Below are 576,716 nucleotides of genomic sequence, written 5' to 3' on the forward strand. Positions count from 1 at the left end.
CTGGAGCGTCTTTAGGGATCAGAGTATTATCTGCTTTAAGGTCCCAAGTGGTAGAAGGATGAGAGAAATGCATGTTTGGGTGGGTCTTCGAGGAAGAGGCTGTTCAAAAGCAAAGTCATAAGGGCACTTTCTGAATGACAAAGAGATCTTCACATTAAGTATCTGCTTCTCGGCTGGATTGCAGGAGCCCGAAGGCATGAGAATACTGCCTTTTTCATATTTCTATTGGATGCTTTTTTTCTTGCCATGATGAGGTTCAATTTCAGTATAGCATATACGGAAAGTTCCAACTGTAGTGTGCCATTGTGGAAGCCAACGCAAAGTAAAGAAGAAAACTACAAATCGATATTAAAATGTTTTATTTGAAATTTAAAAATCTGTAACACATAGGGCAATACTTAAACGGACAAAAGCGTATTCAGCAACATTATGACTGACCTATCAAGGCAATATATTTTTCTTACATGAAAATAGATATCTAGAAAAATATATAATGTAGACAAATAAAGTACATTAAAATATTTAAAACAATACTATATTCTGATAAAACTTACAAAAGTATAATCTTTAAAATAACTAATTTTCATTAACGCATTTCTTGGATGTAAACTTTAGAGACATCTCATATTGGGTTTTTCATATTCATTGAAAACGTTACTGCGAATTATGTGCGTCTCAGAGTTTTAAAAATGTACTGCTTCTTCAGAAGTAAACTTGAAGGTCATTTCTCATGAATTATGATAAATCGGCATTGTCAGCAGGTTGTACAACAGTCTGCAATTTGCCATCAAATTTACAGACCGGAATTACAGTCAAAAGTGTTTTTGCCTTGGTTCCTCTTAATTACAATAAAAGTTACTCAGAGGCACGTTATGGTTTTCTGGAAGCAGATTCAAATCCTGCGGTGTATGGTGGTACAATACGCTCGCCCAAAGGATGTTCACAGTTATCACAGTACCTCGTGACTTAAAATAATATTATGAACTTTGTTGTTTTATTGTACGGATCATACATGGCTGTAATGTGACTAAATGTAACTTTAACACAAGCCAGAATTGATGCAAAAAGCTTGTGTATACCCTAAACTGCTTCAGAGATATATTGCAAACAATAGTAACCAGGCTAACGTCCTGTAAGATTTGAACTTTGCACACAACTTTTTTTTTTTGGGCAGCATGTACTGTAATGGTGTTACATTTTCATGCTAAGAGGCAATACAAAATATAAACCTACGTTTACGTGATTAACTGAATTAATTTCAACAGTTGATTGGGTTATATGTGATTTTATGATTAAGGCAGCAAAGTGAGTGCACGTAGTGAGGTCTACCACCGAACTCTGGACCTTTTTATAGGTATGTGAAAAGCACTTCGCCAAGTTTTTCACTGCTGATCACCCATCTGTTAGCTTATGCACCGTTAATTTGTTTGGCAGTAAGATACATGCACTGAGGGGGCACTATTCTATTCAACCCGTGGAAATTACACTTCCTTTTATTTTTGCGGTGTGCAAAATATGTTAGAAATATGTTAGCCATTGCCCTAGTTTTGTGTCCTATCTCTGTAATGTATTCGAGCAGATGGAAAAAAAAGTAATTTTGGACTTTATCGCACATATGCCCTGGGCGAGTGCCCAAACCAATGCAACCCCTGGCTATAGCTGTATTACATGTGAACACATGATAGTCCTTGTTTGTGCAATCACTAGTAACATTCTGTCCCATGAGTCCATAATTTTGAATTTCCCTTTTTTCTCCCTCAGTGGCTATGCTTGCCAGAAACGACTGCTGAACTTTTTTCACATTTTTGTAATTGTTTCCCCCAACTAATAGATTAACTCTGCATGATATGGGCTACTTCCAAAGTGTGTACCCACACATTCACAGGGTGGGTGTGCCCTCTTTGCCAGAACTGGGTTGAGTTTCCCTTGGTCTGTTGTGTGGGAATTTGGCATAGATGGCCTGACAGCCAAGGTATATTTGGACTGGGGCGAGTGTGGGAGCCAACACGTATTCACCTTTGAAAGCATCGGTAGCTTTTTGACCACTGAGGTGAGTCACAGTGCTTTGCGCTAGCTTAGCAATTTACCCTCAAAATAATCTTCAGCCCTCTGATATTAACAGCTATCTTAGTGATTGCTTACCTCTAAGCATTAAAAACATTTGGCATCACATTTCTGCTCTGACCGAGCTAGAACCTTTGGATTTGTTTTGTCAAAGTTTTAAACTGACCTACCTTTTGTGATCTGATTGTGTATAGAGCCTTATTCCTTTTAAAGACATTGGGCCCGATTCACAAAAGTAATTTGAGACAAAATCCTAACTTTACGGCTTTCGGTACTCACAAAGGGCATTTAGGAGTAGTAAAGTTAGGAATCCTAACTTCACCACTCCTAAATGCCCTTTGTGAATACCGAAAGCCGTAAAGTTAGGATTTTGTCTCAGTTAAACTTACGTTTTGGTCTTAAGTTTACCAAAACTCAAGTTTAACTGAGACAAAATCCTAACTTATGACTTTCGGTATTCACAAAGGACATTTAGGAGTAGTAAAGTTATGATTCAAATTTTACTACTCCTAAATGCCCTTTGTGAATACCAAAAGTCGTAAAGTTAGGATTTTTTTCTCAGATTACTTTTGTGAATTGGGCCCATTGATTCTTACAGTGCATGACTGAGTCAAACTGTACAGGGACTCAAGCCTGTAAAATCTCCAGGAGAAATCCTTGAATTTTCGACCTTGCAATTTTTCAACAGTCCGTATATAAAGGAATGGTTGAAGAACCTTTTGCAGGGCACCAGTACCATCAACCCTGGGACACTACTGATAAATTAAAGCAATTACCAAGGATACCATTCAGTATTCACTAGCTGAGCCAAGAATGGAGCACAACGTGTTCCACAAAGTGATATACTTTCAACAACTCGAATGCTAAAAGAGCGTCTGTGAATCTCAGCATGAATGGCACCATTGACTTGTCACTTGATAATGGGGCAGGGTAGAGAAAGGTAACTCAGGAGTATTCCTGTAGTAACCACAGCTATCAAATAAATGCTGAAATATCCTCTTTGATACTGGATACGGCCAAAATAGTAAATCATGACAAGGCATCAACAGGGAAAGTGGGCAGACTGATTTTCTGGGGCATTTATTTGTGTGATGTGAACATGTAGATTTTTTCTCAGTTGCCTTTACCATCAATAAACGTGTGCCTCGCCATGGGCAGGAAGAGTAAGGGATGAATCTGTGTGTCCAAGCTGGGGCTCTCCTAAGGCTTGCATATTCCCAGCTGCAACTGAATTTCCGGGTGATGTTACAGATACTTATGAAGGAAGTGAAACATACGTACCCGGAAATTCCAAGCAATTTATGTGAGTCAGAATTCCTAACTATCTGCAAACAGCAAATACTAATAATTGCCTCATAGTAAGAAGTCAATTTGATGAAGATACAATATGTTGAACTTCACCTGGAATTCTTGTGGGGGCAAAGTTTAGTCAGTTCTGTCCATATACATCCGTATTTTGAAATCCTGCACGATGTACAGTAATGCAGGAGGTGTACTAGTGAAGGTCACATTCCAAAAACAATTTCTTTTGCTACTGGTCAAGAGGATGGCTCAGTAGGAAAAGGCATGGATGTTCTCTGTGTGTCCCAGAACATCTGCAGTAGAAGAGAAACCTTCAAATCCAGCATATCGAGATGCATCTTTAGCTAGTCATCTAATCTGAAGCTGTATGTCTAAATGGAAATCACGGAAACATCTATTCCGTCCATGCAGATTTTTAAAAGTTAAGAGTTAAGAACCTGTAGAGCTAACGCCCGTCTAGGGTCTACCATCATAATCTGCAGGAAGGGCTATTTGGAATTACAGCCCTTTGTAGCCGACACTCTTTCTGAACTAATAAGAGTAGGAAACTGTACTCCTTTGCCACTCCATGGATGGATGAAGTCATCAGTCAGAGGGCTATCTGAAACCACAATGCTGAATCTGTTCAACATACATGGTTGGAACCAATCTTATATGATGACCTGTAGTACCTCTGAGAGAGACAAAATAGTACCCTTGTTGGTGCATACACATACCCCAATATAAAGAATCTTCCACAATGGTTTAGGGGGACCTCAGGACATTAATGGCATTTGTATAGAGGCTGCAAGGATGTGAAGTTCAGTATTGGGGCTTCAATCAAAAAGTCCATAAGAAATAAGAGTGGTGATACTGATAGTTCACCACCAGTAGTTCCTTAAAACTAGCTTTGGCACTTAAGAAACTGGCAGTGGAATACGTCAGGGCAAACAGTTCCATTAGAAGGCCAAGGCGGTAGCTTGCATATCCAGCAGTTAATGGCCCATCTTCGGAAGAGGACCCTTTGGACACTGGTCTACGAATAGCGCAGAACTCTAGGGTAAGCAGGCTAGAAATATACATGTATAATAAAGCAGAGGGGTTAAACCAAAACTATTCAAAGCCCTGGAGACTTCTACATTAATGAAACTGCGGAACAGAGGTTGAAGACGGGGCTGCTGCAGGGGATTAATGCAGTATGTAAACCAGAGGTAATAGCAGACTCATACAGATCCCACATTCCTTGAAGGTGTCTTGGGTTGTTATAGATCAGTCAGTGAGAGAACAGGGAAAAAACACATGCAGAAGTGAAGGGAGGGCAACGAACGCACGGGAGAACAGGAGCGGCCCGTGCAGGTAAGAGTGGTGCGGCTGGATTGGGGGAGGGGGGTGGATTCGATAGACGACCAGGAGGGAAAATTAAATACATTATTAATTTTCCATCGACGTCTGTCGAACCCACCCTCGCCCCCCTCCCCCATCCGGCCCCCACCGCTCTTACCTGAATGGGCCATGGCTGCAGGAGAATGGATTGAATGCATCTGGATTCAAATATTAAAAGTGCAATACACCATTTATAGAGCAGCCACACTCTACAGTAAGAATCTCATAAGTACAAAATTGTGAGGAGTTTGGTGTAAGAGTACCCGTTATATTTGCAGTTAACTCATGAGGCCCTACAAGTGTCGTTTTGCTGCTATCTGCCTAACCCGACTTTTATCCTCTCCAATTCACAGAAACGTGTCCCATACGCAAAGCAGAATTTAGGAAAAATCGACTTCTTTCCGAATCAGGCTTTCATGCAAGATGTGTTACTTCCAAGATTGATACTACCAAGCTCACTGGTTATTTAGGAGCCTGACATAAAAGGAGCCACATCCCAACCATTATAAATCCTAGTTTGAAACAAGGTGTACATATCTTGCACCCCCTCAATAATGAGGACCAGACTGTATTCATGAATACTTTGTGAGTCGCTCTTGTGAAGGTTGACCTTTACCTGAGTAGAAAACGCAGTGCATGACATACTGAGCGGGAAAGAAAGACTATGTGAAGTTCCTATACCTTGCTGAAATAAGCATACAGAAAACAATCACAGCCTCACTTTTTGGCAGTAAGGGCTTTGTGCTCCCATACAGAGAATCTGTTTGACAGCGTTGACTTGGCTGGTGATGCTGATCACTCAATATCTGTAGGCCGGGGTAGGCGTGGGTCAAGTTGCCATGCCAGCTAGTGACGAGTCATTAACAGGCATTTCCAAATGAGGTTTTGAACAGGGCCTGTATTGTAGTCGACCCATTCTGCTGCATAATGGTTGCAATCAACCACCAAGATAGGGAATAAACTGGGTACTTTCAATGTATGCGGCGGACACCTCTGAGCCTCTCCGTTTACACCATGGCTGCTCTTCCTCCTATGTGTTCTAGAGGCTGACAGATTTGCAGGGTCTAAGAAAGGGATACATAAGGTGCTGGTGGGCACAGAGCATTTTAAAAGAGGGGTCAGAATGAAGTCTACATACTTGTTATCATTCAGCTTCTATACAAAGTACACTGTGTTAGCTCTTGTCCGATCTCCCTTAAAGTGCCACAGCTCTACTCTATTTCAACAGCACATTGAAATGTTCCTCAGAGCTTTGGTTGACAAAGCGTATTGTGTTCTCGCTGTCCATCAGTGTTCACGCCCGGCTCTCAGTGTCTGAACTATGAATTGGTTCCTCCACCACAGCAGTCTCTTTAAGTTGGCAGGTAAGTATGGCATCATGAACACTGTGCAATATGATGTCCTTCTTGATAGAGCTTTCGAAAAAACCGAGTCTGTTAAGGTCCTCAACGACTAGACCTGGGGGAAAAAATAGTTTGGTTTTCAGTACTGTGACACTGGTAAGTTTGTCTTTATTTTACTATCACATAGGTTGCCTACCAACAAACCTTCTGATCTGAGCAAAAAAGATAACAAAATGATATTACAAAGCTAAACTCATTATACAGGACCATTAACAATAAGATGAGCATTCAATTTTTTAAGAGAAAATACAATAATCATTTATGCATTCTTGTTTGAAAGCAGGAAGGCAGAGTTACAAGAGGAGCTCTTCAATACAGTCGGTCCATATTAAAAGCCAAATTGCACTCTTAGCTTCACTAGCTCCAGTAAAATATAAAGAAAACTTCCACTATTTCACTGCAAGGATGCTCCATGTTCGCCGCGCCTTGTTCCTTTCATGTCAGCTCCATGACACTAAAGAATCCCAAATAGGACAACGAGGGACTATAGTTGTTAAACAGCATTCCCTCACCTGTAGTCAGTGCCAATTCATCAGTAGAATCTTTTACCTCTGTTCTTTTGAGTATCCTTCTTGGCAAACAATTGGGATTTAAAAAAGGAGTCGGCTACAGTTCCCTTCTTTTACTGTGAACTGTTGTAGGCCACTGTATTGGTCCCATCCAGAAATACACACAGAGTGTACATCTCTGCTAGCTCTCCTTGCAGGTATTCACTTGTTCAGGTATCAGCGATGGTTCATTGGCAGCACCAGGCTAATTTTTGTCTACCCCACCTTCATTCTGGGAGGACTACAGTTCTCATCGAGAATCCTGCTGCTACCACCACTCACTGCCTCCATCCTGCATGCGTTTGGCAGGCCACCCGCACTTCACCCACAGGAGCCAAGTCTTAATCCATGCAGTTCTGGATATGCTGTGATCTCTAGCATTCAGCTGTGACTCCTTCCCCATCTCTGAATGAGATCCACGCTGCCACATGAAGAAAGGCTTGCTGGGCAGTAGCTCGGCAACACATCTTCAGTATCTGAAGCTGCTGCATGACTGGAGAAGGAGTGTCTGTGTCTAACAAAGTCACAATAAAGATTAAGGGGCCTATTTAAGAGCTGGTTTGCGTCGCACTTGCACCACGCAACGTAGTGCAAGAGCGACGCAAACATTATATGTGATTTATCAAGCCATTCAAGACCACTTTGCGTGGCCCTGAGTGGCTCCATAAATCTGGAGTGAGGCAACTCAGGGCAAATCGCTGCATTGCCTTACTCTGCCCTGAGAAGGTGTTCCAATGCAACTCCCATGGTTTTTGACACATTCTCAAATTTACCAGAACTGGTTGACCTGGGAATGCGCCCAAAGGTACACCTTCTCAGGTGAGGCATAACGGGGAAAATATATTTATTTCTACTTGTTACTTCCTCTAGCTATGTGTGCTGCATCTGCACACATAAAACGAGGAATATGCCTCTCAGGATTGTTATTACACAGGAAAGTGTCCCTTCTTGCACACAAATAATTCTGCATGAAACGCAGGCACCCTTGCAGCATGGTGCAAGGGTGTCTGCATTGGCGCTAGGCTGCCTAAAGGGCATCAGCACAGGGTAAAAGGCAGGAATGCACCATTTCGCCTTAAATCATGACACACGCCTGCCCTTTCCCTGTCACGCAAGGCAGCAAAGTGACATTCATTGAGCCAGAAAATTGGGTGTTAGGAACACAACACTATAAAGAAACATTAATGTAGTCTGTTTACGCATTTTAGCACAAATATATTTGCAATGAAAGAGTTCAGAAACATTTAGAGGCATATTTATCAAGGTTTTGTGCCGCCCTTGTGTCATGCAAGGGTGACGCAAAACCTAAATGTGATTTATCAAGCCGCACCTTGCTTAGAACTGAGTGCTTCATAAATCTAGAGTAATGCAAGGCAGCGCAAATCGCTGCCTTGTGTTACTCTGTGGCAGGGGGACATTCCATGGGTGGAGCGTGGGTGTTCCCACATATCCACCCAAGGATGTTGGTGCTTCCCCAGACTTACCATTAGGGGTAGACCTGTGAATGCGTCAAAATGCTATGTCTCCCTAGGGGAGAAGTTCTTCATTTCTCCTAGTTTTTTCCTCTTTCTACATGTGCTGCATTCTGCAGCACATATAGAAAGAGGACAGTGCCTCACAAGATTTCTTCCTGTACAAATACAATCCTGCCTACAATGCAGACACCCTTGCATGACGCTAGACAGCCAAAAGTGTGCCACCGGTAGGAAAGAACAGGAATGTGCCATATAATGGTAATTACGGCGCATTCCTGCCCTTCCCCTTTCATGCAGCACAGATAGGTGGCTTACTAAGTTGCATGATTTCTTTAATATATATTCGTTTTGTCCACTCAACAATGAACCTCAGTATCAAAGTGTGCAAGAAGTTAATAGTGAATACACACTTCATTACAGTCAGCAGGAGGGTGTGTGATTGTGTGTTTTGAGTAAATGTATGGCTTTTGGAGCTTATGACAACCCTGAAAAATGATCAGCCAGCATTAAGAGATTGACCCAACACCTATTGCTAGAACAAAAGAAACCACAATTCAGAAGATGCTACAGATTCATTGGGGAGCAAATATCGACTACCTTACTAAATTCAACTCCAAGACGAATCTCAAGGCAGCTTTATTTAGAAACGACTTTGGCTGTTCGTTTCTGAAAATGCTATGCATTGCTCTAGCTCAACTCTGTACCATCACTTTGTGACTAATCGCAATACAAACTGCTCTTCGATGCCAGTTTTAATATACTTAGTTATCTCTCCTCTCCGCCATCTCTGTTAGGAATAGATATTGTACAAAGAGAGGGGGAAATGTGTCTATGTTTATGAGCCAGGCATCTATGTAGATATGTAGAGGATCACAAATACACAAGATGGCCCTAAATATGGCACAGGAGTGATAGAATGGCTACTAGAAATAGCAACAATTTCTACTTGGACGAAAGCACGCCTTGACTAAACTGCGACACAAATGCATCCTTTATTTTATTTTTACCTCATAACTTAGTGCTCATTTTATATACAGTGTGACTAGGCAATGAGCACGGGTGCTGACATGTGAGCCTAAAGTAATCCTACAGTTTATAAAGATAATCCTTTGCCTGTAGAAAAAAATCTATCAAACCAGTTTAGTGTGCATGTACACAATATACAAAAACTTACCACTGCACCCAGCTATGTAAATGGTGACGTCAATCTCTCTGTATTCTTTAATAACCTATAAGGGGTACATTTGAAGATGAAAGAGTGTTATAATGGTTAATAAAGATACAAACATCAAACTAGACTTAAAATAGCATTTTCATTTGGCTACATCAAAGCTGCCCTACTCAATAAATACTTGATGTAGTAAGATATGTTTTTTCGCTCTTTTCTCTCATATGCTTAATTCCATCTATTTCCTAAGTCACCTTTCTGATGACTTCCTGTTCTACAAAACTGGATCTTTCACAGATTCCATGCTTGAATCATCCCTATTGGTGAGTCCCATGATAATCTCTAAAAGTGAATGCATTGTAAAGCCTAAAACAGAATGTTTAGTAGCCTATTCATATAATTAGAAAATAACCAACCTTCAACCAATCAGAGACAATCAGATCCCACCCTGACAGGCTACTTTCCTCAGATTCGTGTGCGAATGGAGTCCTTTGAGCTCTGCTTATCTCTTCAGTCAGATAAGTGACTATTCCAGTATAACTATTTTGGAAGGGCTTTCTCTGTCTTAGAATCCAATTTTTTAAGAATACACTTCTGATTCTTCTAATAAAAGCTTTTTTAGACCTTGTGGGACTTGGGCAAGAAAATATTGCACTGTGAACATCCTCATAAGGATTGTATTTAATACCTATATTCTAATCGTTTGGCAAAAGAGTGCAAAATATGTCGAATCTTATAAACAAAAACCCTAAAAGATAAAATGGCCCCTAAAGGTTAAAGCTAAGAGGGATGTCTTCTGATAAAGATACTAACAACTCTACAAACAACACCTTAACCATGTTCATTCTGAGGAAATACAGGATAAAACAGAATATCAACCATCCATCTCAAAAGAAGCTCCTAAAAAGGTTCAGAGGGAAAAGGTTCTATGTACATGGATCTTAACGTTCTAGGCAAGTCAAGAACACAGCCAGGATCTGTTCCTCCAATGCCAAAGATAAAGTTTGACTCAGTCAATAAGCATTCAGTGACATGAACATTGTCTTCCGATTCGTCAGCAGTTCCAGTCGTCGATAAAGCAGGAAGGTACTAGAGTAATATCGGTTTCTACCACAAAGAATGTCGCCAGCGGCATCTGTCACCATTATGATGATAACTACTACATTGCCATGTCTCATACCGTCGGTTACACCACCATCTACAAAGCCGTTGACAACATCACCGTCGACGAAAAAAGCACCATCATCAGCAACGCAACCTTTGTCGTCGACGAGGATTCCATCATCTACGGTTCAACCATCGGTGACACCGTCAACGATGAAAAACCTATAGACGACTAAGTTACATTCACCAAAAAGACAAAGGAAACAGTTTATTTTGCTGATACTAGAGAAAGGGACAACATCTTCGGAGTTAATTCCAGAACAGACCTCTCAGAAAAATGTTTCCCCAAAGCCTTCTCAGCATAAACTCAAATCTTAGGAATCTGAAAATGAGGGTATGATTGGTTCAACCTATTATCCTGCAGAATTAAATGCTAAATATCAGGATGAGGAAAGCTACTATGAGGCGGAAAATATTTTCGAAGAAGATTCTTCAACAAAAGTTTCTTTCTTGACGTTCCAAGAACATGTGGAGCAGAACTGGAACTATGTGGAACTACTTCAAAGTCATGTTCAAGCCTCAGAACAAGCTAAAATGCAAACTGTGTAAAGTCTAGTGAAAGATTTGCAGTTAATGATAGTTGAATATTATTCTTGATTTCTGGATCCTGCAACTTTACCACTTCATTATGATTTGACTTGCCAACCAAGGAGATGGATTGTTTCCTTTGGGACTTTAAGGAACGATCAACAATATCTGTGAGATTAATCCTTATTACAGACCATATCTGGTAAGAGGCCTGAGAACTATGAGAAACCTGGCTACAGTTGTAGCTGTTTTACTTAGACTGGACAAAAAAATTAGGCTTCAGACAATACTCCAGTATGCTTTATTGGACTTCCTGAAGCCGATTCAGTCATCATGCAAGCAGCGCAGAAACGATTTCACGCACCAGTGACACCCTGCTCTGCTCCTCCTGACATGATTAGATAATATTGGAAAACTTTTGTCTGCAATGGCAACCACCATGATAAAAGGTTCTAATGCACAAACAATTCTAGCTTGTTATAGCATACACATGTGGTTTGCCATCACCCCTTTTCTGGATCTTCAGTAAGATAAAAAAAATCAGAAGCCAAACCAATATTACATTGACACTTCAATGGATATTGCTATTACAGGCTGTTGACTGTTTGCTAGTGCAGCTGTGCTAAGAAGAGGTTAGCTAAAAACAACATCTTTCAGACCAGAGGTGCGAAGTCGTATTTTTAGATATGCCATATGATGCGGAATCACTATTTGGCAAGCAAATCAACAATGCTCTACATGCAATTAAAACCGACACAGATATGGCTAGGATCCATACAACAATGACGGCCTCAACATTTTTGTGGTGTTAGCAGTAGTTCATTTTCTGCCACCAACAAACATCAGGCAGCCACATCATCACCTCACATTTCTCTAGGTAGAAGAATTTCCTATTATATTGACCACTGAAGGTCTATAACTACAGACCAATAGGTTCTAAATCTTGTAAGCAAGGACATACCCAGAAATTCTGGGCCATCCAAAAAAAAAGCATCAACCCCTATAATTACTATAAACATAGATATTAGTGATGATAAACAAAGGAGCAATAGAACCAGTGCCCAAAAATTGGTTTATTTTCTTGTTTCTTTCGCATAAGAAATAATTCAGGAGAATGGAGAACAATATTGGATGACTGCAAACTGAACAAATTCTTTAAAGAAGCAAACATTCTGCATGATTACATTGCAAGAAGTCCTACAACTACTTCAAGGAGATTATTTATTAACCCTAGGCCTACAGGACTCATACTTCTGTATCCCAATACATCCCAACCACAGAAAATATCTAAGGGTTTAAAGTGTCTGACTACCAATATCAATTCAAGGTAATACTATTTGGCCTCAAATCTGCACATCACAATCTTCAGAAAAAGCATGCCTCCAGTGGCAGCACACTTGAGAAAGCTGGAACCTCAGGTGTTTCCTTATCCCGGTGATTGGTTAGAAAAACATCTCTGAGGGTGATAAAAAGATCTGTAAAAACTAATCATGGAGAACCTGGATCCTACACTCAACAAAACAAATCTACTCATACACCTCAAAAAAAGATACCCTTTTTTAGCGATCCTGAATACAAAGTTACACTAAGCATTTCCATCCAAGGAAAGAACAGCTAGAGTAATCAAGCTCTCATGCCTACTGTTGTAAAAAGAAAAAAATTACAGTCAGAATTTACAAGACATCATATATTCATTTAATCCCACACTGCGGATTGCATATGCATTCATACTAAGAAGAGTTGGCAAACAGTGATTACAAACTTGGAGTACTTTTAAAGATCTTGTAAGTCTAACTCCAACAGAAAATCAGAAGTTACTGTGGTGGTTCCATCCATCAGGACAACATCTCAAAGGGCCTAACACTTGTCCAAGAAAAAACAAACTTCATGATAACAGATGTATCCCGACAAGGGTGGGGAGTGCACATACAAGGCCTAGCAGCAGGAACAAACTCAACTTGCACATAAATGAACTCCACTTCCACATAAATATTATGGTGTTAAGAACCATAAGACTCTGATAACAATCCTTTTTCTACAGAATACAAGGGAGTTCAGTGTTAGTGGAAGTGGACAACACAACTTCCATGTATTATCTCAACAAACCAGGAGGAACCTGATCTCTCTCCCCATCACGAGAAGTCCAAAACATTTGGAATTGGGCTATATAGAACAGAATTCAGATAACAGCTGAACATGTGCTGGGAAAATACAATTCAAGGGAGGATGCCCTAAGCATGTCATTCAAAGAATGTCATGAATTGGAATTGAATTGGACCCAACTATGCAGGATTGTCAGTTGGTGGGGAACACCAAATCTGAATCCATTTGCCACATACCAGAACAAAAAAAGGCAATTTTTATGCCTGTGGATATCCCCTACCACGGTTGTGCGCAATGCATTTTCAATAGCATGGTGAGGAACCTTTGCATACACTTTTCCTCTGCTTCCTATAATCGCAAGAGTACTACACAAGATGAGGAAAAAACCATGCAGAATCATTCTAATAGCTCCATGATGGGCAAGCAGTATTGCTTCCCAGAACTAATTCTCCTATCAAGTCAAGTCAAGGAAAGCTTTATTCGATTGTTATTGTTCCAATCATAAAAGCACAAATATATCAGAAACATTCATATACAATTTTATTAGAAATTACACAGGATAGGTTCTAAAAATATACAATAATATATTTAAGATGCCATAAAACCATACAAATACAAATGTTTCATTTAAAAAAAACTGCTGTTTACTGCAAGGGAGGTGCCCAGGGTTTACAGACCATCATATATATTGTGTTTTTGCTGCAGGATAGCCTTCTTTAGATACTTTGTAACTCTCCACGCAATGTGTTCCTCTTCCAAAAACTGAAGCCAAATAAAAGCTGGATGGCATTGCATTACACCTTGACTTTTTAAAAGTGGAAGTATCCACACTTTCCTCAACTCTTCATAAAATTTACAAAAGAACATTAAGTGAATCATGGACTGCTCTGAGTGTCTGTCACAGGGGCACAGTGACAGGTTATGTGACCAATCGTTCATAGATGGTATTGTCATTGACATTACCCAATCTCAATCTTGTCAGAAGCATCCTATCATCATCAAGCATCCTATCATAGGCTCCTGGTAAGAATATTAGGTAGGGCTCCATTTGTGCACAAAAAAGCATTAACTGACGATACATAACGCTAGGTTTTACAATTTCCCCTGTCATTCTCAAGGAGCCCAATAATTGTAAACCCTCCATTCTCAAAGCTTTTCTCGACATGGCTAGCATAGTGGTGGGATTTGTAAAATATTCCCTGTGACCTAGATTCTTAATGAAATTACATATAAAGTTAATCCACTGGATCTTTAAGGCCCCATCCAGACCCAAACTATCCTTTATAATGTCTCTATTTAACTTTGTCTGCTCTTTGGTCCAGATCTTATGCCACAGAAGTACTGGTTCCAATCTAATAAGGTCGGAAATAAAAGGAAGACCCAGCCCATCGAGGCAAACAAAGGAGGACGTGCTCGGAGGAGCAGATAAAATGTACTGCAAGAAGGAATTTTCCACCTGCTGCAGTGGGAGGGTGTTAGGGAAGCCCCACACCCCTGCCCCATACGTAGCGGCTGTGATGCACTTTACTTTTGTGGATGCCCTTGTAAACGCGAGCATTTAAGTAGTTATCGCTTGGGACCAGGTGTCATTCTGATTAAATAAAATGCCTAGATACGAAAAGTTCCTTGTTGTGGCTAACTTATTGCCATCCAGAACCAGTTCCCTTACTCTCTGAGTCCTCTTACCGCATCTCATGGGAAAAGTTTTAGAAACATTAATACTAAGTCCCAGATCTTTCATGAAATCATTAAAGCTGTCTAGGACCCTCTACAAACCATTTTGTGGCCCCGCCATTAAGACCTCCTATCAGAACGACCACACATACAATTATCGGCAGATCCGAATTGACTGTCTCGCAACAACGGCTGAGCAAACCCAGACACAGCGTCCTAGCATTAGCCGTATGGCTCCGCAGCACAACGAATGCCAATGCTTAAAATTCCTGAAGACTGTAAAGAGATTTCAGCAAAAGCAAGAGCGGTTTCCAGAAACAGATCTTATACAGCAAAATGACAATTATTTTGCGTACAGAGCACCCAAAAGCACTTGCATTCAATATCTTTGGAACCACACCAAATACTACAATACATTCTACATTTGTCCCTGTCAGGTCTTGCTCACTCTTCAATTAAAGTACACATAGCAGTTATAAAGAGCTAAAATAAAAAATCCCTATGGTCTGCTATAATTCATGAAATTGCTTTTTTTTTAGAGCTTTCCGCAAGTTAGACCTCCACCAATACCATGTCAACCTAATATAGTTCTCTCCCAAGTTATGAAGAGCCTATCTGATCCAATCCATAAAGTTTTTATCAGGAAGACATTACTCCTTCTATAATAATATTTGATTGATTTTTCCAAACAACTAATCCACCAAGCTCCAATTGAGGTCACTGGCTAACGTACCCTATATATCATTCATCCCCCCTATCCAGATCTTATTAAATTTCTTTGGGTATCCCCTTAGCTTACAGATCATCTTTTTCTGCATGGGGCTAATATTAATGTCCATTTCCCAGTCTCAAAATAGGAGAGGTGCCCAACTTCCTTGCTACTTCTCTCTTGACAAGGAGGAACCCCAAGTTAAATAATAAGCACTGGTAGACATATGCATCAGATTCGCTCCATAGCCCTAACAAATTCAATGGGGCCTCCAGGGTTAACTGAATATCAGTAGAGTCCTCCAGTCTGTTGATGTAAAAGCAGACAGTCCCAGAGTGTATGAAGGAATGTCCCATGCTGTCCACATCCTTGCAAACAGTTCTCATTTGACACTTTCCCCTATTTATGAAGTAGAACTCTAGTATAATAGATCCTGTGCAGGATTTTAAATTGTGACATTCCTCCTAGTTTTAACCTCTGCAAGAAGAGTTAGTAAGATCCAAGCTTTTAGGACCCTATCAACGATTCCAAAATGACAGGGTCATTCTGAGAACAAATCCTTGTTTTATCCCTAATGTACCTTCAGATTTCCAACTGAATTATCATATAAATCTTTAAAAAAATAAAAACCCGACCATGGCAGCAAAAAGAGCACTACTCACTCTAGATGTGAAATAATGCCTCACATTCCATGTAGACAGAACAAGCAACTTCAGAATATCAGATCAACTCCTGTTAGCATTTAGTGCACCTAGAAAAGGACACACACTATCTAAACAATCTGCTGCTTGCTGGGTATCTTCGACCATCAGGTACTGGCACAATAAAGCGGGCAATACATTACAAGCAAAGATCTTCACAACTCCACCAAAAGTGTCAACCTCTGCAGCAATGTTTGCAGGAGTATCATTGAGAGACATTTGTCGTGCAGCAACATTAAAAAAATGCACTATTGCCCTGAGTCTACAGAACAGAGAGATGCTGCAGTTGGACAGGCTTTTCTACATCATATTTTCCAATATGGTGAGTCATCTCTTGCAGTACCACCTTCTACTTTAATATGCTGCTTTTGTGGTACCGCTATGTATTCTGATTTAAGCATGTGAATCAATGAAAGATCCTGTTTTGGAGAAATAAAAAAAATGCTTAATTGTAGTTCTCCAGAATTGGCATCCTTCATACATTTTAATTCACACTAGTGCTGTGACAAATCTAAGGAAAGATAACCTCTCAGGGTGTGGTCATCAAGCTGATTGTCTCTGATTGGCTGAAGTCAGGGTTGATTCAAGCATGTGAATCTATGAAAGGTGCCAATTAAGGAGATTTACACTTACAGGTTAGTATTTTTTTTTGTATGTTGTATGTGCACTTCGTATTTCTGTAAGGTGTATTACATACTTGTCCTGCTAAGTTAAAATCATTTGATGTTGAACATAATATGCTAAATTAATATGCGTAATAAATATGTTCTCTTACAGATTTTAGTGTTTTCACTCCAACCGAGTCGATAAAATTGACCGGAGTAAAGTCTAAAATGATCGAATGAATGTTTGTTCCAGGCTTCATGAAGTGTTCAAGTTCTTCTGACGGTGTGTTGGAACACTGTGTGTCAGATGCACTTTGTCCATTCTCAGGCAGCTTTGTGAAGGTTTCGTCCTTAATGAGCTCATGCTTTGCCCCCATCTCCACATCATTACTCTGTGAAAAACAAAATACTTTTTTGTAAAAAATACTTGCAACCAAAGTAGAGAGAAGAAAATATTTGTTCGTATATATTTTTAAAATTCATTTATTGAATTACCACATAGAAAAGAAAAATATAATCCAAAATTAGATTTTAAACTTCATTTTACACTTAAGCCTCTTTTGCCAAAGCTTGCACATCTAGGTTCTCAAAAATACATTTCTTTCTCAAGGAATTTCCGTTGATAGTCATAAGCACTGAAAAGCCCTGCCCACGTGTGGGAATCTGGGAGCACTTTTTCATAATATGTCTTAAGTGTAGATGTTCGCCTTTCTTCGGGAAGGCCTGTAGAAACATTTAAGAAAAGAATAGGGAGAGGAGTTGGCCTAACGGCTAAGGCGCTCGACCTCGGACCTGGGGATCTGGGTTCGAGTCTCGGTAAAGACGCCAAAAACTCCTGTGATTCTGGGCAAATCACTTAATCTCCCCGTGCCTAAAATGAAATTGTGTCCTCATGTAACGTAACTGGTGCTATGTAAAGTGCGCTGATACCTGATTCGGTTCGGGTCTAGTTCGCGCTATATAAAATTCGGCAAAAAAAAAAGAAAAATATTGTGCAGCCTATAAGGAAGGCTATAATGTCCATAGAGATTCCCCTGAGAGATAACTGGGATTACAGGTACGAAACCATTCCATATCTATGAACAACTTATTTCGTTCATTTGTGGTGGGGAGCCCAAGAAAAGATGGGTATATGAAACTTTTGGCCAAGAATGCGGGGCTGAGGTGAATATTGCTTTTTCCTGTTTAATTTGTTATAAGATTGCTGCAGAGTGTCCTATTCGTATTGCTTTTTTGAATGTTTCTAACAAAGACATTATATATATATATATATATTAATAAAGATATATATATAGCTATATATATCTTTTGAGTGATCCTATTTTTATTTACTCTGACAATCCTAGAAACGACTTCCCTGGGGCCGGCCCGACTATTTCAACAGAAGGGGGCTGGCCAGCCCTCCTCCTGGAGTCCATATTGGTCCTGGGGACCGCCGCCCTCTAGGGCCGGCTCCTGCTATGTCCTGGGGTGTCCACTCCTGGGACATATCTGTTTACTATAGCTTGGCAGGAGCAAAACAGCTCCCACCAAGCCACAGCAAACACTCTGCTTCAAGCAAGCAAGCGCAAACAAATTCTCTCGCTTGCTGGAAGTGGAGCATCGTCTGTTTCCCCGACCGCTGTCAAGTGGGCAGGGAAACACACAAATTGCTTTCAGACACAGGGAGCTGCATGATTAGCAGCTCCTTGTGTCAACGCAATGCTGGCTCCTGCAGGAGGCAGGAAGCCGCTGGGGGGCATGCAGTCACCCTCCCCCATTTTTAAATTGCCGTGCCCCGGGTGATGGGGTCCCCAGGACCAAAAGAGGCCTCAAGATGTGGGCCGCGTGGTTCCCCTACGCTAATGAAAATGTTTTTATAAAGCTGACCCTGGGGGGCAGTCTTTTGAGGCCCCACCCCCTTTTATCAACCACTCTGAAAAGGGGCCTACTGGTGCACAACTGCATCCCCTTGGCTGCTGAGAGTCCTTGGGGGCAAACAACCCCTCCTGTTACCTCCAGTAAGTCCCACACAGTGGGACTGCTGAGAGGTCATCCGAGGCCCGCCCCCTTTCTCTACCAGTCTGCAAATTCGCCTCCTGGCAAACTACTGGTTGGGGGATGAAGTGCCCTTAATTGCTGAGGGTCCTTGGGGGCCAAGAACCCCTCCTGAAAATCTCCAATAAGTCCCACACAGTGGGACTGCCGAGAACTTGTGGGAGGCCCCACCCCCTTTCTCCACAAGCTAGGAAATATAATTAAAGCAACCTTAGAAATTCAATAAAAAAACAAGGGTTACAAGGATATTATAGTTGGGAATTAACATTAAAAAACCTTAAAAATTCACTGAAATAACCAAAGGTTACAAGGACGTTACAGTTGGGAATTAACATTAAAAAAAACCTTAGAAATTCACTGAAAAAAACAAAGGTTACACAGACGTTATAGCTGGGAAATAGGATTTTAAAAAAAACCTTAGGAATTCCCTGTAAAAACCAAAGGTTAAAGGGATGTTATTGTTAGGCTCAGATTTCCCTGAACCAGTGCAGGCGTGTCGTCACAAAGGGTCCGCGTCCTTGAGCTGATCCACGCGGCATTACGAGTGAGGTAAGAGGCACGGGCACTGACTAACAACCGAATAATGGTTTAAAAGGCAGCTACACCCGCCGGACTTTGTTTTTTATGAGCAGAACAAAAGATGTTGAGACACTCACCACAGATAGTGCGTAACACACATAAAGCAGTCTCCTCGGTCTACCTCAACATAGTCATCGTGATGCATGTGGAGAGGGAGTTGAAACACCAAACAGTGTTGATTGAAACGACAACAGCAACCTGACTCCACTAAGCCCCGCATTTAAAAATGTCAGTTCCCTAGAGAGGAGAGGTGAATGTGCTCAAGATCAGGTAATGCAGACAGCATATAAACGAACATACCATACAGGGGTAGTTTGCACAGCGTCAGCTGCAATGTACCAAAACAGGCGCTGCCAGATACTTTAAATACTATGCTGATGGCACAAAGGGGTGAGATTTCCATACAAGAGCACATGCCAAGGTTGACTGTGGAGATTGCGACGTGTCACGAAGGGGACGTGATACCATTCATCTCCTTATCCCCTTTAATATCCATGCGTTCAGTGCGACAAAAAATACCAATACTTGGTCAATGTACAATTCAGCCATATCCTCACAGAAACATCTTCCTACCACCAGCAGACAAACATGGAGAATAGACAGCTGCCAGTAACTTGTAGTGAGGGTTCTCCAGACTGATGTTGAAACATTTCATTAAGGAATTGTTTTGCCCGGTTTTCCTCTATGGGATTGTTTGGTAGGATTCGTTGGCACATCACATTGCATTCCTGGACATTGGGTACACAGCTTAATTGTTTTCATGTTCTTTTCGCATGTTTACACTTTACTTTTCCCTACAAGAGGGATGGCAATTGCTACTAGCCCTATTTGCTTACAGTACATTTGTCTCAATGGGGTTTTGCCCCATTTGCTTACATTAGATTTTTCTCAATGGGTTGCAGCCCCATTTGCGTACATTACATTCACCTCTATGGGGTTTTCTCCCATTTATACTGGTTCAAGTCATGTATACCCTTACTTAGGGTACCTGGTTATGGGCCCAAGTCCCATCTACTCTAGTTACTCACCCCTCTGCCAGGGGATAGGTTATGGGTGTCAGTCCCATTAACATGATCTTCTCTCCCTTATTTTTAGAGGCAGGTCATGGGAGTCTGTCCCATTTACATTTTCCAACCACCCTTATGTCAGTGGTAGGTCATGGGTTTTAGTTCCATGTTCCCTTATTAGTGGTGCATTATTACCCTTACACAGGGTGTGTCTTATTGGGGTTTTGTCCCATTTCTGCTAGTGGTTATCCTCTCTCTAGGGTTGTTCTTATGGGTGTCATTCCCATTTACATTATTCACGTCACTACCCTTTAGAGGAGTAATCCTTCATTGGGGTACAGTTTATTTTTAGTCTACACCTAGACTTTGCTGTTCATTTTCTTTTAACGTTGTGCTACCATTGTATTACTTTCCATTTTGAAAATGAGGGAGGATGAGTGATACTTCTTGTATTTTCTTCTCATCTTTTCTGTTTTCTCGCTTGTTCAGTTCTCCTCATCTTTGGAATCTAGACTATATTTGGTTGTTAGTCTTCCACTGTTTTTCCCTCATTGTAGTGTGTTTCTCTTTCTTCCTTGTTTCGGTGGAGATCCTGCCTTCACCACTTTGTGTGCTTGGGTGTAAAGCATGTGTTTAGTTTGTCTTGTGTCATGTCTTTCCTCCTTGCATGTCGGTCTGGCCAGTCGGTGTGTTTGGGGGTAGTCATTAGTGCTTTCCGTCAATCTCTTATCACGTTGCTTCTTATATCTTACTTTTGCATTCTGTTCTGTTGTCATTTATTGAAGGGGAGGATGGGTTATATCTACCAGTTTATTTTAATCTATTGCTTCCTCTTCATTTACTTCCACCTATATTTCCGCTCTCTCCTTTTTGTTCACTTCAGTGCATCTGTTCAGATGCATTTGTGTTCCTTTCATTTATTTCTTTTCTTGTTTCTCATTGTTATATCTTCGTTCTGGTTTTCAGCTGCATTTGTGTTCCTCTCATTTATACTTCTGTTATATAAGAAAGGGGGATAGGCAGCAAGACTGATTACAGGCTCCAAACGAAATGAGCACATATTCCCAGTCCTTAAATCTCTCAACTGGCTACCCTTTGAAGCACAAATCCAGCTAAAGATTGCAATCCTGACGCCCAAAGCCCTTCACTACAATACTCCCACGTGCATGGCGCAAAATCTTGAATTATCCTGTGGGGGGAGGGCATCTAGAAGCGCCCCTACTCTCCTCCTGAAATCTATCATCCTCAGCAAAATGAGAAAGTGTCACCGAGCCTTCTCTGGTGCTGCCCCTCAAATATGGAACTCTCTTTCTCTGGATGTACGCATACTCTCCTCGACGACAGCCTTCAAATTGGAAGCCAAAAGATTCTTGATGAGCAAATTCTTGCCATAAGGGGATGAGGCACCTATATTATTATTATTATTATTATTATTATTATTATTATTATTATTATTAAGGCGACTATCTCTTTGTTCCTAGCTCCATGGCACAACTAACAGTCATGGATTGCATCCTCTGCATAATATTATACCTTATAATTGTACAATTGTTTACTGTTTAGCATTGTTTTTTTCCTTTTCTCAATTACTATGTTTATTTCATTTTGTCCTCTCTACCAATTTATTGTAAAGGATTCTGATATCCTTCGGGATCTTGTTTGCGCTATATAAAACTTTATAAATAAATGTAGTATCCTGTTCTTGTGAATGTCCTGCCATTATCTATCTACCTGCTCTGCCAGTGTGATCGTGCTGTGTGCTGCATGGAATGTTGGAGTGATGATGTGTATTGGAATGTTGGGTGCCTGTGAGGTGAAGTGTGACAGTTGGAGAATGGTATGAGCAGCAGACAGGCTGCTCCTTGTGGGGCTGCTACACTAGAACTCTTCTACCTGTAACTTACTTCAATAAATCATCCTAAACTACATCTTGCCTAATGGACTTCATTACCACAAAGTACTTCCTAAAAGGCAGAGTGTTACATCAAAATGCGTTTCTATTGGTGGAGCCAAAGACCACTCTATGTACATTTGAAAGAATTGGTAACACTAGCACTTGCAGACCGGCACTGTCAAGCCAGGCCTAAAAAGGCTTACTTACATAGTAAAAATATAAGCATAAATACATTTATAACTGGTTTATGTTTTTTTGGTCAAAATCTGTCTACTGAATGTTTTTTCACAGATCACAAACATTACATAAAGAACAAGAACCACAGTGTGTTTAGCTTTGCTCTACAGGTGCACATACCAGTACTTAGATAGGTAAAAGAAAATAATTCACACAGTTTCACATTACAGTGGTGAACAGCTCCTGCATCGTATCCCCTCGAAGTGGTTTGAACTAGTCCGATAAGTAGTCTGATTATCTCCCATATAGTACAAGTGCAAACCTCCAAAAAACCTTCTGGAGAGATGGACGCCTTCTTTGGGTGAACACCCAAGTGGGTAATTAAGGTTGCCTACTCTCGCCAACAAAGAAAAGAAAGGAAAAAGAAGTCAAAATAACAACTGAAAACCACTACAACTATATCCAGGGAGGTTCGTGGGCCAATGTTATGAGCCAGAGAGGGGCGAAGGAAGCCAGACATACGCTGGGGCCTCCCGCGACCAGCACGGTGTATAACTACAATCGGGGCCACATAGTCATGGTCTCCCCCTCGTGGGGAGGTGAAGCATGGCTAGAGCAGGAAAAGATGTAAAGCCCTTAATTGTGGACTACAAGCAAACAGAGGGAGACCCTCTGAGAGATAGCTAACCAGGGGGTTCCAAATGTAGTCAAAACCCGTTCGGGAATCATCAGCTATATCCAATAGGTGTTCCAGCGCCAACGCTCTCCAAAGGCGGGCATGCCACTGGGTGAGTAATGGGGCCTCTTCCAGGCTGTGGCTATGGCCATCATCGCTGCACCCAAGCACGGCCTCATAATTTTATTTTGTATTTTATTTATTTTGACGGTTTTGTATAACGCAAACAAGACCCTTGCGGGTATCAGAACGCTTTACAGATCAAATATAGGTAATGGCATATACACACATATACATATAAATACAGTGAATTATGTGAATACAGTACTGGGAAAAATTAGAGATTAGACATAACTACAGGAGTGTATAGGACAAGTTCAAGTGAATTTTGACATGGGAAACGATTTCACTTCTTTTTTGAAAAAGGCCGCAGATGGATTAAGTCTTGTTTCTGGGGGTAAAGCGTTCCATATCCTGGGGGCCATTCCTGAGAAGGTAAGATTGTATGTTTTTTTTGTGGAGAAACGTTGTGGTTTCAGTAGAAGGTTGTTAGAGCCCCTGGTAGACCTGTTGCCGCCTGATAGTACTAGTTTCCCTGCTAGGTATCTCAGGGTTTTGTGATGTTCGGGCACATGCATCAACCTATTTAGGAAGTGCAAACGGTGCGAATCGGTAAATTCGGCCGTTTGCGCTTCCTAAATACGTTTTTGGGATGCATGAAACAATGTTTCAAAATTCGCTTTTTTTTGCATTTCCTAAAAATGCGAATGCATTTAAGGAATCGCATTTGTGCGATTCCTTAAATGCAATGCATCCATTTTTTAAAAAATTCAAATTTTGAAATAGGAAGTGCAAATTAACACGAGGTTGACCCTCGTGTTAATTTGCGAAAATCTTTAAAAAAGCAAAAAAATGAATTTTTTAAACTTTCATGTTACAGACACACATGTCCTTAGGACATGTGTGTGTGAAACATGCACTTTAAAATACATTTCAGGGGTGCAGGGGGGGGTCCTTTGGACCCCCCTCTGCACCCTTGCAATGCATCAACAAATTGCGAGTTCAAAAAAAAAGAAATGCAAAACGGCATTGATTCCTATGGGCCTCTAGGCCCATAGGAATCAATGTAATGCCATTCCTTAATTGCGATTCGCAATTAAGGAATCGCAATTTCCGAAAATTAAGAAATCCTAAAAACTTTTAGGATTTCTTGATGCATAGGATTTTGCAATTCCTAAATTGCGATTCCTTAATTTTAGCAATTTAGGAAGTGCAAAATCCTACAATGATGCATGTGGCTGTTTGTGCCTTATGTGTCATACAGGCAATTTTTAACTGGATTCTGGCCTCAAAGGGTAGCCAGTTGAGGGCCTGAAGGTCAGGGGAAATGTGGCAGTTGCGTTTGGTGCCTGTGACGAGTCTGGCGGCTGTATTGATAGAGGCTCTGAGAGGAGCGGTCGTTGATTTGGGTAGACCACAGAGTCCGACACTCCCATAGTCAACTCTGGGAATTACTAGAGATTGAAGTGCCTGTTTGAAGTCATTTGCGGGTATGAAGGGCTTCAGTTTATCTGAAAATTTGCACCCCTTGTTGCAGCGCTGATGTGTTTCAGCATGTTTAGTTTATTATCTAGGGTTATTCCCAGAGACTTAGCGGAATCAATGATGAGAGGTTGACCGTCGAGTGCCGTTAGGTGCTACATCCACTCGCGGATGATGGTTGTTTGTTTGGGAGGGGCATTTAAGAGGAATTGTGTTTTTAGTGTGTTTAGTTTTAAATGGTTCTTAGCTAGCCAGATCAGTGTATCTTGGAGCGTTGAGTTAACCTCTTCCATGCTGGTGACGGAACCGCTCCGTCACCAGCCTCGGTCCCGCTGTGCTGGTGACGGAGCGGTTCTGTCACGGCCCGCTCGGCGAGCCTGCGTGGCGCGTTCTATTGAGCGGGCGGGGCCGTGATGGAACCGCTCCGTCACAAGCACAGCGCGCCCGAGGCTCGTGACGGAGCGGCTCCGTCACGAGCATGGGAGCGCCGGGCGGCCCCCCCGTTCCCCCCCTAGTGCTGCGGCAGAATTGCGGCCGCAGCGAAGGTAATAAGGGACTTGATGTCTTCATGAGATTGGACCTTAATGTAGAGTTGTGTATTGTCTGCGTATATGTGATATTGGATATTTGTGGAGTTGAGAAGCTCTGTGAGTGGTTTCATAAACAGATTAAAGAGTGTTGGGGAGAAGGAAGATCCCTGAGGTACTCCCAAAGTGACAGGGGTGGAATTAGATAATGATTGGTTGATCTTGAATGTTTGTGTTCTATTTTGGAGGAAAGAGGTGAACCAGTTTAATACTGTTCCAGATAGCCCCATTCTATGCTTCAGGAGGTCCAGTAGGTTGTCGTGTTTGACTGTATCAAAGGCTGAGGAAAGGTCAAGGAGGATTAGCAAGCAGGCTTTGTTTTGATCCAGTATTTGTAGTGCATCATCAATTATGTGGGTCATGTATATATAAAATAAACTATGTTTATTTTTAAAACGAACAATGCAATTTTCCTTTCACTGTAACTCCATGTATGATGTGAAGTCCAGAACAGAGACAAAAGATCCAGTAATTATTACAAGCACAGCCTTAATGTCCCTTTGAACTCAGTTAGATGGCTAAGGCTGTTTCACAACAATGTCATCATGTATCCCTCTAGTGAATTAGGTAAGTCATCCTTCCGTATTACTTTTAAGACCATCATTTTTATAAATTATTTGATCTGTTTGTGGCTATAATGACGTAATACATTAGGAAATGGTGCTTAGTATGACCGCATCGGGTCATGAATGTGCAACATGTTGTAGCCCAAGACCTACTATATCTGAATAAAAGATATGACACTAATGGTCCCTGTCACTTCAACACTTACAAGTTTTAAGACCGTTCTTTTCTTGTTCTCATCTGCATTCCTCCTTTGCCTGGCATGCCTCTTCAACGCTTTTTTCCTGGCTGTTAATATGGCACATGGATCAACTCCACTCTGAAGGAACAAAACCAATAAGTGTCAATCGAGAAGGTCTTTCAGCAAACAGGCACAATCTAGCTACTGAAATATCACCATCGTTAATGCATCATTCATTTACACCGGAATGCATGTATACAGATAATAAATTAAATAAATGTACGTTTCATGCCAATGTTAATTGCATATTAGTTAATTCTATCCATCTGCTTTTTTTCATTAACCCAAGTAAAATGTCTATAGATTCAGGGAAACACAGGGTGTCTTGATCAACAACCATTTCCAACAACTTCATTAGTTTTTAGATAACTTGCTGTTATGAAGTATTATATTTGCAATATAAAAAGACTTTGGTATTGTATGAGTGGGATAATTCCATTACTGGCCACTGACTCAGAGCACATACACTCCTTCCTTAAATGCATTGTCCTGTAATTTAAACGAGCTAAAAAAACTTCAGTTATGGCCCCAAACTAAATTAGTCGAGATGCATCCTGTCATTTCCCTGTGGATTACCATGTCAAGAACGCAAGCCTGATCCATGGACCCTATTTTTAGTTACACATTTTTTTCATGAAATGTCGCTGCAAAAATAACGCAACAGGCCTATCACACTTGGATATCATTAAAGACCCGAACAAGGAAAGGAGGCCTATTATAGTCTTTTCTCATCGTAACATTTAAACAGCCAAAATCCACTACCACCCAAAGGACACCTCTCCATTACTCTCCCTCTCGCCTTGTTAAAAGTCGTCCCTTTGAGGCACACTCTTAGCACCTTTTATCAATCTAGATATGCATCCTTACAACATAACAGCTCAAAGATACTTCTTTATATAGTGGGCTGGCGAGAACCCCCAGGCCCTTTAGGCAAGTGAAAAATCGATTCTTACTTGGCTATCAAGTCTATATTGCTCTTTTCACTTTATAAATATTTCAAATCTTATGTCACACGAGGTTCAGGGGCACCGCTCTCTAAGCCTTCAGTTGCCACCAGATTAATTTTCTTTCTGATGGCCTTAATTTGGTGAATATACCAGTGTCTGATCTCTTCCGTGATAAAACGTCGGCTCTGTTTGGCTACAGTTTCATATGAAAAAATGATTCATGAACACCACCCCCTTACCTAACTAACCATGCCAAAACTGCCACCCATTCTTAAATAAATGTCCCCTTCTGAATCATGAAAAGTTTCTAAAAGCACAAGGCTCCAGTCATCCTATCAGCTCCCCACATGACCACAATCCAGCTACCATCAAGACGGCTATTGTTTTGGTAGTAGTGCACCATCTACAAATAACATTAAATGTCTGACTGGACTAAAGCATAATTCCAACTAATCTCAGATAAACAGGAATTACTCCTTTAATTAACATGCCTTCCTTGGACCCAGGTGTCGAGGCAAACTGTCTCCGAATTCCACATTCGACATTCCATAATGTGACCTCCTGTGATTCTGGGCAAATCACTTAATCTCCCCGAGCCTAAAATGAATGTGTGTCCTCATGTAACGTAACTGGTGCTACGTGAAGCGCTCTGATACCCGATTCGGTTCGGGTCTAGTTCACGCTATATAAAACCGCAAAAACATCAACAACAACAAAAATGACTCAGTAAGTTCCATGTTTTTTAGTACCAAGTATGGGTACTGGATAAATAACAATGGCTGCACTTGTCAATCTGAAAGAAAGACTGTGAATGGCATCCAGCCTTTTGCACCTCTTGGTGTCAGAGTATTAATACAGAACAACACTCTAGTGTTTTGCAAGCAGCTGTTGTTCGTGTGTCGTCAGTTATCAGAGACAAGACAGAGATTTTACTCATATGTACAGTTATTTAGAAATTAGCTGAGTTGTATTTCTTTCTATTGTCCCCCGCCCCCTTTGAACTAAATCACTAGAAATACTCTAAATCATTCAAACTTCTCAACATATCTTCCATCATTCCGTTTCTCTCAGCAGCTCCAGACCACAATCTCCCTTGTCACGCCTCGCTTAGACTCCGCTAACTCACGGTATCTAGGGGCCTTGTTCTGACTATTCTGAATGACAACAAATTACACACAATGCTTCTGTGCCTTTGAATAAGAGACCACACCTATTGAACTTTCCAAGCACTCCAAAGGCTACACCTAGCCAGACACTCGACTTTCATGACTCTCCACAATGCTCGCTGGACCATCCCGTCCATCGTTGTTTTCCGCACTATGATACCTCAGACATTAACCAGACAAATGCAAATCAGCCCTGGTCCTTCTCCAGTACAAACAGTCAAGTCTGAATTGTCAGGTCTGGTTACCCCTGAACAGGAACACAAGCAACCTCAGAATGGTTTTGGATCACTCCATCCTTGTTAATAGAGTGGCATTCAAGTCCTATGACAAAATGAGCGTGGGGCCCACCTCTGGTCATAACCTTCCTAGTTCGGGCATCACAATCAAGAAAACAAAAAAGTAATGGGGGTATTGCTTGAATCAATCTCAGCACTGGTAAAAAAGTCTGACCCAGTCCATCTTTTTTTTACCCACCATGCTCTCTCAGACAGGAACCAGCCAGGTGCAAACAGGGCCCCGTCAGTAGAGTGCAGATTAAGTTCTATGGCACAGTGACCACAGAACCAAAGTCTCGAGCTATACCTCGCTGAAGTAGGTCGAATCCAGTGTGGGGGTGCAATTTGGGCTTAACTCTTCTTTTTGGAGCAGGAACCAGACTGAGCTACATAAGGCAGGTCTCCATCTAGATCCTTGTGAATCATGGCAGACACGTGTGCTTGCTTGACTGACCCAGTCCTCTCTCCTGGGTGAAACTCAGTCTTAGGTAATGTGCTCAAGCCACTAGCGTTTTGTAAGCCAATGAAGAGGTTGGAATTAGACTGTAGAGGGGGCAGGAAGTTTTCAGCCTCACTGTGCTCATCCTCGCCACTCGGCGGTAAGTACACCACAAGAACCACCAACTAGCACACAAAGAACCACCAACTAGCACACAAAGGGCCACATGCATCAACCTATTTAGGAAGTGCAAACGGTGCGAATCGGTAAATTCGGCCGTTTGCGATTCCTAAATAAGTTTTTGGGATGCATCATACATTTTTGTGAAAATCGCTATTTTTAGTGATTTCCAAAAATGCGATTGCTTTTAAGGAATCGCAAATTTGCGATTCCTATAAAGCAATGCATGATTGTTTTTCAAATTGCGAATTAGCTATTAGGGGGTGCAAATTACCACGAGGTTGAACCTCGTGGCAATTTGCGAAAAGTTATGAAAATGCTCAAAAATGCATTTTTTAAACTTTCATGTTACAGACACACATGTCCTTAGGACATGTGTGTGTGAAACATGCACTTTAAAATACATTTCAGGGGTGCAGGGGGGTCCTTTGGACCCCCTTCTGCACCCTTGGAATACATTAACAAATTGCGAATCGCATTTTCAAATTCGCAATTTGTAAATGCCTTCCCATTGACTCCTATGGGCCTTTTGGGCCATAGGAATCAATGGGATTTGCGAAATCGCAATTAGGAATTCGCATAATATTTGCGATTCGGTAAAAATTGCGATTTATACCGATTCGCAAATATTATGCGAATAAAATCATGCATCCCATTTTGCAATTCCTTATTTGCGATTCCCTAAAAATCGCAAATAAGGAATCGCAAAACCTTACAATGATGCATGTGGCCCTTAGTCTCATTCAACCTTTTTTTATTTAAGAAAACTACATGGGAGATATAGGCCCAAGCGGGGCACAGAAAGCGATGGTTCAATAAATACTAAATCATCTAAGTCTGGGTTGATAATAATGATATGTGAATGGTATTTAAGCTGGATTAAAGAAAGGACTTGTCATCATGGAAAAGGTTGAGGTTGTACCTCATCTGGGTAGAATATGTCCAGCTGAAAGTAGCATTTTTCATAACTTTCACTGACTTGAAGATGGCCTTTGATTCTAGTAATCAAAACATTCAGCCGTTCGCTTTGCTGAAGCAAGGGATGGCAAATTGGTCGCTTGTGGTTTAACGGCTGCATACTCATATGTCAGCAAAGATTAGGCCGGAAGGTCTGGTGAGTGTACAAAAAAGTTACTAATTATTATCTGTCAGGAATAGGTAATAGCCCCCATATTGTTTAGCTTCTTCATTAATGATGCTGGAGCTTACCTCACTGACCTCAATCCAGATAGACAACAGCTGGGAAATGACAATATGAGCAGTTACTTATCTTTGATAATGCTCTTGCCTGTTGATACTGTTGTGACGGTGAGCAATCTTAGTGAACGACTGTGCATAGGCTTGATGGGTATGCACATCAAAAATGTGAGAACCAAATTACGACCCCATTGAAGTATAATACAGATGCAGAAGGGAACATATATGAGAGATCCTTGAACAAAATAAATCACAACTGGTGACTTAATAATGAAGGTTGGTCAGGGATACGTAGGAAGGCTGAAAGGCCAACAAGTAACCTTTAGCATTGTCTGCCCCCAAATCCGTGCTGGCCCAGAGATAAAACAAATAACACATCAGCCAGAGTTGCCTGGAGAGGGTGAACGTGGTTGTCCCCACACCAGGCCACAGACTTTGCCTATTGACTAAAAGAAATATATTATGTGATGGGTGCCTAGCTGCAAAAAGAACATCAACTAGCTCTTTGGGAATACTGAACCTGACACTCAAGGGAAGGATTTGATTAGAGAACCCTGTCCTGTTGCTGAGACAGAAGGTCTTTTTGAAGATGTAAGAGGATGGTGGAGATCAGAGTAACACACTCTCCTGGCCCAATCCAGGGCTTCCAGCATGAGCTGAGACAATTCTGTTCTGACCACATTAAGAGCTTGGGGCAGGAAGATGTATACAAGACTGGAGTCCATTTTCAGTAGAAAGAAATCCCCCCCAGGTAGCAGTGTGGATGAAAATCTAACGTGCAGTAGTCCTAACAGTGTGCATTCTCAGTAGTGCAGAAAACATCTAGCTTGGGCATACCCCAGCAGGAAAAGATTAATTGTACTACCTCTGAATGAAGAGCCATTCGTTGTCCATCAGATTATGTCTGCTGAACACATGCACCCTGGCATCCAGCAAATTCACCAAATGGTTGAGTTTCAGAGGGATCTCCTAGGAGTCCAACCACCTCCAGAGTCACAGAACCTCCTGGAACAGGATCTCCCTCCCCACTATGTCCTGCTTGTTGCAATAAAATTAAACAGACGTGTTGTCTGTGAAAACTTGAATCAGCTTCCCTCTAATGGAAGGAAGGCCAACTGAAAGGCATGAAGCACCAGAACGTTGATGTGGTGCTTCCTTTTTAGCAATCAAAACAAAAGGTCCCTGGTTTCCACTTAGCACAAATTACTGTCCCAAACCAGAGGCGATGCATCTGTCACTAGAGTGAACTGGGTCAGGAAGAATGGTCTGCTTCGGTTCAGGCTGGTATCCAAATGCCACACTGGAGATCCTGGGATGCCTCCTCTGAAATACGGATGTAGTCCAACAAGCACCCCAGCCTTTTCTTCTTTCCAAATAATTTTTATCGCAATTTTTTAAAATACAAATGAGGCATTACAGATCCAACAGTGCCCAACCCTCAATCGCAAAGTACCCCAAGCATGTAATACAGTATAGATTGCTAAACAATAACATGCTAATGAGTCAAAGGATGAGGTAAAGTAAGATTTAGAGGAGGATGGTTCGGGCAGAGTGATGGGCGGGTCAAATAAGTGGTAAGGGTTGTAAAGGACCCAACTTGAAGAAGCTGCTGAACTGGTAGTAACATGGCGACAACCATAGGGGGAAACTGGGGGGGGGGGGCAGGGTACGATGGGCCTTCTCGGTTAGGGGAGTGAAGGGTCTCCACTGGGAACATCAGTTGCTTGGGAGGGGCTGAGGAAGGAGGAAAGGCCGCCAAGTGTGAGGGGCCCGAGTAGGTTTATATTAATCTTCTACCCTGTCTTATTGGGATAGAACTGCAACAACCGGGGAGGAGGGTGTATCAGGGTTAGTACCAGAAAGACAGACAGCTGGTGGGGACTAGAGGGTCAGTCAGTCAGGACAGCAAGTACTCCCAGTTGAGAGCAGTAGGGTGACCGCGTAACCCCTCACTTCGTCACTGTGAAGGGCCATTGACTTGGCCGGTGTCCACCTGATGAGGGTATACTGACAGGCGTCTAAAGACGGAGGCAAGGGAAGTTTCCATTTCATTGTGATTGATCTTTTGGCCAGTATGAGGGCCAAGTCCAGAAAAAGAGTGGCAGTCTTGCATCTTTTAGGATGTTAAATAATGTCTAGAAATTGGTTTCCGTTAGGCCTATGACCTCCACGAGGAGTCACAATGCCTTGTACCAAAACTGGCAGATCGAGGAATAGTTCCACAGCATGTGCGGCAGTCCTGCAGCTGCAGTGGTGCATCTAGCACAAGCATCTGTGGCTTCCAGAAAGACTATAGCAATCTATTGGGGAGAGAGATAAGCTCTATGCAGCACATAGAACGAATTAACTGGTGTTGGGCATTCCTCGCGATATTGTTCGGGTAAGCACAGTCTCTGGCCCATTTCTTCTTGTGAAGCACCCTGCCAAGGTGGTCCCTCCCATGTATCCGTCAGTGACTGCAGGAAGACCTGGGATTGTTCAGTCAATACTCGGGTGAGCCAGCTAATTGGTCTACAACCGTCCCACAAGATGGCTTGGAGAAGCTCAAGGAATTCACTAGTCAACGCGGCGTACAGTAGAAATTGGGCCTCATGAAGGCCGAACTGATCTTTTAGGGCTGCGAAGGACAAGCACCGTCTGTTTTGAAACAAGTCTCCTAGGGTACTAAGTCTGGCATGGGTCCAAAAAGGCAGTCTGTAGCTGCTACGGTTCTATGTCTTGGGACACCACAGTAAGGGGGGGACCCAGCCCGCACCCAGATCGAGTGGGCATAGAGAAATTAGTGGTGAAAACCTGGCCTATCCAGCACTTCTGAAGTCTAGCCCCTTCAACTCTGGTAGTATGAGTCTCCTGGAGTAGGGCTATCTGGACTCCCTTACACTTAAGTATGTAGTTTGTAGTGCTTGGTGGGAGTGTGCATACCCGGGATGTTCCAGGAAATAGTTACAATGGATTGTCTAGTTGTCATCCCATTGAGAGTGCTCTCTTCAGGTTTTTCCCATGGGGAGGTGGCCAGGAAAAGTCAAAAGCGTGGAGTGGAGCGTGAGTGGAGTGGCTCAGTGGAAGGAAGATATTTGGATGGGGCGACCCATGAATAATCAACCAGGTGGGGTGCCTAATCATCATGTAGGTGGGGGAGAGGTCTCAGAAGACAATTCATGGGTCTCCTCCCGGGACACCCTGGGCCATATTAGGTTGGGGCCCCCCGTTGGTCTTACTAGGTTATTGTCTGAGCGGGTTAAATGTGAGCTCCTTGATGCAATGCTCATTACAGTCGATCATTTTCTGACTGGGGGGGTTGTTACTCGTGGAGGGTAGTCATGGTCTTGTAGAAAGGTCGAGGAGGAGGTTCTAGCATCTAATTCCTCCAAGAGTGAGCTAAATGAAATTTCAGGGGGGCTGTGGGGGAGGGATGGCAGCAGCCACAACGAGGGCCGCTTTGTGTCAGCTCCAAACCTGTCCAGGAGAAGTGGGCGGGCGCAGCCAGAGCAGGCCCACCGTTGTCCTCTGGCAGCACCAGAAGAGGTGTCCACAGGATTTCCTCCATCCCTCTGCCAGGACAATCTTTTGTGTAGGAAAGCTCCAACCCAATCAGAGGGATCAGTAAAGAAATGGGTTTTGTTATCGGAGATGATACTAAACTTAGAAAGGGCAGAGGAGGACATACATTATCCCCATCTCATGTAGGCGTCATTTAACTCCTGTGAAAGATGCTCTCTGCCTCTAGACCAACCGACTGTAGACCGGAAAGATAAACATTCATTGATTTTCTCTCAAGAGGAGAGTCTGATTATCTTGCCTTTTGGATGATATCGTCTCAATCCTTAAAAGTTGAGGATTTTTTGCCACTATTGGGAAGGGAGGAGTCATCACCGGAAGGTGCCTAGCTGGCACATGATGGGCCCTCTCAATAGAAAAAATTAGATGAGATCATGAGGGGCGAGCAGGTCCTTGAACCAAGTCTCCAGGTAGCCCACCATGTCAGGGCCATCACTATCCTCCGGGAGGGCCATGACCCTGATGTTGCAGCACCAGGCTCACTCCTCAGCATCATCTGCGTGGTCCTTGAGAAAAGGAACATGCGCCATAAGGTCTCGGCATTGCTTCTGTAGGTCAAATGTGTGGCGTTGAAGTTCAGTGAGCTAATTTGCAGACTGTGTTACCTGTCCCACAAGTCATCAGTTTTCTTTCCATAGGAGAAAGTAGACACAGTGTCTACTTTCGCTTTCAGGCCAAACTTGAAGGCCTCAATAGCCTGCACGGTGGCATTCAACCTATCCGGGCATTCCCTGGAGGGTGCAATGTTGTAAGGTTCAACAGGGCCCACACACAAGTCTCCATTTTAGCTACACATTTAAATTGACTCTTTTTTCTAATGGTGACTTTTTACATGCCTTGCACTTACACAATAATATACTAAGAAATGATTCTGTATGCAGCACATTTCTTAGTTATCATTTTATCATGTTGCCCATACAGGCTTTCCAAGGCTAGGAACATTGAACGCAATGCCCTTGCATTTGGTTGTCTGGTTGGAGATAGCCCTGAGTCTCAATACAAACAATCACATCAGCGCTGCACCTTTGACACAGTGCGATTGGAAAAGTGCATTTATTACATAACCCCCTTGTAGCCAAATTCTGCAGACGAGCACTTCTGCAGTTTATCCTGGAACACCGGGCACTACGAATGGGATACAGGCCTGCTGACTCTAGCCTTCATCCTGCAAAGGACGAAAGTCTGCCCTCCACCAGATCGGCTTCCTGAAACATCAAACACAGGTATGGGGGAAGTTGGGTTGTCCCAAGAGATCTGGTAAAGGGTATGCCCACTATGCTCTTGATTGTATAGGTAGTATTAGGTAGGAGTATAACTATAATCACACTGTAACATTATAATGGTTGAACTATTTATCTTTTTCACCGTTCTTGTAATGCTGGTTACTACTAATAATTGCAGCTCACACTATTTACACAAGAATACAACTGTTTCAATAAATGTTTGAAAAACCAATTTGTATCTTTCTTTTGTCTTCCTTGGGTATGCATGACTTACAACTAAAGGGTAGGCCTGTTTCCACGATTTCCTTGGGGAATTAGGGTGGTCATGTTCTGAGGTTGCAGATACCATCTGGTAACCTGTTCAGGTTAGGGGTCCTCATTGGGCACCGTGAGCTACCTAGGAACTGGGCCAGCATACTCTGATGATATGTTGTCTGGATACACAGTCCTACTAAATTTGTACAAACCATATGACAGCATGGCCGGTGTTGTCCAGGGCCATTGAGGGTGGTAGGGTCCTCGGCTGGAGGTGTTTTGTGCCCCCCATCATACCAGTGCCCCTTGTTAGGTGTTCGGAGTTTTAAATGGGGAGGCTGGGCCTGTTTGCCCCACCTGACCCTGCAGCGGGCCAAGGACAGCACTAGCAGCCCAGTCGTCTCCAACGGCGGGGGGGGGGGGCTGATCTCAGGGCATGAGAACCAGGGGGCCAATCCAGGCACCCCAGTAGTTCATCTGGCAGTGGGATGGCCTCTTTCGTCTTGCCAATTTCTGTTTTGTCTGGGTGACCCCATGGGAGGAGCCCAAACCAGACAGCTGTAATGTGCCTGCGGTGTAGTTGCCATTGGGCCTTCCGCTCTCCTGGGAGAAGTCTGTTGAACTATATCCTTGAAAGCCGCCCAGAAGCCTGGCAGGCAGGTGCTGTTTAGGACGCTGTCAGGATGGATGTGCCGGGATCAGTCACCAGCTCCGCTTCTGTGCAGGGGCAAGTGTGAAGGAGCGGTCGGAGCTAGATCGATGGAGCGCAACCACCACCACAGTGAGAGAGACCATCCTTCAGATTTCATCAAACTCCAAGGGCTACAGCAGGGTCCAGATGAGTTCTGAGTCCCTCCCCAGTGTCCTGCAGTGGGGGGTCGCCTGATGGTGTGTTATTCCATCGGAATAGGGAGCCGTGAGCTCTTGGCTTAAGTGGCCGCCATGTTGGCTTCCCAAGCCACGCCTCACCAAACAACCCCAGTGTTGAGCATGCTGGAAGCGCAGGTTCCACTACAGGGCCAACATGTGCCACTGGGCTTGAATGACTAGCAGGATATAGGAGGACAAGAAGCTTCAGAACCCTACACACTAACTTAGGAGTGAGCCGAAACATTGGTATTATAACCTGAATGTCCTGTGCCCGTCACTGGGGTGCAAAAGCTTTCTATGACCACAATGCCCCTTAGAAATGGATCCTCTTTGTAGGCTACAGCCCCCAGGGCTGACAGAAGGGAAACAGTTAACTGTAGGGAGTCTGCAGCCAGTATAAAAAGTTCCTTCCCTCCAGTAACATTCTTTCTGGTGGATTCTGTACCTAACTGTAGATCCCTCACCTTGTGAATATTCCCCAAGTATCAGGCTGGATCTAAAAACTTTCAAGTGGTACTCCTGCGTGCCGGGAGGTGGCATCGTGTAGCTTTGTTCCAGAAGTGACAAATGAAGTAAAAAATAAGTACCACCCATGAACGCTGATGTCAACTGCTTCCTTAGGTTGTCCGCGACCTCACACACAACCTATTGACAAATTGGCATGACCAGTGTGCACATTTCTAAATTGGGATCCTTTTAGATGGAAAAAGGAACTCCGTTCATAGAATGGGGAATTGAGTAGGTTGGTTGGGAATCTGTGGTTAGAGTATCCACCAGAAAGAGTGTTACTGAGTTGCCTCTGATAGCTATTTCTAACAGCAGATTCCTCACCATGAGGATAGATAGCATAGCAGTACCTCCCCAAGTGGTGGGTGTGTGAACTGGCTCAGACCAAAAAGTACTGCCTTTTTCGATGGACCTGTAGTGCCAACACCAACATGGCCGCCTGAAAAATGTCCAGACAGGAACTACACGTGCTAGTGCGGTGGTAATAGATATTTATGCAGGGAAAAATTGATCAGGGAATGTGTCTGTTTTTGCACGGCCTTGCCTTTCTTTGCCCCAGAGAAACCCACAAAGAGTTGATCTTCCACCTGGTGCAATCAATGTAAAAACTTAGTACCCTCTTAGGGTCTTTCCTCCTTGGAGAGATGATGTGAGGCAAAGAATGCCGGAAGGGTGATAGTGTGCCCAACGTGAAATGGTGTGACCACTTTCTGTAGAAAGGTAGCTTAGGTCCTCAACATCAACTTGTCTGGAAAGCATGTCATGTAAGATGGGCTGAAAGAAAGAAACTGCAGCTTGTTCAGATGCCTAGCTGATAAAATGACAATGAGAGACTGTTTTCAGTGTCAGAAGTCTTAATGGGCAACTATGCTGTGGCTCAAAAGGAGTACCCAGCAACAATTAGACAACTAAGTTCACATTCCACTGTGGCATCACAAAAGGTGTTAATGGAAATAAATGTTGCAAACCTTAAAAAAAAACTCTTATCACAACAGAGGATTTAAATAAAGAAGACTGATCAAGCAACCTCAAATACAGCCGAAAAAGCTGGAAATAGTTCTTAACAGTGCCCAAAGCAAGTCCTTGCTGGGCGAAGGACAAAACAAACAACAAAACTTCAGACAACTTTGCTTGTAAGGGGTCAATTTGTCAGGTGCTGCACCAAGCATCACATTTGTCCCAATGACTGATGTACACCAATTTGGTGGAGGGATGCCTGACAGGCAAAATTACAACAACAATCTCAGGAGGAAAGTTGAAAGAGGGCAACTATCACTGCTCAATCTCATGTCATGTAGATGGAAACTGTGAAGGCTGGTGTGCAGGACCTTACCCTGTTGCTGTGACAGATGACCCTCCAGAAGCCGCAGCTTGATCGGAGGACAGATGCTCATTCCCAGGAGTTTTGGGTACCATACTCTCCTGGCTGAGTCCGATGCCACTAGGATGACTTTGGCCCGAGCATTCCTGATTTTCTTCAGAACCCTGGGCAGGAGAGGTCACGGTGAGAAAGCACACAGGAGCCCTGAACTCTACTTTAGATGGAAGGAATCTATCAGAAAGAGCAGTCTTTGTATATCCAATGAACAAAAGTGTTGACGTGTGCTCTGTTCGGTGACAAAAATATTGAACCAGGGTCCCCACCATTGATGGAAGACACCCTGCACCATCTTTTGGTGAAGCTGCTATTCGTCATCTGCTAAGCATCAGTTGCTGTTTGTCAGCCCTGCTGTTTAAAGATCCAGTCAGCTGATTTAACATCAAGGAAATTTCCTGTTGGTCCAGAGGCGCAGGGACTTCTGGCACAGAGCTCAAGACCCCAACCTACCCTGCTTGTTGCAGTACCACATGTTGGTTGTGTGGGTAGGAATGCCTTCAGTGCAAAGCAAACCATCCTCAATTTCAACAAATTGATGTGGATTTGAGTCTCCACTAGAAACCAAAGGTTTCTGAACTTCACCTCTCTAAAATGGCATCCCACAACCCAATAGTGATGCAGCCGTGATCGCGGTCAGCTCTGAGTGGGGTAAGAGGGTGGTGATGGCAAAGTCTAAAACTCAGCTAACTGTGTTACTGTAGCAACCACTGCAGGTTCCTTTGCAGTCTCCACTGGAATCTGGGTACAATCCGACAGAGTCCCCTGATGTTCTGCCAACTTGGATTTGAGGTCCCATTGCAGAGCCCGCATATACCATCTGGTATGATTGGCCAGCAGAATGCAGGAGGCCAACAATCCCAGCAGCCTCAGAGTCATCCGTACTGAGATCCAGCACAGACTGTGAAAAATCGGGATCATAGTGCAAATGTCCTGGATGCTCCCCTCTGGAGGAAAGGCACGGAACTATATGGTAATCAGAGTAGCTCAGATGAATGGGAGCCTCTGCAAAGGAGTCAGGTGTGACTTCTGCAATTTAATAGTGGACCTAAATGATGTTAAGAGGTTCGCAATCACCTGGAGGTGGTTGACGACTGCCTGGGGTGAACCCACCGTCAGCAGCCAGTCGTCTAGGTAGGGGGAGAGGGGTACCTCCAACCTCCCAAATGTGTGCTTTGACCACTGCTGTCACTTTCAGAAATACGAGGGTCACTGGTGAGGCCAAAAGGGAACAATGCAAGCTGAAAATTCTCCTGAACCTCTGTGAACAACAGTTAGCGCTTGTGGGCCTGCAGGAGCAGAATATGGATATAAGCACCCTGCAAGTCCAATGCCATCATCCAGTACCTGGGGACTAGAGCAGACAGGTACTGGACACGGTAGCATCTTGAATGTGTCCTTCCGCAGGAAGGTAGAGACCTAAGATAGGGTGAAGACCTTTGTCCTTTTTGGCATCAGGAAGTAGCAGGGTAACACTGAGTCCCTACTTCCGAGGCCGAAACCCATGCTATGGTCCTTTTGGCCAAAAAGGCCTGCACTTCCTGCTGTAAGACAGACGGATGGTCCTCTGTCAGTTGCCCTGAAAGTGGTGGAAGGTGCAGTGGGATGTAAAGAAATTGAAGGGTGTAGACCTGATGTACAATTTGCAGGACGCATTTGTCTGAAGTGATGGCCTGTCACTCATTTTGGAAATATCAGACCCTGCTACTGACAGGTTGACTGTGTTCCGGGAAGGACACACTAAAGCAGTTTTGCAGTTGTGAATGCTCAAGAGGTGGGGGGACTGAGCTGAATGTTGTCTCCGCTTTCCTGAAGGGGCTGAAAGGCTTAATTGGCTGGTGAACGGATCAAACTGCAATGCTTTTGGGGGAATCACAGTGCCATGCTGGTGGGGGTGGGGGGGAGTCATAGTGCCACACTGGTGCCTACTGTTCAACCTAACAAGTTGGTTGTGTCCAATCCAGAACGTATGACAAATGTTGCTGCTTTGCAATTACACTGAATGGCTTGAGTAAGGGATACCCGAAGGTCATCCCGAACAGCCAGTAAAACTGGTGCCACCATGTCCCTTACGGCACAGGCGTAGCAGCCTAGAAGACAGCTGGAATTCACTGACCTCAGAGCAAAGCCAGTAGAGAAGAAAATCAATTTACCAAATGTCTCTATTCTTTTGAACTAATGATCAGTGGGGGGTGGTAGGAAAAGCTTTGGGATTCATTTTGCTGGTGGATGTCTACACCACAAAACACTCTGGGCGGCTATATGGAAAGGCTGGGTTTGCACGTATAGATCAATGCAAATGAGTGATCTGCCTGTTAACAGGTTAGATTGAACATGGTTTTGCCCAATTGCCCAAAGGGGTATCCTTGAAGACCTCACTAAATGTCAGTAAAGGTTCTGATGGGAGTCTCACCTGGCTGAAGTACCTCAGCTAAGTCATTATTTTTCACCTCCATAGTGCTGAGCTGTAGGTCTATAACGTCTGCCACCCTTAGAATAACAACTGAAAAGTAGGACTAGGAAGCGGGTTGGGGGAGGCACAAGGTCGGTATCTGGAGAAGGATTCAGATCACTGGCATACTGAAGTTCCTTATACTAGTTTTCTTCTTCATATTGTGAGATATAAGAATCCCCTGTCCTTGCTCTAGTCAGTGCAGAAAAGATTGTGTAAAGTTTCGGCCCTACTACATGGTAATTTGCGAGATTGACTGCATGCTGTTCGGAGCTAGGCATGCCACTATTGGGGTGGATTCTGCGTGGAGTCATATAGCACAATGGGCTGTAGATCTTCCTCCGGTATTGGTATTGCATTGATGCAAAGGAAACTGGTGTGGGGAGTAGCGTTGAAACTGAAGTTGGAACCAGAGTTGGGGCTGAACCCGATATAGGTACATGGGGGATAGACTGTGACTACAGCGGACCTACTGGTGGGAATCTGACTAGAGACCAGTACAGGTCCACGGGCCTAAAGGCACTCCAGAAGGAACCAGTAAAGTGCAAAAGGAAGGCCCTCTTTGTAAGGATTGCAAGGACCTACACTCAGTTTGGGGTCTAAACATCGACACTTCATATGCTGCCAGTATAATCAACAGTAATTGTTTTATTGTGCTGCGTTGCTTCCTATACATGGCTACAGAATACAACATATTACTAATGTAATTGTGAAGCTTTTGGCTAAATGATGTGCCATGCAATTAGAAGAATGTGATGTGCACAATACTCTAACTTCACGTACCCCGTTACCCTCACCTAAGTCACCGATTTTTCGCTACTTCTTCTCCCCCCCCCCCACCCCCAATTTTCCTCTGCCTCTTGGCACTTTCAGCTTTTTAAAGTGTTTTTGCAATCAATATGTGTTCAGGTGCCGCTCGCAGCCTTGGACTGCGGAAGCTGTTGCTGGGTTCCTGTCTCTTTTCTTTTCCCCGGATTGCCGTGCCTGACGACGGAGGACCACCTACACACTGGGATTTGACCGCTGCTGACGGGGCCGGGACTGCGAGACCCCGGGTGCACAGCGCTCTACCATCATAGCGCACCTGGTGTCTCTTCCCGCCCCCAGCTCCCAATCAGCTTGATAAGGCTCGCGGCCCCCGCTCCGCGGGCGCCGCTCGCAGCCTTGGACTGCGGAAGCTGTTGCTGGGTTCCTGTCTCTTTTCTTTTCCCCGGATTGCCGTGCCTGACGACGGAGGACCACGTACACACTGGGATTTGACCGCTGCTGACGGGGCCGGGACTGCGAGACCCAGGGTGCACAGCGCTCTACCATCATAGCGCACCTGGTGTCTCTTCCCGCCCCAGCTCCCAATCAGCTTGATAAGGCTCGCGGCCCCCACTCCGCGGGAGCCGCTCGCAGCCTTGGACTGCGGAAGCTGTTGCTGGGTTCTTGTCTCTTTTCTTTTCCCCGGATTGCCGTGCCTGACGACGGAGGACCACCTACACACTGGGATTTGACCGCTGCTGACGGGGCCGGGACTGCGAGACCCAGGGTGCACAGCGCTCTACCATCATAGCGCACCTGGTGTCTCTTCCCGCCCCCAACTCCCTCTTATAGGCACTTCTATCCCCGCGCACGCGGGACCGCGCGGGACTCAGCCCGGGCAAAGGGCGGGCCGTTTGAGGCCGTTCGAGGACGGGAGAGACCGGGACCGGGCCATTCCCCCTGGTCGGACATCTCCATCTCCCCAGGGTACGGACCACTCAGACCTCGAAATGTGCACCGGGAAACAAGGAGCAAATCTACATTGGCAGCTGCGGGTGTTGCCAAAGGTACCATTGATAATTATTTGGTCAAAGCAGGATCGCTTTTGATAGAGGATATTGCTGTACTTGAGAGACGCATCTCGCAGGAAATTGACTGGGTAAGGAGATCATCAATGGGCCCAATGGCTCTAGCAAAGACTCCTCCGTACGGAAGGCTAGAAGCCAATATTTCTGGATATGGGGCTTCGGGGGTTCGCCAATCACCCACCAATCCAGACTTCACAATGGAGGCCTCAAGTGATCTCGAGGACATGAGCCTAATGACCCTACCGGCAGGCCAAATACCACAAAACCACTTTTATCCCCCGGTCCGCACTCAGATATAACTACCATTAGTGAGAATGCTTCTGACCTCACAAAGGGAGCCAGGGAAGGAGCAATTCAAAAAAGGAAGAAAGGGGGGCAAACCAAGGGAGGGAGAAAGCCAAAAAACCCTAAAGTTAATCCCGCAAGGGACGAAGCCAGGGTCGTCGACACCAGCTCTGCCCACTCACTTAAGGATAGCGTAGTGGCCCCACTGATAGCTTCCGCACCTACAGATACATCATCTCGCTCTAATAACATTACAATGGAATCCCCTAGTGACAATATAACATTGGCAAATATAAGTACACTCTTCAGGTCTCTTCTAAGCCCCCTTGAGGCCCGCCTGATAAAGATCGAAGCTAGGTTGGTCAATATTGAAAAATCCACAATCCAGCTAGCTGACTACCTGAAATTAGATACCAAGGGAGCCGAAGGGGGGCAGGATGCTAAGATTAAAAAGGGCACTGAGCAAATAAAAACGACGAAGAAAAATGGCCCAGCCACTTCTCAAAACACACAATTCAAACCCAACCAAAATAAGATTCCTCAACCCCTGGCTAACGCTAATACAAATATCCCTCCCACAAAAACCCAGGCTCCACCGCTTACACCTCCAAATACAATCACACATCCCAAAGACACTGCCACATTCCCGGTGAATCAACAGAGCGAATTGAAACCCCCAGATAACGTGCAAAATATCGCCCGGAAATCCAAACCTGTGAATTTACCACCAGAGGCGTCCGCCTACACAGTAATCTTAGCAGGCGTCCCCGAGCTAAAACCCATGGCTATAGAATCGACTCTCTCCCTTAAAAATAAAGTCATCAGCTGGTTGTCAATACACAGACCTCTTCCACAAGGTACTGTCAGCGACGTTCTTATGGTAAGACGGGCTACCTGGGTGGGATATATGAGATAAACAATTAGAGGCGACTGTGTCTTGGTTACCTTCAGAGAACCGAGTACAGCCTCCTATATTTGTAGTTGGGCTCCTGACAACCAAGGGAGTAACATCCAGACCCTCCCTCTCTCATTCTTCTACCCATCGAGTATGCACACATCAGAAGATCAGAGATGGGGGTACTACCAGGGAAGTTTGGGAGAATGGGAGAGTAACCGCAGAGAGTGGAGGGAACCCCACCAATACAGGAGTATGGCCCCAGAGTATTTACCTCCATACGGCAACGAAGAAGGATGGGAAACTAGTGCTAGGAGGAGGGGCGGATGGGGGGGAACAATGAGAGGAGTCCCTGGGCCCTATAGAATCCAGCAGCCAGCCTACCTTCCTACTCGCAATAGGTACAGCACCCTTGAAATGATTGATTGACAGCCCGAGTCTGAAGGGAGGGATTGGCACCATTCCCATTTAATAGCTGATAGTGAGGATAGAACCACCTTCCCCCAACAAGCCCCGGTCTTCAGGGAACAAATAGTTCCTCCTACTGAACCTGCATACCGGCGAGATACCGGTCACTCCAGAGCGGATTTACCTGGTATTGACAGTAATTTATGGGTAGGTCAGGGGGAACTGTCACAACATCCAATGGTAAACTCTGGCACAAAGGAGAACAACTACCCTGACACAGGGCCCCCGCCCACAAGACCCCAAACACTGACTCTGATCCCATGGAACGTAGCAGGGCTGGGTAATAAAATGGATTCCCAAGAGTGGGTTTCCTTTATTAATCCAAAAAGTATCTGCCTCTTCCAGGAAACCTGGGCGCGAGAGGAGCATACATGCCAGGGGTTTGCAGTATTCTCTAAACCAGCTAAATGGGGGGGCCGGGGACGGCCGTCTGGAGGGCTGGCAATCTGGGTAGCATCCCACCTGGGCTGTCATGCCAGTACTCTAACTGTAGAATCAGATGATATATTAGCTATCCTTTTAGAATGGCCAGATTCCATCAAATTGGCGATAATAAACGTCTACTCAAGACCCGTAGCTATACAACGGGAATCAAAAACCATTGAGGAACTCGCCGCTTTCCTGAGCGAAATCTCAGGGGAGTTCCACTACGTGGTTGGAGGCGACCTAAACTCGCATTACGAACCCCTGCCAGGCCTTCTTGATGGACCCTCCCTAGAGGAGGATTCAAGATGGCTGATACCGGCTACGGTGGCACAACCACCAAGAGCTTGGACTCCCCTCGCTCTTCAGATAACAGCCCTCACTCTAAACCTAGGCCTAAGGGCCTGTAACGGGCACACCAAATCAGATATGCCAAGTAAATGCACCTTTAACAAAGCTGGAAGCGAATCTAGATTAGATTACATCCTTGTCCAATTGTCATCCTGGTCACGAATCTTCGACTTCAAGGTAATTGATAGACGGGATAGTGACCACAACGTCTTGGAACTCGAATATGCCCTACCGGGTATCGAGGACATGGGACGGGGCAAACAAAGTCCAAAGACAGGGCTACTCCTGGAGAACAACCGAAGGAGAGTAAGGTGGGGAAAACTGGCCACAAGTGATGATAAGTTAGCTAAGCTATATGCCAGAATTACCCCAGTGCTGGAAAAGGCATTCGCTATTGGCGAGAAACTTGGCGATGGGAAAAATAGAGACCTGCTAGGGCGGATCCATGGAGATCTAATAAACACCATGGAGTTAGATCTTTTTGTAAAGGGGCACGGTAGTAATAGCGGAACACATAGGAAGACCTGGTATAACGTCACATGCCGGGACTCCAAGCGTGAACTACTGCTTGCAATAAAGGCCTGCAGAAGCAGGGAGGAGATTCAAACTAGGAGACAGGCATACAAGAAATTACTGGCAAATGCCAAGGCCGAATGGGACCAGCACCACTGGGAGAAACTTTCCAATGCACTAGCCATCAGAGACTCTAGCAAATTCTGGCGGGTAGTTAACAATGGATCAGAAGACCTCCCCTCGGCAAGCGAACCTAACATTGCCCCGAGCATATGGCAAAATCACTTCCAGTCATTATATGCTATAGAGGATGAGGCCCCGAGTACCCCCCACTCCACGCTAGTGAACGACCCGGAAGGTGAACCCTTCACAGAAAAAGAAGTTCGGGCAGCTATTGCGGGGTTGTCAACAGAGAAAGCCCCGGGGTTGGATGGGGTCCCGGGCGACTTTTTTAAGCAGGAACCAGGGGTTTGGGCCCCCTATCTCCTGCTGATATTCAATGCGGTCCTTAGGGGGATGGAGGTTCCGGATACTTGGCTGGGTGCAGAGGTGGTTCCAATATTCAAAAAGGGATCCCCTCTGCTCCCAGCCAACTATCGCCCAATAAGCCTTATCGATGTATCACAAAGGCTTTTCGGTAGGCTAATTCTAGACCGGTTGCAGAATTGGTTGGAGGAGACAGATACCCTGACCCCATACCAGGCAGGATTTAGGAGGGGAGTTTCCACAATTGATCAAATCTTTAGGTTAAATCTCATATATTGGAGGACGGCATTGATCGAGGGCGGCACTCTGTACACGTTTTTTGTGGATTTACGTGCCGCCTTCGATCTAGTGCCTAGACCAAAACTGTGGAAGGTAATGGAGGAACTAGGCGTCCCGAAAGACATCCTGGCAATCCTGATAAGATTACATCATAACAACTTCGCACGTGTCAGGTGCGGGAGAAGTGGTAATCTAACTGAAAGATTCCCCGTTCGCAGAGGGGTGAGACAGGGTTGTGTGCTTGCACCGACCCTGTTCTGCCTCTTTGTGAACGGGGTTATAGCGCACCTGACAAGGACTGCTAACATCGACGCCCCAAAACTGACCGGCAGCAGGGTGCCCGCAATTATGTTTGCGGACGACACCCTGCTGCTGTCCAAATCCCCGATGGGCATACAGCGGGTGTTAGATGGTTTTCTGGAGGTCTGTACAGAAAGTGGACTTGAAATCAATCCACAGAAAACCAAATTTATGATTCTGAACCCCATGCCCCTTAACCGCCCCAACACCCTGCTTGGCACAGTGCGTCTGGAAAGGGTAGACACAATAGAGTACTTGGGGATAACTCTAAATCAAAACCTAACGTGGTCGGCACATCAAACAAAAGCAAACATGAAACTGGCACAGATGGCGGGTGGTATTACGAGAATTGCAAGTAAGTCACCATATCGCTCACTCAGCCCGGCAATCCAAATTTACAAAGCCCGGGCGCGGAGAGGAGTTACATATGGAGGAGAGTTGTGGGGTCATATTCCATCACCCAAATTGCTTACCACAGAAAATAAATTTCTTAGGCAGCTGACAGCTCTTCCCCTAAGTACTCCACTCCTGCCCCTAAGATTGGATCTGGGTCTGAGGCCCATCACGGAGGAATTAGGGCTCAAACCACTAGCTTTTTGGCGTCGCCTCTGGAGCAGCCAGGACCTCGTCGCCTATAGAAATGAGTTACAGGAATTTTTATCTCTGCCCAATGCCACTAAGACGCCCTGGTTAAATTATATCAAGAAAACCTGCGAGACTCTTGGATTACCAGAACTATGGTCAGATCCGGAAAGCACAATCAACAAGATACCAAGGAATGCGCTGTCCAGAGCATATTATGACAACACGCTCCTCCGAGCCCTGGACAGCACTCGTGAAGGATCTCTGACTCATCACTTTATAAAAACCAAAGATTCGTACAATCTTGAAAGTGTCTTAGATGGCATGACTACGGCGCTAACCAGAAAACTATTCCTGCAATGGAGGTACGGGACGCTTCCGTTGGGGTCTTTTACCGCAGGCTGGTCCTGTCGGGTTCCTACAGAGACGTGCCCTGCATGTGCACACACAAAGGAGAACGACGTGCCCGTGGTTTTCTTTTGCCAAGCCTATCAGAAAAGCAGGAAATATTGGCTTGTCCCTCTCCTTAAAAACATGGGATTCAGAACATTCCTACCCGCATATAGAGTTTTAAAGACTGATTTATCCCCCCCAATTGTGTTTGCTTTGGCAAAATTCCTATCTGCAATGTGGTATGCCCGAACCCGACTGATAAAGAGGGCTGCAGACTCTAGATAGATTTTCCTCCTTGTTGCATCAGTACATATCTGTGATTACTATTCTTTTTTAAACTTCAATGTATTTTACATTAATGATATAGTGATACTTCAGACTTTTTAATTGATGTGATAATTTTGTACATCTTTTATGATCACGCGATCAAAATAATGATTTGATAAGTAAGATTAAATAACACTGTGGCAATATATATACGTTTTCTTTGAGTTTGTGAAACCTTTGTTTATATTTTTTATACTGTCGAATGTACCTTTAATGGGACACCCATCATTGTACTGTTCTATACCCAGGACACGGTAATTTTTGGGTTTACCCTTTTATGTAACGTAGACATCGCAGGCAGACATCGTGTGGATCCATAACTGAGAGTCGCTTTCTGCAGTCATGGCACAGTTCGAAGCCTGTAGTCTCTGGGGAAGATATCTTTCCTAGCACACTATCTTGAAAACAAGATTTTCAGGTTGGTAGACACAGATGAAAAGTTGGGAGTGGAGCTCTGGGTCTGCGTTGAAGGGTGAAGAAAGAAAGGGCCCAACATCAGTGTGCAGGGGTGGTGCCAATTGTGCCACCTATTGGCCTGCTGGAGTAGATGCTTTGAAACGTTCTGGAACTAGTTTGGCGAGAGGTAAATTCAATAGGTGAGGAATTTGGTCAGAAGTATCCATCACAAAGCAATACTTACATTTGCTGATGATGTGATGTTATTATTTTTAACAGAAATAACATTACATTGTTTACAGAAGGAATTCGAATCTTATTGCTAAAATTAGAAATAACTATGAAATCCTCTGAAACACTAAACATGTTTATGAATCCTAAAAGCCAGTTTATAAGTACCTTTCTAACAAAGGCACCCTGGCTAGAACGGATGCTTCGGTTCAGTTACGTTAGCACAAAAGTCCCATTGCCGATTTGTATTAGAAATATTCATGTCATGGATATGGAGAACTCGAGAAAGTGCTGTTGTCCATGTGGTAAATACATTAAAGTGGATCAGTGTGGAGATATATGGAAAAATCACACATTAATAAATGTCAATACTGAGGATAGTTAAGGTATGATTCTGGCAATTAAAACGAGCCACAGTTGTGTGGTGTTAAGGATGGTTCCTTTCTATATGGATACCTTGTAAATATTTGACAAGATATTCACCGCCCAAGGTAGATACAATTTCGGCTTGGAGCGTTATGCTTTTACTATGGTATACCAAAATGAGTAATGAAGGCCTTTGTGATTGCAAGATGGGAAGACTTGAGACTGTCACTCATTTTACGCTCTATGCACAAAAATAACTGGCCTACATAGGAACAGCATGCTCCCTTTTTGTAGGGCAAAACTATAAAGGAATCCTGGCTTATTAGAGGAATGCCTTACCACCATCTACTAATCTTTCGGTAGTAGCCTATATTTGGTTTGCAGGGCTGGCAACACAGGGAACATTGTAAAACTTACTTTTTATGAAAGGCTTCCTTTTTATGTATATTTTTTCATCTAGATTTTTTAACCTTGTTAATGGGTTAGCTACTATCTTTATAGTTCTTTGGGTAATAGTTTTATTATTTGTATGTAATGGTATTGCCTTGAGTCAAATCAATACAGATATATATTGACTAAAGCAGGGTCATTTTACCTTCGTAGTTTGAAATATGTTTGAAGCAAAAATACGTCAAACAGGACCAAGCTGGAGGCTGTAACAGGTCAGTGCTCCAGAGGTTCAGAAATAAACTGAAAAGTCATTTTACAGTGAAATCAGAGAAAGCACCAAATGTGCGACAGTGTGCGTCTCTACAAAGAGGTTGTGCCTTTGTTAGATGGATGCTCGTGGGTCCTCTTAGTCTGTGTTTATACCACAAGTGACTAGAACCCCCAACAAGGAAAGACAGTAATCCAAGCCGATTCCTATTTAGGCTTCTTTTGGGCTGGGTCCAATGGCGTTTGTCACATGTTAAAGTGTTTTGCTCCATTGAAAACACAACCTAGTTCTCAGAGTGTTTTAAGGAACCAACTAGACCTCTGACACTCATTGTTATAGGAATACCATAGATGCTAGGCACTTCTCATCAGATTTCAGCTGTCCACAGCAGACTAACACTCTTTAGACATGTCTCCAAAGTCTTTACTACTAACACTTGATTCAAGCTCCCCTGCAGGTAAACAAGTGCCACGCAAGACCAGAATCCAGTGTGCCTTGATGTATCGGGGCCTTGTCACCCATAGTTCTTGGAGCAAACTTCTTATGTTGAAGATTTAAATCAGCGAATGAATTCCCCAGTTTTCCTGTAACAGGCATAGTTTTCAGTTCCAAGCTTGTAAAAAGGTAAACTGAGCTTTAAAAATGTTCTCATAGTGTAAAAAAAAGTATCCCGTGTTAGGTCACGTTGTATCACAAGAGTAAGAAGTATGCAAGGTTCTGAGAAACTCTCCTTGCTCCATCTATAATCTCAAATAGAGCTCTTAGGCGAATCCAGAAGGTTCAAAATTTGTTGTTATGCCAGAGCTCCTGTAAGGGACGCATGTCTAGGTACTAGGTAAGTACCACAGGAAGAGCAAAGACATCCATCACTCTTGTGTGAGAACGCGGCTCAGGAACCTCCACCTGCTGCAGGGTTATTGAATACATTTAATCAAATTGGAGAGCTTAATTCAGAGAACGTCGTGTGTGATCGGAACAGGTTGTTCCCCAAGAAACAGTACCTTAGATTTTTCTTAGAAAAACTTTACTTGAGGCTTACTTTAACAAAGTGTGGTAAAAGTGACTGAAAGAAGGAATTCCAGTACCTGTTGTGTGAAGCAAGTTCCTGCTCTAGTGGGTGTGGCACATATATTATCACATGACAATCTTGTTACTCCACTGGTAGAATTTGTTTAGATTATGCCACATACATTGAGCAAACAGTGTGAACAGAATTATTACAGGATAAGCAACCAGTGCACACGGTTTAGAATTCAGTTGTTACCAAATTCAATTGCAGATTAGTTAAACAGTAAAAAAAAGCAAGTCAATGTTTATATTAACTTAAACGCTTAAATCCAGCTCACCTTTTTCCTCAGTGCACTTGCATACATTTCACTGTTAGCAAAATAGAGCGAGGTGTTTGCTTGGAAGATTTTTATTCCAGGATATTCCTTGACCTACAAAAAAACATTAGAATTGCTAACAGTCAATTATATTTATTCTCAATTAAAGGAAACTTTAAATTGACTTGGGGCTAGATGTAGGTAATTCTCATTTACCGACTCTAGAATACCGAATTTTACCGATTCGGTATTCTAGATTCGGTAAATGAGATGTAGTTAAAAATTCGGTATTTTTTACCGAATCTGTAGGATTCGGTAATTACTGAATCGGTATTTACCGATTCGGTAATTGTCATTGATTCCTTTGGGCCTTGAGGCCCATATGAATCAATGTCAATTACCGAATCGGTAAATACCGATTCGGTAAAAATACCGAATTTGCAAGGGGGACAGGATGTCACTTTGACACCCTGTTACACCCCTGATTCTGGCTTGTGTGCCATGTGGCACAGGTGTACATGCACAGATGTACATGTACACAGGAATTCGTTATTTACCATGCAATAGTATTACATGGTAAATAACGAATTCTTAGGAGCCTGTGGCACTGTTTCCAGTGCCACCTACATATAGATTTACCGATTCGGTAAATTTACCGAATCTACAGAATCGGTAAATTTACCGAATCAGAAAATTTACCGATTCTGTAAAATATAGGCCCCCTACATCTCAATCACCAAATACCAGTCGGTAACGGCCGAAATCGGCCGTTATCGGCCGGTATATTTGGTGACCTACATCTGGCCACTGGTTTGTAAAACGACTGTAAATATGATCTCACCACAAATATCTTACAAGTAAGGGTGTGCATAACACATGTCGTCTTACATTAAAGCTGAATCAACATATCTTAAATATACAACCATCATAGAGTTGTACATTTTGATAGGGAATAAAAAGTTAAAATTCAGACATTATATTCTACAGAACTGAAAAAGAGGAGTGCTTTTCAGTGATAAGAACAATGTTCGAGGTACCCAGAAATGGTGAAGAACTTGACCAGTAATATGGAGCAGAACAGGCTGAATTGAAAATCATTCAGATGGGTCTACTTCTAACAACCTCGGGGTCAAATAATTTATAAATGTTTGAAAGATTCTTTGATCAGCTTCTGGCGCCCTTGATGGTGGTTCAAATTCACCCATAGGGCTCAGATGACATTGGAAGAACAGCCTGACCCTATGCTTCCTTTCATGGTAATGGGATTTCTAGGTATCCCATTCATGTGCCATGCTATGAAGAAGGTAAGCTGCTCAAGAGCAAAAGCTTTAAAGTGGTTTAAAAAGAGCATGCGCATCTATTTGCCAATCAACATTATATTCATGAAGTTGAACCATGTCACACAAAAATAATAAAATTATATTTAATGCATGACAGTCCAAACCACCAGTTAGGCTTTATATACTACTATCTCACATGACATTTGACATAGTTAATAATTCTAGTGCGCATGCACCGATAGACACTGACAATCAACAATATGAAATCATACACACTCCATGCTTACCTCTTCATAATTGTTTAAATCACAATAGATGTCTGTATTTGGAATCTGGCCAAGGATTCTGTACTGCGGGCTACATAAAATAAAACAGTGTTAGGTAGTAAGTCTGGATATGGTGACACTTGTTAAAAGTGTGCCTGGGCAGGACCTTTGCTGTGTGAAGGAGAAAGCAGATATTATAACAAGAAAACACCCCCGGTTGTTTAGAAGACAACATGATTTATGATTAAATAATTCTAATCAAGCGACTGGGGAAAAGTAAATTATACTTCACCGTGAATAACACTATGTAAACAAGCAAGGGCGTGGAAATAGCATTAGATCCATGGTATTGAAAAGCTCAACATGTTCCTGCTTGACCCTTGAGAAGCTTGGGCTGTTTTACAGAGAACCAGAACATAATATATAAAGCTAAAATATGGAAACTCCAAAGTTAGAGCAATATTTAACGCCTTGTTATAGTGTGTGTGTGTGTGTGTGTGTATGTGTGTGTGTATATATATATATATATATATATATATATATATATATATATATATATATATATATATATATATTCAGATTATAGTAAGTTTTTTTCTTCAGTTACTGATTTCTGATGACAAAACATTTTCTACTTTTAATTTTGCAGTTCTAATACCAAGAATGGAATACCAGTTTGCAGGTAGGTCGCTCCCAACGCAGATGCACGGCTCTGCCTGCATTGTTTTTGCCTAATCTTGTATTTTCCCCTGTGCCTAACTTGCTTTCTTGGCCAGACTTGTTTTTTTCCCCTGTACCTGTATTTGCTTTCTTGCCCAGACTTGTTTTTTAGGTCTCGCCTGTCAATGCGCATGCGTATTGAGCTTGCGAGACTATGGGGGCTTAAACAGACTTTAACCAACTTGCAAGGAATCGATGGCGATTCCTTGCAGTGCCCGTGAAATTCAAACTCAATGCGCATGCGCATTGACATTAAAAGCGCGTGCACATGCCCCCAGCCGCCTGCCTTGCATGTCTTTTCCCTCAGCCGCACTCCTCCCACACCCCCGCTCCGCCCCCTCCCCTGCCTGCCGTGTCGCATTTCTTCAGGGCACCTCCCCTCATCAGTTCCCCAGCAGCATCTGTTCCCCAGCCTGCCGAGAGCAGCTCTTCCTGCTCCGCCCTCTCCCCACTCTCTCTCCCCCCTCACGACGCTCCTCCCGCTCCGCCCCCTCCCCACTCTCTCTCCCAGCACACCTCCCCCTCCAGCATACAGCACGGAATTCAGGCATCAGCTGGACATGCGGAAAATTTACAGTGCGGCTTCTTTGGTTGCAAGTCGCCTCCAGCACAGCCCCTGCCCGATAGCTTTCAGTCTCTCCTACCCATCTGTTGGCGGAAGCCTCTGCTCTCCACACCGATTCCTCTCACAGAACGGGGCATGTTTCCGAGGGCGCCCATAACAAGGATGCTCCGCCAGCAGCTCTTCCCCTCCCCACTCTCTCTCCCAGCACACCTCCCCCTCGCTCCGCCCCCTGCCTCCCCAGCCGCCAGCATTCCACACTGACACAGCCTGCCGAGAGCAGCTCTTCCTGCTCCGCCCTCTCCCCACTCTCTCTCCCCTCACGACGCTCTTCCCGCTCCGCCACCTCCCCCCCAGCACTCTAGCATACAGCACGGAATTCAGGCATCAGCTGGACTTGCGGAAAATTTCCCAGATTCTTATAGCGCAACTTGTAGAGATTGCATAAACTGCTCGGTAAAGAAAGAAAGTTACACACTATTTTGTTCTGCAGCTCTTCCCGCTCCGCCCCTTGCTCTCCGCCCCCTGCCTCCCCAGCCGCCAGCACCTCCCCTCATCCGTTCCCCAGCAGCATCTGTTCCCCAGCCTGCCGACTCTTAGTCGATCAGCCTATAATCCACTTTACAGCAACACATCGCCCATAACAAGGATGCTCCGCCAGCAGCTCTTCCCCTCCCCACTCTCTCCCAGCACACCTCCCCCTCGCTCCGCCCCTTGTTTAAAGCTTGAAAATACATCCCGCCTCTCCTCCCCCTTCCTTCCTTCCCCCCGGCTTCTTCCCACCCTCCTCCCTTTGCCCGAGGACATCACGAGAGCCGCTAACCCTCCTCCAGGAGCCAGATGATGAGGGAGGAGACGCACAACTGCGGACCTCTCCTGCTGGCACACGAACAACGTCACCTTCTTCACTCTTCAGCACACCAGCCATATTTTTGGGGGACTAGCCAGAGTTGTTAAAGTTGAGCTATATGTACTGTGAAGCCAATGCAGACAGCGGCAAAGTGGCTTTGAACGAAACTCAAAACAAGTCACTCTCACTAGGGTCCGCAAGGCTTTAATGTCGAGAAAGAGTGCACGCTCTAAGAGCTGAAAAAATAGACAACGTTCGCGTTCACTCAAATTCTGTGATGCTTCTATCCACAGCTCGAAAAGTTATTTATAAAGAAAGAGACATCTCTCACTTTCCTCTCGTTCCTGCCAGCTGTCACCTCCACATTCCATATCCTCCGTACTTTTAATTTTGAATCATTATGTTGCCCTCCTTCTCCGTAACTCATTCTTTCTCCCGACTTTTCTTCCCTTTACTCCTTTGTTATCTACTCCCAACGTACTTCTCTCTTCTAATTTCATTTAATAGGTCGAGCCTGGTCAGCCCATGCACTGCTATGCAAGGTGTACTGTATTGGAGTGTGGACTTGAAGCCCTGCCCACTCTCTCCCCACCACCACATCCACCACATCCACCACCACCACCGCATCCACCACCACCGCATCCACCACCACATCCACCACCGCCACATCCACCACATCCACCACCACCACATCCACCACAGCCACATCCACCACCACCACATCCACCACCACCACCACCACCACATCCAACACCACCACCACATCCACCATCACCACCACATCCAACACCACTTCACCACCGCATCCACCACCACCACATCCACCATCACATCCACATCCACCATGATATCCACCGCCACATCCACCACCGCATCCACCACCACATCCACCACCACCACATCCACCACCGCCACATCCACCACATCCACCACCACCACATCCACCACCACATCCACCACCACCACCACCACCACATCCACCACCACCACCACATCCACCGCATCCACATCCACCACCACATCCACCACCGCATCCACCACCACCACCACATCCACCACCGCATCCACCACCACCACATCCACCAGCACATCCGCCACCTCATCCACCACCGCATCCACCACCACCGCATCCACCACCACCACATCCACCGCATCCACATCCACCAACACATCCACCACCGCATCCACCACCGCATCCACATCCACCACCACATCCACCACCGCATCCACCACCGCATCCACCACCACCACTACATCCACCACCGCATCCACCACCAGCACATCCGCCACCTCATCCACCACCGCATCCACCACCACCACATCCACCACACCCACCACCAGCACTTCCACCACCACATCCACCACCACTTTCACCACATCCACAACCACCACATCCACCACATCACCACCACATCCACCACCACATCCACCACCACATCCACCATCACCACCACCACCACATCCACCACCACCATATCCCCCAGATCCACCACCACATCTATATGTGTGTGGCTCTGTGTGTGTGTAGGTGCAAATGCAATGTTCTTGGATTTTTGTCACAATAAAATACACTGAACATAATCTTCACAAAAGTTATTTACAAACGTTTAAGCTATTGCCATTATAAATTAAATAAATTATTTAAGTATTAATTATTTACAAAAATTAAAAGCCATTGTTATTTGTAATATCAATACATCTAAGTCACGTAAATACAAAACATGTTGCATTACAAATGCTATAGGTGTCACATTTGCAAAAGTTATAACTATTGGCATTGTAAATGACAAAGCTATTAATTTAGCTATTTTCAAAAACAACACATAAATAAAAAAAAATCATTTACAAGACCAATAGCTCCAACTTTTCTAATGCGAGACCTATTGCATTTCCAATGCTTGTTTCCCCTGTGCCTAACTTGCTTTCTTGCCCAGACTTGTTTTCATTCCCCCGTGCCTGTACTTGCTTTTTTGCCCAGACTTGTTTTTATTCCCCTATGCCTGTACTTGCTTTCTTGCCCAGACTTGTTTTTATTCCCCTGTGCCTGTACTTGCTTTCTTGCCTACACTTGTTTTTCCTTCCTGTGCCCAGTTCTCCCGCGGCATGGCCTTTTTTCCCGCTGTTGCGTCCATGCGACCCACCCCCATGCAATCCCATTCGCCGCCCCGCTCCCACCTCCCAGTTGCTCCTCCCTCCCATATTCCCTCATATGGAGGCCGCGCAGCTAAAGCAAGCCCGTCTGTGCCCATCCACGCCAGGACAGCGCCCAGCGCTAGGACCCCGCAAACACCACGACGCCCGACACCTCTACGATGCCAGAACCCTCCACGCACTCAACAACGGACGATCACACACCTGCTTCCTGGCTGCCCCGAAGCGCACCCACGGAGCTTTCACCTGCCGAAACTGCAGCTTCACAAGCATCCGCCCCACCATGCTGCCGACCAGGAAAGAACCCAACCACCTCAGCTGCATCCTTCTTAACACCCGCTCCGCCCACAAACACGCCGTTGAACTCTGGGACCTACTCGACTCAACCTCCTCAGACGTCGCCTTCCTGTTGGAGACCTGGCTGAACCCCGCCTCGGCACCCGACATAGCCATAGCGGTCCCGGAAAGCTACAAGATCACCCGCAGGGACCACACCAACGGAGCAGGAGGAGGAATCGCCATCGTCCACAGGAAAACTCTCAGAGTCTCGACCAACACCGACGACACCCTCAGCACCGCCGAACACCTGCACTTCCAGATCCACACTGACCCCAACAACACCCTCAGAGGAACCCTCATCTACAGACCCCCGGACCCCGACCACAGTTCAGCGACTCCATCGTCGACTTTGTCAGCACACACGCACTTGCATTCACGGACTACATCCTCCTCGGGGACCTGAACTTCCACCTCGAGAACAACAACGACACCAACTCCACCACCCTGATCGACAACCTAGCCAACCTCGGACTCAGACAACTCGTCACAACACCCACCCACTCTGCCGGTCACACGCTTGACCCCATCTTCTCCTCAAGCCCCCACGTCTCCTTCAACCACACCACCGAACTCTGGACCGACCATCGCTGCATCCACTTCACCTTCAAGAATCCCACCACACACCACCGCACCCAACAGATGCCTCGCCGCTGTTGGAGCAAAGTCACTGAAGACCAGCTAACCATCACCCTCGCCTAGAGCCCACCCGCCGACCCCGACCCCGACACCGCCGCCCGCAACCTCAGACAGTGGATCAACGACTGTGCCAACATCCTCACCCCGATCAAGAAACCCTCCAACAGTCACATCAACAAGAAAGCCAGCAGGTTCACTGAGGACCTCCGGGCCTCCAAACAAACCTGCTGAAAGCTGGAGAAGATCCGGCTCTGTGAACGAACACCGGACAGCCACACAGCCCACAAGAACGCCACCCGCAGACACCATCACCTCATCAGATCCGCCAAAAGGGCCTACTTCAAAAACGCCTACACAACAACGCGCACAAAAGCAAAGAGCTCTTCAACATCGGGAAGGAACTCTCCAACCCCAGCTCCAACACCAAAGACGTCCCACTCTCGCAAGACCTGTGCGACTCGCTGGCCACCTTCTTCCACCACAAGATCTCAGACATCCACGACAGCTTCAACGCCACAACCACCCCGACAACCACTGAGTCCTCTGCCCCCACGACCACCATCCCCACCAACCGCCTGCTCTCCTGGACCAACATCACCGACACCATCAAGATCATGAACACCATCCACTCCGGATCTCCGTCAGACCCATGCCCACACCACATCTTCAACAAAGCCAGCACATCCATCTCCAAAAAGTCATCAACACCTCATTCGAGACAGCAACCTTCCCGGAGAGCTGGAAGCACGCCATGATCAACACCTTACTCAAGAAACCCAAGGCGGACCCCAAGGACCTCAAGAACTTCCGTCCCATCTCCCTGCTCCCATTCCGGGCAAAGGTCATCCAGAAGACAGTCAATAAACTGACCCGCTACCTCGAGGAGAACAACATCCTGGACCCTTCCCAGTCCGGGTTCCGTAGCAACCACAGCACCAAGACTGCCCTCATTGCCGCCACCGATTACATCAAGTCCCTGCTGGACAACGGAGAAATGGCGGCCCTCACCCTCCTGGACCTGTCAGCCGCCTTCGACATCGTCTGCCACCACACACTACGAACACGCCTCCACAACGCAGGGATCCAAGAGAAGGCCCTGGACTGGACCACCTCCTTCCTCTCCGGCAGAACACAGAGCGTCCACCTTCCCCCTTTCCGCTCCGAAGCCACCGAGATCATCTGCGGCATACCCCAGGGCTCATCCCTCAGCCCAACTCTGTTTAACATCTACACGGCACCGCTCGCCCACGTCGCACGTCGGCACGACCTCAACATCATCTTCTACACTGCCGACATCCAGCTCATCCTCTCCCTCACCAAGGACCCCCACACCGCCAAAACCAACCTTCACGAAGGAATGAAGGTCGTCGCTGAATGGATGAGGAACAGCTGACTGAAGCTGAACCCAGACAAAACCTCCTCGGATCCACCCCTTTGGCCTGGGACGGCTCCTGGTTGCCGACCGCACTGGGAACCGCTCCAACACCCACCGACCACGCACACAACCTAGGGGTCATCTTCGACTCCACCCTCTCCATGACTAAACAAGTCAATGCCGTCTCCTCCTCCTGCTTCAACACCCCCCCCGCTTGCTCCGCAGGATCTACAAGTGGATCCTCACTGAAACGAGAAGAACGGTCACCCAGGCCCTCGTCAGCAGCAGGTTGGACTACAGAAACGCCCTCTACGCAGGAGCCTCGGACAAACTCCTGAGATGGCTCCAACGCATCCAGAACGCCTCTGCATGCCTGATCCTCGACATCCCTCGCTGCAGCCACATCACACCCCACCTGAGAGACCTGCACTGGCTCCCGGTCAACAAGAGGATAACCTTCAAGCTCCTCACCCACGCACATAAGGCACTCCACAACACCGGACCAACGTACATCAACAGGCGACTCAGCTTCTACACCCCCACCCGCCAGCTCCGCTCCACCGACCTTGCCCTCGCCACAGTCCCCTGCTTCCAAAGAGCAACCTCGGGCAGCAGATCATTCTCCCACCTAGCCGCCAAGACCTGGAACACACTCCCCATCCACCTACGGCAGACCCAAGACCTGCTGACCTTCAGAAAACTCCTCAAGACCTGGCTTTTCGAGCAGTAGCAGCATTCCCACCCCAGTGCCTTGAGACCCTCACGGGTAAGTAGTGCGCTTTACAAATGATATGATTGATTGATTGATTGAGTTGTCTCCTTTTCTCCTTCTGGTTGCTCCTGGTACGATTCCATGATGACATCGCTTTCCGGAAATTTGAAAGACACAGCTTTACCGAAATTAATGTTTGTATGCGTAATTAAGCCAGTGACATTCCCTGCGAGGTTCAGAAGGATCACCTTTGATTTGAAGCCCTGGCTGCACTATGCGATGGCAAAACTAATAACTTTGGGGCATAATTACAAAGGAATTGTGCCACCGGAATGTCACTTTTTTTTACACTCTAGTGGCGCAATTCCCTGCACTTTTTGTGGCTTAACGCCGCTTTGTAAATATGTACCCTTTCACGCAGGTATCTGCAGCACCTATTGCTTTTTTACGCTGACCCAGATTTCCAAGGAGGTGTAAATCTGAGGCAGTGCCAAAAACGAAATCCATGCAATAGAAGGTGTTAGAATGGTGCAATGAGGAGAAATACTTTGATTTCTCCTTGTTATTGCTTTTTCCATGTGTGCCGCATTCTGCAACACACATAGAGAGAGCAAAATGCCATTTATGATTGTGTACAGGAAGGTGTCCCTTCCTGCACATAAATAATTAAATACAAGCGTTTTGCTACTCCTATGTGTGCTGCATAGAAGTAGCAAATTTCCATTATTTATTGTTTATGTGCAGGAAGGGACACCTTCCTGCAATTAAACAATTATCCCCTGCAACACAGGTACCCTTGCACTATGGCGCAAGGGTGTCTCTATTGGCACTATTTTTAGTGCCAGCAGATACACAGGGGTGTGATGTATTGTTGTAAATACGGTGCATCCCGGTGATTTGGAAATGACGGAGCCTGGCGCTGCAAAATTTGCCGCAGCTCTGCACTCTGCCATTTCCTTGTAAATATGCCCATTTGTCTCTTAATCTGCCTTAACAATTCAACCACGTTTAGATATGCATTTTAGATCCAATTATTGAAAGAAGTTTTATTTTCGCTGCCTAACCCCCTATACTATGAATAACAAATGTAACATTACAATTGTGCACTTTTTGTGGAGTTCTTCACTCATGAAATTGAGAGTAGTTATTTTTGTTACTAATTTTCTCAGAAACCCGCCCAAAAAGTCAACAATTTTAGAAAGACAACCCTGGCTAGAACTGGTAAGAAGATTTTTGATAGTCTATTAATAGTAGTACATATTGATGATGGTCACTTTGGAACTATGAACAAAGACCTCTCATTAGGGTCCCATTACAGAAATGTATTTTTGTCCCTTGATTTGTAACCCTAGTATCATCAGCGTAAAAGATGTGCATTGCCAGTGTTGTCTTATATTTAAGTATTTAGTGATCATGCTTCCTTGCCTTACGAAATGTGCCAATGGTCAAGGGGCAAAGTGACCAAATATGTCCCTTTGCTGGATGTGAAATCACAGGCAATTGGTGCATGTGGAAAGGACTATGGCAGGGAGCAGGACTCAGTGGAGAGAGAAGGGTGGAATTGTGCGGATGTAAGTGCTGCAGTGAGGAACAGAGTCTCGTGCTGGATGTGCTGTGTAGGAGCAGGGAATAGTGTCTGGAGCAAGGTGTAGTGTGTCCGCAGAATGTGGGATTTGGAGCAGGCTACTGCGTAGCGAAGCAATTCTGTAACAAACCTCCTGGGTTCTTTTAGGTCTCGGCCTGATCCAGCGCATGCGCTGGTCTCGGCCGAGACATTTTGGGGCTCTCAGAAATGCTACTTTGCCGGCGATCAGCTTGCTAGAACGTGCACAAGAGCGCAAACGGGCATGCACGTTATAGCAAGCTGATCGCCGGCAAGGTAGCACTTGCGGTGACGTGCATACGCACCACTCGCGTCACACTCGCCTTTTAATTTTTTAATTTTCATTTCCGACAATGGTTGTTACTTTTGCCAATCAATCTCTTTTAGTCCGTTTGCTGTGCATCTTTACCATCGAGCCTTTTTAAAAAGTCACCAGGGGGGACAAGCACGCTTAAGGAACTTGACAGAAAGTTACCTTCTTACTATCCACCAAGCTTTAGCTGTTGTTTAGTTTTTTGTTTTCATTTAGTTTTAGTTTGAGGAACGTACTCGCGCATCCCGTGCTTTCACTTTCCCTCCCCCTCCACCCCCCTCCCATCCCCGTCTGCTCCAGGGAGCCAGCTTGTTGTTTTTCTTTCTCAGCTGGACGTCCTTTAAAGAGGTTGATTTATCTTTTTACTGGCCTATCGTTTCTTGAGAGTGCTGCTCTTCTCACTAAAACAGAAGGTATCTGTGTGATCACTACCGAATTCCCCACATGTATGAGTCCAGCTACCAGTCTTAATGATTTATCAAAGCAGAATTTAATAGCAAAACCATTTGGGAAACCTGGAGGCGGCAATGTTAACACAATAAAACTACAGACATTTTAAAAGACGTACTGGAACAAATGGTGCACGAGTCCACGTGCACCATGATGTACATGGAGGTGCAGGTCAACCAGGCTGACTTCAGGTAATATCTTTATAAAGGTGATTTGTTTTTGCAGTATCTGCTCCTGAGAACAATTACTTTTGCCAAAATGGCATGTAATAACTGCTATGTTGTGTTGGTTCACAAAACACTTATTTTGCTATCTCTTAACAGTTTTCACGCAAATGCAAGTGGAATTGAGTGCTTCTCATTTAAGCCGCCAATCAGTGCCTGTAATGTACATCTCACAATTAAAAGTTTAAACAGGTGAACAGTTATTCCAAGTGCTATCAATTAAATGGCGATTCTCCCGGTTTCATACTATTGATATACTTTTGCATTGTACCAGACTACTTTCTCCCTTTGACATATCCTGAGATCTCAATTTTTGCTGATCCCACCTGTCAGTTGCTCCCCAGCCCAGCATTTTTCATTGTATTCTGAGATTTGTAGTCCTCATTTTATGAGGGTGATATGACTATAAATCCCACAGTGCAAAGAGAAAAAATTGGGACTGAATGACCCATTCACACATGGAACTGGGAAAACCGATACCTAAGTTCACACTAAATATAAACCCACCATACGTCTTCACTCAAATGTATCCTTCCCAGAATCACAATATCAACATTACACAATAACTCTCCCCATATCTGAGTTATTGGAAGTTCCAGCTACATGACAATCCTGATTTCAAAGTCCACTCTTCCTACTGTTTATTTCATCACTGTAGTCATTTCACTGTTCCTTAGGGTTTCTCATAGAATTACTGTTTTGTATATAGTTCTATTCTCCAGATGAGTTTCTTAATGTCATTAGTATGCATGTAGGTGCTTGTTTTTGCATACAGGTGTAAATAGTGCCTTGTGCTTAATCATTGTACATGCGCAGATCGTCCCCAATATTAACCTGTTAACAAATATGTACAGATTTTCTCACAAACTGATTATCTGCTTAGAGAAATAATGAACACAATGACCTACATTTGACCTTGGGAGACAAATCGTTCAGAATGACCCACTGTATCTACTGTTCTGTGGGTATCTCGGAGTGAATGCATGTCTTAAAACATATGTTATTTCGCTATTCTTGAACTCCAACATTACCTGAAGACACACTCCAATCTCACCAACCCTTCATGACAATCTGGAATTCACTCTTGTCCTCGCTTTTATTTTCAACATACCGAAGTCCACCTTTTGGTTTGGCCTAGCACATTTCTGGCCGTAATCAGTGGCATCATCTTACCATTGATCTTAAGCAAACGATTTATCACAATCAACTCCTCTTTAGTTTTGTGAGATTGCTGCAACCCTCTCAACAGATAACTGACACCTAACTAGCCTTCAACTTTAAATCTCAATTCCTAGTTCGTACAGTCACTCTCCATTTTACTGCACTAATCCATCTTCTACAAATGGCCTTCTACTTTAGGTACCTCATAATTCCATGACATTACAGTGTGACACAGCGCCTGGAAATCTAAGTAAATGTCTCCCAAATCACTCTCTCCATTAATTGATAATCTGAGATGAAAATCTACTAGAAAAGTTCTATTTCCTGGAACATAACTTCGAACAATTTCAGGTTCATTGACAAATGTACTGCCTCTGGGGTTGGTTGCCTACCTTTTGGCATATTCAGTGCTTGGATTGTTTGATAATTTGGTTTGCAGAACTGTATTGTTGGGGAAGCAACTAGGCCCTATTGTGTTAAAAAAAAAACATTGAATAAATGCAAAAATATAGTTTGGTCACAAAATGCAGACATTGCCATAGTAATCCCAAGACTCAACTCGGACAACGGTTGCATGAAGAATGTGGCTCTTTGCCTATTCCAAGGAAAGCGGCTAAAAACCTCAGGGTCATTTCTGATACTTATTTTACATTTGAGGCAATGGTTAATCTTACGGCAAGTACTTGCTTTCTTTTGGTCAGGACACTCAGGAAAATGTTTCCTTTTATCCTGTTTAAAATGTGTCACTCGGTGGCCATTGCGTTCATTTCATTCAGTTTGGATTATTGCAATGCCCTTAACTTGAAGATTAATGATTCCCAATTGAACAGACTGCAAGTGGTGCAGAATGCGCTGCTTGCTTTATTTTTAACATACTTAAGCGTTCCTCTGTTAGAGAGGGTATATGCTCTGTACATTGGCTCCCTGTCAAACAAGCATTGGCATAGCCAATAGGTCTCGCCTTTGGAACCTTATAAGTATTTAGTTATGCAGAACAATATCCTTGGTGCAACAACATCAACTGTTGCATGGCTAAACACTTATAAGGTCCCAAAGGCGAGACCTATTGGCTACGCCAATGCTTGTTAACAAGAGGGATCAGATTTAGTACGCACCAGATGAAGCTTCTTGAGATTTTAAAGATAAGATTGAAAACTGCGGGCCACTGAATTTAAACCGACTTTGCACTAATTCATAATTATTAGACAACATTGAGCAAACAAAAGAAGCTTCCACCATGAAGATGTGTAGGGTTCAGCTGCAAGAGATCACATTTTGGACAAAACAATCTTTAGCTGGTTGTTAGCCGTCTGCACCTTGCAACAAAGCATTGGACAGAGGTTAAGTGCTCTCTACCCACTAATTACAGAAGAATGGCATTAGGTAATGACACTGTGCATGATTTAAATAATTACAGTTTTGCATCAGAAACTTGGAAAGTAAAAATAATAAATCTAACCTTTGTGTTCTGTAAACCACGGATATGATTGCGAATGCCACTGCCACAAGCAAACCATAGTCTAATCCTAAGAAAACAGAGGCCACAAAGGAGACAATCCAGATGGCCTAAAATAAAAGAGATGTGTGTTAAAATGCATTCTTGTACTGCTTCATGTGCATGCACTGGGGAAACAATTATTGAAATTGGAGTTAATAATACGAGAAATCAACCCAATGTAACTTTACATCTCATTCATCCGAAAAAAAGATCAGATAATCGTATAGCACTACAAACAACAATTTTATGGTATTCATTTTCGCCATAAAATACAATTTTCACTTTGTATGTTGTTCACAATTAATATTACTCAACAAAAAAGTGGCTTATTTTATCTTCCTCAAAAAGATGAAAGGCGTGACAGTTTGAAGGGGTTGGCATACTCTAACAGCCAGGTCTTAACAGACCCTACAGCCTCCAAGCCATCTTCTTAGCCTCAAGCACTTCAAATGAAAGACCAGCGTGAGTCTGAGCAGATTAAATGAAAGACCAAACAAGTCAAACACAAGACAAATGTGAGTTCAGGCAAGTCCAATGGAACCCCAAACGGAGCCTGAAAGACCAACCTCAGCTCAAGACAGGGCGAATGAAAGAGAGCCCAAGTAGGCCCAGTGGAAGACCAGATAGAGCTGTGACAAGGTGGGAGGAAGATCAGCCTCAAGCAAGGAACAGGAGATAAGCACACGGGGCTGAGCCCAGACAAGGCAGTACAAGGACGAGTCTGATCCCATGCACTGAAAATAGCAGGGACTATTTTTTTTAATTGTTTAGATTTTATCGATTAAAAAAGGGGTACTCGAGGAAGGCTGAATCTGGCACATGTTCAGCAAATTGTGCCCAAAACGCCGAGAAAGGATTACTGCACATTATATGAGGAGGAAATGTGTTTCGCCTACAGTGGCTCACTTTGGTGTACAGGTCTAAATCTGGCACGGTGCTAGCTGGACAGTGGTTCACAAGAGATCCCTCGCAACATTTCAAGCTAGACAGCTTGTTTAAAGAAAACTGCATGCCTTTGGCCATGTCAATTCTTAGCAGTCACGACCAAGCATTTCACATTAACGTCATTTTTCAAAGTTTTATAGAATTACATGTTACACATTAGGTGAAAAATGAAAGCCACGAATGGGTTTCTGTAATAACACCAGGAGGCAATTAGGAGGCATTTTTGTGGGAAAGATCAACCAAGAATGTGAATGCCACACATCATGGAAAGCTGCTGACATTCTGGAATGCAGCTCAGCTGCCCCAAAATGTCGAGAACCTTGCCCAAGAGATTCTATTCTTTTGTCTATGGGTACTAGGCGGCAGCTAATCAAGCCACTCCTATTCCCATGAGCCTACACACTCTGCAACTATCACAACTCTCTTTGTTGACAGCAGTTACCTATTGGAGCTACTTTCAATGACAGCGTGCTTCAGAACAAAAACACCATGTCAAAGACATGCACCCAAGCCAACAAATCTGTTCCCTTTGAATGAGAGGGCATTCTGCATGTGAATAATTATATTTGGTGGCCACGTGCACACTCTTGCCACTTTCTCATAGGGAATCTCTATTTGTGCCAAGCAGTGGGGTCTTTCGTTAACTTTGCTACAACACTTGGGAAAAACAATACAGCCATTACTTGAACTATACAAACTGAAATGTTTCCCCATTTTGACTTATCACGCAGGTTTTTTGGGCTATAGAGACGCAAGTCCCCTGCAACTTCAGAACAGGGTCTGTAGAAGGTTATTGGGGGTCTCAATGTCTAGTCCCCACACCAGGTACTGGGCCTGGAGTATGATGAGGATCAGATCAAACTTGAGCCCCTGCCACTCTGGGTCTCAACATAGCGTAATGAGCCTGCCCAGCTCAACAAAGAGGTTATTGAAGACTTCTTAGTACTGTACTGTTCTGCATAAGGATGGCCTCTGTCTGGAGTGGCACAGTGGGTAAAAAATAATGGGGTTGTATGCAAATCAGAGCAACTACAATTGGCCAAGACTATTTGCAAGCACTCTTTCCATCACCTTTATGTGTTTGATGTAAAAGTCTAGGTGGCCAAGGGCATGCCCATACATGGGTTATTTTCTTGCTGAGCCTAAAATTAAACCCTGGTAAAAGGGAAGCCCCCACTTATAACCAAATCAATAAATGTGATCAATCTCTGTGGCCCACAACGTTAGGCCACCCTCACAACCTAGTAAAAGTGACCAGCAAATTAGGATGTATCCTATACTCAAAATTTTCTTTAAACCCACAGACCTCAACGGTGGCACAAAAATGGTCTCTTCCAACCAAGAACCATAAATAAAATCTTTCCTTTCCTTTCTATACCCTATAAAGTTGCACTGGCTAATAATTTGTTCTTGTCACGGTTCGACGTTTGCAATTCCTCATACCTTAGCCTCCCTCGGTGCCACCATATGGATTACTTTCAATCCAAAAACAAATGAATATGTTTCTGGTTGCCAAGAGTTTCTGCACTAGCTACCAGTCAAAAAATTGACCCATTTCAAACGGAATGCATAATGCATAACACCTACTACTCCTCCTTCCCCACATACCCTGGATAAAAAACTCACCAAGTACCACTTGGCACGAGAATTAAGGTCTGCCAACTCCCTCTCTTTACAGCCCCATACTTCAGTCTACAGCATTGGGGAGGCAGAGCTTATTGCTTTCAGGGCCCTCGCATGTGGAACTCCTTACCAGTACCCCAAAGAAAGAACAAAATCTATTTAAATTTCGAAAAGCCCTTGAAACCTGGCTCTTCACCCAGTACATTGTCCAGATAATTACATCTAGTTCCTCTTGTCCCCTTTGTTTTCATAATCAAGCATCGAGAGACTCTAGCCATGATTGGTTATGTGCTCTGCAAAAGATACATATTAAAAACAATAATAATAATGACCACGTGTGCTTTAAATCACTACGATTTATCCTCTCAGGCTTGCTTCAAACTCTGTATGCTGCAGCTCTTGAATGTTTCTTCGAAGCGCCACCAACGCATCCTAACTTTGCACGATGAGCTAGTACCTTTTCTTCTGCAATGCACAGGTGTACCGAGTTAGCCCCAGCATTGTGTGCGAGTCCGGATGACCTACTGATGTGGACTTATCGCTCTGGTGCAAGTCTGTGAGGAGGTGAAGGCATTGGGTAGACCCTGGGCGATCCCGGCTAAAGCTGCAATGCAGATACTCCTTTTCACAGCTGTTCTCAGCGGTGCTATTACTAGGTGTCCGCTGCATGAGAGGAGACATTCGATGTTCAGGGTCACTCACATGCCTATCCACAGCTGAAGGTGCTGGGCTTGAAAATCCATCTGCTCCTTTTGAGTTCTGGATCCTCGCATCAGCTACAATCCACAAGACTAACCGCTCCCAAACAGCTTCACCAGTGTGGCAGTCTGTGGGAACATGAGGAGAGCAGAACACAAATATCAGCAAAGGCAGAGATTACTTTGCTGCATGTGTGCTGTGTGTGAGGGAAAGCTCATGGTTTCCTAACCTGCATCTACATATTCCAGTAGACAAGCTAGAAGATGCAGATGCAGTGGGGTATGTACCACTGTCAGCTTGCCCAAGGGACAATTACCCTGTCAAAGTCTCAAGGGCCTCAGATAGTGAATGTCACATCAAAGCTGCCTTGAATGGAATGAGGCCAACAGCAATGGTGATGTATATGTGTAGATATCTCTGCATGGAAGCATACCTAGAACCCACGTCTAGTTATTGTAACTGTTATTTAGTAGTTGTATAGAGCACCATATGCCATCAGTTTGGCATTAAAGCATCTTTCCGTAGTCCTGGTAGTCTTTCCAAATGTTTCCATTGCAACCAGAGGATGACTTTGTTTTGTGGAGGTTTGTGGTCAGGAGGTGGTCTGTCAAATGTATGTATGTGCTAAGTAGTTGATGGTAGCAACTGCTGTTGGATGCCTTAAAAGCCAGTAAGTTGCATATGTTACTAACATTCTTCCAAAACAAGTGAACTGTCCTCTGTGTCCTGATGACAGCCTTCACTCTTGGTCTCATGAGCTGATGCTCCTGACATGATGTAAGCGTACATTCACCATGAATGGTCATCAGTGCTAAACCGGAATACCTACCGCTTTAAACAAGTTCATGTGTTTGCACTGGTCATCTGTGCTCATCAATAACGTGTCCCTCACACTAAAGCCGATGCCAATAAAAGTGATGCAGTGACTTCCAGTAGGGATAATGCATGAACATAGTAATTAGGGGGGAAGTTTGGCAGGCTAGTGATTCACCTGCCATGACATCAATTTCATCTGTCAGACATGCAGGATCCTCATATTTAATAAGATTGTGTTGCTGCAAGTGAGCAACCTCATCAAAGACATGAAAGCATATGCATGGCTTTAGCCCTTGGTAATGCTTGTGTGTCTGTAGGGTCATATATATACGTGTTTGGTAGCAAGAATACATAGGGTGAAGGTGATTAGCACAGCCCTTTAGATGTGATACTAGTCTGTACACTCTCTACTACCAATTTGACACTTTTTCCTTGTGGGTAGCTTTAATTCTGTTTATTTTTTTTACAGACATTTATAAATGCATGCATTAGTGTTATGGTTAGTCTGCAAGACGGTGTTTCACTTTCTGTAGCTCATTGTGCATTTTAGGTCTGGGTTTTGACAGCTCTGCTGTCACACAGATCTATTGATAACAATATACATAGGGCCTTATTTATGAGACGTGATGCATTGCTGCGTGAAAATAGCGATGCTTCACTTCTCAGTGCGCCCTCCTTGCGACATGATGGATGCGTCCTATTTACTGTACGACGCATCATGTCACAAGAATGACAGATACGTCTGTATTACTGATGTATCTGTTGGCCCAAAACTGATGCATTGCTGGAGTTGTGTCGGAAGCGTGACGCAACTCCAGCAATGTTACTTTCACATGGGGCAAGCCCCATGTCAAAGAGTCTGCATCAGTCTTATGCCTGCCATGAGGCAGGCGTAAGATATTGACGCAGTAGTGTCCTAGAAGTGCGGGGGAACGCACAACCTGCATACATTATACTTGATGCAAGTATAATGTGGCGTAGTGGTTCACAAAGTGATGCATCTGCCTAGATGCGTCACTTTGTAAATAGGGGGCAACATGGCGCATTTTGCTCACGGCGGCACAAAAGTGTTGCAAGGTCTCATAAATGAGCCCCACAGAATTTGCTTTGGTTCCGCCCCTTTGAACCATTGGCTTTCTTCGACTAGCCTCTTTCAGCCACTCACTTGAGATTTTGTCAGTCACATATTGTCTCAGCCCAGTGGCATATTCCTCTATTAGCTAATGCTATTAGCTACTTGAGTGTATTCCCTTCCAGCTCCACTCAAGTACTTGCATTGAGCCACATGAGGACTACTGTACACCGGTTACACTATCTGCCCACTCCTGATGGATGACTTCTGGGTTTCTTGGGCTAATGTGCTAATGCTGCATACATTAGTACAGTAAAACTAAACCGGTAAGACTTGCCAATACTTGTTTAATCATGGACTTGTAAGCAGAACATCGGTTTCAGTGGCACATTCCACTGAGCTTTCCATTCTGGTTGCTAGGTTGTGTTTTTTCCATTGGTACGGCCTTTCAACTCCATCTTTGTACAAGCCTCTGTGTGGATAACACTGCACAAGGGAAAGTGTCACAGTTAGGCACAGATGTAGAGAAATGTTCATTATTGTCCTTATTGAGGGAATTCAAGGAGAAGTGCTGGTGGCCAAGCCCGCTGTCACAAATCTCCTCTTAATTTTCTTTAAAGTGTTGTTCTTTGTGGCCATTGTCTGCAAATAGTTTACTCACTTCGCACTAGTAAGATTTTCACAGCTTTTTGCCTAAGTCTTATTCTTAAACCAGTTTTGTAATTTGATATGACCATTTCCAGATAGCAATGCAAAGGTACAGGGACGGTGGGGGAGGGGAGGCGGGGGGGGGGGATGGGGCAATTAGAGTTATTGCTAGATTCTCTCGAAAACCCGTAATCTTTGCAACATTCATGCCACTTGGAATATGGTAACACTTTGAATCTGAAGAACCCAAAGATTGAGAGCCAGTGTCGATTATTGTGACAGAGTGACTGAGTCAAGTTTATAGGAGGCCATCGAAAAGGTGAGTCAGAGAAGGCCAAAGGCACACCCACTTTTTCAAACCCTAATTTGTGATAATGTTTGAACGCCAACGTCTTCTCCGAAAAAAGTCCCTTCAAGAAACTTGCCATTTAATTCATTCTTTGCCCGCTTTTGCTGCTGGAAGGACTATTGGCAACTAGGAAAAAAAAAAGCGTGCCCCCTGACAGTGAAATATTTAATTTGGGTAACAACTCCGTGGAGGCCAAAGGCAGGGGGTGCTTTGGCAAACACGAGGACACTTTTTTATCACTAACACTTTAAATGATTCTGGTCAACCCCACCAGGATTGTTTATTAGACCCGGCATACCCAATAGGGCTTAACCCTGTTAATCTACCTAATTGTAGTATATATCTGACTCTTTGCCAGTTTGTCCTGTTGTTATACCAACTGGTGCTCTGAACCTTAATGCACCAATAAACATGATAACAGTAGACAATGGGGTAATAGATACTGGTTGTGTAGAGAGTAAAGACACCCCCTACACCAGCATAATTACTCATGGCAGTCTTTTCTGGAATGTAGTGGGTTTGCCAAACAAACTAGGCATGAAAGACTGAGCAGAGTTTGTTAGTAAATTTAGCATAGTTTGCTTACAGGAAACCTGGATGTGTGAAATAGCTCACATAAATTACTTTTATTCTGACTTTTATTCTGTTCACACACCGGCTAGACCATCTGTGGGCGGTCATGACAAGGGAGGTTTATTAACTCTGATCGCTACAACATTAAATGCCAGAGTTAGGAAAATGCGGTTGGAATCTCCGCATTTCCAGATTATTAATATTTTGTTTAAGATAAATGTGACCCTTGTGGTTATTAACTTTTATCATAACAATTTTAATAGCGCAAATATCACTATTTTATTTGTAAATTGTGCACACTGTCTAAACATGAGGCATGTCACTATTTAGCAAGGGACACAGCAGGTGGTTACCACTGTGAGCACAATACGGGCAGGGACATTTTGAATTTTCTACTGTCAAAATTGTCACTCTTTTTAACCTTAGATGGTATTGAGCTTCTAAATTCTGACGTGGTAACATATGTGGGAAGAGGGCAAGGAACCAAAAATCAGGGGTTAACTCGGAAGTGGTCTACTGTCAACCCAGACTTTGTGTTGGAGGCGATTATAAAGAGCAACCTTGTGCAAGTACTGGATGGTTTGGAAGAAAGTTTAAGCGTCCTATCCATGATTAAATCATACAAGGCAATAACTGAGACAACAAAGGTACTTCTAACTAAGAACCACCCAAATAGGATACAAAAAAACAAAAGTTGGTTTAACAAGGAATGCTCACAACTACATAACAAATTAGTCAAGATTTGAATATTAAACCACGAGATAAAGTAGGAGTGCAACAGACGCTCATAGATTATAAGCGTGCGCTGGAGAAATGCAAAATGGAGATCAGGCAAGAAGCATAGGGCCAATTACACCTGGCATCCTAGAGTAAAGATCCCAAACACTTTTGGAAAACTGTCAGCGACGAGTAGTTTGGTGACACAAAAAATGGTAACATCGATGGAACAATTATGCCTGAAATGTGGGTAAAACACTTTGCTGGTCTCTACAGTAATAGCACTGAGACACAATGTGGTGCACGTTTTTAACACATGGCTTCTCCCCAGGAACCCCCAACTCTAGACAAGGTAAATAGGGCACTTTCACAGAATGTAAAGAACAAGGTCCCTGGACCGGATGGTATACCTGCAGATTTATTTTGAGCAAATATCCATCTGTGGCAACCATTACTAACAAACATATTAAGATGCTACGTGGCCTCTGGAGTCATGGAGATCAGTCATAATAGTTCCAATCTTTAAAAAGGGAGACAGATTGGATCCTAAATGTTAGATTGCTTGAAATTGGACCATGCTAAAAAAATTCCTTGGCTCTCTTATGTGCAAGATCAATTGGAAAAACTGGGATTGCAGGATTGTTTTGGTAGTCCTGGAAAGATATCCTCAATTTCTAAGGCTAAGCTTAAAAGCGACCTTCTTTCATTCTTGAAGCAAGTAAGAGATAGTCAAGAGATGGCCAAAAAATGGGTTGTTGAGCATTCATCATTAATTAACTCCCCACAAATTGAATCATGTCTCTCTTTCTATTTTAATTGAGTACAAATGTTTTATCTGATTAGGTTTGGGATGGGTATTAGGATGGGCATTGCTCATCTGTTGGTTTTGTACCCATGTGATGTTTACTGTGATGCCAAATTAGACTTGTGTCCATGTAACTCAACTTCTGCACAGAGCACTTTGCACTTTATGTTCTTTTGTAAATTGTATCTTAATCCGAGATGCACCTTTTTAAAACCATTACTAAGATTTTTAAACATTATAAGGTGTCACCCTGCATTATGCCATCTACTCCTTTTAAACAATGAATTCACTTGTCTTATGGTCTATAAGTATATCTCCTCTGCAGTCCGACTCCGTACTATTGTTGGAAAATGAATCCCTGGGTTTTAATAAGGTCGGTTGACATTTTATCATGTATACCATTGTTAAATAATGTTTTATTTGTTCTTTTATGGCTGTCATTAAGCCGAATAAAGATATTTTGACTGACTGAAACACGAGGCCACACCAGGAGGTCTCTCTCAGCAACCATGGATAAGTAAGCAATTCAGGAAATAAGGTGTAGCCAAGAAATCCATGGTGCATGAGGTGTCGCCTGAGCAAAAGTCCACAGCCTACCTTCAGCCTTAACACCGTTCAGGGAAAACAAAGAAAAAGGGGAAGGAGGACTAACAAACTCCTGGCCCTATCGGTGATTAACGGGATTAAAGTGGGTCACAGAATGCAGAGGTGGAGAAAGAAATGTTCATTGGGGAAGGCTGATAACTCAGTGTCCTCATTGATCTCCCCAATATCTCTGCTCTCTTTAGGGACTAGAACGAATGACAATGGCTATAAAAGTCGGGCGTTCAAGAGACCAATGGTAGGGAGCGTCGAAATGACACATAGGTTTTTGAACAGCCCCGATTTAAAAGGCCTGATCAGACTTCTGGTATAGAACAAGGGCAATTTAAACAAAGTCCCAACACTAAGGTGATAAAATGAGTGCCAGACCTAGACATTAACAGTTTCAGTCTATGTCAGCCTTTCCCGTGCTTTATCAACAAACAGGGAGAGAGGGAAAGAGCCTCAGGAGAGGCACTCAATTATGTCTGAAAGAATTAACTATCCAATTGAACAGTTTCAAGAAAATCAGCAAACCTCTAACCTATATTACGCCACCTAAATCCTAAACCAAAGCTCTCAATTTCAGCTGCATCTTTAAAACATGCAAAATGGGCATCAACATTAATAATGCCAAAGGCTGATTCTAAATAGGGGTGGGTGGAATTTTTCATTCAGCTAGCTGAATTGCTGGAATTTGGCGATTGCGCATTGCTATTGTAACGCAGAGTTCGGGCACAATTCCGCCAATCGCCCTGTGGCGTAATTTGTTTCCCATGGGGCTCCAGAAATGAGAGGTGGCGATCACAAATGAGATTTTGGCGTCTCCAAATGTGATTTTCTAACACCAGCGGTCACTGGCAGTCACAGTAGCTGCTTCTCAAGTAGATTTGCCGCCGTTTGAGTAGATTTCGTACTTAAGCAGCAGTGAAATCAGCTCGAACGGCCACGCACTCATACGTAGCGCATGGTGCCAGTCGTGCTGATTTTTCTGAGCTGCTCGCACTACTGTCACTAAATTACAGCGTGACGTCGCTAAATTACAGCATGATCTGCATATTTTCCACCTGTTGGCGGAACTCCGCAGGATCTCGTGGACCTTTTTTTCTATCTCTGCAAAAGTACGCAGTCAAATTTTGCCAGTTTCGCCCACCCCTAACCCTGGAACAGCTGAGGACTTACTAAAAGCTATTCTTCAAAAAGTAATTTCTATAACGAGACATACATATTCAGGAAGATAGCAAACCATGTAAAATGTCAGACTTGGAAAATGTGGGCACCTACCAAAGTTTGTAGTGGTAAGGAACAGAGTTATGGCCCTGGAGGATTCCCTATTCAGGACAGTGGTTTGAAGCAGCAGAAGTAAAGCCCTGGACAAATGCAAAGATCTGGAGAACAGATACCAACCGGTTTATCTTTGTTTATTTCGGATTCCAAAGGTGGCAGCGCGAACTGACAACAAGACCCAAGGTGGAGGAACTACGACTAAATTACTTAGAAGAGCAGATGTCCCCTAGCACAGTAAGTCAATCCCAGATCTCCTTACAATCACGGCTTCCCAAAGGTTCTGCTGCCCCCTTCCATAACAGGGAGGCAAGTTACATACCACAATATTTTTTACAAGACCTTCTACTTCTGAAGGAAATAATCCTGACTACTGTGAATGAGTGCAGAAGATTCGAACCATTAACTGGATTTACTTACTTTATTTTCCAGGCTTAGGCATAGACATTGCAATGAGACAAAATGGGATGCGATCCTTGCTTAATACATTTAAACAGATTGGGGTGTCTGCCACTAAAGTGTCTTTAAACAATCTGAAAGTAAACTGGTGTGGCTGCTTTCATTTATTTCCTGCGGTTGATGAGACCAGACGGCTTTTAATGAAAACGAATTAGGTTGAGAGTGCTTCCAGTTTAAAGGAAATGTATAGGACGCTGTGAGGGATTACCAGAGTAAAATGGGGAAGCAGGAATTGCCATAACCATTTTGTGGGGATGGCTCAATTCCAAGTTCGGGATGGAGTGGTTTTGCAGGGACACAGGCCTCTGAAATCAGGCAACGTCTTAGTTGTATATCTATAACATATACAAAGACAGGCAAATAGGAGAAGGTCATTGGCCAAGGGGATTCAAGGGTTGCTACACAGGCCCGTCCCTATTGATAAGGCTCCAGCTGTAGTCCTTACAGGGATACCACGGTGCAATTATGTACATGACTACAATATACCTGAGATCAAGAACTCGAGCCCCAAGATGGTTTAGCATATTCTCTTTTTTGTGGGAGGTGAGACATTGGAGCCACTTATAGCCTCCAATGCCTTGTTCTACTTTCGAGTTTGCAGGAGAAGGGAGTGAGGAGCTTGGGCTGCTGATAGCACAATTCCCCACCTGGCATGAGGGGTGCTGGGGGGAAGGGAAAGAGAGAGAAGCAATCATGGGCGTGCAGAGGTGTATGCAGTGGGGCAGAAGAGAAGCCACTTGGGTGAAGAACGGCCTGGGGAGAACAGGGGCATGCACGAGGGCCATCAAGGATAAAAGAGCATAGTTTTTAATACATTATAAAAAAAACAAGCATTGGCATAGCCAATAGGTCTCGCTTTTGGGACCTTATAAGTTTTTAGCCCCACAACAGTTTATGTTGTTGCACCAAGGACATTGTGGTCCATAACTAAATACTTAGAAGGGCCCAAAAGCGAGACCTATTGGCTATGCCAATGCTTGTTGAGTTTGAGTATCTATCTATGTCACTGCTCGCGCCTCACAGGCGTGCGCACTCTGCACTCACAGGAGCGACAGTACCTCCCTTGGAAAATACCTGTCCCCAAGAGACAGATCAGGACCGCTGGCGTTATGACAGGCATTTATACCCAGTCCCCAGAGTTAAGAGTTCGGGCATAGTTATGTGCTCTCATTCGTTAATGAGCAAACTGCATGTCAGAGAGTGAATGTCACCCCTCATCCCCGCCCCCAAGCCTCGATTGTCCTAAGTGCTGCACTTGGTGTTTTAAACCGGTTCACTGGTTTCCACATGCAGTTGTTAATCCATCTGCAGGGCTCCACTAACAGGGCGTGTTTTTATTTGTTGTTTACATTGCACATTTGCTCAGTCTTAGCCTGGCCTTGTTAAATGGCACCTTTCCACTGTAAAGAATAGTTCTGTTCCTGCACGAGGCAGAAGGGACGCTTGGCTCCTGCGGGCCTTTTAGGAGCAAAGCTGCGGTGTTTCTTTTATAGTTTGCGGTCACTTTGTAGATTCGTTTTTCCGGGTTTGAGTTGGAGTGGGACGCATCTGCATTGTATTTCTGGCTGGATGGAGGAGAGGGTGGGCGTGCTGACTGGTCGTGCTGAGAGGAGCCGCGCAGGACAGGCTGCCGTGCACTTTTCAGAGCTGAGCACTTGGAGTGAGCGCTTTGGTAAACATAGCAGCGAGGCTGTTTTTCTTGGAACAATGACCTGATACGTATCCACCATGTAAAGAGCTGCAGCAGGACACATCGCCAACGCCCTGCCTTCCTGCAGACAAGCAAAGCTCCTTAATGCGGCTTACAGCGAACCCTCCCCTCACACGACAGCGCACAAAGCAAAAAAAAAGTGACCTTTGTGAACCTTACTTGGCATCCGTGCTTTCAAAACATGGTTCCCGAACTAGGTTTACGGCTTGTTTCTCTCACTACTCACAGGGTAGGACTTCTGCTTAACTTTTGTCAGGAAATAAGTGCAGAGATGGGTGTAAAACGCTGAACAAGAATGTTGGCACATTATTTACAGACGTTGCAGATGGCGCGCGAGGTAAATCCCATGGTCGAGAAGCGTGTGCGGGATGACGTGCCATGTTTGCAGTCCTCTGTTTCTAGGCGCGTGTCCGGCTCTGGGTTCTGGTAGTATTTTTGCTCCAGTCTCTTTTCAGCCCCCCACACCCCCATTACCTCTTGGTATGTCAGGCTTAAGTATGGGGCGAGAGAGGACAGTGCCAGAGGAGAGAGAGGCGACAGGAGGAAGAGAGCGAGCGTCAGAAGGGGTGGGAGGTGGGCTGAGAGCGAAAGCTAGAGAAGGAGGCAAGAAGCTGGCAAATGTGGGCCGGGAAACAAAGTACGGCCGGCCACAGAACGCGTGCTATATAATTTCTACCACTTAACTTCTGATGCAAAATTACTTGAGGTCGTTCGACTGAGTTATCTGGAGAGAGGCCGGAGGGAAGCCGGATGGGGGCGGGAGAGCCTGGTGGGGGGGCGGGAATGCGCTTGGAGAGAGGCCAAAGGGAAGCCGGATGGGGGCGGGAGAAACTGAAAGTACGGCCGGCCACCGGCCAGCCATGAATAATTTGGGGAGGAGAAGCCGCACAGCACACGCTGGGAGAAGCCCTTTGATGTGCTGTGCGGCCGTTAAAAAAAAATGCAATTAGGAGGGAGGGAGGCTGATGCGCGTGCTTGTTTTGTCACGTGATTCACGTGAACTTAAAGAAAACCGCAGCGCAAGAAGCCCTTGGTTTCACGAGGATTTTCAGGACATGAATTCTCGCTCCGCTCAATGCGCTTGCGCGCATTGATAGGTCGCGAGACCTAAAAACTTGCTTCTCTTTCCTTATTTTTTTCTCCTTTTGTCCTCACTCTTTTCTATGGATAATCTGGCAAGAATAATAACACAATGTAAAGTTGTTAAATGCTCGCTCAAAATAAGCTTGTGTGAAAGCTTTGCTTGCACACTAAAGTATTACCTGGCTCAAGCAAGCGAGAACACCCTATAATATAGATAATCATATATTCTCCCAAATGGGAGCAAACCCATTTTCTGGAACAATGTAGCCACCCCCCTCCTCCTAAAGGTATAGCAATTCTTATATTTGATACAAAACTGAGGATTATTTCCTGCATTTCAGATTGCGGAGGTTGACAGGTGTTGGCCCATAATAAAATAGGGATTTTCCAGTTCTAGCTAAGCTCCCTATGTATGCCTAAAACCAATACTCCAGATATTTTTCAACATTTGATGCTTAAATTATACATATTTATTGATCTGCTTGTTTTAACATGCAAGTTGAACTATATTTTTGGCACTGTAAAAGGATACCATATAAGAACGAAGAGAGTTTGATGGATTATGACTGCCTTGACAGACAGATGGACTGGATTCAAAAGCTACATGGAGATGAAGGCCCCCAGTTGATCAGGCGTATCTTCATTTTTTCACATGTAAGTTCCCAATACTAGTGCACCAACTACTTAGTGAGAAGACAACTGGCGGGAATCTCGCGGAATTTTGGAATTTATAGACATTAATATTTTTCATGGTCCTCTAAATGCTATGTGCTTTCGGAGGCTCCATATATCCCCAAGTCTAAAAAAAAACCATCAATGTATTTTTTTAAATCATTTATATACCTTCTCAGGCCCACTGTACGTGACAGAAGGGCATAATGCCTGGACATACCAAACAATAGCTTTCATGGCAGAAAACGTGCTCTAACAATGAATAGATGCTGCATATGCAAATAGCTGACACAGAGAAACGACATGCTGCTCTAGTGCAAGCAAGACACTTTTCTCAAAATAATGTACACAAAATCCTGAGGAGTATTCGGGCTCAACGCATATTGCTCAACAATTTCAGTCATCAAAATACTATACATTTATATTTGGTGACAAAACAGTCCTAGCTTTAGCTGCTCTAGCATGCGACAGTAATACCTGACAAGATATTCAGAAAGAAAAGGAAATTTTTGGAAAAAGCAGCACAACTAAGATTACAGAGTCCTTTGCCCTGTATGATCCGCAGCTATTTGCCGCAAAACAGCAAGAAAGATGTAATGTCCTCATGTCCAAGCAATATCTAGATCTGATTTGTTTGCCATCAGTGTCTACTGACTATATTGTCAGCCTATCAGCTCAAGTGACTTCTGAGAACCTTTCAGATGCCATTAGGTGTGTTCCTAGTGTCAAGGCAGTGGTGCATACTGGTGCTCTACCAACAGAGATAATCATAGTTTTCAAGGTGTCTCTACTGCTTGTCCTTCAATCTCCTTTTTAAGGCATAATGTTCGGAGCCTCTATCCCTTCATCTTGGGAATGGGCACAGATTATGGACTTCTTGAAAAAAGTTACATTCATTATTGCATTAGGTACATATCATCCCTGCTCGCTGCTTTTTGCAGATAATAAGTTCTGTGCCAGGCGAGGTGCTAATAGATTTGGAACTGTTATCGCAGGATTAGTATCATCATGGCAATACAGGTTCATTACAGGGAGGGACAGTCTAAGCCATAAACATTTTGGAGCTGCCCCAGTTGATTGAACTAAGACTTCGAAATTTTCAAAAGCACCGATTGCCTCAGAAACCGAAAAGCCACTTCATCGGGTGAAGTAGCCATTTCTCTGGGCAATGGTACAGCATCTGTGATTCCCAACACAGTTTATAGGCTGGTTCCAGCACTTTTTTGATCCACTGGAGCTTCATTGACAATCAGTAGCTACCCCTGTGACCCATTTGACATCTTCAGTGGCACCTGTCAAGGTTGCTCTCTATTTTCTATATGCTCGTTATATGGAGTTTTCTTTTACTATCTTTTGAAAGGGCAACACACATACCACTAGTATTATTGTCTAGAAGAGCTTCAAAGGTTCTGAAGTATGTAGATGGTGTCCGGATTACCACAATTGCCTCAGCATTTGGCTTCTTCTCTGGATATCAATTAAATTAAGCCTAGCCACAGTTCAGGATCTTAGTTAAGCTCTTAGTTTAAATATCTGGGGAAATAGTGGCAACATATCACAAAATGTGAAGTTGTGATGAGCCTGCCTTAAAATAAATCATAAATATTCTTTAAAAAAAACTGTAGTAGGATGGTGACAGGTTAAGAAAACTGTAGATGGATGGGACAAGCAAAGGAGGTTGTGGTCGGTCCCTGCTTTAGGGAAGTGGGGAACGAGAGACAGACAAAGTTAGCTGTAGTGGAAGTGGAGCAGTCTAAGGGGAGGTACTCGGAAGGGACAAGCCCTGGAGACTGCAGAAAGAAAGAGGAAGGCCAAGCAGTCCATAGTGAAAGTGGGGCAGATTAAGAAGGGTGCTGCAGTAGAGGGCAGGTCAAGGAGGCTGTGGAAGGAGGGTGAATGTCAGAGAGGATGTTCAGGGAGAATGGAGACCAGAGAACCTGCAATGGAAGTGTGTGGTCAAGGAGACATACAGGCAAAACAAGGATGAAATAAATATTTCTTCATAGGAAGGACAGTTGATCCATGGTATTCTCATAGAGGAGTTTATAAGGGGCAAACATGATAACATATTTTAAATGTCTATGTAAAACAATGTAACAGTGCAGAAGGTGAGACAAAAGCTGAAGACCGAGCTGGCTATTTGAAATTCACAAACAAATGGTGATTATGTTGTAGAAATGTGCATTGCATCTGCCAGGCACTTACCAGTTCAATCCTGCTTGTTTTCCATAAATGTGACACATCTGCAAGCTGCTTAAACATGCCCTTTAAATTCACCATCACAATGGCAGCTAACACTGTCTGGAAAAAAGAGGGAAGGTCTGAAAGAGCCTTAGAATATGGTAAGCTTCAAAATCATTGCACCATGTTATCTCTATTCTCTTAGGATGCTTTTTTTAAAACTCTTTGAACAATTCTAATGAATATGGATTCTACTCATAAACAATAATGGAGATGAACTAATCTTGACCTGTTACATTATTCAGCTTCTTTGCAGAGTCAATTTTTTGAAAACGATATGACACCAAGGAACCCCTGTATCACAACATCACCTGCAGTCTAGAACAGCTACTAGAACTCTTAATGTATCTGTTTGCATTTTGAAAGAACTATATTTTTGTTAAATTGGGCACAAATTAAATAATACGTTTTTCTTGAAGGGAGATGCTACTTAAAGAGTATCCAATTTGCTTTCACAATTTAAGACCAGTTATTTGTGTAACTGAATGTTATCTTTAATCAAACACATGTAATAACATGACAATAGTTTTTTTTCCGGTGAAAAAGTTATTTGTGTTGTGCCATTGGGACTGGGAAATGGAGGAGACAGGTAACCAGTCACACTATAGGGAGGAGGAAGGTACATGGGCTCTGTGGGAATTGGGATAATAAACATGTGTTTGCAGAGGGTATAATGAGCAGATGGTAACTTTCTGGAATTACTTTTCTATTAGGGGCACCTGTATTAAGTACTGAGGGAACAAACGAAGGGTGCAGGCCTGCAGGATGCAGCTAACACTCAGGCCCGAGTTTTAGCTGCATCTGCCTGGAACAAGGTAAATGTCTTTGAAGTTAATCAAGTTCCTGGGCACAGTCGACAGGCATCCTGTCAGGGCACAACAATACCGTCCCACACGAAATGCCCTTTGTCCCTGTTGTGGGCGCAAGTTCACATGTCATTCACACCTATGCAAATGCTAATTACTGGCCAGCAGAAGTGGAAGACTAAAATGCAGATTAGCTTCCTGAGATTTCAGGCAGAGAAAAGGTAACTTTCTAAAAGTACCTTCTCCTTAATAGGGTTACAAAATATGATTTTGCCATTATATTGGACTTTGAATAACTATTAATAAGAGTCCCTAAATTATTTTTCTAGCTACTTCCGAATCGAAATTAGCATTACTAGTTGTAATAATGTAACCCAGTGTTTTCCTATAGAGCAACCAGGCATGCTACAGTGAAAACGATTTTGGGAGCTTTTTCATAGTAATGACATGTAGAACAGTAAACATTTACATGTCCTTCTTGTAAATACCATGCACCATACCTTATAGGCGATCATCCCTACTTAGGGGTGAGGTATTAATAATTAAAAGGAAGGTTTTGACCTGTCAAAAGCAGTTTATTTTAACAGGTCAAATTAGCAGTGTAAAACTGCACAGCCAGACTACAATGGTAGGCCTGGAGACTGGTTTGCTGGATCACTGCAGTGGGTGGAATAATGGGTACTGCAGCCCACTAGTGACATTTAACTTACAGGACCAAGTACACATACAAGGGACTTATTGGCAATTTAAATATGCCAATCAGGTGTACAATAATTTCAACATGCTAAAAGGGAGAGCAAAAGCACTTAATTGCTGGGTAGCAGGAATACATTATGCAGAGTTTTATGGCCAACAAAATAGGGTTCAGCATAAAATCCAGGGTGACGTGGCCGATAGGGCAAATTTCCAGCATATTGATATGGCATTTTAGCAGTATTTGTTGGCAGGCTAAGATGCTGTCCATCCTATGCTTTTTCCCTGCAGACTTGATATGCTTAAAGTGCTTTTGTCCATGATAGGACTGCATGTTTGATTACTCAGAGTTAGAATCATCAAAAAATGGATGAGTTCAGGATCATGTATGGTCCCATTAGAAAATAATCGCAATTTCAAAGCATTGGGCAGTGGCATATTATTATTATTATTATTATTATTGCGGGTTTATATAGCGCTAGGAATCGACTCTCGGAGGAGTATCTCCACGCTTCGACCGCTGGGGAACCCATCCTGGCTCACCCTGAGAGATGGTCCCAGATGGGTATCTCTAAGGTGCGACCAAGCATCCCCGGCAATCTGGGGGGGCCGTTGTGAAGATGAGGCAAGCTGATGCCCAGAGTTGCCGCGTGTGGTCTCTGACTAGAGTAGGCACCGAGGCGAGAATTATCGAGTCCGCTGACCCTGGTCCACGACCCTGCCGCGTCGGGAATCGAACCCTGGTCCCGGGCCGTTCTCTGCTTACGGGTCTGCCGCCTCTAACCAGTGAGCCACACTTCTCCATATGATAGTTGAAGAGGAAAAGTGACTGCTATGGCCTAACCTATTCCCTCTACAACTTTTAAGTTATTAATTTGTCTACTGTCCGTTGATGAGAAATAGTCGGAGGTTGGTAATGATATACATCAGATGCAAAATAACTGTCATTCATGATGGTCAGAGATAAAACATGATTGAGCTTTGTTGGATGTTAGTAAAAAGTTCCAGCTAATGTGCATGTGTTGTTGGGAAAGTATTATTAGGAGCAAAGTAATAGTCAATTTGTATGAAGTCCTGTTGTTTTTTAAAATCTTTTTTTGATATTAGGATATTTTGGGGCTATCAAAAGACCCTAACTGCAAGTGCTTAACTGTAAAACATAAAAAAGAAATTGGATGTTAATTGGTGCATTTGATACTTATGTAAGACTGCTAAAAAAGATGGCATATGCAGTGTAAGCTGCCTGAAAGTCAAATTCCAGATGATCACTATAGCTTCTGGTTTTCAGTAGGAGGACTCCTTACAGCTTTTCTGGCAACAGCGCATTTTGATGTGACTGCCTTAGTCAGGGAAAGCTTATGCCTATCATGTTAAAGTGCAGCAGTGTGCAGCAGTATGATCACCAGTGTGGCAGCATGTGAGGTTGCCATTATCATCACACCGGTGCCCGATTAACAGTCAATAGCTGCTTAGTTCACTCAGGCTCAGCACGCACAGGTAGTCAAGGCGCTAAAAACGTGTGATGATGCATTTCAATGCAGTTATGCAGACCACCACATTAAAATGCATTAGTCTAATGCCTAATGAGGGGTACTTGGCAGGGCTGTACATCAGGGAAAAACTTTGATGGTTTGAAACTTACACCAGGTTCCCGGCAACACCAGATAACTTACCTTACGTTCCTTACGCTGGATCTTCAGAGCCTGACCATAAGGTTCAAGTCATGAATTTCTGGAGAAGCAGACAAGGAAAAACTGGAATTGCCTTTTGTCACTTACTGCCCATTTAAAGGGAGGGTCAATACTGCCGAAGGAGGGTAGGTTTAAAGTTTAAATTGTTCAAATTGGGCCACATACTGCCTAGATGGGAGGGAGGACACCTCATATTGTAAGTAGTGGTAGGAGAAATGGGTTGAGATAAATCTATGCTCAGCTCTTACTTTTATATCCGTGCAACAAATCCCCTTCAGTGATGTTTAAACACCACTGCATGAAAATTAAAAAGAAATGTCAAAACACTGAAAATGTATATTTGTGGTACATTAATTTTTAATACTGAGGGTACATCTAAATAATGCCTAATACAAATGGTATAGTTTTCACATTTTAGCACATTTTACATACCTGCGGTAATGGTTCAAACAGATAGCCAATCACTAAAATAACCAGCAATACCAAAATTGATGACAAGAGGCCTGCAATCTGAAAGACAAATCACATTAAAATATCAATTTAAGAGACCTGCAATCTGAAAGACAAATCACATTAAAATATCCATTTAAGTGTCCATACAAAGATGGTCTCTTGTGTTCTGCGATGCAAAACATACTTCTTCTGCACTTCTGGCAGAAGAAATGTGTGTCATACTTTTTGAAATTAAGTGTCTCTAGATTGCTTAAAACGTACCCACAATTTGGATTCCTAGGCTACTTTTTTTCCATGACCCCACCAGATACCTTACCAGTCACCAGCTCTTCCTACTAAAACCATACCCCTTGTAGATCCACCAACCTGCGCATGGTTTAAAGCCCCCAATTCATCATGAATTGTCAGTTAGTCTCTGGTCAACAACATAGCAGTAACCACAATATTAGGCATGACCTCACCATCCTGAGTGGTGAGCACACAACAGTATTCCTCCTCTGCCACAGCACCTTGTTTTATGTGTAAAGCACCTGAGAATTTATGGTTGCGTATGGGACATAAAAGGAAGCATTTTGTGCTCTTGAAAGAGATTTACAAGGTATGCAGAACTGCGTTGGGACTCAAAAGGCAGGGCATGGAAAGTTCAACATAAAGTCACATTCTTTTTTGCCTCTTCCTTTTTTTCAATTGCTTCCTTTTTGGTCAGACCCCAAATGTTGCATTGCCACCAGCATGTACTGCCCAATTTTCCATAATCAACATCCATCGTGTTACACTAAAACTAATTTAAAATGCAACCATTGTGTCCTGATATATGTTCTCCTTGGTTAGATATCTTCTTGGTTGGATATGCTGCCATCAACTACGCTGCCTGACCCTGACCACACCAGTCCCTCCTCCTATCATCCATCCCCACACCATCACTAAGCTGTTATCAAGTCACAAAACGAAAGGCCCCTAGTTGGCCGCACCATCCTGAATGAATGGAACATAGCATCCTTTTATCACGTTCACGTACCTCAGCCCTTTTTGAACTTTGTGAAATGACTGAGGGTACATGAAGTCTAATTACTGGGCATTTATGTTTTTGGATTGTATAGAAGGAGATACATGACTTTAGGAATCACTTTGACAGGTGTAGATGACACAATGATTTGGAGCTCCATGAGAAAAGAGGGAAAAACCTGCCACATGATTCTGATAATTATTTTTTTTCCGCATATCTTAGACTCCTTCTTTGTTGTCACATTTCTCTGTGGAGAAGCTACATTTAATAACCACAATTTTGAGCCAGCACCATATTTATTTACTGCCATTTTGAATTGCCAGTATTTGGTACTGATTATTTAAATGTGTATGATGCCCTGCACACCCTCAGTTTATCAAAGTTAATTATGTGTACCAAATTAATCATTCATATGATGAATGATTAATTTGATACACATATTTAACTTTGATAAACTGAGGGTGTGCAGGGCATCATACACATTTAAATAATCTATACCCTGTTGGCTCGATTGATACCCAGCACCCATTGATAATGGATTTTGAAGAAATTGCACATATAACGCCTAACCAAGCAGAAGTAAAAGCATACACCACAGAAGAAGCAGAAAACATATACACATTGAGTAAGGATGTTAGGGATTTTCACAGTAGACCAGGATCAACAGCACAGGTCATAAAGCAATTGCAATATACACTTAGAAAAGAAATCAATCAAAGGCTTCACGCCACCACCTTGATCTAGTACCACAAGGTAAAACGTATTCCGGGAGGTTTACGAATAGCTTTAAGACCGATGCTTTTTAAATTCAATAAACCATTCATGTTGAGATGGTTCGCCATTCTCAATAAGTGTTCTTTAGATGTTATGTTGCTCATTATAGAAGAATTGTCGAACATTTTAAAAGAGTTGGAAATAGAAATTCAGGAAATGCAAACAGAATTATCTAAACGTTTGACAGAAGATGAATTGGCAACTACACTTAAAGAGATTAATGATAAACTAGAGGAGCACACCAAAGAGGTACATGAGCGCAAGTTGCGCAAGTTTAAGCGTGATACTATTGACTACAGTTAGACGAGGTCTACACTTGGGCTGATCAGTATGCGCTAAGGCGAGTATTCAAGAAACCAGATGCATCCACTTCAGAAGAAAGTATAGCCACTGAATCAGACACCTTACCCACTAGGGCACCCCTAGGACCGACACCCAGCACAAGTGTAAGCACTGAGGAGCAAGGAAGTAGTAGCACTACACCTAAGCAGGCTTTTTTAGAGGTAGGCCGCACATCGAACCATCCTCCAGACGACAATGCCGCAGCCAAACAAAACGAACAAGGAGGGGACAAGCAAAAAAAGTCCCGAAGCAGGAGGAACTAGTAATGAATATTTCTGATTACACATTGAGTAAGCAAGAACTGCATGTCTTAAACAAAGGTATGACATTTGTGCCGACTTACCGAACCAACCCACTAGAAACAGAGGTGTCTTTATTTAAATTTATGAGAAAATTGCGTTTGAGATGGTTTTTTCATGTCACCTCAGGAGACAGTGATACACAGCAGGGGTTACAATGAGAACAACATATTTTTAGACCCAAGAGCACATTCGTAGCACCATTTTCCCACAAAGCATTGGACTTATTTGAGACTTTGGTAAAAAAAGATTTAGAGAGCCTTTCTCATAACTTGAAGGGCAGGAGTAACTTAACCAAAACTGAAAGAAATATTTTAAATCAGTTGGCCAATAATGACACAATCAAAATAGTGCCAGCAGACAAGGGGGGAGCCTTAGTGGTTCTTAATCAACAACATTACAAATCCAAAGTTGACCAGCATGTCAATGATGAGAACACGTACATTAAACTAGGCACAGACCCTACGGTCCGATTCCAAGCAGTTTTGGCACAAATCCAGGAAAGAGCTAGAAACATGGGCTGGATAAATGAACAGACTCAGAAGTTTTTAACAATACAGCATCCGAGGAGACCATATATTTATATGTTCCCGAAGATGCACAAAAATGCAGTAGATCCCCCGTTCAGGCCCATCGTGGCCGGATGCGGGTCAATGCACGAGCCTTTTGGGAAATACCTAGACCACTTTTTGCAGCCACTGGTTCAGCAATGGACCACGTACATACAAGACACAACAGATTGTTTAAAACACATCAATAAAGTCATCATTTCACCAGATGAACAAATACTACTGTGTACCATTGATATTTCAGCACAGTACACATCTATTCCACATCAGGAGGGAATAGAAGTAGTAGAATGGATGTTGTTGAAACATGATTATGAGGAGGGTACTAATGTTTTTTTGTTGGAAATGTTACACTTTTGTTTGTACCATGGATATTTTTGTTGGCAAAAATCATTTTATTTGCAGAGAACGGGGACCTCCATGGGTTTTACTGGGGCACCCACGTTTGCCAATATTTTCATGGCTCGATTTGAAGATATGCACATACTGCAAAAAGCACAATGGTCGGATCATTTGAAATTGTATGTCAGATACATTGACGATATACTCATTGTATGGAAAGGCACACATGACCAGTTGACCAGAGAATTGAGTATTCTAAATACATGTCATGATCACATCAAGATTACATATTCTATTGACGCAAACACAATGAATTACTTAGATATTCTAATTGAGAAACAAGCACACAGACTGAGCACAAGAGTGTACAAGAAAGTAACTGACAGGAACAGTGCGTTGCACTATCAAAGTTTTCACACCACATCATTGAAAAACCATTTACCGTTCTCTCAGTTTCTGAGGGTGCGGAGGATCTGTTCAGATGAGGTTCAGGGACTGCAAGAGATGGAAAGTTTATCTAAGGCATATGAAGATAGGGGTTACCCCTTGGAGATTTTACAAGATGCAAAGCGTAAGGCCATGTCAGTGCAGAGAGAGGTTCTGATGGAGCAGATTTCATCTGCAGTCATGCATTGTTTTATTTTTTGTGCTTCACACAGGCTGCATTTAAATTGCCACGCACATTTTGGTGCAGGTTAAAAACATGGCACATGAAAAACATGAAAGTAAGGCCTATTCACTTCAGTCTGAAAATGCTTTTGCTGAATTAACATGTGTTTTTTGCAATGTAGAGAAAAAATGGCCTTTTTACCTTTGAAGATTCATTGAATGTGTTTCTCTCTTCCCAGCTCATCCATGTAATTTAGATTTATTATTCCTGTCTTAATAGACTTTGACTTGTTGCATATTTTGATAAACATTTTCAGTTAATAACACCTCTTTTTATAATGTGTGTGTGAATTAATAATGCACTTGGGAAACATAATGGACTGATTTACATGAAATTAATATTATCTTTGTGTTTGTTTTATTTTTGGGGCCTACACAAAACATGGCTGCCTGTGAATCCATCATGACTTGCAATTTAATGAGAAGGGAGCATGCGCAGACTGTGGCAGCTTTCCTCATGACAAAAAGTCAAGGACAACCTGAACTGTGCATTTTTGTAACTGTGCCAATGTACCAGTTAGTTAAAAGTATTCGTTCTGACTACGCTGTGGAAGGAAGGATGAATTAGAATGAAACATTTTTCCTAGTAAATGTTGCAAATGTTTATAAATGTAGTTATGCATGTATGTTTCTTTTATTAAAAACTGGTGAAGTCAGGATTTTAGAATGAGTCAGGGTATTGTGAACTCATGCCTTTATGACTGACCAATCACGTAAGGTTCTCCTGAAAAATGCTACATCTTTGTGTACTCTGCCAATAATTAGGGTATAAATACTGTCCTCTCTGGATGGGGGCTGTCTACTTTTTTCTCAGCTCAGCTGGCTTCTATGGGTTAGGTACGAGAAACGTCTCGGGAGATTGCTGAAGGGCAGGTTTGCGTCCGAGGAGATTCAGGGGGAGGTTTCTTGCTTCCACGTCATATCTTGGCACATCAGGCCGCATTCCTTTGAGGTCTTGTGAAGGGCGGGCTGTCTCCCTCCTTTTTGCTCTTTAGACACAGAGATGCACATGAACAGCAACAGATAGAAAGGCTCTTTAGATTAGATGCTAAACTTTAAGTTTATGCTTTGACTAATTAATTAGGTCTAAAAAGATTTATTTGTTTTATGCATTTATTTCTCTTAATGGGAGATTTTTTGCCAACTATTTAATTATTGATTAGCTATGCAAGACTATTTTTCTTAGAAACTTTTTAAGACTTTTGCGCCACATTTTCTTTCCTACATGTTATGCTTATATGCAGACTGTAATGTGTTCTGTATTATTGATATTTTTCCTGTTTTCCAAATTCTGTAACCTGATTGATATTTTACTAATGAATAAAGGGTCAGAGAAAAACTTAACTTTTGACTAGAAAATAAAACCCTTTAAAATACTCAACAACTCTCATTATTGGCTTACAATAATAATTGTATTTTGACTGTTCATCTTTATTTAAAGTCTCCTGAAGGTAATACATGGTGTGAAGGGCCCAACACCTTTTGCGCGGTAAATTAGAGGTAGCATGAGGGTTTTGCATTGAGAAACTACCAGAAGAAATTACCGTCTCCATCAGTTTTTGGTAAGCAGAGGATGGTCATTATTGATTAGTTTGGTGATTAGTGATTATTGATTTCACCATCAACTACTCAACTAATGGATCATTGACCTTAAGAGGGAAGTAAAATAATTGCCCAAGTTAGATAAAGGCCCAAGTCCTGATTCCTGACTCCAATGCTCAGAACCTGAAGACTGGCAAAGCAGTACTGGCAGGTGATGCAAGAAGTGGTGTGAGTATCAATAGGGTTGTGAAATGTTGTTAATATGCTAGCATGTATTTTTGAAGTGTTGAAAATAGTAAGGATTTTTTACTGTTGGTGATATTTTGCTCATTTTGAATTGATGGTGTTATTGATTATATTGGTAATTTCATAGGACATATTTTTTTGGTTATTGATTACATGTTTTAACTCTTCATGTTAAGTTAGTGTCTTGTTCTATGTTGTCTGGAACACGCAGGTATGCACACCTGTGGAATCCCGGGAAGGAATAGTGGGTGGTAAATGGAAGCCACACTGCACTGAGGTTACTCGTCTGTTGGAATAACACTGAGAAGCTAAGGAGGGCTGGCAGTGTTAAATTAGGGACTATTTTCTGTGTGAGTGATTGATAGCAAAGAGTTCGCTGGTGAAACTTTGGTCTGATATCACCTAGAAAGGGTCACACCAAAGGAGTAGCAGGTTCTTCTGAGCTTGATTGACAGCAAAAGGGTTCGCTGGTGAAACTTTGGACTAAGATATATCCTGAAGGATAAGCCAAAGGAGTAACAGGTTCTTCTGAGCTTGATTGACAGCAAAAGTGTTCGCTGGTGAAACTTTGGACTAAGATATATCCTGAAGGATAAGTCCAAAGGAGTAGCAGGTTCTTCTGAGCTTGAGTGAAAGGTAAGCGGAAGGGATTTACCTGTAGTGTTTGAAGAGTAAACGGAAGGTCTTACTTTGTGAAGAGTAAGCAGAATGTGTTACTCGCAGTGAATATAAATCTATCCTTTATTTAGCACAACAGACAGAGTAGCGAATGTATTTATGTTGTTACTAACAGAGTTATTGATTAAGAGAAATATTGCAGTAAGATTTTGTGGAGGGTCAGTGGTAGGAGTAAAACTGACTAAAATTGAGACTGACAGCTTTGGAGAAAAGAAATTGCATTGAACTATTGCAAAAACGAAAATGTTTGAAGGTTTAAAGAAGCTGTTAGGAGGTAAAGTGAAAAATTCGTTTTTTATTGGTGATGCTCCTGAAGGAACACCTGTGCATTTTATGTCTACCAATTTGGGACAAAATACATGTATGTGGGTTCACCAATGGTGCAAGATTACTGAAAAAGAGGGTGCTTTGAGGTTTCCAAAAGATGGTACTTTTGAATTGCAAATTATTGACAAATTAAGGGAAGTGTTATGTGAAATAAAGACACCATCTAAAGCTGCACAATTTGAGGCCTTACGCATGTGGGAAAAGACAGCAAGAGAGAAAGCAAGTGAGGATAAAAAGGTAAAGCACCAGATGCAGGAGAAGGGAATTAGTGATGATAAAGAGCTTCAAATAAATAATGATTTAGGGGATGAAATAATGGATGCATTGTTAACTGAGTGGCCACCACTTTATGTGGTTCCCATGAAAAATACTGAAAATAGTGCACCAGTAAGTAGTACAGTGGCTACTGCTTCTGTTGAACAGAGAGAAATACAGACTGAGAGAACTGTGCAGACATTTCAGATTGAACCACTACCTGTTGATTCAGTACTGACAGTGATACCTCCAGGTGTTACTGCTTCAAATGTGCCTGATTTAGTTCAAGAATTGCAAACTGCAGATGCACAGATAATGCCTAGAAAAATTATGACTGTCCCAATTAATATGGTCCCTACTGAAAAGGTTGAAAGAGCTGCAGAAAAAGTGATTATGGCAGGGTTTATTTCAGAAACTCAGAATACAGAGATTATTGAACAGAAATTACCCCAAGCACTGAAAGGTGAGAGAAAAATGGTATTTACAACATCTGCAGCCCAGGATAAAATGAATGTAATTGAAAATGGGATTTTTCAAACCTGCTTTGAGGAAGCAGCAGCGATTAAAAAGATAGAAAACATGGGAGAACATATTACCACGGGCCCTGAAAAAGAGAGACAGCTTAGTGTTTTAAATTCAACATGTGAACATGAAGAAATTAACAGTCCTTGCTGTTTAAATAATGAAAATGTGAACCTGTGTCAGGAAAAAGAATTAATTTCCCTGAGTATGGAAACAGCTGCATGTGCATTAACTACACATAATGGACTGACAGATTTGGCTCAAAAATATGAAACTGATGTTTCAGGAAGTTTTCCATTTCAGAAAAGTTTCAGGGTACACATGGATGATGAAGCAAATGAGAAAATGTGTTCTTCAGGAATGCAATTGCACATTGCAGAAATAAAATATATGTTTAAATGCAATGGGTTTGAAAAATTAGGAGACAAGTGGGCAAGAAAACATGAGAAGAAAAAGAAACCACCAGACCTAGCAAGGAAACTGGATAATGAAAAGAAGCCACCAGATCTAGTTGAGATAGTTGAGAAAAATAATAAGCAGAATGAGGGAGAAGCTTTTGCTTACTCATTGAGAGAAATGGTGGGAGAAGTGCATGTTCATATGCCACAGAATAAAAGTGAACTTGCAGCATTTCTGAACACAATACCACAATTGAGAGACACATTTATGCTGTGGTACCCACAAGTTGATGGATTTGATGAAATATTGAAGGAGTTGTGCATTAATTTGGAAATGTTCTTTTATATTGCCATGCTGACTAAATTGTGGTTTGAATCTAAAGTTGTTGTTCAAGGGCCAGGTGAGGAGACAGTGAAAAGGGTTGCATGAATGCACCATCATTTTCTGTTGTTATGGAGGAAAATATAGCAGTGATTTATTTCCTGAAGGGCAGAGTGCCAGCAAAGGATGTTGATTGGGTACAGATTAAAAGAACACAGGATGGAAGTAAAGGTGTTTTGGTTAGTGCAAATTCAGGTATGGATGTTGTACTGCTGGAAAATGTGTCCTTTTGCCAACTTTATAACAGATTTGAGCAGTGGATGAAATAAAATACCTTTAAACATGATGCACAAAAACATGGAGAAATGCAGGTGCAAAATATGCTAGTTAAGCAAATGCAAATGTCAGTACAGGTACCAATGGCAGGAATTTGTCAAGCACAAATGGTCCCACAAAATAAGGAAAATGCTAAAATTAATTTCAATAAGTTGCCCAGAGTATATGTGAATTGTTTCCAGAGACAAAAACAGAACCCAGTCCAACAGGTTGCTCTTTTTGCAAATGAGAGTTTTAACACTCACAATTCTGAATTTACCAAGTCCATTGTGAAGGCAGTGGAAAGTCCAGATTTAGTTGCAGGGGTTTTAAAGAAAGAAATTACAAACCCAGTATTAGAAAAGTGTGCACCAAAATTAGGCCCATTTGAGGAAAATTACAAAACTGTTGTCTGTGACTCAGGCCTAGCAGGAAAACAATTATTTTGCAAATTAAGCAGCACAGATTACTGTACACCAGATAATGTTATTTTTCAGATTCCTGATGAGGATGTATATTTTAAAATGGCCCAACAAGAGACAGTTGTAGCATTGTTTTCAGAAAAAACTGTTGAAAAATTACCTTCTGCTTTGGAAAAAATAATAAACACAGAAATAAGAGAGTTCACAGAGAAGGATGCCAGGTTAATAAAATGTGCAGAACACGTCTTATTAAAATTAGAACCAGATGACATGTATTCAGGAACACAATCAGTTGCAGGAACTTTACCAGTAAAAGGATTTTTGATGGAACTGATTGGAAGTTTGTGTAACTTTCTGATCACAGGTTCACAGAAAATAAATGAAAATAACAGAATAGTGCAGGAGATTAAAGGCATATTTTTTCCATGTTGTCCTGTGGTACCGAATCCAGCCAATATATTTTTTCACATTCCATGTGCTGAAGAATGGCTTACTTTTATTGATTTTTGCCAAGTTCATGTCACAGTGCCATTGCATGAGAATAGTCAGGAGTACTGTCAAAAAGAAGATGAATGTCTGGGACACAAAATTGGAAAGGGAGGTAGGAAGGTGTCACCAGAGAAGGTGGAAATAATTTCCAAGATGAATACACCTCAAATTCAGAAAGAAGTCAGGACATTTTTGGGAATGGTTAGCTACTGTAGAGAGTGGTTACTAAACCTTTCCCTAGTGGCTAAGCCTTTACTGAGGCTGACACACTCAGGTGTGTCTGATCCGCTTCCATTGGACAACAACTGCACAAAAGCATTCCTAGAGTTGAAAGAGAAAAATTGTCGCGCCCCAGCACTAGGAATTAAAGTTTATTTAAAAGAAAATACACTAATTTGCAGTGAGAGGGAGGGCTGCGCTCTCTCATTGCCTATTGAAAAAGATGAATGTGTTCAAAGGTCTGTGATGTATTGCCCAATGACCTTTGACCCTATCTTCACAGAAATGTCAGCAAATCAATTGGATTATGATGAAACTGAAAATGAGTGTCTACATATCATGAAAATATGCATACAGCCAAATTCAGACTTTAAAGATGAACATCTGAGTCAGCCCAACAATGTCCATTTTGTAGATGGCCCAATTATGAAAGGTGACACATTAAAAGCAGCACATGCTGTGCTCCTTATACATGATGTTGTCAAAGCTTCATGGCTTTTAGTTATTACCTCAGCCCAAAATTCGAAATTGATTGCCCTTACCATAACATGCAGTATATCTGCTCAATTGGGAGTCACTGTTGTCATGGGAGAGAGAAGTGCTAATTCAGTTGCAAAATTTTTGTGTTCTGTTAGCATGTACATTCAATGGAATCTTCACAGTTGAATTAAAAGAGGCTCAAGGAAATGTTTTTGAAGCAGCACAACAGGGTTGTATCAGAACTGTTTTTGAGAGAAATGACAACTGCATAGTGGCAAATGTGTTATTGCAAAGACTGATACCCAGGTATAGATTGCCAGTTTCTCTGAAATCAGATCATAATGTGGTCTCAAAGATAATAAGTGCAGAACAACAGATTGGACAAGGAATGGATTGTAGCTATCTGCCTGAAGTGTCAAGCATAATAAAGCAACACAATGGCAGCACTGAGTTACCTTTTGTAAAAGACTGTTTTTCAGCATCACCAAAGTGGCTTGAAAATGCATATGCAAATGCACTTGTGGAAAACACTGATGAGAACACTAGCCATTGCTGTGTAGGTCTGGTTGATGTACAGTGTGCAGTTTCTCACCAGATTGCAGCTGCTACACAAGATCTGCATAATGGATGGTGCAACGGTTTTGATCTGAGAGATGCTGTGGTGACACATCTGAATCTGATCAAAGTGAAAATAAGATTGAAAGGCCTTGGTTGAAAAAGTGCAAAGGATTGATGGTGCTCTGTCACAGTTTCACAGCACCTAAGTAGTCCAATTTGCATGGAAAGTATGAGCCATACTGATGACAAGCTGATGACAATGAGCAAAGAAATGCTGAAACTGTCCTGGTGAATTCTCCTTTTTTATTATTTTAGTTACTTATTTTAAAGAAGACTGTTCCAAGAAGTTACTTACAGAACTCTGCACTAAAACAATTGAGCGTGGCTATATATGATCTGATTACAGACCAGACTTGTGTTTGCCTTAGAAATAGAAGTAACATTCTTATATGCTCAGCTTTTGCAATTTAAAAAAAAAATAAAAAATACTCAAAAAAAATAAAATATTGTCACTTGTGAAATTAAATATGTGTGATGAATTATAAATCATTTTATTATGATTTGAATTATCAGAAGGGTGGATTGATGGAGCAGATTTCATCTGCAGTCATGCATTGTTTTATTTTTTGTGCTTCAGACAGGCTGCATTTAAATTGCCACGCACATTTTGGTGCAGGTTAAAAACATGGCACATGAAAAACATGAAAGTGAGGCCTATTCACTTCAGTCTGAAAATGCTTTTGCTGAATTAACATGTGTTTTTTGCAATGTAGAGAAAAAATGGCCTTTTTACCTTTGAAGATTCATTGAATGTGTTTCTCTCTTCCCAGCTCATCCATGTAATTTAGATTTATTATTCCTGTCTTAATAGACTTTGACTTGTTGCATATTTTGATAAACATTTTCAGTTAATAACACCTCTTTTTATAATGTGTGTGTGAATTAATAATGCACTTGGGAAACATAATGGACTGATTTACATGAAATTAATATTATCTTTGTGTTTGTTTTATTTTTGGGGCCTACACAAAACATGGCTGCCTGTGAATCCATCATGACTTGCAATTTAATGAGAAGGGAGCATGCGCAGACTGTGGCAGCTTTCCTCATGACAAAAAGTCAAGGACAACCTGAACTGTACATTTTTGTAACTGTGCCAATGTACCAGTTAGTTAAAAGTATCCGTTCTGACTACGCTGTGGAAGGAAGGATGAATTAGAATGAAACATTTTTCCTAGTAAATGTTGCAAATGTTTATAAATGTAGTTATGCATGTATGTTTCTTTTGTTAAAAACTGGTGAAGTCAGGATTTTAGAATGAGTCAGGGTATTGTGAACTCATGCCTTTATGACTGACCAATCACGTAAGGTTCTCCTGAAAAGTGCTACATCTTTGTGTACTCTGCCAATAATTAGGGTATAAATACTGTCCTCTCTGGATGGGGGCTGTCTACTTTTTTCTCAGCTCAGCTGGCTTCTATGGGTTAGGTACGAGAAACGTCTCGGGAGATTGCTGAAGGGCAGGTTTGCGTCCGAGGAGATTCAGGGGGAGGTTTCTTGCTTCCACGTCATATCTTGGCACATCAGGCCGCATTCCTTTGAGGTCTTGTGAAGGGCGGGCTGTCTCCCTCCTTTTTGCTCTTTAGACACAGAGATGCACATGAACAGCAACAGATAGAAAGGCTCTTTAGATTAGATGCTAAACTTTAAGTTTATGCTTTGACTAATTAATTAGGTCTAAAAAGATTCATTAGTTTTATGCATTTATTTCTCTTAATGGGAGATTTTTTGCCAACTATTTAATTATTGATTAGCTATGCAAGACTATTTTTCTTAGAAACTTTTAGAGACTTTTGCGCCACATTTTCTTTCCTACATGTTATGCTTATATGCAGACTGTAATGTGTTCTGTATTATTGATATTTTTCCTGTTTTCCAAATTCTGTAACCTGATTGATATTTTACTAATGAATAAAGGGTCAGAGAAAAACTTACATTTTGACTAGAAAATAAAACCCTTTAAAATACTCAACAACTCTCATTATTGGCTTACAATAATTATTGTATTTTGACTGTTCATCTTTATTTAAAGTCTCCTAAAGGTAATACATGGTGTGAAGGGCCCAACACCTTTTGAGCGGTAAATTAGAGGTAGCATGAGGGTTTTGCATTGAGAAACTACCAGAAGAAATTACCGTCTCCATCAGTTTTTGGTAAGCAGAGGTTGGTCATTATTGATTAGTTTGGTGATTAGTGATTATTGATTTCACCATCAACTACTCAACTAATGGATCATTGACCTTAAGAGGGAAGTAAAATAATTGCCCAAGTTAGATAAAGGCCCAAGTCCTGATTCCTGACTCCAATGCTCAGAACCTGAAGACTGGCAAAGCAGTACTGGCAGGTGATGCAAGAAGTGGTGTGAGTATCAATAGGGTTGTGAAATGTTGTTAATATGCTAGCATGTATTTTTGAAGTGTTGAAAATAGTAAGGATTTTTTACTGTTGGTGATATTTTGCTCATTTTGAATTGATGGTGTTATTGATTATATTGGTAATTTCATAGGACATATTTTTTGGTTATTGATTACATGTTTTAACTCTTCATGTTAAGTTAGTGTCTTGTTCTATGTTGTCTGGAACACGCAGGTATGCACACCTGTGGAATCCCGGGAAGGAATAGTGGGTGGTAAATGGAAGCCACACTGCACTGAGGTTACTCGTCTGTTGGAATAACACTGAGAAGCTAAGGAGGGCTGGCAGTGTTAAATTAGGGACTATTTTCTGTGTGAGTGATTGATAGCAAAGAGTTCGCTGGTGAAACTTTGGTCTGATATCACCTAGAAAGGGTCACACCAAAGGAGTAGCAGGTTCTTCTGAGCTTGATTGACAGCAAAAGGGTTCGCTGGTGAAACTTTGGACTAAGATATATCCTGAAGGATAAGCCAAAGGAGTAACAGGTTCTTCTGAGCTTGATTGACAGCAAAAGTGTTCGCTGGTGAAACTTTGGACTAAGATATATCCTGAAGGATAAGTCCAAAGGAGTAGCAGGTTCTTCTGAGCTTGAGTGAAAGGTAAGCGGAAGGGATTTACCTGTAGTGTTTGAAGAGTAAACGGAAGGTCTTACTTTGTGAAGAGTAAGCAGAATGTGTTACTCGCAGTGAATATAAATCTATCCTTTATTTAGCACAACAGACAGAGTAGCGAATGTATTTATGTTGTTACTAACAGAGTTATTGATTAAGAGAAATATTGCAGTAAGATTTTGTGGAGGGTCAGTGGTAGGAGTAAAACTGACTAAAATTGAGACTGACAGCTTTGGAGAAAAGAAATTGCATTGAACTATTGCAAAAATGAAAATGTTTGAAGGTTTAAAGAAGCTGTTAGGAGGTAAAGTGAAAAATTTGTTTTTTATTGGTGATGCTCCTGAAGGAACACCTGTGCATTTTATGTCTACCAATTTGGGACAAAATACATGTATGTGGGTTCACCAATGGTGCAAGATTACTGAAAAAGAGGGTGCTTTGAGGTTTCCAAAAGATGGTACTTTTGAATTGTAAATTATTGACAAATTAAGGGAAGTGTTATGTGAAATAAAGACACCATCTAAAGCTGCACAATTTGAGGCCTTAAGCATGTGGGAAAAGACAGCAAGAGAGAAAGCAAGTGAGGATAAAAAGGTAAAGCACCAGATGCAGGAGAAGGGAATTAGTGATGATAAAGAGCTTCAAATAAATAATGATTCAGGGGATGAAATAATGGATGCATTGTTAACTGAGTGTCCACCACTTTATGTGGTTCCCATGAAAAATACTAAAAATAGTGCACCAGTAAGTAGTACAGTGGCTACTGCTTCTGTTGAACAGAGAGAAATACAGACTGAGAGAACTGTGCAGACATTTCAGATTGAACCACTACCTGTTGATTCAGTACTGACAGTGATACCTCCAGGTGTTACTGCTTCAAATGTGCCTGATTTAGTTCAAGAATTGCAAACTGCAGATGCACAGATAATGCCTAGAAAAATTATGACTGTCCCAATTAATATGGTCCCTACTGAAAAGGTTGAAAGAGCTGCAGAAAAAGTGATTATGGAAGGGTTTATTTCAGAAACTCAGAATACAGAGATTATTGAACAGAAATTACCCCAAGCACTGAAAGGTGAGAGAAAATGGTATTTACAACATCTGCAGCCCAGGATAAAATGAATGTAATTGAAAATGAGATTTTTCAAACCTGCTTTGAGGAAGCAGCAGCGATTAAAAAGATAGAAAACATGGGAGAACATATTACCACAAGCCCTGAAAAAGAGAGACAGCTTAGTGTTTTAAATTTAACATGTGAACATGAAGAAATTAACAGTCCTTGCTGTTTAAATAATGAAAATGTGAACCTGTGTCAGGAAAAAGAATTAATTTCCCTGAGTATGGAAACAGCTGCATGTGCATTAACTACACATAATGGACTGACGGATTTGGCTCAAAAATATGAAACTGATGTTTCAGGAAGTTTTCCATTTCAGAAAAGTTTCAGGGTACACATGGATGATGAAGCAAATGAGAAAATGTGTTCTTCAGGAATGCAATTGCACATTGCAGAAATAAAATATATGTTTAAATGCAATGGGTTTGAAAAATTAGGAGACAAGTGGGCAAGAAAACATGAGAAGAAAAAGAAAACACCAGACCTAGCAAGGAAACTGGATAATGAAAAGAAGCCACCAGATCTAGTTGAGATAGTTGAGAAAAATAATAAGCAGAATGAGGGAGAAGCTTTTGCTTACTCATTGAGAGAAATGGTGGGAGAAGTGCATGTTCATATGCCACAGAATAAAAGTGAACTTGCAGCATTTCTGAACACAATACCACAATTGAGAGACACATTTATGCTGTGGTACCCACAAGTTGATGGATTTGATGAAGTATTGAAGGAGTTGTGCATTAATTTGGAAATTTTCTTTTATATTGCCATGCTGACTAAATTGTGGTTTGAATCTAAAGTTGTTGTTCAAGGGCCAGGTGAGGAGACAGTGAAAAGGGTTTGCATGAATGCACCATCATTTTCTGTTGTTATGGAGGAAAATATAGCAGTGATTTATTTCCTGAAGGGCAGAGTGCCAGCAAAGGATGTTGATTGGGTACAGATTAAAAGAACACAGGATGGAAGTAAAGGTGTTTTGGTTAGTGCAAATTCAGGTATGGATGTTGTACTGCTGGAAAATGTGTCCTTTTGCCAACTTTATAACAGATTTGAGCAGTGGATGAAGGAAAATACCTTTAAACATGATGCACAAAAACATGGAGAAATGCAGGTGCAAAATATGCTAGTTAAGCAAATGCAAATGTCAGTACAGGTACCAATGGCAGGAATTTGTCAAGCACAAATGGTCCCACAAAATAAGGAAAATGCTAAAATTAATTTAAATAAGTTGCCCAGAGTATATGTGAATTGTTTCCAGAGACAAAAACAGAACCCAGTCCAACAGGTTGCTCTTTTTGCAAATGAGAGTTTTAACACTCACAATTCTGAATTTACCAAGTCCATTGTGAAGGTAGTGGAAAGTCCAGATTTAGTTGCAGGGGTTTTAAAGAAAGAAATTACAAACCCAGTATTAGAAAAGTGTGCACCAAAATTAGGCCCATTTGAGGAAAATTACAAAACTGTTGTCTGTGACTCAGGCCTAGCAGGAAAACAATTATTTTGCAAATTAAGCAGCACAGATTACTGTACACCAGATAATGTTATTTTTCAGATTCCTGATGAGGATGTATATTTTAAAATGGCCCAACAAGAGACAGTTGTAGCATTGTTTTCATAAAAAACTGTTGAAAAATTACCTTCTGCTTTGGAAAAAATAATAAACACAGAAATAAGAGAGTTCACAGAGAAGGATGCCAGGTTAATAAAATGTGCAGAACACGTCTTATTAAAATTAGAACCAGATGACATGTATTCAGGAACACAATCAGTTGCAGGAACTTTACCAGTAAAAGGATTTTTGATGGAACTGATTGGAAGTTTGTGTAACTTTCTGATCACAGGTTCACAGAAAATAAATGAAAATAACAGAATAGTGCAGGAGATTAAAGGCATATTTTTTCCATGTTGTCCTGTGGTACCGAATCCAGCCAATATATTTTTTCACATTCCATGTGCTGAAGAATGGCTTACTTTTATTGATTTTTGCCAAGTTCATGTCACAGTGCCATTGCATGAGAATAGTCAGGAGTACTGTCAAAAAGAAGATGAATGTCTGGGACACAAAATTGGAAAGGGAGGTAGAAAGGTGTCACCAGAGAAGGTGGAAATAATTTCCAAGATGAATACACCTCAAATTCAGAAAGAAGCCAGGACATTTTTGGGAATGGTTAGCTACTGTAGAGAGTGGTTACTAAACCTTTCCCTAGTGGCTAAGCCTTTACTGAGGCTGACACACTCAGGTGTGTCTGATCCGCTTCCATTGGACAACAACTGCACAAAAGCATTCCTAGAGTTGAAAGAGAAAAATTGTCGCGCCCCAGCACTAGGAATTAAAGTTTATTTAAAAGAAAATACACTAATTTGCAGTGAGAGGGAGGTCTGCGCTCTCTCATTGCCTATTGAAAAAGATGAATGTGTTCAAAGGTCTGTGATGTATTGCCCAATGACCTTTGACCCTATCTTCACAGAAATGTCAGCAAATCAATTGGATTATGATGAAACTGAAAATGAGTGTCTAAATATCATGAAAATATGCATACAGCCAAATTCAGACTTTAAAGATGAACATCTGAGTCAGCCCAACAATGTCCATTTTGTAGATGGCCCAAGTTTGAAAGGTGACACATTAAAAGCAGCACATGCTGTGCTCCTTATACATGATGTTGTCAAAGCTTCATGGCTTTTAGTTATTACCTCAGCCCAAAATTCGAAATTGATTGCCCTTACCATAACATGCAGTATATCTGCTCAATTGGGAGTCACTGTTGTCATGGGAGAGAGAAATGCTAATTCAGTTGCACAATTTTTGTGTTCTGTTAGCATGTACATTCAATGGAATCTTCACAGTTGAATTAAAAGAGGCTCAAGAAAATGTTTTTGAAGCAGCACAACAGGGTTGTATCAGAACTGTTTTTGAGAGAAATGACAACTGCATAGTGGCAAATGTGTTATTGCAAAGACTGATGCCCAGGTATAGATTGCCAGTTTCTCTGAAATCAGATCATAATGTGGTCTCAAAGATAATAAGTGCAGAACAACAGATTGGACAAGGAATGGATTGTAGCTATCTGCCTGAAGTGTCAAGCATAATAAAGCAACACAATGGCAGCACTGAGTTACTTTGACTAATTAATTATGTCTAAAAAGATTTATTTGTTTTATGCATTTATTTCTCTTAATGGGAGATTTTTTCCCAACTATTTAATTATTGATTAGCTATGCAAGACTATTTTTCTTAGAAACTTTTTAAGACTTTTGCGCCACATTTTCTTTCCTACATGTTATGCTTACATGCAGACTGTAATGTGTTCTGTATTATTGATATTTTTCCTGTTTTCCAAATTCTGTAACCTGATTGATATTTTACTAATGAATAAAGGGTCAGAGAAAAACTTAACTTTTGACTAGAAAATAAAACCCTTTAAAATACTCAACAACTCTCATTATTGGCTTACAATAATAATTGTATTTTGACTGTTCATCTTTATTTAAAGTCTCCTGAAGGTAATACATGGTGTGAAGGGCCCATCACCTTTTGAGCGGTAAATTAGAGGTAGCATGAGGGTTTTGCATTGAGAAACTACCAGAAGAAATTACCGTCTCCATCAGTTCTACTAAAAAGACTGTAAAGGCACCTCTCAAGAGGGAGGTATTTGTTATAAAACATTCTACAGCAGACAGAGAAATCAAGAAAAGCATTTTAAAAAGATGGGAAGTTATTGAACAGGAGAAAAATGTTCAGGATGTGTTCACAGGTACACCTTTGTTTGCCCACACGAGGTCACAAAACTTGAAAGAGATTTTTAAACGAGGTAGTGGTAAGCTTGATTAATTACACCACAAAGGGATGATTAAATGTCATAACTGCAGTCACTGTGGTAATGTGATCATAGGGGATGTGTTCACACACCCACACACAGGTAAACATATCAAATTGAGGCACACAGCAGACTGCAACACGCACATGGTAGTATAAGCCATTAAATGCCCTTGCGGGCTGGTGTATGTAGGTAAAACCACCAGGAAAGTAAAAATTCGCATTACGGAACATAAGAGTTTGATAAGAAACAACAATCCCAAATCTAATCTGGCAGTTCACTGGAAGGACAGGCAACACTCTATTCCACAATTACGTTTTACTGTGTTAGAGAAATTGGATGAATTGTCACATGCTGATGTCAACCGTCATTTGTCTCAAAGAGAAACATTTTGGATTCGTTACTTGAATACGTTAGAACCTTGTTGGCTTAATGACAAACTAGAAATGTTATGTTTTTTATAAAATATTTCTGCATTCTGTTATAATGTATTTATGCATATTATGTGAAAGGGAACAGTTGGTTGGTCGATGGTTGAAACATGAATCAAATAGGTTAAATTAGTATTTTTATGGATGTATACCTGACACAACACAAGTTCATGGACTTTAATACTAGAGTAGCAGATCATAGGTACATCTATTTACACACCAGCACCATTTGTAATGAGTAATTTTCATTTAGGCATTGGTATTAATGAGCAAGGCACATTTACGTTGTTTACGATTACAGCAATGCAAGTAAAAACTAGGTAAAGATGGCGGAGCGTTGTTTGAAGGAGGGATCGTGGTGCTTCTTCAATGTTTGGTGTAATGACGCCAGACGCACTTGTATATCCAGCGTGTGACTAGAGTGAAGCATGGTGGTATCCGTACGCCGGAAGAGTACCCAGCCGACATCAGATAGCGGATCTCGTTGATAAGAATAGCGGTAGTAAGGTAAGAGCTTAGGACTCTAGTTTTAATATATGGGATCACGAGCACGTCAAGTGAGACAGGTCATTAGAGTTTCTTTTTTTTTGATGTAGCACCGAAACACGAAGTTTCCGAGCCGGTAAATTGTCACATGGTCATTCACGATGAGAAGTTAAAGTGAAATACAGGTACAATCTACACCACTTTACTGCAAGTTAACAACGGGTAGTAAGTTATGCACAGGTAGTTACATTACATTTGATGTTTTTTTACAGGCAGACAGCCATATACAGGTCAGTGAAAGCCAGAAAGTGTGTGTTTTTTTCAGCACAGTTTTTTTCAGCACAGTGTTTTTTCAGCACAGGGTTAAGGTAGCACGATGTCAAGCACGTAGTGGTTTGGTTCGTGGATGTGGAAACGTGATTTTATGCACATAGTCACCATTTGATTCATTTTTTAATGAGCATGACAACCAATCATTTAGCATATAAGTGTTGGTCTATCCGATCCCTATTGAAGTTTTGATGGACATATGTACTAGTTTCTGTTGTTTCATTGTAGAATTCCCCTGATGAAGGTATTATATACCGAAATGCATTGGGAAACCACATAAACTTGCTGTCAAGGCGTGGATACATGATGTAATGCATTCACGAGAAAACTCAAGGAATTCAAGTGTAAAGAAGAAGAATAAAAGAAGAATTACGACACGTTTTCAGAGTGGACTAGCGTGTTTTTGATTGTTTATTTAAAAACAATAGTTTTTCGTATTTAGAGCACGATTTAATGAAATTGGTTTCAGATAAAGGATTTACATTATAGGTTTAAATTAATAGCACCCACGGGGCAAGTGAACAGTGCGCCATTCCTAAACAGTATCTGTTTATTTAGGCAGTATTTGGTACTGTCATAATTTTATACTGTTGTATTTAATTTGTCGAGTGTATACTGTCACCATTCGTAGAATTTAACAAATATAGAACCTTTTGCATAATATCACTGGCTGGTGACCAGGCGTTGCTTCATTTTTATTTGATTTCTGCTCATGGGATTGAAGCCTTCCTTGTCCACATGACTTCCTATTTTTTGGCTTCATTATCTACATGACTTTCTCTTGCTGGGGTTGGTGCTGTTGGTAACATCTTGTTCTGATGTTTTTTTGCAAAAGAACACGAAATTGTAGACAATCATGATAAAGCGGGAGGAGGAAATGTCATGATGAAGCACGAAGCTTATGGTTTTTAAGTTGAGTCCAACTACTAGGTCTCTTCTATGCCAAGCTTTGGTCATAGTCTGAATCCTCTGCCCCATTTTATTTCCATACTTTTCAATTAATACTTTTGGTTCTCTCTCAGAGTATGCTACCTCTTTCTGAGAAATTATTACAGATTTTAAGACTTTACATTTCTTTGACATGAATAATGTACACAGTTTCTGCATGTTTTCATATAAAGATAGACACTCTCTTAACTTGCTCTTTTCTAATGACCAAGATCTTCCAGCCAAAGTCTTTCGCCCTCTAATCTGTGTAGATCATTCTGTGGTATCTTTTCATATCATACCCAGCCAAATCTGACATGAAAGTGCCTAAATAAAACAATTGTATATTCCCACTGATTTACTAAGAATTGTCAATGCAAGTATTGTGTTATAGGGCAGTTTCTAACCTTGGCGTTAGCAGAATTCAACTGGCCCAAATTTGCATTGAATGGTCTGCTCAATAACACATCAGCCACTGTTACGTTGTTCACCTCCCAGCTAAGTATATCTTTAGCAATTGGAACTTGCCTTTTCTGCCCTTTGCATAAAGACTTTTATCATTCGATTCACAAGTTCTACCATTCCATACGCTGTTGGACAGTATAGGGCTGTTTTGAGATGTCTTAGGGACATTTCCTTGAGAAGATTTTGCATCTGGTTAGAAGTAAGCTGTACCCCATTGTCCTTAATAAATACCTCAGGTGGCGTCGGTGAGTCCACTGTGGGCAAACTCAAGGTGGGCTTTGTCTCTGGGAGGTGGGGGGGGGCATGCAGGCACTGTTGGCCCACTTCAACTCAGGCTAAGGGGGCACGGGTGCAGTGGTGGTTTCGGTGTCGGGTTTACGATGGTCCGAAGTCCTCTCAGTTCTTTTGGAGTGCCTACATGATGCAGGGAAGCAGTTCTGCTACTCCACAGGAGTTCCAGGGTCTTTGTTGAAGGCAGGCAGTCCTCCCAGGCTTTTGGAGGCACAGCAGCTGCAGGACGAGACAACTTTGGAGCACGTTTCCAAGAGCAGACAGGCCGACAGGGTTGGCGCCAAGTCAGTTGGTTCTCTACAGTCCTGGCTTCTCGCTGCTCTTCAATGTCCTTCTTTGTCTGGCAGGAATCTGATTTCCTGGTGCCAGGGGCTCCCCTAAAAACTAGATTTAGGGGAGTAAGTAAATTCTTTATTGCATGATTAATAAAAATCTTTGCAATTGGGCTAAAAATACATACTTGAGAACTTTTGCAAAGCACATAGAGAAAACAGATCATTTCATTACAATAACATTGTTGTGAAGGCCTTTAGGGGAGTGTTTGGTAGTAGCCAATGGCTACTTACGCCTGGGGTCACTATACCCCCTGTAGGACCACTTCTTGTGGGAAGTCGACATAACCCTGTCCCAGAGTTCCTAAGTCTGCCATCACCAAGATGGCAGATGTTTAAATTTCATATCCACATCAGGTAGCCCACCTTAGGGTTGGAACTAGCCTGATGGTGGACACGCCTCTCTGACTACTAATTTTCCTACCTGTCCAGGCGACAAATGGGCCCTGCTCAGGGGGCGTGGCATCCCCTCCCCCCTGATGGAAGCCAGATTCGCGTACCAGAGTCTCTCTGCCTTGGAATGCTAATTTACCAGCCTTCCTGAGGATGGAGGTGATAATACCGCTCCCAAGAACATGCATTGTTTCTGTGTTCTGATAACAAGGCTCTCACCTCCTAGGGAGTCAGAAACTAGCATGTGGTGGCAGGCTGGACTAGACCAGTCAGCCAGCATACAAGAGGGTTGGTATGTTTCAGGAGGTACCTCTAAGGTACCCTCTGGGTACATGTATTAATAAATCTATCACTGGAATCAGTGTGGGTTTATTAATATGAGGTGTATTATAACCAAACCCCATATGTTTCAGTGAAACCATTATACAGCTGGGGAACTCGTTTTGACTAGTGCCCAGTACTTACCTTAAGATGGCTTCACTGCTCACTTGCAATATTCACTAATAGAACTAGACTTCACAAGGGGCCTATCTGCTCATGCAGATATGTTCTCACATAAAATATAATGTGCCTTGCCTTAGGGCTCAAAGGCCTGCTTTAGAGGTGACTTGCATATATCAGATGCAGTGACTTTGGCATGACACACGGGAGCGTGCCATATCATGTTTTCCCTTAAGGACTGGTGGCTTATTGGACTAATGCGTCCACTGTAGGGGCCCGTGTTCAACCTCATTGTCACAGGTCAAAATCCCGGCGGGTCCACTCAGCCTTTCATCATTCTGAGGTCTATTAAATGAGTACTGTTGGGTAGCAATAAACATGTGTTATTCAGCGCCAAAATGCCCTTGGGTGAATGTGTGATTTACAAATGCACGTTATGTTATGTTTTGCATCATGTCATGCAGCCTGCAATAATGGCAATCTGTGTGGAATTCATGTGTGGATTTTTCTTAAGGTGGCATAAGATATGCTGCAGGCCTTTGGTATCCTCTTTGGCACTCATGCCCTAAGTACCTGGGATACCATTTACTAGGGACTTACAGGGGTGCTAAAGCCCTTAGCCAAATGTAGCACAAATAGACAATACCTTGTTTTGGTGAAGGAGCACTGGCACTGAGGTCTGCTTAGCAGGCCTCAGTGCACTGTCAGAGTCGAAATTCAGCAACTAGTAGCTAAAATGGGGCAAAAGGTGGTGGTGGGGGGGGGGGTAACTGCAACAAATGCCCAGTTTCCTACACCACAGGTATACATTCATTAAAAAAAGTTCCTTAAAAATTGATTAATACCTCAGTGATGATGCTGTGAACACACTTGGTCACTACCCAATGAACGTGACAATTAACCAGAACTAATATGAAATGTTCTCTTAAGATCTCGTAAACGCAAAAATCAAGGGTTTTTGGTCCATCCTGAAGGTGAATAGAATTCCCTGTAGAAAACAATTACAAAGCTTAAGTGCCCAATAGCATGCTAAGGTCTCTTTTTCTACCACAGAGGTTCTGACTTCAGCTCCCCTTAAGGATCAGGATGCAAAGGCCACAATAGTTTCTGTCCCATCTATTCTTTGGGTCAAGTTGCTCCCAGTCTCTTATTAATGGTATCAGTGGTTAGTCGCGTGGGTTTGTTTGGATCACATTTTCTTAGAGGCAGAGCATTAACAAACTTAATATATATATTTTTTTTATTGAAATAATAACAAGAAACACAACAAACATCACAAGGCAGTAATGACAATGGAGCAGTTGGTCGTGGGTCCGTGCAGAAGGCGCTCCGGCGCAACGGCATACATCATACAGTCAGTAACCATAAGAAAGGGGGGAGGGGGGCAGCAAGGAGACAAGCAATAATACCTGAAAAATCAATAAGTGGAATGTCAATCATGGGGACAAAGCAACGTCGGGAGGCAAAGCATGTGGGGGGGGGGGGTGCAAACATCCCCACGATAGGAGTTCCACGGCGACCAAATTCTACTCCATTTCTTGGGTTGACCCCGTGACAGATAAACAGTTTTCTCCCTAAATATGCACCAGTCCATGTTCTCCTTCCAGGACGATACAGTAGGCGGCCTGTTGGATCCCCACAATTGTGCAATGTCTCTTTTCGCAATCATGTTGCCCAGGGTCGCCCAGGTGATCTGAGCCGTATTGTAGTCAGTGGGCTCCCAGACATTAAGGAGACAACGCCTGGCCTCGGGAAGTAATGCAACACCCGTCACCCTTTCCATTACAGCATGTACACGGGACCAAAATTCACACACCACCGGGCATTCCCACAGAATATGGAGGAAGGTGCCAATCATGCCGCATCCACGCTTACACTGATCATCCATAGAATAACCCAAGCGAACCAGACTCGGACCAGTGACGTACACATGATGGAGGATCTTGAGTTGAACGAATCGAAGGCGAGCTGGTATGGCGATCTCCTTAGGCGAGGTCAAGGCGGATTGCCAGTCCTCATCGTCCAATTCTAGACCATCAGCGGTCCACGAGGCCCTGAGGCACACAAGCAGATCAGCCCTATTGTTTATGAGCTTCTTATAAATCAGAGAAATTGTGCTATCGGGTACATGTCCATCAAGGATACGATCCTCGAGGGGAGAGGACTCAGGAAGATCCGTACCCACGGTGAAAACCGACAATAGGGCATGCCGGACCTGGGCATATCGGAAATATTCTCTATCCCCCAGGTCGTACTCAGCCTGTAGCACCGCAAAGGACTTAACGTCCCCTTTGGACCAGCGATCCCCCACCTTGCTGATACCAATCATGTCCCATTTATCAAATCCTTTCGTTCGCCACAGATTACCCAAACATTCAGAATCATACAGGGGGGTCGCACGGGTGAATCTGTCGTTCCATCCAAGAGCCGCAGTCGCATCACGCCACACTCGTACCGCAATTTTAGTGGGTCCTGTCAGCGATTTACAGAGCCTCCGGGAATAAAGTGCCCTGTTGAAATTTCCCCCCGGCAGAAGGTGTTTATCCATTGCAAAGGCCGGGGCCGGACCGGGGGCATACGTCACGTGGTTAACCGCACTCAGCTGGGAAGCCCAATAATAGCGCCTAATGTCAGGGAGGGCGATACCTCCGTCGTACCACGGTAATGTGAGTTTAGACAGAGCAATACGCACACGCCCATCCCAGACAAGTCGCCTTTGTAGACCCTCCACCTCACGAAAGTACAGAGAGGGAACAAGATCAAATGAGTTCTGGAGAGCGTAGAGAAATCTGGGCAGCGACATCATTTTAAAAAGGGCCGCACGACCCAGCGGAGACAACGGCAACTGACGCCAGCGAGCGACATCTAACTTCAGCCTTTGAAGAGGAGGTAGCAAGTTACGTTCATAACGAACGGCGGCGTCCAAGGAGATGTAGATCCCCAGGTATTTAAAGCCGGTCTCAGTCACTTGAATTGGACATCTACGAGGCAGTGGGGGGAGTCCCCCAGCCAAAACGTAGACACAAGATTTAGTCCACTTAATAACGAGACCAGAGTTCTTACCGAAGGAGGTCAGAACATCGAAAAGCACATTAAGAGATTTCCGAGGGGAGGTAAGGTACAGGAGGATGTCATCCGCGTAAAGCGAGATACGATCCTCAAAGTCGGGAGTCCACCGAATGCCCCTCATGGAAGGCTCCCAACGGAGCCACTCAGCCAGCGGTTCCAAAGCGAGGGCGAAGAGTAACGGAGACAGCGGGCAGCCCTGCCGGGTACCCCGCCCGAGCGCAAAGGCCCCAGACACCTTACCATTAACCACCACCTGAGCCAGGGGCTTCTCATAAAGAAGTTTAACCCAGGCGATGAACCCCGGGCCGAATCCAAACGTCGAGAGGGCAGCCCAAAGATAGGGCCACTCAATGGTATCGAAAGCCATCGTAGCGTCAAGGGAAACCAAAATGGCCGGCTCAGTGAGAGTCGCAGCCCTCGCGAGAACTCCATGGAGTCTCTGCAGATTAAGGGCGGTGTTACGATGAGGAATGAAACCGGACTGATCCGGATGGACCAAGTCCCCGATAACCGTAACCAAACGGGTAGCCAACAGTTTGGCAAGAATTTTGGGTTCGGCGTTAAGCAATGAAATGGGTCTATACGAGGCACAGCGATCACGAGGCTTACCCTCCTTGTGGAGAACCACAATGGTAGCAAGCCGCTGATCCGCGGGCAAGGAACCAGAGTCCAAAGCCTCCAGGAACATCCCCTTTAAATAGGGTGCCACGGTGTCGGGTCGTAGCTTATACAATTCGATGGGTAAGCCATTGGGGCCCATTGCTTTACCAGAGCGGAGGGAACGGATAGCACCCGCGATCTCGTCTACCGTGATGGGAGCGTCCATGAGGTCTCTGTCGTCCTCTGAAAGACAGGGCAACGCAATGTCCCGAAGAAGTAACCGGGAATCATCCTCGTCTCTGACAGAGACCGAGGCATACACAGTTTGAAAGTGGTCAACAAAGCAATCAACGATCCCAACAGGCTCAGTAACACGCTCACCATTCAGCCTCTCGATCACAGGGACAACACGATTCTCTCTCTCTTTCTTATCCAGCCACGCAATCAATTTACCAGCCTTGTCCCCCACGTCATACAGCCGGCCCTGTTGCTCACTGTACATCACCTTAGCCGCATCGGTAACGAGGGCTTTGTAATCAGCCTGCTTCAAACTGAGGGAATGTGACGCCAAACGTGTCACTCCAGAACCGAGATCATTCTCAAGTGCAGTGATATCAGTTTCAATCCGTACAATTTCCTCATTTTTAGCCTTCTTTGCAGCAGCAATAAGTGACAGTGACTGCCCACGGATAACCGTCTTGAAAGCCTCCCACAGCGAAACAGAAGAAGAAACAGACCCCACATTGTCATTGAAGTAGTGGTCAATAGCTTTCACAATTTCAGAACGGGTCTTAGGATTACGGAAATACCAAGGGTTGATGGGGGCCATCCTACCCGCATTGCTAACTCCAACCCGAAACCGGAGCCACAAAGGAGAATGGTCCGATATACCCCTCGGAAGATGACGAACCTCATCAATGAGGGAAGATTGGGCTGAGGGCATCCGGAAATAATCTAGCCTGGAGAGACTACCATGTGCCCCAGAGTGGAAGGTGTACTGAAGCTGTGTGGGATGCATTAGTCTCCAGCTATCAATGAACCCAAAAGTTTCCAGCAGGTCACTTAGCCACACCTGGGATCTGACCAACTCCCGGGGTGGAAAACGATCAGCAGTACCAGAGACAACGGAGTTAAAGTCCCCACCAAGGATAAGAAGACCCTCGGGTAACCCTAGCATAACCTTACCCAGATCAGCATAAGTAGGGGCCTGTAGGCCCGGAGGGACATAGATCGAGAGAATGGAGAGAGTCTTCCCCTACCATCTACCCGTGAGGGCAGCATAGCGCCGCCTATCATCAAGTATCACCTCATCGATCTCGAAAGGGAGAGATGACCGGATGAGAATGCCCACCCCCCGGGAGCCAGAAGTGAAACCAGAGTGAGCGACTAAGCGATAACCACGCCTATTCAAGGCTTGACAGACGTTACCAATCAGATGTGTCTCCTGTAGGAGAACAACATCGGGAGAATGGCGTCTGAGGAACTGCAAAACCACCCCCGCTTTATTCTGTCTCCCAACCCATTAACATTCCAGGACAACAGTCTCAACTCACCACCCCCATCCCCGAGAACGAAGCGGGGCACCCCACACACGAACCCAAATGACACGAGCAGAAAGAAAAATCAATGTGAAGCCTTGTGACAAGAAAAAAACACACACAGTCCCCCCCACCACCCCCCAACTGAAACCCGTTACAACGCCCCCCACCCTGCACCCCTGCGTACGACTCAGAAGCCACCCCAACTTGCAGTGTGCCTGTCGCCCCATAGTGAAACTACTCTACACAAAGAACCCAGGAGGAGAAAGAGTCCCCAGTAACCCCCGCCACCCTCAGGCCCAAGCAATAAAATAAAAACAAAAGAACCAAAGTCCAGACTAAGCCGAGAAAGTAGAGAAGTTCAGACGCCAGGGCTTACAGCATCATTCCTGCTCCGACAAGCCACCCTCAGCACCGCCAGGGTGCTCAGTTCGATCATCACTTTTGGGCAAAGAGTCAAGCCAGTCACTGACACTGTCCGGGCGATCAAAGAAAAACGTTCGTTCACCACGTTCCACACGAAGTCTGGCCGGAAACAGCATGGCATATTTGAGTCCCAGGTCCCGCAACCGTCTCTTAACTCCCTGAAACCCCATCCTCTGCCGCTGAACAAATGGAGTAAAGTCGGGATAGAAGTTCACGGTAGAATTTTCGAACTTCACCGGGCCTTTGTCCCGGGAAGCTTGCAGGATAGCGTCCCTGTCCCGAAGTGGAACAATCTGGCAACAATGGGTCTCGGGGGAGCCCCGGGCTGAGCCTTCCCTCCCGGAACCCTGTGAGCTCGCTCAACCGCAAAGAATTTGGTAAGCCCGGGAGGAGCAAGATAATTCGAGACCAGATCTTCCACTAGGAGGTCAGTAGCAGAGGGCTCGGGAGACCCTGGAACGCCAATAATGCGCACGTTATTGCGACGGGACCGATTTTCGTAATCCTCCAGACGACGTGCCATCATGTCGCGAGCGGGACGCTGGTTCCCGATCTCCGTTTGGATCTCTGTAACGTCAGTAGTCAGACTGGAAGTCTTCAAATTTAACGCCTTAACCCTCTCATTGGTCTTCGCCAAGTCCGCTCTGATTAGCGTAACATCCACAGCCACCGTGTCTATCTTGGAGGCAAGCGCCTCATATTGCTGTCCCATGGAGGTCTTAAGGCCGGTGATGGCGCCCATGACATCCTGCAACGATATTTCCGTCGCGGCAGATACAGCCTTAGGATCGTCAGGCGAACGGCTAGCACTGCCGTGGGATCCCTTTAGTTGAGAATAATGATCCATAATATTCGTCTGGGATGGGCCCCCACGAAGCGGTGCCTTGGTCTTACGTTTCTCCGGCTCGTGTCTAGCGGCCATACTGGAATAGGGACTCGGAGGGACCCGCGCGACCTGGTGAAAATGGGCGACTGCGATGAGGCCAAAAAGCCACGAAACTGGACCAAATGGGCGCAAATGTCAACAACGTTGAGGACACGGTGGTCAGATGGGATGGCTGGAAACAGTGCTGCTAGACCAGGCCGGAGCAGGGGTCAATCTGAGCCACAGTCCAGTCAATCCGCGCCGGGAGTAGGAAGTGAAACCGAAAGTTAGACAGAGGCCGTCCAGGGGGAGAAACCCCTTCGGCCGATGTTGTTCAACTACTCCCCGACCAGCAAATCAACTGAGCCCCCGGTGTCGCCTCGGGGCGGGCCGAGAAAGGTCCAGACGATGTAGAAATGGACCCAAGCGTCCTATTTCAATTTTTCGAAGAATGTTGAAGTCAGCCAGAGTCTGCCTTCAAAAGCCCATCGGTAAAATCAGGCTTTAGAAAGGATAGATGCGAAGGGCGGCGCGGGTCTCGGGAGCTCCTCACTCACGCGACCATCTTGGATGCCCGCGAAGCTCCTCCTCCAAAAACTTAATATTTTTATATGCTTGCTGGCACTTGCTTTCCCAACCAAATGGAACTTTGATTTTGAGTAGATAGTGTAAGGGTTCAACAGTGCTTGCAAAATTCTGGCCAAATTTAGAGTAGAACTCTGAGAGTCCTAGAAATGATTTGAGTGTCTCTTTATTAGTGGAGGCAGGGGCTTTCTTTATAGATTCCACTAAGTCCAATTTAGGTTTAATACCCTCTTGGGATATGGTGTGGCTGAGGTATTCTCTATATTTTATCCCTATGCAACATTTTGTCTATTTTTTATGGTTAGACCTGCATCTCTGAGACTTTTCAAAACTTCTCTAAGGGTGGAGTCATGTTCACTGTCATTGGTACTATAAATTAAGACATCATCTTGGAAGCACATTGTATGATGGACACCTTGTACCAGATGCAGCATGATTCTCTGAAAAGCAGCGCCTGCTAACGCCAGACCGAAGGGCATGCACTTAATTTGGAATGCTCCCAGGGGCATGATGAATGACGTAAGTTGTCTTGATGGGAGATCTAACTCTACTTGATGATATGCAGCCGATAGGAATGAAGCCTCTTTGATTGGAGTAAGTACTTCACGTATACAAGGCAACAGGCGTCTGTCAATCCATACCTTAGAGTTTAGGTCATGCAGATCAACACCAAGCCTTGGGCTATAACTGTGGGAGCAAGCCATTCTGAACTTTCAATCAGTTTGATTACATCAAGACGTAGCAGTTTATCTAACCCTTCTTTCAATGGTGCATGTAGTAATAAGGGTATAAGTCTGGCCTCATGTTTTACAGGTTTGGCTTTGGGCTTGAGGTGAATGTGGTGGTAATAATTATTTAACAACTTTAATTCATCATAAAATAAATCAGAGAATTCCTTGCAAACATCATCTCCACAATTGGTGGGGTTCACAAGTAAGACCAGTTCAGAACTGTTTGGGATTAGCTTAATTTCTAGTTCTTTTTGATTCTCTACCTAAGCATATTTGAGCTTTTTTCCGTAATATATACCTTTCTTACAGTACTCCTGTCTCTGAAACAAATATCTTTGAAACAAATACACATTCTCATCATTCTCTTAACTGGAATCAAATCCCCATTGAAGTCCCCAGGTTTGATTGCAGGTTTTTCTAACAATTCATAACTATTAAGAAACATTCTCTCAAAATTAATTTTTGCCCAATAATGTATATGGAGAGCAGGTCCAGTATCTAAAGTTTTCATAGGACGGAAATTTCACCTCTTTCCCTTATTCCTTCACTTGAAAAATAAATGTTTTTTCCTCTTGTATTTCAGATTCTATTATGTGCACCTTCTTATTTTGTGGATATCTACATGTTCTGGCAAAATGTCCCTTTTTTCTGCATTTCCGGCCTGTGGAACTGCAGGCTTGATATTACAAAATGTATGGCAGATATTCTATATTTCCCCAACAATAACATAAAACATTTTCTTTCATAGTGTGTGGTTTCATAGGTTCTTCCATTTTTCACCTAGTAGGAATCCCTTTTAATTACGGTGACTTCTGTTGTAGATTGCTGTATCATTCTTCATTTCTCTCATGCATACTACCGTGTGTTTGAGCCCCACCGCTATGTCAAAGAATTGCTTTAAGTTAGGGTTTTTTGCCAGTAATTTCTCCTGTACTCTGGGAATGTTTGTGCATCTTGCTAACTGATCCTGCATTATTGAGTCTGTCAAAGAGCCAAATTCCGAGGTATTAGATAAGCCTTTGAGAGCAGCAATATATCATTAAGCCTATGCTGAGCTCTAGCTCTGCAAGCAGCTGAGTGCGTTAAATAAATGCTGTTTGCAGTGATTTTCAATGCCAGGTGCTTGACCGCACTGTGCAATCACAGCAAATGGCACCATGCAAAGCGCAAGCGGGCGTGGTTTCCTTTCTACCGCTCAAGTAGATTTTTACTCGAGCAGCAACTTTCTAAACGCGGACTGTTTCACAAGCATACGCGCCCACTCACAATGAGAAATCTGAGCGCCCGCGTTGAGAAATCTCGCCAGGAGGTTGATTTTCTATACTTGATGATCGAGAATGAGGAAAAATCTCACCGGGAGGAGGATTTTCCTCATTGGCACTCACCATCTTGACGATGACGAACACGAGCAAGGAAAAAAACTCTGCTCCGCTACTCAGAGCAGAGTTTTTCAGAGCTCTGAGAGCTCAGCGTAAAGCAGAGTGCAGAAAACTCTGCAAACTCCGTGAGTAGAGCGGAGTTCACCACCCAGACTTATATATGATGTGACTTTTTCTGCCTTGCATTCTAGTAAAGAATTTTTGGGCCAGATGTAGGAAGCCTAATTCTGGTCAGTAACGGCCGAAATTACCGAATTTCGGCTGTTACCGACCGGAATTAGGCTACTGACATGTAGGTGGCTTAAATTGCAAATTCGGTAATTTACCGATTCGGTATTTTAAGGAATCGATAAATTACTGATTCCTTAAAATACCGAATTTGCAATCTAGGGAACACTCAAATGAGTGCTTTTCCCATTTTAGGATTCGTTATTTACCACCAACTATAAGTTGGTGGTAAATAAAGAATACCTTAGAAAATGCAAATCTGTGCATTTTCAACTGTGCCATGTGGCAGATGTGTGCCACATCTGCACACAAGCACGATTCAGGGGTGCAACAGGGTGTCAAAGTGCCACCCTTGAATGTTTTCCCCATTTTACCGAATCGGTATTTACGGATTTGGTAATTGCCATTCATTCCTATGGGCCTCCAGGCCAATAGGAATGAATGGCAATTACCGAATCGGTAAATACCGATTTGGTAAATACCGAATCGTACCGATTCGGTAATACTTACCGAATATTTACCTACATTGCATTTACAGATTCTAAAATACTGAATCGGTAAAATTCGGTATTTTAGAATCGGTAAATTTCAATTACCTACATCTAGCCCTAAGTCCCTCCAACCTCACAATAATTTTTTTTCCAAAATGTTCTTGAAGTTTGTTAAAATTAATACTCTTTCCTTTCGGGTTGAGTTATAGTTTGATATATTCTGCGTCCTTCTATTCCCAGGTTGTACAATAGTATATGTTGTTTTCATAAGAGTGTGAATTTTTCTCCCCCTATAGCAATTAAGTAGGACTACTAACGCTTAGTCCACTGTTTCCAGGGAAGGGTAGGTTCACCCGCTTTATTTAGAAACTAGCAGCCCGTCCCGACGTTGTCCGGGCATTTACATGCCACACACCACGTCAGTGTCCGCTCCCGCCCGTCCCGACGTTGTCCGGGCACTTAAACGCCACACACCGCGTCAGTGTCCGCTCCTGCCGACGCTAGACGCACACAAACACGCAGGGCACTTACACTCCACACACCGCGTCAGTGTCCGCTCCCGCCGACGCCCCAACGTGATACAATGCTATCCTGACGCCGATGCTGCAGGCGTGAGTATCAGACCGCACATGCCCACAACGCTAAACGATACGCCCAAAACGCTATTCGTGACGTGATAGAACGGTATCCCGATGCTGCAGGCGTGAGTATCAGACCGCACACGCCCACAATGCTAAACGACACGCCCAAAACGCTATTTGCACGCTGTATAATGGCTTTTCACACGCCCACCTCTGAGCTGGAGCCACTCCTACGGAATACTTTGCCCCACAATGTTTTTCACCCTTACAAAGTATATGTTGGGCTGCTGTATAGCCTATATCCATCTGCTGCAACTCCCCTTTACAATGCTGTATTGGGTGTTGTGATTGGTGCTGTACTTCTTGAGCTTACCTGCCTTAAAGGTTTCAGCTCTCTCTTTATAATAGTAGTATGGATGGATGGATTGATACCCCTGGGTTTCTTTTCGTCAGAATTTGCAGCTCTCTCTCGCCGGTTCGTATATCCCCGCGGCAGAACCACGCCGCATTTAAATCCACAACCAATTCCCCCAGCTGGGAGAAAAACGGGACGAACTCGCATTTGTCTGCACTTATGTGCTTTTTCATTTAATCCTCACAGCATGGAGTTTCTCAAGCAGGCAGGCACAAATCTACGCGTTTCGGGATAGCATATCCCTTGTTCACGATCAATTTGGCTCCAGGCTCTCAGTCTCAATATAGTGAGTCACATTATTACATCATTTCCTGTTTGATGTTATTTTGGCCCTCGGCCTTCTGGATGATGTAGTTTTTTGCAATTTTTTAAATAATTTTTTTTATACGTCTGCATAGCTATGTCCTTCTGCTGCAACTGCCCTTTCCAACGCTGTATTGGGTGTTGTGATTGGTGCTGCGGTTACTGAGATTACCCGCCTCAAAGGTTTGGGCTCTCTCTTTATAATATTAGTATGGATGGTGGTGGTTGGGACACATACTAGCTGCTGCCATGTTGTAGGTGTGCAGTAATGGTGAGGGTTGAAAACAGTAGATACAACCAATTTATATAATTATATTATATAATTAGAGTTAGGGTAAGTGCAACATATATGATTTAAAATTTGGGCTTGGTCCACAGAATCACATTGAGAGCAGAACAGAATAGTTCACCATAGGTAAAATAGTCTTATTTCTATGAAAAATAGGATTTGTCTATTTGGGCGTGTTAATGAAAGTGTCAATATGGGAGAAAGGGGAACAGAGAGGCATATGGAGCTTAGTACTTGCAAAGAATGCTGCTGGTGTTGTTTGAGGAATTGTCCATATATATTTGTGGTAAGTGGCGCCTGTGCTAGCTGTGATTATAATTAGGACATGTTCCTTGCAGAATGAAGCCTGAAAAGTTTTAGTGCGTAGCCGAAGATAGCAGGTACAGCTGTGGTGAGGATCCATCCTTAGGCGCATGCTGCTGCCGTTACAAGAAGGGGAGAGCGCTGAGACCAAAGATCTTCGCGTGAAGTCAAGAGGTCGCAGAGATATTAGTTTTGCTATCGCTGATGCCGCGTGGTATCATGAAACTGGGGAAGAGGCAGCTTATGTAAGGATTGCTCAGGTGAAGGATGCTTCCTGCACTTCACACCGCAATTTTATGAGGAGCTCAATTCTGAAGGTATTTCATTGAACTTAGACTTACACTAACCTTATGATGTCAACAAAGAGACACTTTCCTAAAAATATTTTCCTAATTAATGAGTTTCTTGTCTGTCTGGCTCTTACTGGGTACTGTCTTAGGGGTGATGGTGTGGCTGTACCCACACAGCAAGGATCATCACCAATGTTGCAAAATGTCTTAATACAGGGAATATATATCACATTGATTTAGTGTCACCATCACAAGTTCCAGTCAGAGGAAAAATGATAATTGGACAATCTGTGATTTTCCATGTATTCAAGAAAGGCAACCGCCTAGACTCTAATTGCTAAAGGCCCTTTATTCATTAGCTCTACACCAAATTTGGAGGACATATTGTATTGAAAAGAATAATAGACTGGACCATAGGTCAGAATGTCTTATCTGACATCCAGTACAGTTTCCGCCAGGCTCTAGGTAGTACTGACCAGGATCTCAATCTGTATTTGATGATAGCAAAATAAACCAGTGCTAAAAAGGGGGTTTTACATCTTGCATTTATAGATCTCAGCTCAGCCTTCAACAGGGTCAGCAGGGAGAAACCTTGGGCTATCATGTTGGCGATGGGGGCTGATCCACAGTTAGTTTTCTTTTTGCGTGACCTGCATTTTAATTTGTCAGCTTCAATCAGATTTAATGATGGAGGTTAATGCACGGAGCACTTCAAGTTTAACCAGGGGCTTTGCCAAAGTTGTATCCTGGTCCTGTTTTTGTTTACATTGTATATTATTAGCTTTGAAAAGTTCCTGATTGAAGTTGGCAGGGACATGCAAAACGTTGGTTCTTATCTGACCCCTTTACTGCTCTACGCAGATGATGCCGTTCTTATTTCACAAACCGCTTTGGGTCTAGACGTTTGGCTTAACCGATTTGTGAAATTTATGGATAGGCTTGATTTAAGTACCAATTTTACCAAGTCCCACGTTATAGTGATTGGTCCACGGTTCACCAAATCTAGATCACACAGTTTCAAAGGCAATCTCCTTAGTCAAGTCTCTGTATTCCTTTATCTGCGAGTCCTGTTTGATTCCCCTTTATCTTGGTCTCCCTTGATAATGGCTAGAGGACATATGTTTTCTCGGAGCAGTACTTCTGTGTTTGATTTTGCCTCCAGGCTGGTCTATCACTTCATCAATCCCATGAATGACATCTACAGAGCTAAATGTATGGCTATAGCTGCTTATGTCAGTGATACTTGGGGGTACACCAATGTGTCTTCACTGCAAGTCCTTGAAAATAAGTTTTTAAGAAAACTTCTTTCTCTCCCCAGTGTACTTCCTCTGTAATTATCCATGAGGATCTAGAGATCGATTATCCAGAGGATATACTGATGGTATGGCCCTTACTGTGGATTTTGGCATGGGTACGCCCTGCTAGGCATTTTAACCACTAAAAGGCTGCCTGCTCTTGATGGACCGACCAGTATTCCATGCATTAGCAACGTTAAGGTCTGATTTTGTAAGTTGGGCCACCCAGAAAACCTTTTAGCACCCAGAGCCTTTAGTTTAGGGAGGACTATGTTTAGACCAAGAGAGCTTTTGCAACTTGGAGGGCAAATGAGAGAGCATTATTGGCCAAGGATAAATCTTCTGTAATAGCCTACCTACTTCTTCAGACCACTTTTCTAATTGAACTGTATCTCACCTATAACATGTCTGATTACCACTGATTTCTTTTGATATGTTTCAAATTTAACTCAATACATCACTTGTTAGCACTTCATGAGGTTGTTCAGTTGGTTCCACCCACATTCCAAGCAGCTGTAATAATATCACAGCCCAGGACACATTGCACTTTATTATGTTTTTCACTTTTTATAAACAATTAAGGGGCCGATTACAAGTCTGGCGGTCCGTGGACCGCCAGACTTGTGGGGGTGCGGCGGCAGAAGTCTGCCTACTGCCTATAGGATTAGGGCGGTCGAACCGCCATTGTCCTACCACAGCTGTCAAGCATCTGCTGTTCCCTGGCGGTGCTGCGGCAGTCAGGAGGCCATAATATAATTGGTGGGACCACCATGATCCCGCCAAGCTTATTTTGAGTTTCCTCTCCGCCAGCGGTGTCATGGAGGTTCCTACTCCATGAACACCATGGCGGAGAGGAAACAAAGGGGGCTCTGTAGGGCTCCATGCGCTATCTCGGCATTGGGATGCAAGCACTTTTCAGTCCATGCCATTCAGGAACTGTTTTTGGCATTTCCATTGAAGTGCCGATTTGCGGAGACACCGCCGTGGGAAAGCCAAAAACCAGCCTGCAAGACAGGAGGAAACTCCTAATCTGGAAAGTGGTCTGCTCACGGCTTTGGCGGTGTGGCGTCCAAAGTTGTAATCAGGACTACGTCTTTCTTTCCACTGTCTATTGAACAGCATTTTACACAAATCGGCCCTGCACTATTCTATTTAATGGTATTACCTGATGTGTTTACCTGTTTTAATTTAGCTCTTTTTTATCTGGTGCGGTCTGTTCGAGAAAGACTTTATTTGCTACATAATGTGACACTAAAGTTCTCACAGGCAGTTATAGCTATCGTTTTAACTTCCAAAAGTATTCGAAATCTTTCTGGCAGCTCCTGCGATAATCACCAACTTGTTTTCTGGCATTTAATTATCTTTGGAACTAGCAGCACAGCAGCCAACATGCTGAAGCATACAGTAGTCACTCCTTTTCTTAAGAAGCATTAACAGGCCCCTACTGATCTTTCAATCCTTTGTTCAATTTATAGTATTTCATATACAGAAAGACTCCTTGTCAAAGCCATTCACCCTCGACTACAGTCATCTGTTGAACCTCACCGTAAGCTGGACCCCACGCAGACTAGCTTTTAACCCCCACAGTAGCTTGTATCTTGTGGCCATTGTGCCTTATAATAGGAAAGAGGATGACTATGGCAGAGCCGGAGGATCATTCTTTTAAATCTCATGGAGCCTTCAACGTCCACAACCACTCTGTCGTTCGTGTGCGCCGAGTGGATCCCGATTCAAGAGAGAGGTGCAGGCACGATTTCAGTCTTTATTATTTTCAAGATTTTAGTTCAGTGCTCATTAGTCATTTTCTTTCCAAATGCCCTCACAGGAATCAACCTTGCCCCCCACTATTTTTCGACAAATGGACCAAATCATTGGTGATCAGCATTCTGTCTTATTGTAAGGTTTTCAACAATTATGCGGCTCATGCATAACTCATGCTAACACCTAGCTAGTCGGCTCATTTCTTGTGTGTAGGAGATAGACAGCTGAATGTACATCAACCAGCTAATTCTGAAGCCATAAATACCTCCCTTTCCCTGAGAGCCTCGACAGGATGGCACTAGCTGCTTCATGATCAGTCCATGTCAATGGCCATTATCAATGTCTTCTGAATCTCTCCATTCTAGGAATTTAACAGGTGCAAAGAGGTACAAGGATTATACTCCACCTGCTATGTCAGGTTTAGCCATTGCTGTGTGTCTTGCAGTGGATAAATGTGTCCTAAGTGAGCTATTTAGAGATGCGCCTTCCATGGCTCTGGTCTCAATTCTTGACTCCTAAATGTACACCAACCTCTCCTGCTGTAATCTGCGCACCTTGGACTCTGTCTCATTCAAGATTTTCCTCATCAAGGAATGATCTGGTGCTAGTGTTTTCTCACTTTCAGCTGATTGTAAAAGGAACAATCTCCCTCTCTAAAGCTACACTACAAAGACAGGATTTAGTTTCAGTAAACTCATCAAACTCTGTTTAGTAGTCAGACACTGATCTCATAGCAGCCATCGGGCATTCTGTATAGGTTAAGATATCAAGAAATTATTGGGGGATTGAAAACGCACTTTAAAAATTCTATACAATGACAAAAACCAAGTTTATGGCTTGGGCACTGCCACTTGAAAGGAGTGGTTTTATCTTTCAGCAGGCAAACCAAGAACCAGCATCAAAATAGAATTGAATTGGACTTGTTGCAGACATTCGTGAAAGGGCAGCACATGAAGGTTTTTCATAAAGATTTGAAACGCTGCGCATTAGAGCCTTAACAACTCATGTGACTGAATCTTTCAGTCCGGGTCAACTCAATGGGAAGAATGTTTTGCAGATTGACAGCACCTTCCATGACAAGTCTAAAACATATATGAACAAAAGGGGGGACGAAAATGGACAATGTTTAAAGGGGTCCAGTGTACCTGTCTAGAGAACAAGAAACAAGGTTGTACAAAGTTCCCCTAGGAATGGACATGTAATAAGGTCTCTCTCCCAAGTTACTAAGTGAAGGCAAGGGGGTATTATTTACTAGGAAGTCAGCAAGTTCCTTGTTGGAACTAGGAAGCCTCACACAACTAATGAGCTGGATTACATGTCTCATTCAGCCTACTTGAGATGTTGTTTAAATCATCGGCTTCCTGCTCCTACGTCAAGCCGGCGCTGCAATGCCTGACGGGTAACAACAAGTGTCACTCTTTTACGGAGATCTTTTGTTCCTTGCCGTGATATGCTGATATGTGCGAGGCTAGAAAAAGTGAGGTAGTGAGCGAAATTTGAGTTTAAAAAAAGTGGGATAGTCCACAAAGTAACCTTTATTCATGTGGCTAGCCACTTTATTAAAAAGTGCAAAGAGGGGTATCGAGGACCAAAGTAACCATTAGTATGGCCTCGTTTCAACCCTCAGACATGGTCAACATGTTTCATGCCCTAGGAGGCAATTCTTCAGGACCAGATAGTGCTCATATACTCGTTAGGTGCCCAGAGGTGAGCTACAGGGTATGAATAATACAACCTGGTGGGTCTATGACTATAGCAGGCTAGAAGTACTGCATCACCGTCAGACCTAGGGATCAAGCAAAAATAACAATAACAACATCATCATTGTTTGCCCCAACGCTTACAGATTGTGCGTCGTATTTATCCCAAAAGACAATACCGCACCCAGGCATATGTGATCTTCTAGGTGCCGAAAGCAATATTTGTATGTAACATGGTGAAGGGAGAGAGACTATTATTACATTCGTCAGGACATGACCCAAAGCTCATTTGGAACATGTGTGAGTACTACTCTTAGGTTGAGGTCTGTTGCTTACTAACAAGAGTACCTCTTGGGTAAGAAGTATTTCGCTTAATTTGAGCAGCCACTATACCCCAAGGTTGATGCCAGGGACTCAAAGGGATGATTGCCACTAATTTCATGGGGCTTACCATTTCGAACCCACTGTCAATCTGCGCGGCTAGTTCCTGTGGGGACTGCGCTAGCGACCTAAGCCTGTAAAGAGAATTGACAGGAGAAGAAAACAAAACAAAACATAACAGGGGGTTACAGCCAGGGCGTTGTCGGGGTAGGTCTAGATCTGAGGACAGTCAGTGAACCACGTGTGGCCCCGCCCCGCCAGGCTACTCCGCACGGTTGGACATACCACCCGTTAGAGTGCGCGGCCCCGCCTGTAGGCGCCGGGAGAACGCTGGTGGTAGAGGGTGGGACCAGCGGTGTTACGGGCCATAGAAGCGGTGGACCGTCTGTCGGCCCCAACCAAGGGCAGTCCCCATCACTAGCAGCCCGGCGGTACGTGGCGCCCCACGTGGGCACCTGCAATGTGTCCGTCACATAGGACTGGCGGAGAGTAGTTAATCGGCACAGAGGGCTTACCTTAGCGGCGAGGAGACAGCGCCGGTCAAACCTACCCCCACACACATCCGGGCGTGTCAGTGCACGCGGAACAGCCGGTGGAGTGCTAGGGCACAGCCGCCATTAAGAACAGGGCGGGCGGGTCCCAGTGGGGGCGTGACCGCCATGACGCAATTGCCTAGGCGGCCAATCAGGGGACACTCGTGTCCGTGGATGGGAATTGTAGTCCGTTATTAAGTTCTTTGGATGTTTGTACTATAATAGCGGTAGTGACAGTGGTCAGGGATTGGAACGAAGTGTCATGACTAGTAGACCCCAGCGTAATTATGCGAATTGATAAAATTGGATCCCAATGGCGGTGCAGCCCTCGGGGGAGAAAATTGTCGAGGGAGAAAAATGTATTAAACCCCCGGGGGGGGTTCGAGGCATGGCAGAGGCCACGTCCGGGAAGGTCCCGAGGCTAAAGGGAGCTTCAGTCTGGTCAGATGGCGTCCCAGACTTGGTGAGGCCTTCAGAAGGTGTAAAGCTAGGGGGTGGCCCTGTCAGGGAACGTCCCAAGGACTAGAAATGCAGGATAAGAATGTCAAGAATTTGCCAAAAAGTTGTATGGGGCCACCCAACACTAACAGGACCCACAGGGGCTGGGAATACAAGTGCGCCCTAGGGATTGATGGCCTTGATGGCCTTGATGGGATGGGTGGCAAGACCGTGGGGGATAGAGTTACACAGGGGTAGTCTGAGAAGTGAGAGTGCCAATGTGTCCGTGGGACTGGTGTAACACTGTCAAGATATTTATTTAAATATTTAAATATTTAAAGGTGAGAGGTCCAGTCTCATAGTCAGTCGGGGGCAGGCAGATTATTAGTGGTTAATTAGCAGAGTCATCTTGCTAGTTGATTCCAAGGGATCGAGTCATTCAACCCACAGGTGTCTAATTGTAAGCGGTGCACCCACCTCTGTTCCAATCTATGTAATGCTTGTTGATGGATGGAGGGGTGACATTCTAAGACTACCCATTTGATGTTTTCTGCTCGGTGGCCCGCTTCTTTGCAATGTTCATAAAGCCTTGTGTGTGTCTTAGTACAGCGAATGTTGCTGTTATGTTCAATTATGCGTGTTTTCACAGTGCGCATTGTCATGCCTATATATTTGAGCCCACAGGGGCATATGAGCATGTATATACATCTGCTACTATTGCAATTTGTATGTTTGTTCATGTGCCAAGTGAAAGATGTTGAGAGCTTGATCTCTTTGCTTTGTATGGATTGGGGACAGACGATGCAGTTACCACATCTAAAATGACCGACCACTGGTGGCAGGTCCCAAAGCGTATTCTCGTGGTGGGTACTTGACTTCTTGGGCCGAGTGTGGGTCAAGGTGTCCTTCAGGTTAGCAGTTCTTTTGAAGGCGAAGCGTGGACGTGGAATGTCCAGCCCAGCAGAATTCAGAGTGCCCCAGTGGGAATTGATTATCTTCTTAATGAAGGTGGAATTCTTGGTGTACGTGGTTACGCACGTGATGACATCATCTGTTGGCTTGGTATTCGTCTCCAAAAGGGCTTCTCTATTGTTGTTACGTGCTCTTTTGACTGATTGTTTCAGGAGTCTGGTAGGGTAGCCCCTATCCTGGAGTTTGTGTTGTAGGGTGGAGGCTTCACGTTCAAAGTCAGTCACTGATGTACAATTTCTGCGAATTCGGAGGAATTGTCCAAAAGGTAGGTTCTCCCTCAAGGCTCTGGTGTGATGGCTCTGGTAAGGGAGGAGACTGTTCCTGTAGAGAGTGGTGGTAATCTCTGAGGGGTCCAAACTGATGGTAAGGTCGAGAAAGGGGAGTGATAGTGCAGAAATGGTACCCGTGAATTTGAGGTACGGATTTTGAAGATTAATCCAAGAGCAAAAGGACTCACAGCTCGTCCGATCCCCCTTCCATAGGATCAAAATGTCGTCGATGTAGCGACGCCAGAGCGATAGATGTTCGAGGAATGGATTGGTTGCGGCAGGATAGATGAAGTGCTCCTCGAAGGTAGCCATGTATATGCAGGCCAGGCTCGGCGCGAAGGTAGAACCCATGGAAGTGCCACGGATCTGGTGGTACAATTGCGATTCATACCTGAAGAAATTTTCTGTCAGGGCTATACTCGCAAGAGCCATGATGAAAGAGATGGGGGTGGGTGATGTCCATTCCTCAGATCTCAGAGCAGTTTCCACTGCTTCTAGTGTGGCTTGCTGAGGGATGTTCGTGTAGAGGGCTTCTACGTCCAATGTCAATATCAGATCGACATTCTCCCTCCCATCCATATCTTTAATCAGACGTAGGACATCTCTGGTATCCTGGAGAAAGGAAGGAATTTTCTTCACTAATGGCTGCAGGAAGACGTCGCAGAATTGAGACAGGGGTTCCAGAAGGGACCCTATTCCAGAGACAATGGGCCTTCCCGGTACTGGGGTAACCCCCTTGTGAATTTTGGGCAGTGTGTAAAAATAGGGCGTGACTGGTTCGGTGGTGATGAGGAATTCTGCTTCCTTTTTGGACAGCCATTCATTGGTTTCTCCCTCTATCACAAGACTCATGATCGTGGTTGTCATGCGTTTGGTGGGGTCTATGGTGAGGGGTCTGTAGTGGGAACTGTTGGAAAGTTGACGTCTACATTCCAGGTCATATGCATCATAATCTTGGATGACTGACTCGATCCCTTGGAATCAACTAGCAAGATGACTCTGCTAATTAACCACTAATAATCTGCCTGCCCCCGACTGACTATGAGACTGGACCTCTCACCTTTAAATATTTAAATAAATATCTTGACAGTGTTACACCAGTCCCACGGACACATTGGCACTCTCACTTCTCAGACTACCCCTGTGTAACTCTATCCCCCACGGTCTTGCCACCCATCCCATCAAGGCCATCAATCCCTAGGGCGCACTTGTATTCCCAGCCCCTGTGGGTCCTGTTAGTGTTGGGTGGCCCCATACAACTTTTTGGCAAATTCTTGACATTCTTATCCTGCATTTCTAGTCCTTGGGACGTTCCCTGACAGGGCCACCCCCTAGCTTTACACCTTCTGAAGGCCTCACCAAGTCTGGGACGCCATCTGACCAGACTGAAGCTCCCTTTAGCCTCGGGACCTTCCCGGACGTGGCCTCTGCCATGCCTCGAACCCCCCCCCGGGGGTTTAATACATTTTTCTCCCTCGACAATTTTCTCCCCCGAGGGCTGCACCGCTATTGGGATCCGATTTTATCAATTCGCATAATTACGCTGGGGTCTACTAGTCATGACACTTCGTTCCAATCCCAGACCACTGTCACTACCGCTATTATAGTACAAACATCCAAAGAACTTAATAACGGACTACAATTCCCATCCACGGACACGAGTGTCCCCTGATTGGCCGCCTAGGCAATTGCGTCATGGCGGTCACGCCCCCACTGGGACCCGCCCGCCCTGTTCTTAATGGCGGCTGTGCCCTAGCACTCCACCGGCTGTTCCGCGTGCACTGACACGCCCGGATGTGTGTGGGGGTAGGTTTGACCGGCGCTGTCTCCTCGCCGCTAAGGTAAGCCCTCTGTGCCGATTAACTACTCTCCGCCAGTCCTATGTGACGGACACATTGCAGGTGCCCACGTGGGGCGCCACGTACCGCCGGGCTGCTAGTGATGGGGACTGCCCTTGGTTGGGGCCGACAGACGGTCCACCGCTTCTATGGCCCGTAACACCGCTGGTCCCACCCTCTACCACCAGCGTTCTCCCGGCGCCTACAGGCGGGGCCGCGCACTCTAACGGGTGGTATGTCCAACCGTGCGGAGTAGCCTGGCGGGGCGGGGCCACACGTGGTTCACTGACTGTCCTCAGATCTAGACCTACCCCGACAACGCCCTGGCTGTAACCCCCTGTTATGTTTTGTTTTGTTTTCTTCTCCTGTCAATTCTCTTTACAGGCTTAGGTCGCTAGCGCAGTCCCCACAGGAACTAGCCGCGCAGATTGATAGTGGGTTCGCAATGGTAAGCCCCATGAAATTAATGGCAATCATCCCTTTGAGTCCCTGGCATCAACCTTGGGGTATAGTGGCTGCTCAAATTAAGCGAAATACTTCTTACCCAAGAGGTACTCTTGTTAGTAAGCAACAGACCTCAACCTAAGAGTAGTACTCACACATGTTCCAAATGAGCTTTGGGTCATGTCCTGACGAATGTAATAATAGTCTCTCTCTCTTCACCATGTTACATACAAATATTGCTTTCGGCACCTAGAAGATCACATATGCCTGGGTGCGGTATTGTCTTTTGGGATAAATACGACCCACAATCTGTAAGCGTTGGGGCAAACAATGATGATGTTGTTATTGTTATTTTTGCTTGATCCCTAGGTCTGACGGTGATGCAGTACTTCTAGCCTGCTATAGTCATAGACCCACCAGGTTGTATTATTCATACCCTGTAGCTCACCTCTGGGCACCTAACGAGTATATGAGCACTATCTGGTCCTGAAGAATTGCCTCCTAGGGCATGAAACATGTTGACCATGTCTGAGGGTTGAAATGAGGCCATACTAATGGTTACTTTGGTCCTCGATACCCCTCTTTGCACTTTTTAATAAAGTGGCTAGCCACATGAATAAAGGTTACTTTGTGGACTATCCAACTTTTTTTAAACTCACCTTTCGCTCACTACCTCACTTTTTCTAGCCTCGCACATATCAGCATATCACGGCAAGGAACAAAAGATCTCCGTAAAAGAGTGACACTTGTTGTTACCCGTCAGGCATTGCAGCGCCGGCTTGACGTAGGAGCAGGAAGCCGATGATTTAAACAACATCTCAAGTAGGCTGAATGAGACATGTCATCCAGCTCATTAGTTGTGTGAGGCTTCCTAGTTCCGACAAGGAACTTGCTGACTTCCTAGTAAATAATACCCCCTTGCCTTCACTTAGTAACTTGGGAGAGAGACCTTATTACATGTCCATTCCTAGGGGAACTTTGTACAACCTTAAGTCTAAAACATGCCACTGAAAAAAGACACAAAACAGAGTTTCTGGAAAGGCCTGATAGAATTGGAACTGCTCAAACTGAGTGTGTGAGCCACACGGTGAGTTCCTACCGCCAACTTTCAGTTAGGTACTCCTGGCGAGAAGTAGTTTAGTGCTTAAGATGCATAAATTCTAACATCAAAAACTTGGCAAGAATTCCTAATTCCGTTCGTCACCAAAAATGGTGTCATTCTGTGCAACTCACTTTATTTCACTGTGCCTCATCTGATAATGTACAAACTAACTACATAAAAACAACCATACAGAGTGCTTCCTGGTATTGGCTCAATTACTTCCGTCCCCTTTCCATCGAATTCTGGTATCTATCATCTACCTCAACCAGACCTAATCACAATCCTGTAACATTTACAGCATCTCAATTTTGAGAGGCTCCAGTTACCATAGAAATGTTCTCTTTAGAAAGCTCCTTTGAGCTAGGTCTAGGCTATATCACTAACCAACTAATATGGATAAACAATAAAATTAGGCTTTTTTATAACACATTTTTATTGATTTTGCGATTTGAATGGAAAACAGGGCCTTTTAGGCCATAACACACACTAGTAAAATGATATATGATATTGCAAAGGAAAATTCAAATGCCTGCACGCACATAACCCCACCACCTGACATCCAGCAATAGAATACAAAAGTCCACATTTGACAATCAGGATCCCCCACTCAGTCTGCTGTCATCCCATAAATGTCCGTATTTCATCATCAATCGATTGATACCTGGGACAAACAGGTTCCAATTCTATGCCCCATGTAATAACGCCCATACCTGCCATATCTTCGGGGTGCTTTTCAGGACAACCCCTTGCTTTATATACTGCCACTTGCAGACACATACAATGGTTCATACCTTTCTTCCAAACTGCCATGGACGGTGAAGTCACAATCTTTCACTCCTGTGCTACGTCCTGCTTTCCTAAAGTCAAACCCAAACACTAAAGAGATAATCAATACCTAACACCACCCAAATCATAGGTGGAATAAAGAAGGGTACGCTTTGGGTCCATTAGGATTGACCAAGTGAGAACCCCGCCCAGACAGGCCCTTACTCCACACCAGAATCTTTGCAAATCCGGACAGCTCCACTTTGTAAGAATAAACGTGCCTTCCATGGTGCCACACCGATGACAGGTCGGGGAGACGATCACACCCATACACCAGAGTCTATGGCAAGTGAAATATACCCTGTTGAGATACTTACGCTAGATCAGTCTGAGACGGGCCGCTATTGCAGCCATTCAAGGCATCTCCAGTGCCTCCGTCCAATCCTCATACCCAAGGACCCCAACATCTTCCACCCAACCAGCCCTGAGGGCACAGAATGTGTCAGGGTGATTGGAGGTAAGTGTTTGATAGATCTTTGTCAGTACTTAAATCACCCGAAGGAAGTTTGCCATCTAACGGGTTACATTCGGGGAGATCACCCAGGGCAGTAATGGAGGGGGTCAGCGCATGGCAGAGCTGAAGGTACCTATGAAACTAGCTACAGTGGAGCTGATATTCCATTTTAGAGTCTGGAATGACGATAGACATTTTTTATTTTTTAACACAGAAAGAACTGTAGTATTATAGCACTATTTGTTTGTTACTGCAGCAAGCTTTTCGGTTTTCAAACCCAGAATAACTCCATGACCCACATGTCTCTTTCATCACAAATTACCACGAGTATGCGGTGTGACCTCCTTCAAGCAGCATCATCTTCATCACCCTTCTGAAGCTGTGAGATTAGTTCCAGCCTAAGGATCTGCACCGGCCTGGGCTGCGCTACATCGAGTTTCTACTATCTTCATCACTTATCTGAGTGATTCCTTACACTCATGATGGAACTGCAATATCCTTCGCTAAGTAAGCTGATGGTGGAGCGGGATATATGGAGCCAATAAAATGTTCATCCCTCATCGCTTCCAATGGATGCCAAAGCTCCCTTTCCTAGGGGATTACCTATGATGGATAACAGTCCTCTTTGAGGTGCATAGATTTCGGGTGGAATAACCCAAATGTGCAGAATGCTTGTTGTGGATCGTTTATAGTCCTTCTGTGTGGAATGTCTACTTGGTATCAGTTGTCTTGTAGGCCTAGTAGTATCATGCCCCAAATTACCAGTAAAACATAATCTTAAAAGTGTATTTCAGTCAAATACACTGTATAACTCAACTGCACCTTTGAGGAGAACATGGGACCCATTCTTCCTCCTCTGAGACACTGATGACACCCTGTGATGGGAGCGGGCACTGGTTTGGGCCAATGCTGCTGCTGTCAGGCTGAGGACTGCAGTTACACTGCCTTCTTCCTCTCCAACCACAGATTTCACATTTTCTTCTGTGGTGTTACCTGACCTATATTAGTAATTGGATCCCAATTTTCCTGTGTTTTTCTTCCGTGGACAGCGGCTGCAGTGGATAACTGTCTATTTAGTCTCTGTCTAGCATACTGATCTACCCAATCACAGGGTACATATGCCGCCTCTGGCCTTTGGTAGGCGCCACAAAATCAGCAACTCCTTTCCCTCTGAAGAACAGTGGTGCTTTCTTCCAATCTTAAAACTACAAACATGGACGCGGAGCAGAATTGCTGAATTGTGTTTTTTTTTTTCTACTTCGAGATTTGTTCTTCTGGTTCTATTGCAGCCAGTGATTAATAGATGCATCTGCCTGTGTGTCTATTTCACTTTCTGGAAAAAGTATAGTCAAAGAGAGTGGTGCTAGACAAGAATACGACCCAAAAATTCAACTTGGTTAAGCGAGTTCTTCAACAATACATTGACTTTTTACGTTTGAATGCTGTTTGAAGAGCTAACCTTTTCTATCCGATTTTAATTACCTGCAATGGAGCCTAACTTTAATATCTTACAATAGAAGTAACTCACCTTATAAAACACGCGCGCACACACGCATAGGCTCCATGAACACGATGAAGACTAAACGCCTAATTACCCATCGTTTAGCACCAACGTAAATTCAATCCACACATAATCGCGTACTCCCTGATGCATTCTTATTGAAATTCGCCCATTTCAAATATTGACCATAACTCGCTTCTGTAACTGAATTAGGAAAAATCTATGTAGCACAGCTTCTAGGATCTGAGGCTAGAATGATATTAAGGTAACAACATCCCTCTTTCCACCGTCACTGAAAATAAGAATGTCCTGAAGTAGAATTTTTAATTTACAGTGTGAGCCACGTTCAGACAGTGACGTTCAGACTCTCTTCAAATCATACTAAAATGCAGCAGGTGGAGCAGAGAACACACAAACGAACAGCACGTTTTCTCCAAAAGAAAACACACTGGGGAAAACTCCTACAGAGCTATGTATGTATATTCTATAATACATGTATAATATTTTTATTATAGCCACTTTTTATATTTGAATGTTTTTAAGAAACCTTTAGAAAATAAAAGCGTGGAAAAGCGTACAAACCTGAGTTTTCCCTCCGGTACTTTCTTGAACAAGACTACGAGACATCGAACACGTCACAGTAAAGGTCTGGAAGAATGAACCGAAAGAATTGCAGAGTCCCAGTGCAATAAGTTCCTTTAAAATAAAAAATGCAGACAATGATTTAGAAATGGAAAGAAGACATACATAGCCAGCTCGTTGTGAGCACAAACAGTTGCTACATGTATACAACTGAAGCAACCTCAAGTCTTGAACTTCTTTGGAAAAACCTCCTTCAGGCCAATTTAGCATGCTTCTAAAGGAAAAACAGCATTTATAAAAAGAAAACTAAAAGTAAAAATAATCACAAAAACAGCTATAATGATATCACCCAGAAATATATTTTTTTTAAATCAGGGAGAGTTAAAATAAGCATTAACGTGCCTTGCTCTGTGGGATCCTTTCAAATGGATAAGTGCAAGCAAGGAGTTGTAAGGAGTTTTAATGGACTGTGTCACAGCATATTTATCTAGGCATGAACGTTTTTTTAATAAAAAGAACAAGACCCATAGGTGGCAGAGCAATTTACAGAGAATCTGGACAGTAAAAAAAAAAGAAAATCCTAAATATTATGATCTATATCTATATGGGATAATATGCCTTCTCTAGTACATTATGAGGATATTGCAAGCCCCAAAGAAGTCCATTGCTGTATAGATGAATGGGGCCGAAAAACGAGTTCCTTTATAAGCTTATGGAACTCCGAGGAACTCTGCAATATCCTTATCATGTACAGTAGAGGGTGCTTTACACCATTCATCTTTCCCACAAACCACTTAAATCCTTGGTGTGTAGCTCTTTCATATTAGAGAGATCGTGTTTGTAAACATGAAGAATAAAAGTAGAATCTCTAGTGCAAAATCAACTTATCAGAAACATGGTTAGAAATGTCTGTTGAAAAATATATATTAGAATCAGTTTAATTCAAGTCCGGTAAAAAAATAAAAATCAGTAGCTCGGAATGTGTAGACATGTAGAAAGATTGTATCTTTTCAATCATTACCTAATGAGTGTAAAAATAAACATTCTGCAATAAATATCTCATTTCTGCTTGTCACTGTATAGCTAGAAAAACAGCAAACTAAAGAATGACAACAGTTTGTGTTGGTTTGTTAAACAGCTGCTTTAATTTTAGTCCATGGCCTGACCTGCCTTTCCCTTTGACTGCTGTCTTCAGCAGAAGGCATTGTGATGTCAGAACTCAACTGTAATAAGCTATTTGAGTTGAGCAGCTACATTTTTTGCTTTTTAATACATGGAGTTCTGCAATCCCATCTTTCATTTCTTTATAATATAAAGGATTCTGCATTCCCTATATTAAAAACAATTCTGTAATTTCTTTATAAAAGGCCATTTGTGGTACACGCAGTTGCCTGTCATAAAGAAATGACATAATAACTTAACTGTAATAAATTAAATGCATGAACTACAGTTTGGAATTCGTCATTTGTGCACCAGAACAACAGTATGGATCCATATGGGTGATATTATGACAAACAATGGATGGTGGGTACGCCCTCCATCAACGATACCTGCTGCTGCTCCAACTATTTTTGCTTTGCTGTTGAGTTTCTGGCCAGGTGACTGGTTCTGGAGTACTCTCCTGCCCACGTGCCAAGTCATGGAACCCCTGCCTGATTCCATTTGAGCCTCAAAGCGACAACACACTGCACAAAATGTGGCCCACTGTTGTCGGCTCCCAGTAGATTACTACCTGTCGGATAGAATGATCTCAGGAAGCCTCAGGGACGGGACGCAGCACCCCAAGTCTAAGCATGTACTGGGGCAAATACTCTGCCGGCAACAGTATTGTTGGAATAAATCACAGCTACACGAAGATGAAGAAGAGCTGGTTTTATTCTCGTCCGGTCTCTTGCACTCCGCTCGCCTCAATCAACGTTCTAGCACAGACGCCCTGCCAACATTCCATGGGACAGATTACACAGAGAGGGAGGAGGAGGGGGGTTAGGAACAAACCATTAAGGGACAGCGATTATAGAAGATTACAACACATCTCCCCTTGTACAAGAATAACAAAATGTAGCTGAAAGGTCCTCGTGGAAGAGAACATCATAAACAAATTAGGTTACATAGTCTTTTTGCCAACCTGGTGGCTGGCGCACCCTGGTCCCTCTGGACTCTTGACTGTTCGGTGAATTAACATCCTGGTCTTCCTCGCCAATGGCCATTGGTACACATACATCGGGGCAGGCGCTTACATTGTCTATGCTCCATGTACTTCCGTCTTCTAGTACCAGCGAGTTATTGTTCACTCTCTGTATCCTTATAGGTTTTGAGAAAGATGACACTTTTGCACGTCCTACAGCTGGTCTTTTGACCACTACCCATTGTCCCACAGAGAACTTCCTGCTAGTGGTTCCCCACTTCTGGTCAGACTTGGTTTTGTACTCCATTTGATGTAGTTCCACCTTGTCTCTCACAGACTTCCTGTCCACCCACACCGGACTGCCCCCATTCAACCAATTAGGGTTGAGCTTAGACCCTGGGTTCCTCCCTTTTAGGGATACGAACGGGGATACTCCTGTCACAGCATTGGGGGAGGAATGATAAGACCACAGTGTTTTTCTAACTGCCTCCTCTACTGGTTCATGCATTGTAACTGCCATTTGAATCGAGTTCTTCACAATCCTATTTGCCCTTTCCACCATACCATTGGCTTTGGGACAGTAAAAAGGTGTTCTTATATGTGAGATGGCTAACTCTGACAAGAACTTTTTCATAGTATCTGACGTAAATTGGACACCATTGTCTGTCACCAAGGTGCTGGGAATACCTTCTGTAGGAAACACTTCCTTCAAAAATTCTACCATGTCCTGTGTAGTTATTGAGGGGACAAATTTGGTACTGATCCAATGAGAATGGTAATCTATAATTACAAACATAAATCTCTGGTTGGCATTGAGTAAATTCATAGGCCCTATTATGTCAATCCCCAACTTGTCCCAAGGTTTACTCGGAACTTCCACTGGAATGAGGGGTGCCTTATGTACCACTTTAGATTTGTCACTTCTCCCACACGCTTCACAGTCTTTTACCATGCTCTCCACCAACCCATCCATGCCTGGGAACCAATAGTGTTGTCTCACTTTACTCTTCGTCATGCTCCTTCCCGGATGACCCTCATGTGCTAACACAATGATCCTATTTCTCATGCCACCCGGGGGAATGACTTTATTCCCTCTCCAAATCTGACCATTCATGCTGGCTAATTCGTTTCTCACTGACCAATAAGGTTTGAGGTTATCAGCTAAGTCCACGTTATGCTCAGGCCACCCTTCCTCAATCAACTTTTTTAACTCCTTTAACTCCGGGTCACTTTGGGATTCACTCTCCCATTCCTCCTTACTGATAGCCGGATGTTCCACTGCGAGAATGGCTTCATTAGGTGGCCCCCCCACTGTGTCTTCTCCTTGTATAGGCAACCTTGACATGCAGTCTGCAATGGTATTTTTCTCACCCGCCACATAACACATGGAAAAATTGTACCCTTGTAATGCCAGTATCCATTTGGCAATACGTGGTGTGGCCCTCTCTATGTTCTTAGTGGAGAATAATGGAATCAACGGTTTATGGTCAGACCTTAGTGTGAAGGGAATACCCCAAAGAAAAAATTTAAAGTGGTTTATTGCCCAGTAGCACGCTAGGGCTTCCCTTTCGATGGTAGAGTAATTGGACTCTGGTTCCTTCAGTGTCCTGGAAGCGAAAGCGATTACTCTTTCGCATCCACCAATCCTTTGAGTGAGGGATGCCCCTAAGCCCTTACTACTAGCATCAGTAGTCAGTGTGGTTTTTTCATTTGGATCAAACATCCCCAATGTGGGTGCTCTTGCAATGGCTGACTTAACATACTTTTTTTTTTTTTTTTTTTTTTTAAAACCTTTATTGTACAGAAAGAGCTCACAAATACGGGCCTACAACCCATCGGGCCGGCCACCACAATGAAGGAAACATATCAGGCAGTACAGAAACTCCAAGAGGATATCACAACAATCCATACAAGAAGCAAAGGTGCAAAGCCACAGAGCAACCACCACAAACAGGATGAGAGAAGGTTGATTTTATAATAGAAGAAAGGGTATCGCAGAATAATGACAAGCCTGAAAGTCCAGTGGGCCGTGGTGGGCCGCGAGCAAGCAGAAATATCGAACACAGGAAAAAGCAAAAAGAACAGTCACATTTTGGTAAAGGCAGAACGTGAGTCCCACCACAATAAGCAATTGCAACCGCTGCCCAGCGCCCTCCCACCACAACGAGAACACACAATAATATACAAAACTAAAATTAAGCTTACAAAACAAAAAGCCCTCTGGTACAACAACCCGGGGAAGGAAAGAAAAAAAAAAAAGGGGGGGGGGGGGGGGAGGGGAAAAAAAGGGGGGAAAAGAACATAGGAAAAAAAAAAGGGGGGGGAGAAGAAGAACGCAGCATCACTGCACGCGCCCCACGGCTAACGAAGCACTCGAGAATAGACCGGCACATGGAACCAGCGGTAACAGGAGGAATGAATGTGTAGTAAACCGTGACGGCAGAAATACCAGAAGGCCCATGCTAGCAAGAAACACCCCAGGGGGCAACATGCCGACACCGCGTCTCGAAAAAGGGGATACACAAGAGCCATAGAACCAAAATATAAGGGGAAAACACAATACGACAGACCCCCCCCACCCCGCACATCCCACCCTGCACCCCTGCAGAAGGCTATGGCCTACCCCAAGGCAGCGTGCCTGTCGCCCTAATCAGAACCCGAAATATAGAGAGATAAAGTGAGAAAGAACCACAAAGACAAAAAGAAGAAGGGAAAACAGGGAAGTAACAACGGGAGAGGAGCCATATAATCAAAACCCCAGCAGCTCCCACCTCCCCGTCCGAAAATATTCAGAGCCCACGGGAAGTTAGTAAGCACAAGGATAAAGTCCAGGAACATGAAGGAGAATCGAACATAGTCATACAGTTACAAACGGATCATCCGACCATACCGCAAGATAATAGTCCACCGAGGCAAGTTCATCTCAACCCTGTCCTTGTTTATCCCAAGTTGTAGTCGTCCAACGCACAAGGAACCAGCTCATGTGGAACAGGAGGCGAACAACAGGGAGTCCGATCGGCAATCCACACAAGTCATATCGATTGCGACCCGGATGAACAGGATAGAACTGCCACCACATCAAGCAATGCAGGCACAGTTCCGGCGACAATATGAGGAAAGCCGATCCGGCGGAGCAATCACAGGATCTTCGGTCGGCCACTCGAGGCAAAAAGGAAAGGGGAGATCCAACGAGGCCGGTCCGGACGGGACCCGGCCGGCGGACCCCCTGCACAGGGGGGAGCACAGGATGAAGGAGGGCAGCAGACATCCGCACACCCACACCGACAACAGCCGCCGGGCCCACGACCTCCAGGAAAGTTCCAGCAGCACACAACAGAGATGGAGCCGCACCCATCAAGGGGGGCCCAGCAGGCCCGGCAAAATGATCCTCCTACAGGTCAATGATAGGTGCGGCCATGGGAGCACCCCAGGAGCGCAAGGCGGCGAGGATGTCGCCAAGTGTAGGCTCACCTTTACGGTATTCAGCAAACGTGCCATGCGGCAGACCAGCGTCCCCAGTCTCGGCCAGGTCGAGAGACATGGGGCCGGCCGCCATTTTAGAAGCCCGGCGGGGCCGCGGCAAACTCCGACCCCCGTCCGGACACCAGCAGGGCAAACAGGATACAGCCGACCACCAGCAGAGGCACCACCAGAGCAGGAAGGGGGGCCACCAGAAGAAGGCGGATCGCCGGCTCCCCGCACGCTACCGGGTCCGTTCTCCGAGTCCGGGCGGAGGGACTCAAAATGGCCGGACCGGAGAACAAAGGGGAGACGAGCCACATACACGGTCAACCCCGTCCATGGAAGGCAGCGCCCCAACACCAGGTCGCAGGACCGTCGGACCAGGCCCGGATAGCCGTCACCGGTCTAATTGCACATCGGCCTCACCGACCGAACCCATACCGCCACCAAGGGCCGGCCACAGCGCATCGTCCCTCCCAGGCGCCACCAAGGAGTATCAGGCCCGCACGCTCCGGAGGCCCCGAAGCAGACAAGGGCGCAGCTCAGGATCCGCGGCACCCAGGAACAAACGGATCAAACGGTAAGTGCCTGTGAAATGTCGTAGTGCCATAGTACATCAAAGAATACTTCCCGGGGCAGGATAAGACACAGGATAGACGTTCCAGACAGGAAAGCGAACGGAGCCGAGCTAAAACGTGGCCATCTTGGACGCGAGCTTGGCTCCTCCCCCTGACTTAACATACTTGAATTCCTTTTTGCACTCCTCGCTCGAACCAAATGTACTATTTTTCTTCAAAAGCTCCCTCATGTTGCTTGTGTGGCTAGAAAAATTTTCAATGAACTTACTCATGTACTCGACTAAACCCAAGAAGGATCTAAGCTCCTCTTTGGTAGTAGGAGCGGGTGCTAACAATACTGCATCTAACAGGCTGGTTTTTGGTTTAATACCCTCGCCTGATATGGTATGCCCAAGGTAAGTCACAGATTTGACCCCTATCTTGCACTTGTCCTTTTGAGTGGTAAAACCAGCCTTACTCAACTTACACAAGAATTCTCTTAAAATCAGGTTGTGTTCACCCTCTGAGTCTCCATAAATTAGTATATCGTCCTGAAAGCACAGGACCTTACTAAGGTCTTCAAGGATATGTTGCATAATGCGTTGGAAGACCGCTGCCGCGGACGCCAACCCGAATGGCATACGATTATACTGGTATGCTCTGAATGGCGTAATGAAAGAAGTCAGGCTTTTAGACTCCGGATGTAGGGCAACCTGGTGGTATGCCGCTGAGAGGTCCAAAACACTGAAACATTTCGCCCCCTTCAACACACTAAGCATCTCGTTTATTCTAGGGAGGGGATGCCTCTCTACCCAGATGTTGGCATTGAGATCCCTGAGATCCACACATGAACGAATCCCTTTTCCCCCCCCCTTTTGAAGCTACCACAATGGGGGCGAGCCACTCAGAGCTCTCGATCTTTTTAATTACACCAATGGATTCCAATTTTTCCAGTTCTTTCTGCAAAGAATCTCTCACTACCAATGGCACGGATCTAGCTCTATGTACCGTGGGCTTGTAATGTTTTTTCAGTTTTATTTTATGAAGGAATCCTTTCAATAACCCCAACTCACTGGAAAATACTTCAGGGAATTCCTCAACCACCTCATTACCAATACTGGGTTGATCTATCAGGTATACTGGTTCAGAGGCATTGGGGTCTAATTTTATACCTAGGTCCTTTTGATGTTTCCACCCCAGTAAACACGATCCTTTCTTCGTTAGATACACTTTTCCCACAGTGGCTCTCTCTTTGAATCGAATGTGCATAATGATCATTCCCACCAATGGTATAGTATCATGATTGTATCCTCCTGGGTTGATGTCTGGGGGCAACACTTCGTAATCCTTGTCAACAGACCTGGTTTTAAATGTGGTTTCATTTATAAGTGTGTACGGTGAACATGAATCCGCATATACATTGTAGGCCACATTGTCAAGCATGATCTCACACTCTGGGTAGCTACAGTCTGAATTATCAAGCAACTCATTAACCATGAATACAATATCCCCTCTGGGTTCCTCATCTTCCCAAATCATATGGGTCACCTCTTTTTTCATATCGTGACATACCTTGGTGAAATGTCCCCTTTTATTGCACTTCCTGCACATGGCACCCCTTGCTGGACATTTTACACTATTAGCAAGATGATTGGGATTACCACAACGGAAACATTTCAACTTTTGGGGCTCATCCTTCAGGAAAGAACTCCCTTTTTGTACATATTTGCCCTTGTCTTGCCTATTGGACACTCTCAGTACTTCCTCATCACACACCTGTTTCACCTCAACGGCCTCCTTCATTTCATTCATGCAGAATGCTGTGTGTTCGATGCTCTTTGCTATATCCACTGCTTGTTTCAAATCTGGGGCATCAGCAAGCAATTTTTCTTGTATTTTCCTGTCTGAAGTGCACCTGACCAACTGGTCTCTAATCAGTGAATCCGTGAGATTACCAAAATCACAGGTGGAAGACAACCCTCTAAGGACTGCTATGTAATTCACTACCCTTTCTTGTTTCCCTTGAGACCTAGAAAAGAATTTGTGTCGCTCCAACACTACATTAATTTTCTTACCAAACTGTGCTTCTAGTTTCTTCAAGGCAATAAGGTATACATCTGGTGGAGCATCACCTTCCCCACCTCCACCACTGCTTTCCATCTCAATTTCAGGTAAATTATCATACATTTCTCTGGCATGCTTACCCAGATTATGTAACAGAATGTGCAATTTTCTAACCGATGAAAATCTGTTGCCTCCTATAGCTATTAAATAAGATTCAAAAATCCTCTCCCAATTCTTCCATGGAGTGAGTGGTTCACCATCATCATTGAGAAAGGGAGGCGGTTGTGACATTGACATTGCTGTAGCCATAATACAAATCCTTTACTGCCCTTTCTCACCCCAGCACAATACATAAAGCTTGGAAGGCACCAAGGTGAGAATGGCACACCCAAACTGTCTCAACACTTAACAGATAAACACTCTTCAAGGTTAACAATTCAGCAATAACAGTGTCCAGAAAAAAAACAAAAAAAACGGAATTAGACTTATAAGGCTGTGCCTATCAGTATGTAAAGAGAACAAAAACCACCTAAAAGATTTACAAGGTCTTTCAATAGCTGTGCTTGTCAGCGTAATAAGCAGCGAACAGACTCTGACAAGCTTCTTGGATGTAAGCTGTGCCTGCCAGCGTGATCAAAACGACAGGCTCCTGAACCGCATGCAAAGAAATATAATGTCTTTCAATAGCTGTGCTTATCAGCGTGAAAAGCAGCGAACTGACTCTGACAGGCTTCTTAGATGAAAGCTGTGCCTGCCAGCGTGATTAAGACAACAGGCTCCTGAACCACATGGGAATCCAACACCGTGTGCTAATCCAAAGAGCTTCCATTCATATGAAAATAGAGCCGGGTTCTCCTTTAACCCCAGGCTTCCCTCCAGAGAATTCTGCCTCACTACCAGGTGCTAAGATGTTCCTTGCGCACCTAAGAAAAATGCCAGGCAGCCTCACGAAACTCAGAAAGAAGAACTGTGCGCCTTACACAGCTGACGGAGAAACTGACCTAATCAGTGCGCTCACCCTGCAGTGACAGCTGCTGACAGGAGGTGGCGTCAGAGTTGAAAGTACCGTTGACAGTTCTCCAGATTGAACTTCACATAAAGGTCTTCACCCGGGAGATTTGTGAATGGAAATAGACGGCGGCTGCACTTAACACCGGCACCACGAAATTAATGAAGAAGTTCAATAAACACAGCTACTTCACAGCTACACTGGACATTTGCCTTAACAGTTCCAGGAGCGGCCAAGCAATAAAATGAGAAACGCTGGCCTCAATCAAACAAACGCCTTCAGAAATGACGAGAAAGTAACCCTCTTCAAGATCGAGCACAGAGCAAGGCGGAGCGGAAATAAACACGCCTTATACTCTGATAACTACTAACGCTAGCAGTAATACAGATCTCGTTTTCCCTTGAAGACTCACAGTTACTTCTCAATCGGCGTCGTGGTTCGCGGTAGTGCTGGATAAACGGGGGAAGACCAGGACCTGCCCCCCGCGCAGCCCCGTCGCCAATTTGTTGGAATAAATCACAGCTACACGAAGATGAACAAGAGCTGGTTTTATTCTCGTCCGGTCTCTTGCACTCCGCTCGCCTCAATCAACGTTCTAACACAGACGCCCTGCCAACATTCCATGGGACAGATTACACAGAGAGGGAGGAACTGGGGGGTTAGGAACAAACCATTAAGGGACAGCGATTATAGAAGATTACAACAAGTATCACTTGAGGTTTCCCATGTGCTCAGGACACACTCAGTCCCTGCAGCAATGGCTCACTTCTCCTCTTCCAGCCGTCACCAGTTGGCAGCTTCCAATCGATTGGTGCATGAGTGCGAGGTCAGGGTGAGCAGTATGTTTCTACACGGTGAGAAATTTGTTAACAGAGGGTGAGCAGTGCGTGAGTGGAGGATGAGCAGTGCCTCAGTGCAAGGTGTGTGGGCCTAAGTACAAGGTGTAAGGGGCCTATGTGCAATATGAGCATTGTAAGAGTGTGTAGGATGAGATGTGTGTGAGTCAAGGGTGGGTGTCCGAATATATCGCAGCATAGATGACTTACTCGAGGGTAATATAGGACAGCACTGTGAAGGTCCAGGCTTTCTTGTGTACACTACGGTTGTCCCTTATTCATAGAGTGGCTCTTTCCAAAATGAGCATGCTACCCTGATTGATATATTTTCCAAATATCCTGTGTGTGAATGTATCGTAAGCAGTGTGTGAGTAAGAGATGAAATTTGGTAGCCATGTTAGTGCAATATGTGGTGAGTGAGTGTAGGGCAGGGCAGGGTAAGTGTGAGTTCAGGGTGAGCGGAATGCAAGTGCCGGGAAAGTAGTGTATGTGCAAGGTGAGGTTTGTGTAAGTGCATATTGAGAGTTGTGAGTGCAGAGTGAGCAGTGTAGGAGTGTTCAGGGTGATTGGTGTATGAATTTGCAGGTTGGATGGTGAATGAGTGTGCAGGGTGAGTGGTGTGTGCATGGTGAGCATTGTGTGCACACATGGTGAGCCAATTCTGAGTGCAGTGGGAGCGATGCCTGAATGCAGTGAAAGGAGTGTGAGTGGAGTGAGGGCAATGTGTAAGTGAAAGGTGTATTAGCAGTGTGAGTACAAGGTGCGGTGTACATGAATGAAAGGTAAGAGGTGCGTGAGTGTACAATCAGTAGTGTGTCTTTGTGTAGGATGAGGGGTGTGTGCAGGGTGAGCGATGTAAAAGTCAGAAGGGCATGAGTGTAGGGTGAAAGGTAAGTGGCTGCTGGGTGAGAGGTGTATGAGCGGTGTACGATTGGAGTGTGGGCGAAGGGTGAGAGCAAGATGAGCTGTGGAGGAGTGCATGTTGAGAGGTGTCCACAGACACTAAGCAGCAGGTCATGCCCCCCCACAAAGGAGTATTTGCCCTTCTGAAGCGTTCAGAAGAAAGAAACAGTGGTTTCAAAGGCTAACAACACTGGCTGCGCTTCCACATTCATGTAACCACGAGAAAAATTAAGTTATGAACTGTCTTGAAACTGCATGTAACATGATGCACCGAGGAAGACTGAAACAGACCTGTGACCAGTGTACGATTCCACCTCCGAGCAAGGTGAGAGGTATACGAGTATAGGGTGAGGCGTAAGTCCAGGGTGAGCAGTGCGAGTGTGAGGTGAGTAGTGTGAGTGCAGTGTGAGTGGTTTATATGTGCAAGGGGAAAGTGTATTACTGCAGGTTAGTGTTGTGCATGGGGTGAGTAGTGGGTGAGTTCAGGGTAACAGTGTGCAGGGTACGAGGTGGGTGAATAAGGGATAAGTGGCCAGCATGAGTGCTGTTTTAGTATTGTGAGGGCCCATGATGGGTGAGAAGAACAAGTTAACTTGGGTAACTCTCTTTCTGGTAGAGACTCTATCTGACCGCAGATTCATCTTTTAAATATTCACCAGGCATCAGACTAGAACCAGAAACCTTTGAGCAGTACCTCTATGTGCTGGTAGGTGCTGCAGTGTGGCTCTGCACTGACACATTCTGCTCCGGAAATGATGTGTGGGCCTATATCTGTGCCACTACCGTGCAATGACGTCAATTGCTTTTGAGGCTGTTTGCTCCACCAGAATCACAGACCCAACAGCAAATTGGCTTTGACTAGTGTGCAGATTCCTAGGCTTGGGATCTTGTTAATGAGTAGAGCCAAATTGACAGAAAGGGGAGGAAGAGAAGGTCAGTGAGGAATCTGCAGTTAGAGTCTCTAACAGAAAGAGTGTTAACGAAGGTAAGTAAATTGTTCTTCTGATGGATACTTTTAACCGCAGATTCCTCACCTTTTCAATAAATACCAAAGCAGTACCCTTTTAGAAGGTAGGTCTGTCAATTGCCTCAACCCAAAAAGTTCTGTACGACCAAGTGGGCAAAATGCCTTTCTCAGCTAACATGGGTATCCAGACAGCAAAGCTTCCTGAACATTTGAAACGATGCCCAAGTATCTGCATGGCAGATGTCCAGGCAGGAACTGCATGTACCAACACAGTGGTAGCTGCTTTAGCCCTGGTGGAATTGGCTTGCAGACCTTCTGGAGGCTGCTTTTTGACCAATCCATAGCAGATCTTGATGCAGAGTACAATACAATGGGAGATGGTGTTCTTCTGCATGGCCTTGCCTTTTTTATCCCAGCAAACCCAACATAAAGTTGATTGTTCAACCCAGTCTTTGGTGAAATCGATGTAGAACATCCTCTTTTGGGATGTATGTGATGGAGTCTTTCTTTCTCCATAGAAGGATGAGACAAAGCATAGAACGTCAGCAGGGTGATGATGTGTGAGGGCATCATAACTTTTGTTAAGATGGACGCTTGCTGCCGCAGAACCAGTGTGTCTGTCTAGGACGGAGGTGGTGTGAGATGAGCTAACCCATTGAGAGCCCTAAGCTCACTCACTCCTGTAGTGCTAGAGCCACTCTTGTAGTCTGACACCCTGTGATGACCTTTGACTGCCATTATTTTAATTAACTTTGGTGTGTTATTTTATCCTAGCCTGAATGTACGATGTCCTGCATATGCCTTGTTTCTCTTAAAGGTTTCTATCTTGTAATCTTGCAGTCTTGCAGTGGGAGCTGTCACGGAGTAGAACAGCCTTGCCAAGAACAGAACGTGTGGAATGTGCATTTGAAAGCATGAGAGAGAGAGAGAGAGAGAGAGAGAGAGGTGTGGAATCTACTTTTTGGTCTTGAAGTGTAGTGGTGCACAATTGTGCATGGTGTTGTACATCGCATCCTGAGAAACTGCAAGTAGTGCAAGGACTACTTCAGAGAAGCAGCTATTCTCTCTGAAAAAAATTGAGCAACAGGGGCTACCCCAAATGCATCGTCTCCCGTGCGTCCAAATGGGCATGGTACTGCCACAGGGAGGTACTTCTCTAGCCCTCACCCAAGCGGACTAACCTACGCATTCCATTTGTATCCACCTACAGTCCTTCCAGCAACTTGGTTAGCAGGGTTATAAAAAGAAACTGGCCCATATTGCAGACCTATGCTCCCTTCCAAGAACCACCCCTTTTTTCATACAAGAGGGGTAGCAACCTAGCAGACAAACTGGTCCATGCCATCACCTGTCCCAAAGATGAAAGGAAAACCCAAACTGTGACATCATTGTGGGGGTTACCACCAATCCTTGGCAATTACAAATGCCAAACCTGCTCTGCATGCAATTGCATCAACAATACCAATGAATTTGTCGCTGCAGGACACACTTCCCAACACAGAAATGACTCCAACTGCCACACATCCAATGTAATCTACGCTATACGTTGCCCGTGCAATCTACTATACATCGGACAAACCACACAGATGGTAAAGCAGTGGATTTTCCAGCACCAAAGCCGCATCAGATGTAATGTTGAGACGGCTCCTCTTGTCGGACATTTGAAAGAAAAAACCCATTCCGAAACAGCCTTAACCTGGCAGGTGATTGACCGTCCGGAACTTCCGCTCAGGGGAGGATACCTACAACTCCTGCTGAACAAATGTGAGTGCCGATGGATTGCACATTGCAACTCTGTCACTGATGAGCTAAATACATTGGATGAGTGGAACACGGTCATTACTGCTCCCTGACCCCCTGGAGCGCCCACTGCATCTTATCCCTAAGCCTTCATGCTTCTGTTCACGAGCCTCCCTGACTCAGGGACTTAGCTGTACCATTGCATTTTCCCACCATATGTAACACACACTAAATATAACATGATGCCCTCATGGTATATACATATGTGATCTCCAGTTCTTTGTTTCTGCTATCACATGGGGAAGGACCAATGCGCTACAGTCCCTTCAACATGTCACAATGTATAAAAGAATTTGTGTCAGCACACGTTGTTGTTATCGAATTGCTGTTGGTGCACTCCCAGTTTTGTCCCATTTTTTGACACTTGTACTCTACCCCGTCTTCATTTTCCGCGGTAATATAATTGTATATACTATCACGCTTGAATCACGTGTTCTCCTTGATTATAACCTGTAGTAATTGAAACAAGCCTGTAATTACTGCAAAGACATTAATTGAATATCACTGTTGAATCCCTGTACCCCACTCGGTCTAGTCTTACTGATTATCTCAATTGTTACATTTGTCTTAATTGCCTTTTTAATTTTGATTGAACCCTTGAAGTAACTAACTAATTGTCGCTTGATATTACTGCAATGACACTGTTTTGCATAAATACATTCAAAAGTTCCCGTCTGCAGTCTTGAACCTTTCACCCTCTGTGTCGTTTCTTCTCATTTCTCTATCCTTTTCCCTGTCGGCACTCCCTCTCCCCCCCCATCCTCCCCCGGGGGCCCATGACAAGTCTTCAGCTGTTCAATTGTTCCCGGTCTAGTGTTCCCAGTTTAACAGTTTTCTACTGTACTGACAGGCACATGAACCTGAGATTGACATGCCAAGTATTTAAATATTATGGTTTTATTTAAAATTGTGTTTAAAAATATGATATTGGTTTTGAAATTTCTTAAAATGTACATTTATTTATTTTCATAATTTCTTTTTATTTAACTGTTTTCTGCCTTGCTGGCTGGCGGGCACAAGGACCTGAGAGTGGCATGCAAAGTATTTACATAGTATTATTTAAAAGAATTTTTTTTGTGTTTACAAATATCATATTGGTTTTGAAGGGATATTTCTTAAAATGTACATTTATTTATTTTCATAATTCATTTTCATGTAACCATTTTTCTTTTGTACTGACAGACACAAGGGCCTGGGAGTGGCATGCAAAGTATTTACAAATAAAGTAAAAAGTTTTATTTTTTAACAATTGTACCTAGCCTGCTTATACATATAAAGTTTCTGTTGTTTCTTTCTAAAATAAATGAAAGTTTTCTATTGGATATTTCTTATATTTTATGCAATGCATATTAGACTCATTTCATAACCTATTTTTATTTAGTGGTTTTCTAAGATACTGATGAACCCAAGAGCTTCAGAGCGCTATATGAACTATTTTAAGTACAATATTTACTTCATTTATTTTTGCAAAATTGCCTTGCTCAAAAATGCAAAGCTGTTGCTGACTTCTTAAAAATTAAATGTTTGTTTCAAATGGATATTTCTTATACTTGTAGCTATTTAATATGTCATGATTAATGGGCAATCAACATTGAATAGCTGATGCAGAAAAAGAAGTGGCCAGCCTGCATTTCCGGGAGGAACAAAATTACAAGTGTGTTTCTTTGTAGACCTTTATGCACCTATGTTATGTGTTTTATATAGGCATGGGTAGAGCCCAGTAGTCTTGCCTAGTACTGCCTTGCCCCCTTCACTAGTCATACTTGCTTGTCAACCCAGAAAATCTATTATATATTTTATGAGTTTTCCTTTATGAATGCCTATAAGAACTGTATTTTTACTCCATTTCTCACAGATGTGGTGCTGAAAAGTGCACCGAAATACACCAATGGAGCAGAGTGCTGGTGTCATTCTCAGGACCAAATAGCGGCAAGCAGCTACTCCAATGGCAGGGCCCGCAATCACACAAATGCAGTTTCAGATAATGCGTGTCCTCCAGCACGGACCAATCATATCTATGCATGTGGTATTTCTATACTGTGAAGAAAGCCAAATTGCAGTAGAGCACTCTACATGGTCAAAAAGCAAGGATACAATCAAGTGGCTGGAGAAATAGCTGGTTTATAGTTTGTTAATACATCATGATGTAGTGCTCTATAAAGTGGTGGGTCTTTAGCTCTTTCCTGAATTTGAAAAGGGTTGGTGTGGTCCTGATGGATATGGTTTGTTTTTTTAGGTCCTAAGTGCATAGTTGAAATAGGCCTGTTGCCTTGTTTTTATCATTTTTACACTTTTGACACCAGTCTGGTTCTGTTTCAGAGCTAAGTATGCCAAGCACTACCAGAGATGCTGATCAGGTGATGTGACTGTTTCCATGAGACTGAGAGTGAGAACACAGGGCCAGGAAAGAAGAATACCAGCGGGATCTGGACAGGAGCATCACACGTGCTGGACTGTAGAAGTCTGAGTCAAGGTGTGCAAGCTATGTTCTGGAACACCTCAGAAGCCAGAGACGGCAAAGCCTCTAGTTAGAAAGGAAGGGACAAGTAAATGACAAACTTGCAGAGAATTAATGGGCCCTTGCATGTGTGTGTCCTCGTGCTTGTGGTTGAGGGAGTCTGTCTGGTGTGGTGCCCTTCCTTGACATTGTTCCGCCCAATGGTAGTCCTGGTATTTGATTGCACTACCTCACTGTGGGGGTGTTAACTCTGCACATTGGCTGGCACTGCTGCCATAATGGGAGCTACCGATGGAATAATGGTGGCCCTAGAACAATACTCAATTTTTTGGCGCATTGTGTGTATCCTTGGTCTAATTGTGGCTACCATTGGCATAATCATGGCAATCCTAACTACTGTGGGCATCCTAAGCCTAATCATGGCCAACTCTGACATAATGATGGCCATTCCTCACATGCTGAGGGCCTACTTGGCATTACTCACACACTGACGATATTTTAGCATTACATGGGTATCCCTGGTGTAATTGTGGAGAAGGAAAACAGAAAATGAATATACTAACAAAAGAATAGGAAGAATAATACATCCAATTTACAAGTCACCATGCCCAAATATCCAGTATGACTCTCCATGGATTTTGAACAATGACCGGTTAAGGTGAGAGCCCCAGTGGCCTTCCGGCATGTAGTGTCATGCAATAAGGTGCCATGAGACCTTTGAGGAAGTATTATTCAATTAATTACCTTCACAATTAACTGTTCCTTAGTGATTTCAAGTAGGGCATGTTTCCTCCTGCAGGCTGTAGGGCAGAGACCAGTAAATTTAAACACGTGGGGCCCAGCATACATCAGGTCACTCAGCACTGTTGTTAATCTGAGGAGTCTGTATCTGTTCCCCCTACATTTAATACCAGCAAACCACCACCCTACTCACTGGGACCTTTGAGGTACGCCTAAGGGCCCCGTTAATCAAAGCCACTTCGAAAGTTCTTGGCCCTGTTAGAAGTTCTCCAGTATTGCCGAATCTGTGTCAGACACTTTATCCGGTTCTGATTTAGGTGAGTACGCTCACTACATGTATCTATGCTCCCCACCCGGCCTTTTCACATTTGGCTTATAGCCACCACCTTACCCCACAGAGTCTCGGTTGTGGTTCAATGGGCCTGATAGCTGTTGGGAGGCCATCGTTTTACAGCGCCTGTCTGAATGTTAAGGGAGCTAATGGATTGCATGAGAAATCTGTCACTTTTAGTCAGTTCTCGTTGCTCATCCGAGTCTGGAGGCTCAAGTATTTTCATAGGCTCTTTATGTATATGAGAACAAAGTCTAAAAAGCATGTGCGCCTGCCTATTTTCACTTTTTTTGTGTGACATAGCCCCAACTCTCAAATTCAAATGACTGCTAGTTGTTTCACTCCTCACCCATTAAACAAACCCTCTACTGCAGCTCTGGAAGTCACAGAGGAGACTCACTCCCACCCCTGCTCTATCCAACTGCAGGGGCTGCAAGCCCTCCTGGGTCCAAGCCATGGAACAGCTTCTGTCGGCCCAGTGCCTCCTGCTGTGTTGTGCCGAGCTGCATCTCTACTCTCTGGGGAACAGGAGAGCCATCCACTACTCGGGTTATGCAGTGAAATCTGGTGGTGTGCTTCAGGGTCTCTTCCAGTCCTCCACGCCACAGTCCTGGGTCGCTAAAGTAGGTTACTCAGACTGTGGGTGCCATGTTATGTTATGTTATTAGTATTTGTAGCGCATGGCTGCCCCTGCATCGGGGCATTCCAGCGCTCAGCCTGAACAGAGGAGGGCAGAGAGGGGCTAGACTAAAGATTGGAAAAAAAACATGTCTTGATCAGCTTCCTGAACGTCCAGTGGTCCTGCATCCTAAGGTCTTACCAGTATCGTGGCACAGAAGAGATCAGAGGGGCATGATAAGGGCTTTGGAAAAGAGCACCAGAGGTTGTCTCCAGCACACACGACTCACCTGAGTCTAGGTTCCGCTCCATGGGGCACCATTCTGCTGCCACCCAGAGATGGGTGATGCATCCACCAAGGGGCAGTCACCTGACAGCTCAGATGACAGCAGCTATTCTCAGGCCTAGCTGGCTGTGCCCCCAATGAACTACAGTTCACCATTCGAAGTTGCCACCTGCCTTTCCACACAAAAACAAGCTATGAATGAAGGTCAGGCACATCTCACCCAGACACATCAGCAGATCATCAAAGCAGTCAATCATAGAAGAACCGCATGCAGGAAAAATGCAGAGAGACTGCGCAGTCCACGTACAGGTTACATGAAGCAACAATCTGAAGGGTCTGTAAATTAAGCCAACAACTCAATCAATAAGCAAGGAACCTAATTCACCTCTGGGTCGTAAAACATTTCAACACAGATTTAAAAAAAGTCGAGATGCAAGAATATTTAAAGATACAAATAACATAAATTATCGACAGTGTTAAGAAAGTGTGTACAGAAAAGGGAGCAAAGAGTTCCATACTTTAGAAACACAACCAGAGAACAACTGAGCAAACGTGCAGTGTTCCTGAAAGCCAGGAGTATGGGCCTCCTGAAATTTTCAACTTCTTTAACAAATAGTGTGGTGTGCTTGTTGTAAGGGGGTTAGTTGTCCCTAGGGGATGGCTGCTAATCGTGATCAAGGACTGGAGGGGGGATAGCAGACCTTCGACACAGAGATGGGGCGAGCAACAGAAAGACACGGACACTGGGTATGCTCTGTTGGACCGGAAGTCCCGTGCGACCTCCGTCCCTTTATTTATAGCCTTCTGGCCATGCCTGGCAAGAAGGTGATACAAATTGTGATAGTGCTTCCGGTGTTCTGTGGAGACCCTCGGAGCACTAGAGCGCTACATCCCTTCCCAACTTGGTGTTTTGCAAAATCAGTTCCATGATTAACATGCAAAATCTGCCAGTCTTTGATTCGGCCTTGGGTTTGGCCTGAGGCTGTAGTGCCACTTTCCTCTCGAAGAAGTGTGTCCTTGATCGTCTATCTGTGGCGATGATGTTGCTGCCACAGAGGTGTTCATGGGCGAGCGAGGGACGACATCTTCGGATCTGTCCTCTGCCTCCACTCTAACCATAGATTCAACAGTGGGTTCCGTGTTGTCTTGGGCGGACGATTTGCGCTTGAACCACGAAACATTTCTGGTTACTTCTTCTCCATTTTGATACGCTGTTATCGCTGTGCCATTAGTCTCCTTAATTACCCAGGGTTCAGGCTCATATGGAGTGTGGAACTTGCCTCCTGGTCTCCAAGTTCGAATAAGCACTGAGTCTCCGGGAATCAGCTCTCTCTCGCGAGCTCGCCTCTTCTGACTTGCTCTGTCATTGGTTTTCCTTCTTCGCTCTTGGGTAGTTGCAGGCATGTATGGGTCAGGTACCCAGTTTTCCACCATGGGGAGTAGATCCCTTCTTGGTCCGGTCAGCATTAAAGACCAGGGAGACCTTTGTGTGGTACTGTGTGGGGTGCTCCTGTATTCTCTGAGGAAATGTTGGAGAGCTTCTTCCGGATTCTTTCCTTCTACCGTGGCTATTCGCAGAATCTTGTTGATGGTCCTCATAAACCTCTCCACCTCTCCATTAGCCTGAGGCCACTGTGGCGTGATCCGATGGTGCTTCACGCCCAGGCCTTGCAGGAATTCTCTGAACTCACTCCCTTGGAATGGAGGGCCGTTGTCCGTTTTGAGCACATGTGGAACCCCGAACATGGCAAAGGACTTGTTGAGGATCGGTTGAATTTTCGCGAAACTGGTTGACGATGCCAGATCCACAATTGGATACTTGGTGTAGCTGTCGATTAGCACCACCGTGACTCTTCCGTCCGGGAAGATGCCAAAATCTAAACTGACCACCGACCAGGGAGATGGAGCCGGGTCTTCTGTGATTACCGGAGCCGGGGCATCAAGCGTGCAGGTTATCTGGCATGCTCGGCAGTTCCGTACTACTGCGTCGACGCAGTCTTCGAGGTTGGGGAACCATACCTTTTCGCGCATTCGGGCCTTCATCCTTCGGGTTCCCTGGTGTCCCTCATGAGCTAGGGTTGTTGCCTGTTCTTGCAGGGCTAGAGGGATCACCACTTGGGCCCTCTCAGTATGAGCCCATTGTCCGCACTGCTGAGCTCATTGTGAATTTTCCAGAATTGGGTTAGCCATAGGCGGTCCGCCTCATTCCATCCACTGACATTTCGCAGGAAATTTTCCCAGGATCCCGTATGTATCGCTTCCGTGACTCGTTGAATGACTGCATCATTGGCGTATTGAGCCACAATGACATCAGCTGTGAGCGCTCGGGGGCAAGCCCATTGAGACATAATGTTCACAAATTCTTCATTTTGCACCTCCTGGTCCGTTGTGGGAGCCTCGTCAGTTGATGAATGTCGCGACAGAAAATCATCAGGGTTCTTCGCCCCTGGCCGGTACACAAGGTCCATTTGGTATTGTTGCACTTGGATGGGCCATCGTTCGATTCGAGGCGGAGGGTGAGAAGCGGTGCCTCTGAACAGCGGTATCAATAGTTGGTGGTCAGTTACCATCCGAAAGGGGTGCCCCGTGATATATAGGTGAAAATGATTACTGGCCCCTTTCACAGCTAAGGCCTCCCTCTCTATTTGGGAATACCTGGCTTCAGTCGCGGTGAGAGATTTGCTTGCGAAGGACAGGGGAGCCCACACTCCGGGTTCCGTCACTTGTGTGAGTAGAGCTCCGAGACCAACCGGGCTTGCGTCTACCAATATCTCGGTAGGCCTAGCCGTATCGAAGTATGCCATGGTGGTCCCGTCTAGTAGTGCTGCCTTAACTTTGTTGAATGCTTCTTATCGGTGTTAGTCCATGTCCACGGGCTCTCCTTCTTTGTCAAATTTCGCAGAGGTTTGGCAATCGTGGCCAGATTGGGGATGAATCTTGCACAGTACTGGGCCATGCCAAGGAAACTTCTCACCTCCGATGCTGTCGTGGGTGCAGGGGCAGGTCTGATGGCTTGAGATTTTCTGGGGTCCACTTTGACTCCATCTGAATCAAACACGTAGCCTAAGAATTCTATGGATTTTTTGAAAAACTGACATTTTTCCTTGTGTAATGTCACTCCATGCTCGGTCAGCCTCTGAAGCGTAGCTCTCAGTCTTTGACGATGTTCTTCGCTCGTCTTGGCATGTATTATAATGTCATCACTGACATTTAACACCCCTTGTAGTCCTGACAGAATCTCCTTGATGGTATTTTGAAAGATTTCTGCAGCAGATGATATGCCGAAATGTAATCTTTTATACCTCCTTAGGCCCAGATGTGTCGAGAACGTTGTTATGTAACGGCTTTCTTCTGCCAGCCTTAACTGGTGGTACCCCGCGTTGAGATCCAGCTTTGAAAACCACTGGGCTCCATTGAGGTCTGTCAGAATGTCATCCACTGTGGGAGTGAGGTGCCTCTCTCTCTTTATGGCTTTGTTAGGCATCCTCATGTCTATGCAGATCCTTTTTTTTCCTGGCTGCCGGGGTTTCTCTGCTATCACCATGGGAGACACCCGTGGAGTCGGGCCCGTCACCTTCTCTATTACTCCTTGTGCTTCTAGCCGGGCCAGTTCTTTTTCTACAGCCGCTCGGAGATGGAATGGAATTCTCTGGTGCCTCAACGCAACAGGCTGTATGGCGTTGTCAATGTGGAGCTTTACTGGCAGTCTTTTAATTGTCCCAAGACCCTTGAAAGCGATGGGAACATCTGCAGGATGTCTTCCGTTTGGAGAGCTTTCACGGCATTGGCAAAAGCAATAAGTCTGAGGTCTTCTGCAGTGTGGCTCCCAACAAGTAGGTCAGCTTCCTTGTCGACCACGTGAAATGTTGTCATTATTTCCTGGTCCTCCGCCTTGACTTGTACTAGCATCTTTCCTCGTAGCGGAAGTGACTCCTGGCTGCCATACGTCAGGATTCGAACTTTGGAGGGCACCAGTCGTGGTCTTGGTTTGAGGGACTTGTAGTGCTGTATGCCCATCATATTTACGGTGGCTCCTGTATCTATGACTGCAGTCACTGCTGACCCGTCGGTCTGTATCTGACATTTGGGTTGCGGTCTTCGCCTTCTCTTCAACTTACTGATGAATGACACGTAGTAGCATTCGTCATCTTCCTCGGTGGAGGAGTCATCCAGCCGTGGTTGACGGTGGTGTTGCGTTCTGGCAGACCGCAACGACTGGGCATCATCTAAGGAAAGTTGTCTGACGGCACCAGCTGTTGTTTTCTTTCCTGAGAAGTTTCGTCCGCGGAAACCACCTCTGCACACGCCCGCGAAATGGTTCTGCACCCCACATTTGGAGCAGGTCTTGCCTCGTGCTGGGCAGCCATCTTGATTGTGTTCATCACGTCCGCAGTACCCGCATGGCACTCGGCGTTGTGTTCTGGTCGGCCATCTTCCTCGTCCCCCTCGACCGGCGTTGTGGATTGCATCTACTCTCTCGGTCTTCACAACAGCCCCGGTGTCTGTCTGCGGATTGAGGGCGGCTTCCATCGCCGTGGCTAGGGCATCTGATAATTCATGCGACCGGGCAAGAATTAGTATTTCTTCTAGTGTGATGCGGGGTTGGCGCAGTATCAGGGTCCTCAGGTGTTTGTTGCGGCACCCTTGAATCAGTTGCGCAGTTACCTCTTTGTCTGGTCATCGTCTGGGCAGGTGCTTATGAGGTCTCTTAGGCGTGCATGAAATGCATACATCGTTTCTCCTTCCCTTTGTCTCGACTGTCTTAATTTGAAACGTTCGTAGTGTGGGTTCAATTGAGGATCAAAGTGCGCATTTAATGCTCGGAGGGCGGCGTCATAATCGGTAGCTGCTCCTGTATTTGGCAGGTGCGTGAATAGTTTGTATAATTCAGTTCCTCCAAAGTGCAGGATTAATGATCTTTTGACCTCACCATCTTTTTCTCTGGTGGCGGTGAAGTAATTGTTGAGTTGCCCTAACAAGACTGCCCATCTCGGCGCTGCTGTTCCTGGGTCAATTAATTCACTAAATGGCGGCAGAGCTTGAATCTGCGAGTGGGATGAAAGGGCTGAAGGTTGTGCCAGGGGTCCTACTAGCAGTGCTGGAGGTGCAGCCTGCTGTGCCCCTCCTGTTGCAGCATTTGGTTGGTTGGACATTGTGTTCTCTTGTTTGGTTCTTGTTGCGTCTGTGTGGTCTGCCGTCTTTGCCTCTCTCGATTGAATTTGCCACTGCTTGTTTATTGCGGTTGCTCTCCCCTGCCTCTCAATATGTGGCCCCTCGTGTGCTTATGGTCCCTTGCTGGTTGATTCTTGACTTCTACTTGTCCGTGGTAATGCCCCTTTTTCCTGTGTTTTTTTTCCTCTTCTTGCCTTTGCTGGTGTTTGTTTACTGTGCTGGGGTGGCCTCATACACCGTGCTCTTGGCCTCGGCTTCGCTCGTTGGCCGTCCTCGTGCTTGTGTGCTGTCTCTGGGCCTTCTCGAGCGCTTCTCTCGCTCACTGCGTCGTTTTGGGGCGGGCCTGGCTTCTCCTGCGCGCGTCTCTGGGGCTGCCGGTCGGGCCGTTTCTGCTTGGCTCTCTTGCAGCCGCTGTTATCGCGGTCCAGGCGCTTCTTTATACCGGTGCCCCACGCAGCTCCTCGCATACGCTGCTTACCGGTATGTGCTGCTTCTTCTGCGGGCAGGTCTCGGCGCCACCGACCGTCGCGCCCACGTCGGACCGGCTGAAGCAGATATTACTTCGCGGTCAGGGCGATCAGCGACATCCCACCCTCAACGCCAGTGTAAGGGGGTTAGTTGTCCCTAGGGGATGGCTGCTAATCGTGGTCAAGGACTGGGGGGTGGGGGGGATAGCAGACCTTCGACACAGAGATGGGGCGAGCAACAGAAAGACATGGACACTGGGTATGCTCTGTTGGACCGGAAGTCCGTTGCACCTCCGTCCCTTTATTTATAGCCTTCTGGCCACGCCTGGCCAGAACGTGATACAAATTGTGATAGTGCTTCCGGGGTTCTGTGGGGACCCTCGGAGCACTAGAGCGCTACACTTGTGTGCAGGATTTTGTGAGTACTTTAAGCTGTTTTTTACACGAATCGGCTTCGACTGATAGCTGCTGTTCCTACATCATAACTGGAGTAGTATGGTTAAACGGTTTCCAATCTTTTAACACCTTCAGCGCAGCGCAGATTCCTGCGCTGTGCTGAAGGTTCTAATGAGACTACCGGCTCATGACGGAACGGTTCCGCCATGAGCACAGCTCAACCGACGCTCATGACGGAACCGTTCCGTCATGAGCATTGAAGGGGTTAAGAGTAACTCAATATACTGTTATTTACAATGGTAGTGAAGGCTTCAATGTGTGCGTAGCAGTAAAATTCAAGAATACATATTATAATCCGGTGGATATGGATTCACCAATGGACCAGCAATATAATTAATGACAGCAGCATAAACATCATTTTAAAAGGTTGTGTGAAATTTTAATTCCACTTGCTAGGTTTTCCGAAGTTGACAAACTTTGCAGAAATCACAATATTTGTTAATTTCACAAAGGCCTACCTGTGGATGGAATTTCTTACAAAAACGTTTTTACAGAAAAATTAATCTGCAAACATTTTAAAGAGATATCTCCAGTAATAATATGGTATAGTGGACTTAAATTATTTCCTGCAAAACCTACGTTTGGAGGATTTTTATAAAACTGTAGTGTGAAGTTTCTGCAACTTTGCTCATCCCTAATTGTTTTTACATGATGTAAAATATAACTTTAAAATGTGTATTACGTACATGGAAATCATAGTAGTTATGTCACAAATGACCCAGTATTTGATACCATCCAATTACATTTTGGTTTTAAATACGGCTGGTGTAGCCTTGTGGTATTCTGTCATACGCGCTTGACAAAAGGTATTGCATCGGGCTTAGAGGAACGCCGAATTAGGGCTCCCTCGCATTTTTTTAAACGGTAACTCTTTTCTTTTAATTTGGAAACCACGTTATTACTGTAACTTTTACCTTGCTCTGAATAATTTGTTCATTTGCACCGCTACTACCGACTCCACAGTCCCCGGTCCACCGCCAAGCATTTGGATTGTGTGGAGGGACAAGGGAGGAGATTTCGGGCCCCGGAAGTGATTTACTACTTCCGGGCCCATCCGCCAACCAGATACTCCCACTAGGTCAGCCCCAACCCCACTGGCTACAAAATAGGAGCCTTGCAAGCTGCACAGTGGACGCGCTTGACAAAAGGTATTGCATCGGGCTTAGAGGAACGCCGAATTAGGGCTCGCTCGCATTTTTAAAAACTGTAACTCTATTCTTTTAATTTGGAAACCATGTTATTTCTGTAACTTTTACCTTGCTCTGAATAATTTGTTCATTTGCACCGCTACTACCGACTCCACAGTCCCCGGTCCACCGCCAAGCATTTGGATTGTGTGGAGGGACAAGGGAGGAGATTTCGGGCCCCGGAAGTGATTTACTACTTCCGGGCCCATCCGCCAACCAGATACTCCCACTGGGTCAGACCCAACGCCACTGGCTACAAAATAGGAGCCTTGCAAGCTGCACAGTGGACGCGCTTGACAAAAGGTATTGCATCGGGCTTAGAGGAACGCCGAATTAGGGCTCCCTCGCATTTTTAAAAACTGTAACTCTTTTCTTTTAATTTGGAAACCACGTTATTACTGTCACTTTTACCTTGCTCTGAATAATTTGTTCGTTTGCACCGCTACTACCGACTCTACGGTCCCCGGTCCACCGCCAAGCATTTGGATTGTGTGGAGGGACAAGGGAGGAGATTTTGGGCCCCGGAAGTGATTTACTACTTCCGGGCCCATCCGCCAACCAGATACTCCCATCAGACACACCCACTGGTCGCTCAACCACTACTAAACAGATGCTATACAAGTCGCGCAGCGGGCGCGCCGGCGGCGCGCCTAAGGCAAGCCCGTCTGCGCCCGTCCGCGCCCGTCCGCACCCGTCCGGGGCCTAGGGCCCTACCCCCTGCCCACCTTGCCTACACCTCCAAGTGTGGCAGGGTATGCTCAGACGTGAGTCCCTTGCTCACTTGGCCACTGGATTCAAGATAGCCTGGCTGATGAGGATTATGAATCCGAAACCGGTCCCAGGATGCTTGTTTCCGGTCCAGGGAAGACATGGCTTGGCAGTTCGGGCTGGACTGTTCCCATGAGGCACAGCGTCAGACTGATTTGCATATGGCCATGTCTGAACTGGGGTGGCTGAGTGAGCTAAAGAATGGTGATGGATTAAACCCAGATCAGTTGACTGGGGGTGAGTGTTTGATTTGCTCAAACGCTCCGTCCATCATCCCCTTTTGTATCACTTGCCTACACCTCAGCAGAATTAAGGACCCACCAGGGCACCTGGCCCATTGGTAGTGAACTCCGTAACAGGCTAGGCAACACTAGGATCCTCTCCCTGCCCCCCAAGGCCCCTCCTGTAATCCTCGTCGAACCTTCCCCCTCCACCCCCCTCGCACTCTCTAGTGCCCCTCAGACCCCTTTTACCACCACCCACTCTAAACCTACTCCCACCAAACTTTCCGTCTGGTATCTAAACACCCGCTCATTAGTCAGACACCAGGTTGAGATTTTCCATCTGCTCGACACCTTCAGCCCTGATATCCTGTTTCTCTCCGAAACATGGCTCTCGTCTGAGTCCACGCCAGACATTCTGGCTGCTCTCCCTGAGAATTACTACATTCTCCAGGCTAACCGGCCAGATGGGAAGACTGAGGGGGAGTTGCTGCCATCATTGCCCACCCGCACATCTTCACTTCCCTAACAATTCCCCTCACTCCTTTGGCTGACATGCTTGCAGTCACATTGCACTCTAAATACTTCTCGCTGGCATGTGTTCTCTGCTACCGGCCACCTAACCCCTCCTCAAACTTTGATCAATTCTTCAGCAACCTGGTTGCAGAGCTGGTGGTCAACCATGCCACCTCCTCATCATAGGCGATTTCAATTACTGGCCACACGACCCACTCGAGAACTCCTGCTCCAAACAATTTACGGATTTACTCACTGGGCTAAACTTTTCAGAACACATCAAAGTGGCCACCCACATTAAGGGGCATACTTTGGATCAGGCCTGGAGTCTAAATCTGGACATTCTCGACCTCCGAGTATCCCCCTGCGCCTGGTCTGACCACTATTTTGTCTCCCTTTGCATCAGTCTTCCGATCGCCACATCGCCACCGTAATGCACACAGCCGCTCCCACCATGGTCAGAAATTGGATGCATGAAGACATTCCTTCCATCTGTACGAACCTCACCTCCACCCTTCCCACTTTTCCTGACCTCTTGGACCCTCAATGCTCACCTCACGCGCAGGCTGAAGCTCTCGCCTCATGGATGACGCAGGCGAGAGACAATTTTGCCCCTCTCAAGGCCCTAAAAACAAAGAGACCCCATGACGCCCAACTCTGGTTTTCTAAAGACCTTAGGGACAGGAAGCTCGCTCTGCGCCAATTGGAGCGCAAGTGGAGGCTTCACTACTGCCTCCTCAAAAAAACTTTGTTCTTAAAGGCCCTACAGGAGTACAAAGTGGCCATCGTGACGGCTAAATCCACACACTTCTCTACGAAAATACTTAGCTCCAGCTGCAAATCGAAAACTATTTTTTCCATCGTGGATGAGCTGGTAAAACCTGATCGTGTCACTGCAAAATCCCCCCCCATCGCAATTCCTCTGCGACTCCCTCAATAGCTACTTTATTGAAAAAATCATAACAATCAAAACTAGTATCCCCACTGCTGTTACCATATCGCATTCCACCGCGGCCCCTCCCAACCCCGTTCATTATCTCACGTTCCTCACACCTACGGAAGACACCTTCTTTTCTCTTCTTGGGAAAATTAAGTCGGGCTCCCCCCAGGATAGTTGTCCTCCCCACATCAGTCGTGAAATCTACCGCAATATTCCCACGCCCCCTCTCTCTCTTTTAAATTCTTTTAAATAATTCCCTTTCCTCAGGGGCGGTCCCCCTCCCTTTCAAAACAGCTGTGGTCTCACCCATCCTTAAAAAACCTGGAGCAGATCCCGGCACCCTTTCCAATTTCCGCCCAATTTCCCTCCTCCCCTATTTGGGCAGAGTCCTGGAAGCCTATGTAGTCAACTGTCTGAGCACCTTCATTGAATCTACCCACTTCCTTGACCCTCATCAGGCTGGCTTTAGGCCTCCGCACTCCACTGAATCTATCGCCCTGGCCGTCCATGAGGAGTTAAGAAAGGGGGAGGACCAGAACATCTCCCAGGCTTTGGTGCTCCTGGATCTGTCGGCGGCGTTCGACACTGTAGACCACACCATCCTACTCGAACGTGTCGAGCACGCCGGCATCCGGGGCTACCACTGAAGTGGCCCCCCACTCTTGGTCCCCCCCCCCATCCCCTCAACTTCGGTCAAAACACTGGATGTTAAGGTGAACAACCAGCTCACCCTTCATTCACAAATCAGCTCTGTAGTTTCCTCCTGCTTCCTCACTCTCCGCACCATCCGCACTGTCTCCCGTTTTTTTTCCCCTCAGGCACTCAAGCAGATCATGGCCGCACTGGTGATATCGCGGCTGGATTATGCCAATGCCCTTTACAACGGCATTCCGGCATACAGCATGCGGAGGCTCCAGATGGTCCAGAACCAGGCGGCCCGGCTGGTTTTTGGTCTCCCGCGATATCATCACTCTACACCGCTCCTTAGGGAGCTTCATTGGCTTCCCGTCAAGGAACGCTCCCTCTTTAAGACCGGCTGCATGGTCTTCCAGGCCCGCCAGGGCACTGCCCCTGCCTTTATTTCCTCGCTAATAAAAGAATATGTTCCCACCAGAGAGCTCCGCTCTTCCTCCAAATCTCTCCTCCAAATCCCACGTTTCAAACGGAAAAAATGGGGCGGAACCAACTTTTCTACCTTAGCCCCTACATTTTGGAACTCGCTTCCTGATCACCTTCGCTTTGCCACCCACTATCTCTCTTTTCGGAAAGATCTTAAAACGTTTCTTTTTAAACAGGCCTTCCCCGTGTAATCTTCCTTTTTTTTTTTCTTGACAGGTTGACTTTGCCTCTGTTGCCGACTCCCATACTAGCGCCAAGAAACCGTACGGTGCACGCTGCGCTTTATAAATGTTTTAAATTAGAAATTAGAAATTAGAAATTATTACCTCCTTTCTTCAGGATCGTGCTCAGGCAGTTTCCCTGCCACCTTTCTCCTCAGTGGGAACGCATCTCGCTTGTGGAGTCCCGCAGGGCTCCTCGCTCTCACCACTTCTCTTTAATCTTTATATTCGTCCCCTCATCTCGGAGCTTCAACAAAAATCTGACACCATCTTCAATTACGCTGACGACCTTCAGCTCATCTTTAGCATCGACCCCTCCCCATCCTCCATACAAAACGTCCACTCTGTCATGAACTTCATTAGCTCCTGGATGAACCTCAATCAGCTCAAACTCAATCCCGATAAAACTGAGCTAGTTCTCACCAGTCCCCATGGCAACCCTTGGAATTCTTCTTTCTGGCCACTCTCACTTGGCCCCTCTCCTTCCCCTGTTGACACCGTTAGGAGCCTTGGCATCACCATTTGCAAGGACCGCTCTATGAGGGCGCAAATTAACTCAGTTGTATCCACCTGTTTCTACCACCTGTGCCCTATCCGCAAAATTAGTAGACTTCTCTCTCATGAAGCTCTTGTACAGGTCACCCTGGGGCTCGTTATTTGCCGCATTGACTATGCGAATTCCCTATATGTGGGCATACCAGCATATCAATCACAACGTCTCCAACTTATCCAGAATCAGGCAGCCAGGTTGGTCTATGGTCTGCCAAGATCCACCCACACCAAGCCTCTTTTAAAGAACCTTCATTGGCTCCCAGTTGCCCAGTGCAGCCTCTTCAAACTCGGCTGCCTGATTCACAAAGCTCTTTCCTCACAGGGACCTTCTTTCATTTCTTCCCTCTTGCATCGATATGTTCCCCAGCGTGCTCTCCGCTCCTCCAACCACAATCTTCTCACCCCCTGCTCCTTCAGGCGTAAAAAACATGGAGGCCTGCGATTCTCCACCCAGAGCCCTCTCTTTTGGAACTCCCTTCCCCCCGCACCCCGCCTTCTCCCTTCCTACGCCCACTTTAAAAAATCTCCGAAAACTTGGCTCTTCTCGTCGGCTTACAACTAGTTTACCTGATCTGTACTGTACAGCCCTCCCACTCCAGCGCCAAGAAACCGTAGGTGTACGCGCGCTCTACAAGTACCATTTATCATATCATATCATATCATAATTAGAGATATCACAGACCAAATCATCCCCCTCATTCACAGTTAAAGGCCTGGTTACCCTGGTTACCCTACGGCAAGGAAGGTGATCCACATTGAAAAGTCATTTGGACTACATAAAGATAGGCCCAGTTCTCTGGAGCCAAACGTTCCAAATACAACTAAATATTAAAGTAAAGAGAAGTGGCAGTGCTTGCTTACCGATTAAAGCAAAACACAGGTAAGTATGATAAAGCAGAGAGAAAATTGTTATCGGACACAATCTCAGTTAACTTGCAACTGACAAGCATTTTTATTTTTTTTCCACAAAAAGTCTTGTATTTCAAAATGACATCAAGTTAATAAAACTAGCTGGAAATTTGTATAGGTGGTAGCACTTAACAGCTTAGAAATATATCAACAAATTATAGCAATCTTACACTATGCAGTTCTCCAAACTAGGCGCTGGATTTAGACAATCTCTGAAAAAGCTGTGGTAACATGATTTCCTGCATACATAATTTCCACTGACAAACTCTACACTGGAGGAACTACCGTGTTATGATGGCCATGCTTGATGGCGACGGTACTTACTCCGCGAACAGAATCCTCAATAGGAAATTTTATAGAGGAAGTTATGTCACTCCAACTTTTCGGGGGATTGTACATTACCTGCCGTTCCTCCCTTGCCTTCCTTCCGTACAAAAGAGGCCCCGCCTCCCACCCAGACCCACCCCCAGCATAAAAACTCTGCCCGCCTCCACCTCCACCTGTTTTTTTCTGTCTCCCTAGTGAGACTTACCTTTTCAGCTCCTCCCTGTGGTGGTGCCGGGGAGTCTTCGGTCTGGTTCTCTGCTATGGCGATGCCTTCTGCAGCATTCTCCTGGCGGTGCCTCCTCTCCTCGTCTCCCTCGTGGTGTGAGGGCGGAGCGGTGGCTCGGAGCACCGCGACGGTGTCGGGTGGTCCTCCTGTGGCTGGGTCTGCGTTTCCAGGTCGGGGTGCGTGGCTGCCTCCTCCCGGAGTGCTATCTTCCCGGGGACCAGGTAGGACGGGTTTGTGCCCATTTTCTTTTTGCTTTCTTCCAGCTGGAGCATTTCTCTTGCCCTGAAGTGGTGTATGCTGGCCTTGGTGCTGTGCCTCGGTGTAGACCTTTGGTGGCACTGGTTTTCGCTGGTTGGCTTCCGTTCTTGTCCTGCCTCTGCTCCATGTTCGCTTCGGTGGTGGCCTTGTTGGTTGCCTGCCTCTGGGTCTGCTCCTTACGGGGTCGCATGGGGTTGGTTGGGGGCGTGCTGGTACCCTCTTCCTCTGCTGCTGGGTCTCTGGTCCCCCTGAGGCGCCCTTGTCGCACTGGGCTCCGTGGGGGGTGCTGCCTTTCTTGTCTCGGGATGGTGCTGGACTTGATTGTGGCTGCCCTGTCCTGTGTTCTGGGGTTTGGTTGATGCCTTCTGCGTCCCCTCCTCAACCGGCTGGTCCTCTGTGCGACTGGTTCCCGTCTGGGTCCTTGTTTGTGGATCCTTCTCCCGCCTCTGCGGTCTGCGTGTGGCTCCGGGTTGGTGTGCGTTCGGGCCGTGGGTCGTTGGACCCCTGAGCTGGTCGGCAGGGTTTTTCCTCTTTCCTGCTGGGCGGGGCCTGTGGGTTTCTTTCCTTGGTGTTACCGGCACTCCCGGTTGGGCTTGCCCATTGGTCCCGGTGTAGGGGTTGGTGCTGTGTGTGGTGTACGTTGCTCGTACTTGTTGTATGTGCATTGTGCGTGTGGCTTTGTCCACTGTGGTGCTGCCCTGCTGACAGTTGCTTGTCGGTTGCCTGTGCGGCCTGCTGTTGGCTGTCTCTTCTTGGCCCTCCTTCTTCCTTCTGCGCTGTGTTAGTCCTGATTGGTTTCAGGTTTCTCTGCGCGCTCTGTTTGCGCCGGGGCGTTCGCTTCTGGGCTGCGCATTCCTCTCTCCCTCCAGTGGCTTTGCTTCTTGGTGGGGGTCGCCCCTTTCCTCCGGTTGTGCTGTTGGACTCTGTCCTGGCCTCACTGCTTGGTGGGTCTGTTGTTCTGCTTGGCTGCTGCCGTGGCGCTGGCTGGCCTGTTATCTGCTTCTTCTGTGCCCTTCTTGAAGCGAGGTTTCGTGGAGTTGGCGGCGGCGGCTCGTGGTGGCTGGGTGTCGCAGCCTTGGGCCCTCTACTTGCCTTGCCTGTGATGGGGAGTCCTGCCTTTCTCGCGTGCCTTGCACTGGGGCCTCTCCGCTGTCCCCGCTGTGGGTGTCTCCTCTTTCTTTCGGGTCATCGCGGTTTTGGCCGTTTTTTTTGCCCTGGCTTGCTGCCTCCTTGTCTGAGTGCCTTGCCCTGTTGGGTTCCTGTCACTGCTGTCTGGTCGGTTCCCTGTCTGTGGATGGTCGTCTTTGGCATTTCCTCCTCAGTGGCAGAGGGACGTTTCTGTTGGCAGGGTCCTATGTGCAGTGGTTCATGGTCATCCTGGTGCGGGTTCCTCCGGTTCGGGGAGGGTTCCTCTGCCGGTGCCGTCTCCGGTTCCTGCTGGGTGGCTCTGCTGGACTGGGTGTCCTGTTTGCTTGCCATGTGTTCCTTCTGCTGGGTTCCTGTTGGTGGGGCTCGGGTTTAGGGCCCGCTCCATTCTGTTGCTGGGGCTGAGGTGTCCGGCGGCTTTGTGCCAGTTCTGGTTCTCCCGGGGTCAGCTCCTGGCTTCAGCCGGTTCCCTTCCGTGTGTTGGCCCTTCAGGCTGCCTTTCCGCAGGCTCTCACTGGTGGTTTTTGGCGTGCCCTGGGTTTTTGGGGTGCTTCTCTCTGCTTCCCTGACGCTGCTTCTTTTCTGCGTTTCCTGCGGTTCTCTGTGTGGTAGGCACGTTTTCTGGGTTGCGTCCTTCCCCTTCAGCCTCGGGCCTTCGCCCTGGGTCTTTCCGCATGTCCGGATGCTCTCGTGCCTCTCCTTCATGTGGCAGGGTTATTCCCTCTTCCTTCTCTGGTCGGCCTCTTGCGGCATGCGGCTGGAGTGTCTTTTTGCTCGGTCTGTTCAGGAGATCCTTGGTGGTTCTTCTGGTGATCGGGTTTTTGGTGGCCCGGGGTGTGTCTTCACTGGTCCCCTCTCTGGGCCTGGTGTTTGTCGGGGCTCGTCTTCGGACTGTGCTCAGCCCGGTTCCCTTGTCAGGGTGCCTGGTCTCTCTTCATTCCTGGGTTCGGGCCTTGTTGTCCCGGGGCTCCTCGGGCGGCCCTGTGGCTGCGGGTGCTGGGGCGCCTGGCTTCTGTGGTGTGTCTGGTTCCCTGGGCTCATTTTCTTCTTCTCCGCCTGTCCGTCTGGCTCCTGTTGGGTTGGTCTCCGGGGTCTGTTGTCCCTCCTGCCCTTGTCGGTCCGTCCCCGGAGGTGCTCTCCTGGTGGCTCGGCCGCTATTGCCTTCTGGTGGGTCTTCGCTGGCTCTTCCGGCTCCGCTTGTGGTGGCTTCGGTCGCCGGCCTGTTCTGGGCTTGGCTGGGGTCGGTTCGGGTTCCTGTTCTGGTTCCTGCTGCTCTCCCGGGGGTCCTCTTGCTAGCGGCTGTTGTGTCATTGGGCCTTGCCCTGGTGCCCTTTCGGGTGTCTCTGCGGCTCTGGGGGTGTTGGCTCCATCGGTCGTTCCAGTGGCTTGGTCCTCTGCCTCGATCGGGTAGGTCCTGTTTCGGGTCCTTGTCCTTGGTTGCCTGCGTCCTGTTTCTGTGAACTAGGGTCTGGGTGCTGGGTCTGTCAGCTCTCTGCCTCGGTGGGTGACCTGTGTGCTGGCAGTTGGGTTTTGCTGGTTCCTTGCTTCATCCTGGGTTTTCTCTCAACTTCCCCTTCCCGGCTTTTCCGCTGCTCCGGCCTTTCCAGTGCGGGCTCTGTGGGTCTGTGCTCGGGGGTTGCTGGCTGCTCCCCGTTGGCCTTAGGCTCCTTGTTTTCCTCTCCTGTCCGGGGTTTCGGGCTCTTCCCCGGGGTTCTGTGCGGGGTTTGAGCCTGCTGCCTGGCGGTTGTGCGCCTGGACTTGGCTGTGTTGGGGGTTCCTGTCTGGTTGGCGGTGGCTTGTGGGCTTCCCGTCGGTCCTTCTTTTGGCTGTCCTGTGCTTGGTGTTTGTGGGCCTTTTCGGCCTGGTGTTATGCTCTGGGTGTTGTTCCCATGGTGCTGGCTTCCTTTTGGTGTGGCAGTTCCCTCCAGCTGGGGCTCTTCTGGGGTTGTCGGTGGCCCCTCTGCGAGTGCAGTGGGCGTCTTTCTGGCTTCTTGGTGCTCCTGCCTTCCTTGCGTGTTGCCTGGGGTCTGTTGCCTGGTTGTTTTTCCTGGTCTGCTGTGTTTGTTTCCCCGCCCTGTCGGGTCCTTCCCTTTGGGGTCTTTGCTGCTGGGGTTGGTTGTCCTATCCGGTCCTCCCTCTGCGCCCCTTGCTGGTCTTGGGTTGTGACTCTTGCCTTTTGGGTTTGCCGCCCACATTTGCCTGGTCTGGTGGCTGACTGGCCTGCTGCACGCACTGTAGCGGCCTGTGTTCCAGTTCTTGGTCACGGGTTCGTATTCTCATGTGTCCTCTTGGCCTTTCCTCCTTGGTGAGTCGATGGATTCAGCAGCTCTGCTTTGGATTGTCGTCGCCCCTGCGGGGCGCTTGGGGGTTTTGTGGGCCCAGTCTTGGACGTTTCCCATCTGTCTGGGCTGTTCGGATCTGTTGGTTTTGGGTCCGGTTCCGTCCTTTGTCCCTCCGGTGGCTCGGCGTTTTGGCTCTGTCACGGCTTGGTTTTGCCTGTGTTCGGTCCTGCTCCTTCCTTGACTGAGGCTGGTTTGGTCAGTTTGACTGTCTGGTGCCTTTTTGCTGTGGTGCCTGCTGGTTGCGGGGTCCTTGTGGGTGGAGGTCTCTTTGTTTGTTCGCTTGGTCCGACTCTGGTGTTGTTTACCTTCCTGGTGGTTGGTTTCGGTCCACAGTCTTGGTGGCTATTTCTCTTGTGGAGGTGGTTCCTCCTGTGGGGGTTCGGGCCACGGTGTCTTGTCCTCTTTCATAGGTCTGGGATGTTGATCTGCTGTGTTTGGGGCACTGTTTTGTGTTCTTCGTCACTCAGTTGTCCGCCTCTGTTTTCCTCTGCTTGCTATGTCCTCATTTGTACTGAAGGAAGGCGAGGGAGGGACGGGAGGAAATGCATCCATTTCTAACGATAATTGCATTACTCCTAGTCCTACTCCCTCGCCTTCCTTCGAGGACCCTCCCTCCCGGTGCGGTTCAACTGAGTGCTAGCTCGGCTTGTTTATGTACAGGTGGGTAGAGTTTTAATGCTGGGGGGGGGGTCTGGGTGGGAGGCGGGCCTCATTTGTACTGAAGGAAGGCGAGGGAGTAGGACTAGGAGTAATGCCATTATCGTTAGAAATGGACGCATTACACCCAACTCTAAATTTGGCTTCAAGTAAATTTTTTTATGATCTTTTAAAAATGGCACAAAATGCAGTTGGTCGTTACCTGACTTCCGTTCACTGTATAGCCATGTTTCAGTGCAAAGATTTTGGCCATTGATATGGTCATGGAAAATCCCACGATTGCAATTGCTATGGCGTCCACAAACACAGCTGAGAGGAGGGTGACGTCAGGCACAGCTGGAGGCCGGAAACTGGACGACGGAAAACACAAAGTTGTTCATTATGAGAAGCCTTTCTTACAAGCAAGAGATCAAATACTTAAAAAAAGGCACTTGTGACATAATGAAACCTGACATTAATGAAGGTTCAATTGAACCAGTCATTTGAAGTACTCACCCTGGCCACATTACTGATTGGGGCTATCAACCGACAAACAGAGTTCCATATGCTGAGAAACATGCAATTGTATCTTGCAATATTATCTGTAATGTTCAGCAAGCAGCAAACAAAGCAAAGTATGTTAAGATACTGGTTAGTCTAGAACAGGGCTCTGATTGTTTCTAGTTGAAAGGGTTCAAAAGTTACTAAAGCACAGTGACACATTGTGATACACAGTAAAAGGCCCTGACTGGTCACCTTTCTGTTGTTTATTACTGCATTTGGTATCAAACTGGTAGTAATGGGTGGGACCTTTGCATAGATAGTGCCGACATAGGTAGAAACGACAATATAATGAGGTAATACTATAACAAAGTCCCTGCATTGTGCCACATGATTGGCATTTTCCTGCTGCATAATTTAGTCAAACCTGCTGCATAATTTGGTCCGTCTACCGTATAATCGCAGTGGACCTGAAAATAAGTAGCTCTTATTATAGAAAAGGTTGGAGATCCCTGGACTTGATATATACATTGAGAATGGTCAGAAATACCAGTTTTGTAGCAAGTAATGAGTCCAGTTAGAAAAGTTGTTTCTTTATGTACATATGACCTATTCCTGGAAAGTCGGGATTAAAACACACAGAAAATCTTTGTGAATACTCCCGTTCCTATTGATAACACAGATTTTTTTTCCAGTGTATTCCTTTTTTATGGTCTCTTATCCTTAAGCTAGACACTAGAAACAATTATTTTCCCTTGCATCCTTCATATAAAAGTTTCCCGGTGGTGGGACACACATTCTTCTGTAATCACGTTTTTGCTGCCTACAATGACTGACTGCCCCGTCAAAGAATAGTTATTTTCTGAGCACGCACTCGTTCTCACTTACAGTGACTGTCATTAGATTCAGTGAGACGCTTCATAACAAAATGTATGATGCCGCACGCATTTCTACTTTGTACTTGTCAACATATCAGTGTATAATGTCATGACAGCAAGTCTTCCAATGGCGGCTTTTCCGCTAGGGTGGGGTGGAGGAGGGTCGCCCCACTGCTTTCAAACAGTGCAAGAAACAAAAACGTCAAATGATAATAACTTTCAGTTATTCTGATTTTACGTTCGGGCTGCTTGATTGATTGATTTTTAAATTTAAAAAGAGCAACGAATGCCCGGAGGCGTCTTGGATCTGAGGTCTCAGAGGAACGTACATAAAAAGGATGTGCAGGATGCGTGTTTATAGATCTGTTAAAAATAGCCATGCTTTGCAAATGCCAGTGTACTATAGTGTATTTCCTATTTTTAACTGAAAGCAAATTAAGAAATTATGCAAAAACAAGACGCCAGTGGTCGGTACTGCAATCAGCACCACACAAAGCCTTTTTTTGTTGCATTTTCATACAGCGGGTGCTTGGCCCAAGGCCATTGGATCACTATAGATGAGCTCCAATTACATTACACAAGGCCAGATTTGTATGTTAGGTACGGGGAGATTATGTCATGTGCCCAGAATCACAGGATGTTGAGCCGATGTTGAGATTCGAGCCTGGTTACCCAGTTCCAAAGTCACATCCTCTATCCAGCCCTGAGTATCACTTTGTGGCAATGGGCAGTGGAGTGGTGTGGCTCACTGGTTAGAGGCGGCAGGTGGAGTGGTGTGGCTCACTGGTTAGAGGCGGCAGACCTGTAAGCAGAGAACGGCCCGGGACCAGGGTTCAATTCCCGACGCGGCAGGATCTTGGACCAGGGTCAACGGACTCGATAATTCTCACCTCAGTGCCTACTCTAACCAGGGAACACACTCGGCAACTCTGGGCATTAGGCTTGCCTCATCTCTACAACGGCCCCCCACAGACCCCGGGGATGCCTGGTTTCACCCTGGAGATACCCAGAAAGGGACCATCTCACAGGGAAAACCAGGACGGGTTCCCCAGCGGTCTACAGCGCCAGGACACTCGGGTAGAGTAACAGTGCGCTTTACAAGAATCCCACATTTACATTTACATTAAGACTAAGTGGCAGGTAAGGGCGAGATCAGGCAATGGGGGCACCTCTAGAGTTAAGGTGTATTTGGCAGGGCAATTTCAGAAACTGTATACTCCTTCAACATACATGTTCTTCCGTCTTCTGGATTACCTTCCTAGAAAGAGAAAGAGGACAAAAAGGTTTTTGCTTCTGTGTAGCAAAGTTCTAGAACTCCCAACCAGGAAAGATGCTGTAAGTATCCATTACTAATCTGAAACCGCAGAGGGGGTCCTAGTCGAGAGTGCTTCACATGCCCCCATGAACAAGTAAGACATCTCTACAGGTAATGATCATGTGTTACTACAGTGCAAAGTTCAATTTTCATCCAAATACATCTGTGCAGCTACTGTGACATGAAAAAAAAACACGTGTTGCTGCATAGCAAATTGAAAATTACAGTGAGTGACAAGCACGCCAGGAGCCCCACACATCAAGACATTACAACACAGCATAAAAAAAACGCAAAGTCCAAAGAATCTCTTCCCTTACCCAGTGGGGATGCTCCCAACAACTTTTACTTCATAGTTTTTGGACAAATCCAGCGCAGCCGAAACACCAGTCGAAATGATCACCTACAAACACAATAAACATGCTTTAAAGAAGGACCAGTGAACCTAAAGCCGTTTTATGAGAACCAGCCGGATGTATGACATTACAACGCATGCTTTTACATCGCATGCTTTTACAACGCGGTTTTTACAATGCATACCATTACAACGCATAGTGCTTTTAGGCGCTGGATAGTGAAGTGTTTAATTTACTATTCCAACTCCAGTCCCCGTGGATAGTAGGGAAGGTGTTGGATAGTACATTAAACACATTCCCTATCCTAGAGCGCCCCCCAGCGCAATGCGCTGTAATGGTTTGCGTTGTAAAAGTTGCGTCGTAAAGGCACTGCATGGTAAAAGTTGCGTTGTAAAGGTTGTTTACCGAACCAGCCCTGTGCAATAAGTACATGTGGCATGGGCATTTTCTTTCATGTGATCGAGCAGATCGTTAACAAAACAGCTTTAGAGGAAAGAACAATACATGTTGCCAAATTAATCTATGTTTTTGAGAAACCTAGAAGAACTGTTCAGGGTTCAGACAAGAGTGACCAGGGGCATTGTGTCATGTTCTCAGGCAGCAATTTGTGGGTGAGGGATATATGGTGGACAGATGGCCCTCGTTTAAGCCTGCAGTCTAGTGGGGGAAAGCCAGTAAACGTGAGATAGAAAGCAGACTAATTCCCGAGTAAACACATGGAAATCGTCCCAAAAACACCAAGTACTGTATATTAGTCCCCAACATATATTTGAAGGGAGTATTTCTGATACTAAGAATGTACCCTGTTTCAGCAGCTCCACAGGGAAATATCAGGTACAAATCTGAGCAGCCCTTTTCAGTCAAAAACTAAAGCTTTCAGTCGAAACCTGATTGAAAATAGAGGTGGGCGAGTCTCTGTGGCCTGGCTCTGGCTCGGGCCGAGGCCCTGCTGGAACCTCGAGCCCATAACGAGCCGAGGTTTCATAGGACCGGAGCTGCCGGCGCTGACCCTGTTGCAGCTTGAGTTTGCAATTAGCAGCGTGCAGGGCCCACTTACACTCACTGACCTGGGTTAACTGGCCTATGCCTGGTCATTGGTTCCCTGAGTTTGGGATCCTTCCAAGTGAACTCATGTTCTGATGCCTATGCCCCAGCTCCTTCTCTAGCAGTCTGTTGCACTTCGTTGTATCTTTTAGAATTCGTGTAGGACTCCGTCGAAAAATGCACTTAAGGCACACTATAGGTATATGTGGATTCTGCCTCCCACTCTTGCCTGGGAAACTTGGGAACCAAGTTCGAGTCTTGGCGTCGGCTTAATATCCTGTGATTCTGGGCAAATCACATAATCTCCCCGTGTCTACCAAAAATGAATGTCACCTTGTGCTGTGTAAAGCGAATATATGATTATACCACGATTTCAATTACCACGCATGGCTTTACCACGCGAATTTTACATCGCAAGTGGCTTTACCACGCTGGTATTTACAACGTAGGATTTTACTACGCCTAGAAACGTCTTACCTGCACGTCTTTCTCTACGAGCCCTTACTTCCATCCTCCATTGAAACAAGCGTCAAAACACGTATACCAAAATAAAAAAAGGACTGTTTTTTTGACGTACACGGCACGTCTTTGGGGGAGGCTCTTTCCTTTTTCTTTTAAAATTATGTTCGTTTTTTTTTTTAAAGTAAACTGCTTGTTATTTTTTGGGGGGGAGACCCCCCCCAGCCCCCCTCTGCCCACCGCTTGTTATTTTTGGGGGGGGGAGACCCCCCCCAGCCCCCCTCTGCCCCCCAAGCCCACGCAGAACGACTCGAAGGAATACCACATCTCCCCCCCAGCCCGTGGTAAAGACGTCGTGGAAGGCACCCTGCGTGGAAGGCACCCTGCGTGGTAAGTGTCACGTGGTAAATGTTAGTAGTGGTAATGCCTTCGTGGTAAATGATGTTTCCCGTGTAAAGCGCTCCAATACCTTCGGTCACGCTTGCACTATAGAAAAACTTCAGAAAATGCACAAAAGGTAAAAACAAAGAGTTAAAACAAAAAAGGAAATACTAGGGGTACCCATTCAGTGGCTGATTTGTACAAAGTGAATTCGGAAAACATGGATAAATTGCGGTTTCCCTACTTAAATTGTGTGATCTTAGACAAATACTCCATTTGACCAAAACGCCCTTTTCTTCATTATTGCATATGAAAGCACCTTCAAACATGTACGTTCAAAATACCAGTTGGTCAAAATCCTACGTCTGATTTAAAAGACTATAAAGTTGCTCTATAATAATAACCTGGGCCATCTATAGGGTTTACATGACAGCAGTCTTGTGTCTTAGTTCACTAATGGTTCATGTTTGAAAACTATTAAGTACTTATCAGTGCCGTGCTGAATGTCAAAACTTCCACACTTCAAAGAAATATGTTTCTTTGAATTCTGAAGGGACTCTATTGTATTTTACTGACGTTTGTTGTTGTAGGATTTACATGGTAAACGGGTTCAATGCTTGGCTCGTGCACAACGGCTTAGAACCGAGCCAGAACCTTGTCTCGACTCTCCCTGTTAATGTGTTGGCTCGCCCACTTCTAATTAAAAGTGGAGTGGTTCTACGACACTTGGCATTCCCAGGCGGGGCAATACCCAGGCACAGTTTCACCAGCAACAAGCATTTACAATGCAATGGTCTCGTCTTTGGTAAAGTTAGAGCTATTGGCATTGCTGATGACATTATTTTTGTTTTTAAAACATATAAATAAATGCCAATATCTTAATCTCTCGCAAATGCGAGACCTATTGCATTTGCACCCACACACACACAGAGCCACAGGCACCCACACACACACAGACAGTGCCACACACACACTGGAGCAGTCACATACACACACACACACACACTGGAGCAGTCACACACACACACACACTGGAGCAGTCACACACACACACTCTGGAGCAGTCACATACACACACACACACACTGGAGTAGTCATACACACACACACACACACACATTGGAGCAGTCACACACACACACACACTGGAGCAGTTGTGTGGCCCCCAGAGCTCTCATTGGGTGCACTGTCTCCTTCTCTTGAGTTTCCCTGCAGCAATGGGTGCTTCAGACCCTAGTGTGTGGCTCAGTGGCTCCCACAATGCCCTGCGGCAGTGAGCTATAGTGAGGTTGCTGATGGCAGTGCACTGACTTGTGATGACACTTACTGGAGCAGTTGTGTGGTCGGCAGTGCCTGGAATGGATGTCCTTGGGCCTACCACAATGCCCTGCGGCAGTGAGTTGTGATGGTAATGCACTCACTGGCTGCGGTCGGTGCCCCGCACACACTGGAGCAGTTGTGTGGCCGGCAGTGCATGGTTTGGGTGCCTCCCACAATGCCCCGCGGCAGTGAGTTGTGATGGCATTGCACTGGCTGCGGTCGCTGCCCCGCACACACTGGAGCAGTTGTGTGGCCGGCAGTGCCTGGGGTGGGGTGTCCTTGTGCCTCCCACAATGCCCTGCGGCAGTGAGTTGTGATAGCAGTGCACTGACTGGTGACACTCATACACACTGGAGCAGTTGTGTGGCCGGCAGTGCCTGGTTTGGGTGCCTCCCACAATGCCCCGCGGAAGTGAGTTGTGATGTCAGTGCACTCACTGTCTGCGGTTGGTGCCCCGCACACACTGGAGCAGTTGTGTGCCCGCCGGTGCCGTCAGCGCCTCGGAATGCCTGCCTTGGCACGGCTGCCCGCAGCCCTGCGCAGACGCTGCTGTGATCTTGGCCGCACGCAGGTGAGTGGGCGGCGCTGCTGGTGCATTCACGGGGCACTCTCGGGGCACTCACGCTGCCGGGGATTTGTGCACATTGTTCTGCTGGGGGGGTCTCACAGGGAGGCGTGTCTGCCCCCTCCCCTCCTCTGGCCCTAGCTGCTGTCAGCAGAGGGCCCCGGGCCCGCATCCGCCTTCTTGCCACATTCCTTCTCCTCCTGGCAGCCAATGAATGGAATGTCTGACATAGCGCCGCGACGGGACTCAATGGCTGCAAGGCGCTTCCTGCTGGAAGAGGGGATGCGCGGAGCATCCGGGGAAGGTGAGATGGATTCATTCGCTGGGATCAGGCAGGAGGAGAAGGGGTTAAGGAGCGGGTAATGCAGAGCTGGCTCCCGCGCCGGAGGTGTAACTCGGTCCTACTCGGAGCTGTAATAGGGCTGTGCGGGGATTATTGGAGCACAAGGAGGGAGGGAGGGAGGGACGGAGAGTGGTAGAGGGAGAGGGAGCCGCTGCGGCAGCCAGAGACGAGTCGAACTGCAAGGAGCGCAGGCGGTGCAGCACTCACTGGATCTGCATCTGCAGCAGCACGCCCTATTGTCATGTTGGGTATACTCTAAAGGAGATAGCATATGTATACAAGTCAGGTCCCGGGCCGGCAGCCAATCACAGCGCGGCCCGGGGAATGACGTCACGGAGGTGTCCCGGGACGGCAGCCAATCACAGCGCGGCCCGGGGAATGACGTCACGGTGGTGTCCCGGGACGGCAGCCAATCACAGCACGGCCCGGGGAAGGACGTCAGGGGGTTGTCCCGGGCCGACCGGCGGTGATTTTCACACGGCAACAGATGAGGGGTGGGCTCCCTCGAAATAAATAACTAAAACTGGACTAAGCAAATTAAAAGAAGCGCTCCTCAGCGCGGACCTCGGCAAGAGGGAAGGTGTGGGGGGCGGGACTTAAAAAAAGAGACAGAAACGCCCACGCATCGCATCAAGCCGCGGACCTCGGCGAGAGGGAGGGTGTGGGTGGCGGGACTTAAAAAAAGAGACAGAAACGCCCACGCATCGCATCAAGCTGGGGAAAAGAGTAATTGACACACATCTCTTCCAATGGCTTGCCTCCATTTACGAAGCTAGCCAATGGAAGAGAGAGGCGGGTTAAAGCCCCACACTGTTGAAGTCATGAAATCTTCGGCTACACCCCCCACTGCTTCGCAGTGGGACGGTAGCCTCGACCTAAAAATCAGAAGGAATATTCTCTGACCTCCTGATCAAGGACCTGTTCACCCCCCCCGCAGCTCTGCTCCTAAGTTCCGCCACTCAGGGTACCGGGATCTGCTTGCTCAGGTAGGTGTTGAGGCCCTCCTCCACCCGCAGGCTCCTGTCTGCGCCTCATCCCTCCTGGTGGTCCAGTGGGACAGCCTTGCTCTTCTGCTGGCCACTGTTGTTTGTGACTGTTCTTCTGCCGTTTTTCTGTCTTCTGTCTCTGTGGCTGTGTCTGTCTTGAGCCATTTTTCTGTAATTTTTCTGTTCTCTGTTTTCTGCCTTTTCTGTGCCAGTAATTATACCTGTGTCCTCTGTGCTATTCTGTCCCCGTGCCCCTTGCCCTCTGTGCCCTTACCGCAGGTGCTGCCCCGCGGCCCCTCCCCCCTCTGCCGGTTCCCGCTCTTCGCCTCCCAGCTGCGCTTCCCTCCCCCTCCCCTACTTGATGGCGGCCACTGCGAGGGAGTGTGAGCAAGACCTCTGACCCATGGTCAGGGACCTGCTTTCCCCCCGCAGCTCTACTCCTAAGTGCCACCGCTCAGGGCACCAGGATCTGCTCACTCAGGTAGGTGTTGAGGCCCTCCTACACCCACAGGCTCCTGCCTGCGCCTCATTCCTGGTGGTCCAGTGGGAGAACCTTGCCATTCTGCTGGCCGCTGTTGTCTGTGACTATCCTCGTGTCATTTTTCTGTCTTCTGTCTCTGTGCCCTTGTCTGTCTTTGAGCCATTTTTCTGTCTTCTGTGTCCGTGCCTGTGTCTGTCTTGAGCCATTTTTCTGTCATTTTTCTGTTCTCTGTCTTCTGCCTTTTCTGTGCCAGTAATTATACCTGTGTCCGCTGTGCTATTCTGTCCCCGTGCCCCTTGCCCTCTGTGCCCTTACCGCAGGTGCTGCCCCCGCGGCCCCTCCCCCCCTGCCGGTTCCCGCTCTCCGCCTCCCAGCTGCACTTCCCTCCCCCTCCCCTACTTAATGGCGGCCACTGCGAGGGAGTGTGAGCAAGACCTCTGACCCATGGTCAGGGACCTGCTTTCCCCCCGCAGCTCTGCTCCTAAGTGCCACTGCTCAGGGCACCGGGATCTGCTCACTCAGGTAGGTGTTGAGGCCCTCCTACACTCACAGGCTCCTGCCTGCGCCTCATTCTTGGTGGTCCATTGGAAGACCCCATCCCTTCCTGCAGGTTCCCACTTGCCGCCGCCCAGCTGCGCTTCCCTCCCCCTCCCCTACTTAATGGCAGCCGCTGTGTGGCCGTGCCACTGCCGCGCCGAAGGGGCGTCAAAGGCAAGCCAGTCTATGCCCGTCCGGGACTCGACTGCGGCCAGCGCCATGAACCCTAGATCTATGACCTTCCACCGCTACAACTCCGCTGCCCTCCTCGAACTCAACCCCGGAAGAAACAACAACTGCCAGTTCTCCTGCCGACAATGCAAACATTCCTTCACCATCAACAGCCCTACCACGACCGCTGAACCCACACCTGACGCTTGCACCACCGAAGCCCTGACGTGCATCCTCCTCAACGTGCACTCCCTACACAGACACACCATGGAGATCTGGGACCTGCTCGACACCCTCTCACCAGACGTCGCCTTCCTCATGGAAACATGGACAAACGCCGCCTCCGCCCCGACATCACCACCGCAATCCCCGACGGATACAAGTACCAAAGAAAGGACCGCCCAGGAGGACTTGCCACCACACACAAGAGCTTCCTCCGACTCTCCACCTCCAGCACCAGTGACCCCCTCTCTAACACAGAGCATCTCCCCTTCCACATCCAGCGCAGCCCAGCCCAAGAACCACGCTGTGCAGGACCTTCGTCTACAGACACCTGGGGCCTTGCGCCTCTTCCGCCACCACCATTGCTTACCTAGTCGCACCCCACTCCATCGCCTCCACGGACTAAATTCTCATCGGAGACCTGAACTTCCACCTCGACAACTGCAGCAACCCTGACTCCACCACCCTCCTTGAGAACCTCGCCAACATCGAACTGAAGCAGCTCGTCACCACCCTCACCCACAAAGCCGGACACACGCTCGACCCCATCTACGCAGGAGGGACAAACATCCACTTCAGCCACACCAAGGAGCCTCTCTGGACAGACCACGACTGTGTACACTTCACCTTCAACACCACCACCGCACCCAAACCCGCCCGCCACAAAGAAACTGGAGTAAGATCAGCGAGGAACACCTCAACACCACCCTCCTCCATGAGCACACCTACGCCACGACCGACGCCAACTCCACAGCAAAAGAACTACACCTCTGGATCTCCAGCTGCGCAGACAAGCTCGCACCCCTCCGCCACCCCATCAAACAACCCCCCCTGAAGGCCGCCTGGTTGACCACCAATCTCCAAGAAGCCAGGCGCTCCTGTAGACGCCTCAAGGAACTCTGGAGGAATAGGAAAACCACCGAAGACCAGAACACTTACAGGAATGCCATGACTGATTACCACCAGCGCATAAGAGCCACCAAGTGGACCTTTATCAAGAACAAAATCCACACCAACGTCAGTAACGCCAAAGAACTCTTTGACATCATACAGCAGTTCACCAAACTCCCCCAGCGAAACTACAGACGTCACACCATCCCAGGACCTCTGCAACAAGCTCAGCTCCTACCTCCACCTAAAAATCAAGGCCCTCTACCACAACTTCAGCGAACACACTCCAGACACCACCCCCCTCTCCACCACCAACAACCAGCCCACCATCACCACCTGGAAACCTGCTACCACCAAAGACACCGCCACGACCATGAAGAACACCCACTTAGGAGCCTTCACGGACCCCTGCCCACCGCACATTTACCACAGAGCCACCGCTGCCATTGCACCCGAACTAGGCCGGACCATTAATGCCTCCCTCGAATCCGGCATCTTCCCAGACGACTGGAAGCGGGCAGGGGTTAAGCCCCTCCTCAAGAAACCCTCGGCCGACCCGACAGACCTGAAAAACTACCAGCCCATCTCTCTCCTTCCCTTCACAGCCAAATTCACCAAGCAATTCATCAACGCCCAGCTGACCATCTTCATCGACGAGAACGCCATCCTCGACTCCTCCCAGTCTGGATTTCACAGCAACCACAGCACCAAGACCGCCCTCCTCGCCGCCACCAATGACATCCGGATGCTACTCGACCAGGGCCACACTGCGGCCCTCATCCTACTAGACCTCCCCACAGCCTTCGACACAGTCTCACACTGCACTCTCACAGCCAGACTCCACAACGCCAGTATACGAGGAACCGCGCTCGACTGGATCCGCTCCTTTCTCTCCGGCAGAACCCAAAGAATCAGACTCTCACCCTACCGCTCTGAACCCACAGAGATCAACTGTGGAGTACCCCAAGGATCCTCGCTCAGCCCTACGCTCTTCAACATCTACATGGCCCCCCTCACCGCCATCATCAGACATGATGGGCTCAGCATAGTATCCTAAGCCGACGACACCCAGCTCATCCTCTACCTCACGATACATCCGGAAGACACCAGACTCTGTTTCCAGGAAGGAATGATGGACGTTGCAGCCTGGATGAACAACAGTTGTCTGAAGCTGAACTCGGAGAAGACAGAGGTCTTCGTCCTCGGATCCTCCTCCACTGCCTGGGACAACACCTGGTGGCCTTCCGCCCTCGGAAACCCACCCACTTCAACAGACCACGCCCGAAACCTCGGCATTATCTTAAACTCCTCCCTCACATGACCCGCCAGATCAACGCCGTCACCTCCACTTGCTTCAACTACCACTGTATCCTCTTCAAGACCTTCAAATGGATACCCCCCCGAATGCAGAAAGACCATCACCCACACACTCCTAACCAGCAGACTGGACTACAGCAACACCCTCTACGCAGGAATCAGCAGAACCCTGCTACACAAGCTCCAAACCATTCAGAACACCGCAGCCAGACTCGTCCTCGAAACCCCAGGACACGAGCACATGACCCAGCACCTACGAGACCGCCACTGGCTCCCCGTTGAGAGGAGAGTAACCTTCAAGCTATTCACCCACACTTACAAATCCCTCCACATCGGACACAAATACCTCAACGAGAGAGTATCCTTCCACCTACCCAAAAGGAACCTCCACTCCGCCGACCTCACCCTGGCAGAGACCCCACGCATCCGCAGAACCAGAGCAAGTGGAAGAGCCTTCTCCTACGTCGCAGCAAAGACCTGGGACGAGCTCCCAGTCAACATCAGATGCTCCCCTACTCTGCACACCTTCAGGAAGAGCCTCAAGACCTGGCTCTTTGACTGATCCTGAGCTGCCCCCCCCCCCCCGCGCCTTGAGACCCTCACGGGTGAGTAGTGCGCTTTATAAAACCCTGATTGAATGATTTATTGAATGAATGATTGTGCCGAATAAATGGCCTGGTACTGGGTGAATGATGCGGAGACAAGTGTGGTAATTAAGCATCTCACATGTTGTTCCCCCTTATGTCTCAAAAACCTTAAAGTGCACAGTAATGATGGGGTGAAACTGTTTGGAAACTCCCCATTATAGTATAACTTGTAACCAGACCATATTTGAGTATCTAACTAGAAAAAAAGAAAACAGCCAAGAAGGAAGAACGATAAACATGGAGTCCTGAATTGAGACGCTCTATTGAACTTGTACTGTATTTGTTCTACGCAGACATACTTCTTGCAAACACTTCACAGCAGTGTACTACCACATGTGCACTCAAGGGGTGACTGCAAACTGATTTAATTACAATGAAGGACACTGGGAGAACCAACAGTTGCTAAATGGTTTTTTAATACGCTGCCCAGTAGCCTCAATGACACTATCTTTATTTAAATGGTTGTGTGGCATGTATTTCTAGGTGAAAGATAAGCATGCAGAGTGTGAGTATGGAATGGAGTGTTTCGTGGTATGGAAGGTGAGTGTATGTATGAGGAAATGGAATGTGGAAGTTGTGGCTGTTGGTGGACAGAAGGAGGGAACTGCGATGTCAGACTAAGTATGGTCTAAACCTTCACCCTTCTTCAACTTGGTCCTCATTGCAGGGCCACTCTCAAACGTTTTGCCTTTACCCCTTCTGTTTTTCTGAATTTGTTTTTGTTGGCATTAAGACTCTGCACACTTTAATGCTGCTAGCCAGTTCCGTAGTGCTTGTGCTAGTGGTTCTGCATACAATGGATGAAATGCTGTAATTAATCACAGCCACTAGCAATTATTAGGGGGCGACATCCCAATCCATTGTTACTTTGCACACTGTGCCACCTCAGTTTGGACCTAGTTATACGAAACTCACTCTTGGCCCTGCTTCAGTGGGAACAGTCAGGCCCGAACTGCCAGGCCAGGTCCTCCCTGAAACGGAACAAAAGCAACCTAGGACTAGTTTTGCCCTTGGTATGGGTTCATCCGCCAGTTATAGTTTGGTTCAAGTGGCACAGTGTGCAAGGGACCCACGTCTGGGAATACCCGACCAACTAAGGGCGATATACAAAGCATACAAAAAGTGATGGATGGAATGCTAGAATTAATCTCAGCCAGTGGCAAGTGCTTGGGCCGCATCTTAGTCCATTGTTATTTTGCACACCATGCCACCTCAGTTTGGACAAAGCAATATGCAAATCAGTCTTGACCGTGCTCCAATGGAAACAGTCTGGCCCGAACTACCAACCCAAGCCCTCCCTGAACCAGAATACAAGAAACCCAGGACTGCTTTGGCCCTTGTTATGGGCTCCACAGCAGGGTATAGCGTGGTTCCAGTGAAACAGCAAGTCGAGGCCTGGAATAGTTGCCCGCCCCTGTGTCTGTGGGGGGGGGGGGCAGGCATATCAGCGTCTTGTCTCCCTTCCTGTGCTCCTCATTGCCAGGCCAAGAGACCAAGAGATGCATCAGCTCTCCTGCATTGTAGGCACTGCAAGATGGCTACAGGGGCCTTGGGGCTCTTCCCATGGCCCGTCACAAAGAAAACGAGGCTGTGGGTTTCTAGGTGGGACCGGGGAACCAGGAATAAAAATTGAAGATTGGGCAAGCTGCTTATACATTTTTCAGTGCTTAATAAGCGTCACATCCCCGGAGAGGTTTACAATGAGCAGATCTTTTTTTTTTAGTGCCCCAAGAAGGGCAGGGGTACCGCCAATGAGTCTTAAAGTGTGTTTGTGGGAGCTGCATGATGTGCAGTAGTCCCCTTGAATGTTGTAAAAACTAACTCTACTTCTCCCAGGGAATTGAATCCCAGACCCTGGGAGAGGTTTGATTTAGATGTAAGAGCTCTTGGAGCTTATACTTTTGTGCAGAGGATCTGGACTGCCAGTGCCATCTAGTGGCTTATCCTAAAGCTGCATCAGCAGCAAATACAGGTAGAAGACAGACTATAAGACTAATGTTAATGATTTCAAGGCTTTATCGATAATGGTAATTGTGGATTATGCAATGTTTCTCAATACAATGAATGCTAATGAATGTGGACATTGTCCCTCTTGACCCCAATGGTGCATTATAACACAATGCGTATTAGTACTTTCCCAATTGATCAAAATAGGTTAATTATAACGTGGTTATTTTTACTGATGGGGGGACACCTAAGCCAGTAGGTCTGTCTTATTGATAACCACATTCTCTTATATTGTGGCATTAAATCCAGAGTAGGTGGGGAGGTATTGTAAGTATATCGTTTAGGAGCCACTAGGGGTGTAACAGGGCATATGGGTGTCGCTAAAGAAATTTCCATCTACCTGTTTGTACATATTTGTACTTTTATGCATGGTATTTTAGTAGTGTGTATGAAATAGTAGTACTGTTCCTATTAAAAAGTAAAGGAACTGACTGGACAATGATTTACTGAGTGTTGTTGTTGGGTACCAGTGAGCTGGGATTACTTGCTCACACCACCTCCCCATAGCAGGCCTTGAACTACACTGAGATAATCAAGTGCTACAATAAGGAACTTGGTTCCAAGTAAAAAGACAACTGCGGACTTATTATTTGTGAAGGACTCCCATGCAGACTCCATCTGTGCCCCATCTGTTTTAAGGGGCACAGCTTGTCCAGTGCAGAGAAAATCTACTTAATTGAAGCACAGAAAGGGCGGGGCAATTGGTTTGGAAGAACTTAGACATTTGCCAATGCAAAACGATGAAGAGGATATACCTACTTTAAAATATGTTGACAGACAAATGGAAGAATGCCCTGGTTAGGAGAGAAACACAATTTTAATGGAAAGTTTTACTTGGAAGAGGGAATCAATTGATAAATACGAGGCTCCTCTGAGGTCACTTGGAGACATGTGCGATTTTGTAAACTTTTACTGTGACCAGGTTTTGAGAGAAAAAAATCCTAATGAGACCCAATACCCAAAATGGACGAAAAAAGACTGTGGGAAAACGTGGACATGTCATTTAATGCTACTATTAACATAGCAAGAGACGTGGAGCAGCCAGAATGCTGTGTCCACGAAATATGTTCGCATCCATGTAATGACATTAATTACTAATCACTAAAGCAAGTCCAATCATACGGGGAATTCTAAGAGCTGCCCAGGAATTGATAAAATATGCAACAAATGTAAAAAGACAGGGCATTTCGGGAATATTTCTAGGCGTAGGGGTGGACAAATCAACATGGATGTTGGAGGTGGAAGTGAAGCTGATAAATTTGGCTTAAACCCCTATTCCGCTCACAGTGAGGGCGAGAGGAGGTGCAAAGAGCAATCACGGTGTTTTATCATCATGGACGAGGAGGAACTCACATTAAGGTAGACACCTGTGTGGTATGCCAAATTAGAAACGGACTTAGTCACCAGATACTGGGGTAACGAGAAGTTATGGACCACTGTTATTAGCCTGGTGGGCATACCTGTCACAGGATTGAGCTTGTACGTTGTTTGGGCAAATATTAATATTCATTTTAGGTGAGGAAGAGCAAATTGCATGTGGCCAAGAATTATAGGCGGTGGGGATACGGTTAGATCCAAGGGCTGACCCCACAGTCTATGGGATAGATAAAGATGAGGGTGGGTTTGAGGGTACTTGGAAACAAGGATGTAATTTTGACAGAGGAGTGTTAATGAGGAATTGGGGGATGATCAATGGTTTGAAACATCGAATATTCTTTTTTTTAAAAGATGCTGTTCTAGTTAGGCATAAAGTGAGCCGCTGACATACAGGTGCAAGCTAAGATGTTGTTGAGTGACCTTGTAGTAAGGGGGGTCACTGAACCAATAGAGTTCCCTTCTTGCTTAGCTTCAGTAGTGATTTGTTAGAAGGGGTCTGGCCAGGGGCGCCTGAACCCCCGCTTTACCAGCTACAGTGGGGGATGGGTTCTTTATGAACCTCTTTTATCTGCAACTGGGCAAATAAAAGTTCACAATTAACGCTAAAACGAAGAGAGGAGGATGCATTGAAAGAAAAGAAAGAAGACGAGTGCATGCATGAGTAGGGGAAAAGATGGATCAATAGTGGGTGAAAGGATGGGTGTAAAGGATGGATGGGCGGATAAAAGGATGGATGAATGGGTAAAAGTATGGCTGGATGTAAGGATGAATGGATGAGTAGGTGAAAAGATGGGTGGAGGAATGGACAAGTGGCTGAAAAAGGTTGATGGATGAGTGGTTGAAATAACCGATGGATGAGTGGGTGAAAGGATGCATGGATGAGTGGGTGAAAGGATGAGTAGGTGATAACAAGGGTGGATGAAAGGATGGCTGAATGAGTGGATGAATGGATCGGTGGGTGAAAGGATGGATTATAGTAAACCTCCTCCTATGGTGAGAAGGGGTGATAGAAGCAGTATCCAAGCAGCTTAGGGAATTTTGCTGTAGGTTAGTTGTGAGGTGATATCGCATTATTCTATAATACTTTAGTTATTTAGTAATTGTGCTGGGATGGAATCTGAAAGCACAGAGCACTGCGCTTAAGGTTTTGTCTATGGGGGAGTTAGTGTATGGTTTGCTCTTGTAGTTGGAAAAGGAGCATTCGATGTTAAGTGAAATGTGAGTTTGGATGAGGGCATGGATTGCAGTAGTTGGTCGAGAATGGTGGACAGTTGAGGGGGTGGCTGTGGTTGTGGACAGGCTGTGCCCTGCCCAGGCGCTCCTGTCCTATTCACCTTTAATCAAGATTCCTTGCAACTGTGTGTGCAGCACAATTGTTTTTAGCCAAATATTGGATTGCCAGAGAAACCTCTTTCAGACTGATAGGATCTTGGCAGCTTTCTCTCTGAGGAAAGTGAGGAGACCGAATTGGATGCACATATTATTGTAACTACACTGCGGTTTGTACCTGAAGCTGTACATACAGTGTAGAAATGTTTAGCACTCCATGTGCCATTACCCTCTCAAGAATTTCAAGTGAGGCAACAATTCTTGAATTAAGACACATTACCTCTACAAAAAAAATGAGCACAGCGGGTGTTTGTAGGAGTCTGAGACCACTCAAACAGAAAGGGGGCAGAATTAGGCGACGTGGAAATTGACGGGCAGAAATGGCAGTAGAAACAAACAAGCATTGGAAATGCAATAGGTCTCGCATTAGGAAAGTTTGAGCGATTGGTATTGTAAATGACACTTTATTTATGTGTTGGTTTTGAAAATAGCAAAATTAATAGCTTTGTCAGTTACAATGTCAATAGTTTTAACTTTAGCAAATGTGACACCGATAGCATTTGTAATGCAATGTGTGTTGTATTTACGTGACTTAGATGTATTGATATTACAAATAACAATGCATGTGGTGGATGTGGTGGTGGTGGATGTGGTGGATGTGGTGGTGGATGTGGCGGTGGATGTCATGGTGGATGTCGAGTTGATGGTGGATGTGGTGGTGGATGTGGTGGTGGATGCGGTGGATGTTGTGGATGCGGTGGTGGTGGAAGTGGTGGATGTGGTGGATGCGGTGGTGGAAGTGGTGGTGGATGTGTTGGATGCGGTGGTGGATGTGGTGGTGGATGTGGTGGTGGATGTGGTGGTGGTGGATGCGGTGGATGTGGTGGTGGTGTGTGGTGGATGTGGTGGTGGATGTGGTGGTGGATGTGGTGGTGGATGTGGTGGTGGATGTGGTGGTGGATGCGGTGGTGGATGCGGTGGTGGATGCGGTGGATGTGGTGGTGGTGGATGTGGTGGTGGATGTGGCGGTGGATGTGGTGGTGGATGTGGCGGTGGATGTCATGGTGGAGGTGGATGTGGAGGTGGATGTGGAGGTGATGGTGGATGTGGTGGTGGATGTGGTGGTGGATGCGGTGGATGTGGTGGTGGTGGATGCTGTGGATGCAGTGGTGGTGGTGGATGGGGTGGTGGTGGATGTAGTGGTGGTGGGTGTGGTGGTGGTGGTGCTGGGTGTGGTGGATGTGGCGGTGGATGTGGCGGTGGATGTGGCGGTGGATGTGGTGGTGGATGTGGTGGTGGTGGATGTGGTGGTGGATGTGGTGGATGTGGTGGTGGTGGATGTGGTGGGTGTGGTGGATGTGGTGGTTGGATGTGGTGGTGGATGTGGTGGTGGATGTGGTGGTGGATGTGGTGGTGGATGCGGTGGTGGATGCGGTGTTGGTGGATGTGGTGGTGGATGTGGCGGTGGATGTGGAGGTGATGGTGGATGTGGTGGTGGATGTGATGGTGGATGTGGTGGTGGATGCGGTGGATGTGGTGGATGCGGTGGTGGTGGAAGTGGTAGTGGATGTGTTGGATGTGGTGGTGATGGTGGATGTGGTGGCGGATGCGGTGGTGGATGCGGTGGATGCGGTGGATGTGGTGGTGGTGGATGCGGTGGATGTGGTGGTTGTGGATGCGGTGGGGGATGCGGTGGTGGATGCAGTGGATGCGGTGGTGGATGCGGTGGATGTGAATGCGGTGGATGTGGTGGTGGTGGATGCTGTGGATGCGGTGGTGGTGGTGGATGGGGTGGTGGTGGATGTAGTGGTGGTGGGTGTGGTGGTGGTGGTGCTGGGTGTGGTGGATGTGGCGGTGGATGTGGTGGTGGATGTGGTGGTGGATGCGGTGGTGGTGGATGTGGATGTGGTGGTGGATGTGGTGGATGTGGTGGTGGTGGATGTGGTGGGGGATGTGGTGGTGGATGCGGTGGATGTGGTGGTGGTGGATGCTGTGGATGCGGTGGTGGTGGTGGATGGGGTGGTGGTGGATGTAGTGGTGGTGGGTGTGGTGGTGGTGGTGCTGGGTGTGGTGGATGTGGCGGTGGATGTGGCGGTGGATGTGGCGGTGGATGTGGCGGTGGATGTGGTGGTGGATGTGGTGGTGGATGCGGTGGTGGTAGATGTGGATGTGGTGGTGGATGTGGTGGAAGTGGTGGTGGTGGATGTGGTGGGTGTGGTGGATGTGGTGGTTGGATGTGGTGGTGGATGTGGTGGTGGATGTGGTGGTGGATGCGGTGGTGGATGCGGTGGTGGATGCGGTGGTGGTGGTGGTGGATGTGGCGGTGGATGTCATGGTGGATGTGGAGGTGATGGTGGATGTGGTGGTGGATGTGATGGTGGGTGTGGTGGTGGATGCGGTGGATGTGGTGGATGCAGTGGTGGTGGAAGTGGTGGTGGATGTGTTGGATGTGGTGTTGGATGTGGTGGTGATGGTGGATGTGGTGGCGGATGCGGTGGTGGATGCGGTGGATGCGGTGGATGTGGTGGTGGTGGATGCGGTGGATGTGGTGGTTGTGGATGCGGTGGTGGATGCGGTGGTGGATGCAGTGGATGCGGTGGTGGATGCGGTGGATGTGAATGCGGTGGATGCGGTGGATGTGGTGGTGGTGGATGCGGTGGTGGTGGTGGATGGGGTGGTGGTGGTGGATGGGGTGGTGGATGTAATGGTGGTGGATGTGGTGGTGGATGTGGTGGTGGATGTGGCGGTGGATGTGGTGGTGGATGTGGATGTGGTGGTGGATGTGGTGGTGGATGTGGTGGTGGATGTGGTGGTGGGTGTGGAGGTGGATGTGGTGGTGGATGCGGTGGTGGATGTGGTGGTGGTGGGTGTGGTGGATGTGGTGGTGGATGTGGCGGTGGATGTCATGGTGGATGTGTAGGTGATGGTGGATGTGGTGGTGGATGCGGTGGATGTGGTGGTGGTGGATGCGGTGGTGGTGGTGGATGCGGTGGTGGTGGAAGTGGTGGTGGATGTGTTGGATGTGGTGGTGGATGTGGTGGTGGTGGATGCGGTGGTGGTGGAAGTGGTGGTGGATGTGTTGGATGTGGTGGTGGATGTGGTGGTGGATGTGGTGGTGGATGTGGTGGTGGATGTGGTGGTGAATGTGGTGGTGGATGTGGTGGTGGATGCGGTGTTGGTGGATGCGGTGGATGTGGTGGATGCGGTGGATGTGGTGGTGGTGGATGCGGTGGATGTGGTGGTGGTGGATGCGGTGATGGTGGTGGATGGGGTGGTGGTGGATGGGGTGGTGGTGGATGGGGTGGTGGATGTAGTGGTGGTGGGTGTGGTGGATGTGGTGGTGGTGGGTGTGGTGGATGTGGCGGTGGATGTGATGCATGTGGTGGTGGATGTGGTGGTGGATGTGGTGGTGGATGTGGTGGTGGTGGATGTGGTGGTGGTGGGTGTGGTGGTGGTGGGTGTGGTGGATGTGGTGGTGGATGTGGTGGTGGATGTGGTGGTGGAGGCGGTGGTGCATGTGGTGGATGTGGTGGTGGTGGATGTGGTGGTGGATGTGGTGGTGGATGTCATGGTGGATGTGGAGGTGATGGTGGATGTGGTGGTGGATGTGGTGGTGGATGTGGTGGTGGTGGATGCGGTGGATGTGGTGATGGTGGATGCAGTGGTGGTGGTGGTGGTGGATGGGGTGGTGGTGGTGGATGGGGTGGTGGTGGTGGGTGTGGTGGATGTGGGTGTGGTGGTGGTGGGTGTGGTGGATGTGGTGGTGGATGTGGTGGTGGATGTGGCAGTGGATTTGGCGGTGGATGTGGCGGTGGATGTGGCGGTGGATGTGGCGGTGGATGTGGCGGTGGATGTGGCGGTGGATGTGGTGGTGCATGCGGTGGTGGTGCATGTGGTGGATGTGGTGGTGGATGTGGTGGTGGATGTGGTGGTGGATGTGGAGGTGGTGGTGGATGTGGTGGTGGATGTGGTGGTGGATGTGATGGTGGATGTGGTGGTGGATGCGGTGGATGTGGTGCTGGTGGATGCGGTGGATGCGGTGGTGGTTGAAGTGGTGGATGTGGTGGTAGATGTGGAGGTGATGGTGGATGTTGTGGTGGATGTCATGGTGGATGTGGAGGTGATGGTGGATGTTGTGGTGGATGCGGTGGATGTGGTGGTGGTGGATGCAGTGGATGTGGTGGTGGTGGATGCGGTGGTGGATGCAGTGGTGGTGGAAGTGGTGGTGGATGTGTTGGATGGGGTGGTGGATGTGGTGGTGGATGTGGTGGATGTGGTGGTGGTGGATGCGGTGGATGTGGTGGTGGATGAGGTGGTGGATGCGGTGGTGGATGCGGTGGATGTGGTGGTGGTGGATGTGGCGGCGGTGGATGTCATGGTGGATGTGGAGGTGATGGATGTGGTGGTGGATGTGGTGGTGATGGTGGTGGATGTGCTGGTGGATGCGGTGGATGTGGTGGTGGTGGATGCGGTGGATGTGGTGGTGGTGGATGCGGTGGTGGTGGTGGATGCGGTATAGGATGCGTGGTGGTGGATGGGGTGGTGGTGGTGGTGGATGGGGTGGTGGATGTAGTGGTGATGGGTGTGGTGGATGTGGTGGTGGTGGGTGTGGTGGATGTGGCGGTGGTGGGTGTGGTGGATGTGGCGGTGGTGGGTGTGGTGGATGTGGCGGTGGATGTGGCGGTGGATGTGGCGGTGGATGTGGTGGTGGATGTGGTGGTGGATGTGGTGGTGGATTCGGTGGTGGTGAATGTGGTGGTGGTGGAGTGGTGGTGGAAGTGGTGGTGGATGTGGATGTGGTGGTGGATGTGGTAGATGTGGTGGATGTGGTGGTTGTGGATGCGTTGGTGGATGTGGTGGTGGAGGGTGTGGTGGATGTGGTGGTGGATGCGGTGGTGGTGCATGTGGTGGATGTGTTGGTGGTGGTGGATGTGGTGGTGGATGTGGAGGTGGATGTCATGGTGGAGGTGATGGTGGATGTGGTGGTGGATGCGGTGGTGGTGGATACGGTGGATGCGGTGGTGGTGGATGCGGTGGTGGATGTGTTGGATGTGGTGGTGGATGTGGTGGATGTGGTGGTGGATGTGGTGGATGTGGTGGTGGTGGATGTGGTGGTGTATGTGGTGGTGGTGGATGTGGTGGTGGATGTAATGGTGGATGCGGTGGTGGATGCGTGGTGGATGCGTGGTGGATGCGGTGGTGGTGCATGTGGTGGATGCGGTGGCGGTGCATGTGGTGGATGCGGTGATGGTGCATGTGGTGGATGTGGTGGTGGTTGTCATGGTGGATGTGGAGGTGGTGGATGCGGTGGATGTGGTGGTGGTGGATGCGGTGGATGTGGTGGTGGTGGATGCGGTGGTGGTGGTGGTGGTGGATGGGGTGGTGGATGTAGTGGTGGTGGGTGTGGTGGATGTGGTGGTGGTGGATGTGGCGGTGGATGTGGTGGTGGATGTGGTGGTGGATGTGGTGGTGGATGTGGTGGTGGTGGTGGATGTGGTGGTGGTGGGTGTGGTGGTGGTGGGTGTGGTGGATGTGGTGGTGGATGTGGTGGTGGATGTGGTGGTGGATGCGGTGGTGCATGTGGTGGATGTGGTGGTGGTGGATGTGGTGGTGGATGTGGTGGTGGATGTGGCGGTGGATGTGGAGGTGATGGTGGATGTGGAGGTGATGGTGGATGTGGTGGTGGATGTGGTAGTGGATGTGGTGGTGATGGTGGATGTGGTGGTGGTGGATGTGGTGGTGGTGGATGCGGTGGATGTGGTGATGGTGGATGCGGCGGTGGATGCGGTGGTGGTGGTGGATGGGGTGGTGGTGGTGGATGGGGTGGTGGATGGGGTGGTGGTGGTGGATGTAGTGGTGGTGGGTGTGGTGGATGTGGTGGGTGTGGTGGTGGTGGGTGTGGTGGATGTGGTCGTGGATGTGGCGGTGGATGTGGCGGTGGATGTGGCGGTGGATGTGGCTGTGGATGTGGTGGTGCATGCGGTGGTGCATGCGGTGGTGGTGCATGTGGTGGATGTGGTGGTGGATGTGGTGGTGGATGTGGTGGTGGATGTGGAGGTGGTGGTGGATGTGGTGGTGGATGTGGTGGTGGATGTGGTGGTGGATGTGGCGGTGGATGTCATGGTGGATGTGGAGGTGATGGTGGATGTGGTGGTGGATGCGGTAGATGTGGTGGTGGTGGATGCGGTGGATGTGGTGGTGGTGGATGCGGTGGTGGTGGTGGATGCGGTGGTGGTGGAAGTGGTGGTGGGTGTGTTGGATGTGGTGGTGGATGTGGTGGTGGATGCGGTGGTGGATGCAGTGGTGGATGCGGTGGATGTGGTGGTGGTGGATGTGGCGGCGGTGGATGTCATGGTGGATGTGGAGGTGATGGATGTGGTGGTGGATGTGGTGGTGATGGTGGTGGATGTGCTGGTGGATGCGGTGGATGTGGTGGTGGTGGATGCAGTGGATGTGGTGGTGGTGGATGCGGTGGTGGTGGTGGATGCGTGGTGGTGGATGGGGTGGTGGTGGTGGTGGATGGGGTGGTGGATGTAGTGGTGGTGGATGCGGAGGTGGTGGTGGATGTGCTGGTGGATGTGGTGGTGGATGTGGTGGTGGATGTGGCGGTGGATGTCATGGTGGATGTGGAGGTGATGGTGGATGTGGTGGTGGATGCGGTGGATGTGGTGGTGGTGGATGCGGTGGATGTGGTGGTGGATGCGGTGGTGGATGCGGTGGTGGTGGAAGTGGTGGTGGATGTGTTGGATGTGGTGGTGGATGTGGTGGATGTGGTGGTGGATGTGGTGGATGTGGTGGTGGTGGATGCAGTGGATGTGGTGGTGGATGTGGTGGTGGATGCGGTGGTGGATGCAGTGGTGGATGCAGTGGTGGATGCAGTGGTGGATGCGGTGGATGTGGTGGTGGTGGATTTGGCGGCGGTGGATGTCATGGTGGATGTGGAGGTGATGGATGTGGTGGTGGATGTGGTGGTGATGGTGGTGGATGTGCTGGTGGATGCGGTGGATGTGGTGGTGGTGGATGCAGTGGATGTGGTGGTGGTGGATGCGGTGGTGGTGGTGGATGCGTGGTGGTGGTGGTGGATGGGGTGGTGGTGGTGGTGGATGGGGTGGTGGATGTAGTGGTGGTGGGTGTGGTGGATGTGGTGGATGTGGTGGTGGTGGGTGTGGTGGATGTGGCGGTGGTGGGTGTGGTGGTGGATGCGGTGGTGGATGCGGTGGTGGTGCATGTGGTGGATGCGGTGGTGGTGCATGTGGTGGATGTGGTGGTGGTTGTCATGGTGGATGTGGAGGTGATGGTGGATGTGGTGGTGGATGTGGTGGTGATGGTGGATGTGGATGTGGTAGTGGATGCGGTGGATGTGGTGGTGGTGGTGGTGGATGCGGTGGATGTGGTGGTGGTGGATGCGGTGGTGATGGTGGATGTGGTGGTGGATGCGGTGGTGGTGGTGGATGGGGTGGTGGATGTAGTGGTGGTGGGTGTGGTGGTGGTGGATGCGGTGGATGTGGTGGTGGAAGTGGTGGTGGATGTGGATGTGGTGGTGGATGTGGATATAGCGCATACTTATGGCATGACTAAAAAAAAGCAAGCTGGTTCTGAGACGCTGCGGGATGGATGGGGTGGTGGATGGGGTGGTGGATGTAGTGGTGATGGGTATGGTGGATGTGGTGGATGTGGTGGTGGAGGGTGTGGTGGATGTGGCGGTGGTGGGTGTGGTGGATGTGGCGGTGGATGTGGTGGTGGATGTGGTGGTGGATTCGGTGGTGGTGGATGTGGTGGTGGTGGAGTGGTGGTGGAAGTGGTGGTGGATGTGGATGTGGTGGTGGATGTGGTGGATGTGGTGGATGTGGTGGTGGATGTGGTGGTTGTGGATGCGTTGGTGGATGTGGTGGTGGTGGGTGTGGTGGATGTGGTGGTGGATGCGGTGGTGGTGCATGTGGTGGATTTGGTGGTGGTGGATGTGGTGGTGGATGTGGCGGTAGATGTCATGGTGGATGTGGAGGTGATGGTGGATGTGGTGGTGGTGGATGCGGTGGTGGTGGATACGGTGGATGTGGTGGTGGTGGATGCGGTGGTGGATGTGTTGGATGTGGTGGTGGATGTGGTGGTGAATGTGGTGGATGTGGTGGTGGATGTGGTGGATGTGGTGGTGGTGGATGTGGTGGTGTATGTGGTGGTGGTGGATGTGGTGGTGGGTGTGGTGGTGCATGTAGTGGTGGATGCGGTGGTGGATGCGGTGGTGGATGCGGTGGTGGATGCGGTGGTGGTGCATGTGGTGGATGCGGTGGTGGTGCATGTGGTGGATGCGGTGATGGTGCATGTGGTGGATGTGGTGGTGGTTGTCATGGTGGATGTGGAGGTGGTGGATGCGGTGGATGTGGTGGTGGTGGATGCGGTGGATGTGGTGGTGGTGGATGCGGTGGTGGATGGGGTGGTGGTGGTGTTGGTGGATGGGGTGGTGGTGGATGGGGTGGTGGATGTAGTGGTGGTGGGTGTGGTGGTGGTGGGTGTGGTGGATGTGGCGGTGGATGTGATGGATGTGGTGGTGGATGTGGTGGTGGATGTGGTGGTGGATGTGGTGGTGGAGGATGTGGTGGTGGTGGGTGTGGTGGTGGTGGGTGTGGTGGATGTGGTGGTGCATATGGTGGTGGATGTGGTGGTGGATGCGGTGGTGCATGTGGTGGATGTGGTGGTGGTGGATGTGGTGGTGGATGTGGTGGTGATGGTGGATGTGGTGGATGTGGTGATGGTGGATGCGGTGGTGGATGCGGTGGTGGTGGTGGATGGGGTGGTGGTGGTGGATGGGGTGGTGGTGGTGGATGTAGTGGTTGTGGGTGTGGTGGATGTGGTGGTGGTGGGTGTGGTGGTGGTGGGTGTGGTGGATGTGGTGGTGGATGTGGCGGTGGATGTGGTGGTGGATTTGGCGGTGGATGTGGTGGTGGATGTGGCGGTGGATGTGGCGGTGGATGTGGTGGTGCATGCGGTGGTGCATGTGGTGGTGGTGCATGTGGTGGATGTGGTGGTGGATGTGGTGGTGGATGTGGAGGTGGTGGTGGATGTGGTGGTGCATGTAGTGGTGGATGCGGTGGTGGATGCGGTGGTGGATGCGGTGGTGGATGCGGTGGTGGTGCATGTGGTGGATGCGGTGGTGGTGCATGTGGTGGATGCGGTGATGGTGCATGTGGTGGATGTGGTGGTGGTTGTCATGGTGGATGTGGAGGTGGTGGATGCGGTGGATGTGGTGGTGGTGGATGCGGTGGATGTGGTGGTGGTGGATGCGGTGGTGGATGGGGTGGTGGTGGTGTTGGTGGATGGGGTGGTGGTGGATGGGGTGGTGGATGTAGTGGTGGTGGGTGTGGTGGTGGTGGGTTTGGTGGATGTGGCGGTGGATGTGATGGATGTGGTGGTGGATGTGGTGGTGGATGTGGTGGTGGATGTGGTGGTGGAGGATGTGGTGGTGGTGGGTGTGGTGGTGGTGGGTGTGGTGGATGTGGTGGTGCATATGGTGGTGGATGTGGTGGTGGATGCGGTGGTGCATGTGGTGGATGTGGTGGTGGTGGATGTGGTGGTGGATGTGGTGGTGATGGTGGATGTGGTGGATGTGGTGATGGTGGATGCGGTGGTGGTGGTGGATGGGGTGGTGGTGGTGGATGGGGTGGTGGTGGTGGATGTAGTGGTTGTGGGTGTGGTGGATGTGGTGGTGGTGGGTGTGGTGGTGGTGGGTGTGGTGGATGTGGTGGTGGATGTGGCGGTGGATGTGGTGGTGGATTTGGCGGTGGATGTGGTGGTGGATGTGGCGGTGGATGTGGCGGTGGATGTGGTGGTGCATGCGGTGGTGCATGTGGTGGTGGTGCATGTGGTGGATGTGGTGGTGGATGTGGTGGTGGATGTGGAGGTGGTGGTGGATGTGGTGGTGGATGTGGTGGTGGATGTGGTGGTGGATGTGGCAGTGGATGTCATGGTGGATGTGGAGGTGATGGTGGATGTGGTGGTGGATGCGGTGGATGTGGTGGTGGTGGATGCGGTGGATGTGGTGGTGGTGGTGGATGCGGTGGTGGTGGTGGATGCGGTGGTGGTGGAAGTGGTGGTGGATGTGTTGGATGTGGTGGTGGATGTGGTGGATGTGGTGGTGGATGTGGTGGTGGTGGATGCGGTGGATGTGGTGGTGGATGTGGTGGTGGATGCGATGGTGGATGCGGTGGTGGATGCAGTGGTGGATGCGGTGGATGTGGTGGTGGTGGATGTGGCGCCGGTGGATGTCATGGTGGATGTGGAGGTGATGGATGTGGTGGTGGATGTGGTGGTGATGGTGGTGGATGGGCTGGTGGATGCGGTGGATGTGGTGGTGGTGGATGCAGTGGATGTGGTGGTGGTGGATGCGGTGGTGGTGGTGGATGCGTGGTGGTGGTGGATGGGGTGGTGGTGGTGGTGGATGGGGTGGTGGATGTAGTGGTGGTGGGTGTGGTGGATGTGGTGGTGGTGGGTGTGGTGGATGTGGCGGGGGTGGGTGTGGTGGATGTGGCGGGGGTTGGTGTGGTAGATGTGGCGGTGGATGTGGTGGTGGATGTGGTGGTGGATGTGGTGGTGGATTCGGTGGTGGTGGATGTGGTGGTGGTGGATGTGGTGGTGGAAGTGGTGGTGGATGTGGATGTGGTGGTGGATGTGGTGGATGTGGATGTGGTGGATGTGGTGGTTGTGGATGCGTTGGTGGATGTGGTGGTGGTGGGTGTGGTGGATGTGGTGGTGGATGCGGTGGTGGTGCATGTGGTGGATGTGGTGGTGGTGGATGTGGTGGTGGATGTGGCGGTGGATGTCATGGTGGATGTGGAGGTGATGGTGGATGTGGTGGTGGATGTGGTGGTGGATGCGGTGGTGGTGGATACGGAGGATGTGGTGGTGGTGGATGCGGTGTTGGTGGATGCGGTGGTGGATGTGTTGGATGTGATGGTGGATGTGGTGGTGGATGTGGTGGTGTATGTGGTGGTGTATGTGGTGGTGGTGGATGTGGTGGTGGATGCGGTGGTGGATGCGGTGGTGGATGCGGTGGTGGATGCGGTGGTGGTGCATGTGGTGGATGCGGTGGTGGTGCATGTGGTGGATGTGGTGGTGGTTGTCATGGTGGATGTGGAGGTGATGGTGGATGCAGTGGATGTGGTGGTGGTGGATGCGGTGGTGGATGCAGTGGTGGTGGAAGTGGTGGTGGATGTGTTGGATGGGGTGGTGGATGTGGTGGTGGATGTGGTGGATGTGGTGGTGGTGGATGCGGTGGATGTGGTGGTGGATGAGGTGGTGGATGCGGTGGTGGATGCGGTGGATGTGGTGGTGGTGGATGTGGCGGCGGTGGATGTCATGGTGGATGTGGAGGTGATGGATGTGGTGGTGGATGTGGTGGTGATGGTGGTGGATGTGCTGGTGGATGCGGTGGATGTGGTGGTGGTGGATGCGGTGGATGTGGTGGTGGTGGATGCGGTGGTGGTGGTGGATGCGGTGGTGGATGCGTGGTGGTGGATGGGGTGGTGGTGGTGGTGGATGGGGTGGTGGATGTAGTGGTGATGGGTGTGGTGGATGTGGTGGTGGTGGGTGTGGTGGATGTGGCGGTGGTGGGTGTGGTGGATGTGGCGGTGGTGGGTGTGGTGGATGTGGCGGTGGATGTGGCGGTGGATGTGGCGGTGGATGTGGATGTGGTGGTGGATGTGGTGGTGGATGTGGTGGTGGATTCGGTGGTGGTGGATGTGGTGGTGGTGGAGTGGTGGTGGAAGTGGTGGTGGATGTGGATGTGGTGGTGGATGTGGTAGATGTGGTGGATGTGGTGGATGTGGTGGTTGTGGATGCGTTGGTGGATGTGGTGGTGGAGGGTGTGGTGGATGTGGTGGTGGATGCGGTGGTGGTGCATATGGTGGATGTGTTGGTGGTGGTGGATGTGGTGGTGGATGTGGAGGTGGATGTCATGGTGGAGGTGATGGTGGATGTGGTGGTGGATGCGGTGGTGGTGGATACGGTGGATGCGGTGGTGGTGGATGCGGTGGTGGATGTGTTGGATGTGGTGGTGGATGTGGTGGATGTGGTGGATGTGGTGGTGGTGGATGTGGTGGTGTATGTGGTGGTGGTGGATGTGGTGGTGGATGTAATGGTGGATGCGGTGGTGGATGCGTGGTGGATGCGTGGTGGATGCGGTGGTGGTGCATGTGGTGGATGCGGTGGCGGTGCATGTGGTGGATGCGGTGATGGTGCATGTGGTGGATGTGGTGGTGGTTGTCATGGTGGATGTGGAGGTGGTGGATGCGGTGGATGTGGTGGTGGTGGATGCGGTGGATGTGGTGGTGGTGGATGCGGTGGTGGTGGTGGTGGTGGATGGGGTGGTGGATGTAGTGGTGGTGGGTGTGGTGGATGTGGTGGTGGTGGATGTGGCGGTGGATGTGGTGGTGGATGTGGTGGTGGATGTGGTGGTGGATGTGGTGGTGGTGGTGGATGTGGTGGTGGTGGGTGTGGTGGTGGTGGGTGTGGTGGATGTGGTGGTGGATGTGGTGGTGGATGTGGTGGTGGATGCGGTGGTGCATGTGGTGGATGTGGTGGTGGTGGATGTGGTGGTGGATGTGGTGGTGGATGTGGCGGTGGATGTGGAGGTGATGGTGGATGTGGAGGTGATGGTGGATGTGGTGGTGGATGTGGTAGTGGATGTGGTGGTGATGGTGGATGTGGTGGTGGTGGATGTGGTGGTGGTGGATGCGGTGGATGTGGTGATGGTGGATGCGGCGGTGGATGCGGTGGTGGTGGTGGATGGGGTGGTGGTGGTGGATGGGGTGGTGGATGGGGTGGTGGTGGTGGATGTAGTGGTGGTGGGTGTGGTGGATGTGGTGGGTGTGGTGGTGGTGGGTGTGGTGGATGTGGTCGTGGATGTGGCGGTGGATGTGGCGGTGGATGTGGCGGTGGATGTGGCGGTGGATGTGGCTGTGGATGTGGTGGTGCATGCGGTGGTGCATGCGGTGGTGGTGCATGTGGTGGATGTGGTGGTGGATGTGGTGGTGGATGTGGTGGTGGATGTGGAGGTGGTGGTGGATGTGGTGGTGGATGTGGTGGTGGATGTGGTGGTGGATGTGGCGGTGGATGTCATGGTGGATGTGGAGGTGATGGTGGATGTGGTGGTGGATGCGGTAGATGTGGTGGTGGTGGATGCGGTGGATGTGGTGGTGGTGGATGCGGTGGTGGTGGTGGATGCGGTGGTGGTGGAAGTGGTGGTGGATGTGTTGGATGTGGTGGTGGATGTGGTGGTGGATGCGGTGGTGGATGCAGTGGTGGATGCGGTGGATGTGGTGGTGGTGGATGTGGCGGCGGTGGATGTCATGGTGGATGTGGAGGTGATGGATGTGGTGGTGGATGTGGTGGTGATGGTGGTGGATGTGCTGGTGGATGCGGTGGATGTGGTGGTGGTGGATGCAGTGGATGTGGTGGTGGTGGATGCGGTGGTGGTGGTGGATGCGTGGTGGTGGATGGGGTGGTGGTGGTGGTGGATGGGGTGGTGGATGTAGTGGTGGTGGATGCGGAGGTGGTGGTGGATGTGCTGGTGGATGTGGTGGTGGATGTGGTGGTGGATGTGGCGGTGGATGTCATGGTGGATGTGGAGGTGATGGTGGATGTGGTGGTGGATGCGGTGGATGTGGTGGTGGTGGATGCGGTGGATGTGGTGGTGGATGCGGTGGTGGATGCGGTGGTGGTGGAAGTGGTGGTGGATGTGTTGGATGTGGTGGTGGATGTGGTGGATGTGGTGGTGGATGTGGTGGATGTGGTGGATGTGGATGCGGTGGATGTGGTGGTGGATGTGGTGGTGGATGCGGTGGTGGATGCAGTGGTGGATGCAGTGGTGGATGCAGTGGTGGATGCGGTGGATGTGGTGGTGGTGGATTTGGCGGCGGTGGATGTCATGGTGGATGTGGAGGTGATGGATGTGGTGGTGGATGTGGTGGTGATGGTGGTGGATGTGCTGGTGGATGCGGTGGATGTGGTGGTGGTGGATGCAGTGGATGTGGTGGTGGTGGATGCGGTGGTGGTGGTGGATGCGTGGTGGTGGTGGTGGATGGGGTGGTGGTGGTGGTGGATGGGGTGGTGGATGTAGTGGTGGTGGGTGTGGTGGATGTGGTGGATGTGGTGGTGGTGGGTGTGGTGGATGTGGCGGTGGTGGGTGTGGTGGTGGATGCGGTGGTGGATGCGGTGGTGGTGCATGTGGTGGATGCGGTGGTGGTGCATGTGGTGGATGTGGTGGTGGTTGTCATGGTGGATGTGGAGGTGATGGTGGATGTGGTGGTGGATGTGGTGGTGATGGTGGATGTGGATGTGGTAGTGGATGCGGTGGATGTGGTGGTGGTGGTGGTGGATGCGGTGGATGTGGTGGTGGTGGATGCGGTGGTGATGGTGGATGTGGTGGTGGATGCGGTGGTGGTGGTGGATGGGGTGGTGGATGTAGTGGTGGTGGGTGTGGTGGTGGTGGATGCGGTGGATGTGGTGGTGGAAGTGGTGGTGGATGTGGATGTGGTGGTGGATGTGGATATAGCGCATACTTATGGCATGATAAAAAAAAAAGCAAGCTGGTTCTGAGACGCTGCGGGATGGATGGGGTGGTGGATGGGGTGGTGGATGTAGTGGTGATGGGTATGGTGGATGTGGTGGATGTGGTGGTGGTGGGTGTGGTGGATGTGGCGGTGGTGGGTGTGGTGGATGTGGCGGTGGATGTGGTGGTGGATGTGGTGGTGGATTCGGTGGTGGTGGATGTGGTGGTGGTGGAGTGGTGGTGGAAGTGGTGGTGGATGTGGATGTGGTGGTGGATGTGGTGGATGTGGTGGATGTGGTGGTGGATGTGGTGGTTGTGGATGCGTTGGTGGATGTGGTGGTGGTGGGTGTGGTGGATGTGGTGGTGGATGCGGTGGTGGTGCATGTGGTGGTGGTGGATGTGGTGGTGGATGTGGCGGTAGATGTCATGGTGGATGTGGAGGTGATGGTGGATGTGGTGGTGGTGGATGCGGTGGTGGTGGATACGGTGGATGTGGTGGTGGTGGATGCGGTGGTGGATGTGTTGGATGTGGTGGTGGATGTGGTGGTGAATGTGGTGGATGTGGTGGTGGATGTGGTGGATGTGGTGGTGGTGGATGTGGTGGTGTATGTGGTGGTGGTGGATGTGGTGGTGGATGTGGTGGTGCATGTAGTGGTGGATGCGGTGGTGGATGCGGTGGTGGATGCGGTGGTGGATGCGGTGGTGGTGCATGTGGTGGATGCGGTGGTGATGCATGTGGTGGATGCGGTGATGGTGGATGTGGTGGTGGTTGTCATGGTGGATGTGGAGGTGGTGGATGCGGTGGATGTGGTGGTGGTGGATGCGGTGGATGTGGTGGTGGTGGATGCGGTGGTGGATGGGGTGGTGGTGGTGTTGGTGGATGGGGTGGTGGTGGATGGGGTGGTGGATGTAGTGGTGGTGGGTGTGGTGGTGGTGGGTGTGGTGGATGTGGCGGTGGATGTGGTGGTGGATGTGGTGGTGGATGTGGTGGTGGATGTGGTGGTGGATGTGGTGGTGGTGGATGTGGTGGTGGTGGGTGTGGTGGTGGTGGGTGTGGTGGATGTGGTGGTGGATGTGGTGGTGGATGTGGTGGTGGATGCGGTGGTGCATGTGGTGGATGTGGTGGTGGTGGATGTGGTGGTGGATGTGGTGGTGATGGTGGATGTGGTGGATGTGGTGATGGTGGATGCGGTGGTGGATGCGGTGGTGGTGGTGGATGGGGTGGTGGTGGTGGATGGGGTGGTGGTGGTGGATGTAGTGGTTGTGGGTGTGGTGGATGTGGTGGTGGTGGGTGTGGTGGTGGTGGGTGTGGTGGATGTGGTGGTGGATGTGGCGGTGGATGTGGTGGTGGATTTGGCGGTGGATGTGGTGGTGGATGTGGCGGTGGATGTGGCGGTGGATGTGGTGGTGCATGCGGTGGTGCATGTGGTGGTGGTGCATGTGGTGGATGTGGTGGTGGATGTGGAGGTGGATGTGGAGGTGGTGGTGGATGTGGTGGTGGATGTGGTGGTGGATGTGGTGGTGGATGTGGCAGTGGATGTCATGGTGGATGTGGAGGTGATGGTGGATGTGGTGGTGGATGCGGTGGATGTGGTGGTGGTGGATGCGGTGGATGTGGTGGTGGTGGTGGATGCGGTGGTGGTGGTGGATGCGGTGGTGGTGGAAGTGGTGGTGGATGTGTTGGATGTGGTGGTGGATGTGGTGGATGTGGTGGTGGATGTGGTGGTGGTGGATGCGGTGGATGTGGTGGTGGATGTGGTGGTGGATGCGATGGTGGATGCGGTGGTGGATGCAGTGGTGGATGCGGTGGATGTGGTGGTGGTGGATGTGGCGGCGGTGGATGTCATGGTGGATGTGGAGGTGATGGATGTGGTGGTGGATGTGGTGGTGATGGTGGTGGATGGGCTGGTGGATGCGGTGGATGTGGTGGTGGTGGATGCAGTGGATGTGGTGGTGGTGGATGCGGTGGTGGTGGTGGATGCGTGGTGGTGGTGGATGGGGTGGTGGTGGTGGATGGGGTGGTGGATGTAGTGGTGGTGGGTGTGGTGGATGTGGTGGTGGTGGGTGTGGTGGATGTGGCGGGGGTGGGTGTGGTGGATGTGGCGGGGGTGGGTGTGGTGGATGTGGCGGTGGATGTGGCGGTGGATGTGGTGGTGGATGTGGTGGTGGATTCGGTGGTGGTGGATGTGGTGGTGGTGGATGTGGTGGTGGAAGTGGTGGTGGATGTGGATGTGGTGGTGGATGTGGTGGATGTGGATGTGGTGGATGTGGTGGTTGTGGATGCGTTGGTGGATGTGGTGGTGGTGGGTGTGGTGGATGTGGTGGTGGATGCGGTGGTGGTGCATGTGGTGGATGTGGTGGTGGTGGATGTGGTGGTGGATGTGGCGGTGGATGTCATGGTGGATGTGGAGGTGATGGTGGATGTGGTGGTGGATGTGGTGGTGGATGCGGTGGTGGTGGATACGGAGGATGTGGTGGTGGTGGATGCGGTGTTGGTGGATGCGGTGGTGGATGTGTTGGATGTGATGGTGGATGTGGTGGTGGATGTGGTGGTGGATGTGGTGGTGTATGTGGTGGTGGTGGATGTGGTGGTGGATGCGGTGGTGGATGCGGTGGTGGATGCGGTGGTGGATGCGGTGGTGGTGCATGTGGTGGATGCGGTGGTGGTGCATGTGGTGGATGTGGTGGTGGTTGTCATGGTGGATGTGGAGGTGATGGTGGATGTGGTGGTGGATGTGGTGGTGATGGTGGATGTGGTGGTGGATGTGGTAGTGGATGCGGTGGATGTGGTGGTGGTGGATGCGGTGGATGTGGTGGTGGTGGATGTGGTGGTGATGGTGGATGCGGTGGTGGTGGTGGATGCGGTGGTGGTGGTGGATGGGGTGGTGGATGTAGTGGTGGTGGGTGTGGTGGTGGTGGATGCGGTGGATGTGGTGGTGGAAGTGGTGGTGGATGTGGATGTGGTGGTGGATGTGGATGTGGATATAGCGCATACTTATGGCATGACTAAAAAAAAAGCAAGCTGGTTCTGAGACGCTGCGGGCTCTTAACGACAGATGAAATCAGCAGCATTCCTGGATTTCTTAAAGTTTGTCGGAGGGGAGAGGGGCCGTGGGCTTTGCAGCACTCATGAGGAGGTTTTATACATGTTGGTTATCCATTCGTTGTGGGCAAGAGATTACCAGTGACGGAGGGCGCAGACCTTTGCAGCTGTGAGCGCATTCAATTAATGAAAAAAAAAAAAGAAAAGGAGACATGGCCGGCCGGCCGTGAAACTGAAAGCACGGCCGGCCGGCCGTGAAAAAGCCTTTGATGCAGCAGGGGGTAATTAGGGGAGGAGAATGGCTGGGCTGAGGCAGAGCGCAAAGCCTTTGATGCAGCAGGGGGCGGAGCGGGAAGAGCTGCTGGCGGCACCAAGCTGACGATTTGATGCTGTGCACGCGCATTTTAACTAATTGCGCTTGCGCATTGTGTTAAAAGTGCACATGCACTTCATCAAATCGCCAGTCTAGGTAAGCTCTGTTTAAGCCCCTATAGTCTCGCTCTGCTCAATGCGCATGCGCATTGACAGGCGAGACCTAAAAACAGAAGGATTTGGAAAAGTGGGCCGTAGGGGATGTAAAGCGATATAATATTAGGCAGGGAACGGATGTGGTGTGAAATGGGCATTCGTCTGTGTTTCCTTTGCACACAAGTGCCTATGGGGGATCTGAACATCTTGACAACTTTGAACAACAGTGCCAAAAAACTTCCATGCGAAATTGAGCTAGCATGATGCTATACGTTCTTGTTCGTTGTATAACGAGCAGTGCTAAAACCTATGCACCTGTGTCTGAAGGCAGCATTAGTCATTGGAGCCTTGACAGGATAAAACATTTTCAGTACAGTACACATTTTAAAACGGAGGTCTCTTTTACTTCAAATTAAATGCTTCGCTCCCAAAATTGTTCAAATTCGTGGACATGGTTCATTACCTCTCTGTTCTCAATTTACACTGAATATCTAGCGCACAAAAAGTTTATTGAAAACATTACGAACTATATCTTTGCATTATGCCCAAGGTGCTTTAAGAAAATATTCATAAAGTGCAGGCGGAAATGTCTCCACCGGATCCTGGAACAAAAACCTAAGAAGAAATGGAGGAATCCACATCACAAGGCCAAGGTAAAATTTGTTCTTTCATTTATTACTTAGCAAACCTTTAAAAGTGACAAAAGTAATACAGTGCCTGTGCACACCATTGTGTGCCTAAAGTGTAGGCCACAGCCCACCACTCTGGGCCCACCACACATTATCTTCAACAGCATAACTAACACAATACTTACCACTATGATCTCCATAGGGATGGGAACCGGCAATTTGCTTTTGAATCGTTGATTAATCTCCTTAGCGGCCAGTAGCAAGACCACACATATCAGGCCAACGATGAGTGCCGCGACGTTGGTTGTCATGATATTTGAAAGTACTGCAATTATACTCTGTAACATAGAAATGAAACAGATCAATTTGCAATCATTGATCCTTTCAAACAGCATTTGTTTGACAATAGCGTTCTCTCAAGGTGAACAGAATTTCATATTTTGATACTATTTCTGATTTAAAGTATTGGAAAATATATGAGAGAACAATAAGAAACAGCTGCTGAGGAAGATCAGAGCAGGCATTAGTAGACCTTTCTATTTAAAAACCCTTGAATGCCCCTGTTAGACCTAGGGTATCCTAGACTACATAGGGTAGCCTGGCACAGTAGGGGAAACAGCTAAACTCCAAGGCGTTGGTTAAGTGCTTACAGGACCCACTCACAGTAACTCAATGACTGACCACTAAAAATAAAAGACGCTACACCAGTTTAGAAAAATACCAGTACCTTTTATAAAAATTCTCTTTTGTTCTTTTCTTAGGCAAAAGCAGTACACTTTTAGTTCAGTACAGATTTCATATATATCACATCAACTTCAATACTTTTCTCAATTCAGTGCAGATCAATCAAAGGTACATCACATTTGAGGTAAATTACTATCAGTTTCACAGAATGCTTCTTCATTTAGTTGTTACAGAAGGGAAAACTCACTTTACACAATCTTGGCATGTACATTACCCATCTGCACTCAGGGCCCAGGTGAAGCTTGTCAGACTTCTACCCCCAGCAGCGTTGTTCACAAAGCCCACAGCCAACTATATAGTTAAAGAGGAGACAAGGTACATTAATTAGGCTTCCTTGGGACTATTCTACGGCTACTCCTCTCCTGTAATAGAACTGACTCCGAGTGATTAACTGCCTGGGAAGTTGTTGTGACTGAGCTCTGTTCGTTACCGGCACCCTATGGCCCAACTTGCACCACTCCTACGCAAGGCACAAGAACCTCAAGCTTCGTTTCCCTTTGTCACTGCTCCCCCTGTTATTAGCTTGGTTTTAACGGATACTAATATACTGAGAGGGTTGATGGCCAAGTTCCTCACGTTTCTATTCCTGACGGTTCATTAGTTTTTCAGTAGTTTTTCCCAACACTGCCGCTTCAATGCTCTGTGTCAGCCGGCTCTGCCGCCTCCCGCTTCCCCTCGTTTCTCCCCCGCTTACTTTATCTGAAGGCAATCCGGCTTGAGATGTCCTCGCGCTCGGTTGTTCTCTCCTAGCGCTGACGGCGGGGCCTCTGAGGAAGTCGGCGTCGGGGCGGGGAAAACGGGAAGGGCTTACTCTAGCCGGGGACGCTCCTCTGGCGGTTCCGTGGCGGCGCTTCTGCCTCCTTCCGCGTTACCTCAGGCCGAAGCTCCGCCTCGGGCGCACCTCCTCTGACGCGCCGGGTCCTTCCTCCTGGCTCCGGACTCCGCCTCACCTCCAACGACGACTCCTCCCGTCAACACACGGGACAGCTGGGCATTTCACTCGCGTGTGGGTCAGGCTTGATGACGGCGCTACACACAGGTAGGAGCCTCAGCCGATCTCACCGCCTTTCTCCACCGTGTGAGAGCTGGTCTCGAGTGGGGTGAATGTGGCTGTCCTCACTCCTCAGCCAGACAATACAGCTCTGGATCGACGTCCACCTGCTCCGCCCACAGCCTTCAGGGCAGGTGTTCAGGTCACCCACAAGGGTCGCTTTACAGCAGTTTGCGAGGGTCTTTTCAACACATGACCCGGTGATTTGAATTCTGGTCACAATGTCTCTGGTCACAATTAATGGATGACGTGACAGTGGGGTTTGGTCAGCCTGAAAGGGGGCACTTCCCAATAACGCGACAGCCGGCCCACAGGTCGATCTGGTCACCACTGGTGCGCAATCCTCCTCCACAAGTCGCCTCTCTCCTCACTGGTCACTCCTGAGACTGCACAAAATGGCTGCTGGTCACTGGCCTTTTATAGAGTGGCCTGAGACCTCTGGAAGCCACTAGATGTTTCTGGAACCTTCCTCGTTATAGTCTATGGGTCTGTCCTCCTGGAATGTCCGTTATGGCAGTTGGTGGACACCATTTTAGGTTCATGAGTGTCCCTAGATTTTCCAGGAGCTAGACTAGGCCTCACAGTGTATGAAGGGAAAATGGCGTCATAGTCAAGGAACACCTAGCCCCCTGACAGCACTGAAAAATCCTGGTGGACATAAAAAATAAAAATAGAAACACTGGGAGGCTAAGGGGGACAAAAATAAATCATGATGGTTAGAACACCCCCAGATGCAGACAGGTCTAACACGCGTCCCCCCCAGCTGAAAGTGGGGAGAGCTACCCAATCCCTTGGGAGTTCTCATCACTAAGGGGGAAATACCGGGATAGACCGTCTGCGTTGGCATGGTCCAATCCAGGCCGATGTTCCACCCGAAAGTCCATTCCCTGTAGGGAGATGGACCACCTTAACAACTTGGGGTTCTCCCCCTTCATTTGCATCAGCCAACGAAGGGGCCGGTGGTCAGTCTGAACCAGGAAGTGCGAACCAAACAAGTATGGCCGCAACTTCTTCAGAGCCCAGACCACCGCAAAGGCTTCTCGCTCAATGGTACTCCACCTCCGTTCCCTGGGGAGTAGTCTCCTAGACAGGAAAACCACGGGTTGATCCAAGCCCTCATCATTTAGCTGCGATAACACTGCCCCAATGCCATGTTCTGACGCAGCTGTTTGGACAATGAATTCTCTAGCAAAATCAGGGGCCTTGAGTATTGGAGCAGTACACAATGCTTGCTTCAAGGTCATGAAGGCTCGCTGGCAAGCCTCCGTCCAGACTACCCGTCGGGGTTGTTTCTTGGAAGTAAGTTCAGTGAGGGGTGCCACAATGGTGCCATACCCCTTCACAAAGCGACGGTAGTATCCAGTGAGGCCCAGGAAGGCTCGGACCTCAGTTTGAGTCTTGGGGGGCTCCCAGGCTATGATAGCCTCAATCTTTGCCTGGAGGGGCTGCACCGACCCTCTGCCCACCAAGTGGCCTAGGTACACCACCGACCCCTGCCCGATCTAACACTTGCTGGCCTTGATTGTCAAGCCAGCCTGTTGCAGGGCATGAAGAACAGCTTGCAAGTGTTGCAAATGATCCTCCCAGCTGCTACTGAAGACAGCAATGTCATCCAGGTAAGCAGCAGAAAAAGCTTCCATACCAGAAAGGACCTTGTTCACCAGCCGCTGAAAAGTGGCAGGGGCGTTCTTGAGCCCGAAGGGCATCACACAGAACTGGTAGTGTCCCTGAGGTGTAGAGAAGGCTGACCTTTCCTTCGCCCCCTCAGTAAGGGAAATCTGCCAGTACCCTGAAGTTAGGTCAAAGGTACTTAAGTATTGGGCAGCTCCCAGCCGGTCAATAAGTTCATCCGCCCTAGGGATGGGATGAGCATCTGTCTTGGTTACTGAATTTAGTCCTCGGTAGTCCACACAGAATCTCAATTCAGGTGTGGTGCCCGGCGGGGCAGCTTTCGGTACCAAAACCACCGGACTAGACCAAGGGCTACTAGAAGGTTCAATCACTCCTAGCTCCAGCATCTTAGCGACTTCACTTTTGATGCTGGCCTTCACCTTGTCCGACAGCCGGTAGATCTTAGACTTCACAGGTGGGCTGTCTCCTGTGTCCACGTCATGGGTACACAGGTGGGTCCTACCCGGGACAAGGGAGAACAGAGAAGAAAATTGCTCCAGGATCTGACGGCAATCTCTCTGCTGTTCAGGAGTCCGGGATGGTGAGAGAATCACTCCCTCCACTGACCCATCCTTTTCTTGAGACGAGAGAAGATCAGGGAGAGGTTCACTTTCCTCTTCCTCTGCTCCATCGGTCACCATCATTAAGACAACCTCGGGCCTCTCATGGTGTGGCTTGAGGCGATTGGCATGCAGTACCCGGTGGGGCTGTCTCGGGGTCTTAAGATCCACCAAGTAAGTGGCTTTACCCTTTTTCTCCAATACCTCAAAGGGGCCTGTCCAACGATCCTGGAGGGCATTTAGCTCTCCAGGTTCCATCACCCACACTTTTTTTCCAGGCTCCAGTTCCACTGGGTGAGCATTGTGGTCATACCACTCCTTCATAACTGCTTGGCTGGCTTCCAAGTTGTCAGAAGCTTGCTTCCACAACTTGGCCATTTGGCTCCGGAAGGCCAGCATGTAGCTCACCACGTCCTGGGGAAGCTTCCTGGGAGTCTTTTCCCATCCATCCTTCACCAGGCTGAGAGGACCCCGTACAGGGTGCCCGTACAAAAGTTCGAAGGGGCTGAAGCCCACTCCCTTCTGTGGCACTTCCCTGTAGGAAAACAAGAGACAGGGTAGGAGGACGTCCCATTTCCTCCGCAGGCTCTCAGGCAGACTTCTTATCATGCCTTTCAAGGTTTTATTAAACCTTTCCACAAGACCATTGGTTTGTGGGTGGTAAGGGGTGGTAAACCGATAGGTAACACCGCACTCCTTCCACATAGCCCGCATATATGCTGAAAGGAAGTTAGTCCCCCTGTCGGACACAACCTCCTTGGGGAAACCCACTCGGGTGAAGATCCCCATCAGGGCCCTTGCCACTGCGGGTGCAGTGATGGTCCTCAGAGGTATTGCCTCTGGGTACCGTGTGGCATGATCCACTAAAACCAGGATGAACCGGTGACCAGCTGAAGTTGGTGGATCCAATGGCCCTACAATGTCGATGCCCACCCTCTCAAAGGGGGTGCTAACGACAGGTAGTGGTTCCAGGGGAGCTTTTAGCTTCACCCCTGTTTTCCCACTGGCTTGGCAAGACACACACGTCCGACAATATGTATCGGACGCCACTCTCATCCGAGGCCAGTAAAAGTGGGGGACAAGCCGGGCAAAGGTCTTGTCCTGTCCTAGGTGTCCTGCCAATGGTATCTCATGAGCCAGTTCCAAAAGAAAGGCTCTAAAGCATTGAGGGACCACCAAGGCCCTGGATGAACCATGTCCAGGTGCCTTGGGCTCACTGTAGAGGAGTCCATCCTCCCAGTAAATCTGGTAGCTCCCTACAATGTTCCCTGCTGCCTGGGCTTTGGCCTGTTGCCGCAGCCCCTCAAGAGTAGGACACTCCTTCTGAGCTTTGCAGAACTCTTCCCGGGAAGGACCTCCCTCCACATGCCATTCAGTAGGGATGGGTAGGTTCTCCAAGGAAGCAACATTCTCCCCTGTGGACTCCAGATCCACCTCCGCAGGTGGCCTGTCTGTCTCACGAGGTGGAGATGCCGAGGCAGGGTCCTCCGGCCTCCTGTCCTTCTCTTCTCTGGCAGCCGGCTGGGCCATTGTTCCAGGCTCCAGCGTAAGTGAACTCCCCCTTCGGGTAGTCGCGGACCTTGTGCTGACACAGGCCCAGTCAGGGGGTCCCAACATCTCAGAATGAGTCTGGTACTCCACCCTCCTCCAAGCATTGTGCTCCATATCATTTCCTAACAGGCAGTCAACAGGCACGGCAGGGCTTACGGCAACTCGAAGTGGGCCTGCAACCCCTCCCCACTCAAAGGGAACCTCGGCCACAGGATAGTGGCCCAATCTGCCGTCAGCCATCACGGCGGGATGGAGTACATCTGGGATGACCTGCTCTGGAGACACCAGTTGACTCCTTACCATAGTCATACTGGCTCCTGTGTCTCTCAGAGCCTCCCCTCTACGGCCGTTGATGGTGACCCACTGCTCATACTTGGTAGTATTAGAGGGCAGTTGGGTCTTTGGCACCATCTCCTTATCACCCAGGGACACTAAAGTGACACCCGCCCGCTCCCCTCCGTTACCCAAAGGCATCTCCTCCCCGAGCACTACACTAGTTATTCCCGGGGCTTTTCCTCCAGTGGGAGGGGGTGGTCTTTTTGGGCATCTCACATCTCCTTTATAGTGTCCCACACCACCACACTCGAAACAATGAACAACCCTTGGCTGCTGGCTTTGGCCAGGATTAGGGTTGCTAGGGGGGTTACTCTTAGGGATGAATCCTCTGCCCCTTCCTTGTGAAGTATTTTGTGGACCTTTTGAGAACTCCCTCTTATTATCCCCGCCCTCTTTCTTCTGGGGGGCGCCCTGTCCAGACTTCTGGGAATCCCCTCCAGTCCCCTTAGATGACACCCGGGTACTAGCCCAGATGTCCGCCTCCTCAGCAAGCTTCCTGGGGCTGGTCAGCTTGCTGTCCACCAGATGCTGGCGCAGTTCGGGAAAACATTTCTCGAGTAGGTGTTCCTTGAGTATGAGGTCATATAAACCTTCATAGTCCCCTACCTCGCTGCCTTTCACCCAACCCTCCAAGGCCTTCCTGGCGTAATCCAAAAAGTCCACCCAATTCTGTGTGCCTAGTTTGTGGCTACCCCGGAACTTCTGCCTATACTTCTCAGGGGTTAGCCCAAACTTCCTCATCAGCGCCACCTTCATAGCAGGGTAGTGGGTTTGCTCACGCTGCTCCAGGGCCAACAAGGTATCCCTGCCAGCAGGCGGCATGTATTTATACAACCCACCCCCCCAGTGGGCTTCCAAGATCCCATGGGCCCTCAATGAGACCTCATAGGCGGCTAGCCATTTTGCAATATCATCACTTGGTACGTAGCTAGCCATGACATCCTTGGGTAAATAGGGTCTGGGTTCTCTGGTGTTCACCTTGGTTTCGCTGCCACCATTTGGAGTGATGTTAGGGGCCTGGAATTCGAGTTCTCGTAGCTTGAACTCGTGTTCCAACCTCTTCCTTTCCATCTCCAGCTTGGACTCATGTTCCAACCTCCTCCCCTCCCTCCTTTCTTCCAACTCCATTTTTGCTATTTCCCACCTTAACAGTCTTTCCTCTCTCCTGTCAGCTAACTCGGTTTCTGACAACCCTCTCGATGACACACTGCTGCCCTCCCTTGAGGTTGCCTTGGGGCTGATTGACATCTCACCCACCCCCGGGGGACATTCCGCAGTCCTATCAATGACAGTACCTCTGTCCGATTCCTCCTCCTCTACCGTTCCCTCCGTGTGCGCTTCCACCCAGGCTCGCAGACTAGTACGGAGCTCTTCTCTTTTGGCCCCTCGCCTAACGAACACTCCCCTTTCCTGACAGAAATCCTTGAGCTGTGCCACAGTATAGGTCTCCAGCTCTGACATTTCGAATTCCATCTTGTCAGTGAAAAGTGTGGACAACCACCCCGAAGTAAGTTACAAGGATAGGAAACTCTGAGGGTCACCTCCACCCACCACCAGGAGTAAATTTAGAAAAACAAAATTCAGATTAGGAGGGCCGCAGGGAGAAAACTCCAGGTGTAGTCCCGTGGTAAGCACTGCGTTACTACTAAGTGAGTGTAAGCACAAATCCGCAATCCCACCGCTGAAACACCAATTATGTTAGACCTAGGGTATCCTAGACTACATAGGGTAGCCTGGCACAGTAGGGGAAACAGCTAAACTCCAAGGCGTTGGTTAAGTGCTTACAGGACCCACTCACAGTAACTCAATGACTGACCACTAAAAATAAAAGACGCTACACCAGTTTAGAAAAATACCAGTACCTTTTATAAAAATTCTCTTTTGTTCTTTTCTTAGGCAAAAGCAGTACACTTTTAGTTCAGTACAGATTTCATATATATCACATCAACTTCAATACTTTTCTCAATTCAGTGCAGATCAATCAAAGGTACATCACATTTGAGGTAAATTACTATCAGTTTCACAGAATGCTTCTTCACTTAGTTGTTACAGAAGGGAAAACTCGCTTTACACAATCTTGGCATGTACATTACCCATCTGCACTCAGGGCCCAGGTCAAGCTTGTCAGACTTCTACCCCCAGCAGCGTTGTTCACAAAGCCCACAGCCAACTATATAGTTAAAGAGGAGACAAGGTACATTAATTAGGCTTCCTTGGGACTATTCTACGGCTACTCCTCTCCTGTAATAGAACTGACTCCGAGTGATTAACTGCCTGGGAAGTTGTTGTGACTGAGCTCTGTTCGTTACCGGCACCCTATGGCCCAACTTGCACCACTCCTACGCAAGGCACAAGAACCTCAAGCTTCGTTTCCCTTTGTCACTGCTCCCCCTGTTATTAGCTTGGTTTTAACGGATACTAATATACTGAGAGGGTTGATGGCCAAGTTCCTCACGTTTCTATTCCTGACGGTTCATTAGTTTTTCAGTAGTTTTTCCCAACACTGCCGCTTCAATGCTCTGTGTCAGCCGGCTCTGCCGCCTCCCGCTTCCCCTCGTTTCTCCCCCGCTTACTTTATCTGAAGGCAATCCGGCTTGAGATGTCCTCGCGCTCGGTTGTTCTCTCCTAGCGCTGACGGCGGGGCCTCTGAGGAAGTCGGCGTCGGGGCGGGGAAAACGGGAAGGGCTTACTCTAGCCGGGGACGCTCCTCTGGCGGTTCCGTGGCGGCGCTTCTGCCTCCTTCCGCGTTACCTCAGGCCGAAGCTCCGCCTCGGGCGCACCTCCTCTGACGCGCCGGGTCCTTCCTCCTGGCTCCGGACTCCGCCTCGGGCGCACCTCCTCTGACGCGCCGGGTCCTTCCTCCTGGCTCCGGACTCCGCCTCACCTCCAACGACGACTCCTCCCGTCAACACACGGGACAGCTGGGCATTTCACTCGCGTGTGGGTCAGGCTTGATGACGGCGCTACACACAGGTAGGAGCCTCAGCCGATCTCACCGCCTTTCTCCACCGTGTGAGAGCTGGTCTCGAGTGGGGTGAATGTGGCTGTCCTCACTCCTCAGCCAGACAATACAGCTCTGGATCGACGTCCACCTGCTCCGCCCACAGCCTTCAGGGCAGGTGTTCAGGTCACCCACAAGGGTCGCTTTACAGCAGTTTGCGAGGGTCTTTTCAACACATGACCCGGTGAGTTGAATTCTGGTCACAATGTCTCTGGTCACAATTAATGGATGACGTGACAGTGGGGTTTGGTCAGCCTGAAAGGGGGCACTTCCCAATAACGCGACAGCCGGCCCACAGGTCGATCTGGTCACCACTGGTGCGCAATCCTCCTCCACAAGTCACCTCTCTCCTCACTGGTCACTCCTGAGACTGCACAAAATGGCTGCTGGTCACTGGCCTTTTATAGAGTGGCCTGAGACCTCTGGAAGCCACTAGATGTTTCTGGAACCTTCCTCGTGTTAGTCTATGGGTCTGTCCTCCTGGAATGTCCGTTATGGCAGTTGGTGGACACCATTTTAGGTTCATGAGTGTCCCTAGATTTTCCAGGAGCTAGACTAGGCCTCACAGTGTATGAAGGGAAAATGGCGTCATAGTCAAGGAACACCTAGCCCCCTGACAGCACTGAAAAATCCTGGTGGACATAAAAAATAAAAATAGAAACACTGGGAGGCTAAGGGGGACAAAAATAAATCATGATGGTTAGAACACCCCCAGATGCAGACAGGTCTAACAGCCCCTTTACCTCTTCCTTGTGAAAGTCCTGCATTACACAGAATAGCTGCTGAACTTTAGCACAGAGATTGGAGCTTTGGAGACGTTACCAGCTTTCTTAGTTTTAGAAGAGGTGTTCAGCTTGTCGTAAGTGGAACTTCAACACTGGGAGAACCCACCATAGTTGAATGTGCATGTAGGGCTGGAAGCAATGAGTAGAGATGCCTCACTGGAACAGATTTCATTAAAAGTAAGAGACCCGTTGGATAAGTCTGATGAACGTTTGGTCACCGCTATTGCAGTTTTATTTTTTGCAGTATCATATAGCGCAAACTTGACCTAAGGTATTGGAGCGTTTTACATGAGCACAGGTTACAATACATAAGAACATATTAATTTTTGGTAAACACGGGGAGATTAACCTCATCACTGCGGCGCGAATTCCGCCGCAGTGCTGAACATTCCGATCGCGGGCGTGGTCATGACGGCTCCCGGCCGCGCACGTCACATGCCCACCGTGACTCATGACAGCCGGGAGCCGCCATGAGCATGGAAGAGGTTAAGTGGTTTGCCCCTATTGTTAATGAATTGGTTTCTATGTGGACTAAGTGTTTATCCCATGGTTGAGAATATAGTTGGTACATTTATTACTACAGCGCAGAGGTCAAATTCGAGTGGGTGTCCACAGAGGCGCAAAACTGACATGAGAAACCACAAGCCAGGGCCTCCCTGAACCGGAACAAAAGCAACCTAGGACCGGTTTTGACCTTGTTATGGGTTCATCCACCAGATATAGCTTGGATCCAATGACACAGTGTGCACGGCACCCACATCTGGGAATACCCGCCCCACTAAGGGCGACATACAAGGCATACAAAAAGTGATGGATGGAATGCTAGAATTAATCTTAGCCACTTGTTATTTATTACTCAGGCCGCATCCCAGTCCATACATTTTTTGCACAGCATGTCACCACAAATAGCATATTACACTCTGCGCATCTGCATACATACTAGATATGCTCAATGGGACCTATGATATTAATTACTGTAGTGCAATTAATAGCTATATCAGTGTGTCAGTGTATGAAGTGATGTAGGTAAATACATTAATCTGTAATTTGAACTGGATTCATTCTGTGAAGTGATAAACACAATTTAGCTTTCTTTGCCACTCATGTTTTGTGTTGTAAAATGTAATATGTAACAATGTAAAACATTTAGTTTATGAATCTAATTTAAACTAGAAACATAAGCCTTTTTCTGTTTTCTTTATGTGACTCAAACAAAATCAGAAGGCGTTAGGTGAGAGTAGCGGTGGAAAATAAAAAACAAATGTAGCCCAGTCAGGGGAAAGGGAAAGCGCCCAGGTCTTTTATCAAGATGCTAACGAGGCACTGTGTGTGGACGATGAACCCTCTCTGTTTCCTCCCAATGTCAAGGAAGCAGAGGCGATTAGCCAACTGCGATCTTATTAAGAATCTGACCTGGAGTAAAAAAACAGAGATGGCAACACATTATAACTGTTCCTTAGATGTACTGAATATTGATTACGTACCAATAAAAATAATAAAAATAAAAAAATCTAATCTTGAAACTTGAGTCTTGATCAATAGGTCTTGAACCAAAAATGGCCCAAGAACACAGTACATCGAATTGTAATATGGTAGTATTGGTTTATCAGATACCCATCTGACCTGGGCGGGCGGGCTTTACTTGCTGACTATGTGTGATCTTTCCCACGCCTTCACAGCTCTGAAACTACCAGGGTCATTTAGATCTCGTGAAGTTTCCAGCTGCAAGATGACTTCAGCACTAATAAAATCTGCGTCGGACATAAGGTATGTTTACTTGCTTGTTTTGTTTTAACTAGAACTTATTAAAACGTACGGTTGAGCAAGGAGGTATATTATGAAGCATATTTGGAGTAAGCTGTCCTAACAGGCGAATTAGAAGCTAGATGGGTTGATGATAAAATGCATGTGTATCACAACTTTATTTCTACATCTTATGCTGCCTTTGACACGGATTATCAAGTTATAATTTGTGTATTAATTGAACTACATGTAGGCCTGTGTTATTTCTGTGTATTTGTCAGTATATCAATAATACTTTAAAAATGTTTTTGATTAAATACAGAAGTATTAACATGGCAGGTGCCTACGGGGCTGGAAATCTTTGGAGGTGGTTGTATTACTTTAGTTTTATGATGAGTAACACGACGGTATTCATTTTTCCCCAGAGGATTCACCCTTACATGCTGCTCAATGGAAATAATGACCACAGGACGAATATCCAGTGGCTCAAGAGGGCTGGCCCCAACAGGTACACAGGACAAGCAAAGCAACAAAAGAAAGGCTTAAGGATGAATCCCTACCAGACCCTCTATTTCTGCCCTCAACAACTCCTCTCTCCATAAAACACTGATGGTGAGTTGAAAAATATTTGAGTGTTTGAGGTTTATGAATGAGACCGCTGCCCTTTTAGCATCTCTCAATTTGCTACTAGTGTATTTCTAGGCTTGAAAAAATGTGGCAACATAGGGGAACAAAGTCCCAGCAGCGATTCAGGTCTGGAACTCTCTTCCAACCAAGGTTTGCATGCAATTGAGGGTGGTCAGGGCGGGTCTGTTCCACACACTGACAGGAGTAAAAAAGAATAATGTTACAAAGTCAATGTTTGAACAAGAATTGACAAATGCAGAGCGTTTCCTCTTCTTTGTTTCCATACTTATGTGCGGTAGGAAGGTTTCCTACAACAGCAGAATATTTAGATACTTAGGATTCCCACACCAACGTGCTGAGGAGCCCCTTTTAAGGAACTGTCACAACGTCTCGTGTCAGGGCGCTGCTACTCAGAGGCACAGAAGCAAAACTGAAAAGATAATGCACAGATTCAAACGTGTTGTGTTGGAAAACCACTAGCTGGCAGACACTGACTTTGCTTTGGTTTTGTCTCATCTACACCATATACCACATGCACTTGACCTTCTGAGTTATGCAATCAAAGATTAAAACTATATAATGAGTTGTATAACGTGGTTAAACATTAAAAACATGTATAAGATGAAAACCACTACTTACATAGACAATGGAAAGAGCTCCGCTGTATCTCTTTGTGTTGATGCCCAAGAGATACTTGAGTTGTGATGCGAAGACATGCACTGCTGCGGCTGTAGTAAAGCCTCGAACCAGAGGCTCCGTAAGGTAGATAGCGACAAAGCCAAACCGCAGGATTCCCAGACACAGCTGTTAAAAATGAGAAAACCAATATGAATACGGGTTAAAATTCCTGGAGCTAATAGGTTTATACATATACCAAAAAATCATAGAGCTGTTACCAGTTTCTTAGTTTCATTTTCTGGTCAACTGAAGTCATAATCCTGCTTCCCCCAATTAGGCCCTCATTATGATGTCGGTGGGACTTCCACTGACAGACTGTCGGTGGAGTTCCCATCAAAATCCAGGTCATCAGTCTGACTGCCGCATTATGATGCAGGCGGTCGGGCTGCAGTGATCTGGGGGACAGACCGCTGCCTCCGATAGGATCAAGGATCCCGTCGATGGGGGGAGGTCGGACTCTTATCCCTACCATGAGGGGGGTGCCTGTGCAGACACCCCCGCAGGGATTAGGATGTCCCTTTCCCACTGCCTTTTTATGGCGGCCCGACCACCATGGAAAGGCTGCCGGAAAGGGACTTTGGGGACCCCAAGCAGGGTCCCAGTCCCCATGGAACACTGATAAGTGACATGGCAGGCACATGTAGTGCTCCCCCACACTCAGTGTGCCATGCCCCACATGGTGCTTGGCACACGCTGCATGGACGTGCACTCCACTATGTGTCTTTTACTACTGTGGCCCGTTTCCTGCGCCGCAGGTTCAGCCGCAGTAGAAAAGAAAAAAGCACTCTACAACTGCCTGCACAGTGGTCCTATCATGAAAGGGCTGGTGGAACCGCCAACTCATTGTCGGACTCTCACCTGCTTGCGGTGATGGCGGTCAGTCGCTCATCCGACCGCCATCGTAATCAGGCCCTTAGTGTTTTCATGCATCCTTGCTGCTCACCATAACTAAGGGTTGCAATCATAAAGCCTAGCACCGAGATGCTGCAGAACTGTTTGATCCAGTGCCCAGATACACGATTTATTAAAAACTGGGCTTAATTACAGTTAGGTTCCAGATGACCTTTTAAAGTAGGACTATTTCGCTACCCAGCTTTAGAGGATGGGTGTAAAATGATTTTTAGGGAATTAAAAAGTACTTTGGGATAATTTTTAAGTAGGTATACAGCAAGAAGAGCAGAGTCCCTTCAATTATTACGTAGCAGGCAGCAGCGATTCTGTCATAATGTTTTAGAGGTTTGGTGGAACTCTGTTCATCTCTTACCTCCTATTTTTAGCATTTAGTTACAGACCGCTTTATCCGTCTGCTGGCAGCGCTCTGCTAATGAGTTCTGCTAATGAACCATGGCTCAGACATGTTCCAGATGATTAAACTGTGCTTATGTGGCAGGTGAAACGGCGATAGTCACTTTCTGTTTCACAATTGCAAACACATTGAATAATGGTGCCACCTTGCGCCTATTTTGTGTAATACAGGCATGTCAGGCGCATCAAACTTGCGAAACGCTTGTTCTATATTGGTATTATCATTATTTTGATCATAAGGAGTAACACAAAGCCAATGCCCTTCTTGGTAGGCTGAATGTAAGAAAAGCGCAAAAGCTACAGATGCCAATAGAATGTCAAATCCTGGTGGTCTTGGTCCAAAACAACATTCTTTGCTGATGCTGTATGCCTGCTGATCTACACATGCAACCCTTACTTATAGTTTATAAAGGTGCATAAACATAATCCAATTCTGTGATCTTCTGGGTGGACATATATCTCGGCAGAGTATGCATTAGTCTTCTCATGTTTAAAGAAAAAGCTATGCACTGAGCCATGGAAAATATAAAATGTGCGCCTACCCATACCGTTCCATTATGTATGCATGTTTATATAGCACTAGCATTACCCAAATGTGCTAGAGCGCTTTACAATACACAACGATCGTTACATAAGGTCCAAAATGACAAATAGTACATCACTACATAAGCACAGAATTAGAAATATATATGTTTTAGCTTTATTACTGTTTATCACTGTTTGCTTAAGAATAAACATAGATCATTATACAGAGCCCAAAATTAAAATGGCATGTCATTATTACATTAGGCACAGAACTGCTACCGTTGGAAGAAGTAGGTATGTCACGTTCCTGTAGGGTCTAAAGCGACGGAGGTTATGCAGTAAACATCAAGGTCAGAGGCTAAGGCACCGTGGTGAAAGAGCATATTCCGCCGGAGAAGTGGGATGTCGTTAGCTAAAATACGTTTGAAGCAGAAGTGCTTGCCGCTCCGTTTTGAAGATATATTGTCCACTATGTGCATGCTATGTTGTGGTAGGCCACTGCGTCAGCGGGTCTTTGATACAACTTTCCTGCAAAACGATACAATTCCTGGCATTTGCTGCTCAAGAGCTCGAAAAAAAGTCAGCAGCATAGGAGGAACTGGGACATATGGACTCCTTGCAGCCGGACCCAGATCCTCTTACATTCTCTTAACAGTCACTCTCCTCCCCCTCCCCTTCTCTTTTATTCTAAGATGCTGCAAGCATTTTATTTGAGACATGAGGGGACAGTTACATCTATCGATCTAGAGACTTAATAGCTCGCTTTCTCCTACTACGACCAGGGCTCTAAGTGGGATGAACAAACTGGGGGGGTCTCATTAAGGAGCGTGGACAATGTAATTACGGGCGTGGCTTAAAAACAAGTAAGCTAAAAATCTGTGCTTAGCATAGTGTGCCGCCCGACTTGTATTTTGCTGTTTCTGTCATTGCATCCAGATGGTTGTATGTTTATACAACGCATTCCGTTGCAACGCATGCCTTTACCACGCATGCGTTACAACGGAATGATTTTTTAACGCATAACCTTTTCCTCTAATTCTTGCGTGGTGAAGTCGTACGTCGTTAAGAGGAAACTGAAGTTCTTTTCCGTTTTCTCTTAAATGACGACGATTGCCTGCATGATATGACGTGATTTCAGGTGAGGTTTTTATTTGGGGGGGAGACCCCCCCAAGCCCCCCTTGTTTATTTTGAACCTTTACCACATATGCCTTTACTACATACCTCGTAGTAAAAGTATGCGTGGTAAAGGCTTTCGTGTTAACCACGCATGCGTTGTAATGCATGCGTGGTTAATGTATTCGTGGAAACGGCCGCGTTGTAGTGGCCGTTTCCCCATCCAGATATGATACAACAAGTAAAATCATGCCTACAACAAGTCAGGACTATTGGCTTTGTCAATGGTTGTTAGTTGCATAAGACAAATAAGACGCAATTATGGCTTGTATAGAATATTGAAAAAGCTTCCACTTAAAGCCCTGGTGACTCCACAACAATGTTGCTGCTCCCACGTTTCAAAAAGAGAAGGGAAATCCAGAGAGAAATTTCCCTTCTCCTACAAGTCTCACCTGGCATGACATCATGCCGTAACTTCTCCACTAGTAACAAGTGAGCAGTGTGAGCATGCGCACACTAGTTAAAAATGAGCACCCGCACACTAGTGAGAAGTGAGCAGTGTGAGCACGCCCATACTAGTTAGAAGTGAGCACGCACACACAAGTGAGCAGTGTGAGCATGCGCACATCCATGTGCCTGCTGTCACTGCAGTCTGGAGAAAAATGGACCGCCTGTGCCCGGGCACAAAACAGAGCCCGATCGAGACCCATTTTGAGGCCCCCTTTAAAATACCGATGGGGCCCAGCACCGGTGAGAACCGGTCCACTTAAAGCCCTGACTACAACAATGCCAACTCCTCCGACATCGATCAGCTAAATGCACCGTAACAGCAAAAGTCACGAGAGAGAATCCTCCATAAGGTACAGTAAAAAAAAAAAAAACCAGCACAGCTCTTCTCCCCCATTTGACTCAATGGGAACTTTTCTTTGTAAAAATTGTAAGGTTTGGGTTAGGATAAGGGTGGGCATTAAAGTAAGAAGTAGGTTCAGAGTTATAATCAGGGTTTTTAAGACTCAAACTTAGGCTGTAGTAAGGGTTAGCAACAGGTTCATGTTTACGGTCAGGAAAAGGAAGAACAAGTGAGTAACGGTGAAGGAAATGATTAAGGAAAGTGTAAAGAACAGGGTTATTTTATGGTGGGGTTAAAAAGATTGATGAAAGAGGTAAGGCTGCGGATAATAAAGCACCACCTTCATTGTGGAGGTCATTGTTGTAGACGACACAGTCATTTCTCATGACTTAGAAAAATCTTAGTGAGGGTTTGATTTGATGAAATTACATTTGCTGAATAAGTAATTTACCTGTATGAGCCCTGAAAGTAAGGTAACAGCGACAGCCACTTTCACCCTCATTGCGTCTCGTGCTTCATACTTCTCTAAGAGTTCGGTAGTGTTGGTCAAGTTCGTACTTGCAATGTCAAACATTTCATCTGGCGCTATCCTCACAGCGACTCCGCCAATCATCAAACTGATCACGGCAAAGGTACCTGCGATGAGAATCAGACGCCATATTTTACCTGATGCTTGATGCAATCAGCTCCATCCTGTTATACAAGGCTTCCTCACCGTCATCACCACACATGCATCAACAAAGAGTTTGCGGAAACGAAAAGGTACAAGAAAACTACACCCAAAACACAACAATTTACATATCAGTGTAGAAGTTGTAGGTGTGGTCAAGGTAAAGGAACAACATGCCTAGTCCAACAGCCTACTGATAATATTTCAAGCATCTTTTACTTGAAATTCCTGGTCTTTTTGACAGTCTACGTCTTCACAACCAACACACATTTTTATCACTTTCCATACTGAGGGCTTTTATGGGTGTGCATTATACACCTAATTACAGAAAAGGGCTTTACAATGCGGCTTCAAGCACGTATTCCGTTTCATCAGAAGCTGAACACCACTTGCCTTGACCACGCATATGTGTGGTTAAAGCAGTCATCGCTTTAGGAGCTGGCTGGCAGGGAGAGGAACCGGAAAGGAGGACCTGTGCGATGGACAGGGACGCAATGAGGTAAGTGGGCTGGGGCTGAGGGGGTAGGCTTTAAGTGAGGGGGCCAGATTTAGGGCTCAAGGCGAGGGGGTCAGGTTTTAAGTGAGGGGTGCCGATTTTAGGGCTCAGGGCAGGGGGCTGGGATCGGGATAGGTTTTAATGTAAGGGACAGTTTTCAGCGCAAGGGGGTCGTTTATATGGGCAGGGGGAGTCAGGTTAGTTTAAGGTTGAGGGAGTGGGGTCGTGTTATAGGGCCGGGGCCAGGATTTTAGGACTCTGGGTGGAGGGAAAGGGGCGTGAACTTTACCACACATCCCTTTACAAAATTACGTGGTAAAGGCATGCCTGCTAAAGGAATGCGTTGTTGAGACACATTCGTGGTTGGGGCTGCGTGGTAGAAGCATGTGTGGTTCAACCATGAGTGCCTCTGTCATACAACCGCTAATTACATCTACTTGTTCCACTATGTGAAATTGTGGCCCCTTTTCCACTATCCCTATCCTGCTAGGGTTCACAAAAGCCACAAAGAGATCCTGGATGGAATAGGGCATTATCGGCCATATGTACTAAGCATTTTAGCAATTGGCAATTGTCCAATTCGCAGAATCAGGTCGTTTTAGACCACAAAAATGCTTTTATATATGTACAGAGCTTAAACAGTGATTCGGTAACATGTTACCAAATCATAATTTGTGTTTAGCGTTTTTGATATTTAGAAGGGGGGTTTTAGGGCGTGCCATTCAAATACCAAATTGCAGAGGTACGTATGAATGTTTTGCAACCAAATTACGCTCTCAAAAAATCTTTTTTTATTGACATCTCAAGGGTGGTGGCAACCATTGGCAAATGGATCCAACGGGACCCCTCTCCTTTGTGAATGTTGAAACAAATATATTTTAAGATCTGGCAGTGGTCCAAGGGACCACTGCCTACTCTTAAAAAATGTTTACTTCTAAGTTTCATTCCTTCTTTTTCAATGCATCTCATTTTTCTTTGAGGTAAATGGGCTGCATTTAAAAAAACAAAAGTTTCTTTATTAAAAAACAATCACAGAAAAAAAAAACAACAATCACAGACATGTTTGTCTGCTGACCCCAGCAGGCCACCATCCCTGTGATAGCCGTGATTCCTAATGGGTCTCACATTTCGACCTATCTCATTAAAATTCATGAGGTAGGTCAATTGCGACCCCCATTGGGAATTGCTAAATGAAACTCAATGGGTTTCATACATTAGGAATTGTGATTCACAAATAAATCGCAATCCCTAAAATTTGTACATATGGCCCTATATTCTTAAATTCAGCAGAGGGACGCGTCGTCCAGCACTGCTTTGAGGTCTAGTTCTTCTGCCTAGAGCAGGTGTAGCCACTTCAACTGCAATGACGGGTAGCGAAAGAGGCAGCAAAGACACATTGAGTAATCTGTAGGCTACCTCATGAATCCAAATGAACTTTTGAATGAAAAGTAGCTCTCCTTGGTTTAAAAGAAAAATGAGCATTAATCGACTACAACAGTCTAATCATCATGAATGTTTGTGCTAAAACTGTGGACTAGAGACACTTTTAAAGAGTGGCAACAACCTTTATGAATGTGTCTTTAGGTTTCACTGTAAGGAAGACCATTAGTTTCCAAACCTTTGCCATTAGCTTTAGTTACTTTCAAACTTGGGTTTCGAGGCCTAAACATTCAATTTGTTTTGTCAAGGCACCCTGTTCCTTGGAGCTTTGTTGTCACTTTGAAGAGTTGGTCATGCTTCATCATCTGCCATGTCCACAAGGAAGGCAGAAACAGCCCAGAGATGGCAGACCTACACAAACACTCAAAGCAGCTAGTGTGACTGCGGGAAGGATCCAAGCAATGCCTCACAACCACTGGCCTTTGCCAATCTTCTAGAGCAAGCACAAGACATGCATATAGGCCTAACATAGTCTTTACCTATTGATATATGCCTTGAAGTCCCAAAGAACGTGTACAAGAAAACAGGATAAAATGAAGAGTAGAGGCCAAACACCGGAGGAACCGCTGCCAGCAACGCGTAGGCCAAACCTGGGAAAGAACAGAAAGGTATGAGTAAGAGGTACATGCAGCAATCAGAAGAAACACTGGCAAAGCCAAGAGGTCTGGCTCTTTTTCAGTTTATGTTTTTACTGAATCACAGCGGCTAAGTTTCCATATGTGTGGGACTGTATGGAGGAGTTAGTGAAGAATGAATGCTGGGATCGGGTGATTGTGAGGGATTTATTAAGTGTAAATATGCAGGTGAATTTAGGTGAGAATACCTTAAGTGCTATTTTGGGACATAATGTGTTGGTGTTCACAAAATTATAAATGAAATCACATTGTCATTCTTATGGTTTTCAGGTCTATAGGTATTTCTGACATTCGAATACATGCAGCCCACCCTAAAAATCGGGTAACACCCTCCTCTACCTTACACTATAACATACATCGGTCATGAATATTATGATAAAAGTGTTCTCTTTCTGAGGTATAGGCAGGCCTGTTTCCTCAGTAAAACACTTGGTGAAGTAAGGAGATGAGTACTGTATTTTGAACATGTGCCTCTTTGGAGCATGTTGTTGTAAATAACTGGCGGTGCTGATGCTCGTCTACTTTATCAGTGAAAACACTGTGAGAGGAATTGTGGTAACATAGTTCATGTATAGTGGGGCTTTAGGCAATGTAGATCCACTTGCTCATGGGTTGAAAATGGTGCAGTTACTTAATATTTTAGGGTCTCTGAAGCAACTTTAGTAAAACACCAATAACCAATTTCGCATTAAGTTTCTAACATCTAGTAATGCAAAAAGCAGAAAAAAGTCAAAGCGCCATCCAAAAAACAGGAATTGGCCAACGCCACTAGATCTGTCTTTAATAAACAAACACGCGTAAACAGCATTTCTGTTCATGCCCACATTTTCATTTGTTAGATTATTAAAGCCACACCAATTGGATTTGGTGGCAATGGTGAAGTAGTTCTAGTGTTGATAAATGAGTGGTGGCAGTGGTGGGTGCGACGGTATTGGCAGCAATCGTAGTGGCAATGGGGCAGAGATAATGATGGTAATTTTAATGGTGGTGGTGGCTGGAATGGTGGAATGTGTGGTGGTTCTAATGGTGATGGGAGTAAATGGGGAGTTGGTAGTGGTGGCGGCAGTAATGATGGAGGTGGTAATATTGATTGTAGTATTGGTGGTAGAATTGGTGGAATTAGTGGTGGTTCTAGTGGTGATGGGAGTAATGGGGAAGTTGGTAGTGGTGGCGGCAGTAATGATGGAGGTGGTAATATTGATGGTAGTATTGGTGGTAGAATTGGTGGAATTAGTGGTGGTTCTAGTGGTGATGGGAGTAATGGAGGAGTTGGTACTGGTGACAGCAGTAATGATGGAGGTGGTAATATTGCTGGTAGTATTGGTGGTAGGGCAGTAACGGTGCTAGTGGTGATGGAGGTTGTGTTGGTAACAGTGATGATTGTGAAAGTGGTAATGGCGGTTGTAATTGTGTTGATAATGGTAATGGTGGTGCTAATGTTAGTAATGATGACTGTAAAGGTGGTTGTTGTAGTAGTGGTTGTAGTAGCAATGCTGGTGATGGTAATGATACTAATTGTGGTTATGGGGTAATAGCAGTGGTCCTAATAATGGTAACAATGGTGGTAGTGGAAATGGTGGTGGTAGTACTACTGGTAATGGTGGAGATGCCAAGCAAGGGGACAAAGCCGTATGGACGTCATTTAGGGGTCACTGCTGTGACCCATAGCTTACCCCTTGTGACCACTGGCACTGCATTTGCGACCTTTGGCCTCAGAGGTATCAAAGTCAATGCCAGGAACACAAGGGCAGATGTCCTTTTGAACAACGGTTGGGGCTCCAATCTCCTTGTTTTTATTTTTTATTTTATTAAATACTGAATAATGTTATATTATTCACTATCAGTGAAATCAAAAATTGTATAGGATTAGCTGCAATAGTACCCTCCCTGGAAGCAGAGGTAAGTAAAAATGCTTTGAATTGTAAGTTGTGTGCATGTGAGAGTGTGTTCATATGAGAAAGAGTGTGTTTATGTGTAATTGTGTGTGTATGTGTAACTGTGAATGTATGTGTAAGCATGTGGGTGTGACTGAAAGTAAAGGTCAAATGGCGTGTGACGTCACTTCTGCTACCCCTGCCCTTTTGGTGAACTAACGTTAATGCTGAGAGCCAGAGGACAAACGAGAACACCTGACAGTAGGTGGAGCTGCTGGACAGAAGGCACAATGCAGCAGCAGTATTTGTGATTTGTACACGAGTGCCTGGCGATAGCTCGATGGGGGAGCACAACAGACCGTACAACAGGAGGTGTGGGGTGTGCTAAGAGTGTACGCAGGGACCCAGCGGCAGAAGATCCTGGCTGGCAAGCAGAACAGGTTAAGCTGAAACCAGGTTTTCTCAATGTGGGATGGGCACACCGTTAGCTGGCCATTGGTGTCCTGACAATAAAAGCTTTGGAAAAGCAGCCACAAACGTTTTTTTTTTCTGTATACAAAGCATGTGTGTAAATGTTATTTTCGGATGTAAAATGCAGGATATATCAAGCAGCCAACTGCATGAGGTGAGTGAAATATTTTGTTTGGTTGGGCCAAAAGCCTTATTATGTCTGTACTAAAGAATTAGCAAGTAATACGTACGCAGGCAGCGGCGTTGTCAAGTGAACCCTAAAAACACCTACTGTAAAATAATCAAAAAGTTCTGTGAGCTCTCAACATACGCCAGCCTTGTTAATGACACCTTTGAAGTGGCGAACAGATGCCGCCATCTTGGATTGCACTGTGCATTGTCTTCAAATGTTTGATTAAAGTTTATAGGTTTACCAATAAAGGGTATGTGCGATCTTCTGCACTGTGTGGTAATGTCAGCCTTAGATATGAATCATGGGAAACTTACAGATGAATTACCTATTTGTGTAAACAGAGCACTGTATGGACTTAGCAGAGCTGGCACCCAGAAGGAAAGGTGACTTCAAATGGAGGGTGACTCACAGGAAGGCGCCGGATGTTCACGTGTGTGTTAAATATTTGAAGATATGAAGTACAGTGAGTAATCACTCGATATCATGATGCTAGAGTCAACCTGCTATGTTGTAAGTACCCTGACTCTGGGCTGCATCTTAATTTCTGTTGATGATGGAAAATAAAGACATTTTAGGAGGAAGGTTCAACAAAATTCATGAAGAGGAGGCCGTCCTGCGTCCTATAGCTGTTAAGACAACTGGAATTATTTGTTTATAGGAGCATAAGTTTATGATAGGAAAATAAAATGTGAGTACCCTTGGCGTGTAGACGATACAAATGCCAAAGGAGAGATCATCACGTTAACAAAAGAGGCAGTGTGAAGGGTGAGCAAGACACAGCCTTGGTGTACACTGGCTGCTAAGAGGGCTGGAGGGAAAGTAATCAGTGCCAGGTGAGGGGAAAAAAGAGAGGTTAAAAGAGAGAAGAGCAGAACTAATGCCCGAGACGCTAGGAAGACACTGGCAGCCTGTGTTGAACATAGCAATGGACAAGCGGTGTCTATGGTGGGCAGAGGCGACAGGAGGAGATATAGTCAAGAGGTGTTTCAGCTGAGTGGACTTTATAAAAAAAAATATGTTTTTCCCTAGGAATTATTTTAAGGTGCTGCATTGTAATTCACCTGATTGTATTTTACAAACCCTTGTATTATAATGCACTATTTGATCCGTGCTTACAGATCTCTATCGGGAAACTGTTTTTATGATGTAGTCGTATTTTTTATCTTTGCGTATTTTATTAAAGTCCTATGTATTTTATTCCTGGTATTTTGATCTGTGCTTTTATGGATATATATTTTTATCCGAATAAAGATAACTGAATTGAATAATAGAGGGCTGTTTTGAAGAAGGTTAACAGAGGAAAGGTAGTTAGATAATCAATAGCGAAGGAGGTCAGGGGTATTAGAGAAGAAAGGGAGCTGGGAAGGAAGGTGAACCGCGAGGAGTAGTTAGTGGTCAGGATTTTTGACCAGTAGATCGATAGCACATTGGAAACACTTTAGTAGATTGTGAGGACAGAATGGTTTAAATAAACTGATGGAAGAGCTCACAGTTTAACAATTTGAGGGGAAAAGGATAGAGAGAACAGAAGGGTTTGAGTAAGGATCATGGGGGATCAGTACCAAGAGAGAAAGCCGAACAAGAGTCAAACCTGGCACCATTGGCTATAGAAGAGGAGTAAGGACGAGGAGAGGCACAAAGACGGGTGCATGGGATACGGGGAAAAGAGATTTCTGTATGAAACCTAGGAAGCAAAATCATTAGCGATACAGGCAATGTGGGTGTGGGAAGTCGAAGAAAGAGAGTTAACTAAGTGGGAGGATTCCTTGGGGTGGGTATTAGCAACCATTTTTACACCCTGTACACCATTCTCTGCACTTCTCAACGCATGCCTGGATGATCCGGCATAAGTAGTGTAGAACTTTAACGAAAGTGCACTTTTTTTGGGGTTGTACAGGGGAAGAGAAAACGTTTCATAGGAAGTTATTTTCTTTTAAATGGTAAATTAAATTCTATTTGTTACATTTCTTGAAATTCTCAGCCTTATGCAGAGACATGGGAAATTAGAGAAATTAAAAAGTATTTTCTTTTTATTAAAAGTGATATTCATGAATTGTCCTTAGTCATATCCAGATCATCCAGTCTGTCCAGTATGGTAAAATATGAGCTCACTATGAAAATTATGTGGACAAAAAATGAAATAAATAACAAATAACATGTAACCAGACTGTGTTTAAAATAAAGCAAGTTTGAATAAGAACAATGAATATGGATATTATGCTTATGTATTCTCTGCCATGATAAGTTCTGTATTTTCAGAAAAGATGTGCTTTTACTTTTCTCGATTTCCTATCAGTGAGAAAGAGATGGGAAACCACCTGAACTATTGATTTTTTTTAAATTAACGAGCCCAAGACTTTTCTATTAGAGTTGTCGAGTTGGTGCGTGAGTGTATGCGTGGGTGTGACAGTGAGTGCGTGGTAAAAAAAAGTATGAGGACACACAGAAGGAGGTCGTTGTGCCAGCTCCCCTTGTGAAGTTCCTCCTGTGGAGCTTGCCTGCAGTCCGCCAACCTCTGCTGCCTTCGGTTTTGTGCCTCCGCTCAATTTTTCTGCCTCTTCTCTCCTCCCTCCTGCCCTCTATTTTGTCTCTTTCTGCTCACTCCTGACCTTTATTCTGCCTCTTGCTGCTGGTTTCCGACCTCTATTCTGCCTATGTTTGCTAACTTCTAACCTTTATTCTGCCTCTTACTGCTCCCTTCTAACCTTTATTCTGCCTCTTACTGCTCCCTTCTAACCTTTATTCTGCCTCTTACTGCTCCCTTCTGACCTTTATTCTGCCTCATTTTGCTAGTTTCTGACCTTTATTCTTCCTCTTGCTGCTCATTTCTGAGCTCTATTTTGCCTCTTTCTGCTCGTTGCAGACCTTTATCTTGCCTCTTTCTGTTAGTTTCTTACCTTTATTTTGCCTCTTTTTGCTAATTTCTGACCTTTATTTTGTCTCTTTCTGCTAGTTTCTCACAATATTTTTCCTCTTGGTGCTGGTTTCTGACCTCTATTTTGCATCTTTCTGCATCTTTCTGCTAGTTTCTCACCTTTACGTGGTCTCTTTCTGCTCATTTCTAACTTTTATTTTGCCTCTTCTGCTCGTTTCTGATCTCTATTCTGCCTCTTTCTGCTTGTTGCGTACCTTTATTTTGCCTCTTTCTGCTAGTTTCTCACCTTTATTTTGCCTCTTTTTTCACGTTTTTGATCTTTATTATGCCTCTTTCTGCCCCCTTCTGACCTTTATTCTGCCTCTTTCTGTTCGTTATTGATTATTTTGCCTTTTCTCGTTTCTCACCTTTATTTTGTCTCTTTCTGCTAGTTGTTAACCTTTATTCTGCCTCTTTCTGCTCTTTTCTCACCTTTATTTTGCCTCTTGCTGCTCAATGCTGACCTTTATTTGACCTCTTTCTGCTCATTGCTGACCTTTATTCTGCCTCTTTCTGCTCATTTCTCACCTTTATTCTGCCTCTTTCTGCTTGTTTCTCGCATTAATTTTGCCTCATTCTGCTCTTTTCCCCGGGACTGCTGGGGAATGCCTGAAGCCCCTATGGTCAGAGTCGGCTCCCTACAGTTCCAGCCGGCTCCCGCCTCCTGCGGGAGTCGGCATTGCTGGTGCATGGAGGGAGCTGCTGGAAAGGCAGCTCCCTCCATGCAGGAGCAATTGCTGTCAAAGCTCTCACCAAGCAAAAGCAAACAGGAACCCAGCCCTACGGGATGGCGGTCCTAACGGTCATGTTTGGCTCCAGGAGAGGGGCCGCACTGCCTCCTCTCCTTCTGTTTGCACGAGCCACCCCGGGATAGAACAGCCACTCCCCCTAGTGAATTTATTTATAGCCATGGGGATGTGGTGGTACCCGGAGCTCCAGGGGTCTGCGAGGTCCCCTAATTTCTTCGTATTTAGCCTCTAAATCCTAATGAATACCCTTACCACCCTATACCCTTGCCTACCTTTACATCCTAATACCCTTACTACTCTATACCAGTACCCAACTCTAAGCCCTAAAAACACTGATACCACCTTAAATAGACAACCCACCCCTAAACCCTAAAACTGCCCTTACCACCCTATAACCTTGCCCACCCCTAAACCCTAAACACACACACACACACACACTTTAAATATTCTTACATTTTATTGTAAAGGCATGCATGGTAAAGGCATATGTGTTGTTAAAATATGAATGGTAAAGGCACAGCTTGGTAATACCTGCATTGTAAGGCTGGTAAACCATCCAGTCTGGGGACAACCTTCCTCTCTCATAAGCTTGAGGACCACCACTGACTTTCAATAACTGTCTGTAAGAGGATCCCTCAGACCCCGATTTGTTTTGGGAATACCACTTTTTTAGGTCTCGCCTAAGCAGAACTTGCGCTGTCTCTTCAAGAAATGCTGTATTCAGGATATGAGGATAAAACTCCTCCCACTTTCTGCCCATCTTTTTAATTGGTTCCTGTCCCTGTCCTTTGTAAATGGTGGCTTTTCATTGGTCAATAGGTTTTGTAGTCCCTCCTTAGTATCACTTTGTCTCTTCAAGTAACCTTCCATGAAGACACCCCCTGTTACATGTGTTGTTACTCCCTCTGCTTTAATTCAGCCTCAGAATACTATTTTCTTAAAGGGCTTCAGGCAGGACACACAATTAGTCCTAAGCAAGGCTGGCAGTGGTTACTTTACTCACTAGCACATCTCACATTTATATATAACCTTCTATAAATGTCCCTTCATCAGCTCCACAAAGAGTACAACCTAATCTGAAATTAATGTAATAATTCTTTTGTCACATTTCAAAGCTAATATTTGTATATGTGGACATAGCTTGTTGAATGTACTTGTGGTACTGTCTTGCAAGCAGTGCATTTTGGGTAGGGTTGATTTACCATATCTTTTGGAGTGCAGTACAATATGTGGCCAAAAGAGGTCCTATGGGACCTCTTTTGGCCACATATGATACTGCACCCTGCAACATGGCTAGGTAAAAAACATTGACATTTATAATGCCAATAACTCCAACTCCAACAAATGCAGGACCAATTGCATTTCCAATGCAATCAGTCTCGGATTTATTAAAGTTAGAACTGTTGGCGTTGAAAATGACAGTGTTAATTACTTTTGCTTTTTTATACCATTGGCACTACTCTTATGTAAATATAATAACTCCACTGCAAATAAAAAAAACAAAAGTAAAAAATATTTTCAAACGCCTACAGCTCTAATTTTAACAAATGCGACCTATTGCATTTCAAATGCTTTTTTTTCAAGAGGCTGCTCACTCTCTTCCAAACTTTTATACCATCATTTTCCTAATCCCAAAAAACCCATAATTGAGCATATTTTGTGCAAATCTGTTTCCCACAACTAGAAAGGGCAACCTAGGAATCAAGCTTGCTGTCACCTCAAGGCTCTGAAGACCATATTTGGAATAGTATTACTGTCACTTAAAAGTACAGTCCCCGGCAGCAAGGGGAAGTAAACCTGTGAGTAATCCTATTAAACATTGTTACAACATTGCAGCCAATTTTCTCTTGAATGAAACGAATCACAAGTGGGCTGGCATACTACTCAATACAGGAGGCAGGCGGTTACACATTTCTGAGGAACAATTGAATGCACACCTTTACCACTTCGTGAGTCAACACGAAGGTGACCTTTGATAAACAAGAATATACTTTGTCGTTGATATAATTTGTAAGTAAGGAAATGAGGCATTGGGCATTTCCAAACCATGTCACAGTGCTCTCTGCATAAAGATTGATATGTAAGTAGTAGATTAGTCACAACAGTTTATTGATCCATGAGAAAGGCGTATCAATTGTGTTTATAATACTTTAAAAGAAGAATGAGTAGACCAGCTTGTTGAGGTGCTCAGCAAGCATTGACACCTCCACATGGAACCAGGCTGCTGCCACAACTCTACCTCTCTGAGTATGATATGGACCTCTCCTTAGGATATTTTCCTCATCACACTGAACATTGTGTTACTTGCGCCTACAACTTTTCACTTCTTTTTAGACTATCAATGCTAGTCCACCATGTGATACATTTGCTTGCCTTTCAATAATCTGCAAGATTCCTTTTCCATTGTTAACATAACGAGGCCTTCGAACAGTGTCTAAATGATTTCTATAACGTTAGCACCGCCATTAAATGCACTACTGATCAGCCTTATTGGTTGCTGAAGAAACATGTTTCCCAATTAAACAGATGGTGAAAGAACTCACTGACAGAGCACGCATAGCTAAATCACGCTTGCCTCTACTACGCTACCCGAACAACGAATGCGTCTTAACAATGCATTCCTTTATCATCCATGCCTTTACCACGCATGCCTTTACCATGCAATTTTGGGGTAAAGTCATGACTGGTAAAGGGATATGAGACGTAAAGATCACACCCCAGCCCCCCTGCTCTGAGCCCTAAAAACAACCCCAACCCCCGAGTCCTAAAAACAACCCGACCCCCCCCCCGAGCCCTAAAACAACTTTGCCCCCCTCCTGAGCCCGAAAAACAACCCAGACTCCCCCAGCCCTGAAAACCATGACCCCCACGAGCCCGAAAAACTACGGCACTCCTAAAAACTGTGAACACCACCTACCCAAGATCACAACAAAAAAAAACATACCAGACCACATCCATTTCTCCCAATCCTTCCTCTTCCTGTGCACGCCCATCTACACATCTAGACCGCGCACTGCCTTAACCACACATATGCGTGGTTAAAGCAAGTGTGGTTCCGCTAGTGGGGAACCGGCACACGTGGCTCATTCACGTTGTAACGGCCGTTTCCCCTCATGGATTCACTGGGAGCCAAGGACCTTACCAGGATCCTGGCTGTCTTATCAGTCTTTAGAATTTGCTGTGCAAGGACTTCTTGTCCGTTCAGCACTAAAGCTTGACTCGCCTTGCGAGCGCTGGGAGAAGTTTTACATGGCTGTCCATGTAATGTCACAAAACATAAATGTGAATGAGATCTCTCTTTACAAACCTCCAACATTACTCATTAGGGAGAATATATCACATACAACAAACACTGCACAGATTTGTCTGTAGTTAGTTGTCACAGTGTTACTAATATCACTAACCACTAAAGAACCAGCTCAACCAAACATACTACACAACACAGTAAACAGGACACATTTCATACAACCAACAGAGACTACCTACTTGTTTCCTAACATTTCTTTATTTTGTTTTTTCAACAGGTGTACATTGATATTAGAGCATTTTACGTCTATGTAAGAGGTAACAGTGGGAATAAAGAAGAAGAGAAGAGATTGGAGGCACAGGTGAGAGGAACGCCTCCCAAGTTGAGAAAATGTCACTTCTGCAGGATGGCTTTCCAACTACGAGGGGGGATGATGCAAAGGGTAGGTTGTAGAGTGTCCCCTTCGCTACTCGGCGCAAAGTGTGGAATAGCGATACCTCCACCTACATGTTACCATACTTTTAACCAAGAGTAGCGTCATTTCGAAGTACTGAGCTGCGGTCTTGTGTTTAGTGCATGGGTACATTCCTTGAGTGTAGACCTCCTGGCTAAGTGCACTGGTCTATTCCACTCTGTATAACAGTTGGGTAATGATCTCAGACCAATAATGGGGCAACGAAGGACATGATCATATCATGTGGCACTTATAAGCACCAACGAGGGAGCAGTGGGGCAAGCACCGTGGGCCTAAGGGGAAAACCCATTAAACTTAGCTAGGGATATGTAAGCCTTGTGAATCACGAAATACTCATCCAAATACTTGCATGTGGAGAGACTGTAGCTGGATATGCTAGTATTGTTTCCCACTCTCTGTCAGGGAGGCTCCAGCCAAGCTCAATCTCCCATTGATCATGGAGGAAAGTAAGAGGAGTCTATGCATGCTACTCATTTGCCTTCGCAACCCAGGTTATCAATCACTGACCAGTGTGGTGAATCTTTCCTCGTGTCAGTGTCATAATGTGCTTTGGGTTAGATGTCCTCTATTCTGTGGGAAACCTATGAGGGGGATAGCCAGGGCTTATCGGGTGATTGAGGCCTTAATGTACAGGCTGTACCTAAAGCAGTAGTGGGCCATCTGAAGTAGGTGTAGTGGTGGTGTGGTCATGTAACAAACCGGGCGAAAAAGCAGGAGGCTGTAGCGAGACAGTAGTGGGCCACCTGAAGTAGGTGTAGTGGTAGTGGGGACATAAAAGGTACTAGGCGAAAAAGCTGAAGGAGGTTGTAATGAGGCGGTATTGTCAAGGTGGCGCTCAGCATGCCACCGGCTGACCCATTTTAGTTGCGCCCAGATGATGCAAGTCTATATAATCCTGAAAAGTCTTCCTGTGGAAAGTGATGTACTTTCCCGGCACAAAGCCCTTTGGTCATCATACTAGCTGCAGGATCAGCAGTAACAGGTGATCCGCCAATACCTTTCTCAGAATCTTATAGTCAGTATTTAGAGTCATCAGCGGTCTGTACGAGAAGAGGTCTGAGCTATCCATACCAGGCTTCGGTATAGCAATAAGCACGGCCTCATGCATAAACGAAGGAAGGATCCCTTCATATATTTGAGCCAGACGTGATGCTAATAAAGCCCTACTGACGGCCCCTAGAGTCAATACTGTGGGGGTTCCAGAACATAGCTGTGAAGGTTTCAGATTGCTATGGGTTACATTTTCATAATTTCAGTGTAATTGTGAGTGATGTTTCAAGGACTATGAGTGACACTTTCTTGTGCGCCGCAAAGTCAAGTACAAAGACTAGGGAAACATATAAATAAATGAAATTACACATATTTGAGCTATGAGAAGCTCTGAGATCTTCCTCAAGAATAAATTGTCCTACACAGAACCTGGAAACCTCAGTGTTCTAATTATGGTCAGTCTCTCCACTTATCAATTTTGTGTGATCATTGTCAAATCACCCGATTTTCATGTACTCAGCTCTGTTACCTACAAAATAGGATTGTTTAGAAACAGGTGCCAGCGCATATTAGATGCTGTATAAAAAACAAACATCCACCCTCGCTTAGTGATTATTATTTCTGAAATGCTCATCTTTGTAGAAAGCTTCTGGGGTACTGTATATATGAAAATATTACAAAGGGGCTACAGGGGAAACATATGTTTTCTAAGACTGGCTATTTCACCAGATGCCAAGATGTGTTTTCCATGAGCTATTTCATGACTGACCAGTTTTTTTACCTCAGTCCAAGAGTATAAAAACAGCCCAGTGCAGAAGAACTTCAGCTATTTATACGACAGGCACTGCAGGCAGCTGATCGCCTGCTGCCATTAAAAGATTTTTTTTTTAAAAATAACACATTCGGCTGCACTCACTTAGTTGCAAGGCCGCAAGCCACAGCAATTGGTCCAGGCTTCTACAACGTCACTCCCTCCCTCTGCAATTAGCGGCGGGGTGACAGTCATGAAGTGCAGTGTACCTTCCAATGTCAGTGAGAGAGGCCTCAACACAACATCATCCATGACAGTGAGTTACAACACTCACAAACAACGGTCAGGTCTAGTGAGCACTGCACCCACCCACTTCAACTGCAGGCAGTGCTACCAAATTTAACACATCTCTGACGCACTGTTGTGTACTGTCACATGGGGTGGTCTACTTAATTGTTGTTCACTCTATTGTCTACTTGACTCGGACCCAAGGCTCGGACCATTAGTCGGCTCGGCAATATTGAATTTTTGCCACTGCCGGCGGCCATAATAGATTACAGCCTCATTGGGCCGGTTCGAGCAACAGCAGCACTATAACTGCATTGCTACTGGAGCAGCCAGTAGCCAGCGGCTGACAACTTAACTCCCACCTCATGCAGCAGGACGCGACGTCCCCGTGCAGCGGCATGGGCGGTCAGACAGTGACGTACAATCACATGACTTCAGGCAGCAAGCTGTCGGACTCAGCCGCGCTGCGGGAGTCATCCTGATGAGATTCATTATTGCAGAGCAGTTTATTTTTTTAAATTTTATTTAATGCAGTCTTACATAGCGCGGACTTTACCCAAAGGTGTCAGCGCGCTTTATATTAGAACCAAGACCGTTAAATGAGGAAATATACATACTTACAAGTTACAAAATACACCAAGGAATAAAAAAAAGTTAAATAAAACAGTAGATGGTAGTCACACAAAAGTCAAAAGGCACACAAGGATTCGGAACGTACAGGCATAAACTACATATTTACAACATTGTAAGAACTTCCTTGAGGGGCATGAAAAGGGATGCATTAATTCTGGAAGTGTCTTTGGAAGAGATGGATTTGAGGTCGATTTTGAAAGTCCGGATAAAGGTGGTGGTGCGGAGTACTGCCTAAGAAGGACTGAGCCATCGGTCTTTTCTTTTTGAAGGTGGGGGGCTCAAGCAGGAACTTTTCGGCATTACGAGAAGGTCTAGAGCCTCGAGAGATTTTAAGTTTATTTGCCAGGTATCGAGGGAAGGAAGTGTGCAGGGCTTCATGGGTGATGCAGGCAAGTTTGTAGATTGTTCTTGCTTCAATGGGACGCTATCGAGAAAAAAGGATGGGTGTGATGTGGTCACTTCCTTTGGCCCCAAAGACAAAACGAGCCGCTGAGTGGAGTAAGGATTTGAGATGGGAAAGGTGAGATTTGGGTAGGCCAGTAAGCAGAGAGTTGCAATAGTCCAATTTAGAGAGGACCAGACACTGGACCAAAGCTTTTAGGTCTTGTTCAGGAAGGAAATGTCGAATACCCCAGAGAAGGTGCAGTTGGTGGCGTGCATTCTTTGCGATGGAATTGATGTGTGAGTGTAGATTGAGATTTTTGTCGAGAATGACATCAAGGGATTTAGCGCTGTCAACAACGATAGGTTTGTTATTCAGTAAGCTCAGGTTATTTATCCATGATTGAACAGGGAGAGGGGAGAGTGAGGTAGAGAGGAGGAGGAATTCAGTTTTGGAAGGATTCATAATGAGTTGATGAGCTAACATCCAGTTTTGAATAGAGAGGAGAGTAGAGTTGAGGATTGAGATGTCGTGTGAGGAAGACGCCTTAAGGTAGATTTGGGTGTCATTGGCATTGAGGTGATAGAGTATCCCAATTTTTTTTAAGAGATTGCCCAATGGTTCCAAGTAAAAATTGAAAAGAGAAGGTGTGAGTATAGATCCTTGAGGGACGCCTTGACCTACCGCCATTGAAGAAGAGAGGCTGTTCGCTATTTTAATCACTTGGGATCTGTCTGAGAGGAATGAGTTTGCCAGCAAGCAACCCATGGCTTAGCTCAGCTGTGAGCATCGCAAGCCTGTGGGAGCACCGCACAGGCCATGGATGACGCGCTGATGTGTTGTACTTGGCAGGACTGCCAGAACAGCCATCAATGTCCCCATAGTGCTCCGCTGATAACAGCAACTTCAAAAATTTCTTGGGGTAGGCAGGTATGACCAACTCCATAGTTAGTCCTTCCTTCCTCACATCAGGCAGGCCCAGCAGCTCTCTCATGACAGCTCTCATCAGTAAGATCCATCAAAGTATACAGGAACACAGAGGTCCCAAAAACAAATTGCCAATGCTTCTTCCTGCTATGGGAGACAGGCGCCTTCAGCCATCAGCAAGGGGTTTCTCAGCTGGCCACAGTCACCCAGCACAAAGTCTCTAGGCTGCAGAATCTGCGGTAATGAAACTGGGTGAACCCAACGGTGCCTGGTCTACTGCTGCGCCCGGCCCTTGTTGCAGGAAGGGAAGCACATCAGCAGTGCAGTCTCAAAGGTTAATCGATGACTCGTCTTCAGCAAAATAAACACAGGATGGTGGGCCACACTGGCGGAGCAGCTAAGTTATGTGGCATGCTATGTTTGACGGCTTAGAACCCTTCCCCCCCCAAACCCAGCCTAACTACTTTTCATACCCTGATATTTCAAGGTTCCTAACAGCACTTTCACTAATCTATAACAACGTAAAGCATTAAAAACAACAAATTACATAGAAAACTTACAATACACCCAACACAGAACGGAAATCTTTTATACTTGTGTATCACTGTGCTCATAATGACACTCACCAAGATAATAAGGATTATACTTGCATCCAAAAGAACACAATAGACAACACTTCTAACAAACATCTATCAAAGTCCAGATACTCCATATCGTTGACTATCAATGTATCCAACAGTACTCACAAACAGGAAACGCCACACAAATAGTAAAGGTATTTAGTCTCAGTCCTCAGATATCAAAACACCCACCCACTGCTCAATGAAGAAGCCACTTAATAGAGAAAAAACCAAAATACAATATATGTATCTGAGCCCCAAAAGCAGCATCGGACTCTGATCTGCAAATAAAATCTCAGAAAAATGATGGAAAGTTTTCAGGACTCCTAAAAACGCTAAAAGGCCATATCCGTGGCAGCAAGAGCTTTAAACAAATACCACTAACCTACCTAACAACATCACCGAAGCTGCATTTGGCCGTTGGTATTCAAATGCAGAAGCCAGAAACTTCTAGGACAGGCCTCTTCCAATGAGTAGCTCATGAGCCACTGCGATCTCTACTACTACCTGTAAGTAGCTTCCTATTTTCCCATCTCTTAAATCCTTTTGTTTGAATTAATATATACACACCAAAATTGAAGCGCGAGTATTCAAGACAAAAACGTGTGTATTTTCATAACTCATGATTTCAAAAACATATTTGAAGCCGATATCTGAGTGATAAATCATGTAGAGTCGGGGCAACTTTTTTACTAATATTGTTACTAATATATTGTGCAATGAGTATTGTAGTTATGGCTGTTATGTAATTACCCATGTAGAGGCATTTCAAATTGACAACGCCTTTTTTTACATTACTGCTGGTACCCTGCACTGCCGTGATTACCAATGTATTCTTGTTTGATTTAATTTAACATAAGTAGCTGTTATTACTGAAAAGGTTGGGATCCCTGTTCTAGGACCTTCATGCCCAGACACGGAATAGTACTCCCTTATGCGGGTTCATTAACAGGGCCACAAAAATGTAAAACTACAAAAGAATCCACTTGGATTCTTCGTGAAAAATAGTCTGCTGTTGAGAAATGCGTTCTGAAACAACACAGAGTATTGCTTTACTTGAAACCCAGGATTAAATCAGGCATCCACAGTTTAAAACGAGTATAGAAAAGTTAGGGTTGCGTGTCTTTTAAAGGTTTTCAGAACAAATACAGAATTGAAACTCCGTTTAATTTTAAATATGTTGGAATTCTATAGGTGTGTCCCTAGGCATTATTTCATGTCATCTTGACATCTGTGATATCAGCTTCAAAATTCTACACGCTTCTGAGGGGAGAGGCGGGGAAACGGTTGCCTAGCAGTCGAATATGGTGGCCGCTTCTGAGTAGAGCATCCTGAGCTCTGCTTTCTTCTGAGAACTTTTGCCAGAGGTGGGGCCCGACTTGTTGCCCCTGGGAGGAAGAATACAAGGAGGACATTGAGATGACACACCGAGCACCAGGTTCTTTAGGGCACAAGTTATAGTTATATATATTATGGTGAATTTCTAGTTAAAATAAATAAATAAAGTAAGCTATTACAGTTTCTAACTTTTTTTTCAGGGAATTTCTATGTTTTTTTAAAACTAAAGTAAGATGTCTGTCACTCTGTGCACCGTGGGGCTGGGCACAGGGCCTGGCCTGCGCCTAACCTCTATCCCCATGCACAGCTGACTCTCCATGTATTAATGTAAAGGGTATCTTTTTAAGTAAGGCACACCTACATCCTTTGTTAAAGGTAGGGGTAGGAAATAAATTCCACTCTGCCGGCGGAGTTCGCAGAGGTTTGCCCACTCAGTGTTACGCTTATAACATGGAGTTTATTCTCGCGCACAGCTCACCAATGGTAAGTTGCCGAGCGCGAGCGAGAATTGGCGTCCTCTTGCGAGATTTTCTCAACAAGGGCCTTTGCAAACGCTCATGGTGAGAAAGCTGCTGCTTGAGTAGAAAATCTACTCGAGCGGCAGCAAAGAAGCAGCACCCTCTGGCAAGCTGTGTGGTGCAGTTCACACAGATTTTGCAGCGCACAACCCCCCGGTGCTAAAAATCAGCGCGAACAGCACATTGTGCCGATTCCGCCCGCTTGCTGAACTCCGCGGAATCTCCACGAGTTACACCCACCCCTAGTCACAGGATCAAACTACCAAAATATAAAAAGTGGCAGGTCTATAGGCTTTTTCAAGGGGTCAACACATCAACAGGTATAAAGCAGACCTACTGGCTTTGTCAAATAGTCATCAATAACCATGACAAAGTGTATATTTTATAAATTCACACATTCAATGTTTAATAATAGCAATTGTCACAATTTCTTTCAATAGAACATTACTTAAAAAAATACATTAAAGATGCCTTCGAGTCTTTTTCAGGCACAAAATGCTGCCATAGAACCATCCACAAGTGGTCCCCTACACTCCAGCTGAAGTGCATATAGCTTTAAAAAAAAACATGGTACGCTCTCCTGGGGTCATATGACCTAGGAGAATTACAGTATTTTTTTTATCTGCTGCAGGGGGGCTGCTGCGCTCCCTGGAGCCAACAACATTAAAAAAGGTTGGTGGTACCCATGCCCCACCAAGGGGCAATAACAGGAAGAAAAATATACAATTATCATTTCAAAAAGCCCAGTATGGGGCACTCCTTGCACAGATCAGAGAATAATAAAGGAGTGGCGTCAGCAACACATTTGTTTTTCCTTTAATAATTTTAATTTTTTCCATTTTTTGGATGTCCTGGTCCCACCTGGGACACCAAAAGTTTATATTAAGTTTAGGGCGGCAGGAGTAGCCCCAAGGCCCCCACGGCCCTTGCCTGCTCTCCAGCCAGCACCCATAGTGGGTGCCATTAGGAGAGGGGCACCCACAACTGTCCAACTCGTTGTGTGCTACGGCGGGAGCCTAAAGAGCCTTGCCGGTTCCCCAGCCAGCACACTTTGTGGGTGCTCGCAGGAGTCTGCTGCATTCCAATGTTCCCGCCCTGTCAGGACCAGCTTTTTTTCTCTGCTCCTGCTCAGGCGGGAACAACGATGTGTTCCCGGCCCGGGAGAGTGCATGCAGGGAACAAAGCGGTGTCCCAGAGAATAAGCCCCCTGGAGCCAATATACGGCTTTGGAAGGGGAGCTGGACACCATCCTCAAAAAAATCGGGGTCTCTCTATGACTTGACAGAGGGGGATAATCGCACCCTCCTACTTACATGAACATATCGGCCCCAGGGATAGGATCCACAGGGCCTCCATTAAGCTTGAGAAGGGGGGGTCACACACTCACCCTTCATAATAAAAAGTACCGACAACCCTTGGGCCCTGTCCTGGCCCAGCCCAGTGGGGCTTATATTTGAAAAAGGTAAGAGTCCATGATTTTTCTTTTTTAACAGGACCGCGGATCAGCTATTGCCTCTGGAACTTCTCTCCTTTCACCCCAGCAGGCTTAGGGGTTTTTTCTTACCTTTTGCTAGGACAGGGGACTGGCTCCCCGATTTAAAAAATGGGAGCCACCACATCTTTGTTGAAGTGGTGGCAGCCAATCAAATCTTCCATTTAGATCTTTCAACTCCCCGGATCCTCTGCAGTGTAAAATATGCAAACATTTGTACTTTCATTTCTCAAAAAATACTGAACGGATTTACACCAAATTAAAAAAAATGATGCTTTCTGGACCCAGATTTTGCTTTCTGCTAAATTTGGTGTAATTTCGTTCAACTGTTTTGGCTGTAGCTGTGTCTAATTTTCCAATGAATTCCATTCAACATATGTGCACAAGACTTCCCCGAAAAAAAAACTTCATCCACTTTTGGTTTGGCAGAGGAAGTTTCTTGCAGATCCATAAAGTAGTTGCCATTAAAAATGTAAGGGGTCAAAGAAGTTACATTTCTCATTTTATTCCCTGTGGGAATCTTTGTTCTATGATACAAAGGAAACAACTGAATAGATTGAATATGCATGAAGGTAGAACTTTACTCAACGAAGTGCCTTTGATTGGGTTGGTGTAAATCTGGTCAGCAGTTTTAAAAATATAAGGTTGTTAAAAAAATGTGGGTTAAATTATACAGATATATGGACTAGTAATTCACAGAAGGTTCAATAATCCATAATTCTAACAATACTCAAATCTGATTGAATGAGGGAACCTTTTCTCCCGTCATCCCTTTTGGGTCTAGGAGTCAAAGTTCTCTGATCGGCTGGCTCTGCGGCAATTATTATAAGATGCAAGGGAATCAGAGCCCATGCCCTGGATCAAAAAATGAAAGAGCAGATGGAGAGGGGTCTGGGTATAACCTCATCCTCAGGCTCATGTTTGGGGGGGAGGGGGACGCATAAAGGAATTGACTACTTGTGGTATGGCCTGGCCAGAAGCCAGGCCTTGCGGGCAACCTCTACTATGCAAGGTGGAAGACCGAGTGCAGGGGGAATTGGCTGCCTGCTTATGGGTTGGGGGCAGTGTCTAGCTGAATGCCAGGCCAAGCAGCCAACTCTTGCTGCACATTGCCTTTGGCTGTGTGTAGCCGAGGTTGCCCTACTTCAGCAGACTGGGCGCAGGGCTAAACTGAAGGTCAAGTCCTGCAGCCAACCCCTGCTGCGCATAACCAAAGGCACACTTGCACAAGAGCCATGCAACCTTAACTTGCACAACAAATGTAATGCTTAAGACCTCACAATATTTATACCATTAAAGAACACCTAAAAGCACAATCTAATACAATAAAAACACATACGGAAACCATTATATAATCGTACATTCATAGTTATCTCTTTTATAGTGTTTATGGTAATGTTATGGTAATGTGGTATGCAATCTCATCTCTAAGATTATTTACAACATTTGTAATTGCATCTGTTACTTCAAGGGTGAGGTAATGAGCATTGCTTTTTATATGTTTGTTATGGTTTTCATGGCTATTGTATGAGTTATGATTTGCGTTCCTAACCATAAATTGCAAATCTCAGTGGTTTTCGGTTTTAATTCATAACTATAAATGTAATTTAACTAATATTGTTTCAGTGAATTTCTGAGGTTTATTAAAATATACACTTAAGTGTTACAAACAAAGCTAATCATAACTTCAATTTAACCGTTGTTTTTTTAGTGAATATATATATGTTACATATACACACACTTTTTCAGATATAAATACCATTGTTATAAAGATTCACAGTTTAAGTTTATTTTGAATTGTCAAGGTGAATTTGTAATTGGGGTTCGAGTAAACCAAAGAGAACATAACTTTTCATTTGAATATTTAATATATTGTCCAAAATGTGTACACATTTCTATATATGAAATGTTCATACTTTCCTGTGCTTATAATGTAATAAAAACAAAATGCTTCAAAATAATGGAATAATGTAAAAATATGTCAGTAAAAATTGTGGCGAGTCATCATTTTTTTTTAATCTTCAGTTCAATTTTCATATAATCAAAACACGGGACTAACCTTGCGGGAGTTGCATAACTCCAGTACTGAGGCCAGAAACAATGTCCCCCAAAATATACTCCTTCACAGGATACCGTGGAAGCCATTTTAAAATTGGTAAAAAACTGTAGAGATGAGACTTGGCTTTTTTGGAAGAACAACTGGAAACACATAAAGACATGATAATAAGTTACAAATTGAAGGAAAAACACCCTTTGCGTTAATTTGCAAGGTTCCTGTAAATCCTCGGAATGTAACTACCAAATGTTTACATCTATTTAGAATTTGAGAAACTATGACGCAGATGAAGCTACAAACATTGTGCATATTTAATGACATCTTTCTGTCTCGATTAAAAAAACAAAAAACAGAAAAGGTTTTTGATGTAGTGCTCCATACGAAAGCATCTTTTAGTTTCAGAAAACGCCTGGGAACAAAGCCGCAAGATTACCCTGTAAGGTAGCTCATAGGTTTGGAGTAAATATTGGATTTTTGGTATGTTGTTTGGCGCAACCTCTAGATATCCACGGAGTAGTGAAACTGATAATTATTTGTGCAGAGTCAAATGATACAGGCATACATTTCTGCCAAGAGAAAATGTGATACTAAAGTGTAGTTGTGTTTAACTCTTCTTTCATTTATATTTCCCATGGAATGCCCTTGCAGCTACATTTTCTAGCAAAGAAATTTAGATATTTTGGAGGACGCACCAAATCATTGAATACAACCTGATAGATTAAATATGAACACAACTTACATTTTATTGGTGTGTTATAATATGAAAAATGGATATCAGCATTTCAGCATCGGGCTATAGTAACTAGAAACTGATTCCTTCTGTCTTCTTTATACGCTACAGTACCAGTGAAAATTTGAACCAATGTGTAACCATATAAGGGGTGTCCAATGTTTTCAGGATAACTAGTGATCACATAAATGATTCAGCCTCCTGAGTCACCCTACAAGGCTCTTCACAACTCCGGGCCCACCTACATTAACGTTGGAACCCGGCAAGACATGGCATATCAAACAACATACAAACAGCAACACTGCACATGCCAACTACCGCACAGTCTGCCCCTGTAACCTTACATACATCGGCATGACCAGTCGCAAAATAAAAACCCGCATCTGTGAGCTTCACAGTACCATCAGATGTAAGAAGAACACCACACGGATGACCAACCATTTCCTAGAGGCAAATCACACCACTAACAACATGCAATGGGTTGTGATAGAAACATTAGAACCAAAAATTGCCAATATACAGAGCCGCCTCTTGGAGAAATAGCAAAGATGGATTTACCGCCTGTCCAGCCATCTGACTGGCTTCAATGACAATATTCTGCGGAATTGTCCCCGCAAACAATCATGAGACATTTTGCTACGCACATGCGGTCATATCCTTACACTCCAATCTGTATAACTGTCACTGACTACCAACATGAGGCCACCTGCAGCACAACTGCTGCCATATCCTTATACATTAACCAGCACTGTGGTTACTCATTACCATCTTAAGCCTCACTACGGGCATACCACTTGCCATTATGCTGAGACCATTCGTTCTTTTCCTTTACTTTCCTGGTCATATTTGAAGTATATTATGACCCACGCTTTTTCGGTAGCTCCTCTCCTCTGTTCTATTAGCCTACAAGAGCTCACTCATTTATGACCAGCAATTCCGTTTTTTTCAACACAGCGTTATCCCCTTTGCTACTCTGCCATAGCCCCGATATTTTAACAACCAAGCACTCTCCTGTTGCTCTACTGTGTTGCACTGACTTCACATACAGCCAACATAGTCTTGCCAAAAGCTGCTGTCCTTTCCAATATGACACCCATGTTGTTGTAACGTTATCCTGATACTCGGAGATCCAAGACTCCCCTAACCCAAGATGGCACCCACGCATGCGCAATCAGCAAACACAGGTGTCTAGTCTTCTTTGATCAAACGCATTCTGATGCGCACGCCTGCTCGTGACTTCCTGATTTAAACCGCCTACACGCAGGGCAAAAGCAGCAGCAAGGACCACGGGAGACCGCAATAGTCAAGTCAAGTCAAAGTTTTATTTGCATAATTAGTTAAAATTGTTACAAAATTCGCATAATAAAATAACGATACAAAGTTTATTAAAATTTGGTAAAATTATTGTCTCTCAGCTTTTATTTTGTTTTGGGACGGGTCCTGTGTGGTCCTGGGGTTAGGCTGGCCCTGTTTGCCCACCAACTGGATGGTCCTCCTGTTCTATTGATTCTAAAAGTTTTCTTGCTACTGCCAAGAATTTGACTCCACGGCATTCTAAAGTTATATTGGAGCCACCGAGCCAGCTTGTGACTGCGTGTCTACAGGATCGAATATTTAGAGCATTGAAGATGGGTTTCAATAAGAGTCGTCTCTGACTTATCAGGGCCGGACATAGGCAGAAGAGGTGAACAAGTGTTTCGGTTTTGTATCCGCAAAGGCGACATTGATTCGTCTGGTGTGATGATTTCCAGGACGGTAGTAAATCCTTTGTGACATGCATCCCCATCCGATAGGCTGTAAAAGACTTTTTTAGATGTCCACTAAAGTGGGATGTTAAATATGCGTGAATTTTTGGAGTTGTGAAGCAGTTCAGGATGGTCCAGGCATGCCGCCGTTTTGCCAGTAACTCTTTGTCCTCAAAAAAGGATTTCCATTTTGCTGCCACGTTTGCTGATTTTTTTAAACTTACTTTATCTGTCCCTGATTTCCAAACGACTTCTAGCTCTAACTTTTCCACGCAGAATGTCAGATACTTTCCCCAATTGTTCATGGTTTCAGTTTCCCCCCGTTTTTTAATTTCCTCCCAGCTTGGCCAGTCCAGGGAGTCCGGATCTGCAGATCTAAGTTTGTGGCAGAAGTTCACGAAGCCGCTCATGCTCCGGAATTTCTGATTTTGCAGTCCAAATTCAAGCCTGACTTGTGCGGCTGAAGCAGATTTAGGAAGATTGAAGACCGCTTTATAAATTTTAATTTGTAATTCATTTAAAAGATCCACCTCCTTGCCACACCACGTGACTAAACCATAGGATAGGGTGGGCATAATCTGTGCTGCCATTGTTTTTAATAAGTGATTGTAGTTGGGGCAATCCATTTTTTCTTTTAGAGAGCGATACGCGAAGATTAAGGATTGGACTTTCGCTTTGAGTGCTATTTTGTGGTCCTTATAGTTTGCTCCTTTTGTTATTGTAATTCCCAAGTACTTATAATGCTCTTGTTCTTTCACTTGTGCCCCTTGGGCCATCCATTTGTACTTTAGGTTTTGCCGGTCAACTAGGCGGACCACTTTGGTTTTCTCTTTGTTAAGTGCTAGGCCTTCCCGTTGTAGGTACAGAGTTAATTTATTAATAGCTCTTTGTAAGCCAATTGGTGTCTTGCTCAATAGTACAATATCGTCAGCATATTGTAAGTAATGTATTGAGTTGTACATAAACTTATACTCCTAGGAGATTTTAATCTCTGGCCAAACGGCAGCCTAGACACAGGCCTAGACAACCTTCTGCGGTCCTGTGATAGTGTGGGGCTTCACCAACTGATAAAGGATCCCACTCACTCTGCAGGCAACCGACTCGATCTTATCTTCTCGAGCCCGGGTCTAACTCAAGTAGGTGACATTCTACCTATGAGCTGGACAGACCACTCGCTCATCAAACTTTATATCAATAATGTCACAATAAGTAAGCCTAAAAATCACTCGCCACCACAATTCTCTTATCGGAACTGGAAAGCTTTAGAAAAACTCAGCATTTCCACCAAAGTCTTCAAGGTGGAGGACAGTTTTTCCCCCACCAGCTCGGTGGAGGACAATTATAGATCCCTTAGCCTGAGAATTACCTCCATCGCGGACTCTGTTGCCCCTCTTAAACTCTGTAAACCAAAAGGTAGAGCACCTGCCCCCTGGTACAATGACTCTCTGAAAACCCTCAAATCAGCCTGCAAACAGGCTGAGAGAAAGTGGAGACATGGATATTGCAACAACAATAAAATCCTCTGGAAAAAGTCACTCTGTGACTACAAATCCGCCATCGCAGAGAGTAAAGCGAATTACTACTGCGCCACTATAGCCAATGCGGCCAACAGTCCAAAAAGTATATTCCAGATCCTGGACAGTATCTTACATCCTGACTGCGTCAAAAACCCCATTCCCCCATCTCAGTCACTTTGTGATAGCCTTGCTCAGTTTTTTACCGACAAAATTGAGACTATCATCAACAATCTGGCAGTGCCCTCGTTACACACTCATCTCTCCCTTCCCGAAGTTACCCCCACCAATCCTGACTCTCTGAGGTCAGCCTGCCCTCCTGCGAATAGGCTACTGGTTTTCCCTCTCATTTCTCAAACAGAGTTTGAAAGTGTTGCACAGGGCATCACCTCGGGATCCCCCCTTGATCCTCTACCGCCGAAAATCTGGAAAGCATGTGGGCACGAACTATTTCACACTCTCCGGATGATCTGTAATCAATCCCTTAGCTGCGGCATCGTCCCTCGCCCTTGGAAGCAAGCGCTTATCACCCCGCTACTAAAGAAACCCACGCTAAACCCAGAATGTTTGTCCAATTTCCGCCCCATATCACTCCTGCCTTTCCCGGTGAAGGTGCTTGAACGTTGGGTTAGTAAATGCCTCTCAACCCACCTCGAGCAGCACCACATTCTGGACGAATTCCAATTTGGTTTTCGCCCAGCCCACGGCACTGAAACTGCTGTGCTCACTGCTATGGAGGAGCTTCGAATGCGCGCAGACAGGGGCCAAGCTGTGGCCCTGATTTTATTAGACCTGTCTGCCGCATTCGATACTGTTAACCATGGGATTCTGCTCCAGCGGTTGAGAGAGGCAGGGATCGATGGCTCAGCCCTGATCTGGTTTCACTCCTACCTCAGCGAAAGAAAACAGGCCGTATCCCTTCCCCCTTTCCAATCGGTCTTTTCCCCTGTCCCGCACGGTGTTCCCCAGGGTTCCTCTATCAGCCCGATTCTTTTTAATGTCTACTTGAAACCACTGGTTATGTTAATTAAATCACATAACATGACCACAGTAAACTATGCGGACGATACCCAGCTCCTCTTCTCTTGGGAAGGCGAAGATTCCATCCCCTTGCAAGCCTTCCATGATTGTCTAAGAGACACTGCGAGCTGGTTGCACCAGAACTCTCTCCAGTTCAATGCCTCGAAAACCGAGGTATTGTTCTGTCCTGCGAGTCGTATACCCCGCCCTTTGCCCGCTGAGTTCTGGCCCCCGGAAAACTCTAACAACCCGCCACCTGTCACCAGTGTTCGCAACCTGGGCGTCATGCTAAATCACCAACTGAGCATGGAAACGCAGGTCTCAAGAACAGTCGCTACCTGCTCTGGCCTTATGCGCTCACTGCGCAAGGTCTTGCCTTTGCTACCTTCTTCCGCCAGAGCATTAGTAGTCAGGTGTACTATCCTTAGTCGCCTCGACTACTGTAATGGCCTGCTGCTTGAATCTCCTGCGACTCTACTGGACAGACTCCAACGAGTTCAGTCAGCAGCAGCCAAACTGGCTCTCGGCTGGACCAGGAGATCCTCGGCCACTGCTGCACTGGCCGAGCTGCACTGGTTGCCCTTGAAGCAACGCATTGCCTTCAAGGCCCTCTGCCTGGTCTTTAAGGCACTATATGGTGCAGGACCCAGACCTCTTCAACGTCTGTTCTCTTGGTATACCCCCACCAGAACACTCAGGTCCACAACTGCCTGCCTGGCGAGAGTGCCCAGATGTAAGAAGGCCAGGATGGGGGGAAGATCTTTCAGAGTAGCTGCAGCTAAGCTGTGGAATAGTCTGCCTGTCGACATTCGTCAAATCCCTCATCTCCTCCCCTTCAGGAAACGAATCAAAACATGGCTCTTTCCTCCACCCCTCTAAACAGGTCAGCCATAATCCATCCCCCCCCCCCCGTCAATAAACCCCAGGAGTAGCTACCAGCGCCAGGATACCTGCCAGGTGACAGCCGCGCTCTATAAATATTTTAAATAATAAATAATAATAACTTGTTTGCCAAGAATGGAGGATGGTTATCTGCTGATTCGATCGCACTTGCGAGGTCAGAGAGAAAAAGGTTAAAAAGGGTAGGGGCTAATACACAGCCTTGCTTTAAGCCTTGGGGCGTTTGGATGCTGCTGGTGGTACTGCTTCCGTTTCCCAACTTCACTCTTACCCAGGTACGGTGATATTGGGCTTTGATGGCTCTTAGGAGTTGGTAAGGCATCCCCCAACTCTCTAATTTGCTCCACAAGTGCTCTCTGTTTACCCGGTCGAAGGCTGACTTGATGTCTATGAAACAGGCGTACAACCGTGTGCCATTTGTCATCGCTTGGTCCGTTAGGATAGATAGGCAGGTTAGGTTGGTTGTTGTTCCCATTCCTTGCCTGAAACCTGTTTGATATTTTGGCATAATCTTTGTGTCTGATATCCAGGCTTGTAATTCACGTAGGATGCAAGAGGCGTAGAGTTTAGCCTCTACGTCTAGTAAGGATATCAGTCTAAAATTTGCGGGATTGCGATGATCGCCATGCTTAAAAATTGGATGGATAATACTTCCTTCCCAAGAGGCGGGTATCTCAGCGAGATTGTATATTCGATTGAACAGTGGCATCAGAATTTCTGCCCACAGATCCGGGTCATGCTTGAATATCGCGTTCGGTAGCCCGTTTGGGCCTGCTGCACCCTCTGACTTTAGTCTTGAAATTATAGACCTTAGTTCAGTTTTAGTAATTAAGTCAACTGGGTCTGTTGACCCCTTCGGGAGTTTTTCCTGGTTGGGTTTCCAATGGTCCTTCTTCGTCGCTCCTTTTGGTTGGCTTTAACTGCCCCTGAATCGTTAATGCAGCCTGAATCAGTATTGCTGTATAGGATTTGCACATGGCTGATCCAAGTTTCTGCTCCAACCCCGGCTTCTTGTTGGATTTTTGCCCCTTGGTTAAGCTCGTTTATGATGCCCCAGAAGACCCTGCTATTAGGTTGTTTTCACGCAATTAGCAGTTTGTTCCAAATAGATTCTTTGTATGAATACTTTGCGGCCCTCAAAGCCTTCCTGTAGATGTTCCTAGCTCCCCTCAGATTAGATTTGTTTACCACTAGCCCCAAAGTTTTTTGCCTTGCGACGGCTCGGACCTCCTTAGCAACCTTTCTTTTTTTGGCTCTTAAGTCCATATTGAACCAGGGCTCCTTCTTGATGTTGAGGTTACTGTGCTTCCCTTCCCTCGCAGGGAACTTTTGCTGCAGAACTCGAATCATTTGCTCCCAGCTTATTACGAGGTCCTCTTCCTGATGAGTTCCAAGATTGGCTATATGTGCTTTTACTGAGTCCGTAATTTTGCCCAACCCCTCTCCGTGCCATTTTAATTTTTTCAGGTTGAACTTTAATGCGTTATGCAGAAGTGAGGTCGTTGTTGGCGCCGCAATAGGTTACTGTGGGTTTTCACTTTGACAAAGTAAGGTTTAGACGCAGGGACCCTCTCTACCCCTCATTCCCCGGAGTTACAGCTAAACACCATGCATTGTTTATTGCTCACGATGTCTCTTGCTCTTTCTCCAACTTATCAGAGTGTGACTACAGATGAGACCCTTCCCGGGCCCAGAATTTTTGCCTAACACGATAGTCTAGTGTAATTATGTGCATTTTATCCTTTTACAGTTTACTTGCACGCAATCTATTGTCTATTTTTATTTCACTCATAGTGGCTGCACTAACTTTTACCATGAGTGGCCACACTTTGGTCGATCATATGGGACATCCTGTTCCTTGTGACGCAGTGCACCAAGGGTACACACAGGGTCATACGCAATCCCTGTTCTATCATAGATCTCGTTAGCAAGCCACACGTCCTACCATAACTATATGGTGCCATTGACACACTCGTTAGGATTTGCCGCATGCCACATTGCAGTCACAGCCATACACCCACCATGAGAGATACGTGCACCATCTGTAGAAACAGCATGCATTCTCACCCGGCTATGACTATGTATTACCTCACTGTTGTGCCCACTTACCTGAGACTTGATTAGTAGCACTAATGAACTACGTGAAAGATTGCATTTTATGTTGCATTTTTCCTTTATGTGTCTTGTCTTTCCTTACAGGTTTTTTATAATTGTGTGTCCGTAAGTATACCAACACCACCTCGCACTACCACACACCTTAGCGCGTATGCTGGACACTCACATTCACATGGCGTGATTTTTGCCACTCACACACTATTCACCCGGTCCTGACGAAAGCCAACCCATACGTTTTTTCTGGGCTGAAACATGTAGACCAGTATACGACAACTAGGAGGAAATCCCTCCATCAGTTGCGCCATTTGTTTTTAACCGTATCCTGGGCCACCACTAATAAATATATCAGGCAAGGATTCCCAGAGATATTTTTAATTTACACTACTTCACACAAATACAGCACAACCGGGTATCTGGTTGGGACCCCAATGATGAAGCATGACACCAACTAGGTTGGGGTGAGGGGTCTTTTAAGAAAACCTAATGGTCCCCTAACATTGCTCATCACAACAGTGTGATTTGTTGGTTTTTTAGGTCTCGCAGAGAGACCTATTGGGGTGAAACCAGAAAGTTAAACCAGGCGGATTGCGAGTGCGGATTTCCAACAGTTCACGTGAAATCACGTGACCACAAGCACGCGCATTTCCCCACATCAAAGCCTCAGCCTCCCTCCCACAGGCTTCCCCAGCGCGCTTGCCATAATTGCATCAGACCCGACCTTACCATTTGCTCCTGTGCTTCCCCGCCCACTGCTTCACACTTGCCTTGAAGGCAATCTGCTTCTCCGCTCTTCAAAGGCTCTGCTCCCCACCCTCTTCCCGCTCTGCTCCCTCTAACGTGACTCGCATTTCTCCTCCCCCGCATTTCTCCTCCCCCTCCCCACAGCGATTCACTTGAGATGTGTACTCTCACGAAAACTACAAACTGTAAATATATGACCATGTTCGTTCAAACTTGTGTTATGCTATGTCCGCCATTCGCTTTAAACATGTTCTTTTTCTGCAAATAACTTTATTTCTTGTCATCACACATTTGTATAGATTCATTGTACACCGTCTCTTTGAATGTAATTACTGCTGCATATTGCCTTCTTTTTCCCCATGCTCGGGCCTGAATATTTTTACTGCGTCTCACTGTTGTTTGTGATTTTTGCTGCACATTACTTTCCCCGCTGTTGAATATGATTACTGCCGCATTTTGCCTCCCTCCTTGCGCACGGATTCTTCATTGCGCCCCTTCCACCCCATGAACTTGTTCTTTCTGTAACGTCCTGGCTCTGTTTTTTCTCGCTCATCATCCTCCCCTCCCTCTCCAGCATGCCTACACTCAGACGTGCACGCTGCCCAGTCATCACATCTCCTGCCTGTATCTTTTTCCCTCTGTTCGGTCTGTTCTTTGCCTGTTCGCGCTCTGCCGGTCTGTAAACCCCTCACCGTCCGCATGTGTGTGTGCCTCTCTTTAACTTTAAGCCTGTCTCTTTTTGCTCTTGTATGACTACATGCCTCGCTCCAAACCCTTCCTCCCTCCCTCACGCTCTCTCTCACTCTTTATGCGTACTTCTCTCCATACCTGTCTATCGTATCTATGCCTGTCAGTGTTCACCCTCCCACAAGCATGCCCTTCCCATTCTTCTCTTCCCTGCTGGCTCAATCTCTCACCCTATCTGACCCCCACACCCGCTTCTGGGCATCCCTCGTGCCTCTCCTCCAGTCTGTCCCTGCCCTTTCTGTGACTGTCGTGGCTCACCTTCCCGTCTGTCCCTCCCACCCCTGCTTGCCAGGTTTTCTTTCACTCTAGGTTTGCATGCGCCATTCCTGTCTGTGGCCATTCCTTCATGCATTCCGTTTATGTATATTTAGTTAGCCCCCCCACCACCGCAAGCCTGTCACCTTTGCTGTCCGTTTTTCTTTTCTGACTGGCTTTATCTCAACGGTTTCTCTTCTTATTTGCCTTTGTCCCTTGGGAACTGCCGATATCGGCCCTCACTGTCTCTCCCTCACTGTGCCTGTCTACTACCTTATACCTTCCTCTACATGCCCCCTACCTCCCACGTTCCTCCATTTTCTGCTGGCCTCTTCTCCTCTCCTTGCTCTACCTGCAAAAACTCGTTGTAGGCAAACCCAGGGTATCTTTCACTTTGTTCCTGTCTCTCTACACTCTGCCTATTTCTTTCTCCATCCCAAGCAGGTTTCCTCTCCCTTTTATTCCTCTCTCACTTCTCTCACACTCTTACTTTTTGCTCTACTTTTTCTTCCTGCTTATCTCGTGTCACTCATCTGTGCTTGTTTCTCTTCTCTTCTCTCCCTGCCTGTTTCTGTCTCCCCTTGTCTCCTTGTTATGTTTTATGTTCCATTCCACGCTTAGTAAATACAAGTGGAGACAGTGGAAGCGCCCCTCTGGGTACCCCAGCATTACTCAGCGCCACTCCAGCATCACTCAGCGCTACCCCAGCATCCCTCAGCACCACCACAGCATCACTCAGCACCACCCCAGCATCACTCAGCACCACCACAGCATCACTCAGCACCACCACATTACCACTCGGCACCACCACAGCACCACTCGGCACCACCACAGCACCACTCAGCACCACCACATTATCACTCAGCACCACCACAGCATAACTCAGCACCACTCAGCACCACCACAGCACCACTCAGCACCACCCCAGCATCACTCAGCGCCACCACAGCATCACTCAGCACCACCACAGCACCACTCAGCACTACCACAGCACCACTCAGCCCCACCACAGCACCACTCAGCCCCACCACAGCACCACTCAGCCCCACCACAGCACCACTCAGCACCACCACAGCACCACTCAGCACCACCACAGCACCACTCAGTGTCACCACAGCACCACCAGAGCATCACTCAGCGCCACCCCAGCATCACTCAGCACCACCACAGCACCACTCAGCACCACCACAGCACCACTTAGCACCACCACAGCACCACTCAGCACCACCACATTATCACTCAGCACCACCACAGCATAACTCAGCACCACTCAGCACCACCACAGCACCACTCAGCACCACCCCAGCATCACTCAGCACCACCACAGCACCACTCAGCATCACCACAGCATCACTCAGCACCACCACAGCATCACTCAGCACCACCTCAGCGCCACCCCAGCATCACTCAGCGCCACCCCAGCATCACTCAGCGCCACCCCAGCATCACTCAGCACGACCACAGCACCACTCGGCACCACCACAGCATCACTCGGCACCATCACAGCACCACTCAGCGCCACCACAGCACCACTCGGCACCACCACAGCACCACTCAGCGCCACCACAGCACCACTCTGCACCACCACAGCACCACTCAGCGCCACCTCAGCACCACTCAGCTCCACCCCAGCATCACTCAGCGCCACCCCAGCATCACTCAGCGCCACCACAGCACCACTCAGCGCCACCACAGCACCACTCAGCGCCACTACAGCACCATTCAGCGCCACCACAGCACCACTCAGCGCCACCCCAGCATCACTCAGCATCACCACAGCATCACTCAGCACCACCACAGCATCACTCAGCACCACCACAGCATCACTCAGCACCACCACAGCACCACCACAGCATCACTCAGCACCACCACAGCATCACTCAGCACCACCACAGCATCACTCAGCGCCACCACAGAATCACTCAGTGCCACCCCAGCACCACTCAGCACCACCACAGCACCACTTAGAGCCACCCCAGCATCACTCTGCACCACCCCAGCATCACTCAGCACCACCACATTATCACTCAGCACCACCACATTATCACTCAGCACCACCACAGCACCAACACAGCACCACTCAGCACCACCACATTATCACTCAGCACCACCACATTATCACTCAGCACCACCACATTATCACTCAGCACCACCACATTATCACTCAGCACCACTCAGCACCACCACAGCACCAACACAGCACCACTCAGCACCACCACATTATCACTCAGCACCACCACATTATCACTCAGCCCCACCACATTATCACTCTGTACCACCACAGCACCACTCAGCAGCACCACTCAGCAGCACCACTCAGCACCACCACAGCACCACTCAGCACCACCACAGCACCACTCAGCACCACCACAGCACCACTCCAGCATCACTCAGCACCACCACAGCATCACTCAGCACCACCACAGCATCACTCAGCACCACCACAACATCACTCAGCACCACCACAGCACCACTCAGCACCACCACAGCATCACTCAGCGCAACCCCAGGTTATAGGTGTCACATTTGCGAAAGTTATAACTAAAAATGGCAAAGCTATTAATTTAGCTATTTTCAAAACCAACACATAAATAAAAAAATTGTCATTTACAAGACCAATAGCTCAAACTTTCCTAATGCGAGACCTATTGCATTGCAAATGCTTGTTTCCAGTGGGTTCGTCCAAATAAAATATTCTCATTAAATTCAACGAAAAAAACCCACAAAATTAGCTGTAGTTCAGCAAACACAAACACTGAAATTAAGAAGCTAAGGTGTGCAACACACAAGTCGTATCATACGTTACACCCCCGTTATGCTCAGCACAACCTTTAGCCATAGGAATTGTATTTTATTTATTTATTTTTAGAGTTTTCTATAGCGCGAACAAGACCCAGAGTAGAGTATCAGAGCACTTTACAAAACAGAGCGGATTAAGTATAAAACATTTTGCAAGAACAGAGCAGAGAAAGTATCAGAATATTGTTAACAAGGTTTGGCAGGTAGCAGAAGCGATAAAACTGGATGATTTGTTCTGAGTAGTAGGAACAAGTTCGGGTACAAGTAAGTCATAGAGGCGAGGGAGTCATTTGGGGGTGTAGAACAGTCTGAAGTAGTGGACTGGATCAGTGGCTTGCAGGTCAGTGAAATAGACGGTGTGATACTAGTGCCCCATACAGAGAGGCATATGCGTAATTAAGGAAGGAATTTGCTCATCAGGAATGATTTTCCTTCACTTTTAAATAGTGGTATAGAAGAGATTTTTCTAATGCTAGGAGGTAGGGCGTTCCAAATTATTGGTGCCGCTCCAGAGAATGCTCTGTCTGAAGTTTTATTCTTGCTGAAGCAAGGGGGTTTCAGGAGTAGGTTGTCGGATCTCCTAGAGTGTCTGTTTCCTCCAGATAAAGTAAGTTTCTGGGAAAGATACTGGGGGTATTGTGGTGTAGAGCTTTATGAGTGATGCAGGCCATCGTTAGGTGGATTCAAGCTTCGTAGGGTACAATACAATACAATTTGTAGAGCGCATTACATACCCGCAAGGGTTCCAGGACGCTGAGGGGGGTGCCGTTGCTACTGGTCGAACAGCCAGGTCTTGAGTTGTCTCCGGAAGATTAGAAGGTCTTCAGTTTGTCGTAGGAGGGGGAGGGTGTTCCAGGTTGTGGCGGCGCGGTGGGAGAAGGATCTGCCTCCGGCTGTGGCTCTAGGGATGCGTGGGACGGTGGCCAGGGAGAGGTCTGCGGAGTGGAGTTTCCTGTTGGGTGCGTAGAAGGAGAAGGAGAATCGACTGTTGAGGTAGGCTGGGCCGGTCTTGTCGAGTGCCCTGTGCGTGGATCAGGAGCATGAAGGAGATTCTTTTGTCGACAGGGAGCTAGTTCAAGTTCCAGAGGTGGGTGGTGATGTGGTCGCGGCGCGGGGCGTCGAGGATCAGATGTGCAGAGGCATTCTGGATTCTTTCCAGTCTGTTGAGGAGCTTGGTCGGGGCACCGGCGTAGAGGGCGTTTCCGTAGTCGAGTCTGATGCTGACTAGGGCCTGGGTGACTGCTTTCCTTGTGTCTGTCGGGATCCATCTGTAGATCTTGCGGAGCATACAGAGGGTGTTGAAGCAGATGGAGGAGACAGCGTTGACTTGTTTGGTCATGGTGAGTTTTGAGTCGAGGATAGGAGATTATGTTGCGGTCGTGATGTCGAGCGATGCGTGCGAGGGGCACCATGTAGACGTTGAACAGCGTTGGGCTGAGGGAGGAGCCCTGCGTGACGCCGCAGATGATCTCGGAGGCTTCGGCTCGGAACGGGGGAGGCGGACTCTCTGGGTCTGCCGGAGAGGAAGGAGGAGGTCCAGTCCAGGGCCTTGTCTCGGATCCCTGCGTCGTGGAGTCGAGTGAGTAGTGTGCGGTGGCAGACGGTGTCGAAGGGGGCGCAGAGGTCCAGAAGGATGAGGGCCGCCGTCTCGCCGTTGTCCAGTAGGATCCTGATGTCGTCTGTGGCAGCGATGAGGGCGGTCTCGGTGCTGTGGTTGCTGCGGAATCCTGACTGGGAGGGGTCTAGGATGCTGTTGTCTTCGAGGTAGCGGGTGAGCTGGATGTTGACTATCTTCTCGATGACCTTAGCTGGGAACAGAAGCAGAGAGATGGGCCGGATGTTTTTGAGTTCGCTCGGGTCCGCCTTGGGTTTCTTCAGTAGGGCGTTGATCTCGGTATGCTTCCAGCTCTCAGGGAAGGTCGCGGTCTCGAAGGAGAGGTTGAATATGTTGCGTAGGTGGGGAGCGATGGAGCTGCCAGCTTTGTTGAAGCTGTGGTGTGGAAAAGGGTCAGACGGCGAGCCGGAGTGGATTGTGCCCATAGTCTTGATTGTGTCTTCGATGCTCACGTTGGCCCAGGTTGTCAGGGGGTCGTGGTCGGTGGGGTGAGGTGGGTCCAGCGTGTTGGGGCCTGTTGGGGACGTCCAGGGGTTGAAGCTGTCGTGGATGTCGGCGATCTTGCGGTGGAAGAAGGTGGTAAGTGAGTCGCACAGGACTTGCGACGGCAAGATGTCGTTGGCGTTGGGGCTGGGGTTGGAGAGTTCTTCAACGAAGTTGAAGAGCTCCTTGCTGTTGTGTGCGTTGTTGTTGAGGTGGTTTTTGTAGGAGGTTCTCGAGGTGGTTGCGGGTGGTGGCTTTGTGGGCAGTGCGGCTGCCTGGTGACTTCTCGCTGTGCCATATGTTCTCCATCTTCCGACAGGTGCGCTTAGACGCTAGGAGTTCCGAGGTGAACCAGTTGGCTCACTTGCTGGTGTCTTTGAGGGTTTGTTTTTTCAACGGGGCTAGGGTGTTGAGGCAGTCATCCATCCATCGTCTGAGGGTGCGCGATCCGTCGTCGGGGTTGGCGGGGTTGGTTGGAGGATTGAGTGCGAGGTTTGTCAGTAGTTGTGCTTCGGTGATTTTGGTAGCCAGTTGAGCACCTTCAGGTGTGGCGCTATGTGGTCAAATTGCCTAGATCCTGTTAGGAGTCTTGCTGCTGTGTTGAGACAGGCTTTTAAAGGGCCTGTTGAGATTTTAGGAAGCCCCGAGCGGGTAATGCATCTGTACTCCAACCTTGAGATGACTAAAGCCTGAACTGCAGTTTTGAGGTCACAGTTCTTGATGAATGGTTTCATTTTTATGAGATAGCGGGCATTTTTAGCCAACAAGTTGATGTGTGTTTGCATGTTAAGATTCTTGTCCAGTGTAACTCCAAGCGATTTGGTGGAGTCTACCAAAATCGACGTGCAATTTAGAGCAGTGATCATCTTGGTACATTCCTTTATTTCTAGAGAGTTTTTAAGGGGGGAGATTAGGAGAAATTCTATTTTTTGGAGGAAGTTGGTCGTTAGCCAGTGGACGGTCTTTTTGAGACCTGGATTCATCATCTTTATCTCTTCGGTGGAGGTGATCTTGATGTAAAGTTGAGTGTCGTCCACGTACATGTGGAAGGAGATATTCGCCTGTTGTAGTAGTTCGGTTAGTGGTTCGACATAAAAGTTGAATAGACCGAGGATAGGGTTGAGCCTTGTGGTACTCCTAGGTTGGGTGAAGAGGGAGAAAGATTTTTATTCACCATGAACGATTGCGTTCTGGTTTCCAGAAAGGATCTGAACCACTGAAGGACTGTGCCAGATAAACCCAACCTGTTTTCCAGTCTTCTTAGAATTTTGTCGTGATTGACCGTGTCAAAGGCTGAAGAGAGGTCGAGCAGGACTAGTAGGCAGGTTTCATTATGGTCAAGGGCGAGGAGGGCAGCGTCTACTATGTGCAGAATCACTGTTTCTGTGCTGTGCCCGGGTCTATAACCCGAGTTCAGTAGTATGAAATCTGTGATGTGTTGGTTCATTTGGTACTGAACACATTTTTCCAGGACCTTGGCTAGCATGGGAATGTTGGTTATAGGTCAGAAGTGATTAGGGTCACAGGTGGTTGCCGTTGTTTTTTTTAGGACAGGGGTGACCTTGCGCCACCGAGGCATTTGTGATTTTGGTCCAGAGAGGGGAGATGATATGAAGTGGTTATTGGATTTGATAGTTGCTAAGATTTTGGTGATGTCACTGAGATCGTAAGGTTTGAATGTCGACCAATGAGAGTTATTTTTAGCCAAGGTAGATCAGGTTGTTTAGGATTTTCAGCTTGTGTGCTTTTTGGGGTGGCTGAATTAATTGCTGCCGTCTGTAGCTCAAGTTGGAAGGAGTTGTTTTTTGCTGTGAAGAATGAAGAAAATTCTTCACTACTAAGCTGTGATTTTCTGGGTCAAGAGTGCGGTTTTGGCCAATTTGTTAGATTGTTGTTTTTAAAGAATTTCAAAAAGTTTCTTCAGTGTATTTTTGGCATTGTCTAGTTCTGAGATGAATAAGTCTTTTTTTGATTGGGGAATACTTTTGTTATAGGAGTTTCTATATTTCCTGAGTAGTTTGAGTTGGAGGAGGGATGGATGTTGTCTCCATATCTGTTCAGTTAATCTTAGTTTACATATCTCTTTATTCAGGGCTCTGGTGAACCATAGGTTTTTGTCTTTGTCCGGAATTCTTTTGAGTTTTGGAGGGGCTACTTGGTCAAAGACTTTGGTCATCATCGAGTTGTAGTAAGAGGTGAGGTCATTGACGCCTGACATGTTATTGGGAGGAGTGAGAACTTTTTCACAGTGGGAAGCTATGTTGTTCCAGTTGAGGTTTTTCATGTCTCTTATCCAGTGTTTAGTCTTGAGTTGCTGTGAGTAAGTTTTCTTTCTAGTGGAGGGAATTTGGAAGGTAATAATGGGCTGGTCTGACCAATCACAAGGGGTGATCGAGATAGATTCAATAATTTTTTTGGGAGATGATCCAGTCAAGTGTAGCACCTTTGGAGTGGGTGGGCTTTCAGATGGCTTGGATCAGTGAATGATCTACTAGGAAGATCCTGATAGCGTTGACCTGCTTGTCAAGGGGGTCTTCCCAATGGAGATTGAAGTTGCCAAGGAATATGTCATTGGAACGATGGGTCGAGTTAGTTGTAAAAATTTCCATAAGTTGGTTTGTGAATACCGAGTTCTTACCTGGGGGATGGTAGAGTATATGTAGTTTGTGGAAGTGGTTATCTGAGGATTTTAGGGAAATCCCTAGGTATTCACAGGAATCCAGGAGTTCGGAGTGAAACTTCGAGATAGTCATGTCAGATAGGTATATGCAGGCGATGCCTCCCCCCTTTTTGTTAGGTCCGTCTAGTCTTATGATGTCGTATAATGGGGGACTAGAAGGTCTAGACATGGCGAGGATGATTCTGTGAGCCAGGTTTCAGTGAGGATGGTTATGTCCATATTGAGGTTTAGAATGAGGTTGTCGATATCAGAGGCGTGTTTTTGGGCTGAGCTGCAGTTTAGTAGGAGGCAAGAGTTCTGGTTTGAGGCATTCTTTGAAGAAGGATCGAGATTTTTGGAGGTTGGGGTTATTGTTTGAAAGTTATTCAGGTTTATCGTTCTGTACTTCGGTTGGGATGTTCTGTTTGGGTTTATGAGGACTGTGATAATAGAGAGTTCTTCTTTATTTGTGATGGAGCAAGTAGGAGTTTTATAGAGAAGTAGTAGAGTTTGGATTGCCAAGTCTGTTAAGTAGTTGGGGTGTTTGCGTGTGCTTAGAATTTGATTAGCCAGAGACAGTGGAATAGTGTCTATCACGTTGTTGGCTGCAGCTAGAAAGTTTTGAAGATGATTGAGTTTAGAGAGAGAGTTTTCTGCATGTTGTAATATGTTTCTGATTTCTAGGATTTTGTTTTGGAGGTTCCGGGAAGTGAGATTAGTATGGGTTTGGAGTGAGTGTAGGTTCAGATTGGTAAGAGAGGGGAAGCAGGACCAGAGTGAAGAGAAGGTTTGGGGTAGTATTGCTGGGGGGTTCGGTGACTGTGATGGTAGTGTGGTAGGTTTGAGTGGCTGGGAGAGAGGTAGTCGAAAATGAGTGGGGTATGCACGGCTTTTTTTTTTTTGTGATTCCCTAGAGTAGCCTTGTCGTGGTGAATTTCTCCGGCGGTTGGGAAAAGGTTGAGGAGGGGGGAGAGGGGTATGAGGATAGGGGTGGTGGCATAAAGTGGAGGTGTAGAGGGTCGGAGATTAGGTATTAAGGGAGGTGAGTTGTTAATGCTGCTTTTGAAGGCTCTAGGAGAGGGTGAAGGTCGCTGAGATTCAGGAGAGATAGGGGTAGAGGGGGTGGTTAGGTCCTGGAGGGCACAGGGTGGAGTGTTGGTGTGGGTTTTCAGTGTGGGAAAGTATTTGTTGAATAGTTATATGTCCTTATTGGCTGCTTGAATAAGAACAGTGCCATTTTTGTAGGAAGTTATGTTCAGGGTGGCTCTAAGTCTTTGTGCGGGTGTCGTCGTAATCCTGGTTCTGAAGGGAATATTTTTCTTGTCGTGGACGGTTAGTAGCATGGAAAAGGCAGTTCGCCATTTGGCCATTTTTCTTGTGAAAAATATGAGGTCATTGATTATTACACCTTTCTTAGCGTTGAAGGAAGGGTCAAGGAATAGTGTTTCGTGGTTTTATCTGAGAAGGCTGGCTATGTTTGAAAGTTTTAGAGGCAGTTTTAAATGGATGGGGGTATTGAACAGAATATGCGTTGTTTCCTGCCGGTTTTAAATGTGGCCCAGACATTATGTGAAATTCCTTGTTCTAGGAGGGGCGCAACAGTTTAACAGTAGGTTGGGAACCGTTAAAAGATGGCTGCACCTTTGTAGGTGTCTTCACTAGACTTTTCATTTGCTTGGTAGTCCTCTTTTACTTTTAGTTGTTTTTATTTTTTATTTTTTTATTTTGAGAGGTTCAGCCATTTTGAGTGCAGGAAAGTTGGATGAGGAATGGCCTGTAATCAAATGGTGCCTTCACTAGACTTTTCATTTGCTTGGTAGTCCTCTTTTACTTTTTGTTGTTTTTATTTTTAGAGGTTCAGCCATTTTGAGTGCAGGAAAGTTGGATGAGGAATGGCCTGTAACAAAATGGCCACAGGGATCTCCCTTTTCTGATGCCAGGCGTGAACGCACCGATGTTCCAGCACTGAGGGAGGGGGTGGTGGTGAAGCGCCCAAGGCAGAGAGCCTTTGTGAAAGGCTGTGTGGTTCCTGCAATTCGGTAGGAGGACGGGCTGCCAGGATGAAGGAGCCTTCACTTAGGGCTCAAGGAGCTACTGTGTGGTGTGCGGCCGCCAGGCTGCATGTCCACATAGAGATGAGTAGGTGGGGTCCTCTCTGGGTATGCGGGCTCACTGTAGGAGTTCTGTGGTTGTGTGGGGCAGGCAGAGCGAACGATTTAAACAATGAGCCTTTAAACGAGGCAGGCGGGCAGAGCGAGCAAATTAAACAATGAGCTTTTAAACGAGGCCAGCGGCTCCCAGCGTGGAAGAGAGCATATGAGGGGTTCAGCGCGGCATTGCAATAGGAGTTCTCCTCAACTCCGCATGTTCAGAGCCATGGAGAGATGCGCAGGTGGACCCGGTGCAGTGCAGCAGACGTGCTCATTCCGGTTCAGCTGGCACTTCACGGCAAATGGGAGCTCTCTTAAAGGCCTCAACAAGCAGATCCCCAAGAGCCCAGACACTCAGCTCACTGAGTGCGGAGGCAAGAAGTCATGCCACAGAGCGTATCAGACCCTCAGACTCCATGAACAGGGCGACGCTCAAGAATCCTAGCAGTGGGCTCTTCTGAGGCAGGGGCATTTGCTCCCCAGTGCAGAGGCCGGCAGTCACTCCGCAAAGGTGGTTCGGTCTCCTCTAACCAGCCCCACTGGCCTGGGCAACATTCGGAATCTCCGTTGGCAGCAGGGCCCACAAACCAGTACCCCAGGGGCCCGGGCACTCTGCACCAGCAGTGCGGAGGCTAGAAGCAGTGCCCCAGGGCGGATCAGATCCTCGCGCCAGCAGCACCCCAAGGATCTCAGTCGCGGCGTGGGGGAGGTAGGGCGATCCCCCTATCCCGCCCAGAGATCACCGCTGCAAAAAAGGGAGCTCAGTTTGGTGCACGGCCAGAAAGAGACTCACCCAGCGGCTGTTGCGGCGGAACACGTTGTCAGCTCTATCCCAGACTCGGGAGGCTCCGCTCCGCTCTCGAGTCTGATGCAGTCCCCAGGGTAGGTTTGTTGCCGAAGTCTCTTCTTTGCATGGGTGTGAAACGGATCATAGCGTAGCAGACTAATTGCTTAATGCGGTTATGTTGAGTAGAGGGGTGGATGGGGGCGTAAACAGGGAGATTTACAAAGGAGTGATCCCAAGCCCGGAGCTTCTTTGGCGAGCTCCAGCATGGTGGCCATCTTTGAACATGCATGTAAAACTAAAGCAGCAAAACATAGCAGGAGAGCCAACTATGGTGTGCAAGAATTCAAAGTTTATCTGTGAAGTTATTATTTAAAGGTTCTTTTGATGGAGTGACTCTGGCTATCACTTGTGGAGATCAATGTTCTGTTCGTACGGGAAAAACAGCACAACCTACCGACAGTAGCGCTTTAGTCTTTCAGTGATCGGTGTCGCCTGCTTTTCTTTCACATGCAGCTGTTCTTGCAGTGTTTCCAGGTTATATACAGGTCGTCTCACACAGTACGGGTGTGTTTGATCAGCACAATCCTGATGTTCTTCATGGTGCTCCATAGCACATTTCTGGTATTTGAGGATCTAGCCTTGTGCATTTAAGAAGCTCCTAGAATGAGAAAGTCACGTATGATTTAGTTTCTCTTTCACTTTTTTTAAAACAATTTTATATTATTGATTTTAAATACAAACACAGTAGTAGGCAGGCATCACAAGGGTAACAATGTTCATTTAAAGTCAAAATGTGAAAAAGAAGCAATGATATCACCGTAAGCAAACAGTCACGTCACATTTGATTGAAAAATGTACACAACCCGGCCAATGCAGACATGCATAATCACGTTGGGACAGCCTCATTAGAATACTCTTCAGTGGAAAACATTACAAAAACCTGAGAGGAGCTTACCAGTTCTAACAATGCTGCTAGGTTTTCCCCAAGCATCTGCGATTTTGTTTAACAAGTAACAAGTGGGATTAAGGTTCTCTCAAATTTGTAAAGTCAATCATGAATGGTAGCTGTGAGCTTCTCCACCGCGTAAATAGTCCAAACCTTTCTCCACTACAGATCGCTAGTAGGAATAACAGGTGATTTTCACACTAAGGCTAATGCAAATCTAGCCGCAAGTAAGACATAAGTAATACATTTTCCAGAATGAGTAGGTAAGGGGTTGTTGAAAATGACAATCTTTTGATTGGTATTACCCCCTCAGACCCCCCCACCAGATTTTGCTGTTTATAGCTGAACTTGTTTTTGTTGGCATTAGGACTATGGGTACTTTACTCCTGCCAATCAGTGGAAAAGTGTGTGAACCCGTGAGAAATTATGTAGTCAGTTGAGGAGGGTGGTGAGCCCTTCTCAATTAACAGCCACAGTCCTTGTCAGGGTGGACCACACACGTCATTAAATTGACCTGGCTTAACCCTCTGGTAACTTGGCACCAAAGCAGTCAGGCATAACTTATTGGCAATGTGTAAAGTACTTATGCAACACTCAAACAAAAATGAAAACACATTCAATGAAAAATCCCACACCAATTTTGAAAAATAGAGTAAAATTTCATAAATTGCTCAACACCAAAATGACAAATCTCCATTCAGTAGAACCAGAGTTATGGATTTAAAAACTTTTTAGTAAAATATGGTGACTAAAAGATTAAAGCACCAACTGCAGACATGTAGTCTTGCATTACTGAGGCAAAGTCAAGTGTTATGGCCGACCACGATAGAGCGCGGCTCGGATACACAAGGTGGATTGAGCCTGGTCTCCACTTACCTTTGGACTTAAAAGAAATGTTGAAGAACATTTTCTTGAGAATGTAAAGTTTAGTAGGGGGCAAGGCAGCTAGTGGTGTCCAAGGAGGAGGCGTTGTCACCCGGGAGCTTACAGTGCAGGTTTCTACATACAGGTTTAGTCTCTTTTCTGGAAGTTGAAAATCCCTGGAGGGTCGAGGCTCCAGGCTTAAGCAGACTAGGGGTCCACGAGGCTGGACACCCTTCTGCAGAGGAGTCGCAAACCAGGATATGCTGCTTCGGAGAAGACCATAGCGAGAGCTGCCGCAAAGTCAGTCTGACCGGCAATGCACCTTGGGTGGAATAGCGAGCAAGGATGTCCCAGTCTCCTCTCGGTTCTTAGAGTACTATTTTGCTGAAAAAATGTAAGTCTTGGGTTTGAGCTATCCGGGCACCTTTAGCACCACTGGGTCCAGGACTAGAAGGGCACCATTTGTAGGGTCAGACCTTACCCAGGCTGGGTCCAGGTGTGGGTTCAAGATGGTTGGATCCTTTTCTGCCCCTGAAGCTAGCCAACTAGCCCTTGGAGTCACTCTGGTGGTCTTGGATTCAAGAGAAAGGCAGGGCAGGCGTCGAAGAGAACATGATAGGCTGCAGCCAGCTAAGGCAGTCCTCTTGGTGCAGCAGGACAGGCTGCAGGCACCAAATGGCTGGTACAATAAAATGCCAACTTTCTAAAAGCGCCATTTTCAGAACAGTGACTTAAAATCTAACTTTGCCATTAAAGAGAATTTGATATCACAATTCCTTGGGCACCAAACATAAAACAGTGTTTGCTTCAAAATAAAAGTTATCACTTATTAAATGTAATAAGTAAACCAATGTTATCCTACAGGAGAGTAGGACTCACATCAGTAAAAATTAATTTGAGAGTTTTTCACTACCAGGACATGTAAAACTTGCAAGTACATGTCTAACTTTTTAAATACATTCCCCCCTCCCTATTGACTGGTTGGGGCCTACTTTAGGGGTGATTTATCTGTACTAAAAACAGTCTCAGGACTGGAAACAGGTCTTTTCTGCAAGGCCAGATCAGCAGTTTAAAAATGCACACAGGCAGCAATGGCTGTTTTAGGGGCTTCTTATGTGGGTGGCACAATAGGTGCTTCAGGCCCACTAGTAGCACTTAATATACCGGCCCTGGGTAAATGGTGGGACACTTCACTTGGGACTTAAATATGACAATCAGGGGTGTGTCATTTTTGACCATGTTTTTAGGAGTGAGCCCAATCACTTTAGTACTGGTTAGCAGTGGTAAGGTTCACAGCCAACAAAAAATAAATTCAGCAAAATACAAGGGGAGAAGGCAAAAAGTTTAGGGGAAGATTGTTTATTAATTATGGCCTCATTGCCCATGTTATGTATCCATTTTAATCTTTACGCCACTGAAGCAAGAGGGTCCCAACTAAGCATAAACGTATATGGGGCAAATGGCTGGGACCTCTGGTTTGACTGTTCACCCTTCGGGTGGAGGCGTATTCCATACGAGCAGATTGGGGCAATCTCTTGTAACTGTATTGAAGTATTTATCATGTCTGAATGGTACTACGTCTATGTTGTTGCTGCTGTTTCTTCCTAAAAATGGCAATGAAATGGGTTTTGACCCACTTTTGCTCTTTTTTGCACTTTGCCACATGTCCCACATGCACCGTTCACTTTCAGCCAAGCACTTTGTGTGCACTATTTAATGGATTACACCTGCATATGGTGTTATAATGCTATTATAACAAATGTATTTGATATTCCAAGATTCCAATACAGACAGCATTTTTGCAAAAAATCTGTTGCTGTTGCCCTGTTTCTGTTATTTTCTAATTGATTTTGCACTTTACTAAATCGTCTGGAAGTACTACCTGTTGAGGCATTGTCGTTTGATATCATATTCACCCAGGTCTCATCTGGGTTTACTGTTTTTCTCCTGTAGTTTTTTCTGTCCTGATAACAATGGCATAGAAGTATGGAAGGATGCCTTGTACAAATGACAAAAAAGCGAGTTGTTGTGGGGAAGATTGTCCTAGCACTAATGGTAGAAGATTGAGGAAGGGTGCTCTTGTGCAAACAGCAAAAAAGTGTGAAAAAGTAGTAGTGAGAACGATTGCCCTGTAAGTAACGCCAGGGGGGTTGGACAGATGGTCTAGGACTGATTTAGAGTAGCAGGGCAGATTGCCATGGGACTCAAGGCAGAATAGTGGAGCACTAATGAAGAGGAGCAGGGCAGTTTGACAGGGCAGAAATGGCAGAAGACGGCAAAATACTTTTCTTGGTACTCTTGCAAAGTAGTGAAGACTTCCGGGGTCTAATGGCAGGGGGCCGAGGAAGGCTGCCCTGGCACCTATGAAGAGGATCAGGGAAGGCCGCTGTTACACTAACAGCTGCCCTGTATGTCATGGCAGAGGAGCAGGGAAAGGAGAAGCCCAGAGAAGGGAAGCTGTCTAGGCACTAACGGCAAAAAAGCATGGATGGTGGGGTTAGTTCGAATGCGCGTGGAAATGAAGAGGGAAGCCATGAGAATAATGCCAGACTAGTATGAAAGGTTGCTCTCGTACGAACAGCAGAGGAACGCAAAGGCTGTGCTTGCACTAATGGCGGGGAAGGCTGCTCTGACACTCAGACAGAGAAGCGGGGCGGGGACCAGGGCCGGCTTTAGCGCTGGTGGCGCCCTGTGCGACAACGTTTGTTGGCGCAACGCCCCCATGACCACCTCTGCCACGGATTCCCTCACTAGCACCCTTTAACAGTGCCCCTCAAGTCTCCATAACCACTGTCTCTCATATTCATTTAGTTTTATAGCACCACTCATACCAGTGTAAGTTGTCAGAGCACTTTACACCACACACACATTGCACGGAGACAATCATATGTGTGTAAATCAGTGTATAGGAAATGTTACATAAGACAGTACTACAGCTGTAGTGTAGGAGTCACATGTCATCGATACTGGTAGGCAATATAGTTAAAGTTCTTATTCAGGAAAGGCACAAATTCAGAATTTAAAACGTAACATTGTTAGGGGTTCTCTTTCATAATAAGAAATGTTCTCTACCCAAATGAACCTTTTTCACAAAATTAGGATAATGAAAGACTGGGCAAAAAAACATATAGTTCTAACATATACCTTGCAGTTTGCAGCAGCTTTAGGGTGACAGTTAATAGCTCAATGTTCTATATTAGGATTTTGACTTATAAACGACAAATACCAAAAGAAGCTTTCTTACAGAAGCAGTTACCCATTGACCTATTTAAATTTTATGCACTTCGTTATCCGCATGGTACACGTCCTTAGCAGCAGACATTTTAACCCTCTGCGCTACCTTAGGATGAGTCAAAACTTCCACTCGACAAACCTCCGGTCTTTCCAGGCATACGATTAAATCGCCAGACTTCTCTTGATATTTTAATTGATGTTTGAAAGTTGCTGGTGGCCAGCAAAGAGGCAGCAGGTGCTTTTAAAATGGTAATACATATGATCTAAAATGACGCCCCCACTCCAAGTCAACGCCCGGTGCGGTCACACTGATCGCACCGACCTAGAGCCAGCCCTACCGGGACCCCTTAAAAACAAAATGGACTGGAACAGGGCTGTCTTAACAGCATTATAGGCCCGGGCAAAGCAGCACACAGGGGCCTGCCTACACAACCACTCACAGGCCCACTGAGTACAGGTGCTCTGCTGCTATCGCTACTCAGGACCGTGGCTTCTCAATGAACAAAGGAGAGCACTTAGAAGTGCGCATGATTGCGTCAAAGAGCTCTGTGTGCCAAGCAACCAACGTGAAGAAAAGAACGACTGATTAAAGGTTACAAGCATTAGTAAAGTTTATGTCAACATACTGCTCTGTAAAGACCAGGATGGCAGAGATTATCTCAAATCAGTTAATGCTTGGCTGGCGTTTACTCATCTGACAGGTTCTTGTCATGTTCCATTTAATAGTAACCAAAGCGCTAACACATTACTAAAATCATTTTACACTTTAAAATGAATACTGAAGCTTATGTACTCCTACTACACACGTTTTAACCCATAGTAGGAAATGGAAACATTTGTCCCATTACACATGGCGTTTTGCTTTTAAATTTGCTCAAGCACTTAGTCTGTGAAGCTGTTACTAGGCCTTAAACACGGCCCCTCTTCATGCACATCTTGATTGGAAGGCCTATGCTATGGTGCAACCTTTAGAGACATGTGAAAGGTCTAACAGCCTGATTCATCAAGCCTAATTGCGCTCGCAAAGGGCCAGATTCTGAGAATCTGGCCCTTTGCGAGTGCAATTTTTGCATTTGGGATTCATCATCCCAAATGCAAAATTCGCTATTAAAGAATTCGCATATTTGCGAGGAATTGCATTTAAGGAATCTCTATTTGAGATTCCTTAAATGCAATTCATGAACCATTTTAAAATACCAAAATCGCTATTCTGGGCCGCTATTTACCGCGAGGTCAAACCTCGTGGTAAATAGCAAAAACTTAGAAAAATGAATTTAAATGCATTTTTCTAAGTTGCCTGTTACACACACACATGTCCTTTGGACATGTGTGTGCTTAACACCAATGTAGATTACATTTCAGGGGTGCTACAGGGTGTCCTTTGGACACCCCTGGCACCCTTGAAATCGCTATCTTATTTGCGATTAGCAAATTGCTAATCGCAAATAAGGAATAACTCCCCATTCATTCCTATGAGCCTTTAGGCCCATAGGAATGAATGGGGAGTTATTCCTTATTTGCAATTAGCAATTTGCTAATCGCAAATAAGGAATGTGTAGGAATCGCATTTCTTTATGCAATTTCTACATGAATCCCGTTTTGCAAGTCCTTAATAGCGATTCCTTATGAATCGCTATTAGGGGCTCGCAAAACGGGAGAATGATGAATCAGGCTGTAAGTAACTTTTTCTTTTTCCTAATTACAGATACAGGAGGGCAGATTTACAAGCCCCTTGCAACACTTTTGCGCCGCCCTTGCAACACCTTTGCCCTGCAGTTGCGTCACTTTTGTGATGCAGAGGCTGCGTAAGCAATGCGCCACGTTGCCACACATTTACAACGTGACGCATCTAGGGAGATGCGTCAGGCTGTAAAGTCCTGTGCCACATTATACCTGCTTCAGGTATAATGTATGAAGGGTAGGCATTCCGACGCAAGAAAGCCTTGTAAAAGTGACGCAGTGAAATCTACAAGATTTCACTGCCCCACTTCTACGAGGCCATTGCGTCAAACCCTTTACACCTGCTTGAAGCAGGCTTTAGGAGTGACACAGAACAATAGATAAAGACCTTCCTGAGCATTGCTGGAGTAGTGTTGTGCTTGCGACACGGCTCTAGCAATGCGTGACCTTTGTGCCAACAGATGCGTGACGCATCTGTCAATCCATGCGCCATGATGCGCCGCATTGTAAATACAATGCATCCATGGTGGCACAAGGTTTTTTTTTGCATGGCGCAAGGAAACTGACGCATCTCTGCTACAACGTAGAGATGCGTCAGTTTCTTGTAAATCTGCCCCAGGTTTTTTATAATTTTATGCATAATAACATGAACACGACAGAAGAAAATTAACGTGTAATGAAAATGCAAACATTATGCCGGGTGAATCGTGTTTATGCTAGCATTAGTCATTAGACTCAAATTCAAAATGGCAACTCTGCATGCAGACATCTTTCAACAATAATTTTGTAAACACTGTTCTGCGATGTAATGTCACTCTCCCAGGCATAACATGATGACTCGTTCTTTAGAGCTCTGCAACACAATGTATCACTGAAGTAAATTGTTAAAAGGCCTCATCTACTGGGACTATAGGGTGACGCCGTGGAAAATTGTCCTTCAATATAAAGTAATGTAGTTTGTATTAGCTATTGAGGTGCCTGAAGAGCACCACAGATGGGAACTGCATTATTTGAATTTGTTGGACAGTGTTGCCAAATGTGATATCAGAAACATTTTATTATTCTCTTACCTAATTGGTCCAAATCACAGGACCCCATTAGCCCTGGCATCCTTGGTGTGGTTTTCCCCCTAACTTTTTGCCTTCAACCTTTCGGTTTTGCTGACTTATTGTCTTGACTCTACTGGGTGCTCCCTTAGGCCTGGACAAGGCAGTACCTCTGATGAGCACTAACTAGATCGAAACACATGGGTCAGGGATTGCTTTTATTCATTTCAGGTTGGCTAGAATGTTATTTTACAGATACAAAGCTGTAATACTGTGCCTGGGCTGGTAAAAGGCTTTTGTCGTTTTTCATCTCCGGGTGGATGGCACGGTGCTAATCCTATGCTTAAAATTTGGCTGTAAAAATGGCAACGGTTTAGAGTGCCGAATGAATTATGAAAAACAGTCAGCAAGGACCTCAAGGTAGTTCCAAGTTAAGAGGAAGAGCAGTCTTTTGCAATTTTTACAGCCAAATCTTAAGCATAGGATTAGCACCGTGCCATCCACCCGGAGATGAAAAACGACATGGTGTAATGTACTAGGCTCAAAATGCAACACTGCACAAAAATGTTTGCGAGAGCAAAGACATTTTGGGTTCTCTGGAAGACGGCACACAATGAAGTAGAGAATAGACACAGAGTTACAGACCGGGAACTGCTCTCTTTTTTTAGGTCTCGCCTAGCGAATGTAGCGCATGCGCTGCTTAGCCTTGGCGAGACTATTGTTGTCGGTTTGGTGCGCGAAGGGCGACAAACCATGTGCGTGCAAGGACAGGCGATGTGCACGCGTATGGCGTCTCCTCTCTGCCTCACACGCTCCCACCATGCACTCACACGCTCCCACCACGTGCTTGTTTTCAAAGGCTTTCAACCAGGTAGAGGACCTAGATTGTTGACCATAGCTTTTCTCCCGCCTTTAATGCAATACTCGCATTATATTTCGTATCACTTTATTTCTGTTACTTCCTTGATCGTTTTTGTTACAAACGCACATAACAAAATACATTTGAACTCTTGAAATTACCATTTTACTATACCATGCTCAAACAAAATAATAATTCAGCTGAAAACGTCATATTTTGTTTTCCATTCTACAACTGGAACAAATGAATCATCCTGGTCGGCCATATCCTAATACCAGAGCGCCCTATAGTGTTCTTTAACTGAAGTATCCAACAAAGAGTTTAGGTGTAATAAGAAGCAGTGCCACTTTTTAGGCATGTGTTAAATTGTTGAAACAAGTGCTTTTGAGCAGGCAATGAGTATAGAAGGCGCTATAAGAGTTCATTATACAGTTTGCTGTTGCTTACATGTTGGAGCGCATAGGATCAAGGGCTCTGTCCTGGGCATGTAAAAGGTTCGGAACTGATGGTATATACCAGCGAAGCCTTGAAATAAGCCAGGCCAGTCAGTGTTGAAACAGCTTTAAGTATCTGTGCTATTGTTTGTCAATATTATTGAAGGAGCTGATACAGCCTCATTATTTGATCTGATTGTGATGTTAGAATGCTTTTTAATCACGCTAAAACTGTATAAATAAATATTTTTAAGATGCAACATAAAATATATTTATAATAAAACGGTAATGCTGTGTTTAAAAACAAGAGGAAACCCACCGTCCAGGAGAGTTATTGGCAAATATTAAGGTTTTTCAGCACATCGTCTTAAGTATGCAACATCCCGTGAAGTCACAATACGCAACTCCATGATACTGGACAGTGGACACTTTCACCAAAACTTTTGATATACGTTTCTTCTTGCTTCTCACTTGGCGCTTCTACCTGGTACTTTTCACTCAGGGGTGTATCGAGAGGAACAGGCGATATATAGGGTTTGCCCTTTCACCTCCTCCTCTTTCTTTAGTCCTTTCCCTTGTGGCTGTACCGCCTCTCTCCCACCTACAAATCTCTGCTTCCCACCGCTATACGCACGAGCCCTATTGGTTGTAACTGATCTCTTGCATTTTAAGTCAAATAATTAAACTCTGTCACAGTTGCACTTGTATTTCGTGTGATAAAGACCACAATTTCGCTTTAAACATGGAAGTACCCTGTCTTCCAGTTCCTAAATTGCGGATGGTCTGGATGTCCGTACCAGAGTGTGGTTGTGCCTGCTCAGTTTACCTGTGCGTGCATGCATGTGCATTGTTCGTTGCTTCTACACCAGCAGATGGTATTAATTTTGTGCATTACCCTGAACTCATTGATTGCTATTAAAGGATATACCCTTTGCATGTTGAGCCTATTAAATGTAGAGGCTTTTAATAAGTCAGATATGCTATTATCTGTCATGAAAAATCAAAACAGACGCTCGCTCGCCACAGTGCAGTATGCCACACCGCTTTCAAATGTCACCAAACACCACTGCGCTCAGCAGCTCTGAGCAAAATATTGTAGGTTTCTTTCCCAATACTATCACTTTAATGTGGATGTAAACTGCACTAGGGAATGCTGTAATCAGGGCCACTGGAATTATGTGGCATGGTTGGACCATTTTATGTGACAGTGGAGACAAAATTATGTGGCATGTAATGGCATAATATGTGGTGTTATACGGCACATATTGTAATAGTATTGCTTCTTTATTGGATTGTCTGGCAAATGTTCCAAATCTATACTTATGCAGAAAACACTGCGGCCGCAGAGCTGCATAATTCCGGTGGGCCTGCCTATTATTCTGCATGGATCTGAGAGTGCTTCTTCATACTCTAATGAATCTTTTCTGTGTATAGTCCATTACATTTGTGATGGCCTATTCTATACATTTTGGGAACTTGGATTACAAGACAGGCTTTTGCCTTTTTCTGATCACGAGTTCCCCTGAAGATTCTCTGTTATGGCACAATTTATAAGGAGGGCATAGAATTATCTGTGACATGGGATCAAGTCAGACCATAATCAGGCTAGACTGTGAATCTGCAATGACCACATGACAAAACAAGCATTTGCAATGCAATAGGTCCTGCATTTGGGAGTTCATTGGCACTGTAAATGACAATGCCTTTGTTGGACTTGGCCTTTTCCCCCCAAATTTTTCGCTTTTGACCCCCTTATCTAGACTGTCTCCCCCATGGGATTAAACCTGTATAGGCCATGAGTGGTGTGAGACCCCTGGTGAAAAATGTAATTACATGAAATAATGTGAGCACTTGTAAAATCCCCCATTTTAAAACTGCACCTGATTGAAATGTATTGTATTTAAAATGGATGCCATGGCCCTGGGTTTTGCCACTGGACTGCCATAGGTCAGCGGTCTAGATAATATTACCCAGCTACCCCTAGTTTTGGAGGGAAAGCCTGGCACCCAGGATGCTCACCCCCTCCCCTAGAACCAGTTTAGGCTAGATGTGCCAACATTCTAGAAGGTCCTGGCACTGCCTGGGAGGAGGGTATAAATAGGGAAAAGTGTCACCAGAGAGTCAGTCAGCGCTGGGACAAGAAAGAGAGGGGACCTGCCGCGAGGAGCTACCGCCACATGGGCCTGTGAGCTGGGCCCTGCACCCCTAAAACCCCCTAGTCTACTGTCCCCTGGGCCCCTGACAAAGGAGGGTCCCTATCCAGGTCACTGACGCTGTTTGATCCAGGAAACACGCCAGCGCTGCGTGGGAGAAGCGCCCAGGAGGTGAGGAGTGGGACTGTCTACCCCCTCTTGTGAAGCTGTGACCCTGTGGAAGTGCTGGGTCGTGAGGTGCTGCCTGTCAAGCGCTATTCTGGGGAGGTTGATGCCCCCAAGGAAGTTGTGGCCCCCTGTGGAAGCTCTGACGCTGTGAGGGACTGCCTGCATAGCGCTGTGTGGAGAAGCGCTGGGGCTGGTGTGGCCCCCGGAGTGCTGTTGGCCCTGGAAGCTGTGGGGGCCGAAGGAGGAGCCGTGCTCCGTGAAAAGCACCCTCTTTCTGAGGAGAATAGCGCCGCGTGTTGACGCGCCTATGCGGGAGTAATCAATTAATAAAAGGGAGCCTACCCCTTGTTACTGCTGAAATCACCGCCGCAGCCTGGGGAGTGCTAGCGCCGCTTCGCGCTAGCCGGTGAGGAGACCCCCGCTGTGGGAATCGCGCCGGAGGCCCCTGGGAGTGAGGAGAGGGCCGCCAAAGTGAAGAAGGGGCCGCGCCAGGCTCGAGAAGCCAGCCTCGACCTGCCCACGTGACGGGGGCGCCCGGCCGCGTCATTGGTCACGCCCCGGCCCTTGCCGCGCAGCCATTGGCCCTCGCGGCCGCACCCCTGAAGGGCCGCGCACGGATTGGCTGCCCCGCCGGGCAGCAGGAAGAGGCCCGGAAAGCCAGCGAAAGCCGTCGCAAAGCCCCGGGTTCCCGTGAGGAAGAGGGAACCCGGGTGAAGCTACCGAGGTCGCCGCTGGAGAGCCGGTGAGGAGGGGCCTCGAGGTACTGAGGCCCGAGAGAGCTGCCCGAAATCCGCAGGGCTCCCGTTGGGAGACGAGCCCTGCAGCCAATCTTGGAGCCCCGGGTGAAGCAGGAGAAGCACCGGTCAGTGCCCGCAGAGGCCCCTGTGAGTGAGGAGGGGGGGCACTTAGGCACGCTGTCGTTGCCTACCCCTCCGCGACGACCAGCCCTGCTGACTGGTGGAGCCCGGGCCCCTGGGAGCGGGACCCGGGTGACGCGGAGGAGAGGTGAGCCCGGCAACACCAGCGCAAGTGAGGAAGGACAGCAGGGAGGTCCTGGGAAAAACATTGGACGGCTGAGAGCCCACCGGTGACGGCAAGAGAGGCCCTAGACTGCCGGTGAGTGGGGGCCCTGACGGGACTTGGTGGGCCTGCACCGGGGCACATTGCCGGTGCCCGGGCCCGGGGGCGAGGACACTGTTGAGAGCTGTTGAATCCCTGCACCGGGGGGGGAACAGGATTATTTCTTGTCAGAGTCCCAGAGGAGGGTTCGACTGCGCCTGTGCCCCTGCTGTGTTGTAACGTTTGGGGGCATTCGGGATCTCGAGGTGCCCAGAGAGGTTGCCAGGCCGCCCTGAGGACTGGGTTATCTCATCAGGTACCCCGTCTGGCAGAGGGTACCTGCAGCTTGGGGTCCAAAGGTGGAGAGCCTCATCCCCTGTCGCGGAGATAGACCCCCGAGCTTGGTCATTGGGCCCACCTGAGCAAGTGGGCCTAAGGGCACGCCCCCCCATAGAGGTTGGCTTGAGTGGGCCGGGAGGGAACAGATGCTGAGGGAACCTTCATTAAACGGTGCACCAGTGTGGAGGATTAGGCTCATGCTCATGGGTTAATGCCTAACATCGCTCTATAATGTGTGGGCTTAATGTTCATGCAGAGGATTGGCTGTTGTGTACACCCTGCTGTTTATGTTTATAGTGATGCCACCGTTCTGCCTGATGTTCCCTGAAATGTTTAGGCCTGACATCTAATCTATATGTCTATACTCCGAGGAGGGTTTGCCCTAGGTTGAGGTTCATAGGCCTAAAGTCAGGCCCATGTTAAATGCATAAATGCCTTGTTGGCCTGACGAGTTATTCTAGGCCCCTGTTCAGGGCCCTTGTTAATGAGCCAGCCAGGTTGATTCATGACAGGTGCTCCTGTCTAATATTAGATGTGCTGTGATGCTCTGTTTTCCCTTACAGGGGTGGGGATTGGCGTTATAACGCATGAGGTGTGGTGATGCATAATGTTGGATTTTGCAATTTCAGCCAACCCCCTAAGGATGAGAGCCCGAGTTGGCCCCGCCAGATTGGCACCAGGGCTAATGTTCATTTAACTAACCTTTTCCCTTTCAGCATGGACTTTGGACTCAACCCTTTTTGTCCCATGTAAATAATTCCCCATGATGTACTTGGCTCTGGCGCCAGTTGGCGCCTTGTTGTGATTACCAGTGTATTTTTCCTTTTTTTACCTTGCAGGTTGGAGATATCACTAAATTTATTCTTTTTCCAACCAAAGGTGGTGTCGTGACTCTTTTGTAGTGTGATTGGTGTGTTGTCTGTGGGTACTGCGTGAATGCTTCACATGTCCTCGAAGTTTGGCCTGCCCGCTTGATGCCATGCTACCCCCTTGGAGATTTGGGCAACCCCCATTTCCAACAGCCTTGTATTTATGTTTTAAAAACCAACACATAAATAAAGGGGATTGTCATTTACAATGCAAATAGCTCAAACTTTCGCAAATGCGAGGCCTATTGCATTGCACATGCTTGTATTATGTTGAAGCACATTTCTTGAGAAAGTAAATACAGAGCCAGGAAATAGGGAGGCAAAAGAACCACGTGTTGATAAAGTCAGCAAGTCTGGCTTTAATGAGCTAACACATAGATGCAGAAAAAGATAAGTAATCTGGCTTTAATGAGCTAAAACAGGCAAATACAAGTTATGTTTGCATGTGTTGCATGCATAAATGCTGTGTATCATATTTAAGCCACACATAGGCCCTTATTACAAGTGGGCAGATTGCCAAACCTGCTGATATTTATCAGAGGAAGAAATCCCCGTAATACTGAAACATGCTGATTTTGGTTGTTATTCCCCAAAACTGGACACAGTCACTAATTATGGCACGTGATAAATACCTCATACTTCATGGTAAGGTTTTTATCACTATTTATTGCATCCGATAGTGGCCAACTCATAATAAGGGCCACATTGGCTTGGCTTTCTTGAGTGAATATATATAGCAGAAAAAAGATTGTGTGAAAAAAATATGGTAATTGCACATAATTTTCTAATGTTAAATATCTCCTAAAGCATTGCAATGGAGCATGCATACATGTCATCAGCCACCTTGGAGTGGCTTGTCTTAAATCCAAACCCAATTAAAAGATGGTGACACTTGCATCGACATGCTTGCACACGCATCATGACACTCTGGCAGCCATTATGCAATTTGATAATGACAGTACAAACAGGCATCAACAACAGTTTGGCCTTTTAATGTTGAGACCCAATGGCATCGTCACCAGTGATTTTCTCTTTGCTGAGATTCCAATGCAAGATTTGGTAACATCAATACTCTCTTCTCTTCAAAGGTAAACTCTTTAGATTGCACAGCCCATGTCTGGACCCTTGCAATCTTCAACCATCATTAGTACTTTTCCTGACTTCAAGTTGCTGCCTCTTGCCATTCTAGAGAGCTTCTCAGACACTAGGAGCCCGATTTATATCTTGGCGGTAAGCAGACTCAGTTGTAGTGGAAAAATGGAGCATGCTTAATGGCAAGATAATGGTCTGCCTCCCGATTTAGGCAAATGTTCCAAATCTATACTTATGCAGAAAACATTGCGGCCGCAGAGCTGCATAATTCCGGTGGGCCTGCCTATTATTCTGCATGGATCTGAGAGTGCTTCATCATACTCTAATGAATCTTTTCTGTGTATAGTCCATTACACTTCTGATGGCCTATTCCATACATTTTGGGAACTTGGATTACAAGACAGGCTTTTGTCTTTTTCTGATCACGAGTTCCCCTGAATATTCTCTGTTATGGCACAATTTATAAGGAGGGCATAGAATTATCTGTGACATGGGATCAAGTCAGACCATAATCAGGCTAGACTGTTGGTTTACCTTCGATTTAATCACAGCAGAATTACTCTGTCTCCAACATGATTAAACCCGTTGACAGCCCTGTGCAGTAAGGTCCGTCAAAGGCAGACCTGCAATTCCGCTCACCTAATTTAGATGGGTGGAATTGGAGGTCACTTTTCACTGCCAGGAAAACTGTGGTGGAAAGAGGCAGTGATAAAAGCTAAGTGCTTCCCTCGTAATGGGAGAGCACTCCCATGGCGAGGAGAGCATTGCCTTTCTTATTTTCACAATGAAAATGGCGTTTTGGGATTTTCATTATGAAAATAAAAAAGGAAACTGTTTGTTGAAGGGCTCCAAACAGTGAAATTCTATGAAATGCTGTGACGGCGGTTCCTGGCAAAGCTTTATAAATTATGCCAGTTTGGCACTGATTTATAAATCTGGCGGACAATCCCTCCACCAGGGCGGCAAAGTGATTTACTCTGTCACTCTGGTGGAACAACGGGCCATCCACCAGAAATTAAACTGGTTAAAGCCTGCAGAAGCAACACATAAGCCTAATGAAGGTCAGGGTACATTACAATAAAGCAAACAGCAAAGGTCCGTCTAGGTCTTATATATTCCAATATGTTATGCATCAATTGGCAACCAAATCAACTCGAAAAAAAACAAATGAATGTCAACATTAATAGACCTCAAACATGTACAACAATCATTTATATAAACATGTTGCTCTTCAGGATCTACAATAAGCCAGAACCAAGCTCTGTGAACAGGTGACCACAGAGTGCAAGTAGGTGCAGTGATACCAAAAAGGTGATGTGATCATAAAAAGGCAATAGACAGTGAAGGGGGTCACTAGTAGGGCTAAATGATTAATTATACCACTGAATAAATCAGTTTGCAATGGAGTAGTAGCTCTTAATCGACTAACTTCTAAATTGCACTATCTGTGTGCCCTTGAGTGTCGGCAGTGTTTTGACTCACAGGGGAAATTAAAGGGTCATCACCAGGATGAAAGCCATTTTTTATGTTCAGAGTATTCAAGTAGATCCCAAATGAATTGTGAGAAGCTGTCCACAACGAACAGCTAGCTCAATATCGAAGATCTATGCAATGAGTCAAATTCCTGTTGCGAGGGCTGAGTCCCGCTGACAGCATGCCTGCATTGGAATCCTTTTCTATTGAATATTAGGAAGGAACAGATGAGGATATACGGTTTAAGAAAAAAAGTATAACTGAGAGTTAAAGTCCAGCAACAAAAGAGTGCTTTATTTCTCACAACTAAGGACGTTAGAATGTAGACATTTAAATGGTACACAGTAAATAACTATCTTAGCCATAAAAACTGAAAAACGTACAAGAAAATGGTAGAGTGCATAGGACAAAGCTATGCGCAAAACAACTACTGCTCTATAATATTTTAATAGAGGGGCAAACTAAAGAACCCGGAACACACAGGAAACAAGCAAGTGCAAGATGAGATTGAAATTCCTGAGATGAATCTGCCAGTATATCTATAAAGACAGATTTCCAAGGATGTTAGTTTAGAGGATTAAATCCTTACCATAGCAAATTAATTCACACATCAGATGAAAGTGTATCACCATCATACACATAAAATAATAACCTTGCTGGAAAATAATGTAAATACAACCCAACATTTCACATATTATATGAGTCGACAAAACACCCTGTTAATATCTCTAAAAGAAAGGAGTACAACATTGGAAAAGAAAAATTGAATAGGAATAGGAAAGAAAAAGAAAAGGAGGCACCCTATATCTTTAAACTTTCAGTAATGCCTTGTTGATTTGTCTCAGCCTGTCCCCACCAACATTAAAAAGAAATGGAAAAGGAAACGCGAAAACACTTTTTGTTAGTGATCAGATTCGGCAAAAAGGAACTCAGGATTTTTTTTAAGGAATGTCATTTCTTTTTTTCATTTTAAATATTTCCTGATAAGACATAAAATAAACCAAGAGTTTAGATCTGGGTTACTTTACTTCATTCAACTCTATCTGTTCTGTTATTTACCACATGTATCTTTACTCAAGCCCTATGACTGAGGTGGTACTCTTAGATAGGATTGATCTTAAAGATATCAGCCCGACAGCAGTGAATCATTAACAAAGGCTTAACAGACATGTGTCGCATAGAGAGAGTAAGACTCTCGGACCCCGAAAAAGTGACACACGATGGTGGTTGTGACAGAAAAGGAAGGACCTAGACAGTGTCAGGGGTGGAATACAGAAAGGGATCTCACAGGAGTCTGTAAAAGAGAACCGTAGGTATAGTAGATTACATATCATAGGGAAGAATGGATGATTATTCAGATAAAAAATTCAAAGTTGGAAAGTGGTACGACTGGAAGGCATCACAACGTTTTCAGAAAACAAAGCTTCAATTAAAAAAAAAATGATTACACGCCTATCTGGCAGGAATAAAAGAGGCCTAAAATCTTAGTAGCACCAGGAAGAATAAAGCTGTTAAGTGTGGCCACTGCCAAAAGTGTAGAAGAGCATGAACCACAGGTTTGAAGGCGTCTGTAAATGTATTCAACCATGGTTGAGGAGCAGCTCAGTAGACACCGGATTATGATTCTGCAGGTTGGCAACATGTCAAGCACAGGCATCTTGTAGGCACCAAGTTAAAATTCAAGACCTGAACTCTAGGTCATAATGTCGTTTATGGAAAAGCCCCTCACTATTTAAACTTTTGTTCCTCTGAGAAGCATCAGAAAAAAGGGCTATAAGACATAATTTTCCAACAGGGCTTGTGCCTTGTGGAAAGTTCTACGTGAGGAATTTTGGATTATAAATCAACTACTTCTCTTAAGAAAGACACTGAAAAGGTTTATTTTCTGAAGTACTTGGCTATGTGATCATGGTAGTGCTAAGGTAACTTTTGTCTTTTCAATCTCTTTATAAATGATTTTAAGGTTGTGATGGTGATGAGTATGTATGAACCTATGTATTAAAATTTGCTGGTGTCGCACGATGAACACTACAGGGACTTATGTTACTAAGATACCATGTCATCCCCCCTCCACTGTTTCCTTTTGCTAATCCATACTTTATCACTGTTTATTGAAGATACTGATGTTATCAAGGCACTATGTTTTTCTTATTGGTATCTTTAGAATTGATAACGAAAAACTGCATCTTAAAATTTAATAAAAGTATACAAACAAGAAAGTTTCCTGGTGTGGTGTAAAGTTGCCAAAGCCAAAAGGACCGATCTTATTTGGCCTGGCTTATACATGTTTGCAGACAAACTTCTATGAAAACCTAATTTCCTAACGTCTTTTCCGCCATGAAATGTGGGGTGAAACTTTTAGAAATCCCGGTCACAACATGGAGGAAGTAAGATTCGATGTGAGGGACCTGCGTGAGTAGGGAAAATAGGGAGTTGTGTTACAATATAATGAAAAGAAAGAGAAAATAAGCAGGTGAATTAAAAAGAAAACATAGTTCATCAGTGCATAAGACATGGTACTGCAAGGTACTGTAATGAGTGGGAGGTTAAAGTAGGGGAAGGGAAAAATACGCAATAGAAATATACAAAAACATGTATAAAGGTAAATGCACATATTTTAATAGACACACAGCGCAAAGAGCTTCTAAAGTGTGCCACCTGGATTCAAGACTGCTTCTACTAACTGCCCCTCCAGTCCTCACACTTAGACATTTAATGGCTTAAAAAGGCTTCATTTAGGATTATGAAATGTGTGCAGTGATGCGGTGTTAGTTTTCTGCTGACTGACTTAAACGATTGATACGTGACTTGAAAACTATTTTATCAAATCTTAAAATTAAACCGGACCAGGGAGACTTTTCGCGTAGCATGTTGAGACAACGGATTCTGCAACAGAAATCTGCATGATTTTCATTCAAATACAGCTTTATAAAGGCTAATCCACGTGCGAATCATCCCATCTCTGTCTTTTCTTGTGTCTACTGATCACACCTGCCAGTTACAGCTAAATAAAGATAACACATATCAGGCATTGAGCAGCCTTGGCTTGCCACTCCTTTAATGCTAAACATGTCTTAGAATTCGTTATCTACCAAATCACTGCCGTTACACAATGCCTATTTAAAAGATTAAAATCTCCATAAACCCAATTATTAAATCAAAAGCTCCCTAAAGCGGATATGTGAGAGTAGCTGGGAACTTTGTGTATTATAGTTTAGAGTTTCACAGACTTTGTGTGTGTTCTCGAATAGTTGTGGAGTGGGAACAGAAACTCAGTGTGATTAGCGTCTACCACTAGCCCACAGTCTAACTGTTTCTTAGTTTAATTAGCTATATGAGCAATGGAATTTCTCTCATTTTAGGCATGAGGGGCGGGGGACTAGGGTGCTTTAAGAACCGATATTTTTTTTAAATACATCTGTTTATTGGTTTTTGTTCGACGTACAACAAGCAACATAACAGAAAGGCAGTGCAGTTGATGACAATGAGTAATTATAGTTTATAATTCGTCCAGCACCCATGGCATAGTATCTGATAAATTAGTTTCAGCTATACTAATGTCCTTGCAAGATATTGAAAAAGATTAGATAAAACTGTGACTCTGTACCTTATTTTCACTGTATTTTTTAATTCACAGACACAATTAATCCTTTCTGTGAACAAATCTCTTCAGTATCACACACATAAATAAAGTTGAGAGATCCCTCCCCATTTCTGACCCTGGCTGGAAACACAGTCACACCAACTTTTATTCATGAAATTACAATTTGATTCCATGGCGAGAAACTGCTTGGAAAGTCTTTGGAAATGCAGAATTCTTTTCTTGGTTTCTACTACCTGTACAACGTGTATTTCGCTGGTGCATTATTTTCTCCAAAATGTACTCCACTGAGGTTATCCAGAGTCTGCCAAAATCAGTATCTACTATCCAACTCCTTGCTGTTTCAGCAACAAAGATGGAATCATTGCCCCTTGCGTTCTCTTTTTATTTTTTTTGTAAAACGATAAAAGCAAACACTTTGAATGATTTTTCTTTTACATAAAAACAAAGGTCCTTAACAGGCCTCTTCAAGGCAATTTAATCGAGTTTTCTTTAACAATTGAGAGTTTTAAAAAGGAAAGACCCTGACCACCAGACTTCTTGACTTCCTGAATATGATGGTGGTCCTTGTCCACAATGGTCCCTCATTGTGGCTTCTGAGTGATCCCAGAGGACAATATTACTAACCATCCGTTTTGACCACCCTCATGGACCTTAGGTGCGCTGCATGCCGAGCCAAACACCTAATGAGTGCATGGTTACCCCATTTGTGAAAAAAAGGTGTGTGTCATTAATGTGTGATAAAGCGATGTTTCCATAGTTAAAGACTGACATAAGAGACAGTCTGCAATTCGGTTTGGGCCGTAAAAAGCAGGGGAGACATGAACTTCTCAAAATCAAGGCTGCACAACACCACGGAATCCAGCTCTTTCTCGCTCCTCGCCTTCAGTTGGGTGAAGGCCACCTTTACCAAAGGAAAGGCAGATTGGCAATGGGGCAATACTTTGTTACAACATACACTTCATCATCTGAGCTTTTTATTAGTGGAAGGGCCACTGTCGTCTTTTTTATAAGGACAGCAGGACAACCTTAACCAAAGATATCGGAACAAGACTTTTGTCCATGATCTGGCAGTAAGTTATTGCATGTTATTATAACCTTGAAGTTTGCAATGGTCCACCTGGTCAAGATATTTACGTTGGTTTGAATCGTCTCAACGGTTTATACCAGTTGCTAATCGTGTATCCCTTTTGAGTATAATGCACTATCTGTACTGTGCATCTGAACAACTCATGCAGCTTTCGTAACCGATTCACCTTACTGGAGTCTCGGTTAAATTAAATGTCTCTAAATTCTAACAGTTCAGGTTATTTCCATGTTCTGTGAGATTTGGTGGCCGTCTTTGGCACCGTGCACCTATTTAAGCCAGCTATGATCAAGATCCCTCAGTGAGTGGGGGAGTTCCTTAAGACAGATATAATGCATCATGGCTTCCTTGGTTCTTTTCTGCAGAGCTGCAGACTACCATTCCTGCTGCAAACATCACACATCCAGACACAACTGCTCCAGTCCGCCACATCCCAGGACAGTATTGGCTGTTTATCATGCCACTGTTGCCTAGACTCCCTAAGAGAGAGCAGCACTAACCAAGCCAGCAAGAGAAGGCAAGAACCATTTGATAAAAAAAAAACTTCAGCAGGACTAATGAGGCCATTACAGAGACTGCCTAGCTAGAATGCCTGCAGTCATATAGTAAAGCTACCGACATGACACAGGGCATTACAGACTGCAATTTTAATCTCTTTCCAAGTCACATGTTCTTGGGACTTCCACTCGTTAATCACGATAATGGTTTGTGTATCCCCAGAAGTGCTTTGGCTGTCATCTGATTGTTTAGTAATCTAATCAATGCTTCTGTTCATAACATAACGTGGATATTTGGCGATCATTGATTTCTGACAGTTTGGGGCTAGAAGACACTTTTGCACATGCAAGGCACTCTAATGTACAATTACAGGTGTGCACTGTCCAAACAGGATAAAGAATGCAGTTTTGGAGCATCTAGTAATACCTTTCGGGAATTAATTCCCAGTGCTCTGCTTCAGTGTCTGCGTTGCATGTACCATTCATCGTGGCTGATCAGGAACAGAAGAGCCAGCTATTGCATGCTACTTTGTAGCATAGAAACAAAGTTAACCTAACCATTACCTTCACTAAGCACGGAACCACTATTCAGAATGTTCCTCTAAGTAACCATTAGGGACAGTGTTCTATATTATCTGGATGGGGGAGGTCCAGTTCATCCCACTGCAGAGCAAGAAGGACTGGGGAAGAGACTGGGCTAAAGTCTACGGCACCTATTCACTAAGCGATTTTGGTTTCATAAAGTAGTATTCCTGTAGGACTCCACTATGCACTCTTACATGCTTTAGTTAATTGGCCCCAAACATCTAAAATGGGACAAAAATGAGCCTATTCACAGACTATGTGTATACAGTTTGTACAAATAGGAAAGACTGTGTCTTCTTGACACTTTTACTATCAGCGAGTTAGACAACTTAGGGCCGATTCATTAAACCATGCAAGAGTAGGTAAAAGATTACTCCTGTAATACTACTACACGTACGCAAACATTATTTTGTGAATCATCCTCACTGAGTCAATACAATCCATAGGCTCATCAGATTGACATAAGGCAGCAACAAAGAACAATATTTCCCACACAGAACCAACAGAATTGATCTTACCTTAAACGTGGTAAACCTGTGTGAGAAATTTGGTTGTTGGTTGAGAGGGGCGTGTACCCTTCTCAAATAACAGCCACAGTCTTTGTCAAGGTGACACAAAAGTCACTGAATCAACCTGTGCTTAACCTTCTGGTAGCTTGGCACAAAAGCAGTCAGGCTTAACTTAGAGGTAATGTGTAAAGTATTTATGCAGCACACAAACAGTAATAAAGTGAAAATACAACAGTGATGAAATTTGGAATTTCAAGGGATGAGGTACATTTGAGAGGGGTTCGGGCACTTGGTGCTATTTTCAGAGAGGTTGTATTTACTGATCATTTGTGGGTGGTGGGGTGGGATGGGATACACACACAGGGATTTGTCTAGGTTTGTGTTATTTGGGCTGGATTTCTGTTTCAAAACCAACAAAATCCATTTAAAACAAAAAACGACAACATTACAATTCCATATCCATGTAGAAAAATAGGGTAGCATTTAATCAATTATTTAACACAAAAACAACAAAATCCAATCAGTAGAACTAGAGATATGCAAATTCAGGCTCAGACAGGTGGGGTTGCAAGTCCAGGCAGGTCCAGTACAGCAGGTCAGCTGCAGAGAAGCCTCTGCAGCTTATGGGTGAAGCATCTAACAGCCCTTAACTGCCTTCCACACGTTAGAGATTCCACAAGATCTCTGCGAATAACCCTTCACACGAATCTTAACATGCAGGAGCATCTCAGTTCAGCCACCAAAGGAGCAAACTTTCAAATGAACGTACTTAGAAAAATAAAGCCCTTCCTTCCACTTGATGACTTCAATTCATTAGTTTAAGCACTAGTGATCCCCAAGTAGGACTATGGTAGTGCCACCCTTTGCGGCCTACCTAGATCCAAGTTGGCTCCACTAAGGGCATCCCTCAACTCTGCTGCAAGACTCATCACTGGTTCCAAAAGAAACAACCACATCACACCTGATCTGAAGTCGCTGAACTGGCTCCCATACGAGGCAAGGATTCATCTGAAAATTGCTTGCCTGACCCATAAAGCCCTACACCACACCAAAATACTTAGCTGAAAAAATTTAGCTGTCCGGCGCCTGTAGACCATCTAGAAGCTTCAACAACCTATTGTTGAAACCTCCGAAATTTCTGGGGGAAAAACCTACAACCAAGCCTTCTCAAGAATGTCTCCAAGAATCTGGAACTCTTTGCCAACTGATATCAGATTGAACCCTTCAACTGCATTATTGAAAAAAGAAGTCAAAGTGCTTCTGATGATCACATTTCTACCCTAGGACCTAGGGGCAGATGTATCAACTGTTTTATTTGTCGCAAGCGCTGCAAATCGCAAAAAAACAGCGTTTGCGACTACCTTTTATTTAATAAAGGGCATTATCATTTACAATACCAATAGGTCAAATTTTCGCAAATGCGAGACCTATTGCATTGCAAATGCTTGTAAATGAGATGTACGCATTAAGATTCGGCACAGCTTCGCAACTAGTGTGGGCATAAACAAGTTGCCCAAAGCCTGGAAGCATTCTGCTGCCGGCGAGCAGCTTGCATGAGATAGCATGAAACAACCAGTAAAATGTACATGCTGTGAAAATTCAGCTCAAAACTATGACTAAACACGAAGTTGAGCACCCAAAGCCGAGCGCCGAAATACCTTCGCAAAAACAGATGTGGATGAAGTCATTGAGGTATATTTGCTGATGACTATATACAAATACACTTGTCGCAGGAGAAATAAACACGGTCTATAAACGGGTTTGCCTTGCAAGGACACAGAGACTGCCTGGGAGCTGTTACAAGTGGTTGAACTGAAATGCTAGCTTACACTTTTAAAGGTGCTTATAGAATTAAGAATGTCAGAGGAACATCAGCAAATCGTACATTTGTTTGCAGTTATGTACAGCGCAAACTCGACCTGAAGGTATTGCACTATATGTGAGCACCAGTTATATTACACAAGGTCACAATTATTTTCTTTTTAAGGCACAGGGAGGTTATGTAATGTGTCCAAAATAACAGGATGTTAAGTCGATCTTGAGACTCGAACCTGGTGTCTTAGTTCCAACGTCCGCAGTCTAGCTGTAATGCCACATCCCAACCTGCTATAGTGTGGAAGAGACGGCTTGGGTGGAGAAGGGGGGATTTCGCATGGCTTTAGGTTACTCAAGATTTATGTACAGTAGTGCGAGTACACATGTTCAAACAATAGCAAATGCACACACGCTTAAATAATTAAAGTGACGCTCGAACACATTGAAAGGGCCAATGTGCCTGCAATGATTTTCAAAGTATTCAAGGGAAGATAGAAATCAAATGCCTTGAAAACCACACTACAGGAATGGTCCTGGTACTTTACCTATCTTAAGTAGAGGCGCTATCCAGTAAAACGCGTTTGGTTTCAGACCCCAGAAAAGGCAAGTAACAAAAGCCGTGTGGGCCCTCTCATGGGGGTGAACAGTGAAACTAACCGCAGAACAGTGCCGTCCCCCAACTCGTGTCACATGTAAACCATTAGCCAACAGCCACTGGAAAGCCTTCCCAACCCACTAAAGCCTGCAACTGAAGAGGAATCAGTTCACTCCAACACATGGCTCCGTTGCACGATGCACATGTTTCTACCGAAGTGGTCCTCCATGTGTGTAGTGCGCTGCTAGACATATGCCGATCAAGCCACGCTGCCAGCATGACCCGCACATACATAGCTAATTCTATGACCAGGCTTACTCCGTACAGCAGGGAGAGGCCACCCACTCGAACACGAGGGGCCAAATTGGCGGTCTAGCACTATCGAACAAAGTCGTAAAGAGCAGAAGTGGTGGAGCCTCGGAGGGAGGGGACCACCCCGGCACACCCACCTTCGTAAATCCAATGTCCTTTCTTCCAGTGGCAGTAGCATTGTCCCAACTGTATTCCTCTAATGGTATTTGTAGCACTCGCAAAATAAAGGGAATCACAAGCGCTCCCACAGCTGACGCGACTCCAGCCAATCAATATGTAAAATGATTAAGCGCAGCGCCCGAGGGCGGGATGGGTATGAGGGGCTGTCAGCCACAGTGCAATTATTAATTGCGTTCGCCCGTGTTGTGTAAATGCAAACGCGGGCGCCGTGTTAAAGATAAAGCGCGGTATGTGTGTATATCCATTTTCCGCCATTGTGACTAAAGTAAAAGCGCGCATTTGCACAGGAAATAAACACAACAAGCATTTGCAATGCAATAGGTCTCGGGTTAATTAAGTTTGAGCTATTGGCATTGCTAAATATTGCAACACCAACTGTAATATTCCATGCAGCACAAGAGCAGTGATGAATGTGTGAACAGGTGCCCGTGTTTGCCCGTGCATGTGTGTGTGTGACACATTGTGCACGGATCCATGTGTGCGCGTTTGAATGTGTGTGTTGGCTTGAGAGCGTGTATGCCTCGTGTGTGCAAAACCTTGGGTGGCAGTAGGCACAAAACCAACTAACAGTAAGCCTGGCGCCACACCAGCGACCAGGCACCCATGTCCGCCACTGTCGAGAGAGCCTGGCCTGTCTGATATCATTTATATCTAGCGCTTCTCTCGTACCAGGTAACGATTTGGCGCTATACAATCAAGTGACCGTGGGAGTATGCGATTGTTCTTTTTCAAACTCGTGCGAACTGTCCCTGTGGCGGCCATTACACGCACGTCTAATGCCCCGCCCAGCATCCATCATCCAAAATCCAATGGGAGCTAAGTGCTCACCCATAGCTTTCCCCCAAAAGTTGTCTTCCTAAAGGAGAATGCATGTTTTGCTTAGTTGCTGACTAGGGGCTCCCGCGCAATTCCAGGCCACTTGGCAGTCATGGTCTGCGAGCAAATCACAGGCATACACACTATGGCAGAGAACCTGAAAAGCACCTACAAAGCGTTTCCCGCTGACAGCGCTTCCTCCCTTGAAACGCGGTACCTGTCTATGGGCGGGAAAAGGAATCAGCCACGGCAGCTTGTGGAAAGATTTCCGCGCAGCGGTTTTGTTAGATCATTCCCCGCTGGGACAATTGATTTACTTTTCAAATTAAGCAGCGCTCTTTGCATTGAGGTGCTGGAGAGGTTACGAACCGCATTTGTACCTGACAGTCTCATTTTTGGTCGCCCATCGCAAAAGTCCTTGCCCTTAAGCAGTACATAATTAATATCTGTTCGGTTGCACGATCTTACGCTTTTTATAAACCAATGAGTGAGTTTCTCTAGGAATTCCTCAAGTGGGTAAGAAGGGGTACTTTTTTTTTTTTTTACACGATTTTAGTGTCCATTTTCCATTTGACATGAATTTTAGCTGATTGTACTCTTGATATGGCCATACTGATGCGATACATGATGTATCAAATTGCTGTAAGGGTTGGACCCTGCCAACTACTGGGTTTAAATTGGAGTTAAAAAAAACATACAAACATTCCAATGCTCTCTCGTACACTCATGTTTCTCATAGCATGCGTACGGATCAGTTTATTGCTTGTTTTGTTCTTCTCTTCACATTTGCCACCCGATACGCCGGACCACAAAAACATTAAGAAAGTGTGACCAACGGTTGGAATTAGATGATTGAGGGCCACAGTAAAAGTTAACTCCGGGCACAGCAGGCGCCGGATTTTCCTAAACAAATAATTACACTTTGAGACAAATCTGATTCTTCAAAACTGCAGCTCACAAATATGATGTGAGACGAAAGTGGCAGTTTGGCAATATCGAAAATCCGAGTCAAGAGGGCACAAAAAACTAGAGAAGCAGGGAGGGGTCATGAAAGAGGGCGATGCAAACTTGAAACAAAAGCGCGGTAACAAGGAAGGATCGAATGAAAGATTGAAAGGAGGGGGGCATCTTATGCAAAGCGGAAAGTACAACAAGCGTCCGCGAACTTGAAAAACAAGGAAGACACTTACTCACGAGCCCAGCAGCCTCACCGGAAGTCAGGCAAAGTCGCCTGTGACGGGGCGGGGCTGCGTCCGGACCGGAAGAGAAGGCGGAGTGAAAGCGTCTCGCGACGCCAGAAGGAGAGCGGAGTCCCTCAGAATTCACCTGGTAAGTTGAAAAGGGCTGGGCTGGGGGGGGAGGGGTCTCGGTTCCCTCGTTGTGTGTGTGGGTAGGGATGTGTGTATGCATGTGTGCGACGGCGGGGGATATGGGGGGTGCACTCGTGTGTGTGTGCGCGCGTGTGTGTATGTGAGCGGGGGGGGGGTTGGGTGTCTGTATGTATGTGCGTGGCCGCTTGTGTGTGTGTATGCGCATGCGTGTGTGCTTCCCAGGAGACAGCGCCTGGCCGCAGCGCTCGTTCGCGTGTCAGTTTGGAATTGCCTCCAAGGCGATGCGCGCGGCCAGGATTGTCTCCTGGGAAGCTCACACGCCGACATAAGGTTCTCGGCGGAGACGCGCTTCCCGCGGCTAGCCGAGACCTAAAAAGCGCTCGCCATTGCTGCGAGTGATGTTTGACGGGGGGACAGTGAAGAAATAAAAGAGTTATTAAACACAAAAGCTGAAGAAGGGAAATCCACGACAGCGGATGAAAACTGTAGTTAGACGGTGCTGCTTCCGGAATAAACGGAAGTGACGCATCGGTTTTACATCCAATAATAAGCCCGCTAATAAAACCAATGCCAGTGTTTACTAATGGCAAGCAGCAACAGAAATAACCCGGCAATAGGTGGAGTTACACACAACTTACTGATTACTTGATGCCTCGTAGAGGCAGCTGTGATGCCTATGCGAGACCTAAAAAGGAGCCCCCATGGACGTCTTTAAGGGCGAGCTGCTTGTGAGTTTCTGGCACTGATTTTCTTACCTCTGAGGCCAGTGGTCGCAAAGGCAGTGCCAAGGGTTGCAAGGGGTAAGTTGCAACCCCTGGAGACCCCTAAATGATATCAATGGCTGTGTGACAAACGCCTCCTTTGCCAGGAGAACTGCTCACTTGGTCCAAGCTGAAAGATGCTAGGCACTGCCAGTTAACCTCATAATGTCCCTTGTCTACTCACTCTCTTTTTTTTTTTGTCCTCATTTGCCTTCCCTTCCCGACAAGGATAATACCAACCACCTTGCACGTTTTTAAAACGTGATTTGTTTTTCTGGTGGTAGAGATGTCCCAAAGAGGAAAGAGGGTATCTTTTAACTCCATCTAGGTATTTTTCAACCTGTAGGACCAAAATCGATTCTAGACTGGCCCTGGTCCAGGAGCGTTGATGGCATAATCATCGGACCCGGGGAACAAAAAAAAAAAAAAAAACCCGGGTTCACCTCCAGTTGATTAAAAGGTCCCAGAAGGCCAAGTTGCGCTTACTAGCTGTTCTCTTAAGGTCCATTTTAGAAATTTCATATAGGGATGAAAGCCACCAAGAATGTAGTGGAGGTGTTTTTTCTATCCACTGTATACAAATTTGTCTTCTCGCCAATAACATCGCATAGAAGAGAAAAGATTTTGCCTTGCCCTTAATATTTTCTTCTAGCCCAAAAATGACAAGTGGTAGAGTTATTGACAAAGATGTATGTAGAATAGAGTTAAGAGTGTTCTTCACCTCTTCCCAAAAGTTTGAAATCTCAGGACATTTTATGAACATATGTATGTCACTGGCACCTACCATATTATATTTGTTGCATTTTTTGTCTTGTAGGAATTTGGACAGTTTTAATGGTGTTATATAAGCACGATGAATTGAAAAGAGATGGTTACGTCTCAACCATGCGGGTTTTACAGTTTTATACAGTAGTTCCCAAGATTTTTGCCATATATCATCGCATGGAGTGCTGATCTCTGATCCCTATAACTCATCTGGGAGTTTAAACTCTCCATTGCTTTCCTCCAGTATCTGCCAATACCATGTGGCTACTTCTTTCCCTCCGATGGGTCGTTCTACCAGCATTTGTTCTAGTGTACTAATTTTCCCAATGTTGGTATCTATATGGCTCTGTGGTCTTGCCCAGCTGTCTAATTGAATGTATTTGAATCTAGACAGTCCAAATCCTACAAGCTCATATAATTCGTTCCAAGCTATTAGTTTCCCCTCTTTAAAGAATTGACCCCATCTTGTAAAACCTGCTTGCTTTATGATATTAGAGAGGCTGTCTTTCAGACATGGTGGTAAGCCGGGTGAGTCCCAAATTGGGGAATAAGTAGAGTAATATGACAGGCCTATTTTTTTCCTTATGTTAGTCCAATTTTTAGCCCATGATTGTGCTATTTTGAGTTTAATTTTTTTGAAAAATGTTTGGCTTCCAAATTTAAACATAAAGCCCTCTGGTGTTAAATTTGCCCCCAATAGTATGACAAATATTAATTATATGTCCTGGAACGTCAATGGGCTGCGAGTGCGAGGAAGAAGAGATCGGATCCTACAATACCTGAGAGACTCGCAGGCGTAGATCATAGTGTTGCAGGAAACTCACCTTCTTAAATCAGAGGCCACTAACGTATTAAAGAAACAAAGGTGGTAGATAAATTCTGCTCAACTGATCACAATGCGAATGTAAGAGGGGTAATATTCATCTTTAAAAAATCTGTGAGAGCGCAAATATTAGACTGTAAGGAAGATAACACAGGAAGATGGTTGATAGCTAAAGTTTCTCTTGTGGGTCAGATCAGGACATTGATTGGCTACTATGGTCCTAATTCAGATGACCCATCGCATCTGGACGCTGTTAGGAACCAATTAATTTCAGCTCAAGAGCCAATAATCTGGATGGGAGACTTTAACATTGTTCTTGACCCAAAATTAGATAAGTCAACAAAATCTAGAATCTCTAGCTCCATAAAATCAAGAGAAACCCTTAAATCAATCATGAAACATCTAGGATTGGCGGACTTTTGGAGGGAAAGAGAGGGCAATAAGCCAGGAGTGTCCTTTAGAAATAGTCGTTTCAAACATAAGTCCAGAATCGACTATGCTTTTTTTAGTTATTGTCTAAAGGATACCCTAATATCAATACACTATCTGCCATCACACCTATCAGACCATTCCGCGTTAGAATTTACTGTAAAAACAGATAACTTAGTTAAACACCCATCCTGGTCTTTTGATCGGACACTTTTGCTGGAGGAGGAAGAGGTGAAATTCCTCTCAGATGAGACTCTAACCTTTTTTGATATTAATAAAAACTCTGCTACTCCTACAGTAGTCTGGGAGACTTTTAAGGCCTTCCTAAGAGGGCAGATTACTAACAGAGCCTCTTACAGGCTGAAAATGTACAATGAAAAAATTAGAGCATTAGAAAGGGATATGAAACTTCTAGAACTAAGGTTGGACCCGAATTTAGAAATATCTGTAGAGCAGGAAAAACTGGCCGAATTGAAAAAACAAATGGAAAATACTCTACAAGAAAGAATAAATAAAAGGTGGGAATTGAGTAAAACCTCCCATTTTGAGTTCGGGGAAGCAGCAGGAAAAATATTGGCATGGAAAATAAAAGCTGATAAAACATTAAATTATATTAGAGAAATTAAGATAGCAGGTGAGATAGAGACAAGATCAACCAATCATGAAATAGGGAATGCCTTCTTTGAATTTTTTGAGGAGATTTACAAAGAAGATCTCCCCAATGACCAACAAGCAAGAGATAGGTGGCTAGATGCTATTACACTCCCTACCTTATCAACGAATCAGAGTAAAATGTTAGAGGAAGAGATCTCTGTGGACGAAGTAATAAAAGCAATTCGTCACTCAAAAAAAGGAAAAGCGGCAGGGCCGGATGGTCTGCCTGGAGAAATATACAGATACCTTGAACATATTATAGCTCCAGAGCTCGCGGTACTTTTCAGTGGTATCTTAACAGAGGGAGATCTGCCACCTAAATCTTGGAGAGAGGCTACAATCGTACTTATTCCTAAACCTGGAAAATCTTTATTAGAGTGTGGGTCATATAGACCAATATCACTTCTTAATAGTGATTATAAAATATTTACAACTATTATCTCCACAAGACTGGCTAGTGTCATTAGTAATATTATCCACCCAGACCAAAAGGGATTTATTAAAGGCAGACAACTAGCGGAGTTAACTCATGAACTTGTGGGGGCTATAGATATCGCTACTGCCGTCTCTGCACCCCTGGCTACATTGACCCTAGACGCAACGAAAGCGTTTGATAGAGTCAATTGGCTCTATCTAAACGACGTATTAAATAATTCAATTGTGGGGGAGGATTCTGTAGAACAATCAAACTATTATACAACACACCCTCGGCTAGGTTAATGATTAATGGGGGTTTGACTGACGCCTTTAACATATCTAGAGGTACAAGACAGGGCTGCCCGCTTTCCCCTCTCCTTTTCAACTTGTACATCGAACCGTTCGCCCAACTCTTAAGGGACGAGGCTAATATTCCATCTTTTAGCTATGGAGAGTGGGAAAGGCGGGTAGCACTATATGCAGACGATATTTTGGTCTTTACATCTGACCCAGTTAAAGCATTACCAGTTATTATTGCACGTGCAGAAGATTTCGGCTATGATATTAACTCCAGCAAAACGGAGATAATGGTATGGAACCTTCCAAATATTCAGTTAGGGGCAAATATTTCAACATCTATGCGCTACCTAGGAATAAGAATAACCCAGGAAGTGGGAAATATCGGACAAAACAATCTAGAAAGAATACATTTGGAAAGTAAAAAACTCTTAAAGTCCTGGTTACATCTACCGCTCTCCATAATGGGTAGAGTAAATTTAGTTAAAATGTGTATCCTCCCGAAGTTCACTTTTATTTTTAATACAATCTCAATCGCATTTGAGCCGAAACAAATCGAAAAATCTCAAAGATAAATAAACTCCTTTATATGGAATTATACAACAACAAGAATAGCATGGAAAAAATTAAGAAGAAGAAGAGAAAAGGGGGGCCTTGCACTTCCAGACTTGTTGTACTACTCTACTCACTCTCTTAAACAGTACTTATGACAAGGCTTGGGGAATGTTCGATGCGAGACCAGATAGCAACACAGTAAATGAGACACAGATGTAAAATAAAGCGTCCCTTATCACACATACTATCAATAGTGGATGGCGCAGATCAAACTCATCACTGCAAATCAACATCATTGACAATGCAACCATTATACTAACTAAAATAAGGAAACAACTTCTAAAAATAAACCATATATTTCCTCTTACACTAAGGCTTGCTTGCTCCTTGTTACCACGTTGTTACTTGACAAGCAAACTAGCAGCCACCAACCCTTGCACAATATTTATGCAAGGAACAACCGCTCAAGAAAGCTAATACCCACAATAAAATTTAAAAAAGACTAAACAAAACTGCCATGATGACTAGCTTCAGGCACGTTTCAAACCAAGCGGCGGGGGAAGGGGGTGTAATTACCACTTAAACTGAAAGCTGTGCTCTGCTCACTCATCACCAGCGGATGCTTTTGCAATCCTCGCATGACAATGCATCGTTTTGCAAGTCACGATGCCGAAGCACTTTTGTGAGCCTCTAAAGTGCCATAATCTCTGGCATATACGTTTTATTCTCCAGGAGGAGGAGGAAGCTTATTTTTTTTTTAATGTATTAAAAATGTTTTATTTGTATTAAAAATTAAAAACATACACTTGACAAACAACTCAAGGCCTCCTGATCGTCAAACTTGCCTCATATGTCAGGAGTCATTGTGAACAACAAGTCTCCTTTTCTCAGGTTTTGTTCATTTTGCTCTCTTTAGGAATTTTAGAGGTAAAACAACCCATATTTACATCCATTAGTAGTTTAACAAGGCAGCAGAAGGCCTGCGTAAATAGTCTAACTCATAGAATATTCCAGGATCGGTCGCCTTGCACCCGCAAATAACAAATAATGCTGGTTTTGGTACTTCCCGCATCTTGGCATACCAATCTGACTGGAGCCAGCACCCGAGAAAGGCATTCCACAAGAATATTGTGTTTTAAAAATCGCAATACACAAATATGATAGCCAGAATATCGACTACCGCCAAATAAGGATGGTGAATATTTTTAAATATAAATGTATTATTAACTCCACTTACATGTACCTTAATGATGTCCTCAAGGTATGCAGATGAAGAAAATATAAACTTACCTATATATACTTAGCTCTCCTTGCTATTGTAGAAGTCCATATTCTGGCTAAGACTTTTTATTTACAACAGTTTTTATGCGGTTTTAAATATTTATGATGCAGTCCAATTACGTAATAGAACAATGCTGTGCAACACACATCGATCACTCCCTTGGGGAGTAACCCCACCCCAGCATATAATTACTATGTATACATCATTTTGGTGCATCAAAATTCTCTAAAAAATCAACCATCTAATCTCTTCAAATCATACGGTGTTTCTACGGGCTTCAAAGTGATCTATATACAAACTGTTTGCTACCGTGCAGTAGTCCATCCCACTTGCCCATTCATATAGGTGGTGTCCTGCACTGTGCTATGTCTCTCTTAGCAGTAGGAAGGCCCATTGGCACTAAAAGTCTTGTGTGACGCCTGCTTCCTGCTCCCCTATTAGTCCATCAGCCCCAATAGGGCCAGTTTCGGGTCGGTTTCCACTGTATTGGCCACCTATTTTGTGCTGTATAATGGGGCATTCCCTTATTGTGTGGGAAAAGATTGTTGTGGCTCATTTATCTTAATTACTGGGGGTCTAAATTAGACCAGTCTTTATTTTGTTTAATCTTGCAGGGCTATAGTATATCCGATGAAGTATCTCAGTTGGATTAGTTGCAGTCTCAGGGAGACTGCCAGTACCCAGGAGGCAAATTTGGCCTCCACCCAGACCTCGTCTTCTAGGCTGCCCACGTCTCTCTCCCACTGCTCCCTCAGTGCCCCCAGGGGATCTGGTGTAATATTCACCAATGTGCGGTATATAGTGGAGATACTCTTGTTCCCCATTGGGGATTCTGTGATATGTGCTTCCAGGTGGCTGTATTGTAGGAGGATTTACAAGGGAGTGAGGGATATTTCCAAAATGTGGCAGTGCTGCAAGTAGCGGGAAAACCCATAAATGGAAACCCACCAGCTTAACTGTGTGTCTAAGCCTGGTCCCTGCCCTAGTGGTGTTTCCACCTTCAGCACTGCGTGCCATCTCAGTGCTTGGCGCTAGCACATTGGAGCTGTTTGAGTCACTGGCGGGAGGGTTAAGACAGTGTAGTGGCCATAGAGTAGGTCCAGTATTTCATGCCGTTCAAGAGCCCAGAGCTCTGCTGCTATGGAGGCATCATCCCGGTCCGTCAAGAGCCAGTCATTTATTGGTACAATCTGGCAATCCCAGTAGTATAGGCAGATGTCTGTTGTACTAGAACCCACTCACAGGGTTTTAGTACACACTTTTGGTAAGAGATAGCGGTTGTCCTCCTGTCCCTAGGAATTTTACGATTGCCAAGTGTAAAGTATTAAGGAAGGTAGACGGAATGTTATGTGGTGAATTCTGCAGTGTGTACAAAAGTCGTGGGAGGGAGACCATCTTGAACAGAGCTCCTCTGCTCGCGATGGTCAATGGGGGACTTTCTCATAAGCCCAGGCCTCCCCTTATTCTGGCTACAAGGGGGTAATGTTTAGGTTCTATGTCTGCTGCCTAGTAAGACCTATGTGCATCCCCAGGATGGAGGGTTGCCCACTGCAGTGGGTTGTCGACCTTTATGTCGTCTTGTATGCCTGTCAGGGGGATGTAGGTAGATTTTGACCAAATTACCGCTAGGCCTGATGCGTCTGCATATGTTTGAAGTATAGACAGTAGCCGGTGTAGGGAAGACTCAGGCTCGCTGATGTGGGCCATTAAGTTGTCAGCATATAGAGACACCTTGTCCTCTGAGCTGCCCCGCTAACAGAATCCAGCGAGTTGTGCATCTCTCCTGATCCATTCCACCAGCGTCTCAACAACAAATGTAAATAGGAGAGGTGACAGGGGCAGCCTTGTCCCAGTCAATGTTGATGACTGGGGATACTTCTCTGTTTACTCTCACCCGGGCCCAGGGTGTACAGTCTAGCACCGAAATACATTTGTGGAAGAGGGGGCCAAAGTTTATGCGTTCCAAAAGGTGGAACATGAACTTCCATTGAACAGAGTTGAATGCCTTCTTGAAATCCATAGAGACCAGAACTCTGCATTCAGTTACAGTGTCAGAAAGCGCTAGCTAGTGTGTTATTCAGGGGTGGAATTCAGTGGCTGGTACTGCGTCTAGCCATTTTGATCTGTATGCATCAATGTCCTAATCTTCTTCACCAGCCTATTCGCAAGCACCTTTGCCAGGATTTTGGTCTCCATATTGAGTACAGAGATAGGCCTATATGAGTCACATTTGTCTGGCGGTTTCTGTGGCTTCATTATAATTGATATTGTAGCCCCTCGCAGATCATGGAATTCTCCAGCTCTCAGGACTTCAGTGTACATGGCAAGTGGTGGCAGAGCAAGTTGCGAAGCACGTTTCTTGTACATTTCGAGTGGAAAGCCATTGGGGCCAGGTGTTTTCTCAGTCGGAAGTGACTGGATAGCATCTGGAATTTCTTTAACTGAGAGAGGCTCCTATAAGTCTTGTCTACCGCCTCAGCAAACCTGGGCATAATCAGGTCTTCAACGATTGGGTTTTCCCTCTCGGCTGAGGTTACGGATCATTCAGCATATAGCTGGGAATATTCTCAGGCTATGTATTGAGAGGCCATTAGACTCTGACCTGTATTAGTAATCAGGCTTGGAACCAGCTGAAGGCCCTGTTCCCTATGTGCCAGCCAGTGCAATAGCTTCTCTGACTTGCCCCCTAATTCATACAGTTTATGTTGTGTCACCTTATACGCAGAGGATGCTGAGTCCAGCAACTTCTACCTGAGTGTCAACCTCATCAGCTTAGTTTTTGTGCATGTGGAGTTCTTGTAATGTTCCTGCCATCGTCCAGGGTGCCTAAACAAGAGGGTAATCAGGCCTGATCCGTGACGTCATGTGGAAGGATCTGGGAGCCAGCAGGGCTTCTTCTATCTGTTGAGGGCTCAAAGAAATTGTTGATTCTGGTGAAGGACCTATGTGAGTGAGAGTAGAAGGTGTACTTCTTAGTCTGTGGGTGCAACAGTCACAAGGAGTCTGTCAGGGCTAACGAAGTGGCCCATGTCTCCAGACTGATAGATTTATGCATGCGGGGGTTACTTGTGTCAAGACAAACGTCCATGAGTGATTTGAAGTAGCCTCCAATCAGAGCATGTAGCTCGTGTGAAGTGGTCAATACAACAATATGTTTAATCTCTCCCCCAAGTCCCGTCCAGTTTAACGCGGGCTGCCAGGTTACTAATTAAACTCAAAAGGATATAGAAGGGGCCTTGTTAGCGCCATTCCTCGTTGCCCTGGAGATCAGCCAACTGGGGGGCTCCTTCTGTTATCGACAGTCTCTTGCTGCCGCTGTTGCCTTTCTCTGTGCAGTGCTGGAAGGTCAATTTATCCGTGCCATTGTTTCACCCGGAACACAGTATGCATGTCCCTGGACCTCCAATTCTCCCACACCCCTATGCATGGGTACTTCCACTTTGTTGGTGGGGTTCCACTTGGCAGGATTATGTTTACGGGCTCTGGGGCTTCAGTGTCCTGTTGCGCAACCAGTCCCAGGATATCTGGGGTGTTTACAAGAAGTGTGACTGTCTATTGTTGAGGGCTTAAGCTTGGCTGGGAACATAAGCATGCACATCAGCTGCATCGCCTGCAATCAATTTTTGCTCAACTGCAGCATAAGATTGCTTCTGTTTTTGCACTTGCAGCGTATAGTCTGTGTGGAGGCTCATTTTTGTAGAATCAGGCCACAAGGTGTCGTGATCCCAGGCTTGCCGCAGTATAGTGTCCCTGTCTGTGTAGTTCAATAACCGGGTGATTATAGGTCTTGGTGGGACCCTCAGAGTGGACTGCGCTGCAAGTGATCAGTTGGCTCTCTCTATAATAAAGCAGGGCAAGAGGGTTCCTTCCGCCAGCCAGATTTCGAACCAGGTTGCAAGATACACCTCTCAGTAGGCACCCTCCACTCCCTCAGGCACCCCAAAGAAGAGCAGGTTGTTCTGGCCTTCCACATCCTCCACTCTGCGTTCCAGTTGGCCAGTCTTTGACTGTAAGCGGGTCACGCCAGCGGTAAGTGTCTGAACCGTATGTTCAGTACTTTAAATCCAGTTTTTGGCCTCTGAGACCTGCTCAACAATCTTCCGTACATCCTGCCATAGCAGTCTCACCTCTTGGCTCCCTCCTATGATCTGAGCCCCCCTAAACCTCGAGGTCAACCTGAGTGGAGTGCTGTCAGGAGAGTGGGTATAGTTCCCAGTCCGGTGTAGGCACCCCTTAGTCTCTGCCTTGTTGTGTTGGATGGACTCCCCCAAGTCCACGGAGGGCTGCAGAAAGTCAAGGCTGTCACAGTGTGAGCCTCTGTATCGCTGCAAGCCCAGTAGCAGCCAGGCCCTTAAAATTGACTTTTGGGAGATGTAGTCGGGCACAGGCTTAGAACACCTAGGCGTCTCCCGCCTGCGACTTGCTCTGTATGGCTCTCTTCACTACATCAGGTTGGTTGGGTCATGCAGGCCTCAGTTGTCACCTCTCTGTTTGTTCCCAAGAAGGGCCCCTGGTGTGGGTCAGGGTGTCACAGGCCCCACAGTCGATTCCTCATCTGTGACCTGGGGAATGGGGGGGAGAAGGAGGCTGAAAGGGCCGCAGCCGCTATGGAGTCTGTCTTCAACAGGGAGTTGCAATCTGCTTGGCCTGCTCCCCTCAGCATCTACCAGGGGATGCGGCACTGGGTTTCCAGGCTGGGCTGCTATATCCTGACGCAGGCTTGTGTCTGACCTTCCAGAGTGGCACAGGAGTGACCAAGAGTGCAAGGGGTTGGGGGGAGATGGTAACCTAGCGTGGCGTTGCAGCTGGGTTGCCTGCACAGCAGTGAGTTCTTGTCACTCGGAGGACCGAGTTCGTTAGGCGACTGCTATGGTTCGCGGCTCGCCATTCCCCTCTCCCCAACTGCGACATTTTTTAAGAATTATATTTCATACAGGATATTCTGAAGTACAACTCTTGAGATGTGAGGAATCAGTATTGCTGCACCAATTCCTTATTTGCAAGCTGTTTTCCCGACATAATTTATGTGCTTTTATCAGGAGACATGCCTGGTGGAGTAAACATCATACATGCAGCATCACAAACATCCTGTGATACCGGATTCGAATGGTTCTACTCAATAGTGTACACAGACTCATCCCTACAGCTACATTTACGAATTGCAATTTAGAACACACTGGCAGGATCTCCTCTCTACTTGTCCATACATTCATTGTTCACATGAAATACACCACCTATGCCGGTTCTTTGAAAAAGGGTCGGGAATACGGGTGTAGAAAATTAAAATATTGCCCACATAAACTGAATAAAATGTGCAAAATCAGTTGTTGGGAGTAGGTCCATTATGTGGTCTACAGGCTTTCTGCAGAATGAATTCCTGTGGCTTCTGAAGCACCTCTGCAGGAGAACCCCTGACCTCTACCAATATTAACCCATCACAATACACCACTGTTTGACTGATGTGTAAACCCACACAGGATGTAAAGTTTTACAATTATTGATGTGAACAAGTACACTAGCTAATCATGTAAGTGCTTTAAAGCTAGTCTTTGACCACATTTTGGGTGGGTCTTTCCAGCAACAAAACATATTTTGTAAAAAAAATTAAAGCCCATGGTTATAAAAATAAGACATCATCCTTTGGCGAGCCCTCGCCCCCGCCCCAAACAGTCACTGAACACAGAAATACAAAAAATATGTGTTCCTTAGAAGGAAAGTCTACGAGTGCGAGGTGGAATTTACAGTGAGTCAGAATTGGCCAATCTTACGTTCCGGTTATCGCGTGAACTTAAAGAACTTGAAGATAGCAGACACTTATATCCTTTTATGACTGAATATACTACATAATACATGTCTGCACACCTAGACAGTTGCACACAGGGCGCAGTCATTTCCTATGAGGTGGAAAAGGGCTGGGTATCCACAGACCATGTGAGATAACCACAAAGTCTGCACTTAGCACTAATTGAATGTTTCTACGGTAGATCAAACTCTCGCTAGTGAAACAAGGAGACTTTTATTTATTTATTTACACAACCCGGGAACGCCTCGTTACGAAAGAGTTTTTCCTCTAATGCAATTCAATTATCCGGTATTGTGTACATATCTGAGTCTGCAGGGAACGAGAATGAAGGGACATTAAAATGCATGGGCGCGAAAGAGAGTCTGGTGGGAGGGTCTTTAGTGGTCTTGAAAGAGAAACTGAAAGAAGAGTTGCTGTGTGAGAGGCTGGACTTCCGAAAGGACAGAGATCCAAGGATTCTGCAACTCACACCCCACCACCCTGAATCACACTAGAAGAGATCTAGGAAACGTTATTACCCATGCGGGTGGTGGACTGCATCTGAAAAACCCAGGCTCCAACCTCAAGGAACTACTTTTCTTTGAATCTATAAAAGATGATCTGGTCGGATTGGACAACAATCCTTGGGGTGTGGCCTCCTTGAACAATTACAAAATCACGCTTAATGAATTGGCATTGTACAAAGATATACTCCCACAGGGGGTACGTTTCTGCTTTCGCTGGCATCTCTGGTCTGTAATGCTTTATTGCCCAATTTCCTGAAAGTTTTTTTTTTGGGTTCAGAAGTGGTTTGCTTACACAATGGCGTAGACTTTGGCTCGCCAAGATGGCAGGGCAGTGTATGTGACATAACACATTCTTTGAACTCTGATAAAATCAGAGGACTGCCACCTTTCCCCACCCGAGTCCCTCGACAGCCTCCCAGTTTTGCTACTCAGAGGCAAGGGGAAGGGCACGAAGTGAACATTACATACAACAAACCACCTTTACTTTGAATTCCTGCTGCCGCCTTCATGACTCCCGAGACCAGAGGCATCATGACACGTGCCACAGAACGTTAAACCAGGAGAAGTAGCTGCTAGCCTTTGCCACCCCCTCCTACCTCCCTATCCAGGTCCTCTCATTGACAGCTGTACTGCTATATTTTGGCACACATCCTGTCATGCAATAATTGCATGCCAATTTGTGGAGGAATTACTTGTTTTTTTATTTAGATAGAGGAACATGCTTAATGTAATGTAAAATGACATTTATACCGCGCGGCTATCACTCCAAGGAGCATCTTGGCGCTTACACATAGACCAGAGTGGAACTAGAGTTTGGTCTGGCTGCTAGCTGTAGTGGGACCAGAGCCCTTATACTAGTGCACGAGCGCAGTGTCCGGGAGACTGAAAATCCAGGTCTTTAATGCCTTTCTGAACTCAGATTCCTGTTCCAAAGCACGGAGGTGCGGAGGGAGTTTGTTCCATGCTTTGGACCCCAGGACTGGCAGGGATTTGCCACCCCTAGAGCAGAGTTTGAAAGTCGGGATAGCCAGCAGATTGGCATTAGAAGACCTTAAGGTGCGCAATGGATGGTATCGAGAGAACCTCCTTTGTATATATTTTGGTCCTTGTGAGTGCAAAGCCCTAAAGGTGATTATCAGGACTTTAAATAACACTCTTTTAACCACCGGTAACCAGTGGAGAGTGTTTAATGCAGCAGATGCTGAGGATCTCTTTGGCCATTTCAAAACCAGCCTGGCCGCTGCATGCTGCACCATTTGCAACCTGTGGGTGACCAACTTGCTGGTTCCCGCATATAGACTGTTACAATAGTCTAGTCGTGATGTCACCAGGGCCACAGCTACCATTTTCCTTGCCGATAGTGGAAGTAGGTCAAAGAATTTTCTTAGCCCTTTAATGACATTAAAACAGGTTCCAGCTACTGACAGGGCCTGCTGTTTGAACGATAGAGCGGTATCAAACTTGATGCCTAGGTTACGTGCGGCGTTGGTAGTACTAGGCGGTGCCTCCACATTCTCAGGCCACCATAATTTGGGAATTAAATCATTTTGTGTGCCCAGTGGTAGGATTTCCGTTTTTCCTGTATTACACTTCAGGTGGTTTTTACCCATCCACTCAAATGTGGCCGTCAGACAGTGTTTGAGATTCTCTTCCCAGTCCTTAGTGTCTTTATCAAGGACTAGGATGAGTTGCGTATCGTCCGCATACGCAATAACATCCATCCTAAAGGACGATATCAGCCTGATCAGGGGGGTGGTGTAGATATTAAAGAGCGACGGGCTCAAACTAGATCCCTGAGGCACTCCTGATGTGATTGTTTTTTCCTTTGAGCAGAAATCACCAAGGGTGACCACTTGCCTTCTGCCACTCAAAAAGTTCTTTAGCCACTCCAACACGACTCCTGTTATGCCTGATGTTATTAGCCGGTCAATCAAGATGGTATGTGAGACAGTGTCGAAGGCTGCCGATAGATCTAATAGTATCAGGACAGCCTTCTTACCCTGATCCATTGCCATTCGTATAGTATCAGTGGTGAACAGGAGCGCGGATTCAGTGGAGTGTTGTGCTCTGAAACCTGCTTGATTGGGGTGCCAGGCGTTGTTTTCCTCAAGAAACATTGTGACTTGTTTGTTTACAAAAGATTCTGTAAGTTTACCTAGTACGGGAAGCAATGAGATAGGTCTAAGATTGGACAGAATGGTAAGATCAGCAAGTTGTTTTTTCTGCAGTGGCTTAACTGCCGCAAGTTTCCATTCAGAGGGGAGAGTTGCGGGGGCCAATGAGGCATTAACAATGTGATTAATCACAGGGTTAACGGTGTCTACAAGCGCTTGTAGGACCGTAGGAGGGCATGGGTCAAATGGCGATCCTGACTTGATCGCCAGTATGGCCTGACGTGTTTCCTCCAAGCTAATAGGCCGGAAAGTCGCCATGATGTCCGAGTGTGATTTTGGCACGCTCCCTTCATCCACTGATTTTGTTGTAGGGGCGGCAAAATCTTTGGTAAGAGCCTGTACTTTTTGTTCGAAAAAGTCCGCTCTGGTATTGCAGCGATTTTCAGAAGGGGGGATTTCCTGCAGCAGTATTTTTGGGTTGTTGAAGCCCTGCACAATGTTAAAGATCGACTTTTGTTTGTTCCGTGCTGCTTCTATTGCTGCCGTGTAAAAATTAGTTTTAGCTTCTTTAATCAAGGTATGATATTGGCTTCTTGCTAGTTTATATCTATCGAGTTCCTCATCTTGGTAGTCCTTTCGCCACCTGCGCTCAAAGGATCATACCTCTCCTTGTTTTTCTTTTAGTGTGCGATTAAACCAGGGGCAGAAGCTCTTTTTTGACATGCTCTCTTTCTATTGTTGGTGTGGCCAGATTTATCTTTAAGAGTAGTCATCCACTCCCCAAAACGGTTATTGTCCGTAACAGGATTTCCTGTCATTACAGGTATGCCTTCATTGGCTATTACAGTCAGCTCTGGATGCCCAATGACCTGTTTCCAACCCCATCTCTGGTCTGTGTACCCTTCCTTAAATGTTTGCCCTTGGCTCCCCCTTCTAGTGATAGGTTAAAAGGGATCAGTGAATGATCTGACCATGTCTGGGCCATAGGAGGGTTAACTACAAGTGTAGCAAGATTAGAGCAAATATAGTCTAGAATGTGCCCTGCCCGGTGTGTTGTCTTCTGGGTAAGTACTAATAGCCCTAACACCTCCATAGTATCTTTGAATGAGATGACTGCCAGATCTTGGGGAGAGTCCAGATGGAGATTGATATCCCCAAGTAGAGTAAAATTGGCGAATCTAAGTGCCAAGTTACTAAGTCCCTCCCTGATACTTTCCAGAAATTCCTTATTCGGGCCCGGAGGGCGATAGACCAATGCTCCCGAGAAAGTGAAGGAGTCGTTGACTTTAATGCAAAAGCGAGCGCATTCTGCTTCTTTGATATCCTGGAGCTCAGTTATAGAGCATTTCCAGGTATCCCTGTAAATAATCGCCAGTCCTCCTCCCCGTTGTCCCCCTCTGTCCATCCTTTGTATGAGATATCCTGGGGGTAAAGCATTCACTATGTCTGGATTACTCCATGCCTTCAATCAAGTTTCAGTGATGAAAAGGCAATCTAGGTCTCTTTCAGTTATCAGGTCGAAGATGTGCAAAGCGTGTTTTGACATGGACCTTGCGTTTGAGTGCTCCATGCAGTTCTTTACTACTCCTTGTGAGTGATGATATTTGCTTGTAGGAGAAGGATTTTTTACAATCCTGGCAGCTAACCGGGCCTTCCCATGAAGCCAGATTGAGCAGATGCTGACATGTGTGTGTGAAGTTGGTTGTAGTGCTAGTAGGTCATTTCTACTGTATAGCACAGTATTGTGCAGACGGACATTATCACTGGCCCTAGGCCCGACCGGCGCGCGGACTGGTGCGCCCGCTGCGCGTCGTCGCCATAGGTGCTTTAAGTAGAAGGCTGGGCTCGGTCCTAGTGCACGACTAGACCGTCAACCTCAGCCAAGATGGCCGTGAGTAATGTGCCCCCGGAAGTGAGGATGCTCGCTCCCTATGTGCCGCGCTGTCTCCCTCCACACAAACAGCACCAGCTGCGGTAGAACGGGGTGCAAAGCGGCGTCTAGACCGGGAGTGTTACAGTTTGTCACTCGATCTTTTTAATTTGCACACAATTTGACAGTTATTAAAATAAACGCAAACTGCTCTGAATCTTAACTCATTCAGGCAGTGCGCTCCACACAAATTAACAGTTCTTTCAGTTTAACAATTCTAGCAGTTCTAGTAAATCAGAACAAGATTTTCAGTTGGACACCTAAGCGGAGCATAGCTCAGTGTCTGGATGCTACCAAAGCAGTGTGATTAAAGCAGTGTGACTTAAGATATAAGAAGGAAGCACAAACACATCTTAGCAAGATCAATATCTCTTGTCTTGGCATTCCAAAAAGGATCTGTTTCCACGGGCAACAAATCAGAATTTAGGAGGGGCTCCTATTAGCCCATTGTCCTTTTACTGCTGTTTCTCGATCTGTAAAGCAGACATTCTACATCAACAATAGCTGGCAAGATGTCAGCCTTCTTCTGTGCAATCCTACAATGTTCCAAGCCAAAGGTCTTACTTGTATTACTAATTTAGATGTCGAATGAGCTGCATCCTTTTTTGGCAAACAACTTTATGCTATCTCGAGCTTTATGAGCCTGGAGCCAACTAAGGCCATAGGGTCAATACTGATAAAGAATGCCTCTGCTGACTCTGAGAAATCAAGGCCAGCCCTGGCTGACCGGAGCAAACTGTACAGTTTTCTAAAGTCAACAAAGTCAGTGTTGGATGAGAATGGCTGAGTCAATATACAACAAATGCATAGCAGCAGACGTATGTGCACTGTGGAAAAAGGACTATGAAGAAGGCTATTAAATCAGGCTAACACACTTATAGACCTAGACCTTCACTCCAGTGCTTCTTACATGGAACCCTCTCTAGGGGGCATTGTAATGCATGGGTTTTAGTTCATCTGTATCATTTTAGAAGGAGACCACCATATTAAAATCTGTCTCCCCCATCCCCGTATAAGTTGTGACGCTGAACAGGAACATCATATTTCTGACCAAGTCGCTTGATAGCTGGCTGTGCCATCAGAATTCAAGCTACTCGTCGCCAATAAGTTCCAATAAGGCAATAGCACATCTGAGAAGCCTGGTGACGCTATGCAGATGTGACGTTGCTTGCCGTTTCAGCTGATCTTTGTGGTGGGATCACAACTAATTTCAATGTTTGGTCCTTCCTATAATGGAATAGAAGAGATAAACAAGCATTGGCAAAGTCAACAGATCTCGCCTATGGGATCAATCGGCTTTGCCAACGGTTTTTCGTGATGCTGTACAGCATCCGTGATGCTTCACAGCATGACTAAGGGAGAATTTAAGAAAAGCCTATTACACAACCACGCACCCTATTTTGTAGGTGTGTACACCACGCACATGTGTGTCTACAAAATGATGCAGGCGCTTTATCTTTTTTTTTTTTGCTGATCAGAGTTGGATCCGTAAATAAAAAGAAAAAATCGTGTGTACGTTTTTATTTTTATTTTTTTAAGTGGACGGGGAAGCAACATGAGAGTAACGGACACATGAAAGCAACACAGAGGGCATGGGTGGGGTGGAGAAAATCTACACAGGTGAGAGAGCAATGTGAAGCGGGGGGAGGAAGAAGCACACAAGCGAGAAATCAAAGCGGGGTTCACAAGCAAACAAGGGCAAGTATATTACGGAGGGGATGGGGGAAACACATGGGTGAGAGAGAGCAATACAGAGCACAGAGGAGGAAAGAGAAGCACACTAGTGAGACAGCAGAGCAACACATGCACTCTCATGGAGTGCTTAAGAAAAGAGTATTTACCTGAAAGTGTGCAAGGCAAGGACCCAAGTAAATTGGCCTGACACAGGCGAAGGGACAGATACAAAATGGACAAGACAAGCCAATGCATTTGAAGCAGGCAAATGAGAGTGGTAGTAAAGCCAGCCAACAGTATGCAATGGACAGCCTGCAAGCTCAGCTGTGTTTTTGGTAAGCCCACAGAATGTCTTTCGCAGCCACACTGCTGTGTTTTCTGGTAGGCTTGACCTAATAAGGATGGAATGTAGTGCTACCCAGACGAATTCCCAGCTTATTTGAATTTCTTCCATCAGCTTGTTTCTTTGTGGGAATCTCCAACCAGATTCTGAAGTCTTCACTAAGGGCGTTAATCTGCACATCAAAAGCCCAGCAGCACTGAATCTCAACTGGGGCTGCTTGTGTTCCTTAGCAGAGGGGGCGTGGCCCGATAGTTCTGACAGGGTGGACCAACACTGATTTGCATAAAATTATACCACACGAGTTACAGAATAGAATGCTACACAGAGGAATTTCCACTGTTTGGCATGCATCGGTTCAAGCATTTCTACCCATCAGTTACTTGCTGCATAAGTCTTCAAAATACCCAATTTTGACATGATGACTGCATTGAGACTCTTTTAAGCATGCGCTGTGCTGCGTGTGTTAAACACGAATTCTAGAGCCCAGGTAAGCTCCCATGTCACATTTTAAGATGGTTAGACTTTGGCTTTTTTCAAGGGAGAGGATATATAGGGGTTTAATGTAGCTTCTGAACACATAAATAGCTGTAGCATGTGTCCTAGAGGAATTGTGAACTTTGTTGTGTGACGTATTACTTCAGGTGAAATTCAGTGCATAGAGTTCTATAATGACAACATTTCAGCCAGATCAGGTCTGCACTAAACTTGAAGCTGTTTAGATAATAATACTTGGTGATTATTTTTTTTTGCATTTTTGGAAACGTGCAATAGGAGTAAGTGGGCATAGTTAATATTTTCTGACGAATCAGATATTTGAATGAAGACTTTATTTTATGACCAATTTGGAAGCTTGTCGAAGCGACTCTTTCACTTTTAGATGTGGAGACTGTGCTCGCTTGAAAGCCACATATAAAAGAAAACACATAACATGTAGTGTTTGTAATGAAGGAAGGAACAGAAAAACAGCATGTGGTAAATCAGTTGGAGAGAAAGTCAGAATATACAGGAGTTTGAGGGAAGGAGATGAAAACGAACAGGGTCCGAACCAAGACAGTTCTACAAGAAACCAGCAATTCATCTCAAGTAACATGTAATGGGATTTACTCTTGCTTTTGCCAGGAAATATTACTGCTGAATGAGCATCTTCATATATGTTAAATCATATATGAAGATACTGCATCAAATGCAATTTTCTATTTTGTCGGTAGGTCAGCAGCATGTAACAATTTTATTAAATTAATTGCAAAATGACTCATTTTCCCACAGGCTTTTTAGATTGAGCCTGGGCAGCGCAGGCGCTGCTCTGCCAGGCATGCTGTATTTGAGTATGGACTTGAAGCTCCGCCCATTCTCCGCCCATATTGTTCATTGGCTTGTGTCATTGTCCTTTGTAAATGCTGGCTTCTGATTCATTAATAGGCTTGTTAGTCCCTTCTTAGTACCGCCTTGCCTTCATTTGTAACCTCCCATGAGGACTGCCCCTTTTACTACTGTTGTTACACGGCACGTCATATTTAGTCTGTAAGCACTATTTTCTTTAATGAGTTTCTCCTATTGCAGGCAGGACATGCTTTCCTGCAACATTCAGCACCCCATGCGTGCTTTAACTTTCCCAGCAGCACCAGACAATGGCGGCAGTTTCTGTGAAATTAAATAGGTCTCGCATTTACAAGAGTCCAAGCTATTGGCATTGTAAACGACAATGCTCTTTATTTATGTGTTAATTATCAAAACAGATTAATAAAAGTCATGGTCATTTACAATGCCAATAGCTTAAACTCTTGCAAATTTGAGACCTATTGCATTGCAAATGCTTGTTCAGAGATGTCTCTGATGAGAAATATTCCAAGATCCCGCAAGCCGCGCTCTGGCACATTAATATGACACAAAGCAGCAGAGTGCTGGAACACAGTCACATTCACGCAAAAGAGCAGAAAAAAATGAATCCAGGCGGCATTTACGCCATGTTTAGGTCTGGCTGGAGAGCTAGGGAAAAGGCCACACTAACTGTTTCTGTAAAGGAAGTACGTCATGTTGCTGTCTATGTCAGGCCGTAGTGAGGCGTGTGCTTTCAGTGCACAGGAAGATAAAGGTTACCCCATCGATTAGGCGTTGTAGAAGGAAATAGCGGGTGGTGTAATGAATAAATGAATAGAATTACTGCAGAGGATTGAATCTATGCCCTGCCACATTACAAAACTGTACTAGCCCTGCAGAGAAATGCTTCTCTGGCACTGCTAGCCTATGTGGTTCATTAATGTTTAGAAGGGAGGGAAAAGACTCCATTCTCTTTCAATCTGTGCCCTCACTGCTGCCACTTCTAACAAAAGTCAGTGCTCTCTTCACACTCACAATTTTATAGTCACAACTATAAAAAAAAAATTAAAAACATACGTTCACACTAAAACATTCAAGGCCTGTTTGGATGGGTAAATGATAAACGCGTCCAGAATATATCTTACCTTAATATTTTTGTTAAAAAACAAATACTCTCTAATCCTTTCACAGCAGTAAATAAGCATTTGGCCTCTCACTCAGTTAAAAACAATACCACGTTTTAAGGTATTCAGAAATATTTCTTCTAGCAGTGGCTGTCACTTGACAGGCCAAGGCATTGAATGTTCTTGTGCACAAAAGAGCCACAGAAGCAGTGTAGTTAAGAGGGCATTCACAACAAAGGGACACTCCAATTCCTGAGGGACAGAGTCACAACATCACTCATCAAATGGCAGCAGTCAGATAGGTAAGACTCTCGAGTGGGAGGGGAATATTACAGGATGTTCACAAGCCAGGATCACTGTGTGTATCCAGGCTTCTTCATGCCCAATATTTTCCACTCAGCCTGGAAGGTGGGAGTCGTGTGTGGAACATTAGGTGTGTCACTGTGGGTGAACCAAAAACGCACAGCAGTACCATTTACCATGAGAATAAATCTCAGAGGGTAGAGGTATATAGAGTCCAAGGTACTCTCCAGTTCAGGTCGGAGGCCCTTACTCACTTAGTAGTAGTAGACTCTCGACATATAGCCTTTCCCCTCTGAGATTTATTCTAATGGTAGTCAGTACTAGTGTGCATTTTTGCATGTAAACAGGAGGATGTCCTGGCTTTGCCTTATTTCTTAGTGACTGAAAAGTGTGGGTGGAGGGACAGGCGGATTCAGGAGGGAACGCTGCTTCTGAGGGAGCAATCCTTATGTGTTATGTACTTGAACCCTGCCTTGAAGAGTCCTGTTTCTAGCAATAGGATTCTAGCCCAATTCTTGCATCAAGAAAGGGCTTGGTGAGAAGTTAATTTTACTCGGGTGTGCCCGCTAGAGAAGTGGAAAATGTAAGAAAGAGATCTGGGACACTCGACCGCTGCCCATGCCGAGAGACATCCGGATGTTTTCACCTCTCAGTAAGTGATCAGTAATTCGTGTTATCATAAACAGTAGCAAGGATGTAACTGAAGTGCTGCAGAGTGCTCACAACCATATGCCTCCAAATTTAGAACCAGTGCCCTTATCACTTACCCTATGCGTTATATTTTCTTCCTTGAGATCAAATGCACAATTGCTCCAGGGACCATTCAAAAGGCAGGAACTGCCAAATAGGCATTAAACTACCCTTGCAAATTCCTATCTCGAGTTCACTTGAGGTTACATTCTACGAGAGGGGGGTTGTACTCCTCAGTAACCTAAATATAAGACTAATAAATTTTCCTTTTCAGACGCAGCGGTACATGACCGAAGGTCCCTAAGGCATACTGCCACTAAAGGTATATTATAATACACACACACAACCTTCTTCATTTATGGCAAAATACTTTCCCATGCACATAGTGTTGTTGTTTTTCCTACTGAGGTAATGCTGCCTGAATTACAAGCATTAAAATTGCTCGTGTTACCATGATGGGCAGGATTTCAGTATCTACCCAACAGGAATATGGAACAACCCTATTTCTCCAAGGGTACTATACCAATATTGTGCCATCTACTTGTATTCGTTCTAATGCATCCCTTGCGCATATAAATACTGCGGTTGACCTGCAGCACCCTTACAAGGCATCCCATACACAAGTAAATGCTGCACCTGACTGGGGCACCCTTCTAAAGCATCCCTTGCACAAATAAATGCTGCACCTGACTGGGCACCCTTCTAAAGAATCCCTTGCACAAATAAATGCTGCACCTGACTGGGCACCCTTCTAAAGCATCCCTTGCACAAATAAATGCTGCACCTGACTGGGGCACCCTTCTAAAGCATCCCTTGCACAAATAAATACTGCACCTGACTGGGGCACCCTTCTAAAGCATCCCTTGCACAAATAAATACTGCACCTGACTGGGGCACCCTTCTAAAGCATCCCTTGCACAAATAAATGCTGAACCTGACTGGGGCACCCTTCTAAAGCATCCCTTGCACAAATAAATGCTACACCTGACTGGGGCACCCTTCTAAAGAATCCCTTGCACAAATAAATGCTACACCTGACTAGGGCACCCTTCTAAAGCATCCCTTGCACAAATAAATGCTGTACCTGACTGGGGCACCCTTCTAAAGCATCCCTAGAACAAATAAATGCTGAACCTGACTGGGGCACCCTTCTAAAGGATGTATGACGTTACAACGCAGGCTGTTACAACGCCTGCCTTTACAACGCGGTTTTTACATCGCAGTCCATTACAACGCATAGTGCTTTTGGGTGTTGGATAGTGAATAGTTTAATTTACTATTTCAACTCCAGTCCCCGTGGACACTAGGAAGGTTATTGGATAGTAAATTAACCTATTCTCTATCCTAGAGCGCCCCCCAGCGCAGTGCGTTGTAATAGTTTGCGTTGTAAAAGTTGTGTTGTAATGGTAGTTCGTTGTAAAAGTTTCGTTGTAAAGGTTGTATATCCCTTCTAAAGCATCCCTTGCACAAATAAATGCTTCACCTGACTGGGGCACTCTTCAAAAGCATCCCTTGCACAAATAAAGGCTGCTCCTGACTGGGGCACTCTTCTAAAGCATCCCTTGCACAGATAAAGGCTGCTCCTGACTGGGGCACTCTTCTAAAGCATCCCTTGCACAAATAAAGGCTGCTCCTGACTGGGGCACTCTTCTAAAGCATCCCTTGCACAAATAAAGGCTGCACCTGACTGGGGCACTCTTCTAAAGCATCCCTTGCACAAATAAATGCTGCACCTGACTGGGGCACTCTTCTAAAGCATTCCTTGCACAAATAAAGGCTGCTCCTGACTGGGGCACTCTTCTAAAGCATCCCTTGCACAAATAAAGGCTGCACCTGACTGGGGCACTCTTCTAAAGCATCCCTTGCACAAATAAATGCTGCACCATGCTGCACCTGACTGGGGCACTCTTCTAAAGCATCCCTTGCGCATATAAATGCTGCAGTTGACCTGCAGCACAGTGACCATATCAGCCATAGCCAATTTGATTTTCCTGAATTTTTGTATTTCAATTAACTGAAGACTAACTTGCACTCTTAGTTCAATACCCACATGTTGAAGCACTATAACCATTTTTTATAAAAATAAGTCAAAATCTTGTTCCCTTGAATAGGATGGGGCCGCCACATGGTGGAATTAACCGCCATCCGTGGTAAATATTTACTGCTATTTGTGGGGGTTTTGCACCATTTTCTTGGGCAAAATGCATCCTCACATATATATGCATTTTGTGATAAAATACATCTCGAAATACCAATTTTGCAGTTTATGTAATTTCACCAACATTTCGCGGAATTATGCAAAGCAAATTTCATTCACACTTATCTACCAACTAGCAAGAAGCTTGTGTCCCCTTGTGTATAACGATAACTAGATGACTGCAAGAAAGTGAATTATGGTGCAGAAGGACTAAGTCGACTGATGCATGCATCAGGATCTGCGACCTGCTGGCTGCACGACTGCGTTACTTATGTCAGAAACTGAAACCTACCCATCAAAATTAGAGCAAATTACAACATTGATTGGCAGAAGGATGAAGACAGATGTTGTAACTGCAGTGAGAAAACGGATACAATTTATCAGCGAAAACAATTCTAGCTGAGGCTGGTTGTACACCGAATAGAGCATGACAACTGCCACACACACTCACGTTGTCCTTAAAGAGTTAAATAATCTCATAACGTGACGTGACATGCCGTATGGCCACCAAAAAGCATAGCAAGCGTGGTGGCTATTGTCATGAGAAACAGCACTGACAAAACATGTGAAAGGCAGCATAGTCATGGAAAAGAAAAACTAAATAACCAGTAATTGGTGTAAGGACGTGTAAAGGACGGATCTTGACTACCTCTCATGATCACTGTAGTGGCGCACTAGTTGTTGCACGTCACGTAAGGACGTGATGTGCGGCGGCCATCTTGGAAAATGATGCGCGCGCATTCTCATTGAGAAGGCGCGACCGGAGACAGAGAGCAGCGCCGGCTCGGCGCTCTTCAGGGGAAATATATAGTTAAATAAAGTACCGTGCAACCATACCTTTGGGTCGGCGATTTATTGATGCGAGCATCCTTACAGTGGCGACGAGGTCGGGATCAGACCAGCAACCTTCAAAAGAAAAAATAACGAGGAAAAAACGGGAATGAAAACGGACCCACCACGTGGGCACAGAGAGGGCTAGCAGAGCTCCTATCAACCCAGACAGACCAGCCCGAGGCCGGGCCTACGCAGCCAAGCAACCTCGTGCTGCACCAGCCAGACAAACAGGACTGTAAGCACCACTAAAGGTACTGTAACCTGAAGAGCGCGGCAGAGCCATAACTGCCCACAACAGGAAGGGTGGCACAGAGACCCTAGTGCAGCCATATAGCGCGCCAAATCCAGACCACCCAAACCCACGTGGGGACCCGAGCTGGCTACCCTAAAGGAGGGGGAGGGGGCTGACACTGAGAGTCCCCAGGCACAACACAGTAAAGAAGAAACAGATAGCACCCCAGGGAGCCCCACCGGAAAAGGGAACAGAGCACCCACAGTCAAGGAAGAGAAGATGAGCACACCAGCGGGATACGCCATAGCACCAGTCCAGTTCCTACCGAAACCAGGGGAACCACTGATGAAGTGGGAGGACTGGCGAGAATACATAGACAACTTCATAGGGGTCCTGGAGGACGAGAATGAAGAGACTTTCAACCCCAAAAGGAAAAAACGCATACTACTACTCAATTTGGGGCCAGAAGGACTCAGAATCTACAAAAGCCTGGTGCCCAAACAGAGAGGAAGCACGGACGATGACGTGTACGCCCACGCCATCGACGACCTGAACGAACACTACCGACCCACTGTCTGTGTGTCAGTCGACAGATTCAACTTCCAGCAGAGGAAGCAACGGGCTGGAGAGTCAATTGAGGAATATGTAGCGGCCCTGAAGAAATTAGCGACCACGTGCAGGTACGGAGTGTGGGAGGACGAGTTTATCAAAGACCAGATAGTGATGCACACCTCCAGCACGAACGTTCAGGACAAGCTATGGGCAAGCGGAGACACCACACTCAAAGATGTAATGGTCATCGTCAAAAGGGCAGAACTCGCACGTAGGTGCGCCGACGCAACCAAGAAAGACACGGCAACCAGTGCCATGGTAAACAGAGTATATGAAGAGGAACCTCGCCGGGACCAGAGATACAAGGGCCCGCACCAAAAGGATCCTACAAAGGGCAAGGCAAAGCAGGATTTCATGGAAAACAAGCAGCCAACGACAACAAGAAAACGTGTTACAGGTGCGGAAGTTGGTCCCATGAGGCACACGACAGAAGATGTCCCGCGTTCAGGGCCAAGTGTTTGCACTGCGGCATCATCGGCCATTATGAGAAAGTGTGCCGGAAGAAACTCTCCAAAGGTATGGTGAAATACATCGACCAAGGGGAAGACAACCAGGAAGAGACCGCAGAGGAAGAAGTAGTCACCGTCCTATGCATATATGACCAGGTATTAAGTGTGGATGGGAAAAGGACAAACAAACCAGTATTGGAAATGACAATGGGCGGAGTAGCCATCAGCGTAGTGGCGGACACAGGTTCCCCCTACACAATAGTTCAAAGAGCGGTGTGGGACGAAACATTCAGACCGAGGCTAGGACCAGAGTTGGAGAAACTGGACATCCGACCAGTCACATATAACGGCGATCGCATCCCAATGGTGGGATTCCGACTCTTGAAGGTCGAGTTCAGAGGCCGGTCAGCGTTCTGCAAGCTGTACATCTCAGAGAGGGGACCGTCCGTCTTGGGATGGCTGGACCAGGGCGACCTGGGGATCAAATTAGACCCAGGAGGAAAAGAACAGATCCTGCTCACGGAACCGGAAACATGGCCCAATCTGACAAAATGGAAAGAAGACTACCCAAAGGTGTTCGGAGGTAAAGTGGGGAAACTGGAGAGATTCCAACACAAGATTGTACTCAAGGAGGATGCCATTCCCGTCGCCCACAAAGTGAGAAATGTACCCATAGCGGTAAGAGAGGCAGTCCAAGCAGAGCTTCAAGACTTGGAGAAGAAAGGGATAATTGAACCTGTCACCTGTGCAGAATGGCTCGCACCGTTGGTAGTAGTCATGAAGCCCAATGGGAAGGTCAGACTCTGCGTTGACCTGAGAGAATTGAATAAGAACATTGTCGTGGAGAAGTTTCCCCTCCCAAGGATCGATGAAATGTTGGCAAAAACCAGGGGGGTCAAATGGTACTCCACCATCGATTTGACCTCCGCCTACCACCAAATAGTATTGCACCCAGACAGCAGAAAACTCACGTCATTCATCACCCCATTCGGATGCTATCAGTTCTGCCGCATGCCGTTTGGACTGGCTTCGGCAGCCGCAGTGTTCCAGAAGCTAATGCACCAGCTGTTTGGGAACATAACAGGTATCCAATATTTCCAGGACGACATTCTTGTAATGGGGCGAGACAGAATGGACCATGATCAGAAGCTCGAAAAAGTGCTGGAAACCCTGGAAATCAAAGGCCTCACAGCAGAATGGACAAAATGCCGATTGGGCCTGGAGTCGGTGACCTATCTAGGCCATGAAATAGGGGTACATGGCATCACTCCGAAAGCAGAAAATGTGAAGGCAATCGCTGAAGCTCCGCCCCCCACCAACAAGGAGGAGGTTAGATCATTTTTGGGTATGGCGGAGTACTACAGTAAATTTGTGGTACACTTTGCTTCAAAGACACACCATATGAGAATGCTGACCAGGGAGAGCACCAGTTTCCAATGGACACCAGAGGCACAAAGTGAGTTCGAAACAATCAAGAAGGACGTCGCGGGAGCAGTGCCGCTAAAAGGATACGACCCACAGGGCGCCACTGTGCTCACAACCGACGCCAGCGACAAGGGCCTGGGCGCAGTGCTCATGCAAGATCGCGGACAAGGACTGATGGAGACGATCAGTTTTGCATCCCGGGCATTGACGGCCACTGAAAGCAAATAGTGTAATCGAGAAGGAGATGTTGGCTGTGGTCTGGGCCATGACGAGATTTCGGCAATTTCTATGGGGTACCCGATTCCTGCCTAAGACAGACCATAAGCCGTTGGTGAGGGTGCTAACATCTAGTGGACACGCCAACGCCACTCCCAGAATATCTAAAATGACTCTGAAACTGCTCGAATTCAGGTATGATGTGGAATATATTCCAGGGAATCGGAACCGAGTAGCAGATTTCCTGAGCAGGGCTGCAGCCATGGAACCAGGGAAAGAAGACCCTACAGACGAAAGGGAATTGGTAGCTCTCGTGGAGGATCAGGAGAAATGCATCAGCTACCAGGAGTGGACAGAGGAATACGAGGAGGACAGCGTCATGAAAGAAGTGAAGATGCACATTGTCAAAGGCTGGCCAGACAAAAGACACGTGAGTGAACATATCAAGCCATACTATGAAGAAAGGGAAGAACTGTCGGTAGTGGACAAAGGAGTGTTACAATACACAAACACTTGCTTTAGGGTTCGAGGGAAATTTTAAAGACCCAGCACAGTTATAACCCCCCACACAAGTTATAAACAACAACAAATAACTGTGGGTCTAGTAATAAACTCAAGGCATGATATGTATAGCTGGCTATGTGTCTGTTAACGCTATTCAGATAGGAGACAGACTGGACAGTTAACCACTGTGAAAAATGTCCATCAGTTACTCGTTCTTAGCCGCCCAGTACATCATTTGGTCTACTCCACAGTATTTTGACCACCACTCTCTCCCCATGAATATATAGGAGATAAGTAGTGTGAGAGATGTCTGGTAGGTGTTATTTGTTTGTAACTGAGAGCAGTGCTTAAATAGTAAGTGAAGAAAAAATATATAAAGTGTAAGATTGGATAGTGCATACAATATTCACTTTATTCTGGAGTCATGCACCTCCAATATTAAAAACAACGATAATGCAAGAAAGTCAGGTGGTTCAAACAAATACCTTCTGACTGGGTGATCTGGTCGACATGTTTCTGCGGACTACGGTCTTTTACTATACCAGCCGCTTCCTCAGGACCCATAAACTTACTTGCTACTGCTAATGTGAATTAAATCATAAGTGAAAAACAGGACATTTGTGAACAGAAAAAGTGTCACCTGTACACTTCCATTTTCCTCCTATACGTGTCCCGTTGTGATTAGGCCAGCATTTCCACATGAGATGAGATGAAAAAACAATAATAATAATAACACCTTCATTAGTAAGGGCTATACAGAAGACATTGCTGAAATCATATTAGTACCACATAATGGTCCAATGACCATATTGTAAATATCATTGTATGCGTAATCAAAGCCTCACCTTAATTTGCAAGGGGAATAGCCTCACCTCACCTGGCAAACAGCTCAGGAAAATGAAGCACCGCTCTGTGGTACAGAGAATATAGAAAAATCAAAATTAACAACCCGTGTCAGGTAAAGTTAGCGCAGAGTCACAACCTGTGGGATGCTGAACAGCACATCCACAGGAGCCATATGATCCTACCATCCCTAATTGTTTGGCAAATAAAGTTCTATAGCGTCTGGCATAGAATTTGTATCACACTCACAGCTCGATAGCCAAGTTGTCTAGTAATGGCCATCCTAATACAAACTATTTATTGCCAGAAAAATCATAGCTACAGAAATAATAGCTACAAAAATAATAGCCAGAGAAATAATGCCAACCATCACGATCTCGTGATTTAAAGTAATCGAATTTAGGCATCTGTTGTGAGTTATAATATCACAGGCTTAGCTCATAAGTATAACAACAAAGCCAAATGCGGATATAAATCCGCTGTCTTAATTAATCTCTCTGCTCAAAAATTAGCGCATAGAGACTTCTGTTCAGAATTATAATAGCAACACAAGCTCGTGGATCTTGTTACAGAACCAATCATGAACCAGACATTTTGATAAGTAGCAGTGCGCTGCATACTGTAGTTAAGGCGCGCCCACTCAGTTCAAAACCTTTTCGTTTTGCAATAGCAAATGCCCGCATCAAGTGGGTTAAGAGTTAATCTGGATGTCTCCTACACCCTTACCTCTCCGTCGGTACTTCAAGCAGCCGGCCGGGCTGTTTGGGGAGGTACCGCGCGAGGGAAGAAACACTTCCTTATTGTTTCAAGTGTGCTCGTGATTGGTCTACCGCGACGCTCATAGAACTACCAGAGCTTCCCAGCAGCTCTGGTAGTTCTATGAGCGTCGCGGTAGACCAATCACGAGCACACTTGAAACAATAAGGAAGTGTTTCTTCCCTCGCGCGGTACCTCCCCAAACAGCCCGGCCGGCTGCTTGAAGTACCGACGGAGAGGTAAGGGTGTAGGAGACATCCAGATTAACTCTTAACTCACTTGATGCGGGCATTTGCTATTGCAAAACGAAAAGGTTTTGAACTGAGTGGGCGCGCCTTAACTACAGTATGCAGCGCACTGCTACTTATCAAAATGTCTGGTTCATGATTGCTTCTGTAACAAGATCCACGAGCTTGTGTTGCTATTATAATTCTGAACAGAAGTCTCTATGCGCTAATTTTTGAGCAGAGAGATTAATTAAGACAGCGGATTTATATCCGCATTTGGCTTTGTTGTTATACTTATGAGCTAAGCCTGTGATATTATAACTCACAACAGATGCCTAAATTCGATTACTTTAAATCACGAGATCGTGATGGTTGGCATTATTTCTCTGGCTATTATTTTTGTAGCTATTATTTCTGTAGCTATGATTTTTCTGGCAATAAATAGTTTGTATTAGGATGGCCATTACTAGACAACTTGGCTATCGAGCTGTGAGTTTGATACAAATTCTATGCCAGACGCTATAGAACTTTATTTGCCAAACAATTAGGGATGGTAGGATCATATGGCTCCTGTGGATGTGCTGTTCAGCATCCCACAGGTTGTGACTCTGCGCTAACTTTACCTGACACGGGTTGTTAATTTTGATTTTTCTATATTCTCTGTACCACAGAGCGGTGCTTCATTTTCCTGAGCTGTTTGCCAGGTGAGGTGAGGCTATTCCCCTTGCAAATTAAGGTGAGGCTTTGATTACGCATACAATGATATTTACAATATGGTCATTGGACCATTATGTGGTACTAATATGATTTCAGCAATGTCTTCTGTATAGCCCTTACTAATGAAGGTGTTATTATTATTATTGTTTTTTCATCTCATCTCATGTGGAAATGCTGGCCTAATCACAACGGGACACGTATAGGAGGAAAATGGAAGTGTACAGGTGACACTTTTTCTGTTCACAAATGTCCTGTTTTTCACTTATGATTTAATTCACATTAGCAGTAGCAAGTAAGTTTATGGGTCCTGAGGAAGCGGCTGGTATAGTAAAAGACCGTAGTCCGCAGAAACATGTCGACCAGATCACCCAGTCAGAAGGTATTTGTTTGAACCACCTGACTTTCTTGCATTATCGTTGTTTTTAATATTGGAGGTGCATGACTCCAGAATAAAGTGAATATTGTATGCACTATCCAATCTTACACTTTATATATTTTTTCTTCACTTACTATTTAAGCACTGCTCTCAGTTACAAACAAATAACACCTACCAGACATCTCTCACACTACTTATCTCCTATATATTCATGGGGAGAGAGTGGTGGTCAAACTACTGTGGAGTAGACCAAATGATGTACTGGGCGGCTAAGAACGAGTAACTGATGGACATTTTTCACAGTGGTTAACTGTCCAGTCTGTCTCCTATCTGAATAGCGTTAACAGACACATAGCCAGCTATACATATCATGCCTTGAGTTGATTACTAGACCCACAGTTATTTGTTGTTGTTTATAACTTGACAAAGGAGTGTTCACATATAGAGGAGACAAAGTGATCCCCCCAAGGAACCTCATTACCAAGTTACTGAACATGTTACACGAGGGCCACCTTGGCATAGGGAAATTGAAATTAAGAGCCAAACAAAACTACTGGTGGCCAGGCATGGACATAAGAGCAGAGCGGCACGTCAGAGAGTGTCCACAGTGCCAAGGAGCTGACAAGACGCTCAAACCTCTGCGTCCTGCGCTAGGACAGTTCGAAACCCCGCTGAACCCGTGGGAAGAACTATCAATAGACATATTAGGACCCATCCTTGACGATCAGGGCACTCAGAAGTATGTATGTGTCCTCATGGATCGATACTCCAAATGGCCGGAGGTGAAGGTGGATGAGACCATGGACACGGAGAACATTCTGAAATTCTTGTCGGACACTTTTGTGAGAGAGGGCATCCCCAAGTCCATCCTGAGTGATAATGGCCCCCAATTCACGTCAGAAAAGTGGAACAAATGTATGCAGAGGAACGGCATCACAATCAAACACACAGCGATCTATCATCCAGCCGGGAATGGTTTGGTGGAACGTTTTAACAGGGTTGTGATGGGTGCCGTACAAGCTGCGATTTCCTGCAACAAGGATTGGGAGAAAGCCATAGAGAACATGGTATGGGCCTACAGGATCACACCCACGGGGACTGGGTACAGCCCATTCCAGATTTTGAGAGGGCGTGAACCCTTCACGCATGACAACCGGATTTGGAAAGAGAAGGTTATCACCAGCGAATGGTCTCCCGCGGTGGTACGTGCCAATCTGGAAAAGGCACAGTCCATCTACACCAACCACTACAACAAACGGAAGAATGTTAAAGAGGCAAGCTTGGAAAAGGGCGAGTGGGTAAGAGTGAAGTTGGCAACGTTACAGAAGAAAGGAGACAGTAAATACAGCAAGCCCATGCAAGTCAAGGAAGTGTACGACCGGGCGGCCCTGCTGAGTGACGGGAATGTGTGGTCCCAAGACCGCATGGCCAGGTGTAATAAGATCCTGCAATGGGAACGAAATGGAACAGAATGGGAGGACAAGGAAGACCTGCAGGTAGAAAGAGAACAATGTGCAGGTGAGCAGCGAGAAGGGGGAAGTGCCAGAGATGAACGACTGGAGGAAAGAAGTGAGAACATTAACCAAGGAGCCGATATGGACATACGAAGGAGGAGTACGGACATGGGCGCGGCTGCGCTGAGAGAAGAAGGATGCATCGAGATACAGAGGCAAGGGGCCCCGGCGAGCCCAGTCCGGGTGACCCGGAGCGTAAGGTCTGTGGTGAGACCCTCCAGGTTCCGAGATTACAACATGGACAGCGAACTGTAAGTGACTTATTCAATGTGTAGAAAAAGGGGAGATATGTAGTGGCGCACTAGTTGTTGCACGTCACGTAAGGACGTGACGTGCGGCGGCCATCTTGGAAAATGATGCGCGCGCATTCTCATTGAGAAGGCGCGACCGGAGACAGAGAGCAGCGCCGGCTCGGCGCTCTTCAGGGGAAATATATAGTTAAATAAAGTACCGTGCAACCATACCTTTGGGTCGGCGATTTATTGATGCGAGCATCCTTACAATCACCAGCCCTCCCCAGCCTGCCACCATTCACACTAGCTTGATGCAGGGCGTCGAACTGCGATTGCAAATGGCGCCTTTCAGAGCGCCCCTGTGAGTGCCGCAGAGCCAGACACCACCGTTGGTAGAACCAACGACAGATATCTGACTGGGCTTCAATGTCAATGTGAAATAAAGAATGACATCATAACATGAGAAAGGAGCGCTTTGAACCCAGACAATCACATGCACTGTAAGTTGAGGGAGGACAAGCGTGCCATCCAGAGCCAACTTTTGGGCAGTGTCGCGGATGCAGCCGCAACTGGCACGGACATGGGGGTGGGGGGGCTGTGTGTAGAAGTAATTTATGCGTTTGAAAGGGCCTGCTGCAGAGCTCCTTGTGTGTCCAGCAGTTTTCAGGCAACAGCAAAAATGTCAAAATACCTCTAGTGATTAATGTTCCTGCTGAAGAGGGAAGGAGATTTGTCTAGTGGCAGTTTTGAGTCTTCATAAGTAGTGCAAGGGTTAATGTGCCTGTTGCAGAGAACGTCTACTATACAGATCACAAAACTATATTTTATGTGGCTAGCTGAGTGGGTTACTGCTTCTGTGACAGTGATCATGTTGTAACTTTCAGTTCGTAAGCTCCAATCCTAATGTAAAACGGTGACTTATGAACTCAATTGCTGCGGTGCTCCTGGCCCAGACACACTGCAATCCCCCTCACGTCTGAGGTGCGCACATATCCCTATGCGAGAGAGGCTGAGAGATACACAGAGGGACTACCACGTGGCCCATGACAAACGAGGAACACAGGTGTGACTCGCTGGCTGATCTCGTTGCTGCGCCACAGACGTTCCCTGTGGCGGCGCGGTGGGGTGCACCTTACGGATACGATCACCCTGCCTGGTCTACGCTCCCCGCTGCGTTCCATCTCTGCACAGGACATTTGCTCACGGACTGGCTGCAACATTGACTCCTCCTTGAGCCTGAGACTTGCCGTGCTCGTGTTGTGATCGTTCCTCCTACCTGGGCTGGCCGACCCCACAATCAGCGTACCGGAGGCATTCAGCGGTGCACTGTAGATCTGGTTTCCTTGGAGTTGATCTGCCCTATCCCGCCAGTGAGCCTCCCTTTGAAGGTGGCATAGGGAGATCCTTTGGAACGCACCTTTGACCAATCACGTCAACGTCTCCCATGTCGGAGCTGTAACAGGCAACGCACAGGTGAAGGGGAAAATGGCGAAGCAGGCTGAAATGGACCAAACCGCCTCCAAGCTAGACACGATGTTGGCAGCTATGGAACGACTGGAGGAATCAATGCAGATGACCCGCGCCTCCTTAGAGACTAAAATTGACAGCGTGGCCATAGATATGACGCACCTCCGAGCTGACCACAAAAAACTCTCTGAGCGAACGACGACACTGGAGACTGCAGTAACAGAGCTGTCTCCCAAAATCACCCAGATGGATAAACACGTGCAAGACCTCCTTAACAGAGTGGAGTTCCTGGAAGATCGTGCAGAAGATGCGAAAGGGCAGGCGAGACAGAACAACATTCGCATCGTAGGCCTGCCAGAACAATGGGAACCCAGAGAAGCACCGGAACATATGGCGCGGTGGCTCAGGAATATTCTCCCGGAGGGTACCCTCTCGCAGCACTTTGTTGTGGAGCGCGCCCATCGCGTGCCAACCAGAACTCCCCCGAAGGTTCCAACCCGAGGCCCATGCTCATCCGAGTATTGAACTATCGCGATCGAGACACCATTCTGCGTGAGGTCACAAAACTGTCAGAAGTCAGGATCGACAATGCAACAATCATGTTCTTTCCAGACTACACAATACAGGTGCAGCGTCAACGACACTCCTTTCTGGGAGTCAAACAGCGACTCCGCCGCCTAGCTCTCAAATATTCATTACTGTTCCCTGCTCGCCTACGAGTTGTGGCCCAGGACAAAACACACTTCTTCAATACTCCGGAGGCCGCTGAGACTTGGCTTGACTCGGGCGTTGACACAGAGCCTGGTGGAATGCCCCCGAGGACGTGCCGCGGCGGGGAAGCTCGCCGACGCAGAAGACCCTCGACGGCGAGTTCAGTGCATCCGGAAGCGAATGTGGGCCCTACCCCTGAACACCGACATGAAGAACAACAGGAGGCTATCCGCAGAGTAGCGGAGATCAGCGGCTCGTTGACGGAAATCCCAGCCCCAGGAGCCAGCCCTGAAGGTCTGGTGAGTGACGACGAGTACATATACGGATTGCCGGATTCCCAAGTGTCAGCCGATCTCCCAGATGTTACGCCACAGACGGCTGATTTGCTTCACTGACTTTGCTACAGACACACTGGCCAACAGTGAGAGACACAAAATACCCGCCTGCGGCCTCTGTGCTCCTGCGTTACTGGTGGATAGGGGAGCTGCTGGTGGTGCTTTGCAGGTACTGTAGCGAGGCCTGGACTCGAGAGCTATGGATCTGGGCGCCGAGTCTGACATTGGTGCCCTGCTGTGGACGGTCCTGTTACTGGTGAGTCCCAAGTTTCTGAGGAGGGAACGGACGTGCCATGCCCCAGTGGTAAGTGCTTGCCCGTGACCCGTCCGACGTGGTTGCCGGTCGCCTGTCTCTCAGTCTACTCGAATAACCTGCCCCTGATGCCAGGAACTCTTGCTAACGATGGGCTATACGACAATGGCTGCCTGTGGTGGGGGGAGTACACCCTCACCCTACCTGCATGAACCATTTGTACATTTAATACAAACGCTCAGTGAACCCCCCTTGAACTTACGAACAGTTAGTGCTCATTAGAGCGTTTGGACGACGGCATGTTTCGCAGTCGACCTTTTGGCATTGTAGTTCTGTTTTCCATAGTTATGGGTCTGGTGCTTATTTCCCTTCCCTCTGATGTGTGCTGGCGAGGTGGTGTGATTATGTGGTCCAAACACTGTGCATTTTGTGACAATCTGATCTGTTGGGATACTGATCGTGGTGCTGTGGGCGGGAGGTGGGCCTGGGAGGTGGGGAAGCGATGTCGAAATGTCTGCAATTAAATTTTGCACCTGGAACGTGCGTGGTATGCATACCCCCTCACGCCGTTATCAGGTATACTCATATCTCAAGCGTCACCAGGTACAGATAGCGCTGTTACAAGAGACACACCTGACAGACATAGAGGTACATACTCTGCGCCGCCGGTGGAGGGGGCAACTATATGCCACAGGTTTCTCAGCATACGTGCGTGGGGCTCTGATATGGGTTCGTCCGGGGGTCCCCTTTGCTCTCACGCACAGCAACATTGACGAAGAAGGCAGATATGTGCTACTTCAGGGAAGACTAGATGGGCAACACATAGTCATAGCCTCTATTTATGCTCCCAACATTGACCAAGGGCGTTTCCTTACACAATTATCGACAGCGATAGCGTCATGGTCGGGCGTGCCACTTTTGCTTGGAGGCGACTATAATTGTGTCCTTGATGTCACACTGGACAGGTCCTTCCCCCCTCTGGCAAACGCGACGATGCATGGTACATCGAGAGCATTTGCTGATTGGGCGATGCAATGGGATCTCTTTGACGCCTGTCGCAGCCGCAATCCCAATACGAGGACTTATTCATACTACTCGGGCGCTCATGCGTTACATGTCAGACTCAACAGATTCATGTTAACTAGTGACCTACTACCCCTAGTCACCGACTCCTGCTATTTGGGCCGCACCCACTCAGATCACAAACCACACGCTCTTGACTTTGCCTGGGAACGCCCACACCCACCGATCCCCACGTGGCGACTCCAGCCGGATGTCTTATTAGATGCCCCATTCCGGGAATTGCTTTCGGCTCGTATTTTACAATATTTTGAGGATAACACTGATACTGCATCCACCCCACAAGTTGAGTGGGATGCATTTAAAGTGGTCACAAGAGGTCATTGTCTGGGAACGCAGGCGGGACTGAGGCGCCAGGTGGACAGAGATTTGACACGGGTAGAGTCTGAGCTACTGGCAGACGAGCGCGAAGCAGTAGAGGGAGATGATACGAGATTAATGGATACCCGTGGGAAACATACACAGCTTCTTGATAGATTAAAGAACTTAGATTACGCTGCACACTCGGCGCGTACACACCACGCTGGGGATAAACCTGGCAGACTATTGACTCGGCTGATAAGGAAGGACACCCAAACACTACCGGTGTTGTCGATCCGCACCATGCAAGGTCCTGTGGTCTACACGCAGAGGGCTATACATGAGGCATTTACGGGTCATTATGAGAACCTGTACTGTTCCCGTTTGAGAGCCACCGAAGTTGATATCTCTGAGTACTTATCAGACCTACCGTTACCGGCGATCACCAATACACAGTGCGAAGAACTGGGCGCGCCCTTCACAGCGGAGGAACTCCGGGCTGTTATATTCTCTCTCTCAAACGGTAAAACCCCGGGCCCATACGGACTGCCCGCGGAGTTTTATAAGGCATACTCTACCATCCTCATCCCTGAACTTTTACGGGTGTACGCGGCAGCAATACAGGATGCTGCCCTCCCTCTGTCCCTGAATGAGGCAAATGTGATATCACTCTTGAAGCCAGGCAAGGACGCACTAAACATGGGGTCCTACAGGCCTCTTGTCCTTCTTAATACAGACTATAAAATCCTAGCATCCACACTGGCCCAGAGATTGGCGCCTCTGGTCCCTACACTAGTACACACAGACCAAAACGGATTTGTCCCCACCCGCAGCACATCTTATAATATCAGGCGGCTGTTTCGGGTGCAGAGTCTGGCTGTATCCCGGTGGCCCCGTTCGGGGTGCGTAGTTCTCGATCTCGAGAAAGCGTTTGACTCAGTAGAAAGGTCCTACCTCGCGCTGGTATTGGAAAAGTTTGGTCTGGGCGCAGCCTACCTCCGTATGGTGGAACTCCTTTACTCTGCTCCCGTGGTGCGTGTGCGAACGGGCAGGCTTTTCTCTGACCCGATCCGTGTTTGCAGGGGCACTAGACAAGGGTGTCTCCTCTCCCCCTTAATTTTTGCACTCATGATGGAACCACTGGTGGCACAACTGCGTGCTTCTGGCGAGGATTGGGGTATCCCATTGATTGACGGGATACACTCAGTATCACTGTATGCTGATGATCTATTGATCTATATTAAAGACCTAACCTGCTTTCCGTGCGCACTCACGGACATATTCAGCAACTTTGGCGAAGTGTCGGGGCTTCGAGTTAATTGGGCGACATCAGGTGTATACTCCTTCGCTGCGAACACCCCAGAGTGCGAGATTACGGTGATGGGTGAACGGCTCCTTTGGTATCCAACGGTTTTTCGTTACCTGGGAATCCAAATTTATCGTGAGTCCGCCGACCTGCTGGAAGGCAATCTCACGAGAGCAATATCGTCACTTACGGCTCAAGTATCCTTTTGGAATACTCTTCCGCACAATGTACCCAGCCGCATCGCACTGGCAAAGGCGATCGCTCTACTTAGGTTGTTGTATTATTATGCGAATTTGCCGGTATATGTCCCGGCCCGCATCTTTCCCGAACTGGAAACTAACCAGGCGATTGATCTGGAACAAGGGACGTCCCAGAGTTGCGTTGAAAACCCTTTATGCTGCAACGGAGAGTGGTGGGCTGTCGGTTCCTAACCACAAACTTTATTACCTGGCTGCGCAGTTGCAATGGGTTACTTACTGGTTGAGCGGGAGGAATTTGGGGGATACGGCCTCGGCAGAGACAGTCATGACGGTCCCACAGATCCATGCACTGTTTCATCCCTTGACTAAGACCCATTCTCCGGGCCAGCTACACCTCGCGGTGGCGAGAAAGTGCTACATGAGAAGCTTGAAACTTACCGCAGTGACTAAACCATATGCACCCAATCTGCCACTGCTGGGTACGCCTTGGGGAGAAGGCGCGCTCATGACGCCTGTGCTAGACAGCTGGGGGGCAGCCGATTCGGAAAGTCTGGGCGACCTGTTTGCAGAGGGCGCACTGCTCCCTTTCGCGACACTAGCGGACAACGCAGGACTACCGGCCGGACAATTCCTGACTCATGCGAAGCTCCTGCATACACTGACGCGGGCCTGGGGACCACTAGCAGAGGAAACGCCAACACACCTGCTCATTCAATACCTACATGTGATGGGAAATGGCTCCCACATAATACACTGGCTCGCTCAAGCACTGCACACGCACACACAGTTCTCCCCTCAGTGCCTGCAAGACAAATGGACAGCTGACAAAGGCCGGGACTGGACTGACAGAGAATGGGCACAGATACTAGCTGGGGCATCACATACACCGCGCAATGCATGCTTCAAGATCATACAGTATTATATTGTGCACCGGGCGTATCTGTCTCCAGACAAAATTAACCGATAGTTTGGGCTTACTACATCAGCGTGTCCCAGATGCGGACTTGTGGATGCGCAGTTCCTACATGTCCTCTGGGCGTGCCCTTCACTGCAGACCTAATGGACTGCAGTATCAGATGTCTTGGCAAAAGCGACAGGGGGCAACTTACCGTATACCTGGGAAGCTTGCCTATTGGGCTTGTTTAAAAGGACAAAACAGATGAAAGTCCAGGCGAGATTCTGGGATCTAGGGCTGATCACAGCAAAGCGCCTCATTACTAGGCGCTGGAAGCATAACATACCTCCCCAAGCGATACAGTGGCATAACTCATTGGACAATTGGGCGAGAGCGGAGAGTGTGGTGCTGCATAGAGAAGAGACGGCGGGGCTCCGTATGTACCCCATAGCGCTGGACTGGGATAGTACCTTGGCGACTTACCACCAGGTGTGCCTGCAGAATGGCATTGTATAAACATTTGTACCTCTCTTTCCATCATCGCTGCTAAATTTTCTCCCCCCTCTTCCTCTCCCCCCCTCCCTGCCCCCCCTCTCAAGGAGCCCCTCCCTCCACCCCCCCCCCCTTTTTGGCACACACGCGACGGAGCTTGCAACTCGATCCTTCCCCACTGACGTGAGACACTGTGGACCTACTCCCCACTCACCTCGAGGACATCACACATACACACACAATTGATGTTAGTCACCACCCAGTCTTTTGTTCCTTGTATCTTTTAGATTGTTCTCTATATTTGGTTGATTTGAAATGAAGCTTTGGATATGTGTTACACTGTTAATGAGATCAATTCCTCTAGTTTTGCTGCCATGGCATAGCCTGTGCTCCAAATTGAACAAGTCTCTGATACGCGATCAGGAAACAGATCTTGCTTTCTCCGTTATTGAGCACTGCCACTATTGATCATTATTCTTTCACACATATGTCTGTATTTTACGAATCTGTCATGCTGTTTAATTATGTTACTTTTATCTTGATCCTTGCTACCATGCCCTCTCTTGTGTATGAATGACTGCAACGATCTGTGGCAAATATTCTGCACTACAGCATAATTTATCATTTCTGTCTACATATGTGTATGTTGTACAATGACAAAATGCAATAAACATATTAAAAAAAAAAGTACATTTGAGTGCATTATCATATTTAAAAATGTGACTTTGCATTGAGGTTGTGCCATAATATTGAAACAACCCTATCGCAAAATCTGGGCCTGAACATATAATTTTTTTTTAACCCTGCCACAAAAAAATTGGCAATACAGACAAATGTGGCAGTAAATCTGTCCTGCTAAATTGGTTGCAGCGTCTGTATTTCAAAATATCTTGTGGGGTTAAGGCACCTGCTACAGTGATCTTTGTGTACCCACTAAATCTAAGGGAATAATAATAATGGTAAAATAACTCTTGAGGATAACGTATTTCCTAGAGCGATCGGTGTTTTGCCTAGTCCTAGTTTTGAATCAAAGTAACATAGAAGCCTAATTAGTCTCCTGCAAAGAACATTATGTAACATGCAAATGACAGATTTTAATTTTATGTAATCAAGCAATGGGTTACTGGTTTAAGAAAGCGCTCCGTTTGTTACTTGCAGTTCATTTTAATCCTTCTAATATATCACAGTGAGGTATGAAGGACATGTGGCTCCTACACCTTGTTAGCAAACACAAGGAGATGGTGGACGGAGCGCTGAAACTTTTCAGACACTCACCCCCAGCCACAGATCTGGGTTGAATCCATCATCATTCATTAGCTCACTTCGCCACCCAAGTCCAGACACAGCTATAGGCAAATCGGTCTTGACCATGTGCCTCATGGGAACAGTCCAGCCTGTACTGCCAAGTCTTCCCTAGACTGGAAACAAGTATCCTGGGACCGGTTTCTGGATAACACCCCTCATCAGCCAGGCTAGCTTGAAACCAGTGGCAATGTGAGCAAGGGACCCACGTCTTGGCATATTCTGTTTAATTACATCTTGTTACCATCACTCTCCCACGCAACACATCCTTTATATTGCTGTAAACACGATTTCCTGTCAATGTATAATCTGTACATGTGATGTAAAGTGCTCTGATACCCTGAATTGGGAGGAGTACTGCTAAAGCGCTCTAAAAGAAATACATCAAAATTGTGGTATTCAAATTGTTATTTGTGTAAATACAGGGGAGACTATCAAATTGGACATTCTTACAGCATTTGCATATCTCTTATATACAGGGACGGAACAAAGTCAAAAGCATTTCTCTGTCAAGTACCTGTGAAGTGATAAGGTGTGAGCCTTTGTTTCCCCTCCTTTGCATCAAGGTGTGAGGCTTCAGATAGCTCCCAGCTAGGAGACACCAACAAAAAGAGGCCTGATGGCACCTTAACTTTGACTTTTGTTATGGGCAAGCTGTAATCTGATAAAGCCTCTCCCCCCTGCACTTGCTGGTGCAGGCAATGCTGAAACGGCCCCAGTGTCAGAAAATTACACTAGGAGGAGTTCAGCATTTTTCTGTGGGGCCCAACTTCTTGGCAAGAGAAATGGCGTCTACCCTCTGAAAATAGTGGGGAGATGAAGAGCACTCATGGGGGAACACAACAGGAAATGGGGAGGGAAACAAAGAACAAAGCAGAGGGAGAGAAGTACATAAGGGAAATCACTCTCGCGGGGGTGGGGAGGGGTGGGGGTGCCGGTCACAAAATAAATAATTTACCTTACAGATCTGAGATGGATCCATGTTAATAAAAACAGTAGCGCAAAGTGCTTCGCTTTTAAGAAAAATGTAACAGGAAACTAGAGAGCAAAGCAGGTGGGGAGACGAAAGCACAAGAGCGACAGAAAGTAGTACAGGCGGCAAGACAGCAGCGGAAAGCGGTGGAACACAGAAGCACTGTGCAGGAGAGCAACGCAGCGCAGAAGGTATAGGGAGAGAAGCAAACAAGAGAGACAACTTGAAACATGCCCTTTCATAGAAAGCTTCTTGAAAAGGGAAAAAGTTCCTGGAAAGCGAGAACGCCTGGAAGAATAGAAGCAGACTATCGAGAGGTGGTAAAAAGGTAATGCTCCACGGGAGGGACAAACACAAGCTGGAGGAGTTAACACAAATAAAGCCAGCCAATAGAAAGCAAGAAAATGTAAATTGCAAAAGGCAAGTTCAATGGGTAGCTTCAGGAGGAATGCATTCCTAGGTCAGCTTCCAGCCTGTCCCCAAGAAGTCTTTCGCAACCATTTGCAACCACACAGCTATGCTGTCTGGTAGGCTTCAAGCTTAAAATGTGAGAAGGTGGGGGAGCCTCAAAGTTACCTTTCTACAAGTGAACTGTGAAAAGTAGTTCGGGTCACAGACAAAAGGATGGCATCTTGTCATATTCCATATGTGACGGATTCAGTCAAAATTTGAAGACATCTCCAATGGTATTGTTGTCTTATTCTACTAAAGGAAGTGAGAGGCTGGGGTGGATATTGCTCAATCGTTGGTGGTTAAGCGCAAGGTCATGTGCAGAGGATTCATTTTTTTCGTTTCTTAATGTTCTTGCCCTCACATAATTCTGAAGATTTTGTTTGCTGTGGTTATAATAGTGCCAGAGTTAGGTGTTATTGACATAGCTCATCTGTGATGCATTTTAGCTCGGAGTGGTGCCATGATGAGGTTTTCATGCTGTGCCAGTTTATGTTGAGTAGGCGGGGTGTGTGCCCTCATGAATACCGTGAACAAACATTATGTTGCAAAGTCCTCGTTGTTTGCTTTACGTGCTGTTTTCATCTCACTGTGAATATAACATGTAGTCAATGTAGTGTGATGCAGAGAGTGTTTACTGTTTTTTTCCCCATTGAAAGGTAAAAGTCTAAGTGGGCCTTAAAATCAGTTAGAAGCCGACATCAAGCAGGTCAACTGCCCTAGCACAGAGTGAGCCTACATTATTGTCATGAAAGAGACATGTCACCCCATGAGGTCAGAATTAGTGTGGACAGAAGTCTACCCAACAGGGTCATCCAATTCGAAAGACACATCGTCCCTATCATGGACAATGGCTTCTTTTACCTCAGCGAAACAGGCGATTTTCAAAATCTTATCTGAAAACCAGATACCAGCAACTTCGATTACATCACTTTGTTTTCCTTGTACCTGAAGTGGAGTCTGAACAAGGGAGTAGGTTTTTAAATCTCCATCCTAGCTGAGGTGTTTCAGAACACTGTCAAAGAACTTATCATAGTAAAAAGAAAATCCTCAGCACAGGAAAGTAATGTCACAATAATTATCAAAATGCGAAGTGTGAGCATAAAACTCAACACAGAAAGTAAATTCTTGTTCTTTTATTTTATTCCTTCAATCTTCAAACACCCGTCACGTTTTTTTTCGCTTATAAAGGGAAATCGTCCCACAACTTTATCAAGGCTGCACAGAAACAAATTGGACAAGCAAAGTATCACCTGATATACTATTAGGTGTACCTAAGCTTTCTACAGTCTCAACCAGTGATAGGTAGAAAAGAAAATCTCTGAAAGTCTGTTCAAACATGCACAAGGTGTCTCACCCATGATGATTTCAAGGATACAAATTTGTATCAAATTACCTAAAGCAAGGATGGAGTGAGAAACATGTGAGGCAGACGTGATACTAAGCATGTCTATGTGAAAGCTAATATGAAGGTCAGTGAAAAAAACACACAAGCAAGTATGGGAAACGTGAATACCGATCTTTTGTGAGGAAGTGAGTGATGGCTGAAGGGTTGTGAAGGATTTCAACCCTATATAACCCAGATGGTGGTTAAGGGAAAGGTCGATAAATACCTATGTTCTCTGTATGTTTCTCCCTGTCAAAAACATGAAAAACGCCCATAAGTGAATACACCTTCTTGCTAGTCACAAGGTGACCAATGTCAAAAATTGTGAATAAAGCTCATCACCTACTTTTATTGTGGTGATAATCCCAACCCACAAAGGGGTTCTGTTTCTGTTCTGTTTCTTGCGACGTCCACTATAGTTGTGCATATCTCCAATGGTCCAAGTGTATCACCCAATCTCTGATTTTAAAGTAAGATAATGCCAGAAATGTCTCCATTCAATCTTGATATATACTGCATTTAATACATTTGTAGCATGTGTTCACCCCCACCCCATCCCCTCCGAGTAGAGCTTGAGGAGTGCTTGTCATTCCATTGGTCTGGAGTTAGTAAGTGCACCACTAAAATTGCAAAAAGGCAGAGTCATATTGCATTGTGGGGGCAACAGCTAACATAATCATCCCTGGACCATATCTAATTGTGAACTACTTAGTAGCCGACAACTTAGAAAGATATGATTCCAACATGGAGGGATGATAGGGCATACGGCAAAAATAAGGACCTCAACGGTGACCTAATCTCAACAAAGCAGGCACTTTGAGGTGGGACTGTCACTACACTCCACTACACTACCTAATTAGATATTTTAGCTAGGGTAATCTAAAATTGAAGTAGTGAACATAACTCTGTTGAGTCGTATTTTAATTTCATGGTGACAGTCAATAGCCAATCTATGTAAACTCTACCCCAAGGAATGTATAACTTGATTATAGAAAAAGTAAAAAGAAAACACCAATGAGTGCTTCCCCCAATGAACGGATCACATGAAAAACTAGTGACTTGCTTCTTAAAGTGCAGCATGGCTGCAAATATTGAAATAATTTGTTACAGGGAATTTCGAATTCCCTGCTTATGTCAGAAAAAAAATGAAACCTACCTAGCTATGGATCTAGTGAACTAGGTGGAGTTTGGATTGGGCTACAGTGACTCCTTCTAGGCTTTGCACATTGGTGAGAATATAGTGTTGTTCCAGATAGGCCTTCCCTCTGGTATTTAGGTATTTTAGATATCAGCACTCATCTCACAACACATGGCAGTCAATGAATCCCTTGACCTTGAAATGCAATCGTTGATGGCGAACTAGTGAATATCTACTAAAATAAGGGATTGTCTTTTGTTAAATACACATCAACCAATGTAAATAGCAGGGCCTGGTCATGTAGAAGTGGCAATAATCATCAGCCCAATGATACCCAATAATAAAACTGGAATACACACAATGCTTAGCCTCCTCTTATCAATAACAAGTTAAAAAAACACTCTGGTTGCCTCTGCCTCCACATACAGAGGAGAAAGCAGCATTTAAAATTAAAAAAAATATGAATGGGGGCCATAGACAGAGAATGCCTTAGCAGAGGTATCTTAATTAGGTAATCCCCAAAAAGCAACAAAGGCGTGTGTCCAAATTCCTCTTGGGCGTAACTACAATCGCTGAAGACTAGCTCACAGTATATAACATATATTTGGGAACAGGTGTTGGAAAGGGAGATCTTCAAATAGCAACGCTTATAACAATTACAGAGGAGTATTTGGGTTTTCTCGCTATTCATCTCATAGACAGGGCGAATCGGAGCATGAGAAGCAAGGTCCGAATTTCTGTTGAGGCAAATTCTGGACATGGAGTGTTAACTTACATCATGAGCGAATACCAACATTTTATGCCTGGTTTGGGGTTTGGCACACGCAATATTACAAGTGCATACGATATAATGGATTTGAAACAAGGCGGATGGGATATCTGTCACTTCTATCACAGAGTACTCGCCAGTCAAAATTTAAATCAGGCCCTTTATCTTCTTGAACATTTGCACATGTTATTGCCAGTACTGGGGGGTTGAGTGACTGAAGAAGCAATGGACTCCAATTGGTAGTAGCCAGCGGTAGCAGCTGTTACCCCTGGCTTGTACTCTGCTACCTCTAGAACTGCCCTTGCTGCTCCTAAGCTCAACACTGAGGAAGGCAGCAGCAGGAAAAAAGGCGGAGCTCTTAGAGCCACGTGTAGGCTGTACACGTGTAGACCCACTCCGTGCCTTTGACCTACCCCTTCCGCAGCAAACAGAAGGACGTTGAGGGACTAGTTGTGGGATACCGTACTAAGCCGGTGAGGTCAAGGAGCGCGTGATGTCAATGCTATTACCCCTGCCATCTTGGTCCATTTGCATGGGAGTAGCCTTAATTAAACAGATTTTAGCAGAAAATTACAAATTCAGTGATACTGTGAAGGTATAGGGTTCGCTGCTTTCATTAAAAACAAACCCTGAACTATAGTTCCACTTTATCCTGGTTTTGCAATGTGCTCTTTCAACATTCCTGCGAGCTTTCTGCGGATTAGTCAAACAATGTAAAGCCCTTGACTGGCGAATTTTACGTGTTGATACCACAATATTGTGGCGTTTTAGCTCTGAAAGATGTCGTCAGTGCAAACATGAGCAGAGTACTTAAAAGTGAGCTTGAAGACTGCCGACAGGAAGCGCAACCGTTCAATGGAAAGGTTTGTGGTTTAGGTTTTTCACGCAGTCTTAAAATCCGGCTGCAAAAAGCACACTTGGCAGGTATTGGAGCAGAACAATCGGCTGTTTGTTAAGAACGTTGTTAATAAAAACATTGATGTAAAGAAATACAGGAAATGGCCTTACAACATCGGTTATAAACGGACATTTAAACGCTGATGCGTATTTCAGTACATTGGAGGAAACGGTAAAATGACGAATAACACATTCAGATTTGCTTTCTAAAAAGATGTTTCAGAAGCAATGCCTCATTACAATTTTTGTAGTTATATGTCAAGCCTATCAGATATTGAATATAGTGCAATGCAACAAAAAGAGCTAGAGAGGAATACACTCATAGGGGACACGTTAATAAGCATACAGGGGAAAGATACCCTAACATGAAATACATCAGAAGACATAAATGGGGAGAGAAGATAATATACCAATGGGGATCCACCAATAAGCAATATAGGAGAATGCACTAAAAATGCACACACCAACATGAGGAGGAGTTGAGGCTGGAATTACTAACGGTCGCCAGCCCTTGCCCTCTAAAAGCTACCAACATAAAGGTATGTATGGAGTTGTAAAGTGCAATTTACAGAGTAATTTTTTCAGAAATTTGCAAAGCCAACAAATTAAGTGGAATTACCAATTCCAAACAGGTACTATAGAACAAAAAAAATGAGAACCAAGTTTCCATATATCAGATTTTTGTGACCGTTTGTTTATTCAGGAAAAGACTGGGGGTGAATCTTGCTGATAAGACATATTGGATTGTCTCTAGGGATGGCAGAAGCACGGTTACTGTGTAGCATGACTGAAAGTAAAAAAAAAAACACCATAACACAGCCAGGGCTGACCATGTTATAGCGCTTTTTTTTGTTTCAATCAAGTCTGCACAATGGCTACGCTGCTGTACAACATGACAAAAAAAACATTGACAAAACCAGTTGCTCTCTCCTAGGTGAGAGCTATTTGTTTTGCCAATGCTTGTTCCTAATTGAAGGGGTTTACTGTCAGAAGGACATTTTTGCTTCCAAATTCCTTGGCTGATTTACATTTCCACCTCTCCTACCCTCCTACCCCTGATAGCCAGATCAGCACAGAGATTTAGCCATCTCGATAATATGATCCTGGGAAGCGAAAGTCAATGCAGTGACAGCAGATATGACTGTCAAAAATCCGATTCCAGGCACCTCTCCTAAATACATACAGAGGAGGTGCTCTTACCTTCCTCGACCTCATCCTAGGAATTATTTGCTAGGAAGGGTTTTAAAAAGGGGAATCATGATTATTGTGTTTGTCTAACATTTGCTCAAGGTTGCGTCGTGGAGCTGGTTTCAGCCAGACTAAAACTACAGTAACAAAAAACAAGTTAATATTATTATTGGTTTCCTTCCAGAAATGTTCGAGTAATCAAGTTCCTACTTGGTTACCTGTCAATGTAAGTGGGGCTGCCAAGGATCGTTTTGATGCCATGGAACGGAATTAGGACAGGTACTGAATAGGATGGATTGTTCAGTGGGTTGAGCGTCCACTGATCAGGTTTTTACGGAATTTGCAAGCCAGTGGCTGCATTATAGCTCTATTTTTATTATGGCGATTGGGGGCAGAAGACTGCTGGTAAGGAATGCACTCTAGTTGAGTTCATAAATAAGAAAGAAAAGAAGTAGTGCCTGCTTACTGGACCAGTGGAAGGAGAGAGGTACTTGGGCCATGCTCCGGGGACAGACCAACACAAGAGGCGGAAGGAAAGCCCCACAAATGCGAATGAATATCAAGCAAGTGCATGCGAGTGATAACAAAGCCAATGATAACCAAAGGGCGGGCTCTATGTTCCTCATATTAAACAAAATGCCTCACTAGCGACAGCATATGCGCTGTCAAAAGTACATCACATTTTGAACCTGCTTTGCAAATAAAGAGAAAGAAGGTATGTGAACAATGCGCACAAGCTTTGTGCAGTCACTCAAAGTGAAGGGAGCCAATGGGTACAGTGGGCTGGTCAATTTCACAGGGGGTATGAAGCAATATGTGAATGACAGTCGTTCCCACTATCCTCCCCACCATCACGGAACTCATCAACATCTCGCTATCCCAGGGCTCTGTTCCACCGAGCTGGAAGAGCGCTGTAGTTAAGGCTCTTCTCAAAAAGCCCCAACTAGACCCCTCCGACTTGGCCAATTATCGGCCAATCTCGCTCCTCCCCAGTATCAGCAAAATAGCCGAGAAACTGGTAAACGTCCAACTGTCCCAGTTCCTTGAATCAAACAACCTTCTACGTCGGTCCCAAACTGGGTTCCGCCCTGGCCACGGTACAGACACCGCCCTACTCGCTGTCATCGAGGAAGCTAGGTGCATTCTGGACTCAGGAGGGTCAGTGGCAGTGATCCTCCTGAACCTCAGTGCAGCCTTTGACACGGTGAATCACCGTGTCCTACTCCACCGGCTGGCCGTGGCGGGACTCGCGGACACGGCGCTTGCGTGGATAGAATCTCTCCTATCAGGCCGCTCTTTCCAGGTATGGGACGGCAATTCCCGCTCAGCCCCTTTCCCCCTCACTAGTGGAGTTCCCCAGGGGTCGTCATTAAGCCCTACTTTGTTCAACGCTTATATGGCCCCCCTTGAGGATGTCGTCTCCCCTTTCGGAATCAAGATAGTGAGCTATGCGGACGACACGCAACTGGTCGTCTCACTCTCTCATCTTGACAATCACCCGGACAATCTGTTGAACTGCCTCCAGGAAATCCACCACTGGATGTGCGAGTCATCATTGAAGCTCAATGGATCGAAAACCGAAGTCATGCTCATGGGCAAGAAATGGTCCACCATCCCACCTTCGGTCTGGCCAGACGCTTTCGGTGAGGTGCCCTCCCCGAAACCAGAAATCAAGACCTTGGGAGTCTGGCTTGAACCGGAGTTGTCCATGAAGACCCAGGCAGCCAAAACAGCAGGCACCTGCTTCGGACTTATGCGTTCCATCCGTAAAATCCTCCCACTACTCCCGCCCCTATCTAGGAAACTCTTGATTCAAGGTTTGATCCTTGCCCGGCTAGACTATAGCAATGCTGTCTATCTGGGAGCCCCTGAATCTACCCTGGCCAAACTCCAGCGAACTCAAAACGCGGCAGCCCGGCTCCTTATGGGCCTCCCTTCCAGAACCTCTGCCAGACCAGCGCTGAAGGCCCTACATTGGCTTCCAGTGCGGCAGAGGGTAGAATTCAAGGCGATGAGCACTGCCCACAAACTCCTCAATGGTCTTGGCCCTTCTATCCTGAGAGACATGGTCACCCCCTACAAGGCCCCTAGACTCCTACGCTCTGACAACGAACGCTTGGCCACCGTCCCGAGATTCAGGAAGGCACGCACTGGCGGTAGACGGTTCGCAGTAAAAGCGTCTGCAGGATGGAACTCACTCCCCCGCTGCCTGCGACTGGAACCCTGCCACCTCCTCTTCCGTAAAAAACTGAAAACTCTGCTTTTCCCCAAATAAGCTCCCCTTCCCCCTCTGGTCTCCACTTGTATCATTAGCGCGGGGATGCCTCCGGGTCACCAGGCGCTTTATAAATCGCTAAATAAATAAATAAATAAATAACAGATGAATGGATGAAGCCTACTGACAAAAAGATGTTCCATTCATCTATCATTTTTGGGAAAAACAATAATCTGTCAAAACAGACTTTATCTAAAAAAAGACCCTCTGAGCATCATCTGCTACAGTTTTCAACATCATTTCAAAGCAGAAATATTCCCCAGAGTTTTTCATGGGTTGCAGCGGAAATCTGTCAGTACCCAAGAGTGCTCTTTGTACCATTGTGAAAGTGATGCCGATGACCTAGGACACTATTTGCTTTCAGAAGGGCATGCTTGAAGGTCAGATGGCCTTGTACCATACATACGTTTGCTTGCTTTGTGCAACATTAACCTGGATAAACGGACCAATAAACACAGAGTTAAATCAGTCTGACGAAATAACAGGTTTCCTGCGTCCAGAATATTTGCAAAGCACTAATGAAGGTCACTACAAAATACTGGCTTCTACCAGTACTGATAGTCACCCAACATGGGCGAGGCTGGTAAGGTGCCCGTGAATAAGCTGGTCGGCATTCAAATGTTAGGACGGGTATTTGGTAAATACATATGTTTTGTTTTACAGGTAATAAGTGGTTGAGATGTATACAATGTAGTTGAATTTTAGCATTGTGAAAAAACATGTCACGCAAGCAGGGCCGGACTGGGACCAAAACCGGCCCTGGCAAAGTGCTCGGCCGGCCCCCCCGCCCCCCGGGCGGGAGGGGGGCGAGCGCTTTGCCAGGGCCGCTTTTCAGCCGATTTTGTTACAGGGCCGATTTTGCAGCTATGCTGCAAAAACGGCTCTGCAACAAAAACGGCCCCCAGGGCCCCAAACCGGCCCCCAACCTTGCGGCCGACCGGGGGATTGGCCGGTGCCCCAGATGGGAGCTGTTAAGAAAAAGATGAAAAATCTTAGGTAGCGCACCATTTTCCATCAAAACAATGAGACCTGCTAGTAACAGTGGTACGTAGATGCAGCCATTTTTATATACATTACCACACAGTTTTCCTGGATGACTTGATCAACGACCCAGTGGATTTGGATACCTAAGAGTTTCACATAGGATTCACACCAGAATAAGGGGAGCTCTATGTCACATTCTAGATACCAGGAAACATGGAAAAGATCTGCGATTCACCTCACTTTATCAACCGGCCTGATAGGCCACCAAAGCAAATTATTCTGTAGATAATAGGGAATAGGTAGCCAGATGGGTTTCTGATGAAAAGTAAGATTTCATCTGCGTACAAGAACAATAATAGACTGCGAGATCTAAAGCACAAACCTTAGACTGAGAAATATTGGATTCACATGCACACCAGCAGTTCTAGTGCAATTACAAATAAAATCAGTGACACGGGGTAGGCTTGTGTCACTGTCAATCATGTCCATTAATATGCTGTCAGTTAGCACTAGTTATTAACAACAATCCAGCGACCAGCATGCTATCAACACTCAAAATTTAGTGGTAAGCGAAATGGAATTTCCAAATTTTTACTTGGAATAGGAGCACAGGCCGGGGGGAGGCGAAGCTGGACCCGATGGGGGCCCGTGCCGAACGCCGCCCGGGGGGGGGGGGGGGGGGGGGCAGGGGGGGGGCGTGACCAAGTGAAAGCCAGCAACAAGGGAGGGCACGCCCAATTGGGCGCCCTCCAAAAGTAATGAACAGTCCAATCAGGGCCCAAAGAATGGAGCGGCTGGTGTGGTCAAAAGGGGGCACGGGTCCCCCTTGTTGACACAGGAAACCCACCAGCCTCTCTATTTGGAGTAGGATTTCTGTTGGTGCAAAGTTTTGTACTCAGGCTTAAGGATATCATAAAAAGCTTTTGTGGTTTTGGGCCTGCAGGCCAACATTGAAAACCACTGTCACAATGCATGCTTAGTTACTCTAGACACCAAATAACCATGTCAGATTAGGGTTGACTAGAACACATCTATGAGCTAAAATACAATGACATACATATTAGATATAGCAAGAAAGGTTTTCTACTGAGGCAATTAATTCTACGATTCTGTTGTGAACATTGCACACAATGCAAATACAGTATTCAGCAACAAATTTACAGTTGACATCCACATCCGACAAATGTATTAAATGCAAGGTTAATCTTTGAAAACCTCACTGAAGGCTCTAACAAGATGAAGGAACTTTTCAAAGAGATTGAGGATCTTTCCACCCATTGAGCCACCAGTGCTTCCAGTTTACCTTCCCGAGTATAACGTAACTACCTCCAAACGTTTTTACCCAAAAGAAATCGAAACTATCAAAACCCTTGCAAAACCATGTGCAAATAAGGCACACAAATCTACACCAAACAACTCCTCTCCCTCGAGCCCCCTCAAAGGCTCTTAACATCATTACTTGTTTCAGAAAAGTAACATCTGCAAGATAGCAGACATGATTGTGAGCACCAAAAACTCATGGTCATCTCTAGATATTTCTCCTGCAACAATGATGAAATAGCTAAACCTGGCTCCATTCGAAAACCTGGGCCTCTCTTTTTAATCTCTCCCTTATGCAAGGTAGAGCGGTCGGTGAATGTAAATCTGCCACTGTTAAACCTCTGATAAATAATTCAGGTCTCCCCTAAGATGACCAAAGCAATTTCCACCCAATCTCTTTGCTACCTTTTATGCAAAAAAAGTGGAAAGATGTGTCTTTACCCAACCATCAGCATTTGTAGAAAACAACATTATTCTTCACCACTCCAAGCTGGCTTTGGAACTGACTGCAGTCCGAAGCTGAAAATACTGTCAATGCTTGACAACCTTTGAAGACTGGTGGATGGTGGTGGTCGTGTCGACGCTCTGGTCTTGCTAGACCTCTTAGCAGCCTGAAACATTATTGATCACCCAATTTTTCATGAGAGGCTGGATCGGGGCAAATCTTTCAGCTCTGAGCAAACCCAATCTCCTTACCACCTTTTAAACCAGAAGAAAAATGAACACATACAGAGTTTCACAGGGAGCAGTGCTTTCACCATTTCTAATGTATAAATGCTCTTGATAGCTCAGACCATTCATTCAATGGGGGTGCAGGTATATACATATGTTGAGGACCCTCAAATGCTTTTTTAAATGGAGGATACCAAAATTCTCCACCCACATCTAAATCACTTTCTTCCCACCGCTAAACAGCAATCAAAGCTGGATGCCTTAAAATGTTCTAAATTGAACCCTAATAAAACTTACCTTTTAATAACCAAGAATATTAGCAGTAAATGGACACCTAATCTCTAGCCAGAGCCCATGAGTACCCCTCCTGCCTCTTCGACAATGATGCAAAATGTTGAGATCCTTATTGACTCTGATCTCTCTTTAGAACCTAGATCCCCAAAATGGCAAGTTCTTGATTCTGGCAACTAAAACACTGAATGCAAATTCTTCCTTAAATTGATTCAGTCCAACTTTCTTCATAAACATGGTCCTTGTTCAACCATTTCTGGACTACAGTACTTCCATCTATTTTGGTTTGTCTAACGAATTGCTGCAAGATCTCCAGATAGCACAGAACGCAGATGCCTGGCTACTAACCAGCTCAGATGGCGAGATCACACCACCCCAATAATGAGGTCACTGCATTGTTTGCCAATCAGGAATAAAATAATTTTCAAAGCACTGGTTATTGTCCACTGCATCTTTCCCTCTACTTTCCTGGCTTTCATGGAGGCCAAATTTGCCTATGCAACCGTGGTGGCTCCTCCGCTAAGGCGGTGAAGCGTCGCCCCACTGCTCTTGGAGCAGTGTAAAAGGAAAAATAAAATGATAATAACAATAGTTATTATGATTAGATTTTTTAGTATCAGCCAGGTAAGGGCGGAGCTGATCTCCTGTGACGTCGGGGAGGAGGAGTGGTTTCTGACTCTTAAGTGCGCATGATGGTTTGGCCGGCCGTCTTGGCCCGGCTAAACAGTCATGCACATTTTGCAAGTTTCCCACCAGGCTGCAATGCACAGCCTGGTGGGGAACATGCACAGGCTCCCTGTGGCCGTCTGAGTGCCGAACCAAGGCGCTCAGACCAATCACAACACTGCACTGTAGTGTTGGGATTGGCTTAAGGGAGCCTGGGCAATTCCTGTTCGCAGAGAAGCCAGGAAGAGGACGGAGTAGGGACGACGTGGGAGAGACTGCATGCTGAGGTAAGTGAATTTTAATTTTATTTTTCTGTCCAGGCATCTGTAGCCCGCAACAAGTATCACCATTTTGAATTACACTATACAGCATTACATTTTTTATCTTGTTGTTTATATTTGCTTTAAGAGGTATGAATGCCTAAGAGGACAATCCATCCCAAAAGTTGAATGCCATTCTGTTTGGAGTACTGCCTTTTGTTAGTGCATTTGGATTTGATGCTCCTCGTCGACTGGTGCTCAGGTAAAAAGGGAGGGTATTGTTGGATTTGCTGGGTTATAACAGAGTCCATGACAAAGTATCTTATGTGTCGTTCAATCAGTTAATGACACTTCTGTAGCCACTTGTGTTCCAGGATACAATTGGTGGAACAATTGAATGGGCCTGCATAAATACATAAGCCTAGTATGAGATCTCTGACCCTGGCTCCGAAGGTAAGAGTGCCACAGACAAAACCAGGAGCCCTGAGCAACCTCAACTAATGTACCCTTCTTATTTAATTACAAAAGAGTCCTGTCCTCCCAAAGTGTGCAGCAGACGACTCTTGTGCCGATCAGGACTAGAAAGAAATGTCATTTTCCAAGAGGCCCAATTTGAGGCCAGATGAATATAAGATTTCAATGAGTATGATCTTTACTTTGCCTTTCACACGAGCTAGGTTTCTGTGTTAGTAGGGCTCTGGGAAGGACAACCGGCCTAGACTTTTTTGAATAAAATTTGAGAGGAAGTCAAGTGGCACCCAATGACGAGAATGCAATCATGGAATATTACCATTGGATCAGTGAAACTGCAAGAGATAGATGAAACGTTAATTGGACGAGGAAGACCCTGGGGAATGAAGACTGTTTTAGCTTTAGTAACACTCCAGGTAAGAGGGTCTGGTGTGAGATCTCCCCCTATAAATCTACCTCTGCAGGTCACTAGCACAGGATACATGAAAGTCCAAACAGATGTGTTCTCAGATTCCGTACACAGACAGGAAGCAGCATAAGCATGGATGTGCCCCCTACACTTTATAAGCCCACTCTGGGGGCACTGTGGGGGAGTGGGGAGACTTCTTTCGGTTTATTGCTTGGTACACCCAAAATGGGCACACAGGTTTTAGGCTGCAGTAGGGTGCTTTCTGCATATTATGCCGACAAGAGGAGACAAAGGGACACACTTGATATGAGCTAAAAAAGCTTAAGAAACCTACATTGGAAGCAGCCATCACAGCGCCTGTTTTATGGCCCTTGAAAATTGAGTTTCTTTCTGTAAATGTTCCTGCAATAAACATCTAGTTATTCCTGTTTCATACCAAAAGCAAGCTATGTGTGCTTTGAGTGGTGTTGATGTACTCTCCTCATACAAGGAGGCACAATCGTGTATTGCTAAATTTGAGTTTCTAACAAAACTCTTTCTTCATTTAGAATCCACCTTAGGTAATGAGGACGTGGACCAGGGTCAGCGGACTCGATAATTCTCGCCTCGGTGCCTACTCTAGTCAGAAACCACACTTGGCAACTCTGGGCATCAGCTTGCCTCATCTTCACAACGGCCCCCCCAGACCGCCAGGGATGCTTGGTCGCACCTTAGAGATACCCATCAGGGATTATCTCTCAGGGTGAGCCAGGACGGGTTCCCCAGTTGTCGAAGCGTGGAGATACTCCTCCGGGAGTCGATTCCTAGCGCTATATAAACCCACAAATAAATAAATAAATAAATAAAGTACTTTCCAGTAAAGTGACATATTTCCTTGAGGCATGTCTGTCCTGCAAGGTGCTCTACCCCCTCACCTCAACTCCACAGTCTTGCATTTTCCACTGAAACACCTCAGTGCTTGCAATCTGAAGGGCATGAAGGCAAGCTAGGATCATATGAAAACAGAGCACCCATTATAAGGTAAGAGAAATGTTTTAGGGTCCCAGAAATACGGACATGTTCCATTAGATCTGTTACAAGGAGGACTTTAGAATGAAAATAAGGCAGACAGGATCAGAGAAAATGCAAGTCAGAAGGGAGCTTCCATGGTCGGTGTGAAGATAATCATGAAGCAGCCACAACACAGAAATCAAAAATATGAATGAGGGCCTCGTCCTTAGCACAATGTCCTTCGAAGAAGTCCAAGTTGTATGAAACAGGATTTGCATGTTGGGACAAAGTGTATTTGTAACTGTGGGACAGAGATAGAGCTAAGAATGGCAGATGAGAGGAATATAATTTTGTCAGAGACAGGACAGCCTGTCATGGATGGAAGTTTGACAGAGATTGACGGGACAAACAAAGACATTGGGCTTGGGATGGGTTTATTGTAAAGAAGTTGGAAGACGTCGCGTTCAGGATAGTAGGACGGCAGATTTTCAGATGCACAACATTTTCGGCAGAAGAATGCGGTTAAGATGCAGTATGTCGCCCTCTTCAGGTTAAGGACATCATGCACAGGACATCACTTGTTGCTAGAATACACTTTATTTAGGAATGGCCGCGCTTCTTAGTCTGGGTTAAAGAATCGCAGATATCCGGACCATGATGGGTTTCATTGATTGGTACATTGTAAAACTATAATGGACGAAGGGGGGCAGTGGCTGCTTATGTGAAAAATACCTGTAGAGTAACAAAACGTACAGAAAACTTATGGAGAAACAGGGCTTCCCTTAGCAAGTGGAACACAATTCATGTTGGAGTAACTTCTTGGCCGACCTGACAGAGGTCCTTTCTTACAAACGTCGACTAAATGGAGGAATAGAAAATAATGAACTAGACAGCGGATGACTATAGCATCACAGTTACTTCTACAAATACAATAGGGCAAGGAATCCTGGCACCAAGGTAAAGGCACAGGCAACTAAGAACACACAGTGGCTGAAAATGTGGCTGTTTAATACATGGTTCTTCGGAATGCAGCCAGAGATGCAGTTATTTAACTAGGGAGAGGCATTCCGTCTAGTGTGCACAGACGTGTATTTCAAGACTGTACACTATTGGGGCAGTGTGAAGATATTGAGAAGGTAGAGATGAAAATAAAGGATTCTTTTCATATATTTGTGCAAGCAAACACATGATTTAGGGAAAACATGCCCAGTACATAACAGAGAGAACCATTAAACATAACATATCAGCATTTTGTAGTTTCATGGAATTGAGCACAAGGTGAATCATGGAACGGCAAGCATATTTAAGAGGCAGAAACACAAAACTGGTGATGCATGAAGACGAACGGGTTTTTTATATGTCATCAAAAAAGGGACACGCATTGCCAGGATTTGGAGTCTGAAACTTTAAGACGATGAAGTGAGGGCAACTATAAACAAGAACTGACAAAGCCAAAGGTCTGGTCTTGTCAAGTTGATGTGATCATTATTTTTTTTTATTAGGTCTGACCTAAAGTCTGACAGACTGCCTGCCTGCCTATCTGCTTATACATTCATACATACACATATACTGGACCCCACTTTGTAGTTCTAGCTAGGTGAAAGGTTCCATAGGAAAGCATTTGTATAGTAACTTTGGCGCCATTTAATAAGTTTGACTCCATTTGGTGAATCTGAACAAAACTTTATCAAAAATGGTTCATCAACATTGTCTTCTTCATGGAAAAGTTTGCGCTGATCCGGCAAGCTAGCACAGTGAAAAATTAAGTGGTGGATCCCAAAAATGCGATTTCCCAAGTTTATTCCAATAATAAAGTTTGCTCTCCAAACTGAAAAAATGGATGATATCATCAATGAGGTCATTTAACACGTTATGAGTGATGTAAAATGTGAGGTCATACGCATTGTATTGATGGTAGCACAAGCTATAGTTAGTTCACTAAACTGTAAGTGCTGAATTTCAGTGCTTTTTTAAACATTCATTCTTATCCCATCTCAGCACCTTACCTACCTTACATTACTTTAAGCCTTGGTTTTTCTAGTGGATGGACAAAGACAGAAAGACAGACACAGACACACATACACACACACATGTGCTTTCACGCAGCCCTCTCTTCGTCTATGGGTCTGTTGAACTGTCACCAGGGCCGGACTGGGAACCACAACCGGCCCTGGCAAAGTGCTCGGCCGGCCCCCCTTCCCCACTCGGGGGGGGTTGGAGGTGCCGCCGAGCTCTTTGCCGGGCCCGGTTTTTGGCCGATTTTGGGACAGGGCCGATTTTGCAGCTATGCCGCATAAACGGCCCTGTAACAAAAACGGCCCGCCCACCCTTGCGGCGCACCGGGGGATTGCCCGGTGCCCCCTGTGGCCAGTCCGGCCCTGACTGTCACTCACAGCTTGTTTATGCCCACCAAAGCATACAGCATGGAGCAATAGGTCAGTACACTTCAGCCACAGGAATTTTCCACTGTAATGTATGGCCTTTTTCTTATGCACATCCATCTAAAAATTAGCTCACATCAGTTTCGAGGTTGGTGGACCAATATTTGCTTTTATTTCTGCTTTCATTTAATATTTGTTTTCCATTTATTTCTGTAATTAGTAATTTTATACAAGCAATTACGTACTACAGTCAGGAGGAGGCAGTTTTACTTTGAAACTTTCATGTCTATTGCATGTTTATTAAAAAATTGAATAAATCAAAAGAATCAGACTTGCAAGGTCAGATCAATTCGTTTGGCCAATGCTTGTTTTTATTGCAAGCATATAACACAAAAAGAAGAAAAATAAACATGCTGCCACTTAAAAACGGCAATAACATATTTGCAATAAAACTGCAAATATTTTTTTTTAAAAATCATTTGATATTAATTTTAATAAAGTACGAGGGCAGGTGCACAAAGAAAAGGTAAAAAAATCCTTTTTAATTTTACAGACCATTACAGGAATATATGTACTTTTGGCTTTTGATTACTGTAATCTCAAGACATAGTTCAAACACACAAGAATGGCTAAAATGTATAAAGAATAGAAAGAGAAATGCTTTTGGCAAAATAAAGAACTGGCCCACCAGAACTGCCACCTGAGTGAACTTCTTTTTAGGCAGATATGTACATGGGATCAAGACAATGCCAACACAGTGCTAGAGAGCCATTGATTGAAGTGGGCTAACCCACTGCCCCTCGCAGCATGCAAGTGGAGCAGGCCAATATTTGAAAGACAGTTGAACGACCAATGAATGAAGAGCAGCAGCAGCCACTAGAGAGGGCGCCAGGGCGCTGCCCATGTCGTTTTTCAAGTTATGTGGATGGTAATTATAAAGAGCAATTACCATCAACATATATATATATTTTTAAATGTAATTCAATGAAAACTTTAAGCCCCTGCCCGGTGCTGCTTAAGTAACGGCTGCCTCCCACACTTGCTGTGATTAGTCAGGCAGCCAGGCACTTTTGAGTGGGACACGTCCTCAAGTGAGCATGTGTCCCTCAGCATTTTCCTTTAAAAAAAATAAAAAAAGATTACTATGCATGCTAAGTTAAGGGATTACTTAGCACCAGCCCTGGCCTGCAAATGTTCGGGGGTTTGAAGAGACCTCCCATTCATGAGGGCAGCAGGGTCATATTTACAAGCAGACCCAGTCGTCTAAAACATAAGCCCTCTATTCAAGGGACTGTCTGCCTGTAAACCACTTTCACAGGCTGCAGGCAACACCCTTTCCCAACTCGTTACCTGTGACGTTGGGAAAGGGTGTTGTTTGCGACCTGTGAAGGGCTGCAGGCATATGACTCGTGGTCACAAAGTCATGAGACAGTGACCTTCAGTCACACGCATGCTGTAAACGGATGCACAGAGTATCTGTTTATAGCAAGTAATTTGACTGGGACAGCAGAACACCCTGTTGGAGGCTGCCATGCGTGTTGTACAGAAGCATTTGCAGGTGAGTGGGACGGGGGATGTGCGGGGGGAGAGACGGAGGCATTCCATCATGGCTGCCAGCCTGTGGTTCATTTTTTATGTTTTTGAAACAATAAAAACAAACCACAGGCTGGCATCGCAGAGCACACGCCCGGAGGTCAGGTATTCAGAAGTGCTCCCTTTGTGTGCTTTCATCGTGCAGGGGTGTTTTTCTTTAGTATATCAGTTTATATCACTCTCTCGATATAGTGATATAAACTGATGTACTAAAGTGAAACTCTCCCGCATGTTAAAAGCATACAAGAGAGCACTTTTAACTATGCGAGTTCAGGATGTTTGCACCCTAGACTCACATATTTAAAAGTACTCTCTTGTATGCTTTTAACATGCAGGAGAGAGACAGGGGGGAGAGAGAGGGGGAGAGCTAGAGAGACAGGGAGGGACGGAGAGAAAGGGGAGGGAGTGAGATCGTATGTACGTGTGTGTGTGCATGAGAGAGAATGTGTGAGTAATACGTCGAGAGAGATGTGTGAGTGTAATAAATAGAGAGAGGTGTGTGTGTGTGTGTGTGTGTGTAATAGAGAGAGTGTGTGCGACGTGCGTGTGAGAGAGAGAGAGAGGAGTCCGGTAGGACATAGTGAGGCAAATGGAGCGGTCTCTAGCCCAGTGAAGCGGTTTACCTCTTTGTTGCGTGTTCACAAGTGAAGCAGTCACAAATGTGCATACAACAGCTACAGAAGGAATTGAGGGAAGATGGAGGGAGTGGAGACCAACCTTTTGGATAGCTATGGAGGTTGCAAACAGCAAGGCAGAATATACAATGGGATTTGAAGGGATTGTATTGTTGTTAGAGTTTATAGCACTTTATAACTCTGATGAAAATTTTAAAGTACTTCAGTGGACCACTATCACAGGTATATCAGGGGCGGCGGGCATGGCTCGCGGGAGGCAGGGCGTGCGTGAGGGGTTCGCGCCTGGGGTCGTGGGGAGATCGCGCAGGGGCTGGTTGCCGGGGGGGGGGTTGCGCAAGGATATATTAAAAAAAAATTTGAAAAAAAAACTTACCTTGCCACCAGCCGGGTCCCGTGTCTCAGCTCCAGCTCTCATGGAGCACATCGAGGAACAGGAAGCAGGTCCCACTAACCAATCACAACGCTGCAATGCAGCCCTAATAAGCACTCGATATGGCCTTGTATTCAATCCTCCTGGCAACTGGGAGCCAATAGAGTTGCTTGAGGTGCGGGGAGATGTGCTGGCATAGTGAGACCTTGCGGCTAAGCCTAGCTGCAGTGTTCTGCACCATTTGCAGCCTTTTGATCAGAAACCTAGGCAAGCCCAGGTAGAGGCTGTTAGAATAGTCGGGGTGAGAGGTTACAAGGGCGTGAACCTAGGGCCTTCGGCTTTCTTCAAATCGGAAGTCAAGAAATCTTATGATGGTTGTCATCTTTCTGAAACAGGCAGCCGAGACTTGCCGGACTTGGGCCTGAAGGACCAGGTCTTTGTCACACCTGACTCCAAGGTTTTTGACCGAGTCCTTAGGTACAGGTGGGGCGCCGAGTTCCCCAGGCCACCATAGGCTTGCAGGTGGAGGGGAAGCTTGCTTAAAAAATAAGACCTCAGTTTTATCGGCATTAAGTTTTAAGCAGTTTCGGTTCATCTAGATTGCTATGTCTTTTAAAAAGTCTTTTAAAGAATCGAAAGCTGCAGGAGAACACCAGCTGGGTGTCATCTGCATAGGAGATCACCTTGACCCTTGACCCCTCTCCTAGCAATGAGAGCTGCAGGTGGAGTCATGTAGACATTAGAAAGCAGCTAGCTTAAGGCTGAGCCTTGGGGCACTCCACTTATGAGCAGCTTCAAAGAAGAGATGTAAGGATGGAGAAGAACTTGTTTGCCCCGGCCATAGAGATAGGAGGCAATCCACTTCAGTGCAGTCCCCTGAGCACCTATCTGCTTCAATCTTTCTAGGAGGATCGTGTGTGACACAGTATCGAATGCTGCTGAAAGGTCAAGCAGCACCAGCATGGCCGACGAGCTGCCCTTCACAGACAGGGTGATGGAGTTTGCTACTTCAAGCAGTGCTGTTTCCGTGCTGTACCCTGTGCGGAAGTCAGATTGCAAATCATGTAGCAGTTCATTGGTTTCCACAAAATTGGCTAATTGAAGATGGGCCAGCTTCTCTAGTATTTTGTCCGGAGCCGATCCTAATGAAATAGGCCTGAAGTTGCTGGGTACTTTCGGGTCGGCATTGGCCTTCTTCAGGAAAGGTAGTTAGTAGGCCTGCTTCCAAGCGGAAGGGAAGATTTCAGATCTAAGTGAAGTATTCCAGATGTGGTTAAGGACAGGGTTAAGCCACTCGGCCAGTAGCCTGAACTGCCTAGCCGGGCATTGATCCCCAGACAACCCAGATTTGCATTTCCGCAATTCAGCCACAGATACTTCTGAGGGGATCGTGAGAAAGGAAGTAAAAAGCATCTGGTTCTTAGGGGGGCTGTGGTTGTCTCCCGTTGCTCTGGCTTCCGGAGCTGGACGGAAAGAAGAATAGAGTTGCATATTTTTTTCTTCAAAGAAATTCTAAAGGCTGGTTCTGAGGTCATGAGATGGTGAGGCTCCGTGCTCTAGTGCTGTGGGATTAGTGAAAGATTTCACTATCGTCAAAACTTCAGTTGAGGAGCTTTTAGCGCTGGCAATACAGTTGGCCAGGAATTCACTTCTCTTGGAGTTAAGTAAATTGTGGTACTCTTTCAAGGCATTTTTATATATGTTTTTGGCATCTTGTGAGTAGGACTTTCTCCATTCACGTTCCAGTTTTTTATACTTGCTTTTCAATATTTATTGAACCATTGTGATTCTAGTTTAAATATATGTGCTGCAGTAATCAAGAGACAGAAGCAGATGAAAGTGATGAGCAATACAAGGACAATGGACAGAATGAAAAGTTCCATCATCTTGCATAGGCAATGTATATATGCAGGCATATAAAACAATATACATCTAGGTATGTTTATATAGCGTACTCCTAGAACGTGTTCTCTAACTAAGATGCCTAGGGTGTATATATGTGTTCTGCCAGGAATCCCCATTGGAAGATCCAAACCCATGACCTGAAGGGAAAGAATTTAGGTCCCCCATCGTGGTCATAAGTTAAAGATCAACAAAATAAAAGGAAAAACAAGTTCTCTACAGCCAATTTTGTCTTGAGATATACTGTGTCCAGGCATTATGTAGGTGGGATCAAAGTAGAAACATGTGAATTCCTCCTTATAGAATTTGTACCCTCACACACCCTTGCGGGTGTCGTGCTTCATCATCGGGCTGTGCTCCTCGTAGGGGTGGCGCTACAGTCCCCCACGGGCCTTACGAGAGGGCTCTTTATCGGAGATCTTTTTAGGAGGTGCTGCAGTTGTGTATGCGGGTGTGTAGGCCCAGTGTAGATGGGTGAGTGTGTGCGATAAAATGATCAAACCAGATCCCCAAAGTGAGTTTATTCCGCGGTCCGGAAGATAAATTAAAATATTAAGGACTGGAGTTGATCCTAATATGCAAATAAGTAGGGGGGTAAGTAAGAATGCTCCTGCTGCTCTCAGTCCATGAAAGTGAGGTGCACGTGAAATAGGGTCAACATGTTTCGCGCTTATGGTGGATCCCTAATGAATCCTCTGTGCACTTCATCAGGACCGTGAATAAGGTGATAATAAATGGTGTAAAACCGTGGTAGTCAGGAAAAGATGCTCTGTACTACCACAGTACCTATATTAAGGTCAACGTGTGTCTAAGCACTAGGGAATATGTATTGTTCGTATTTTCGTATCCCAACCCTTCTAATGGTCAGGGATGACCACATCGGCGGGCACTGCGGATGCACACAGAGACGAAAATGTGTCACCAAGTCGTGAGCGTTTCTGGTGGGTAAAACTGGGTTGGTCACACTGACTCTACACACTTATAAGTATCCCCCATGAGTTGTAGCTAAGACCAACGCTTTTTAGGTTGAGCTATTTATAGCTCTGAACTATTGTAGGGAAAACAACACTCTTGAACAAGCGGATTCCTCCCAATGCAAGTTGTCTACTGAAGCGTGACGCTTCGCCAGCGCGCGCTTGGCCTCACTCACACCCCATATGCTCGTTCCCTCCCACTCGCTCGCTCCCCCACCTCCCCCGATCCGACTTGAAAGTAAGCCTCGCACCCCACCAGGCTCTTGAAGCGCGATGCTTCGCCAGCGCGCGCTTGGCCTCACTCTGCCATCTCCTTTTCCTGCATTCCTTTGTGGCCATCTGCTTTTCATGCCTCTCACACCTGCCCCTCCCTCTCCCTCACCACAGAGCAGCCTCAGGCTCAAAGTACGTCGCACGCTGTGATACTGATTTTCCGTCTCCTTCTTCCACCTTTTACCCTCTTTCGTTGCCTCCTTTTCTCTGTCTCTTTTTCACCCTGTCTCTGTTGTTCCCCTGCTTCCCGTCTCTCTCAGCCTTCTCATGTGTGCACATTTTCTGACAGTGACTGCAAGGAGGCTATATGTTCTTTCTAGTAGCCTGCATTCCTTTGTGGCCATCTGCTTTTCCTGCCTCTCACACCTGCCCCTCCCTCTCCCCCACCACAGAGCAGCCTCAGGCTCAAAGTACGTCGCACGCTGTGATACTGATTTTCCGTCTCCTTCTTCTTCCACCTTTTCCCCTCTTTCGTTGCCTACTTTTCTCTGTCTCTTTGCCACCCTGTGTCTGTTGTTCCCCTGCTTCCCGTCTCTCTCAGCCTTCTCATGTGTGCACATTTTCTGACAGTGACTGCAAGAAGGCTACATGTTCTTTCTAGTAGCCTGGGTTGTTTGTGCATCAGTAATGTGTGTCCTTTATGGCTCCTCGATGTGCGAGTCAGTGATGCAGATTATATGGGACGTCGTGGGCTCTGCATTGTTAATGCGTGTCCCGCCTGCCTGCATTGCTGTGCCTTGGAGATGTGTATTTTCATCAGCCGGAGTATAGAAATGTGTTATTTGTTTCTGGCAGCGTGATCTTTGATGTGAGCGATCATTGGACGCCGCTTACATCGCAGACAGTATATCGGAGACCTATGATCTCCGGCAGCGTGAACTTGCACCAGAGATGGGTGCGCTGCGCTGTAACAACAGATGGTGTGCAGTGTTTTATTAGTATTCTCTCTAGCATGTCATGTGTACAGAAGACGCCTGTGCTCTCTACCAGCATCATGCAGGTTTTCTTCTGCCACAGCGGCCGTGTAATTCTCTGTCCATAGGGTCCCAACTCCTTGTGCTATCTGGTGGTGGTCGGGAGATGACGTCACTCTTGGCTTGGGCGCCGCCAGAATATTGTTGTGTACTTTAAGCAGCGGCACATCGATTCTTTTTTACTATGCCGTCCCTGGTGCAGATTGCAGCTCTGTGGCAGTGGACGCCTTTGGCTTGCTGTGCTAGGGACCAGGAGCAAGGTTAACTGTTCCATGACACACCGCGTGCGTCCGTGTCTTACTCTGTGGCCATGATACATCACCCCACATCAAACCCAGAGATGAAACTGGGGGTGGGAAGCTGTTTGGGCTGGTGTCGCACAAAGCTCTTTGTCTTGCTGAGCTAGGGATCATCTAAAACTATTTTTACGTCTTAATTCCCATGAACTGACATTTTTATTGCGGGGGCGTTTCTTTACAAAGCCAATCACTTTGGTTCTGTTAGGGCAGCCACAGCATCACTCAGCGCCACAGAATCACTCAGCACCACTGAATGCCACAGCACCCCTCAACGCCACCGCACCCCTCAACGCCACAGCACCACTCAATGCCACAGCACCACTCAACACCACAGCATTACTCAACGCAACAGCATCACTCAATGCCACAGCATCACTCAACGCCACAGCACCACTCAACGCCACAGCACCACTCAAAGCCACAGCACCACTCAACGCCACAGCATCACTCAACGCCACAGAATCACTCAATGCCACAACACCACTCAACGCCACCACTGAATGCAATAGCACCCCTCAACGCCACAGCACCATTCAATGCCACAGCACCACTCAATGCCACAACACCACTCAACGCCACAGCACCACTCAACGCACAGCATCCCTCAACGCCACAGCATCACTCAACGCCACAGCACCACTCAACGCACAGCATCCCTCAACGCCACAGCATCACTCAACGCCACAGCATCACTCAGCACCACTCAATGCCACAGCCCCACTCAACGCCACAGCACCACTCAACGCCACAGCACCACTCAACGCCACAGCACCACTCAACACCACAGCACCACTCAACGCCACAGCACCACTCAACGCCACAGCACCACTCAACGCAACAGCATCACTCAGCGCCACAGATTCACTCAGCATCACTCAACGCCACAGCACCACTGAATGCCACAGCATCACTCAGCACCACTGAATGCCACAGCATCACTCAGCACCACTGAACGCCACAGCATCACTCAGCACCACTGAAGGCCTCAGCATCTTTCAGCACCACTGAAGGCCACAGCATCACTCAGCACCACTGAACGCCACAGCATCACTCTGTGCAACCATTCAACAACAACTGGTTCTAATATGTTCTCTCAATGTTTCAAGTTTAATTACAAATGTCACAAAAAATGTTAATATTTCACTGCTGTTCTTGGATTTTCATCACAATAAAATACAATGAACATAATCTTCCCAAAAGTTATTTACAAAAGTTTAAGCTATTGCCATTATAAATTACAATAACTTTTATGTAAGTATTAATTATTAAAATTATTAATTATTAAAAAAAATAAAAGCCAGTTATTTGTAATATTAATACATCTAAGTCATGTAAATACAACACATATTGCATTACAAATGCTATAGGTGTCACGTTTGCGAAAGTTAAAACTATTGGCAATGTAAATGACAAAGCTATTAATTTAGCTATTTTAAAAACCAACACATAAATAAAATATTTGTCATTTCCAATACCAATAGATCAAACTTTCCTAATGCGAGAACTATTGCATTGCAAATGCTTGTTGTGATATCTCTCTGATCTCATAATTCCTTGCCAAGACCTCTCACCAGCAGTATTATCCAATACGTTGCTTATCATTACCATGGTTCATGTCATTCTTTTTGGAATTTAGAGTTCTGCAGGATGAACTCTTTATCATACCTTTGCTTATTCAGTAAAGGTCACCACATTGTTTTCAGACTATTGACACGGATATTACACTCAGCTACTACCGTGTGGTTGTTGTCCTTTCCCTTTTCAACATTGCACCTGCAACCATGACATTGAATTTGTACAGATATTTCCTGCCAGAAACACTTCAATGGGCAACTTGGATAGGCACAGCAAAATAGCGATAGCTGTCCCCAAAAGCGACATTGTCTATCCCCTATGAAATACGTTGACTTCCGTCAATGATTTGCGATGTATATGAACGTTACCTTTCTTCATATAATCTACCTAGGTGCTGAAACACAGTTCAATCATGGCCGCCATACCCCTGTACAATCTCACGTGACGTTTCTTACGTCAATGGTTACGTCGGGTATAATTAGTGCCCGTTTTTTAGGTCTCGCCTAGACTAAAGCAAAAGCGAAAGCTTTTGCTGTCTAGGGAGACAACTTATGTTGCCGCTTTCTGGGGAATGAAGGGGAATGTGGACAGCAGACTGTTTCGAATTTCTTCTGCTGGAGATTAGACCTCGTGAGCGCGCCTTGACTGTATCTAATGCGTGTGTGTTTTTTTTTTTAACGTGGGCCGGGCGCTTGCTTCAGTCAGTTTCACTTTCAAGTGCAGGCGTCAATGCGTCTGGTAGTTCTTTATGTGGAGTGCCTTTTGACCTCGTGAGCGCGCTTTGCCTGCATCTAATGTGCACACACACGTACACATACAGAGACATTCCCCCCGCCCTGCCGCATACACAGAAGCGCCCCCGGCCGCCGCATACATACAGAGACATCTCCCCCCCCTCCCCCGCCCCCACCGCAGCTCTTCTCCCCCTCCCCCGCCCCCACCGGAGCTCTCCCCCCCTCCCCAGCTCTCCCCCCCTCCCCCGCCCCCGCCGCAGCTCTCCCCCCCCGCCGCAGCTCTCCCCCCCCTCCCCCGCCGCAGCTCTCCCCCCCCTCCCTCGCCCCCGCCGCAGCTCTCCCCCCCCTCCCCCGCCCCCGCCGCAGCTCTCCCCCCCACCTGACAACACTTACCGGCTCCGGGCTCTGCTGGCGGGGGCTACACGAGAGCTCCCGCTCCTCGGGGCTCTTTCCGCAGCACTTCTCTTTGCTCCCGGTGTGACTCCTCGGCTCTGCAGCTCTTCTCCGGGGCCGCGGGACAAAAGCTACTCCTCTGCGCAGGCGGCTCCGGGGCACTCCGCAGCTCACGGGAGCCCCGGGCCGCGGGAGGACTTTTCCTCTCCTTTCTCGGGTGCTCGAGGAGGCGGGACTTCCGACCGGGCCGCGATGCAATTGGCTGTCCGGCCGGGCGTTTTCTTCATTTGTCTCTTCCTTTTTAATTTGCTTCTCTTCCCGTGTTAAACGCATTGTTTTGCTTGTTTTTAGGACTTGTGCCCTGCACTTAACCACACACCTCGTACAATATAGCGTGCTACCCACGGGGGAAGCGCTTCAGTGCCGCACATTGTAGTAGTAAGCACGGCACAAATGCTGCAGTAAAGGCATGACTTCATATAAAACTGATACTTCCCTCGCCCTTGCTCTACTATCTGGATGAACGATTTCTTCAATGCCATGCCCATCAAACGTACACACTACGCCTCAGTTTAAGTGAGTTCTGCTACAATCGCCCGCAAGAGTGCGCGCCTTTAGCTCTGAAAGGACATGACACAAATAAGCGGTTTTACAGGCTTTCGGAGTAAGGGTAATTTTCACTCCCTCCCTGAAGTTTCCCGTGCTTGTAAACCAGGAAGTAGCAGGATTACAGCTCCCAGACATGTCCCGTAACACTTCATGCTCCGACCTCACCCTGGAAGAGAAACCCGGCCGGGATCTCCGTTTGTGAAGCGCGGTGAGTCAGAGCCTCCTCTATAAGCATGTCCTGATTTTCGGCAGACACTGAATGTAGTGCGCATGTTGAAAACCTGAGCAGCGGCAGAGAAAGGTAAGGTGTTTTATAATGGTGCTGCCGAGTGCACAAGAAGTATTTGAAAATCACTGCAATCCTCCTGCTGTAATGTTTCTGTCAGGTAGAGCGATATCTACGATTTAAAGAGTAGCCAAAAGTTTTAAAATGCCATAAAATGTGCAGAATTGTGCGGTTTGTTAAAGGGACTGGGAATTTACACCTGATAGCAGTGTCTTCAGACCAAATTAAACTGTGTATTGTGGGCGGGTCCTGCCTGGTCTCAGACCGATTTGGATGCGGATCCTGTATTGATGTCCTTAAACAGGACGGGCAAAAGGCTGATCGGTTTCTCAATAATGATTGTAAAAGCACTAAAACTTTTACATATCAGTGATACAATCCCTGTTCACATTTTTAATGCGTTTACTTCATTCTAATGAGTATTTGCTTTTTCCCCAGTTGCTGTGTCTTAGTTTTATCACGCAGCGTACAGTTCTTGTATGGTGCTTGATTGAACTAGTTGTCTAAGTTCGGGTTGTGGCTGGGTGTGTATGACGCTGCACAGCTCAGAGCTCTGAAGTTGAAGCAGAGGGCAGTGGGAGTTTCTCACAGTGCCTGTCAGTGGGTCATAGAGGTCTGCAGACTCCATGCCCATCCAATCCTTGACCTCTTTGCAGAACCCATGTAGGAAATAATCATATATGTGGTAATGGTAAGTGTGGGAAAGTAAGATATATATGCAAATAAGGGATTTCAGAAACAAAGCTTGAAAGGGTGGAGGTGTCTAGCAATGAGAGACTGAAGACGAAAGTGAAGAGGAGAACGGGGGTGTCTGCAACACCATGAAGGCCACTACCACATCCATAAACCTTAGTAATGTTTAATTCACAGTCACATATTTTCAGAATTGAAACATTTTCAATTTTAATTATTCACAATGAAATACATTTTTTAAGTTAGCCAATTTAGTTCTCTGCGTGTCTGTAATTCTGTCTGCCTGTTTATCTGCGTGTTTCAGTGAGATTGTGAATGAGTGTGTGTGGTTTGAAAGCGTGTGCGGCTGCCTCTCTGCATGTGTGTCTGCCTGTGTGTGTTTGCGTGTGGAAGCGGCTGTGTAACTGCCAAATGGTTCTGTCAGAGCACAGCCGCAGGACCTTCCTTTGTTGCTCCAAATCTGGAGCACATACCACCCAGGGCTGCCAACGCCGACCTCCTTGTGCAATAAATTGTAATAATTTAATCGAAAAGCCTGAGCAGCTGGTTGATTTACGTTCAGTCCGTGGTGCCTTGTTTGTCTTTCTCTCGAACTTTCGAGGGGGCAGCGGAGGCGTGTCATTACTTAATTTTGTCGTCTGGGTTATAACTGCTCGCATTTACATGAATTTCAGCTATTGGTATTATAAATTACTGCGTTTTATTTATGTTTTTTTAATTAAAAACATTAAAAAAAGGCATTGTCATTTACAATGCGAGAGTTTAAGCTATTGGCATTGTAAATGACAATGCCATTTATTTATCTGTTTTCAAAACCAACACATAGATAAAAGCTTTGTCATTTACAATGCCAATAGCTCAAACTTTTGCAAATGCGAGACCTATTGCATTGCAAATGCTTGTTTCCTTTAGTTACCGGCAATCCTGATCGGAAACGGACAGGTTTAGAGGCGCTCATGACTTGGTGACACATTTTGGTCTCTGCGTGCATCCACAGTACCCGCCGATGTGGTCATCCCTCACCAATAGAAGGGTTGGGATACGAAAATACGAACAATACGTATTTCCTAGTGCTTAGACACACGTTGACCTTAATATAGGAACAGTGGTGGTTTTAGGGCGTCTTTTCCTGACTACCACGGTTTTATACCATTTCTTATCACCTTACTCACGGTACTGAAGAAGCGCACAGAGGATCCATTAGGGACCCACCATATGCGTGAAACATGTTGACGTTATTTCGCGTGCACCTCACTTTCACGGACTGAGAGCAGCGGGAGCATATTTACTTACCCCCCCTTACTTATTTGCTTGTTAGGATCAACTCCAGCCCTTAATATTTTAATTTATCTTCCGGTCCCCGGAATAAACTCACTTTGGAGATCTGGTTTGATCATTTTATCGCACACACTCACCCATCTACACTGGGCCTATACACCCGCATGCACAACTACGGCACCTCCTAAAAAAGATCTCCGATAAAGAAACCTCTCGCAGGGCCCATGGGGTACTGCAGCGCCACCCCCATGAGGAGCAGAGCCCGATGATGAAGCACGACACCCACAATGGTGTATGAGGGCACCAATTCTATAAGGAGGAATTCCCCTATTTCTACTTTGATCCCACCTATATAATACCTGGACACAGTATATCTCAAGCCAAAATTGGCTGTAGAGAACTAGTTTTTCCTTAGGAACAGTTACCATTTAGCTTCAGCTTTGGGAGCATTGGTACTGGACCGTAGCTTTTTCTGTAAACCGCTCCCCGTCCCTCCCCCTATTGAAATTTTGACACAAGTTGGACATCCCTCGCCGAGGGATCAGCTAAAAGCTGGGCTAAAGTTTTAGCGTGCAGCGACCAGCGACTTCGCAAATGACACCAAGTGCTCCTCTGCCAAAACCCAGAAATGCATATATATTTATAACAGGAAACATCCTTGCCTTGAAGCGAAATTCTAGTCAGGCGGCCATTGTTTATTTACTATAGATAGCTGTGTCGCTGCATGGATGAAAACAAACAATCACATTTGCACAATGTATGTATGGACCTTGTAAGTGAAGTTCAAGGTATCATGATAGTGTTCTTGCTTGTTGATTTTTTGTAAGCAAGTATAGTTTCATGGAAACTAACCCGCACTGTCATGGTCACAAATGTGTGTCATAAGTCATAGTGAGAGTGTGAAGGCAACTGCGGAGAAACCTCATGTGTATGTAAAATGGTTGTGTTTACCTCTAGACCTAACCAGGACACATGACACCATTAAAGCACAGAAATCCAGAAAAGTGGTCCAGGATGTGGTGTGATGTCCTCAAGGTCAGCATAAATAAGACACAGGCAATTGATGTTCCTCACACAATAGATTCAAGCAAAAAAAGAATTGTGGTACATTGAGAAGCGATAGGAATAACAGAAAAATTGAGTGTGTTCTAACCACTTTAAAAATTACCAGTGTTTTGTTCATGCCCAGATAAGCACAACACAAGTGTGGAGAGCTGACAAGGTACAGACAGTGCATGGTTTCAAGTACAAACCATAGGAACAGATGTTTATGGATATGACCGAAGCATTCATACTCAGGAAACAATATACACTGAGTAAAGGCACTTTAAGTAAAGGTTGCACCGGGGACTTAAGGACGACGTGCAAATACCGCATACAAATAACAGAGGGCCCAATTAACAAAGCATTTAATGCAAGTAGGTGCATGCAAAAATGCTTTTCAAACGTGAGTTCCCCTGTCTAGATTCAGGATTGGCGGGATTTTACCCCTGCAAAGAGCATTTGGCAAGTACTGAAATTCTGGTTGCGTGGTGGACTTTACCGTTTGCATATACAGAGTTTAGGGTTGGACTATGGATTTTTGTGTGTGGGTTTAGTTTGTAGATGAAAATATGCAAACACAGGTCTGTTGGTATTTATATACCCCTACTGGCAGAACACCGTCTAGGGAACACTTACATTTACTATAGTCAAACGCAGTGCTGCGTGTGCTTCCATGATCACAATAGGGAGGGACCAGGCCCATTTTGTAAAGGGGCAAACAGGAAGAGGTTTCTCCAGTATGAAAATATTTTCCTAAGGGCAAAGAAACAAATAGTTAAATTACAGACTTTTCACCTGGTGGAAAATCTATCTGGGCAATTCTGTGCATTTAGGTAATCAAGGTAGTCTGTGATTACACACCATTGAGTACTCCTGGTTTTCTTTTCGAACCCTGTAAAAGTCACAAATGTCCTCCAAACCTAGGAGAAATCCTGAGGGGACACATTCCTGACTTACTGCTTTTGGTCTTTGAGAGCACATGCAGTGCAACCACAGTTGTAAGCAAGATCTAATAAATAATCCCTTTATTTCACTGACATTTCTTTTTGTTTTCCAAAACAACCCCTACTTTTTTTTTAAACCTTTATTTTCATTTTTGTAGGACTTGCCCCTTTTTGGCTAAAGTCCCTAAACTATTGCTTACCCCCTAGACCTTTTTCTGACATAGTGTTGCCAACTTAGATGCTTTGGACACCTTGCCACTGCTTAACAGTGTCAAAGTGTAAGTGTTCCCAGTATAAAGTAATGGTAATTGGTTGTCTATGATTGGTATGTTTGCGTTACTAAGTAAAGTCCCTAGTAAAGTGCACTATGTGTGTCAGGGCTGGTAATGCTACTGCTACTAGTGGGCCTGGAGCACTATTTATGCCACCCACACATATAGCCTTAAAAAGGGAACTCAGGCCTGCCACTGCAGGGCCTGCGCGCAGTTTGTTAAACTGCCATGTTATTCTGTCAAGTGCATTCACTTGCAAGACCTTACCCATCCATTTCTGTGTACATCAGACACCACTATGGTAGGTCTAGGGTACCCCCTGGACAGGGTATAGTGCATGTGAAAGGTAGGACATGTACTATGGTGTGTGTCATGTCCTGACAGTGAAATAATCTCCATTTTTGTTTTTCACTGTTGAAAGGCCTTCTTGGCCATAGGATAGAATGTGAAGGCTGTGTAATATGTTTTCTAGCCTATCTTTCCAGGGTCTTAAGATGGAAAGGTGAAGTTTAGTATGCCTGAACTCACAATGTAATAAAAAAAAAATGTTGACAGTGGTTTTTGCATTGTGTGTTCAGAAGCCACTCTTTTAGAAGTGGCTGAGTTACGTGCTCTAACATTTCTGTGTGTCTCTGCCTAGCTGTGGATTGACTGTCTGGATTTGAAAGCAATAGGATCTGGGGAATGTCTTGACCCAGGGGAGGAGGTGAGACAGCATCAGGCTGACCTGCATCTGGACTGTAGGGGAAGGAGAAGCTCTAAGCGATGAAGAGGCATGGGTTGTTGCTATAAAACAACTAAGTCATCTACTGCTGAGTGATTGATAATCCCTAATCAAAGGAAGAGAGGTGTCACTGGCAGGGGGGCACCCAGAACTGGTTTGAACAGGGGTGAGTGCCCCTTGAGCACAAATACTTCAAAGCCATTGAGGGGTATAACTATGAGAGCTAAAGCCCCTGCACTTTGGAGAATGGCTTGATCAAGTGTGAACAAGACTGGAGCTACTTTGTGGTCAAGAGGACCTTTGCCAAGGAAGAAACAACTGAAGAGACTGAAGGATAGGACTGATCCTTGCTGTGTGATCTGGGGCTGGTCTGCAGTTTGCTGTTTCAACCAAGGAAAGGCTAAAGGGGCTTTGCCTGAAGGACTTTGCTGTGTCCTGAAGTAATTATCCCCAAGGGCCTGAGGTGAGCTGGCTCCCTGTTTGGAAACACAGGAACATAACAGTTACCAGGAGAGTCTCAGCGGCGCTGTGGGAGTGTGCCTGTTGCAGTCTGAGACCCTTGTAAGAATTGCCTGTGATCGTGGGCGCCTGGTGTCCAAGTGAGTCTCAGTGACGCTGTGTGTGTGTGCTTTGTGCAGCACTGAGAGCTTCAGGAGGATCGGCCTGTGATCGGGGGCCCCTGCAATCCAAGCAAGGATCAGCAACGCTGTGTGCTTGTGCTTTGTGCAACCTGAACCCCGTTGTGAGGACTGTCCAGTGTTCGTGTGCAAACGAATCCAAGTGAGTCTCATCGACGCTGTGTGCATGTGCGTTGGGCACTGTGAGACCTTCGTGAGATTTTGCCTTGTAATTGTGTGCACCGGAATCCATGTGAGTCTCACCGATGCTGTGAGCGTGAGCATTGTGCACTGTGAGACCTTCGTGAGGATTTGCCTTGTTATCGTGTGCACCGGAATCCACGTGAGTCTCATCGCTGCTGTGTGCGGGTGCGATGTGCACCGGGAGACTTTTGTGAGGATTTTCCGTGTTATCGTGTGCACCGGAGTAAAGGGAGTCTCAGCGACGCTGTGCGTGTGATCTTCATGCAGCCTGAGACCTGTGTGTGGAGTGCCCAGTGATCGTGCACCCGGAGTGAAGGAAGACTCAGCGACGCTGTGTGCGTGTGCTTTGTGGCAGCCTGAGCTCTTCGTAAGTGAAGCGGCCAGGACCGGCAGTGCCGGAGGAAATGTGTTGCCGACCCGAGTCGCTGTTGCGATTTCACAAAGCTGCTTGGCGGTTCAGCTGCTAGACAAGGAGAGGAGTGCGGGTTCGCGCCCCCCCAGGTAATGTGTGTTGACTCCTGGGGCGGGGTGCAAGCTCGGAGGGAGACGGTCTCGGCCTCTCTCTCGTGTTGGTAGTGCGTGCCTCTATTTCGGCTCGTGTTGCGCCCCGTATTGCCAAAGGGAGGGGCGGTACAGGGGCCAGAATGTGAATCTGCACTTTGGAATTACAGCGTACTGTGTTGGGGGCAACTGTGAGAGGCTGACTGAAGGTTAGAAGAGGAGGCGGAGAAACTGCTTAAGGTCCGATGATCGGGACCGGAGTGTACTACGTAGTATTCCATTTCTGAGAGCGGAGTCCCTGACTGACGTATTACACATTGCAACATTTTTGTATAACGAACTACTTGATTGTCGTATGACGCATTGCCTTGTTCCTGCATAACGAACTACCTGATTAGAGCATCGCATTTTTCTGTATAACGAATTACCTGATTAGTGTATACGCATTGCTTTATTATTGCAGAAAGACATATCTGGTGGTTGGATTATGCATTGCATTGTTTTACCTTGCAAAGTGCCTGATTGTTGCGTTACGCATTGCATTCTTTTCATTGCAGAGTGTCTGATTGCTATGTTACGCATTACAGTATTTTTACATTGCAAAAGTACCTGATTCTAGCATTACGAACTGTATGACATGTGGTTAGGAGTACAGGAGAATGTTTAGAAGTGCTCATTGACATCGCCAGAACTTACAAGGGCTGGCTGGCCTAACAACCGGCCAGGAGAAATATTACACGACCTCATATGTTGGTTTTATATCATGTGGTCTTATCGTATATCTTTTACATAAAGTTTATACTCGTTTTATAAAACTCATGTGGAGTCTATTTGTGGTGTCATCATTGGGTTATTGCGAGCGTGGGTGCGAATACTTTACACATTTGCCTTGAAGATAAGCCTGGCTGCTCATGCCAACCTACCGAGGGGGTGAGCGGGGCTATCAAAGAAGGTGACCTTCCTTTCCCTGACATTGGAACTTGGGTCCCTACTTGGCCTAAGGTACCTTTCTCAGCCAACCAGGGATCTCGGGTCTAACAATTTTCATATGGCTTACAACATTGCATGGTTATTCACTGCAATCAGAAACATTTGTAAACCAAATAGATATCATCCGTGGTCCAAAACAGAAAGTACCATACTTGTGCACAAGTTATCCGTAGTCCATTGAAACAGGGCGGCATACTGCACATATCAAAACTATCCAGTCTGATCAACCCGGGTCAGCGAGCCCACACCCACCATCACAACCCCACCTTTCCTGATGCAATAAACACAATAACAAAGACAATAAGGTGGGCCTAAGAATTACCCCACCCCGTTGATACAATCCCAGCAGGCTGTTGTGATGTGGGGGCAGAACTGGTCTCTAGTAAAGGATTTTTTTAATGGTTCCCAAATATCCCTTGGGCGAGAGGCCGGGCGTTATATTGTAGCATACAGTTCGCAGTTAGTGTTGCAGTATGTGTGGCTGAGTAGCCAGTCTTTCACTGTGGGGGAGACACGGCTACCCCACTTAAGAGCTATTTCCCTCTTAGCGAGCAACAATGCAATGGCGGTGAATTTACGCAGCTTATTTAGTAGCCCTCCCACATATCCCAGCAGGGCCACGTCAGGGGTGGGGACTAATCCAAGGTGAGTCATTTGCTCTTTAATTCTAAAAATGGATCTGCAGAAGATCCCAATCTTAGTGCAGTTCCATGTCAGATGGGCGAAGTCCACCTGTGGGCCACCCCACTTAAGACAGGAGTGCGGCCGATTTGGGTCAATGGCGTGAATCCTAGCCGGGGTCATGTAGACCCTCCACAAGTACTTAAAATGTATAAGCTTATGTCTGCTGTTTAAGGAGACCTCTTTGGTTTGTGCACACCAAAATGACCAATGTGAATCCTGCATGGGGTGCCCAATGTCCTGCTCCCAAGCCTCTCGTATCTTGGTGTCTCTGCTGGGGATTAAGGACATGCAAGATTTATATAACTTCGAGATCAGGTGGTCTCCACCGGGACTCGAAATTAGGAGCGTGAGAGGAGGAAAAGGCTCTGGCTCCAACGGGTATCTAGAAACCTTAGCTCTGAGCAAACTCATATCCTACTAAAGATAAATTGGTCTATAAATGTTGCGTCGCTGAACTTCCCTCCCTCCATACTAGAAAAGATATGTCCCTCTGGGAACAAGTCCCTACATTTATTCATAAAGTATGCAAGAAGTGTACGCTGCACCAGCTGCTCCTCTGTGACGGACAGCCAAGGGTTATTAATAACTGGGATCTCAGGTGAGTATAGGGCACCCCCTCCCGTCACCCTAGCCACCTTCCGCCAGGCCCAGCTGGTGGTGGATACTGTCTGAATGTCCCGGGGGTCCCTTGGGAATCCCTGCAAAAATACTGTACAGAGTGGCGCAGGAAGCACCACATCAGCCTCAGGTCTAGAATATGGAAGTTGTGCGTCTGGGTGGTACCGAGAGTGGGCAAAACTGCACAGCGCAACCAGATAATAAACCAGAAAATTGGGGACCCCAAATCCGCCTCTCTCATATGACAAAGTCATGGTGTTCCAGCTAAGTCTTGATCTTCCACCCCTCCAAACCAACCTGATAAGGTGAGATAGCAATGTGAGGAAAAAGGAATTGGGGAGAGGAATGGGAATGTTATGAAATAAATATAGAAATTTAGGAAGCACGATCATCTTAACAAGTGCCACACAACCAGCAAGAGAGAGAGGGAGTTTCAGCCATCGCTTGGCCTGCTGCGTCAAGATATGCACCACTGGGCCATAATTTAGTCTGATAATTTTCTCTGTGTCACTATGCACACGAATACCTAAATATTTGGCCGACTCCTCACACCACGCAAGTGGGAACTCGCTCTACCAGCGCATAGTACTCGTGGTCAAGGGAAAGATCCCAGCCTTACCCCAATTTATACATAACCCCGAAAAGACACCAAATCGAATAATGTCACAGATGAGTGGTTCAAGCTTCTCCCGGGGGTTGCGAACATAAAGTATAATGCCATCTGCATATAAGGAGATTAAAAGCGGCCCCGTTTTTAAATGCAGGCCTCCGTGTAGATGCCATTTCAGGAAGTGGCGAACCAGACGGTCTAATGCCAATATGAAAAGCAAAGGGGAGCGTGGACATCCCTGTCTGGTGCCACGTGTAAGGGTGAATGGCGAGGACAGGGTGCCATTAAGGCGGAGTCTGGCTGTGGGCCGGGAGTATAGTAGTGCAGTGAGGTCAATGTATCCCTTGAGGATACCCAACTTTCCCATCAACTCCAAGAAAAAGGGCCTCTCCAGTGAGTCGAAAGTCTTTTACGTGTCAAGTAGGACCGTCGTGGCAGGGACCTCGGGGGCCATTATATGTATCACCACGAATAATGTGCGCAGGTTTAGCGCAGTCGACCTGTGGGGGACAAAGCCCGACTGGGCTGGTGAGATAATTCGATCTAATTACAGCACCAGTCGCAGCGCGATCATTTTGGGCAACATTTTATAGTCGAGGTTTAAAACTGACAGTGGTCTATAGGAGCCGCACAGCAGTGGAACTTTCCCCGCTTTTGGAAGAAGAATTATTACGGCCTCACGTAAAGTAGGGGTGAGCTCTACACGTTCAAGCGAATCATTATACACTTCCAATAAATAGGGTGATAGGAGATCTTTATAGGTTTTACGGAATATCCAGGTAAAGCAGTCGAGTCCGGGGAGCCGTCGAGCCATTTATGGCATCTATGGCACTACTAATTTCCTCGACCGAGAATGGTTCCGCTAGGAATTCCTGCATAAACTTCTCGAGCCATATCATGGCAATCTCGGCGAGCTAGATATTACGGTCTTCCTCGCTGTGCAACACCCGAGTGGAGTACAAAGTGGAATAGTATGCTAAGAGTTCATCACGGATCTCAGCAGTGTCAGTTAGGGTCTGGCCAGACGTGGAACGAATGTTAGTAATACATGAACGCCCAGCCGTGGGTCTCAGCAGCTGCGCCTACGTGCGGCCAGGCCTATCACCCTCCCCATATCGCCTCGCAATGGCTTGTTTACTTAAATAGCTACTCACACTTTCTGCAGCCTCTCTAAACTCCGTAAGTAGTATCAGTCAACGGTTCCGGTGCGAAGGGTCAGGCTTTATAATCTGCTCACTATCTAATGTTTCAAGCTGCTTCTTGATACGCGCAATCATATTACGCAAATCTTTGAGAATCCCAGCGCGCTTAGAGATAGAAACACCACACACATACGTTTAAATGCCTCCCAGAGTGTGGCCCACGAGCCAACCGACCATTTATTCAATTCGAAATATTCAACTATCGCCTTCCACAGCTCAGAGAGAAACACTGCATCGGACAGTGCTGACCCAGGGAATCTCCATACCCTCTCACATCCCTCAGCCTAGGGACACGCAACTGCAACACCACAGGAGAATGGTCTGAGTATGTACTTGGGAGATGCTGGGCCGCTCTGTACCGTGTTACTAAATTGGGGGAGACTAGCCAAAAGTCTAACCTGGTCTATGTGCTATATTGGGCAGCATAATAAGTGTATGTGGCGTCCAGTGGGTTACGCTGGAGCCATACATCGACAAGACCAATCGACTCACATATGTCTAACGAAACGTTGCATGCGAGGGGTTTAGTATCTGGAGCCTTGGATGTGCTATCACACATCAGATCCAAAAGGAGATTAAAATCACCACCCATACATATGTGGTCAGCGTCTAATTGGCGAAGCTTAGAAAAATCCAGGACTGTCGACATTAGGCACATACACGCTAATGAATGCAGTTCTATGTCCCATTAAGTGCCCCTCTACAATAGCGAACAGCCCCTCACTATCGTTGCAAGCTTTTGTGAATTGAAAAGGTAGACGTTTATGGATCAGGACAGCTAAACCCGCGCATACGTGCTGTATCCCACAAAATAGCGGTGTGGGCCCCAGCTCGCCGCAAAAGTGGTGGTGAGAGTCTTGGGAAGGTGGGTCTCTTGCAAGAACACAATGTCCGCCCCATGGCGTTGTAAATAGTGAAGGACATGGTTACCTTTCCTGGGATTGTTAAGCCCATGGATATTCCAGGTGATCAATTTTAGATCGGAAAATGGTGCCAGACTACCTACCCTGTCCCGCCATCCCAACATGCATGTGGAGTAGTGTGGCTCACTGGTTAGAGGCGGCAGGCCTGAGAGCAGAAGTCAGCCTGGGACCAGGGTTCAATTCCCGACGCGGCAGGGTCGTGGACCTTGGTCAGCGGACTCGATAATTCTCGCTTCGGTGCTTACTCTAATCAGGGGTTCCACTCGGCAACTCTAGGCATTAGCTTGCCTAATCTCCACAACGGCCCCACCAATTCCGGGGATGCCTGGCTCCACCTTGGGGACTCCCAGCAAGGGACCATCCCACAGGGAAAGCCAGGACGGGTTCCCCAGAGTTATACAGCGCCGGGACGCCCCGTTGCTGGGGCAGCTGTGCGCTTTACAAGTATACTACATTTACATTTACATTAATGCGTGTCTAATTTGGCACCCATAGTATCAATGCGTTTTTTCAAGGTATCAAATTGGCTATCAAGCACCCAGAAACCCACCCGCATTTCCTGGAGCAGTGTTCCCAAAACATCAGAAGGTTCACTGGGGCCTGTATCATCCTGACCACCCTCAGCCATATCGCCGATGGACTCCATAGACTGCTCGGTGGGTCTACCAAACTGTAGCAAACGGGTCTTACGCATCATTGCCCCCCAACACTGAATCGTGGCAGCCAGTCTATTCTCGGGGCCCCAACTACGATCAAGACAATCAAGGGGGAGAAAGGCCTATTCCTCAGTGGCCCAGTTTATCACGCCAGACCACCGACCTGGTCAGACGATACAGGGGAATGTCAGTAGCCCACACGCGCACAGCAGGACACTGTATACCTGAGTCAGCCCTCACAAGCAGGAGCGGGCTCTCACTAATTAGTCTGGGCCCAGGGCGTATGCTTCAGTTTGATGGGGAGCTTAGCAGCGCCACCTCACAGCCAGCCGGAACCACAAGGATCAGGGTCTCCCTCCGCCTCGTCCAGTGGAGCACAGCAGAATCAGCCGTCTCATGGGTCACCCAACCTCATCCACGGCCCCGACCGGCCCGAGCCGTTGGATAGCTAGTCCCTAGGCTTGCCCCCGTCCTTCTCACCAGGGGGCCCCCAGAGCAAAAACTGGCCAGTCTCAAGCAGACCAACAGGGCTGAAGGTAATATGCAGCAGGAGGGGGGGGGGGGGCAGTTAGCGAAGCGAGCTCACCTCAGCTGCGTGAGGCCCATGTCCTCCTTTCCTTTGTGAGCAAGACCGCAGGAAACCTCCTTGTGTCTCTGCAAAATGGCGCAGCCCAGTCTCGCCATGCCCCACGGGTTATGCCGGCCTCGTCCACTCAGAGGCCACAGACTGCGGTGGTCCCGGGCACCCGATCTCCACAAACGGCACCGAGTCACGCAGGAACCTCTGTGGGGCCAGTGCAACCGTCTCAGTGCGCTTGGGGCAGGATGGATGGCAGGATGGGCTAAGTTTGCCGGGAACCCTGGTGGAGCTTCAACGCTGTGCGGCCATCTTGGTCGCCCCCCACAAAACAACCCCTACTTTGGGAGATTATAGCACAGGCCACCTGGCACTGTAGTTTCACTGAAAGTGATCCCACCACTTTGACTAGAGCACTTTCATCAAAAATGCCTCACCAAAGCTTTGGGGAACTTACATTATTTTGGATAGACTGCTGCAGTGCTGGCGGGGGAAGAGCTCAGCCAGCCAAGTGGGTTGGTGGTCAATCTGCCAACCTTAAAATGACTCATTAATTCTCTAGTCCAAATATCTTCAATAAATTAAGGAAAAATTCACAACTAACAGTGAACAACCGTATGCACTATACGCGTAGAGAGGCTGGGGCCGTGGAGCAATAAGGAAGTAGATTTGTACCTGTGGAACCAACAGGGTTTGCAACCGTTAAATAGGTTATTCACACCACAGCTTACTTAAGTTTTCTGAGCATTATATTGCAAGATGAGCATCTGGTAGTATCATTTTTGAAAAATCAGTAAAAGAAAACCTAATTTTGAATAACTACTGACTTGAAGCTGATCTCGGACAAGACGGAGGTCCTCAACCTCGGATCCACCCCCTCAGCCTGGGCTGACTCCTGGTGGCCGACCACACTGGGAACAGCACTCACACCCACCGACCATGCACGAAATCTAGGATTCATCCTCAACTCCTCCCTCTACATGTCTAATCAGGTCAACGCTGTCTCCTCCTCCTGCTACAACACCCTCTGCTTGCTCCGCACGATCCACAAGTGGATCCCGACCGAAACAAGAAAAACGGTGACACATGCCCTCGTCAGCAGCAGACTGGACTACGGAAACACACTCTACGCAGGAATCCCAGCCAACCACCTACGACGACTATAACGCATCCAAAACGCCTCCGCCCGACTAATCCCTCGTCGCAGCCACATCACCGCCCACCTAAGGAACCTGCACTGGCTCCCCATCAACAAGAGGATCATCTTCAAGCTCCTCACCCACGCACACAAAGCACTCCACAACCAGCCTACCTGAACAGCAGACTCAGCTTCCACACCCCCACCCACCAGCTCCGCTCCGCCAGCCTCGCCCTCGCCGCTGTCCCCCGCATCCAACGAACGACCTCCGGCGGCAGATCCTTCTCCTACCTCGCCATCAAGACCTGGAACACCCTCCCTACCCACATACGGCAGACCCAAGATCTTTTCACCCTCAGAAGACTCCTCAAGACATGGCTCTTCGAGCGGTAGCGGCAACTCCCCCCCCCCTTCCCTCAGCGCCTTGGGGACCTCACGGGTGGTAAGTAGCGCACTCTACAAGTACATTGATTGATTGATTAACTAAAAGGAAAATTAGAATGAAAAACAGGATATGGGCAATATGTTTTACAAATCTTTTGCCGTGTGTAGGGTCTGGTTCGCTTCCTCGTTTCTGTGTTATATGCCGTTGACACACAGAACTGAAAACAAAGAGATTTCAACTGTGTACAAAGATAAAGGGAATAAAGATAAAGGGAATAAGGACAAAGTCTGGTGCATATCAGTAAAAATAATTAACACAACTTACAACTTCCAAACAAAAGTAAAAACGTGTGGCAGATTCCTAAAGTTTTTCACAGGCGTAAATTGGAACAACGCTGGGAAAAGTGATATTATGTGCAGGTGTATAAACATGTTTTACACAAGCATAATGTGTACAATAAATGCGTGCTATAGACGTAATTTTCGAATGTGCAGTATCAAAGTCGTTTCAGAGGAGTGGCCAAATAATTGCAATTCAAATTTTGTGCATATGCAAAACGCAGAAAATTTGAAGGTATTTAAAAAAGATCAGATGTCAATGAGACCGCTCTTTTTCTCTCAGTGCACGAGGTTATACCCAAATAGCTCTGTCATAATCTGTCCAGAAGCTACAGCAGTAACATGAACCAGATCATTTAATTTTTACTAAAAGACCTTAGGAAGGGATAGCTATTGTCAGTACCCCAATGCACGTGTAGGATTAAGATGTAAGTCATCAATGCATAAAACCAGCAATCCATACATCACGAATGAGTCGTACCTCCTTGTACAGGGATTAGCCTCAGGATAAGCAGCTCTGTAAACAGTTAACGCTTTGCATAAGTTTCTCATTTTTTACCCATACCTTTGTGAATGAGTCTTATAGAGATGAAATTTACAATGCTATAATCAGAATTGTCTTACTGTTCGAACACATAGTGGTGGAAAGCGCAGAATTCTATATATTTGGGTATGGTAAATGACGTGTTCATTATTTTGCATTAGATTGTTTATCATCTCAGTGTACTGGATTGAAATGTGAGTTCTGATGAAAATATTTATCAAATGATGTAAATGACAAACTATCATAGTTACCACCAAACATAATACTAATACATTGCTCCTAAACTGCATGGGTTAATCGCCGCTGTAATCATGGTAAAATTGGACCCCTTATGTAAAAGAGTGCTAAAGAGACTCTGGTTTCCCACTTCCCCTTACCTGATGCACATGTCCAGTTTTATAGGTGATACTCAATAGCGGTGGTGAGCATCTTTCTAACATTTATCAAATTAGGCAACCTCGGCGGTGGGAGATAAAGTCAAGTATCCAAGACCATACCATTTCGTAAAGTTGGGAAACGGAGATTCGACCTCTGGTGTCTGTTTACCAAAGCATCAACTTAATAACTACACCACACTGAGACTACAGCATGGACGCCTTAGATTGTAGGAGCAATGGTTATCGAGAGACAGGATTTCAAGTAACAAGGAAGAGGGGAACAGTAGTGGTAGCCTCATGGTTCAAACTTAAGCTGCCCATGCTTGGCTTCTATTTCTAAGTAGATATCTTAGTGATTTTCCAGTGTCTACAATGAAGAAGTGCAACTCTGTAAAAACTCACAGCCCCCTGGAAACAACGTCAGATGATGTAAAGCCTCGCCACACAGGTTCCGCTCTAGGATCCGAAGTACTGTATTTAGTGGGCCCAAGTGGGTCCCTGTAGCCGGCCTGTGCTCCATCGTGGTCGGCCTGAACTTTGTATTTGCCCCGGTCTCTCGAAACCTGAAGTAACCTTTTTTACGCTAACTGCTTCTAAGTACTTTATTGCATTCTTCAACATTCATTTTGTCGACTTATACTTGATGGGTTTTGATCATTTTGATCGTGTTTTACTCAGATAAATATTTTCTTTTTCTAAACTGTTGTGGAATAATTTTTGGTATATTTACTGTGTTTTTGTATGAGCTGTGGCACAAATAACTTTACACATTGCCTTCTAAATAAAGCCTGCCTGCTCTGTGCCATGCTAACAGGGGGTGAGCACAAGGATAATTTAGGATTGTGTTGTGATTTACCCTGACTAAGATTGTGGTCCTTACTTGGACAGGGTGCATACCTCTGCCAACTAGAGACCTAATTTCTAACACTAATTTATAATGTAACACAACCGATAAGAAAATGCTTGCATCTTTCAAATCCCATGCAAGGGTTTTGTCTTTAATCCAGATTGCAAGTGGGTAGCAATACACTAAGAATGGGGGTTCACATATTTTGCCGGGTAGTTGGGTGAAGGTCGTTATAATTACAATAGGATCGCCGGAAATACAAAGATAAATTAAAACCGCAGATTGTTGAAGGGCATCATCGTTACCTCATCAAATGACGTGTAGAGCAGGGGACTCGCAAACCTCTATGCCTCGATCGGTCCAGCACCATTGACAAAATGATGCTGTGCTCGGACTGGGTGCTCATTTTGAAAGAGCATTGGGCATAGTACTAGAGAACAAAAACTTGAGGTAGGAAAGGATATGGAGCAGTATTATTTTTATGATCAACTCTTGAGGTTGTGTATAAAAAAAATATGCTGCAAAAGACCAGTTTGCAACTTTGAAACGTTGTTTCAGTAGTTCTTAAGGACCCAGATCACGTCTTTATACAAACTCGGTTCAGAGGACAGGAGAAAAAAACGCACACATACAAGCACAAAAAAATTAAGAACCAAAAGAAAACAGTAAACACACTGAAGTATTAGTCAATGTTAATCCAAGTATAAAATGTCATCACGAATGTTACATGAAAATAGTACATGACAAAACTGAACAATCTTTGTTGATATGCTTGAATATATTGATGGCCCATATATTGATGGCCCTTATATTTTAGCCCTGACCCAAAACATTTCAGAAGCAATGTGCTAGGGAGGAGGGGCAGGAAGTAATCGTTCACTACTGGCGTGCAATGCAGAAACCACTTCACAATTGAATTGGTGATAATATCTTCTCCTGTGTATTGCCCATTACGCCCATTACGAATGCTGACAAAGGAAGGAACGATAACATTTTGGTAATTAAATGGATTTACAGAACTAAAACAATGTAGATTTCCAAGGCATCAAAAATATATGAAACAAAACCCAGAAAAAACAGGAAGTTTGATACATGCCTGTAATAATGGTGCCATCAAAGCAGCTGTGTATAGTATTAAACAAACACAAATTCTAAATGAAAAAAAAAACATAAGTACTCATTTACTTCCTTTATATTCAGAGTGACCCCGAGCAGGTGTCTTCTTTATTGACCCATCCCGTAAAAGAGAGCAGAAGAGCACTCAGTCTTACTTAGGACCTGGCATGATTTAGAGTTTGAAGGACACAATAACTGTGTCACAAATCTGCTGGAGTATGCTGCCTGCCAATACATCAATCCGCCCGTTCTATTCTGAGTAGGGTGGACCATCAGTTTACAGACGGTGGTGCCCCCACTCACTCCACTCTCTGAAAACTTACTAAGCAGGCCCAACAGTATAGATGCCGTGAGAGTAATGGCATCAGACCACCGGTCCATATTAAGAGCCGTCAACGCTCATCACAAACAGAAACAAGCATTTGCAATGCAATAGGTCTCGCATTACTTAAAGTTTGAGCTACTGGCAAATAATAATGCAACGCCCATTGCTCAAACTTTCCCTAACATTTTGTTTTAGCCCTGTGGCGCAGTTCTTCTTTCACAGAGGCAGAAAGCTTTATTTCACGCCACTCCTTTTTAAACTTTACCAGCTATGAAGGCCAGTATCTGTTTGGTGCTCACTCTGTGATTAGGGGGACCAAACCCAAAACATGAGCGGGATCCACAGCGATGAAACACAAGAGGGGAGACACACTCGGCTGCGGCATCTACAAGTACATGCCTTGGTAACCAGGTCGGCCAACTAGGGATGAAAAACAGGCCATATGTCGTTTACATGCAATGCGTTGCATACAGTCAAAGTGAATCCCAGCTACTTTTTGCAAAGTTTGAAAGGAAACATTAAGGCATCATCCTCGTAAAAAAAAAAAATGTTAAAGTGGAAGAGTGAGTCCCATTGCCTCTGGCAAAAGTACCAGTGTCTTGGCCGGCGGAAAACCGGTCTTATAGGAAACCCAAACGTGTGACCTCAGGGGGGCTCCCAGCTTTACTGTTGTAGGCGTATCCTGTGTGATGTCCCAATCGAAGATGGTGGGCCAGTGGGTGGGACGGGTATGAGGGTCTGTGTGTTACCTGGGAGAGTTTAAATAAGCTGGAGCCACACGGGTGACATCATTGACTGTGTGTTTTGCGAGTGTGTTGACTGATGTGGGTGAGCCACTCATAACAAAAGCAATGCGCTGCCGCAATTCTTGAACGGTTTTGCAAGTGTGTTAAAAAGATGTGGGCGAGTTGCCCATAACAAAAGAAATGTGCGCCCGTCATTCTTGAATGTGAGGTGTACTGTGGTGTTAAAAAAAAAGAACTTAAAGACTGATTTAAAACCGTTATGCTTTCAGAAAGATATATTATGGCATGAGCAGCGCTAATAGTGCGGCTGCCACTGTTGAAGCAAAAAATATAAGATTAAAGCACACCTGCGCTGCTTAAAATAAACAAGCGGTTGAGGGTTGTAGGAGAGCATGTTAAGAAAGTCATTTAAGAAAATAGTGCTCACAGACTGTACTTAAAACATACTGAGTAACAACACATTTTACAGGGGCAGTCCTCATGGGAGGTTACAAAAGGGGAAAAGGAGGTACTAAGGATGGACTACTAAGCCTATTCACGAATCAAAAGCCACCATTCACAAAGGACAGTAAGAGGAGCCAATTGAAAAGATGGGTGGAAAATGGACGGAGCTTCAAGTCCACACCTGAATGCAGCATGTCTTGAAGAAACAGTGCAAGCACTGCCTAGGCAAGACCTAAAAAATCACCCAGACAACCTGAAAGAAAACTGTCATGCAGTAGGAGTCATTTGTTTTTTGTTTGTCAGAAATAAACCTATACATTGGGAAATGGTTGACGCACAGAGAGCAGCACCATGCAGGCAGAGAAATCAAAATATGGCATCCTTTTGTCTAGTGGTAAACATATGACATCTGCACCTGTGATAGAAAGAGTAAATCCCGCCATGGGCTAAATAAGCCCTTGGTGTCAGTTCAATCACCATTTCTAACTGAAAGATTGAAATGCCTCTTGAAGTGAAGTAACTGCCCTGGACTGACATAGAAAGATCAGCATAATCATAGAATGAGGAAGACGTGTGAGAAGCCAGGCACCCTTGGCCACACTTCATCTCTGCTGTACCTTGAAGAAGAAGAGAGATACTCAAGTAGAAGCTCCTCTGCTTGATCTGGGAGGGATGGGTAGGCAGAACAGTATCAGTGTGTATGTTTGATGTAGGTCCGAGATGGTCGATGTACTAATAATAAGTACATGAGTTACAGCAGGAGGTATATTGATGTGGCATCAATCCTGTGCTGTAACAACCTCAAAGTAGATTAAATACAATATACACAAGGAACCAATTAACCAGTCGTGAGTTTCAAGCTCAGACGACAGCAGACCAAAAAAATAACCTTGTTCCTGTAGCCTATAAAAGACATTCTTCAGTGTGTCCCCAATCTGTTTTTTTCTTGTTTGGGTTTGCTGGCTTCAGGACCCGTTCCAAAACAAAACTTCTAAACAGGGCCCCGGGGTAGGTGTTTCTCCCTGAAAACATGTACTTTACATTGGATTCATTCAACTGGCCAATAAGGCCATGGTATGGTAGCACAGAAAATACACCAGTGGAATGGAAGTTAAATGTCATGCGTGGGTTGTAACATGTATTTACACAACCCAAATATATGACCAAGTGTATGAGTTCACATAGCACCAGTGTGTTCAGGCTGGGCTGCAATTTCGAAACCACTGCAGTAACACATGGGCAAAAAAAAAGCGTTTCGCCATGTATGAAAACCTACTTAAATATATCAACTAAGTCACACTTAAGTATGCCTTGTAAGCTCAGATGGTTGGGGGCTTAATATATTAAAGTAAGACATGATATATATTAAGTACATGTATGGGCCCAATTTCAAAAGTTGCAAAACATTATCTGCGTCTGTGTAAGTAAAATTAAATTTTCCATTAGTAGGTCTAGTTCAATATAAAAGCCTATTTTTTAACTTTGCCTGGGAAAACACAAGAAATTCCATTTTAAATTAAAAAGAAAGTCCAATGGTAAAAGTAAAGTTTTGATAAGTGTAGTTGAAAAGCACATTTTAAAAACTGGAGTCTGTGCTGCCTGTGTGAAAAAGGATTTTAAAAAACGCGTTGCTGGTAGCCTAGCAACAGAGACTAAAATATACATTCCACACTAGCTGTTAACACCTTTAGAACAACGTAAGTGCTTCTAGGAGCAGGGAGGCTGAAGTGGTATCAACAGTGGCCACTTACCAGGGATCAAACATCTGGGAGGAAGACAGGAACTGATAGCAACACTAAGGGCATTATTAATAGCTATTCCTTTTGGAGTGGAGATCACACATGGGGGGCTTAGGAACTAAATCACTCTTGTCCAGAGTAAGCCCAGGTAGACTGTCTGTGCTCCAAGAAATAGGGAACTTGAGTTCCAGCACGGGGGAGGGGAGGATACGCCATTGCCATAGGGGAAAGGCCAGAAACTAGGACAAGGATCAAGCAGATGGAAGACACGTATGGCCATTTAAGATGAAGGTCTCTGGAAGGATCTGCAGCAAGTTGAGAAAGGACATGCTGAAAAAGAAGATAGGTTTTTCATAGAAAGACTGGGAGCAGGGGATTATCAAATCACTGGGTAGTGATAGAATAAAATTGGTATCTTTCCAACGCCTCCTCAGAACATTCTTGGACATTGAAGAACATCCTAAATGATCAAGAACATGGGAGACTCAGCTTAACTGCTGGGGGAAAAGAAGACCGAAGGACTCCTGATGGCAATCAGATAGTGGAACTGCTCTCCAAGGTACGAGTGGCCGGCCTGTTGTCGCTGCTTTGATGACACAAAAGGAAGAAGGGTGCTCCACTTTAAAGAAGGCCCAGCTGACCACTGTCAAGAAGCATAGCTGGAGACACAGCTTACTATCTACAAATCAGCATAGCTGGAGCAATACCCCAAACCCACTTGTGCTAAGTCCATCTCAGGGAATGAATGACGGGTAGTCCTTAAAGAGTGCAGACGCAGTCTGAAAAGAGGCTTTGCATGCGTGGAGAGCTCACTATGTGACAGGGCCTCAAGGACGAACTACATTTCCTAGCAAGCCATAAAATCTTATGTAACTTCGGATACGTGGAGGCCATTTTAGATTTCTGGATATGACTTTTCTCATGGCACACAGAGTCTTTACTAGACATTCGTGAATCTATGTCGCTGCAACCCGGAGTTGCTACTTAGATCTAGAATTTCTTTTCTATAGAACTGTTTCATCCAGTTGGAATTGTTTAAAGGATATTGGGAATACAGAGAAGCATTTTGAAGGTTGAGTTATGTTGTTAAAATTTACTTTGAACTATTTGAACATTGTATTCACATATTTCTAAAACTGTAGGATTATCGCTGTCAGTTATCCTGTCATGGAACAGGAAGGGCTCTTAAGTCAGAACTATGTTGCAAATGTTCAGCATTTATGATTATGCGTTAGGTACTCAGAGTTCTAGTAATGATTATAAGACTTGTCGAATTAAGAATTACAGGGTATTAATGTTAGTAAATTACAGTGGATTACGAGTAAATTACAAACTTCAATTTATCATCCACAAAGAGTGCGCACTGGCAAGACGTGAGGTAGTTATCAAATTCTAGAGAAAGCACTGGTTTGTCCTGCACAGAGATTTTTGCTACAAAGTAAAAGTGTTTCTACTAGGCGCAATAGGGAAGATATCCAGCTATGTGGACCCATGCTCAAATACTGCATATAGCCTTGCTCCACTGCAGGATTTCAAGACCCAAAAAGTGACCACGTTCTGAAGAACACCTAGGACAAAGGCAAGGAGGCACATCAACTTCATTGAGAAGCAACCTCAACTGCCCCTCTGAGTTTTTCGTGTCAAAACTGAAGTCTTCAGCCGGAGCTCTCCTTGCGGACATCAGCATCCTGCCTTGCTCTATTAGAAGAATTTAAGAACCAGAAAAGGTGAAATCTTTGCAGCCTGAATCTGTAGCTATGTCCCAGTCACCCACGAACAGTGACTTTCAATTGGCACTTTGTGATTTATTGGAGCTTTCTGCCTTCAAACTTTAACAATCCATTTCTCCTGCACCTCTGACCAATTATATTCATTTCTGTGTCGTTTTGCTCATTCACATTTCTTCGTTGTTTTTAATTTGTTTGTGAATTTGACTGTGTTGGGTTTTCAACTTTTAAGTTGTCTTGTACAGCTTGAACTTAGCACTCATTTCTCGATGGAACCAGCCTGCAGCTTGGATCCATGTACAATGGGTTAAGCAGGGAGACTCTTAGAACTGTGTTGTGAACTAATCAGGTTATGTTTATTAAGTTGATAGGGGTACCCTCTCTCAAATTAATATCTAATTTCTAATATAACCCAAGATGTTACTAGAACCCTTCCAAGAAATTGCTGTCGTTGACCGCCGTTTCCAATCTTCCACAGTGTGTGGCTGTTGCAACAGCTCGTGTTACTTGATAAAGCACAATACAAGTAATGTAAGTTAAGATCACAAGCGAAACCGATGTGTTTGTTCTATTAGATTAGATTACAACTGCCAGGTGTCGGCACCTTGGCTATCAGTTAATTATGTAATAAACAAAGGAATTTATCAATGTCTCAAGCAGTAGCAAACACTTCCGAAACTGAACCTTTCCAGGACAGTATTCAAAGAATGGAGCAGGACTGTTAAACTCTCCAGCAAAACCTTGAGACTTTCTATTGTATTTTAACGCAATGCCAAAAACGTTTTCAATTAGCAACGAATGTGTACTATTCAGTTTCACTAGCTGAGGCAAACAAAACATGTGACTACTTTTCAGAATCTTAAACAATGCTTTGATTTAGCTCCATATAATAATTGCATAGTTGGGGTGTACTCCAACAAACCAGTATCAATTACTTTCAAGTCTGTTTCCTGGCTTTAATTGTCCTTCCTCTCTTTCTAGTCTCACTATACTTTGTGGACCTTGCAGATGGGTGCTTTTCAGTTGTTCAGCTACATCACAATTGGATCTAATTCTTGGCTTGAGAGCCACAAGTCATTCATGCAAAAAATCATTTTACCCCTTCAGCACATCCGTAATGCACCGACCAGTGTGTTCATTAGAGCCTAAAGTAAATCCAGATTCTATGAAGCAGCCACTGGTTCCCAGGGGGTGAAGGCCTCATGTTAAAATGCATCGCTGTAGTATTTAAATCCTTTCACTCTAGGGACCCAACAGGGACCACTAAACACATTAAAAACTCCTCTCTCTGACCAAGCGTTTCTCATACAGGTATTCCAAATAACTGAACCCCAAATGTTATCAGATTTTTAGAAACTGTCCCCTGTAATCGCAAAGTTCTAGATCTAGTCATTAAATGATGTTGCAATTTCTGTGGGCGTTCTTTTAAATTCTTTTCAACAGTTCTTTGTTGCTCTAAATATAGAAGACGTTTTAATATGGTTGTAAAGCAGGGCTTTACATCAGATAGAACACCTCAGTTAATCTTCCGATAAAATGAATGATATGAAGGAGTACTGACATAATGTATTTTGAAAAATGAACCCAACAGTAAATATATCGTTTTATTAAATAATGTATCTGACATGTCTTTCTAGTGCTGCATTGCATGTATCTCCAATACATAAACCCCCCACTTCAAATAGCTAGTGATTAGACATGAGTCGTGCCAGCTAAATGCAGGAAACCTCAGTCACAACCGTCAACTTGTTTCATAATCTGGCCTAGTCTTTCAATCTGCCTAGGTGACCTTGAAAACCCCGAATTACTCCCTTCATTCTCGTTTAAGCAACAAACTCCGATCATTAGCATTTCTGCCTGTGTGCTTAACTTCAAAAATTGGCACTCAGTGCGTGCTTTATGCCTTTAAAAGCAGGTACGAGGGTTCATATTGTAATGATGCACTGTGTGAATAAACCGCTGACCCAGTGTGGCTTGTTAACAGCTATTTTATTTGTAATTCAAGGTTCCCTGAAGAGCGCCGAGCCAGCGCTCCGATTCCTCAGCTGCCGCGCTCCCTAATGCGCTGCGCGCGCAGTCCCTCAAAATGGCCGCCGCACGTCACGTAGCAACGTGACGTGCATAGACTAGAGCGCGCCACTACATATCTCCCCTTTTTCCAAACAGTTCAAGAGTCACTTACAGTTCAATTGTCCATTTCAAAATCTCGGAACCTTGCTGGTCTCACCACAGGCCTTCCACTCCTGGTTACCTGGGTGTAGCCTCCCTGGGACCTTTGACTCGGTACCTCATCGCTTCTTTCCTCTCTCTGTTCTGCCATGTTCTCCTCTACGCTCTCTCTACCCTCTCTGAGTTCGTCTCCACCACTTCCTTCTCCACATTGCTCGCCGGTTCCTTGCTCTTCTTCTGCATTCGGCTCTTCTCCATCGTCCCACTCAGCTCCATGTTGATTCCATTGTACAACTTTGTTACATCTGGCCATGCGATCTTGGGACCACACGTTGCCGTCACTCAGCAAGGCCGCACGATCATACACCTCCTTTACTTGCATGGGCCTGCTGTATTTACTGTCTCCCTTCTTCTGTAGTGTTGCCAACTTTACTCTTACCCACTCGTCCTTTTCCAACTTTGTCCCCTTTACATTTCTCCGTTTGTTGTAGTGGTTGGTGTATATCGATTGTGCCTTTTCTAGGTTAGCCCGTACCACTGCCGGGGACCATTCACTGGTGATTACTTTCTCCTTCCAAATCCGATTGTCATGGGTGAAAGGTTCTCGTCCTCTCAGGATCTGAAATGGACTGTATCCTGTTCCAGTTGGTGTGATCCTGTAAGCCCATACCATGTTCTCTATGGCCCTTTCCCAATCCTTATTACAGGAAATCGCTGCTTGTACGGCACCCATCACCACTCGGTTAAACCTTTCCACCAAGCCGTTCCCCGCGGGATGGTAGATTGCTGTGTGTTTAATGGCTATGCCGTTCCTTTGCATGAAGTTGTTCCACCTTTCTGACGTGAACTGGGGGCCATTATCGCTCAAGATGGATTTGGGTATGCCCTCCCTCACGAAGGTGTCTGACAGAAACTTCAGGATGTTCTCCGTATCCATGGTCTCCTCCACTCTCAACTCAGGCCATTTAGAGTATCTATCTATGAGGACACAAACATACTTCTGCGTGCCCTGGCTATCCAGGATGGGTCCTAATATGTCTATAGACAATTCCTCCCACGGGTTCTGTGGGGTCTCGAACTGTCCCAGCGCGGGGCGCAGGGGCTTGAGTGATTTGTCCGCTCCCTGGCACTGTGGGCACTCTCTGACATGCCTCTCCGCTCTTATGTCCATGCCTGGCCACCAGTAATTTTGTTTGGCTCTTAACTTCAATTTCCCAATGCCTAGATGGCCCTCATGTAGTATGTCCAGTAACTGGGTTGCGAGTGTCCTGGGGGGGATTACCTTGTCCCCTCTGTATGTGAACACTCCTCTATCCCCCACTAATAATTCTTCTCTGACTTCATAGTAGGGTTTGACATCTTCACTCACGTGCCTCTTTTCTGGCCATCCCGTTACAATGTACTTCTTCACTTCCTCCAACACTTTGTCTGCCTTATATTCTTCAACCCATTCTTTATAGTCGATGACTTTGCCTTGATCCCCCACCAAAGCCACCAGCTCTGTGTGGTCCGTGGGGTCTTCTTCTCCAGGCTCCATTGCTGCTGCCCTGCTTAGGTAGTCTGCCACTCGATTTCGGTTCCCTGGGAGGTACTCTACGTCGTACCTAAATTCGAGTAGTTTTAGGGACATCTTCGAAATCCTGGGCGTGGCATTGGCATGCCCACTCGATGTTAACACTTTTACCAATGGCTTATGATCTGTTCTGAGCAGGAATCTGGTGCCCCATAGGAACTGCCTAAATCTCGCTGTAGCCCACACAACCGCCAGCATCTCCTTTTCGATAACGCTGTACTTGCTTTCGGTGGCCGTCAATGCTCTAGATGCAAAACTAATCGTCTCCATCTGACCTTGTCCTCGTTCTTGCATGAGCACAGCTCCCAAGCCTTTGTCGCTGGCATCAGTGGTGAGGACCGTGGCACCTTGTGGGTCATATCCTTTCAGTGGCACTGCTCCCGTGACGTTTCTCTTAATGGTATCAAACTCCTGTTGTGCCTCTGGCGTCCATTCAAAAGTGGTGTTTTCTCTAGTCAGCATCCTCATATTGTGCGTTTTGGAGGCAAAGTGAACCACAAACTTACTGTAATACTCCGCCATGCCCAAAAACGACCTGACTTCCTCCTTGTTGGTGGGGGGCGGAGCTTCAGCAATTGCCTTTACGTTGTCTGCTTTGGGTGTAATGCCCTGCACCCCTATCTCGTGACCTAGGTAAGTCACCGATTCTAGTCCCAAGCGGCATTTGGTCCATTCAGCCGTGAGGCCTTTGCTTTCCAGGGTCTTCAACACTTTCTCTAGTTTCTGGTCATGGTCCATTCTGTCTCGCCCCATTATCAGAATGTCATCTTGGAAATACTGGATGCCAGTTAAGTCCTTAAACAGTTGGTGCATTAACCTTTGGAATACCGCAGCCGCCGAGGCCAGTCCGAACGGCATGCGGCGGAACTGGTAGCATCCGAATGGGGTTATGAAAGACGTGAGTTTCCTGCTGTCTGGGTGCAATACCACCTGGTGGTACGCGGAGGTCAAATCGATGGTGGAGTACCATTTGACTCCTCTGGTCTTTGCTAGCATCTCGTCGATCCTTGGGAGGGGAAATTTCTCAACGACAATGTTCTTATTTAACTCTCTTAGGTCGACGCAGAGCCTGACCTTTCCATTTGGCTTCATGACTACCACCAAGGGTGCGAGCCACTCTGCGCAGGTAATAGGCTCAATTATCCCCTTGCTCTCCAATTCTTGAAGCTCCTTCTGGACCGCCTCTCTTACCGCTATGGGTATATTCCTCACCTTGTGGGCAACTGGAACAGCGTCTTCCTTGAGTATGATCTTATGTTGAAACTTTTCAAGCTTTCCTACTGTGCCTCCGAACACTCTTGGGTATTCCTCTTTCCATTTTTCGAGATTGGGCCAGGTTTCTGGTTCTGTGAGCAAAATCTGTTCTTTGCCTCCCGGGTCTAATTTGATTCCCAGGTCGCCCTGGTCCAGCCACCCTAAGACGGACGGTCCTCTCTCTGAGATGTACAACTTGCATTCCGCCGATCTGCCTCTGAACTCAAACTTCAAGAGTCTATATCCCACCATTGGGATACGATCGCCATTATATGTGACTGGTCGGATGTCCAATCTCTCCAGCTCCGGTCCGATCTTTGGTCTGAATGTTTTTTCCCACACTGCTCTTGGTATTATCGTGAAAGGAGAACCTGTGTCTGCCACTACGCTGATGGTTACTCCTCCCATCTTCATTTCCAGCACGGGTTTAGTCGTCCTTCTCCCTTCTATACTCATGACCTGGTCGTATATGCATAACACAGTGACGACTTCTTCTTCTCCCGTCTCTTCCTGGTTCTCTCCATCCTGGTCTATGTGTTTCACCACGCCCTTGGACATTTTCTTCCGGCACACCTTCTCGTAGTGGCCGATGATGCCACAGTGCAGACACTTGGCCCTGAACGCAGGGCATCTTCTGTCGTGTGCCTCATGGGACCAGCTCCCGCACCTGTAGCACGTTTTCTTGTTGCCACTTCCTTCCAGTTTCTTTTGCAATCCGGAGTTGCCCTGCCATTTGTTGGAACCCTTCCATGTAGCGCCTCTGTAACTCTGATCCTTACGGGGTTCCTCTTCCTGTATCCTGTTCACGATGGCGGCAGTTGGCGGTTCTTTCTTGGTTGCGTCAGCGCACCTCCGTGCTAGTTCAGCCCTCTTGACAATGACCATTACGTCCTTGAGTGTGGTATCCCCACTTGCCCATAGCTTGTCCTGGACATTCGTGCTGGTCGTGTGCATAACTATTTGGTCTTTGATAAACTCTTCCTCCCACAGGGCATACCTGCACGTGGCCGCCAGTTTCTTCAGGGCCGCTACATATTCCTCAATCGACTCTCCGGCGCGTTGTTTCCTCTGCTGGAAGTTGAATCTATCAACTGATACACATACTGTGGGCCGATAGTGTTCATTCAAATCGTCGATCGCATGGGCGTATACATCATCGTCCGAGTCATCTCTCGGTTTGGGTACCAGGCTTTTGTATATTCTAAGTCCCTCTGGCCCTAGGTTGAGTAATAAGATCCGTTTTTTTCTGTTGGGTTTGAAGGACTCTTCATTTTCGTCCTCTAGGACCTCTATGAAGTTGTTTATGTAGTCGCGCCAGTCCTCCCACTTCATCAGTGGTTCTCCTGGCTTCGGGAGGAACTGGACCGGTGCAATGGCATATCCCGCTGGGGCGCTCATTTTCTCTTCCTTGACCGTCGTCGTTCTGTTTCCTTTCCCTGTGGGGCTCCCTGGGGTGTTATCCGTCTCCTCTTCCTTGGTCTGTACTGGGGGGCCTTCAGCGTCAGCCCCCTCCCCCTCCTTAATGGTAGCCAGGTCTGGCTCCTCCGTGGATACGTGGGCCAACTGCGACGCGCTGCCTGGCTGCTATGGGGTCACTCTGCTCTTGTCTGTTTATGTGCCCTGCGGTGGCCCTGCCGCGCTCTTCAGGGTACAGTACCTCCTGTGGTGACCACAGTCCTGGTGGTTCTCCAGGGACACTGCACTGGTTTGCTGTTCAGCTGTCCGGTCCCCTTCTCCGTTGGTGACACAGGTTGCCTGGGGTTCCGCTGGTTCCACGTGCTTGCGTGGATGTGGGTCTGCTGTGACCCCCTTGCCACGTGGTGGGTGTGATGCCCTTCGTCGTTTTTTCCTTTTCTTATTATATTTTTTTTTTTTTGAAGGTTTTGGTCGAATCCCGACCTCGTCGCCACTGTAATGATGCACTGTGTGAATAAACCGCTGACCCAGTGTGGCTTGTTAACAGCTATTTTATTTGTAATTCAAGGTTCCCTGAAGAGCGCCGAGCCAGCGCTCCGATTCCTCGGCTGCCGCGCTCCCTAATGCGCTGCGCGCGCAGTCCCTCAAAATGGCCGCCGCACGTCACGTAGCAACGTGACGTGCATAGACTAGAGCGCGCCACTACACATATGATGTCAATTTTGGAAGCCTTGTCGCTGAAAAATGCAGAGGAATCCTTATGAAATTGTCAATAAGGTATTGCACTTATGCAGTCCGCCTAGCAAAACACGGGGAACGTGAGCGCTGAAAATGCATTGGTAGATTGCGCATGCGCCAAAATGAGAGCGTCAACGTTGGAAGCAATTAGAATTAAAATGACATTTGGGTTGGTATGGGCGCTTTCCTATAGCAAACAAGCACTTAGGTATTGTTCATTGAATATGGGTAGAGGTAATAACGGTGGCCGTAGCTCACACCCCGCAGAGTAAACTGATCTTGTGAATACATTGACAAATTACATCCTCGGTGTCAACGCAGCTGAATATGGAAAAAGCTGCTCCGTAGCTCCACGTGACAGAAAGTAAATGTGTCTTTATAATACTGGAAGTGTAGTAGTGTTTCCGCATCTCGTGATCTCTAAGGGCGGCTTCCCCTGTGCATCATGGAAGGCTGGAATTGCCCATGTTTCATTTATACAGCTCCTCCCAGTTTGTGGGTGTAACATTTAATCGTGAGTCTGTTTGCTGGTATGTCTTGGTGAGATTGACATACCGACTACCCGAGGTGGGCTGCGAGCAGGTCAGACCACCCTGTAAAATGTATGCAACTACAGGACCAGTAATGCTGGTCTCGCGACTATGCCATGCTTGAATATAAAGGCATTTTCAATATTGCAAGTAAACTTTTCGTTTCAACGTTTTCAGAGAAGCAGGTGATAAATAAGACGTGTGTTCCTGTTGTGTGTGTGTGGGGGGTGGGGGTAGCATTTCTTGAAAATGTGAGTATTCAGATTAAGGTGCGATCCGTTTCTATTTTCGCATCTTTGCTGATTTACTTTGAGTGATTACGGTCCCCATGCACAAGAAGAGAAGCTATGACTGAATCTCGACACATTGGAGTTCGCACATTAGTTCCACCTGAAGCGGACTGCAAAGCAACGGCTTACACTGCCTGGGGTGCAAACCGACTAGAATCAGTGCTTCCACAGGATGTCACGGTCACTGGTCCCCAAGGGTCGGGCGCACAGACAGGCCTATAGGCTAGGTTCTCCTTTGTGAGGGTCGAGCCTGTGAAAGCATGCGCTAGCTTGCGAGGATTCACTGTTGTTAACAGAAAGGGCTTGGAGCCCGGCCGTTGCTTGCCATTTGTTGGGTTTAGTGGCACTCCTATTTACAGCCTCGCAATTAGTCAAGGCAGACCTAACATACATTTCCGTTCATCTCTGCGGAGCAGGGACCAAGCATTGATTGGTTCAACCTAATCAGTGCCTGTCCGCAACTCCCAACGTGACTGAGGTACAACTTTGTTCTGTTTAACTTTTAATATCCTGCAGACACCATGTGACTCCAATCTGCCTCACTCCAATCTAAAACAATCAGCCCAACTCAAATGCATCCCACGCCAATCTTCCCCACTCCAGTCCAAAAAAATCTGCCCCACTCCAATACAAAACTATTTGCTTCACTCCGATCCACCTCACCCCAATGCACCCACTCTATCCCAATTCACTCCACCCCACTCCAATCCAATCCAACCCACACCAATCCAATCTACTGCACTTCAATCCACCTCACCTCAATCCAAGCTACCCCACTCCAATCCAATCCACCCTACTCCGATCCAAAACAATCTGCCCCACTCAATCCAAAACAATCTGCCCCACTCCAATCCAAAACAATCTGCCCCATTATAATCTGCACCACTCCAATCCTACGAAATATGCCCCACTCCAATCAGCCACACTCCAATCCCCAAAAACCTGGCCCACTCCAATAAGATCCACTCCAATCCAAAACAATCTAGCCCACTCCAATCTATCCTACTACAATCTAAACCAATCTGCCCCATTACAATCTGCACCACTCCAATCCTAAGCAATCTGCCCCACTCCAATCAGCCACACTCCAATCCCCAAAAATCTGGCCCACTCCAATAAGATCCACTCCAATTCAAAATAAATCTGCCCCACTCCAATCCAAAACAATCTGCCCCACGCCAAATCCATAACAATAAGCTCCACACGAATCCAACAAAATCTATCCCACCCCAATGCAGCCAAATCCAACCTACTCCAATCCACCCCATTCCATCAAAATCCAATCTACCACACTCTGATCTACCCACCCCTATCTAATCCACCTCAGTCCAATCCACCGCACTCCAATCTATTCCACCCCACTGCAATGCAACCAACTCCACTCCAGCCTACCCCACCCTACGCTAATCCAATTAACTGCACTCCAATTCATTTCCATCCATTCCACCCCACCCCAACTCACTCCAGTCACCCAACTCCAGCTCACCCCAAGCCAGTCCACCACAGTCCAATTTACCCCACTCCAATCCACTTCACCCCACCCATTCTATTCCACCCACTCCAATCTAATCCTCCCATCCAGTTTAACCCACTCCACTGCAGTACAATCCACCCCACTCTACTCCAATCCACTCTAGCCCAATCTAATCCACCCCACCTAAATTCAGTCCACCCACTCAATCCAAAGCAATCTGTTTTAATCCAACTCACTCCAGTTCACCCTACTCCAGTCCACCACAGTCTAATTTACCCCACTCCAATCCACCTCACCCCACCCATTCTAGTCCACCCACTCCAATCTAATCCACCCCATCCAGTTTACCCCACTCCACTGAAGTCCAATCTACCCCAATCTACTCCAATCCAACCCACTCTAGCCCAATCTAATCCACCCCACCTAAATTCAATGCACCCCACTCAATCCATCCAGCCCGCCACACTCCAATCCACCCCACCTACTCCAATCCACCCCACTCAAGTCCAATCACTCCATTCCAATCCAACCCATGCCCCTCCACCCCACTCCAATCTAAATCGCTCCACTCCAAACCACGCTACTTTAATCCAATCCACCCCACCCAAACCAATCTAATCCAGCCCAATCCAATCCACCTCACCTCATTTCAATCCACCCCACTCCAATCCAATCCACCCCATCCAGTCCACCCCACTCTACTCAATCCAATCCACTCTACCCCAATCCAATACACCCCAATTTACTCTAATCCAATCCACCCCACTATCTCAATCCACTCAACCCTATTCCACCCCACTCTATGACACTCTCTGCCACTGAACTCTACTCCCCTCTACAACACTCTACTCCAACAAATCCAGCCTATGACACTCTACAACACTCACTCCATTCCAGGAAACTCTACACCACCACCTTTTAGCCATGATGAACAGCAGCCACACTCGGGCACAACATGGCAAAAACCACATTGCCAAAGACAATAGCTCATGTACAGGCTCGACCTATTGGCTTTGCCAGTGCTTGTTATATTTGCGTTTTTATATAGAGCAAAGTAGACCCAAGGGCAATGGAGCGCTTTATATGAGCATCAGGTGCATTACAAAAGGTCAGATTATGTTTTTAGGCACAGGAAAAAGTGATTTGCCCAAAATCACTTGATGTGGAGCCAAGGCCGAGACTCGAACCTGGATGTCCATTCCCAAGGGCAGAAGCTCTCGCCTTATGGTTCGCACATGAGTTTGCCAAGAGAAATCTTCGTTTGGGTGTATAAACAGCCCGTAGTCAGCGGACACGATATATAGTTACACACAGAGTCTGCAATAATAAGTCACCATGCATGGGGGCATGTACAAAAAGTGCAGTCAGTGGGCACCATGGTGTCACATACAGGCATGCATGAGTTATATTGTGTTGGTTGCATTGACAACATGCCAGCAATTATCGCCCTGTATAGCGTTAACACACAGCATGTAGACAGGAGACATAATGTGAAGGATACACAAAGCCTCTAGTAGAGGGCCATGCTTTGTAGGGTGCATACATAACCACCAGTACTCGGAGGTCATGTGTGTAGGCTCTATGGCGACTGCCACGAGTCACCCTGTTTTGGATGCACTGACAGTTCAGATTCCCAAGTAGTCAGAGTTCCCAATGTTTGATCAAAACACGCCCTACAGTAATGGGTTACCATAGATGATCTATATGCGAAAAATGTAGACATCGGTCACGCTGCGTGGGTGCATACACAGCTTGCCGTTAGGTGTCTTCCATGTGTCGATACTGCACACTGCCTACATTCAAGAGTCATTCTGTATGAATGAGACGTAGACGTCATCATGTGTGACAAGAACTGGGCATGCATGCCAATACTACCAAATCGATGAAGGGTAATGGTGAAATTAAATTTCCTCAATATTCCCCAAGTCTCTCTACGATCTCATCTGTCCGTGATGTTGGCATTGCTCTGTGTGGGTGCCAGCCGCGAACAGACCCCTGGCAGGCACCTCTGCTCCTCGTGCTGCTGCAGATCACTCACCTGCCAGCGCCACCTGTCCCTCTGCGCTCTGTCCTCGTCAGTGTTTGGGTCGTGCAGGAGCTCGGCTACATATTAACAGATGATACAGGACTGCCCTTCTCCAGGGTATCGCTTCCTCCTCTCGTGACGCGCACGGCAAGAGGCGGGTGCTTCCAATGACAGCAAGGACACAGAGAAACAAAGAAGGGCTAACAGAGAACAGCCTCTGACGGCCACAGTGACGGCCATCTTGAGTGAGGGAACACTTTTGACTGAGAGTGGCACCTGATAGCGCGGCAGTCGTGTTACGCATTCTGTTATCCCACAGAAAGCTCTCTCAATCTGTGACGCTGGCTTGCATGATACAACCTGTATTTATTTTCCAAATTACCTCGAGCTGTCAGTCCTCTGAGGCTGGAGTTTACCTCTGCATGAGTTGCCCGGTTTTTGGGCTCTGCATTCTGAAACTTACAGTCCTTCTTTAGCCCATTTTAAATTCCAGGCTGTAAGTCCCAGAAAGCAAAGAAAAACAAGCACCGGCAAACCCAACAGGTCTGGGGTTGGCTGCCAGCCTTTCAGCTTCTTTTGTTTTGTCATTCTTTTGGTAAAGCGTTTTTGTTGGTGGAGTTCCAGAGAACTCACCATTATTAACAATAATGAAGAATGGCAAAAAACAAAAATATTCCTTTTGTCTGAAAAAGCATGCATTACCATAGTAGTCCTTGGAACTGAAGGGAACTATTTAGAGGGTGGGTGTGCTCCTTGTGAAAGAACAGAATGTTGCCACACAAAGTGATGTTAGCCGACCAATGAAGTAAGCTAACTCATTGTCCCATGCTGTATACTGTAGTGGGCGGAAGAAACATGTGAACTGTACTGCCGCCTTTATATAGCGCTTACGTCACCTATGAGGGGGACAGAAGCACTTGTCTACATGGGTAGTATGCAACACCAAGTAGGGTGTATGGCTACAAGTGTGTTCATTTTGATCCTATACAGGAATTGTTTCCATGTTGTGTGTGGTGACCATCGAGGTGTGGTTATCATGTTATGGGACGCAGCACTTAGCAGTTTGATGGATGAATAAGTATAAGAGGTGCACACTTTAAAGTTTTCAATACGCTGGCATCTTTGAACAGCACTGCAGGCCCCTTTATGCTATTTCTTATGATTGTAGTCCACTTAGCTGGCTACTGCACTGGAATGTCCATTCTGAGATATTTTGTTTAAAGTTTTAAGTCCTGAGCAGGTATGAGTTTGAGTAAGACATGGTTATTGTATTAGTGTGGCCAGAGGTTTTATATTGCATTGTACTATAATTTCTTGTACATAGTGCCTACTATCCCTAAAGAGGCTTTGATGGCTTTACAACGGGCACTTCACTGCTCCGGAACCCAAGGTTAAAGTTTTATTCAGTGTTTATTGTTGATTATTGGGATTAGTTTAGGTGTGATATTGGGGGGGGTATTTGAATTCATGCAGTGCTTGGCGGTACTAATAGAAGATCTTCAGGAGATTAGGTATTTTTAGATGGCAGGGACATGACGTTTAAAGCAAAGGAGGTATGCAGAGGATGGAAATCATGAGGAGGTTCATTTGAAAGTAAAAAGGAAAGACAACAATTGAAGGTTTTAAGTCAAGGTCAAATCAAAACAAAAGTAGCTTTATTCGGTTTCAGTTACAAGAATCCATAAAAGCACAATGTAAAATACAGTTAAAACATTTCATGTCTTTCATTAAAACACCAATTATTATACCCTATTGTTGTAGGGAATCAGAAAAACCGAATTACCACTAATTCCAAAATTAAGTTAAGATTCAAGTTATTGACAATATGGATTTCAACATACTTTTTAAATACATTGAAACACTATACAGAGTGAACTCATCCTCCAACATTTGTAGTCTTAAAAGGGCAGGCCTACATTGTCTCAGTCCCCACTTTTTAAATAAAATGAGTATATACCTTCTGATTGTGGTATAGAATTTACAGAACAGGATACAATGTAGCATCGATTGTTGGGACACATCATCACAGTGACAAAAAGTCAGGGATTTTGACCAAATGTTCACATCAGGGAAGGTCACAAGTCTAAACAAGATGCCCCCACTAAAACGAGTTAGGAGCATCCGAGTGAAAGTTAGTATTAGGTAATGCTGTAGGCCAGGACCATCTAACATCAGTTGGTTTTGCATTACCGAGGGCTTCTTACCCTCCAGCTGCCACCTAGTGTCTTCTAGGTAAGTAAGACAGATATCCTTCAATTTCTTTCTGGAAACAGCTGACATACTAGGCGGGTTGTCAAAATATTCCTGGTGACCTATGGCTATTAGAAAGCGTCTTACATACCTAAACCACTCTATTTTCGTACTCCCCTGGAGATTCATACAATCCCGGATGATGTCCCTATTCAGCCCTGTCTCTTCGGAAACCCACAGCCTGTGCCACAACAGGATTGGGCTCATTTTAATGATGTCTGACACATGAGCAATGCCCAACTCTTTGTGGCAGACATATGTGGAGGTCGACTTAGGGACCGCCAATAAGTAACGCAGAAAAGCGTTTTCGCAGGCCTGAATCTTACTAGTATCCGTAATGCCCCATATGCCTGCCCCATAAATTACAGTGGACACACACTTTGCCTTATAGATATCTATCAGGATTTTTACCGGTCTTCCCCCGAGCCTAATGGCAAAGTTACGCACAGCACCAATAGCACGGGAAAATGCTAATTTCCTTGCATATGCAGCTGTGGTCCATGTCGCATTATTGCCAAAGTTTATGCCCAGGTAGGAGAAATTTTTAGTTGAATCAATCTTGGTACTGGCCAGAAAGATGTTACAGTGTACCTTGCTGTTTTTGGAGCAGGACATGCTGAAAGTTTTTCCAACGTTAATTTTTAAGCCCCGCTTACTCATATATCCGGAGAAAGAATTAAGTGATCTCTGGAGGCCCAATTGCGTGCGTGCCATTATAACCGTGTCATCCGCGTATAACAGGATTGGTGCTGACCTACCTTGGATTTGTGGGTAATCCTGCCGATTTTCTATCGGGTGGGATGCTACACTATTAATATATAAATTAAATAAAAAAGGTGCAAGTGTGCATCCCTGGCGGACTCCTTTTTTGATTGGAAATTTGGAGGTGCACTCTCCCTTTAAACCAAAATGGACCTTTGCGCCTGCCCCCCGATACAATTCCTTAATAAAATTAATAAGACTGGGATCAATTTCTAAGCTGGAAAGCGTTTCCCATAGGATTTCGTGGCTGACACAGTCGAAGGAAGAGCTTAGGTCCACAAAAGTCAGGAATAACTTATCCTCCTTTGCGACCACATGTTTCCCAATAATGATGGCTAGATTTAATCCTTGCTCTACTGTGCCTAGCCCTTCTTTAAAACCATATTGATATTTAGAAAGCGCTCCTGTGTCCACTGCCCACGCATGCAGTCTATTTAAAACGACCCTACCAGCCACTTTCATTAGAGAGTCTAGTAATGATATAGGCCTGTAGCATTTTGGGTCTTGGCGATGTCCCTTTTTAAAAATGGGGATCACTATTGCTTCCTGCCAAGTTCTTAAAAATCCTATTTTGTTTGAGCCGTTTTAGACATTGGTCAGGAGAGGGGCCCATAGTTTAACGTTTGTTTTATAGATATCCACAGGTACCCCATCAGGACCCGGGGCTTTACCCCCAGAGCTCTCTGCTATTGCCACCTCAACCTCAGATAGTTCAAAGTTGATGTTCAAGGGAAAACAGCCCCGTGAGCTAATTTCTACCTCTCCCATTGTATCAGCAGCTGAGCCCCCCGGTAAGTGTTCCTTCTCGTATAAGCTGGTGAAATGATTGACCCAAATTGCTTCCTCTATTGCTAAGTCAATACAGTCAACTTTCCTATGCACAAAGAAGGGGGCATTGACCGCCTTCCAAAAGTGTATGGTATCTTTCCTAAGGCAAGCTTCATGTAAAGTGTCCCATGCCTCCTGCTTTATGTCCCTCTTTCTTTTCTTTATCGCTGCGTAATATGTACTTCTAGCCATTTTTATCTTTGCAGTGCTTTTCGGTACTCTTTTGAGCGCTGTTTTTAAGGCTGCATGAGCTTTGCTACATTCCGAATTAAACCAACCCTCAGTTTTGTCTTTTTGCCTTTTCCTTTCTGATCCCTCCAGGAGATGGTTGATATCCTCGGAAATATTTGTGAAAGCCGACATAACGGCATCCGGATTACTTGTATCCGTGAGGCAAATCATAATATCATCCAGATTATTTGATATTAATTTCTGGAGGAAAGGGACAGGCTTAATTTTGCTCCATTTTAAGGCGTAGCCATTCGTTCTCGTTAGGTTCATCTTGTGGGAATATAGATTGTTTACCACTCTGAGATGATCATTTCTACACATCATAGGTTTTAGGGAAAAGCTGTTTGAGTAGTGATCACTAATTGCGATTTTGCCCGTTTTAAAATCAAACAGATTATGTGCAATACTGCTCGAAACCATGACAAAATCAATTAGCGAGTTACAGCCCCTACCATTGAATGTTGGTTTAAAATTGACCTGTGGTACACACAGTTCGTTTCCAAAAGCTAAGTCCATTTCACACATCAAATTATTTACAAGGTTCCCTAATGGTGTATGTATGAAGTGGGTACATGGTTCACCTTTAATGTTGACTAGGCCACATAAACCAGTTTGACCATTTGGGCACAACAAACAATTGAAATCCCCCATCCATAGGACACGATTTCCTGAGGGACTATCCCTATTTGAATTCTGCATTACGTACAAGAGACCCTCAAAAACACTGCATAATTCGCACTTTGGGATATTATTATAGAAATTTACAATGTTAAAGGTCTCGTTTCCCTCCACTGAAAGCTCCAACATCTGATAGTACTTTGAGGCAGCGAAGAATTTTCCAGGCCTTACATTTGAGGTATTTGAGATTAGGCAACACAAGCCCCCTTTATTTCTACCCCTAACTGATGGCTCGGCAGGAGTGTAAAAAGAGCAGTAACCATTTATGTGCACTGCCTCCCTCTCCCAAGTCTCCTGAAAACAAATCACAGAAAAGTCATTTACAAAAGTCATGAAGGTAGGATCATTTAGCTTGTCTAACAATCCAGCAATGTTCCATGATAAGAATGTTATGGGCATCCCCCTCTCTCCTGCCCCTTGGACCGTGGCAGAAAGGGGTGGATTACGGACCCCTTCTTGCTCTGGGTACGATGTGATCTGAGATGTGGAGTGGTTTGGCACAAGATCACCAACCTCCGAGCCCCCCCATACCATTCTCTCCGCCTAATGAGTTATTGCTTAGTCTGGCACCTAAATTAGAAAAAGGTGAGTTCCAGTTAAGTGGCGCTCCATATTATTAAAATTACCTGGCTTCGGGGGAACAGGGTGTTGCTCCTTACCCCCCACCCCATTAATGGGCTGGGTGTTGTTTTTAGGGTTATTCAGTCAATCAACCATTTCTAAAGAGCTAAACTTATTTTGGAGAGGTAAATAGTTCTCTGGGTTTGGGGTGCCCTGTCCGTGACTGCCTGCCCTGCCCTGTCCATGCCCCACGAACATCCATGCTCCCGTAGTATCCAGGTTGATGGGTGGTGGGTAGAAGAACGATAATGGTCTGAGTTCTATCATAGTCCCTCGATTGTGGTTATGATTATGTTGGTCCCAGGAACATATATACTCCACCACACTGGGGTCTCTAAAATTGACCAAGACGCAGTCTCACGTGATTGTTTTTGGTGTGTGTCCCACCCAGGGAATCCTACGCACCGTCAAAATTTTGCATCTCATATGAGGGGGTAACGGTCTATTTAGATTGAGCCAGTGCACTACTTTATTTTTTAGACAAATAAATGGCTCATGACTGGTGTTTTTCAGTTAGGGCACGCCCGTTAAAACTATAACATACGGGCTCGATTGTGGGGGTAAATTTATCGGTCGGGCCCGCCTAGGGATTTCGTCATTGACTTCCCTTACACCAGCTTTCGGTTTTAATACTGGTGGCATAGGTTCAATTCCCGCAATACTGGGAGTATGTTGCGAGGCTATAGGACGATTTACTATCCGGGGATCTAGGAGACTTGGGGTGGCTTTCGCCATTATTTGCGTGTGATGTTTGGTATATTGTGCCTCCGGTGCCCCAGTTGCTTTATGTGTACTCATTGGGTTATTTTTAGGTTTCCCGCCAATCATAGAGCTCTTCACCTCTACCTCAAGCTTGGCAAGCTATTTTTCTATTCCGAGAAGTCTTGCTTCCAGGGGTGCAAGTAAGGACTTTATTAGGGACCCTAGGTTATTTAAAAGGGAATCCTCCTCAAGTCTATCAAGTCCTATTCTGCCCAGTATGTTAGTGTATTTATTATCTACGCTAATACGTGGTAACACGTCCTGACTTAAGGCTTCGAGGCGTGCGCCTTCCGCGCAGGGAAGTTGTTTGTTGAGATCAGCCACTATTTGTACAGCAGTTGTTGTTGCGTTATTATCAAGACCCTTAATAGGTTTAGATTTTTTATTACCTGCAGCAACAGGCATTGGCTGTTTCCTTTTAGGTATGGCACCTTCCTTTCTTCCACGTAACTGTCTGGTATTTCCTGCCCTAAGGGGACTATCCTCTACTACCTCTACTACCACTTTTGCAGCTTCTATATCTACTAGCACGTCTGCTGATATTTGAAAGTTGGGGGCTGGCAGGGAGCAAAAAGAGCCCTGCGAGCTTGGTGGACTATGCAAGAGCACCTCAATATCAGTGGAGTTTATTCTATTGTTGGGTTCGGGTGTACGTGCGTTAGCAAGATGGCCCATAGACGACCTCTTGGCCATGGCCAGATCTTGCGACACCCGCCTTTCCATCAGAATTATCCCCTTGTCTATAACTGAGTTTGTTCTCGTAATAAAATTGTCTAATGTACCCAATAACAAGGACCCCTCAGCAGTCTTATTCCTTTTCTCTCTGGCAGGCATTTCTGTATCCAAGGTACGACCAGGCAACACTTCTTCCAAGATCATATGACCATGATTAACGTAGCACAGTATGCCTGGAGTTAGAGGGGGGACCCAGTCCAGTCTCGCCCGGTCTCGAATGGGCTACAACAGGCCCGCCCTTGGCCCGGGCTTCGCCCGTGCGCGTCCCGTGTTGCGTGGAAGAGGCGTAATTATATGGAGCAAGTAGGCGGGCAGACTGCGGGAAGAGTCACCAGGTGTGTTAGCGCTCTGAATCCTGGTCCTCGCAGTCCCGCAGACGTCATGCTGGTCCAAGCCCCGTAAATTCAGCAACACACCTCCGGTGGCAAACAGGTCACAATAATCCCTTCCACACCAACCGCCAAAAGTTCCACTGCTGCGAGCGGCTCCCGCGGATCGGCGGCCGCGAGCAGTTTTAGGGCAGAGCAAGTAGGCGGGCAGACTGTGGGAAGAGGCACCAGGTGTGTTAGCGCTCTGAATCCTGGTCCTCGCAGTCCCGCAGACGTCGTGCTGGTCCAAGCCCCGTGAATCCAGCAACACACCTCCGGTGGCAAACAGGTCACAATAATCCCTTCCACACCAACCGCCAAAAGTTCCACTGCTGCGAGCAGGTCAAGGTCAATTTTCAAGGGAATACAAAGGATTTTTTTTTACATTGCAGGCACTTTTAAGATGCAAAACTGAAGAAAGAAACATCATTTACATATGAGATAATTCTATATTAGGCAATTATGATTAATACTAGAATCAGGCAAACAGTCTATCCCCTGAAAGGCTACCACTAGACCACTTCATAAACAAAACTGAAGAAAGAAACATCATTTACATATGAGATAATTCTATATTAGGCAATTATAATTAATACTAGAATCAGGCAAACTGTCTATCCCCTGAAAGGCTACCACTAGACCACTTCATAAACTGTTTCAAGTGAAAGTCTTCTCTGTAAAATATGTAAGCAAAAAAGATTGGCAATATTACCACCATTTTAATACTTTGTCCTTTGCATATTGCAGATTCGCTGCAGGAAAGTCCCTTAGTGTAAGCACACCATATTGCTACAGCATGTTGCAGATGATTATAGAGAACCACCGTTGGCGTATTCTACAATCAGTGATCTAAAATGATGTCTCCATAAAGAAAGTCCTGATGGGTTTTAAGTCGTCTTCTTTGTCATGCCAGTGGAAAAGGCCAACTTGTGCTGCTACTCTCCTCAGAACAGCTACCTCCTGTATTATTTGTCAGCCCTTCTCTCATAGTACAATCGTTTTAAAATGAAATAGCTTGTCTCCAAAAGCACAGTAGATGGTACAATGTCTCCTCCCTCTGGCAATTGTCCATACTCTTTTATTTGACTCTCTCCAGGTAGATAATGTGGTTCTACGGTCCTCCGTTTGCTGCTTAAGATTCTTGTAAGTGGAGGAGCTACGCTAGCAACCAAGATGGCCGCGTAAGCTCCCGGCTCCGCCGACCTCCGCCAGCATCTCGAATATCCTGCCTTTAATCCTGAGCTCACACCTGATTTCCTTGTTCATGAAGTTTTTCTGCTTCTAAAGGTGCAATCCCGAGTTTTCTACCTCATCGGCTGACGAAGATACGCCGTGTTTTCATTCTCCGCCTAACAACGTGTGGAAGCCGGGGCCTCGATTTCTAGCCTATCCGGGTTGGAATTGATCAACATCGGCCGTGAGACCTGGACTGAGCCCGGTCTCCCGAAGTGTGCCGTGAATTGTTGATTTTTGGTGACGATCCTGTGCATGACCTACACCGAGGACACACCAGCGTGTCACACCGGCTGCCGTGGTGGGGGTCCGGTGCCCGAAGACCTTGCTGCCCTCCCGGGGTCGACGGGCTGGGGCCCTCACTGACGACGAAGGTGTGTTCTGCTAGACAAGGAGCGCCCACTGTTCAACATCAGATTTGCGTGGCCTGTTACCCCGGAGTAGCCGGCCTCCGGGGTTCAAGTCCTGCTCTGTCGCCTACTGAGAGGGGATGGAGCGGACGGAAGGCACGCCATCGCTGCAGGCCGTTATGGCCGCCATTGGGGCGCTCCATTCGTACACCATCGCTGTGTTCCGGACACTGATTGTGAAAGTGGACGGTATCCTGGAACTGGAGGACGACTCTTTGTTAAGTTTCCAGCTAGCTGTGGTACCAGCGGTGCACCGAATGTCTGGAATCGAGGTCCCCGTGCAGATCCCGGATTTAATGAGCCTTGGCGGTCCCCAATCAACAACAAGCCAGCCCGTGCTTATCGCCAGCGTCTCCTGCTCGATTCTGCTGCCGCCTCATACATCTATAGACGGTCTTCTGTGTGGTAACAAGTTCCTCAGTGACTGTTCGAGATACTCGCTGTTCTTGGACACCTTTCCTCGTTCGAGTTGTGAACTTTTATCCTGTATTCGATCCTACTGCACTGACATGAACTTTTATGAACGCTTTGCCTTTTCCATCAAGATGGCGGCTCGAGTGAAGAAGACTCTTATGAAAGATCGTACTGGCCAGGGCTGAACTTGATCGCTTAGATCTGATATAATAGCTTTATGCAATGCCGGGGTTGTGCCTATACTGTGACGGGAGTTTGGTGGTTATTGACTATACTCCCCCGACTGGTTTGTATATTTTGCTGAATGTTGGCTTTATCACGTCTCGGGGTGGTCGCTGTTGGCGGGGGGTACGGGAGACGGGGAGTGTGTTTGCTTTCTCCTCCTCCACTTTCTCTCTTTTTCCCTTCTTTTAGGGTAGTCCTTGGGCGACAGGCACGCTGCTAGTGGGGTTAGGCCGTAGCCATTGCAGGGGTGCAGGGTGGGGGGTTAGGGGAGTTTTTTTTAAATTTGCCTTTGTTTTGTTCTATGGTCCTTTTGTCTTCCTTTTTCCTTTCTACGAGAGGTGGGCTGTTTATTCTTCACGGATCCTTTATTGTCCGGGTGTCTACACTGGCTTTAATTATCCTGTATCATTGAGGACGGGGTCAGGCGGGTGGGAATGTTTTGGATCGTATAATAGACTGTTTATTTCTCTTTTCTAATGTGCGTAATCGCGATAGGCCATGTGTTCCTTACGATGGTTGTTGTATGTATATTTCCCCCGCCAATCCCTGTTATGCATTTTACCGTTTGACACCTGATATCTGTAATGTCTACTCTTGTCTTACTGTTAAAATAAAAAATATATATACAAAAAAAAAGATTCTTGTAAGTATCACTTCTCCTGCTTGGGAAGGACATACCAGATTCATATATGCACTGTGTGTGATTCAGTTTCTGGGAGGAGTCTTTTGCCCAATCCACTCACATGAGGTAACTGCTCAGCAGGTTCCTTGATATTTTCAGCCAGTGATGGAAAATTAGTCTTTGTTTTCCTTTCCAGGGAATTTTTCTAGGAGAGCTTTTCTACCAGGCATCCTCAGGTTGAGGGGTAGGCCCATCAAGACAAAAACTCTGACCTTCCCTACGTTGCTGCTACCTAACCCGGCTACCTATTCTGCCTGAAGAAGCAACATGTCCTAAGTGCTTTGAGATGTCCTCGGTGGTCCCAGAAATAAGGTCTCTTTGCAACAAGATATCCTGAGTGCTTACTAACTTCTTCGGGGGTCCCACAGAAAGGGACACTTTACCATAGCATGTCCTAAGTTCTTAAAGGCCTTCTCGGAGGTCCTACACATAAGGACTCTTTGCTACCAACACATCTAATGTAGTTGAACCCCAAAGGTTGTCTGTGTTCCCTGTTGAAGCATGATGGCGTCTCTGCCCTGAAACAATGGAAACCAAACTGTATTCTCATCACCACACTGACAAACTCTAAACTTCAGATTTTTTACCACAGGGCCTGCAGAAGACTGCATGAATGAATGAATGAAAGAGCATTTATAGAGCACACAGCTACTAAGAAAGTGTCCCGGCACCAAAAAGACTATCAAGCCCACTGCAACCCCTAGAAGCGAGAGACCAAGAATTAGTTAAGGAAAAGCCAGGTTTTAAGCATTTTTTTTAAAAAAACGGCTATGTCTGTGACCGTTCTTAGAGCCAGTGGGAGAAAGTTCCAGGTGGCGGTTCCATGGAACCGAAAGAAACGGCCACCATATTGAGCGCAGCTTATCCTGGGGCGAATGCCAGGTTCAACGTGGAGGACCTCAGGGTTCTAGGCAGCACATAGTGCACAACTCTCCTTCTGATATACTCTGCACCGCTTCCATATTGGGCCTTGAAGAATAGCACCAGAGCCTTAAACCTGATCCTCTTTTTTTGTTGGGAGCCAGTGTAAAGCCTTGAGGTGAGGGGTAATATGAGTCCTGGGTTTAAGCAAAAGGACCACTCCAGCGGCTGCATTCTGGACTACCAGTAAGCGGTTGAGCAAATACTCCGGGAGCCCCAGGTACAGGACATTTACATAGTCCAGTCTGGAGGTGATCAATGCCTGGACTACGGTCTTCCTGTGTTCAAGAGGCAAGAGGGGGAGGAATTTCCTAAGCATCTGCAGAAGCGCAAAGCAGGAGCCTGCTACTGACTGGACTGGAGGTCTCACAGAGAGAGTGCCGTCCATCATGATGCCCAGGTTTTTTTTTTTTTTTTTAAAGGTTTTTATTGAAGAAGACAAGAGAATTTACATAAATCGGGTGTCATACACAAAATACGATATAGCGATAGGTGAGCGAGTAGACCAATGCAGAAAATCAATTCACGGAAGAGTGCAGCTGTGACAACGACATATACATTAAGGGGAGAAACGATCAGCAATCTGACAAAACAACAGCCTGCAAGGTTCACCCACCCACGATTCAGGATAGTGAGGACCAAATTAGTCACTCGACTAGGTAAGAAATCGATACAGAATAAGCGACCCATCTCTTGTGAAAGAAGAAAGGAAAGAGAAAAAAGGCCATAGAACTAAACAAAGGTAAAATAACAAACCCCTCCCCTTTCCCCCCACCCTGCACCCCTACAATGGCTACGGCCCATCCCCACTAGCAGCGTGCCTGTCGCCCCGGAACTAAACCTAAAAGTAGGAAAAAAGAGTGGAGGATTAAATATCAAGCAGGCCCCCGGTCTCCCTTACCTCCCGCCAGCAGCAATCCACCCCAAATATCTCCAGAATAATAGAATGCAACAAGTAAAATCCAACGGGGGGAAGCTTGTGAGAACCACCCCACTCCCGCGCAATTATGAGGTACAAATCCTGTGTCAAATGAAGTCATTTTTCAAACCCATCCGGTAAAAGTCAACCCTGGCCGCTACTATTCTTCATGCGAGCCCTGTCCCTTCGAACCGCCATCTCAATAGGAGAATCAAAATATAGAAAAAGTTCAAAGTCAGTAGGGAAGGATTGAAACCAGGATAGCGGTACACAAAATCCAAAAGTCAAACGGAGTTCACTGTCCACCAGAAATAGGGCGCCAGAGCGTATTTGAACCATCTGGGAGAAAAAGGGCCAGGTATCAATCCGACAGTCACTGGAGAACTCACTCTGAAATACAAGATTATCCATATCCATCTTGGGCGGTATCGGCGTAGGGCAGGATGCACCTTTGAGAGTCTCAGGCTCGCTTGCTGCCATTCGAGAGTCGAAGAAGAATACAAAGTCTGACTTCAGCACGGGGCCCTCTGTAGCAGCCGGAGCTTGCTCCGCGGGTAAAGCAACTTGTTCCAGAACCAACAAAGGGTCGGAGTCCGGTCTCCGGGAGACAATATCAGCCGTTACGAACATCCTCTGGACGATGGCGGTGACTTGTGAATGGAGCTCCCCAATGGCGGCCATTACAGTACGCAGCGATGGTGTACATTCCACCCGCTCCATCGCCCCTCACGAAGCGACCGAGCAGGTCTCTGAACCCCGGAGGCCGGCTACTCCGGGGCACCAGGCACAGGCAAAGCCGATGGCCACTGTGGGCACTTCCAAAAGCGCGACATCATCACTGTCGCCGCAAGCGAGGAACCAAGCCCATCGACCCCGGGAGCCCAACGGGGCCTCTGGGCAGCGGATCCCCGACCTCAGCAACCGATGCGTCAAGCCGCCGTAGCTGCGAGATAAAGCTGCCACCGAGCCACTATTCAAAACGGATAAGAAACACTCCTCTTCAGGAGACCGGACGCCACCCACGTCCCACGGCCGATGTTATTCAACTCAAACCCGGCTGAGTTAGAAATCGAGGCCCCGGCTTCAACTCCGGGTTAGGCCGAGAATGGAACACGGCGTATCTTCGTCATCCGAGCAGCTTGAGATTCCGGGAGCGCACCTTTAGAGTCAGGAACACTTCATCTGCGCGGGAGTCCGGTGGGAAATCAGGACAATCGTCAGGATTTGTGAGCAACTGGCGGAGGTCGGCAGAGCCGGGAGCTTATGCGGCCATCTTGGTTGCTAGCGTAGCACCTCCCCCGATGCCCAGGTTTTTAACCAAGTTTTGTGCAGAGAGAGGAGGGGACATATCAGCGGGCCACCAGTGTTTCTATTGAACCACGAGAGGGGAGCCAAAAAAGATGACTTCAGATTTATCTGGGTTGTATTTTAACTGGTTCCTTCTCAACCACGCAAACACCTTCAAGAGGCAGGTACTGATCATCTCACCCTCAAAGTCAGCTTCCTTGTCACATGTAAACAGGAGATGCATGTCATCTATGTAGGGCTCAGGATGGAGCCCTGAGGAACTCCCACCTTCAGACTGGGGCTGGGGGCCGCAAAGGGGGGTCCAGACTTCCTGGCTTCTGTCCTCTAGTAAGAAGGCAAACCATTTCAGAACGGTGCCACCTATTCCACAATCCGGTAGCCTGTTCAGGAGTCTAGCCTGAGGAATGGTATCAATAGCCGCAGAAAGGTATAATAAAATCAGAATGTCTTTACCCCCCTGATTCAGCTTCTCCTTAATTTGCTCCAAGACCTCTAGTGGGGCAGTCTCTGCACTATAGTTGGCTCTGAAACCGGACTGGCTTGAGTGTAGGAGATTATTTTTTTTTACGCAGTCAGAGATCACTGAATTGACATACTTCTCTAGGGCCGTGGGGAAAACGGCAATGTGAGATGGGTCTGTGGTTTGATGACACTAAACTGTCAGCAGAGGGCTTTTTAAGTAGCGGGAGAATTTCAGCACGTTTCCAAATACCCACAACATATATATGATGTGGCCACCATGGTCAACAGTTTAGCTGGTCAGGGATCAGTAGGGGACCCTGACTTCAGACTATTGATGATATCAAGGGATACTTCCGGTTGTAGCAGAGAAAACTGTATAAGAACCGGGCAGCCAATAGAGGCGGGTTGCGCCGCCGGGACGAAACAGTCAGCAGGCTCATGGTCCTCATGAGAACCCCTAGAGAAGGAGTCCCGAATAGTCATGATTTTATCGTGAAAGAAAGTCCCTAATTGGTTAGTCCATTCGGGAGAGAGGGGTAAAGCCCTAACAACAGATGACGGGGCGGAGAAGGCGTTCACGATTTTAAAGAGCTCCTTGCCTTTGTTGCAGGACGTCTCTATTTTAGCTTTAAGATAGCTTTTTTTGGCATCGAGGATCTTTGTATAATGAGCCTTCAAGGCCAGTTTTTACTCAAGTTTATTGTCAAAATTAAATCTTTTACGCCCCTTCCTTTCTAGGCATTTGCAGGCACTTTTGCTCATTCTCAGTAGCTCATTAAAACATTGAGAAAAAAGTCTGGCTTTCTTGGGAGAGCGAGTGGGCATAGGGGTTAACACATAAGCGCTGTGCTGCACCAAGGTCTCAAATTGGAAAGCATCTCTCTCAGGATCAACTGATAGCAGAGGAGTGGAGGCTTCTAGCGCCTCGCCAATGCCTTTCCTAAAGCAGATGGAGGCCCCTGCCTACTTTACATTTGCATGCAGTACAACGTATAGGCACTGCCCTTCCACATGAATGGATAGACTTGATTCAACTGTCAAGAGGGTAACCTACTATAGTATGGTGAATAGCGGGCTACATAGGATTACTGTGGAAAACAAAAAGTTGATAAGTGTAATGCTTGCAAAAGTTCCAAACACTGAGAATCGCTCAGGGCTGCATTCAAGTGTATTGTTTATCACCTACCTTGCCAGTTCTGACAGGTGCCAACCATATGCAATCAGTCTTGGTTCTGCTCCAATAGCAACAGTCCACCCAAAACTGCCAGACAGGTCTACTCTGAATAAAAACATATGCAGCACCAGAGCAGTTCCAGTTTGTGTAGCCTCATCAATAAAGGATAGCTTGAGTCTTGTGGCACAGTGAACATGGGACCACGATAAGGGCATACCCATCGAACATAGGGCATTTCATTGAGTAAAATGCAGACTTTTCAACAATTCTGCGACCACATTTTGTCTTGTGATCTATCTTCAGAGAGATTCATGGACAGATGAAACTCCTAGCAGATGCATGTCCTTGACTGAAGCTGGACAACTATGACCAAGATTAATAATATATAATACAACTGACTGTCGATTAATTCTTACTTTCTATTGACCTATTAAATTGATCTAGGCCTGGTAATTATAGGCTAGTGGAATACTTCCACCTAATACAGAAGGTTTCTTTTTTCGATTATTCATTGTGTGCCCACAAACTGCACTAAGCACTTTCCTTATGGCTTGCAATGTACTACTGTTTCAATTTGCAAAAATAACAACTACGAGAGCATAGTGATTGAACATCCTCTTAGAGTGATGGTCCCTCACTCAGTGGAAATATTGCACACTCATACTAAGACCCAGTATTTGACAAACAGAGGACTTACAAAATACAAACAACAAATTCTTGCTGCAGATAATATAGTATTAAAAAGATGTCAAACTCTTAATCCAGCTACATTGTTACCATTGCTTCAAAATTAAATTGATTTGGAAGAGGTTGAGCATGACTGTCTTGCTGTTACAGACTTATGCACCAAGCCAATACCTGATATTAAGGATAAACCCCTTGATGAGCCAGGCTATGCAATTTTTGTGGATGGCTCATGTTTGAGAGACAACGAGGAGAATTTGAGAGCAGCTTACTCTGTAGAATTCAGGAAGTGGTGGAAGCCTCCTGGCTCTGAGGTGTTGTCTCTGTTCAACAAGTGGTGGAATTTATCACCCTTGCACGAACCTGCAACCTTTCAGCTCAATTGCAAGTGACTATATTTACCTATGGCCTTGGAGTGGTTCATGATTTCAGACAGTTGTGGTCACAAACGGGATTCATGACTTCATTTTGATTATTGATCCAGAATGTAAAATATGGAATGAAATTGTTAGAAGCTTTAGAAGCTTTACAATTACCACAATAACATGCTGTAGTTAAATTGCAGCCCACAGAAGTGTAATTGACTATGTCAATGTTGGAAACAGATATGCCAAGAAAGTTGTTAGGTATTGTGTGCATGTGGCATGCACATTTAACAAAGAATATTCAAATGAATCTGATGAGGACACCACCTTTTCAATGCTGTTCTCAGTAGCTGATACGTGAGAAAAAATCAAAAGGTTTCAGGAAGAAATTTCTATTGCTTCAAAGTGTCTTCTAAATTTCTCAGGCTTTCGATTCTACTTGGCCCTGCCCCATGGTGTTCTCTCGGCTCAACACATGCACCTCAATCCAAGGTGCCCGTCAAGACAAAAAACGTGCACCTTCCCTAAGGTGCTTCTGCCTAAGCCAGTTAGCTATTCTGCCTGAAAAGCAACATGCCATAAGTGCTTAGAGGCATGCCAAGACTGCCGAGAGATATGGTCACTTTGCAACAAGATAGCCTAAGTGCTTAGCGACCTCTTTAGGGATACCACAGGAAGGACCCCTTTACCATAGCATGTCCTCTAAGAACTGAAAGACCTTCTCGGTGATCCCATAGATAAGGACACTATGCCACCAACCCATCTAATGTACCTGAAAACCAAAGGTTGTCTGTTTCCACTATTGAATCATGAGGGCATCCATCTGCCTTGAAACAATTGAAACCAAACTGCTTTCTCATCAGTACACTGGCAGACTCTATACCTCAGACTTTCATCCACAGTTACTGCAGAAGACTGCATCCTGTCTAACTGCCTACTTTACATTTGCATGCAGTACAGCTTATAGGCACTGCACTACCACATGCATTGATATGCCTCATTCTACTCCTAAGATGGGTCAGGAGCAGCCACAGGCTTAACCTTCATGAGTGGGTTCTAATCAAAAATCATGTACACAAATCCTGCCTGAAGCCAAGGTAGAAGGGCCCATACCAGGTGATTTTAATCACCTGCACAACTGTGAAATGTGCTGGGATGCCCGATTGGGTGCAGGCCTCACATACCGAGAGAGTGAGGGGTCTAGTTGATGAAGTGGTGACCTTTGAACCAAGTATGAGACCTCCTGTGCCAATATTTCTTGAATGACCAGAGGGGGGTGAAGTAGAGCTGAACTCCTCACCTGTTCAAGTTCCCAAAAATTTGCAATGTGGTGTTGAAATATACACCAAAAATGGAGAACTGAACATAGGGAGCTGTTGCATTACCATCAGAACTAACAAATGATCCTGGTGAAGGAACAGGTGTGAGAAGGGAGAGATGCCTATGGAGATCAGAATGGCCAAGTAGAAGGAGACAATTGAGATATTGTGTGTCAGTTAAATGCATACCACAAACCATCGTCCAAGAAACAGAATCCAGTGGTATAAGCAAGTCAGAAGAAGATCAACAGACACCAAGGAGATCTAAGAGAGCAAGAGTAACTTGTCATAGGTATTCTACACCAGAGTGAACTTCCTACACTAAAACATGCCTAATGTCACAGATCAAAATCTCAATGAACTGAGATCAGAATCCATTGAACCTCCATGATATTCCACACTAAAACAGCATTTAGTTTACATTCCTGAAACAATACTACATAATAAGACGTGACAGGCAATATTTAGCTAGTGCAAAGTTGAAAGTTCTAAGTTTACAAACAATGAACTGTGCCTAACCAAATTATAAAGACTGAAAAAATGAACATGACAATTATTCATTAACAAAGACAAATAAAAAGAATGAGAAAGAATTCCCTAGGGCCAACGGTGCTGACGAAGAGTAGGGATAACACTTCTAGAAAAAGACAGAGTAGGGCTAGGGTAGTCTCACAAAAATGAATGTAAATAACCTGAATGAAATAACCGCAAGTTAATCACCAAACGTTTTGCTTATTTTGCTGAAGTAGAAGTCATTGCAGAATATTCAATCTGACTTGTGCTATATTCTATTAAAGGTCTGACTGTAGACAACCATGTGTTTCCTTACCAAGGTTAGATATGGAATTATCATGGTTGTTACACTAATAATTGATGTGTTAGCATTTATAGTTTTTTTAGTTGATATGAGTCTAACCCTAAAGACAGAAACATTTAGATCTACACCTACAAGAACATCACCTGCACACACGATAGATGAAAAGAAATTAAAGGCTTCTTTTATACATGCTTTAAATGGAGATTTCACATCAAGGGGCCGATTCCGATTCGGAAAAAAATGCTCCGAATAGCCGTTCGGAGCGTCTTTCCCGTACGAATCGTACCCTGCAACGTTCCCGTACGTACAACGAAGTACAATTCGTACCAGGAGCCGTACTCCGTACGAGTTGTACAGAGACCGTACGACTCTAATCTTCGTACGATTCCCCCTTGGAACCCGCTGTACGCGACATCGCTCCTGGTTTTTACGACCCAGCAAGTACGATACATGTCGGGTACATGACCCTTTTTCTACAGGAGCTGAAAACAGCCGTAAAAGCAGAGTTCGTGCCGAAACAGGTACGGAACGCCCCCCCCCCGGGTACGTTACGTACCCCTGCGATCATGGGGTGTACGAGCCGTACCCCATGTACGATGGGTGTACGAGCCGTACCCCATGTACGATTGGTGTACGAGCCGTACCCCATGTACGATGGGTGTACGAGCCGTACCCCATGAACAATGGGTGTACGAGCCGTACCCCATCGTACATGGGGTACGGCTCGTACACCAGCCTTGCAATACGTACGGATCGCGACGATTCGGACGGATTCACGGAATACGGATCGTACTTCGCGACTCGGACGGACGGGTACGATTCGTACGGAGAGGGCTCCGGATACAAATCGTACGGACGTTTTTTTTCCCGAATCGGAATCGACCCCATTATGTTTATTCCAGATTAGTTCAGGCATACACACAAGCTTTTGACACTAACAATTGCTACATTCGTGCACACTTACATTCTTCACCTGCTGAAAATGTAACCCCTCATAATATTCCACTTTCATATTCAGTTTTATGTGGTATATCACTTAGTTTATTTTGTAGATAGGAACATTTTGAATATTAGTATTTCAATTATAACATGATTCTTTCTAAAGTTCCCCTTCAGAAAAAAATGAACCCTCATCCACATGCAAAGGACATGGAAGTAGCTTGTTAATTCTTTAGATCTCTACAAAGATAGACACTCTTAAGGCACACATACAAAATTTGCCATGTCTAGTGAGACCATTAGCAACTACATTTATTTTAGCATTAGAAGAGAGGAGAGCACAGATGTTTCATAAGGCAAACAAAGAATAAGATGTATTAAAGGATGTTTGGAAGAAAGAAGAAAATGCTACGTGAGAAAATGGAGAGTTACCTACTTCCAGGAGTTTATAACATCCTATTTGATGCTGTGAACGGAGAATGTTATACTTGTTTCAATTCAAAATTCACTGTGTCTAGAATAGGTTGTTGCATTCTGGAGATCCTTCCCTGGGTTTCTTGGGTGTCTCTCATAATGCGAGATTACTTTTTGAGCCTCTTCCCATTTAATACTAGATGTCTGCTGATTTTTAGCTGAGAATGCTTTCCAGCTTAACAATTCTTTTTTTATTGAATGGCAAAGGCTTCGTGCTTATACATTTTACTCTCTCATCAGAACTCTTTATTGGGTTTCTGAACTGACACCTTATTCTCAATTTATTTAGATTAGGGAAATTCCTTTATGGGACACGCTTGTTGCATTATTGCTAATGTTACTATAAATTTCATTTATATTGTGTTTTAGCTTGTTGTGAAATATCGACTAAGCGTATATTTGAACTTGAACTTGAACAACGACTAAAGAATATTAATTCTGATGCTTATGGATCCGTATGGATTTAAATTGATGGAGGGGTGGGGATTCCCATTTAACAGGGTTTGACCAAAAGGAATGGAGGCTTGCAGTAAGGGTCCTAAAGCACTTACTGGGGAGTTAGGGAGTTTTAGGGCCGTATGGGAAGATTTAAGTGAGTGGCCACACTTGAGTTTTATACTGGCACTTTGGCACTTTGGGCCTTCCACATATTTTGACCCATCATGTCTAGCCCCAGGGAGTGTTAGGAGGTTGTGGATCGTAAGAGCATCCTGAAAGTAGTTTCATTTAATGTTAACGGGCTTAACAATAAAAAGAAGCTGCGAGCTATGGAAACCTGGGATGAGGATGGCAGCCTATCGGTAGTGCTGTTGCATATATCAGCAGGGAAGCTTTTAAGGTTCTCCATGTTTAAGAAATGGGCAGGGTATGGAGGTTTCTCATCTGCCTAGGGGGCCCATTGGGGTATTACAGTTTTCCTCACCCATAGACTGAACACAGAAGTGTTTGACTGGGCAAGTGATACGCACAGCCACTGGAGCTGGGTTATTTGCTTGTTTATTTCTAGGAGGCTCACTTTCATTAGTTTTTATGCCCCAGTGGAAGATAACGCTAGGCCATACGAGGAGCTATTTCAATCATTAATGTTAGTGCCGTGGGAGATTAATATAGGTGAGGATTTTAACTTTTTGTAAAATCCCAGATTAGATTTCTCAGTAATTCTCAAAAGACAGTTAAAACCCAGGGTCACAAATGTCATGCAGAGCTATCAAAAAACTATTTAGTTAATCTATCCCTTTTTTTAAATCTCTAAAATCCTGTCAGCAGACACTCCCTAATGCATTCCCGGACCATTCTTGAGCTTAAAATTTTTGTGGAAAGGGGGCAGTCCGTGATTGAGGAAGTGGGTTTTTAATAGGCATACTTACAGGAGGAGGGTGGGGTCAGGATTGGCAAAGAAGAGGTTAAACGATTTTTGACAAGGAACAAAGGGTCGGCCCATCAAATGTGGTGTGGGATGCATTAAAATATGAAGGCTTGTGATAGTGAAAGATGTGGCCAACAATAGAAATGCCAAAGAGCAAAAGCTAGTACTTGTATCAGTGTCCTCAGCGTATTCCTATGTTGATGACAGCATTCTTAGAGCCTTCATGGGATGCTTCAGCTCCTGTTGGAACGAACAACGGCTCTACAAAAGGCTCACAGGTATCGAGTGTTTCCTCAGCGGCTGCTATGGGAACTGAAGAAAATCACCTTTGCTTCATTGTCCTGATACAAGAGGTGTTACAGGGACCGTCGTCTGCGAATGCAAGCAACAGTGATGTTGCGTCTCTCACACGGGACACATAAACATTTGGCTCTCCGTATGATGGGAACAATTCGGCCTTTTTCCAAAACAAGCCAAATTGGAATGCAAAATATTGCTTTGTTTTATTTTCTCTGCTCTTACTGAGCACCATGGCTTTCAATGTGCTCCGTTGGTCTAACAATATATTGACTCTTTAGTGGACTTGTGGAGCTTTTGAATTTTAATAGTATTAATGTTTTTTACATTTACCATGTTTTTAGATGTTTTTAGACACTGGTTTTTACGACAATGTTTTTATGCTTTTTAGCAGGCATGTTGTTACATCCTACTTTCCCTCTTTCCCTGTCCTACTTTAGTGTTTGTTATATCTTGCTCAGCATGCATCTATGATGTCACATAGGGTTCTGATTGTGTATGCTTGGATTGAGAGTCAGTTACATCTGAGGCTGAGCAGGAGTCCATTTGCTCCTGGTGGGGTTTTTAATTGGATTACTATTGAACCTACATATTTCTGTATTATCAACTAATCTTCAATAAATCAGATCTATTTCTATCAACTGGATTCAAGGATCATCTTTTAATTGCTACAAATTTGGCGACGAGGTACAAACCCATGCGTGAAGGAAAAGTCAGATACTATGGATTACTGCAACTAAAGAAGTTAAGAATACTGCAACTGAAGAAACTTGAAAATTTAAGGTAAAATAAGCAAAGCGCCCTGGTAAACCCCATCAGTGTCTCTAGTGATCTGGACAGCTTCTTTGCTCAGGGTGTATGAGTTCTTGCTACATGATTTAAACTATATTGGCCTGCATTTTAAAGAATTTACGTACATGACTTGGATGTTTGTCATGTTTAAAGAGGAAAAGGCGTCTGCTATCATCCATGTGTTAAAAGGGAAAAGGCGTCTGCTATCAACCATGTGGAAATGGATGTGCAACATTTTGCTGCTGTTAAGGAATCGACTTATTGTATTGCTTCTACATCATTGACTGGTGTTCAAGACTGTGAACAAGGCACCGTTAGTAGTATTTTTTTTAACTGTTTGAGGTCAAGTGGAGAGACCAGTTTACACCGGTAAGCAATTTGTACGACAGTGCCTTTACCTCAAGAGCTGCGCACAATTGATTTAAGAGGCCGTGCGGAGAGCAAGTGTGGGCTTTAACAACGTTTTTGAAAAGAAGTGCGTGAGAAACACGCAATGCCTACCTTAGCTGCACAGCTCCTTGTGACGTAGTGGGAGTTTGTTATGCTGCATCTTCACGTTTTGAGCAGCGATGTGCTGAGAGCCACCCGGTGCGACGTGGTATGCGTGCCACCATTTTAGTAATTACATCGTTTTACATTGGATTAATGCAATGGAGTGTAGATCGTTACTATGGAAACGATCCTTTTGCCAGAAGTGGAAAAAATTATCTTTTTGTCAGAAAAGGAAAGAACTATGGAAACGATCTTTTTGTCAGAAGAGGAAAGAACTGGCAGACAGTGTTCTTTCTACAGCGACATGCAAGCAGTTTTTGGGACATAATTGTTATGTTGCAACAGAGGGAACTGACAGACAATACCTACAACGTTAAAGCCGTTCCGTGGATTATTTGACATAATTGTTATGTTGCAACAGAGGGAACTGACAGACAATAACTACAACGTTAAAGCCGTTCCGTGGATTATCGTGAACATTGGAGGCTGTTACTGGCTTATGGAGAACGGTGATTTCAACTTCTGTGGCAACCTTGGGTGAGAGATCGCTCACCGGAGTGTGTTTATTCATTTCATTGTAATTTATTTATTTGTGAGGGAAATGGTGCAGTTTGAGATGTGCTTTGTGGAAAAGAATGTGCATGTACATTTTATGTTGTGATTTTTACCATGTTCATGTGTTCATATATTTGCTGCTTATTGGTTTTGGAGGTTGTGAGTTATTTACTCCGGTGGTGAATTAGTTTGGTTTATTTGAGTGAGCCATTTTTATGCTCAACTAAGGTTGAGCTGCTCAGTTGTTTTAAATTCAAATTTTAGGTGAGTTAGTTTCTTTATTGGAGTGAGCCATTTTTATGCTCAACTTTGGTTGAGGTGCTCAGTTTTATCTCATTCAGTCTATTGATTTCAGGTTTGTTCTGATGTTTGTTTGCAGTGACTTTCATTCAAATATTCATGCTTTGGGATGTATTGAATATGTATTTTGACGGGCCACATTTGGGCTCAATTTTGAGGTGCTCCTTTGTTTCAATTTGATTTTATAGTGCTGCAATTGAAGTTCGGTTAATTTTACAAGGTGTTCTTGTTTTGCTGAGTCAATGTGTTTAGGTTGCATCCGAGGATGAGCCTTAAGAATGTTATGTGAGGAGTTATAGTACTTCTAGATTTAATGTGTTTGAGGTTGCATCCGAGGATGAGCCTTAAAAGCTTAGTGCTTTGCTGAACCACATTAGTGCTCTACTATGTTAGAGGTGTTCATTTTGTTCAAGGTTAAAAGAGCTGCATGTTGCTCTATTTTAGGTTCTGAACCACTTTTGTGCTCTAATATGTTAGAGGTGTTCAAGTTATTTGATGTTTTAAAGAGGATGGTTGCTTTATTTTGGGATATGAACCACATTTGTGCTCTGATATTTTAGAGGTGTTCACATCGTTTGATGTTTAAAGAGTCATAGGTTGCTTATTTATTGAACCACGTAAGTGCTCTAATATTTTAGAGGTGTTCAAATTGTTTGATGTTTTAAGGAGAGGGAGGTTGTTCAATCAGTCAAATGATCTAACGTGTAGAGAAGTTCTTATTTATGTATCAAATCCATCTTTTTCCATTCTTGTGGATTTGTATTACAGATGTATTTAATTTGATCTGAAGTTAATTTATCAAATCCATCTTTTTCCATTCTTGTGGATTTTGTTACTCTAATGTTTTTAGAGAAGCTCATATTTTATTTTAACCCATTCTGTGTACTTGTCCAGTAATTTTTACGGTGTATGTGCTGTATGTTCTATCTTCTTCTTTTCCACACTGTTTTGTGTTCTTACTTTGTTTTTACTTTTGTTAAGAAGGGAGATGTGTTACATCCTACTTTCCCTCTTTCCCTGTCCTACTTTAGTGTTTGTTATATCTTGCTCAGCATGCATCTATGATGTCACATAGGGTTCTGATTGTGTACGCTTGGATTGAGAGTCAGTTACATCTGAGGCTGAGCAGGAGTCCATTTGCTCCTGGTGGGGTTTTTAATTGGATTACTATTGAACCTACATATTTCTGTATTATCAACTAATCTTCAATAAATCAGATCTATTTCTATCAACTGGATTCAAGGATCATCTTTTAATTGCTACACATGTTTTTAGCATTAGTTTACCATATCAACCTTAGGATGAGGAGTGGGTGTTATGTATCCCAAACTAGGCCTAAGTAGCATACGACCTTTTGCCTGCATTTGTCCTACTTTGCTTTGCATAACGGTTGACCTTTTACCCAGTTATGGGCTGAATAAATGTCAATCGGTTTCCTTGAAACTAGCCTTATTCATTATGCATGAGGTTCTTAGAAAAGCCCCCTGCACATGACGTACATAACACGATTAACATACTATGTATAAAAGTCATGGTCATCTTCATCCCAGGGTGATAGAACTACTTTGCAGAATTGCAGGTATTGATTTAGGCTAATTTTCATGATCATACTCGATTGTGGTAGGAAACCCGAGGCGATCTTTATGGTATAAAAGAACCATACCTTCACTAGATAGACAGAGGAGATGCATCCACGCTGACACAAGACACTGAGGCCCCTGCAGGCAGAAGCTCCAGCACGCAGTGGTCTGACATCCCTTGCAGGTCGTCCAACTCAAGACCAAGATGGGGTCCTTCATTCTCTCCTATCAGGTAGTGGGATTGGCTCTTTCCTAGGGGATTCTTGGCTTTACACCCGCATACATGCTAGGAATTTTAGGTATATTTAGGAAGGGTTTGCATCGTAGGAGTACATTTGATTACTGTCATGGTTATATGGGTATACAGTCAAAATATCGAGTAAAAAATATAGAAGGAGCAAAATATCGAGTAAAAAATATAGAATGGGCAAAATATCGAATGGACAGAATATAGACCACAAAAATATCTAATTGAATAGCAGTAATATCGAATTCAAAATATAGATTGGACAAAATATCAAATGGACAGAATATAGACAACAAAAGTATCGATGGACAGAATATAGACAACAAAAATATCGAATTTTAGGTAAGTAAGTTAATATTTATTTTTTAATAATATCTAAGTGTTTTTTATGTTAGTATATGTGTTAAAAGTGTATTGTTATTTTATAATTTATTTTAAGTAATTAATTTTATGGTATTTAATTTTTGCATAGTAAAATTCTGTGGGTTTATAGGGGAATAGGGTGGGAAGTAATTTAATTATATTTATTTTAATTTATTTATTGTATTTATTTTGAATGAATTGTTAATTAATTTTTAATTGGTAATTAATTAAAATATAATTGGTAAACAATTTTTATTAATTGATTAATTGATAATTATGTTAATTGAATTAATTTATTGTCTGTAGCGGGTTGTGGATTTATAGGGAAATAGGGTAGGAAGTAATTTAATTATAATTAATTAATTTTTTTAATTAATTTATTGGTATTTATTTTGAATTAATTGTTAATTAATTTTTAATTGGTAATTAATTAAAATATAATTGGTAATTAATTTTTATTAACTGATTAATTGATAATTATGTTAATTTTATTTATTTATTTTCTGTAGCGGGTTGTGGGTTTATAGGGGAATAGGGTGGGAAGTAATTTAATTATGATTAATTAAATATTTGAATTTATTTATTGGTATTTATTTTGAATTAGTTGTTAAATATTTTTAATTGTTAATTAATTTTTTCTAATTTGTAATTAATTTTTTTAATTGATTAATTGATAATTATGTTAATTTTATTAATTTATTTTCTGTAGCGGGTTGTGGGTTTATAGGGGAATTGGGTGGGAAGTAATTTAATTGTAATTAATTAAATTTTTTAATTTATTAATTGGTATTTATTTTGAATTAATTGTTAATTATTGTTCAATTGTTAATTAATTGATTGTTAATTGGTAATTAATTAGTATTATTAGGTAATTATTTTTTAGTAATTATTTTTTGTAATTATTTTTAATTGATTAATTATTATAATATATTAAATTGGTAATTAATTTTAATTATTTTGTAATTTGGAATAATATTTTATTTATTTTTTATCATATATGAAGTATTTACTTTCCCTACTGTTGCCCTCCTTGGAGTGGGAATAGTAATTTTTACCCTCCCGCTATCCAATGCTTTCCCTACTGTTGCCCTCCCTGGAGTGGGAATAGTAATTTTTACCCCTACGCTATCCAACACTTCCCTACTGCTGCACTCACTGGAGTGGGAATAGTAATGTTTACCCCTACGTTATCCAACACTTTTCCTACTGTTGCACTCTTTGGAGTGGGAATAGTAATTTTTACCTTCTCGCTATCTAACGCTTTCCCTACTGTTGCACTCACTGGAGTAGGAATGGTAATTTTTACCCCTACGCTATCCAACGCATTCACTACTATTGCACTCTCTGGAGTGGCAATAGTAATTTTTACCCCTATGGTATCCAACTCTTTCCTTACTGTTGTACTTTCTGGAGTGGGAATAGTAATTTTTACCCGCCTGCAATCCAACGCTTTCCCTACTGTTGCACTCACTGGAGTGGGAATAGTAATTTTTACCCCTACGCTATCCAACGCTTTCTCTACTGTTGCAATCAGTGGAATGGTAATAGTAAATTTTACTGTCCCGCTAACCTACGGTAAAAATATTGTATATTTTTATTAATATTATGTTTATTTATATGTATGTATTTAAAAATTACATTGTATGTTTATTTATTTTTAGCTTAAATTAATTATTTATTGATTTGAAGGTTATTTAAGTGTTTTAAGTATGTTTAAGTTAATTATATTTAATATTTTATTATTATTCAATTACTTTTAAGACATTTTAAAAATTCGATATTTTGACTATATTTTTTACAACAATATTTTTGATTCGATATTTTTGTACTTACCTGTTTGGAGATAGGAGTTCGATATTTTTGTATTCTTTATTTTTACTCGATATTTTGCTACATCAATATTTATGTTATCGATATTATTTCAGTGATCCGGTTATATGCCTGCATAGATTCACTGTTTTAGCACTATGGTAGAATTCTACCTCCTATTTACTCTGTTGGTGCTTGTAATCTTTTACATTTGCTTCTGCCTAATAATGGTCGCAGCAAACATGTTTTATACTAGAATGACACGGGTTCCATAAATGCTTATTGAAAATATCCCCAATGTTTATTCTGTGCTTCTCTCTGAGAATAAGTGAGCACGATTGACTGAGCGAAATGTACTGCACTGTTGCCACGATCTCTGAAGGGTCAAGGGTTGTCATGTTTGATTTTTGCCAGAAACTAGTTGCAATGTGACACACCGGCAGCACAAGGAACTTGTAAATAACCCCCTTAATTTTGCCTCATTACCTTTAAAAGTTAAAGCTTTGTTTGCACAATGGAACTCACTTCCCCTTACAATTCATGGGAGTGTTGCAGTGATTAAAATGGAAGTTCTTTACCCTATTCAATTTCCTTTTTTCAACTATACCGTGTGTGCTAGTGACATTGTTTTTAAAAAAAACTCGAATTTCTTTTTACATCTTATATCTGGAAGAATAAAACTGCTGGACTAGCATTTGGCACATTATATAAAGGTTTGGAGGATGGTGGTTTAGCTCTCCCCAATTTGAGGGATTATTATTTTGCTTCTTTGCACAATAGGGGGTCGATTCCGATCCGGTAAAAAAAACGTCCGTACGATTCATATACGGAGCCCTCTCCGTACGACTCGTACACAGGAACAGAAAGCTTCCTTCCGCCCCTTGGTTCTCGGAACCCCTCAGATTGCAGCGCCAATATTGCAGAAACTTAGAAAGGCAATGGCGCCGACATTATAATAACGCAGACAAGATCAGCTATAAAAATGCCCTTTCTAATTATAAAAAACTGATTACTTCCGAGAAAACCACCTACTACACCAACCAAATTAATCAGGCCAAAAACTCATCAGGAAAACTGTTCCAGGTGGTAACATACCTGTCCAATCCTCTGCCACCCCCCTCAGAGGGATCTCAGGACCTCTCAGATGCACTAGCCAAATTTTTCGAAGATAAGGTCAGAGCCATTTTTTCCACTTTTGCACCCGACCCTTCCATATCCCATACCGAGCACTCCACGACAAATAACACTCCACATTTCTCAGCCTTCGAAAAAATCACGAAAGATACGGTTCAACCCCTTATCGCCCGAACCAAATCCGGATCACCACTTGATCCATGCCCCCCTGCTGTTCTCAACCTTATCCCAGAAGCCGTTGCTCCGTCACTCACTACGATCTGCAACGCAATGTTCACATCTGGCATCTACCCTTCAGTATGGAAGGAAGCCATTATTAAACCGTTACTCAAAAAACCCAGTCTAGACCCTTCTCTCCCAGCCAGCTACAGGCCTATTGCATGCCTTCCTTTTCCGGCCAAAATCTTTGAAAAGATCATGAACCAGCAACTGTCAACATATATCCACAACAACAACTTACTGGATGACACCCAGTTCGGGTTCCGTCAGGGACACGGCACGGAGACAGCACTCCTGAAGGCGGCGGACGAGATTCGATCCACCATGGACAATGGAGGAGCTGCAATCCTCATACTTTTAGATCTGTCCGCAGCCTTCGACACGGTCGATCATACCACACTGATCGACCGTGTCACGGCTATAGGAATAAGGGACAAGGCTAAGGAGCTTCTCGCCTCATTCTTGTCAAACCGCCCACAAACGGTGAAGTTGGGACAATACACCTCCCAGACTTTCTCCTTGCCTTGTGGTGTACCACAGGGATCCTCGCTAAGCCCGACACTGTTCAATATATATGTGTCTGACTTAGCGAGGGTCATCAAATCCCATGGGATTTCTCTCACCACATAGGCAGACGACACACAACTGGTGTTGTCCATATTTGATGATGGCCAAACAGTAGCGTCAAACTTCCAATCTGGCATGAAAGCAATAAGCTCCTGGATGTCATCAAACTGCCTCAAGCTAAATTCTGATAAAACAGAAGTGATGACATTCGGGAGACTACAACCAATCTGGTCCCCACAATGGTGGCCCCAACAAATGGGACAACCTCCAGAACCAGTAGTCAAGGTACGAAATCTGGGGGTCATCTTCGACAACAAACTGTCCTTCCAGCAGCACGCAAACTCAGTGGTCTCATCCGCCTTCCACACCTTAAAAAAAATAAAAAAACTCATCCCGTACCTACCATCTTCTGCAGGCAAAACTTTAGTCAGCACGCTAGTCTTTTCCAAAACTGACTACTGTAATGCCTTACTTCTAAACGCACAACAAAAGGTCCTCAACAAACTACAGACTGTACAGAATGCAGCAGCTAGGACCCTGCTACACATTCCCAAATTTGCATCTGTCTCCCCCTACATCCAACAGCTGCATTGGCTGCCGGTAAGGAGCCGCATCAAATTTAAAGCCTTGTGCATAGCTTACAAAGCGATCCATAACCATGGCCCCCTATTCCTTAAACAAGCCTTTCGCCCGCTCGAACAGCAAAGAACACTGCGTTCATCCTCGGCCCATCTGCTAACAGTTCCCCGCACAAGAAGGGCTAATTGGGGAGACAAACGCTTCACCGTTGCTACAGCTAGACTGTGGAACACTCTCCCTCTCCACATCAAGTGTGCACCAACTCTGCTCAATTTCAGAAAAAATCTGAAAACATGGTTGTTCCAGGCCTAGTCCCCCTTCTCTGACGGAGAGTTCTGTGACACAGCGCCGAGACACCCTCGGGTATTTGTGCGCTCTAAAAATCGCCAAAAATAAATAAATAAATAAATAAATGCCGTACGACCCGACGAGTACGATCTGGACCGTCAGGTAAGTGCGATTCGTACGGAAAAGCGCACAATCACATACACACCGTATGGTACGTACCCCCCATGATCGCAGGGGTATGCACCGTACACCCAGCGTACATGGGGTACGGTGCGTACCCCCCATGATCGCATGGGTACGCACCGTATCCCATGTATGCTGGGTGTACGGTGCGTACCCCTGCGATCATGGGGGGTGTGCACCGTACCCGGGGGGGGGGGGGGCGTTCCGTACCTGTTTCGTTGTGAACTCTGCTTTTATGGCTGTTTTCAGCTCCCGTAGAAAAAGGGTCGTACGGTGCGTACCCGTCACGTATCGTACTTGCTGGGTCGTATAAACCAGCCACGAGCCGTACAGATGTCGCGTACAGCGGGTTCCGACGGACACTCGTACGGGGATTCGAGTCGTACGGTCTCTGTACAATTCGTACGGAGTCCGGCTCCTGGTACGAATTGTACTTCGTCGTACATACGGGGGACGTTGCAGGGTACGATTCGTACGGGACAAACGCTCCAAACGGCTATTCGGATCGGTTTTTACCGGATCAGAATCGACCCCAAAGTGATTTCTCTCTAGAATGCCGCAATTTTTGGCCCAAATCAACCTTGCATGGACAAGTAGTTGTTTTATATTCAGATGCAGAAGCAAATTTGTCCCATGTAGTTTGGCAGTGCACTGGCATTCAAGAATTCTGGAGAGAGATATTCCAGTTTCTGGAAGCAGCCTGGCAGATACAATTAGTTCCTATTATGTGTTGATGTTAATAGGTTATGATCCTATCGTACGATTAGCCCCCAAATTTAAAAAACGACTGTATGTTATAATGGTGGTGGCCAGATCTTTACGCTTCAGAGGTGGAGGACTCGACTGATCCCCTCCGTGGGAGAGTGGGTGGTGAAGATGAAGCAATTGACAGCTTAAGAGTGGTTGTACACTCTTCATTGTGGGGGGCTATGAAATTTGATAATATTTCAGGTCAATTTATGGCAGAAATCCCTGGGTAAGGGGCAAAAGTGCAGATCATTATTTTGATATTCCATCTATAACAAATTATGTAATCTGAGGCTGACCTGTTTGTTAATGGATTCTGATTGGTATGAAATTTCTTCTGATGATGTTCCTAGGTGATGGTGTATAGTATATGTTGATTCTATTTTTTTTTGTTAGGATGGATCTCAATAAAAAATATTTTTTAAAAAGAATAATAAATACCACAAAATTAGATAGAATTTATTAAATTCAAATTAATTAAAATAGACCCTTTAACTCACATAACTTCTCTTTATTGAACCTACAAATGTCAAAAATATTTACTGATACTGAATGGTTGATGTAAATGGCTTCTCCTTTTAAACTCTTTTCGCTGATGAGCAAAACTCCATATCACCAGTGGCAGGGGTTATTCAATGACTACACACGAAGACTGAGAGATAAACCTTCCCGCTCCATCACTCATACTAAATGATTGCCAATGTGGAATACTGTTATTATATAATTTGTATATTTAACTTGCTTAAGGCTTAGGTTCCATAGAGGACGGTCCACAGGCAAGCTTCTGTTCTTTTCCTTACACTGAGGGGCATATACACAAGGAAATGTCGCAGCGTGGCGCTGCAGCAAATTTTGCAGCGCCGCACTGCATCATTTAAAAAAATGCAGGGATGCACCATATTTACATGAATATGGCACACCCCTGTGTTTTCCCTTGGGCTGGCACTAAAAATAGCTGCCTAGCAACAACACAGACACCCTTGCAGCACAGTGCAATACTGGCCATTGGCTACTTCTAGGTGTGCTACATTCTGGAGCACACATAGAAGTAGCAAATCGTCATTATTTAATGATAGGATTTGTTCAGGAAGGGACACTTTTACTGCATAAAAATAATCATTAATGGGATTTTGCTCTATGTGTGCTGCATTCTGCATAGAAAAAGCAAAAACAAGGAGAAATAAAAGTATTTTTCCTAGTTGCACCAATCTAACCCCTGCTTTTCCATGGCAATAGTTTTTGGCGCTGCCTCAGATTTACACATCCTTTTAGATCTGAGGCAGCATCAAAAAGCAATGGGTGTTGCGGAAGAAGGCCCACAGCAACATCTATTGAACTCCCCTTTCACGCAAACCTGCATGAAAGGGTACCATATTTTTAAAGCAACGTTAAGTGAGGCTAAGTGGTTTAATGCCGCTTTGTAAATATTTTACAGGGCATTGAGCCACCAGATAGTCAAAAAAGTGATGTTCCGGTGGTGCAATCCCTTTGTACATATGCCCCTTAGTATTTGAGCACAGCTAAATAAATACTACAGCATGCGGAACACACTGTACAAAGTTGAAAAATTTCTTGCTTCATTTTCTATGTGACTCTGGGCATTTCTGTTTTCAAAATACTGAAGGACAAGCTTGTGTCTCACGACGATACCCTTTCAGGAAGTGTGCGAAAGGAACCTTCTGTTGTTAGCAGTCTGTGAGGTAATAACTCCTGATTAGGAGGCTTCTGCTAGTTGCCTGAATAGATATGCTTTTAGTTTGTATGTTATCTGTAATCCTGTTCTCTCATGGTGTTATTCCGAAGGCTAGCAACCGATAATAAACCGATAATGAACAAAGACAGCTTTATCTTTTGAATGGAAAGTAGAGCTTGTTTTGGAGTTCCTGTTTTCAGTTTGCATAAATTAGTGTTATCCTGTAGATACTGTAAAATAAATCATAAAGTGCATGTAGCTGAATGTACGTTAGTACCCGGCATAGAATATTGGGAGATGGCAAGCTTTTGTCAGCCATTATTGACCCGCAGGTCAATAAAGCTTATATAAATCCTTGTTGACTTATAGTGGTTGTAAAATAGAACAGTGGGTAATGGGTCATCTGCAGAAGTCACTGTGCAACCAGGAGCTCCTAGGATTAAGGGGCTGATTACGGTACTCGCGGTGGCCCTATTATGAGGTGGCTTTTTAGACCATCCACCAATTGCCCGGCTGCGCCAGGCCTATATAATAGGAAAGGCTGGACAGCCATGGTCTGCAGAGTATATTATGAGTTTCTCCTCCGCCAGCCTTTTTATGGCGGGCTCACTGCCATGAAATAGCTGGCAGAGGGAAAACAATGGGGGCCCTGCAGGGCCCCATTCCCTTGCCATCATGAAGATGGATTCAGGGGGACACAGCATGTGCCCCCCCTGATTGCAGGCACCCCAAGTTCCAGCACGACATGAACTTCACAGTCCATGCCGTGCTGGAACTTCTTTTGCGTTCCCATTGCGGAACCTGTTTTTAGGGCACCGCCGTGGTGACGGCAAAAGAAAGGACCAAAAAAGCTCAGTAGACACGAGTTGTACTTGTAATCTGACGGGTGGTCCCTGCACGGCTTTGGCGCAGAGCCGGCCCAGCACCGCTAAAGTCATAATCGGCCCTCAGCTTTTGTTGGCGCAGGGTCAATAAACAAATTGTTTGTGAATCTGCCCTCTTTACTATATCACCTGTATACAGTGCCACTAGAATTATGCAGCAGTTGAGGACCAATTAAAGCAGCATTGTTGACTAAACTATATTGCAAGAAAATGCAAACTATGCAGCACGTTCTGTATTGTTGCTGTGCTGTTATTTTTATGTTTTAATAAACATTGATACAAAAAATATACAAAGACTTTTTAAGAAGCAGACTAATTTCATGCATCATGTCTGTTCAAAATGTTACTTTTAATTTATTGTTAATCCTTTCCTATCTAACTCTCAGACTTAATTAGCTATATATTTTTTTGCTTTTCATGTTGACATAACTGTTGCTTTGAGAATTAAATTAGTAAAAATTAATTTATGTTAAATATTAATAAAAATTAATTTCATATATTTATTTTAAATGTAGAACTAAATAAAAAACGCTACAACAATATTAACTTCATCTTGAATTATTTCTTTAATTAATTTATATATATTAAATTAGAATTATTTTGCTGAAGTTTAACTTTAAAAAAAAAAAAATCCCACCTAAGATAGACATTTTTTACGGTGCATTAATAATTATTAAAAGTAATACATAAAAGGAATTGCAAGTTATTGAGTTTTATTTTAATAAAAAAATAAAGTTATTTTAACTTATAAACTCAAAAAAGGTTAAGGTATTTTATATTTAAAGAATAAATAAGTTAAACTTTTAGATATTGTTTTAACATTAAATTATAATTATTTCTATTTTTACTATTTTAAATAATTACTTTAATTTAACATTATTTCTCATGGGGTTTTATTCTAAGTCTCTGACTATTATTTTCTTTGGGAGAGCGTTGCATACCAGTGGTTGGCCATGCGTGATGCTGTCTTACTCCAGCCCTGAGCCGAAGTTATTTACTACTCTTTTGTGTCCCTTTTTGGCTGTAGTAACTTTAGAAATTATGGGGCACATTAGGATGGCGGGCGGACTTTGTCCGCCCGCTATCCTATTGCGAAATGGGACCGCCCGCCATAAGGGCGGGGGTCCCGTGGGGCCCATTAGGATGCGCCCGCCACAGTGGCGGGCGCATCCGGCATTCCTGACATTGTGGCGGGCGGTGCACTTAGCACCGCCCGCCACAATGCCAGGAAGGCATGTAGTGCAGTTCCATGCACAACATGGCAGGCACCGCACAGTGCCTGCCATGTTGTACATGGAACTGCAAGGGGTACCATAGGTACCCCCCATGTGCACCCCTAACCCGCCAGATTCCCTGGGGGCCCGCGGGCCCCCAATATCAGAAACCGCCTGCCTTTCCACGGAAAAGCATGTCCCTGCCTGCATTCAAATATGGATGGCAGTGTCTACCAGACACCGCCACCATATGAACTGCTTTTTCGCATGGTAGGCAATTGGGCCGATTGCCTACCGGCGGAAAACCGGCCGACGGTCTTCCAGTCCGCCGGGGTCCCCCCCGCCATGGTAATGTGGTTGGGTGAAAGCAGTAGCGGGCGGATGTTTTTGGCGGACGGATTGCCACCGCCATAAGGGCGGTGGCGATCCGCCCGTTATCTTAATGGGCCCCTAAGTTTGTGAATAACAATGGGCTTACTCTTGTGGATGGGTTTATGACCCTACCTAAACCCCTCCCTAAACCATTCCTTACTCCTCCATAAATCCCTTCCATATAGTAGTACGTATGCCCTTTTTTTCAGCCACTCCAAGTCCCTCTCACATTTTCTACTATGTAGTAAGCATACATGCGTGAAGATCTCCCCATAGACAAGATAAGAGTGATGGGGTGGAGATTTACATTTGTAGGTTTGTGAATTGTATTTATAGTACTTTAGTAGCACTAGTGTAGTAGTACTAAACATACTACATAATCCAGTTTGTGAAAGGGCTCCTACATATTTTAATATATGTACACACAGCCACCTTCAGTAGTGCTTGTCAGACCTGTGTTCCTCTTCGCTCATTTCGGCCATATATGGTGGTCTGACATTTAGGACTGCTCCAGCTCAGTTGACACTACCCACCATACTGATACCCTCTTCTCTCCTTCCTGTATATCTGACATTCTAGTTCTCACTCCACATTCTGCTGTGAACTGTTTCCCTAGGTTCAATTCCCATTCCTTCAGGTCGGGGTGAGATAATTTTTCCTACCCTTTGGCTAACGTTAATCTCATTTGCACTAGTTTAATCCAAGGACCTTTGCAGTACAAGCGGAAACTGGCAGTCAATGACTGTCATGTCATGGGAGGATTGAGCTACGTAGTGAATCAGGAGAGGGGAAGTCAGAGACGTCTACCTCAGTGTGTGCAAACAGATGGTATGGACCCACACTACATAATAAAAGTATTAATAGGTGGCCAGCCGAAAGGCAGGCAGTCAGGCAGAAATACATCATTAGTGCCAGTGTACTTCATTTGTTCAGGGCACCGCTGCACTATCACAACACCACAATTGCTAGGAGGATGGTGCAGTGATTGCCCCGCCAAACACTCATGTTCAGAGCGCTCCACCAACTCTCCTACAGGTGCGTGTATTGACTACCATAGAGTTGTGACACGGCTCTTGTGATTGACTCATTGGACATAGTTCTAAATAATGGATAGAAATTGCTTGGCTTTTTCAGAGGACCAGATAGCATCTATTCTTTCTGGACCATCTCTTCTCCCAGATGCACCATTGATAGGTACGACAACAGCCCGGGAGGAGTGAGGCAAACTCAGTAACCTTAAAAAACGTCCAATTAGGGTTGCTCTCCATCTGGAGCTTATGACGGAGTATCTCTGGGTAGGGGCAGCACCGGCCAGTCTTCTGGTTCGTTTGGAGCCAAATATTTTCCTTGAGGATAAGAGGTTCCGGGTGGATTGGAGCTACATTGCCAACAAGTGCACCCGGGATTGGGTTATCCTCATTATTAATACGGCCAAACGTTTGAGTGAGGAGCTCCTGAAGGAGATCCTTGAGTTAGAGGAGACTATCAGGATTGACACCACCATCCTCGATACTAAGGAGCAACTTTCTAGGATCCAAAGCGACCTAGGGAAATACAAGACCTACATGGTCAATCAAAAAATTAAGGGACTAAAACGCAATCTAGAGAGATACACTCACAAGTGGGCATTCCCGTACACGGAGGACAAATATTATCAGCCAAACACTGAGCAGTTGTATCACCCGGCAGGCCAGAGGGGTGGGAGATGTCAGGGAAGGAGGACATCCCAGAACTGGACATTTGAGAACACAAGCAGTGAAGAGGACGACATTAGTGCCCAACCTTCCACTTCCAATCAGGGTAGAGTGAGATTTAATCCTCAGGACAGATCAGACGAGGATTTAGGCGCACTGTTCCGGTCTTTTTTAGGTCAACACCAGACAGACAGAGTAAGAGGCGGAGGGCAAGCTAGAGAGGGAGAGGCAAGGCCCGTCAGAATTTGAACCAAACATGGCAATCCTACTCCCCCAGGGTTACATGGAGAAGAGGCAAGAAACCACTACAGTTCTAACTAGTATAACGGATGATATAGTGGTAAATGTATCCAATCATGTACTGACAAATGACGAACGCCAGGTTTTAAATAAAGGGCTTGGTTTTGTGCCCACTCCTGTACATGACAGCTTTAAGTGCAGGAGCGAATTCTTTGAAGTAATGAGAAAAATCAGATTAAAAAAATTCTTTGCTGGCAAGGAACGTGATCCCCCCTCTGTGTTTAGTACCAATCTGCATCGTCCTTCTACCTTCTGCCCCCCATGAGTTCGATGGGGCCTGAAGTACAGGTGTTTGAGGAGAAAGTTCCCCAGGACATTGATCTTCTGGAGAAAGTGTGAACAAACGTGGGTTTTGTAATATGAGCAATCTTGAGTGGTTGGCTGTTAAATCTTTGCAAAACAATAGCTCACTGACCATCAAACCGGCCGATAAAGGTGGGGCGGTGGTTGTGATGAACACCACGGACTATGAGGCTGAAGTGTTACGGCTATTGGGGGATCGCCAGAACTATAGACCATTGGCCCATGATCCTACTGGGGAACTACAGGATCTTATAACTGGACTAGTGACAGGGGTGAGAGAAAAAAAATGGATCACCTCTAAGGAAATGGATTTTTTGATTAATACCAAACCAAGAACTCCGGCATTCTACGTACTGCCTAAGATACACAAAGCGCAACAGCCTCCACCGGGTCGCCCGATTGTTTCGGGGATTCAATCAGTGTTGGAGCTGTTGTCGCAGTTCTCTGACTTTTTCCTTAGGGAGTGTGTCATCACTCAACCTTCCTACTTGCAGGACACTACGAATACTTTGAATATCTTGGAGACTCTTGAATATGATCCTAGTCATCAATTTTTGATAACGATTGATATTGAATCGTTGTACACGAGCATACCCCAGGAAGCAACGTTAGTGGCAGCAGCACGTGCCCTGGAGGTATGTGAGTGGTTCTATGACACGCCCCAATCGTTTGTACTCCAATGTGTGGAGATAGCTCTCACCCGTAACTTCTTTAAGTACAAGGAACAGCTGTTCCTCCAGGTGTTTGGGACTTCAATGGGGGCTACTTTTCTCCCAGTCTGGCCTGCATTTATGTGGGCCAGTTTGAAGCACACTACGTCAATCATGCATCTAACCCCTTCCAGAAGAACATCTGCCTCTGGAAGAGATTTATAGATGATTGTTATGCATCTGGTCTGGCACAGAAATTGATCTCCAAAACTTTCTTGTTTGGTTGAACGGATTGGATGAATGTCTGAAATTCACCTGGAAGATCAGTAGGGACGCAGCGACATATCTGGATTTGGATATCTATGCAATAGAGAATCGGTTGTGTACTAATGTTCACCAGAAACCGACCTATACAACTCTCTACTACACTATAGGTCGTTCCATCCGCGTGTTCTCCGGGACAATCTGCCAGTGGGCCAATTTCTCCGGTACCGGAGAAATTGTAGCACCACAGAAAAGTTTGTTGAGCAAGCGACGGAACTGGCAGATAAGCTTAAAAATCGTGCTTACCCCAAGAAAATTGTGAAAAATGCTCGGAAGAGGCCATTGAACACACCGAGAACAGTGTTACTAGGGAGGAATAAGAAAGAGAACGGGGAAAGTCTTCCGGTGGTCACCACGTTCGACCCTCTATCTACAAAAATTCGCCAAATCATCAAGAGACACTGGCATCTGCTGAGTACCAACTACTTTAAAATGCCAGCCCTCAGATTTGCTTTTAAAAGATCCAAGAACCTGCGGGATCAATTGGTACATACTCGCCAAAGGCAAGTGTCGAACACCTTGGACCTCCTCGCAGGGTTCCATCCGTGTGGTGGATGCTCCGTGTGTGATTTGTCGGAGTGAGTGAGCAGTGTACAATTGGTGGACGGAAGAACTTGGCACCTGAATAAGTTCACTAATTGCAACACTGCCAATGTTATTTATCGATTGACTTGTCAATGTGGGCTCTACTACATTGGTCTTACTACACGCAAGATCAAAATTCGTATTCAAGAACATCTTAGCACTATCAAAGTAAGCAAATTGACAACTAGGGTGGTAGCGCACTATCACGAACAAAAACATATCTTCAGGGATATCAGATGAGTTGTTCTTGAGAAAGTATGGGGTGATCCATTGTATATCGAAAACAGATTGATCTCTAAGTAGGCCCGGTGGATTTACCAGGAGAAGGCTGACAAAATAGGATTGAAAGATGTGATTGAGTGGAACAAAGTAATAGCACGCACATAGCCTTATCAACTGATTTTTTAGAACAACATTCTTGCAGCACTTATCAGTTGGTAGTGTCAATCCTTTTGAACTCCGTAGCTATCTCCTATACAATCTTGATTTGGGGATCATCACAAACTCTCCCCGCCATGCCCCTCAAAAACTTTTTCTGGGAGGGATGTAGAGAGGGTGGAATTACCGAGGGAAATTTGACTCTTCCCGTGGATAATATGTGGACACACTGTTGGGCACTAGTAGCTAACTAGGAGTGCCGGGCTTGCTAAGATGTTAGAGCAGGCTTTGTGGGATGGGATCCCCTTTTTTGATGTGTACTTTACGGCATGTCTTTGAGATCGCGATATGCCTAGGAAAAGGCCTGGGTTCTTTTTAAAAAAAAATATGCCCCCAGAATCAATAGTTGAGTACAACGAGATAATTAATACATCAGTGACTACATTGGAGCACTGAGTGATCGCAATAGTTGTAGTGGAATCTTTAACCACTCTAAGATGGCCGCCATAGTCGCGCATCACATGACCAGTGAGCGTGCACACTGCAAGGGCGTCTGAGTACGCCCCGCGGAAGAGTTTTAAAAGCTCTGCACTGGAGAACAATTAAATCAGGCAGTTGGATACCGAACGCGTCAGTCGAGGTCCGGTAAGAGTGTGGATGTGAAAACGAATGTGAGCGCAAACAGGGGGTAATCGCTCTAGTAGTAAGATTCGGTTGGGCTATGCCGCGTTCTTGTAAGGAACTGGGCGCATGGTAACCAAAGTCGTTCGCAGTAGAAGGAAATGCAGAGACTGACTAGATGTGACAGCAGTGTGTATATATCCCGAATAGAATAGACAGCCACCCTGGGGGTCACATGTAATTTGTAAAGCACAGTGACGTTATGATACTGAGAGGATGCAGGTGAAGGCGCCTCGGGCAGAATTTGTATGGAAAATTCACGCCTCAAAAGAAGGCTGATTGAGGGCACGCACGATGGAGGTGTTACACTGTGCTGCGGGTGTGAACTTGATGACTATGAGAGTAATATTTAATACAGTGACAGGCGCTAAACCTGCTGAATTAAGAGTAATTCCATGTGGTTTGAAATGGCAGTATGTATGTGTATTCTGCTTGCAGGTTGACGGAGTGCAATTGAGATTACCAGACGTGGATGCGCACACGTCTTGTATACTGGTGGCGATAGGTATGCCAGAGAGTGGCAACCACCAGGTAAAATTCAATGTCCAATGAGCAATTACAATGTAAGTGAACATTTGTTCCTGGAGCAATTATTGATCAGTGTCTCTCTGTGGGTGTCTTTTTGTATTTTGTATGTGTCTGTGTTCTACAGGTTTTACAGCTGTAAAGTCACAGTAGGGTGTGGACTGACCCCTAGCCCTGAAGAAGTTGCCGACAAAGAATTATAGGCAATGAAACATGTTGGCTTCATAAATGTTAAAACGAAGCTCAACCGTAGCTTTTGGTTTTTAATGTGAGCAAACACCCAGCAGCGAATAAAGTTGATCAGAGTGCTAGTGGTGCCTAGCTCGTTTTTAGAGGGCTAGAACAGTGTATCTTGGTGTTCTAGCCTAGGGGTCGGGATGTAGTAGGTTTTTGTAGTTTGTTTCCACACATTACCTAAATATTTATTTAATTATTTGGTGGGACGGCACCGATGATGATAAGTGGAACACACTGACGAGTATCTGTCAACAGTTCCCTGGTGGTTGTTTCCGTGAGGTCCCTTCCCTCCGTTCACACATTTTTTCATAACACTCTTTAAGTTGAGAGGGTGTTTTTTGAATTGGTGGAGACACAGACGCAGTTAGTATTTTAGAAAGGAGATAGGAACACCCTGTGAGTACTGCAGAAATGTTGCGTACTTTAAATATCCTCACTAATTAGGGAGGCAGGTGATGTCTGAGAGATCCTATCAGATATGGGGCAGGTTTTGTTGATTAATGCGTGTATTCAGCTCTCATCCTGCCCTCTACATCAGCAGGGGCTGCCCCGCCCTGACTGCGGCCATATCAGAGGGCAGCACTGGCAGCTGTGCCTGCCTGTACCATCTCAGACTGGCAGTCGTCAGAGTCTCTCCCATCCACAGCTTGCCAAACGTGCTCTACTCCCGCTGCCTGTGGCACCCCAACAGCAAAGGGCCCATCCATAGCGCATTGCTGGCCTACCACACATGCGCTGAGCAAACCATGAAGACTGCCAAGTGACCAGATTGCCTAGCACTGTATCAGTGGCCCTGATGAAGCCATAACGTGGAATGAAGGTGATCTGGACTAGCCAGCATGTCAAGCAGGGTTGGATTGGTAAGGCAGGCTCTCGGGCAATGGGTGAAGGGGCGGTATCTGATTTGCAGCTGTGGGCCGCTTTTTTGACGAGTGTGATGGCTGATATGTACTGTGTCTGTGCAGTTGGCGCTGCCAGCGGCCCAGTGGGGGCCTGAACCACCGTTCTGGAGGCAGATGGGCCTCTATTACCTCCCTTTTATGAACACAGAGGTGTAAATTCCAGTCTCCCGCTGGGCCTGCCCGTTAATGTTTTCAGATTGAGCAGGGGTCTGAGCAGAAGTGGCCTCATTTATATTCAGGTGTGGTTCACCATTATGAACTAATCAATGCACAGAGTCCTGGCAACATTTGCATTTTTTTTTATCTCAGTGAAGTTAAGAAAACATGCATCTTTTATAACCCCCTCTTTCTTTTTATAACACTTAACACCCTGAAGCAGTGTTTTGAGAAATGACGTAATCCGCAAATGTGAGCCACTATTTGTTAGGGTGCCTAGGCCAATTTTTGATCCCAATACAACCCTGGTGTCAAGGTAGGTGGTTGGTGACCTGCAAACCACCCCATTGGCCTCTGCTCGGTGCCATCATGTCTAGTGGGCTGTGGAGTACGCCCCCTCTCTTTTGCCTGTTGCCCCAGCCCTGCAGCGTACACTTACCACAGCCAACTTCTCATCACCCTGCTTTCCTACAGCAGTGACCCCTCCCTGCCATCGGTCCTATTCGCCATCGGCCCTACCCGTTTAAGGACCCGTTCTCCTGCCTTTCAAGCAATTGCCAGTCATAGAGCCACCACCTACACAAGCTGCCCAGTGGAAGACAAGGGTGGAGCTTTTAGAAACCTGCTTTGCAGTAATGGCAATTGATGACGGCCACAAGTACCCTTTGCTTTTGCACTTTGCCAGGGAGGAAGTGTATAAATTGTTAAAGAACGTTACGGAGATAGGGCCTTCATACACTTAAACACAATAAGCACTACACTCGCGGACCATTCTAAACCACTTGTCAACCTTGTCTATGGGGGCAAGTGTGCCAAAACTCTGACAAGTCAGCGGAATCATTCTTCACCCGTCTCCCAGAATTAGACGGGTGAAGAATGATGCATGCTCCCAGATGAAAAGGATGAGATCAGGGCGCAATTCATCCAAGGGTGTGCGTCAGTGAACCTGAGAGAACAAATCCTGCAAGACCAGGGGAAATCAATGGCCGACGTCCTTATGCAAGGGCGCTCAAAAGAACTGTTGAAGGAAGCTGCCACTGGTGTGTGCGGGCATGATGGGTGGAGCCACACCATTCATGAGAGTCAAGGAGGAAGGTTGAAGCACACAAGCAACTCAGCAAAGGGCTAGTTGCTCTGTATCACAATATACCTGATAATTACTGGGTTCTGGGTCTTAACTGCACATGTACAAGTGTGTGGTTTCCTCACCCTTGATAAATAAGCCTGAGCCCTTACATTGGTGTAGGGCGTGGTCTATTTTTCCATGCTCTTGATTTTGTCGACCCACGTGTGCAGACTTCTGTGGCCCACAGGACATAGGGACATAGTCAACAAGTGAATGAGGGAGCATACAGAGAAGGGGGCTAACAGAGTGTGGGAATTAGATGAAATCGCTGTTAGCATCAGCTGAAGCCATTTTGTTTGTGGCAGCCATTTTAGTTAGCCAGGTGCTTGCCATGTGCTTTCTCCCTCTTCGCTGTTGCTTCCCTTGTATTCTGCTTGAGTCATCAGTTACAGTTAACTCCTTCAGCATTGAGACAGAGCACTGCACATGCTCAGAAAGGCCTGTTGATGCCAGAATGCAGCTGCTCTTGAAGTAACTGTCAGGCTATGTTAAGTAATGTCAGCAACTCTGTTACACCTCCTACTTTATTTTCTGTTAGTCCATATATGTAAAGTAGCTATTCTTGTGTATACTTGTACCACCTCTTTTTGAGTCTTCATGCTAACTCAGCAATAAACTGACCATAAAAGGCCTATGGTTTCTGTACTCCTTGGACTGCCTCATACAGTGGCCTGAGGGTACCGTATTGATGCAGTCTCCCTCACGTGAGGTTAATAAATGTATTCTCTTTAATATTACAGCTTCCGTGCCAATCTCTTCTTTGTTGGTTTAAGTACCGGTGCATCAGTGTGCCCCTAAAAAGGCTTTTTATTCTTCAAGAGGGGTGACATTCGTAGGCTGCATAAAGGTGTTGTGTCCTCCCTTCATTCGGACTATGTCGCTCATTCGATTTTTGAGGGGGTCAGTAAGATTTACTGCTACTCTGGACTTCTGGCATTTCTGTGGTGCACACGTGCTGGTATACTTTAATCACTGGACAGGCTGACACTCACTCATGCGCTGCTGGTGAATGTTTTCTCTTCCACTTTTTAAAATTCTTGGTGTATGATTCAGGGAGAACATATACATCAAGCTATCTGCAATGCTGTTGGGCTTTTCGTATTATAGTGATCTATGCCAGTCAGCCCTCTCTCTGCACTGCACGTTCCCTACCCTCTTACTGACTGCTGCATAGAGTGCAATGCCAGGGGCGACACTGCTCTGTGACTTACAGGGATTAACACAGCAGTTTCACCACCGGTGGTGCGCTTTGTGCAGCATTCGGAGAGAGAAGAGAGATTAGGCTGCCTTACAACACAATAACGAGTGGCTAACTGGCACAGATGTGTGCCACTGTATGAACAGGTGTATAAGAGAGACTATGTGTGCCTGCTCTGTCTTTTAAAACAATTTTTTTAAACATGATCGTAGGACAAACTTAGAAACAGTCCTGTGCCTAATGACATTGCTATTAGTCAGTTGTCATGTACACCGTATATGTGGCCTAGTGTCTTATCATACATGATGGAACAGTATTTTCTATCAAACATAAGATGTTTATGTACAGAGCATATCTTGAACTTGTGTATTTTAAAGTGCACTCATATGTGATAATGAAGAAAAAGGAGGCTTGGTGAAAGAAAATATTTGCTTAGGATGACATACTGTGGTCAAGCGGGGAAGTTGGGATTGGTCAGAGGATTTCTGCTTTCACATTGTGCAGTTCAGACCATAGGTCATGTGACTGCCTCGCTTGTGACATGAAAGTTGGAAAGAACATTTATGCCACACCACTTTCAAAAGTCACCAGCTGCCACTGCCAGACATGCAGAAGGCTCTCAGTGCACACTATGCACTATACAAGCGCTACATGTTGTATTAAGAAACACGTCTGAGAAGCCAATTACTCCTAGGGAATGCAAGGTGAAGTAAGACACATGAAATGTAAACTGGAAAGCATCGCTGACATGGCAGGAGCAGAGACTGTTAACACGGGGACACACTATTTTCTAAGGAAATCACAAACACAGTGCTATTGGTCTCTGTGTCAGTTATTGATATTAGATCATGCAGGCTGGACTCTTATTTCTACACAAGCCATTTTATCAGAAGAACAAATTAAAAAAAGTTACTTGTAAAAAACAGTCCACTCTTCACACAGATAGTCTTTGCAGTCTGTCCAGTTTCTACGAAGTGGTTTGTGAAAGAGCATTGCATCAACAAACACATTCAGTTCTGAAGTTCTTTTTCAGAAAAGCGCCCCTACATATTTGTCACATGTATTACACGGTATGTAACGTTTACAACGAAATATTTACAACGCACTACCATTACAACGCAGGCATTACCACGCATACCATTACAACGCATTGCGCTGGGGGGCGCTCTAGGATAGGGAATACGTTTAATTTTCTATCCAACACCTTCCCTAGTGTCCACGGGGACTGGAGTTGGAATAGAAAATTATACTTACCACTATCCAGCACCTCTAAGCGCTATGCGTTGTAATGGTATGCGTGGTAAAAACCGCGTTGTAAAGGTATGCGTGGTAAAAGTATGCGTTGTAACGTCATACATCCGTATTACACATGCATTCATGAGCTGCTTTGTGCTGCCTTGTACAGCAACTGCAGACCCTTGCCAGTAAAACTTGTAATCAGACAGAATCGGATTCATGGGGTTAAAAGGTGCAACAGCATATCATAATTTATAAATAATACCCTTAACAAAGCGGCAGTCTTCCTCAAAGTGTGGTCCACTGGATGCTAGTAGAACATGAACAATAAGCCTGTTTCCTTAAAACCGAAAAAACAAGACAACTTCTAATTGACCTTTATGTGGGCGCTCAAGGCCTTTTCTACTACATGGTATAGAGGGGGGCTGGACGGGCGTGCAGGCGTGCATCTTACTGGGGCACACTGATTATGGATGATTTTAAAACACAGACATAACCTATAAAGAAAGGGAACTATGAAATAAGAACAAACAACAAACCGTAGCTCAGGTTGGGGGAGTTGAGGTTGTCTCCCCGTGGCAACGTTTAGGGCCTCTGCCATTTGGAGAAGTGATGAACCTGTGAAGGGGAGGGGCGTATTGCTCTACAATGTCCATTGACAAATGAGGATCACATGGTCTGGAACTGCCGGCCACCCCCCCCGCCTTAACATGCAAACTATAGTTAACAATACTTATCAATCAAACAACAGAATTCTTTGGAAGGCAGGGGGTCTCGCGACCCCCCCGGCCGTATTTATTAAAATATGAAATCAAATTAAAGTTGATTAAAATAACATTATTTACATAATTATTAAATGCAAAATTCAGACATTAGATTTACAGCAAGTTAGACAGGTATGATGGGCTAACCTTAACAAATATCTAATACAGCGTGTTTCCTAACCGAATCTAACATCCTACAAATATCTTGCATTTTAATAATTTCTGGTCCTACGGCAAGGTCGTTAACCGGTGTCAGATCCTTTACCCAGCTACGCTCTCACGTCTGAGATGCGCATGCGCGATAAGGGCCCGGTTACCGGGAGAGTACGTCCCTCTCCTGGTTGCCCTCGTACGCTCCGTGAACTCCATTTAACCAAAAAGGAGAGCCCTTACACTCGCGCCATTTGCTAATGTCATAGTGTATGTGCGGGGTGGCTACCAGCCCGAGGAAAGCGTGACTCCCTCCCCCGCACCCTTCCAAGCAAGCGGATATCCTGCCCCTGAAGTTCTGGGAGAGACCATTGGCCCCTCCCTCTGGCCAGCCCCATTCGCTAATGGTGCCGCCCCCAAAGGACCTTAAATTGCTGCTCACCGATTATGACCTTACCGCCTGACCCACTTAATAAATACGACAATTCTAATCTATGAAGGGAAAAAAGGTCTAAGGAAAAAATTATTAATGCATAAGCAACAACACAACCACTTAAGCAGATTACAATTAACATTGCCTGTACACGGGAAAAAGGCCTAAGGAAGGAAAACACATTTATCATTACTGCGTTGACCATAGTCCCAGAAGATACCTACCAATGTCCTCTCCTTGAATTCTGTTAACAGGGATGGAGGGTGGGGAAAATTAAAAGCCCCCACAGCGGGGCGAGGAGCGAGCCTGGGAAGCGCGGGCACAAAGAGAACGCCTCCCGCGCTCCCCAGGCTCTTAAACCCCCCCTTTGCCAAGGGTCCCGCCCCCTTGACCCGGAAGTGCAAAACGGCTTCCGGGTCCCTGGTGGGACCCGTGGACCAATCAGGGCGGGTGAGGGGGGGCCGGGCCCAGCCATGTGTGCGTGGGGGCCGAGCGGCTCCCCCTTTCCTCATGGTCTGGGACTGCCGGCCACCCCCCCGCCTTAACATGCATACTATAGTAAACAATACTTATCAGTCAAACAACAGAATTCTTTGGAAGGCAGGGGGTCTCGCGACCCCCCGGCCGTATTTATTAAAATATGAAAACAAATTAAAATTGATTAAAATAACATTATTTACATAATTATTAAATGCAAAATTCAGACATTAGATTTACAGCAAGTTAGACAGGTATGATGAGCTAACCTTAAAAAATATCTAATACAGCGTGTTTCCTAACTGAATCTAACATCCTACATATATTTTGCATTTTAATAATTTCTGGTCCTATGGCAAGGTCGTTAACCGGTGTCAGATCCTTTACCCAGCTACGCTCTCACATCCGAGATGCGCATGCGCGACAAGGGCCCGGTTACCGGGAGAGTACGTCCCTCTCCTGGTTGCCCTCGTACGCGCCGTGAACTCCATTTAACGAAAAACGAGGGCCCTTACACTCGTGCCATTTGCGGACGTCATAGTGTATGTGCGGGGTGGCTACCAGCCCGAGGAAAGCGTGACTCCCTCCCCGCACCCTTCCAAGCAAGCGGATATCCTGCCCCTGAAGTTCTGGGAGAGACCATTGGCCCCTCCCCCTGGGCAGCCCCATTCGCTAATGGTGCCGCCCCCAAAGGACCTTAATTGCTGCTCACCGATTATGACCTTACCGCCACAGGCCAGCATAGTTGACTGACTATCTGGCCCCCCCACAAACTCCTACTCTGACAGGTCATATCTACCTCACGAAACCTTCTAACCATGCTAGAATCTGCTTTGCTAGTAACTCCTCGCCTGCCTCAGTCAAGTGGACCCTATCCAGCAAGGAAAATTGGTCTCCCCCAGATGGAACCATGTGGAATACTCCGCAATTGAGGTGTTCGGACTATTTCTCTAACTTGTCGTTGATCCTCTTTACCGAGTGATACAACGTCTTAACAAAGTCCTCCCTCCCTCCATGGCAGCCTGAGTATCAACTGCTACCCTCTCTCACTGAAAGGTCATGCCCTAAACCAATCCTCTCACGCCTAGCCCCTTATGCTTAGTCCCACTATCGGGCCCTATCCACTCCTTGCAAGATCCTATGTTGTCCCTACACTGCTTTTCGTAGGCAAGAGAGAAATTCTCTGCGATGGTTTTAAGCCCTGTGCACAAACGGACGCCGTCTTTCACGAAGCACGACTCCCCGCATATGAAGCCCTGTGTTATGATCTGCAATTAGTAGGCCTCACTACTGCTGTTACCAGGTTTTTTGCTGCCATGGGCACCATCATAGGCCTCTGACTCCAGGCTCCGGCCAGGCACCCCCCTGTGCACTGCCACGTTTACAAGCGTTGACCATACCAATTGATAACCTGTGAATATACTATGATGACGCGGTGCCCTGCGAGCACCTGCGCCGTTGCTGTAGCCACACAGTTTCCTGATAAGGAACGTACTGCCATTTTATGCGCAGCAACCTCTCCCTACATTACCACGGACAGCCAAAGCTGGGGTTAACGCACCAATAAACAATTAACTCAGTGTTGGCACCCCGGAGTCCTTCATCGATCGCCCATCACCCTTGAAGCCGTTGATTGCCATTCCTGTACCTGACGTACCCGTCTCTTTGGCTGTCCACCTGTTGCAGTTGTTGCGGTGTGTAGCACTTCCCAGATATCCGCCATGAACCCGGCCATGCATAAAAATGAAAAACACAAACACACACGATTAGTGTTTATGGCCTCCTGACGGAAGCTGCAGTACACATGCCCGTCACATGCTAAACCTTAGCTAAGATTGGCACCAGACACATTCCAATAAACTCGCCACCACAAGTATTTAGCCTCGCATCAGTCTGTGTCACATGCGGAGTATCTGAATTAGAATTACATATATGGTGCCCAATAGTATGACTCTTAGTGAATAATAGACCTGAGTTCTAGCGGTGAGGAGCACGTCATGCAGCAGGCGTGTCTCCAGTCATACATCGTGAAAACAAAGATGAATGATTAGTGCCTTTCGTATTTATATGACCAAATTCGCAAGTCAGCGCTTACTTCGTGAGACTGTACCTCCCCTTTCCACACCCACCCCCGGCTTAGAGTGCCTAGATAGTGTCCACACCCGTCTGACATAGGCCTGTATGACAAACCCTAGGCATATCATGCCACCTTGCCCACGCACAAGGGTGTACCGGTACTGCGTGATGCCATACAAACGCATCAATACTGAGTGATATTACCGAATCTAGTCTGTCTGCTACAAAGGCGCCCACATGTGCGCCAGCCAGATGTGATGCAGACAGCAAGACAAGTCATGTTTCACACTTGAACTTAAGACTGTGTGTTATCTAACACAAATCATACTGTGACCTATGTTTATGTGTACTCGTGTGTCACAAACCACCTACTCATTATGCAAATGATGCAAACAAAAAGGAGAACCGAGTGGGCAACTTATGTTTGTGAACTGAGCTGGACTTGAATTAATCTCAGCCACTGATAGTTACACCGGACAAAACCCAGTCTATTGTTATTTTGTCTAAAAATAGTGACTTCACTTAAGATCCGGCCCTATGATGTCCAGTCCTATGTAAAATAGTACTGGCCGCTATTAAACAAACCGAACAAAATTTGCACAGCCTTATCAATATAGGGGCTGGCAGCCATTTCTGTGTTATTCTTTGATAGGCACTTGCCATTGATAACACTATAACTCAGGTATGCATAATTAATATTAATTAGGGGGAACTAAATCCTCCAGCAAGAGCACATTTAGTGGGCGTGAGCAGCTGCTCGTGTTTCCGTTCTATTGTATTTAGCACTATTTGCTTAGTGTGATATGCCTTCTTCAGTCCCTCATGGGCGCAAGGGTGCTCCCTATGTTAAGAAACTAATATTAAACGCAGGAGTAAATTTCGGGCATTTCCTATCAGCAGTGCACAATTAGTGAGTGCATGGAGCTGCTTTTGTTCTTTCATTTGAGCACTATTTCTTTCAAAATGAATCCTTGCATCGTTTTTTGAATGCAAGGGGGCACCTACAGCACCCGGTATTCCTAGACGGTCTCCCATCCAGGTACTAACCCGGCCCGACCCTGCTTATCTACCGAGATTGCGCACATTCAGGGTGGTAGAAGGGGATAACAGGGGTGACTGGAAAACGTAAAAGCCCACTACCCCTTCCTCAGACCGCAGTAATAATACTCAAGTCTCATATTTCCATCATTGAAACATTTCCAGCCGTTGTTGTTACCCATTCGATTGATACTGCTTGTAAGCATTGGCAAAGGAATAGACTTGTTTTAGGTGCCGGTCTGTTGTGTTAAATGTCTGGATGTCGTCCTAGAAAACATACAAAGAGGCATGCGTCGTGAAGCGCAAGATTATAGTTTACATTTTTAAAGCCAGACTGTAGTTTAAATAGTCCAACTCTCTTGGTAGGGATTCATAGCTATGCTTCTTTAGCTCTGTCCCTTTTTAGAGACCCCACTAAACGCATTGAACCCACTTAAGAACACTGCTTTGGGGGTATCAAACATTATATCACCATCCGCTCCCAGTGCGTGCTCCCATGAGTTGCCATAGGACTGGGCTTCCGGTGGGATGAAAAAGGAGCGTGGTTACATCTGTGCTTAGCATAGAGCGCCGCACAGCTTGTAAGTTTCCTGTTATTATACCAAGATGCATCGTACAAGTATCATACCTGTAAGTCAGGACTATCGGCTTTGTCAATGGCTGTTCGTTTTATAAGATAAATAAGCAGCAACCATTGTATCTATATAAAATAGAAAAGCTTCCATTTAAAGCCCCGGGGACACCACGACCTATTGGCTTTGTCGATGGCTGTGCGTTGTATAAGAAAGATAAGGAGCAACCATGTATTTTCCTGGGGACACCACGACACTATTGCTGCTCCCAATTTTCGAAAAGGAAAGTGGAAATCAGGGGAGAAAATTACTCATTTAACCAATGCCCCCCCCCGTACGATGCTCACTTAGCATGCAGTCATCCCGAAATTTTCCCTAGAGAAATTGAGCAGTGTGACCACCGGCACATGATGTGCCTGCAGTCCGGAGTCAGACAGGGTACCGTTTCGGGGCCCCCCTTTAACGGGGCGCACCGACCGCTGGCCAGAATGGCCAGGGAATATCCGGATATTTTACTGCTGTTCTTAAGTGGCGCTGTTTCTGCCGGTAGTAAGGGGGCCATGTGCTGCGCATTACAGGTTCATTATTATTCATGAAGTTATGTGCCGTTGGTGTATCAAAACCATAGATTATATTCAAACTGGATTTACTCTTTTCCTAAATGTTACAAAATACGGCTGACAGTCCACGTCAGTTGACTTCTAAATATTTATAATTGCTGGAATGACCCCATTATCAAAGTAAGGTCGCATTCTGGCCCACAAACTGACTTAAAGTAATAACCTGGATATAGCACCCCACGACTCCCTTCTTAAATATTAGGCGTTCTTATTAAAGCATGTACATCCCCCACGTTCAAGATGCATGTAACCACATAATTCCCCATTAAGGTGAACACCGCAAAATCATCACATGCACCAAGAAAATGGCCGTGCCACTGAGCACCTATGCTGACAATTCGTCAGTCAATTGAATACCACCATCGCTGCTCATGGACAACACAGCGCAACACCGATTAGCCCTGTACGTATCCCTTTAAGAGCGCCATGTATCCGAGCCCGAGCACATACAGCCAGCCAGGTGGAAAACAGACAGAAACACACAAATCAAGTGAAATGCCTCAGAATGCTAGATAGAGACAACCCTCTAGTAAAATATCTAATCGCCATGAAGAACCCCGAGGCATGACCTTGTGCGGGGAGACGGTGATCGGCAGCCCCCCGCCGGGAACTTTAAAGGGGTGGGCACAGCCAGGCATGCATAGGTAGGCCGAATGAACAAGTCAGCGATGTGACCCTTTTTTGGAAAACAGGACTGGAGACCGTTATCTGAAGAGACACACCACACCTTTTAATTCGAGTCACTTACTCCAAGGTTTATGTGAATCAGGTGTTGCTGCGGTTTATAAAACACCTGGCTTTAAGTGCAGTGCTTGGATAACAAGATTGGCATATGCCTCATAATTCTACAAGCCACCCTCTGTGTAAGCCAACTGTAAATAGTCTGAGCAGGTATAAGTAATGAATACTCATCACTTCACCCTGGAAGGAGTACAACAGGAATGTAATACGTGTAAACCATAGCAACATCTCGGCTAGTCGGGCCCACTTGTGATTAAAACAGAGACAGAGTAAAGCTTGTTAAAGGCCCTGTGCATAACATCATTTGTTCTATTGTATGGCACTCGAAGCGTGTTGTCCCTGTCTTCTGACATATTTCTGCCTGTTCAGACTATAAATCACTACTTTTAAAAGCAATTTACGCAACAACAATCCTCGACAGGGACCGGCTGAGAGCGGACTCGAACCCTGCTTATCAAGGCAGCGGCCGGCATGACAGGGACTGCACACCAACGGAGCTGCTCGTAAATAAAGCGTTCCCTGCAGCTTACTCATGCCTGTTCGCTGTGCAAGTCAATTACCAAAAATTGTATTCTCAAATGAAGGGAATGCAATGTTTTGCCAGAGTTCGCGAATAACATAAATTTTTGTGTATTACGGGTAGTATGCTCGAGTATGTACCCAGTCTCTGTGCAGCACTGAATTCCGTCACAGGACTCCTCCCGGTAACCTAAGCATTGTTTTAGTTGTGACCCTTTTTTAACACTCGATCCGGGGGAGATCACCGAAATAACAGAGCTCTACTGATGACCTACATCGTGCTCCCAAAACCCGATCTAGGCCAGTAAAGACGTGCATGTGAGAATAACAACATTCCTCTTTTTTACCCCACCCACGTGCTTGTACCCACCGCTGGCCTCCTCTCCACACGACTGCTGATCTCGTCTCAGTGCTCCCACTGGTGCGCATCCTCGAGGCCTCCGAGCACCTACAGGACCCGCAGCTGCCCATCGCGAACTGCCCTCTTTCAAGATCCCGTTCATCCCGCAGCTCGTCCACCGATAGCGCCCCGACGTTGCCTCCTCGAAATTGCTTCATGACCTGCAGAGGAGGAAAACCAAGAGAAGAGATGCTCCCCGGTCCAGCGCACGTGATCCAGTCGCTCTACACCTTCGCTGTAGCTGGTAAAGCGTTGAAAACCCTGAAGGTGAAGCTCACCTGTAAGACAAAAATTACAAAGAAAATTAAAAGCCCCCACAGCGGGGCGAGGAGCGAGCCTGGGAAGTGCGGGCACAGAGAGAACGCCTCCCGCGCTCCCCAGGCTCTTAAACCCTCCCTTAGCCAAGGGTCCCGCCCCCTTGACCCAGAAGTGCAAACAGCTTCCGGGTCCCTGGCGGGACCCGTGGACCAATCAGGGCGGGTGAGGGGGGACGGGCCCAGCCATGTGTGCGTGGGGGCCGAGCGGCCCCCCCTTTCCTGATCAGGTAGAGACGATGAAGCGCACCTGGGAACAGAGGAAGTGAGCCCCAAATACAGGGTTGGGTGATATAGGTTGTGGGGGTAAGCAGGGCGTTAAGTGGGCCAGGTCTCACCGGGTCTGAGCACCGGCAGTTTTTTAAATGGAGCCTCGAAACGAGTCTCTATCAGGTTCTGTTTTGCGCCCTAGGCACAGGCGGTCCGTTTTTCCCGGTCTGCAGTGACAGCAGGCACATAGGGCCAGATGTAGGTAATCTGATTTTACCGATTCTTAAATACCGAATTTTACCGATTCGGTATTTAAAAATCGGTAAATGAGATGTAGGGAAAAAATCGGTAATTTTTACCGATTCGGTAAAAGTCGGTATCGGACATTCGGAAATTACCGATTCGGTATTTACCGAATCGGTAATTACCGAATCAGTATCTCCTATTCATCCCTATGGGCCAAAAGGCCCATAGGAATGCATTGGAAATACCGATTCGGTAAATACCGATTCGGTAATTTCCGAATCGGAAAGCAAGCAAAAGTGAAACTAACGAAAACAGCCAATCAGGTGCTACCACCCTCCCCCTCCCTACCAGGAAGTGGCTACCCAGGCAGCTGCAACTCATTAGAAGGTTCTGGAGAGGCAGTCAGAGCTGAGCAGAGACACAGAGCAGCAGGGAGTGATTTTTGGGAGTGTACCACAGGGAAAATGGCAAGCAGCAGTGAGAGTCAGAAGGCTGGGAGGAAAAGGAAAGCTAAGTTCAGCAGCATGGAGCTGCAGGTACTTGTGGAGGAGGTGGTGAGAGTCCACAAGCAACTCTTTGGCAGGCTCTCCCTCACTGTACCTGAGTCTGCAAAACGTAAGATGTGTCTTGCTATTGGAGAAAGGGTCAATGCAGTGGGAGTCACAAGCAGGAGCATTGAAAACCTGAAGAAACGCTTCTATGACATCAGGAGCCTCACAAAAAAGAAGATGGCAGAACAACATAAGCAGGCTGGTGTCACCGGTGGAGGCAGGAACCCAGCACCCCCCCTGACTGACCTGGAGGAGTTGGTGGCCTCAACCATCGAGCCAGACAGTGTTGTGGGACTTGGAGATGTGGACAGCTCAGCCAGAGCTACAGGAAAAGGTAAGACGCATGCTCAGCATGACACCCCATACCAACGTGCTTCCCTTAACCCTTTGTGGAGAGGCCAACCCCAGTCCAGTACTGCTAGCACTATACAGGAGCAATGCATTATGGGAAATGTAGTCAGCTAATGTAAGACCATGTGTAACTGCACAGACATCAGCAAGGCAGTGAAAGTAATGCAGAAAAATGAAAGTGAAATGTGTAAAGCATTTATTGTAGTGACTGTGACACAGTAGCACTCAGTTGACGTACACTTATTTATACCTTGGGGCAACATCAGGCAGTCGAGCCACAGCAACAGAAGGGACTGCACCAGCGAGGGAGGAGAGTGACGAGGCAGGGCCAAGCCATGAACAAGCCTCGCAGGAGGAAGAAGACACGACTGCCATCACCCAGGAAGAGGAGACAGTCCAGACCCCCGAATTTCCCCACTCCCCACACCTTTCACAATCCCCTCCATTGGTTTTCTCTCCTGAAACCTCCCCATCACTGTCACTGCCTGCACCTGCAACCTCACCAGCCAGGAGGCGAGTCGTGGCCCCACTGCCAGTGATGGAGGCAGCAGAGGGTGAGGCTCAAGCCACTGTACCTGTGAGTCCTGCTGCACTGCAGCCCACCACTGAGTCTTTCATCTCTCGCAGACGGCAACGCAGGCCCAGCAGTGCAGGTGGACCTGGAGATGGCACTGTGTTCCGTGGGCTGGAGGGGAGCATGGTACGCATCCAACACATGCAGGGAAAGTCCATACAGGCCTGCCACCGCCAATTTCGGGTCCTAAATGAACAGATAGGAGAGATGGGGAAGGGCATCAGAGACATCGTAGAAACCAATAGGGAGGTAGCAAAATCAAATGCTGACCTTGCTGCAGGAATGCAGCAAATGAGCAATTCCATCAGCCAGCTCTGCTCAAAACTGGACAGCCTGGAACACACAAGGCGCAGGGACGCCCGTGTCAACAATAGGGCCATGAATCGCCTGGCCACTGCAACATCCCAGCTATGCCGTAGAGGCATTAATATGCAGGAGAGCCTCACACAGAACACGGCTGAGGTCACCAGGGGCATGGGCAGGATCACTAGTGCCCTCGAGGCTATGATAATATCACACACTGCACTGAATCCTGCCCTAGATGTGGCAGAGGGAGATGACAGCAGTAGCCGCAGCAGCTTGGCAAGCGCTGTTGTTGAACCACGTAGGAGCAGCAGTCGCCCAGCTGAGGCTGCAGGCCATGCAGAAAGCAGTGACCAACATCCCAGTGGCTCTGGGAAGCGCAGGTGCAAGTGACTTTGCCGGTGTGGGTGAAGTAACCCAGGACATGCAGTCCCCACGTTTCTTATGTTTAATTTGTTGCACTTCAGTGCATGAACGTTGTGGCAACTTTAAATTACGTTCTTCTCATTCACAACCTGTCTGTGTCTCATCACTTACTCAGAAATAGTTGCTTGTTATTTCCTCACGTCTGTATCTGCCATCACTTGGTGTTGTCACTCCAGCAGGTTGTCTTTCTGGCACAGCAATGTCGTCATCATGATCCTCGTAGTCAGACAACTCCACCTCAGTACCCTTCTTAACAGCAAGGTTGTGCAACATGGCACAGGCATCAATTATCTTACAGCAGGTGATGGGGGTATACTGCCTTGCACCTCCACTCTTGTGCAAGCATCTGAATCTGCTTTTCCAGATACCAAAGGTCCGTTCAACAACAATCCGTGTGCTTTTGTGGGCCCGGTTATATCTCCTTTGGCTGGGTGTTGAAGGGTTGAGGTAGGGGGTGAGTATGAATGAGCGGAGGGCATATGCACTGTCTCCTAAAAGGAAAAGGGAATACATTACTCACATGCGTACATGTACTTCTTACTGCAATAGGTATTGTGGGGTCAGACACTGTGCTTACCTAGGAGGTATCCTTCACCAAATTCCCCTGCAGTCAGCCGTGCATAGATGCCGCTGTTTTGAAAAATATAGGAGTCGTGGGTACTCCCAGGGAATTTTGCCACAATGTCAGTGATGGCGCACTTTGCATTGCAGATCACCTGCACATTGATGGTGTGGGTTGACTTCCTATTCCTGTAGACATATTCTGTGGCAGCAGGGGGACAAATGGGAATGTGTGTGCCATCTATGCAGCCAATTATATTGGGAAATCGAGCCATCTGGTAAAAGTCAGATTTTGTTTGCACCAGTTCAGCATGGGTAGCAGGAAAAGATATGTAATGCTCCATCCTGTGTAACATGGCGTCAAGGAATTTGTGGAAAAACCTTGACAGGCTGCTCTGTGTCACCCCACCTACCGCAGCAACCACGCTCTGGTAGCTCCCAGACGCAAGCAGGTGGAGGCTGCACAGCACCTGCACATGGGGTGGAATTGCATGTGCCCTTGGGGTAGTGTGCTGCAACAGTGGTTGGAGGTCCCTGATGAGCTCCAAGATGGTGTCTGGGGCCAACCTGTACCTCTGCAGTATCTCTGCCTCTGTGAGCATGAACAAGGTGATCCTCTGCCTGTAGACCTGCTCCTCTCTCTGCCATTCCCTCTCTCCTTCCTCCTGTAGCCGTAGCCGTCTTGCAATGACATAAAATGCCGCCATTGTGCAAGAAGAATTGCATTTTGGGTCAATTTTTATAGGTTGAACCTGTTTACCACCTGATTCCAATCCATGGTAAATACCGACTCTTAAATACCGAATTTCAAGTAAATTCGGTATTTCAGAGCTTCCCTACATCTCAATATCCATTTTTACCACTTCTTATTTACCGATTCGGTATTTTACTGAATCTGTAAATTTACCGATTCGGTAAATTTACAGAATCGCAAACCGTTGCGATTCAGTAAATTTACCGAATCGGTAAATTTACAGAATCGCAACCCGTTGTGATTCGGTAAATTTACCGAATCGGTAATATTTCCGATTTGGTATTTTACCGATTCGGTAACTTTACCGATTCGGTAAATTTACCGATTCGGAGGATTTTCGGTCTCCTACATCCCGAAAGCTCAATACCGGTCGGTAACGGCCGAAAATACCGATTTTCGGCCGTTACCGACCGGTAAAGGGCTTCCTACATCTTGCCCATAATGTGCGCTGCTCTCACTGCTCACTTCTCACTAGTGGAGAAGTTACGGCATGATGTCATTCCAGGTGAACAGTGTAGGGGAAGGGATATCCTTAAGAGAGTAATTCTCTCTCTGGATTTCCCTTCTCTTTTTGAAACTCAGGAGCAACAACATTGTCGTGGTGTCACCAGGGCTTTAAGTGGGAGCTTTTTCAATTTTATATACAAGCCATAGTTGCTGCTTATTTATCTTATGCAACTAAGAACCACTGACAAAGCCAAAAGTCCTGACTTGTTGTAGGTATAATGTTACTTCTTGTATCATATATCTGTATGCAATGACAGAAACAGCAAAATGCCAGCCGTGCGACACACTATATGCGAAGCGCAGATTTGTAGTTACATGTTTTTAAGCCACGCCCTTAATTACACTCGTCCATCACCACCTCCTTTTGTACCACTTTGTTCGCCATAAGTTGGCAGGGTATGCTCAGACGTGAGTCCCTTGCTCACTTTGCCACTGGATTCAAGCAAGCCGGGCTGAAGACGGCTGAAATGCCAGAAACCGGACTCGGAAGCTTGTTTCCGGTCCAGGGATGGCATGGCTTGGCAGTTCGGGCTGGACTGTTCCCATGAGGCACAGGGTCAGACTGATTTGCATATGGCCATGTCTGAACTGGGGTGGCAGAGTGGGAAAAAGAACGGTGATGGATTAAACTCAGATCTGTTGACTGGGTGTGAGTGTTTGATTGGTTCAGATGCTCCATCCATCACCACCCCCTTTCGTACCACTTTGTTCGCCATAAGTTGGCAGGGTATGCTCAGACGTGAGTCCCTTGCTTACTTTGCCACTGGATTCAAGCAAGCCGGGCTGAAGACGGCTGAAATGCCAGAAACCGGTCCTCGGAAGCTTGTTTCCGGTCCAGGGAAGGCATGGCTTGGCAGTTCAGGCTGGACTGTTCCCATGAGGCACAGGGTCAGACTGATTTGCCTATGGCCCTATCTGAACTGGGGTGGCAGAGTGGGCTAAAGAACGTTGATGGATTAAACCCAGATCTGTTGACTGGGTGTGAGTGTTTGATTGGTTCAGATGCTCCGTCCATCACCACCCCCTTTTGTGCCACTTAATTACACTGGCCACGCCCCTGTTTGAGACCCCTCCAGTTTTTTCATCCCACTTAAAGCCCTTAGGGTAAGTCCAATTTGTTTAAGGGGGTAGAGTATCGTCTCTGGGACCATCTCCCATTGTGGCCCTCAGCGGTCCCAGGATTCCACCATCAGGTATGCATGAAGGCCTTTACTCGCCTCTCTGTGTGGGCCTTTGCTTTCCGCTTGGGCCCGTCTCATGAGTGATGTTTGTTCACCAACTTGTAATTACGGGGGCATGAGGGGACTTCCGGTTGCTTGTGATTGCTCACGATTTGCCAACAGAAAACCACCAAGATCTAGGAAGCGGGACAACTCCCTTTGGCATTGCAGTTAGGAGAAAAGACCCATGGCTCGTATTTGCCATGCCATCTACAGAGATACCCTGGTGCATGTGGAGAGTATTTGGAATATTTGGGCCCAGCACGAGAAGAGGGATGAGCCTGTCCAGAACATGTGTGGAAGGTCCGCACTTGTGAAGAAGGTACAGCGGGGGCAGGAGGCAGTTCTGTGGAGCTTGGCGGGGTAGAGGTACGTTTGGAGCAAAGCAAAGTATTGGATTAAATTGAATCTACCGTTTCGAGAGACTGTGTGTGGGTATGTTAATGCTCTAACGTACTCTCTGTTGTGTAATACTCACCATAAATCCGTCTCCCAGGAATCGCTCAGTCGCCATTGGCAGAACATAGGCCCCTGCAGCTCCCGTGGTGCAGGGGGCCCGAAGCTCCAGGGGGCCACCTCAGCACAGTACCCTGGCCAGAGAGCTCCTGATTGAGTCCAGAGGGGGCCCTTCAACCTTCCTTGCTGGGGGGCCCCCTCAAGTTTCGTTACACCATTGTGTGTGCTAGTGGAAGTGAGTGACTCACAAGGCATGAACCTTAGGTGTCTTAAGGGCCAGGCAACTTACCAGTAGACGTTGTAGAATTATGGTGGCACATCTGTAGGTGTAAAGGTCGGACCTTCACCTTGACAACGTAAGGAGTCAGTGGGGCCGGGGCCGAATAGCTTAGTTACACTTGGCATTATAGTGTTGTGGGTACTTTCCCTCTCTGATGAGGCTTTCTTGCCTCATTCTACACCTCTGTATAAGGCCATTCCGAGGGGTGTGTGATGTTGTGGGTCCTAGACCCACTACTTCAAAATAATGTCACAGACACGGGAGTATTATATCTGGAACTGGCCACAACCACGTGCACTCGGACCCTTTAATTTGCTGGGTCACCTGACTAGTGACACCTGTGTTGATGGGTGTTGGGTGAGTGTAAGGACCAGCCCTCGAAGGTGTAGCTGGTAAACTACTATATGCCTGAACACTAGAACGTTTCCAGCAGGACACTACAGGGTGTATATTACCACACATTGGTAGTTCCGCTACTCATGCACACCTGAGGACCATGATTGCATTTGGAGGCCCAGCAGAGGATTGCACAATACTTTGATGAAAATGACCAGGGACTTTTATACTTGGACATGAAGAGATGGTTCCTTACGGGTTCCCCTCCCTAATTATTCTTTATTGTAAGGCCCGTGGAGGGTCTGCAACAGAACGTAGTTATGGTACAAGTTTCTGACCCCCTCGGTATCCCCTGTTCACATTTAAGGAGGGGAATACGTTTCTAATTATGTAGTGCCACACATTGGGATTCTGCATACTGGCATTGTATACTGTCAAGGTCCATTAATTCATATGAATAGGAAATGTTCCTTTCTTAGGATCAAGTCCTCATCCATCTGGAGGTGCATTCTTATATCATCAGTCTCCACCTCACATAGGAAGGTCTGTGTGCCAATGTAGGGTATTACCCTTATCGTAGAGGAGCTCTTGGTGTCCATATCTGTGTTCGTGATAGAGGTGTCCTTAAACAATCCTGCTGACTACAAAGGCACCATGGTGCCTGCATTGGCATTAGGCTGATGAAACAGTACCAGCGCAGGTAGAAAGGACAAGAATGCAGCGTGTTGGATAAATATGGTTTATTCCTGACCTTTTACTTTGACTTAGTGCAGCAATGTGACTTACTGCCTTGCCGTTTGCCAAATCCCTATAAATGAGGCCCTTGGTTTATTTGACAGATGGAGGAACAGCATCTGCCTTGAACTAAAAGGCAAGCTCAGAGTACTAGAATTGCTAGAAGTGTTCTCCTGGAGGAAGGTGCTGCCTAACAAAGGAGACCGCTGGAGTGGCCTCTAAAAAATGGGCAGCTGTGCTGAGCGAAGTGCTCAAAACCACGTGAAAAATAGTGGCATGCTTGGGGAGAAAAATGTAAACGTAAGCAAGGGTGTCCCAGAGGGTTCAGCATCCATACAAACTACTTAGGGAAGCCACAAGAGCAGTGGCATGCCTCAAACGCCCCCCAGTGCAGCATTCTGACTTCTGAGTCCCCCAGGAGAGTGGAGTCAAGTGCTATTGCCAAAGTCAATAGGCCTGATTTTATTTTTTGTTAAAGGATTCAATAAAGGGAGTAGCCCTTACTTTTTAAACTAAGAAAAACTAGTAACGTTGTCTTTTAACCTACCTTTTATGTGTGAAAAGCCAAAAGCTAATGCTATTGCCTTATACAAGGGATAATGCTGGTTTTACATATTAAGATTACAAACTAAACTTAGAAGGTTAGTTCCCCTGATTTGCACCTTGTTTATCTGCAAGGTCCCTTCAAGGAGGGGTTTTTAATTGTTATTCCCCCCTTGTTCCCATAGTTCTGTGTTTGGCTTGGTTGTGCATCTTGCATTTACCTTGGCTCCTGGTGTTCATTACAAGAGGTTTCTGGAGATACCTGTCAATAAAACACTGACACTTGCTGTTGCGTGGAGAGTTGTGTAAGCTCTTGTGAGCATGTTTAAGGAGTAAGATCTATACGCATCCTGTGATTTTTAGTAGATTAAAAAAAATTCTGTACAACTCATGAATATCAGTTGACTGGCCCTAGGGAAAATGTCTCCTTTGTTACACTCTTGGGATTGACTGCAGTCCAGACCCTGCGGCTAAACCCACACAGCTCACAGCCATAGGCCTTGGACAGTGGGGGATTGAGCTCAGGCTAGGCCCTGTGGCCAGCCTCATGCCACAGGTGTACGAAGGCCATGCGTAGCAGGCCTTGGAGTAGACGTATGGTAGTAAAATATTACTTAGTTAAAAAACAAATCTTGAAATTTACTGAAAAAAACTAAAGTATAAATTACGTTAGCAGTTCGGAATGATTATAATATCTTACTTTAAAGAAAAAACAAGCGTTAAAATAGTGTTATACTTCGATGAAAACGTTGGTTTAAACATGCCATTTTAAACTACTTACTACTTGTTTGAAGTACTATAACTCTTGCCCTCGCCATGCACTATTTATGACCTCACATATTACATCACTCATGACGTTCTATGACACCTGTTACAAATTGGGTCTCTACGTGGCAGAAGTATGCACCCAGTCCAAGTAGGGACCACAACCCTTATCAGGGAAAGCCACAAGGCAATCCTAAATAATCCTGTGCTCACCGTCGGGTAGCTTAGCACAGAGCAGGCGGCCTTAACTTAGAAGGTGTTAATAGCAATAGCTCATACAAGAACACAGATAGACTCTACAACAGTTTAGAAAAATAGAGTATATGTATCTGAATAAAATAAGACCAAAATGACAAAAATCCAATCTGTAGAAGTTGAGATATTAAATTTTAAAGAAATAAATGTGGTAAAAGGCGTAGAAGCAAGTAGTGCTAAAAAGGTTACTTACGGTCGCACTGGACCGTGGCGATGTGAAAGTTCGGGCTGACCACAATGGATCGCCTGCCGACTACAGGACCTATGCAGGCCCCAGTGAACAAAGTACCTTTCTTGGTTGCAAGCAACTAGATGCATCTTCCAGCGGCGGCTCCTCCGCAATGGTGCAGGAGCATCAACCCAGTGGCTCAGATCCACTAGCTGAAAAAGAAAACAATATTTTATTATTGCTTTATATTTTAGCTGCTGGGTGAACCAGCGTGTGTAGGGATAGGCGAGGCCGAGCCATGGGAGGGAGGAGGAATGGAGTGGTATGTGCACTTCTTGGCGTGTATGTCTGTTTGGCCAGCCGTCTTAGGCCGGCCTAAGAGAATGCATAGTTAGGTTTCTCCAACCCAGCTGTATTGCACAGCCGGTCTGAAGAAACAGCACAGACTCCCTGAGCCTGAGCGAGCGTAAAACCAGCCCAATCAGGCCAATCCATGTGCTGCTCTCATGCTGGGTAATAGCATGAGAGCAGCGTGGGAATTGCACAGGGAGTCTCTGATGCTGTCCCAGTGTTTCATGGGAGCAGGAAACAGAGGAACACCGAGGCATGAGGTGGCCAGCAGCTTCAGGTAATTCGTATTTTTTTTATCACTACTCTCCTCAGCGGTCAAGGTCATACACCTCAATGTGCACTAGCTGAATTCGGATCTCTATTAACGGTCTCAGTGCTCGACTCTCTGAAGGCTACCGCTGTAAGCCTACCCAGTTTTTAAACATACATACAATGAAAGGAGCACATGTATTCCAAATACCAGATAACAATAAATGATTGACAATTCTTAACACTGATCCAGTCCACAGGCCTTTCGGTGTTGTCAAAATGTCTCTTTATTATTTTCAATCAATCAATCAATCAATACATTTATAGAGCGCACTACTCACCCGTAGGGTCTCAAGGCGCTAGGAGGGGGGGGTGCCTTTACTGCTCGAACAGCCAGGTCTTAAGCCTCTTCCTGAAGGAGAGGTGGTCCTGGGTCAGGCGCAGGTCGGTCGGGAGGGAGTTCCAGGTCTTGGCGGCCAGGTAGGAGAAGGACCTTCCTCCTGTTGTCGCTCTTCGGATGCGGGGGACGGCGGCGAGGGCGTGGCTGGTTGATCTGAGGTGGCGCTTGGGAGCGTAGAAGTTGATTCGGTTGTTGAGGTAGCTTGGGCCTTGGTCGTGTAGAGCTTTGTGTGCGTGGGTGAGGAGGCGGAAGGTGATTCTTTTGTTGACGGGGAGCCAGTGCAGGTCTCTCAGGTGCCCGGAGATGTGGCTGTTTCGTGGGATGTCGAGGATGAGAGATCATTTATTTGCAAATGGTCATTTTCTTGTTTTCATAATTCTTCATCAGTTTTTCATAAATCTTACCATGAACAGCCTACGCGTTTCGTCCTAACACAGGACTTCGTCAGGGCTGTAATAAAAAGTAATTAAAAACAAATATGTATAAATATATATAAATATATTGTTGAAACACATCCTGTCCTATTCACAACTCTTCAAACAATAATGCTGTTACGAATCATGGAGGTGGGCAGCCTCGAACACTGCCTTGAGACGTTTCTGTTGCAGACTACACTTCCCATGATCCTTGGAGAGCGACGCGACGCACCATCTGATGACGTCATACGCGGAAGATTCAAGTCGGAGCCGGGACGATTGCATCTTGCCGTTTATTCTACCTGGTTTCCTGAAGAGACGGTAGGGGTGTTTTTCACCAAGTTCCAGCGTATCCTTTACCTTGCGTTTACAGTCACAGTGTATCCCGGATTCTGAATTCCTGTTCGAGCGTGTGCTCGAGTAGGAAGTGTTCTTTGTGGTTGCAGTGTTTTGGACTCTGGAGGCTCCTCTTCCCGAGTCATCGAGGAGGAGCATATTACTGTTTCTTGTTGGCAGCAACCTTGCTGGTCTCTCTGCACTCGAGAGGGACATTGACTTTTGGGGCAAGCGTCTGGATTGGGGCTTATATGGGTGCTTTGATCCCAAGCCCCTTAGGTTACTTTTTCATCTTCGTGGTTGTTAACTCTCTGAAGTAAGAGAGTGTAACTTTTGTTTATCTGGTTTGAGACTTCCTTGGACTCAGAGATAACAGGCTAGGACTGCATTACGAACTGAAGTGTCTCTTCCAGTTTTGCTGAAGAAGTATTCAGCGATTATGTGCATTTATCCCTAGGAGCAGTCTGCAAGTATTTCTATCTTGGTTTGTTCAAAGGGTATAATATAAGAAATACCACTTCCCGGTGATGCTAACCTGGAGTACAAATCCAAGGTGGAATCTGTGAATATTAATATATCGTTATCTCTGGATTTTTTCTACAACAGGGGTTTATGAGCTTCGCCTGGCAGGCTGTTTCCATTTGCCCTCTGTTGAAGCCTTATTTGTGTAACAGCTGGTATGTGTATAACAAACAGGAGCATTATTTCGTCAAGTATTGATAACCTGTATGGTAATGTGTAGTTCTTTGCTTTCTAGATATTTGACACATGTTCTACATTCCGATTGCCAGGCAAAGCCAACCTTTTTCCTTCCTACAGGTATTGAATGTTTGAGTCTTAAACGTTTATGTGTTACAGGTTAAGGCATTTAGAGTTTACCTTGTATGTGTTTGACTCATAGTGCCTTGTTCTCGTTACAGCTTCCTCTCCCCGCCGTCCCTACCCTACCCTTCCTTTTCTCCCTCGCTCGACCACCCCTTCGGATCTGTGTTCATTCAGACCTAGGGGCTGTCGAGAGGTGGAACACATAGAGCATCGTACGATTCTGAGGACCCACGGACCTGACAGAATAAACGGCCCAAGAATCATAGTCCTCCCGATTGTACGATACGATGTCCACCATTGATGATGTTATGGCTGCTCTCGCACTAGTGCAGTCTGAGTTGCAGGCTTCTAGGGCAGAAACAGCTTCGTTACAGGCTCAAGTGGACAGGTTGAGTCGTAACCCTTTTGACGCAGGCACATCCCCTACTTCTTCCCTGGTGGTTGAAGTGCCAGCTCCAATACCCCTTGCCCCACCAGATAGGTTCTATGGGGAGAGCAGCAAGGTGCAGGTATTTCTCACACAGGTGTCTTTACACTTTTCTTGCAAACCTAAGATCTTCAACACAAATCATGCCAGGGTGGCTTTTCTTATTTCATATTTAGCCGGGGACGCAGCTCAATGGGCAGTGCCTTTAGTGAAAAGTGATGATGCCATATTGAGGGATTGGGAGGCTTTTCTTCTGGAGTTTGAGAAAACATTCAATCGCAGATCGGCCACTCTCTCTGTAGACAGGGAATTGCTAGAATTGAAACAGGGGAACAGGGACTTGATAGCTTATCTCAATGATTTTCGGCGGCTCATAGCAGAAACAGAGTGGCCGGAAGAGAAACGACTTGCCATCTTTTACAAAGGCCTGAAGGAGGAGATGAAGGACATATTGGCACACATAGATCCTCAACCTCGCACATGTGAGGATATGATTAGTCTGGTTCTGAGATTGGATCACCGCCTCAGTGACAGAAAGGGAGATACACGGCGGAAGGAAAGGCTACCACCACGTTACGAACAATCTAGAGTCACGGAGGGTACTGTTGCAGCTAAAGCAGAACCCATGGAGATAGGGGCAGTGAGGTCACCCTTAACTACGGAGGAAAGAGAATACAGAAGAAAGAAAGGACTCTGTATATATTGCGGTAGGAAGGGGCATTTCATTAGAGAATGCCCTTCGAGAACTAGACCCAAATATGAATACAAGAAGGTTTCGGTGGTTGCTTCAGACCAGTCGTCGGGAAACGAGAAAGCTTGAAGGTGGACGAAGGGATCCCTTCAAGTAAGTTGTTCATCCCTTCATTGGACGGTGAGGTGATTAAGGAAAGTCTGCATTTTTATTTGGAGATTGGGTTGGAAATACACAATGAGTGGTTGATGCTACGCGCGATGTTGGATTCAGGAGCTACAGGTTGCTTCATGGATGAGACCAAGGCGAATGACTTAGGCATAGTACTGTTGGAAAAGGAGACACCCGAAGCTGTTTTTGCAGTAGATGGTAGAAAGCTGGATTCGGGACCTATCAAGTTACAAACCGGGGATCTGAGAATGTCCATGGGCATGGAACATCATGAAAGGGTGAGCTTTAACATCATTAGAGCACCACAGTATGGATTAATCCTAGGCATGCCCTGGCTACGAAAACATAACCCCACAGTGGATTGGGAAGGACAGACTGTACTGTTTACATCGGAGTATTGTCAACAGAACTGCTTCCATTCCAGCCTTAGTCCTGCTTCGGGTCTGGCTTGTATACATCATGTAGCCACAGCAGCGGAACAAGACGTGGAACTCCCGACGGAGTATCAGGGCATGGCGGAAGTCTTCAGTGAGGCTATGGCTGAGGTGTTACCACCACACCGATCATATGATTGTCAGATCGATCTAATTCCAGGGGCAAGAATACCAGCAGGAAGGGTTTATGCGCTTTCGGAGCCAGAGGCGTTACATCTACGATCCTATCTGGATAAGCTGTTGAAGCTTGGATTCATCCGTGAATCAAAGTCCCCTGCTGCCTCCCCGTTGTTCTTTATTCCTAAGGCTAATGGAGAACTCAGGGCTTGTGCGGATTATAGGGCTTTGAATGCCATTACGATAAAGAATAGGTATCCCCTTCCCCTCATTAACGTGCTGCTGGAGCAGGTGAAGAAGGCTGTGATATTCACAAGGCTGGATCTAAAGGGAGCATACCACTTAGTCAGAATGAGATCAGGGGACGAGTGGAAGACTGCCATCAAGACCCGTTTCGGTCTCTATGAGTACCTTGTGATGCCCTTCGGGTTATGCAACGCGCCTGCCGCCTTCCAATTCTTTTTGGATGATGTGCTTAAGGACTATTTAGAGCGCTTTGTCGTGGTATATATTGACGACATTTTGGTTTATTCATCCACCAAAGAAGAACATGCGGAGCACGTAAAGATCGTCTTGCGTACCTTGTTGGAACATAGCCTTTATTGTAAACTCAGCAAATGTGAGTTTAATACTACCTCCGTGGAATTCCTAGGGGTGATGCTCACGCCGAAGGGACAGGAAATGTCGGAAAGAAAGATATTGGCAGTAAAGAATTGGCCCACGCCCAAGACAGTGAGGGACATCCAGTGTTTTATTGGATTTGCGAACTTTTATCGCAGGTTTATTGGGAACTTTTCCGCTATGGCCACCCCAATGACAAAGCTCTTGAGAAAGAAGGTACCTTTCGTATGGACGGAAGAAGCTCAAAGCAGTTTTGACAATCTGAAGAATGCCTTTGTTTCCGCACCCATCCTAGTTCATGCGGATCCCGAAAAACCCTACATTGTGGAAGCAGATGCATCGGATTTCGCGGTGGGAGCAGTGTCACAACGCCACGCTAATACAGGCCAATTACATCCAGTGGCATATTTTTCACGTAAACTGAATCAGGCTGAACAAAACTATGTGATATCGGAAAAAGAACTGTTGGCTATAAGAACCGCTTTCCTGGAATGGAGACATCACCTCATGGTGGCCAGGCATACAGTAACTGTATATACAGACCACCGGAACTTACAATACATGGCCGCGGCCCGTCATTTAACATCAAGGCAGATGCGTTGGATGATGTTTTTTGCTGAATTCGATTTCATCGTAACCTACCGGCCAGGCAAGGACAACCGAAAGGCAGATGCCTTATCTAGACAGTCCACCAAAGCCAATCCCATGGAAGTACATGAAGAATCCATTATCAGCCCAGAGAAGGTTATTGGCGCGACATGTACTCAAGCGTTTCTACGTAGTGTTGCTAGACATGTGTTGCAGGACGGCTGGAAGAAATGGTTAGCGGAAAACAACGATTGGAAGATGGTTCAGGGACTCCCTATGCGGCAGAAACAACTCTTGTTACCCATTCTGGCGTTAAGGAAAACGGCTTTCCAGTGGTGCCATAGTGCACCATGTGCAGGACATAATGGAACAGATAAAACTCTCGACAGATTATTAAGACAGTTCTGGTGGCCAAATATAAGAAAGGATGTTGCTGCTTGGATAGCTGAATGCGATGTCTGTAGTCAAATGAAGGCAAGACATACAAAACCAGCCGGATTCCTACAGCCTCTTCCTACACCTGAAGTGCCCTGGGAGAACATTTCTATGGATTTTGTGGTTGGCATGCCTGTCGACCAAGGTTGTTCAGCCATCCTGGTGGTGGTGGATTATCTAACGAAAATGGCGCACTTTATAGCATGCAAGCAGGTTCCTACTGCTAGTTCATTAGCTCACTTGATTCTATCACACATAGTAAGGCTACATGGGCTCCCCAGAGTGATAGTTTCTGACCGGGGCAGTCAATTCACAGCACATTTTTGGAAGACATGGTGTAAGGCCCTGGGTATCACATCTAACACTTCCACTAGTTTCCATCCACAGACTGACGGGCAGACCGAAAGGGTAAATCAAACGTTAAAGCAGTATTTAAGATGCTATGTGGATGTCACCAAGGAAGAGTGGGTAGATAGATTATGGCTAGCGGAAATTGCTTACAACAGCGCAGTACATGGTTCCACTAAACATGCCCCATTCTACAGCACATATGGATTCCATCCCAATTTTACACCCTTCCTACATCCTGCATCAGCTACATCTGTTCCTGAGGTTCAGGATAGAGTAAGGACTATTCAAGAAACCTGGCAGAAAGTCAAGGGGTATTTGAGGCATGCCAAAACGATGTACAAGGCCTATGTTGACAAGCACAGACAATCTGGTCCTGTGTATAGGAAGGGGGATTATGTTTGGTTGTCAACCAAGAACATACGATTCAAACGTTTCAGTATTTTCAATCCCAAATACATAGGTCCTTACAAGGTTGTTAAACTTATCAATCCTGTTGTGGTCAAGTTGGCTCTTCCTTCTTCCTTACGGATTCATCCTGCCTTTCATGTGTTGCTAGTTAAACCCTCAAGATCGGTCAAAAGAACCAGTCCAACAACTGTTGTAGTGGACGGTGAAGAAGAACATGAGGTGAGAGGGATTGTGGATTCCAAGATATTTCGCACTAGATTGTGGTATTTGGTTGCCTGGAAGGGGTATGGCAATGAGGAAAACTCCTGGGAACCAGCAACGGCTGTCCATGCCCCTAAAATTGTCAGGCTGTTTTACAAGCGGTTTCCATTGAAGCCTTGTCTCTGTCAGTGTTCTTCGGGGGAGGGATGTACTGTTACGAATCATGGAGGTGGGCAGCCTCGAACACTGCCTTGAGACGTTTCTGTTGCAGACTACACTTCCCATGATCCTTGGAGAGCGACGCGACGCACAATCTGATGACGTCGTACGCGGAAGATTCAAGTCGGAGCCGGGACGATTGCATCTTGCTGTTTATTCTACCTGGTTTCCTGAAGGGACGGTAGGGGTGTTTTTCACCAAGTTCCAGCGTATCCTTTACCTTGCGTTTACAGTCACAGTGTATCCCGGATTCTGAATTCCTGTTCGAGCGTGTGCTCGAGTAGGAAGTGTTCTTTGTGGTTGCAGTGTTTTGGACTCTGGAGGCTCCTCTTCCCGAGTCATCGAGGAGGAGCATATTACTGTTTCTTGTTGGCAGCAACCTTGCTGGTCTCTCTGCACTCGAGAGGGACATTGACTTTTGGGGCAAGCGTCTGGATTGGGGCTTATATGGGTGCTTTGATCCCAAGCCCCTTAGGTTACTTTTTCATCTTCGTGGTTGTTAACTCTCTGAAGTAAGAGAGTGTAACTTTTGTTTATCTGGTTTGAGACTTCCTTGGACTCAGAGATAACAGGCTAGAACTGCATTACGAACTGAAGTGTCTCTTCCAGTTTTGCTGAAGAAGTATTCAGCGATTATGTGCATTTATCCCTAGGAGCAGTCTGCAAGTATTTCTATCTTGGTTTGTTCAAAGGGTATAATATAAGAAATACCACTTCCCGGTGATGCTAACCTGGAGTACAAATCCAAGGTGGAATCTGTGAATATTAATATATCGTTATCTCTGGATTTTTTCTACAACAGGGGTTTATGAGCTTCGCCTGGCAGGCTGTTTCCATTTGCCCTCTGTTGAAGCCTTATTTGTGTAACAGCTGGTATGTGTATAACAAACAGGAGCATTATTTCGTCAAGTATTGATAACCTGTATGGTAATGTGTAGTTCTTTGCTTTCTAGATATTTGACACATGTTCTACATTCCGATTGCCAGGCAAAGCCAACCTTTTGCCTTCCTACAGGTATTGAATGTTTGAGTCTTAAACGTTTATGTGTTACAGGTTAAGGCATTTAGAGACTGTGTTTACCGTGTATGTGTTTGACTCATAGTGCCTTGTTCTCGTTACAGCTTCCTCTCCCCGCCGTCCCTACCCTACCCTTCCTTTTCTCCCTTGCTCGACCACCCCTTCGGATCTGTGTTCATTCAGACCTAGGGGCTGTCGAGAGGTGGAACACATAGAGCATCGTACGATTCTGAGGACCCACGGACCTGACAAATGCCCTGTGTTGGACTTGGGCCTTTTTGGCAGGTTCACCCCTAAACTTTTTGCCTTTAGCCTCTGACATGGTAGTAGTGATTTTAGGCCTCTGCGCACTTTAGCACTGTGGGCCATTGTAAAGTGCGTTCGCACTCTGAGTGTGTGTGCTGAGATGGCCTGCCCTCCCATAGGAATGCATGGGGGATATGTGTGTCCATGGTAGTTCCTGATGCGTGGGGAGTGCAAGGTCGAGTTTAGTATGTGCAAACTCACGAGATTAAATGCTGTGCAATGATGTGTGTGGATTTATTGTATCTAGTGTAGAAGTGCCACTTCTAGAAGTTGGTATGTCTGTACAGTAAATATGAATTGACTGTCTGGCTTGTGAATGGCTGGAGCTGGCTGGTGTGCCTGGGTCCAGGAGTCAGGATGGGTCTGCCCAGGTGGTGAATGGAGAGATCTGCATGTTGATGGCAGGGAGGAGAACACCTGGGACCTGAATAGGGTTGGGCCTTCCCTCTACAATGCTGGCTCCACCCCCTGTGGTGTGTCTGATGTCCCTGGCCTGTCCTGTGAATAGGGAGAGGGGCTGAGCAAAACAAAGTGCTCAAGAACCAGTTGCATCTGGCTCTCCCCTTGCCTGCACCTTTTAGACAAAGGATTTCTGTGTATAAAGGAGGGGCTGTGACCCCAAGTAAATGTTCTTGTCTTGGACTGGACTCTGCTAGGGGCGTGCTGCTGCTGAAGCTCAGGGGAATGCTTGCCTCCCTGGGCTCTGCCCAGCCCCTGGATGCATGGAGGACTTCTGGGGGACCCCTCTGCCTGGTCTGGGATGACTGGCGGACCTTTCCTTGCCCTGGAACCCTTTTCTTTTGCTTCCCCTTTAAAACTCTACAGTACCTGGCTTTTATTTTGAGAGCACCTGGCTCTTTTTCTGATGCTGGGAGCGCTGGGCTTCTTTCCCTTGTGGCCCTGTAAGAGGGAATCCCCAGCGTAGGGATTCCCCCTGTGGCCCCTTCATTGCAGGTGCCCACCCTGCATCATGTCTGCCGTGCGGCTGTTTATTTTACTCTAAGCAGGTGCCCACCCTGCATTATGCCCGTGTTTTTGTATTTTGATTTAAGCAGGTGCCCACCCTGCATCCTCGTTTTATTTTTTTAATCTGAACGGGTGCCCACACCGCTTATCAGTGCCTTAGCGGGTGCCCACCCCACATGCCAGCGGTATTTTTTACCTTCGAGGGAGCCTACACCTCATTTTGTGCCCAAAGAGGAATTCACCGCCGTGGCCCGCGGCAACACCGGAAGCTGATGTCCGGCCCGCCGCCTGATTGTGGGTGGGGCCGATAATGCAAGCCGGAGCCTCGCGGGCTCCACTTTCGCTTCTCCCCGGCCGGAGAGAAGCCACGCAGAGCCTCGTGGGCTCCATTTTCTAAGTACCGGTCCCGAGATGGGGGACCGGGTGAACCAAGGACCTGATGAAGCGGGGCTCCCATGAGTAGGGAGAGCCCCGCATGCCGCCGCACCAAGAAGGAAAGAGCTGCCCAGGTCAGTCCGGTGAGTGTTGCCGGTGGGGAGAGGGGCCCATAGCGAGGCACGAGACCGGTGCCTACCTCCATTGTCGATTTCCCCAGAGTGGCCCTGATGGCAGAGGGCCGCTCCGACCCGGGGAGACATTGCCGGTGCCATTTCCCAGTGTAGGGCGTCCCCAGATGGCAGCGGGCCGCCCCAACGTTGCCTAAAGCATTTTAGAGCCCTTGTGTGGCTCCAACAGGGGGCATGTTTATTCCTAGAGCCTCCGTGGCCGCAGGTGTTTCAGGGCCCGTGTTGTCCCCAACTTTTGTCCCCAGAGTCTAGATGGCTCTAACATTTGGCCATGATTGTTTAAGGGGCCAAAGGGGCCCATGTCCTTTCCAACATTTGGCGCAGTTTGTTTAGAGTGCCAGTGAGTGCCCATGCCGCATTTTGCTTATACACAGCTGCCCAGCGCACCACTGACACCATTTCCTCTAATATAACCTCCACGTTGCCAGACCAGTTAGAAAAACTGAAGAAAAAACAAGTACGCCTAGAATTAATGACTCTTATGCTAAGACAATACCTTAAAGCAGACATAATCCCGGTCGGGCTTCAAGTCCGCAATATTCCAGGGATCTTTACAGATAACCCTAAATATATTCATAATTTCAGCCACATTGGTACCACCTGTTCAAGACATTGGCTGGTCTTGGGCATAGAAATAGCCACTGAGACGCTTTCCATTTTAGCTATTGAAATTGACGCCATTGAGAAAAAGCTTCAGGACACAAACCCTGCCCCTGATGCAAAAAAAACTATTAGATCAGGTACAGAAAACTGTAGACGATTTCTACAGGATCGAGCAGAACAAAAAAACAAATAAAGTTAAAAAAGATATTAAGGCATACCACATCGAAACTACCTATCCTTACCTCCAAAAAGAATTCTACACAAACCGAACTTACTCGAATCCACGTAACACTAGACCTTGGGGCCGTTTCAATCAACGCCAGACCTTAGTGGGTTTTTCCGACTCCTCAGGTGATCTATCCGATAACTCTGACTCAGGGGAAACCCCAGGCACCTCAAGCAGAAACCAAGGCCCAAGCAGAAGTAATTTTTTAGACAGAGGTCAATCCAATACACCCACACGAGGGAGAGTGAAGCGAGTACCGCGAAGGTACAATCCTCCAGGGGAGCGGCAGACTCGCCAAAAATTCTACCAATGGTAGACACCGACTCATTGAACACACAGATTATCCCTATTTTTAACTTATCTACGCACAACTTATCCAGTGCCGAAATTGCACTCCTGAGTAAAGGGCTCTCCTTTGTGCCTACAAAACCTACTGATTTTCTTGAATTACACATGGAAATCCTCAGATTTTTTCCTAGAATCAGATTAGAGGCCTTTTTTCAAATGAATCCATCACCCATGGCCTTCTCCAATGCCCCTTTTCGACCTCCATCTACCTTCTCGCCCACAGCTGGGATGATCCCACCTGAGGTTGTCACGTTTGAAAAGATGGTGACCAATGATCTCACAGCACTTAAGGAAACTAAGAAATTCATTCCCTATAATCTACCACTGGTAGAAAAGAAAGCAATTAAATCATTGAAGTCCATTGACACCCTCATTATTAAAAGTCCCGATAAGGGTGGAGGAATTGTCCTACAAGATAGAGATATATACACCACTGAAATACTCAGACAACTAGCCAACACTGACCATTATATGAGACTTCCGACCAATCTCATCAAGGAACTACAGAATCTCATTTCCAAAATCACTACAGAGGCCCTTGAATTGGGAATCATCAATCAGAAGGAATTTCTTTTCCTAAACATAAAATCTCCCAGAATGCCTGTAATTTACACCCTCCCTAAGGTCCATAAAAGTACTACAAACCCTCCTGGCAGGCCAATAGTATCGGGTTGTGGCTCCATTCTGGAGCACCTCGGTCAATATGTCAATTTCTTTATCAAAGATTTTGTACCTATGACCCAATGCTATGTTAGGGACAGCATGGCTAAGGTGAACCTAATTGAAGAAGTCCCCATCACTGTAGGTAATCAATTGTTATGTACATTAGACGTTGAGTCTTTGTACAAAAATATACCACAGACTGCTGCCATATTTGTCATACAGAACATACTTGAATCCAGACCCAGACCACACCGAGTACCATCCCTTTTCATCCTCCAATTATTGGAATTATGCCTCACAAAAAACGTCTTCTCATTTGATCAGCAATACTACCAACAAGTCAAGGGGACATCTATGGGGGCTATTTTTGCCCCCAATCTGGCTATATTGTTTATGGACAATATTGAGACTCAAACTATACTGACACCCTCTAACCCGTTTTCGTCAGCCATCTCCATCTGGAGACGCTACGTCGACGATATTTTTCTAATATGGAATGAAAAATCTGACAGTCTGCTACAGTTCATTCACTGGCTCAACAATAATTATTCGGGTCTAACTTTTACCAGTACAGTTGACACACAGTCCATTTCCTTTTTGGACCTAACTATCTACCATTCCGAACGCTCTCTCCACACCAGATTATACTGCAAGCCCACAGAGAGAAATACGTTGCTTAGCTATAACAGCAACCACCCTAGAGCGCTTAGGGATTTATTGCCCTACTCGCAATTCCTCCGTATCCGAAGGAATTGTTATGCCAAGGAAGACTACTTTAAGGAGGCTACTATCTTGTCCAACAAATTGAAAGACAGGGGTTATCCTAAAAGATTGGTCCGTAGAGCAGTTAAAAGAGCGTGGTATTGTCCCAGGGAAGCCCTCCTCTGCCCCAAACAGAAAGAGTCTACTACCAAAATTGCATGCGTTACCACCTTCTCTCCTGTCTCCAATGCCCTGAGAAAGTCCATACTACGACATTGGCCCATATTAAATGCGGGTCCCCTACATATTGATCGGCCAGTCTTTGCCTTTCGGAAAAGCTCTAACCTTAAGGACCATTTAGTGAGGGCTGCTCTCCCTAGCCCCCCACAACGAGTGACAATGGATTCTTTTTGGAACCAAACACCTCTTTTAGGACATGCTAAATGTGGTTCATGTAATGTGTGTGACCTCACTATGGAAGGCAAATCCTTCAATTTTAACAATGTACAGGTCAATTGTAATACCTTCACTAACAGTAATACCAGTGATGTCATCTACCTCATTCAATGTCCATGTTCCTTGGTGTATGTTGGTCAAACCAAACAGAAAATCAAAACCAGAATAGGCCAGCATCGAAGCACAATCCGTTGCAAGACTCCGAACGCCCCCTTTGGTGGACCACTTTACTGAAAAAGGCCACACTGAGAACGACTTGAAATGGACTATCCTAAAAGCAGTTAAACTACCACCTCGTGGAGGCGACATGGTACACCTACTCAACAAGGAGGAACTGAAAATGATTATACTAATGGACAGTATTAGGAGTGGCCTCAATAGAAATGCGGATTGGACTTCACTCTTATAAACTAGTGGACTCTCCATTTAATACTTCCTTGTTTGCTCTCCACATGAAATGTAACAACTGTTAATATTGCAATTTTAACATGTCACTTGCATGTCCCTCGACAGGATCACTTCACCACCTGCCTATAGGTTCGTCATCTGACTCTCACTTTAGCTCACACCTTTAACCATTCCTTGATGGCCGCCAATGCTGAGGATGCTCTCAACCTCCATCTACGGGGATCAGCACCCTCCCCTCCCCCAAATGGCTACCATGGTTCATCGTGCGTAGCACGCCGTAATTAGCCACCAATTTTGGGACTTTTGTAATTGTGTCACCATATATTTAATCACTATCCATCCAGCCATAGGTCCATCACCACTTCAAGATGGCCGCCATGCTCGGGCCTCCGAGAAGGCACACCCCACACATCACTTCCTCCTCCACAAAGATGGCCGCCCAGCCATCCGGGACAGGGTCTGCGTTTCCGCCCTCACCAACATGGCGAACTAGCTTATATCCCTCGAAGTCACTCTCATGCTCACTCCCTGACTGGTGCCATCGTGCCCTCCTGCGGCGTGTTTATCCTCGAACGCGTACTCGAAGGTAAGCTACAAGTGAGGTTATGGTTCACCCCAGACCGGTTCCCCTGTTGGTCCTACAATTGTCCTTTTCCCCACAGGTTCCGGCCAATTCCGAGAACCACACCTAAGAGTTGAATTGCCTCCCTCCATGCGGTCATCCTCATCACTTGTCCCTTTTAGGTAAGCCCTTCGCCATGCCCTCGCGGTCCTAACCATAAGTCCGTTGGACACGCTCACTCTAGCCTCCCCTTATTCCTGACAGATCACGATTACTACGTTGCCGACCGTCCTTCAATTACGGAACTTGAATCAGCCATCCCGCACCCTCCCGGGTCAAGGTATGCAATTAGTCTAACTCCACCGTGCGGGCCACCCAGTCTCCTAATCCAATCACCTTACGCACCTTTTTCCCCCTCAATAGAGTCCGTTGCTGGGAGGTATAATCCCTGCAGAGAACTTGACGCTTAATCCCTTGATCAGCCTTACGCCCTCAATTGAGGCAGAACAAAAAAAGCAAGACAAGGAGATAGAGCCCTTTCAGTTGCTGGCCCAACCCTATGGAATAGTCTCCCACTAACTTTGAGACTTTGTAAAGACCACCTCCCGTTTAGGAAACAATTAAAAACTTTCCTATTCCATAACTGATAGCATTCACTGCCAGTACTCGTTATTTGCATTATGGCTGCCAAAGGCGCGGAGATACTCCTTCGGGAGTCGATCCCAGCGCGATACAAACACGCAAATAAATAAATAAAGGTACGACTCCACCTTCAAATTGGACGGACCTTGTCCTATGAGATAATGCCTGACTAGGCCCCCTTGGGGCCTTATATGCATCACTACTAAGACACCATAGACCGTCACAATAAGTGATGTTGGTTGTATGTCACTACACACCTTTTTCACACACGTATGGAAGTTATCCACTTAAAGCATGGCCTGGAATCCTCAATGTTATGCTTTGCAGGTTGGAGGTTTTTAACAAATGCCCTTTATGTTTTTTGTTCCCCTTATTCCTTCCCTTACAGGCTTGCACATTCAGGCAATACAATGTTAGTCCTGATGATGATCCTTCATTTATAATGGGATCGAAACGCCGTCGACAGTTTGTGTAGTTACAGACTAGATCTCCATTGCGTTACCCTATTGTGTTTTACTACATGAGTATAGCTAGGCGGATCTTTTTTACTTCACTAGCGTCTCACCAAGTTTGAAATTGCCTGAGAAATACCTTTCCCTTGTGAATATTGTTTTAGTCTTGCCTTGTTGTTTGTACTGGATGCAGGATTGTGTCCCACTGTAATCTTGTTCACTTTAAATTCTTTTCATCTTATCATTGATTAAATCAGTGTCTGGCTGGACACTTCTTTCATTATAGTGCAGATTGTTGCCTATAAATTATTTAAGAGTTTCTACAGTCTATTGTGTCAAGGACTGTTGTTGCTTGATAATACTATTACCCCTGGTCCTTGATTACCTAGAGGGTTCCCTTGTTCCTTATAAACAGCAAGTAGTGGGCAGCTGCACCGTTTAGGACCTTTCTTTTAGGGGGACATGTACTTTGCATCTAGGAGTGAGGCGCGCTCCTTCATCCCTACCTTGGCCTGCACAGCTGCGCAGCACTTAGTGCCAGCTGCAACGTTTAGGCCTTCATTGAGACGTCCAGCTGCCCAGCAAGTAGTGGGCAGCTGCCACGTTTAGGTTTGCGCCAAGTGCGTCCCTGTGACTGTCGCTGCTTAGGCAGCAGCCCTGACTTTGTGGACAGAGGGCATTTGAGCCCCTTTGAGATGGCCAATTGGCCCAGGGGACTATTAGGTTTTGTAGGGCGCAAGGCCCTAATGTCATTTTTATATAGGTGCTAGGAAATGTAATGTTATAGTATGTTTTATGCACCTTGATTTATGCTATAGATGTGCTTTTATGATTACTAGGTTTTACCTACTGTCTTATGTGTTATTTCTCTACTGTGGTCTAGGTTTGATGTATTCCCTACTGCAGATTATGTTCTTAAGTATATTTCCTGATGTTTAGGAGATTGTGGTTTATCCTATTTTAGCTTATGAGGTTGGCGCAGAGTAGAGTTCTCGCCTGATGTGTTATTGTTCTGATTAATGTTACAGGTTGACGCTGAGTATAGTGTCTGCCAGTGATTACTGGCTGTGTTCTAAGTTCATATATATTCTTACTTTTTACTATTCCTTTACCAAGTGCTAATTCTGACAGTGGCCCACGTGGCCCTGTCCTATGTAAATAATCCCTTGTAAATATTGCCCATGCAGTTGTCACAGTGTATATTGTGTGATTACTATCTGATGTGTTTTTATTATAATACAAAGGCTATTTTTATATAACCTTGTGTGGAGTTCCTATTGTGGTGTGCCTAGTGTGTTGCTACTGTGTGTGTTGTGCAAATGCTTTACACATCGCCACCAGGATAAGCCTAGCTGCTCGTGCCAAGCTACCAAGGGGGTGAGCAGGGGTTATCTTTGACTAGAATGGTGGTCTCTGCCTGGCTTTGGCGCAAGCCTTAACCAACCAGAGATCCCCATTTCTAACATTGGTTGTCAGCGGTGAGGATAGGACTTGCGTTTGCTCAATACCGCAGTGACAACTGGCTACACTACATACTCTGCATTTCTAGATAGTCAAATTTTTGGAGATTATTACCTTTTGATTTTGTTTTAAATTTCATTTTTTGTTGATATATGTTTTATGATTGCACTGAGAGTTAGGTGTCCTGCCAAAGACAGAAACCAGTGAATCTGGAGGAGTGACTGCCCTTGTGTAGACTGTTATTTGGGTTGGCCTGATGCTGAAGGAGAGACTGTCCTTGGGTAGACTGTCATTTATGGGGTTGGCCTGTAAGCGCGAGCTATAGGAGTGACTGCCCCTGTACTGTCTGTTCTTGGGTTGGCCTGATGCATTAGGAGTGACTGCCCCTGTACTGTCTGCTATTTCTTGGGTTGGCCTACAGTGGTAACTTAATTGACATGGAGTAACTAGCTCGGGCGGGTAGATTATCCCCTAAGTGCATTGTTAAGTTTTCTGGATTCCCCAGTAGGGTGGAATCCAGTGGTGGCAGCAATATATTTGGCCAGTGCAGTTTGTCCCATTCCCAGTTCCCAGAGTATGGTACCTGGTGCTCAGTAAGAGGGGTACAGGTTGTGATTCAGGGGCAGTCAATTGGATGTCTCACCAGTCTTGTGGGGAGAGTGTGGGTGATTGTTGTGGTGCACTGGACATTTGGGTGATTGGTTAGCCAGTGAATGGTGTTAAAGGGCGCTTCAGCCTGTTCGCGCAGCGAGATCCTGCCCCGTAATTGTTTTCTGGAGTCGTGCCAACCCCTGTTGAAGTGTGTAAGTTCTTTGATTTTAGGGAGCTTGCATTGGGAGTGATTCTAGAAGAATTATGCAGGTGTCTTCCAAACCAGAGGGGTAGAAGTGGTTCAGAGTAGCCCAGCTAGGTGACCTTGTAGTGAGGAGGTTGTAGGGACTCGCATCCTGTCTCGCAGGAGAAGAAGTGAGAATGGGATGTGTCCAAAAGTGCCCGCACCTCAGTCTCCTGTACTGGATGGTTCTTGGAGGGAACACCATGTAGGGAGCCTAGTCTGTTCTGTTTGACTGTTCTTTGAGGAGGATCTCCCTTGTTAAGTGAGCTGGGAGTGCCTGTAATCAGGCCTCCATCAGTTCTGGTGTCTGGCCGTGCCGCTCCTAAGTGGAGGTTACAGAAATCCAGATTGAGGCGTGAGAGGGGGAAAGAGTCCCCAGTGGAGGATCCAGTGGGTCCAGGACCAGCCAGAAGGGCTGTGTCGCCAATTATTGGCCATGGTGATGTCACTTCTGTCCTGGAGCATCTTCACGCACTTTCAGGTAGACAGGAGGTAGTGAGCTCTGTGGCAGGCAGACTGTCGCACAACACATTAGCTAGGTGTCACCCTCGTGAAGTCCTGGTTTTCAGGGCATTTATCTAAAACAGAGGGCAACTGTAATCAGTGTCCTGACCGGTGTTGCCTTCTAGGGGTACCACTCCAGTTGGGAGGGTCTAGTGCTCTGGAAGGGGGTGCAGAGGGAGAGAGTCCTCGCCTCTGACCCCGGTGTAGCTAGTGATTTTAGACCTCAGGCGGTAGGTGGAACTACACTGAGAAGAAGAGTGGAAATTGGCTATTGTGTGCCAGGGGTTACTGTCCCTCACTCTGTGGGTTGGCAAGGACCAGTGGTATCTGGATGGTTTTGGGCCTGGTCCTCGCTGTGCACAACTAGGGATTACCGGTGTGTAGCTTAGTTGGTCCTGAGGTTTTTTTTCAGAGGAAATCACGTTGGTTCAGAGTGGCGTGAAACCGGAAGGTGTCCCTGCTGCTGGGAATCCCATCAAGGGAATGCTTGGTCTACCCTGCGTTTTGGCTGGAAGGGGGTTGTGTTGGACTTGGGCCTTTTTGGCAGGTTCACCCCTAAACTTTTTGCCTTTAGCCTCTGACATGGTAGTAGTGATTTTAGGCCTCGGCGCACTTTAGCACTGTGGGCAAGTGTAAAGTGCGTGCACACTCTGAGTGTGTGTGCTGAGATGGCCTGCCCTCCCATAGGAATGCATGGGGGATATGTGTGTCCATGGTAGTTCCTGATGCGTGGGGAGTGCAAGGTCGAGTTTGGTATGTGCGAACTCGCGAGATTAAATGCTGCACGATGATGTGTGCGGATTTATTGTATCTAGTGTAGAAGTGCCACTTCTAGAAGTTGGTATGTCTGTACAGTAAATGTGAATTGACTGTCTGGCTTGTGATGGGCTGGAGCTGGCTGGTGTGCCTGGCTCCAGGAGTCAGGATGGGTCTGCCCCGGTGGTGAATGGAGAGATCTGCATGTTGATGGCAGGGAGGAGAACACCTGGGACCTGAATAGGGCTGGGCCTTCTCTCTACAATGCTGGCTCCACCCCCTGTGGTGTGTCTGATGTCCCTGGCCTGTGAATAGGGAGAGGGGCTGAGCAAAACAAAGTGCTCAAGAACCCGTTGCATCTGGTTCTCCCCTTGCCTGCACCTTTTAGACAATGGATTTCTGTGTATTAAAGAGGGGCTGTGACCCCAAGTAAATGTTCTTGTCTTGGACTGGAATCTGCCAGGGGCGTGCTGCTGCTGGAGCTCAGGGAAAGGCTTGCCACCCTGGGCTCTGCCCAGCCCCTGGATGCCTGGAGGACTTCTGGGGGGCCCCTCTGCCTGGTCTGTGATGACTGGGGGACCTTTCCTTGCCCAGGAACCCTTTTCTTTTGCTTCCCCTTTAAAACTCTACAGGACCTGGCTTTTATTTTGAGAGCACCTGGCTCTTTTGCTGATGCTGGGAGCGCTGGGCTTCTTTCCCTTGTGGCCCTGTAAGAGGGAATCCCCAGCGTAGGGATTCCCCACGTGGCCCCTTCATTGAAGGTGCCAACCCTGCATCATGTCCCTCGTGCTACTATTTATTTAACTCTAAGCAGGTGCCCACCCTGGATCATGCCCGTGTTTTTGTATTTTGATTTAAGCAGGTGCCCACCCTGCATCCCCGTTTTATTTTTAATCGGAACGGGTGCCCACCCCGCTTATACATGCCTTAGCGGGTGCCCACCCCGCATGCCAGCGGTATTTTTTACCTTCGAGGGAGCCTACCCCTCATTTGGTGCCCAAAGAGGAATTCACCGCCGTGGCCCGCGGCAACACCGGAAGCTGACGTCCGGCCCGCCGCCTGATTGTGGGTGGGGCCGGCAACGCAAGCCGGAGCCTCGCGGGCTCCAATTTCGCTTCTCCCCGGACGGGGAGAAGCCGCGCAGAGCCTCTCGGGCTCCAATTTCTAAGTCCCAGTCCCGGGATGGGGGACCGGGTGAACCAAGGACCTGGTGAAGCGGGGCTCCCATGAGTAGGGAGAGCCCCGCATGCCGCCGCATCAAAGAAGGAAAGAGCTGCCCAGGTCAGTCCGGTGAGTGTTTCTGGTGGGGAGAGGTGCCCATAGCGAGGCACGCGACCAGTGCCTACCTTCATTGTTGATTTCCCCAGAGTGGCCCCGACGGCAGAGGGCCGCTCCGACCCTGGGAGACATTGCTGGTGCCATTTCCCAGTGTAGGGCGGCCCCAGATGCAGCGGGCCGCCCCAACGTTGCCTAAAGCCTTTTAAGAGCCCTCGTGTGGCTCCAACAGGGGGCATGTTTATTCCTAGAGCCTCCATGGCTCCAACGAGGCCGGAGGTGTTTCAGGGCCCGTGTTGTCCCCAGCTTTTGTCCCCAGAGTCTAGATGGCTCTAACATTTGGCCATGATTGTTCAAGGGGCCAAAGGGGCCCATGTCCTTTCCAACATTTGATGCAGTTTGTTTAGAGGGCCAGTGAGTGCCCATGCCGCATTTTGCTTATTCACAGCTGCCCAGCAAGTAGTGGGCGGCTGCACCGTTTAGGACCTTTCTTTTAGGGGGACATGTATTTTGCATCTAGGAGTGAGACGCACTCCTTCATCCCTACCTTGGCCTGCACAGCTGCGCAGCACTTAGTACCAGCTGCAACGTTTAGGCCTTCATTGAGACTTCCAGCTGCCCAGCAAGTAGTGGGCAGCTGCCACGTTTAGGGTTGCGCCAAGTGTGCCCCTGTGACTGTCGCTGCTTAGGCAGCAGCCCTGGCTTTGTGGACAGAGGGCATTTGAGCCCCTTTGAGATGGCCAGTTGGCCCAGGGGACTATTATGTTTTGTAGGGCGCAAGGCCCTAATGTCATTTTTATATAGGTGCTAGGAAATGTAATGGTATAGTATGTGTTATGCACCTTGATTTATGCTATAGTTGTGCTTTTATGATTACTAGGTTTTACCAACTGTCTTATGTGTTATTTCTCTACTGTGGTCTTGGTTTGATTTATTCCCCACTGCAGATTATGTTCTTAAATATATTTCCTGATGTTTAGGAGATTGTGGTTTATCCTAATTTAGTTTATGAGGTTGGCGCAGAGTAGAGTTCTCGCCTGATGTGTTATTGTGCCTGTTCTGATTTATGTTACAGGTTGACGCTGAGTATAGTGTCTGCCAGTGATTACTGGCTGTGTTCTAAGTTCATATATATTCTTATTTTTTACTATCCCTTTACCAAGTGCTAATTCTGACAGTGGCCCACGTGGCCCTGTCCTATGTAAATAATCCGTTGTAAATATTGCCCAAGCCAGTTGGCACAGTGTATATTGTGTGATTACTATCTGATGTGTTTTTATTATAATACAAAGGCTATTTTATATAACCTTGTGTGGAGTTCCTTTTGTGGTGTGCCTAGTGTGTTGTTACTGAGTGTGTTGTGCAAATGCTTTACACATCGCCACCGAGATAAGCCTAGCTGCTCGTGCCAAGCTACCAAGGGGGTGAGCAGGGGTTATCTTGGGCGTGTAACTCCTTTTCCCTGACTAGAGTGGTGGTCTCTGTCTGGCTTTGGCGCAAGCCTTAGCCAACCAGAGATCCCCATTTCTAACAGCCTGCCTATATCCATTCTAAATACTTAATATTACATGGTAAAGATGGAAAACAAATTTCAAACAATATACGTAAAATACTGTTCAATGTCATCTGTTAACTCATGATCACCCCACTCTTGGTATCAACCCTCATTCAGTACACAAGTTCATAATTAACACATAATATTTATGTGCTGGTGCTACTATTGCAGATTATTTCAGTTACACCTCTCCACACGTTCAAATTTATAAATATCAAGTCATTACCTTTACTAATATGCTGAGTTGATTGCGGTCTCAAATATCATTCCAATCATTGCACTAATTTAACCTTCTTCTCTGTGTGACCTGAATCATAATTGATCAAAATGTCTTCTTTTAGATATAGGTCCTGTAGCGTTATCCCAAGAGTGGAAAACGTCCCCAAATGCGCTCAGAAATATAATTTCAAAATAACCTCCTTGACAATTTTTGTAAAGATTTCCTTTAAATAAAGTTTTATTTGTATTTCCTTAGATTCTTTGACTTTTCACGATGTTGTTTCCACATCAGTAATATTATTTCACATATATATGGCCCTCGCCCAATGCATTTCGGGCGTTTAGCCCTTCATCAGGGGCATCATTCCTTATTGTATATTCAGACTCATCTTTCGTATTTAATAAAATTGTGGAAAACGGAGTCTGTTTGGGCGTTTCAGATTCAGTACATCTTATCTGTGGTACAAAAAAAGCCTCTTGGTCGTGTGTTAGTAAAACGTGAACCGATTCCAGCGTGTCCGTGTGGCTCCAGGAAGTTAGAGTAATTTCTAATGAGAAGATGTGGACACAAAATTCAACTTGATTTGACGGCGGAAGTCTTATCTTAAATCTAAAATTAGAAATGTAGATCTAAGTACGAATAAATCATTCAGTTTGACTTGATATTCTGTCCCTGATTATACTTAATATAGTCTTAGATTCCCTTTTAATTATCTTCTCGGAATTCAAAACCTTCTCCCCATTATGTCAGGATGATAGTCAATCCTCTATCCTGTCTATGTTGATTAAGCCTCCTTTGAATCACCAACCCATATAATAAAACCTTGGTCTTGAATGTAAATACCTGCTAGTTAAGCCTTATACTATATTTCTCCGGTGAGAGTCCAAATTCCTCTCTGCCTGGGTGAGTTACAAGGTCAATTTCAATCCTGTATTAACAAAACATCAATTAATATTCTATCTACTCTGCACCTTAAACTGGTAATCCATTTAGATTTCAAATTCACATTCCATTAGTTTATATTATTCAATTCCTCCACTGCTGCGTTTCAGCTCAATATCAATTTCAATCTCTGTAATCTGCAAAACGAAGAATATTGAAAGAAAGAAATAATTTTGTTTATACATCCCCATGGCGCTAAAATAACTTTACTCTGACATCAAATTACTCTTAATACATATATTTCCTAACTCGTCAGTCCATGTGAACCTCACCTCAACTTATGTATCTGTTCGACTCCCGTCCTCTGCCGGTCCAAGAATAAAATCCCACAGTAACTTTACTTGAATCTCACACTGGTATTTAAACTATAAACTACCGACCCCATCGCGTTGCCAATTAGTGGAAAGCACCAATCCCCGAGGTTTTCACTAAATGGCCGCTCTTTCGAGACGTGTTCGGTTTACTATCAGGTCCGCTACAACTCTCAACCAATCACCGATCTAAATTCCAAGTACACAAGTGCCGCTTAATGTATTTGTGCCTCAACCAATCAGAATTACTTATTAGATGTTCCCTCTCAGGTCCGCTCTGTTTTGCGCCTACATGCTCATGCTCAAACATTCTGTCCAGTCTAGCTAAGTCGTATATCTTCTCCCTTGCCAGGAAATTGTTGAGGCTTATTAATATAGCGCGAGGTTTGTCCCCTGATGTTCCAGACCTATGCCTCTGTTTAAAGGGAAATCGATGGGCACGCAAAACCTCCAACTGCCAGTCCCATTGTGTAACTTCGGGGAATGCTTTGCCGAACAGCTCCACGACAAATTGCCGCACATCACCTCCTCCACGACCTTCAGGGACCCTTAAAATCCTAAGAGTATTCCTTCTCACCCTATTTTCCAAATTAGTAAGCTTCCATAGAATGTCTTCTTTCTGCGCACCGATCAAATCAGTTGCACTCTTCTGTACTGCTAGGGCATCCTCAAGGTTGGAGATCCTCTCCTCTGCCTCTCCGATTCTAGTTGCAATATCAGTACATGTTTTGGCAACTCTACGAATGGAGTTCTGAACTCTGCAGCAGGCACCATGAGTACGGACATTCTCCTGGCGTGACTCCTCACGATGTGCCATGATCGTCTGGTAAATAAGCGTGAGTGTAATCTCACCAGGTTGCAGATCAGACTGATTGAATTGCACTGTGAGACCTGCAGCCAATGTGCCCCCCCCAGACCATGCAGAGCAGAGAAGGAGTTATCAGTAAACGAAAGTCCGTGCACGTCAGGACCCTCTCCCACCGGATCCCGAGCATTTTGACCATCGACTTTACGTACTGTGTGAGGGCCCTGGGGGGGATACCTCCTAACTCAGAACCATATTCAGCCGCCAATCCCCAATGTCACTGCCATCATCCGTCCATTCTGGGTCGTGCTCATCCTCTTCATCAAGGGATGAACCGGTATGCTCCGACAGAGAAAAAAATGTATCCCCTTCAAGTTCCTTGGAGGATTAATTTCCATCGGCTGTGCGATGAGCAGTGCCATCAATTGCCTTACCCACAGGTATACTGGCTACAGGGGGAGGGCACAGGGAGTTTGAGTGGACTACACCTCCCACGATTCCACTCACCGGGAGACTTGAACCAGGACCGGAATCCTCTTTGAAAGGGCTCAGCATCAGGCAATTCACGATAGGCCCCTGTTGCTCGTTCAGAGATACCACCCCAGGGCTTCCTTGTGAAGTAATCGCATTGCCAACAGATATAGAGCCCGATGTAAATGGCTCCACTCCTACTTCCCCCTCAGCAACTTTCACCGGGCCCGCAGATGCTTGGCCGACTATTCCAGCAGCAGCAGGAATTTAAAAAATATATATTTTTAAAAAGGCCTGGCACTGTCTTACCGCTTCCTTTGGAACCAGTTTGTTTGCGGGCCGTACCTCCATCTCCGGCCACTTTCTCTCCACGCCGTCCTGCCTGCGAGGTGTTTCCTGAGTTAATCGCGTCCTCTAGACTATTCCCTGGTGCCGCGGCAGCAGCAGCCACGGACCGAGCTCTCGCTGCCAACGCCGTTTTGGAGATAATCTTCGGAGCCATACTTCCCCTAGGATCAGTGGTTCCCAAACTTTTCCAACCTGCGGCTCCCTTTACCTATTGACTGTTGGCCGCGGCTCCCCATTATGGTACCTTTTGTGGCGGGTGGTGAATGTAAGCCCATTCTCTGGAGTACTTTCATGTTATTCCCTAAAAATAATTAGGATGAAGCTGAAGGTATTCTAAAACATAGATGGAATCATATCCTGGCCACTGCAGAGCCCCATGCTGTATCAACAACTGATTGGACTAATTGGAGAGAAATAGCGTTCCTCAGAGAAGTGAACTGTAAATGCACGTCAGTGTCCATGCCTGAAACACATTGGTGTGTGCACTGCAGACTGTTTGACACACTGTGAGCTTCATCAGACAAAACCCCAACAAGGTTTAATCACCTCAAATCAGAGCATGCCATGTTTCTTAGCCATTTACAAATTCTGAAAAAGACAGCAGGTGAGGAATTCACAAATGAATTACCAACACGTTGTGAGAAACAACATATGCCATAGATGCGGAACTAAATATTCACTTTTGCAAACAAATATATATTGGATGATACTATTAATAGTGATCACTGTTCTCTGCTGTTTATTCCAATTTCCTTTTAAATATAATGTGTAAAACGAGGACAATGGAATAAAGGAATTAAAACGAACATGATCTAGACACATTCAAGCACAATCAAGGTTTAGAGTCAGTCTGCAGCAATTTTTGGCAAACAGAAAAGGCAAACAAAAAACATTTGATTGGGCACTGGCAATGCACGTGGTTTTCCTGCAATTTCAATATTATCTCATTTGATTTGATGATCACAGGTGATTCTGTATGCTAGGCTCCTGGGTTTTATATTCAGGAAAGAGAATAAGAAAGGCACAATAGGGAGCTAAAGCAAAGGCGGGAAAACAAATGGTTTACTTACAATAATATGTCAGACTGTAAAGGCATATACCTGAAACTTATTTTCTAAAGTGAATAAGCAGATTTTTTCACCTAAAAATAAATAAATCCTAAAGCAGCCTTGGAATTTAGACACATGGATGTTAACCCTGGTTTCTATCAGGTCAAAAATCATGCAATTGTGGACAAACTTCTGTGTTTGTATGTTCCCTAAATTGTAAATATTTGTGATAAAAAAAGCATTGTAAAAACAAATATTATATTGTGTTGTTCGCTACTGCCCCGTTAACCCAAAAGGCTACTACTGGCATTTGCACTTGTGACCTGCAGGTCTGTTGCTCGCATATGATTGCAGTAGACTCTCAACCCTCTGAATGATCTTACTGAGACTGGAGCGTGTTTTATGTATATTGTAAGTCGCACTGTTTCATATCCCTTGCTCCCCACCCTCACCCCCACCCCCACCTTTTTCCAAATAAGTGTATAAATAATACATGTCCCTCCTTGCAAAGAGATACTTTCTCTTACTGCGTATCTCTGGCTAAGGCCTCAGCAGCAGCTTTAAAATTTTGAAAGACCCCAGCAGAGTCTGGGCTGAGCTATACTGCAATTCCGGGCAAAAACCCTCTAGATTAGGGCAGAAAAAAGAGACAAACAGCACCGGACAGCATGAAAGCAAAGACATTGAAGCATCCTCGCCTCCCTCCTGATCTGATAGTAGACGCCTTGAAAGTAAGGTTACACTGCCCTCTCATGGCCCAGGGAAACCACTGCAGGCCTGACCACACGGAGCAGTGTTCAATTTAGATGCACATAAGTGAAAAACATACTATTTATTTGTGATTCCCAAACTGTGCGAGCATCTGTCCGTGGCGCCCTTGGCTAGTTTTCATGGCGCACCAGGGCAGAGCGGCACACAGATTGGGAACCAGAGCCCTAAGTGCATTGTTAAGTTTTCAGGATTCCCCAGTAGGGTGGGATCCAGTGGTGGCAGCAATATATTTGGCCAGTGCAGTTTGTCCCATTCCCAGTTCCCAGAGTATGGTACCTGGTGCTCAGTAAGAGGGGTACAGGTTGTGATTCAGGGGCAGTCAATTGGCTGTCTCACCAGTCTTGTGGGGAGAGCGTGGGTGACTGTTGTGGTGCACTGGACATTTGGGTGATTGGTTAGCCGGTGAATGGTGTTAAAGGGCGCTTCAGTCTGTTCGCGCAGCGAGATCCTGCCCCGTAATTGTTTTTTGGAGACGTGCCAACCCCTGTTGAAGTGTGTAAGTTCTTTGATTTTAGGGAGCTTGCATTGGGAGTGATACTAGAAGAATTGTGCAGGTGTCTTCCAACCCAGAGGGGTACAAGTGGTTCAGAGTAGCCCAGCTAGGCGACCTTGTAGTGAGGAGGTTGTACGGACTCGCATCCTGTCTCGCAGGAGAAATAGTGAGATTGGGCTGTGTCCAAAAGTGCCCGCACCTCAGTCTCCTGTACTGGATGGTTCTTGGAGGGAACACCAGGTAGGGAGCTTAGTCTGTCCTGTTTGACTGTTCTTTGAGGAGGATCTCCCTTGTTAAGTGAGCTGGGAGTGCCTGTAATCAGGCCTCCATCAGTTCTGGTGTCTGGCTGTGCCGCTCCTAAGTGGAGGTTACAGAAATCCAGATTGAGGCGTGAGAGGGGGAAAGAGTCCCCAGTGGAGGATCCAGTGGGTCCAGGACCAGCCAGAAGGGCTGTGTCGCCAAGGATTGGCCATGGTGATGTCACTTCTGTCCTGGAGCATCTTCACGCACTTTCAGGTGGACAGGAGGTAGTGAGCTCAGTGGCAGGCAGACTGTCACACAACACATTAGTTAGGTGTCACCCTCGTGAAGTCCTGGTTTTCAGGGCATTTCTCTAAAACAGGGGGCAACTGTAATCAGTGTCTTGACCGATGTTGCCTTCTAGGGGTACCACTCCAGTTGGGAGGGTCTAGTGCTCTGGAAGGGGGTGCAGAGGGAGAGAGTCCTCGCCTCTGACCCCGGTGTAGCTGGTGATTTTAGACCTCAGGCGGTAGGTGGAACTACACTGAGAAGAAGAGTGGAAATTGGCTATTGTGTGCCAGGGGTTACTGTCCCCCACTCTGAGGATTGACAAGGACCAGTGGTATCTGGATTGTTTTGGGCCTGGTCCTCGCTGTGCACAACTAGGGACTACCGGTGTGTAGCTTAGTTGGTCCTGAGGTTTTTTTACAGAGGAAATCACGTTGGTTCAGAGTGGCGTGAAACCGGAAGGTGTCCCTGCAGTTGAGGGCCCGCGTCCGTGTTTTCTTGCCCTAAGCAGGGAATCCCACTAAACTTTTTGCCTTTAGCCTCTGACATGGTAGTAGTGATTTTAGGCCTCGGCGCACTTTAGCACTGTGGGCAAGTGTAAAGTGCGTGCCCACTCTGAGTGTGTGTGCTGAGATGGCCTGCCCTCCCATAGGAATGCATGGGGGATATGTGTGTCCATGAAAGTTCCTGATGCGTGGGGAGTGCAAGGTTGAGTTTGGTATGTGCGAACTCGCGAGATTAAATGCTGCACGATGAAGTGTGCAGATTTATTGTATCTAGTGTAGAAGTGCCACTTCTAGAAGTTGGTATGTCTGTACGGTAAATGTGAATTGACTGTCTGGCTTGTGATTGGCTGGAGCTGGCTGGTGTGCCTGGCTCCAGGAGTCAGGATGGGCCTGCCCCGGTGGTGAATGGAGAGATCTGCATGTTGATGGCAGGGAGGAGAACACCTGGGACCTGAATAGGGCTGGGCCTTCCCTCTACAATGCTGGCTCCACCCCCTGTGGTGTGTCTGATGTCCATGGCCTGTGAATAGGGAGAGGGGCTGAGCAAAACAAAGTGCTCAAGAACCAGTTGCATCTGGTTCTCTCCTTGCCTGCACCTTTTAGACAATGGATTTCTGTGTATAAAAGAGGGGCTGTGACCCCAAGTAAATGTTCTTGTCTTGGACTGGAATCTGCCAGGGGCGTGCTGCTGCTGGAGCTCAGGGGAAGGCTTGCCACCCTGGTCTCTGCCCAGCCCCTGGATGCCTGGAGGACTTCTGGGGGACCCCTCTGCCTGGTCTGGGATGACTGGGGGACCTTTCCTTCCAGAAGCCGCATACACCGAGTGCGGAGCACTGACACTTCGGCGGTAGATACAGCGCTGGAGAACGCCAAAGACAGTACTTGCTGCAGGATTCCGGCGTCGATAGGCAGGTAATCAGTCTAAACATGCCACTATTTTATCCAATTCGACGATTTTCCAGGGAGGGGTAGCCTATAAAGAATACTTCAAAAGGGGTGATTCATCTGGACGAGACGAGAGAGACACCAGCTCACACAGCCAAACCCTTGGCCGCCATCTAAGATAGTACATTTGAGATGATGAATTTGTGAGAGTTTCAAGACCTAACATTTGTACTACGGATGGTGCGATAGTCAAATAAGGGACACTGTTTAGTGGTGAGAGAGCACATTACGTCGTTAGGGATATGAGTGTGTGCTGATTGACGATATTCAATGGCAGTATGACATAGTGAACATTTTGAATATTTTGATATTAGTTGATGTGGGTAGTAAGTTTAGCTAAGACGCATCGATTGGAGAGAATTATATATCAACTTTTACAATAATGATGAGGTATATTAATAGGAATTAGAGACGTGTCGTAGTCGAGTTGGATGCACACAGACATCATCGTGTGTTTTGAAATTTGATGGGTTTGGTCCGCAATTTAGGTATAATATTCTTTCTTGTGTACGTCTGAAAAAGGAGTGTAAGTAGTGGAGTACGCCGCATATAAAGTATTTTGGGAATATCCTGTTATCGTGGAGACAGCAAGGGCTGTTAGGATTTTCTTTTTTTTAGGTCTCGCGACCTATCGATGCGCTTGCGCGCATCGAGCGGAGCGAGAATTCAAGTAGCCAAAATCCTCGTCAAACCAAGGGCTTTCTGCTGCGGTTTTGTTTAAGTTCACGTGAATCACGTGATCAAACAAGCACGCGCATCAGCCTCCCTCCCTCCTAATTGCATTTTTTTAACGGCCGCCGCACAGCACATCAAAGGGCTTCGCCCAGCGTGCGCTCTGCGGCTTCTCGGCTTCTCCTCCCCTAATTATTCATGGCTCAGTTTCCCAGCGCACGCATTTGTTGACATTTTTTTCGCCGCTCTCCCCACTCGGCCCCCTCCCCTGCCCGCCGTGTCGCATTTCTCCTCCCCCTCCCCTTCTCTGCTTTCCATTCCGTCTTGTTTTAATTTATGTTCCTTCGTCCACACTAATTTTTACTATTATTTATAAGTACTTAGTTTTGCAGCACAATGTCATTGGTGCAACAAGGATATTGTGCTGCAAAACTAAATACTTATAAGGTCCCACAAGCGAGACCTATTGGCAATGCCAATGCTTGTTCTATAATGGAGTCACCATGAATTTTTATCTTCTAGTCATAGACGTATTGGAGAACAGTGAATAATAACAAGTTTGGGAATGTTGCATTAATTAATACCATGTCTTGTATAGTTCGGTCTTGTTATTTAGAGTAATTCTTTTAATAAATCGAAACACACATGGTGAATGGTAAAGTGATTGGTTTACGTAGAAATAGAAGGGAACACACAAGGCGTATGGTTTGTTAAAACAAGTGAGCATGTTTGCGCAAAAACAGAGCGGACCTGAGAGGGAACATCTAATAAGTAGTTGTGATTGGTTGAGGCAAAAATACATTAAGCGGCACTTGTGTACTTGGAATTCAGATCGGTGATTGGTTGAGAGTTGTAGCGGACCTGATAGTAAACCGAACACGTCTCGAAAGAGCTGCCATTTAGTGAAAATTTCGGGGATTGGTGCTTTCCAGTAATTGACAACGCAGCGGGTTGGTAGTTTAGTGTTTAAATACCAGTGTGAGATTCAAAAAGTTACGGCAGGATTTTATTCTTGGACCGGCAGAGGACGGGAGTCGAACACGTACAGAAGTTGAGGTGAGGTTCACATGGACTGACGAGTTAGGAAATATATGTATTGAGAGTAATTTGATGGCAGAGTAAAGTTATTTTAGCGCCATGGGGATGTATAAACAAAATTATTTCTTTTTTTCAACATTCCTTGTTTTCAAGATAACAGAGATTGAAATTGATAGTGAACTCAAAGGCAGCAGTGGAGGAATTGAATAATATAAACTAATGGTATGTGAATTTGAAATCTAAATGGAATACCAGTTTAAGGTGCAGAGTAGATAGAATATTAATTGATGTTTTTGTTAATATAGGATTGAAATTGACCTTGTGACTCACCCAGGCAGAGAGGAATTTGGATTCTGAGCGGAGAAATATAGTATAAGGCTTAATTAGCATGTATTTATATTCAAGCCCACGGTTTTATTATATGGGTTGGTGATTCAAAGAAGGGTTAATCAACATAGACAGGATAGAGGATTGACTATCATCCGGACATAATGGAGAGAAGGTTTTGAATTCCGAGAAGTTAATTAAAAGGGGAATCTAAGACTATATTAAGTATATTCAGTGACAGAATATCAAGTCGAACTGAATGATTTATTCGTACTTAGATCTACATTTCTAATTTTAGATTTAAGATAAGACCCCCGCTGTCAAATCAAGTTGAATTTTGTGTCCACATCTTCTCATTAGTAATTAGGTACGTAGCTCGGACTTGACAATTTGGATTTAATAAGTTAAATGTTAGTGGTTATATCTAAAATAAGAATTTTTAATCAATTATGATTCAGGTAACACAGAGAAGAAAGTTAAATTAGTACAAAGATTGGAATGATATTTGAGACCGCAATCAACCCAGCATATTAGTGAAGGTAATGACTTGACATTTATAAATTTGAACGGAGTGGAGAGGTGTAACTGAAAGAATCTGCAATAGTAGCACCAGCACATAAATATTATGTGTTAATTATGAACTTGTGTGCTGAATGAGGGTTGATACCCAGAGTGGGGTGATCATGAGTTAACAGACGACATTGAACAGTATTTTACGTATTTTGTTTGAAATTTGTTTTCCATCTGTACCATGTAATATTAAGCATTTAGTATGGATATAGGCAGGCCATTAATGTTTGAAGAGTTGTGAACAGGACAGGATGTGTTTCAACAAAAGGAATATCAAATTGAGTAATATATTTATACATATTTGTTTTTATTACAGCCCTGACAAAGTCCTGTGTTAGGACGAAACACGTAGGCTGTTTATGTTAAGATTTATGAAAAACTGATGAAAAATGATGAAGAATTATGAAAACAAGAAAATGACCATTTGCAAATAAATGAACTCTTGACAATAATTAAGAGACATTTTGACAACACCGAAAGGCCTGTGTACTGGATCAGTGTTAAGATTGTCAGTAATTTATTGTTATCTGGTATTTGGAATACATGTGCTCCTTTCATTGTATGTTTTTTTTTTTAATATTACCCTCCCCCCCTTCGCGTTGCCATCCGCTGCACCACTTTCTGTTTGTGTCAGCCGCCACTGTATTCCTCTCCACGCAGTGCAGAAGATGCGTTGATTCCGATGCAGTCGGGTCGATGCATTTAAGTTGAGCCTCACGGTCAGGATCTTGGGTTGGAGCTGTGTCAAAGTCAAACCCCCCAGTCGGGTCCCGGGTCATCATTGAGTTGCACAGGGATATCTCTGGATCAGCACTGCTTTGGCGCTGAAGGGCACTTCATCAGTTCCAATCAACACAGTGGTGACGATGTGTCAGTTCTGTAGCAAAGCAGCTGCAGAACCCACTTCTGAAACCCAGAACTGGAGAGGGCACCTCAGGGAAGGGTACCACCAACTTATGGCATAGTCCAGCAGCTCCTGTAGAATTGCAAGAAGTCTTTTGTGTCCCTGAGACTTCAGAAAACAGGAGGCAAGGGAGCAGCAAGCAGCAGGCAACAAGTAGAAAAACAGTCCTGCTAGAAAAGCAGTCCAATTGAGTCATTTAAGCAGTACAGCAGTCCTCTGAAAGAGGCTGAGTTCAAGATAAAGAAGTGTCTGATTTTTGGGGGGTCGGAGTCCCAGGGCTTATACCCAAATGTGCTTATGAAGTGGGGGATACTTCACAGAGTGGTTTTGAAGTTCACTAGTATCCCCTTCAGCCCAGTCCTGTCTGCCTATCTGTGGGGGTAATCAGTCCTTTGTGAGGGTCAGTCCTTTACCCTTTGAAGTATAAGTGTAAGCACCTTCTTCCCTTCTGCTCAGGAAGGATCATCAGAATGCAGATGTATGTAGATGGGTACTCAGCCACACCTAGCCTTTCTGTGTTTGTGGCAGTCTGTGTGGAAGGCACAAAGTGGAACTGTTACTGAGCCCATACATGTATTGGAGACAGGCTGCCAGGCACATAGAGCAGTAAGAACAAAACAACAATCCACTTTCTAAAAGTGGAATTCCTCAAAAAGTAATGTTAAATTTGATTTTACCAGTAAAGAGGATTTATCATTAGCATTCTGAATATATGAAACATGAAAAAAGCTGCTTCCTTCTGATCAGGAATTACAGCTTAAAGGTATTTTAAGGAATTCACAATGCTAGCCTATGAGAGGAGTAGACCTTGCAGTAGAAAAAACGAATTTAGTTGTTTGCCACTACCAGTACATGCAAACCATAAAAGTATATGCCCTACCGTTTTCTTACACAGCACCCTGCCGTATGGGTTATCTTGGGCCTACTTTTGGGGTGATGTCTGTGTAATAAAAGGGGAGTTTGAGGCTTGGCAAGTAGTTTTTAATGCCAAGGCAAAGTGGCAGCAAACTGCATACACAGATCCTGCAATAGCAGGCCTGGGACATGGTTAAGGGACTACTTATGTAGGTGGTACATTCAGTGCTGCAGACCCACATGTAGCATTTAATTTACAGGCCCTAGGCACATGTACTGCTCTTTACTGGGGACTTATAAGTAAATCAAATTTGCCAATTGGGTATGAGGCAATGTTAACATGTTTAGGGGAGAGAGCAGAGATCACAAGCAATTTAGCACTGGTTAGCAGTGGTAAAGTGTGAAGAGTCCTAAAGCCAACAAAAACAAGTACAGAAAAATGGAGGGAGGCAGGCAAAAAGTTGGGGGAATGTGGAAAAGTAAATTTTGCCATGTTGTATGTGCCTACGTGTTCCCCATCTTATGCTATATGTGCATGATCGATATGCATGTATCCCCCTATGATTAATTAAAGACGCAATTACAGTTGTGTCCATCTCTAGTATGCCAGTTTCCAGTTCTCGTGAAAACAACGAGTATTAGGCCTATGTAAACCTATGTTGCCACATTTTACAGTGTGCACGTTAATTCATTGAATTGTCCCCGTTTCTAGGCCTCAAAAGGGCCTGGACATCAGATTCAGCTCCTGTCTCCTGAACCCTCTCCGAGGAGCGATACAGCCCCCACCTGTATCCCTGACCCTTCACTTACTTCCTGCTTCACAGTGCCCGGCCCGGCCTGGCTCTGCCTGCCAGTCTGCCAAGAGTATGTTATGCTTCTAGTTATCAGTCCAGCCCTCCTTCTCTGCATTCCTAAACTACTGAATCGCATCAATAGTTTCAGTCATAGTCTAGCCTTCCTGTCTCCATGTAAGAGAAATACTGTATTAATATTCATAGAATATTCCTCGCACACGCAATACATGTAGAATTATGCACGCACCAGTCTTAGTGCCTAGTAGCCTTTGCCCTGATAACTTTTGGATTCTATCAACATGTACTCCAAACACCAGATACTAGATATGATATAGGTACATGTCGTCCTGACACTGTAGACTGTAGTCTCCTCTTCTAGCGCAGAAGTCACAGCCCCCAGTTCTCCCTGGTAACACGTCATTGCCCGTTTGCGCGCACCACTAGGTTAAAGGTCCCAGCTGCTCAGGTAGCCCCCTCCATATTTCTGCCCCGTTTATGACACTTCTGTTACGTTTACATCACATGTCTATGTATACGCCCTGTACACGCCTTCTTGTTACATCATTTTGCCCTTATCTTTCGCGACTGCTACGAGAAACGCCTACTGCTACGCCTACTGTATTGAATGTAATGTAATTGTTGAAGTATATATATATTGTGTACTGTTACTGAAAGTTACCAATCCCCAGATTCCCGATTTCCATTTTCCCTGGCAGCTGCCATCCCGTGCTTTCTATTGCAGGCTGTCCTGTTCCTGTCCCTTATGCCTGATTAAAGCCTGTAGACTCAAGATCCCTCGAATCCTGTCTCTTATTTATTGAGCTATCTGTTTTATTCATAGTATTCAAAAATAGTACCGGTAATTAATTATTTATTTACCACATAATGGCGCCCGAACAGATACTTGCCCTTTCCCCACGCGCCGGCGAAGCCACGCAGGCCCCCTGATCCTCTGCAGCCGTGACGGAACCATACCGTGCACGTGCAGATATTTCTGCTTCAAGTATCCCTCAGGCCCACGGAGGAGACGGAGGTTGCGGTCCAGCATCCAGACGAGGCGGTGAGGAACGCGGCGAGTCCCGACCAGAGCCCAAGCCGAGAGTCCAAGGTCCGAGGTATCCGGAGGCCCACCTGTAACTGAAGTCCGAAGTTCGTAGTCCGTCGTCGTAGCAGTCCAGTCCAGTCCGAGGCCTTCCGTTCTTGCTGCCCGGTGAGTACCGTTGCTGGGGTAGTATCTAGACAGGGTCAATTAATTTGTCTCTGGTCGGTGGGTTTGGGTACACAGATCCAACACGAAGTGTCCACCTAGGTGGATGCGGGTCCTGACGTGTCTCTTTATGGGACCGGTAAGTTTCGTACTGTTTTAGCAGTGCATCTAGTCATTCTAGTAAGTAAGTAAGTTTCGTTCTCGAGAAATTCATGTGTTCTGTTTTCAGTATACCAGGTAATATTCTGTCCGAACTGTTACTCTAAATGTTATTCAATGTGTTTTCAATGTCGTGGTATGAGTGATTTGTTTTTCCAGTCATTATTGTGTTTATCGTGTATTGTATTGTGTTCAGATTCAAGTTTAGAATGCCTCTATTCTCTAAGTTACGTCAGTTAAAAACCCGAAAAGGGTTGCTCGAGGAAGCAGTTCCTGTCCCGCCTAGGGACAGTCCAGGTCATTTTATGTATCACAAGCATGGCTTAAGTGCCATATTATATCTAGACTTATGGGTGGATTATACCAAGGAGTTAGAAGAGAAATATAGATGGCCCATGTCAGGTACATGGGATGCCGAGTGCATCATGCGAGTAGAAGAAGCATTATGGAAAAAGAAAGCCAGACAGTCCCAGAAAGATGCCATCGAGTTATGGCGCAAAGAATCTCATAGAAGAACAGAAAAAGAGATCAGAAAAACAGAATTAAGTAGGGAATCCTCAGAAAGAGCCCAAGAAAGGGAATTAATCGAAGTAGGTGAACGAGTTAAAGCAGAACAGTCAGACAGACAGAGAAATGCCCTTATCAAGGGTATGTATCCTCTTCTTGCCGAGGGCTTGCCAAAAGCAACCCCGGAAGCACCATGTAATTTTCCGCCGCCATTAGTTCCGATCAAGCTACGTCACAAACCGACCGCAGCTGATATTTTTCTTTCGTCCTATTTGGACGACACAGTCCCAGAATATGCAAATCCTGTTCCGCCAGCTCCTGTAAATAATGTAATTCCTGTTCCTCCAGCCACCGGGGCACCCGTTGCAGCATCTGTTACGGCACCCCCAGTCCAGCCTACAGTACATGTACCCGCTACATCAGTCACTCTCCCAGCACGTACAGTACATACCGACGATTCTAGTTTAGGAGCGGCGGGGGGAAGTCCTCCTGGAACCCCGCCTCAACACAGACGTATGACGTTACTTGAGCTACATGAACGAGCGTTACAGCGTTCGCCAAAAATTCAAACATTTACAGATATCAAGCGAGCACTTACCGAATGCCGTTATGATCCAGTTCCAGGCGATGGTAATATGGTTATATATTCATTACGTTTAAGACGGGTGACCAACTATTTGGACACCCTGCCCAATATGAAAGAATATCTAGACAGAATATATCGTTTTATCCGTACAGGAGTAGATCCAGAAAGTATTCGCGACGCCATGGCTCTAAGAAAAGTCGAGACCCAGCTTATGCTTTTAAAGTTTCTAATTAATTGTTTAATAAGAGAACAAGATTATCCAGATAAAGATCCAGAAGAAATGAAAGTCCTGACCAGGTGGAGTGACCATATAGCCGAGGGAAGACACAAGACACAGAACTGTATAGAGAGTATGTACAAGAAAATCCGTAGGGAAATAATAAAGTTACACGAGAAACGGGAAGCAGCACAAGTAACCGAGAAAGAAGACAACTCTGATAATGAAGAGGTAGACGACGAGAATCCCTCCAGAATAGCGTATGTAGGTAGAACTAGACTTCCCGACCGACATTCACGCCTAGATCGCAAGAAAATTTTCCCTCCTCCCGTACCAGAACAAGGTTCTCTCGAACAAGTATTCCAAGCTACCGATCACATTCTGAAATCACGAATAGGCTATAGTGAGCTTAGTACAATGCATGAACAAGAACTAGCCCGATCAGCAGTCCGATGGACTACTGATTCTACCACTTTTCCAGACGAAATAGTGGCACAAATGTTTCTGAAACTGCCCCCAGCCGAGCAGCGACTGGTGGGTATGTATATGATCCAGCACCTCATTACACTGTATGAAAGACACGAAAATGAAAGTATTAGTTGCACAATCTGTTCCACAAGACAGTCAGAAGAGGGGTCCGAATCAAGCCAGTCATCCTGCAGCTCCCGTTAAAGGGACTTGCAATTACTGTAAACAGCCAGGTCATTTTATAAACGAGTGTGCAGTTCTGAAACACAACATAGCTACTGGTAAAACTAAAGAAAGACCACGTCCGCCTAGACAAGAACAAGTTTCACAGACTTCTCAGTCACCACAGAATGCACAGCAGACAGTTACAGTACCGCAGCCTATCGCTGCAACACAGCATGTTACACCACAGATGTACCAGTATGCCCAGACAGAATATCCAGATTATCAGCCGTATTCATGAAACAGCCTAGAGAGGGAGGTAGGCTTGCCTCTCATCGAGATACCTGTAGATCAAGAGGGTCCCTATGTACACAGTCAAGTATTAGGGAAAGACAGAAAGTTTCTGATTGATACAGGGGCAAGTAGGACTACTATCAGTCATGACGAGGTTCCAGGGGCTCCGCTCTCAGGCTTTAGAAATGTTTCCCTTGGATTTTCAGGAAAGCCGATTGTTAATGAAATTTCGAAACCAGTTACTCTAGAAGTCGGTCCATTGTCCCGAACTACTGATTTGTTACTCACGAAATCTTGTCCAGAAAATTTGTTAGGCATTAAGACATTGAAAGAGTTAGGTGCAGTAATTTGCTGCTCCCCAGAGGGGGTTCGTTTGTTTTTAAGAGATTTCAAAGGTCATTATGTATTACGAGATTTTGATCCAAGATTATTGAATGTACCACAGCATTTATGGGCGCAAGGTCCAACTGATGTAGGTTGTATGCATATCACACCCTATCGTGTGACTCTGAAGCAAGGTGTAGTTTTGCCACGAATCAGACAGTACAAATTGCCACCTGAGGCTGTAGCAGCCTTATCCAAAATTATTGACGAACTTATTGCTCAAGGAGTAGTTGTAGAAACTGACTCCAATGTATGTAATTCTCCTATCATTCCAGTCCTGAAACGTACTGATCCAAATGCACCTCCAGTATATCGATTAGTGATTGACCTTCGAGAACTTAATAAATGTATCATACCCCAGTACCCAGTAGTCCCAGATATTTCATCCCTCTTGACAGCCATTGATTCTGAAGCCACGTTCTTCACAGTTATCGATCTCAAGAACGCATTTTTCAGTGTCCCCATTCATCCAGACAGCCAGTACCTTTTCGGTTTCTGTTTAAATGGAAGAAGCTATAAATTCACACGAGCTCCTCAAGGTTTCACAGAAAGCCCTAGCATTTACAGTCAAGCACTTAAGAGACAACTAGACAATATTCACATGCCAACTGACACTGCCCTGCTCCAGTATGTCGATGATCTACTGATCACAGCACGTTCTGAACGTGCCTGCGAGCGAGCGTCACTTACAGTCCTGTATTTTCTGGCCGAGCAGGGGCACAAGGTGTCCCCTTCCAAATTACAATTCTGTGTCCAGCAAGTGGTCTACTTGGGACACTTACTGTCCAAGAGGGGTAGGCAGTTGACACCTGACCGTATCCAGTTAATAGCACATCTTCCCCAGCCCAAGACTCAGAAGGAGGTAGGAGCTTTTATCTGCCTCACTTCTTACTGCAGACAATGGATTCCTCAGTATGCATTTCTAGCCAAGCCACTGATACAGTTAACGACACAGGAGGCAGCCGTATCGACTGACCTCCCTTGGACCCAGGAACATACACTTGTTTTTAATGAGTTAAAGAAAGCCTTATGCCAAGCACCTGTTCTAGCAACACCGAACTACAGTAAGCCTTTTACACTTTTTGTCACAGAACGTGATGGTACTGCATTATCTGTTCTCACACAAGATCAAGCAGGACAATACAAGCCCTGTGCTTATTTTTCTAGCACATTAGATCCAGTGGCCCAGGCTCTGCCTGCGTGCCTCAAGTCAGTTGCAGCCACAGCTCTAGCTATCAGACAAAGTGATTCCATAGTGTTAGGACATTCCCTGACAGTACAAGTTCCACACTCCGTGGAAGTTCTTTTAAACTGAACCCAGACTCAGCACTTGACGATTGCACGTTTAACAGGTAATGAACTGACACTGTTCCAGCCACACATAGAAATCAGACGCTGCAATATTCTAAATCCTGCTACACTGTTACCGTCAGTTACTTCAAATCCTGCCACACATGACTGTGTGGAAGTTGTTAACACTATGACAAAGCCAAGACAAGACCTGACAGATATTGCATTACCTAATCCCGACCTGACACTTTATGTGGATGGTTCATGTATGAGAACAAGTACAGGAGAACTGGTAGCCGCGTATGCAGTGACTACTGAAACCGAAGTTATAGAAACACATCGTATTGACACCCTGTCTGCTCAAGCAGCAGAGCTAGTCGCTCTGACCCAAGCCTGCATACGTGCCAAGAACCTGAAAGTAAACATATATACAGATTCACGATATGCATTCGGAGTCGTACACGACTTCGGAGTGCTCTGGCAGGAGAGAGGTTTCATGACTTCTCATGGAACCAAGATTCAGCATGGTTTCCTCATTCAAGCTCTGTTAGATGCAATACATTTACCGACAGCTATCGCTATCATGAAGTGCAAGGCACATACGAAAGTCACTGACATCATTTCCCAAGGTAACGATCTAGCAGATCGAACAGCCAAGCTTACAGCTCAGACTCCAGACATTCCAGTTAACACGACACAGACACTCATTCCAGATCAGACTACTTGTATGACAGTTAAGGACCCTACACAAGATGTCATAGACATACAGTTACATGCTACTCCCGAAGAAATCAAGAAATGGTCCGAACAAGGAGGGGTCCAGACAGATCAAGGATGGTTGACGAAGGGAAAAGCCACATGGTTTCTCCCCGACTCTATGGTTCAAGTCATTATCAATACCGCACATAGTCCAGCACATCTAGGTGAAAAAGCTATGTTAGACAGTATTCAGAACATTTGGTTCAACAAGCATTTACGAGCTGCAGCTAAGCAGAAAGTCCGTACCTGTATGATATGTTGTCAGTTCAATCCAGGTAAAAGTGTCCCGGTGGAACAAGGGGGATTCCAACCTCCTGACCACCCTTTTGAGGTCCTCCAGATGGATTATATTCAGATGGAGCGATGTCGAGGTTTCAAGTATGTCCTCGTAGTTGTATGTGCTTTGTCCAGGTGGACAGAAGCATATCCAGTTCCAGATTACACAGCTGAGACCACTGCCAGGCAGTTGGTTCGTGAGTTCTTTCCCCGCTATGGACTCCCTAGGGTCGTGTATTCAGATAACGGCCAGCCATTCTCATCCGAACTCATGAAACATGTTTCCCTTCTGTTAGGGTACCAGTGGAAGTTCCATTGTGTACGCCATCCTGAAGCAGCCGGTCTCGTAGAGAGACATAATCAGACTTTGAAAATCCGAATTGCTAAAGTTTGTAAAGAAAAAGGTGTAGACTGGCTAGTAGCTCTGCCAGTCGCTCTATTCTATATGAGAATGGTTGCACATTCCAGATCAGGTCTGTCCCCTTATGAGGTCGTATTCGGCCGCCCTCCAAACATGTGGGGTACAACTAGACCCCGAAGTATTACAGACGTTTCCAGTAATATGCTGACAGATTACCTAGCTTCCTTGATGTCTGCCCTACACTCTTGTCGTTCACAGGTTGCCGCTGCATTTCCTGACAACACCGAGGTGAAACCGCATGAAGTCGTTCCTGGTGAACACGTATTGGTCCGAAATTTTGATCGTTCAAGTCCGCTGGAGCCCCGTTGGAAGGAGCCTCGCATGGTGTTGTTAACAACAAGGACCGCCGTGAAACTCGAAGGCAGGAAGGGCTGGGTCCACCTCAGCCATATTAAAAAGTTCCATGGATTACGAGAAAAGACATTTGTTAAGGACTGCCTTATTCCTAAAGACTGCCTAAAAACAGACTCTGAACTCAAGCCTCCCCTGTTAGAGAAAACTCCGCAGCAGGAGTATAAAGATAAACTCAGGTCTAGTAAAATAAGTCAGCCAGTTTAATTGTCTAAGTCCCTCTCGGGTGAAACGGTTAGACAGGTTCCTGACATGTATGAGATAGACCCACACAGTGAGAGAGTTAGTCAAAACTCCAAAAGATGTATTATCGTTCTATTTTTCTTGCTATTTTTGAGTCTTATGGTTACCTGCACAAGTTATGCTTTACATTTATGTTTTCCAATTTCACATGTACATATGTTTTCTAATGCTACAGTAGAGCACACATTTAGTGATCTGCCTCCTCACGAGCTATCCTATCGTCTCGCTATGCGTAATAATACATTCATCCGAATGTTACACTATTCACACCAGACCAGCAATGCCACTAATTGTTGGGTGTGTGGTCGACTCCCCCCTTTCCAGACACCAAAGGGAGTTCTGCCACTCTTTCCTTATCCGTTTTCACATAATGGTTCGTGTGGAGCATGGTCCACGTTAACGTTATTGTGAGAAGTTGGCCTGATAGGTGATGTTTCCAATTCTGGAACCACCTATTATCAGACCAAACAATCCCTTATGGTGTCTGGTTGTAAGTCAACCTTATTAGACAAGCTATCCTAGGGGTAGCATGGACTAAGCAGCCTAAAGGCTTAACTTAAGAGGTCGTGTTAAGCGAGCTGTTTTACCACATACAATCCTGTAATACCAAATTAAAGGACACCACACAAGTATATATTATAAAAATATATGTGTTTATTACTAAAAACAATCCCCAGTATTCTTTATGAATAAAGGGGCACAAGCGTTAAATCAAAAGCACTGTTTAAACATACAAGTTGCACAATTATGGATGAGGGCGGGTGGCCACTCAAACCATATACTAAACAAGTGGTATAAGAGATGCCACTCGAGCAGTGGTTAGGCCTAGGGCCTAGGGAATCGCTGGGAGCAGTCAGGACAAGCAATGCTGAAGTCGGGAATGGCCCTCGGGATTCGGGAGATGTGCGGAAAGTGCACGCACGCACCATTGTTAACCAATGGTGCGTAAAAGTTGTAAAGTTAAAGTTTAAGGACACTTCCACTGAACCTAGAGGAACAAAACTTAACACACAGACCCTAGAGATGTGCACCAGTGTGGGAACACCGGCGGAGCAAAGTTACCTCACCCACAGGAAGTGGGTGCATAGGGTCGAAGTGGCGTCGGGTTTTGACACGCAGGCTCTTGGTGCTTGAAGCTGAAAGGGCTGCAGGCGGGTTAAAGATGAAGTGTCCGGTGGAGTCCAAGGGTGGACTCAAGTCGAAGGGTACCTGAAAGCAGAGGGGACAGAGTCTGGGTCACTCAGCAGTGACCAGGGTGGAACCAGGACGGAACCAGGCAATGTCGGGCGCAATCAGGTGGTCGTCGAGGAGCTTCTCTCCGCTGTCACGTGGGCTCTGGGGCATCTGCGACGTCCAGGAGCAGGTCACGATCTGTCCCACGCAGGCTCTCACCGTCGGTGCAGTCGGCTTCAAGTTTGGAGCAACCAACACTTGGCAAGAGCAATCCACGCGGGATCGGAAGATTGCTTCTCACTCGGACCAGGAAGGTCAGAGTCGGGGCTCCTTTTCAGGGGAGCTGGTGTGGATCTGGAGCAACCAGATTCACGAGTCTTCTTTGTAGTTTCGTCGGCACAGGGACCACTAGCCGGCTGGCAAGTGACCGGGCCAACGCGTTGAGCCAAATGGAGCAGAAGGGCCCCACGCAGCACTCGTCGAGTGTGGAGGGCTGAACTTCGGCTCAGGAGTAGCTCAGGGTGGGGGCTTCTCAAACCCCGGTGCACAGCTTCGAGGGTCACTCGTGGGCTGCACGGTCAGCGTCTCGTGGTCAATTCAAGATGGCGTGCCCCACGCTTCCGGTCGCCTCCACGGGTCTCAGCTCTGCAGGGACTGTGGATTGGGCTGTTGGAAGGCAGGCAAGCTTGATCTCGTCAATCTCAGTCGCTCGAGGTACGGCGGGAACTGCAACTAAGTAGACGTCGAGGGCTGGATGGTGCCTGCTGCTGCAGGTTGGTCACTCCTTGACCACAAGGGAGATTCTTCGGGCTTCCACGTTGAGATGGAGGTCCAAGGGTCCAGAGTTTCGTTTCTAATGTTTCTTCCAGGAAATCTGATGTGCATTGGCACTGCTCCCACTCTTATTCGAATCTGGGGGGCGTGATTACCTGCTAGGTCCCCCCCTATGGGTGGGACCCAGGAAGTGGGTGGATACACCCCCTTCCTTTGATCCAGGCCGCCCTGGCACGAGGGCTGGAGTGCCCCAGAACCGGTTTGGCCGGATTATGCAAGGGGCAGCCTTGTGCGCCCCAAGCAGTGTCTGGTTTCTTTCAAACCTCCCTGCTACAATCCACTATCTCCTGTCTGGAGGGCGGTGACACCCTCCTGTGACAGGAAACCCTTTGTCCAGGACCCATTTGGTTGAGTTTCGGTCAACTGCAGGGGTCCAGACATTTGTCTGTGGCAGAGGCATCCATTTTGTGGATCTTAAGGTCTTTGGAGAAATTAACCGCATTTAAGTAAAGCAACATGTCTTACCCCTCTAGAGGGGTGGAATGCTATCCCCGTCGCCAGAACTGGCGAGGGGATAGTATTCCAAATCGTATGACACCTTACACGACATGTTTTGATAAAGCCAAACCAAAGTTGCTATTTAACCGCGAGGATTATAAGGCACTTAAGAGTATATGGTATGGCATTATCCTGAAACAGCTTAGGGAGTTGTTCCCGACAGCTGCAGACAGGCTCAGCTCATGCTAGAGCTCCATCTCACATAAAACCACGCACTCTGCCTCCAGGATTGATGAGGCCTTCCATAGGAGTGGCTCACAGGTTAATATGTGTCCAGATATAGGTTTAGATATAGGTATACTATATCTAAGCAAGGGGTGATTACACCACCTTACCCCAGCTGAGTGATCAGCCAGTTGTGTCAATTTAAGAACCAGCCAGGGGTGGCAAAAGATATGCTGCAGCCCCTGGTAGGCCTTGGTGGCCCCTATGCCCTGGGCACCTATAGTGCATTATACAGGGGCTGACAAGGAGTCCATTTCCAATTGTGGTATGTACCTAGGGTACATGGAATCCATTTTACAGAGAGAGCAGATGGCCTGGGGCCCTGATTAGCAGGGAACCAGGTCAACTAAGTCAAAAAACCAGCTAAACACAGGCAAAAATCTGGGGTAACCATAGTCAGGTAGCCACCTTCCTACAGTTATCCTCAACTGATATGTCCTTTCTGAATCGAACATGTTTCCCAGACAAGCAAGGTCTTACCCATAGAACAGGGTTAGATCTAGAAAATGAAGTATATGATTTAGGTAATTATTCCTCGAATTTCATGGTCTTGAATGTTCAGTCCGATACTACTCCAGATTTGCCTGCTATTTCAGTACTACCAGTCAAAGGCGAATTATGTATCAGAAAGAATGGTTCCGCACGTGTAGGACATAGTGATTGTACTACTACTGTCGAGTATAGTGACAGTGGGAAATCTATTTTCAAAGCCTCACGTCATTCTTATTTTGTTTGTGGACAGACCGCATATGTCCGTCTGCCCCTTGATTGGGATGGAACATGTTATATTGCCTTCCTACTGCCACCAGTTTTTCTAGCCCCATCCGATTATCACAGAAACACACATCTAGTACACGTTAGACATAGAAGGGAGATCGAGTCCCCAATTGTCGATCAAACTGAAACTACTCTAGAACAATATCAAGACTTCAATAAAGGTTTCTTTTTCTTTATAGGACCTGTCCAGAATAGTAAGTTAATACGTAGGTTAACCAGAACCCTTGAAGCAGTAGTGAATGAGACTACTTCCGCTCTAGGTAACTTAACTGAAGAGCAATCTGCTATGAGATTTGTCGTGCTCCAAAATCGTCTCGTTCTTGACGTCATACTGGCCGATAGAGGAGGAGCATGTAGAGTCATCGGATCTAGTTGCTGCATTTTCATTCCTAATAACGCGCCGTCTGTTTATTCAGCTATAACCAGACTTCATAAAATTGCCCATCAGTTACACCAGAATCCAGGCACCTGGACGTGGTCCGGTTGGCTCTGGAGTATTATATCTGCTTGGGGATGGAAAGTATTGTCATTCCTAGGTATTGCAGTAATGATTATATTCAGTTGCTGCCTCTGTATACAATGTGGCCCTGCGATTTGCGGCATGTGTGCTACCTCTTGTATTCCTAGTCCTAAGTCCCGTTCCAAGACAATTCGAGACGAGCAAATGATGCTATATGAACAGATAGATGGTATCATGAATATTGATGTTTCCTGATGGAAACGTAGGGCACAAGGAGGGAATGTGGAAAAGTAAATTTTGCCATGTTGTATGTGCCTACGTGTTCCCCATCTTATGCTATATGTGCATGATCGATATGCATGTATCCCCCTATGATTAATTAAAGACGCAATTACAGTTGTGTCCATCTCTAGTATGCCAGTTTCCAGTTCTCGTGAAAACAACGAGTATTAGGCCTATGTAAACCTATGTTGCCACATTTTACAGTGTGCACGTTAATTCATTGAATTGTCCCCGTTTCTAGGCCTCAAAAGGGCCTGGACATCAGATTCAGCTCCTGTCTCCTGAACCCTCTCCGAGGAGCGATACAGCCCCCACCTATATCCCTGACCCTTCACTTACTTCCTGCTTCACAGTGCCCGGCCCGGCCTGGCTCTGCCTGCCAGTCTGCCAAGAGTATGTTATGCTTCTAGTTATCAGTCCAGCCCTCCTTCTCTGCATTCCTAAACTACTGAATCGCATCAATAGTTTCAGTCATAGTCTAGCCTTCCTGTCTCCATGTAAGAGAAATACTGTATTAATATTCATAGAATGATCCTCGCACACGCAATACATGTAGAATTATGCACGCACCAGTCTTAGTGCCTAGTAGCCTTTGCCCTGATAACTTTTGGATTCTATCAACATGTACTCCAAACACCAGATACTAGATATGATATAGGTACATGTCGTCCTGACACTGTAGACTGTAGTCTCCTCTTCTAGCGCAGAAGTCACAGCCCCCAATTCTCCCTGGTAACACGTCATTGCCCGTTTGCGCGCACCACTAGGTTAAAGGTCCCAGCTGCTCAGGTAGCCCCCTCCATATTTCTGCCCCGTTTATGACACTTCTGTTACGTTTACATCACATGTCTATGTATACGCCCTGTACACGCCTTCTTGTTACATCATTTTGCCCTTATCTTTCGCGACTGCTACGAGAAACGCCTACTGCTACGCCTACTGTATTGAATGTAATGTAATTGTTGAAGTATATATATATTGTGTACTGTTACTGTGTGGAAAAGTAAATTTTGCCATGTTCTGTGTCCCTACGCGTCCTCCATCATATGTTATCTGTGCATGATTAATATGCATATGTTATTCCCCATGTTCGATTAAAGACGCAATTATAGTTGTGTCCACCTTTAGTATGTCAGTCTCCAGTTCTCGTGAATACTACGAATATCAGGCCTATGTAAAGCTACGTTGCCACGTTTCTCAGTGTGCACGTTATTCCATTGTAAAATCTCCGTTTCTAGGCCTCAAAAGGGCCTGGACACCAGATTCAGCTCCTGTCCCCTGAAGCCTCGCTGAGGAGCGATACAGCCCCCGCCTGTATCCTCGACCCTTCACTTACTTCCTGCCTCGCAGTGCCCGGTTCAGCCTGGCTCTGCCTCTGAGTCTGCCAAGAGTATGTTATGATTCGAGTTATCAGTACAGCCCTCCTTCTCTGCATTCCTAAGCTACTGAATCGCATCAATAGTTTACGTCATTGTCTAGCCTCTACGTCTCCATGTAAGAGAAATACTGCATATAATGATCATTTAATATTCTTCATCACGCACTACATGTAGAATAATGCATGCTCCAGTCTTAGAGTCTGTTAGCTTTTCCCCTCCTGACTTCTAGTTTATATCAACATGTTCCCTAAACATCAGATACTAGATACTGCTTAGGTACATGTCGCCCTGACTCTCCAGACTTCAGTCTCTGCTCCTAGCACAGAGTTCATAGCCCCCAGCTTCTCCTAGTAACACGTCATTGCCAGTTTGCGCGCACCATCAGGTTAGAGGTCCCGGCTCCTTAGGTAGCCCCCTCCATGGTTTCCACCCCATTCATGACATATTCTGTTACGTTTGCATCACATGTCTATGTATACGCCCTGTTACACCTCTTTTCACCCTTATCTTTCGCGACTGCTACGCGTCACGCCTATTGCTCCACCCACTGCTACGCCTATTGCGATGTAATGCTATGTGTTTGCGTTATGTATATATGCTCATGTACTGTTATTAAAAAGTTATCCTTCCTTCCGCCGATTCCGATCCAGATCCTGGCAGCGCTGCCAGGGCTTGCCATCCTATTCCTGTGCAGGTTGTCCTGTCCCTGTCTTTATGCTGTATTAAACCTGCAAAACTCCTACTACCTCGAATCTTGACTCTTATTTATTGAGCTATCTGTTATTCATTTATGCATTCAAAAAGAGAGGTATTATTTATTTATTTACCACATAATGGCGCCCGAATAGGGACTTGCCCTTTCCCCACGCGTCGGTGAAGCCACGCCGACCCCCTGACCCTCTGCAGTCGTGACGGAACTCTTCTGCGCACCGGCAGATATTTCTGCTTCAAGTATCCCTCAGGCCCACGGAGGAGACGGAGGAGGCGGTCCAGCATCCAGACGAGACGGTGGAGGAACGCGGCGAGTCCCGACCAGAGCCCAAGCCGAGAGTCCAAGGTCCGAGGTATCCGGAGGCCCACCCGTAACTGAAGTCCGAAGTTCGTCGTCCGTCGTCGTAGCAGTCCAGTCCAGTCAGAGGCCTTCCGTTCTTGCTGCCCGGTGAGTACCATTACTGGGGTAGTATCTAGACAGGGTCAATTTAATTGACTCTGGTCCGTGGGTTGGTGGTACACAAGCCCACAAACGAAGTGTCCACTTCGGTGGATGCGGGTCCTGACGTGTCTCTTAATGAGACCGGTAAGTTTCGTACTGTTTCAGCAGTGCATCTAGTTTCTGTTCTAGTCAGTTCTGTTCTCGAGAAAATTCATGTATTCTGTTTTCCGTATTCCAGGTAGTATTCTGTTCGAACTGTTATTCTGAATGTTCTTCATGTATCTTGATGTCGTGGAATGAGTGTGAAGTAGTTATCGTGTTTATTGTGTATCGTATTGTGTCCAGATTATAGTTCAGTCATGCCGCTCTTTCCAAAACTGCGTCAGTTGAGAACTAGAAAAGGTCTGCTAGAAGCAGCAGTTCCTGTCCCGCCTAGGGACAGTCCAGGTCATTTTATGTATCAGAAGCATGGCATAAGCGCCATATTGTATCTAGATTTATGGGTCGAGTATACCAAACAGTTAGAGGAAAAGTATAGATGGCCTGTGTCAGGCACATGGGATGCCGAGTGCATCATGAGAGTAGAAGAAGCATTATGGAAAAAGAAAGCCAGACAGTCACAGAAAGATGCCATCGAGTTATGGCGCAAAGAATCTCATAAAAGAACCGAAAAAGAAATCAGAAAGTCAGAATTAAGTAGAGAATCCTTGGAACGAGCCCAAGAAAGGGAATTAATCGAGATTGGTGAACGAGTTAAAACCGAACAGTCAGACAGACAGAGGCATGCTCTTATTAAGGGTATGTATCCTCTTCTTGCCGAGGGCCTGCCAAAAGCGACCCCGGAGGCATCCAGTAACTTTCCGCCACCATTAGTTCCGACCAAGCTGCGTCACAAACAGACCGCAGCTGATATTTTCATTTCGTCCTATTTGGACGACACAGTCCCAGAATATGTAAATCCTGTTCGCGCTCCGCCAGTCCCTGTAAATCAGGCACTCCCCGTTTCTCCAGACACCGGGGTACCCCTTGCAGTACCTGTTACGGTCCCCCCGGTCCAGCCCGCCATACCAGTTCAGCCCGCATTTCAATTTCCTGCCACACTAGTACGAAGAGGATCAGTCGACGATTCTAGTTTAGGGGCCGCAGGAGGAGGTCCTCCTCAGACCCCGCCGCCACACAAGCGTTTAACGTCAGCCGAATTACATGCACAAGCGTCACAGCGTACGCCCAGACATCAGTCTGTAGCAGAAATAAGAAAAGCCCTTAATGAATGCGGCTATGATCCAGTCCCAGGCGAGGATAATATGGTTTTATATTCATTACGTGTAAGAAAGGTGGCCGAGTATCTAGTCACCCTACCGAATATGAAAGAAGATCTAGACAGAATATATCGTTTCATCCGTACAGGGGATGATCCAGAAAGCATTGGCGAAGTCATGTCTCAAAGGAAAGCCGAGATCCAGCTCATGATACTAAAGTTTTTGATTAATTGTTTAATAAGAGAACAAGATTACCCGTCCAAAGATCAAGCCGAAATGAGAACCCTGACAAAGTGGAGTGATAATATAGCCGAGGGTAAGCACAGGACCATCAGTGCTATGGAAAGTATGTACAAGAAAATCCGTAAAGAAATAATAAAGTTACACGAACAGCGTAAAGCAGCACAAGTAAGCGAGAAAGAAAGTAACTCTGATACTGAAGAGGTAGACGACGAGAATCTCGCCAGAATAGCGTATGTAGGAAAATCTAGATTTCCAGATCGCCATTTACGCCTAGAACACAAGTCAACTTTCCATCATCCAGCACCAGAACAAGGTTCTCTAGAACAAGTGTTTCAAGCTACCGATCACATTCTGAAATCACGAATCGGTTACAGTGAGTTAAGTACTATGCATGAACAAGAACTAGCCCGATCAGCAGTCCGATGGACTACTGATTCTACCACTTTTCCAGACGAAATAGTGGCACAAATGTTTCTGAAAATGCCCCCAGCCGAGCAACGACTGGCGGGTATGTATATGATTCAGCACCTCATTACATTATATGAGGGTCAGCACTCTGATCCAGGCCCGTTACATGATATCCTGAACGAGTTACTCCAGTATAGATGGAAAGGTTTAGGTACCGATTTAATTAGTGTCATTCTAGAACAGCGTCACAAATATAGAACGTTTTTGAACCCGCATTTTGTTCATGTCTCACCCCCAGAAAGTAAACCATTTTACATAGAGAGACAGAATCCGTTACGAGAAGTCCACCCAGTTAGAGGAACGGGTGGCGAACTAGAACGAGTGTTTGTTTACACTCCGATCACAAAGATGGAACTCTTAGAGATGAAAAAATTAATCCCCTGTCACGATAAAGATCCAGCAGGGTTCCATCGAGAATTAAAAGACATGCTCCGTATGGGAGAATACACGTATCTAGATATAATTAAAATGTTAAAGGTTCTGCTGCCCGCAGGGGTGTATGAAAAGCTCAAGGAAAAGGAATGGGAGGTGGGAGAGAAAAAGATCGATTGGGCAGTTCTAGAAGCTGAAGATAAGGCACGAGTACCAGGTACCGGTCTTGGAGCGAAATGTAAAGAATTACCTGAATTATTGATTCAAGTTTTACCCAGATTGTTAACAACGAAAAAGGAAGACTGGGATGCAATCTCAGCCTGTAAACAGAAACAAGACGAAGACATTAGTGATTTTTATTCTAGATTTGAGAAATGTTTTAGCATCAACAGTGGCCTCAAGACAAGTAGTGAGTCATACCCTCACCTTTTTGTTACTAAATTAGTCGAGAATTCAAGTCCACCAATTAAAAATCGAGTTTTGAAAGTCGAAAGTACCTGGCAAGCTAATACCCCGTCCCAGATGTTACAGATGCTCCAATATCACCAGAATAGAATCAGGGAAGAGCAAGAACACGAGAGAAAGCGTATGAAAGACACGAAAATGAAAGTACTAGTTGCACAATCTGTTCCTCAAGACAGTCAGAAGAGGGGTCCGAATCAAGCCAGTCATCCTGCAGCTCCCGTTAAAGGGAACTGCAATTATTGTAAACAGCCAGGTCATTTTATAAACGAGTGTGCAGTTCTGAAACACAACATAGCTACTGGTAAGACTAGAGAAAGACCACGTCCGCCTAGACAAGAACAAGTTTTACAGACTCCTCAGCCACAGAATGCACCACAGACAGTTACAGCACCGCAGCCCATCGCTGCAACACAGCACGTTACACAGCAGATGTACCAGTATGCACAGTCTGAGTATCCAGAGTATCAGCCATATTCATGAAACAGCCTAGAGAGGGAGGTAGGCTTGCCTCTCATCGAGATACCTGTAGATCAAGAAGGTCCCTATGTTCACAGTCAAGTATTAGGGAAAGACAGAAAGTTTTTGATTGATACAGGGGCAAGTAGGACCACAATTAGCCACGCCGAAGTTCCAGGGGCTCCGCTCTCAGGCTCAAGAAATGTTTCCCTTGGATTTTCAGGAAAACCCATTGTAAATGAAATATCAAAGCCAGTTACTCTAGAAGTAGGTCCATTGTCCCGTACTACTGATCTGTTACTTACTAAGTCATGTCCAGAAAATCTATTAGGCATTAAAACACTGAAAGAATTAGGTGCAGTTATATGCTGTTCCCCAGAGGGAATACGATTGTTCCTGCGTGACTTTAAGGGTCACTATGTATTACGAGATTTTGATCCCAGATTGTCCAATGTTCCGCAGCATCTATGGGCGCAAGGTCCAACTGATGTTGGTTATATGCAAATCACACCCCATCGTGTGACTCTCAAGCCAGGTGTAGTGTTACCACGAATCAGACAGTACAGATTGCCACTGGAGGCTGTAGCAGCCTTATCCAAAATTATTGACGAGCTCATCGCTCAAGGAGTGGTTGTAGAAACTGACTCCAATGTATGCAATTCTCCGATCATTCCAGTCATGAAACGTACTGATCCAAATGCACCCCCAGTATATCGATTAGTGATTGACCTACGAGAGCTTAATAAATGTATTATTCCCCAGTACCCAGTTGTCCCAGATATCTCTTCCCTATTGACAGCCATTGATTCAGAAGCCTCATTTTTTACAGTCACAGACCTCAAGAATGCATTTTTTAGTGTCCCCATTCATCCAGACAGCCAGTTCCTTTTCGGATTTTGTTTAAATGGAAGGAGCTATATGTTCACACGAGCTCCTCAAGGTTTCACAGAAAGTCCTAGTATTTACAGTCAAGCACTTAAGAGACAACTAGACAACATTCACATGCCAACTGACACTGCCCTGCTCCAGTATGTCGATGATCTACTGGTCACAGCCCGTTCTGAACGTGCTTGCGAGCGAGCATCCCTCACAGTTCTGTATTTCCTAGCCGAGATGGGGCACAAGGTGTCCCCTTCGAAGCTTCAATTCTGTGTCCAGCAAGTGGTCTACTTAGGACACTTACTGTCCAAGAGGGGTAGGCAGTTGACACCTGACCGTATCCAGTTAATAGCGAGTCTTCCTCAGCCCAAGACCCAGAAGGAGGTACGTGCTTTTATCGGCCTCACTTCTTACTGCCGACAATGGATTCCTCAGTATGCATTTCTAGCCAAGCCACTGATACAGTTAACGACACAGGAGGCAGCCGTATCGACTGTCCTCCCTTGGACATCTGAACATACACTCAGTTTCAATGAGTTAAAGAAAGCCCTATGTCAAGCTCCAGTTCTAGCTACACCAAACTACAGTAAGCCTTTTACACTTTTCGTCACAGAACGCGAAGGTACAGCATTATCTGTTCTCACACAAGATCAAGCAGGACAATACAAGCCTTGTGCTTATTTTTCGAGTACATTAGATCCTGTAGCCCAGGCTCTCCCTGCGTGCCTCAAGTCAGTTGCAGCCACAGCACTAGCTATCAGACAAAGTGATTCCATAGTATTAGGACACTCCCTGACAGTACAAGTTCCACACTCCGTGGAAGTTCTTTTAAACCGAACACAGACTCAGCACTTGACAATTGCACGTTTAACAGGTTATGAATTGACACTGTTCCAGCCACACATAGAAATCAGACGCTGCAACATCCTGAACCCTGCTACACTGTTACCATCAGTTACTTTAAGTCCGGACACACACGACTGTGTGGAAGTAGTTAATATTACGACAAAACCAAGACAAGATCTGACAGATATTCCGTTACCAGATCCCGACCTGACACTTTATGTGGATGGTTCATGTATGAGAACAAGTACAGGAGAACTAGTCGCCGCGTATGCAGTGACTACCGACACCGAAGTTATTAAGACACACCGTATTGACACCCTGTCCGCTCAAGCAGCAGAGCTAGTTGCTCTGACACAAGCCTGCATACACGCTAAGAACCGGAAAGTTAATGTTTACACAGATTCACGCTACGCATTTGGAGTCGTACACGACTTTGGAGTGCTCTGGCAGGAGAGAGGTTTCATGACTTCTCATGGAACCAAGATTCAGCATGGTCTCCTTATTCAAGCTCTGTTAGATGCAATACATTTACCGACATCCATTGCTATCATGAAATGCAAGGCACACACGAAAGTTACTGATATTATTTCCCAGGGTAACGATCTAGCAGATCGCACAGCCAAGCTTACAGCTCAGACCCCAGACATTCCAGTTAACATGACACACACTCCAGATCCGACTACATGTATGACAGTTAAGGACCCTACTCAAGATGTCATAGATATCCAGTTACATGCTACTCCCGAAGAAATCAAGAAATGGTCCGAACAAGGAGGGGTCCAGACAGATCAAGGATGGTTAACGAAAGGAAAAGCCACTTGGTTTCTCCCCGACTCTATGGTTCAAGTCATTATCAATACCGCACATAGTCCAGCACATTTAGGAGAAAAAGCTATGTTAGACAGTATCCAGAACATTTGGTTCAACAAGCATTTACGAGCTGCAGCCAAGCAGAAAGTCCGTACCTGTATGATATGTTGTCAGTTTAATCCAGGTAAAAGTGTCCCGGTGGAACAAGGTGGATTTCAACCTCCTGACCACCCTTTTGAAGTCCTCCAGATGGATTATATTCAGATGGAGCGATGTCGAGGTTTCAAGTATGTCCTTGTAGTTGTATGCGCTTTGTCCAGGTGGACAGAAGCATATCCAGTCCCAGATTACACAGCCGCGACCACTGCCAAGCAGTTGGTTCGTGAGTTCTTCCCCCGTTATGGACTCCCTAGGGTCGTATATTCTGATAACGGCCAGCCATTCTCCTCAGAGTTAATGAAGCATGTTTCCCTTTTGTTAGGGTACCAGTGGAAGTTCCATTGTGTACGCCACCCTGAAGCAGCAGGTCTCGTAGAGAGACATAACCAGACTCTGAAAATCCGCATCGCCAAAGTATGTAAAGAGAAAGGTGTGGACTGGCTAGTAGCTCTGCCAGTCGCTTTGTTCTATATGCGCATGGTCGCACATTCCAGATCAGGTCTGTCCCCGTATGAGGTCGTTTTCGGCCGCCCCCCTAACATGTGGGGTACACCCAGACCCCGAAGTATTACCGATGTTTCAAGTAATATGCTGACAGATTACCTAGCTTCCTTGATGTCTGCCCTCAACTCTTGTCGTTCACAGGTTGCCGCCGCATTTCCAGACAATACCGAGGTGGCACCGCATGAAATCGTTCCAGGATCCATGGTCCTGGTGCGAAATTTTGACCGCTCAAGTCCGCTGGAGCCTCGCTGGAAGGAGCCCCGACAGGTCCTCCTCGCCACACGTACAGCCGTGAAGTTGGAGGGACGCAAAGGCTGGGTGCATCTTTCACATATAAAGAAGTTTTATGGACTGAAACCGGTCTCAAAGAACATTTCCCAGGATTTGAAGGATTACCAAAGTACTATTCTCAAGGACTGTCCCGCAAAGAACAATGATACTGCACCCTCCCCGTTAGAGAAAACTCCGCAGCAGGAGTATAAGTTGAAACTCCGGTCTAGTAAAATAAGTCAGCCAGTTTGATTGTCTAAGTCCTCCCCTAGGTGAAACGGTTAGACTGTTTCTGACATGTATAAAATAGACCCCCATAGTGAGAGAGTTAGTCAAAACTCAATCCGATGTATCGTTTTTCTATGTTTCATATTATTTCTCAGCATTATGATTTCCTGCACCAGTTATGCATTTTACCTGTATTTTCCAGTTTCTCATGTAAATAAGTCTTCTAATGTTACAGTAGAACACACGTTTAGTGATCTGCCTCCTCATGAACTCTCTTACCGCCTCGCTATGCGAAATAATTCTTTCATCCGCATGTTACATTACTCACACCAGACCAGCAATGCCACAAATTGTTGGGTGTGTGGTCGACTCCCCCCTTTTCAGACACCGAAGGGAGTTCTGCCACTCTTTCCTTATCCTTTTTCACATAATGGTTCGTGTGGAGCATGGTCCACGTTAACGTCATCCTCAACAGATATGTCTTTTCTTAACAGTACATGTTTTCCAGACAAGCAAGGTCTCCCCCACAGAACCGGGTTAGATCTAGAAAATGAAGTGTATAATTTAGGTAATTATTCTTCGAATTTCATGGTCCTGAATGTTCAGTCTGATACTACTCCAGACTTACCTGCAATTTCAGTACTACCAGTCAAAGGCGAATTATGTGTCCGAAATAATGGTTCTACACACGTAGGACATAGTGATTGTACTACTATTGTCAAGTATAGTGACAGTGGGAAATCTATTTTCAAAGCTTCACGTCATTCTTATTTTATTTGTGGTCAGACCGCATATGTTCGTCTGCCCCTCGATTGGGAGGGAACCTGTTACATTGCCTTCCTACTGCCACCGGTTTTTCTAGCCCCACCCGACTACCATAGGAATTCCCACCTAGTACATACTAGACACAAGAGAAACCTCCCGATTGTCGATTATACTGAAACTGCTCTAGAACAATATATAGATATCAATAAAGGTGTCTTCCCTTATTTAGGTACAGTTGTGAATAGTAAACTGATACGTAGGTTAACCAGAACCCTTGAGCGGTAGTAATTGAGACTACTTCTGCTCTAAGTAATTTAACCGAAGAACAATCCTTTATGAGAATTGTCGTGCTCCAGAATCGTCTCGTCCTTGACGTCATATTGGCCGATAGGGGCGGGGCCTGTAGAGTCATCGGATCTAGTTGCTGCATTTTCATTCCAAATAACGCGCCGTCTGTTTATTCAGCTATAACCAGACTTCATAAAATTGCCCATCTGTTACACCAAAATCCAGGCACCTGGACATGGTCCGGTTGGTTCTGGAATATAATTTCCGCCTGGGGATGGAAAGTCTTGTCCTTTCTAGGTATTGCAGTAGCGATCATATTTAGCTGCTGCCTCTGTATACAATGTGGCCCTGCGATTTGCGGCATTTGTGCTACATCATGTATTCCTAGTCCCAAGCCCCGTTCTAAATCCCGTTCCAAGAAAATTCGAGACGAGCAAATGATACTGTACGAAATAATAGATGGTATCATGAATATTGATGTTTCCTGAAGGAAACGTAGTGACAAGGAGGGAATGTGGAAAAGTAAATTTTGCCATGTTCTGTGTCCCTACGCGTCCTCCATCATATGTTATCTGTGCATGATTAATATGCATATGTTATTCCCCATGTTCGATTAAAGACGCAATTATAGTTGTGTCCACCTTTAGTATGTCAGTCTCCAGTTCTCGTGAATACTACGAATATCAGGCCTATGTAAAGCTACGTTGCCACGTTTCTCAGTGTGCACGTTATTCCATTGTAAAATCTCCGTTTCTAGGCCTCAAAAGGGCCTGGACACCAGATTCAGCTCCTGTCCCCTGAAGCCTCGCTGAGGAGCGATACAGCCCCCGCCTGTATCCTCGACCCTTCACTTACTTCCTGCCTCGCAGTGCCCGGTTCAGCCTGGCTCTGCCTCTGAGTCTGCCAAGAGTATGTTATGATTCGAGTTATCAGTACAGCCCTCCTTCTCTGCATTCCTAAGCTACTGAATCGCATCAATAGTTTACGTCATTGTCTAGCCTCTACGTCTCCATGTAAGAGAAATACTGCATATAATGATCATTTAATATTCTTCATCACGCACTACATGTAGAATAATGCATGCTCCAGTCTTAGAGTCTGTTAGCTTTTCCCCTCCTGACTTCTAGTTTATATCAACATGTTCCCTAAACATCAGATACTAGATACTGCTTAGGTACATGTCGCCCTGACTCTCCAGACTTCAGTCTCTGCTCCTAGCACAGAGTTCATAGCCCCCAGCTTCTCCTAGTAACACGTCATTGCCAGTTTGCGCGCACCATCAGGTTAGAGGTCCCGGCTCCTTAGGTAGCCCCCTCCATGGTTTCCACCCCATTCATGACATATTCTGTTACGTTTGCATCACATGTCTATGTATACGCCCTGTTACACCTCTTTTCACCCTTATCTTTCGCGACTGCTACGCGTCACGCCTATTGCTCCACCCACTGCTACGCCTATTGCGATGTAATGCTATGTGTTTGCGTTATGTATATATGCTCATGTACTGTTATTAAAAAGTTATCCTTCCTTCCGCCGATTCCGATCCAGATCCTGGCAGCGCTGCCAGGGCTTGCCATCCTATTCCTGTGCAGGTTGTCCTGTCCCTGTCTTTATGCTGTATTAAACCTGCAAAACTCCTACTACCTCGAATCTTGACTCTTATTTATTGAGCTATCTGTTATTCATTTATGCATTCAAAAAGAGAGGTATTATTTATTTATTTACCACAACTGAAAGTTACCAATCCCCAGATTCCCGATTTCCATTTTCCCTGGCAGCTGCCATCCCGTGCTTTCTATTGCAGGCTGTCCTGTTCCTGTCCCTTATGCCTGATTAAAGCCTGTAGACTCAAGATACCTCGAATCCTGTCTCTTATTTATTGAGCTATCTGTTTTATTCATAGTATTCAAAAATAGTACCGGTAATTAATTATTTATTTACCACAGGAAGACCACCATAAGGCTGTCTGCTCTAACAACATCATTGCTAACATCACGGATGACTATTGAAATTACATCATTTATGACAATACCGTGTATGGCGGGGGCAAGAACTATAGTTCCTACAGTTACCTATAACTTGTGAATGTCAGTGTTTTTTTGTTTAATATGTTACATTTAAACTTACAGTTTCACCTAAGTATGATGTCACCATAATTTTTGTTTTTACTTTTTTTCAGTGAACATATATATATTACAATGTATATATACAAATAAATGTGATCTAACAACACATTTAGTGCCATTGTACTTATAAACCCACAGTCCCTCATTTATTACTACAGTGCAAAGGTGTAATTCAGTTAATTACCACAGTGCAGTAAATGTGACGTGTCAAAAAAACACTGTGTACTGCTTCTCAGGCTGAATGTAGCAATTACTTTACACAGAGAAACAACTCTCCTAATAGTCATAGTATCTTTTGCATGTGCTTTTACTTTGGCACTTTGTATCCTGGTTTTGGTTAAATACATTTGTTAAAACAAATACATCTGAAATCATGCCATGACATAAAGCATGTATGTAGATGCTCAGAGTATAGTTTGCTATATTTATTACCATTGTTAAGGGAGTTAAGGCACGCTGTGGCTTACTGGAGCATGGCTCTTCCCCACACTCACCAGTGGTAATAAATAGCTTATTTCACTGGACATCTGCATATATTCTGAGTATTTGAAATAAGAGATCCGTACCCGTAGGCAATGCTAAAAATAAGTGTTGACATATCTTCTGTAACATTGACTTGCAAATTTACTTCAATGGAACAACAGCTGCTACTAACGGGACAGGAATGGAATTCAGTCAAGCTGCTGTTTGAATTGCATTTGTTTTGAACCAACAGAAAATCGCCACGAAATGCAAAACGTTTGGACAATGAAATAAGATAAGCAATTGTCATTGAGCAGCAGATACCAGTCCTGAGTGATAACGTAACTTGGAAGCCACCATCAGCTAAGCTATGCAAAAAAACACGACGTAAAAGATTAGTGCTGAATGACAAAACAAGTCGAGGTGGAAGCAACAACAGCAATCGTGGAAACGCCAGCACATTTGAGGTAATTTACACCCGAGTAAATACCGAAAGCAACGCCGCCTCCGTTCACCGCCCCTTCCCTGCAACTGGAATGCTATTTGCGCTTGAGATGGACATGAGTGGTAAAATAACGCATGGTAACAGTTTTCACAGCACGGATTTTGTGTTTGGGAGCACTCCTTCTGCATTGATTGGCAAGGCACAGATGCAAAATGGAACCCCAGTCAATGTGTGCTGAGCTCCTAATGGGATCACATATCAGAGCGAGAGTAAAGACTGTGGGGCTTATTTACAAGCCCCTTGCGGCGCCAAATGCGTCACTTTTATAATGGGAAAAAGTGACGCACCGGCGGCGCAATGGGCTTGTAAATAGGCCCCTAAGGGCCTTATTTATGAGGCCGTGCGTCACTTTTGCGCCGCTGGTGCGTCACTTTTTGTGACGCACCAGCAGCGTAAAAAATGTGCCTTGTTGCACCAAATTTACAAAGTGATGGATCTAGGTAGATGCGTCACTTTGTAAACCCCTGCGCTACATTATACCTGCGCCAGATATAATGTATGCAGGAGGGCGTTCTGACGCAAGAAAAGGTCATAGACGTGACGCAGTGAAATCTAAAAGATTTCACTGCGCCACTTCTAGGACGCAGATGCGTAGATTTCTTACGCCTGCCTCACAGCAGGCATAAGACTGACGCAGGCCCTTTCACATGGGGCTTGCCCCATGTGAAAGTACACATTGCTGGAGTTGCGTCACTTTTGTGACACACTCCAGCAATGCGTCACTTTTGCGGCATGCAGATACGTCAGAAATACTGACGTATCTGTAACTCTTTGCACAATGATGCGTCATATTGTAAATATGACGCATCATTGGTGTCGCAAGGAGGGCGCAATGAAAAGTGACGCATCGCTGTTTTGATGCAGCGATGCGTCACTTTTCATAAATGAGGCCCTAATTGAGCCTGTTGTAACACTGGCGTTGTAACAGGCTGCCGCAGTGCAGCACCGTGGAATGAAAATATGTGATTTCAAGGCCAGAGAAAAACACGCGAGGCCACGAACAGAAGCGTTTCACCTTATTGAGGGGAGTAGCTTCATGAAACGTTTATTCTTGATTTGAGTTCATGTGATTCAAAAATTGATAAACCTCAACCTTCTCATGAGCAAGGAAGGGCTGAAGAACCAGACGCACCCCGGGGTAAACCTTTAGAAAAGTGCACATCCATGTATTGTTTGTGAAAGGTACAAATTCAAGCAGAAAATTGGATAATGAAACAAGAATCGTCCAGAAAGGTGCTCATTGCACTGTAAAACGACCATCCAAAGAAAAGTCTCCTCAGGCCGTAGATGGACTGAGGAATCCAAAGATCTCAGAGGCCGAAAACTTGCAGTCACATTACGAAGATAGTTATAGTTAACAAGGCTATTTCAAGTGATTTGAATATTGCACTTTGCTGAACTTGGGCAAATAAAGTTAGAAAATAAATATTTATAGAATGTATTTGTAGACAGGAAATATGCTGTGCTACTGCATTTTCCAAGATCCCGAATGTATTAGAATCGATGTCGATCAATCTTTTGAGATTTTGTTATTTGGAGTCCTCGGGATAACCATTCTTAAATTTCCACCCACAGACCAGCGAACATCCCAGGCAGACTGAGACAATCAGGTTCCGATGGAGGTGAGTGACACAGAAAGAAAAGAAAACAAGGATTGGTAAAGCGCACCACTGCCTGAGGGCGTCTAGGTGCTAGTCTCAGATAGGTAAACTGCATAAAAGAGGAAGATAAGATTAGAGATTAAATATCCATGTTTTAAGTGCCTTCCTGACCGCTAACAGATTGAAAATCCCTTTCAGCATATGAGAGAGAGAGTTTCATTGTATGGTGGTGCCTGCCATAAAGCCCCTGCAGCCCTAGGTGGCTTTCCTGAATTTTGGCACAATAAGATTGTGTTCTGCAGCGGACCGAAGCGGTCTGAATGGAATATACCATTGGAAGAAGTTCCTGAAATATCCAGGGCCATTGCCCTGAAAAGATTTAAAAGCAATGCACAAAGCTTTCAAATCAATACCCTTCTTAATTGGAAGCCAGGGAAGATAACTAAGTGCAGAAGAAGCAGATTTATATTTAGGGCTACCTAGAAGAAACGTTCAGCCGCATTTTGCACAATTTAAATTTTGGTCAAGGATTTCTTCCTGATGTTTATAAACAGGACATTGCAGGTGTCAGCCCTTGAAAGTACTAAGGCAGACGTCACTGTTTTTCGAAACTCGGGGGATTAAAGGAAATATTTTTCTAAGGAGTTTTAAGGTGAAAAAAAGAGGCCAATGTGACAGCATTAACATGTCCCTTGAAGGATAGGTTATTATCAAAGACTACTTCAAGATTCCTTACTTTGTCAACTTGAGTAAGTAAGGTTTCTTATTTCTGTGGCCACCAGGCAGGGGACCAGAAGGTGGTGTTTCTTCCAAAAGGTATGACCTCAGTTTTGCTAGAATTAAGCTTTAAGCAGTTTGAGGTCATCCATTTTCCCACCTGGAGCATGCAGTCCTGAAAGCGCAAGGCATTTTTATCAGGGTTGCTGTCTACCAATACCACAATTTGTGTATCATCGGTGTAGGGTACCACCGTGAATCCATAGGATTTGATCAGTTTTGCCAGAGAGGCCACATAAATATTAAAAAGAGTGGGACTTAGTGTCGACCCCTGTGGTATGCCGCATGGTAGGGAAAAGGGAGGGGAGTGATAATCTTCCAGTGCCACAAACTGCTCACAATTCTCAAGAAAGAATTTGAGTAGAGACAGTGCAAGACCTTTTATCCCAATAGCTGCGAGATGGTCCAAAAGTGTCTTGTGGTAGACCGAGTAGAACTCTGCAGATAAGTCCAATAAGACTAATGCCTCACTGCCTCCTATGTCGACCGTTCGTCTCACTTATTCTGAAGCTGTAATCAAGGCAAGTTTGGTACAATGTTAGCGTCTGAAGTCGAACCGCGTTCAGTCGAGAAGTCCATGGGTTTTGATAAAAGCTGAACTTTTCGCATCCATTGCCCTCTCGACAATCTTAGCTGGAAAAGGTAGTCTAGATATAGGTAGGTAGCTGTTTGGATCTGAATGGGCCAAACTGGGTTTTTTCAGGAGCGGGAGAACAGATGTCAATTTCCATTTGTTAGGAAATAAGCCAGTGGTAGACATTTGATTAAAAATATCCATCAGGCTATTGCCAATAGGGTCTGGAGGCAGGTGTGTCACTTTAGGGGGGCAGGGGTCAAGTGGCGATCCCGGCTTGGTATGATGGATTAAGTTTGGGACTTCTGCGACCGTAAGTAGCGGGAAAAAAAGAAAAAAAAGGGGGCACAAGATGATTCACTTTCATGGCTGGATGTACAGTGAGAGGGAAAGGCGCTAGGGCTCCGATCAGAGTTTTTCAGTGGGGCTCAGCAGGCGTTGCGGCAACTGTCATGTTCTATGACAAAAATTATTATAAACTGTTTTTATTTTATTCTTGAAACAAATATAGCAATGGAATCATAGAACGCTTGACTCACATTTATATTTTTTAGTTCAGGTGGAGTGCAGGTGGAGTGCAGGTGGCTTGACAAGACTTTTTAGTGTTGTGAATATTTCTTTGTTGAATTTTTTGAGGTTCCAGTTCTCTTAGTATGAAAGTAGGTTTTCTCAGTTTGAATTAATGCCTTATAAGTGGCCAGGGATTGTTTGTTACAACTCCTTATCGGTAAGGCTGTAAGAAGGCCTCCACTTTCTTTCCAACCTGAGACAGGAATGTTTCTGGAGTCTAAGACCCTCTGTGAACCAAGGCTGTGAGGGCATGGTTCTGGGATTATTTCTATTGTTTTTTTACTGGCGCAATGTGATCCTGCGAAGAAGTAATCCAAAGATCAAATGACAATGCTGCCTCATTGGGATCTTTAAAGGAAAGGGGACTATTTAATGTTAGTGATAAGATTAAGGCTTCCGGTGTAATATTGTGCCAGGAATGGTAACTTTTGGTTGTCTAGGTATGGAAGGTAATGATGTCACAGTACATGAAATCTAGGTCTGAAATGTAAACATAACCGCATGATGGTCTGGCCAGACCAAATGGAGCAAAGGCGACGTACAAAGGAAATTCTTGTCAGAAGAGACTCTGTCTAGCCGATGACCTGCTAAGTGAGTAGAACCTGTGCCATGTTGGGTAAGACCCAAACTTTCCATTATGCCAGTCAGGTGTAAAATATCCTTATTGTTAGCGTCCTCTAAATGAATATTAAAATCACCCAAGATTGTGAAATCTGACGACTGACACGCAGTATCCAAAAAGTTGGCACAGATCACGTAAAGACGCCATTTTGTGACCAGGAGGAGGCCGATAAATAAGTAAACCATCACACGAATGATTGTTAGCTGAATTTTGAAGAATAATGCTTCAAGATCAGTAGAACAATGGTGATTTCTAAATGTACTTTTCATTGTTCTGCAGTAAATAATGGCTAAACCGCCGCCTTTTTTGTTGGCCCGATCTTGTCTGTATTTAGAGAACCCTGGGCCATATGTATCATCAAACTATTTTGCATTTCCTAAATAGCGAATTTTAAGGAATCGCTATTTAGGAAATGCAAAACGGTATGTATGTACAAAATCGCTTTTCAATAGCGATTCCTTAGCATTCCTAATTTGCGATTAACAAATTGCTAATCGCAAATTACCCATTCATTTCCATGGGCCAGGAGGCCCATAGGAATGAAAGTGCAATTTGCGATTAGCAATTTGCTAATCGCAAATTAGGAATTTTTCCAAGGGTGCAGGGGTGTCTCAAGAACACCCTGCTGCACCCCTGAAAAAGACATTTGGGGGCATATGGCGCACATACATGCCCTAAGGGCATGTATGGGCGTCATATGGCACCTTTTGTTTTTTGGAAAAAAGCTTTTTGAAAAGAATTCGCAAATTACCACTAACTAGAAGTTGGTGGTAATTTGCTAATCCTTAATGGCATTTTTTGCATATTTTTTGTTTGATACATTGCATTTAAGGAATCGCAAAATTTGCGATTCCTTAAGTGCAATCGCAAAATAAGGAATAGCAAATTTTGCTATTCCTTATTTTGCATCAAACATGTTTGATACATACCATTTGTCTGATTAGCATTGGCAAAGGCCGAAATTCGCAGAATTTCGGCCTTTGCGAATGCTAATTAGCTTGATACATATGGCCCCCTGTGAGAACTGCAATGGCGATTTCTGGGTCTGAGGTGTTGTTTGTCCATGACTCTGTTATGGCACAGATTTTTGGCGTCTCTGGGAGTCTCACAGGCACACCAGTCTAATCAACATAAAGGGGATATAGCCTCTCACCTATTCTGAAACACTTCTCTGGGATAGGGTGGAAGGCCAAAATGGGAGCTGGGCAGGAACCCTGTAAGAGAGAAGAAGACGCACAGCTTTCCCTTGGATACTACACCACTAAAACCAATGGGCTAAATAACGTTATACAAATAACCATTTAAAACCAGGAAAGGTGCAGGGAAGGTTTATCTGCACTACCTAGTATGGCAATAAAAGTTTAAGTAGGAGAAAAATATATATATAGTGATACTGACCTGTTGAATCAGGTGTCATGAAAAGAAATCCCTGGGCTAACAGAATGTACGTGTTTATATGTATATAATGGTAGTTATATAAATATTTATATAGTGCAAACGTCCGAGAGAGATGCACGTAACAATATGGCAAGGGACACACCCATGAAGGTGAACCTTTCGCCTTCTGTACAGTTGAGAGTGGGTTTGGGAAGGGGGTTCTGCTGCTGGTAGAGGGGGCGAAGGAACTAGTGGCTCTTTACTGTGGGCCATTGAGGTGTCTGTTCATGAAGTGGGTTTTAAGTTACATTGGAGTAGCAGGTGTTTGATGTGAGAGAGCTATTGCTCCACATCCTCGGTGCTTAGATGGAGAAGGTGTGATGTATTTTTCTCCCTTTTGCACTTCTTGAAATGGATCCTGCTGATGTCATGGCTTGTCCTGCATTGGTTGTTTTAGGTGCAGTGCTCAGCCTGGCATGCAGGTGCATGGGTTCTTGCTTCTTTGTAGGTGATCTAGCAGGATTTGAAGATGATGCATACATGCAATGGAAGGCCGTGCAAATCTTTCAGTGAGCTGATGATGTGATTGAATAGCTTCAGTCATTATATGAGCCATTAGAGCTTTGTGGAATGGATCAGCATAAAGCGTGGCATATCGGCAAACCGCGCTTTAGCCCTATCCAAGTGGGAGAGGACTAGCCCTAGACTGATCCTCTGAAGACAGCTTAGGGAAGGTACAGCATCTCTTTCTTCAGCAGCTCATACCAGGCAGTTTCCTTTTCTTGGTAATGTGTACCTTGAAGAAGTCAGATTCGAGGGTGTATGATAGTTATTTGGCATAAGTGGGTAGTTGTAACCCTACTGTTGCACTCACTGGAGTGGGAATAGTAATTTTCACCCCTACACTATCCAACACTTACCCTACTGTTGCCCTAAAAGTATTATGTGTTGTAATCGTATGTATTGTAATGGAATGTGTTGTAATGCTAGTTTTCAAAAATGCGTTGTAATGGCAAGCGTGGTAAAAACATGCAAAGTAATGGTAGCTGCGATGTAAAGTCTGCGTTGTAAAAGCATGCATTGTAACGTCATATATTCAAATATTTTCTGAGTGGGGATTGGTCTGAGCAGGCAGGAAAGACAGTCTGCTCAGACCATGGAGCCCGTGGGGTTTCTCCAGCCCGGGTGCTCAATGCAGCTGGGCTGTTCAAAACTTAAGTGTACATGTGTGTTTTGGTCGGCCTGACACAGCCGACCAAACACACATGAGCACTTAGGGAGTAGGGTGCACTCCTCCTCCCTCCTCCCATGACTTGGCCCTGCCCCTCCCCCTCCCAACACCGCTGGCTAAGAGCCGGCAAATGTAAAAGAAAACGATGCAAGAAAATTGTTTTATTTTTCATTTGCTGGCTCTGAGCCAAGGAATCGCAAATTTTGCGATTCCTTAAATGCAATGTATCAAACAAAAAATATGCAAAAAATGCCATTAAGGATTAGCAAATTACCACTAACTAGAAGTTGGTGGTAATTTGCTAATCCTTAATGGCATTTTTTGCATATTTTTTGTTTGATACATTGCATTTAAGGAATCGCAAAATTTGCGATTCCTTAAGTGCAATCGCAAAATAAGGAATAGCAAATTTTGCTATTCCTTATTTTGCATCAAACATGTTTGATACATACCATTTGTCTGATTAGCATTGGCAAAGGCCGAAATTCGCAGAATTTCGGCCTTTGCGAATGCTAATTAGCTTGATACATATGGCCCCCTGTGAGAACTGCAATGGCGATTTCTGGGTCTGAGGTGTTGTTTGTCCATGACTCTGTTATGGCACAAATTTTTGGCGTCTCTGGGAGTCTCACAGGCACACCAGTCTAATCAACATAAAGGGGATATAGCCTCTCACCTATTCTGAAACACTTCTCTGGGATAGGGTGGAAGGCCAAAATGGGAGCTGGGCAGGAACCCTGTAAGAGAGAAGAAGACGCACAGCTTTCCCTTGGATACTACACCACTAAAACCAATGGGCTAAATAACGTTATACAAATAACCATTTAAAACCAGGAAAGGTGCAGGGAAGGTTTATCTGCACTACCTAGTATGGCAATAAAAGTTTAAGTAGGAGAAAAATATATATATAGTGATACTGACCTGTTGAATCAGGTGTCATGAAAAGAAATCCCTGGGCTATCAGAATGTACGTGTTTATATGTATATAATGGTAGTTATATAAATATTTATATAGTGCAAACGTCCGAGAGAGATGCACGTAACAATATGGCAAGGGACACACCCATGAAGGTGAACCTTTCGCCTTCTGTACAGTTGAGAGTGGGTTTGGGAAGGGGGTTCTGCTGCTGGTAGAGGGGGCGAAGGAACTAGTGGCTCTTTACTGTGGGCCATTGAGGTGTCTGTTCATGAAGTGGGTTTTAAGTTACATTGGAGTAGCAGGTGTTTGATGTGAGAGAGCTATTGCTCCACATCCTCGGTGCTTAGATGGAGAAGGTGTGATGTATTTTTCTCCCTTTTGCACTTCTTGAAATGGATCCTGCTGATGTCATGGCTTGTCCTGCATTGGTTGTTTTAGGTGCAGTGCTCAGCCTGGCATGCAGGTGCATGGGTTCTTGCTTCTTTGTAGGTGATCTAGCAGGATTTGAAGATGATGCATACATGCAATGGAAGGCCGTGCAAATCTTTCAGTGAGCTGATGATGTGATTGAATAGCTTCAGTCATTATATGAGCCATTAGAGCTTTGTGGAATGGATCAGCATAAAGCGTGGCATATCGGCAAACCGCGCTTTAGCCCTATCCAAGTGGGAGAGGACTAGCCCTAGACTGATCCTCTGAAGACAGCTTAGGGAAGGTACAGCATCTCTTTCTTCAGCAGCTCATACCAGGCAGTTTCCTTTTCTTGGTAATGTGTACCTTGAAGAAGTCAGATTTGAGGGTGTATGATAGTTATTTGGCATAAGTGGGTAGTTGTAACCCTACTGTTGCACTCACTGGAGTGGGAATAGTAATTTTCACCCCTACACTATCCAACACTTACCCTACTGTTGCCCTAAAAGTATTATGTGTTGTAATCGTATGTATTGTAATGGAATGTGTTGTAATGCTAGTTTTCAAAAATGCGTTGTAATGGCAAGCGTGGTAAAAACATGCAAAGTAATGGTAGCTGCGATGTAAAGTCTGCGTTGTAAAAGCATGCATTGTAACGTCATATATTCAAATATTTTCTGAGTGGGGATTGGTCTGAGCAGGCAGGAAAGACAGTCTGCTCAGACCATGGAGCCCGTGGGGTTTCTCCAGCCCGGGTGCTCAATGCAGCTGGGCTGTTCAAAACTTAAGTGTACATGTGTGTTTTGGTCGGCCTGACACAGCCGACCAAACACACATGAGCACTTAGGGAGTAGGGTGCACTCCTCCTCCCTCCTCCCATGACTTGGCCCTGCCCCTCCCCCTCCCAACACCGCTGGCTAAGAGCCGGCAAATGTAAAAGAAAACGATGCAAGAAAATTGTTTTATTTTTCATTTGCTGGCTCTGAGCCAAGGAATCGCAAATTTTGCGATTCCTTAAATGCAATGTATCAAACAAAAAATATGCAAAAAATGCCATTAAGGATTAGCAAATTACCACTAACTAGAAGTTGGTGGTAATTTGCTAATCCTTAATGGCATTTTTTGCATATTTTTTGTTTGATACATTGCATTTAAGGAATCGCAAAATTTGCGATTCCTTAAGTGCAATCGCAAAATAAGGAATAGCAAATTTTGCTATTCCTTATTTTGCATCAAACATGTTTGATACATACCATTTGTCTGATTAGCATTGGCAAAGGCCGAAATTCGCAGAATTTCGGCCTTTGCGAATGCTAATTAGCTTGATACATATGGCCCCCTGTGAGAACTGCAATGGCGATTTCTGGGTCTGAGGTGTTGTTTGTCCATGACTCTGTTATGGCACAGATTTTTGGCGTCTCTGGGAGTCTCACAGGCACACCAGTCTAATCAACATAAAGGGGATATAGCCTCTCACCTATTCTGAAACACTTCTCTGGGATAGGGTGGAACGCCAAAATGGGAGCTGGGCAGGAACCCTGTAAGAGAGAAGAAGACGCACAGCTTTCCCTTGGATACTACACCACTAAAACCAATGGGCTAAATAACGTTATACAAATAACCATTTAAAACCAGGAAAGGTGCAGGGAAGGTTTATCTGCACTACCTAGTATGGCAATAAAAGTTTAAGTAGGAGAAAAATATATATATAGTGATACTGACCTGTTGAATCAGGTGTCATGAAAAGAAATCCCTGGGCTATCAGAATGTACGTGTTTATATGTATATAATGGTAGTTATATAAATATTTATATAGTGCAAACGTCCGAGAGAGATGCACGTAACAATATGGCAAGGGACACACCCATGAAGGTGAACCTTTCGCCTTCTGTACAGTTGAGAGTGGGTTTGGGAAGGGGGTTCTGCTGCTGGTAGAGGGGGCGAAGGAACTAGTGGCTCTTTACTGTGGGCCATTGAGGTGTCTGTTCATGAAGTGGGTTTTAAGTTACATTGGAGTAGCAGGTGTTTGATGTGAGAGAGCTATTGCTCCACATCCTCGGTGCTTAGATGGAGAAGGTGTGATGTATTTTTCTCCCTTTTGCACTTCTTGAAATGGATCCTGCTGATGTCGGCTTGTCCTGCATTGGTTGTTTTAGGTGCAGTGCTCAGCCTGGCATGCAGGTGCATGGGTTCTTGCTTCTTTGTAGGTGATCTAGCAGGATTTGAAGATGATGCATACATGCAATGGAAGGCCGTGCAAATCTTTCAGTGAGCTGATGATGTGATTGAATAGCTTCAGTCATTATATGAGCCATTAGAGCTTTGTGGAATGGATCAGCATAAAGCGTGGCATATCGGCAAACCGCGCTTTAGCCCTATCCAAGTGGGAGAGGACTAGCCCTAGACTGATCCTCTGAAGACAGCTTAGGGAAGGTACAGCATCTCTTTCTTCAGCAGCTCATACCAGGCAGTTTCCTTTTCTTGGTAATGTGTACCTTGAAGAAGTCAGATTCGAGGGTGTATGATAGTTATTTGGCATAAGTGGGTAGTTGTAACCCTACTGTTGCACTCACTGGAGTGGGAATAGTAATTTTCACCCCTACACTATCCAACACTTACCCTACTGTTGCCCTAAAAGTATTATGTGTTGTAATCGTATGTATTGTAATGGAATGTGTTGTAATGCTAGTTTTCAAAAATGCGTTGTAATGGCAAGCGTGGTAAAAACATGCAAAGTAATGGTAGCTGCGATGTAAAGTCTGCGTTGTAAAAGCATGCATTGTAACGTCATATATTCAAATATTTTCTGAGTGGGGATTGGTCTGAGCAGGCAGGAAAGACAGTCTGCTCAGACCATGGAGCCCGTGGGGTTTCTCCAGCCCGGGTGCTCAATGCAGCTGGGCTGTTCAAAACTTAAGTGTACATGTGTGTTTTGGTCGGCCTGACACAGCCGACCAAACACACATGAGCACTTAGGGAGTAGGGTGCACTCCTCCTCCCTCCTCCCATGACTTGGCCCTGCCCCTCCCCCTCCCAACACCGCTGGCTAAGAGCCGGCAAATGTAAAAGAAAACGATGCAAGAAAATTGTTTTATTTTTCATTTGCTGGCTCTGAGCCAGGCAGTGGGGCAATGCTCCTCCACCATTGCAGAGGAGCCGCCAATGCTAGGCAGACAAGTGTGTGCTCTTCCATGTACACTGCCTACACTGCACTTATTTAGGCCCAACAAAGTGGCGACCAAGGCCAGCTGATGGCACGCAGCCTCTCCCTCCACCTCCTAGGGTTTTGCGGTGATCTTGTGCCGCATAGTGCTGAACGACAGTGATTTTCTGTGCAGCCCCGCGCTCTTTGTCCTGCTGTCTGAGGCGGGGATTATTGCGCTCCTCGAGCATGGCGACCTCCCAGTGATCCCAGTCAGTGCCTGATAACGATGGCTGATGCTGTGACCGCCCCTTTCCTGGGATAGTGACGTGGTGGTCTACTTGGCTCTTAACCCAGTTGGGAGGAGTGGCGTCCTTTGGCTCCAGGTGGTGTGCGCTTCATTTGTGGCACACCAGAGCACTGCCATACCCTGAAAGACTGGTTGCAGTGTGAAGAGGGGCCCGCTGTGTTGGGTGGTCTAACATTTTGGCTGTTCAAGGATCCTGGCTCTCCTTCTCCGAGCGGCAACCCTAGTGACATTGTGCCAGTGTGGGGGGAAGAGACGTGGCCGTCAGGTGCCTGCTGGCCACCTAATAACCAGTCCAGCTCATCTGGAGGACAGGTGCGGTGCCTCAGTGATGCTGTTCTGCCACAATAACTCATAGATGACCCATAAAGGCCCACTTTCCAACCATTGAACCCTTCATTGTCAAGCTTCCCCTGCCTGCACAGGCCCCCAAAAGGAAGGTAAGGGTGGAGAGACTGAGGGGCTTATTTACAAGCCCCCTGCGCTGCCGGAACGTCACTTTTATTGGCGTTCCGGTTGCACACTGTGTGCTTACCCATATTTACAAAACCACAGAAAGCCCCCTTGAGTGGCTATTCATGGCCCCGTAGATATAGTGTAACGCAACGCAGCACAAGTAGCTGCGTTACCTCACACAGCATGGGAGAGGCATGCCATGGGCAGTGGGTGTTTCCACTCAACGCCCATTGTTTTTAACACATTCTCAGATTTATAGCGTAGCGCAAATCTGGGAATGCGTCAAAACCGTGCGCCTACCCAGTTGTGTAGTAAAGTGTCGTTCCTGCACAAACAGAACCAGATATCAACACAGTCCGGTGGAGCTGAGGAAAGTAATTATTACGTTCCTATGTTCCGTCGTATGTCCGATTTTACTACCCACATCCTTCCCCTCCCCCGCCCCACCGCCCTGCAGCAGGCCCTATGCGAGCCGCCACTGGTGCAAGGGTACCCGCATTGGTGCATGGCAGCCATTTGTGCACCAGCGTTGTGAAAGAGGACAGGAATGTACTGTATCTCATAGATACTGCACATTCCTGCCCTTTTCTTTTGACACAGGGCAGCAAGAAGCCTTGCGGCGCTGCCCTATGCCAAAATATTGTAAATGAGGCCCTGAATTTCTACCTCACAGCTACTGGGGTGGAAGCATAGTGGAAGAGGGCCACATTGCTCCACCTGGCAGGGACCAAGATCAATAGACTGTCAGCTTCTTCCCCCAAGTTGTCCTGTCACACACCTATGCCATTCTAGGAAAGGTGGAGGGTCCCATATCGTAGATGTCCCCTATTGTCGTCACCAGAAAACCCAAACAGCCAGGAGAAGTGAGGTTGTGCATCAAAATGTGCCTCCCCAAAGTTTCCATCAAGAGGGAGAGGAATCTGACCCCCACTGTGGATGACACTATTCAGGAGCTGAGCAGAGTCGGATTTTTTTTAAGCTGGATCTCCACTCCGGATTCCATCAGCTTCTGCTTCATCCTGATTCTAGGTATGTCGCCACCTTCGCCACTCACATGGGCCTCCGCTGCTTTAAACAGTCGAACTTCAGCAGAAGTCTTTCAGAATGCAATCTGAGAGGTGCTGTTGGGTCTTGAAAGGGCAATCAATGTCAGTGATGACATCCTGGTATTCGCCATGACATTAGAGGAGCACCAGACTCAACTGAAAAAAGTCCTGCAATGCCTTTGGCAGAAGGGTCTGACGCTGCATAGTGAGAAGTTTGTATTCATGCAGAACCACCTCAGTTTCTTATCACTTTTTGGCATATGGGATAGTGCCTGATCCGGGGAAAGTGATGAATGTCCAGATGGTGCATGCTCTGTCCAATGCGTTGGAAGTGAGAAGCTTCCTCTGTATGATGAAATACTGTGGGTGGTTCATTAAAAGTCTAACCACCCTGACACTCAGAGAACTGGCAACGGCTGCCATCCCATAGGCCTGGGAGGTTTTTGACGAGGAAGCTTTTCCACTTACCAAAGAGACGGCCTCAGCCAACACAACACTGGCTTACTTTGACCCCACCAAAGCCACAGCCCTTACAGTGGATGACCGCTCGGTCGGTCTAGGGGCTGTGTTCTATCAGCAACAGCAGTGCAGTGAATGGGCTTCAGTGGCCTACACCAGTTGAGTACTAATCCCTACATAGAAGTGGTACTCCCAGATTGAATCAGAAACCATCTCTGTTCATCCAGGGTGCAGACATTTTCACCTGCATGTGTATGGGCACCTGCTCCTAGTCTATACAGACCACACGCTACTTGTACCCCCGTTCCAAGGATCCTCACCTCAACCCCCACCTTGCACAGAAAAGTGGATACTTCAACAGCAGGAATATGACTTCCGAGTGGAGTATCGCCCAGGATCTTCCAACCAAGAAGACTATCTGCCCAAACATCCTTGCTTGGCGATGCAACAAAAGAAAACTAGGTGCAGTGGAGACCGAGGAAGGAGCAAGTAACTCACCTTTGGTAATGCCTTATCTGGTAGAGATTCTATCAAGCAGCAGATTCCTTACCTTAGAAATATCCACAGGTGGCAGACAGGGGGCCTCATTTATAAGGCCCCTTGCGCCACCTGAAAGTCACTTTTTGTGACATTCCGTGGCGCAGGAGCCTGCTCCATATTTACGTGGCAGCACTAAGCCACTTTTTTGGCTAAATGCTTCCTCATAAATATGGCTCCCTTTAACGCAGTTTACTGCGTTAAAGTGACATGCAATAGCCGTTGCTGGGGGCGTTGCCGGCAACAGGCATGGCTTTTTGACACAGCCCCAGATTTACAAGAAATCGTAAATCTGAGGCAGCACCAAAAATATGAGGTAGCCCCAAAAACGTACACCTCCCCAGGCATATTGAGTCATAACAAATGGAGATGGTGGAAACATTTGCTGGAGAAATTTAAGGAACCTATTTACAATAGGGGACTTGAAGAGGGAAGGTTGATCTGGGAGTCACAGGAAAGCAGAGATGACAGCTAATTTATCCTGTATTGTGGCCATCGCAGAGCCCTGTTGGGCGAGGGTAGGGATAAACAACAAGACTTGAAAATGGGGGCAGATAAAGGGTCACGTGCTTGACTGTGCACCCTGCCAAGGCCCCTTGCGCCACCTGAAAGTCACTTTTTGTGACATTCCGTGGTGCAGGAGCCTGCTCCATATTTACGTGGCAGCACTAAGCCACTTTTTTGGCTAAATGCTTCCTCATAAATATGGCTCCCTTTAACGCAGTTTACTGCGTTAAAGTGACATGCAATGGCCGTTGCTGGGGGCGTTGCCAGCAACAGGCATGGCTTTTTGACACAGCCCCAGATTTACAAGAAATCGTAAATCTGAGGCAGCACCAAAAATATGAGGTAGCCCCAAAAACGTACACCTCCCCAGGCATATTGAGTCATAACAAATGGAGATGGTGGAAACATTTGCTGGAGAAATTTAAGGAACCTATTTACAATAGGGGACTTGAAGAGGGAAGGTTGATCTGGGAGTCACAGGAAAGCAGAGATGACAGCTAATTTATCCTGTATTGTGGCCATCGCAGAGCCCTGTTGGGCGAGGGTAGGGATAAACAACAAGACTTGAAAATGGGGGCAGATAAAGGGTCACGTGCTTGACTGTGCACCCTGCCAATGCCCGGTGTATACTGTTTTATTGGAGGAACGCAGAGCTGCCAAGATAACATCACAGCCTTCCAGCAGAAGGCCGGAAGCTGTCAACTGCTGCTGCTCAATCTCCAGGTATGAAGGAAGAGCGATGGCAGGTTGGGGTGCAGAACCCTCACCTGCTGCTGTGACAGAAGATCCTCCTGAAGGGGCAGTCTGGTTGGAGGACCTATGGACATGCTCAATAGCTCAGAATACCAGACTCTCCATCCCCATTCGAAGCCACAAGGACTACTTGGACCCGGTTGTTCCTGATCTTCATGGGAACTCTGGGCAGGAGTGCTATGGACAGAATGGTGTGCAACAGGCCGGAGCTCCACTCGAGATGAAAAGCTTCTACAAGTGGGAGCCGCCTTGGAAACTCCAGCGCACAGAAGTGCTGATATTGTGCATTCTCAGTGGTGGCAAACAGATCTAACCAAGGCTCTCCCCACTGCTGAAGGAGAATTTGCACCACCTCTGGATGGAGATGCCATTCATGATTCACTAGGCATCTTTGGCTGAGTTTGTCCGCTCTGGCCTTCAGAGATCCCACCAGGTGTTGAACTACCGTAGAAATGCCCTGATGATCCAGTCACGTCAGGAGATGCAGGGCTTCTTGAAAGAGGGTCCACAACCCCGCCCTCTTTGTTGCAGTACCACATGTCAATGATGTTGTCCGTGAACACCTGCATTAGCCTTTCCTTCATGGAGGGTAAAAAGGCTTTCAATGGCAGTCTGATCATTCAGTGCTCTAACAGGATGATGTGGAGTCCGGAGTCCAGAGTCCTCTGATCTCCTCCTCTGATGTCCACTTTTCTCAGATGGCTACTCCATCCCAGGAGTGACACATCTGTCACTACTATTAGATCTGGTTGGGGAAGGGAGAGGGGTTTGCCACTGACCCTACTTGGTTCGTTAACCAGTGCTGCAGATTTGTTGCAGTGCTCTGTAAGATCTGGACCGTGTCAGAGAGATTCCCCTGATGCTGCACCTACTGAAATTTCAGGTCTCACTGCAGAGCCTGCATATGCTAGCAGGCATGTGCCACAAGCAGGATGCAGAAGGCCATGAGGCCCAGTAGCCTCACAGTCAATCTCACCGAAATTCAGGATAGAGGCTGAAACATCTGTATCATATCCTGGATATCTTGGTTTCACCATTTGGGAGGGTAAGCCAGAAACTGCACTGTGCCCAGAACAGCCAAATGAAAGGGAGCAAGAAGGGGTCAGGTGCGACTTCGGCACATTGATAGTGAACCTCAGCGAGTGCAGGAGGTCCACCGTAGTCTGGAGGTGGGAGACAACTGCCTGGGGCAAGCCCGCTTTCAACAGCCAGTCCTCAAGATAGAGGAAGACTGGCACCCATGATCTCCGCAGATGACCTGCAACCACAGCCATCAACTTGGTGAACACTGAGGGGCGCTGGTTAGGCCAAAGGGAAGCATGGTGAACTGAAAATGCAACTGACCTACAGTGAACTGCAGGTAAGATCTGTGGGCAGGCAAGACGATGATGTGGAAGTGGGTGTACTGCAAGTCCAAGCCTACCATCCAGTCTCCCGAGTCCAGGGCAGACAGGACTTGAATGTGCATAAGCATTTAAAAGAAAATCTTCAGCAAAAAATTGAGAGGGCACAGGTCTAGCATAGGACAAAAACCTCCATCCTTCTAGGGCATTGGCAAGTAGCAGGAATGGCAACCACAACCTACTTCTGATTGGCAGGACCCTCTTGATGACTCCTTTGGCCAAGCGAGCCACCACTTCCAGGTTGAGAAAGGATATGTGGTCCTCCTTCTGCATGTCCGAATAGGAAGAATGGATGGAGGGGTAGACACGAAGGGGAAGGAGTAGCCCCTTTGGACAATCTGGAGAACCCAGAGGTCAGATGTTATTGACCACCAGTGGTGCAAGTGATGGCGTATCCTGCCACCCACTGGGCGCTATGAGGTTCGGATGGCAAACTAAAGAGGCTTGGCAGCTGCGGGAGGATTGATGGTCTGGCCTGGCCTTTGGCTACTTGACCCATGAGGCCTGTGGGTGCAGCATCCTCTGCCACATGGGAACTGAGAAGCTTGTGCTGTGGTGGCTGGGCAGGTAGAGAGGCAGCTGGAAGCCCCTTCTGTGGCCACAAAAGGAGAGAAAGGTGGATTGGGGTGGCGAGGAGTCATGGAGCCTTGAAGAGCCTGTACGTAAACAATGTGGACGGGCCCACTATGTGTGTGTAACTGCTTTAGTCACTATTTGTGGCATGAGTTTGGACCCATTAGGTGTTATTAAAAGACCCCTCACACACCAACCTAGTTGGTGTCATGCTTCATCATTGGGGTCCCAACTAGGCGGCCGAATACCCGCTGGTTGTGCTACGACGCCTGATTACAGTGGAGCTGGTGTGGGTGCAAAGATGTGATGTGATGTGAAATAATATAGTTAAAAATACCTCTGGGCCTGTCCACATTGTTTAAGTATAGTACGCTTCTGGGGAACAGGAAGCGCCCCTTATACCCTTGCTCTCCCATTGATTTCTCTAACCTTGAAGAGCCTGCCTTGTCTCGGAAGGCATGGGAGCCATCAAAGGGCATATTCATGAGCGAGGCCTGGACATCCCCTAAAAAGCCTGTGGTTCACAACCAGGCATGGTGCCTAAGGGCCACAGACGATTAAACCGCTCTGCCCAGTGAGTCGGTTGTAGCCAGTCCACAGCAAATAGTGAACTTAGCTGCAGCCCTCCCATCAACAATCACTTAGGAGAGTATGGCCCGATCCTCCTCCGAGACCATAGACAGCAGCTATGGAACAGAGCCCATAGAGTGAATGGGAGTTTCGGCTCAAAATGGTGTGTTCAGCAACTACAATGCCAGGCTGGTGGTAGAAAACATCTTCCTGCCTAAAGTATCCAGCCTCTTGGATTCCCTGTCTGGTTTAGTGGCTTTAGTTTAAATGTGGAGGCTTGGACCACCAAGCTCTCTAGAGTAGGGTGTTGGATGAAGGAGTTAGGGTTCCCTAGGGTGGGGCCCTAGCGGTGGGTTGTTTTCCTATTCACAGGAGCCCCTATGCAGGGACTAAGCCAGGCCCCAAGTAGGACACCTGTGAGTGCTTCATTACACGGGAGTAGCGTTTCAGATGTGACTCCCGGTTGAAGCACCTCCGTCAAGACATTCATCTTGACAGTCACAGAATGGAGAGTAACATCCAGGACCCTGGCTGCTGCTCTTCTCAACACCATTGAAAATGAGACTCCCTCCTCCGTAAGCATAGTAGGAGGAAAGACCGATCCAGTATCTCGGGAGGTGACCAGTCTGCTGGCATCTGCTAAATCCTCACACCAGTTGTCCTCACTGGGGTCTAGGAGCTGGTATTCAGGTGTCCAGTGGCCCCTCCCAATCTTTCAGAAGTACTAGCCCATAGGAATAGGGCTCAGTATCGGGCCTGGAGGAAATGTCTCCAATCAGTCGTAGAGTCAGCATCGGATGATGCCCATTCGACTCAGTGTAGGAGTCAGAGATAAGAATAGGGGCAGAGCTGGGTACGAGGGCGATGTGACTTGCACTCGTAACGGCCAGGATGACTTGACCAGCGTCAGTCTGGATTTGTCCATGGATCTAAGGGGCCCGACTGGCACTGGGGACATACCTGCAGGTGGAAAACCAGTAGGGGCCTCGCGAGACCCCGCAGGGCCTGAAGGCATGCCAGCGGGGATGGACCACCCAGATATGAGGTGCGTGGCCTCATAAAACTCAGAGAGTTGGATGGGAGTTGCTCCGGCTCCAGGAAACTCTGGGAGGTGCAGAGACAGCCCAGGCTCAACTGTGGAGCCTGGCCTTGAGTGCCAACGTTCCCTTGTCTCATCGGATTACTTCAATGGGCGGGGCAAAGACCCCCTTCGACTTTTTGCTTTTCTTTTTCATTTGGAACCTACCCGAATACCCGGATGACTGTGACTGCTATAAAGATTGTTGGCTCCACCGCCAATCCTGAGACCTTCCTCATGACCGGGGTCGAGACCGTCACTGCGTCACACGTCAAGCGGCAAGGAGCTTTAGGGATCGCTCCCTCAAGGCATTGTTTGAAGGGCACATCAATGGAGACAGGTCTTTGCCTCGTGTTCACGCTCGAGACACCAGAGGCAGGATAGGTGTGAATCTGTCACCAACATCTGCAGGTGACAGGTGCCACAGGGCTTTAAACTAGCCTTCCTCACAGACATCCTGTTACACCAGGTGACAATGTCTCGAAAAGGCTTTGACAGAAGGTTGAAAAAGGTCAGTCAAAAAGTAACCTGAGGTACCTCTTCTCCAGATCTGGGCTGACTGGCGCAGAAAGAAAATAACTGATATCAGTACAGTGGGGTGGAACTGTTGTAGGCACTGCACACATCAGTTCCGGCTCTGATAACACCGCCGACCCCATGTGCAGAAAAACAACTCCACCTACCGGCACATAAAGGGTACTCCTCATGAAAGATTTCCATATCCAGTCTGACGCCTGTGGAAAATCCTAAGGTAAGGAATCTGCGGCTATAATTCTCTATCTGATATGTGCGATATGTGGTGTAGAGATCCTCGCCACTGCCAATACCATTGGAGGCCATCTGAGAAGCCACTTGCCAAGGGGACTATTTGCAACTGGCGGGGGTTGGTAACAGGTAATGTTGCAGGGATTTTGTGTATGCACAGAACTGTGCGTAGGGAACCAGGACCCCAGTGACTTGTGGTGTGCCAGAAATTCACCTCAGTACCCAGAACCCCAATCCGACTAGCCTCAGTGTCTCATTCGTTCTCTGTCCTCAGCCAAGCCACCAATGATTAGACAAACCAGAACAAGTGACTTAGATTACTCTCAGGAATGGTGGGAAACAAGAACACTCTTTCATTTGTATTTCTCATAGAAGTCGACAACATGCGTAATAAGAGACACAGTAAAGTTTAAAATGTTTATTTTAACAACGTGCTCTAAGATGCAGTATCTTGGCTAACATAAGCAGGCATACGATTAGAAATAATACAATCAGCATTGTTACAATTCCATAAAACACAAAGGGAGAAATCATATTATACTGATAGTGGACACAGGTCTTATAGTGCCTTGTGCACCACCCTCCCCTTGCTCTAAGCTAAGTTTTATAATAATAGAAGATCTCTAAGTTTCAGCAGGGAACCCCATACCTCAAAGATCAGCTTTGGTGTATCACATCAAAGGATCAGCCAGCTCTCTTGTGGAAGGAAAGGTTTTTCTTCAAGTGCTGGCAAAGCATGCAGTGAAATATTAAAGGCACTTGAATTCCAGCTTTCTGCAGCTGGATGCATATTATGTCCAGAGCGTGGGCCGATCACATTGAATCAACAGCATAAATTGTTATTTGACCTTGATGCTGGGAGCACAAGCTGTACAGACAGTACCTGCCATGTAAGTCTAGGGATTGTGTAAAGCAGACCGTTCTCACGTGAAGCAAAGCAAGCAAGTTAACTTACAATAACAGATTTATGTAGTGTTGTGCGCAAAAGCGGCAAAGGTGTCAAAATGGTGTTTAAACTCCTAATGCGGTTATTCTAACATAGCAATGTGTGCGGGCAGGCATCCTTCTTCACTACCGTAAAAAGGGAACTACTAAAATGTTGTGGGCTTGAAGAACCCTGGAAGCACAAAAGATGCTCATGGCTTTGTACAATGTCGGCAAGAACTTGTGTAAGGTGCTGATCGGTGTTTACTGAAGGGCTCAAAGTTAGTTATGCAGAGTAGCTCATGCAGGCCATCAGGGCATGGCAAAGACCAAAAGCTGTCTCCGAGGCAAGGTGTGGTTCCCAGGCCTTGATGAGATGGTAAAGACTAAGGGGCATATTATCAAGAAACGGAGTTAAAATTATCGCCGCTTTAGTGGCATGAAACTGCCGTTAAGGGGCGATAATGGGCTTGATAATATGTCCTTGTGAATTCCCATAGAAGCCCATGTTCTGGTGTGAACATGGACTTCTATTGGAATTCTCAAGGGCATATTATCAAGCCCATTATCACCGCTTTAGCAGCAGTTTCCTGCCGCTAAAACGGGGATAATTTTAAACTCCGTTTTTTGATAATATGCCCCTATGTTTCACAGCAGTATCATGTGCCCTGTGCTAGGGCATTTCTGCGCTCACAGCACCAATCATACTGAAGAAATCCCTCAACAACCATGGGCATGTGTCAGCATGAACTTTGTCAGTCTTGCTAATGTATGCCACCTGGTGGCGGTGATCGATGACTATTCTAAATACCCCAAAGTGGAGCTGGTCACCCCGGTTGCTGCTTGTGTTACACAGCAGAGGATATGCATCAGTTCAGCTGAATCCACAGAGGCTGGCAGAGCACTTTGGGCCCACTTCCAAGGGTCCAGGACCAGATTGGCATCCCTTGGCAGGGTAGACTTACAGATGGCAGATTCCAGGTGTTGGCGTCCAGGTTGTCGAAGCCTTGTGACTCTGAAGCTCACGTCAGGAAGCCAACCACCTATCCTTGGAGTCACTCTGGTGGTCCTGGGTTCAACAAATGCAGGTCCAGCCCTTCTCATCCACGCAATAGGGCTGCAGGCCAACTCAGCAGGGCAGCAGTCCTTCAGAGCAGCAGTCCAGCAGAGTGGCAGTCCTTTCAGCAGCACAGCAGTCCTTCACCCTGGCACAGTATCCACAGTGTACTGAAGAGTTGGTGACTGAGGTCCAATATTTAGACTAACTACAGGGGGTATGCAGCCCTTTGTGTGGAGGAAGGACACAACCTATTTAAGTGTAAGTTGGGCTATACCTAGCTCCTCCCTCCCATTTTGCCAGTGATGGTCCATCCAGGCACACCTAAGCTCCCTATTGTGTGTTGCTGTCTAGGAGTAATACACAAAGCCCAACTGTCAACTACACCTATACAGGAAAGTTATAACTTTCTAAAAGTGGCATTTTCAGAATTGTAATTTAAAATCTGACTTTACCATAAGTGAGGATTTTTCATTACAGTTCCAAAGACAACAAACATGAACTGGTTATCTGCTTCCATTTAGACGTTACTAATTATTAAATATAATAAGGTACCCCAATGTTATCCTATGGGAGAGGTAGGCCTTGCATTAGTCAAAAACAAATGTAAGAGTTTTTCACTATCATCATGTAAAACTTAAAAGTACATGTCCAACTTTTTAAATACACTGCACCCTGCCTTCTGGGCTGTTAAGGGCCTACCCTAGGGGTAATTTATATCCAAAACCACTGAAATTATGCGATTGTGTGGTCATGACGATTTTTGCATAATTATAGATTTGCTGCATTTGCCACATAATCCTTCATCTGCCGCATGACCTGTAGATTTTAACAAAAAACTTTGTTTCTAGCTGAAACGGTACAAAAGTTACTAAAAATGCAGCGACACATGTTGCTGTGCAGTGGAAGGCCCTTTGCAAGCTGGACTGGTCCCCTTTCTGTTGCTTATTGCTATATTCGGGTGTTAAGCAGGTACTAATGAAGTGCAACCAATACACAGACAGTATTACCAAGGTTAAATATGACAAAATAATTAAGAAATACTATTACGGAATGTGCCACATTATTCCACTTAATTTTCCTATTTTGCCACTTAATATACTCAACCTAATAAATTATTTGGCCTCTCCTGCTGCATAATTCCAGTGGCCAAGCTATATGGATTAAAAGGGAAAGTTTGGACCTGGCAAAAGGTTTAATGTGCCAGGTGAAATTTGGCAGTTTAAAACTGCACACATAGGCTGCAAGGACATGCCCAAGACATGATCAAAGGGCTACTTAAGTGTTAAGTGTGTGGCACAATCAGTGCTGCAGGCCCACTAGTAACATGTAATTTATAGACCCTGGGTACATGTAGTGCCACTTTACTAGGGACTTGCAAGTAAATTAAATATGTCAATTGTGTATAGGCCAGTTCTAGCATGTTTTAGAGAGAGAGCACAAGCACTTTAGCACTTGTTCACAGTGGTAATGTGTGCCGTCCTAAAAGCCTACACAAACGGGTTTAGAAAACAGGAGGATGATGGCAAAACGTTTGGAGATGACCCTGCAGAAAGCGCAAAGTCCAACACGGTCTATGAAGAAAGTAATACGCATTGACCAAGTGAGTGCTCAGCTGTTAAGAGTGGGCCATTTATTAATTTCTGTGCAATTACCTGCAAACACCTCATGCTACTGCCAGACAAGCCCCAATTCAGGTGTGTATAAGAAGGGTTGTCCATGATGTCATCCTGCACCATCCGACCTGACACTGGGCACCATTGATGATCAGCTAGTCTTACTACTAAGCCAAAGAAGATGGGCTAAAGAGTCAAATCTTCTGTCTGGAGACCTGGTCCTGGAGAAGGATTGAAAACCGGGTAGCAAATTCAGGCTGCTTTTTGAGTTTCTGCCTTTAAAGGTGGTGCAACGGTGTAGTACCATTGTGATGGCGAGGAGAGGTAATGAGGAAATCGCCCAAAATGTGTCCCTTTTCAGGCGTTACACAAGTCACTGGAGTGAGCTGCGAGACATTGATCTTCTTATGATGGGCTGCCAGGGTCGCTTGACAGGTGCGGGAGTGAGACTGCAGATAACGAGTCCCCTCATACGCTGGAAATCGACACCTCCAGTTATCAGGAAATATCTCCCAGGCACCCTCGACATCTGCCAGAAATTCGCCCTGAGACTGAGAGACTTGAGGAAAGCATGGAACCTGATGCAGGAGGACAACAATCCCAGTCCCAATATCATCTTCGACAGAACCCCCCTCCCTCAACGAGGTTGAAAGTTGCAACGAGGCCCTGCCTGACTTGAAATATTGTTGTTTGTGTTTGATTTCGTATTTTGTGGGTGAATAGGAATGTAATGTCTGAGGGCGCACTCTCGTCGTGCAGAGTACATCATGGACGAGCAGTGATTGGGGGCTTGATACACCCATGAATTGTAGGGAGAATGGTTTAAACCTGAGTGATGTCAGCTTCTAAATAAAAAAGGCCACCGAAGGCCCGTGGCGGCTGTGACATGCCCAGACAAGTGTGTGTTCTTCTGTGTAGCCTGCCTACACTGCACGTATTTAGGCACCAACAAACACCAAACCCCATTTAAGGTGAAGCTCACGCTATAACCCGGATTTCAGAGGAAAAATAGAAAAATATGGTTAAACATTTCTTGTGCCTGCTTTGTATTGTTTATTAAACCTTCTGTCCACCTTAAACATTGCACAGTAGGTGGGCAACAGGAGGCATTGAGATGCCTCTTAAAAAAATACATGAACTGAAACAGGATATAAAGTGGATTGCTGTGGATAAGTTTTTTTATCGCCAAACGCCATTTGCATTTTGCCCCAGGTAAAATAAAAAAAAATACTGAATGCAGTTCTCCAGTTTATTGGATCTCTTTGCATGTTGCTACTTAAGTTGGAAATCCTTTAAAAAACAGAAGGCAAGAGGCGTTAACAGTTTGCTTAATTAAACATTACGGCCCGGAGAACAGTTACAGGCATGGGGTCTAAGAACTGTCTCAATTTACAATTCGTCTATGTCCTTCTTTAATACAAAACATGCTGAGTTATAAAAGTTTCCGACGTACCATATATGGTGAGGAATAATACTGCTGCCTTTAGAGACATACATTAATTGTCTAATGGTTACTACAGGTGAGTCTTGACCTCGTGCGGCCACAATGTTGCCAGTGGATAATGTGTCCAGTTGTCTGGCATGGGGAGTGTGCTAGGTTCTTATTGGCTATGTGTTCCTAACTCATGTGGCATCTGAGTTTTTATGGTGTTTTACGAGCGCATGTACCCTTCTGGCCATGTGCGCTTTATTTGAGCAATCTCCCTTGACCATTGTAATGTCGCTCCACATATCTGTGGGATTGATCAAGAGTTTCCTGCCCGAGTGTTTGCCTGGCAGCTACGCACCCCCCATCTGTGCCCTATGTATCAGCAATCCCGGGCCTAGGTCTCAGGGCCTGCTTGAGTACATATTTGCGAGTCGAGGTTGATTTGGAGTTCTCAATGGGCAATTCTAATAATAAGGACGAGATTTCATTTTCATGGATGAATATCGATTTTCATATGAACAATGTCTTGCAGCAATTCCTTAACGAAGGGTGAAACTCAGGGAGCACAATCTGTTGCTGAATTGTGTGCCTCTTTAAAAGGTTTTTTGAGTGTGTAATTGAAAAAATGGAGTTATATTCGGCTCTTCTGTGATTAGCTGAGAAGAATCAAATAATCTGGTGGCGCTAAGAGTATACATATTAGAGTGGACTGTTTCAGCATTTTCATTCTGACACAAGCGGGCATTTGTTTTAACAATCGAAAGTTCAATCTGTTTAAAAGGTGACGGTGCGTATTCAATCATTTGAACTCATGCACCTATTTCTTCTACGTGTGTCCTCTATTTCTCCACATACACTACAGTGCTAGTAGCAATTTCAGGGAATGTGTACATTTCCACACAAAACTCACGTTCTCCCCCTTATTACACATCAGCAATCCATGTATGCACTTGCTACTCATCCATCGTCACAAATCCTACCTCTGCCTGCTTACTCTTCTTGGATGAATTGCAACCATCACAACTTCATTGGCCTATTTCCAGACAACTTGCCAGTCTCTGTAAACCCAAATTCCTCTCTCTATGCCTGTCTTCTCCAAACACATCAGCTCCAATCCATTTATAACATATTTCTATCCCTCAACACGAACCCCTGCTTACATCCTAACCTTGGTGGAAACATCTCATGTAACCACAACACAGCATACAAAAAAGCAGCACCTTGCACAAACAACCACCTTTAATAAGCACACACAAATCCAACCCTGACATTTTACCTCCAAAGATCAACTATATTAAATGTACAAACCCTCAAGGTACGCACGCCTCAAGCCTCACACCCACACAAACATCGAACAATGCATTGATCACAACCATAAGTGTTTCACTATCAACACTCACCTGATACTCCAGTCTGCATCAATTCTATAGCTATGTGACAACTTCGGATGATTGCCATGACTCAGCATGCATTCAATACTGCCCTCAGCATACGGAGCCCAGACTGGTAGCAGGCATTTGCTGTACAAATACCAATAACACATACCGACGCTTATATGATACATTATAAATAAAGTAAAGCTACCTAGCTACCATGCAGGCGAAAATATAAATGGCTACAATGTACCTCACATGGCCAGTGATTCTGGTTATGTTTGTAGTTGGTTCTCCTAGAACACTTGATCCCAGGTAACCCTTGCTCCAGACTTAGATGGAAGCCTCATGCACAGGGTAAGAAATCAGGTTCCTTTGACTGCAGGGGACATACAATCCAATTTTGGAAGGTGATAACAAAATAATTTTAACTCCTGGATCTGGGGAGGATAGTGAATTAGGGGATTCAGAGAAATGTGCTATTCCAACTTAGTCTGTGAGGCACAGTTTCAGCACCTCTTTTTCCCCAGCATGGCTGGGGTGGTGGCAAGGGGTCAGCTTCTGCATTGATGTGGCCCTCTCAGTTGCAGACATTTTGGATGGAGTCCCTCACAGCTCAAGGGAAGATCCAACTTAGTACCACTTGGTACTTAGTAACAGAAACAACAGCAGAACTAAGCACTATATAGTAACGCAGTTCTTGTTTTTATTCCTGGGAGGAAGGAAAACAGTAACCATCTGGACGGGTTGCCCCACTAAAGTAGGCATTAGAGATCATCTCAGATGGTTGTATGATGTTCAAATGCATACCTTTACCACAAATTCTTTACTACGCAATGCCTTTCCAATACAAAGCCGTTTCATGTGTGCCTTAACAATGCAAGGCAAGCTTATTTAAGTTAAACACACACACACACATATATATAATTTTATTTTTTGCAAAGGAACCCCTAAACCACCCATCTAAAAGAAAATATATATAAATTTACATTTTTCCTTATTGGGACGGAACCCCTCTTTTTTAATTGCTCTTATCACCATCCAATCTTACCCGCCCCATAACCCTAAAAACACTGTTACCACTCTATATCCCCACCCACTCCTAAAGCCTAAAAAGACCCTTACCACTCTATTACCCTAGCCACCCCAAACCCTACAAACACCCATACTATTCTATACCCCTAGCCACCCCTAAACCCCCTAGCCACCCAGTAAACCCTAAAGACAGACTTACCACCCTATACCCCTAGCCACCCTCAAACTCTTAAACTATCCTTATCACCCAAGACCCTAGCACACCCCTAATCCCTCTCTCAAAGGCCCCTTCATCTGTCCTATGGGGTCAGGATACCTTTATCCTGAACCCTTATCTCACTTTCAACTTTTATTTTCCCCCTTGCTTCGAGCTGATAAACAAAATAGCAGGGGCAACTTTTCTCTCAGGTTCGTGGCCAGCCAATCAGGGCCTTGTTTTGGCATGGGAGCCGCAGACTCCCCGTGGTGGATCCGCAAAAGATTCACATCCCTAAATATCTATATTTATTTTTCTTTTAATAACTCCAAAACTACTAAACAGATTAACACCAAATCACAGAAACAATTGGTGTAATTCCGTCTGGCGGTTCGGGCTGTAGCCGTATTCATAATCGCTATGAGAATTTGTATGGGGAAAAAGCTTTTTGGGACCCCCAGTTTTTCTTGGCCCCCGCTTGATGAATCACCCCAAAACTTTCAATACAGCAGCTGAACTAAGTGTCATACTAATTGTGAACATTTTGTGAAGATTCGTCAAATGGCGCCAAAGTTGTTGGCAAAACAAAAAACACGTTTCCAGTGGAAACTAGAATATATATTTATTCACAGAAAACAAAATGTTACAGGGACGTTATAGTTAGGCTGACATTTCGCTCATACAAAACCAGTGAAGTTCAACATTTATAGTTACCTGAGCTAACTATAACACACACCTCTGCACTGCACTGCTTATGACCTCACATATTACATCACTCATGACATGGTCAGTGACATCACTCATGACGTTACTGATGACATCTCAAATGACAACACTGATGGCATCTCAAATGACATCACTGATTACATCATCCAGTGTTTTCTAAAAGTTAATGAGTGTTAAACGTATATACTAAGGTAACTCACTGTGGAAGTGCCTGTACAGGTAAGTGAGTGGGTGTGTAAGTGGTGTATAGAAGAGTGACTGGGTATATAAGAGACTGTAACATGAGATCGTGGGTGTGTGAGTTTTTTGTATATGTGAGTGAGTGGGCGTGTCAGTGCATGTATGAGTAAGTGAGTGGCTGTGTGAGTATCTGTATAGACTGAGCTGGTGTATCAGTGGTTGTAAATGGTGGATGAGAGGCTGCATGAGGGGCTGAATGGGTTTTTGAGCAGATACATAAGTGTCTGTATGGGCGAGTGACAGGGTATATGAGTGGCTGTCTCGGTGCATCAATGGGTGTGTAAGTGGGTGTATGGGTAGGTGAGTGGGTGTATGAGTGGCTGCATGTGTGAGTGAATGGGTGTTTGAGTGGTTGTATGGGTGAGTGAGTGTGAGAGAGGTTGTATGGGAGAGTATGTGGTTATCTAGGTCACTGTATGGATGAGTGAGTATATGTATTAGTATATTTATAAGCAACTGAGTGGCTGTGTGAGTAATTGAATGGGTGACTTAGTGGCTATGTGAGTGACTATGGGTGAGTGAGTAGGTGTATGGTTATGTGTGTAAGTGTGTCTAGATCAACTAAAGCTCAGACAACTGATATCCAGGTACACCCGACTAGACATCTAAGATCCTCCCAGCTACTGCTCCTCAAGACAACCAGAGCCAAAAGGGCAAGATGGTGATGTTGGTCATTTGCCCATTTGGTACCAAGGCTGTGGAACGTCCTTCCACTTGACATTAGAGCCCTACCGAATGAAACCTCCTGCAGAAAAAACCTAAAGACTTGATTATTTTCCCGTTAGGTTCACTTAGGATTATAGCTTTATAACAGCACTTACCATTGCTGGGAAGCCTTCGGACAGCCATGCACTTTACCTATCTCAAATATAAAAGTAATCATATGTCTCTATGACTGGATCGGTGACTGGCTGCATTGATAAGTGAGTAGGTGCATGAGTGGCTGTATATATGAGTTAATGGTTCCATTAGTGGCTCTATGGGTGAGTTGATGTGTTACTGGCTGTATGGATGAGTGACGAGATGTGCGAGTGTTTGTATGGGTTCTCTGAATAAGTTTGTTAGTGATTGGTGGGAGTGGGTGTATGACATGTTTTATGGGGTTGTAAGTGTGTGTGTCGGTGTTTCTCTAGATAATGTCATCAGTGATGTAATTTCAGATGTCATTTGAGATGTCCATATGAAAAGCATTTTGTGACATGCCTATAACTTTGGTGTTGTTTGACCAATCTTCATGAACTTTTCCCCAAAAAAGTGTCGAAGTAGGTTCTGTGCATCATGGGGGTGATCTGTGCAGTGGGGGCCGACAAATAGGTGCGCAAAATAAGGGTGCATTTGTAATGTTAATTCCCATAGGAACGTGTTGTCGAACCTTCAGCCTGAACTGCTGAATGGAATTACACCAAATTTGGCAGAAAGGTAGATGTTGTTACCAGATTGTGCTTTTTGTTATTTGGCGCAAATCCGTTCAGTAGTTTTTGTGAAATAAAATTTCAACAATATAGTGATATCTCTGGTTGCGGATATTGCGTGGTGGTCACGGTGAAGCCGTGACATCATTGTAGATCGCGAATACCCGCACCAGTGGGAATGTGCTGATTGGCTGGATGCAACCTGAACAGAAAGTTGCGGACACCATTTTATCGATCGGGAACAGTTCCCGGGGCTGAACATGTCTGTGAAATTTAAGATAAGGGGTCAGAGTGGAGGTACTTTGACACCATGTTTGAGAAATGGGGTGATAGGGACACAAATTAAGCATCCAAAATAGTTTTTTCAGTGATGTCATCAGCGATGTCATTGACCATGTCATGAGTGATGTAATATGTGAGGTCATAAGCAGTGCATTGTGGGGGCATGAGTTATAGTTAGCTCAGGGAACTATAACTGCTAAATGTCTCTGGTTTTGTATGAGTGAAACTTCAGCCTAACAATAACGTCCCTGTAACCTTTGATTTTATCAGTGAATTTTTAAGTTTTTTAAATTCTATATCCTAACTATAAGGATCCCGTAACCTTTGCTTTTTTAGTAAATTTCTAAGGTTTTTTAAATGCTAATTCCTAACTATAATGTCCCTGTAAGCTTTGTTTTTTTAAGTGAATTTCAGCCACCACCACATTCAAAACACTACAAAAACCAAAGGTTACAGGGACATTATACTTAGGCTCACATTTCACTCGTAGAAAACCAGTGAAAGTCAGCCGTTACAGTTACCTGAGCTAACTATATCTTACACCCCCATAATGCATTGCTTATGACCTCACATATTACATCACTCATGCCATGGTCAATGACATCAGTGATGAAATAACTGACATCTCAAATGACATTACTGATGACATCATCTACTGATTCTGAGTGTTTTCTAAAAGTTTATGAGTGTTAGACATATATACTTAGTTTAGTTTGTATACTACTGAGTGATTCTATTTTAAAACAGATTATGTGAGTGTGTGTGCAACTGTGTTTATCTGTGTATGCGTGGGTGTATGTGTGGCTATATGCGTGTGTGACTGGCAGTATATCTGAATGCGAGTAGCTGTATGGATGAATGAGTGGCTGTAAGGGTGTAAGGGGGTGTGTAAGTGGTGTATGAATGAGTGAGTGTGTATGTGAGAAATTGCATAAGTGAGTGAGTGTGTCTGTGAGTGCCCCTGTGAGTGAGTGCATGAGTAATATAAGAGTGAGTGGGGGTGTGAGTGGCTGTGTGGGTGAGTGACTGTGAGAGAAGCTATACGCATGAGTATGTGCTTGTCTCAGTGACAGTTTTGGTAACTGAGTATGTGTTAGTATCTGTATGAGTAAGTTAGTAGGTGAGTGAGTTTATGGGTGAATGAATGGCTGTGTGAGTGACTGAATGGGTGAGTGAGTGGGTGTGTGAATCGCTGAATGGGTGAGTGACTCAGTGCCTGCGTGGTTGTTTGGGTGTATGTCTGGGTGTTTGATTGTCTGTACGACTGGGTGTGTGAGTGGCTGTTTTGGTGAGTAAGTGAGTGGGTGTATGAGTGGGTATATATGGGAGTAAGTGTCTGTATAGGAGAATAAGTAAGGAGATAAATAACTGTATGGGTGAGTACGAGGCTGTGTGAGTGGCTCTATGGGTATATGAGTGGGGTGTGAGTACTTGTATGGGTGGGTGAGTGAGTGGTTGAGTGAGTGGATGTATGAGTGAGTGAATGGGTGTGTGAGTGGCTCTTTGCATGAGTGGCTGTGTGAGTACTTGAATGGGTCTGTGAATGGTTATGTGAGTGGTGGTGTGTGAGTGGGTATATGAGAGGTTGTATGGGGGTATGAATGGGTGTGTGAGTGGTTCTGCGGATGATGGCATCAGTGATGTCATTTGAGATGTCATAAGTGATGTCACTGACCATGTAATGAGTGATGTAATATGGTAGGTCATAAGTAGTGCATTGCGGGGCAGAGGTTATAGTTAGCTTGGATAACTATAATCGCTGAATTTCACTGGTTTTGTACTAGGGAAATCTGGGCCTAACTATAACGTTCCTGTAAATATTGTTTTTTTCAGTGAATTTCTAAGTTTTTTTAAATGTTATTTCCTTCCGATTATGTTCCTGTAACCTTTGTTTTTTGCAGTGACGTTTGTCAGGGTTTAAGCTCAGCAGCGCCTGCATTGTGTTTCAGAACTACACTTCCCATGATTCATTGGGCCGGGATGACGATACATTAAGGAAGTGGTGCACGCAGAACGTTGTGCGTGATTCTGAGGTTTCCGGCTTCTCTTTCTCCGAGGGAGAGTACACGGCAGGCTTGCCATGTTACTGGAGTTTACAGACCTTCTGAGGATTTTCCCGATCTGTTCGGTGGCAGGATTTCCAGCGAATCTGCGCTCAGAGGTGAAAGGTGTGCACGGCGGAGAGGCTTCCTGCGTTCACACTAACATTGGTTGTATTAGGTGGTGCCGTTATTGTTTCTTTGTGTATTCGAGAGCGGAGTGCGGTGGTGCGCATTACCGTTACGAACATCAAGAGTGGTTTCCCTTACTTCAATTACTTTGGCACCATTTGGATTACAATTACCAAAGTGGGAAGCAGTGGTTGCTACTACGCTTTACCGTGTTTGGAGGATTTCGTTATTTATAGAATTTTCAGGGACAGTTGTAATAAGAGCGGAAGACAGTGGAGGTGTAACCATGTCTTACCGTGTCTTATGTACTTTCGGACCATACCTGGGGAGACCATTTTGGGATGCTGTAAATCCTGTGGATGTGTTCGCCTTTCTGTTGAACGTTGTTGCTAGGAACAGCATATTGGAGTATTATTCTTTGGGAAAGGTTTTCCCATCGCATTTCTGTTTGCCTTGAAGGAACCTTGGGTATGTTGGCCTCTATTAGCAGACTATAGAGTGGTGTGGTCTCATAGGTTTACATGCACTAACACTGTATACTCTATCTTATAGAGATTGTGAGTGACCAGAGTACCCTGTTGTGCTTTAGATGTCAGAAGACTCATGGTGGTTAATCAAGGTATTTACAAGAAGCTAGTGAGAATGTATAAGAGTAGTAGCCTGTGTATGTGAATCAGTTATAACCTTGTATTTTGTTGTTACAGGTTCCTTTCCCCGATGTTCCTTCCCTATCCTTCCCTCGCCTGATCACTCGAATACTCTGTATATTATTATCAGGGTGTTGGTGAGGTCAGGAGGTGGCCCCTTTTTTCTGCAACTGGATTCCGCGGAGTGTAAGCTGACAACTTTCTACATTTTTGTTATATTTCCTAACTATAATGAGCTTGCAACCTTTTTTCTGTGAATATTTACAGATTTTTAAATGTATTTCCTTACTGTAACCTGTAACCTTTGAGAGTGGTTGTGTGACTGACTGTGTGGATCTGTGAGAGGCTGGGTGAGTGCCTTTCTGTATCTCTGAGTGGCATTATGGATCTGAGTGGGTGTGCGAGTGGGTTTATGGGTCTGTGAGTGGGTGTGTAAGCAGCTGTGTGGCTTTGTGAGTCGGTGTGTGAGTGCCTGTGTGGGCCTGTGGGTGTGTGTGTGAGGGCCTATGTGGGTCTGTGAGTAGTGCTATGGGTGGGTATGTGAGTGACTTTGTGGGTGTGTGACTGGCTGTATGGGTCTATAAGTGTGTGTGTGTGCCTGTGTGGCTCTGTGAGTGGGTATGTGAGGGCCTGAGTGGGTCTGTGAGTGGGTCTGTTAGTACTGCTACAGGTCTGTAAGTAGGTGTGTGTTACAGTTGCGGGAAGAATAGGCAATACACTGATCTTCGTTTTAGTGGGGTTTATTTTTGAATACAAGGAGTCTGAGCTTTTCTTCTTGACTAGAGTCTTTTTCCTAGGTGAGCGACTCCTTGCAGTCTTCCTCCTCCCCGATTCTGATGACGATGTCTTCGGGTCTCTGTCTACTCTTCTCCTCGTAACCGCCTCGTCCGTCTCCGTCTTGCCGCTCAGGTGGGGTATATGGGAGAAAAGATAGCACGTATCAGTTTCTTATCCGGTGCCTTTACCGGGTTCAAAGGGAAAGGGAGTGAGGACCAAACACACGTGTCAACCAATTATCCTAAAGCCGATGTGAAGGGGAGAATGTGCTCAGGGAAAGGGTACACCTGGAACAGAAGGGGGGGGGTCGCTCGTTGTAGCTCGGTCCTAGTAGGTTAACGTTTTACCCAGCCCCTGAGTTTGTCCCGTACCTGGCTGAGCCATACACCTCCCGCGGGTGTATGGCTGGGCGGCTCGTGGTGTCGGTGGCCTCCTGGCGTCTCGTCTTCTTCGTCCGGTTCTCCGCCTCCAGCTCTCGTCGCGTCCCAAGTCTCAAAACTCCGCTCTGCTCCGTCTCGCACTCCGTCTTCGCTCTCCGCTCTCGCCTCCTTCCTCCTGGTGAACAAGCACACCTCTGACTCGTTTTCTCCGGCATAAAACGATTCCGTCTCCTGCCGTGGCTCCTCCCACTGGCTGTTCCATCCGTCCTTAAAGGGCCAGTGTTCCTCATATATGTCAATGTCCGTGTCGGGTTTCTGCAGAGGGTATAATGGATGAGAGGTGGAGATGGCATTATGTCCCTTCTTGACTGGAGAACCGTGGGGTACCCCTAGGCCGTTACATACCTCCCCCTCCGGACACTCACGATCGGTGAGTGGGTGACGTGACAGAAAGTCGGCTCCCACATTTTCACAACCCCTCCGGTGGTGGACAGAAAAAGTATAAGGCTGAAGCGACAAAAACCACCGCAGAACCCTGTCGTTTTTAGATTTATTTCGGGCCATCCATAGCAGAGGAGCATGATCGGTGTAGAGATTAAACCGTCGACCCTCGAGGTAGTACGCCAGTTTTTCAACGGCCCACTTGATCGCGAGGCATTCCTTTTCTATTGTCGCATACTTCAACTCCCTGGGGAAAAGCTTCCTGCTCACGTATAGAATCGGGTGGTCTAGCCCATCGGACCCTATCTGGGAAAGAACTGCTCCAATCCCGTAGTCCGAAGCATCCGTGTGCAACGAGAAAGGGCGAGAAAAATCAGGGGATGACAACACTGGTGTCGAAGTAATGATGGTTTTTAGAGTGTGAAAGGCCTCCTGCATCAAGTCATTAGGAAGTACCGGTGAAGATGACTTGCCCTTGTCCTTCAGTGCATCAGTAAGAGGGGCTGCAATATCAGCAAATTGCGGAATAAATCTTCTATAGTAGCCCACTAGCCCTAAAAAAGATCTCATCTCTCTCCTAGTTGCTGGGAACGGGGTGTCAGCAATGGCCCTCACTTTTTCAATCTGTGGCTCAATCAGACCATGCCCCAACACATAGCCAAGGTATTTGACCTTTTGAAATGCCAATTTACATTTTTTTGCATTTACGGTGAGGCCGGCCTTTCTCAGAGTGTTCAGCACTGTGGACAGATGTCGCAGGTGAGATTGCCAATCTGGGCTATATATAACAATATCGTCCAGATAGGCCGATGTAAAGTCCGTCAGGCCTGCCAATACCTTGTTCATTAAGCGCTGAAACGTAGCCGGCGCCCCATGTAGGCCAAAAGGCAAGACAGTAAATTCAAAATGGCCCTCCTCAGTTGAGAATGCTGTTTTTTTGATATCTTCCTGACGTAAGGGGACCTGCCAATACCCTTTAGTTAAATCAAGGGTTGAAATATATTTGGCATTTCCCAACTTTTCAATTAATTCATCGACCCTCGGAATGGGGTACGCATCGAAGAGCGAGATTTCATTTAGTGCCCGAAAGTCCATACAAAACCTTCTACTGCCATCAGGTTTCGGTACCATCACAATGGGGCTGGACCAGTCGCTCTTCGATGGCCGTATCACTCCTAAGCGAAGCATTTCCTCCACTTCCTGTTTAATGGCTGCCCTTCTGGCTTCGGGGACCCTGTAGGGCTTAATCCTAACCTTCTTGCCAGGAGGAGTGTCAATGCAATGTTCCGCCATAGAGGTCCTCCCCGGCCGGCTGGAGAACACATCTTGAAATGTACACAGAGTCATCCTCAGTTCCGACTGTTGTCGGTCTTGCAATTCCTCATTATGCACAAGGAGGTCAATGGTAGAGCTATCTGACCCAGCTCCATCAGCCACGTGAATCTCGGCAGGAGGCGGCCCTAGCCATTTTTTTAAAAGATTAATGTGATAGGACTGTAGTTTGCTCGGAGCCACTTGTAGTCTATAACTAGTGCGCCCAATGACCTCCACAACTTTATAGGGGCCCATCCACTCGGCCTTAAATTTGTGCGTGGAAGAAGGCAAAAGAACCAACGCCCAATCCCCCACTTGAAGTTGCCTCCACTTCTTGCCCCTGTCATAAGCACGTTTCTGGTTGGTTTGGCTAACCAAAAGGTGGTCCCTCGCCAGCTCCCTCACCTTACCCAGATTGGATTTCAGAGCCGTTGCGTAATCCAGTGTCGCTGTAACCTCTTCATTTTGTTCGTTGACCCAAGCATCCCTGGTCATTTCTAGCAAGGAGCGAGGTTGGCGGCCGTACAGTAACTCAAAAGCCGACACGCCCAAGCTACTCTGTTTTTGAATCCTAATTGCATATAACGCAAGCGGAAGCATCTTGTCCCAATCAGAGCCACTAACTTCCATCATTTTGCGGAGAGTAGATTTAATAGTACGGTTGTAACGTTCCACCAGTCCGTCCGTCTGAGGGTGGTAGACTGAGGTTCGAATCTGGTGGATGTGCAACGTACTACAAATTTCTCTCATCAATTTAGAAACGAATGGCGTGCCCTGGTCGGTCAGAATTTCCTTAGGGAAACCGACTCTGCTAAACAATTCGATCATTTTGTCCCCAACCTGTTTAGAATTGGCAACCGACAAGGGAAAAGCTTCTGGAAACCGCGTGGCATAGTCAACCACGACCAAGATGTGTTGAAACCCCTTTTTCGTTTTCGGCAAAGGACCAATCAGGTCCATGCCGACCCTCTCGAAAGGCTTTCCTATAACCGGCAAGGGTTGCAATGGCACAGCGGGGGGTCTAACCATATTCATCCGCTGGCAAATATCACATTGTCGGCAGAATGACTCGGCGTCTTTATAAATGCCGGGCCAGAAAAACTGTCGTAGGATGTTCTGGGTTGTCTTTTCAGCGCCCGAGTGGCCGGCAACAAGGTGACTGTGCGCAAAAAAAAGGACCTGGTCTCGGAATGCGACCGGTACTAAAAGTTGGGCAGGGTCACCTTCACACCCTATCCTATATAACAGGTCATCCTTAATGATGAAGCCAGGAAATTTTTTTGACCCCACCTCCCTCTGGTGTGCCTGTTCCCATGCATTCATGAGCGTTGGGTCACTAATCTGGGCGAATTTGAAGCTCTTATCCATCACCCATGGGTCATGAGGAAGAACCGCATGTACCGTCCCGGTATGTACTCCAGTGGATCCAAACCCTCTAGACCCCCGGTCGGTGTCGTCCAACTTTTCCACTTCCTTCAATTCCGTACAGGCTATTCTCTCACAAATTAGTTGGGCAATTCGATCCCCTCGTGTTACCTTAAATGGGTCAGTCCCAAAGTTAAAGAGGAGTACGGCTACGTTACCCCTGAAATCTTCATCTATAACCCCTGCCCCTACGTCAATAAAATATTTTGCTGCTAAGCCTGACCGGGGGGCTATCCTGCCGTAGGATCCTGGGGGGACGGCAATTTGTAAGTCTGTTTGTATCACTGCTTTCTCTTTACTTGGTATCACATAATCGTAGGCGCTACAAAGATCATACCCTGCTGCCTTAGCTGAACCCTTTTTGGGAGAACTCGCATACTGAGTTAGTTTCACAAAACTAAGGGAGTGTATTTTGGGCTGGACCACCTGGTCTACTTCAACTTCTCTGTCCTGACCGTGTTTTTCCAATTTGTCTTTGAACATGTTTAAGAAGCCAGGGTTGTCCGTCCCTATTATTAGGTCTTCCGGTAAACTGTCCATCACGCCTACTCTTACTTCGGGTGAAGTTCCTGCTGATGAGACAATGACAATGTTAGCGATTGGGTATGGTCTGATATCACCATGAACGCATTTAATGTTAACCACCCCTTTCGTAATGTATTGCTTTGGATTTACATATGATGACTTGATCACAGATTGTCGACATCCCGAGTCTAGTAATGCCAACAGAGGGAACCCATTGGCAGTAACACTTACTCTAAAGGAGCCGCCGAGTTCAGCTGAAAACAGTACTGCCTTGGGGAGGTAGCCGACCTCCATCGGTTCGTCTTCGTGTCGTTTTTTTGGGCACATCCTCGCAATGTGACCCCATTGGCCACATTCAAAACATTGTGGTCCGGAAGTGATATTGTTGTCAGTTCTCCATGTTCGAGGGCGTGGTGCCTCTCTAACTCGTGGAACAATTTTTTCCGTTCTTCCTATTATTATATTTTTTTTTCTCGTTCCTGTTCGAATGGAAAACCTTTTGGTTGAGCCCTCGAAAAAGATGAAGCCATTTCTACCGCTTGGGCGGTTGTCAAACTATGATGTTGTCGTAGCCATTTTTGGGTGGCATATGGGAGGGCTTCTAAGAATTGTTCTAAATAAATACGGTCGAGTATTTCTTCCTTGCTGCTTGTAGCGGGGGTTAGCCATTTGTCCGCGGCCATTTTAAGACGGACAAACAATGTCTTAGGATTTTCCCCTACCGATCCCCTTTCTTTTCTAAACTTTATCCTGTATGCTTCTGGGTCCAATCCCAAATGATCAAGAATTATTCTTTTTATTTCCGCATATGTAGTGTTACCTGTAGGATTAGCCACTTGATAAGCGGCTTGTGCTTCTCCTCCTAATAGGGGTGCCAAAAAAAACGGCCATTTGGTCACTGGCCAACCACAGGCTCGGGCGGCCCGTTCAAAATTTAACAAAAATGCATCCGGGTCTTCTCCGGTTCGGTATTTTTGTAAAGACACAGCGGGCGTTCCATGTGTTACTGTTCTCTCCGTGGTTCCATCTCTAGCTACGGGATCAGTCCATGGTTGTCCCGTTCTCTCTTCCAGGGTTTTTTTGATGGCTTCTCTATCTGCTTGTGCCGAGTTCAAGTGTTGTTCTAACACCCACTCAAGCCGTTCTTGACCTTTTACTAGCTGGTTTACTATCGTTTCCATCTTTGTTCCACAGATGGTGCCTATGCCCGCATTCTCCACCACTGTTACAGTTGCGGGAAGAATAGGCAATACACTGATCTTCGTTTTAGTGGGGTTTATTTTTTAATACAAGGAGTCTGAGCTTTTCTTCTTGACTAGAGTCTTTTTCCTAGGTGAGCGACTCCTTGCAGTCTTCCTCCTCCCCGATTCTGATGACGATGTCTTCGGGTCTCTGTCTACTCTTCTCCTCGTAACCGCCTCGTCCGTCTCCGTCTTGCCGCTCAGGTGGGGTATATGGGAGAAAAGATAGCACGTATCAGTTTCTTATCCGGTGCCTTTACCGGGTTCAAAGGGAAAGGGAGTGAGGACCAAACACACGTGTCAACCAATTATCCTAAAGCCGATGTGAAGGGGAGAATGTGCTCAGGGAAAGGGTACACCTGGAACAGAAGGGGGGGGTCGCTCGTTGTAGCTCGGTCCTAGTAGGTTAACGTTTTACCCAGCCCCTGAGTTTGTCCCGTACCTGGCTGAGCCATACACCTCCCGCGGGTGTATGGCTGGGCGGCTCGTGGTGTCGGTGGCCTCCTGGCGTCTCGTCTTCTTCGTCCGGTTCTCCGCCTCCAGCTCTCGTCGCGTCCCAAGTCTCAAAACTCCGCTCTGCTCCGTCTCGCACTCCGTCTTCGCTCTCCGCTCTCGCCTCCTTCCTCCTGGTGAACAAGCACACCTCTGACTCGTTTTCTCCGGCATAAAACGATTCCGTCTCCTGCCGTGGCTCCTCCCACTGGCTGTTCCATCCGTCCTTAAAGGGCCAGTGTTCCTCATATATGTCAATGTCCGTGTCGGGTTTCTGCAGAGGGTATAATGGATGAGAGGTGGAGATGGCATTATGTCCCTTCTTGACTGGAGAACCGTGGGGTACCCCTAGGCCGTTACAGTGTGTAAGTGGGTATGTGAGTCTTTGAGTGGTTTTGTGGGTGCCTGTGTGGGTCTCCGAATGTGTATGTGGGTCTGTGAGAGGGCATGTAAGTGCCTGTCTGTGAGTGGGTCTATTAGTGGCACTATGGGTCTGTGAGTGAGTGTATGGGTAGCTGTGTAGGTCTGTGAATGGGTCTGCAAGTGCCTGTATGAGTAGGTGTGTGAGTGCCTGTGTGAGAGTGTGTTGGTCTGTGAGCGACTGTGTGAGTCTGACAGTGGGTGTGTAAGTGCCTGTGTATGTCTGTGAGTGGGTGTGTGAGTGAAGTTATAGATTTTGGGCATTTGCATACTTAAGATATTTAAAAGGGAGAACCATGAACTCTGCTCTCACCAGGTGATGACAAGAAAGAAACCACTCATCACAATCACTACTCATCAGATTATGCTCCAATAAATCAAAAATGAATTCACCTCCATTAAGGATTTCATATTGTTTTTCAATGTGGAATATGAGAGCTGGGGACTGCCAGGGAGACTGAATTCCCCTGCGGTCCCTGTTGGCCCCCAGCCTCTATCAGGATCCGGCATTGCTCCCTAATACAGGGAGCTGTTAAACATGCAGTTCCCTGTGTGTGGGAGCAATCCTTGCAGGGAAACAGACAAAAACTCCACTCCCAGCAAGCAGGAGCGGTTTTCCTGCTCCCGTTTGCTGGGAGCGGAGTTACTGCTTGCTCTGACTTGGTGGGAGCAGTACAGCTTCTGCCAAGCAAAAGCAAACAGCTAGTCCTGTGGGTGGGCACCCTGGGACATAGCAAGAGCAGGCCCTAGGGTGGATGCAGTCTACAGGGCCATAAATGGTTCCAGGCTGGCCCATGGTAGGTGGTGGTCCCCCGGGCCGTATATGGCCCGGGCGGGGGCGGCTTCCCCCTCCTACTTTGAATTCTTATTTTGGCCCCGGTGAGGTGGTGGTCCCTGGGACATGGTGAGTCTATGCAGCCCACACACTATTGTTTAATTAGCCCCGGGGAGGTGGTGGTCCACAGGGCATGTGACAGCCCAGAGTGGGGTCTGTATGGCCCCCTTCTAAATTATTATTAAGCTCCGGTGAGGTGGTGCTCGTCGGGGATCTTAAGAGTGCATCCCCTCCTTTTATTTAAGGCCCTCATGCCCCTAGGACCTGGCCCACCAGGGGCTATAGTGTTAACAAGTGCAGGAGACTGTGCTTTTTTGTTTTGAATTTTTGCCAGAATAGCAGATCCGTCACGATTTTCAAAGGGCTAGAGGGTCAGGGTACTGCTATCCTTACCCTTTTCTTTTTTTTTTCAACTATTTTTGGGACTCGGCTGAAGTTGAGTCCCAAGATAGTGCCAACACTTCCTTGTTGAAGTGATGGCAGTCACTCAGATTTCAGCAAGGGTACTGTCTGCTCCTTGGAGGTTTTGCGCCTCTAGATATACAAATGCGGTTTTCTTTTAATATCTGAAAAACTACTGAATGGATTTACAGCAAATAACAAAAAGAACTGTTTCTAGACCACGAGCCAGCTTTCTGCCAAATTTGGTGTAATTCCGTCCAGTGGTTCAGGATGTAGTCGTGTTCAAAATCCCTATTGGAATTTACGTGGGAAACAACTTTTTTTAACCCCCCGTTTCTCAGCCCCTGCTTCACGGATCACCCCGAAACTTTCCAACCACAACTAGAGTCATCAAACAGTGCCAAAGAATAGAAGTAAAAAAAACGCTTTTCCTATGGAAACATGGTCCTACCTATAACTTCTTACCACCAGTAGTTACTTTAGTTAACTATAACTTGTGAATTTCAGATTTTTATTTATTTAAAATGTTACAATATAGGTCTGAGTTTTTGCACTCTGTTTATGGCTGAATAATAAACGTTACTGCGGCTGGCAGTATCAGCGAAAATAAAGGAGTCTGTCTCTCTTTGCGGTGCCAGGATGCCCCTTTGAGTGGTAATTGTGTATATATATATATATATATATATATATATATATATATATATATATATTACCTACTGGCGGTTGCCAGTAGGTAGTTATAGTTAGGATTGGCTACCATAGGAAATCCGCAACATTCTATTGGGATTAACTCTGGCGCCGGTTGAGGAATTTGTGTGAAATTTTCCAACATTTTGGCCAGCTCCGCTGCGCTCCTTCCCTGAAAGTTTCGGGGGGATTCGTGAAGTGGGGGCTGAGAAAAAAGGGGGGTCCCAAAACGTGTTTTCCCCATGTTAATTTCCATAGGACGGTCTGACAAGTCTACAGCCCGAACCGCTGAACGGAATTACGCCAAACTTGGCAAAATTGTAGGGACTGGTACGCAGATGTGCCTTTGCTATATTTGCTGAAAATTGCTCCAGTGTTTTTTTTTTAAATTAACTTCAAAAACACATATATATCTATAGGCGCGCTCCGAGCGCTCCCCGGTACGGTACCGGGGAGCGCTCCCGGCGCGCTACGGGAGTGCGCGAGCAGAAAGCTGATTGGCTGTCGGATGTCTGTCAACATTCTAAACAGTCCGGAGAGTCCGCCATCTTGTGTCTCAGTAGAATCGAGACACAAGAGGGGAAAAAGAAAGGGGGATATAATTAAAAGGGGGCAGAGTAGACACCCCCTAGGTTTTTTTTTAAAAAAAATTCGCGGGGTAAGCGCTGGGTGCGCTCCCGGGTGCGCTCTCCGGTACGCGCACCCTGAGCGCACCACGGGGAAAAACAGTGTAAAAAAATAGAGTAAAAAAATAATGTAGAGTGTTTAGAGGTAAGTTAGCTCTGAAAAGAGCTGTTGTGTTCAGTGGGTGTTTTTCGTACCTACAAGTAGGTACCAATGCAGAGTCTTATATTCAAGAGGAAAACTCTATTCCCCTCATCTGTAAAATGCACACTATCTCTCCTCTAGATGTCTTGCATGTTGTAACGCAAGTTGTTGTGGTAAATGGAACCCATAGCATAGTCTCTGAGGTAAGCAGAAACAGATTTATTTACATGTTTCCTTGCTTTCTCAATCTGTGGACACAATTGGTTGGACCAGTTCCATTTTTGCCTTTGGCATATATTAGAAATACCAAGGCAGTTTTTGGAAAAAGTGACATCAATTGCCCAAAGATGTCCTTTAAAAGCATTTACAGACCTACCCCAGTCAAAGTGCCCAAGTCATTTCCACCACAGTGCACAATTATAAGGTCGGGGTGTGGTAAATGCATAAAGGATTTTACCAATGGTATCAATTGGTGACTCCTCAATCCTCTTTGTCCAATCCATACAATGTCCACATTTGGTAAATCAAGATTGTAAATACCTCTGTTAGTTGCGTATTTTTGAGCCCAGTGGACATAGCTATGACCCACAAACCAGACTTTTGTCATTTTGAAGGTAGATGTGCTTCTAGTCAGATGAGTTGTGGAAATGAAATGGCAGTTTGATTATGAAAAAAAAGTGTTTGAGAATCAGTGCAGATGAATAACTAGAAATTATTGGAGCTTTGTTAAAAATCTCCACTGAAAATTAGGGTGCATGCTTTTTTTTTTTTTTAAAGAAGTCATTTCAATGGTTGAGAAAAAGTCATTTAAAGAAACATTGCATTTTATTAGCTAGTAGATTGAGAGGTCAAGCAGCCTTGATGGATTTTTTTGCAACATAGTAAAATGAACTTGTGAACTCTGTGCTGGTTTTAGAGGGAGTTACCATGGTTACTTGGTGAATGAGCACTGGGGGGATGGGTGAATGTTATGTGAGTTTCAAAGTCTTGAAATATACAACCAATTAAAATGTGCAGTTTGGTTTTGAATTTGTGTGGGAACAATTTTCATTGGCTATGTGCAAGAATATGGCTCTGAAATCAGCAAGAATCTGTGCCATTATTGAAAGGCTCCCAGTGAAGGAAGCATTGTTCAGAGATTCTGCTTACGAATATCTGTTGACTGTGACTGACACTGTTTGACATCTTCCAAACCATTTTTAAAGGTGAGTAATGATTCTTTTAAAAAAGATAGAGAGCTTAAAGATGTTTGACAAGTATCATAGTGTGTGTCTCTGTGAATTAAGGAATTATATTTTTACCTTTTTCCATAATGTTAGCTGTGTGTGTTTATAAGGTAGACTTCTTTATAAATTGTTTTTTATGCTTGGATTCAATGCTGGTTTAGAAATTGTGTAATGGTTTCATTGGAGTTGTAAATATGCTAATTTTTTTGAAGCACATTTTGCAACCTTTAGCATGGGTGGAAGCAGTGAATGTATGGAGAGGGATAGGAATAGCAGATAGAAAACCATATGAAATGGTGGGGAGATGCATAAAGTATTTCAGTAATGGTATCAAATGAGATGTAATATAAGATAAAGGATAAAGAGGAACATATTTACAAGACTTTTGCTAAAAAAATTGCAAATTGTAAATATGCAGCCAGACAAAGCAATCTTCGACATAGCTGTGTGTTTATAAGGTAGACTCTCACAATGATAAGATCTCTCACGACGTCGGTAAGGTCATGGGCTTGCCCCATGTGAAAGGATGCATTGCTTGAAATTATTTTTTTACTACAATTTTTTACACTGTTTTTCCCTGTGGTGCACTTCAGGGTCTCATTTATGAGGCAATGCGTCACTTTTACGCCGCCGGTGCGTCACTTTTTGTGACACAGCAGTGGTGTAAAAATTGCACCTTGTTGAGTCATATTTACAAAGTGACGCATCTAGGTAGATGCGTCACTTTGTAAAGCCCTGTGCCACATTATACGTGCGTCAGGTGTAATGTATGCAAAGGGGGCGTATCGACGCAAAGAAGGGTCGTACAAATGACGCAGTGAAATCTATGAGATTTCACTGCGTCACTTTTAGGATGCTGTTGTGTCAAAATTTTGCGCCTGTCTCACAGCAGGCGTAAGACTGACGCAGGTCCTTTCACATGGGGCTTGCCCCATGTGAAAGGATGCAATGCTGGAAATTATTTTTTTAAAAGGCATAAATTGAGATAGAATATACAAAAAAAGAGAGACATATTTACAAGCTGCGTGCGCAATCTTTGACATAGCTGTGTGTTTATAAGGTAGACTTCTTTATAAATTGTTTTTTATGCTTGGATTCAATGCTGGTTTAGAAATTGTGTAATGGTTTTATTGGTCTTGTAAATATGCTCTTTTTTTGATGCGCCTTGTGCATCCTTTAGCAAGAGTGGAAGCAGTGAATGTATGGAGAGGGATAGGAATACCAGATAGAAAACCATATGAAATGGTGGGGAGATGCATAAAGTATTTCAGTAATGGTATCAAATGAGATGGAATATAAGATAAAGAGGGGCATATTCACAAGACTCTTGCCCAAGTTTTGACATTGGTGCAAGCTGAAAATGCATGCAGAATAATAAAATATGCACCCAGACAAGAATATGAAATTCTCATTTTTAAGAAGCATATTGTGTTTTTGTATGGTGTATATTGGAAATGAATTTTGGAAATGAGTTAGGTTTCTGCTTTGCTTTGTAGTGGTCATTTAAATGGGTTGTGCTCTGTGTTAAAAACGATTTAGTATGGAAAATGTTTTCTGGTAAAAAGTCTGGTATATATATATATATGCTTATATATAGGTGGCCTGTTTTTGGCCAGTAGAGACAGTGAAATATTATGAGCAGAGACACATATACTGCTTGCAGAGGCAGAGATGGTAAATTACATGTAATATGCTGCTCATGTGTTTAAGATGACATTGTGAGTCAAGCTTCATTTGAAATGGATCTGGCTGAATATTATGCTTACTTGATGTCTTAAAAAATATGGAAGTACATGTTGTTTAAATACATGATATATTACATGTGACAATCTGGTCATCTGCCTGACATCACACTGATGGGTGAATCAAGCTCCAGTTATAGTGTTATTTTAGGCACATTAGCAGGATGTTATATGTAATGAGAAATTAATGTTATGTATTGCTTACATATAGGTGGCATGTTTTTGGCTAATAGAGACAGTGAAATATTATGAGCAGAGACACACAAACTGCTTGCAGAGACAGAGATGGTAAATTGCATGCAACATGCTGCTCATGTGTTTAAGATGACACTGTGAGTCAAGCTTCATTTTAAATGAATCTGGGTGAATAATATGCTTACTTGATGTCTTTAAAAATATGGAAGTACATGTTTTTCAAAGACATGGTAGATTACATGTGACATTCTTGTCATCTGCCTAACATCACACTGATGGGTGAATCAAGCTTCAGTCACAGTGTTATTTTAGGCACATGAGCAGGATGGTACATGTAATGAGAAATTAATGTTATGTGTTGCTTATATATAGGTGGCCTGTTTTTGGCCAGTAGAGACAGTGAAATATTATGAGCAGAGACACACATACTGCTTGCTGAGGCAGAGATGGTAAATTACATGTAGCATGCTGCTCATGTGTTTAAGATGACACTGTGAGTTAAGCTTCATTTGAAATGGATCTGGCTGAATAATATGCTTACTTGATGTCTTAAAAAATATGGAAGTACATGTTTTTTAAAGACATGGTATATTACATGTGACATTCTGGTCATCTGCCTAACATCACACTGATGGGTGAATCAAGCTTCAGTCACAGTGTTATTTTAGGCACATGAGCAGGATGTTACATGTAATGAGAAATTAATGTTATGTGTTGCTTATATATAGGTGGCCTGTTTTTGGCCAGTAGAGATAGTGAAATATTATGAGCAGAAACACACATACTGCTTGCAGAGACAGAGGTGGTAAATTGCATGCAACACGCTGCTCATGTTTTTAAGATGACACTGTGACTCAAGTTTAATTTTAAATGGTTCTGGGTGAATAATATGCTTACTTGATGTCTTTAAAAATATGGAAGTACATGTTTTTTAAAGACTTGGTAGATTACATGTGACATTTTTGTCATCTGCCTAACATCACACTGATGGGTGAATCAAGCTTCAGTCACAGTGTTATTTTAGGCACATGAGCAGGATGTTACATGTAATGAGAAATTAATGTTATGTGTTGCTTATATATGGGTGGCCTGTTTTTGGCCAGTAGAGACAGTGAAATAATGTGAGAGATGTTTAAAGCTTTTTTTTAATGGCATAAATTGAGGTAGAATATACAAAAAAAAGAGAGGTATATTTACAAGCTGCGTGCGCAATCTTTGACATAGCTGTGTGTTTATAAGGTAGACTCTACGGTACAATAAATCTAACATTCTGATCATGTGCCTAAGATCACACTGTGACTGAAGCTTCATTCACCCATCACTGTGATGTTAGGCAGAGTCACATATACTGTTGGCAGGGACAGACATGGTACATTATAACTAAAATCCTATTAATCTGCCTAAAATCACACTGTGAGTGAAGCTTGATATAATGAGCAACTAGAGTGCTAACATTCAGAATTTATGGCAAATGTGTGACACATCTGAATGCCTTCTTGATTGAACCAAAGTAAACAAGCATTGAAAATGCATTAGATTTGGTGTGATTTTAGGCACATGTCCATGATATTACATGTAATCTACCATCTCTGTCTGTGCAAGCAGTATGTGTGTCTTTGCACAAATTATTTCTCTGTATCTACAGGTCAAAAACAGGCCACCTATATATAAACAAGATATAACATTAATTAGTAAATTATATCTAACATTGCGCAAGCGGTTTGTAAATATGCCAATGAAACCTTTACACTATCTCTGGACCAGCATTAATGTCAAACATTAAGAATGTATGGCAAATGTGTGACACATCTGAATGCTTTCTTGATGGAATCAAAGTAAACAAGCATTGAAAATGCAATAGATCTCGCCCTTGGTGTCACACATACTGTTGGCAGTGACAGACATGGTACATTATATTTAAAATCCAATTAATCTGTCTAAGATTACACTGTGAGTGAAGCTTGAAATAATGAGCAACTAGAGTGCTAACATTCTAAATTTATGGCAAATGTGTGACACATCTGACTGCTTTCGTGATGGAAGCAAGATAAACAAGCATTGGAAATGCAAGAGATTTGGTCTGATCTTAGGCACATGTGCACGATATTACATGTAATCTACCATCTCTGTCTCTGCAAGCAGTATGTGTGTCTCTGCACTAATTATTTCTCTGTATCTACAGGCCAAAAACAGGCCACCTATATATAAACAAGATATAACATTAATTAGTAAATCGTTTTTGACACAAAGCAAAGCACATGTAATGTAAATGAGCCTTTTGTTGTATACTAGTGTTTATATTGTTTACTTATTGTAATTGCTATGTAATATGTTTGTAGTGGTGTATAATATGTTATTTTTTGTTTTCCACAGATTATAATCATCCATACAAAAAGATGCCTTCTAAAACAAGAACAGAGAAAAATTATATAAGGTCTAAGGAAAAATAAAATCAAGAACCAACCAAAATAAAATCTTCAGAGAAAAAGAAAAATGCTCCTGGTAATCAAAGTAAAAATTTTCTGAGGAAGTTATTGAAATGTCAAGCAAAAAAAAGTTTTTTACCTAAGAAAAATGAAACGCCTGTAATTTCAAAAAAGACAGGATATCCTTCTAAAAATGTTAGACGTGTACAAGGAGACAATATCTTGCAAAGCAATAGAAGAAGTAAACAATTTTCTGACATTTGTAGATGAATGTTTTACAACAGAATTGTATTAAATTTATTAAAAAATATCACAAGGTATAAAAAAAGACCGCTTTTTGCAAAAAAAATAAAACGTAGTTAAGATTGTGGATGAAGCATTTAAAGTGAAAAATAAATTGTTTAGTTTAGTAATGAATAGAATTCGTACACTTGATAAGATAATCAATGTGTTCAAATCAAAATGTAAGTGGAGGAGAGTAATTAATCGAACTAATTTCTGTGAGGTTTTTTCTGGAGAATGGAAGCATAGTTCAAGTTCTGAGCCATTTTTTAAGGAAGAAAGTTACTTTCAAGATAAGGATTTGTGCATGCAGTTGACACCAGTGGTCGAGCATATGAGGTGAAGGATGGTTGTCCGGTTGAAAAAGAAGAGATTGTGTCTAGAAATACAGAAGAGGTGTTAGCAAATGAAGTTTTAGGGAGATGTCCTAAGGCTCCAGTGTATACATGGAATTGTAGTAGTATTTGTAGTGTTCGACAGGAATCAATTGATTTGGTTCGCAATTTCTTACGGACATATACTAACAAAAGTGTGAAACAAAAAATGAAAATTTTACAAGAGTTAGATCCTTGTAGACCGAGAGAAAAAACAGGTTTGCAAGGGCATTCATTGGCTTGTCTTTCAAGAAAAGTATGTCAGAGTGTTTTTCACCATTTTAGGATGTTAGCAGTGCATCATAATAAAGTGAGGAAATTAGTGAGAAGGTTGTACTATGCAAAAAGTCCAGCACTTAAACTAAAACAGTTAAACAGTGCTCTTTTCATGGAACTGAATTAGATACCAAAAACATTTGTGATGAAATTGAGTCTTGTTACTTTGGTGAAAAAGAGGTCAGTGCAGAAATTGATACAGGAATAGAATTCGTTCAATGCAACCAAGGACACCATAGAATGTCCTGTTTTTTCAAGTTATCTGCAAATGTTGAACGAGGAAATACAGCAAGAAGCTACAATTGCAGCAGAGATTGCTAGAGACAGTTCTCAAGATAGTCAGAGTTCTGCTTCATTGAGTCAGGATCCACGAGGAGGACCAATTATACAAAATGAAGCTGCCACTGCCATGGATGAAGTTGAAAGAGCCATGGAGGATGGAGTTGACTTAGAAGATTTGGAAAAAGAACTAAACGTTGAACAGAGACAAATATATGACCAAGTCACACAACAAATTGAGCATGGTTTATCTCATGAGAAAAAAGAGTGCTCGTGTACATCATTTGTGCCTATCCGACTGTATGTGAGTGGAGAAGCAGGAACTGGGAAAAGTTTCCTGATTAAAGCGATTGCAACATATTTGCAGAAAACAACGGAGTCATCGCTCTCTTGTGTTGTTACTGCTCCAACTGGGTTGGCAGCACACAACATTAAAAGGGATTACTTTACACCGCTTATTGATGCTGCCAGTGGAGCATGATAACAAATTACAATACCACAAGCTATCTGGAGAAGCTTGTTGTGAAGTTTCAAGAGTACTAAAGAAAATGAAACTTCTTATCATTGATGAAGTACGCATGGTATCAAATGTAATGCTTGCTTTTGTGCATTTAAGAATGCAAGAAACTCTTAAAACAGACTATGATGTGTTATTTGGAGGCAAACACATCATTGTTTTTGGAGATTTACTGCAACTAACTCCAGTGAAAGGACAGCCAGTGTTTAAAATGCTTATGCATGAAGATACCAGGAAGTGCTTAGGAAGCATTGGAAATGTTAACATATGGCTAAATTTCAAATATGCAGAACTACTTCAAAATATGCGACAGGCAAAGGATGAAGATTATAAAAATATTCTACAAGTTGTAAGAATTGGAAAACTAACTGAGCATGGCAAAGAAGCTTTACATGGTCGATTAATTTCAAATTTGTTTCCAAAGGAAAATATTCTCCCAGAGAATATTTTTCAGAAAATTCCTGAAAACAAATCTGTCATATGCTTGATGCCAACTCTGCAAGAATGTTCAATCTTCAACATCAAAATGTTAAAGTTGGAAAATGAAGAGATTGTGAAACTGGAAGCTATTGATAAAATAGAACATGAAGGAGCCACTATTATTTTGTCAGAAAAGTTGAAAACAAAATTGGACTTTTTAGAGAAGACAATATCTAAAACTGCTGGTATGGAAAAGACTCTGTATGCATCTTTAAATTGTCGTATAATTTTACGACGTAATTTACATGTGGAAAGAGGTTTAGTAAATGGAGCAATGGGTCATGTTGTGGATTTTGTAAATTACCGAAATAGAGATGGAATTGAAATTATAAAAATTAAATTTGATGGTATTGAAGAAGTACAACAAATCAGTCGTTGTTCTGCTCGCTTTTTGCTAGTGAAAGATTTATATGTCCGCAGAAAACAATTTCCTGTTTCTTTAGCATATACAGTAACTATTCATAAATCTCAAGGTTTAAGTGTTGATAGTGCTTTGGTGAATATTGGAAATTCTGTGTTCAAGAAGGGCATGGCATATGTTGCTTTATCTTGAGTCAGAACTTTATCTGGATTGTACTTGATTGATTTTGATGAGACAAAGATTAATGCAGATCTAAATTGTGTAAAAGAATATAATAGGTTAAGAAGAGAGTATGCTCCAAATTTACCTCAATATCCTCTGTTTGAAAAGCGTGTGGTAGGCCGAAAAAGAAGAAATTAGAAAAATTGTAGTGAAGTTGTAGCAAAAAGAAAAAAAGTAGATGAAACAGTAATTGTAAGCCGAAAGGAAATGGATTCAGTTAAAGATGTTGTTGGATTTCAGTTTGAAAATAGTTCTGGTGTCAACTGCTATGGTTATGTAGTGGTTAATGTTGTTTTTTTCTCCAAACTGTAAAAGAACAGATTGCTGAAAATCGTGACCAAACACTTTGTTGTTTATTAAATTCTGTGTTTGGGAAATGTAGCAGTGATAGAACAAAAATACAAAGTGTTTCTGAAATTCGAAATGTTCTGGTCTAAATCAATTTTCACAGAATATTCAGCAAGATTGTCAGGAATTTCTAATGTATATGCTTGTTGTTTTGCAAGATGAAGGAGTAGATGTAGAAAATCTTTTTGGCTTTTCTTATAAATGGCAACATGACTGTGACAATTGCTCCTTTTCAAGTAGTACTACAGTACACACTGAAAGATTTATATATTTGACTTTACCAGACTGCAAATCAGTGTCTTTTAATAATCTAGTTAGAGCAGCAAATCAAAACATGGTCTGTAGTCAATGTAAATCTGAAATGCTATCAACTTTATTTTTAATAAGATATGGACAGTATGTTATTTTAATGTTCCAACGATGCAGACCTGATGGGACTAAATTGACAACATTAATTAAATATTTTGTGGCTTCTCAATTATCAATTTCAGGAAGAACCTTTACAACTGCAGCAATTATTTACCATAATGGTCCTTCAACAACATCAGGACATTACACGTGTTATTTAAAATGTGAAAAAGGTTGGAAGCTCTATAATGATACTCAATTGACTTTGAAACAACGTTTGCCTTCTGACTTACTAAATTCTTACCTAGTGTTCTTATAACCGAAATTTTAGGGAAGGTAATTGGCCTATGAAGATTGTAGCAGTTAATATAGCTTAGTTTGCTCCTCAAAATTACTTTCTGAATGAGAGTGATGAAGGTAATAAAAACATGTAGTTCTCATAGAGATAGTATATGTTTATTATATAAAGTGTGCTGTGAGTATTATAGAAATTATTTATAAAATGTAAGCTAGAGATGGAAGTAAAACTCTTGTTTCATAATGTAAAAGATGTTGGAGCTTTTCTTTCAGAAAGTCGGGTAAATGAGACATTAAGAAAACAGTGGACTAATTTACATAGAAAAGGACTTTCCATATACTATTTGGCCTCGTGGAAAAGTGGATGGATTAAAAGTGAGTTTAGATATGGTTTTGGTTTTTAAAATGTTACATTATTTAAGAAATTATTCAATGGGTTTTTTAAACACAATCATTTTGATTGTGTTTTTTTTTGCCCGCTGTTATATGATGAGTACTATTGAAGTCACTGTTTTAAGTGAAATTCAATATATTCTGAGAACAGCAAAAATAAACCATTTAACATGTTGTTGAAATTATTTTGTATTTTCTATTATTAAATATATATTATTTTCCCATTCTCTTATGCTCCCTTACCTATTTCCACCCTCTATCACTCTTCTTAACTCACTCTCACTGGCCTTTTTTGACTCTCCCTCACCTCCCTTCCCTTATTCCATTTACCTCACTTATTCTCATTAACCACTCCTTCACGGCCCTTTACCTCTCTCCCATCCACCACTTTCCAGCTGTCAGTCACTCTAGTTCACGCCCCTTCCCCTTGTTTCCTTTCTTTGTTCCCTCAATAATTCCCCTTCTCTCACTCACCTTATTGCACAAGTTACTACTTGTGTAGCGATATATCTGTAAGAGACATTAGTTAGTATTAGATTCCTTACCTTAGAATATCCCCAGGCGTCAGACTGGATCCGGAAACTTTTGCGTAGCAGTACCCTTGCGCGTCGGTAGGCGTCGTCTGCGGCTCCGCGTCCGTCGTCGGCGTCGTGGGCGCCGTGATGACGTCGTCGGAGTACTTAGACGCCGCCTCCGCGTGCTGACGTCAGTTCTTAGACACAGCTTTTCCGCGCCAGAAACGCAGAACCATGTCAAAAAACCAACACTGGTGCCATCGAAACTAGGGCCCTGAAAGGGGTAAACCTTAACCCTAGATATCGGTTCGCAGAAAGGGGAGGATGGGTGGGTCGGTAAGGAATCTAATACTAACTAATGTCTCTTACAGATATATCGTTACACAAGTAGTAACTTGTGCATCTGAAAGAGACACGTTAGTATTAGATTCCTTACCTTAGAATAGATACCCCAGCAATACCAACCCCGGTGGTGGGTCTGCGAACCAATAATCACACCAGAAAGTCCTGGAGGACAGAACTGCCAAAGAAGCCATCCCTTCGGACTTGGCTGTCCAGGCAGTAGTGTCTTGCAAACGTGTGCAGCGATGCCCACGTAGCTGCCTGACAGATGTCTTGTAAGGGCACTCCCCGGCCCAGGGCAGTTGTAGTAGCCGTGGCTCGGGTAGAGTGAGCCCGTAATCCAACAGGGGGCTCCTTTTTAGCCTAGGAGTAGCATGCCTGGATACACAAGATGATCCACCGGGAGATGGTCCTCTTGTGCACCGCTTTCCCCTTCTTCGCGCCCACGTAACCAACAAAGAGTTGGTCATCCACCCGGAACTGGCGTGTGCGATCCAAGTAAAATGAGAGCGCACGTTTTGGGTTCAGACGGTGGAGCCGCTCTTCCTCTTTAGAGGGATGCGGTGGCGGGAAGAAGGTTGGCAAGGTGATAGACTGCCCAATGTGGAAGGCCGTGACAACCTTGGGCAGGAAAGATGGCTTAGTACGCAACACCACTTTGTCCGGATAAACAGAAAGGAAAGGTGGAGTACAAGAAAGGGCCTGGAGCTCACTCACTCTCCTGGCAGAGGTGATGGCAACCAGGAAAGCAGTCTTCAGAGTCAGGAGGCGTGGAGGACAATTGTGAAGTGGCTCAAAGGGAGCGCACATCAGAAATGTAAGAACCAGGTTCAAGTCCCACTGAGGCATCACAAACGGAACAGGAGGAAACGTGTGTGTGATGCCCTTAAGAAAGCTATTTACAATAGGGGACTTGAAAAAAGAAGGTTGATCAGGCAGCCTCAGAAAGGCTGAAAGGGCAGAAAGGTAGCCCTTGATAGTGCCCAGAGCAGAGCCCTGCTGGGCAAGAGAAAGAAGGAAGAGAAGAACCTCAGAAAGAGGGGCAGCAAGAGGATCCACAGCCTTTGCTGTGCACCATGCCACAAATCTGTTCCACCGGCAGGCGTATACCGACTTTGTGGAGGGACGCCTGGCTGCCAGATTGACGTTACAAACCTCAGGAGGCAAGTCAAATGGCCTCAACTGTCGCTGCTCAATCTCCAAGCATGGAGGTGGGGACTGGACAGGTTCGGGTGGAGGACCGTCCCCTGCTGCTGCAACAGAAGGTCCTCCTGAAGAGGCAGACAAACCGGGGGATCGACTGACATACTGAGTAGCTCTGCATACCAGTACCTTCGAGCCCAGTCCGGAGCCACAAGGATGACTTGGGCCCAGTCGCGCTTGATCTTCTTCAGCACTCTGGGCAGAAGTGGTATAGGCGGAAAGGCGTACAGTAGACCGCAGCTCCACTCGCGATGAAAAGCGTCTCCGAGCGAGTGCCACCTTGGAAATTCCAACGCGCTGAACTGATGACATTGCGCGTTCTCTTCGGTGGCGAATAGATCTAACCAAGGCTCTCCCCATCGCTGAAAAAGGCCTTGCGCCACGTCCGAGTGATCCATCATGCACCGACGGCTGAGCTCGACCGCCCTGGCGTTCAGAGAACCTGCCAGGTGTTGAGCCACCAGGGTCACGCCCTGGCGTACCAGCCATTGCCAGAGGTGCAGAGCCTCCTGGCAAAGGGTCCACGACCCCACCCCGCCCTGTTTGTTGCAGTACCACATGGCGGTGGTGTTGTCCGTGAACACTTGCACTACACTCACCCGGACAGAGGGGAGGAATGCATTCAGTGCTAGACAGATCGCCCGTAACTCCAACAGGTTGATGTGGAGCCGGGCCTCCGCCGGAGACCAGAGGCCTCTGATCTCCGCCTCTCCCATGTGGCCTCCCCAGCCCTGGAGGGACCCATCCGTCACAACCACGTGCTCCGGTTGGGGAAGGGAGAGGGATCTGCCGCTGACCCAATCGCGGTCCGTGAGCCACCACTGCAGCTGTCTCGCAGTGCCCTCCGAGATCAGGACGTGGTCGGATAGGTTGCCCTGATGCTGGGCCCACTGAAACTTCAGGTCCCACTGCCGAGCCCGCATCCGCCACCTGGCGTGATGCACCAGCAGGATGCAGGAGGCCATCAGCCCCAGAAGCCGCAGCGTTAACCTGACCGAGACCCGGGATAACGGCTGAAAGATGGGAATCAGAGCCTGAATATCCCGGACCCGCTGCTCGGGTGGATAAACCCGAAACTGCGCCGAGTCGAGAACCGCTCCGATGAAAAGGAGCTTCTGAGAGGGGCACAGGTGTGACTTCGGCACATTGATTGAGAACCCCAGCCGATGCAGGAGATCTGCCGTAGTCTGGAGGTGGCTGACGACTGTCTGGGGCGAGCCCGCCTTCAACAACCAGTCGTCGAGGTAGGGAGAGACTGAAACCCCTAACCTGCGCAGATGAGCTGCGACCACCGCCATCACCTTTGTGAACACCCGTGGGGCGCTGGTAAGGCCGAAGGGGAGCACGGTAAACTGAAAGTGCTCGTGGCCAACCGTGAACCGCAGGTAGCGCCAGTGGGCCGGCAGGACGGGGATGTGGAAATAGGCGTCCTGCAAGTCCAACGCTACCATCCAGTCTCCTGGGTCCGGGGCAGCTAGGACCTGAGCCAGTGTCAGCATCTTGAACTTCTCCTTCCGGAGGAAGCCGTTGACGTTCCGTAGGTCCAAGATAGGGCGTAGGCCCCCTTTACCCTTCTTGGGTACCAGAAAGTAGTGGGAGTAGCAACCACACCCTACTTCTGGACCAGGAACGCGCTCGATGGCCCCCTTGGCCAAGAGGGCCGTAACTTCCTCCTGCAGAAGTTGCAAATGATCCCCCGATACACGGTGGTTCTGCGGTGGCATGGCTGGAGGAGTTGCCTCGAAGGGGAGGGAGTAGCCCCTTCGGACGATCTGCAGCACCCACCCGTCCGAAGTGACGGTGCGCCAGTGGAGGTGGTGATGGCGAACCCTGCCCCCCACTGGCATCACATGGGCCTGAAAACACGGACCAGGAGGGCTTTGAGGCAGATGCTGCGGGGGAAGGTGTGGACTGACCTCGCCGTTGTCCCCGACCGCCAGGACGGCGGTTCCCACGTCCGCCACCGCGTTGGGTATTACCCTGCGGAGCGTGGCTGGCAGCACGTGTGGGTACACCCCTTCCGTGGCCATGAAAGGAATGAAAGGCAGCCGATTGCTGGCGCGGGGCTGAGAGGCCCAAGGATTGGCCGTAGCCCTGGAGTCCTTAAAGCGCTCGAGCGCATGGTCTGCCTTGTCGCCAAAGAGGCGACGGCCATCGAACGGCATGTCCATCAATGTGTTCTGGACATCGGCCGAAAAGTTGGCGGACCTCAACCAGGCGTGGCGTCTGACCGCCACCGTCGTTGCCATCGCTCTACCCAGTGAGTCGGTGGTATCCAGCCCACACCGAATGGAATATTTGGCTGCATCCCGGCCCTCCACAAGGGTTTGGCCGAGTTTGGCCCATACCTCCAACGGACACTCTGGCAGCACGTCCGCGACCGTATCCCACAGAGAGTGGGTGTAGCGGCCCAAGAGGCATGCGGTGTTGGAAGACCGCAGTCCCAGACTAAGGGACGAGAAGATCTTCTTGCCGTACTGCTCGTACCTCTTGGATTCCCTGTCCGGCGGTGCCGACAGGAATGCGGTCTGGGAATTGGAGGCCTGGATGACCAGGCTCTCGGGGGTAGGGTGGGTGGACAGGAAACATGGGTCGCCCGGGGCGGGGCGGTGGCGTCTGGCCACGTTCCTATCTACGGGCGAACCCGTAGCGGGCTTGGACCAAGTGCCCAGAAGAACGTCGGTCAAGGCCTCATTAAAGGGCAGCAGAGGCTCGGCCGAGCTTGACTGCAGTTTAAGGACCTCAGTGAGGAGATTAGTCCTCACGGCCGCGACGGGGAGCTCAAGGCCCAAGGCCTTGGCCGCCCTCATCAACACCACACTGTAGGTTGCCCCCTCCTCCGAAGCCACGGTAGGAGGGGAGACAAAACCAGTGTCTGGAGAGGTGTCCAGGCCACTGGCCTCCTCAAGGTCTCCTGCCCAGTCCTCATGAGACTGACACTCTCTGGTCAGAGGGTCCTCAGACCCCTACCAATCCTCTTCATCACCCATTTCCTGAAACTCAGGGATCTCAACTAATGGGGCCTGTTCATAGAAGTGAAACTCCCCAAACGACGTCTGGAGCGGCGCCCATCGGGGCCGTCCCGACGCCGGAACAGGAATGAAGGGGGCATCGGGGACGGCGCCGCCCGAGGACGGCGCCGGAGGCGACACCTGATGGTCCGACGCTGGGGAGGCCGTAAGGTCCACCGGCGACGATCCAGAACCCGAAGAAGGTCTAGCGGCGTCCCGTGGCGCCGGGCCCGAAGCCGCCGGCGGGAGAGCGGGAACCTGCGGCACCGGGCCCGAAGGCGTCTGCGGCGCCGGGGCCGAAGCACCCGACGGCGTCGGGGCAGAAACCCCCGACCCGCTAGGGGTCCCAGACGGGTCCGCTGGGCCCGAAGGCGCCGCAGAGCCCGTCGGAGGAGAGAGTTTCCTCATGGTCATGAGGAAGAGCTCGATCGCCTCCGGCGTCGCGTTGAGCCCAGGGACCGGAGGGTGTGGGGCTGAACGCGGCGCCCGCGACTCCGACGGAGCCACGTGGGCGGTGTCACCCGAACCCCCGGCGGCATCGCGCGAGCGTCGGGGGGAGTCCGCAGAGCGATGACGCCTCTTGGACTTCTTGTGCCTCTTACCTGACGACGACTTCGACCCGGAGGATTGCGGCCTACTCTCGGAGCTGTGGTGGCTCCGAGCCCGCGACCTGTCCGTCGACCTCCCGTGGGACCGAGACCTCTCGCGGCGCGGGACCGACTGCCGGAGTTCGAGTCGCCTGCGGGACCGCTCCCGCCTGGCTTTCGAAGAGAGGGCCCGGCAGTCGGAGCAAGCCTTGTCGTCGTGATCGACGCCTAGACACGTTAAACACAGGTGGTGAGGATCCGTCACCGACATCAGGCGGTCGCAATCCTCGCAGTGCTTAAAGCCGGGCATCCCTACGGCACCAATCGGAGTCGAAAGACTTCGAAAAATGATCAAAAGCGATCAAAAAGTTAGTCAAAAATTGACTAGGGTTACTGCTTTTTCCAGATCTGCGCTTGCTGGCGCGGAAAAAAGAAGAACTGACGTCAGCACGCGGAGGCGGCGTCTAAGTACTCCGACAACGTCATCACGGCGCCCACGACGCCGACGACGGACGCGGAGCCGCAGACGACGCCTACCGACGCGCAAGGGTACTGCTACGCAAAAGTTTCCGGATCCAGTCTGACGCCTGGGGATATTCTAAGGTAAGGAATCTAATACTAACGTGTCTCTTTCAGATACACTTCACTCACTCCTTTTCTCACTTCCTCTGTCCTCTCACATCCTCACTCCCTTTCCCTCACAGCCTGTCTCTTAGCTTCAGTCTCTGGATCCTCTCACTGTCTC

At 45.7% G+C, this 576,716-nt stretch overlaps 1 protein-coding gene across 1 annotated transcript; it reads right to left on the reverse strand.

The window, feature by feature from the left end:
- Positions 1-342: 342 nt before the first annotated feature.
- Positions 343-395,989, reverse strand: SLC26A5 (solute carrier family 26 member 5). Its single transcript, XM_078679017.1, has 19 exons — positions 395,861-395,989; positions 265,625-265,828; positions 244,914-245,053; positions 224,858-224,968; positions 222,224-222,408; positions 217,940-218,104; positions 205,417-205,569; positions 172,437-172,519; positions 169,649-169,796; positions 133,806-133,919; positions 84,709-84,786; positions 81,051-81,146; positions 64,769-64,875; positions 52,235-52,304; positions 50,689-50,781; positions 26,078-26,188; positions 16,977-17,198; positions 9,329-9,383; positions 343-6,186 (listed from the first exon to the last, which is right to left on the reverse strand). Exons 2-19 carry the CDS (start codon positions 265,777-265,779, stop codon positions 6,023-6,025), a joined length of 2,250 nt encoding a protein of 749 aa, XP_078535143.1. The 5' UTR covers positions 265,780-265,828; positions 395,861-395,989; the 3' UTR covers positions 343-6,022.
- Positions 395,990-576,716: the final 180,727 nt, after the last annotated feature.

The sequence above is a fragment of the Lissotriton helveticus genome, chromosome 1_1, assembly GCF_964261635.1.
Source record: "Lissotriton helveticus chromosome 1_1, aLisHel1.1, whole genome shotgun sequence".
NCBI lineage: Eukaryota > Metazoa > Chordata > Amphibia > Caudata > Salamandridae > Lissotriton > Lissotriton helveticus.

Bases quoted from the DNA above. Each gene is read 5' to 3' on its own strand.
- SLC26A5 (XM_078679017.1), bottom strand. From the start codon at position 265,779: ATGGAGCACCATGAAGAACATCAGGATTGTGCTGATCAAACACACCCG. The intron at 222,409-224,857 runs GTAAAGACTATG...TTCTCATCGCAG, and splicing joins TTCAAGGCATATATCAATAG to GTACCTTTGCCGTGATCAGT. The intron at 17,199-26,077 runs GTAAGTGTTGAA...TGTTTTTCACAG, and splicing joins AAAGAACGGTCTTAAAACTT to AGTAATGATGTGGAGATGGG.